Genomic DNA, 576,716 nt, shown 5'->3' on the forward strand with positions numbered 1-576,716 from the left:
CGCTGTTGTGTTTCTTTTTTGTTTTGCCTCTTGTGATGTCCTTGAGGAAGGAACAAATAGTCCGAGTTCATACGGAAGCTAAGTAATATGTTTGTAACTTTAAGAAGGGGGGGGGGGAATAGCCCATGCATCCACATTCCAAAGCTATATCAACAGCAGTAAAAGCTTTCATAAAAGCAAACGTTTCCTTTGTTATGCTAATGCGGATGTTTGTCAGAAGCAAAAAACACACTTTGCTTGAACTGCTGCGGCATTCCTTCTAGAATAAAGCAAGGCTCAAGGCGCTGGTGGGGTTTTGAATGACATGTTTTTGCAGTGTTTTGGAGGAATCTGGCTTCTACTTTTCCTCACATGAAAGGAGTCAGATCTGCTTGTTGCAGTGGAGGTGGCATTAGGGATGGGGAATAAATTTGGTTCTGCCGGCAAGTGAACCTACTTAATTCTCATTTCCGGGACGGGGGGGGGGGGATGCATGATGCAAAACACAGCTATCCTTCAAAATTAAGACAAGTACTGTTCTCCAAACAAAGCACATGAAAATGCATATGAGGAGGACGTTTTCATAAAAAACACACAGGGAGGGAGCCAGTGTTTGTCCACAGACAGCTTTCCGGGTCATGTGGCCAGCAGGACTAAACCGCTTCTGGCGCAACGGAAACACCACGACGGAAACCAGAGTGCAAGGAAACGCTGTTTACCTTTCCGCTGCAGCAATACCTATTTATCTATTTGCACTGGCAGGAGCTGGGACAGAGCAACGGGAGCTCACCCCGTCGCAGGGATTCGAACCGGTGACCTTCTGATCAGCAAGCCCAAGAGGCTCAGTGGTTTGACCACAGCACCACCTTTTATGCACCATATACAACTGTGGTTGTTCCTGCCATGCCTAGCTTGGTGCTGAACAGCTTCACTGTTAATATGTTTTGTACTTGGCATTAAATGTACAACTGGGACTAATCTAATAAATGAGAGTTCTTTGATTGACGACGCTTATCAGGACAGAAGAACTAAACTGCTGGCAGTCGGAGTCAAAGGGTTTCAAGAGAGGTTGCTTCATTTTAATTACAGGCTCATGCATTCTTTCCCCTGCCTTTCCACAGAACTCAAACCCCTGTTTTCAATGTTTTCTATTTACAGGGCAAAGATCCTAACCTTTTAGTCAGTGTAGTGAAGGTCAAATAGCTACCAACAGCCCACATGGCTCAAGGATGCTGTGTAGGCCTGAAAAGGCACCACAAAAATATCTCTGTTGGCAGAGATGTCAACAGCAATTCTGCGCAACGTTTATATATGAGCACCACACAAGACTGAGCCTCAGAGCTGCATCAACAAAGCTTTAATTTTTTAAAAATCCCATCTGTTTAGTAGCATGAGGGGGTAGTTAGTCTCAGTTGCTTTGAAGCCAGTCTCCTTCAAATATATTATGATTTTAAACTGCTTCCCAGCCATGCTTGTTGGCTGTACAAAATGAGGCATTTGGTTTAACTACATTTCTGTCTGTTTGTAGTTCATGGACATTGGACATGAGAGGTGAGAAAGTCATGGTAACAGCGAAACCAGATGCCTTCATCTGCCCCAGCTGCAATAAAACATGTCTCTCCCATATTGGTCTCTACAGCCACAGCAGGCACTGTAACTCTCCAATGGTTTGACTTTACAGAGTCAAATTTTCTGTGCCATTTTTAACAACTTGCGTTGCTGCAAAGGTCAGTAAAAATGGCACAAAAAAATTGACTCTCTTCCAATCAAATGTGATATGTTCTTCCACCAAAATAGGAAGAGGTAACTTTTCAAATATGTTAATACTTGTGCCATTTTTATGCTTTTATAGAATGGGTATATTGATGGTGAATGCATTTTTCCCTTGTTAATCTCAGTAGCCTTAAATGTGTTCTATTGGACATTATCTCCCTCTTCTTAGCTGCCTTCTAGAGCTTTAACAAGGGCAAAGTAATAGTTATCAAACTATTACAGCAAGCATTTAGGGAAATGGGGGTAGGTTGGTTTGCTTTTAATCCAGTTTGAAGAACTTGACACATGCTCTTTATATTTCACAAGAATGAGATAACTGGATATATGCTATGGATTTGTATCATGAGCTATATAGGACCCACCAGCCCATTAATACAGTAACTATTGTGCGCTGATACCTTGGTTAGAATGTGATCAAACAATGAATGAGCAGAATGAGTGACTGATAGCAGCATTTTAGTTATGTTTCAGATTTGTAGAAAGAGAGCAACAACCCCATTGTTCCAGAGAAAGAATGGCTCAAGCCATTTTTGTTTGTTTCAAAGCAGCAATCCTTTTTTTTTGGTATATAATTTTTATTACATTTTCTGTTTTACAATTTAAAGTACTTATTTTTACATCCTTAAGATATAAGTGATTTCCCTTCTTCTCTTTCTATGGCTCATTTTGCAATCATAAATTCCTGCATATTTTACAAAAACTATACCGTTTAGTATTCCATTATTGCATCCATCAAAACTTATTTACACTGTTGAATTTATCTTAGTGCTGCCAGCGTTTTCAGCTGTACACAATTATTTTCCATATATTCACTCAATGTTTTCCAATCTTCTCTAAACCTATGGTCTTCTTGTTCTCTTATTCTATATGTTATGTCAGCAAGCTTATGTTTAAAAGTACTTCCCCCCCCCAAAAAAAACCCCAGAGTCCTTTCTGTTGGGGATTAATTCAGACAGAAATTCCCAGGTGTCAAAAAAGGTTATTTATGTATGCCACTACGGCAGCCCGTGTTTTGTTAGCCCCCAAATGGAAAACAAGCGAGGTCCCAACCAAAGAAGAATGGCAACTTAAGTTGGCAGAATACACTATGCGCAGCTTGCAGACTCAAGCCATTTTTAATGAGTGTGCAATGTAGATGCTACAGACTAATTACAACAAACAGGGATGTATCTTGAAGACTTTCTAAAATAGGTTAATCTAATCATGAAAAGAGTTTTGCTGAACAGGTAATCCTTACTCGAACCATTCATACCGCTGACGTCAATGGAACTGTTTTCAGGAGATGGGATTATTTGTGTGACGAAAAGTTTGTGTCAGGCTGTAGCCTTTGTGCTGACCTTAATCTGTTATATCTGTGACATTCTGCGTCCTCGGTCTACCTACTTCTTCCCTGTTCTCGAACTAGGAGTTAGGTGTGTTAGTCATAAGCAACGGTCGTGATCATGCTTAGCATTTAGAAAGAGATAGTACCGGTATTTCATATAGCATGCATTATCTCAGTAAGCCTTCAAGCTGCTGTATGGAATAGCTCTTACTTACCCTCATATTGCAAATCCCCATACTGCAAACTGAGACTAAAAGATAAAATAGTCGCTCAAGTGAGTTCATGGTTGGTGTGAGATTTATTAATTAGCCAATTAATTTATTAGTTCATGCTCCAACCTGCCATGCTATATTTAGCTGATATGGTAAGAAGCCTTGCAAAAGTTTCCCCATGAGTTTGAAAGGTAATATGAGAAATGGCCCTGAATGGCTTGTTCAAAACACATCTAGCTGGAGATTTAAAAGCATGGAAAGTCAGGGGTAGTGGTCCTGATTTGTTTTGTCTTTGGTTCAGAGAACAATACTGCAAAGTCACAACGTGCTCCATAAGAACTGTTTGTCCCTAACTCTGTGTTTCTCAAATACAAAATAGAATTACCCCTCTTATTTACTAAACTTGCTGCACGTTCTGGGTCCCCTCCAAGGGTACAGGCTCAGTTTACATTGTGATCTGAGCAAGACCTCAAGGGACTGGTGCTTGATTAGCATGCAGCTGGGCGCCATGAGCTGGGGGAAACGTGCATTTTTAATCAAATAAATATTAATGTAAATCTATTTATTTTGGGTTGAAAAATAGTCAGGGCATCCAAGTGTAAATGTGTTGCTCGTCTGAAAGGCAGTTCTTTGGACATTTTAATCCACAGGAGGAAAGAGCCATCATTTGTTCTGAAAATGCTATCTTTAGCATTAAATTCCCAATTCTTAAATAAGGCTTGGTGTAAAAGCTTAGCAGCCAAATGCAGAATCGGAAAGCTCATGTGGCTAGGAATAAAGTCTTACAGCTCAACGCTGACGGCTAAGATGGCACAGGGATAAAGCTTTGCCAAATGGATACAATGGATTTTTATCGGTTTGGAAATTCATAAACTGCACCTGGAAATTCTGCTAAAGAGAAGACGGACTGTTTCTAAAAAGAGCCCCCTGCAAACAGACCCCCACCCAGATTGGCAAGCTGCTCTCTGGAGTGCCTCCCACTCTTTTTAAAGAGCTGTTTGGGTTTGGACAAGCTGAGAGAAGGAAAGGAACTCCATGCCAGCTGTGGGGATAGGCGAGGCAGGGGCAAACGAAGGCTAAACAACACCCGGGCGGGGCAAACTGCGTGGCTGCGCAATGCGCATGCGTTGCGCGGCTACGTACGTCACATGCGTGGCATCACTACTTAGGGCGCATGTGCAGCGTCGCTACATACAGCGCATGCGCACAACACTGTGCATGCGTTGTACGTAGCGGTTTGCCGCTGGCACCGCCCGAGCACCGTACGGACGGTGGACGGATCCTCTGCTCACGGCTGCAGCCACAAACAGAGGATCCTCCACATGTGGCTGTGGCGGGGTGAGCACCCTGTGGGATGCCTTCTTGTCACCCCCCCCCCAGACATGACACCTGGGCCTCACCGCCCCCCGTCTCCCCTTGAGACGCCACTGAGATGAGGAAGTGGTTATGAGGTTGTCCAGGAGTTGGAAAAAGGAGGGTTGCCTAAGGGTAGGTGGGCAGCTGGAGAGTAGGGCTGATATCAATATATCATGCCAAACCAGTTTGAAGTCCATATCATGATACTGGTTCCATAATTTTGGACCTGGCAATATATCACAAATTATGATGTGTCTGTGTGTGTGCTATGCAAAAATCACAATGTGGGGCAACCAGCGAAGCCAGCTAATGCTTCTTTCGCTTCCTGCAGCCCCTGTTAAATTTGCTGGATGTATAGAAATAACAAAAACCGTGAAAGCACTAAATTATATATATATATATATATATCAACCGGAGGGGATGGAATACATAACACATATGCAAATGTCTCTGAAGAGGCAGACAAGGCTCAAAAAGTGCAACGTTCAATGTGCAAAAAGTCCAATGTAATAAGGTGCTAAAGTCTATCAGGCGTCCTCGTCTGTCCTCCGACGGGCGTCTAGCTTGTGTTATCCCCGTTTCACTGGTACAGTTTCTTCAAGGGACGGACTTAATCTTAAGTAATAATTACAATGCATTCTGTAAGCATTTACATATCCCTTTTTAAATCAATAAGCATAATAATGTCTAAAAGTTACTTACCAACATGTTCATACACTAGAACTTAACAAGGCTGAAATGCTCACAAACCTCAACGGTTCCTGGTTGGCAAAGCCCACCAAAGTCCAACAGTAAATTACAAGGTTAAATACAATTTTTCTAAAACCATCAATCATGACAGGGCAATACATTAACATACACCAATATGGGCTTTTAAAGGTACAAACATCCAAACATATAATCGGTCTTACAAGTACAGTGGTGCCTCGCTAGACGAATGCCCTGCTAGACGAAAATTCCGCTTAACGAAAGGATTTTCTGATCGGAGGTTGCCTCGCTATACGACAAGGTTTTCTATGGCCACCGCTTCGTCTTGCAGAAGTGGCCATAAAAACCTCCGATCAGAAAATCGGGGCATTCATCTAGCGAAAGGGGAACACCGCCGCCTCCCGCCTGCCTCCCCCGACACGGAAGGCAACTTCGGAGACGTCCGGAACGCAAGCGGGCGGGCTAGGTGTCCCCCGCTTGCGTTCCCTGAGAAGGCACCCGGCTTTCTCAGCGAAGGCAAGTGGGGGAAACCTATCCCGCCCGCTTGTCTTCGCCGAGAAAGCGCCCGGCTTTCTCAGGGAATGCAAGCGGGCGGGCTAGGTGTCCCCCGCTTGCGTTCCCTAAGAAGGCACCCGGCTTTCTCAGCGAAGGCAAGCGGGGGACACCTATCCCGCCCGCTTGTCTTCGCCGAGAAAGCACCCGGCTTTCTCAGGGGACGCAAGCGGGGGACACCTAGCCCGCCCGCTTGCGTTCCCTGAGAAAGCCGAGTGTCGGGGGAGGCAGGCGGGAGGCGGCGGGAGAAGGTGTTCCCCCCCTGCCTCCCACCCCGCACCCCCGGCACAGAGCGCAACTTCGGGCATCTCCAAAGTTGCGTTCCGTGTCGGGGGAGGCAGGTGCTGCGGGTGGCTTTTTGCCATTTGCCTTCCCCGAGCCAAGGGGGAGGCAAACTGCGAAAAGCCTCCGGCCACAGTGCCACACTTCGGCTCTGGCACTGGCTTGGCGGCGGTGGGGGAAAGGCTCAGGATCGTTCCTTTGCCTTTCCCCCACCCCTCCCGACAGAGCCGGATCCGACGAAGTTTCGCCCGATCCGGCTCTGTCGTTGGCAGCAGCGGCGCTTGCTCTCTTGGCTCGGGGAAGCGCCTGCCTGCCTTCCCCAAGCCAGGAGAGCAAGCGCCGCCGCCGCCACCAGTTCCCCCGGAGCCCATAGGAACACATTAATTGACTTTTAATGCATTCCTATGGGAAACGGTGCCTTGCTATACGAAATTTTCGTAGGACGAATTGAGTCCTGGAACGAATTAATTTCGTCTAGCGAGGCACCACTGTATCCTGAAGATATCTCCCACCAAGCCTTCGAAATGAATGGTATATCTATATCTATATCTATATAGCTCAATTTGCTGGCTCAGCTCTTCCCGGCCTCATCCGGGGGGGGGGGGGAACGAATCACAAGAGCAGGCGCCAGGAAAAAACCACAATGCAGGAGAAACTATGTAGAGGCAATGTCTCTGTATAGCCCAGGCATAGGCAAACTCGGCCCTCCTGATGTTTTGGGACTACAACTCCCATCATCCCTGACCACTGGTCCTGTTAGTTAGGGATGATGGGAGTTGTAGTCCCAAAACATCTGGAGGGCCGAGTTTGCCTATGCCTGATATAGCCCCATTCTTATTGCAGACATTGTGATATATTGGTATGTTGAAATGTTTAGCTGGTGATATATCACAATGTTGAAAACCAGATATCACCCAGCCGTACTGGAGAGCTGGAGTTGGCAAGGTTGGCAAGCAGGGGCAGTAGCACCGTGTTTGTGTGTGTGTGTGTGTGTGAGAGAGAGAGAGAGAGAGAGAGCAACTGAGTGTAAAATTGTGTATGGTGTGGAGAAAGTGGACAGAGGTTCTTCGCCCTTACTCATAATGCTAGAACCCAGGGGGAAACTATTATACTGATGTTGTTTTTGTGGATCTTCCCATCAGCATCTGGTGAACTGCAGGATGCAGGACTAAATAAGGTTCTGTTCTGATCCAGCCAGGCTGCTCTTGTCTGTGATAGCTTAAAGCACAATAAAGTCATTAATAAACACTCAGGTCCAGCGCCCATATGAAGGAGTGTCTCCACCCCCATCATCAATCAAGGTCCAGCTGCGAGGGCCTTCTGGCGGTTCCCTCACCGCAAGAAGTGAGGTTACAGGGAACCAGGCAGAGGGCCTTATCGGTGGTGGCGACACCTGCCCTATGAACGCCCTCCTATCAGATGTCAGGGAAAGAAACAACTACCTGACTTTAAGAAGACATCTGAAGGCAGCCCGGTTTAGGGAAGTTTTTAAGGTTTGATGTTTTAGCGTGTTTTTAATATTCTGTTGGGAGCCGCCCAGAGTGGTTGGGGAAACCCATCCAGATGGGCGGGATATAAATAATAAATAGTTGTTGTTGTTGTCGTCATTTTATAGTACCAAAGAGAGCGTTGAGTGTTGTTTTATTAAGAAGAAAACTGAAATGTCCCCTACCACTGAGTTGCACCCACCTCAAGGCTTTGGAATGTTTTTGGCCCTTCGTAAAGCGAGTCCTGGTTCACCTGTTAACAAGGCTCCACCTGGTGATAGAGGCTTCCAGGTGATTCCAATGATTGCAGCTGCTTGATTTCTACTACAGTTTTCCAACACTCATTGTTGCTGCTTGCCCATCTTGGCTGTGAGTCCCGGAAGACCTTCTTCCTGGCTTGCAGGCTTCCTGCCCCCCAACCTGGCCTTGGAGGGTGGGAGCCTGACTTAACCCCCCCCCCACAAAAGCTGAAACTGCTGAAGAGGCCAGGGACCGTATTGACGGTAAGTGCTAAAACCCTGCTCCCTGCCTTGCAGGCCTTTCCCAAAAGCTGAAGCTCTTAGGCTAGCTAGGGTGGTGGTGTTGTTTTTAGGGGGAGGGTGTTGTTGCTGTTGGTTTTTTGAATATTTATTTTAGACCTTGTGGTTTATATGGAAATGGTTCAGCTTGGTTGTGTATTTTTAAAATGTTTTATTTACTGCTTATGACTACTTTTGTTACGTTGCGGGGCTTTTTCGTGTTATAAGCTGCCTTGAGCATGGTTTGAACGGTGGAAAGCTGGCCTACAAATTAAATTATGTATTTAGGCACGCATGTACGGTACTTGCTTGCTCACCTTTCCTCCAACTGCACTTGTCCTCTTCTCCTCTGATTACCCAGAAAATGCAAGGGATTATGGGAGGCAAGTGACTGAGTTGGAGTAGCAATAAGAGAAGGTTGGTTAAACTGCTACCTGGAAAAGGCTTCTCATCTCATTTACAGGCTCTGATGCAGAGAATATGCCTATGCATAAGAACCTTGGTGTGGATGTGCAAGAGTCCATTTGGGGGAAGATAGATTCTGTAATGGTCTGATTCAACATTCCCAACAATGTGTGATTTTTGCTATGAGATCATTTACAAGTAACTGCTTAATAGGGTTTCCTGGCATTTTGTTTTTGCGATTTTATTATTATTATTTGCTATACAAGTTACCACCAGCCATGAATTTTACTGCACAATTTCTGGGCATGCTTTTAATCCTTGTCCAGCATCAATCTCTTGTACTCTCAGCAAATAGTTTCGGACCATGTTCTTGTTTGCATGCTTTGAGGCTGTGCTTTACGGAGACTCCTCTTGGCCCGTGTGCCATTTGAACAGCTGCCCAGAAAACGCAGAAGGAAATTCACCCTGGTAAAGTTTTTGTTACTACTGTCACCATCTTAGAACATCTTCTCTTGCACTCTGTTCTCTTTGGAGGCAGAGCCATCAGAAAGTAAGAGTCCTGCATGACCAGGCAAAGGAGCCATTTGTTTATCCCCCCCCCCCCCGTAAAATTTATATGCTGCTTGACTGTAAAAGAAAAAGGGAAAACAACCACCTCAAAGTGATTTAGAAACTACAACAACAATAAAAATAAAGAAAAAATCACAGCACTTTAGAACATAAAAAGTTAAAATGCTAAAAACAGATTAAAATTCACACCAGCTTTCGGCTGTGTGATAGTGTTTGATGCCTTTCCCCCATTATCATTATTTGGAGTGGCAAGAACAGCAACAAACAAAGCAAAACTGATAAGAAAAAACTGAATATTTTGTAAAACCATAGTAATTATTTTTTTCTGTTGACGATGCCAACACTAAAGTTCCAACCGTTATCAGTTCATTTCCTGGGGGCCAAGAAAACAGCAAATGTCAATTATATTTTCACTAGCAGGATAGGGCAGAACTAGAATTGCTTGCAGAGGTGCATCTAGGGGTACAATTTTCAGAGGAGCGTCTTAACCCTTTCCATGCCTTCCATTCCCTCCATGATTTATTGAACATGTGCCTGAGAACCCCAGCTAAGGAAGATGGGCTGCAGAAAGCGAAAGGGTAAATAAACACTCCTTCGCTACAAACCTCAGCTACCCACACCCACTTCGAATAGTTCAGTGGGGAGAGTTCCCAGATTTCTGCATGCTGCCAGTATCTAGTTTGATCCGAAACCTTCAGTCAGATATAGTCTGTTCCACATGGTCCATATTTACCATAAGCTGTCTGGCATCCATCCCTATGAAATCACTGTCCATGTTCTGGAGAGATTTGCAGGGTTACTTTTTGAAAGTGCTATAACCGCCTTCTATTTAAGCTGTCATTTTTCCACTTCAACCTCCCTTTCCCACTTCTTTAGAAATTAAATCTGTGGACAGACAGGGAGTTGGATCTTGCGTCTAGTAGAGATGTGTGTAAATCTGTGCATTTGACAACTGTGGCTCCATCTTAGTGCAATGCCATTTCACATGCTGGTGGTGGTGGTGAAGTTTATTTTGAAGTGTCAGTAACCTATTATAGCAGGTATCTTCTGTTGGTTGCAAGGAAAAAATAGGTATAAGATGGAGAATTCCCTGGATGCCAAGATCCGGGACTGGAGCAAGTACCCCAGCAAATATTTAAAATCACAAAATATGCAGCAAAGTGTGGAAATATAGACTAGTTACAGGTAGGTAGCCGTGTTGGTCTCACATAGTCGAAAAAATATATAAAAAAATCCTTCCAGCAGCACCTTAAAGACCAACTAAAAAAAACAAAAAACTAAATTAGTTGGTCTTCAAGGTGCTGCTGGAAGGAATTTTTTTATTTTGTTTCAAAATATAGACTGTTAGACCTTTAAAATATGCCTTTGTGAGTTCCAAAACTTCCCTCTTCCTCCAGCATAGGTAAAGACCGCACATTTGGCAAGTTTAAAATTGGTTTATTTACAACATCTTCAAAGGTCTGGTTCATGTGCTTTTCCATACAGCATTCAGAAAAAAGTTGCACAGGCAGTAGAACTTGGCTTAGTTCCAGTGGTGAAAGTTCCTAAACTATTGATATACGAACTTAAGAGAGAGCCATGTGGTCTGAACAGCAACAACCAGCTCAGACCTCCTCACACACTTTGAGATTCTCAGGTAGACTGAAGGGCATGTGTGTGAAGAGGCTTTTTTTAAAAAAACCATATAGGAAGTGAGGAACAGGTTTAAGGATTTAGATTTGGTGGACAGAATGCCTGAAGAACTATGGATGGAGGCTCGTAACATTATACAGGAGGCAGCAACGAAAACCATCCCAAGGAAAAGGAAATGCAAGAAAGCAAAATGGCTGTCCAACGAGGCCTTACAAATAGCGGAGGAGAGGAGGCAAGCAAAATGCAAGGGAGATAGGGAAAGATACAGGAAACTGAATGCAGATTTCCAAAAAATAGCAAGGAGAGACAAGAGGGTCTTCTTAAATGAGCAATGCAAAGAAATAGAGGAAAACAATAGAATGGGGAAAACCAGAGATCTGTTCAAGAAAATTGGAGATATGAAAGGAACATTTCGTACAAAGATTACCATAATAAAGGACAAAAGTGGTAAGGACCTAACAGAAGCAGGAGACATCAAGAAGAGGTGGCAAGAATACACAGAGGAATTATACCAGAAAGATATGGAGGTCTCGTACACCTCAGGTAGTGTGGTTGCTGACCTTGAGCCAGACATCTTGGAGAGTGAAGTCAAATGGGCCTTAGAAAGCATTGCTAATAACAAGGCCAGTGGAAGTGATGATATTCCAGCTGAACTATTTAAAATTTTAAAAGATGATGCTGTTAAGGTGCTACACCCAATATGCCAGCAAGTTTGGAAAACTCAGCAATGGCCAGAGGATTGGAGAAGATCAGTCTACATCCCAATTCCAAAGAAGGGCAGTGCCAAAGAATGCTCCAACTACCGCACAATTGCGCTCATTTCACACGCTAGCAAGGTTATGCTTAAAATTCTACAAGGCAGGCTTAGGCAGTATGTGGACCGAGAACTCCCAGAAGTGCAAGCTGGATTTCGAAAAGGCAGAGGAACCAGAGACCAAATAGCAAACATGCGCTGGATTATGGAGAAAGCTAGAGTGTTCCAGAAAAACATCTACTTCTGCTTCATTGACTATGCAAAAGCCTTTGACTGTGTCGACCACAGCAAACTATGGCAAGTTCTTAAAGAAATGGGAGTGCCTGATCACCTCATCTGTCTCCTGAGAAATCTCTATGTGGGACAAGAAGCTACAGTTAGAACTGGATATGGAACAACTGATTTGTTTAAAATTGGGAAAGGAGTACGACAAGGTTGTATATTGTCTCCCTGCTTCTTTAACTTATATGCAGAATTCATCATGCGAAAGGCTGGACTGGATGAATCCCAAGCCGGAATTAAGATTGCTGGAAGAAATATCAACAACCTCAGATATGCAGATGACACAACCTTGATGGCAGAAAGCGAGGAGGAATTAAAGAACCTTTTAATGAGGGTGAAAGAGGAGAGCGCAAAATATGGTCTGAAGCTCAACATCAAAAAAACCAAGATCATGGCCACTGGTCCCATCACCTCCTGGCAAATAGAAGGGGAAGAAATGGAGGCAGTGAGAGATTTTACTTTCTTGGGCTCCTTGATCACTGCAGATGGTGACAGCAGTCACGAAATTAAAAGACGCCTGCTTCTTGGGAGAAAAGCAATGACAAACCTAGACAGCATCTTAAAAAGCAGAGACATCACCTTGCCTACAAAGGTCCATATAGTTAAAGCTATGGTTTTCCCAGTAGTGATGTATGGAAGTGAGAGCTGGACCATCAAGAAGGCTGATCGCCAAAGAATGGATGCTTTTGAATTATGGTGCTGGAGGAGACTCTTGAGAGTCCCATGGACTGCAAGAAGATCAAACCTATCCATTCTTAAGGAAATCATCCCTGAGTGCTCACTGGAAGGACAGATTGTGAAGCTGAGGCTCCAATACTTTGGCCACCTCATGAGAAGAGAAGAATCCTTGGAAAAGACCTTGATGTTGGGAAAGATGGAGGGCACTAGGAGAAGGGGACGACAGAGGACGAGATGGTTGGACAGTGTTCTTGAAGCTACGAACATGAGTTTGACCAAACTGCGGGAGGCAGTGGAAGACAGGAGTGCCTGGCGTGCTATGGTCCATGGGGTCACGAAGAGTCGGACACGACTAAACGACTAAACAACAACAAGTGCGCCTGTTGCAACCTACCCACCAGTTGAACACCAGTGTTTTATAGGATGCAGGTGTATGTTGGCTGCATACTTTTAAACAGGGGACACATTCCTTTGTTGACTTTTCCTAAAGCTTAGCCTCCGGCGCAGCCCTTAGATCTGGAGTGAACAATAGGGGTCCACCTGGGGCATCAGGCTTGCAGTTGTTGGAGATGGAATGCAGGGCTTGGAGAACAGGCTACCGCCGGTATATACTCCACAGCAAGGAACATGCAGCAACTGGTCCATTCATAGGCCCAAATACAGATTTCCAGGTCTTAGTGTGCTTCTTACATGATAAGGAAAATACCACGCATGCAGATTGTGCATCAAAGTTGTTGTGAAATGTGCTATAAATGCAACAACAATTAAGGCGTGGAAATGTTGAACAAATGGATCAGGGTACCAAAAAATGCTCCTTGCTTGGGAGCCTTTGGGTGTTGGGCTGATCATATTCTGAATTGTAGAATCCACTATTGACATCCCGGGTCATGGCAGATAACCCTTTCGGGTCCTGCCCAGCCAGCTGTTTTTTGTTTCGAAATATAGACTGTTAGACCTTTAAAATATGCCTTTGTTAGTTCCAAAACTTCCCTCTTCCTCCAGCATAGGTAAAGACCACACATTTGGCAAGTTTAAAATTGGTTTATTTACAAGCTCTTCAAAGGTCTGGTTCATGTGCTTTTCCATACAGCATTCAGAAAAAGTTGCACAGGCAGTAGAACTTGGCTTAGTTCCAGTGGTGAAAGTTCCTAAACTATTGATATACGAATTTAAGAGAGAGCCATGTGGTCTGAACAGCAACATCCAGCTCAGACCTCCTCACACTTTGAGATTCTCAGGTAGACTGAAGGGCGTGTGTGTGTGAAGAGGCTTAAAAAAACCCCATATATGCAGTAGTGCGCCTGTTGCAACCTACCCACCAGTTGAGCACCAGTGTATATTATAGGATGCAGGTGTATGTTGGCTGCATACTTTTAAACAGGGGACACATTCCTTTGCTGACTTTTTCTAAAGCTTAGCCTCCGGCGCAGCCCTTAGATCAATAGGGGTCCACCTGGGGCATCAGGCTTGCGGTTGTTGGGGATGGAATGCAGGGCTTGGAGAACATTTAATCACAGGCTACCGGTATATACTCCACAGCAAGGAACATGCAGCAACTGGTCCATTCATAGATCCATCATTCTGCCCGGACACTGAGGTCCAGCACCGAGGGCCTTCTGGCAGTTCCCTCGTTGCAAGAAGCTAAGTTGCAGGGAACTAGGCAGAGGGCCTTCTCGGTGGTGGCGCCTGCCCTGTGGAACGCCCTCCCAACAGATATCAAAGAGGAAAACAACTACCAGACTTTTAGAAGACATCTGAAGGCAGCCCTGTTCAGGGAGGCTTTTAATGTTTAATAGATTACTGTGTTCTATTTTTCTGTTGGAACCCGCCCAGAGTGGCTGGGGAAACCCAGCCAGATGGGCGGGGTATAAATAATAAATTATTATTATTATTATTATTATTATTATTATTACATGATAAGGAAAATACCATGCATGCGTATTGTGCATCAAATGAAACAACAATTAAGGCGTGGAAATGTTGAACAAATGGATCAGGGTACCAAAAAATGCTCCTTGCTTGGGAGCCTTTGGGTGTTGGGCTGATCATATTCTGAATTGTAGAATCCACTATTGACATCCCGGGTCATGGCAGATAACCCTTTCGGGTCCTGCCCAGCCAGCTGTCTCACAAAATCTGGAAATAAAAGCAGGGTTGAGGCCCTAACACAGGGGTCCCCAGACTTACCGCGCGGCGGGCCGGAGGGTAGGGGAGTGCGCGCGCAGCGGGCCGGAGGGCGGGGGAGTGCGCGCCCGTGCGCATGCGCACACGCACACGGTCGGGGAAAAATCACCGAAAATCGCTTGTGCGTATGGGCCTCCCCCGACCCGGAAGTGCATCGGAAATGACCTCTTCTGGGTCGGGAGAGGCCCATACGCATGCGCACAAAGGATTTTCGGCGATTTTTTTGCCGATTTTGAATATTGTCGCCGCGCCGCGTGCCGTAAGAGCGGGCGGCAGCAGCGGGCGGCGGGGGTCGTCGCGGGCCGGATTGGGAGGCCAATTGGGCCGCATCCGGCCCGGGGGCCGTAGTTTGGGGACCCCTGCCCTAACACCTCTCATTGTGGAAACCTCGCTGGACTTTGACCTTTTCCCGCTTTTGGAGTTGCAGACATCTGTTAAGGGCTTTTACGTTCTGGACGCATTTCAAATTAATACGAGCAGGAAGGCAGATAGGAATGCCTTTGGATCACATGGTGGGTGGAATGGCATCATGTGGGAAGATAGGAAGTCTCTTCCCTCTCTGGAATTCACAAGCTGGATTCCAGTAGAGATCAGCCCATAAGATCTGGAATGTGCTATCTAAGCAGCCTTCCAGGCAATGAATTTCCCTCCAGGTTTCAATAGTTCAGCAAAACAAGGGAAAGGGGGTGTGTGGTTACTGATGGAGCATTTGAAAATAGATGTGTTCACCCGTCCTTCAGTTGTGTGCAGTATGGTAATCCTATAAATCCCAAATCTGGCACTAGATCCATTATTGCTTAGCGCTTCAGTTGTCTTATTTCTGTGGATGGATTCAGTCAATGGAAGTTCTTTAAATCTTCTGTTAGTAAAATACCATTGTGAACTCAACTTATCCATTGTTTGATTTTAAACCCCCACCCCACCCCAATATCTGTCTTATTATCCTAATTGGTCAAGTGAGGTTTCTTTAGGAATCATTGTCCAAGCCCTCAGTTATTCCTGCTATTGATATGAGGCAGTTTCTGAAGCTTGGCCAGCTGCATAAATAACACTTTGGGTCAGCCACAGCATTTTCACTGCCCGAGAAAAAAGTTACTTCACCTTTGTCCCTTTGCACATGCACAACTTGTTGGTGACTTTTCTTTTTCAAAAAAATTATTTTTATTGGATTTTACAAATATAGATTTATAACAATCCAAATTACATATCCATACTTGGGGATTTCTCAGAATCTCTGGACTTCCCCCCTTCCCCCCCTATGGGTCCTATTGTACACCTTCTCAACTGCATAATCCATATTTTATCTCTCAATATTGTCCATAATACTTGCTATTTGTTATTAGAATCCTGCTAATGTTTTCATCTGCTTACAGTGGTCTCCTAGGTGAATTATAATTTTCCCCCATTCTTTGTTGAAGTTTTGATCATCTTGGTTAGTGAGCTTTCTGTTTTCTGCCATTTCGGCATAATCCATCAGCTTGGTTTGCCATTCCTCTCTGGTAGAGAGACTCTTTCTTCTTTCCATCTCTGGGCTAGTAGCATCCATGCAGCTGTCACCGCATACATAAAAAGTCTTTTCTGCTCCCTTGGGATATCTGCACCTACAATTCCTAATAGAAAAGCCTCTGGTTTTGTTTTTTTTAAAATAAAAGTTAATTTAAACATTTTCCCCCAATTAATTATACAGTGGTACCTCGGTTTAAGAACAGTCGGGTTTAAGAACGATTTGGTTTCCAAACTCTGCAAAACCGCAAGTAGTGTCCTGATTTGAGAAATGTACCTTGGTCTAAGAACAGGATCCGAATGGTGGAAGGGCACCGACGGTGGGAGGCCTCATTAGGGAAAGCGCACCTCGGTTTAAGTACGGTTTTGGTTTAAGAACGGACTTCCGGAATGGATTACGTTTTTAAACTGAGGTACCACTGTATATCATTTCCCAGAATGCTTTTATTACCTTTCGAGACAACCACATATGATAAAAGTTGCCTCCTTTGCATTTCCAGCCGTGCATTGGACTTCCACTTACTGGAATCTGTGCTGGTGCAAAATGATTCTGATGAAGGGCCTGGCCTGCTTATGATGTCATGCAGAGTGATGTCACTTCTATGTGCATAGGGTAATAAAGGCCCTAGCAGGGTCAAGACGGAACAGTAGGGATCATGCACCCCTTGCATGACCTTGCAGGCAACAAGGAGTTCCTCAAGCCTGCTGTTTAGGCAGGCTGCAGCCTGCTTCAGTCCTTCAGGTATGCTTTTGGGCATTGGTCAAGATCTTGGCATCATTGCAGATGGGAAGTGTGCTCTGGTCTAAACAACAGTAATGGCTGCTGCCTCCCCCATTATGTGTTCTGGTACTGTGGTGGAAAAGAATGGTAGCAAAGACCCAATCCCTATTGGACATCGGAGCTCGGACTCTTTCTGGCATCCCCTCTGATCTTGAATGATGAGTAAGTACAGTGGTGGAGGGGACCAAGGCTGTGTACTAGGAACAGGTACCCAAAAATAGGGACCATTTCTGATAAGTAGGGAAAATAGGAGCTTCCCCCCCAAGTTCAGGCGAAGATTTCCGGCTGTTGTAGGAGATAGGATTAAAATAACTTGTGTTCTGGTGCTGAGCCAGAATCCTGAATTAGATTTTCTAAAAACAGATGCCATGATTTATTGCCTGTTTTCTCTCAAAGGGTGGTTATCTTTATTCTTTTACTTAGTACCTTGGCAAATTTAATTTTATCCACATAAGTCTTAGGAGAAATTCAACAGAGCGTAGCACAGTCCAAGTTGAATAGTGTGCTCTATATGTAGCAATTTTCAAACCCACTCACTTTAGCTTTATCATTCAAATAAACTTAGATAATAAGTTGTAAAAACAAATAAATACAATAACCAACAGCAGCTGGCTGAGGCTGCAGTCCTAACCACACTTTGGCTGTTAGTAGACTCCATATGTTTAAAGTATGGTATAGCAACTCAAGAGCGGCTTGTGGTTGCCATATGGTCTGAGCTGGAATAACCAGCTCAAATCTCTTTACGCACTGAGCTTCTCAGGTATACTGGGGGTTGAACAATAGGCTTGATTTCCTATTTCTTCCCAAGGTAAGGGAAGTGGACATAGTTAAGGCTGGCAGGACAGCTTACTCTATGGTCTTAACCCCTTAGTGCATGTTAGTTATATAAGGCTGGCTATCCTACAAATCCAAATTCAAACGTCATGTCCTTGGGGATTCTAGACCAGGCATGTCCAACCCCCAAGAGACTGCTCCTACTATGGTTACAAAGGTTTTTTTTCCTTTTTAATTATTTTTATTAAAGATTTTCTTAGGTTACAAAGGTGATCTGCTCCTACTATAAACTGGCAGTGAACTACCCATTGGATTGACCAAAGTTTTTGAGCTTTTTTTGGGGGGGGGCGATCGGCCAGGATCACACGATCCACCAGGGTCGACCACGGATGCCCCGTGATCGACCTGTTGCACATCCTAGTTTTAGACTATTAATGCTAGAATATAATAGAACTCACTTTGTGCCCAAATTTCAACGCTATCGGTCAAGCGGTTTGGTTGAACATTGGAGACGAAGGAACATACCCGGTGTACATTTTTATATACATATAGATGATTCTGTCCCTCATGAGTCATACTCTGCTTCTTGAATCTTCATTTCTTATCAGTTCCTTGATGCAATGTAATTGATTACTTAGTATATCTCTGGGCAACAGCTGTAACAATGGCATCAGATTCTGAAAAAGGTGACACCCTCATCCCACTGTTTTAGACTGCAATTATGACCCATTAAAATTAATGGGGATGTTGTGAATGGCATTAAGAGAAATCTTCATTCAGTAGAATTCAGCCACATTAAAGTTCATTAATTTACACTGAGAAAAGTGTGAACATCTCAAGAAAGGGTTCTGCCAGCCCACTCTGTGTCTATTATTAAATTGCCTTGCTACCATCTTAAAGAACAGCACTGAATCAAAACAATTTACAACTATTTAAATGCACAAGAGAAGAAAATATACAATGCCCATCATTATAAGACCCTGCTGCAACAGCCAGTTTATGGCCAAAGGCGTGTCTCAGCAACAACAAAAAGTCTTTGCCTGCTGGTGAAAGGAAATAAAAAGAGGAGGCTGGCCTAGTCTCCTGTGGAAGGGTGTTCCACAGTCACAGACCCTCCAAGTGCCCCTATTTTCCAGGGGCAATCTTGGATTTACAGAAGCTGTCCCAGTTTCTGATAGGACATCCCTATTTTCATTGTAGATATATTGGAGTGTATGGTAAAGGTAAAGGGACCCCTGACCATTAGGTCCAGACGTGACAAACTCTTGGGTTGCGGCGCTCATCTCGCGTTATTGGCTGAGGGAGCCGGCGTACAGCTTCCAGGTCATGTGGTCAGCATGACAAAGCCGCTTCTGGTGAACCAGAGCAGCACACAGAAATGCCATTTACCTACCCGCTATAGCGGTACCAATTAACTACTTGAATTTTGTCATGCTTTCGAACTGCTAGGTTGGCAGGAGATGAGACCGAGCAACGGGAGCTCACCCCATCACGGGGATTTGAACCGCCAACCTTCTGGTCGGCAAGCCCTAGGCGCCACCTGCATCCCGGAGTGTATGGTAGAAAGTCCCTATTTTCATCCAAGACTTGTTGGAGAGTATGCAGGCATGGCCAAACTTGGTCCTCCAGCTGTTTTGGGACTACAACTCCCATCATCCCTAGCTAACAGGACCAGTGGTCAGGGATGATGGGAATTGTAGTCCCAAAACAGCTGGAGGGCCATGCCTGAATGGAGTTATCTTACCCCTTAGCCAACTGAAGGCAGCCCTGTATAGGGAAGTTTTTTAAATGTTTAATGTTTTAATATATGTTGGAAGCTGCCCAGGGAGACTAGGGAAACCCAGTCAAATGGGTGGGGTATTAATAATAATAAGTGAATAGGATGTTCCTATTTTCATCGGAGAAATATTGGAGGGTATGCAATCAAGGATCAATCACCGAGGAGGCCCTCTCTTAAATCTTCACCAAACTTGCCTGTGGGGGTGGCAAGATCTGTTCAGATCTGTTAAGCTGTAGCAAAACTAACACAGCTGCCACTCTGAAAATAGACATTTCTGCAAAATACTTATTCGTCTGTCTCTACTGTAGCTGGGTCTGTTATGAGCCAGCTCACGGTGCAGAATGTTGCCTGAGCCTAATAGCCTCCAGCAGGGCTTACAAACATCCATGGCAATGGGCTTTGCAGCCCAGGTCAGACTCACTTTGGATCTCTCAGCCCAGGGAAAACTGTCCCCTTCTTCTCCACCCCAACACGTTTCGATGTTGGCTGCACACCAGTTTGTATCCTTTTGCGCAGTGCTTTTTTGCCTTTTGTTTTTTTTATAACGTTTAGGGGTATGTGTCCCCCTAGAAAAGCTTTTACACCCACCCACTTCCTTCACCCTCTGCTCTATATTTTTGCCTTGTTTCTCCTCCACCCCAATATATTTCCATTTTCTGTTCCTTATCTCACATGCCTTCCTCTTTCTGCTTCCCCTTTGCAATGTTTCTTGCCTTTTCAGAGTATTCAAGTCTTGTCTCTTCGTAAGTGAAATGCAGAAGGGGGGTGGGGATGGGATGTGAAACCTAGCGTGTTTATGCAACTTCAGCCGAGCTTGCCAAGCCAGTTCCCATCTTCAGAAGCAAGTGACCGATTTCAGCGGGGTTTTTTTTTAATTTTATTTTCCCCAAGTTCTGAGAAAAGTGCGACAAAACAAATGAATACTGAAGCATCGAGGGGGGGCGGTGATGGACAGTTTGGAAAGGCAAGATCTATATACACACCACAAACTTACTTTTATCTAGAGCAGAGGTGGGGAATCATAGAAGGTCCTGCTTTTTTATGTCCCTATTTTCACCTAAGAAATGTTGGAGGGTATGAAATGTGGACCTCCAGGCCTCTCATCACCCTTAGCTCCCTGAGACGTTTGCCTTGTCGCATTCCAATTTAGTACACATACAATGTACAGTGGTATCTTGGTTCTCAAACTTAATCCGTTCCGGAAGTCCGTTCCCAAACCAAAACGTTCCAAAACCAAGGCGCACTTTCCCATAGAAAGGAATGCAAAATGGATTAATCCGTTCCAGACTTTTAAAACAACCCCTAAAACAGCAATTTAACATGAATTCCGCTAACGAGACCATTGATCCATAAAAGGAAAGCAATAATCAATGTACTCTACTATAAAATAAGTAAGACAGTATTGTAGATGATAAAAAATAAAATTAATTTTTTTCCTTACACCTGCACTGATGATAGTCATTGTTTGGATGGGGGCCTTTTATCCATTTCCGCAGTCCCACAGTCAGTCAATCAGTAGCTGAACTGGGTTCCACACAGTCACAAAAACAAATTAACCAAAAAAGCCTCAAAAACAAAAATGCAAAATAAATAGCAAAAACAAAAGCGCAAAACTTAATCCGTTCCAGAAGTCCGTTTGACTTCCGAAATGTTCGAAAACCAAGGCACAGCTTCTGATTGACGCAGGCGTCCCGGAAACAATAGTCGACAGCTGCATCGGATGTTTGGCTCCCAAAAAACGTTCGAAAACTGGAACACTTACTTCCAGGTTTTCGACGTTTTGGAACCAAGGTGTTTGAGAACCAAGGTACCACTGTAAATGATACGGTCAAGCATCATGTAAGTTTGTACAATAATTGATTATAGGAACTGGAATGTGTTATTGACCCATAACTATGCCACTTGTATCCTTGGGTAGAAGGTGGGAGAGTTTTACAGTTAGAAACCTCTGATTTCTTTCGTGGCTGGAATGTAGCCTACTGCAGAAAGGCAAGAATAAAATTTGTTGCTCCGCCCATGTTTTCCACTTACATGTGGCCCCCAGAAGCTTGCTCACGAGGCAATGTGGCCCCCAGACTGAAAAATTTTGTGAACTACAAAATTATTTTGGCAGGTCTAGTTTTTTTTAGCACATGCATAAATATGTATAGAATGTGTACATTTGTACAAATGTTTGCGAGGGTACATATATTAAATATGTGTCTTTTTTAATACATATTTAATATTTGTCCTTGAAGCTAAGCAAACCGAATTTCTCCTGATAATTCCTGCTTGTGACTGCCTCTGGCTGTTTTCACTGTTGTGGCAGCTTTTGGCAGTATCTACGCCACGGGCATCTTCTGCAAAGTAAAAAGGCAACACACGGAAGGCCAAGGATTCCTGGCTGTTGTCCAGTGGAAGAACACCAGTTATTCATGTGGACCTGTAGCCTTGCTTTTTATTATCAATGCATACTTTTCACCGCCTGCATTTCTACAGTGACAGAGACACAAAAAGGCAAATACAGCAATAGATAAATGTAAGCAGATGCAGTTTTACAGATTTAGCGTCAAACTAGATGATGCATGAAACGTGAACTAATTTCATGTATCTCTTTCTATACAAATAAATAGCTGTTGCTGGAGAGAATTGCAGTTGGGGCTGTGCCGCACAAAGAAGGCAGTTTTAACTCCTTCCTCTTCTGCCCGTGGAATTGTTCCTTCTGGGGCAAATAGCAGCTGGGGAGGCACAATTTTAATCAGGGCTGCAGCAAAGGATGCAAGCACTTAACATGAAGCAGTCCAAAATCCTGATCGCCACTCATCCATGGTTGCTATTAAAAAAATTATTTAAAAGGTGAAATGCATGAAATGAATGCATTTATTGTATTGTCTAGTGTTTCGTCCTTTGTTTCACTTGGAGATGATGACTTCTGGTGGGATGACCTACACAATGGGCCGACTCCAGCATCTTGAAGGGCCACTGATTCCCAAGGGTTAAATGCAAACTGGTTTGTTTTTGTTTCATTGTGTATTTTGTGTTTTCCTTTGGCAATTTCACGTTGTGAACTGCCCTGTGATCTTCGGATGAAGAGCGGTATACAAATTTAATTAATAAATAAGTAAAGTGTGGCCAAATAAAACCGAGACGAGGCTTAAACAAAAAAACAACATGTGAGCTGCAGGCAGCGGTCGGTTTACAATGCCACTTGCAGCCTTTGAAAAGCATGTGGCCTCATTCCTGCCCACCCCCACCCCCACCTGCATGCTGAGAGCAAGTTTGAGAGTTGCTCCAACTGGGAACCAAGGAGACTTGCCCTCCTCCTCCTCCTCCTCCTCCCCCCCCCCACTCTCAACTTGCTGCCATGGTAGCTGTTTGCTACAGATGCTTGCAACAGACCTGACACCCATTTGTTTGGGTTGGTTTTGGGGGGGGGGTTGGGGGGTTGGGCGGACAGCCATTTAAGAACGAGAGAAAGAAAATCCTTTTCGGCAATAGATTACATTGAGGCAGAGAATCGGCAGCCAGGGTAGTGATGGTGTTGTTGTTGTTGGAATAGAAGATGCCCTCCCTTTTTCTGCCCATAGTTTCTCTCCTCCGAACTTCCTGTTCCCAAGGGCTTTTCTTTCTGCTGGGTTCCAAAAGTGTGCTTCCCTTTACAAACACTTACTTGGAATTGTGTGTGTGCAACATGAAAGTTTAAACACCCCCTCCCTACACAGATTCTCCACTCCACTCTGTTTCCTCCCAAACAAACAGCCGTGTGCTTGTCCATTCAGCCATCGCCTTATTAATTGCCAGAAGAGGGGGAAGCTTTAAAGAAAAGAAAGCATCAAATTTCTCTAGGGATTGAATCAAGGTTTCTTGTTGACATCACCGAAAGGTAGTTATGCATAGTCAGTCACGTTCTGTTGTGAGCTTGCAGGTCCCCTTACGCACTACCCTGACTTCAGTTCTGGAAAGGAACAGGTATGTTTGGACCAAATCCCCCGAGGGTGTTTCTAAATCAGCTTCCGTGATCTATGCACGTTTTGCTTCCCTTCTCCCTTAAGTGTGCATACTGGAGCATTGGAGTGCAGCCAGTGTCACGAGAACAATAGATCATAGCGTGCCCTTTTTACACATGTGCAGGGACTTCATAACTTTTGCTAGAGCTTTGTTTTCATCAGAGCAGGAAATAATTTCCCAGTATATATTTACACGTTGTTATTTGCAGCCTGCTAGGAACGGGAAGTGACTCTTTCACTTCCTTTTGGCAGAGTGGTGAGAACGATTGGGAAGCTGCTGTTGCCCAGCCAGAATGGCCACTGCACTGGAGGAATTTAGCTGCCGTGGCTTGTTGCAGCCAGCCCCTCAGAAAGAGGTGCAGCAGGAACAATTCTGCAGCGTTCGCTAGCATGTTGCTTGTTCGTGGCCAGCCAAGATTTCCAACTCGCAGCGGCATGAGTGTGACTACTGCTTAGTGGTCTAAACCACTGAGCCTCTTGGGCTTGCCAATCAAAAGGTTGGCGGTTTGAATCCCCGCGACTGGGTGAGTTCCCGTTGCTCTGTCCCAGCTCCTACCAACCTAGCAGTTCGAAAGCACGGCAGTGGGAGTAGATAAATAGGTGCCACTGTGATGGGAAGGTAAATGGCATTTCCATGTGCTCTGGTTTCCGTCACGGTGTCCCGTTGCGCCAGAAGGGGTTTAGTCCTGCTGGCCACATGACCCGGAAAGCTTTCTGTGGACAAATGCCAGCTCCTTCGGTCTGAAAGCGAGATGAGCGCCGCAACCCCATAGTCGCCTTTGACTGGACTTAACCGTCCGGGGTCCTTTACTGCTTAGACAGGTCTGTCCACCAGTACATAAAGAATGCTACCCTATGTGCATACTGGTGTGACTGAACAAACAAGGCAATGCTTATGTTGACTAGGGAAAAAGCTCCTAATATGTAATTATTTGAGTGCTTTAGATCCTTTCATCTCGTCTCAGTTTAGCCCTGGGCCAGGGTGATGGTCTGAAAGTGACACAATTGACTAATCCCGCTGAAGCTCTGGGCTAGAAGGAGAGCTAGAAATGTAATAATTAATAACATGTCCCAGGCTCCACGGGTTGAACTGGGAACATCACAGCCCAAATCTGGGACTTAGAGTTACCTGGAACAGCGTGTGTTCAAATCACAGAGCCCATTGCAAGATCAGAAGGAACGGGAGTAGGAAGCTTCAACCCCCTTATTACTGACAGGCCATATGAAGCCTTTGGATATATGGTATATCTCTTTCTTCGGGAAACCTTAAGAGATGCAACCGGTTTCTCTCTTAACAGAACAGTCTGTGCAACTCAAAAGCTTCCTGCACACTTAGTCCAGTAAAAGGTATAATCCCAAGTACATGTTTTATCCTCCTTGAATATGTGAGTGCTTTGTTCTGGGAATTTGTACGTGTAGATGAGCGAGCTCCCTATGACTCATGCTAGTATGGCTCAGAAATAAGGTAAGGTGCTTTCTGGAAAAACATAGAATAACTTGAATTATTATTCATGAGCTGACCCAAATTCACTGAAGCCTCCATTGAATTTAATATGGACTTTTAAAGAGCCTACAGCCCCCAAAACAGTTTTTTGGTGGAGACAAGCAGCAGCCCCTACACCAGGCATCCCCAAACTTCGGCCCTCCAGATGTTTTGGGCTACAATTCCCATCTTCCCCTTCCACTGGTCCTGTTAGCTAGGGATCATGGGAGTTGTAGGCCAAAACATCTGGAGGGCCACAGTTTGGGGATGCCTGCCCTCCACATTCCATCCATTCTCTCTAGTTGTATATAAGAGCACTTGGCAATTTCTTAACTTTTGTTAAGTGGAACAGTTAAAAAGAAGGCGTTTGTGGTACCCCTTGGCTGTGGTGGAAACTGGGAGGAGAAATCAAAATCTCAGCAACAGGGAAAAGTAAACTCCAACTTCTTACGTTCATGCAAAATAAATGCCCATTACCTAACATATTGCAGCGCTTGTTGCAGTTTTTACTGAATTTCTCCTCCTGTTTGTCAGTGCAGATGGAGAAGCACCTACAAAGGGCACTTCAGCCTTCTTTGTGGCCTCTGAGATTACAGTATAGTTTTTAAGTATGCCTTCATTCATATGTTATCTATATCTGATCCGTGATTCTCAGGCTCATTGAACACAACGGGACTTGCTTCTAATTAAACATGCATAGTATTGCACGCCTGGTGGTACACTTTTTTTGGGTGTACTTCTGTGAAATTGCAATGCAAATGTGACCTAGTTGAAAAGCATCCTTTAGCCTCTTTTCCTTTGCCACCCATTGCTCCCTATAAGCACCATATTTGTTACATTCAAATGGCTGCAAATAAGACAGGCCCCAAGCTGAATGTTTATGCAGCTCTGTGTCGTCTGTGACTTGGTTTGGGATTTATTCACTCCCAGAACCATTAAAAATAAGGAGAAAGTAATGAAGCCGCTAGCATCTCGCTGCAGACCTGGCTTGTTTGTGTACACTTTTATGGGGCTCAGCAGCCTGTTCGCAAAGTTAATGTTTGTGTATACTAATCAGTCCCCGGGAGAAATGCAATCTCATGAAGAAATGCACCGGTTGTGACCCAGCCAGCTGAAGATACTGCCAGCCAAGCAGCAACCCACAATCGCAGAAATTGCTACAAGCCATGTCTGTTATACCCAGTTCATGCACTGCTCTTTAAGTGAGCAAAATGACATCTTGGGTCTTCCTTCATGGTTTTCACTGTGCATTAGATCATGCCTTCTAGATTAGTCCAGCATCTTGCATCTCCCCAGCATGAGATGAGGGCAATATCCCCCCCCCCACTGTTGTTCCCCAGTAGTATTCAGAAGCCGGTTGCATCTGATCTTGGGGGTAACTTTTGTGCTTTCATGATGACTAGAAGCCATTAATAGGCTTATGCCTCATTAATTTGTCTAATTCGAGGCAACCTCAACAAGCCCAAAGGTGCTGTTATTAGGGGATTCCCGTGCTTGGAAAGTGGGGAGGTAGCCAGTTCTAGATGAGACGCATCATTTGGGGTGCTGCTTCCAACTACAGATGGTTCACCAGCAATGTCCATTTTGGGGCTTACAATAGACTTACCATGTTAAAGCTATGGTTTTCCCAGTACTGATGTATGGAAGTGAGAGCTGGACCACAAAGAAGGCTGATCGGTGAAGAATTGATGCTGCAGGAGACTCTTGAGAGCCCCATGGACTTCAAGAAGATCAAACCTATCCATTCTGAAGGAAATCAGCCCTGAGTGCTCACTGGAAGGACAGATCCTGAAGCTGAGGTTCCAATACTCTGGCCATCTCATGAGAAGAGAAGACTCCCTGGAAAAGACCTGGATGTTGGGAAAGATTGAGGGCACAAGGAGAAGGGGACGACAGAGGACGAGATGGTTGGACAGTGTTCTCGAAGCTACGAACATGAGTCTGACCAAACTGCGGGAGCTAGTGGAAGACAGGAGTGCCTGGCGTGCTCTGGTCCATGGGGTCACCAAGAGTCGGACATGACTAAACAAATAAACAACAACAACAAGACTTACCACAATAACTCACACTGAGATCACTGTAAGGTGATCTATGTGGGTCTGTCCTTGAGAACAGGCTGGAGGCTGGAGCCAACAGTGCATCCAACTGGAGCCATATTAGACCTGCGGTGTGTACACATCTTATATATATCACATTTGCACCCACCCCAGGAATCCTGGAAACTGTAGTTTGCTGCTTAACAACCCACACTTTCCAACAATCTTAACAGACTCCCATTCCCAGGATTATTCCCCTCCCTGTGATTCTTTTTTCAAAGATCTGCACAGGTTGCCTATAAGTTTATGGGCTATTGTCACTGAATTAAATGGCTTGGGGCCCAAAGGAAGGCCTCTCCGTGTATCTGCCAAACTGGCCCTTGAGATCCTGCAGGAGACCTTAACATCTTTTCCTGTGTGGTGGCACCCTCCTTGTGGAACTCCCAGGCTCTGGAGGGGTACCGAACACCCCCTCAGCCTCGGACACTTATCATCATCAACTGTGTTTCACACAGGGGAAATCACACAGGGGATTTCTTAAACATATTTTTTTGTTCTTTTGACAAAGTAATAATCATAAATAAGAATAAAATGTGCATCCCACCACCAAGACCATTCCATTGTGACTTTCCGACCTCCCAAAATTTCAACACCTCTTGTGATCGTTTGACTCCTTTCCGTTTTAACAGTACAAATTCTACAAACACCTCCATATCTCCTCAAAAATCATTGCTCCCATCTTACCTTAATGGCACATGTTAATTTATCATTACAGTGGTACCTCGGTTTATGAACACAATTGGTTTCGGAATCTGTTCATAAACTGAAGCGTTCATAAACTGAAGCGAACTTTCCCATTAAAAGTAATGGAAAGTGGATTAATCTGTTCCAGACGGGTCCGTGAAGTACTCAACCTGAAGCGTACTTAACCCGAAGCATGGGTGTAATTGGTTCCGGAAGTCTGTTCATAAACTGAAGCGTTCATAAACTGAAGCGAACTTTCCCATTGAAAGTAATGGAAAGTGGATTAATCTGTTCCAGATGGGTCTGCGGCGTTCGTAAACCGAAAATTCATAAACCGAGGTGTTCATAAACCGAGGTTCCACTGTAATACCGTAGCTATATCCCACACCTCTTTATACCAGTCTTCCATTTTATATTCTTCTTGCCCATTCCACATAGTAGCTATCATAATTCGTGCAGCTGTCAATAAATCTGTGAGCAAGTCCTTCATAGCCTGTGAACCTTCCACCCGGTTGTTTACTCAGCTTGGAACAAAGCTGGGGTTTTTTTGTGTTTTTTTGGGGGGGGATGCATCAAAATGCAGTATTTCATCAGAACAAAAGGAAGAATGTGGAGCATGGCTAATGTCACAAGTACACCGGTTCTCAAACCAGTGGTGGCCAGCTCTGCATTTTGTGACAGTGAATTACAGAGTTCAACGGTACGCTATGCAAAGGTGTGGCTGGCTGGTGGCTACTCAAAGGCCACTACCAGTAGAGTTTATGTCACACATCTGCGACAGAACCAGAATTAACCATGATCCGTTTGAAGGCAGTCAAGAGAAAAACAGCCTGAGTTTGACGTTTGCCCGAAATAGATGCTAGGAAGTTTTGAGGTGCAGAAATAGCTCCTAGGATTTGGGAACGAATGTTGTTTTGGAAATAGTGCTGCTGCTTTTGACAACCATCAGCTCAACACCGGCACATTTGTAAGCGAGTAGTTAATTACATAATGTGCCAGAAGCCTCCAGTTCTCTTTTCTTGCAAGGAAACTGACCTTGAAGAAGAATGCCCCTGGCATTTCCTACTGCCCTGGGAACTAGAGACTGCAAAAACAATAATGTACATTTCTCCATGACTGCCTGACCAGGCAGACTGGATCAAGATAGCTTGTATGCACGCACGCGAAAGAAAGCATCTTGTAAACTCTGTGCGATAAGTGTGTTGATGTACAAAGGATTTATACGCGAGTGCATATGGAAGCAGCAGTCTTTGCAGAAACCGGAGTGAAGAAAATTCCTTCCCAAACCGGCTTGCGTTTTTCCTTGGCTCATATTTAAGGCACCTGATGCCAACAGGAAGAAATAAATACGTCAACTGGCGTGTGAAGCTTAAGCAAGCCAGAACTGTAACCTTCCTTTCTTTGTTCCCAGGCTCATGAGATGATGCTGACTTGAGAAATCTGTCTCAGATGGAGAACAAAAGGACCTTTGAGTCTGTATCTGTTATCACAATGCGCCAACCACTAGCCCATGTCGTCTAACAGATGGTGTTTTCAGATGGGGAATTAAATTTTGTAAGTTACTTGTTCAGATATCACAAAGGGGTGATTTGGTAACAGAGTGGTGGTGGTGTTTTAAAAAAACACATGATTTTTTTCACCAGAAAAGCTTGGTAAATCTGGGTAAAATGGGGAATATTGTCATGGTGGCTACTACAGCAAAAGTGCATGCTTGAAGCGTTTGGAAGCAAGGTGAGCAGGCTATGCGAGAGAACCTTCTAATCCCTGGATCCAGCAAATGGATCCAGGCTACGGTAGCTTACTGATGAGGTAATCGCCTGGGTGATGGGCCTTTAAAGGGAACAAAGGAAAGGGGCTCTGTGCAAGATGGCAAATGGGTGCCCCCCCTCCCCAACTCATGTGTAGTAAGAAAGAGAAAGCCAAATTTGGAACAGAGTTTGAAGTCTGTAAGCTAGAACCTGGGGAAGAAGCAGGCAGAAGCCAGAAAGAGAAAGACATGCTTGATTTATTTTTTTTAATCCGAGGTTGTGCCTGTGGCCGATGCCTGGTCCCCCTGGGGTCATCTTCTTCTCTTGCCGAGTAAGTAAGATTGTCTTCCATGAACACTGTCTTAACAGTGAGTCCATAAGTGACTGGAGGACAATTCCTAATCCACATGTCCTGCCATGGTGGGGACAATGGTTTCCAGGCGGGAGTTGATCATGGTGAGGGTTTTCCAAGCGTGCCTTCCTCTTACCTCGTTTCTCCCTTTCATTCTGAGTTCGAGTGTCTTCAAAGCCCATGACACCTTTGGTAAAGGCTGTTCTCCAACTGGAGCGCTCGCAGGCCAGTATTTCCCAGTTGTCAGTGTTTATACTACATTTTTAAAAGATTTGCCTTGAGAGAGTCTTAAAACCTCTTTTGTTGACCACCAGCATTACGCTTTCCATTTTTAAGTTCGGAATAGAGTACAGTGGTACCTTGGTTTACGAATTTAATCCGTTCCAGAAGTGCATTCTTAAACCAAAGCATTTTTAAATGTTCTTAAAGCAGTGGGGGACTCAATTTACAAATGGAACACACTCAACAGGAAGTGAAACATGTTCTTATTCCAAGGCAAAGTTCACAAACCAAAACACCTACTTCTGGGTTTGCAGCGTTCTTAATCCAAGTTGTTCATAAACTAAAGGTAAAGGTAAAGGGACCCCTGACCATTAGGTCCAGTCGTGACCGACTCTGGGGTTGCGCGCTCATCTCGCATTATTGGCCGAGGGAGCCAGCATGTGGCCAGCATGACAAAGCTGCTTCTGGCAAACCAGAGCAGCACATGGAAACGCCGTTTACCTTCCCGCTGTAGCGGTTCCTATTTACAGGTATCTAGTTGCATTTTGACGTGCTTTCGAACTGCTAGGTTGGCAGGAGCTGGGACCAAGCAACGGGAGTTCACCCCGTCACAGGGATTCGAACCGCCAACCTTCTGATCAGCAAGCCCTAGACTCTGTGGTTTAACCCACAGCGCCACCTGGGTCCCTGTTCATAAACTAAGCTGTTCTTAAAGCAAGGTACCACTGCAGTTGCTTTGGAAGACGATAATCAGGCATCCGTAAAACATGACCAGTCCAACAAAGCTGATGTTGAAGAATCATTGCTTTGACACTGGTGATCTTTGCTTCTTCCAGTACACTGGTATTAGTTCACCTGTCCTCCCAAGGGATGTGTATAATTTTTCCAGACACCGAGAAATGCTGTGCAGGCTCAGGTTGTATGTATCATAAAGACAGAGTCTCTGCTGTTCTTCTTTCCAAAGGAAACACGAACTCCCTGGGTAAGTGCCAGGAACTCCTGGAATTTGAGGTTCCAAATTCAGAGATTGGGGTAGTGTGCAACACACAAGATAATTGCAGGCACCGACAAATTTAAGGTACATCTGAGAGATTTGTGATCAGTCCAAACCTGGAAGTGACTGAAAACGTCACTAAAGACATCACTAAAAGGGTGCAATGGGGCAGGGTGCACTTTTACACGCTCCGCCGACACGCACAAGGGCCGGGAATAGAACCCCCGCACAAAGTGGTTGTCAACTGAAAAACTTTCAAAAGCTACAAAAGTCACCGTTAAAAATGAGTCCTGTTGATGAATATGTAAAATAAAATAATTTTTTGAGGCTTTTGAAAACATTTTGTAATTTCAGGAACCCTGGAGACTATGAGAAAGTGGGGGATTTTGATCATTATAAATCTTTTGAAAATGTCTAACCTTCTGAAAATTAGTGAAATCCTAACCATTCAAGTTTCATAAAATTGCAAAAGGTTTGTAATTAACTGTTTCCTGCTTGCTATTGTAATGTTCCTTCAACTTTTGGCCGTCTCGGGACTTGGCTACGTTGGTAAAGATAAAGCGCTTTATATGCGTTATAGGTGCATTATAACACTGTGGCACCAGATGGCGCTGTGGAGTTCTGTTTTTGCCACTGGCAGAATGAGTTTGATATCAAAGGCCTTAATGGCATGACAAAAAAATCATTTCCTAATTCCCATTGTTGTAAATTATTAAACATGGGGGAATTTGAGCAATCAGAAGTGAGGGAACTAGCCGAGCTGACAAGTGGCACAAATTAGTGGATGCCTTGTTAGCGCTGGCGTTGAGGTTTTATCAGTCTGTTTGAAAGAGGGAGCAAAGATGTAGGCTTCCCTAATCACCGTGTGGTATGCGAAGAATTAGAATGTTGTGTAATTTGCTTTTTGTAGCTAAGGTGGATTTTGTACCGAATCCAGGAGAGCTTTTATGGATTTAGCAGCCTCTGTGCACAGTGATGTATGGTTCAAATGGCAAAGCAGAGGAAACAAAAGAGAGATTGGAAAGCAGTTGTTAAAGTTGGAACAATGGAGCTGGACATCCTTGATTTCAGCCACGCAGCAGATTTGATATGACGGCGAACTCGAGCATTTGCGTTGCATAAGGGATGTGTTCTGGTAACGTGTACAGGGATTGCATAGCACACTAATTATTTATACATAACTAGCTGGCCCAGCCATGCGTTGCTATGGCTCATCCCTGTGACTGCCCCCACCCTGTCCCGACCCATGACCTATTCTGCCCCCTCCTCCCCCACCCTCGTGGCTCATCCCTGTGACTCCCCCCACTCTGGCCTGACCTATGACCTATTCTGCCCCCTCCTCCCCCCACCCCCTGGCTCATCCCTGTGACTGGCCACACCCTGTCCCGACCTATGACCTATCCCCCCTCCTCCCCCCACCCCCGGCTAATCTATGTGATTGGCCCCACCCTGTCCCGTCCCATGATTTATCCCACCCCCTTGGCCCAGTCTGCAAAGCCGAGCCGAGATGCTGTGGAGAGGGAAGCTTTCCTAGCTGCAGTACCAGTGTGGCCATCACTAGAGGGCACTGTTTTCCAACCTCTCCTGTGCTCCCAGCATCCCTGGCTGTCTGAGTTTTGTGTTCGGGAACAGTGGGCTTTACCTGCCATAGGTGTGACATCTATCTATGCAAACTGTATATGGTCACTCGCATATTTGCTTGGGACATTGTGTCCAAATTTGATCGCAATCGGTCAAGCGGTTTAGGAGAAAAGTGGAGGCACGCCCACATGGCCAGTTTACATTATATATAACATGTTGCTCTGATAGTGGAACACCCCCCCCTTCCCTTCTATCATTGCACTCTGACCATGGCTAGCTTATTTGAGCTGGTGAACCACCTCACCGGTGGCTATCGCTTATATTTTGCTTGTTAGAAATGCTAAAATCTATCTAAAAACAGATAATCCACTGGCAGATCTTGAATTGGTTGTCAGATCAAATGCTTCTGTGCAAAACAAAACACGAACTTCACTCGCGCCAAGAACTAGCTCAGATTTATGTCCCTGATCTTGCATCTGTTTGAGAAAGTGAGCAGAAGAAACCACATTAAGTGCCAATCAACAGTGTATTTATTGACCTATAAAATATACAGCTACAAGTATGCAAAAACTGACTGAAGACGGATGCTCGAGAATAGCAAAGCAAAGCAAACCAAACCACAAAGCCTATGGAAAAATACAAGATGCAGACAATAACCGTGCAACCATCCTGAAACAGGTCGGATGGGGGTTTTTGGCATTTAAAAAAGAATGTTTATTAAAGATTTTCTTGGGTTACAAAAGTGGATGTTTCTGCCATTGAGAAAATGTCCGGGGGGCAGCTGGCTCTATTTCAGCCCCAGTTTTAGCTGCCGGAGGCCTCTTGCATGACTTTTGTGTGCCGAGGCACCAAGAGGATCCCCCAATAACTCACACTGACACCATAATTTTTGTTAAGGTTTTTGGCATTAAAATTTGGCCACAACTTTTTTATTAAAATACAATCAAAATGTGAGTGGTTGCTTAGTCATTGGTTCCTAGCCATCTGTCTCCCGCCTGGGACAGATCTGACTCCCTCTAGCCTAGTAGGGGAGTCAGTAAGTAAGCACCCCCTGAGAGAGGACGGGGCAGGGGGCACAAACCCTTCTTTGTCCTCTCCCCAGATGCTCCCCGAGGCTCATGCGTGGTCCTGACCCCTAGCGGGGATAAACAGACAAACATGTGGAGCCCGGGATTCCTTTATCGGAATACTTCTATATGGCAGCAGCAATCACATGAGGGTCAGGCCCAACCAAAATCCGTACCCCTTGACGAATTATTTGAACCAATGACTAACCGCAACCTTACAAGTTGTGACTAATTGCAGTATGGTAGGCAAAAACCACCTGACACCAGCCAATCAGTCAAATGGCAAAATTCCTACCAGGCCCCTGAATACAGGCGACCACCTAGACAGGCACTGCAAGGTCAAGCAAAGGGGCCTAAATGAAGCGGAGGGTGGGTGGGAGATTTGAAGTGAGCAGCAAAGAGGTAGCACAAACTGCTCCTTCAGCTTAAACCAAGCAAGGGCTGTCAATCCACAAATTGCAACAAGGAAAAAGCCCCAGCAACAATTAAACTACCAATCAAAGCCACATATCAGACCCACCCCCAAGGCCCTGGGTTGTCTTGTTAGCCCAGCCGCAACCCATGCTCTCTCCTATGGAGAGAACCTGCTTTAGTGACACTTATACAGTCCGCAGCCATTCTGAGTGGGGTTTCTGTTCCTGGCCCCTGCAAGTGTTGTCAGAGTGTGTATAAGCACTGCCCCCACTATGCTCCATTAGTGTATAAGAGTGTATAAGTGTTGCGCCCCACTATGCTCCATTAGGCCCCGGCCCCGCCCTTTTAGTGATTTGTTTAGTGACGCTTTCGGGTCATTTCTGGGCTCGGCGTGCGTATGCAACCACACATCGTTTGGACGCGCATTAATCGGTCGTTGCCTGTACACAATCACGGAGGACAAGGTGTGTGAAGGCGTGTTTAGTTTAGCATGTGCACACACTTTGAAATGCCATAATTGGGAGCGGTTTGCAAGGTGTTACTATAGGGTGGCAATGACCAGGGCCAGAATAATCCTGGTCAGGCCATAAGAGCAAGAGGAACTCCATTTTGTATATTCAATTCTAAATCTCTCTGCCTCTGATAGAAAGCAAACAGGCACAGCATGTTTGCACATCTAATGCAAAGATCTAACCACACACAGCACTTCTAAGAAATTCTAGCATAAACCACAAGAGCAAGAGGATGTAGCCCACCGCAAATTATAAGTAGAGCACAACCACAATTGTGCCTGTAAAATTCCACATAGACACGTGTATGAAGGTACCAGGTACATAACGCCACCTAGTAGAGTTGGGCGGGTGACTTTGCATCTTGGGGTACTCTCTCTTGATTGGTTGATGAAGTACTGCAGAAAGGCTGATCTTCACTTCACTCTGTCAAAAAGGTATAAAAGCACTCTGTGTATGCCCATGGGTCGGGCAGAATGAGAAACTCATTCTCACTGCCTCCATTTATTGCAATAAATGTTTTAATAAATCTGTTTTATAATATGTACAACTGCCTGAGATTTCGTCTGGTCAATTTGGGAAGCCAATCATCCATATTACATTTCTGGTGTCCTTACATTACAGAGAATGCCTGTGCGGGGAATTTTAGCACCATTGCAAGCGTCAGGCTTCTCTAAGTAGCTGCAAGCAGTGAGTTCTTTTCTGGGGGGACGCAGGGGGACGCATACCCCTAAACGTTTTGTGAATCTAAGTATGGCCTCATTGAGGGGCTGTATTTCAATAAGAGTAGGAAAATGAGAGCACCCCTAAACGTTTGGGTTTTTTTTAAAGAAAAAATAAAGCACTGGCTGCAAGTGAATCAGAAGTGCAGATCTTCCACAAGCTGGATTCAGAGCCGTGCTCCTTGGACTCAATGCATCTCTTTGGAAAACCATGGGCCTTGCCGTGGCTGAAAAATGATAGATGGCCGGGGGGCAGCATTGTTGCTTTCCTACAGGCTTTTGGTTGGCCACTTTGAGAACAGGATGCTGGAATAGATGGTCCACTGGCCTGATCCACAGACGGCTCTTATGTTCTGAAGGAACTGTACTGGGTCTTTGCCCCATTCTGTCCTTTCCAAAGTATGACAGGTCCTTGCCCTTTTCCGTCCTGCTGTTGGGCATGCAAGAAATCTTGTACGCATGCTAAAGTCACAATCCACCCTACAGCATGTGAAACCTTTTTGCCTTCTGTTGGGGGGGGGGGAAGCAATGTGGGAGGTGGACCCACGGCCTCGCCGTTGCAGTGGCCTTTCTGAAATGCCAGTGGCCAAAAATCAAATGGCGCCAAGAAACGAAAAACACTTCCCTGTGCTTGAAAGAGATACGTCCCGTTTTCAGCTCCGAGTCAGAGAAGGGGATCATTTTGTTCAAATTTAATAGGCATGATTTAGTTTTAAGCCAAGGAAATCCAGTGCTTTGAAATAAATCCGACCTCACTCCTTTCTGATGCAGAAACTGTGAAACGGCTACAGAGCCAAGATGATTCAGCAACTCCACATATAGCACTCCCCTTTCCTGCGTTGTGGGCTGCATTTGTAATAGGAGTCAAAGGCACAGGTTTTGCACAGTAAAGTTGCCAATTAAATTTGTTTGGTATTCTCTAGTTATGCAACTTTATCAGGAGGGCGAATTAAAAATAATCCACCATGCTTGAATGAAGCAGCAACAATATGCCGCAGGGCACAAATTTGATTAAATTAATGTTTGTCCTGTTGGGAGTACAATAATCAATCCTAGTGTTGCAACATTAACATGACCTCTTTTATTTAAATCTGACATTGGGGCTGAGAGGGATTTCCAGTCTACGAAAAAATGTGGCCTACGTGTTTAACTTGGATGAAACATTGCTAGATGTATTTATAGTTATATTTTTATGCTGCCATTCTTCCTGAGGGGGTGTGGTATATTCCATCCATAAGAATCCCGTGGGACTGGTGTGATCAATATTTGAGCCATGGAAGTGGGTCATTTTGTCGCCAGATGGCTTTCTCTCTCTGATTAAGCTCAGTGGAACTGACGGGTGACCATGCTAAAGACACTCTCCACTGCCGCCCCCAAAAAAGTATTACTTCTGATTTTGCCAACCATTAATGGTTTTGCAATGTTTGTTAGATTCGTAGAATTGTAGAAATGTAGAGTTGGAAGAGACCCCATCGGCAGAAAAAGCACCCCCTGGGATAAAAGCATGATCAAATACTATCAGGTTTGAAAATGAACTTTATTAGAATAACAATTAAAAATATTTATTAATTTATTTTTCTATCTGGATTTCTGGATTTTTAAATCTTTAGGGATAGCAAAAGAAGCAGACTGTTGAAAGAATAAGAGATCCTACTTACATGCGAGAAGTTGAGATTTTCATTTTTCAAAAAACGCAATTCACACAAACAATCTTTATTTGAACTATCCTCAAATAGTTGCTCTTCCCAAAGTTCTCAGCCAAGTCACTCAGCAGGGGACGTGTCACAATGGAGGACATGACACCATTACTTTAGCTACCTTGCTTAACAATGGGCATTGTTCCCCTTAATATTCATTTTTCAAATATATCTTTCAGTGGGTTAAGCACGGTTTGGATAGGACAAGTAACACCTTGCAACACACTTTTCAACATGTCTGGTTCACCAAGGGAAAACACTTTTGGCCTAGACTACGGCTTCTGTTTCTCACTTAAGAGTGGGCTTTGGTGGGCTGTAGAGCCCGAGGCCTAGTTTGTAAAGTAGAGGCGAGGCCTAATCTGTCGGCCCTGGCTTGGGCTAGTATTTAAATGCAAGCCGAGGCCTCCGCCCTGTATCTCCATTCCTTAGCCCTGGCCTGACTCTGTGGGTTGTGTGGTAATGGCCGCCTTGGTGGTTTCAGTTGCTCGGTTGATGACATCATTATTTGGTGCCGCCCTTCAGAGCTTTTGTTGGTGACAGCGCGCGACCTGCCTTTCTATTGGATGCTGCTGGAGTCTTCAGAGTTTCTGCTGGTGATGTCTAATTTGCGCACCACTTATTTTTGTGTTTAATCATTATTTTAGGTATGAAAGGTGTGCATTTCTGGGAAAAAAAATTATGCCAGATCCCTCCCTGATGGGCAAGGTACGCTTTGTCCTAATTTGTTGCATTTCGGTTCAGTGGTTACGGAAGAAGAGTGTTATATCCGCGCATGCAGTGGGAACATTTTTATATACAGTATAAAGATAGTATATATAGTTCATAGTAATCAGTAACGGTGGGTGGGTGGGAAGCAGCTTTGATTGTGGAACTAGTGGGTGGGTGCCATGAATATGGATCAGTTTACACAGGTGAAATCTTGTGCATCTGATGGAGAATTATGTTGAGAGGCTGACCTTGTTTTTCTGACAGGGGGAGATGATGGCCCTGCCTCTAAGCCATCACAAAAACAATATACAAGGCCAAGTAACCAAGGGGCAAGTTGCCAGGGCAATGTGGGTGTGATGTCACGCTAGAAAAAAAAGTCCTTTAACGCAGAGGTATTTGGGCAAGGTGTTATGGGAACAAGGAAGGGGAAATTAGAAGACCTCCGTATGGGGGCTGAAGGTCAGAAGCACCTTGGTAGGCTGGCTAAAGGAAGGCTGGGACAGAGGCATGGAGATGTATTGGAGAGTTCAGTGCTGGTTTGCTGTAGGGAGATGTAATGCCGCCCCACCATACAAGAGCCAAGCTGTATATATGTGTGAAAAAAACCGTACATACAAAGGACACTGCAGTCTCTATTGTGCCTCATTCCAAGGAAGCACAAAGCCTGGCTAAGTGCCAGGCTCCTAGAACCTCGCACCCCTCAACAGATATTGGAGTGATATCACAATATGGTTCTAGAATGTGCCTGTGGGTCCCCTTTAGAATGCACCAACTGAATGGAATTTCTGCCCCACCCTCTCCGGTCTCTGTTTTATCTTCTTCACACATGCACATCTAGGAGCAACAACAAGGAGCCAAACTGTCGACTCCTGCAGCAAGACCTGGGATTTCCACCCATGCTCAGAACTATTGGAAAAAAGCCAGGCATCCCCAAACTTCGGCCCTCCGGATGTTTTGGACTACAATTCCCATCATCCCTCACCACTGGTCCTGTTAGCAAGGGATCATGGGAGTTGTAGCCCAAAACATCTGGAGGGCCGCAGTTTGGGAATGCCTGCCCTAGGCTAAAAGTGTGATCACGTAGCATGTTTGCAAATGAACTTTATTAGAATTAAAGAAAGATACACATGAGGGGCGTCTATTAAAGATATCCCCTGACATATACTTCTCATGGACTGAGACAAACGAAACTGGGCACAGTTATTAGTCCTTTTATTATTAACTACCAGCAAGAGCCAAACACTTCTCCCATCGCTTTATGCAGCTGCGGAGGCCTTGTCTGTAGAAGTCGGCAGGTTGCATGAGCCATGACTTGACCTCAGAAATAAGCATTTCATCGTCTGGAAAAAGCTTGCCCTTGAAAAATAACTTCATGGTTGGAAAGAGGTGGGAGTCCGATGGTACGAGGTCGGGAGAATAAGGGGGGTGAGGAAGGATTTCATAGCCATAGGACCGTGCTTCTGTCTGAGCAAAATGTGAGTTGTGATTCGAGGCGTTATCCTGCTGGAGGCAGACACCTTTGGTCAGCATACCACGCCTCTCTATTTTGATGGCCTTCCATAATTTCTACAGCAGTGAAGCATAGTATGTCCTCGGTAATTGTGGTACCCTTTGCCAGGAAATCCATCATCAATAGTCTGCGCTGATCCCAAAAGACCGTGAGCATGACCTTGCCTGCTGACGGTTGGACATGTGCCTACTTTGGAGGTGGTGAGACAGAGTGCTTCCATTGTTTGGACTGGAATTTAGTCTCTGGGTTATAATGATGGGACACCCATGTTTTGTCCTGAGTAATTAGTCTGGCGAAGAAGTCATCATGGTTTTTGTGACACATGGCCAAAAGAGCCTGTGAGCATGTGACTCGTTCCTGCTTCTGGAAAGGCATCAGCAGCCGGGGAACCCACTGTGTGGACAACTTTCCCATGTGCAAATGGTCATGGATGATTTTTTCTACAGAGTCCACACTAGGGTTGCCAGACTCAAGAGAGGACAGGACTTCTGTGCCTTTAATTGCCCTGCTCTCTCTTGAGTCTGGAAACCTTAAAGAGAAACCAGCAGACCCTTTGTTTAATTTCCAAGCAAAGGGTCTGCTGGTTTCTCTTTAAGGTTTCCAGACTCAAAAGAGAGCAGGGCAATTAAAGGCACAGAAGTCCTGTCCTCTCTTGAGTCCGGCAACCCTAGTCCACACTGATCTTGACATCTGCAGCTAGTTGGCGAACGGTTATGCGGTGATCCTCCAAAATGGCACCCTCAACTTGCCAGATGGTGTCTTCATCAGTGGAGGACTGTGGTCACCCAACAATGGGAGCTGTTCCACCAAAGTCCGACTACACTTGGAACTGACGATGCCAGTGCTTGACTAAGTCACTCAGCAGGGGGACCTGTCACAAAGATCCATGGTCACAGACACCATCCACAGTCGGTGGTGGCATCCATCCCCTGGCCGCTTGGTTGAGCATAAATTGATTGCACCTTCACTAATGATTCCTTCTGATCTTTCATAACCATCACTTCATTATCCCATCGATCTTCCAATATATCTTCCACGTCCTCCTTGCAGATGAGGGGATGGCAGGACAGCAGGAAGCCAGCAGCTCGCACAAGCCTGCCACACTGGCCATTCTCTCTTTCAACAGCCTTTGAGAACAACTGAGTTGGCATCTAGAGCGTCACCTGAACAGGCATGGGGATCAGCTGGTCACTGGGCACAGCCTACTTTTTGGGAGGGGGCTTCCCCCACTTTCCATTTATAAGAAATTTGAAAGGTAGCCTCTTTATAAAGTCTGTTTCCTGGTGACGAGAGACCAAACTGGAGACTCATAGTGCTTTTTAAAAATATATATCTATCTATTTACATAATTAGGGTCCGGGGGGGGGGTAGCTGTATTGGAGCTGCTGGCCTTACTGCTGTTGCTGCCTGGAAGAGAAAAGAAGAGGAACTGTTCCTTATATTTTCATGTATTATTATGTTGCACCTTTCTGCAACGATCTCAAGGTGCCTTACATTATTCTACCTTCCTCCCTTCCTCATATCATCCCTGAACTCTTCTTGAATCAGGGAGCTGCCTTCCCAGCCCCACAGTGATCCAGATTCTCTCTGGCCTCCCTGTTCTTGATGAACAAAGATCAACACTCACCATCTATGTTGTCATCAGTGGCATCCATCCCCATGTCCTACGGTCTTACAAAGATTCTTCTGATTTTCAGTAATTCAGCCTTCCCATTTTTCATCCCATTAACTTCTTCGTTCCACTTATCCTCCTCCTCCTCACAGACCAGGGGGTTGATTTTCGCCATGCGACAGCAGGAGACCAGCAGCCCATGCAGCCTTCTCAGACTTTGAAACCTAGGGAAGAAGAGGGAAAATAATCAGGAAATGGGTTCTAGATACTTCCTTGAACCCACGGAGGAGGGCATCTTGTCAAAGGACCCTCCAAAACTGGGAGATGCCTTTCTTGTGATGATGGCCACAAGGGGGAAGGCAAGCTGTTTCTCTCAAAGCAGCTAAGGGGGACCTGAGAACAATCTTTAAAAGTTAATCTAACCATGACCTGGTTCCCTATGTTTCGAAATCTTAAGGGATAGCAGAAGAAGCAGACTGCAGAAAGAATAAGAGATCCTACTTACAGGCGAGATGAATGTATTTTCATTTTTCAGAATTGACAATTCACGAAAACCACCTCCTTGATCACTCACTATCTTCAGATAGTTGCTCTTCCCAAAGTTCTCAGCCAAGTCACTCAGCAGGGGACGTGTCACAATGGAGGACATGACACGGATACCTTGCTTAACAATGGGCATGGCTCCCCTTAATATTCATTTTTCAAATGTATCTTTCAGTGGGTTGTGGTTTTATTCAATTTAGAAAAGATCTAGAGCTGGCTTCATCCAGCACTGTGCATTTCTGGACAGGACAAGAAACACCTTGCAACACACTTTTCAACAAGGCACGGTCACCAAGGGAAAACACTTTTGGCCTAGACAACGGCTGCTGTTTCTCACTTAATAGTTAAAAACAACCTCTCTCAACAGCCTGTAGTGATCTGTCCAGATTTATGATGGGCAGGAGCAAGACTTCACCCTTAGGCCTCCTCATCCCCCTGTTTCTTTCAGTTTCTGCCCAGTGTGTTCTGCCAATAAACAGCTTTCCTTAGGTTGCAAGGAAGTGAAATGTTATGAGTTTGTGGGTGCCAGACTCCCCTGTGTTATGAGTTTCTGGGTGCCAGGCACTGAACCCCTGGACACTGAACATCTGGGGAGTTGGTCTAAGCCTTGTTTAAATGTACCAGAAGCCCTACATTTGATTTTGGCCATTAAAAACTCGTTGAAAGCATTTTATTTCATTCACAAAAGAAATTCTGACATGTGATTATGATAAAGGTTTATATATTGAAGGTGACACGTTTATTGTTCCTTTTTGTAAGTTGTTATTTGTCTACTTTAATGTATATAGTATATAGTAATCAAAAAGGAGGTGGGGTGGGAAGCAGTTTTGAATATGAAACTGGTGGATGGCTGTCATTAATCCAGATTAATTTCATAGAATCATAGAGTTGGAAGGGACCTCAAGGGTCATCTAGTCCAACCCCCTGCAATGCAGGAATCTCAGTGAAAGCATCCATGGCAGATGGCCATCCAAGCTCTGTTTAAAAAGCTCCATGGAAGGATAGTCTACCACCTCTTGTGAGAGTCTGTTCCACTGCCAAACAGCCCTTACTGTCAGAAAGCTTTTACGAATGTTTCGTCGGAATCTCCTTTCTTGTAACTTGAGGCCATGAGTTTGAGTCCTGCCCTCCAGAGCAGGAGAAAACAAGCTTGTTCCCTCTTCCATGTGACAGCCCTTAAGATATTTGAAGATGGCTATCAGATCTCCTCTCGGTCTCCTTTTTTGCAGGCTAAACATACCCAGCTCCTTCAAGCGTTCTTCGTAAGGCTTGGTTTCCAGACCCTTGATCATCTCGGTTGCCCTCCTCTGCACACATTCCAGCTTGTCAACATCCTCCTTAAATGGTGGTGCCCAGAACTGGACATAGTATTCCAGGTGTGGTCTGACCAAGGCAGGAGAGAGCAGGACTATGACTTCCCTTGATCAGGACCCTGTTGATGCAGCCTAGAAAAAGCATTACCATTTTCTGCTGCTGCACATTTCTTGTGACCGAGGCTCAGAGTAACACAGGGACTCTTCAGTTCATGGGGTCAACATGACTGTGAGGTGTTGCAAGTCATTAACTACGAGCCTCATGGCCATGCCTCCGAAAACACAAACAATCCCAGATGATTTTCAGAGCTGGCTCCCCCCCCCCACTTAAATCTGAAGAAGTATGCATGCACACGAAAGCTCATACCAAAATAAAAACTTAGTTGGTCTTTAAGGTGCTGCTGGAAGGATTTTTTTAAAATTTCTTTATTAGCAATTCACAAAAGTTTACAGAAATTAAAAAACATTATTGCAAAAATTGCAATTTGCAGTCAATAACCAAATAGTAAACAAAGCATTAAAATAAAATATTCAAACTTAATTGAAGTTAACTGAAATACAAACTTAACTAAAATACAAAATTGGCTTAGATACAAACTTATATTCTCCCTACCACCACCAACCCTCCCCCCACCCTTTAGTGCTCCCAGCCAATCTCATCTTGCGCCTTTTTTCTTACATGTATATACCTAATTTCTGATTTTATCTTAATATGTATTATTGTGAGCCTTCATAATTCTTTGGAGAGGTCGGCGTTTTCTATAAAATTTGCTATATAACCCTGAAATTTTTCCCAATCTTTATTCCCCCCCCTTTATCCCTTTAATTTCTGCTTATTTTGTTGTCAGGTTAATATGAAATCATTTTCAATTGCCATTCGATACCGTTTTGTAGAGCTGGCTATCATGGCTTCAATCTTTGTGTATTGCTCCACCTTGTGGCTGAATCATATAAAGCACTGACTTTTATATATTTAAAAAGGTAAAGAACCCCTGACATTACCGGTAAGTCCAGTTGCATACGACTCTGGGGTTGCGGCGCTCATCTTGCTTTACTGGCCGAGGGAGCCGGCGCTTGTCCGCAGACAGTTTTTCCGGGTCATGTGGCCAGCATGACTAAGCTGCTTCTGGTGGAACCAGAGCAGTGCACGGAAACGCCGTTTACCTTCTCGCTGGAGCAGTACCTATTTATCTACTTGCACTTTGGCGTGCTTTTGAACTGCTGGGTTGGCAAGAGCAGGGACCTAGCAACAGGAACTCACCCCATCGCGGGGATTCGAACCGTCAACCTTCTGATCGACAAGCCCAAGAGGCTCAGTAGTTTAGACCACAGTGCAAGAAGGTTTCATTGACTTGGATTATAATCTTCAGAAAGTAGGTCCTGGGGATGAGGCCCTCTGACATGTTGGATTTCCATGTTGGATGCCATTATTTGTTTCTTATATGTCAATGGAAGAAGGTAATCAGGTTATACTAAGAAGCATCATTTGAGTACCTTATTCTTTTGTTGTACAGACTTAAACAACCCTGTGACTAGCTAATTGACTTCTCTGGAACAGAATATTTATTTTCTTCTGCTGTTTTAGTCATTTTCGCTGGCAAATCAGTTCAATGAGTTCAGCAGGCCTTACTTCCTAGTAATTCATTATTTAGGATTGCAGTGAATGCCTGCCAAACTTACATACACTTACTCAGTCTTCAAAGTATAGATTACCTGAATAATCCTGCATCAAAGTAAATTTGTACAGGATTACAGTTTCAGGATGCTTCCAAAATGTCACTATTTTCAGGTGGGATTCAGGAAATTCAGGTCTCACGAAGCTGATTTGGAGGTTTTGTACTACAACCCCACTTCCCAAAAGATCTGACTTTTTTGGGGATAAAGAAAGTTACAGAAAAATGCACTGCAAAGCATTGGTGCAACAACGGCTAATCTTTCTGCTAACAAATCAGAGTGACTGCGCGTTTAATAGCCAACATAATCTAATCTCTCTGCAAGCAAATCTAACTGAATGTTCAATAAACAAGTAATCTGTAAGCTTTAACATTTTTTTTAAAGGGACATATACAGTACTGCTTTAAGGCTTAGTGGTTTTCATTCCACCTGTCAGTCACAAACAACAGGCCTCCGATTTAGCTAACAACCATTTACACAAATTTCAATTTGGTTCAACTGTCCTTAAACCGTTTGAAACAGTCGAACATCAGGGCAACACTAAGAGCAGCACACTAACTAATTGCATTAACCCTGATTGGTCAAACATCTTCTAAAATGAGCAGGCCTTCACCATTTTCCTAAAAGTTGACAGAGCATAGCCACACAAACTTCTTGTGGGCACATATCTCTGGAGACCCTCTGGAGAAAAGCATCCAACTTCATCAGCCGTCACCCACAGAACTACCTTCGGAAGAGGCGCTGTGAAGTAGGCTTTTAAGAGCATGAGGGTGACTCAGGAAGTGTCATGCAGAAAAAGGTGCCCTCCTTTCATCCTCAAGCTCCTGTGCAACAAACTTCACATTTAGTCTTTTGTAAAGCTAATGTAAAAACCCATCAAAATGATAGTGACATTCAAGCAGTGCTTTTTTTTCCTTAAAAAAATGTTTAGGGGTACTCTCATTTTGACTGAAGAAAACCACCATTTTATAGTTCGAATCGGGGGAAAATAACAACAGTAAATGGACAAAAGTACAAAGATTCACAAAATGTTTAGGGGTATGCATACCCCTGCGTCCCCCCCAGAAAAAATGCACTGCATAGAAGAATCCAGTTCTTCACTTGCAGTTCTGAATTTGCTTAGCATTTCCCTGCACTAATAATTGATCCAATATTATACAGGTGGCGCTGTGGGTTAAACCACAGAGCCTAGGGCTTGCTGATCAGAAGGTCGGAGGTTCAAATCCCTGTGACGGGGTGAGCTCCCGTTGCTCGGTTCCTGCTCCTGCCAACCTAGCAGTTCGAAACCACGTCAAAGTGCAAGTAGATAAATAGGTACTGCTCTGGCGGGAAGGTAAACGGCGTTTCTGTGTGCTGCTCTGGTTCGCCAGAAGCGGCTTTGTCATGCTAGCCACATGACCTGGAAGCTGTACACCGGCTCCCTCGGCTAATAACACGAGATGAGCACCGCAACCCCAGAGTCGGTCACGACTAGACCTAATGGTCAGGGGTCCCTTTACGTTTATTATTATTATACTTTAAAGCAGGAACTTAGAATAGAAGCATTGCATTTCCTTCCTTCTCATTGATTCAGCTGTGCTACAGCTCAGAAGGAACAACATTGACTAATCTGAAGCCTGGAGGAGGGTTGGTTTTTTTTAATGATATGTTTTTGTTGAATAGGGTCTCAACTGCATGCAGACTTGCAACTCCACAAATGTTACTAGGTTTTCAGAAATCTAATCTGTGGAGGGGAAGCTCCCCTTGCCCTCAGCCAACACTCTTTTCTTCTGTGATTCCATATTTTGTTTTTGTTGTGTGACAGAGCAGAGGACTTTGGAGAAGAAAGCAGGTTATCTGTTACACAAATCAAGAAAACTCGCACATGCTGGTTGCACAACTTAACTGTGCTTCAGCAACCCAACGTTGGTGTCATATCTCAATACAATTGTATAAAATACATACACTCAAACAAGATTTCTATCCTGCAAAACAGATGTAGGCAATGAAATTACATAAAAGAGAGCAAGAACAACTTGGCAACAGCAGAATGCAATTACAAGTATAGCCAAGGTGCGCTGAGGTTGTAATTTGTAGAAAAGAAGGCTTGAATATGTTGTTCAGGTGAGATGTGGAGAGATCCTTCTGGAGCTCTTTATAATCTCTTTTTCGTTTTAACTCTTGAATTTGGAATACTGTGTACAGTTAACGCTCACCTCACCTCCAAAAGGATATTGTAGAGTTGGAAAAGGTTATGAAAAGAGGAACCAAAATCAAGGCGATGGAGCAACTACCCTGTGAGGAAAGTTTGCAACACTAAGTACAATTCACGCCTGTCAATATTACGCTACTATTAAAAAAAACAGTGTGAGAAATGAATGTGCGCAGAGGAGGGCAACCAAGATGATAAAGGCTCTAGAAACCCTAAATCACCCAGGATGCTGTAGTTTGAGATTCCTGATGTATTTCCGGCAGGCTGCTTTGGGTGCAGTGGGATTTAAGTTGGGAAGGTGTGCTTTGTTGACAGTGAAGCTACAATAGCTTTGCGCTGTAAAATTAATGCCATTGATTTGTGTGAAATATCTGTACAGGAAGACATTGAAGTTTGGCTATCAGGATTAATGCACTCGCCTGTCACATCCGTGTACTAGTAAGGGTTGTATGTGCTTGATCTCCTTTAGTCTCAAAAAGCAGAGCGGTAATTTGCAGTAACATTTCCCAGCCCCTTGCTGTGCTTATATTATGTAGCACCGCCGTTTTAGTTTGCCCGTCAAATTGCTTAAAGGTCAAAATGATATTTTTTTTCACCAACTGAAAGGACTGAGCAGAAAACAAACTCAAAATATACCTTTACTAAAGCACCCTTTCGTGTATTTCTGAATTGTTAGGTTGGACATATTGTGAAGTGTCCTTCTTGTCAGAGAGGACTGCAGTGGACAGGAATGAGTCCACTTCCTGTTGAAAGGAGTTCTTCAACATCCTGGAGAGGAGGTTCCCTGCTCCAGTCTTATAATTGATGGAGCAAAGATGAGTGAGACCAAAAACTTATACACCAAAAGAACAGTAATAATTAGAGAAAGTCAACGAGTGCAGATAAAGAGTGTTGTTCTGGGGTGTAAAAGGTAAAGGTAAAGGACTCCTAGACGGTTAAGTCCAGTCAAAGGTGACTATGGGGTTGCAGCGCTCATCTCGCTTTCAGGCCGAGGAAGCCAGCGTTTGTCCACAGACAGCTTTCCGGGTCATGTGGCCAGCATGACTAAACCGCTTCTGGCGCAACAGAACACTGTGATGGAAACCAGAACGCACAGAAACGCCATTTACCTTCCCGCCGCAGTGGTACCTATTTATCTACTCGCACTGGCATGCTTTCAAACTGGGACAGAGCAGCAGGAGCTCAGCCCATTTTGGGGATTCGAACCGCTGACCTTCTGATTTTGCAAGCCCAAGAAGCTCAGTGGTTTAGACCACAGTGCCACCCACGTCCCTTTATGTCCTGGGAAACTCTCACTAACTAGCTAAAAGCGATTTGTGCAAATGCCAAAACAGTATAAGACACCTCTCCAGAGTACGCTCCAATCTGCATTAATTAGAAGGATACTTCATGATTAAGTCCAGTATATAATCTTCAGTCTGTGCATGGAGTGGAGAGGAATAGGATGTCAAAAAGCAGGAAAAATGGCCCTTCAGAACTTGCTGAAAAATGTGCTTGCCAAAAGTAGCCTTGGCCAATGCAAACCTGCCAATTTTGTAACTGAACAAAGGTGCTAGAGTTAGCCTATATGGCAGCTTTGCATATACGTTCAGGAGGACTGTTGGAGTGCAGGGCTGTGCAGACCACCGTACCACTGACTGAGTTGGCTGTGGCACCTGAAAGGGGTATTGTGATTCAACTCCAGGGCAACCTTATTCATTCCCCCACTGAGAGTGGAATGAGATACCTCCTTCCTTGGAACCCCAGCTTGCAGGAAACAAAAAGGGCTCAGTACACCTAATAGGTAAAAAGGTAACAGTAAAGGTGGTGACTATGGGGTTGTGGCGCTCATCTCGCTTTCAGGCCAAGGGAGCCGGCGTTTGTCCACAGACAGCTTTCCGGGTCATGTGGCCAGCAGGACTAAACTGCTTCTGGTGCAACAGAACACCATGACGAGTACCAGAGCGCATGGAAACGCTGTTTATCTTCCCGCCACAGCAGTATCTATCTACTTGCACTGGTGTACTTTCAAACTGCAAGGTTGGCAGGAGCTGGGACAGAGCAATGGGAGCTGACCCTGTCACAGAGATTCGAACCGCTGACCTTCTGATCAGCAAGCCCAAGGGGCTCAGTGGTTTAGACCACAGCGCCACCCGCACCCGTACACCTAATATCATCAGTACAACTATGATAAGCTGAAAGGATCCTAAAAGCATCCAGGGTATGTCAACCTTTCTCTCTGGGATGACTGGTGTGGTTTCCTTTGTTCACTTTGGGTATGAAACTCAGATCAGGGCAGAGCACTACTTGGTCACAGTGGAAGTCATTTAGAACTGATGATACCCCAAGCTTGCCAACCGTCTTAGCTGGAATGAGGGTCACCAAGGAGGTCATTTTTCAAGTCAGTTCTCACAAGGGTTCAAATGTGTGTGCGTGGTGGGTGTTCATGAACAAAATGGGGTACTGGGTACAGAAATTTGCTTTCTGAGAACATTAGGAGTTGTTTAGCTCAGTTGGTTAGAGCGTGGTGCTGCGACCACCGAGGTTGCAGGTTTGATCCCCGCATGGGACAGGCTGCATATTCCTGCACTGCAGGGGTTGGACTTGTCAGAACCAGGGATGAAAAGCCAGCTGGCTCGGCCCCAGCCGGAGCGTCTCCCTTCTCAGCCTTGCCGCTGCGGAGATCCATCAGTCCTCCTCCTCCGACGTGCGTCTGTGACTCAAGCTGCTGTGCATGCAAGAGCACACATTACTCAGCAGAGTAAACACACAACAGATCAGGCTCGAGGCGTGGATACTGTACTAAACTAAGCATTTATTCTACATAAATCAGGACAAAGAAAAACATGGCCTCTCTCCTTGTAGTTCTTCTCGGAGAGAGAAAGAAAACAAAAGCAATACAGAGTGGATCTTCCACTCACTGGATTCCAGCAATCTGTGGTGGAATGTAAACAGACATGTGACATGTAACAATCCCACATATCTGCAGCAAAGGGTGGAATGGAATTCCCAACAGGACTAGGGTTCCTTCTCACACTACAGTTCCCTCCCCCCACTTTTATTTTAAGAAGAGTTTGGATTTGATAGCCCGCTTTATCACTACCCGCAGGAGTCTCAAAGCGGCTAACATTCTCCTTTCCCTTCCTCCCCCACAACAAACACTCTGTGAGGTGAGTGGGGCTGAGAGACTTCAAAGAAGTGTGACTAACCCAAGGTCACCCAGCAGCTGCATGTGGAGGAGTGGAGACACGAACCCAGTTCCCCAGATTACGAGTCTACCTCTCTTAACCACTACACCACACTGGCTCTCATTTTAGGCCATTATGGCTTTAAAAATATGTTCCTGAAAGCCTTTGGGCAATGCCTTTTGACACCTCAAGAGCTGAAGGGGCATCTGAATAGGATGGGGCCTTACTCAGAAGCAAAGAATGAGGGAAGCTCGGTCACAAGCATTATAATGTTCTCTGCTGATCGCAAAAAATTCAGGGAAGCCTTTAAGAAAGACAGCACTGTTTTATCAGAGGACGAGATAGTTAGACAGTGTTCTCGAAGCGACCAACATGAGTTTGACCAAACTGCGGGAGGCAGTGGAAGACAAGAGTGCCTGGCGTGCTCTGGTCCATGGGGTCACGAAGAGTCGGACACAACTAAACGACTAAACAATTGTTTTCCTGCTCATCACTTCCGGCACTTCCCTGGTTTGAAAGTAATGGCAGTGGTTAATGGGAAAAGCCCATTAGTAATCTCTTAGTTCAGATTACAAAAAGTTTGCCCCTGTCAGGGCCACTCCTGTTATTGGGCAGAGCAAGGCATTTGCCTCAGGCAGCTGATTTGGTGTATCCTGAAAGGACAACAAATTGTTACGTTACTTAATTTATTATTAATTGAGTTTGATTCCCAGGGAGAAATGCTTGTTGTATTTTCTGCCTCATAAGTTAAAAGAACTTGGTCGGGTTTGATTTTGATGTGCGTGCATGCATGCGTGCCATTTGCTGTTGCATCTCAGGTAGAAAAAATGTTTTGGGCTGGCCCTTGAGCCCTGGAGAGAATTCTTACACACTAAAGGTGGCCAGGCAAGTGGATATTTACTGGCCTGTTTTAAATTTTGTCACCAGGAGGTGGGAAGCGAAACATCTTGAACCTCAATACTGAATAAATAAATAAATAAATAAAAACTAGATCTGTTTCTTAGTCTGCATTGATCCATAAGTATCCTAGTTGAGAGAGGCAGTTCTAAAAAGGTTACAGGGTCAGTGCAGAAAATATTCAGAGGGACGCAGTTCTGTTTTTAGTGCCTCTTCATTAAAGTTAAGAGTGCATATAGCAGAAGGGGTCCTGTGTTGGTAATACAATTTTATTTCTCCACCCAATGTGCCCTTTTTGGAAAATTACATTGGGGCATAAAGTGCTAACTTATAGCCTCACAGAACTTCAAAGCTGACACTGAGGCTTGCTGGAAAATGCATACTTTTAATAGTCCCCTTTTCAAGAAGTCTGTAATATAAGCTCCAAACCTTTTTTTTTTTTAAGGTAGTGAGGAACATTTTAATGTCGGTTATTTAACACTGCACCGGTGAGCAGGTTTAAATAATTTTTTTAAGTGACATTTTTATTTTTATTTTAAATAGCAAAGCCAGCCAATTCCAGAGAGACTTGTAGGAGGTAGGCAAGTTCCTGTGTTCTATTTGAGAGCAGGGCTATAGGCCAAATATTTCAGAGAGACGTTCCATAGTTTCAGTAAAGGCTGCAGGAAATGGCTCCACATGACAAGGATTTGGGGAGCACTGTGTTTTGTTTTATTTTTTTTGTAAGCTTTGGTATGAACTTTGCCAGATCATTTTACAAGAGAGAAAGAAATATCTGGCTTGTTATCCTTTCCAAAATTAAGGGTAGCATATTCTGCTGTGGGAGACGGGAAATAATGGAAGAGGAAGGCGATAGAATAGGTATGTGTGTGTGTGGTGTAAATTTATATAAATAGGAAAGAGTTCTTGTCTGGGAATTAGGTTTTCATGTCAACTGTAACTATAGAAAAGTTGTACTCTTATCTGAGGTTATCTGGTGGTGTCCACTGTTATTTATATGGACTATCAGTGTCCATGGCGTTCTTCACAGTAACCCCCAAAATGGATCCCTCTCTGAAGCAATTCATAATTTCAAGGAAGATGTGCAAAAACGCCAATGGTGTAATTACCAAGAACTGGCGCTAGATGCAGGTTTTAGATCGGGCACCCCCAAACTTTGGCCCTCCAGATGTTTTGGACTACAATTCCCATCTTCGCCAACCACTGGTCCTGTTAGCTAGGGATCATGGGAGTTGTAGGCCAAAACATCTGGAGGGCCGCAGTTTGGGGATGCCTGTTTTAGATGCAGTCCACAAAATCTATGGTTCCTTCATCCAAAAGGAAAACAAACAAACCACTGGCTGAAATAAACAAACGAACCGCTGCCTGCTAACTTGGAGCACAGGGCAGATTGTGTGGTACACAATCTGTCCTCCATCTTGCAATTCCGCCGGGTTTTTCAGAATCTGCCACCTGAGGTGGCCGCCTCACTCTGGCTCATTGTAAGGTTGCCCACTGCTGCCCATTTTAACATCTCATTTTGCAATCAATGAGACTTAAAAGTTCTTACTGTTTGTCCCTGGATTGTGCCCTGTGTGTTAAGAGATTTCGTCTAATATACCAGTAGAGGGTGATAGTGGCTTTTACATCCCTCATTAAACCTACTGGATTTTTGAAATAAAAAATGTAGGCAACCCAGCGTTAAAAAACAGTACATTTTCAAAGTCAGATTAAGAGTATACTGTACTACAGTTTTTTTGTGTTGTCAGATGGCTTGGATGGATAGAATTGAAAGCTACCTTCTGGGTCATCAAAATTCCCATGCTAAGGCAGTGTTTATGGATACCCTGACAACAGATCCTATATACTCGAGCTCTTGAAATAATTCTGTGCCATACGTTGAACAGATGTACATTCTTCAGTGGCACAAATAATAATTTGAGCATCTGCAGTGTAATGCTGATGTTTCAAGGCGAAGAAAAGTCTTTAGACTCTCTTCCCCCTTCCACCAAAACCAGTGTTTTCATGGGGAACTGTCACAGTAAAATACAAATTATTCCTCTTTACCAGAAACAATGCAAAACAGTGAGTGGTGCTTTAAATCTAGTCTGTGAAGCATTCAGAACACGAAAAAAGTGCGCAAGAATTGTTTGAGGGCTATATAACCAAAGACCTTTCCATCCTGTGCCTATTAGGGTTATAACTTTTTGACCTCAAAAAACGAACAAACAAAAATGATTTCCTGTATCCTAAAGGGATGAACTTTTGCTTAGAAATACTGAAAAAAAGGAACTAATTCTTCTCGGTTGTGAAAAAAGGGCAGCCTGAAATGAAGCTGGAATCGCCATATATATATAACGTTTCTACTCATAAGTAGAACCCAGGTGGCGCTGTGGGTTAAACCACAGAGTCTAGGGCTTGCTGATCAGAAGGTTGGCGGTTCGAATCCCTGCGATGGGGTGAGCTCCCTCTGCTCGGTCCCAGCTCCTGCCCACCTAGCAGTTCAAAAGCACATCGAAGTGCAAGTAGATAAATAGGGACCGCTCCGGCGGGAAGGTAAACGGCGTTTCCGTGCACTGCTCTGGTTCGCCAGAAGCAGCTTTGTCATGCTGGCCACATGACCTGGAAGCTGTCTGCGGACAAACGCCGGCTCCCTCGGCCTATAGAGCGAGATGAGCGCCGCAACCCCAGAGTCGGACATGACTGGACCTGATGGTCAGGGGCCCCTCATAAGTAGAAACTTATTTTTAAAAACCTTACCTTTTTTTTAAAAAAAAAACCTTCATGGAACTGTTTAGAACTTTTACAGTTGTCTGGAACTTCCTAAAACTGTATTGGAGAATCACTGGAAGCAGGTACCACTCCAGATACCAAGAAGTAATCGGTGCGCTGAATGCGCAATCAAAGTGATATGGGAACTTCATGGTGCTTGCAGCAGTAATAGAGACAAAGTGCAACCTTGATTTATTCTAAGCAATAAGAAGGGATGTGCATTGTACAATGTACAGTACAAAACATTGTACAAGTACCATATAAGAAAATTTGCAAGCTCTATTTTTCCTGTATTATAATACATGCTGTGCATATTACATATCATACAGTTACATATACAAAAATTGATTTATTGATTTCGGTGTGACGTTTGGAAATGACAGGTCATTCCTTTGTTTTTAGCCAAAAGTTCATCTAACTACAAGCTACAGGAACATGAGGTTGTAAAAAAGTTATAACCCTGGTGCCTAATGTGCTGTAAACTGCTTTGAGATTTTTCCCCCTTAAAAATATAAAGCAGTGTAGAAATGAAATTAATAATAATAATAACCACCACCTATGTACCGCTAGCAAGCTCAGTATCAGAGTGTGAATGGTTATGTGGCTAAAATGGTGCTGCCACCATTTTGTTGTTGAGTTAGCAACCCATCTGTGAACCTTAGCAAAAGGTCGATGGGGCACACGGCAGACAAGCTGAGGCAGGGATCGCCAACTTCTTTTGGTCCCATGGGCACATTTGCAAACTGGAGAAACCTGTGGGTGCCACGCAGACACACTGCAACCAAGCACCGCACGCCACAGTCCATTCCATTTGCCTACAGCAGAATGCTTCGTTTCAATGTGAGAAGGGACCCTATGGGTGCCAGGGAAGGCCTTTATGCGAGTTCATGGGCACCACATTGGGAACCCCTGAGCTAAGGTCATGCTTCCTCTGAGGAACCTTCTTCTCTTCAACCCCCATCTCACTTCAGTTCTCCTCCTCTCTTCCTTCTTCCTTCTCCCACACTCTATTAGTCACCAGGCCCATCTCCTCTCCCTCTCCCAGCTGCTGCTGCTGCTTCTCCTCCTCCTCCTCCTCCTCAAATTTATATACCACCCTATACCTGGAGGTCTCAGGGCAGTTCACAGAGAAGATCAGGCATCCCCAAACTTTGGCCCTCCAGATGTTTTGGACTACAACTCCCATCTTCCCCGACCACTGGTCCTGTTAGCTAGGGATCATGGGAGTTGTAGGCCAAAACATCTGGAGGGCCGCAGTTTGGGGATGCCTGGAGAAGATCAACATAAAAACCACAATATACCAGTATATAATCAAAATAAAAACAACAACCCAACAAAAACCCCTCCTAAAAAAGAGCCACATTTTAAAAGGGTATTGGATGTCAATCGGGTCAACCAAAGGCCTGGTTAAAAAGGAACGTTTTTGCCTGGCGCCTCAAGGTGTTTAATGAAGGTCCTCTCAGTCACCGTGCTGAGTCCTCTTCACATTGCTGAAGGGGAGTGCAAGTCTCCCTCTCACTGCTCTGACCTTCTCAGTTGCCCAGAGCCAAACTAAAATTGGTAGAGCTTGAGACTCTTGATCTCAGGGTCATGGGTCCGAGCCTCACGTTGGGCATGGTCTCTCCCAACTCTGTGATTCTAAACGTCCCTCTCAAGATTCCTGCACATTATGGAGGACTTGGGGAAGATGGTATTTGTGGGAGGCTTCTGGGAAACACCACAAGGTGTTCACCTGCTGCTCTGGCCTTGCCAGAAGCCCAGTGCAAAGTGAGTAATCTGGCCCTGCCGTCACCTGCCCATTACGGGGTTGTGGGGGCAGGGAGACAAGATCCTTTGGGGTCCCTTCCAATTCTACAATTCTATGTTTCTATGATCCTGGGTTGCTTGCTCAGAATTGGAGTTGCAAAAGTCTCTCTGGCTTCTTTGATTGCCCCACAGTGCAGTGAGAGCATCCTTCCCCAGCCTTCATGTTTTACAAATTTCAGCATCCACATTCGGAACAGAAAATAGCCCTGATGTTCTGAGACGCATCAAAGATCTGCGTTCTTTTAGGTGCAAAGGATCAATTCCATCCTGGAAAACGGTAACACACAATTAATCCAAGCCCCATGTGCTGGAAAGCTATGTGCCTATAAAAGGTGGGTTGACATTCAGGATAATCTATTTTGAACCGTGTGCTGCCTTCCTTTTATACCACATGCGGTTATATTTCCCAAGCTCTTCGGCTGTGAATCACAATGACACTTATATGAAATTTCTGTGGGGCAAAGAAGAGAGGAAGTGGAAAACAGTAAAAATAAATCCATGTGATTTTTGGGCCACTGCAGCACGGAATATTTTGCCACGGGAAAAGTCTAATTTTTCTTTTTGCAGCGTACTTCAGAGGATACGGTGATGGTTTTTCAAGATGGGCTTTTAGGAAGCTATTCTGACGGAGGCTCAGCAACTATGTAGTCTTCCTACAATACTAATGCTGTGATGCTCTGACTGCCAAACATGTGAAGTAGTGCCGAGGCCTCTGGCTTTTTTGAACTCATAGTTCAAGCAAGCTCTAGGAAGGAATCACTGTTGTTCCAAACTGCAGGAAGGAGTGATTCAAAGCCCAGAACCACAAAACTGAAAAGCACCCTCAAGAGTCTAATAGTTCAACTTCCTTGTATTGAGGCAAAACACATTACAGTACACCTAAACCACCCCAACAGATGTTTATCAGGTCTCTGAAAAACTGCAGGAATTTCCTTTGATTCCCTCCCTCCCTTTCTTTACTTTTAACATTAAATGTATGAATGCTTTGCTGAGATGTGGCGGTTAACGTTAGACATGCCTTCAGGAACAGCAAGGATTTGGGTAGCTGGGAAAAGTGAAGGCTTTTTTATTTATTTCATGGATCAATTGCTTTTTACAGCAAAAGATTTCAGAGCGGCTTGGCAATAAAATGCAGCATATACAAACAATTTAAGAGCAGGGAAATGCAAAGTAGAAATTTATATGCATATGACAACTTTGCTAAATGAACTATCAGTGCTGATCATAAGGTTTTTAAAGTAAAGCAACAGCTTTAGCTCATCACATCTTTAGTGATTAATGACTTGCAAATTTTTTAAAATCAACTTTCATCCTTGCATTGTGTCCCTGGGTGGGATGGTTGCTAACAACTGGTCTGAAGACATAATGTAAAGATACAAGATGCAGCAACTTGTATCTGGTCGGTACCCGGATGGGACACCACACTGAAGCTTTCGTCATCCTTGGGTCCCAAGATGCTGTAGAACTACCACTGCCCCCCCCCCCTGACTATTGTCCATGCTGGCTAGGAGTGATAGAAGTTAAGAGTCCAACAATACCCAGAGGGAAATCTGCCCTATGGAACACCGCCTTGTGTTCTGTGTTGCAAGAAGGCAGGATATAAATTTCATTTCAGAAGAAAATTGGAATTGAACCAAATGGAGGGGGAACCTGTTAAATTTCCACTCATTTCTGAAATGAACGCATTGTAACAAATGGGTATGAATTCGGACTCTCCTTGTTTCAAGCGCAAGGTCCTTTATTAAACATGTCTGCTTCAAAGTTCACACTCCAAGGGCAGAACCAGATTTAAAGAACATGGCGCCCCCCCCAAAGAATTATGGGAACTGTAGTTTCCCATGCACATGGCTACAATGCCCAGCACCCATAAGAAACTACAGTTCCCAGGATTCTTCTAGGGAAGCCAGGTGCTTTAAAGGCATACTGCGGATCTGCCCTAAGTTTCTCCTCTGTTCTATCCATGTGCTGTTTTGCTGAGTTACTCCCTGATAGGTATTTTGTGCCTCCTCTGGGTTGCTCACCCTGTCTGCTGTCCTGGCTCTGCTCTTTAGTTCCATTCACTTTGAGACATCTTGCCTTGTATAATTTTAACAAAGAGAACCACTAGACTCATTGGTTGCCCATCAGTGCCGCAGGGGTGTAGCCAGGATCAAAACTAGGGGGGGGGGCAAGCCATGGTCGTTCAGGGGCGGGGCCAAGGCACGGGAGGGGAGGGGCCACGAAGTGGGAATGTGGGCGGGGCTACAGGCCAGCGGGCCTGCTGACACCGTGGCAGTGGCGGAGGCAGCGGCCACCTTGTGCTTCTGGGGCTGGCAGCGTTGGCGGCTACCCTGCTTGGCTGGAGAGGACGGGAGGGTCGGGCAGGCAAGAGGGGGTGGCAGGGCGGGCGAGGGCGAGGCAAGGCATGGCCGCAGCCACGACAGCTCCGAGGCGTTGCTGCATATCAGCATAATATTTTAACCATGGTTCAAGCCCCACCTTAGGAAAAAATTCCTGCATTGCAGGGGGTTGGACTAGATGACCCTTGTGGTCCCTTCTGACTACAATTCTATGATTCTATTGATATATTACCATAGCATATGCATCATTCTGCTTTCTTGAATTGTCCTACTCCTAGGCATAGCAGCCAACTCCTAGAGGCCTAGGTGCCTCTCCCCCCCCCAATTACTGGTAAATAACATATTTGAAAGAGTCATCCCCCCATGTTGATGGGCTTTCTATGTGGGGCTTATCTGCCCCCCCGTATTTTATTAAGGATGGAAGAGGGAGTGAAGGAAGGATGGAAGAAATAGAGAGATAACTCATATTTGTGGGTGTCTCTGGATGACGCTGTGATGCTGGAACTCTGCAGCAAGCGGACAGGAGGGTCGGGCAGGCGAGAGGGGGTGGCAGGGCGGGCGAGGCAAGGCATGGCTGCAGCCACGACAGCTCTGAGGCGTTGCTGCATATCAGCATAATATTTCAACCATGGTTCAAGCCCCACCTTAGGAAAAAATTCCTGCATTGCAGGGGGTTGGACTAGATGACCCTTGTGGTCCCTTCCGACTACAATTCTATGATTCTATTGATATATTACCATAGCATATGCATCATTCTGCTTTCTTGAATTGTCCTACTCCTAGGCATAGCAGCCAACTCCTAGAGGCCTAGATGCCTCTCTCCCCCCCCCAATTACTGGTAAATACCATATTTGAAAGAGTCATCCCCCCCATGTTGATGGGCTTTCTATGTGGGGCTTATCTGCCCCCCTATTTTATTAAGGATGGAAGAGGGAGGGAAGGAAGGAAGAAATAGAGAGAGGGATAACTCATATTTGTGGGTGTCTCTGGATGACACTGTGATGCTGGAACTCTGCATGTACAGGAGCCTTGTAAGCAGCTTTCTCTCTGCTTGATTTACAGCAGGCACGTCCAACAGGTAGATTGTGATCTACCAGTAGATCACTGGATGTCTGTGGTAGATCACTGGTAGGTCACTGGCACCCCTAAAAAAAGCTCACCCAAAATTTTCCTCCTCCCTAAAAAAAGTTGAACTATGACCTGAAGCCCTAAACAAAAATGGGCCTCTCTCCCTCCTAAAAGAAGCTCAACAAGTTTGACCTAAACCCCAAAAAACAGGGCTTCCCTTCCTTAAAAAAACTCAACAGCTTTGACCTGAATCCCCCAAAAGGGGGTAGATCACCCCCAGTTTTAAACTCTGTGAGTAGATCAGAGTCTCTTGGGAGGTGGCCACCCCTGATTTACAGTATACAGATGCAGGAGGAGGGGCAGACTGGAACACCACTGCTTTTTATAAACATCACTGTGTCTGTCAAAGCTACAGCCCCCCCTTTCTTATTCACTTCCTTTTAGCCTTGCAGAGCCACCTTAGTCAAATTGAATCCTCTGAGTCTGCACCCTCATTAAATCGCCAATAGAACTCTTAATGCTCCTGAATGCTCATTAACAACTCCCACTTAAGAACAATAGGGTGAAATGGTCAGCTATCGAATCTTGCCTGGGGATATATGCTCCATTGTCTTAACTGCTTAACTACTGGTAGCCACTTTGCTTTATTTATTTGATGTGTTTTTGTTACAGCTGTGTCCCCCCCCCCAGCAAGCGGAGACTTAGCTGCTCTTGCTAAAGCAAAGCCCTTTCCACTTCAGTTTTTGGAGGGGAAAAGTGCTGGTTATGGTCTGTAAAATACATTATTTTTTTGCTTCTAGGGGGGGCAGCTGCCCCCTCCTGCCCCCCTTGCCTACGCCCATGCAGTGCCGTTTGGAGTGGCGTGGAAATCGCCTTTCTCCAGCGGCAGCAGTGAAGTTAATTTCTGTGGCTGTTCCTTGCAAGCCACCGTTCCTGTTTCCAGACGCCTTGGATATTTGCATTGTGTTCTGGGACATTCTAGTCCAAAATCAGTGGACCCCCCCCCCACTTTCTGAAAAGGGTGCTTTATTCAATGAAAGCCCTTTCAACAAAAGGCAAAAAGAGACCAAGGTTGATAGCAAAGCGGGAGAGGCAGATGGAAACATCAACATAGTAAATGGTACGATCAAACAAAGGTTTTTTTTTTTAAAAAATCTTTTATTTTTAAAAAGGGTGTTGATATTGATCATTCTGTTCAAGAAAGAAGGGGTCGTTGAGGTGTGAGGGAAAAGCTCAGTGTTTATGAGAAGGGAAATGGTTTGAATATCTGTGGTTGCAAATATGTGGTATACGTGCGGAGATTGCGTTACCACAACAGAAGCTTTGTGAGAAAGGAGTGTTTGGGGATGACCCCTGCTGTGCGCTAGCCCATGTAATCTGAAGGAAAGATATCATCATAATACTGTACTTGCAGGGTTGTGGAAAGAAGCTTTTGCATCCCAACCCCCAGCTCCCGTATACTTTCATCCACTGTATTCCTTTAAGCGAACTCCAACTTCTGCCTGACTTTTGTTTTGGGATTTGTTTATTCTTTTGGTTAGGCATGTTGGACCACACTGATTTCCTGGATGCTGAGTTAATTTAGGCCAGGTTTCTGGCCCATCCGATGGGTCTGTTTCAGCAAAGAAGCGCTGGACTTGAGGAAGGAGGGGGGCTGGACATTCTGTTCTCCTGGTACGGGGAACAAAGCTGGCTCTCAACTCTGGAACAAGGACCTTCTGGAAGCCCTATCGCTTTATCCTGGATTCTGTTACCAACCTGTTACAGGACTCTCCAGTTGTTTTGGATGACAGATCGCATTATAGCTGATCACTGGTCATGTGGTTGGGGCTGTGGGGTGGTGGTGCTCTAGAGTGCGCTAGGTTGGCAATGCATCATGGGATTGGGAGTCCGACTCCCCCCCCCCTGCAAAAATGCAAAGAGCCGGCATTGCTGAGGGGATGTGTGAGCATAAACATAGCAATCTTGCAAGAAGAGTGGGCTAACATCCAGAGTCCAAAGATGTACATTCTTGATTTTAAATACAGAGAGGGAGCACGGCCTTGGGGATCTCCACCCCCCAAGTTTATGTGAAGGTTTCGGTGAACCTGAGCTGAATTTTCTAGCGGCAAAGATTTGTAGAGGAGGGTAGTTTTCTATGGTTTGGGGTTTTTACTGTGTACATTTTGCATGGCTCTGGTTAAATACTTGCTTCTCATGATGTCATTGGTGAAACAGGAGGAAAACAGAATGTAAACATCTGTTTTTTATAAACCAATCCCAAGCTTTATAACTTGATCAGAATAAAAGGGAGATTTCTTCATGATTAATTTTCCAGTCACAAAGTGATGAGGCTTGGAGTGCTGGAGCTAATTACTTGTTTTAAGACATGTAAAGCAGAGGACTGAAAATCAATTACTGTATAATGAATTCTTTTTCAGAAAAAGAACACAAACAAACGCCCAACCAGAATCTCACAATGCTATCTGATGAAAGTAATGCCACAGCCCTCTCGCTGCACCCATAATTTGATGGGGAAGCATTTGTGCTTCCTGTCTGACTTCTGAATTCAGCTTTGAAACATGAAAAATGGCTGATTTAAAAACATGAGCTTTAATTTAAAAACATGAGTTTTAAATCAAGCCATGGAGGACCCATGCGACCTCTGTCACATGCGTCCTTAGCTTTAAAGGAGACGAGTTCAAATATGAGCCAGTTCCACTCTAGGATAGACTATAGGACCCCTCCTTGTCTCTGGTCTTCTGAGATTTGGTACATGCAATACTCAGCACTGAAGAGTCAGGGGCTACTCTCTCTGTGGATAAACTGTGGCTCTCCCAGCATCTCTGCCCATTGGCCATGTTGCCTGGGGCTGGTGGGAATTACAATCTGACAACATCTGGAGTGCTATATATTACATCTATATCTATATATATACATCTATATGAGCAAACATCTAGAGGGCTTCTGATTTCCAGAAGCACGTGTGAAACAGAAGATGAATATTGTTCCACACGGTTGTCTTTGCTGCTTCGACAAAGCGTTCTCTTTTGGAATGCCTGTAAAAAAACCAAAAAAACAGGCATCATGGTCTGGGAAGCATCTTAGGGAGACAGCAGCTCCCCTGTCCACTGCTTGCACCTCCTTATGGAAGAGTGTCAAGTCTGAAAACCATAGACAACAAAGTTAGGCACCTTTTACATCCATTAATTTAAGTGGGAGCTTAAACAAATGCTTGTCCTTTTCTTATTGAAAGCATTATAACAACAGTGTTAATGAAGTGTTAGGCGGGTTCCACAAGGCAAGATACAGTGATAACAGCAAGAACCTTTATTGTACTAACAGAATGGGACAACAGGGGCAAAGCAACTGCTTATATACATTTCTGAAGGCCTGGGCCACTCCCACTCCCAACATGACTGGCTGTCTAAACTTCCAAGCTGCGAATCAGAACTCAGAGTTTAAGGGCCAGTGGTGGAGGCCCAAAGCCTGGAATGCTCTGTGATTGGATATCATGAATCAAATCAGAACACAGGGGCTCAGTATCCAGACTCAAGCTCAGGCAAACATAAACCACTGAATACATAACAGTTACTGTACATTTTGGGCTGCAACATGCTCCCTGGTTCATATAGAACAAAACACTAGTATAGACTCCATATAGGTTTTGTCACATGCTTTGCCACGTATCTGTTGCTCATATTTTTACCGCTTGGCAAGATTAATGATGCAATGTTGCTTTATGAAATGCATCAGCCCTATGCACACATTACTTGTGTCGAGGGCAATGCTGTGTCCATCGAGGAGTGGGAGCTTTTAGCGCTGCTCCCTGGTGTCATGGTCTCTGCATCTAGCAACTGCACATTGTGCGTGGCTCTCTGTAAGGTGAGCTTTTGCTTGCCCAGGAGGGTTCTGCTCAGTTGCGACACCTGCACAGGCAACTGCATGCAACTTATGGTTGTTGCATGAGACAAATGTGACATGGAAAGTGTGCTAAAAATGTGGTCTTGCTCCCCAATGCCAGTGAGCCTGGCATTGCCCATGTGTGAGTAATGGGCACAGGGCTATGCTCCTTTCCCATGCTATGTGACAATTCCTGGTCCTGCATTATCTGAGGGGGGCATAAAGGTAAAGGTAAAGGGACCCCTGGTGGTTAGGCCCAGTCGCGGTCGACCCTGGGGTTGCGGTACTCATCTTGCTTTACTGGCCAAGGGAGCTGGTGTACAGCTTCTGGGTCATGTGGCCAGCATGACTAAGCCGCTTCTGGCGAACCAGAGCAGCACACGGAAGCGCCGTTTACCTTTCCACTGGAGCGGTACCTATTTATCTACTTGCACTTTGGCGTGCTTTCGAACTGCTAGGTTAGCAGGAGCTGGGAATGTGCCATGGGAGCTCACCTTGTTACGGGGATTCGAACTGCCAACCTTCTGATTGGCAAGCCCTAGGCTCAGTGGTTTAGACCACAGCACCACCCAACTCCAGAGTTCTTGACAATATTTTGGTGAGAGAATGGTTGTTTAGACAGAGTAATACATTAGGCAGACTCTGAGGTGTTGCCAAGTTTGTTATTGGATGAGATGGGAAGGAGCCTTCCACCTAGGATTGCGTGAGGGAATTGTATAATTCACATATAATTTGGCTATAATTTTTATTTAATTTATTTGAATTTCTCGCTAATTTGACACCTCTGCTTCCAAGGGCTCAGGGCAGCAACCATTACCTTGGTGTAGGCAACAACATTCATATCCAAATTGGATCAAACCCACAAATGTAGTGCCAGAATTGTATCATCCCATTCCTGCTGAATAGCATGGGAATCTAGTTCAAATAAAGATGTCTCCTGCAATATGTTCAGCCTTGAAACCTGGCGGGTTTCCAGGGACATTCTTCACCAGGCAAGTCTGGCATATGAGATACCTTCAACATGGAATTTCATAGACCACAGCCACTTTGCCACCTCAGCCAGTCCTTGGCAGATGCTGGGCTGTGTCAGAATCAACTGAGCAAGCTCTGGATGCAACAGCCAGCTAGCTCTTGGCCACGCTAATAACAAGAAGTTCCATCATTTATCAAAGCATAAATATGTGATGTTTCATTTGCTGCACTTGCAAACCTGACGCACGTTGGAAAAATGCCCCTCGCCGTTTGGCAGATGATACAAATGACTGGCTACCCAAGCTGTTATTACATGTACACTGTGGCATGTTACCACTTTGTAGGTCCTGCACCAAACCACTAAATAGCCTTAGAACAGGAGACAATAAGAGCAGCATCTTTTCCCCGTCATTACACCTCTGAAGTATTGGGTTCTGGTTCATATTGGGTGTAAGAATTGTCATAACTTCATGGTAAGAGGGTTAGAGGCCAATGCTTTCTAGACCAGGGTTGAGGACACTGTAGTAACCCAACAACGTACGTGGGGAAACTCCCATTGTTCCTGATGACTGGTCATGCTGTCTGGGGCGGATGAGAAATAAAGTCCAGCAAGATATTGACAGTCTCAGGTTTACCACCCATGGGGACTATATAATACTGGTCTACATGGATCATTGACTTGATACAAGGAATCTTCCTATGTTCAGCAGCAGGGGAAATGACTCTGGGGTTGTGGCGCTCATCTCGCTTTACTGACCGTGGGAGCCGGCGTACAGCTTCCAGGTCATGTGGCCAGCATGACTAAGCCACTTCTGGCGAACTAGAGCAGCGCACGGAAACACCGTTCACCTTCCCGCCGGAGCAGTCTACTTGCACTGGCGTGCTTTCGAACTGCTAGGTTGGCAGGAGCTGGGACTGAGCAACGGGAGCTCACCCCGTTGCAGGGATTCGAACCACCAACCTTCCGATCGGCAAGCCCCAGGCTCTGTAGTTTAGACCACAGCGCCACCCCCGTTCCAGAGAACACTGTACCTTCTGTTTAAAAAATGGATCTGCCAAAAAAAAAAAAAAACCCCACACAACCCAAAATGGATTTATAAATGGCAAATGCATTTTGCAAAGCGGAAGAAGGCTTGCGGGCTCCAAGCTGCCATTTGTAGCAGCGAGTACAAATGCAATAAATGCTCACCATGACCTCTGATCTCAACCAAAGCTTCCCAATACTTCACAATATAGGCAGCAGCAAGGGAATCCACAATATGAATTTTGGAGTGTGGTTTTCTCTACCAAAGCATCTATGCCTGGTGGTTGAGCTCAAATTACTGGAGGCCGTGGGGGGGGGGAGGGAGACTCTCTAGTGGCGAAAAGGATACCCATTGCTTTAAGTCTATTTAAACAATCTCTGATAAAAGGAAGCGGCAGAAAGGTGCCTCCTCCCCCCTCGCAAATATTTCCTCCATATCTGAATCACAACTGTGCCTGTGTGTTTTCATTACTGCATATGAAAGAGATTTGCCTCCAGTGATTTTGCGGCACTTGAGTGACCCTAAATACCATTTTTAACAAGTCACCCTAAAAGAGGGGGCCTAGGAGGCAAAGGTGGGGAAGTGGGGCAGACCAATGAGAAGGCGAGCTGAGCTGAGCATCCACTCCTTGTTGCTGCTGCTGCAGCAGCAGCAGCAGCAGCCTCCGTTTCTAGCCAAAGACTCCGTACAGCAGCCGAACTTTGGAGAGCCTCTTGCCTCTTGCCAAAGAATCCAGAGGCGGCGGCGGCAGAAGTAGCAGCAGCTGCACAGGGGACATGAATGGGACTCTCTCTCCCTTCGCTAGGCGAGAGGCTGCCAGAACTCTTGCAGACAAGTAGACTGGGGAAGGGAAGAAGAACCAGCAACTTGCTAGCAAAAAAGAAGAGGGGCTGCCGCATTCCCCTTGCCTCTTTCTCTCTCTACCTCCCTTGAGTCTGTGAAAAGTGCTTTGTGCAAAATAAACAAACCCAAGAAAAGGAAAGGAAAAGGAGGAGAAGGACTTTTTGACCGCTGCTTTGCAAAAGGGAAGATCAAATGCACGCTCCCCCCCCCAACCAGAGGGGATCCTTTGTGATGCTTAGTGTGGGGAACTGAGCACATTGCTTAGGTACCCTGGAGGAGAAGGAGGAAGAAAAATGAATTCCCATCACAATGTCCCCCTGCGGGCATCACTAGCCGCTGCTCTCCTTTTTTCTCTTTGCTGCGCACAAGATGCTGTGGTCCAACTGGAGCCTCAGGCCACGGATGAAGAAATCCCGGAGGGAGCGTCCACCTTGGCTTTTGTGTTTGATGTGACTGGCTCCATGTATGATGACTTAGTTCAGGTGATTGAGGGAGCGTCCAAAATTCTGGAGACCTCTTTGAAGAGACCCAAGAGACCGCTTTACAACTTTGCACTGGTCCCGTTTCATGATCCAGGTAAGACGATGCTTTTGAGCCTCCTTAAATTGGGCACTGCACACACACACACACACACACACACACACACACACACACACACACACAAACACATGTACATACTGAGGTGTATTCAAGTCTAAGGGGGAAGTTTTCTGGGATTGCCTAGCAACTTTGACTTAAAATGGCATAAAACAATAGCACATTTCCCGCACCTAAATTAAAATGTGGGTGTGGAGGACGCTTGACTCTTATACCCAGAGGGGAGCGGGGACACAAGTGGAATCATCTGAGGATACATAATTTTGGAAGGTCTCTATCAGCTGCGATTGGGGCTGCGGTCCTGTACATGCTTACTTAGGAGTAAGTCCCATCGAACATGCATACATTCACACTGCGGATCACTTCTGATGTAGAGATGGTCAATGGATTACTTGCTCTGGAACAGGCTGATTGAAAGGAGCCTTTATTATTTAATTGGTGCAATTCTTTCAGCACACTTGTGTTCCTAAGCACACCGCTGCTGCACACACAAATGATGTAGAGAGCAACAAACTGTAAAAAAAATTAGTTTCTTGAATATCAGCCACTTCATTTCCATTGAATTTTCTGCTGGGATAAATGGTGAGTCTCATGCTGTGCCTTATTGAACCAGCCCAGTCCGTGGAGGTGTTAACTGCAAGCTGTGACTATGGAGAATGCATGGCATTCGTGGGCTGCTTACAGAGCACAAGGCACGTTTTCAATAGTTTCTAAAGTTCTGATTTATCCTTGAAAACCGGATGTGCATTCCTCTTTACAAAAGGTAATAGCCCTGGGCCCTGTAGGGGACCTATGCGAACACCCTCCGAAAACCCTGACCTTTGACCCTGCATGCTTGGTGTTTTGTTGCATTTCAAATAAAATGTTTGTAGGATGCAATGCAGATTTTATTGCGGCATGCTTCAGTTGTTCTTCTCCTCCTCTTCCCCCCCCTGCATTCCTCATCCCCTCTGCTGTTTATATACATATTCTTCCTGTTTCCTCTCCCACTCGCAAGCATCTGTTTTCTATCCCCTTTCTTGGGATTTTCTCCTCTTCTTCCATTGTCAAAAGTCTCCTGGTGACCCCACAAGGAAATAGAAACCTGGATGCCCTAGCCTAGGCTGAGGCATGTGGCAATTCAAAGCACAGAGATCACTTCAAGCCAAGCACTTTTTAACAAACTGTCTGTTTAACAATCTAGTTACAGGTAGGTAGCCGTGTTGATCTGCCGTAGTCGGAAAAAAATAAAAAAAAATCCTTCCAGTAGTCCCTTAGAGACCAACCAAGTTTGTCATTGGTATGAGCTTTTGTGTGCATGCACACTTCTTCAGATGTGAGTGTATCTGAAGAAGTGTGCATGCACACAAAAGCTCATACCAACGACAAACTTAGTTGGTCTCTAAGGTGCTACTGGAAGGAATTTTTAAAAAAATTTGTTTAAAAATCTGACATTGCAGCTGCTTGTTTCACCTGAGGCAATACTCCTGAATGCAAACATCTGAAAATTGTTGGGGCATTGAGGAATCCAGTTGTTCCCAGCTATTACTGCTGCTTTTGTTTTTAAATTGTTAAGGAAAATGCTTTTTTTTTTTAAAAAAAGCCTAGGGAAATGCTTATCTGTGATTGGGGGGTGATAACAACAGTGATCATTAACAGTCATATAATCGCAAACATTTCCTGTTTTCGTTCCCTTAAATATATAAATAAACCCCCCAAACAGTTTGCAAAGCCATTCCTCGCCCGTAGGGGGCATGCCACAAAAGGAGCATGGCTTGATGTGGGCACATTGTCCTTCTGTTGCTTCATGAAAGGCATCAACATATTTAAACGCAAGAAACTGCCATTGCAGTGCAGCACCTTCCAGCAGAGGGTCTGAAGGGTGGGAGAGTTGAGAGCACGATCCTGGGCACGTTTACTCAGAAGTAAGTCCCCTTGTCTTCAAGGGGCTTACGGGTCACGCAAGGATGCGCTGGACAAAAATGGCGCCTGACACTCCACTGTGTCAGTTTAGGTCACTGGCTATTTTAATGCCAATTGTGTCGCTCTATATTTAATAGCGTTGCCAACCAGTCGCAGGATGCTTAGGTGATTAGCCACCAGACTTTTAACTAGGGTACCTAACAACAGTGAAAGTACTCTGCTTATCGGCCAAACTTCATTGTGCCCTTTTGTGGCACCAAAGTGAGGTGATGAACAATGTAATCAACAAAATCCACCACTCATAGTCCAAAGTAGAGGTCGTCATCGATACATTCCCACCCCCACCTCCCACCCAAATCCAAAATAGCTTAAACAATAAACATTGTGTGCTTTTAATTCTCAAACCGACACAAATTAGCGCTAGCTGAGATGTGTGCCCACCCAGAATTTTTGCTGGCTGGCATGAGAGTGACCAGTGTCACACAACATGATTCATCAACATTATGCTCTAATCCGCATCAATAATTTTTTCCAGCATTTAGACTTCATTGCAAGTACTGTAATTGCAAATACAGTGGTACCTCGGGTTACAGACGCTTTAGGTTACAGACACTTCAGGTTACAAACTCCGCTAACCCGGAAATAGTACCTCGGGTTAAGAACTTTGCTTCGGGATGAGAACAGAAATTGTGCAGCGGCGGCAGCGGGAGGCCCCATTAGCTAAAGTGGTACCTCAGGTTAAGAACAGTTTCAGGTTAAGAACGGACCTCCAGAATGAATTAAGTTCTTAACCCGAGGTACCACTGTACAGTATTCGAAAGAGTCTTCAGGCACCTTAAAAGCTAGTGATTTTTTGTGGCATAAATTTTCTGCAGGCATAAATGTGTTAACCTTTAAGATGCCACAAGACTCTTTGTGTCTCTCCCCCCCCTTTCCCCCCTACAATACAGACACTGGCATTTACTATGGGAAAATTTGTTGTAGCATTGGGGTGGGGTGGGGGATCCTTCTGTCAGCGCAAATGTTTCAGATGGACAACCCACCTTCTCCTCCCCTGGCACACCGTTCTGTGGGTTCTCCTAGCTCCCTCAGGGTCCATTTGGGGGTGGGACATGGGCGATGCATGGGAAGAGAAGAATGCACTAGTGGAAGTCCTTGCACAGACTTCTGCTGGACAGACTTGTTAGCTGAATCTGGCCCTAGGTGCTTGCAGTGGTTTACATTTCCATGTAATTTGCATAGTCCGCATGATATGATCCTCAAACAACATCAGTCTCAATGCTTTCCCCCTATAAATCTGGAGATTTACCTGATATGAGAATAATCTACTTGGTTGTGGTTAAATCGGGCTCCCAACAGTGGCATGCCGTCAGTGGACTTAGGGGGACTAAGCTAGTCCACTAAATGTTCCTGGTAATTTAGATTATTAAAGCAAAAAGGTAAAGGCTCCCTGGATGGTTAAGTCCAGTCAAAGGCGACTATGGGGTTGTGGCGCTCATCTCACTTTCAGGGCAAGGGAGCCAGCGTTTGTCCACAAACAGCTTTCTGGGTCATGTGGCCAGCAGGACTAAACCACTTGTGGCGCAACGGGACACCGGGACGGAAACCGGAGCTCACATAAATGCTGTTTACTTTCCCGCCGCAGTGGTACCTATTTATTGACTTGCACTGGCGTGCTTTCGAACTGCTAGGTTGGCAGGAGCTGGGACAGAGCAACGGGAGCTCACCCCGTTGCGGGGATTCGAACCGCCGACCTTCTGATCGGCAAGCCCAAGAGGCTCCGTGGTTTAGACCACAGCACCACCTGCATCCCACTAGTATTAAAGTATTAAAGCCTGGTGCCTCCTTCCCAAAGCCCAGGAAGTTTCTGCCTGGCTGAGGGAGGTGTGATGCTCCAATGGGTCCACAACCTTCCCAAAGCCCACCCAGCCGGGAAGCTTCTGCCCAGCTTAGGGAGGAAGGCATGGCATCGGGACATCGGGACATCAGCAACCCCCCCCCCCAGCCACCCTTGCAAGCTGACACTCCTAGCCCTAACTGTTCCCCTACAAAAATTTTCACTGCATACCACTTAGGAGTGCAGATGGTTTGTTTGGGTGTGTTTGGGTGGGTGAATCAATTCTCACATCCTGCTCCTCCCCTTTCCACACCCATCTCTTCCTCAGTCCTCCCCCCCCCTTTCTAAGCATGCTCATAACTATTTCTGGTGTGCCCCTGAACGGAGGGATACCCTTTTCCCCCTTTGGATCCTTCAGATTTGCACAAAACCAGAACACTGACTTTGCGCTTTTGCACATTTCTTGGGCAGGAAGTTTTTTTCCCCCCTTGCAAAAAAAAAACCACCAAAGTGTTCTCGTAGCTATCAACATTTACAACCTATTTAATTGCATAATGGAATCAATTAATTAGGCAGGGACAAATACAAACAGCAACGCCTACTACTGGTGCAAATGAGAAATACCAAAGTTGTTCTTCATATACGAATTCAGAAATGTGTGGGTCTGGTGTAATTTAAATATGGAAAAAGTGGATTAACAGTTACCCCTTTGGAAATGTTCAGTTTTTGGTGTGCCAGGCATTTTGAACCAGGAACCTGAGGGTCTTAGATTGGAACTTAGCCTAGGGACTGAAATTGGGTGAGCTTCAGATGTCTCTTCAGAGACAAGCTGGAATATGAGTGTGTAGCAGGGCTGCCAACTCATCCCGGGATAAATGCTTTCATTCTTTTGTTTGCTTGCGGACCAAGGACATTTTCCTTTTTTTAGCTGCCCACCTGGGAATAAATGGTTTTTGTATATTGCTCCAACTGACAAAAACTGTTGGGCTCTGATCTCAGACCTGCTCTGTATTATCCGATTTGCTAGTGCGCCAGGGCACATGCCTGCGGACTCGAATCTTCTATGTTGTATTTTGTTGTTGTTGTTTAGTCGTTTAGTCGTGTCCGACTCTTCGTGACCCCATGGACCATAGCACGCCAGGCACTCCTGTCTTGCACTGCCTCCCGCAGTTTGGTCAAACTCATGTTCGTAGCTTCGAGAACACTGTCCAACCATCTCGTCCTCTGTCGTCCCCTTCTCCTAGTGCCCTCCATCTTTCCCAACATCAGGGTCTTTTCCAGGAAGTCTTCTATTCTCATGAGGTGGCCAAAGTATTGGAGCCTCAGCTTCAGGATCTGTCCTTTCAGTGAGCACTCAGGGCTGATTTCCTTCAGAATGGATAGGTTTGATCTTCTTGCAGTCCATGGGACTCTCAAGAGTCTCCTCCAGCACCATAATTCAAAACTAGGGGGAATTAGCATTACGGGTTCAGTAGCAGAGCACATGCGGTTCACACAAAAGGTTCCAGGTTCAGTTGCCAGCATTCTTCAAGTAGGACCGGGGAAAATCCATATGTGGAACCCCAGAAAGCTGCTGCCAACCAGTGTAGACATTACTGAGCTACATGGACCAATGGTCTGACTCAGTATCGGGTAGTTTCTTATGAACCTATCAACTGATCATTACCAGAGATGGTTGCATATCTTAGATGTTCTTACAATGGACAAAGTTACCTACTTTACATTAGGGAATGGAGCAACACAATTGTTAGATTTAGAAAAATCTTTTGCAGCTCATAGGCTCCAATTCTATGGGGCTGAGGACACTTCACCCCCCCCCCATATATTGGGATGGGGCTGAGGGGCCCCCTCTATATTGGGGGCCAGGCTTTGTTGGGCCTTGCTGCAGCGGGCCCTGTTGGGCCACACTGCGGTTGTGACGGACCGTGCCAGGCCTTCCCACAACTGTGATGGGTGCTGTTGGGCCTTGTCAGGCCTCCCCATGGCTACAGTGGGCCTCATGGCCTCCCTCACAGGTGTGCATTGTATGCATGACATCATGTGCACATGACGGCCCTCCCCCCCCAAAGTTGGGAGGAACCTGGCACCATTGTTGCAGCTTGAAGTGCTGATAAAGAAGTACGGAAGAGCAAAATCATTGTAATATATCACGCAGGTTGCCCAGCCTATGTTGCCTGGTTTTTTTTCTTCTTCTTTGGCAATTACTTGTAGCCAAATAAGATTGTCTTCCATGAACACAGTTTTAACAAGGAGTCCGTAAGTGACTGTGAAGGCCAATTCTGGATCCACACGTCCTTCTACAGTGGGGACATTGGTTTCCAGGCAGGAGTTGATCACGGTGAGGGTTTGCCAAGTGTGCCTTCCTCTTAGCACTTTTCACCCTTTCGTCCTGAGTTTGAATGTCTTCAAAGCCCATGGCGTCTTTGGTAAAGGCTGTTCTCCAATAGGAGCGCTCGCAGGCCAGTGTTTCCGAGTTTTCGGTGTTTATACTACATATTTTTTGACTTGCCTTGAGAGAGTCTTTGAACCTCTTTTGTTGACCACCAGCATTATGCCTTCCATTATTAAGTTTGGAATAAAGTAGTTGCTTTGGAAGACAATAATCAGGCATTCGAACAACATGACCACCAGTCCAACACAGTTGATGTTGAACAATCATTGCTTCGACACTGGGGATCTTTGCTTCTTCCAGTACATTGGCATTAGTTCGCCTGTCTTCTTAAGTAATATGTAAAAAATTTCAGAGACACCGTTGATGAAATCTTTCAAGGAGTTGGAGATGGCGTTTATAAGTGGTCTACGTTTCACAAGCATACAGTAAGGTTGGTAGTACAATAGCTTTGTAAAGAAGCATTTTGGTTTCCCTGCGAATGTCCCGGTCCTCAAACACTCTGCACTTCAATCGGGAGAAAGCTGCACTTGCAGAGCTCAGGCGAAGCTGGATTTTGGCATCAATGTTGGCCCTTGTGGAAAGGTAACTGCCTAGGTAGGAGAAGTGATCAACATTTTCCAACGTTACACCACTGAGTTGAATTTGGAGAATGGCCATGTATATGAATACGAAGCAAAGTCTTGAAGACCAGTTTAGTAGTGGACAAACTGAAAGAAGTGAGAGAGTTGAAACATAAAATTACTGTCCTGCAGTTGAATGAACACAGGAGACCCAAGAAACTGTCACATGTTGGTACTTCATTATGAATGGGCGAGAGTCTGCATCAAAGGATCAGTTGCAATTCTTTGGGGATGTTAGGAGAGATGGAACTCAGGGTCCCACTACCTAGAGACAGTAATTGCCTCAAACTTTTGAGAGGCTGAGATGCTTTCTCCCCCCTCCTTTAAATCATCTTTCACTTTTAGATTTTATTTTGGGTTCTAGTGAAAGAAGCAAGGAAAAGAAACACAGTCTGCTTGAAAGACACTGGCTGTTACCTCTCCACAGTGAATCATCCCCCAAAGAAAATAACAAACATGGTGCAAAGGCTAGTGAACAAGAATCATGATGCAACAAAGAGATCTAGGGTTAAAGAAGCTGAGCTCTTCCAACAAAGTAAAAGTGTTGGAATGCCAGGGGCATCTGCTTATGTTGTTGTTGTTGTTTAGTCGGGTCTGACTCTTCGTGACCCCATGGACCATAGCACGCCAGGCACTCCTGTCTTGCACTGCCTCCCACAGTTTGGTCAAACTCATGTTCGTAGCTTCGAGAACACTGTCCAACCATCTCGTCCTCTGCCGTCCCCTTCTCCTTGTGCCCTCAATCTTTCCCAACATCAGGGTCTTTTCCATGGAGTCTTCTCTTCTCATGAGGTGGCCAAAGTATTGGAGCCTCAGCTTCAGGATCTGTCCTTCCAGTGAGCACTCAGGGCTGATTTCCTTCAGAATGGATAGGTTTGATCTTCTTACAGTCCATGGGACTCTCAAGAGTCTCCTGAATGGGTTATTGGTGGACATTTGCCTGAATTTGAAAAGGAACTTCTACTGAGGTCTGAGAAAGATGGCCATGGGTTGTTGTGGAGCCACCTCTGTTAAATTTCCCACCAGAGGAATAAGGCAAAGTCTCATGAGCATCTTGTTTTAATAAGGTGATCTGGCCCTTGCTGAAAGGGACAGGCTTAGATTTCTCAAGAAATGCAAAAGAGGGTCTTTGTTTTAATCAAGGCAAGATATGCTCCCCGGAGGGAATTCGTTTGCCTGCAGAAGACGATTAATGGCTGAATTGTGAGTTATGTTTTCATTAGATATGGTACCGGGTTCCAGAAATCTAATTGGGCATATGCGACCGGTTCCTTTTTATGGCTGGCAACATACTGGCATCAGAGCTGGCCACAACAAAGGGCTCTTTTATTGTTGGCTCCGGCACAAGGGCAAATAGCACTCATGCTCATTCCTCAGAGCAGAGCCAAATTTCGCATATAGTTCTGGGCATGTACAGAGTTCCAGCTGAACCAGGCTCCTTGGTAACGTATTCCTGGTCCTGATGGCATATCACTGCAGAGTGCAGCAACAGGGGGGGGGGTCAGTGCATGAGGGTGGTGTGGTGGTACAACAGCAATGTATGAGGCAGTGGTGACCATCTGAGGTCTGGGGATGCCTTGTGGGCAGACTTGGGCATAGTGAATAGACCAGAGTGACCTAGCTTAAAATTTACACTCATTCAGGAAACTTGGGAGGGGAGTTTGGCATCATTTGTGTTACACTTGCCAATCTATTTCTTTCTCTGTTACCTTCCCCATTGTCACCCTTTAGATTGCAGGCTCCACAGGCAGAGACCTGCTTCGTTGCTGTTTAATAATAATAATAATAATAATAATAATAATAATAATAATAATTTATTACTTATACCCTGCCCATCTGGCTAGGTTTCCCCAGCCACTCTGGGCAGCTCCCAACAGAATATTATAAACACGATAAAACATCAAACCTTAAAAACTTGCCCAAACAGGGTTGCCTTCACATGTCTTCTAAACGTCAGATACCGTAGTTGTTTCTTTCCTTGACATCTGGTGGGAGGGCGTTCCACAGGGCGGGCGCCACTACCGAGAAGGCCCTTTGCCTGGTTCCCTGTAACCTCACTTCTTGCAGTGAGGGAACCGCCAGAAGGCCCTTGGAGATGGACCTCAGTGTCCGGTCTGAACGATGGGGGTGGAGACGCTCCTTCAGGTATACTAGATAGGATAGGATGAAGAACTCAAGTCCTGAGCAATTTTAGGCACCCTGCCCCTTAACCAATTCTTGTCCCAGTCTCCACCCAGGGGGTGGAGATGCTCCTTCAGGTATCCTGGACCGAGGCCGTTTAGGGCTTTAAACTTTGCATTGTGGTCAGAAACATTTTACTTGCGTTATTCTGCAAATATATGTGTCACCATAATCGTGGTCACAAAGTCCTCATGGATACCTGTGGCCCTCCAGATGTTGTTGTACAGAATGATGGGAGATGTAGTATGGGAACGTCCAGAGGGCCAGAGGTGTTCTCTGCCGAAAGTGAGAATAGCTTCCAGCTGGTGGAGACGGGTGTTACTTAAGGACAAAGATGTTCTTTGCAAGATGTTCGCGTCTCGCCGAAAATTAATGAGCGCTGGCAAAGGGAAACTTTGCATCACAACAAAAATTTTAGAGATGAAAGGCTGCTGTTGCTTGGATTTTGTTTTGGTTGTGACTTTGCTTTCTGACCTCCCACTAATTTAGCCGACATTTGTGTCAGTGAGAGGAAGAATTATGCAGAGCACATGAAAGTATAGGCTCTCCCAAGATGCTGTTATGCCTGCCGCAGTGTGACTTTCTCAAGGCAGAAACGGCCTGGAAATAACGTCAGCTGCGCTGATCAGTATCACGAAAGAAAAGTGACCCTTTCCAAACATTATCAGTTATTACTCTTCATTTAAAGTTTTTTTTTACCCCACTCTGCAGCCACATAAAGGGCTCAGAGAGCAGCTTTTAATCACAACGCAGATAAAGTCTTTCATGATTGTGCCTATATTGCAGGGAACAGGACAACGAAAGGATGCGGGTTGCACCAGCCCTTTGAAGCAGCTCATTTTTGTGGAGGGGAGGGGCAGGTAGTGTGTGATAACCCTGACGGTGCCATACATTGTTGTGAACCTCCCCTATCCTCTATGGGGAGAAGAGACGGGACGACACCAAAAGAGATTGTAAGAAATGCTATATGTGACCAGAACCGTGTTCGCACAAGCCACCCATATACAGCGAATGATGTGTGCATGAGGAAGTGGGGTTGTGTCAGCAGCAACTGCCCTGTGTTTGGGGGGACGGACCCTGAAAAACCAGACTCTGTGATCACATGAGCATTATAGGGCATGTTATAGGATGCAGGTGGCGCTGTGCTCTAAACCACTGAGCCTCTGGGGCTTGCCGATCAGAAGGTTGGCGGTTCAAATCCCTGCGATAGGGTGAGCTCCCGTTGCTCTCTCCCAGCTCCTGCCAACCTAGCAGTTTGAAAGCACACCAGTGCAAGTAGATAAATAGATACCACTGTGGCGGGAAGGTAAGCAGCGTTTCCGTGTGCTCTGGTTTCCGGCACTGTGTTCCGTTGCACCAGAAGTGGTTTAGTCCTGCTGGCCACATGACCTGGAAAGCTGTCTGGACAAACGCTGGCTCCCTCGGCCTGAAAGCAAGATGAGCGTCACAACCCCATAATCTCCTTGGACTGGACTTAACCATCCAGGGGTCCTGTCCCCTTCCCTTTTACTTAGGGAGTGTTGAATTTTTCAACTTTCAGATTTCCAAAATGAGGGGTGCTAAATAGTTTTGTGATGCTGGCCACATGACCTGGAAGCTGTACGCCGGCTCCCTCGGCCAATAATGCGAGATGAGCGCCGCAACCCCAGAGTCGCCCACGACTGGACCTAATGGTCAGGGGTCCCTTTACCTTAATTAGTTATAACAGCACTTGGGGATTCAAAAAGTATTTGGGTTAAATTAGCATAATTTAGTTTTGCTTGGTAAGCAAAATGTGTGTGCAGTCACAGAGAAAGAATTAAAAATGATTGCCAGGTACTTACGGTTATATTATATATTATATTTTATTATTAATTATTTAACATTACTTGACATTTTTAGAAGGCAAAATTAAAATTCTTTGGTTTTCCGCTAGCATAGTTCATGTGCTTCTTCGTCAAACCTCTAGACCTGGCATGCTAAATGTTGCCCAATCGCAACAATAGTGTCACATTGGAATTCCTCACACCCAAAAACATTTTAAAGACTGTAGAAATTTGCAAGAATTAAATTTCACCCTCTAAAGTGACACCCCCTGGTGGGCAAGCAGACATACATTCACATGCACAGGGAGACCTGTGCAGGCAGGGAACGCCTGTGGCTTGGGGCAGGGCTCAGAGTCATACCGCTTTTAACAATAAAATATACAAATACAAACCATATAGAACAGTTGCAGCCACTGTGGCAGCAGAATGTGAGTGAGGCACCTGGGCCTGGCTGGCAGGTTTTCTGGTTTAGCCTGGAGAAGAGAAGGTTATGTTTAGCCTGGAGAAGAGAAGGTTAAGGGGTGATATGATAGCCATGTTCAAATATATAAAAGGATGTCATATAGAGGAGGGAGAAAGGTTGTTTTCTGCTGCTTCAGAGAAGCGGACACGGAGCAATGGATTCAAACTACAAGAAAGAAGATTCCACCTAAACATTAGGAAGAACTTCCTGACAGTAAGAGCTGTTCGGCAGTGGAATTTGCTGCCAAGGAGTGTGGTGGAGTCTCCTTCTTTGGGGGTCTTTAAGCAGAGGCTTGACAGGCATATGTCAAGAATGCTTTGATGGTGTTTCCTGCTCGGCAGGGGGTTGGACTGGATGGCCCTTGTGGTCTCTTCCAACTCTACGATTCTATGATTCTATGGAGAGGATGGAAGGTAAATAATAATTTTGTGTGTGTGTGTGTTGTGTTGATGTGTGGCCTGAAGAATGTCGTGTGTGTGTGTGTGTGTGTGTGTGTGTGTGTGTGTGTGTGTGTGTAGACTTGCAGCCAGGGGAAGAGGAAGGGGAAGGGGAAAAAAGGAAAGAGCTCAGAGGTCAACTGGTATACATTTTCCAATCAAGGCTTTGGTATTGGCAAGCATGAAGTGTTTTGGTTTTGAAGGAGACGTATTCACGAGAGAAAATATTGGGAACACATGTTTATTAGAGCCCAAATGGTAAAAGGCTGCAGTTGTTGAAAGAGGGCTTTGGTGTTACTTGAGCCTCCTCGGCATGCTTCGAAAATTGGCAATATTCGCCGCGAGACTTATGTGCAGACTGCGGCTCTGTGATTTCTCCTTTTGATTTGGTCTGACTCCTCTGCCGATTTGCCTCGCAGAAGATGATGCTTCTTATCCCCGAGTTTACAATCCCGTGTAAGGTTAATTGACAGCTGGTGGCAGTGGCTGGAATTTCCTGTTTAAATTTATTGTTGTTTAATCTAGCTGATTATATAGGGGTTGTTGTTTTTTAAACAGACTTGACGTTGGCTCTCTGCTAGCTTAGTTATTCGATAACTAAGTTTGTCAGTTGCTTGTCCAAGATTTGGATTTTGTAATTGCAGAAAACTTCTATTGCTGCATCCTCTCTCTCTCTCTCTCTCTCTCTCTCTCTCTCTCTCTCTCTCTCTCTCTCTCTCTCTCTCTCTCTCTCTCTCTCTCTCTCTCTCCCCCCTCCCTCTCTAAATGGAGCCACAATGTGCATAGGACTGTTCTACTAAACAACTTTGAACCACATTATACAGCGGCAAACCTGGGTTGAAAATAGATTTGAATGGGAACCTCGGCTAATCCTGGCTCTCAGATGTGTCTAACAAAGCCTCAATTTTATTTTTTAATCAAAAGCAGCCTTCAGAGGTTGCAATTTTCAGCCTAGCGGTAGGAGAAGGAGAGAAAATGGATTGCTTAACTCTTTCTGCACTGGTTGTTTTCCTTCTGGTCAGTTCCCCACAAATCACTGAAAGAACCCAAGGAATTTTTGCCATTGCAAATTTGGGCCCTGTGAGGTTGAGGGAGGTGAGAAACATGCTTTCTTTCTTTCTGTCCTTCCTTCCTTCCTTCCTTCCACTCAAATAGGAAGGTTCCCCCACCGCTGTTCTTCATTTGTTTTAAAAGCCTTGTGTGTAATGTTTTCAGATGTTTTCAGGTGTTCTTCATACAGTGGTACCTCGGGTTACAGACGCTTCAGGTTACAGTACCTCGGGTTAAGAACTTTGCTTCAGGATGAGAACAGAAATTGCGTGGCGGCAGCGCGGCAGCCACAGGAGGCGCCATTAGCTAAAGTGGTACCTCAGGTTAAGAACAGTTTCAGGTTAAGAACGGACCTCCAGAATGAATTAAGTTCTTAACCCGCAGTACAATTCCAAATCTTACAGATTAAAACACAAAACAAAGAATGAAAGAAAATAAAAAGAAAAAAAGATAGGAAACGAAGATATAAAAGAAAAAGAAAAAGAAAGAAAGACAGACATATTCCCCAAACCGTATTCATCGTTACATAACCAAAGCTGATAAAACAAAGACTTCCACCGACCTCACGACACTTCATTTCAGTCTCATTATATCTTTCTGTATTTCCTTATTATCTCAATCCTGATTTATTTATGTACTGTATATATATGTCACTATTCCTTTCTATTCACGACATCATTCTAAACTCAACCCAACCCAACTAAACTCAACTCATACATACCCTTTGAATGGCAATGCCCATCAACTTGGTGGGGCAGCCACGGCCCCCTCAATTTTTTGGGGTGGGTGAAGGGACTTCAGCCCCTAAGAGTTGGCTCCTATGCCTCATGCCTACTCTAAGTCTATGATATGTATTCTGGCAAACATAGGCTTGTCCCTACTTCTTGCTCAAATGTAGCATTTTCGGGTCTGCACTGAAATGATGATGATGATGATGATGATGATAACAATTGTCAAGAAAGCATGATACTGGAAGCCAACAGCTGGCTATGTAGTTGAGTCATCAGGGAAGTTTGGGTTTCTTGGACCAACACAACCAAAATGAAGGAGAAGGGGTGCACCTCATGAGGAATGGGGAGACTCCTTTTCAGGAGGGCTTTTAAAACTAAATCCTGTGAGGGCAAGAGGCAAAAGCCCAGCGCTGAGCCAAGTATTAGGGACAAAAAGTGTATCTGGCAAAGGAGGAAGGTGCAGGCAGTGAATTGTCCAGTCATTTGCAGGGAAACTGGGAAGTTGACACAAGGAGTATGGAAATGGCCTTGAAATCTTAATATGGGAAGGTAAGCACATGCCGATAGATATAATTGAGACCTGATGGAATGATAGTCATGATTGGAATATAGCAATTTATTGGAATATTTGGGACACGGGTGGCGCTGTGGTCTAAACCACTGAGCCTCTTGGGCTTGCCAATCAGAAGGTTGGCGGTTCGAATTCCCGTGATGGAGTGAGCTCCCTTTGCTCTGTCCCAGCTCCTGCCAACCTAGCAATCCGAAAGCACACCAGCACAAGTAGATAAATAAGTACCGCTGCGGCGGGAAGATAAACGGCGTTTCCATCATGGCGTCCCGTTGCGCCAGAAGCGGTTTAGTCCTGCTGGCCACATGACCCAGAAAGCTGTCTGTGGACAAACCCAATAGTCGTCTGTGACTGGGCTTAACCAACAACAAATCTTTATTACAGTCAAAGGCCAGAGAAACTGGGCTTAACCGTGCAGGGGTCTTTTACCTTTTACCTTTACCCATAGCAATTTAAGTGTATACCTTTTTCAAAAAGCAATAAACCCAGCAAAAAGAGGGGGAGTAGTGTTATATGCATGCATGTGGATATTCATGAATGTGAAAGTGTTGAAAGAATCTGGGGGTGAGTAGAAAGAGAGAGAAACAAGCATGACATTGTTGTGGCAGTATACAGCATACAGGCTGCCCAGCCAGTTGGAAGACAGGGATGGTGCTGAAACAGATTGCAAAACTTTCACAGATGTGAGCCATAGTAGGAATGGGCGATTTCAACTAGAAGCCTAATTCTGCTAAGAACAGAATGATCAATACATTCTTGCCTTACTTTGCTGAAAACCTCGGATGGTGGAGGAAGGAACAAAATCTGCTATCCTGGACTTCAACCTGTCTGACTGTTCAAGTGAAAGTGCAGAGAAAATTGGGAGAAAGTGACCAGGGGAGCTTCCAGACTGTCACTATTAAACCTATTGCCAATGCTAAGGCTGAGGTTCAAAGAAGAACCAGAGAACTTAAAAACACCTGGTGGATATATATAAAAAAAAAAGCTCAAGAGATCCAGCACTTAGCCGACACTCATGATGCACAGAGTTTCCTTAATGCCACAAAGACCATCTATGGGCCAATAAATCATGGCATATGCCCCCTACACTCAGCAGACCGTATCACACTTCTAAAAGATAAAGAAGCTATTGCACTGCGTTGGGAAGAACATTACCGACATCTCCTTAACCGCAACTCCCCCGTAGCTGCTGAGGTCCTCTCACAAATTCCGCAAAAACAAGATAGAGATGAGCTTGCAGTATCTCCAAATCTGGGAGAGTTGTGTACAGCTATTAACCAAATGAAAAAACAACAATGCCAGTGGACCTGATGGGGTACCTGATGAAATCTTCAAAGTGGGCGGAATTGAACTTACACAACAACTTCACAAGCTCATCGAAAAAATCTGGGAAAGAGAAGAAATCCCAGAAGACTTTAGGGATGCCAAAATTATCAATCTCTTTAAAAAAGATGACAGAACTGATTGTGGAAACTACCGAGGCATCTCTCTATTAGCTGCGGCTGGAAAAATTCTTGCAAGGATCTTAGCAAACTGTCTCGTAACAATATCCAAGGTGACCCTTCCTGAATCCCAAAATAGTTTTCGGCCTTCTAGGGGGACAGTGTACATGATTTTCACGGCTTCACAGCTTCAAGAAAAATGCAGAGATCAAAACCAACCCCAGTATATGGTGTTTATTGACCTGACTAAGGCTTTCGCCCTGTGGACTGTCCTGCAAATTGGCTGCCCAGATAAATTTGTAAACATCATTTGGCTCCCCCATGATAATACGACAGCAACAATTGCAGATAACAATGGCTCTCAAAGTGAACCATTCACAGTGGGATCAGGTGTTAAACAGGGTTGTGTTATTGCCCCAACTCTATACATTATTTTCATTGCCATGATCCTACACTTTGTTGAAGGAAAACTCCCCACAGGAGTAGAAATCATATATCGAACAGATGGAAAGCTCTTCAATCTGAGCAGGCTGAAAGCAAAGAGTAAGGTTACCGTAACTTCCGTCATAGAGCTTCAGTATGCTGATGACAACGTAGTGGGTGCATGTTCAGAGGATGACCTCCAAACCATCCAAAATATCTTTGCAGAAGCTTACGAAAAGCTTGGTCTATCACTCAACATCCAAAAAACCAAAGTGCTGCACCAACAAGTACAAAATAACCCCTCTGCAGCACCACAAATCCAACTCAGTGGTGTAACGTTGGAAAACGTCGATCACTTCTCCTACCTAGGCAGTTATCTTTCCACAAGGGCCAACATTGATGCCGAAATCCAGCATCGCCTGAGCTCTGCAAGTGCAGCTTTCTCCCAATTGAAGTGCAGGGTGTTTGAGGACTGGGACATTCACAGGGAAACCAAAATGCTTGTTTACAAAGCTATTGTAGTACCAACCTTACTGTATGCTTGTGAAACGTAGACCACTTATAAACGCCATCTCCAACTCCTTGAAAGATTTCATCAACGGTGTCCCTGAAATTTTTTACATATTACTTAAGAAGACAAGCGAACTAATATCAGTGTACTGGAGGAAGAAAAGATCACCAGTGTTGAAGCAATTATTCTTCAACATCAACTACGTTGGTCTGGTAATGTCGTGCGGATGCCTGATTATCGTCTTCCAAAACAACTACTCTATTCCGAACTTAAAAATGGAAAGCGTAATGCTGGTGGTCAACAAAAGAGGTTTAAAGACTGTCTCAAGGCAAATATAAAAAATGTAGTATAAACACTGACAACTGGGAAACACTGGCCTGCGAGCACTCCAGTTGGAGAACAGCCTTTACCAAAGGTGTCATGAGCTTTGAAGACACTCAAACTCAGGACACAAGGGAGAAGCGTGCTAAGAGGCACACTCGGCAAATCCACACCGTGATCAACTCCCGCCTGGAAACCAATGTCCCCACTGTGGAAGGGTGTGTGGATCCAGAATTGGCCTCCAGTCACTTATGGACTCATTATTAAAACCGTGTTTATGGAAGACAATCTTACCCGGTTACGAGGGATCACCAAAGAAGAAGATTTTTGGGTGAGAGTCAACCACATGCCAGCAAATTAAAGTACTGGAATTGTAGTTGATAGGACGTCTTGCTCAACAAACTCACTTCCCCCAAAGACTCCTGTTTGTGTGTGTGTGTGAAGGAAAGTGCACAGGAATGTGTGGGATAACGCTTGCTTTCGCACAGCATTATCTAACCTCCACAGAAACAAATCTGAATGAATGCTTATTCAATAGCCAGCATGTCCAATGGCCAGGGCAGATGGTAGTTGTAGTTAGAAACATCTGGAGGGCACCAGGTAGGGGAAGGCTGACGTAATGTAATAAGGCAGTATGGAATGCATTTGTCATTTGATCTTTCCTTTAATGGCTTAAGTGTTGGCATTGCATTGATGGATACTGCTTAAAACTGCCTGGTCTCCTTAAAAGTTCTTCTCTGTTTATGTCATTCTATCCTTTTAAACTGGTGCTGGCGGTATTCCAGGAAGTAGTTTGAAACCAGAGCTGAAGTGAAGGGATATGGCACTGGCACTTGAAATCTTTAGTTGTTGTTGTCGTTTTATTACCAGAAATAGTTCTTTTAGGCACCAGCAATGTTGCAGCCTGAAATTGCACGAAATCGTGGCAGCCATTTTGGTTGCTGTCCTCTTGCGAGGAAAAAAAAAAGGGTTGTCCCATATTTTTTTCTGGGGAGGTTAATGGGTATGAAGTTGGGAGTTGTAGTCCAGGAATTTCTAGATGGCATCCTATTGGCTACCCCTAATTTAAATGCCTAGTAAAAAATTGAGACAGTAAAGCAGAACAGTTTCCTTCTGTAGGGAAGGTTAGATTTCTTAGCCATCATGAGGGGTAGAACGTCGTTTGAAATGTGGAAGATTTTCAAGGACTAGAGAGACAAAAGGCCATTTTAATATTCTATGGTGTGCTGTTTTCATGGGCCAGGGGTGAGGTGGGGTACCGACAACTTTGATTTCTGCCGTGCGTACCTGTGTCAACATCTGCATATGCAAATGCAGGTGTGTCCCATAAAAATATGGGCCATGTATAAAGGGACCCAGGTGGCGCTGTGGTTAAACCACTGAGCCTAGGGCTTGCTGATCAGTAGGACGGCGGTTCGAATCCCTGTGACGGGGTGAGCTCCCGTTGCTTGGTCCCAGCTCCTGCCAACCTAGCAGTTCGAAAGCACGTCAAAATGCAAGTAGATAAATAGGAACCGCTACAGCGGGAAGGTAAACAGCATTTCCATGTGCTGCTCTGGTTTGCCAGAAGCCGCCTTGTCATGCTGGCCACATGACCTGGAAGCTATACGCCGGCTCCCTCGGCCAATAATGCAAGATGAGCGCGCAACCCCAGAGTCGGTCATGACTGGACCTAATGGTCAGGGGTCCCTTTACCTTTATCCTTTAAAAAAAGGACTCGGCAGTCTATCAATCAGTATTAGCATGGTTGCAAAATGGGAACAGAGACAGCATACAATGTCAGATGCTTGTGTTGTGTACAGTGGATGGAGCCTTTTAGGTATATGGCTGACTCATTTGTCCAGTCCTGTCTGTGCATGAAGGATGGCTGTAAGGAAAGCACAGCTTATAGGTAAGAGAAATGTGGAGCCCCTCAACCCTTCTCTCTCCCCCCCCCCCGCACCTTTAGTTTGGCCTTTCCTGGGAGAGAAACTTCGCAACTGGAATCCTGCCATACTGTTCAAATTAGAGTCTTGGAGGGGCAGGGGGAGGGTTAAATGTAAGCAGGAAGCCCATTGTAATTTTCATGCCTCGGACATTAGTCCATTTTCATGAGCTGCAGTTTCAAAGTGTCTCTGGGGAAGCCGAATATCACTGAAACATTTCCTGAGTTCTCTTAAGCCGCACAATGGTATGTCGAAAATTGTTTTTGCAAGAGAATTCTGCTCTCTCGTAGAGTTTGCTAGGTTGCAATGCAGTTCACTCAGTGCACTATTAATTGTTTTTGGAAAAGAAAGGGGGAAAGAAGTCATTTGGGGAGAGCGAACTAGTCTCTTGTTTCACAACACTCAGGCCAAACAGAGCTTAGAAGCTGCTTTATTCATTAAAAGACACATTTCTAAATAGATGGTGGCTTTTTCGCAGCCAGTTTGCACATGCAGGTTTCCCAAATCTGTTTCTCATTGTTGGATGACTTGACCTTTAAGAAGGACTCTCATGAAAAGCCTTTTGTTTTGAGAGAGATGCAAAAATCCTATCTGTGGTGTTAGTCTGTGGCAGCTCGCTCACACGTGAAAACAGGTACCTGATGCTGCCATAAAACCTTCAAGTGAGCCTGCACAGGTGAACCAGGTTGGTCACCCCCAGATTAGAGGTCCCGAATGAGGGAAGGATGGCTCTCACGAACAAGTACATAGACAGGGTACTGGGAAGGGATGAGAGAAAGCTGGTTCGATTCTGCAAGGTGCTTGAGTGACCAGGCTCCTGCCTGTTATAAGAAAAAAAAACCTGCACCTTTTCACTTATGGGGTACCCAGGAGCCCATATAGAATTCTTTTTTAGGTTCTCTATCGGTAGGAGAAAATAACAGAGGCAAACCAGAGAATATTGAGAAGCAAATCAGCTACTAAGCCTGATCTTTATTAAAGCTGTTGCAACAGGGTGCCCCCCCTCCAAGCAGGTGGCAAGAAGAGGACCCAGGACAAAGGTGTGCAAGCCCTTATATAGACTTTTGAACTGCCCACCCTGGAGCCCAAGACTGCCCCTCCAGACATAATGCATACATCACAGAAGGGGCAGACTACAACAGAAATCTGAGTGTGTTGTTTTTATCCTGTCTGCCAGGTTTAGTCGTGTCCAGCTCTTCGTGACCCCATGGACCAGAGCACGCCAGGCACTTCTGTCTTCCACTGCCTCCCACAGTTTGGTCAAACTCATGTTGGTAGCTTTGAGAACACAGTCCAACCATCTCGTCCTCTGTCGTCCCCTTCTCCTAGTGCCCTCAATCTTTCCCAACATCAGGGTCTTTTCCAGGGAGTCTTCTCTTCTCACGAGGTGGCCAAAGTATTGGAGCCTCAGCTTCAGGATCTGTCCTTCCAGTGAGCACTCAGGGCTGATTTCCTTCAGAATGAAGAGGTTTGACCTTCTTGCAGTCCATGGGACTCTCAAGAGTCTCCTCCAACCTCCAGCACCATAATTCAAAAGCATCAATTCTTCGGCGATCAGCCTTCTTTATGGTCCAGCTCTCTCTTCCATACATCACTACTGGGAAAACCATAGCTTTAATTATAGGGACCTTTGTTGGCAAGGTGATGTCTCTGCTTTTTAAGATGCTGTCTAGGTTTGTCATTACTTTTCTCCCAAGAAGCAGGTGTCTTTTAATTTTGTGACTGCTGTCACCATCTGCAGTGATCATGGAACCCAAGAAAGTAAAATCTCTCACTGCCTCCATTTCTTCCCCTTCTATTTGCCAGGAGGTGATGGGACCAGTGGCCATGATCTTGGTTCTTTTAGATGTTGAGCTTCAGAACATATTTTGCGCTCTCCTCTTTCACCCTCATTAAAAGGTTCTTTAATTCCTCCTCACTTTCTGCCATCAAGGTTGTGTCATCAGCATATCTGAGGTTGTTGATATTTCTTCCGGCAATCTTAATTCCGGCTTGGGATTCATCCAGTCCAGCCTTTTGCATGATGAATTCTGCATATAAGTTAAATAAGCAGGGAGACAATATACACCCTTGTTGTACTCCTTTCCCAATTTTGAACCAAACAGTTATTCCATATCCAGTTCTAACTGTAGCTTCTTGTCAAATTGATTTAAATCACTAGTCAGTAAGACTTGATTTAAATCCCTAGTCAGTAAGACTTGATCATTTTATTTATTTATTTACAGAAAGACTCATTCTTGCTGGTATGATCTTAATATTTACAACCAGATGAAGGTTTCATTTTTGGAATAATAAATTTTCAGAGTAGTTTTTACAGTTATATAAAAAATTACCGGTTTGGTTATACTGTTAGAAATTTAACTATTTAATTTAACTATTTATATTTGGACAACTTTTCTGCTGCACTTTATTGGAAGGAGAAAAATAATCTTTTCCTTAATAACAATTTAAACTATTTATTTAACTAAAACAATAACATTATAGCATATGTATCCACGTTTGTTAACTGATGTGGTTAAACAGTTTTTAAAAAAACAGACTGAGTTTTAGCACACATGACAAACTGAATACAAATCCTTATTTCCTGATGAATAGCCTTTGGACTATAATGTAACATAAATAGAAAACTATCTTTGGAAAGATTTTTCCTCCAAAAGCATTTTATTTTAAAAATCCAATTTAAATTAAAAAATACCAATTTAAATTTTAAAAAATCTGATTTTATTTATTTATTTATTTATTTATTTTTAAAACATAATTGATTTTTATCCACCCTGAGCAAAACCAGTTGCCACTATAGATATTTCCACCTAGGGTGCAATTGCACTGAAGTCACTAAATGTTATGGAAAGTTTGAGAAAGAAATGAATAAAACCACAAAACGAACAATTATACTTCCCCCCGAGATTAGCTTTATTAAAATATTTTTTTTTTATGAAAATCATACCAATCTCAAAGATAAAGAACAAATGATGTTTATGTTGTCTACTGCCAGGCTATTGATAGCAAAACATGGCTGCCAATAGACAAGTGTTTTGATTTTCGCAAACAAGTGTTTTGATTTTGTTTTTCCTTATCCCTCTGCCTGTGTTTTCCCGTTTCTGCCCTGTGCTCTCTTACCAAAACCTCTTCCATCGCAGTTGTATTACCCTATTAGCGCCTAGAGAACAAAGCTACACCCTGGTCCAGCTGCTATAGGTTTAGCCGAAGTTATGAAGTTCAGTTAAACTTCATTTCTTTGGGCCTTTCTTACGTCTCCGTTTTATGTCTATTAAAAATGTGTGCCTTTAAAATATGAGGTGTTTATGGCCAGGGTTATTGGCCAAATATAATTTACATTAGTCATCTTTCAAAGAAACACTCTAGCTGTAGCCGGGAACAAAAATAGCAACGGGAATAACACCTTTGAGGCATCAAAGTTGAAGCATTTCCTTGGGGTAAATTGCCTGAAGGAAGGGGGCTGTATAACTGCCACTCCCCAATAGCTGTGAGGGCCCAGGGGGTTAATGTATTTCTCTGCTCTTATCTTAGGTTTGTAGAACTAGCCTGTGTAGCAGGATGTCTTCACTTAACATGTGCAGGGAACATCTGGAATCTCACCCATACGTGTTTTCTTAGCCACAGTGGATTTATTAGTAATATTAGTATTGGCATTAATCTAGCGCCTGGAGGCTCCAGCTACAATTAACATCTTTTTCTTTTCTCTTTGGTATCGTACACGCACAGTGATGAGGCAATTGCTTTTCGTTTGTGAGATTTATCCGGCAAATGCACACATTTGGATCAGAAAGTTCCTTAACAGCCCAGGCTGGGACTTAACAGCATTATCAAAGAAATAAGACTCGCCATAAATATTGGGCTTACATAATCGCGTGCAAAATTCATTTTCGAATAAAGATGGTTTTTTAAAAAAATTCCATGCTCAGGTAACAGGGCAATTGTGCCAGATGTGAAGAGGGTCAGTGAGAGTGAAAATGGCTGCCAAAAGGGTTTCTTACTTTTGATGTCAGCGTATGGGTTAAAAGCCTCTAGATGCAGGATTAGAGTTCAAGAATTTATCATAGAACAATCAGAATACTGGAGGCTTCCACTCAATAAGAATTACTGAGAAGAGGTAAAACCTGCTTCAATTCTGTGGGTGTCAATTCATACTGAAGTGTCCTTAGCTAAAGGAGTAATGTCAACATACAATGGGACACTGCAATCTTAGGCATCCAAGCTCATGTGCAGTTTGAGAAATGTATGCCATGTGTGCGTAATCCAACCCCTTCTCCCTGTTTTGGAAGGCTAAAATATTGCAACATTGGTTGCATGGATAGGGCTCTTCACGATCACACACCACATTGACTATCAGGTATACGGAGGTCACTCAAACAAACAAAACGTTTTAAATGTGCTGTAAAGGGCAATATACAAATGTGACACTAGATGGCGACAGTGAGCTATGCAAACTTCAAGGTATTTTTCAAAACTTTTTTTTTTTAAAAAAGCATTTTCACAGTGTTTTTTATATATGTGTAGATTTCACCTATGTGAGGATATCCTTGGGCCTAGTCCAGAATTTCCAGCGGGTGCAAAATGCTGTGGCCAAACTCTTGGTGGGCGACTACCACATAACTTTTGTACTTAAAAGCCAACTTTAATGCTCTCTTATTAATTTACAAGCCCCCTTAACAATTTGGGTCATGCCTGACACACGCCTGATCACTGAGGCCCTACAGGAAGTCACTGTTAGTAGGTGTTATCCAGTAGACGCCATGCATGGAATATTGTCGGTGCTGATCTATGGCATTCCCTTTTGGCTGAGATCAGACAGGCCCCCGACTCTGTTGAACTCCTATTAGCTGGTGACGACTTTGTATTTCAGCAGGCATCGTATGTGAGTTTTTCTGATTTTTAGGGTTAAATTTGGGCAGGTTTTGCACTACTGCCCTATTGCATCCCTTTTCTATCCCTACTGTACACCGCTTAGAAATTGTGGTATAAATGGTATGGTATATAAATTACTGAAATATAGTCATATGTGTCTGGACTTTGCCAGATGTGTTCATAGACCTACTGCTTTCAGTGGAACTAGAGTTCCTATTCCTTTCTGGATTTTGCCAACACTTTAGACAGTGCCTCTCACCATCAAAGGAAAACAAGCGAACAACAGAGAACCTATGCAAGCGTTGCTGACAAGAAAAAACCCACCCCTCCCCCTCCCCCTACTATCCTTCCCCTACCCTCCCCAATGTCTCAACAAACGAAACTGAGCTGTAAACATGTTAAGAGAGACATTGCTCTTATCTTTGTAAACCAAGAAAACCCTTAATAAAAACAATTTTAAAAAAAAGAAGAAGAAGGGAAGCTACTCAGAAGCTACTCTGGGCGGCTCCCAACAGAATATTAAAAACGTGATAAAACATCAAACATTAAAAACTTCTCTAAACAGCTGCTTTCAGATGTCTTCTAAAAGGCAAAACAAAATAAATTTTTTTTCTTCCAGTAGCACCTTAGAGACCATTTACTGTTCTAAAAGTCAGGTAGCTGTTTATTTCCTTGACATCTGATGGGAGGGCGTTCCACAGGGCGGGTGCCACTACCGAGAAGGCCCTCTGCCTGGTTCCCTGTAACCTCACTTCGCGCAGGGAGGGAACTGCCAGAAGGCCCCTGGAGCTGGACCTCACTGCTGCAGTTCTACAGATGATTTAGTGGAGGCATAGGCAAACTCGGCCCTCCAGATGTTTTTGGCCTACAACTCCCACCATCCCTAGCTAGCAGGACCAGTGGTTAGGGATGATGGGAGTTGTAGTCCCAAAACACGTGGAGGGCTAAGTTTGCCTATGCCTGATCTAGTGTCACCACGCCACCCCACATAATTGTGTTCCTGTTCTCCGAACAACATAAGCTATCACGTCCCCTCCTTCCCTTACTTAATTTCTTTAGTGCAATTATTTCCCACCCAGCTTTCTAGGTGATTTCTTAAGTTTTGATTTGCGCAGTGGGATAGCGTTCAGAGTATCTGAGCAACGGTTGGAGCTGAGCAGGGTTTCTCCCCTTTCTCCACCTTTCCACAACATGATCTCAAAATATCTGATGACCCAGAACAGCTTCTTTTCCACACACCTCTCCCTGAGAAGGGAAGAAGTGAAGCTCGTAAGCAGCTGCACCTTTTGGACTTGGTGAAGGGAAGCATGATGTCATGTAGCCTCTAATGTACACCAGTTCCCTTGCTACTCTAACATAAGGTTCCACACCCAGTGCCTTATGTGTTACACAATGTAATTGCCGGCCCCTATAGAGATGTGAATATTAATTATCCGAGGTTGGGAAGAATAAAGGACAACTTCCCGCACAACATACGCCGTATTTTTATGGAGTGCAAGGATTCTCTGGTTGACGGAGTTGAGAGCAGTAATGCTGTGCATTCCAGTTCCTTTCTATCTCATTGGAAAGGATTTTAATCGGAACAATATTCCAGATCAGTTACATCGAAACATTCCATTTACAAGGTTTTAATGGCTGTGACATTTGCAAATGGGATCTCTTAATGTAAGCGATCTGGATTATCACTAAATGAAAGCCTTTCCAACGAGAGAAAGGAAAGCGCAACGAACCTTTTTCCGGGAGAGTTAGAAATTAAACTGTTAAATAATAGAAATGTTTGGGGTTTTTTTTTGTAGATGATTGGGCCAGGTCCTGTCTACTTTTAAGGGGGACATTTGCATGTGGCTCCTCCTTGTCAGTCTTTCTTCCAGCCCAGTCACAAAATGTGTATTGGCTAGGACAATCCCAGTTCTGTGGTTCCACATATAGAACCATTGCTAAATCAGGATATATATATATATAAAATTCCTTCCAGTAGCACCTTAGAGACCAACTAAGTTTGTTATTGGTATGACCTTTCGTGTGCATGCACACTTTGCACACAAAAGCTCATACCAATAACAAACTTAGTTGGTCTCTAAGGTGCTACTGGAAGGATTTTTTAAATTTTGTTTCGACTACGGCAGACCAACATGGCTACCTACCTGTAACTAAATCAGGATATGTTCTTCGATCCATTTCATGGTTCCCTGTAAATATACAACTAAGTCTTTCTTTCACTTCATTCTGGTGTTAACTGAAGCTACTCTGTCTGGATTCCACATGACATCTTCTGTTAAGAGGGTAGAGAGAGAGAGAGAAAGATGTTGATGCTGACTCAAAACTACTGCCTTTTATTATACACTTCCTAGCCACCTAAGGGACAACTCTTGTTTTTCTAGAACATTTTTCTATAATGTAACCAATATAGTGATTGTACTCTGTTCATGGTGTGTGTTTATTTCTTAAATCAGTGGTTTTTGTCCCTCTTTCCTTCCTCCGTTGCTCTCTTGCATTTCTGCCCCCCAAAGGCTTGCACAGCTGTTTGTTGCAGCAGCCCCCGCTACAAGCTCCAAATGCAAATGGTGCCTCTGGAGCTGGCTAGGGGGTGCAGGTTGCCAGGAGCTGAGGTGGCCTCGGAGCAAGCAAGCAAGCAGATGAGGGAGCCCAGCCCTTGCTGTTGGGAATGGACAGACAAGTGAGAGGCCAGGCAAATAAGCTGTGTTCAAGGCCTTCCTGAGATCCAAGTGCCGGGTGCTGAAGGGGAGCCTTTCCACCATGTAGGCCCAGCAGCGCCTGCTGCTGTCTCCCCAGATAAGGTGCTGGCCTCTAAGGCTGGGGGCATCCTCTTCCCAGGCCCCTGTGGGCAGGGTCATCTCAAGCCGGTTGGGCGCCCTAGCGCCGTGGTGCGGAGATCGCTCCGGCGCCCCCGCCCTGGTGTGCGGGCGCAGCGTGGCTTCCGCGCGGCTTTGCCACGCAGCACCATCCTGCAAGCCCGGTGCCCTGACGTCCCGTGCCACTGAGACTACCCCTAGAGCCTGGCCTGCCTGTGGGGCCGTGTGAGGAGGCACCTCTCTTTGGGCCAGGGGCAACTCAAAGACCAGAGGTGGCAGCAGCAGCTGCCCAGAGGACTCCCAAGGAGAGGAGAGGGTGCTGAGAGAACACTCCACGAGCAGGGCAGTCCTGAGCAGGTCGGGCGCCCCCGCCCTTGCAGTGCGGAGATCGTTCCGCCGCCCCCGCCCTTGCAGCGTGCAGTATGGTTTCGGCGCGGCTTCGCCGCGCAGCGCCCCACCTGCCGGCCCAGCGCCCTGACACCCCGCACCACCGGGACTATACCTAGAGCCTGCCCTGTCCACGAGGGAGGGTATTTGAAAAAAGGGCGAGAGGCTGCCAGCTCTGCAGGCGGGGGGGGCATAACTGGGCTCCTGAGCCCCACAGAGGTGCCGCAGAAAGAATGCAGTTGGTCAAGGGAGCCGTCGACTCAAAAAGGTTGAAAACCTCTGCCTTAGACGAAGATAGCATGCTTAAGTGGATAGAATGATGTACCACTTTGCAGCCCGGCCCAGCTATATTTACAGTGGTTCATGCATGATAAGAACACAGCTGTGCATTTGAATGACCATTGACTCAGATGTTTTTAGCTGGAGATGCTAAGGATTGGACATGGAGTCTTTTGCAAATGAAGCCTAAACAAAAAGCTATAAAGTGCAGGGCCTTTCCCAGTTTGTTTGTCTCCTTTTGTGCAAAGTAAGCATGTGTCTGTGGAGTCCCAGTTTTATTTGTCTGTCAGCTCAGTTGCTTTTAATTTATTCTTTTCCCAAGACTTGTCAGCATTTGAGCCTCTTGAATTCTTGTCCAGCACAGACACCTCTTACAACTCGCTCTACGAGTTTTATTATTATTTATTATTATTATTATTATTATTATTATTATTATTATTATTATACAATGGGCAAGGATATCCTACTCACCTATTATTGCATATTACTGATTGCAGCAGGAGGGGAAGACTCCCTGGATAAGAATCTGCCTCATTTCTGTCTCCTCTTCCCCTGCCTCTGAGTCTGGACTGCTCTCTGCCATAGCCTCTTCCTGCTCACTAAAGTCTGCTGCCTCTTCAGTTTCCAACACCTCCTCCTCCCAGGCTGCTCCTTCTCTGACCATGCATCATCGTCCCACCACCAGTCCCCTGACTCTGAGCCTCCTCCCCTGGGGGTTCCCCAGCTGGTGACTCCCACCACTCCTTTGCATCCAGCCAGTCCATGATAAGTCCCTTGTACCACGTGTGGCCCCTAACATCAAGGAACATGTAAAGAGGGGCATGTCTCCCTTCAGTTTAACATGAAGAGGGTGGTGCTTGGAATACTGTCTGTTCTTTTTGTGTTCTGATTATCAAGAAATCCTTTATCCCGAGGTTGCGGTGGAAAAGAGGAGAAGCAAGCCAACAAATATTGGCTTTATTGAGCAGATATTCCTGGGAATATTTAGGTTGGTTTCAAACTAAATGCATAACATTAACAAAATGGTGTATTCATGACGACAGGCTCTCCCCAAACCCAGGCTCAAGAACATAGCTGCCAAGTCTCTTGCTGAAAAATGCAGGATCAGCAGCGTCGCGGCACCGGAAGCTGCTTCTATGCATGTCCGGACATGCGTAGAATCAACTTCTGTTGCCGCTCTACCCGATTTTCAGTGCCCAGGCATGGGTGGAGCGGCACCGGAAGTCACTTCTACACATGTCCGGACATGCGTAGAAGCGACTTCTGGTGCAGCGCTACCCATGTCTGGGCACCGGAAATCAGGCGGCACCAGGACCCAAAATGGAGCCTCCCTGGCAGGTAGGAATTCCGGGGGATTTACGGGATTTTTCCCAATCCAGGCTGCCAGTGGGAAACGGTTTAAAATATGGGGGTCTCCCGCGAAAAAAGGGAGACTTGGCAGCTATGCTCAAGAAGAACATCATGTTTATGACTCAATGAGGTGATGAATAATAGAGACCTGGGATTTATAACTTACCTTATGTTGGGTTGCTAAAGAAGCTGATTTCATCAACCGATTCCTGGTAGAAATATGGAAATTTCAATGACGGAAAATGTAGTACAGTACAAACACACACACACACACACACACACATTTGTGGTTATTTCTTTGGCAACCTTTTTATGCTTTGTATAGTTTTATGATATATACATGGTTTTACAATACAATAAACTTATGTCTCCTGAATCTGATTTGTTCCGTCATCTAGCCCAGTACTCTGATGGGTTGCAGGCTTTGCTCCAGGGTCTCAGGCTATCATTGTTGGGCTCTCAGCAGCTCATATGTGGAACTGAAGAGTGATTTTTGGCACAGTTAGCTCTAGGCTTAAGCAGAAAATGGGGCAGACCCACCCCCCATGCTTAGTCGAAAGACAGAGTTGTGTGCAAGCCTGGTGTGAGGCAAGAAGTCTATTGGAAGGGGGGGAGCAGGATCGGGATATAGTGGGAATCAGGGCAAGCAAGCATGGCTGGCAGAAACAGGATGAAGCCGGGAAGCAAAGGAAGACCAGGCTGGAAGAGACGCCAGGAGCCAAGGAGAGAGAGCTATGGAGTCAAGGCCAGAGCCTGGCTATTGCTCAGGCATGAAAGCATGTATAGTTAAGGCCCACCAAATGTAGCTAACAGGCTGGCTAAGGGATGGAGCTGTGTTGAATCCTGGAAGGGGAATATTTCCCCTTCTTCCTCAGCTCGGCAACCTTGAGTACCACAAAGTCGCCACAAGGGGCACCAGTTCACAAATAATAAAACATACAGAAGCATATAAACATGTTACTGCACAGATCAGGAGGGTCTTGGCTCGAGTCCCAACAGATCCCGATGCAGGCAGAAATCTTTCCTACCTTGATAACCAGGTTCTAGTATTCTGGGAAAGGGAGAAAAAACTTTTCCCACCCACATTCTTCACGCATCATGCATAAATTTATACAATCCATTATGCCCCCTTCACTCACCTTTTTTCTAAACTAAGACACTTCAAATGTTGTAACCTTTCGTCGTTGGAGTGTTGTTCCCACCCATTGATCATTTGGGGGCCCCTCTGGAATGGACCCACTATTGGTTTCATCTCGATCTGCTGGAGCATGCAGAGGAAGTCCTTAACTTACCAAAGGTTTGAGACCCATTGACTGCCTGCACCTGGTTTAGCCAGCCAGTCAAAGCCGTTCCAAGGATTGTGACCACTAACGCATGCTGACAGCTTCTTCTTCTTTTTATATAATTTTTTACTAAATTTTCTGCTTTACAATTTAAAGCACTCATTTATACATCCTTAAGATATCAATGACTCCCCTCCTTCTCTTTCCATGGTTCATTTTACATATCATAAATCCCTGCATATTTTACAAAAACTATACCATTCAGTATTCCATTATGACATCCATCAAAACTTATGTACACTGTTGAATTTATCTCAATGCTGCCAGCGTTTTCAGCTGTACACAGTTATTTCCCATATATTCAACAAACCTTTTGCAATCTTCTCTAAACGTATGTTCTTCTTGTTCTCTTATTCTGTATGTTAAGTCCAAAAGCTGCGCCTATTCAGTCAACTTAAGTTGCTACTCTTCTTTAGTTGGGACCTCGCTCGTTTTCCAGTTTTTGGACTAACAAAACACGGGCCGCAGTAGTGGCATACATAAATAACCTTTCCTGACACCTGGGAATTTAAGTCTGACAGCTTCTGGGAGCCACGGGTGAGAGCTGAGTGCAGGGTGGGGACCAAAGGTGGACATACTACCCCAGAAGGAGCACCATGCGTCCCCCACCATAGCCACTGGGGTTGGACCCGAGAGATGTACTGGCCACTATACTGATATTAACTTAGGGTGGTGGTGTCTACATTTTCTACCTTCAGAGAGCCCTTAAGATCAACATGTCTGCTGAGGAACTAACTCCCATATGGAGTTCCCCACAGGATCCAGGGCATTGCCGAATATTCTGGTGTTGCAGAGTACAGATTTCAGGGTATGCCCCCAGTTCTTGCCTGCTGGGTCTCACAGCAGCGTTTGAGGCAGAAAGGGTGGGGTGGGGTGGGTCAGCACAGCATACATTCTCCTCCTTTTGAAATTGTCAGTGGGCCTTTGAAAATGAGCACTCTTAGGATTTCAGCCTAAGCTTTTATTGTCAAAACGAAGCAAAGATGGGGATGTGTGTTTTAGTTCTATTTGCTTTTTCTGGTGCAAGCTGTTTCTCTCCTTTCTTTAAAAAAAATAGTATAATTAAACCCAGCTTCAGACTTGGAGCCAAAAACATCTGAATAATCATAATGTTATGTAGGAAGAAATTTAATAGCTCATGACACATTTCTAACTCTGAACCACTTGGCAGCAAGGGCCTGATCCAGGTCAATTGATGCTATTTAACCTTTAATGAGCTTTGAGCAAACTTCAGAGAAAACTACTTTTAAGAAGAGCTGCAGCATTATCTATTTTTGTTCCTTCAGTTACTGTATGGCACTTCTAAGTCTCATTTGTCCTTAAAACTCTTGTGTGGTTTGTTGTTGTGGGTAAAGTGGTCCAGAGAGCCAAAAAGACACAGCCAGGGCTGGATACTTGGTACAGATGTTTGTTTTTAATGGAGAGCTCTCCCACATATCATGGGGGTGGAGCACTTGCTGGAGTTCCTGAAGGAATACAGATCTAGATCCATTTCAACCTGAGTTCAGGTGCAATTTTTGGACTGAATCGGGCCTGTGCGCCCTGATGGATGCGCCATATTGGGGGGCAGGACAGGGGAAGTGTGATTCCCCACCTGCTTCTAGATCTCTTGGTGGCTTTTGACACCATTGACCATGTATTCTCATGGACCAGCTCTGTGGGATGTGTATTGCATACCTGCCAAGTTCCTCTCTGGAAAATAAGGGACCGGACCGAAATTAGCATACCGGATGTAGCGCGGTGGCCATTTTGGAACTGGGCGGAGCATGCTCAGAAGCGACTTTTGATGCTGCTGTGCCCAGTTCCAAAATGGCTGCCGCACCAGAATAAACCAGGAAAAAACAAAAAAAATCCGTTTTTTCGCCTGGGGACAGCTGGAAAACGGATTTTTTCCGGGGAAAACGGGAGACTTGGCAGCTATGGTGTATTGGGAACACTGTTCTAAGATGATTCCACTCCTACCCAGAGGTCCAGATATTAGCATTCAGAGACAGTGTTTTGACTCCATGGTCTTTGTGTTAACAGTGTACCGCAGGGTGCAGTCTTGTCCCCAATGCTGTTTAACGTATATGAAGCACTGGGTACAGTCCTTTGGAGCATGGGGGCAAAGTGTTATCACTAATAACTCCCAGTACTGGGAGCCAATGTAGGTCTTTCAGGACAGGTGTTATATGGTCTCGGCAGCCACTCCCAGTCACCAGTCTTGCTGCCGCATTCTGGGTTAGTTGTAGTTTCCGGGTCACCTTCAAAGGTGGCCCCACGTAGAGTGCATTGCAGTAGTCCAAGCAGGAGATAACCAGAGCATGCACCACTCTTTCGAGACAGTCCACAGGGAGGTAGGGTCTCAGCCTGCGTACCAGATGGTGCTGGTAGACAGCTGCCCTGGATACAGAATTGACCTGTGCCTCCATGGATAGCTGTGAGTCCAAAATGACTCCCAGGCTGCGCACCTGGTCTTTCAGGGGCACAGTTACCCCATTCAGGACCAGGGAGTCCTCCATACCCGCCCCGTCCCCCCAAAACAGTACTTCTGTCTTGTCACAATTCAACCTCAATCTGTTAGCCGCCACCCATCCTCCAACCATCTCCAACCACCTCCAGAGACTCACAGAGGACATTCACTGCCTTCACTGGTTCTGATTTAAAAGAGAGGTAGAGCTGGGTACCATCCACATACTGATGAACACCCAGCCCAACCCCCCTGATGATATCTCCCGGCGGCTTCATATCGATATTAAAAAGCATGGGGGAGAGGACAGAACCCTGATGCACCCCACAAGTGAGAGCCCAGGCGTCTGAACACTCATCCCCCGACACCACTTTCTGGACATGGCCCAGGAGGAAGGAGTGGAACCACTGTATAGCAGTGACCCCAGCTCCCAGCCACTCAAGACCTGATTACTGCAATATGCTGTGTGTCGGGTATCCTTGGTTCATTCCTGAGGTTACAGCTGTGGCTAGACCAAGCATCCCCAACCTTCAGCCCTCCATATTTTTTTGGACTCCAATTCCCATCATCCCTGACCACTGGTCCTGTTAGCTAGGGATCATGGGAGTTGTATGCCAAAACATCTGGAGGGCCGCAGGTTGGGAGTGCCCGGGCTAGACTGTTGATGGGGACAAAATATTGCCAGCGCATAACTGGTGCTCAGAAGCTTGTACTGAATGCTCATACGCTACCGTGCCAGTTTCAATTTGTATTAATTTACAAGGCCCTTAACAACTTGGGTCCAGGATACCTCTGGGACCCCCTGATCCCTGATATCCCTGCTCAATCACAGCGATCTTGGGGGGTAGTCTCTGTAAGTAGCCCCTTTGGCTCAGATGTGCTGTTCATATCCACAAAGAACTATGAGTTGAGTATACTGGGTCCAATTTTGTGGAATTCCCTTCCAGCTGAGGTCAGACCTCTCCCTGTTGAACTATGACTGCTTACTGAAGACCCCCACCCCCCAAAATAGCAGGCTTTTGAATTGAATTCTGATGTTATAGTTTTAACTCACTTTGACTCATGTTTAGTCTTATTGTATTGTCTCCTGTACTGTCATACCTCATGTTATGTTTGCTTCGTGTTACGTTTTTTCAGGTTGCATCCCACGGCGACCCGGAAGTACTGGAAAAGGTTACTTCCGGGTTTCGCCGCTTTCGCATGCGCAGCAGCGCTAAATCGCACAGCGCACCTGCGCAGATACAGCTCTTCAGGTTGCGGGCTTTTCACGTTGTGAACGGGCCTCCGGAATGGATCCCGTTCACAACCAGAGGTAACACTGTATAACACACAGAAATGATTATGATTAAGCCGTATAAAATGGTTGAAATGAATAACTAATAAAAAAACATTGCGCCAACAAAATGATTCTGAAGCATGTACAAATTGCACCCATCAATTACATTTGGATGTGCATACTTTATTATGCATTTTCAAGTTTAAAAAAGATATGTTAAGCATTTTAAGACAGTTTCTAGGATTTGGGCATCTTGGCCAAAAAAGATTTTTTTCAATTGACTGGTCAAATATTGCCAATAATGGCTATGACCTTGTATCCAGAGTAGTGCTAAGTAATTGTCTTGCCAGTGCTAGGATTTACACTTGTGCAATGGGACTCTTTCCCTGTGTGTGCTTGGCACCTTTTCCAAATATGTTCTTAAGGGTTGGGAAAATCCCCCAGAACAGACTTAGGGGGTGCATGTGGGGAGGACAGAGGAAAATCCTCTTGCACAAGGCCAGATCCTTACACTGATGGTGCTACACTGGACACAAGCCAAAGTATTTTTAAGGCAATTTCATTAGAACAGCAAAACAACTAATGTTAATCAGCAACAGGTTGCTACTTAGGCAATTGCAAAAAAGCCAAATTAGCCAAGCGTTGCTGTGAAACAAAACAATTTTTAGCAAACAATGATGGATTACAATGATCAACAATGTTAAATAAGGTTGCTACAAATGTGAATGATTTACACAGCTGTCCTCTGCGGTTTTTATCCTGGAACATCAAGACAGCCTTTAGTTAGAAGAGCTTTTAAAGGAATTTAAAGCAAATGAACTATCAGCAACTTTGAAAAGTTTAAATGCAGTTATAAATATTAATTCACACCTACACAGTGGATGGGTTTAAATGCTCAACCTTAGATTAGTAGCTGCAATAAGCAATCAGACTGCACCTCTCTCCTCCTCGCCCCTTAAACCATTGTTTAATTGAAAAGTAACAGTTAACTATTATGTCCAAAACAGCTATGCGACTTAATGCCACTTTACTAACCAGGTGAAATATTTGAGTCATGAAGCAGGGGCTTTCCTGTTGTCTTCTTTTCCTCAGCACCCCCCCCCTCTGTGTTCCTCCTTCCCCAGTTAGCTCCTGAGGTCTGGGAGCCTTTAGGATGGAGTGAGGCAGTTGCAGATGGAGAAGGAGCTAGCAATTGTGTGAAAAAAACATGGAAAAAAATGACCATTTATTTCATACCCTGCCCAAGGGAGCCCAGGACGGCAGACAACAAGAGACAAAAGAGTTGGATTACCATTGGAATTCCAGTACAGAGGTGGACAGGGAATTTAGAATCTTAGCAAACTTTTTCAGACAGTCCACTGTCCCTCAGACCTTGTGGGGGGCCCGGACTATATTTTGGAAAAGAAATAAAAAGAAAATGAACAAATTCCTATGCCCCACAAATAACCCAGAGGTGCATTTTAAATAAAAGGACACATTCTACTCATGTAAAAACACGCTGATTCCTGGACCGTCCGCGGGCAGGATTTAGAAGGCGATTGGGCCGGATCCGGCCCCCAGGCCTTAGTTTGCCTACCCAGGCACCCCCAAACTTAGGACCAGTTGTCGGGGAAGATGGGAATTGTAGTCCAAAACATCTGGAGGGCCAAAGTTTGGGGATGCCTGGTTTAGATCATGGGTAGGCAAACTAAGGCCTGGGGGCCGGATCACCTTCTAAATCCTGCCTGCGGACGGTCCAGGAATCAGTCTGTTAGCTAGGGATCATGGGAGTTATAGGCCAAAACATCTGGAGGGCCGCAGTTTGGGGATGCCTGATCTAAACTTTGGTAATCCAACTAAACTAGAAAAATCCCCCAGATGTGACCATCTGATGGTTGTAGCCTCAGACCAAAAAGAAAAAAAAGTGGGAGCGGCTCTGAAGCCTTGGGGTGTCATTAGGGAAGCCAAAGTCAAAACGAAAAGATGGTGAGTAGTGGCTGCTAAGCCCAGGAGCTGTGTGAGAGGGGAGCAGGCAAGCGGACAGCCTGATGAGGGAGTGGAAAATGATGTGTTTTGATAATTTGCAATGGGTGCCGAAAGGGGACGGGACTCAGCTGCATCTCTGACAGGTGAATAACCTTCTAACACAATGCTGTGGAACTTATGGAGGAGACACGTAAGTGCAGAATGGTGATGAGGTGATTTTGCAGGGTCTCCAGGGTTGCAAACCTTTGACTTAGCAAAGAAGTGGCCTGGTGTTTGTGAGGGTTCTGCAGGTCATAGGTGCACCTTGTTGGTTTTGAGCTCATTGGTGTTTCCGATCCTGGTGATTTGCGTTTTTTTGTAGTGATGGCCATAGTTAATTACAAAACTTTTAGGAAACAGCAGAAGGGAGCCTGGACTTGCTGAGATGTGTGCCGTTTGGGAAGTGGTGTTGGGAAACCACGAGGGGGCAAAGGGGAGGTTGCAGGGGCTGAGCTGGGGGTTTCTCCCACTGAATTAGAGTTGTTATGCCTCTGCAGCATAGTTACAATCTCTTGGGATGCTGGTGGGTTTTCATGGCATTTGCCGCTGAGCATGTTGATGATGTAATCAGCCAAAAATGTGAAGCAGATTTTCCCCCTGAAGTGGTCTGTGAAGGGATATTGAATTCCTTGCTTTGGAACGTTTAAGGTTTGCCTTATGTATGCAGTAAAATCTATAAGGATTGGTAGATGTGTCGTTTTACATTTATACCAAAAGCAAGTGAGACTTGCAACTCGGTTCTCTCCTGTAACCTCCTAAATGGAATTTCTATTCATTGCCTCCATTAACCAGTCATGGCCTTCCCCCTGGATAATTAAAAGTGATAAGGAACTCAGTTAGGCAATTCCATTTTACTTTCCAAGTTACAATATTCTATAGCTCCTGGAGGCCACTGAGAATGCCCAGTGCTCATCAAGCTGCTTTTTCCAGGATGTTTATATTAATGTTAATATTAATAATAATATTATTATTATTTATAACTCCCCCCCCCAAACTGGCTGGGTTTCCCCAGCCACTCTGGGCGGCTCCCAACAGAATAGTAAAAACAAGATAAAACATCAAACATTAAAAACTTCCCTAAACAGGGCTGCCTGCAGATGTCTTCTACAAGTCATATTCTTGTTCCTTTTAAGTATATACAGCATTTTTTAAATTGTCCTTCTGCAAACCTTGGGGTTTCTCAAGCATGGGGATCCCTTCCTCTTGTTTTGCAGTGGCTCCAGTGTTGTTAACATGGGGTCCCAGTGTAAGAGGACTGACAAAATGGCAAAATGTTGCGATATATGTGGGTGTGCATGCATCTGTCTGGAAGTAGTTTAAGCCTCCCTCCCCAAATGCTAACATCTATGATCAGAGACCATGCTGATAAGGCAGGGTTGGAGAACAACATTTGGCCCTCCAGATGTTGTCGGACTCTAGTTTTCATCCGTTCAAGGCAGGATAGTAGTCAATGGTTAAAGATGATGGGAGTTGTAGTCCAGAAACATCTGAAGAACCAAAAGTTCCTTGGCTCTTCTATAAATCATTACTTCATGTGCAAAAAGTAAAACAATAATCTACTCTGACTAGTTCTTGAACGTTTAAAGCAATTTAGAGCAGTTTCTCAGTGTGATCCCTTCCCACCGGGTTGTCATTTTCTTTCTTTCACTTACTCAACATCCCATCTTATTGGGTGGTTATTGGGGGGAGTGGGTTGCTGATGATGTGTACACCTCTTAAGAGCATAGCTGCCAAGTCTCCCGTTTTTCGCGGGAAACCCCCGGATTTTAATCCGTTTCCCGCTGTTCCCCCGAATGGAAAAAAATCCTGGAAATCCCCCGGATTTCCTACCTGCCAGAGGCTCCATTTCGGGTGCCGCTCTGCCCATGTATGGGCACCGGAAATCGGGCATCACCGACACCAGAAGTTGCTTCTATGCATGTCTGGACTTCAGCGGGAGACTTGGCAGCTATGCTTAAGATACTGTGTTTAGGGTTCTAAATGGTAAATACTTCAAAATGGGGTTGCGTGTTCAATAAGGTATGCTACAAAAAGTCTACTGTTTCGTGAATGCTTACAATATCAGATGGAATGTTATGAATGCTCAAATACTGTATGTATGTGTGTGAGAGAGAGTGTATTTATTAACAGTGTGTTCTCCTAGATTAGGGGTCTCCATACTTACCGCGCTTTGGGCCAGTGCCCGAAGTGCCAATTGTGCGGCGGGCCGGAGGGCAGGGGGGCGCGCACCCATAAGTGTGCACACATGCTATTCCTGGCGCACTTCTGGGTTGCAGGAGCACAGGAAATAGCTTGTGTGCATGCGCACGTGCCTCCTCCAACCCAGAGGTGCGCTGGAAATGATGCTTGCGCATGCGCACCAGCTATTTCCAGTCCACTTTCGACCCGGAAGTAGGCAGCCGCGCCGGTAAGAGCAGGTGGCGGCAGCGGGGCCAGATAAATGAGGCCTTTGGGCCTTATCCAGTCCCTGGGCCGTAGTTTGGGGGCGCCTGTCCTAGATGTAGTATTACTCAGAAGTAAGACTCCCTGTCTTCAATGGACCTTATACCAGGCATCCCCAAACTGCGGCCCTCCAGATGTTTTGGCCTACAACTCCCATGATCCCTAGCTAACAGGACCAGTGGTCGGGGAAGATGGGAATTGTAGTCCAAAAAATCTTCTCAGAAACTGCTTGACCGATTCCGTTCAAATTTGGACACAATGTTCCATTCCACTGTGCAGAGGTTCCTATGCAGGTTGTGTAGACAGATGCCACGTAAAACCCCCCAAACCCCGTGTTTCAGAACTCGCAAATCATATGAAGCTGCATGCTGGGAGTACAGGAGAGATTGCAACACAGTGCCCTCTAGCAATGGCTACACTGGTACTGCACCTAGGAAAGCTTCCCTCTCTACAGTATCTTGCCTCGGCTTTGCAGACTAGGCCACTTTCCAGACTAGGCCGAGTGGAGGTAGGGGCTTGCCTGGGTGGGGGGTGGGGAGTGGCCTGAATAGGTCATGGGTCGGGACAGAGTGGGCCCAATCACAGGGATGGGGAGCATGAGGGGAGTTTGAAGGGGGACTTTGAGGCTCCATTTAACAGACTGAGCCACAGCAACGCGTGGCACGGACAGCTAGTTTTAAATAAAAGCAATTTTTTAAAAAAAGTTTCACTTATGTAAAAACACCACACAGGCACCACAAATAACCCAGAGATGTATTTTAAATAAAAGGACACATTCTACTCATGTAAAAACACGCTGATTCCCAGACAGTCCACGGGCTGGATTGAGAAGGCGATTGGGCCGGATCCGGCCCCTAGGCCTTAGTTTGCGTACCTTAGTCTGAAGGATTTTGTGCTGAGTGACAAAGGCTGGACTGAAATATCTCAGTGTTTCTTACAAATTACCCCCCCTCCCGCGCGAAAATAGAGCTGATCTTTTGCTGCTTAACTTGTGTGCATGGGAGGGATTTATCCAGAAGGTTTGGGAGGGGGTTTCCACGCATCTTACTGGGTCTCAGCAGGAAGTGTGGCTCATGGGATACTGCTTCCTGCCGGCCCCACTTCCCGGAATGCCTTGGGAGCTATGCGATGCTTAATGATATGGTGTCACTTGCAAGGAATTTGAGGAAACACAGCCTGCAGGAAACTTCGGAGAAAGCCTTGCACTGTTGCAAATGGTGTGGGGATTTTTAAGTTGAAAAAGCAAGGGGTCCTTGGCCACCTTATATGGTTAAGCATGAACCCCAAAACTTTTTCTCCTCCTGTATATTTTTTTGGGGGGGCATGTTGTGTTTCCCACCCACCCAACAACTGGCCAAAAAGTAAGATTTCCCCAAAGGCTGGCAATTCTCTACTTCAGACACAAGGAAAAGACTCTTGGTGTATCTTCTGTTTCCACGTGCTTTGAGCCCACACCTTTCAAATGCTTCTGTTTAGGCATTGCAAGTGCCTTGAAGGGATGAACAGATGTCTCAGTCCATGTAATTGGAAAAGTTATAGTTCATTTACTTTCCAGTGAACTCAAGGCAGCTGAAAAGTCCCAAACACAAAACAATATTTCAAAATATAAAATCATCATCAAGTTAAAACCCCAGAATAAACACCAAGGAAACCACAGTCATCTTGCTGTGTTGGTTCCTTAGATCTTCCACTTCATGTGAAATTTATTTTGTTGATGTCTTGTGCATCGTTATGTTTATTAGCAAAGAGTCGTTTCCAAACACTTGCAAATGCCACAACAGCATTTGTGAGTTACATTATGAAGTCACAATTATAAAACAAACAGGATGATTACTGTCAAACTGTTGTGGAAACGTTCATCTACACAAAATGTACCGAGATGCTTCAAAATGTGTGTTATTGTTGTCGGTTTACTGAGATATAGATTTATTTATTCAGACTATTTCCTGTTTGTTTATTATGGAGGGGTGTTGGCTTCAAATTTATTTTTGGGTGGGAGGTACCAACATTCTTATGGCCTGTCAAATCTGTTGGCAGAGAGTTTTGTGTTGTAGTGTTTGGTCAGTTGCTTAGGGACCGGCCTAAACACCATCTTGGTTGTGTTAACTACGATTTTGTGGTTTTCCAGTTTAGGAAGACACAGCCTTGTTCAGTAACATGCAAGCATGGCTTAGGGGGGAAAAATCCTTTCCATATGTCATCAATTCAATGTGCTTTCAAAGTAGTTTTGAAAATTCCAGAGCTAAGTTTGATATTTGTTCTTTTGTGTTGAAACTATATAATAAGTGTGATACTTCTGACTCGTAGTTGCACCATGTTTCATGATATACTGTATTGTAATCATGTATGGAAAGAGAGGTATTTCGTAAATGCACTGGTGACTTCAGCCTAACTTTTCATTTTATACTGTAGGGTCTCAGAAATGTTTATCTGTAATTTATATTTTTCTCCACAACTTCTCATGGTACAGTATATGTGTCATCCATTTCATTAGTGCTTTCCAACTTTTTTATTTATTTTAAAAAATATCCCCGTAAGCAGAAAATTAGAACAGCAGAAAAGGATAGGGCTAGAATATTTATCCCTGGTGTGCTAGCTTTCTGCTTCGAGGGAGATTTTTCTGGTATTTCCCACCTGCAATCTAAAAGGGTAGTCAATCCTACCACCTCTTTCTGTTGCGTTAGAGTGGTGCCACAGGGACAATGTTACCGCAACACTGAATATTACTCACTCCTGCTGCCCCCTTTAATTCAGGGCGTGAGGTGTTTGGAAGAGGTGCCAGTGATGTTTTTAAAATAAAAGGCAGGTAACCCTCGTATATGAGATTGGGGTTTGATAGAACCTCAAGGAAGACAAACCAGACATGGCAAATGTCACCCATGGTTCTGGTTTTTCTCGGTGTATCGGGGTCTCCTTTCACCATATTTTGCAAAATGTTTATTCATGTGGCATGCTTTTTTCTAGTGCCAAATCTGCATCTCAGATTTCTTGGCACTTGGATATGTGAGTTGTATAGTTTGAGATGGTATGTGGTGCAATAATGTTGGACTAGGAGTGGAGAGACCTAAATTGAAACCTCTGCTAACTCCTGAAAACTTACTGGGTGACCTTGGTCCAACTATTATCCCTTGGCTTAACCTAACCTACCTCCTAGGGTTGTGACGCTAAATTTGCAGAAGGAGTGAACCATGTTGCAATATGCCATATATACAGGCATCCCCAAACTGCGGCCCTCCAGATGTTTTGGCCTACAACTCCCATGATACCTAGCTAAGAGGAACAGTGGTCAGGGATGATGGGAATTGTAGTCCAAAACATCTGGAGGGCTGAAGTTTGGGGATGCCTGCATATATACAAACGTTGAGTCTGAATACTCACTAACTTCAGTGAGTCTACTCTGAGTAGGACTAGGGCCTTCTGGCGGTTCCCTCACTGCGAGAAGTGAGGTTACAGGGAACCAGGCAGAGGGCCTTCTCGGTAGTGGCACCCACCCTGTGGAACGCCCTCCCATTAGATGTCAAGGAAATAAATAACTATCTGGCTTTTGCAAGATATCAGAAGGCAGCCCTGTTTAGGGAAGTTTTTAATGTTTGATGTTTTATCATGTTTTTAATATTCTATTGGGAGCCGCCCAGGGTGGCTTGGGAAACCCAGCCAGATAGGTGTGGTATAAATATATTATTATTATTATTATTATTATTATTAGCGACATCCCAAAAACATTCAGTGTTTGAATCCTTTTCCTTATGTAGCCCAAACAAGGGGGGAATTATCAGCAGACTTAGGTGGATTGAACTGGGCAGCCTAGGGAAGGACTGTTCTCTGAAGCAGTGAATTGCATGAACCAAATCCTGTCAGGAAACAAATACTAAATACAAGCCATCCATTTTTAAATACAGTACTTAAAATAACAGAATCAGCTCTTTTTCTTACTGTAGTCAATAACAACAACAACAACAACAACAACAACAACAACAATAACAACAACAACAATTTATTATTTATACCCTGCCCATCTGGCTGGGTCCCCCCCCCTGGTCACTCTGGGCGGCTTCCAACACACATTAAAATACATTAAAATATCACAGATTAAAAACTTCCCTAAACAGGGCTGCCTTTAGGTATTTCCTAAATGTCAGGTAGTTGTTTATCTCTCTGACCTATGATGGGAGGGCGTTCCACAGGGCGGGTGCCACTACCGAGAAGGCCCACCCCCCATTTCCGTTGTAAATATATCAGGAAAAACCTGGTCAAAACAAGCACTTAGTGCAGGGGTAGGCAACCTAAGGCCCGTGGGCTGGATGCAGCCCAATCGCCTTCTAAATCCGGCCTGTGGATGGTCCAGGAATCAGCGTGTTTTTACATGAGTGGAATGTGTGCTTTTATTTAAAATGCATCTCTGGGTTATTTGTGGGGCATAGGAATTCGTTCACCACCACCCCAAATAGTCTGGCCCCCACAAGGTCTGAGGGACGGTGGACCGGCCCCCGGCTGAAAAAGGTTGCTGACCCCTGACTTAGTGGTTCCTTATATGAATTAATTTCCCTGGGAGACGGTTAACTCGTCTGAAGCCAGAAATCCAGAAATCCACTTATTTAACAGTAAATAGACCAATACTTGTATACTTCCTTTTAACAGGCAGGAATTGTCCAAACCCCAACAATGTCATTGTTTGTCAGAGTTAATGCAAGTCCTACTGATCCATATTTTAACTGTACAGTGTGTTTTGTTTTGTTTTGTTTTGTTTTGTTTTGTTTTGTTTTTAAACTGTTTCCCACAAACCTCCATCCAAACAGAGAATTCTTGACCTCATGGGATCTTTCTGGTGTAGCCTGAGGTATCTGATGCTGCTTCTCAGCAAAATAAGTGATTGTAGGGAATGATGTTTTGCTTTTCAGGGTTTTGGCTGGGCAAAAGGAAGTAGTGTTTGTTTGTGTGTATGTGTATGTGTGGAACATGTGTGTGTGTGTGTCTGTGTGTGACTTGTAGTACTGTTTGTACATATTTTCTCACAGTTGGGGAATTGTGCTTGTAGAGCTGCCCAAATGGGACAGCACTTCACAAAGAGGCCATTTGGCATGTCACCATTCAAAAATAAATAAATATAAATAAATCTGTAAATGACCTTGTTTCTCATGTCAGATCCCGTGATTGCAAAGCTGTTGATTCCCTGTAGATTTCCTGTAAAATGCAATTTGCTTTTTTCTTTTCCCCTTTCAGAAATTGGTCCTGTAACAATTACCACGGATCCCAAGAAATTTCAATATGAACTCAGGGAGCTATACGTTCAGGTGAGTGTCTCTCTCCTTTCCACAATTGCTTTGGGTGGAAAAGGAAGCTAAGCCCACTCAGAATCATAGAATTGTAGAGTTGAAAGGGGTTATCTTTTTCAGCTCCCCTGCAGCTCTATCCCAGCCCCAAAACAATAACTGGGGGGTTTAATTACAGATTAAAGAGGATCCAGATTAAAGAGGATCCAGCTAAATGAGGCTTCTCAGAAATAAATTCATGGCAGCACAGTAACTTTTCCAAGACAATGTTTACATACAGCAACAGGAGACGGATGGACAACAAGGCTGTACTGATTTGTCCCCAAAGACAAACAAATACTGCCAGTTCATATGAATTACAGGGTTTTTTCTCCCCCTTTAAAATGCTCTTTCTCAATTTTTCTCCCCCTTTAAAATGCTCTTTCTCAATTTTTCTCCCCCTTTAAAATGCTCTTTCTCAAATTTTCCCCCAGTTCACTTTTTTTTTCTGCTTGGCCCTCCATTCTAAAGTCAGAAGCTACATTTTTAAAGAGACTTATTAGCACATCATTCGTCTCAGAACAAGTATTTTATGTTTAGCTAATAACTAGTTTTCATATATTGTTCACATTTACTTCCTGCTTTTCTAACTCCTCTTCAAGGCAGCTTTAAATAAAGAAAGGCGGTAAAGCAAAACAACCAACAGAAAACAAAACACAGTGGCAACCGCAGGGACAACATAAATTAAAGATGTTTTTGTAATATAACTGGCCAAAGATTTGAGAAAACAGAATGACATTTACCTGGTCCCTAAATCATAATAAAGTAGACACCTGGGGAATATACTTAGTTTTTTTTAATTAATTTTTTCTTACATTTTCTGTGTTTGCAATTTAGAATATTCATTTCAACAACCTTAAAAGATCAACGACTTCCCTTCTTCTCCTTCCATGGTTCATTTAGCATAACATAAATCCCTGCATATTTTACATAAACTACACCATTCAGTATTCCATTATTACATCCATCAAAACTTATTTACACTGTTGAATTTATCTTAATGCTGCCAAGGTTTTCAAGTGTACACAACCCCCCCCCCCATATATTCAATAAACATTTTCCAATCTTCTCTCAACCTATGTTCTTCTGATTCTCTTATTCTACCCTGTTTCTCATATTTTAAGACATACCCATAAAATAAGCCACAGCAGGATTTTTAAGCATTCAAGGAATATAAGCCATACCCCGAAAATAAGACATAGTGATAGGCGCAGCAGCAATGCCGGCCGCGGCAGGAGGAGGAGGAAAAAAATAAGACATCCCTTGAAAATAAGCCATAGTGTGTTTTTTTGAGGAAAAAATAAATATAAGACATGTCTTATAATATGAGAAACACGGTATATGTTAGGTCCACAAGCTGTGCATATTCCATCAGTTCAAGTTGCTGTTCTTCCTTAGTTGGGACCTTGCTCGTTTTCCATTTTGGTGCTAATGAGGAGGTTAAATGAATTCAGATTTTTTAATGACTTTTAAAACTTTAGTACTTTTTTATTTTTAAAAAACTTACATTATTTCCCTGTTTCCCGATTATAAACAGGGTGGCGGTGACTGTCCAGAGATGAGCATTGGGGCGATCAAGATTGCTCTAGAAATTTCTCTCCCTGGTTCATTCATCTATGTTTTTACTGATGCGCGATCCAAAGACTACAAGCTGACCCACGAGGTCTTGCAGCTGATTCAGCAAAAGCAGTCGCAGGTAGGAAACAAATTCCAATTCTGATTGTTGCAAAAACTGCCATTTTTAATTATTATTATAGTTTTTTTTTTAAGTCTCTTTTTTAAAAAGTGAAATGTGTCCCTATTGATTACGGTCAAATACCACCTTGGGTAAAATATGTAAATGACAGTTTGATCCCATGCAGAAGTCAGTTTTATTAGATTCAGCAGGACTTACTTTTAGGGAATTGTGTTTAGGATTGAATCATACAAGTTGGAGGTGATCAGTTTCAACAAATAATAAGTAAGTCCATAAAATATTGAGATGAGTAGAAGAAACTACCTCATCACAGGTCACATATAGTTTTATTGATGTGTATGATATTCTATTTTTTCTAAATCTTTATATCATTTGATTATTATATCATGGAATATATGCTTTAATACAGGCGTTGGCAATGTTTTCCGGCCATGGGCCGGATCATTCCCACGGACGATTGTCCGTGGGCTGGACATGCACCGGACATGCGCAGAAGCGGTTTCCGGTGCCTGCGCTGCCCATGTCCGAGGCTCTGGAAATCGCTTCTGTGCATGTCCGGAAGCCGAAATCGCGTCTAGACATGCACAGAAGTGATTTCCAGCACCCGGCGCACCATCCCATGCTCAAAATGTCCGCAGTGCCAGAAATTGCTTCTGCACATGTCCAAAAGCTGAAAATTGCGTCTGGACATGCACAGAAGTGATTTCCGGCGCCTGCACTGCCCATGTCCAAAATGTCCGCAGTGCCAGAAATCGCTTCTGCGCATGTCCAGAAGCCAAAAATCGCGTCTGGACATGCACAGAAGTGATTTCCGGCTCCGCACCGCCCCTGTCCAAAATGTCTGCAGTGCCAGAAATTCGCTTCTGCGGCTGCGCAGACGCGATTTCTGGCGCTGCTCGGCGAGTTTAGTGCTGAGTGGGCGGCTCGGTTCACAGGCGGTCCTTGGGCCAGATAAATGGCCTCCATGGGCCGGATGTTGCCAACCTATGCTTTAATATATACAGAATATACACTGTAAAATATTTCATTAATAAAATTCCCGTTTTCCATTCTGTGTCTATCTTATTCTATTATTGTGACTTCCCTCCACCACAGCTCAACATCCTTTGATATGTTTTAAACCAGTCATTGTGTTATATATAATGTGTATGATATTCTAGGCAGGTTTTAGCAATGTATCAGCTTTCCTCACCTTAGCTATCATTCCCTTCGTGTCCGATGTTCAGGTGTGAATGCCATTGGTTATGCAGCCTACAGGGCATGTTCTCAACTCCTGGTGCCTTGAAATAGACCCTTGTTTGAAATCCTTGAGACCCATTGTCAATCAGTGCAGACGGTGCTGAACTAAGTGAGCCACTAGTCTGACTCAGATCAATGCAGCTTCCTATGTTCCTGTTAGGGTCAACAGGTGCAACAGAGCACAGAAGCTTGCAGAAGGGCAGGCAATCTGGTGGCAAAAAACCCCAAACTTTAAAGGGACACCTGAAACAAACCTGAGGAAGACAGATCAGAAAACCACTGATAACTGATTTACGTATAAGCTAAACAAGCTACGGCCTAGGGCCCCACTCTCTTGGGGCCCCCCAAAAAAATTAAAGGAAAAAACCAACCTGTATGTACATTTCCAAAATATAAGATAAAAACAAATAAAATAAAACCTACATACAGCAACAGTGTTTTGTGTTGTGTAGGCTTCTATGATGTAAGTAATGGGCCCCGCCTGCTAGCCTGCTCCCTAAAATATCACTGGTTTCCTCTTTTCTATATATAAGGTGCCTTCATGGCAACATGTGCAAATGGCTTTAGATATATATTAAGTCCATAAATTAGCATATAGCATGTATTCAGCAGGAAAAAAAACAGTGACAATTTGTTGTTGACAAAGGACAGCTGGACATATAAAGGGCCCCCATTTCCTTCAGTAGCTTAGGGCCTCATCAAACTTAAACTCCAGCCCTCATAACCGGGTTGGGTGGTGAATGTAATGGAGTATCCTGCAGGAGGCACAGCTGACTGGAACACTAAACAGGAACACTCCATACGGTAAGATTTTACTGCAGGTCCCAGTTGCACTAAAGGGCTATAGTTTTTGCCTGGTCCCCATCAGCATGTGCCCACCAGCTGTTCCGGTTATTGAGCAGGGACAAAACTACCACTGGAAGGTCTGCAGAACTGAAGTCTGCAGCTGGGTAGGAGAGAAAAAAGCAAAGAAGTAACAGCTTCCAAGTTTTTACCTCTCTATTTAACTGGAATCTGGCACGTTCAGCAGCTATTTATTTTTTTAAAGTTATGCTACGACTAATAAAAACTTGTAATTACCCGAGGCACTAATGAATGTTATGAAGTAATGTGTCCTATCATCCTGCTTGCCAATATGGTATTGTTCTTCTGAAAGTTATTACGCTAATTACTTAAGACTGAAAATATTAAATTAAGTGTATCCTCTTTAATGACATAATGTATATTTCCTTCACTAATTGATTTCTGATGCTTTGCTTTTTTCCCATTCTTTTGCGTACGAGGGCTGTTTAAATATCCTTGTTTCTTCCCCCCCCCCAAAACCATGTAGGTTGTGTTTGTTCTAACAGGAGACTGTGATGATAGAGGACATATTGGCTACAAGGTCTATGAAGAAATTGCATCAACAAGTTCTGGTCAGGTTTTTCACTTGGACAAAAAGCAAGTTAATGAGGTAGGAATGAGTGGAGTTTAATTTCCATGGCAGTCCTATATGGGTATTGATGGGATGTGAATTTTTAGCTAGCGGCCTCAGTTTTGAACTGAACAATTCCTGCTAAATGTTTCATCAATGAAGCTGACCCTAAAGATAGAAATTGTGGGAGAAGAAACTCAATATTTCTATTCATGTACAGTGGTACCTCTACTTACGAATTTAATGTGTTCCGAACGCACATTTGTAAGTCGAATCCCATAGGAATGCATTGGGAGAAAAAATTCGTAAGTAGAAGCAAGTAAGTAGAATCTAAAAATTCGTAAGTAGAAAAAATCCTATCTAAACCGCATCCAAGATGGCGGACGGAGCTCTGTTTGTAAGTAGAAACATTCATAAGTAGAGTTATTCGTAAGTAGAGGTACCACTGTATTCATTCCATTTGTATCCTGTCCTTCCTTCAGTGAGCTCAGGATAACATAGATGGAGCTATTCCATTTTATTTTTACAACAACACTATGAGGTAAGTTAGATGCAGAGATTTGCTCAAGGTCGTCCAATCAATTTAATTAGCGAGCAGAGATTTGAACTCAGGTCTTCTTGGCTCAACTCCCAACACTCTATATTTACTGGCTTACTCCAGAAATCTGGATAGATTTTTAGATACTGCTTCCTTCCCTGCGGATTTGTCATCTTTCCGCAGGGCCTGCAAGACAGAGCTGTTCCGCCTGGCCTTTGGGTTGGACTTAGTCTGACCCCTGTGTTTTCCTCCCTCATGGCTTGGATTTATGGACTGCTTAAAATGAGGCTGCATTTTAATATTGTATTTTAATCTGTATTTTAATTAATTGCTTTTTATGTTTTATTGTAATTTTATTGGTGTTAGCCGCCCTGAGCCCGGTTTTGACTGGGGAGGGCGGGGTATAAATAATTTTTTTAAAAAAATAATAATATTATTATTCCTTCCAGCTATGGGAAAGCATGGCATTTGAACTAGCGTCCCGTGTTACAAATGGTTGTTTAAGAAGTGTGCCTTTATTTAATTTCTGTTCAAAGAGGGTTTGTTAGCTCTGCGAAGCCCAATGGAACAGAGAGATACTGTTCTACCAAAATACCAATCTTGCACAATGCCCAGCTATAAAGTATTGCTTGAGACTGAAGTAAATGCAGCAAAAGAGCTGCATGAATAACTCTCCAGTGACTTTAGTCGAAACCTTGCAAATAGCAGCTCTGGTGGTGTGGGTAACTGGAACCGTAGCATGGACAGAGAAGGGGTATAATCTTCTCAGTCGTACCTTGGATCTCAAATGCTTTGGCTCCTGAACAAATCAGCTCCTGAACAATCGAAACCCGGAAGTGAGTGTTCCAGTTTTCAAACAATTTTTGGAAGCTGAACGTCTGGCACGGCTTCCGATTGGCTGCTCCTGCAGCCAATCGGAAGCCGCGCCTTGGTTTTCGAGCGGTCCCGGAAGTCGAATGGACTCCCGGAATGCATTCTGTTTGAGATCCAAGGTACAACTGTACTTTGATTCTTAGTTTCATTATATGTACACTGAAAACACGATTGATTGATTGATTGATTGAATTTATGTACTGCCCTATACCCGGAGGTCTCAGGGTGGTTCACAGAAAAGATAACATAAGAACTACAATATATATAATCAAACAACAACCCAATAACATCTCCCCCCTCCCAAGAGCCACATTTTAAAGGGCATAGGACAGGGGTCGGCAAGGTTTACCTCGCCTGGGCTGGTTCACTCCAGCAGAGATCCCTCTGTGGGCCGGATCCGTGTGCGGCCACGATTTCCGGCATCTGCATCTGCGCAGAAAGGATTTCTGTTGTCTGTGCAGACATGATTTCTGGTGTCTGAGCATGCACAGACATGATTTCCAGCACCGCGGAAGTGAGTCTCTGCGCCGTGCCGGTTTAGCGCAGCATGCGGGGACTTGCCCGAGTGGGCGGCTCGGTTCAGGGGCGACTTGTGGGCCGGTTAAACAATCCCCATGGGCTGCTTGTGGCCCATGGGCCTTAGGTTGCCTACCCCTGGCATAGGATGGCAACCAAATGCCTGATTAAAAAGGAATGTTTTTGTCTGGCGTCTAAAGGTGTATAAATGAAGGCGCCAGGTGAACTTCTCTGGAGAGAACATTTCACAGACAGGGAGCCACTGCAGAAAAGGCCCTGTTCTTGTGTTGCCACCTTCCGGACCTCTCGAGGAGGCGGCACATGAAGAAGGGCCTCAGAAGATGATCTCAGGGTCCGGGTAGGTTCATTTGGAAGAGGTTGCTGATGGTTGCTCAGTTCAGAAAAGTCTACATGCAGAGATGCAGTGGTCAGCCTCCAATGTGGAATGGGTGTCTCTGGTGCACATTTAGCTAACCAGCTTCTTGTGGTGCTCTAGCAGTTCTTTCCTGGCACAGCAACATGCCTGAAACACCATTTGGGGATTTCTGAATTAGCTCTGCTGATTTGCTTACTCTGAGTAATTGCATTCACAATTGGGCACCATTCCACTACTTGGGCGGAAGACACAGTTTCATTTTTGGTTAAAGCCATTCCCAAGAGAAGCACGACAAAGGTGTTATGAAGGGACTGTAAACTTGGAACACTTTGGGGAACTTTCAGGTTCCACGTTGTAACTGCGGACAATCGCTATTTCGTAAGCTCTCATGACTGAATTTGCTGAATCAAAAAAGTCACATGTTGTTAATTTTGGTAATCTAAATCATCTGCCCTAGTCGTAAACATTCTCTTGGACTTCCCAATATACACAGTATTCCATCAGCTGCTTTGCGGTATGACTCAGAAAAAAATATGAATATAGTGGTTTTTTAAATGGAATTTTGGTTTATGCAGGCAGAGTTTGACTGCTTTATTGTCCCACGCATGTAAACTTTTCAGACATTTTGATCACGAGCTTTTGGATTGCTATTTGTTTTTCTAGTTGTAGATCTGGATATGTTGTACTTGGAAGCATCGTGTCTGTTACAGCAAGTTTTTGTTAAATAAATTGAAACTGGGAATTTACATGACTTGGCCTTCAAGAGGAAGCGTATCTGTATGTGGTAGGTAGGGACTTAAAGAGCTTTCTTATTCTGCAGAACATTGACTTTAATATACTACTAAAAATAGATTCTAATAAACGTTTTTTCTCACACAGGGAAGTGATTACCTCCCTCACTTTAATCAAGTCACAATTGTATTCAAACGCACTGGGTACTTTGAGGGGTTTGGCAAATCATGGATCTGGAGGTCAAGTGCCAGCTAACCACAAAACCAAATTGTAACCTCATGATGCCCCAGCGTAAAATGGTCAACACAACACGTCTTTATAAGACTTTACCACAGCAAGAGGGAAAACTGTGTCAGTGACCAGCTGAATTCACTCTGTATACAATAGATGGAATTCACGATGCTATTTATGAGCGTTCCAACGGATTTTAGGATTCTCAGAGGGCATGTCCATTCTACACACTTAAACTGATTTAATAGTCATTAGCTCTTCCCAAGTCACCCTAGGAATGGTAGTTTGGCATGATGGGGGTGGTGAGGCTAGCTGCCATCTGTAGCAGGCATTGACATGTTCTTAGGAGTTTGAATAACTTATTTACAATTAAATAGTTGCCCACAACACATTTCTAGGGTGCCGGATGGCTTTGGGCACAGCACAGAGAGCAAGACAAGCCCACACATTGTATGGTGCTGATAACACCAAGGTTGTAGGTTCAATCGCCATATGGGACACCTGCATATTCCTGCATTCCAGGGGGTTGGACTAGATGCTCCTTAGGGTCCCTTCCAAATCTGCAGTTCTATAAGTCTATGATTCTGTGTGTCTATTCCCATCCCAGTTCCAAACGAGACTGGCCCCATGTCTATTGTTCTCTTACAACATCATCTCTAGCTGGGGAGGAGGGAACACCTGCATTTTTAGCACACCTTCTGGAAACATTTCCAGCTAATAGTTTCCATGACAAGAAATCACCTGTACTCTTTAGTCATGCACAGAGGCCAGAGGGCCTTCTCGGTAGTGGTGCCCGCCCTGTGGAAAATCCTCCCATCAGATGTCAAGGAAATAAACAACTATCTGACTTTTAGAATATATCTGAAGGCAGCCCTGTTTAGGGAAGTTTTTAATGTTTGATGTTTTATCGTGTTTTTAATATTCTGTTGGGAGCTGCCCAGAGCGGCTGGGGAGACCCAGCCAGATGGGCAGAATATGAATAATAAAATTTATTATTATTATTATTATTACTACTACTACTACTACTATTTGACGGACTTGGCTAGAGCCATTCACCAGGAGTTGTCAGTGAGGAGAGACAGTGCTGTGTACTTGACCTCCTGGCAGCGGAGTCTGGATTATTCAAGCAGCTTTAAACTTGGAAGTATTCTTGAATAGGTTTTTATTCAGTCTGATTCTGTTCTGAATTGGAATGCAAAATTAACAATGGTGCGTCCTTTGTTATGTCATATCTGACACTATGCCATATATAATGTTGACAACATAGCTGCTGTTCAACCTTCAAGTCTGGGCAAAGTATTAGGATTGTATATAATGTTACATGATTACTTAAGTCCACTAATTTTAATGGTTTCATTCTGAGTAGAACTTAAATGCAACCCTTAGGTACAACTGCAGTGGTACCTTGGTTCTCGAACGGCTTTGTTGTCGAACAAACGCCACAAACCCAGAAGTAAGTGCTCTGGTTTACAAACGTTTTTCAGAAGCTGAGCATCCTATGCAGCTTCCGTTTGAGTGCAGGAAGGACAGTAAATGCAGTCGTAATCAACCATATTTATTTATGAGGAAAACGGTGGGTGACGACAACATAAAATAAGTAAAAATGACTTTTTGAAAAGTGGGGGAAGCATTTTTTGGCCCTGCCATTTGTTGGTCAAACAGGGCTTTTTTTGTTTTGTTTAGCTTTAAATGTGATTGAACAGAAACCACAGTAAGAGCGGAGAAAGAAGAAAGAAAGAAAGAAAGAAAAAGAAAGAAAGAAGAGCACCAGTAGTTCTGTTATGCTGACTTCAATCTTTAGCTACACTAAATAAGGGCTCGTCTGCACTTCCTCTTCCCCCGCTGCTTCTCCCTGTGAAAAACTGCTCTTTAGTGTTCAATTGGAGCAAATGGCAATTCAGGTTTTCTACAGATGGATGCTTGCTCCGATTTAGCACCAAAGAGTGGGTTTTCCCTGGGAAAGGAGCAGGACAGGAGGAAAACTGTGTGGACCCGTGTTTTCTAGGCACTAGACAAGCAGAGGTGCGAATAAGCCCCGAGTAGTGCTTATCTGGTGTATAATTGGTTCCCTACTTGTTTTCAAGCACTAGTTTGGTGTGATAAATGCACAGGCTGGAATCCAGAGGAGTGTGTGCATGAAATTTATGCACCTGGATATTCCCCCAGAGTTTCCTTTTCAGAACGTGCTCCTCCCTAGAACTCTTTAAATCATTCTGTAAATCTCCCTGAATCCAAAAAGTATCTTAGGAATTAGACAGAAGACCTGCATGAAAGGGGCATGGTAGTTTTTCTCCTTCAGAAAGCTCTTGTGTGTAATTCCCAAACTGTTTTCCGATTTGAAGGCACTAAAGAACAGCTTGGAAGTTTCTGGAGTTGGGAATGCGTAAAAAGTGCCTTTTGAAAGAAACACCTGGCTAGGGCTGGGGAACATGCACACACATTTTATGGTGTTGTGTCAAGACTGTGCTGCGCCGATTATTGCAAATACCATTAGCATTGCAGTCATTTTTGTCGTCACATAAAAGCATGCCAAGCTCTGGCCTGTAAAATAATAAAGGCCTAATTATTCTAGTCTACTTCTTTTAGCTTTTAGATGGTTCCACCAGGGAAAAGAGATTTGAAAATTCCACCTAAACATTTGTTGCTTGCATTCTGAAGTTAGCATTTGTTCTGGCTAAAAGCCACTTTTTTTTTTTGGTTAAAACAAACAATCCCATCAATACTAACTGAACCCAGGCCTTTGCACCTGAAATTCTGAACAGTTTGGATAAGCACCATGAGATACAGATAGTTTTCAACAATACTAACTAAATGAGGTTCTGTAGCACTTGTAAGCCTAGGGTGCAAAGGACTCCTTGCCATTGTCAGGGGATGGGGCCGGGGGCACTGTACATTCTCTTAGCTATTCACAGATGTGAAAGATAGCACATAGCATGCATGTTTCTGTGGAACTGATGAAATTTCACACCTTTGCTGAAGGCTACGCAAATATTTTGTTCATGAACTCGAGAATGCAAGCATGTTATTTGTTAAAACAGAGCGGTTTTTCCTCTATGAGTTGTGTTCTTATATATTAACACAGTTTCAGTTTTATTTCCTTTTGGCCTCCATGATCCAATGTGTAGAATAATGGACTTTAGAGCTAGTTTCAAATTCCAACATATCCCCAAAAAATTGCTGGGCACGTGAAACGCAGAGTTTTTTGCAGGTTCCCCTAAAGGTGTCCTCTTAATACTCTGGGCGGCTCCCAACAGCATATTAAAAACATAATAAAACATCAAACGTTAAAAACTTTCTTAAACAGGGTTGCCTTCAGATGTCTTCTGAAAGTCAGATAGTTGTTTATTTCCTTGACATCGGATGGGAGGGCGTTCCACAGGGCAGGTGCCACTACTGAGAAGGCCCTCTGCCTGGTTCCCTGTAACCTCACTTCTTGCAATGAGGGAACTGCCAGAAGGCCCTCGAAGGTGGAGCTCAGTGTCTGGGCTAAACAATTGGGGTGGAGACGCTCCTTCAGGTATATGGGCTGAGACCGTTTAGGGCTTTAAAGGTCAGCACCAACACTTTGAATTGTGCTTGGAAATGTACTGGGAGCCAATGTAGGTATTTCAAGACCGGTGTTATGTAGTCTCAGTGGCCACTCTCAGTCACCAGTCGAGCTGCCACATTCTTGATTAATTGCAGTTTCTGGGTCATCTTCAAAGGTAGCCCCACATAGAGCGCATTGCAGCAGTCCAAGTGGGAGATAACCAGAGCATGTACCACTCCGGGAAGACAGTCTGCGGGCACGTGGAGTCTCAGTCTGTGTATCAGATGGAGCTGGTAGACAACTGCCCTTCAGGTAATCTTTGGGAGGAACATCTGAAAATTAAACAGTAGATCAGAATCCCATGTGAGAATTTAATGGGTGTTTAATTTGGGAGGTTGACCATTGTAAATTTCCTAGCTGGCTGCATTGCAGGGCAGGATAGCCCGCCAAGACTAAAGTTTAAAAAGCCCAATCATGGGCAGCCAATGGGGCGGACCTGGACAAGGAAGTTATTAATGTTCTCTTCCACCAACTGAGGATAAAAGCCCGCTGCAACTTGCAATTGCAGCACAGTTGGCCGAAGAGCAAATTGAGAGAGCAGATTGTCAACATTAAACAGAAGATTATGATGAGTATGTATTTGTAACACACATTGCCACAGGCACAAACTTGCATGAGCCTTTGGAAAATGTAAATGACATTTTCCTGCCAGATTTTTTCTTTTGCCTCTGCATTGTTTGTCTCTAGGCAGGACTGCAAACTTGCTAATTTGCCCTTTGCCTTTATAAACTGGTGTCCTGAGTAGACTACATGCTAACACAGCTGGCTTTGACTTGATGATAAAATGTGTCAAGCCCAGTTGGAGTGTTTATTTTGAAATTACAATTTTCAAATGTGTTCTGAATTTTGGCTATTTTATTTTATGAGAACCTCTCAGCACACAATATGGTTTTTAGTTGATTCATATGCATTTTTATCATGTTTACAGCTGGTTAACACCTTTTGATATCAACATTACGTAAGCTTCTAACATTTGGTTTGAACTGATGCTGTCATTGGATCTTGCCTTAAACATTACAATATTCATCAGAGGCCCTCCTTAGGGATCTGTTTTCTGAGATAAGAAAATGTGCAAATGGAGAGAGCGCCTGTTCAGTTTGGGTGCCCTGCATGTAGAATGTTTTTCTGGCATCAAGCAATTACCCTTCTATTTTCCCAGGCCTTCTAGCAAGTTACCCATCTGGTTTTCAATCTGCTAGAGGATTTTATCATTGGTTGCCGCTTGTTTTTATTGGTTTGGCGTTGTTATAAATACAACTTTACTTTCTGCTGTGTTATAGCAATTGTGAGCACTGCCCTGGGGATTTTTGAATTGAAGAGCAGCATGGAAATGTTTCAGATAAATAAATATAGCATGCCACCTGGTTTATTAACATACTTATCTATAAAATGAGCTAGTACAAAGCAATGGTCTGTGGTGGATCTACATTGTCTGAATCCAGTCAACTAGCTTATTTTAGAGATGCTTTGCTAATTACAGATAGCAAACTGGTTGATAACTAACAGGGATTGGATGTAAGGCCCTTTTTGAATATAGGGATGACTACCACTGTGGCCCGGGCGCTGTGGTTAAACCACTGAGCCTAGGGCTTGCTGATCAGAAGGTCGGCGGTTCGAATCCCTGTGACGGGGTGAGCTCCCGTTGCTTGGTCCCAGCTCCTGCCAACCTAGCAGTTCGAAAGCACGTCAAGATGCAAGTAGATAAATAGGAACCGCTATAGTGGGAAGGTAAACTGTGTTTCCATGTGCTGCTCTGGTTTGCCAGAAGCGGCTTTGTCATGCTGGCCACATGACCTGGAAGCTATACGCCGGCTCCCTCGGCTAATAATGCGAGATGAGTGTGCAACCCCAGAGTCAGTCACGACTGGACCTAATGGTCAGGGGTCCCTTTACCTTTACCACTGTGGCCCAAACTTTAGGAAATAACCTGGATGAATTGATAAATGAGAATATTACTCCCAGCAGGGAGGCCCCACCAGTCGATGTTAGATTTCAACAGTTCTGGGGGCAAATATTGTATGCCTGGTGTTTTATTTCTTTTTAACTGCAAAATAAGGTTCTTGACCTCAGTTCACGGTACTGGAGGCCAGTCTGGTAAGCTTTCCAAAGATTCTGTTATTTGGTTGACCTCATCATCATGACCATAATATAGTGAATGATAATGTTGCATCCATTCATTGGGTCTGATAGTGCACACTGGAACATTAGGACCATTCTCCAGCAGGCCTGATATTCTACGCTAAAAGAGGCGAATGTCCTTATCGTGAGAGGCCTTTCTTAGAATATGCCAAGCATATTCTCGGCCTCATTGATGTGGTCTGAAGGAAAGCAGAGCAATACTTTTGGCTGCAGGAGTTGCCAGAAGGAGGCATACAAGGCGCCTCCAAATTCAGATGAATGGCAGATAATAATAGTAATAATGTACACCCCCCCCAGCTGTTTGAGACTTTAAATGTTAATATGAGCACTTGGAATCAGGTCTGGAAATGGACTAAAAGGCAGCGCAGAAGGGAGACTGGCACAATATGCTCTTACCTACCAGTCTCCATCAGTAATGTCGCCGTTCCCAGTGGAATTTTTGGGTGGGCTGTCTTCGACGGTAGCCCCTCATATAACACATTCCTGTATTCCAGCCAGGAGGCTTAAAACTTCTCCATTTTTCCCTTTGAAATTGCGCTCTTCTTCAGCCCTGTTGAAAACTGTGACGTTTTCCTTAATTGATACCGGTGCTAATTAATTCACCATTTATAGTATGGAAAGACTCAGCTTTGTTGGATGAAATTTGCTCCCTCGTGTTAGTAGTACAATAAATCCCTCTTTCTCCCCTGTCCTTTTTAACTCTGCAAGTTGAATGTAAATGTAGTCCATTCAGTATGGGGGCGGGGGAAATGAGCAGAATTTGTCGCAGACTCTTAAACTCAAAACATATGTCAAGTACATTTTAGATTCCATACTTCAGTATCGCATGTTTGTTTAAGCCTAGAAATAATTCGCCGCAGACCACTTCAATTTTCAGGACTTCTCATTGATTTCTAATTAAAGTTCCCTTCTCCAACTTGATGTTAACCTCATCATCTGCCTCCTTACAGCCTGTTTGACTGTCATGGAAAATGCTTTGGTGGTTTGCAAGAGAAGTGGGTGATGCACGGTTAGACTTTTGCAGTCATTAGCCCCCCCGCCGCCCCATACCCTCCAGTAGGATAACACCTTCTTGTGTCTAAACCAGCCTTGCTCCACTTTGATTGGATAATAAGAACTGCAGTGAGCCCCAGAAAGCTGGACGTGTATCTTCTTCTTCTTCTTCTTCTTCTTCTTCTTCTTCTTCTTCTTCTTCTTCTTCTTCTTCGATCACTCGTAGCTGAGTAAGATTGTCTTCCATAAACACGATTTTAACGGTGTGGATTTGCCAAATGTGCCTTCAATTGTCTTTTACGACTGCTAGGTGGTGACCCCACTGGGCGCGGTAATCCAGTCAGGGGAAAAGAGAGGCAGACTAAGTTTAGGGCACCTTTTCTAGCCCCTCCCCCTTCTCGGAGTGAGCAGAGTGGACCCTGAAAAGGGCTGCTCAGTCATGGATACAGCTGCCGAGCTGCTCAACTGCCTGCCTCGTTCCTTGAGTCAGAACGACTGAATCTGTATCCACCGCCCAGGGGCTTCCAGATTTCACGATCCTGCCCCCGTTACCATTTGCCGATCGCCATGGGACTTTTGGGTTTTGGGTTGGGTTTTGGGAAGACGCCTGTGTGTGATTTTGTTTTATGTGTGTAGACCAGTGCACGCTGACCAACGCACAGTCTTCAGAGTAGGGCTCTGTTCTGATGGCATGAAGTAGTCACGACAAATTGGTAGATTCCTATCTGCTGCAGCCTTCATCCGCCTTCACAGCCGTTGCAACCACGACAAGGTGATGATCCAGCATGTATAAGTAGACTGCCGACAGTAAGAGCTGTTCCACAGTGGAACAGACTCCCTTGGGAGGTGGTGGACCTTCATTCCTTCAGCAGAGGTTGGATGGCCATCTGTCATGGATGCTTTAGTTGAGATTCTTGCATTGCAAGGGGTTGGACCAGATGACTGCGATGTCCCTTCCAACTCTACAATTCTATGCTTTTTAGAACTCACAGGGTTCTTCTGAGCAAGGTCTGGAGAGAACTGACCTGTAGCAAAGGGCAGTTGGTAATGAGGTGTCATATGATTGCTGGAGATACATCTCTCATGGGAGTTGTAAGGGATTTAAGGGAACAGTCTTGTAACTCTACACCCCAGTGTTCCTGAGATAGTGCCTTTTGCCTTCTCCACTGTGGTCCTTAAAAAGAAGAAGCAGGCATGAGTTTGTGGTTGGGCTAGACAAGGTGATGCTCCCTTTGGCAGCTGGTCCTCTTTCTCCTCCACGAGGCCTATGGATTCATTCTCCATTAATTCTATGTCTGGCAGATTCAGGGCTGTAATACTGGTACGCCGGCTGAGACCCTACCTGCCCACAGACTGTCTCACCAGAGTGGTGCATGCTCTAGTTATCTCCCGCTTGGACTACTGCAATGCGCTCTATGTGGGGCTGCCTTTGAAGGTGACCTGGAAACTACAATTAATCCAGAATGTGGCAGCTAGACTGGTGACTGGGAGTGGCTGCCAAGACCATATAACACCATGTTTCCGAGCACAATTCAAAGTGTTGGTGCTGACCCTTAAGTGGCCTTGGTCCAGTATACCTGAAGGAGCATCTCCACCCCCATCGTCCAGCCCAGACACTGAGGTCCAGCGCCAAGGGCCTTCTGACAGTTCCCTCACTGCGAGAAGTGAGGTTACAGGGAACCAGGCAGAGGGCCTTCTCGGTAGTGGCTCCCGCCCTGTGGAACGCCCTCCCATCCAATGTCAAGGAAATAAACAACTATCTGGCTTTTAGAAGACACCTAAAGGCAGCCCTGTATTGGGAAGTTTTTAATGTTTGATGTTTTAGTATGTTCTGATATATGCTGTGAGCAGCCAAGAGTGGCTGGGGAAACTCAGCCAGATGGGCAGGGTATACTGTAAGTAATAAATAATTATGATGATGATTATTACTGTGGGTAGATGAATTATGCGAGGCCCAGGGTCGGCTCATGATATGCCTGTACGGGTAACTTGTACTCTTATGGCAGCATGTTAAAAATAGTTGCAGTAACATACTGAGCTTATAAAAAAATTCCTTCAGTAGCACCTTAAAGACCAACTAAGTTTTTATTTTGGTATGAGCTTTCATGTGCATGCACACTTCTTCAGATACACTGAAACAGAAGAGCCGGACCGGAAATCGCGGAAATCGGTGAGAGTCGAAAGTGCCTCTGGGCATGGGCAGACGGCCTCCCCTTTCCGAGGCGGGCTAGAACTCCGCCCCCTCTCCCCATCGCTTGTGCTGTGGATTAAGCCGGGCTGGGGGATCCGTTCCAAACATTGGACTCGTCACTTCCCCTGTCCCTGCAGCTATGTGTCGTTAGCAGCTCCGCTACAGACAAACATTCAACAGGTTGAGCCCTCTCTCAGACGCGAATGGAGTTGCTAACGACACATAGCTGCGGGGAGAGGGAAAGTGAAGAAGTGTGCATGCACACGAAAGCTCACACCAAAATAAAAACTTAGTTGGTCTTTAAGGTGCTACTGAAGGAATTTTTTTTATTTTGCTTCGACTCAGACCAACACGGCTACCTACCTGTAACTAGAACTATACTGAGCTCATGGCAGTGATGTTACAGGTTGTGATTGGTCAGGGCTTGGGAGATGAAAAGCTTTTTTGAAAGAAAGGTGGAATACAAATGTAAACATGTCGGAGCTCACCACGAACTTCTCCCTTGTTCTCTTAGGGTGGAAAAGGCACCCACCTACGGTGCGGTGGAGCTGAGCTCTGGCTGGGGGGGGGGGGAAAGCCCTGAATGTAATAGGTACATAAAATCAAGAAAGCATGCTCCTGGACTTGTCTGCTTTTGAGTTAAATGGGTGCAGACGAGGAATTTCTCATTTTTTATTGTTAGGTATGGGTGCTTGTGCTAAGTTTGGTAGATATGGAAGTACTGTTTCTCCATGGCATGGAGGGTATTGTGCCCTGGCATTGCTTGCTGACCACCAACATTGCCAGGTAAATCCACCGCGGCAGAGAAGGCATCCCACCAGAGAAGGCACTTTTCCCAGCGCCTTCTCAAACCCAGAGCCGGTTCTGTTTTATTCATTTCAACACTACCTTCACCCGCGGCAGCAAGCTAAGAACATCAGCTTCATTTAAAGCAATGCGATGGAGGGCTTCTCTTCTCTTTGCTTTCTATTACATGTGCTAAGACCTGTCCAAAAAAGCAAAGAAACCCAAAGCCGCATGTAACATGCCAAAGTTTATGAACTTGAATTCCAGTCTATTTTTAAAGGTTTGGGGCTAGCGTGGTTTTTCCCCCCGACTTCACATCCAGGGAGCTTGGTGAAGCTTTTATCCTTCAAGCTTTGCATTGCGAACCCAGGGGATGTGAACCCAAACTGAAAAAACAGTTTGTACAAAGCTCTGCACACTGGGACCTGCCAACTTTTGCACAGACTTTTTAGCAATGAGTGCATTGGCAGCCACAGGGAAAATATAAAACCATGAGCTGGACTGTAAAAATGCTGGTCTCCTGAGCTGCGCCAAGGCTTGGATCCAGTACAGGGAGCACCAAGGCAGTTTTGGGCAAAGCCTGGGAAGTCCCAAGGTGAAACTCAGATGAATCTGATATGTTGGAGGGACAGAACCAGACAGTTTGGATCATGGGTAGGCAAACTAAGGCCCGGGGGCTGGATCCGGCCCAATCACCTTTTTAATCCAGCCCGCGGACGGTCCGGGAATCAGTGTGTTTTTACATGAGTAGAATGTGTCCTTTTATTTAAAATGCATCTCTGGGTTATTTGTGTGGCATAGGAATTCCAAAATATAGTCTGGCCCCCCACAAGGTCTGAGGGACAGTGGACCGGCCCCCTGCTGAAAAAGTTTGCTGGCCCCTGGTTTGGACAAATGTTTTGAGAGCTAACGGTCCAAGGTGGACTCAGGGTAGAGCTTGGAATAATCTAGAGTGTATTGGCTTTTGACTCTGAGGCCTTAAGTCTTCTATCCTATGCACACTTACCTGGGAGTAAGCGCCATTGACCATAGTGTAGGACATGCTTCTGAGTATGGCTACATAGGATTGCATTGCACTGGTGGTATAGGGAAGTTTTTAATGTTTGCTGCTTTATTGTGTTTTTAATTACAGGTAGGTAGCTGTGTTGGTCTGACGCAGTCAAAAAATATATATAAATCCTTCCAGTAGCACCTTAGAGACCAACTAAGTTTGTCATAGGTATGAGCTTTCGTGTGCATGCACACTTCTTCAGATACACTGAAACAGAAGTCACCAGACCCTTATGTATAGTCAGAGGGTGGGGTGTGGGGGTGTGATGGGAATGGGTGATGGGCTGATAGGAGTGGTAAACCTGTTGATGACTGTTAACGGCTGTTAATGACTGCAATTGGTCTTGCAGGAAAAAGCAAGGGCTGAGGTGCTAAAGAAAGCTTGATCATGTATAATGAGATAAGAATCCTATGTCTTTGTTCATACCAGGTCTCTCCATGGTTTTAAGCTTGGTAATGAGTTGCAATTCAGCAACTTCTCTTTTCAGTCTGTTTCTGAAAATTGTCTGTAATAAAACAGCTGTTTTGAGATCTTGTATAGAATGTCCTGGGAGATTGAAGTGTTCTCCTACTGGTTTCTCTGTCTTGTGATTCCTGATGACAGATTTATGTCCATTTATCCTTTGGCGTAGGGTTTGGCCTGTTTGTCCAATATAGAGAGCTGAAGGGCACTGTTGGCATTTGATGGCATACACAATGTTAGAAGATGAGCAATTAAATAGTCCTGAGATGGTATGTTTGATGTTGTTGGGGCCAGTGATGGTGTTGTGTTGTTGGGGCCAGTGATGTGTTTTTAATGTTCTGTTGGGAGCTGCCCAGAGTGGCTGGGGAAACCCAGCTAGATGGAGGGGGTATAAATAATAAATTATTTTATTTATTGATTTATTTATTCATCAGATGGGAAATGACTGGCCAGTACCCATAGGGGTAGATGATTGAACAGCCTGCCTCTTGGTCAATAAATACGCAGAAAGAGTTTCGCTTACAGCAGCCACAAACTTTCAACCTATCCGGAAACTGCCTTGTGCATATAAATTAATTGTTTTAATTTGAGACTTCTTACACTTTTAAGGGATTGATGCGATGCAGCGAATGTGTCTCTTGATTGTTTCAAATATGGCAACTCTGCGACAAAGCCCATCAAAGTGAATTTGGGTTAGCAAGATGGGTTCTGAGCACTTGCCAGGGAAATATAGTTGTACAAATGGCAACTTAAAATGATTACCAGTAAATAAGTCTGAGGAACCTTTCTCAGCCCAAGGGCCACATTTGTTCATGGGGAAGCTGCTAAGGGCCAAGGGTGGATGGCAAAAAGGCACATGCGGGCAGAATACCAATTGTATTTGCTGGAATAATTTCCATTCTGGACAGAGTATGAATAAGTGAACATTTCCGCTCCTATTTCTGTAGGAAGTTCTTCAGCATCCCCACTTGAGCTAGACAATTCCTGGAACAAATCATGGTGGGTGAAGGAGGTGGTATAGAGGGGCGAGACCCGGACCCCCTCTGCCCTTCTTGCATGGTTTTCTTTGCCAGATTCCCCTCCAAGCTGACTTTCGGGAGACAATTATTTTGGGGGGGTCTAACGCTTGCTACTTTCACTGCCTTCCAGCCCCAGAAATTCCTCCACCTGGCTGGAAGCGGTCTGCACGACCAAGTGGCCCTGCCTTTGGCTGGAAGGAAGTCAAGTGGCTTTGAATAGGATATAGGTGTGGCACTTGTAATTGCTTTGAGCCTATAAGCCTATCAGTGTGTTGAGGGCTGCTGCCTGTTGGATGACTGCAAAGGAGCTGAATCATGGCTTCATAGGGGCACTGGTCTGCAAAGCAAGGCATGCACCCAATGAACTATCATATGGAGGCTGTTCCTAGCATTATCTTCTCTTGCAGGTGTTGAAATGGGTAGAAGAAGCCGTGCAAGCTTCCAAAGTCCACCTCTTATCGACAGACCACCTGACTTCAGCTGTAAATGCTTGGCAAATCCCCTTTGATCCTAGTTTGAAAGAGGTTACAGTTTCCTTGAGTGGTCCTTCTCCAGTTATTGATGTCCATGATCCATTAGGTGAGTTATTAATGTCCCATTTTCTCAAAGTATGAGCAGTGGTGGGTCTGTATTCTCCACACTTTTGTGGGACCCAGGTGGCGCTGTGGTTAAACCACTGAGCCTAGGGCTTGCTGATCAGAAGGTCGGTGGTTCGAATCCCTGTGACGGGGTGAGCTCCCGTTGCTTGGTCCCAGCTCCTGCCAACCTAGCAGTTCGAAAGCACGTCAAAGTGCAAGTAGATAAATAGGAACCGCTATAGCGGGAAGGTAAACGGCATTTCCATGTGCTGCTCTGGTTTGCCAGAAGCAGCTTTGTCATGCTGGCCACATGACCTGGAAGCTATACGCCGGCTCCCTCGGCCAATAATGCGAGATGAGCGCGCAACCCCAGAGTCGGTCACGACTGGACCTAATGGTCAGGGGTCCCTTTACCTTTTTACCAAACTGCAATTCCCAGGTTTATCCCGGGGAATAAGTGGCAAGAAAACAATTCACATTTGTAGAGTAGATAGGTCTTTAAAGTGTTTGGGGCTCGCACAACCACTGTACAGTCCTGGCCTTTACATTGGGAACACTCTAGGTGGCAAACTCCTAGGGAGCAATGCATGGAGCCAGGGCGCAAATGTGTTGGGATATTCTAGAAAGAAGTTGAGAATTGGTCTCGAACAGGTTGGAGTTATTCATGCCCCTTCGCCACGACAAGGCGTGAAACCTATAGGAGTTGACAAAATCCGCTTTTGTGCGATTACAGTTTTTGCCAGAAAGTTTAAAAAACTGGGGCAAAGCCAAAATAGCCACATCGGTTTGGCTTGTGGTGTACTGAATATCTCTGCATGGATCATTGACAAGAATCTCACGCTATTACAGTAAGTCCCATGATGACAGATCATGCTCTAGGTTTTTAAGGTGTGTGGAAGTGGGGGGGGGGGCAAGGGGTTAGGTCTGAGCATTGCTGAGGCAACTGATAAAAATAATATGTTTGTTCCTTCTTTGCCTGTCTTGTAGGTAAGCCCATAAAGAAAGGATCTGGCTTGAATGAATTGCTGAATATTGAAAATTCTGCAATGGTAGTGAACATAAAAGAGCCAGCGCCTGGAACATGGACAATTAAGGTGATTTTCCTGTAGAAAAGATGCAGTCAGTTTCCTCCATGCACGATGTATTTCTTAATACAAAAGCTGTGTTAACAGGATTCCTGTAGTAACATTTGATCACACACAATCCTTGTGTCCTCTTTCTTCTATCCCACTAGGGTTTGGGGCCTTAGGCTAAAATTGGCTCTTTATACTGTTATAGAAAAATGTGGGGTTGGTTTTTGGGATTCGGTGTCCCCATAAGTCCATTATTGGCAAGAGAAAATTGACTAGAGGCAGGATCCAGTGAAAGCAAGGAAGATCTTAACCTGGCCAGTATGGTCATTCCTTTGAGATGATACATACCTTAGTTCTTGACTCCAGGTCACAGGCATACCTTGTTCATATACAAAATATGCCCTTTAAGACAGGATTTGTAGGTGAAAGTAACTGCTGGGAGAGGTTTCTCCAAGATATTTCCTTCTGCTGAGGAAATACTTGGGGTCATCAAGAGTCAAGAGATGGCTTCAGGATTACTCTCCTGTACTATTTCAGACGTGTGGTTTATATACTTACGTATGTGTGCTCACTTTGTGCACTTACAAACATTTTGTTTCATATTTGAGTCCTTAGAATTTTTATAACAATAATGAGAGGACATTTAACCCCTTGTTTTGGAAATGCTGTGACCATCTTGATGAAATGCCCTAGCACAGGCATAGGCAACCTTGGCCCACCAGATGTTTTGGGACTACAATTCCCACCATCCCTGGCCACTAGTCCTGTTAGCTAGGGATCATGGGAGTTGTAGTTCCAAAACCTCTGGCGGGCCAAGGTTGCCTATGCCTGCTCTAGCATGTAGGATTGGTTTCTTCTGATTTTTGAACCTTTGCACAGCTAAAGTCAAGATGGCCTGGCTCTAAAGAGTAGTAGCCAGCCCACAATTGGCTGCTTTCTTTGCAGAAAGGGGGTAAAAAAAAACCACACAGTGGTTGGGATCAAAGCTGTCACGACACTCGCATACCTGGCAAGGAAAACAGGAGATTAAATTTAAGGAAATGAAGCCCTCGGGTGGGAATTTTGATTCTGTGCCTTGTAGCTTCTTTGGGGTGGAAGTGGAAGTGTGGCCTGTCACCACCCCAAGGAAGCAGAAGAAATGTTGTTGATGTGCATATTAAGCAAATCCTCGTATAACTTGCAAATGTGATGTCCTCTGCTATGTACTTCTGAACAGCAGGAAGTCCTCTCCAGACGATAATTGTGGCTAGTGCCGATCATGACAGAATTATTCCACACGCCATTGCTGCCTTGTGCTCTTAGGACTGCACAGCTTCCCAGGCCAACCCTTCTAAGCTATAATTCCTTAAAGGCTCCTGTTGGTGAGCTAGGCCTCCTAACACCCCCCCCTCTTCCCACATACATCAGTCTTCCTGTAGGAAAGGCTCCTTTAAACATCACAGCCAGCTCTGCAATACAATAAATGGTGGATCTGGAGGATCTCAAATGTTTGGGTTTCTCAGAAGGGAAGGCGGGGGGGGGGATTGAGCTTCTCTGGAGTAACTGAAAACACAGCACAGATGGGCAGCCAGGTTGGTGAGGATTTGCTGTCCCCCCCCCCCCTGCATCTGGGAGACAAGTATGGGCAGCATGTTTGCATATCCTGCCCTCCCACCTTAACTGTGCCCATATGTCAGCACCAGCATAAAACACAGTTAAGTCTAACCTGGTTCCTCATATGTAGCAGATTTAGAACCCTGGTTAAGTGAGGAATATAGTTAGCTATATCAAAGTGGTGCACATGTATCTCTAAAGTATAGTTAAGGTCAGATAGTGTGATGGGTTGTCATCGGCTCCCTTCCACTGAGCATCAAGGCGAAAGTGGGTCCACGGTCTTACCTGGGAGGGTTGCAAGATGGCAGTAGAGGCAGTCTAAACCACTGATCCTCTTGGGCTTGCCAATCGGAAGGTCAGTGGTTTGAATCCCCACGACGGAGTGAGCTCCCATTGCTCTGTCCCAGCTTCTGCCAACCTAGCAGTTCAAAAGCCAGTGCAAGTAGATAAATAGGTACTGCTGTGGCGGGAAAGTAAATGGCATTTCCGTGCGCTCTGGCTTCCGTCATGGTTGCACCAGAAGTGGTTTAGTCCTGGCCACATGACCCAGAAAGCAGTCTGTGGTCAAATGCCGGCTCCCTCGGCCTGAAAGAGAGATGAGCATTGCAACCCCATAGTCGCCTTTGACTGGACTTAACTGGCCAGGAATCCTTTACCTTTACTTTTTTTTAGAGGCAGGAGATAATTGTGCTGGCATCCATTCTCTCTCAGGACAACGGAGGAATGTTTCCTGGAAGGGAGAATTTGCCATGGAAAGGAAAGGAATCTCATGATCCCACAACCCACTATCAGCCAGTTAGTCATAGTTAGGAAGACACTGATTCTACATCGGCTCCAAAAAGAAAGAAAGAGGAGAGCAAGATAAATCAGACTTGTAATCTGTATAAAATCAGCATCGAAAGGTGGGGACTTGGCAATAGTTATTCAAAAGCTTGGGATGATTTAAGAAACCATTAGTACTCTCTGTCAGCTACACTCCAGCTGCTGACCTCAGGGACCCTGGGATGGAGAATAGTGAGTCTGTACAGCAGCCTCACTGTAGCTGGTGTCACTGACCCTGTAGCTGGAGTCAGTCAGGGTCACACCCTCCCAGGCCAAGGCAAGGAACAGGTCTTCCAGGACTCGCAGCCAAGATGACAAACTTTCCAAAGGTCTCATTCCTGTGCTTCAGAAAGTCGCCCAAGCAGTAAAGCTTGACTTAGTGAAATTCCCAAATTATTGGTATACGAACAGAAGAATGAGATGTGAGAGCCATGCAGCTAAGATGGAACAACCAACTAAAACCTCTTTGTGCACTAAGTTTGTTGCTCTAAGCTCAGACCGCATGGCTCTCACGAGTCATTACTGAGTTCCTATACCAATATTAGGAACTTTCACCACTGTAACAGGTTTTACTGCCTGTGCTTTCTGACTAATATGGAACAGCACATGAACCTGACGTTTGAAGAGTTTGTAAGTAAACCATTTTTAACTTACCAAATGTGTGGTCTTTTTACTATGCTAAGGGAGGAAGGAAGTTTTGGAAGGAACTCACAAGGGCATATTTTAAAGATCTATCAAACTACTTGGATGCATATTTTGTGATTTTAAATCTCTGCTGGGGTTCTTTCACCAAGGAGTACTTGCCCCAGACCTGGATTTTGGCATGAAGGAATTCTCCTTTCTATATATTTATTTTTTGCTTGCCACCAACAGGGAAAAGATGCAATTGCATATGAGCTCAAAGGGCAAACAAAGCAGAACAGAAAGGCTTTACTGTCTTCTTGTTGGAAGAAACCTTCAGGCCAGTCAGGTTTAAATGGACCATTTGTTTAAGGATAGAAAGAAAAGTGGGGGGAAAGAATTGAATCTGAAATCAACAGGAAGTATTTGCAGTTATTGGCTACAGTCCCACACATAGTAATGTAGCTAAATCTCCCACTGATTGGAGTGAGAGTGATGCAGTTGTAACTGTCTGCAGGATTGCAACCATTGTGAATAAGAAGAGTTCTCTGCTGGATGTTGTATTTATTCAGAAGGTGACTGTGATAGCGATTGTTGCTATTCACACAGAGAGCTTCCCAAGCAAATTCTAGCTGATTAAGTGAAAAGTCACGATAATACAAGACAGAATGAACCCAGCTTAATGAGTTACACCCTTTGAAGCCTCCACGAAATATAAAGCCATCTGTAGCTATAGTAACTTATAAACAAAATATAATACTTTCTTAAAACTAAACAGCACACTAAGCCAGACTGCGGTTTCATATATTACCAAAAAATGCATGAAATCCAGTGTTTATGAGACATTTTCATTTAATTTTTTGGAAGAATAAAATTCCTATGACTTCAATTGCTTCTTGTACATTAATTGAAAGAGTTTTTCTTTCGTTATAAGGTGGGTGGGTGTTGCTTATTCATAAAAACGCTGACCAGCGTTTTTAGGTCTTGTGGATAGAAATCTGAATGGATATAGTTTTAAACTCTCTTGTCTGTTGCAATCGAGTTCGTGCTAAACCAAAATTAGCATGAGGTAAGGTAACCTAACATTGCTCACATGAGGTTTGAATAGCTCAAACCCGTATCCAATGTTTCAACATTGCCTCAATTCGGTCGCCGCACAAGCCGTGGTTTAAAAAAAGCTCAACTGCGGTTTGGTGTGACATCGGCAAGCCATAATTAGGGCTGCATTTAATATGGCGTCTCCCACTTTAGGTAGCACAGTTCAGTTTACCATCTCAAAGATTCTGCTAATTTCTATCTCCTGCTACCCTGTACTAGGGATGCTTAAGTTTGTAACACAGGAATATTGGCCAGGATTCAAGCACTTGGGAATGCCTATTGCGTTTTCAATATTGTCATTCAAACTGCAGATCATACTGGTGCTTCCCCTCCTCTGCTTTGTATCACAAACTGCTTTTGAGAGGACCGCCTGTTTTAAAAGTGGCTTATTTGACCTCATGGTTTTTTAGAAAATGAAGGTTAAAAGCCCCCCCCCCCAGCCATGTGGAAATACTTGTGTAGTTCTTTGGGACCCCAGCAATTACACAGAGCACATTAATTCCCCTGTTAAGTTTGCATTAAAGCTCTGAAATCAACTGATGAAGAAAAAGGAAATTTACTTAAAACGTTTAATCCCATTATAGATTTCCTATGCAGATGTTGTACAAAACTGTAAAAAGGGATCTATTGTCGCTGTTGCATTTGCCCAACTAACACTTAACAGCCAATTATCACTTGATAACAGGAGTCTTTTTGGCACTCTCTTAAAAAGAAAAGAAAAAAAGAAAAGAAATAATGTTCTTTAATCCATTGATCTTGACAGCAGCTGGCCTATGCCAGAAAACCCTCTGGGTGGTGATTTTACGGAGGTGAAAGGCTAAGCAATAGAAATAAATACTGGCCTTTCCAATAAAGACAGACTGATTTGTCAGGGTGCCTAGAGGGAGCGAATTGCCTAAGCAGTAGTTTTATGGAAAACAACTGTTGCTTTTAATATTTGCTGAGCATCGTTTTTGCTAGACAAAACAACTTAACATATTAATATTTTTTTCTAAATTGATGTGATTTAATAATGCAGTGATCAGTGCTTCTTCCACATGTTAGGACTAGATTGGGATTTGAGGCTTCAAAATTAATCCTAGTATAGCCAGGAGTCCTTCTCTTGCAGTTAGTGGATGGCCTGGTTTACAAGTCACGCTAAGCCAAACCATGACTTAGCATGAGTGTGCAAGGAATCTGGCTCCTTGGTAGGAGATCGGGTCTGTTCTGCACCTCCCTGTTTGTTTTGCTGCTGAGCCATGCTGAGCTAAGCTGTGGCTCCGTTTCAACTGCTGAACGAACCCAGCCTTGTGGTTCAGCTCTCTCCAGACTAGCCACACATGGTCAACCAAGCTTTGCTAAGCCAAGCCATGGTTTAGTTCAGCATAATTCAGCAGCAAAACAACACAAGAGAAGTGGTTGTGATCTCCCACCTGGGAGTTTGCAATATATTTGCTAAGCTCTTGTTTGCCTTAGCATGATGCTAGAAGCAGGCCAAGACGTGTGACTTCCCCCCTACTCCCTTACGTATGTGCTTAAACTTTACCCACAAACAGCTGGCCAGGTCAGGCGCAGAATGAAGGGACTAGGAGCTTAGCCCCTCACCAGCCTGATGCAGCCAAGTCTCCCCTGCCCATCCTTTTCACCGACTCCCTGGTCAGCTCTTTTTGATTGGGAACCAATCTTTGCTCCCATCTACAGTGTGAGACCACCATCTTTTTACTCAAAATGCAGTGCCCTTGGCCTTTAGATCTAAAAACAAAACAAAAAACCAAGCTATAAGCCTACGATATGTATATAATATCTATAGATTTCATAAATCTATAGGTTGGGGCATTGCATTTTGGCCGTTGCAAATAAAAGCTGATCTTGGGAGGGCGATAAGTGGTTTTGCTGCTGTCACTGGGCAGCAGCAGCAGAAAAACTACTTTATGGTCACAGCTAGCGCTCTCTCTCTCTCTCTCTCTCTCTCTCTCTCTCTCTCTCTGTGTGTGTGTGTGTGTGTGTGTGTGTGGCTTTTTTTGTTTGTTTGGTACCATCAGCAGCATCTTGTCGAGGACCTGCTGGTCAGGCCCTGATAACCAACACACTTTGAATTCCCGATAGTCTTTAGTCTTCATGTTTTTTGTGTATGTTTCTTACAGTCCTGCACTCACCTTGTTAGCACAGAAATTGGCTCCATTATTTCATGGAGACTTGATTGCATGGTAGGATCACAGCCCTAACACAAAAACAGATTCAATGAATACCAGCTCTTGGGGACTGAAAAACTTCACATGCTGATGACAATGAAATGTTTTGCAATCTTTTCTCAGACATCAAGTAGCGGGCGACATTCTGTTCGCATTACTGGTCTCAGTACTATTGACTTCCGGGCTGGGTTTTCTAGAAGTCCAACATTAGATTTCAAAATGACTTCCAGCAGACCAGTACAAGGTTAGTAGTTCACATTTGAATCCTATTTACCTTTTCGGATATGTCTCTTGTCTAAGGGATAATTAAACAATATCCTCCCTGCCTCTCCCCCACTCAGCCCCTAAATGATGCTAACTTCTGCTAATATGTGCTTGGTCCTTGTCCCCCCCCCCCAGGTTGTTATGCTGTTTCTGATTGTATGTTGTATGTAGCCAAGGTATTTGCTCTCTAGCTGCTGTACGTTGCCCTGGGATCTCGTGAAGGGCGGCTGATAAATCCCCTTCAAAAAATCAACACAACTGAGTAAATGCGAATGATATTTGAATGTTTGTATTTGCATTTTGTCAATAGGGATACCTACTTACATTCTGCTAAATACTACGGGGATCCATATTCCTGCCAGAGTGGACCGACTAGAATTGCTAAGCATCACTGGAGAACTTCTGAAGACCATTCCGGTGAAATTTTTCCCTGACAGGAAACCTTATGGAATCTGGAATATCTCTGAGTTTATTCCACCGAACGAAGCCTTTTTTCTTAAAATAACTGGCTATGACAAAGACGACTACCTTTTCCAGAGAGTCTCGAGCGTTTCGTTTTCTAACATTATTCCTGGTAATTATGTATATATATTTGTATTTTAAAAAGTTTTGTTCCTTTTTTGAATCATCTTTCTCTTTTTAGGGGATGATTTGGGGTGGGGTGAGGTTGTCCAGTGCCTGCCCACACACGCAGTCCCCATGACACACAAAATTGCTGTTTTAGCAGTCATTTTAGGGTGGGGTGGATGTGCAGTGGTGCTGTAGCAGTGCCCTCAGCAGGTGAGAGCATCTCACATTTGTGGACATAGTTGTAGGGTCACTGGCGACAACCCACAATTCCCCCAGCCTCACCAGCACCTCTTTCCACCTCATCCCCATCCTGCTGCGTTCTGCACCAACCCCCACCCCATGATCTGCTGTTGTCTATTAGATTTGCAAGAATTGTAATTTTCCCCCCTTTTATTCTAGATGCTCCCAGAGTAAGCATGCCCAAGAAAACCCCAGGATATTACCTGCAGCCAGGTCACATTCCTTGCCATGTAGCCAGCCTCATACCATTTACTGTGTATTTTAGCAGAAATGGGATCAAGCTGGGAATGGAACAATTTTTCAAGTAAGTAGCCATTTCTAAATTTCATTGTGCAACAATGCGGTTCCATCCAAAGAAAAGTCATTATTTATAATAATAATAATAAAATATTTATATACCGCCCTATTATAAAGATATATCACAGTGGTTTTACAACAGTATAAAAACATAATACCAACCATGAAATCATAAAAGTTAAAAACAAATTAAAAGCAAAATGAAATTAAAAACAAACATCAATAGACCACTGAGGGGGGATGTATACACTTGGTGGAGCCAAACAGTAGCGTCTTAAGCTTGTCTCGTGCCCTGGTGCAGGGATCCCTAGGGTGCCCCCACCCCCTGGGGGTCCCCCTACCCTCCCACACGCACGCCTGCCGCCTCGCCCGCACTTTCCTCTGCGGCTGCCTTGGCTGGGGAAGAGCAGCACAGAAGCCTCCTGGGAAGGTTGGCGCCCTGGCGCAATGCGCCATTAGGCCCTATGGCAAAGACGCCTCTGGAGCCGAAGGATTTTCAGCAGGCATTTAAAAGTTGACACAGAAGGACCCTTCAGCTAGACATTTTGAAAACTGATGGGGTTTCTTTAAAAGCTAGTGTGTGCTTTAAGTAACATTGATGCTGGTGATGGTGATTGAAATTTCAATGGGGTGATGATTGAATTTCAGTAGGGACAAACATAAGGTTCTATAACTTAGGCGGGAATATAACAAGCTGCACAAATACAAGATTGGGGGTGCCTTGGTTGCCCGTAGTACATGTGAAAAGGATCTAGGGCTCTTAGTAGACCACAAGCTGAACATGAGTCAACAGTGTGATGTAGCAGCAAAAAAAAGTTAATGCTATTCTAGGCTGCATCAACAGAAGTCTCGTGTCCAGATGAAGGAAAGTAATAGTACCAATTGATTCCACCTTGGTCAGACCACACCTGGAGTCCTGTGTCCAGTTCTGGACAGCACAATTTAAGAAGGATATTGACAACTAGAACATGAGCAGAGGAGGGAAACCAAATTGAAGAACATCAGGAATGAAAACCTGCTTGTGTAGTAGTTTTTCTACTTCGAAAAGTCTTTTGAGGGTATCATTCTGTTTGGCAAGCTGACATGCTTGTGCAGAGGGAACATTTGTAATAGTGTGACATAGAATTCCACCCTATATAATCAATCAATTAACAAGCTGGATTCCTGTAATCCTGTCCTGTAAACTGCTGTCAGTTTTATCACATAATCTTTTTCATGACGTTCCATTAAGTCATTGCATGCACATAACTTCACCAGTTCAGTAATTCGGGTCTCAAACTTTAATGACCAAATTGCTTGTTTCTTCTCTTAATTTCCCCCATATTTTGTTACATGACTGTGGAACAGAGCAGAATATGCTTTCACAGAATAATCTTCAAGCCAAGGGTTACTGACTAAGAGCTGCATCTTAAGTAATGAGATTTACATTGGCTTTTCTCCTGTTGCATGGAGAGCTTGCAGTTACGTATGTGTTTTAAAATGATTGATCAAGTTCCATAGTATACTAGTCTCCCTTGATTTAGGATGAAGGCAAACATAACATTTTAATAGTGTGGGCACAGTGAGCCCTTGACAAAGTTTATAACATGTATAAAATACTATGGGCAGCGGTTAGATATACTGTAGTAATCATGTAATGTGCTAGATATTAAATTTAGCATGGCTGAGCTTTACTTTCGCAGTGCCCCAAAGTGGGTTTGCTTGATAATACCAGTATTTAAATGATGTCTTTAAATTTTGGCAATGGTTTCTCAGCTAGCAATGTAGCTGTAACACTACATTGGTACCTTGGTTTACGGACTTAATACCGGTATTTAAATGATGTCTTTAAATTTTGGCAATGGTTTCTCAGCTAGCAATGGAGCTGTAACACTACACTGGTACCTTGGTTTATGGACTTAATCCGTTCTGGAAGTCCATTCTTAAACCGAGGCGCGCTTTCCCTAATGAGGCCTTCTGCCGCCAGTGCCCTTCCACCATTCGGATTCCGTTCTTAGACCGAGGTAAAGTTCGCAAACTGAATCGTTCGTAACCAGGGCTGTTCTTAAACCGAGGTAGCATTGTAGATTGAAAACTTCAAAAAGTTTTCAGCTGGAGCAGAGTGAATGCCATGCATAACAGCTAATCAGCGTTTTAGCACAAACGATTAGCACAGCATCAGATGATCACACTTTGTATTGGTATAATTATATATTCCCCGTGCTGCAAACTGAGTGCATTGTAATGCCTTGATCGTCTCTTTTATTTGGTTTTCCTCACTTCTTTGCATTGTAAGACAAACTGTTTTATTCTGTAAAGGAAGCTTTGCATTTTTCTCACTGTGCAGTTATCATGGTTTAACTGTGGGTGGAAGCTTAGGACTATGATTCAGGGATGCCTGCAGGATTTCCTGGGCATGGTGCCCTGTATGTGGATTGGGGGCCATGCAGTAGCACAGAGGACAGCAAACTTTTTCAGCCGTGGGCCGGTCCACCATCCCTCAGACCATGTGATGGGCCGGACTATATTTTGAAGAGGGGAAAAAAGAACGAATTCCTATGCCCCACAAATAACCCAGAGATGCAGTTTAAATAAAAGGACACATTCTACTCATGTAAAAACACGCTGATTCCCAGACCGTCCGCGTGGCAGATTTAGAAGGCTATTGGGCCGCATCCGGCCCCCGGGCCTTAGGTTGCCTACCCCTGCATTAGCGCATGCATGCACACAATTTATTTTCAGAAACTTTTGGGGAGTGGGAGTTCACATTTTGGCTTATATTTTTATTTTTTAAAAGGAAGCTAAGAGTCTGGGTCCCCTGCTGGCCTTGCTCCACTTCCCAATCCAATATTTTCTCCCCATCGTTTGGCAGCCCTGCTATAGAGGTGCAGGGTCCCCAGCTGTTGTTAGCCTACAACTCGCATCATCCCCAGCTAGCAGAACCCAGTGGTCAGGGATTATGGGAGTTACAGTCCAACAACAGCTGGGAACCCAATTTTGAGAAATATTGGTAGTGTAGAACTGGCAGACAGGATGGAGCCACTGGGGTGTCCTAAGCCTTAAGTATAAATACCAGGATCTGGTCTATAGAGCAGAAACTCTACTTGTATCTGGTCTATAGAGCAGTAGCTTCTTCTGTTGCTCTCTGGCTTGTCTCCAGTTCCTCCTGATCAGGGTATAGATACTCACAGCCACAGCTCAACATTGTAAATGCAGTGGGGAAGGGATGGAGGTTTACAAACTACAGCCTAACTTCTTTATCCTTCATTGCAAATCATTTATACGGGATGGAATTCAATATCGTGCTGTGATGAACAAGACTGTCAGTTTGCCAGACAGAACAATCCCCACTGTAATGATCTCTGGCAGGCAAGCAAATCCCGATACGGCTTCTTGCCCGTTCGCATTTACGATAGTTGGTCAGTCTGAATCTTCGCCCCTCCCACAGCAGGAAGGAGGCCAAACTCCCGCCTTTCCCCTCTTGCCCTTCCGTTGCCCTCTGATCTTATCCAGCCACCTAGAACAGGAACTGAGAGCCTGGCCTGCCCCCTCCCCACTTCCACTCTACAAAGACTCAGACCTCTGCTTATCTACTGATTGTCTAGCAACTCTCTGGCTGCCTTCCAGCTCTTCCTCTCCTTGAGAGCTAACAGAGCCTTCTCTGGGAAGGGGGGTCGAACTGCCCTTTCTCGACTCTGTCAGCCAGCTCTCATCTGCAGAGTCGGTCCCTTGTTCACTTAGTTCAATTTCTGAGTCTAACTCTCCCCCTGTGCTCTGGGGGGGCCACGTTCCTGACACCCACTCATCTCCCTCTGTGCTGCTTTGGGATTCTCCCAACCCTGCAAAGACAATTTGAAGGGGCAAGTGAGAGGAGCAGGGGGGGTCCCATTCCCTGCATGGAAGACCCTACACTGGGCTTCCACTGATGGGGCTCATTAGGTGAATCTAGTATACCTGGAGGAGCGTCTCCACCCCCATCGTTCTGCCCGGACACTGAGGTCCAGCTCCCAGGGCCTTCTGGCAGTTCCGTCGCTACGAGAAGCCAAGTTACAGGGAACCAGGCAGAGGGCCTTCTCAGTAGTGGCACCCGCCCTGTGGAACGCCCTCCCACCAGATGTCAAAGAGAAAAATAACTACCAGACTTTTAGAAGACACCTGAAGGCAGCCCTGTTTAGGGAAGCTTTTAATGTTTAACAGACTGTTGTATTTTAATATTTTGTTGGAAGCCGCCCAGAGTGGCTGGGGAAACCCAGGCAGATGCGTGGGGTATAAATAAATTATTGTTGTTGTTATCCCAGTGATGATGATGATGATGATGGTGATTATTTATTACAGAGACTCTGCTAGTGTGAACTGGGAGATTGCTAAGGTATCTCTGCTGGATGAGGGTCACTACGAATGTATTGCCAGCAGCAGTGCAGGAACTGGCCGTGCACAGACATTTCTAGACGTGTCAGGTTAGTGATGTTTACTGTCTCATTTCCAGAGGGATCCATTTCACTCCCGATTTGTGGAGATTTGATTCTGTAAAACAAACCTGATGACATTTTAATGAATTCCAGGTTGTGTAGCAAATATGCAACCCAACAGGAAGATAAAGGACTGCTTGGACTACTGCATAATTAACTTAACAAAATTCACTACCACGGGCATGACCACTGTCTTAGACTGCCTTTAAAAAATAGAATTAGACAAATTATAAGAACACAAGGAGATCCTTGCTGGATCCCAGGAGGCAGCACTGTGGGGGGAGGTCTCCAGCTAATTAATTCCCACCCCCTGATATAAAACTCAGCCAGTTCATTCAGGATCCTGCTGATATATCTTCTTCTTCTTTGGCGATCACTCGTATGTCTTCCATAAACACGGTTTTAACAATTAGTCCGTAAGTGACTGTGGAGGCCAATTCTGGACCCGCACATCCTTCCACAGTGGGGACATTGGTTTCCGGGCGGTAGTTGATCACGGTGTGGATTTGCCGAGTGCCTTCCTCTTAGCACATTTCTCCCTTGCGTCCTGAGATTGAGTGTCTTCAAAGCCCATGGCATCTTTGATAAAGACTGTTCTCCAACTGGAGCGCTTGCAAACCAGTGTTTCCCATTTGTCGGTGTTTATACTACATTTTTTTAGATTTGCCTTGAGAGAGTCTTTGAACCTCTTTTGTTTGACCACTAGCATTACGCTTTCCATTTTTAAGTTTGGAATAGAGTAGTTGCTTTGGAAGTCAATAATCAGGCATCCGAACAACATGACCACCAGTCCAACACAGTTGATGTTGAAGAATCATTGCTTCAACACTGGTGATCTTTGCTTCTTCCAATACACTGATATATAGTTCGCCTGTCTTCCCAAGTGATGTGTAAAATTTTTCGGAGACACCGTTGATGGAATCTTTTGAGGAGTTGGAGATAGCATTTATAAGTGGGCCATGTTTCACAAGCATATAGTAAGGATACAGTAGTAACTTGGTTTACAAACTTAATCAGTTACAGAAGTCCATTCTTAAACCGAAGCCGTTATTAAACCCAGGCGCGCTTTCCCTAATGAGGCCTCCCGCCGCCAGTGCTCTTCCACTATTCGGCTTCCATTCTTAGACCGAGGTAAAGTTCGCGAACCAGGACACTAGTTCTGGTTTTGCGGAGTTCGTAAACCGAATCGTTTGTAAACTGAGGTAGTACTGTATTTACTTTTAGCCTCTGTGCTGCAGGAGCACTATCCGTGGTCCTGAAACCCATACCTTAATCTCTCTCCAAGGTGCTGACATTTATTTTTTGCCTCCCTTTGCTTGAGTTATCTCCTAGGTGGTGGGCATCCCTGCAGATCACAACATAAATTGATTGTTATGAAAACTTCATCCCCCAAAGGAACTTGCAAATGCAATAGCTATTAGCTACGTTAGCTGAATGGAACCTCCATATGTTCAGAGGCGTGATGCTTCTGAACATCAGTTGTTGAGGACCAAACGTATACTTATTTTAGACGGCTGTTTCAGACCACATGTGATAATTCCTCCAGAGCAGCTGTATCTTTGGCCACCTTAACCGGGATCCTTCTCTGGGATGAAGTTGAAATCTTCATGTGAGGAAGTAACATCAATGGGTGCCTGTCCTGCCATATGCATTATACTCATTGACAGGAAATAGGTTGAGAAACCATTTCTTGGCTCACTAAAATCTGGTCCTCCTGCTGGACTTCCTTGGCATGGTAACTTCCCTGTTTGAGAACCAGAACTTGCTGGAAGGTACAGTAATTGTTTGCAGGAATATCCACTCAGTCAACATTCAGAAGTTTAACCACCAGTGAACTATATATTGATGACGGCTATTTTTTACCCTTGCATATAATTCCAAATACATTAAATGAATAAATAAGGAGGTGTTCTGAAAGCAACCATAGGATTGAGGCTTTCATTATATGATATACGATTTCTCAACCGACAAAGAAAACAAGTTTAACAGTTTAAAAAACCACATTGACTCCAAATATAATAGTCAAAGAGGCAAGGTCGGCTCAATATTGTTCAACGGGAGTTTTAACATATGGTTGAAATGTCTATAAATGTCTCGGAAGAATTCAAAGGAACTCTGTTATGCAAAGATAAATGTGGACTTGTAAATCAGTGCTGGCATGAACATTCCTGTGTCCTTAGTTTAGTTTTAGGAACTGTAAATCTTTCTAAAGGCAACTCATAAGAAAGAATGAATGTGAAATAATAAAGTTTTTACAGATTTTTTTGTTTTCATAACTAAAACTAAAAACTAAGAGCTAGATATATACATACCCTTACCAGTCTCCCAGGATAATATTTCTTCCCAACTTACTCAACTGAGGATAATATCCCAAGCATTTACATTTTATTGGACTCTCTGACACAGTGGATCAGAAATTATTCTTGCCCTTAATTATATGAAATGGCTGAAACATTCCTCCATGGCAGAAACAACAAACATTTGAAGCATTTATTCCCCAACCCTTCCAATATTAAAGCTGAAAATGTCATATGGCTTGTTAACTCATGTACTTTTACTACCTACCTATGGCAGCATGCTTTGAATGTGAGGAAGATTTGCCTGGAAGTGAACCAGCTGTTGGCCTGTACTATTCATAAAAATGTAAAGGGTAGTTGGAAATTATTTCCAAATCGTGCTCTAAGGGAATATAAAACTGTGTCAAGAATGCCGGCTCTGGTCTCAAAATAATGTATGCCCATTGAGAAAGTGGATATTTGGAGAGGGAAATACTGTTCTATTTGCATGGCATGTTAAGAGTTTTTCTAACATTCCTGATTTGAGGGTTGGAAACCAGATGGGAGAAGAATTAGTTGTTGGTGGGAGAAGGAAGGATGGGAGAGGACACCAGTAGAGGGACAGGACTAAAAATCTAAGACGTAAAACCTTCACTCCTCATTAAATCCAGGATGTGGGGATGTGGAGCTCATATTCTGACATTTTTAAAGATATCCATGTAACGAGAATGGCAAGAAACATGTTTTCCCTTTCAAGGGAATAACAAATAAGGGAAACGCTTGCAAAAATCATTTTCTGCACAAGGGCTTGGTTTTTATTCCATGTGGAGTACCAACAAAATAAAGATCTGTTCTCAGACAATTATACTCTCACTGGATTCATTTGCATGGAGCCCTGTTCAATGGCATGCTTGGTCTCCTTTATAATCCATCCTTAAGAACTGCACCACAAACAACAACAACAACAACTTATTACTTAGACCCCAGCCACATGAACATGTTGGAATGAAACATAATCCTTTCCCCCCTGAACAAGCAATTACCATATTTTCCCGTGTATAACACACCCCTGTAAATAAGACACCCCCTATTTTGGGGAACTCAGAATTAAGAAAATGGGAGATTGCCCCCGTGTATAAGACTACCCCCCTTTTAAACATTATTTTAAAGTAAAAAAACACCCTAATTTTATACACTGAAAAGTACGCTAATCACTGCTTTGCCTTCTCTTTCCTGGTGTGTTGAACTTGTGAGTGATTCCCCCCTATTTATTCTCGTTTTTCTCTCTGCAGAACCTCCACCTATCGTACAGGTTCCTAATAACGTTACCGTCACTCCCGGCAATCGAGCTGTGTTGACATGCTTAACCGTAAGCACAGTGCGTTACAATCTCACTTGGCACAGAAACAACAGAGACCTGAAGTTCCTTGAGCCCTCCAGGATCCGAATGATGAGCAACCTCTCACTGGAAGTCAAGGCAGTCAAACTCTCGGATGCTGGCGAGTACAGTTGCCTGGCTTCCAACGAAGGTGGCTCCACTGTGGCTTCTGTATTCCTCACAGTGCAAGGTAACAGGAAAATGTTCTCCTCTCCCCCCATTTTTGGAAGAAAAAAAAAAGACAACGTGCCACTTCTTTTTCAGATTGTGGAATGCTCTCCCCAGAGAGGCTCGCCTAGTGCCATCATGACATGCCTTCAGACCCCAGGCAAAAACATTCCTCTTTACCCAGGCCTATGGCTATTAAATAATCTGTGGCCGATGAAAGTGTGGGGAAGTGTGGGGCTGTTATTAACTATTTTATTACTTGTCTGTCAGTATTATGATGATGATGATGATGATGATGATGATGATGTTTTTATTATTGATGTTTTACAATGTGTTTCTAATGCCCTGAGATCGTTTGATAAGGGGTGGTATATAAATCAAATTAATAATAATAATAATAATAATAATAATTGTTGTGTGCTTTTATAAGCTCAGATAGTGTTTTTCTGCATTCCTCCAATTTATATGTGTGATTTTAAAAATCTATGTACAGTGGTGCCTCGCTTAACGAATGCCCTGCTTAACGATATTTCCGCTTAACGAAAGGATTTTTCAAGCGGAGGTTGCCTCGCTAGACGAATTCGTTTTACGAAAAATTCGTCTAGCGAATCGCAGTTTCCCATAGGAATGCATTGAAATTCAATTAATGCGTTCCTATGGGCAAAAATAAAATAAAAATAAATTCAATGCATTGCTATGGGATTCTCTAGACGAATTTTTCGTTATAAGAAAAGACCTGTGGAACGAATTAAATTTGTCTAGCGAGGCACCACTGTATATTCTATCTTTCTGCTTTTTTCCGAAGCGCTGATGGCGATATTCAAAGAATAGACATTCACAGCCTTCTCTTTCAAAAATATAAAGTAGTTGTGATTTAGTTGTGATTCCTGCATTGCAGGGGGTTGGACCAGAGGACCCTCTGAGTCCTTTCTGACTCTATAATTCTATGATTCTGTAAAAAGGAGGATCACATTCACTGCCTTCCATTCTCTTGATGTGATTATGTAGGATTCATTGTGGACATCTTTAAAAAATATGATAGGTTGTAGGACAATCTTTGTAATTCAGTTCTGTCCCCAACCTCTCATTTACTGCACGTGCATTCTGCCCTTGCTCCAAGAAGTTATCTGCTTTTATCAGTTTTATTTTAACAAAATGAAAAGGCTTGGAAATCAAAAGAGGACACAGCTGCCTTTTTCAGTGGGAAGCTTGAAAGGAATTTTAAAAGAATAATATTTGGCTATAAAAAGGGACGAGCTTGACAGCAGAGCACTTCTTATTAACTGAAAGGGAGTTTGTCAGGGGAGAAGCGAATATTTTGCCAAGGCTGCATATTTTACAACTTTTCGTTCAATACCTGCATTTTCCTTTCCTTTTGTGTTCTCGTCCTTTATAGAACAGGAAATGCTCTCAGAGCAGTGCTTACTCATTTAGAAGCTGCTGCCCTGAAATACAAACCCACTCCTAAATTAGTGGATCTACAAAGATGTCTGGAGGCCCTGTGGTTGCTAATTATTGTCCACAGCAGGCTTCAATGGTAATCATTAAGTGCTTTTTTGAAGTTGGCCTCTTCCACAGGAAATGCAGGATTGCGGAGGAAGAGGCAAAGACCAAGAGATATTTGTAATCCTCCTAGTAAACATTCTCTTCTGGGATCAATTACTTACCTATGTGAAAGAGCAAGGAAAAAAACCTAAACAAAATACGTATGCACTGTTAAAACAGCTCTTTGTGGAGTGTCATTTGGAGAGAGGGATGGAGGGACGCCAGCCATCCTGCTATTATTTCAGGCCATACATAATTATGCTTCATGAGCATCTACATCTCTGGCCAGTTGTATACGCAGATGTTTTCAACCTTTTGAGTCCAGGGCTCCCTTGACCAACTACATTCTTTCTTTGGCACCCCTGTGGGGCTCAGGAGCCCAGTTATGTCATCCTTGCCTGGAGAGCTGGCAGCCCCTCTCGCTCCCTTGTACGTGATCTCTCAACCCCCTCTTCTCTCCCCTCTCCTTGGGAGTCCTCTGGGCAGCTGTAGCTTCCGCCCCTGGTCTCTGAGCTGCCACCCCACCCCAAAGAGAAGTGCCTTCTCACATTGCCCCACAGGGGCCTAGGAAGCACCCCCTGGACAGCCCCAGAGGCACCATTCACCTGGGGGAACTTATAGCCAGGGCTGCTGCAACAAACTGCTGTGCAAGCTTTTGGGAGGCAGAGATGTGAGAGGGTTTCAGAGGAGGGAGGGAAGGAAAGAGGGACAGAGGCCAGGGTTGCCTCCGGCACTCCTGACTATCATTCAAGGCACCCCAGGTTGAAAACCACTGGTCCAGTGGGATCTGTAAGTAAATGGATTTCTGTGCTGCATATGCAAAAACATAAAATCCTATTGCTTCATGAAGGGTACATTTCGTTTGGTGACGAAATGAAAAGCGGGCTATAGTTGTAAGATAGGAAATCACAACAAATTATCTTAAATAGCGGGCATACCTGCCAAGTTCCTCTCTGAAAAATAAGGGACCGGACCGGAAGTAGCATACCGGAAGTAGCGCTGCTGCCATTTTGGAACTGGGCGGAGCATGCTCAGAAGTGACTTTTGATGCTGCTGTGCCCAGTTCCAAAATGGCCGCCGCACCAGAAATCGTGCTGCAGTCACTTCTGAGCATGCTCTGCCCAGTTCCAAAATGGCCACCGCGCCAGAATAAACCGGGGAAAAACAAAAAAATCCGTTTTTTCGGCTGGGGACAGAAGCAAGTCCCACTGAGTCCAATGAGGTAAGCATGCATAGGATTCCAGCCCTTAGTGTAGTTAAGCATTATTAAACTGAACTGAAGTGAAGCATGCAATTAGACCTCACTCGAACTCCTGACTGTAAATTCTGCTTTAGCTGTATTGTGCCTGGAATCTTTCTAAATCTGTTTGCATTGCTTCTGCTAATGAATGAAGCTTGAATATTGCAACAAAAACACTTAACATTGATCTACAGAAAATCCAGCACATATTGATGAAGTATGATCCAAGGTAATATGAGCCAGATAATGTTTCCCCATTGGGAAATGTATTGCATGTGTTTATGTAAATACACTTTTTTCCTAGGAATTGGTTCAAAGTTTCCATTCCAGGAACAAAGCAGGAATAAATAAGGAGGGAATGTATTGTATCTGCCTAACTCTGCCCTTTTGGATCTCCTTCAAGCAAGCGGTGGAATTTTTTTAAAAACAACACAAATCAGAATCAAAATTATGTGTTGATCTTCTTGTATTTGTTGTACCATATGCAATCCTAGTGCTAAATGTATCATGGATTTCAGTTTTAACTATTGGTTTTCAGAGAACAAAATGGATGATAAATAACTTTTACTAATTACATATCTCAAGGCCTCACAAGATACCAGAACCATTAGTCTATGCCAAAATTCTGCTCCAAAATAATTTCATTTTTATCAGGGTGGACCTTGTGCTCCAAATGGGTACATTCCATTCTCAAGTAGTACATAGAGTATGCTTAACTTTCATCCAAAATTTGGGGGGATGGACAACACTAACATTTTGGGGAGTGTATTTCATACCCCAACAAGATCTCAAATGTATTGGGGTGGTGGCTTTAGAATAATACAGATAATATTTGTGTCAGATGATGTGTGCTTGACAATACCCTAGCACCCAGAGCCAAAACCACTTATTCTGAGGAGGTAGAATTTGTGCAGAAAACATTTGCACCTGCATATTGAGTAAACGCCACAATTTATGTTCCTTTAATGAGCTGTGATTTTTTATTTTCAATTACAAATGCCTACAAACAACAAAAACTATCTTTTAGTCAACATTCTAGAGGGGAAAACCCAACTTTGGGCAAATCCTCCCAAATGAGGCCTGCTCAGATGATACCAGAGGCAGGTGGCGCTGTGGTCTAAACCACTGAGCCTCTTGGGCTTGCCAGTCAGGTCAGCGGTTCGAATCCGCATGACAGGGTGAGCGCCCATTGCTCTGTCCCAACTCCTGTCAACCTAGCAGTTCGAAAGCACGCCAGTGCAAGTAGATGAATAGGTACCACTGGGGTGGAAAGGTAAGTGGCATTTCCATGCGCTCTGGTTTCCGTCACTGTGTCCCATTGCGTCAGAAGCGGTTTAGTCCTGCTGGCCACATGACCCGGAAAACTGTCTGTGGACAAACGCTGGCTCCCTTAGCCTGAAAGTGAGATGAGTGCTGCAACCCCAAAGTTGCCTTTGCCTGGACTTAACCATCTAGGGCAGTGGTCCTCAACCCCCGGGCCATGGACCGGTACCAGTCCGTGGATCAATTGGTACCGGGCCACCCAAGGAACATTAAATACAATTAAATTAAAATTATTAAATCAAACAATCTAAATAAAATATAAACAATCAACGTCCCCCCCTAAGCGGGCCGCAGTAAAATTATCAAACGTTGACTGGTCCATGATGATACAAAGGTCATAGCTGCCAAGTTATCCCTTTTTTTAAAGGGATTTTCCCTTATGCTGAATAGGCTTCCTCGTGAGAAAAGGGAAAACTTGGCAGCTATGACAAAGGTTGGGGAGCACTGATCTAGGGGTTCTTTACCTTTTCTGAAACCAGGAACTACATTGTGGTTAACCTTGTGGGAAACACTTTATCAGAACCTTGTGGGAAGCACTTTATGTGAGGCAATAGCAATGGCTGTTTGAGACTGTCGATTTACCCTTTGAGAACTTTTCCAATTACAACATGAGTGCTACTTCATGCAAACAGATCCCCACACCTTTCCTGTTTGCTTTTTGTTTACGAGGTACTAAAAGCCCAAAGGTCTTTATTAACTATTCCAATGCATGTTTGCTTCAATGGGAAAAGCACAGGGCAGTTATAACTTTGGTTCCACCACTATCTCCCTCTCCAGGATCATCAAGAACAAAATGGAGGTCATTTTTACTCTCTCTTTGTGTTTGTGTGTAGGACCCCCCCCCCCAAATCAAAATATTTCGGGTGAAAGAAAGATTACCCCAAAGGCATGTTGAGCATTTGGGACAAGGTGGCAGTGTTGTTCGTGGAATGTGAGGAGTTCTCCACCCCTCATGAAGAAAGCAAACTTGCCACGAGAGAAAAACATTCCCATTGAGTCTTTGTCCTTGTTGTGTCATTGGCTACTGCTGGGACAGAAAACAAAGCTGGTAATTGCTTCCAGATGTCATGGTGGCTGGATCTTGCAGCATGCTTTGTTGACTTACCATGGGACAAACCCCTATAATGTGCAAAATGTGTGTCTTAATCCATTATTTCTGAGTACCTCCACTACGTACTAGAATAACAGGGTATTGTCAGAAGCGGTGTTGTTAGGCACACTGTGTCCTCCCATTTGAGCCAATCTCAGTTTCCTAAGGTCAACAGAAGAGTAGATCTTCTTCAAAACCGCAAAACTTTTAAAGCATCCTTCAATCTGTCTTGATTGTTTAAAAAATAGCCCCGGCAGCTTTCCACATCGCAAAACAGTTCAGAACAGTTCTGCCATATACATGGAATATATAAACTATCTGGATTTGATTCCAGTCCAGAATGATTGACAGACTAATCAAGTTATGTCTTTCCTGTCACCATTTGTAGAGCAATTTAAAACTGCTTCATGCTTTACACAGCGTGCAAATCACGTTTACTGTAGCTATTTTTTAAATTACTGTAAAAAACACATTTTGTTAAATTTCACAAATTTCGCATAAAATTCTAATACATAATAATTATTGGCTTCCCATCCCATTTTCCATGGTAATTTTTTATTCTATCCCCTTGCTGCACTCTTTTATATCATAACCATAATAAAATAATCTCTAATTCTTTCTGTTGGTCACAGTTCATATCCTGCTCGCGAATCGATCATATTATAATAATTTTCTAAATAGTCTGAAAAAGACTTCCATTCTTGTTTCCCTAAACATTCCCTAAACATCAATGTATCCCTAAACATTGGTATCTGACATTGGTATCTGAAGAAGTGTGCATGCACATGAAAGCTCATACCAATGACAAAGTTAGTTGGTCTCTAAGGTACTAATGGAAGGATTTTTTTTATTTTGTTTCAACTACGGCAGACCAACACGGCTACCTACCTGTAACTTAAACGTTGTTAAGTTTGCTTATTTTAGCTGTTAGCTTTGTTGATTCAGTTTGCTTATCAGTTCTTTGCTATTTTTATGATATGCTGATGTTTCCTGCAGCATGCACATAAAACTAATCTATTAAAGCACCAGAAGCAAGCTTCTGCATTTATACGCCAATGGTTTTGCAATATCATCATAGCAAAGTCCTTGTTTAGCAAGAAAGCTAACAATCTGCTGAAATGTGAAAAGAAATGGTGGAAAGCTGATACTCTGAGGTCTTTATTGTACGTTCCCAATGGAAAAGCCATTTGCAATTTAGGAAGCAGAATTCTTCCTAAAAGACTTGTTTATTTTGGCATTAGCGCCAACTAATTGTGGGGGGGACTCTCAACTGAATCTCAAGTTGCAAAGAATAGCTCAAGAAACAAAACACAATAATCCTATTGTGTTGTGTTTATGTGTTTGAGTTTTAAAGATGATGGTCCACCAGATAATGCCAATGTTGCAATGCTAGAGGACAAGTTTATACGCGTAAAAGCCCAGGCTCAAAACCTACAAATCATGCAGCACTGTGTGCTCTTTGGCCGATAAGGAGAATTTATTGAGGTAGCTTGAATACTGATCTGTCTCAGAGCTACTAATATGATAAAGCGATTCCTGGATTTGTACCACTTCAGAATGTTGATGAGAGGGGAGTCATGTAAAAACTCCCTCCCTACAGATGTCCAGTAGTAAGATAACATTTGAAATGCCATAATTATGTTTCATTTTATGTAACAGAACCACCCAAAGCTGTTGTCTCGCCCAGGAACCAGTCATTTACTGAAGGATCTGAGGTCTCCATTGGTTGTTCTGCAACTGGCTATCCAAAGCCAACAGTCGTGTGGACACACAACGATATGTTTCTCATGGGTTCCCACAGGTATGTGCATATCTTTTTACCCATATCCTTGCCTTCAGGGGTGTGTGTGTGTGTGGGGGGGGGGTGATCATGAAATATCCTTGACTCAAAATGTTGTGTTATGAAATCTGATGAACAAAGGCCCTTGTTTGATCCTACAGTCATCTTCCGAGGCCCTTATTTGTGTGCCCCCTCCCCGGGAGTTTCAGAGGTTGCCAACATGAGATCGGGCTTTTTCAGTGGCAGCCCCCACTTAGGGAATGCTCTGTCATCTTTCAGCATCTTTAATTTGAAGGGTGTTATTGTGCCCTCTTGTACTGTTCAGTTGGGTTGTGTCTTTTTTAACGACCCATTTATCATGACTACTTCTGTCATGTTGCATTTATGTGTTCTTTTCATGTTGCAAACCACCTTGAGAGCATGGTTTGAACTGTGTAAAGGCGTAGCATAAAGATAAAGTTACGTAGTTAGTGAGGTGGGATCTGTAAGGCCTGGCTTTTATCTGTATAGCCGTGTTTTTAGGTTTATTTTATTGGGCATCCTTAATCATTCTTAAAGTGGCATTGGTTCACTCCGTGAGCAATTAACAAATATAACAAATAAATAAATTCCCCTATTTCAGATAACGCTGGCCTGCCAAGAAGCACTGAATTACAGGAGGGGTGCTACCTGAATCACCTCTCTCTCCTTGTGTACTAGTGTTCCACTGGCACAAAGAGCACACTGGCACACTACGGGGATTTTCCAGAGACAGGGAAGCAGTTTAAATCATCCCCATGTTAATAGAAGTGTTGTTGTTTTTCTTTTTTGTCTGTGTGCAATAGGCTACCAGGTGATAGGGTGCTGTTCAGGGCTGGTTCTAAGGGAAGGCTGGGTGGCACAGGGCGCCCGGGGGGGGGCATGCCGCAGAGCCGCGCGGCGCCCTGCGCCCGCCCACCAGCCGCAGCGAGAAACGGGGTGGGGTGGGGGGCGCTGGAGCGATCTCCGCACCACAGCGCCCGGGCGCCCGACATGCTTAAGACGGCCCTGGTGCTGTTGAAATAGGTCCTGTTGTGGTGTTTTCTGAGGTCTGGGCAAAAAGGAAACGAGACAGATTTAGAGGCTCCTTGTGGAGTCAATGTCTTCTTTTGTTAGCTGTGAAATGATGGTGGTGGTAGTTAACTAAATAGCAAATACGCTTAGCTTCCCCTCCAGAATGTTTTTATATTTTCTGAAGTGGCCTATTATAAAAGTAATCATATGTAAAATGAGAATGTGGGGGGGCACATGTTCTTTACCCATAGAACATCTGTGGAAGTCCCATCTTGCCATGATGCCCTGGCGTTTTAACTTTCATAATATCACAGTTGTCATAGTCACTTCCAGTTTCTGTGGATGCTTTTCTCCTCCCGCAGGTATAGGTTAAATCCTGAAGGCACCTTAACTATAAAAAAGGCAATCCACAAAGACGCAGGACTGTATGGCTGTTTGGCTAGTAATGCTGCCGGAACGGCCAAGGAGACGTCTACCCTCACTTACATTGGCAAGTATCATCAGAAACAAAATGTAGTTGGCTGCTTTCTGTGGGAATGTTGAGGGTGGCAGGAGAGAATATACTGTTTATTAACTTCACTAGCAAGTTCCTTCACTTGGCAGAGTAAATTCCCCTTCTTACGCAGCAGAAAGCTGGTCGCAAACTCGTGTGAGTTGCTTAAGGCAATAAGCAATTCAATCTGGCGTGTCCAGATTGAGATATATTCTAATATTCCTGGTAAGACCCCTTCTGAATCCCTCCTAAAAGAATAAAGACACCACAGGCAGAGGGCCTTCTTGGTAGTGGCACCAGCCCTGTGGAATGCCAGATGTCAAAGAGAACAACAACTACCAGACTTTTAGAAGACATCTGAAGGCAGCCCTGTTTAGGGAAGCTTTTAATGTTTTATGGACTACCGTATTTTAATATTTTGTTGGAAGCTGCCCAGAGTGGCTGGGGAAACCCAGCCAGATGGGCGGGGTATAAATAATTTATTATTATTATTATTATTATTATTATTATTATTGTTGTTGTTGTTGTTGTTGTTGTTGTTACAAAAAGTAGTTGTACTTCCGATCAGGCAGAGCACAGTGTGATCCCTGAAGGCAGGCTTTAGGCTTAAAGTTACAAACATGTACAAACAGGTTTACCCTATTTGGGAGATGACCTGGGGAACTGCTGTAGCAGCCAGCAGTCCAGTCCAGGTGATGAAGGAAGCAGGCAGGACGGACGAACAGGAAGGTCGAAAAAGAGAAAGAGAGAGTAGCAGCGTGACTTGGCTTTTACCAGGTCTGGAAAGGTCACACTCACCCACTAGTCATATGCAAGGAAAGTTGCTCCAGGCCAGTTTTGACTGGCTGGACCAAACGTTCCCTTGCATGTCCACTCTAGCAAAACAAGGAATGTTGTACTTGACTGCTCCTGGTGGGTTACATCCCACACTTTCTTTAATACTTGCTAATCACAATCAGAATGTTGAAAGTGTGTGAATGTTGAAGATCAGTTTGTGAATATTTGAACATAAAAATAAGCCTATACTGAGTCAGATTAATGGTCTCCTATTGTTCATTTTGAGTGCCAATGTCTCTTCAAGACCGAGGTCTTTCCAAATTTGGTTACCTGAGATCTCTTTAAACAACAACAGCTCGAGAACTGCAACCTCCTAATGTTTACTGAGCCATTGCTCCTTGCCATTCATTCCTTTGCGAACACACACATATAAGAATCCATTAAACGTTTTGGATTCAGGTTAGATTCTACTGCCAAATCAGTGGAATGTGTGGACAAAAAAAAAGGAACTTCACCCAGTGCATAATTATTATGAAATAGTTTAGTATCAGATTTGAGACAGTGCACCCTCCCTCAGTTTGATATGCTGTCTAGACATTATAACGACTACATTTTGGAATAGTATTGCTAAGGATCAGGATATACCTTGCCCAGTTTGCCAAAGAAGTTGAGAAATAGTTTCATATTTTAGTGTCTCTTGCCTTGTTCCCCTGCAGAAGTTCCTAAACTGACGGTAGTCCAAAGTGAATTGCTGATTGCTCTTGGAGACACCACAGTAATGGAATGCAAAAGTACAGGAGTCCCACCTCCACAGGTTAAATGGTTTAAAGGTACTTCTCCCAAAGTGATCTTGTTTGGCTTAGCTTCTTTTAAAATATGTATATCTGCAGGAGTGGCTCCACCCCCATCGTCTAGCCCGGATACTGAGGTCTGGCTCCGAGGGCCTTTTGGCGGTTCCCTTGCTGCGAGAAGCCGTATTACAGGGAACCAGGCAGAGAGCCTTCTCAGTAGTGGCACCTGCCCTGTGGAATGCCCTCCCACCAGCTGTCAAAGAGAAAAATAACTACCAGACTTTTAGAAGACACCTGGAGGCAGCCCTGTTTAGGGAAGCTTTTAATGTTTAACAGACTATTGTATTTTAATATTCTGTTGGGAGCTGCCCAGAGTGGCTGGAGAAACCCAGCCAAATGGGTGGGGTATAAATAATAACAACAACTTCTTCTTCTTCTTCTTCTTCTTCTTCTTCTTCTTCTTCTTCTTCTTCTTCTTCTTCTTCTTCTTCTTCTTCTTCTTCTTCTTCTTCTTCTCCTTCTCCTCCTCCTCCTCCTCCTCCTCCTCCTCCTCCTCCTCCTCCTCCTCCTCCTTCTTCTCCTTCTCCTTTCCTTCTTCTTCATCATCAATTCCCCATGAGATAAAACTGTAGCACTTAAGACAGCTCGAAATGGATATCACGGACTTGCTAGCATGGATAGGCCATATTACTGTGAATGAAGTGTGAGATGAATCGGGGGCGAGAATCGAATCTATTTAAAATGCCACTTCAGCTGCTTATGGGGACGGACCCAAATTCAAAAGTTGTAAATATTGTAGTAAACGTTAGAGAACTACTGTTGCATCAAATAGTACTTCAGCGGTACACAACTCCTTGTTGTGTTCTATGTTCTTGCCATTATATTCATCTGGATGCTTGTAGTGAAGCAGTGACTTTTTGCTGTTTCAAAAAAGAAATGAAAAAGCTGTTTTGACTTATTGAAATGAGTCTAGGTTTTTAACTTCCCGCTCTTGTTCCTTTTTGCCTGGATCTAGGTGATTTAGAGTTGAGGGCATCCAACTTTCTTATTATTGACTTCCACCGGGGACTACTGAAGATTCAGGAAACGCAGGACTTGGATGCTGGCGACTATATGTGTGTTGCAACCAATATTGCAGGAAGCACATCTGGCAAAATAACCCTGGATGTTGGCTGTAAGCATAATGGCTTCAGAAAAGACACACACAAACTGTGCAAGATGATCTAAAATAAACTCATGAATATTGTTGATTACAGTATCATTCACATTGTTTGGGGCCCAATGAGATATGTGTGCGAGTGGAAAGGGGTTTCCCAATCTTGGGTGGGTGGCGGCTTCTAGTTTCTAAGTTTATTAGTATGTCATACTATCATTTATACCTGGAGTGAGGGACATTTTTGGTTCCCCAGGACAGATCCTAATCAGGACCAGCTTTGTGGTCCAAATTTGACAGGTGTTTGCAACATTGATGTCTTTTATTAATTTATGAGCAGAGAGCGATGTTTATGTTGCAAATTTACTGTATTGTATGTTGTTGGTTTTCTGTTTTTGTTTTTGTTTTGTTTGTTTTTTGTAGTTTTTGTCTGTTTTAAATTTGGAGGTTTAAGTACATATATGTTGGTATGGGAAATTGTTGTGTGATGGGCCAATGGCCGTAATAAATATCAATCAATCGACAGGTGGTTGGGGGCAATTCAGGTGCCAGTTGCCTGTCATCACAATCATGTAGAATCAGGTAGAATTTCATACGGTACTTTAGTTAAAATGTTTGTCCTCTCTGCTGCTCTGTTGACCCTGCTAACCAATAGGGGGATTTGACCTGAGAGCTAGTCAGGACTACCCAACAAGTTCATGACCAAGCATGGTTTTGAACCAGGGTCTTTCCTTTCCAGTAACATCTCATTAATAGGATCCCACTGAATGGCCCAGCTGTTGCACATTACAAGATAGCAAAGTGGAGTGCTTGGGTTGTCATTTCAAAATAAATACTGAAGCTATATTACCGTTACTGATTCTCTGATGTTTATTTCCCTGCATATCCCCCTCAACAGCTCCCCCAGTTTTCACACAAGAGCCCAGTGATGAATCTGTGGATATTGGCTCAAATGTGACATTGGCTTGCTATGTTCATGGTTACCCGGAACCAAAGGTGAAGTGGCAACGGCTGGACGGTGCCCCGCTTTTCTCAAGGCATCTTGCAGTTAGTTCCATCAGTCAACTCAGAACAGGCGGCCTTTCGTTTAACAGTAGGTAGACGTATACCTGTATATACATATACCTGTGTATGTAAAAGGCAAAGGAAAAAATAATGCACAATACGTAAATCGTTATTTAATGTAGGGTGCTTCCACACAGCAGTTTATGGTGGACCTGGTCACAGTGTCCATGTGATATTGTCCTTGTCAAGAATGCCATCTCATATTATTTTCCCATGTAATCTGGATTCACAATTTCTGTGGGAAACCCAATAAGTAACACAATAAAACCCAGAAACATTGCATCTGGATTAAAGTCAGAAATGAATATGGGTTAGCGCATTCACCATGAAGTTGTTACAGTAAGTGCCACACTTTTAAAAAAAAAAATAGGTGCAGGTACTGAATACCATTGCGTACCTGCAGAAAGAAGCAGTGGCCTTAGCTGTTTCGTGGCAACCTCCACCTCTCACTTTATGGAGTGTGGGGCTTTAACTACCGTATTTTCCCATGTATAAGATGACCCCTATTTTGGGGGACTCCAAATTAAGGAAATGGGGGGAGATTGTCCTGAGTTGTTAAGCTTTTTTTGGGGGGGGGTCCCCACAGTTGTTGAGCTCGCACGCCTCACCAAGGTCATCAGGCGTCTACCCACTCGCCGGATGCAGCCACCAATCACAAGCCCAATTGATGCAGTAGCAGCCAGTTGCCAGCAGGCCTTGCTGCAGCCACCAATCACCCACCCAATCGCCGCTGACAATCTCTTGCTTGTGGCTGCCACCAATCGCCCATCCCCCCCCTCTGCACTATCCGTGTATAAGACGAACCTCAATTTTAAACATTTACTTATAACAAAAAAACACCTCGCCTTAAACATGGAAAAATATGGTAGTTGCTGTTTGAAGGGACTGAGTAGAATTTGGGTGGGTGGATGGAATCCCCTTGTTTCCCCACTGAGACTAATGAGATTGGCACTTGGAGGAGTGGCTGTCAGGGACTTTACTGAAGAGGAATTGTGGAGACTGACCCCCCCTCCTGCATTTCCCGGAGAAGAGGGAGACAGTATAGATTTAGAACAGTGGTTTGCAGAAGGTCATAGTTCAGACGCCGCAGAGGGCAGAAGCTGGGAAATATTGGGAGGGGAGCAGGAGGAAGAAGGAGCACCAGGGGAGAGACAGCTGGCAGATTCACTCTCTTTGGAAAGCTTACCAGACCCGCCCCGCCCCGCCCCCCACCCCCCCGGACCAGGCGTGCATTGAGAGTAGTAGAACAGAAAGCTCAGAGGCAGACAGCACAAATCAGCTGGTGAAAGGCTGGCGTAGAATAGGAGGGACTGAGGGGGTGGGACTTTACTTGGAGCACCGCCGTTATCTAAGAGAGACCACATTCCTTTCTCTCTCTCTGTGAATATTGAATAAACTAATTGGTAAGAACTCTTCTTGTTTATCTGCTTCTTGGCATCCCACCATGGGAGGGATAGGATTCCCTGAAGCCTGACAGTGGCTGGGATTCATTGCTCGTGGAGCATTGAGTCTGGGCAGGTGAGGAAATGAGGGAGGAAAAACTAGAGACATAATGAGGCATTATTGGGTTAAGGGCACCCTTCAGGGATCTGCCAGTGCTTTATGCGTTTTTTGGGGGCAGGACTCGGGGGTATGCTTTAGGCCTGACATGCACATATTGGATGAACACTAGATAGTGGGGTCTCAATACATGTGATGGGTTTATACCCAAGGCTCACCAAACAAGGAGGGGAGTCGCTTTCTCCCCCCCCCTTTCTGGAGACACACAGACTGCCCAGGGGACTGGAGGGATAGTTCCCTAACCAGAGTTAGAAAAAAATCCTCAGCTGTCTGTACTCTTGAATTTGGTTGCTTTGGTTAATTCAGAGTTCCACCATCCTGTTACATTTTTTAATAAATATAACCTTTCCCCCAAAGTTTGGTCTCATAAGTCTATATTGTGGATGTAGGGGCAATACAATACTTATGATACATTTGCACTTACTTATGTTTGTATATGAATATATTGGGTTTTTCCTGGAAAGTTAAGTGCTAATTCTGTTTTTTTTAAACCTTTCATATAATTCTAGATTTGTGGGTCAGTGATGAGGGGACCTACATCTGTGAAGCTGAAAACCAGTTCGGGAAGATTGTCTCACGGCCAGCTACACTTACTGTCACGGGACTTGGTAATTAACTGAAAATATGGGATTTGTTATGGTTGGTTTACCTGACTTCAATCCATCTCTCTTCCTGTATCCAAAACAGAATAATATTTTTCTCCTGGGCCTTCTACATATAGGCTAGGTTTGCATGCAATGCTAAGCTTTGGTTAACGCAAGCCGTGGTTTAAATACCAATAACCAATCATAGCTTGCAAGTGTGGTTTGTTTGTAGGTAACAAGTCATGGTTAAGCCCCACTGGGCTGTGTTCAGACTATCAAGTGAACCATGGTTTAATAAACTGTGGCTTAACATTACCAATGTGGGTTGAACGATGACTCTGAAACAGCACACATGGTAGCATCCACATTTGTGATAAATCCACAACAGATTTTACTTCTTAGTGATGAGTTGTTGGGAAAGCAGAGCAAAAATAGTGTCCTATCTAGATTTCTCTCCTGTCATCTCTCTGATGTTGAGGCACTTAACCAGAAAATTCCTACAAGTGTTTAAACACACACACACACACACACACACACACACACACACACACACACACAGATTCAAGTATAGCTAAATAAAATATCAAGATTAAACAAATACTATATCAAAAAGGTTAGTCCAATTCATAAATTGAATAAAGTAGTGCTAAGTATTTACTCAGTCTGTTTGTAGGAAAGGTTGGTACCAATGTAGTTGAGCAATCATTTTCGTTCATAATAATTATACACACACACACACTGGTACCTTGGTTCCCAAACTTAATCCGTTCCAGAAGTCCATTCCAAAACCAAAGCGGTCCAAAACCAAGGCACGGTTTCCCATAGAAAGTAATGCAAAATGGATTAATCTGTTCCAGACTTTTAAAAACAACCCCTAAAACAGCAATTTAACATTAATTTTACTGTCTAACAAAACCATTGATCCATAAAATGAAAGCAATAATCAATGTACTGTACTATAAAATAAATAAGACAGTATTGTAGATGATTAAAATTAAAATTATTATTTTTCTTACCTGCACTGATGATAGTCATTGTCTGGATGGGGGGCTTTTATCCATTTCCACAGTCACAGAATCAATCAATCAGTAGCCGAACTGGGTTCCAGTTAACAAAAACAAGTCACAAAAATGAAGTCACAAGTCACGAGTCCCATAAAACAAAGAGCAAGCCACAGTCACAAAAACAAAAAAGCCACACAAACAAAAATGCAATAAATAGCAAAAATGACGATGGGGGATGCAAATTAGCAGCACAACAGAAAAAATGGAAGGTGGGAAGCTTTAATTATGATGGGGGGGCACAAATTAGCAGCACAACAGTAAAAACGGAAGCTCAGAAGCATGTTCAGATTCTGAAGCAAAGTTCGCAAACTGGAACACTGACTTCCGGGTTTGCAGCGTTCGATTTCCAAGTTGTTTGGGAACTGAACTGTTCAAAAACTGTATATGTATATATATATGTATATACATGTGTGTGTGTGTACCTCTAGTTGTGTATCCTTCAGGATGTGAATGTGGCAAACCCAGAAGTATTTTTCCGGGTTTCACTGCAGGCACATGTGCAGAAGCGCTCTACGTGCTGTGCGCATGCGCAGAAGCGGCACCTCCAGTTGCAAATTCCTTAGGATCTGACCGGAGCTCCGGAATGGATCCCTTGTGCAACTGGAGGTACCAGTGTGTGTGTGTGTGTGTGTGTGTGTGTGGTATGTAGTATTTATGCCCTGCCTACTAACTGAGGATTTTGAGGCGTCTTATAATTTGGAATAGGGACGCAGGTGGCGCTGTGGGTTAAACCACAGAGCCTAGGGCTTGCTGATCAGAAGGTCGAATCCCTGTGACGGGGTGAGCTCCCGTTGCTCGGTCCCAGCTCCTGCCAACCTAGCAGTTCGAAAGCACGTTGAAGTGCAAGTAGATAAATAGGTACCGCTACAGCGGGAAGGTCAACGCCGTTTCCGTGTGCTGCTCTGGTTTGCCAGAGGTGGCTTTGTCATGCTGGCCACATGACCTGGAAGCTGTACGCCGGCTCCCTCGGCCAATAACGCGAGATGAGCGCTGCAACCCCAGAGTCGATCACGACTGGACCTAATGGTCAGAGGTCCCTTTACCTTTTATAATATGGAATAAGAATGAAAGATATCATAACACATCGCTGCAAAGCTTATCTTGGAATTAATTATTCCAATATATTGCAAATATAATAATATGGTGATCCAGAATAGTTCTTAAAATTAACAAATAGACCAGGATTCTTCTTAAAACACTGTTGGGATTCCTGCACCATCTGTACCAGAGCATTCTTCTTGCATTTTCATGGGAATGTGCACAATTATTGTTTCTTTTTTAAATCTTTGGTACAGTTGCACCTCTAATTGGAATGAGCCCAGCAGCAGCTAACGTTATCGAAGGCCAGCAGCTTACTCTGTCATGTGTGCTGTTGGCAGGGAACCCTATCCCAGAGCGAAAGTGGATTAAAAATAGTATGGCGGTAAGAGCTTCTTTTATTACCAGTCTTTTGCTTACTGGAGCAGAGGGACTATCTCAGAAGGCATAAAATTATAGCAACCGATATGGCATAGCAGATTGCGAACTACGGCAACTTCACTTCTGCAGCCAGCTAGGAAAGTCGCTGGAAGAGTTCAGATGATTTGCATCATGGTTTAACAGATGGTTGACAGCTTTGAAACAAACCAGGATATTAGGCCAAAGTCATTCCAAGATCCATTTAACCATTCTTTCCCAGTTCAGAGGAAATGGAAAACTATAGTTCATGGGAGACTTCCTGGCTTGTTTGCTGACTCACACAAAGGGAAAAGTGAAGGAGGCTGGAGGGGTTCCAGGTGTTTGTGTTTCCTTTTGGGAATGAGTCACAGTGGAGACTGTGATGTCCTTATTATTTATGGTTTATTTACACAACATTGTGTATACAGCACAGGTGACACTATGGTCTAAGGCTCTTGGGCTTGCCAATTGGAATATTGGCAGTTTGAATCCCTGCGACGGGCTGAGCTCCCGTTGCTCAGCCCCAGCTCTTGCCAACCTAGCAGTTTGAAAGCACGCCAGTGCAAGTAGATAAATAGGTACCGCGGTGACGGGAAGGTAAACGGCATTTCTGTGCGCTCTGGTTTCTGTCACGGTGTCCCATTGCACCAGAAGCAGTTTAGCCATGCTGGCCACATGGCCCGGAAAGCTGTCTGTGGATAAACGCCGGGTCCCTTGGCCTGAAAGCGAGATGAGCGCCGCAACCCCATAGTCGCCTTTGATTGGACTTAACCGTCCAGGGGTCCTTTACCTTTTACCTTTTTTGTGTTTCCTCTTGGGAATGAGTCACAGTGGAGACTGATGTCCTTAAACATGGGCAGGCTGGAAGCAGTGCAGTGAAATACGGACACCTGACATTCCCCACAGCTGCATAAACAGCAGAGCAGTTCAGCTCGGAGGGGTGGCAGCAAAAAGGATGACAAGGTTGGGTTTAGTGGAGACAGCAGGAAGGATGGAGGGGGAACTTCAGGAGTGTTCCTGTAGAAAATGTCCATATTTGTCAGAGTTCTCTCCCTCCCTCCCTCCCTCCCTCCCTCTCCACACACACATGGTGAGTGGACCACAGAGATATGGGATCAGAAAGCCCAGTGATAAGCAGCAGGGGAAAGGATACTTGCACTGGGGAATGGCAGTCGAAATGTAGCTGTGCGGGAAGCGCAGGTGAGATTAGATCAGACTAGAGCAAGAATGAGCAAACTGGATTTCTTGGTTCTGCTTTAAAGAGCAAGGAGGACCCTCCAGTCTTCCTTTGGCGTACGAGGTAAGAAATGTGGCTCCGGCGAATACTTTTTGCTACACCAGAGGATGTAGAACAGGCATAGGCAACCTTGGCCCTCCAGATGTTTTGGAACTACAACTCCCATGATCCCTGACCACTGGCCCTGTTAGCTAGGGATCATGGGAGTTGTAGTTCCAAAACATCTGGAGAGCCAAGGTTGCCTGTGCCTGATGTAGAAGGAATATGTTGAAAGGGAAATACACCTAAAATGCCTAAAATAGGTTTGGGTACCCAACTGCAGTATGGCCTGGTTTGATGGAGTTGTTTCCCGTTAAACTGCTTCCACGTGCAAACAAAGGGTTGGGTAAACTATGCTCTTGGCTTACGTGGGTGTATGTAACAGGCTGTTGGTGTCTCTTGAGAGTGAAATGCTGCAAAGAATAGCTATGTACAGGATTTTCAGCCCCTGTTGTTCTCTTTGGCATGTGTCGCTGATATGTTTCCCATGCCCAAGTCTTGCCCTAGCAGCATAGCTTCTTCCCCCTCCTCTCCATGTTCTTCAAAGAGAGGTGTTAATCCCCTTGGAAGGCAGAGCTTAACCTCCTCTAGTTACTAAGTAGGTGACAAATTCTGCACTCCAAGGGAAAAGCTCACAGAGGATTCTATTTGGGCAGCATTTGAAAATGCTGGAGAGAATAAAGTCTGCTGGGGACAACTTGGAATTTCCATTTTCCTCCCACTTTGAGGTCTTGCACTGTGACTCGATATTCTAGATAGTCACTATTGTCTCCATTCCAGCAAATAAAAAAATATGATGCATTTTTTCCAGACCACACTCAGGGACACCATTTATGGTTGCAAGGATCCATTTGAAAGTATGGGAGAAATGCTTGGTTGAAATCTCAGAGGATAGTCAAGTAGTGGAGTTTGCCTTTGCCGTTCCCCATCCCTAGCGAAATCAAAATAATGCAAAAATTGCTGCCTGTGTCATGGAATTTGGGATGCTTTGGGGCAGTATTTTGATTGCATTCCCATTTTTTAAAACAAAATTTGGGATTTATTCTCAAGCTAAATCTTGAAGATGAATAAAATCTGGTCTGATTTCCCTTTCCCAGGTGGTCCAGAATCCCTATATCAGTGTTCGTAGTGATGGGAGTCTTCATCTTGAAAGGGTTCGGCCGCAGGATGCTGGAGATTACACCTGTATGGCAAGCAACGTGGCTGGGACAAACAACAAAACGACTGCTGTCAGCGTCTTTGGTGAGAAAAATGTCCAGCGTTTCCCTAGGCTTTTAATGCCCTATAAAATTTTGAGCATACAATTGCGTTGCTTATAAAAAACATATATGGGTCATCATAACCCACCTAGTAATTTTCTTTTTCTGAACCCATTAATGTCAAGGGGGCTTGCATGCTCTCTTCTGCATCAATACTCCTGCATCAATAGGAGTATAGCATCTAGATCAAGGGAAGTAATAGTACCACTGTATTCTGCTCTGGTCAGACCTCACCTGGATTACTGTGTCCAGTTCTGGGCACCACAGTTCAAGAAGGATACTGACAAGCTGGAACGTGTCCAGAAGAGGGCAACCAAAATGGTCAAAGGCCTGGAAATGATGCCTTATGAGGAACGGCTTAGGGAGCTGGGTATGTTTAGCCTGGAGAAGAGAAGGTTAAGGGGTGATATGATAGCCATGTTCAAATATATAAAAGGATGTCATATAGAGGAGGGAGAAAGGTTGTTTTCTGCTGCTCCAGAGAAGCGGACACGGAGCAATGGATTCAAACTACAAGAAAGAAGATTCCACCTAAACATTAGGAAGAACTTCCTGACAGTAAGAGCTGTTCGGCAGTAGAATTTGCTGTCAAGGAGTGTGGTGGAGTCTCCTTCTTTGGAGGTCTTTAAGCAGAGGCTTGACAGGCATATGTCAAGAATGCTTTGATGGTGTTTCCTGCTCGGCAGGGGGTTGGACTGGATGGCCCTTGTGGTCTCTTCCAACTCTACGATTCTATGATTCTCTTAATGCTGTGTTAGTAAGCTGCATAAAAATAGGAGCTGGGTGCCTCTTTGTTTGCAAAATTCCCCCTTTACCCAACTCTGGACTTTTGTTCCCTCAGTTGAATCTCTGCTTGCAGTTCTGCTTGTTTTCTTCCATTGTATGAAGAGACAAATAAATTGATCTTGAAATGACAAGAGGTTTGGGAGTGAGGGAAAAGGTATCACTTTGCTCCCCACCCCATATAAAATAGTAGCCCGTCCTTTTGTGGAAAACACTGCATTCAAGCAAATGCTGTTTTGGGTGAAAAGCTGCCTCTGCTTCCATCTACATGGTGCTTAGAGAATAACTTGCACCTAAATATTACTAAGACAAAGGAGATGGTGTTGGACTTCCGGAGGAAGAGAGGGGAACCTGCCCTGTTGTATATCGGGGGAGGGGGGGGGGCTGTGTGGAGAGAATCTCCTCCTTTAAATTCCTGGGAGTTTACCTTAGTGAGGACCTCACTTGGAAAATCAACATAATTCAGGTGGTCAGAAAGGCCCAACGGAGACTCCATTTCCTCAGGGTCTTGCGGAAGAATAATGTCAAACAACAATTAATGAACTCCTTTTACTGTTCCACAATAGAAAGTGTACTTTCATATTGTATCACAGTGTGGTATGCTGGCTTGACAACCACGGACAGAAAGTCTCTACAGAGGGTGGTGAATTCAGCACATGATATCATGGGCTGTCCCTTGAGTCCGCTAGATGACATCGCAAGGGATCGTTGCCTTAGGAGAGCGAGAAAAATTCTTAGGGATGACTCACACCCCGGCCATCACCTCTTTAATCTTCTACCCTTGGGCAGGAGATATAGATGTATAATCAGCAGTACAAACAGGCTAAAAAATAGCTTCTATCCGTGGGCTGTCAGGCTGTTGAACAGAAAATAACATAGCACAACTGACTTGCGAGGTGGTGTGTTGTGCGATAAGCACACAGAATGCAATGAGATTGAGTGTTGGGGGGGAGGCTCATTTAATTTCATTGTACACAGGTTGTACATTGGCAATAAAGGTGTTGTTGTTGTTGTTGTTGTTGTTGTTGTTGTTGTTGTTGTTGAGATTGAGTGTTTAGGGGGGAGGCTCATTTAATTTCATTGTACACAGGTTGTACATTGGCAATAAAGGTGTTGTTGTTCTTGTTCCTCTTCTTGTTGTAGTTGTTGTTGTTGTTATTATTATTATTATTATTATTATACCTTCATGACTTGGTTAATTAGCTGGGTCAAAGAAGCCCCTCTTATACAGAAGAGACCATCTCTTGCGGTTTGCATTTGTCTTTCCTAGAATCCATTGTGTGTACTTGCTTGTGCAAGGAGAGCAGCTGTGGAAGAGGATCTCCAGATCCCAGCCAAGATCTATTGGGAGATTTGAAAGACGGTCCAATTATAGGGTGGTCGGGGCAGCAGAGCATGTGAACAGAACTGGTATCCCTTTTTAAGGAATGAGTATAAGAACCATCTACCACCACATGGCATCCAAATATCCCCCCCCCCCACTGCACAAATGTTTTTAAGCATTGATGGTTTTTGCAGACTCGCTTGCTTTATGGACAAAACAGAGACGCAAGTGGGAGTTCTCCAAATGTTGTCTAAGAGGGTAGATAATGGATAAAAACAAGCGGCATCCAGAGGGAGCTGGCATTTAGTAGAAATTATACATTTGGAAAAAGAACTAGGTATCTCATTTTTTAATGCTACCAAGAGGGACATGCCTGTTTGCAGAAGACAAGACAGAGGATTTGTTTTGTAAGAATCCTTCTGTGTCTCAGTGGCTTCAACTTTGTGTGAGGACATGGCTGTTGTATTCTTCATGAGCTGAAATTGCTTTTCCATGCAACTGAGAGAGGCACGTTTTAAGCTTTTGTTCTGCTTTAGAAAAGAGGCCTTGTGCAAGTTAGTATTCATTATTGCATTTTGCAAGCAAAGGTTATTTCTTCAGTAGCACTGTGAGGTTTTATCACATTGTGAAGAACTAATGTTCCTCATCAAGAAGAATTGAGGAAAGTTGAGCCTCTGGTAGCCACTGAAATGATCAAAGTCTTATAAGGGAACAGAGATTTAGAGAAAGAATTGTGAGAGTAAGTGCAACCTCAACAAAAATGTGCATCATTTTGCCTCTTAGAGGATTTCGCATTGAGCGTTGGATTGAGGAGCTAGTGGCTGCCTGCCATAATGTCTACCTCCTAAACTGTAATGTAGGAGGGGCCTAAGTATGTAATCACAAGACACTGTGAGGCCTTCTTCTTGATAGGTTGTAAGTTTTTATACATGCAAAGGAAAACATGATGTTAAAAATGAGCAGTGAATTGCAAAATGCCTGTGTGTGTTTGTGTTTTCAGTTCTACCCATAATTCAGCATGGACAGCAGATATTCAGTACCATAGAAGGCATCCCAGTTACAATGCCATGCAAATCCAGTGGAGTACCCAAGCCATCTATAGTCTGGTCCAAGGTAACTGCAAAGTCGCTTATAGTGAAAAATCAGCTGAACACGTAGGAATGAATGAATCAATGAATCAATCTCCCCTTGGTAGAAATATGGATCTGGCGCAGGACATTCAACTTCTGGCTCCGCCTAAACTCAAATCCCCCCCGGTCTAATATCCCTAGTGCAGCAATACCGTCACAAGAGTACCTGGTCGAAAATGGTCAACCAACCAAAAACTTCACTCTTGTGGTTTATCCCCACAACAGCTACTCACCGTGGGTTATAGCAAAGCAAAGAGTCTAATTTGCCAACGCCTAAATGATATCAAAGGGGACCCAGGTGGCGCTGTGGGTTAAACCACTGAGCCTAGGGCTTGCTGATCAGAAGGTCGGCGGTTCGAATCCCTGTGGGGGGGTGAGCTCCCGTTGCTTGGTCCCAGCTCCTGCCAACCTAGCAGTTCAAAAGCACGTCAAAATGCAAGTAGATAAATAGGAACCGCTACAGCGGGAAGGTAAACGGCATTTCCATGTGCTGCTCTGGTTTGCCAGAAGCAGCTTTGTCATGCTGGCCACATGACCTGGAAGCTGTACGCTGGCTCCCTCGGCCAATAATGCGAGATGAGCGCGCAACCCCAGAGTCGGTCACGACTGGACCTAATGGTCAGGGGTCCCTTTACCTTTACCTTTAAATGATATTGAGCGTCAGAACAACTTGGCCACAATAAGGAAATTTTGCCCATGGTATGACCATTTTCCATCCTTCCACTTTGACTCTCTGGTACCCTGTTTGTATAACCTAGCAATTCCAAAATATAGATGCGCCTTTACCCTCACAAGACTGAATGTACTGCCCTCGGGTGTACTTGAGGGACGATTCCAACAGATTCCACACGAAAAACACTTATGTCCCTGTGGAGATGGCAGTGCCGAATCAGTGGTGCATGCCCTCCTCGTGCGCACTCTTTACAAAGATCTGAGGAATGAGATTATTACACTTCTTTTATTGACCATTCCGGGTCACCCAACCACTGCCACCATGTCATTTCTCCTGGCAGATCAAGAAGAGCAGATGACTGCAAACGTTGCAAGGTTTCTAGCTGGGGCAATCAGAATAAGGTCCACTATTTGACTGCTGATTCAGGACCCTAAACCATGTTTTATATAACTGACTTTTATTTTGTACTGTGTATATCGCAATGCTTTTTGTTGCTATGGCCGATGGCTGATGCAAATAAAGTTTCATTCATTCATTCATTCAATATGCATATTACCAAAACCTCGAGAGCATTCATTGCTAGAAGGAAATGCCATCTAAAAAAAATAAACAAATCATAGAATAATAGCAAGCCAACATCAAGCCAGCCTAAGGAATAAGCAAGGTTTGCCTTTCTTTCCCCTCACCCTTACTCAGTCAAGTTGGCCCCATTAACTAGTCTACAAAAACTACCAAGTAATGCTTGGCAATCCTAATGGCTTCTGAGAGGAATTCAATAAATACATAGGTTTAGTTACTTAAAATATTTATATCCTGCCTTCCAGTCTGAGTTCCCAAGGTGGCTTGTGACAAGTCCATAGAATAAATAAAAGTGACAGCTAAAACAGCAGTGAAATAAATCAATAAAAGCATCTCTGTAGACATCTTCAAGGGCATGCATCAAAAGCTTAACTATAAATAAGCTTAACTATAAATAAGAACATGCCTGCAAGGTAATGGTGTAAATAATAGTGTTTTTAATTGATGCCTACAGAGCATAAAGGAAAGCACTGAGTGAATGGATAAGGTGTGTGTTTGTGTGTGTGTGTTTCACAATCAAAGACCCACAGCCAACAAAGCCCTATATTTTGGAGAGATGGGTAGAATCCTACCCGTTTGTGAATGGCCCTTTGTAGGTCCCCCCCCATTATAAATATTTACATCCTAACTTCTCACAACTGAGGCAGCAAGCAATAATTAATGCAAAAATCAATAAAACGGTTAATACCAATAATCAAACAGAAGGCTAACTCAGCAAGAGTAAGGAATTAGATGGATCATTGTTCTGACAGCATGGCTATTCTTACGCAGGGCTGTAAAAGAGCAGTGATTTTCATTCTGTATTTGTCACAGCCAGCGGCATTTCCATTTTGCTGCAATTCATTCTCCACCAAGTACTACATGATTTGCTTCGCTGTCTGCATCATTTCACACAATTGACGTCGTTTGCACAAGTCAGGTAGTTGATGTAATTGTTGCCATACTGTCCATTTCAATGTAAAGGCAGCATCAAAAGAAACATTTAAAAAGTCTTCTTCTGTCAAGAATTCTCAGATATTCTTACATTATTTCATCTGATTAAGTCCCTCCCATTGGCTTTTTCCTGTCTTCCCCAGAAAGGAGAGGTGATTTCTCCCAGCAATCTGAAATTTTCTGCGGGGTCTGATGGGAGTCTGTACGTAGTTTCTCCAGGAGGTGAGGAGTCTGGGGAATACATCTGCACTGCAACAAATGCGGCAGGCTATGCAACGCGCAAAGTTCAACTGACTGTCTATGGTAAGTAGGGACCCAGGTGGCGCTGTGGTTAAACCACTGAGCCTAGGGCTTGCTGATCAGAAGGTCGGCGGTTCGAATCCCTGTGATGGGGTGAGCTCCCGTTGCTTGGTCCCTGCTCCTGCCAACCTAGCAGTTCGAAAGCATGTCAAAATGCAAGTAGATAAATAGGAACCGCTACAGCAGGAAGGTAAACGGTGTTTCCATGTGCTGCTCTGGTTTGCCAGAAGTGGCTTTGTCATGCTGGCCACATGACCTGGAAGCTATACGCCGGCTCCCTCGGCCAATAATGCGAGATGAGCGCACAACCCCAGAGTCGGTCACGACTGGACCTAATGGCCAGGGGTCCCTTTACCTTTACCTTTATGCAACGCGCAAAGTTCAACTGGCTGTCTATGGTAAGTAGATACTAAAGCCTGCATATTCAGATCATGTTTACTTCCGGCTTTTTGGCCTCGGCCCAGTATACCTCAAGGAGTATACCCCATCGTTCAGCCCGGACACTGAGGTCCACCTCTGAGAGCCTTCTGGTGGTTCCCTCACTGCAAGGTTACAGTGAACCAGGCAGAGGGCCTTCTCAGTAGTGACACCAGCCCTGTGGAACACCCTCCCATCTAATTCCAAGGAAATAAACAACTATCTGACTTTTAGAAGACACCTGAAGGCAACCCTGTTTAAGAAAGTATTAAATGTTTGATGATTTAATGCAGGCATGTCAAACATGCGGCCCTCCAGATGTTTTGGCCTACAACTCCCATGATCCCTAGCTAGCAGGACCAGTGGTTGGGGAAGATGGGAATTGTAGTCCAAAACATCTGGAGGGCCGCATGTTTGACATGCCTGATTTAATGTGTTTTTAATATTCTGTTGGGAGCCACCATAATAATAATAATAAACAACGTCCCTTAGGGGGCCATAATGTAGGATACCTTTATGGTTTAACTTAAATTTATCCAATAGCAGACAGTGTGGAGGAGAAGTGGTGCTCTCTGGTTGGTTGCATCAATACTGCTTACTGGAAGGGGGAGGGACAAGGAGGTGGTGAGGTGAGACTAGTGTGGTGCAAATGCACTGGCAGAATCAATCAGCTGCTGCTGGTTTGTTTGCACTGCATGCTCCTCCCTCCCAGTAAGCAGAGTGAGGTGAGCAACTGGCTGTCAGATGTGTACTTTGACATACCTGGGCAGTTACCTTTCCACAAGGTCTGACATTGATGCCAAAACCCAGCATCGCCTGAGCTCTGCGAGTGCAGCTTTCTCGCAATTGAAGTGCAGAGTGTTCGCAGGGAAACCAAAATGCTTGTTTACAAAGATATTGTACTACCAACCTTATTGTATACTTATAAACGCCATCTCCAACTTGAAAGATTCCATCAATGGTGTCTCTGAAAATTTTTGCACATCACTTGGGAAGACAGGCAAACTAACACCAGTGTACTGGAAGAAGCAAAGATCCCCAGTGTCAAAGCAATGATTCTTCAACATCCACTTAGTTGGACTGGTCACGTTGTGCGGATGCCCGATTATCGTCTTCCAAAGCAGCTATTCTATTCCGAACTTAAAAATGGAAATCGTAATGCTGGTGGTCAACAAAAGAGGTTTAAAGACTCCCTCAAGGCAAATCTAAAAAAAGTAGTATAAACACCAACAACTGGGAAACACTGGCTTGCGAGTGCTCCAGTTGGAGAATAGCCTTTACCAAAGGTGTCATGGGCTTTGAAGACACTCGAACTCAGGACGAAATGGAGAAACGCACTAAGAGGAAGGCACGCTTGGCAAACCCTCACCATGATCAACTCCCGCCTGGAAACCTACTTCCCTACTGTGGAAGGACATGTGGATTCAGAATTGACCTCCACAGTCACTTACAAACTCACTTTTAAAACCGTGTTTATGGGAGACATTCTTACTTGGCTACGGCTGAAGGGAAAAGGGAAGGAAAGCAAAGCAAAGCCAAAGGGAAAGGGAAAAACTTCCACCCTACTATGCGGTTCACTACTGCATTTATCAAGATGCTCAGTAACTGACACCTGAATATTCATTTCCAGTAAGCTAGCCCACATGGGGAGCTTGAAAAGTCCAGAGGATAGACTGTTGGATGACCTGAATTGAAATCCAGCGGGCTGAGGGATAGTGATTATCCCTTTGACTCTATCTTCCACTTCCAGTGTTTTGACTACAAGCATTTTTGGCAGTCGTGAATGGAGTGTGCAGCGGATCCAGAATGCAGCACACATTGAGCTGAAGGGAAAGGTTTTTGGATATAATATGCTTTGGTACCTGGATACTTTTGTGTGTGCAATAACTACAGGGATAGTAAAACAGAACAAAATATAATAACAGGTGCCAAATAAAACAAAATAGGGATAAAGGGGTAAAAGGGGATATCTAGGGCGAACCATATAGGAACAGAATGCCTAGATATGCTTTGATTTTATGAACGTTCTATTGCAGTGAAACCAAGAGTGTCCAGACCTGGAGACCAGCAAGGATTTTCGCGGGACAATCCAATCGAGATTTCAGTGACTGCCGGGGAAGAAGTCACACTTCCCTGTGAGGTGAAAAGTTTGCCGCCACCTATAATAACCTGGGCTAAAGAAATGCAACTTATCTCTCCATACTCTCCAAGGTAAGAGTTCTACAGTGGTAACTCTACTTACGAATGTTTCTACTTACGAATGGAGCTCCGTCCGCCATCTTGGATGCGGTTTAGATAGGATTTTTTTCTACTTACGAATTTTTAGATAGGGTTGCTTCTACTTACGAATTTTTTCTCCCAATGCATTCCTATGGGATTCAACTTACAATTTTTTTCGACTTACGAATGTGCATTCGGAAGGCATTAAATTCGTAAGTAGAGGTACCACTGTATTTGTTTGTCATCTGTAGGACAAATTCAAAATAAAAACATTCAGGGCTTGCTAGATACTCTCTTGTGTTTATAAAGATCTACAAAGTTATATTAAGGTATCCAAAAGTAGTGTTTCACCCTGCTTTTTTATTTCTGTTCCCCGGGAAGGGGAGCTCTTCAGTGTGCAATGTGCCTTTTTTTGTTTTTAATTAATTTCCTTTTTATAGGGAATCCAAGGAAATGTAGTTCTGTGGGGGAGGAAGCAGGCGATCTTTCTCAGCAACCTCACCAATTTATAAATAGTAGGGTTCTTCGAGGGGAAGCCATGCTGTTAAATTATACAAAACTCATAAATAAATTTGTGGCACAGATAAGCTCTGCCTGAGGTTCACCACTGTAAATTTGCCTGGTTGATTGCTCACATATTTGCATGGCTGCCTGCTTTTTCATTCAGTAAATGTACAAAAAAGAGAATCTTTTTGGTGTGGTCTTTTAATACACTTTCCTGGGCTGTGCCAGGAATGTTAGCTTTATCTCAATTCTCTATGGTCCAAAATTTTGATTCCAGTTTCTCTAGCCTGTTTGTTGAAATCCTTGAGTTGACACTGGAGGGTTTGCATCGGAATCAACAAATTCTTCCAAATCCCACTGTGCTTTTTGTGGTTTTCCACGCTGAGTCAAGGCAGCATTGTGAATTTGTATTGCAAAACATACTTTGTTCAAATTAGACAATCTAATAGGATTTTACAATGCAGTTTCTACACTTTCTGGCTGCTCATTGCTTTTGTATTAGTAATGCTATGTGCCCTATTCTAATATGTGGTTACAAGAACAAAACAAGTTTCAAACTTTTTGAAATGCTTCATTTTTTCAGGCCCAGGGGTAGCTTTACAGAACATTGTTTGACATAAGAATAGCAACAAGAAAATGTCAACTCATCTATACTAGCCTTGAAACGTTTCCGAGCAGAAAAGTCTTATGAAATTAATCTACCCATCCCCAATAACTGAAACATTGCAAGAACTCAATGCTGAGTCTCAAACTCCTATTCAGCCGCAGTAAGACAACATATTGTAGACGTGTCAGTGCCTTACCTTTGACTGTCAGATTCCCAATAGGTGCCTGATTCCAATAGCTTTGCTGCTTAGCTGTGTGCTGCTCTTGTGCATTGGATCGGGGCCATCATGTATAGACAGCGATGTCTGCGACGACACAGTAGTTTGCAAAATAAATTGCAACGTTGTAGTCTCTCCATTTTAAGAGATCCACACCTTTTGATTTTGAACCCAAAGTTAAAACACGTGCAGGGCCAGTGTGTCCATTTAGGCGAACTAGGCCATCGCCTAGGGCGCCAAAATGGAGAGGGCGCTGCCCAGCCTACCCCCCACCACCACCGCCCTCGCCTGTGGCTTTGTTTCTTATTTTTTTCTTCTCCCGACGTTGCCGGGCGAGGGGCGGGCTAGTGAGGCGCCACGCTAGTAGCTGACTGGCGTGACGCCCCTCCTTGCTGGCCCGCCCCTCGCCCGGCAACATCGGGAGAAGAAAAAATAAAAAAGGAAGTGCCGGCCGAGCAAGGTACTTCTTCTTGTTTCCATTTTGGGGCTAAAAGAATTCTTGCTGCAGTTGTTACATACATAAACAGTCTTTTATCTTCCCTTGGTATCTCTTCACCCACTACACTCAGTAAAAAGGCTTCTGGTTTTTTAACAAAAGTATTTTAAAACATTTTCTTTAGCTCATTATATACCATTTCCCAGAAAGCCTTAATGAAATATACTGTAGTCACTTCATGCTCTTTATTGCAGCTTGTAAAACAGTGAATGAAATGCCCCCCCCCCAAACCTCAGGCTTTTATATACAGTGGTTAGGGTTAGGGTTACGAACGACTCGACAACCGAATTTTTTGACTTACAAATGGGGGTAATGGCCGCGCGCTTACGAATGTCTTGACATCCGAAAGAAAACCGCGGCGGTTTTAGATAGGGGTTTTTCGACTTACGAATGTTTAGATAGGGTTGCTTCGACTTACGAATTTTTTCGTTTCCAATGCATTCCTATGGGAAATCTCGTTTCCAATGGCGTTTTTAGACTTAACGAATTTTTTGACCTACGAAGGTGCCTTCGGAACGGATTAAATTCGTAAGTCGAGGCACCACTGTACATTATTTACACAATGAGTCCCGTCTCATTGGCTGATTCTGCTTCCCGCCTGGAGCCTGATTGGTCTTTTCCTGCAGGCTAAATCACTTGTTGCATTCTATGATCCTACCAGCCTAATAGGCTGATTAACTTCTTCCTGGAGCCTGATTGGTCTTCTCCTGCAAGCCAATCAGTTGTTGCATTCTAGGATCCTACTTGCCTATTGTTCTAGGACAAGCTTAGTACATAAGACTTCACCTCTTTACAAGTCCACCACATGTGGTAGAAGATACCTTCCCTTTCTCTTCATTTCCAGCACTCATTAGCTCTTGTCTTGTACATTTTAGCCAATTTAGCTGGTGTTAAGAGAAGGCTGCACCTTCAAGCCATCTGTGCCTTTGCTGGTGCAGTTTGATTTCGAACCACAAAGGCGAACACTTAGCTTCACGTCAGATGATTCTCAGGTGGTGGGCGGGGGTCTCGCTGGCCTGCAGGGACTGGGAGTGGTCAGGATCTGGCCCACGGGGCAGATCCAGTTTCCCATTCCTGGCCGAGAACTTTCTTCCTAAAATGCTATTATTGGGATTTTTTTAAAAAAATGGGGCTGCCTTGATGTACAGCTGGAAGTGGGTATTGTGCAGCAACAGATATCAAGCACAGCTGTTGATTGCGTAGCCCCATTTTTGGTCTTGCGTCGGGTTCTGCTCCTGTCTCCCAGCTTTTTCTTGTTTCCAAATCTAATTCCTGTCATGGCTTTGTTTATCTGCTGTTTAGCTTGGCTTCACTTTCTCCCTGCCCCTCATTTTCTGTTCCTCACCTGACTGGGATTATACGGCTCAGACATAGCGTCAGAATATCGCTTGGGAACGAAATCTAGCTCTGTCTTGAGCTGTGCTTTGTTTTGGCATGGATGCCTATTTCTTTTTCTTTTTTTAAAATAATTCTTATCAATACTAGGTTGTGACAGTGTGGGACAAAAGCCATTTTACATTGAGCAGCTTTGCTTCTCGTGCAAGAAGAAAAAGAAGACAAGAAAATAAATAAATGAAAAATAGGAAAAACAAACAGCAATTGCAACATGGAAATGACATATGAAAAGGGGAGAGAGACAATATAACCAAAACTCTATAATACCATGAATAAATTAAAGGGGGAAATATAATCATTTACTTCGTCATTCCGGAAATGGAAAAACAAGACCCACCTCTCAATCAATTTGTTTCCTTGCTTATTAAGTATTGTGTTTTTCCTCATATGCATGTTTTAACACTAATATAGTTTGCCATGTTTTGCTTAATCAGTTACCGTAGAAGATTTCTGTTGTTCCAATTTTTTTCAGCAGTACATTGTTTTGCTGTTAGTAGCAGTATAGTAATTAGTTGTAAATCAGCATTAATGACTTTAGAATGAAGTAAGGGGCGTAGGAAGATAGGGGTGGTAGGGGCGGGCCGCCCCGAGTGGCGGGTTCCAAGGGGCGCCATCGCGGGGGTGCCCCACCCCCAAAACGCACACCCTACCCCGGGAACGCGTGTTACGCCCCTCCGGGAGGCGCGCCACAGCCCCGGAACGTGTGCTACGGCCCTCCGGGAGGTGTGCCCTGCCCCTGCCCCCAGTGCTGGAGCATGAAGCTCCACTACTGAATGAAGTATAAGCGTGGGGACTATTACTAACATAGAGAATCCCTCCTTTTCAAAGAATACATTGAATACATGGTCTGTCACTTCTGACCAGGGATGGGGGAGAAATTTGGTTCAGTTTACATTTTAACGTGAGCCTATGGAATTTGCATTTCCCAAAACAATATGTGAGGCAAAATACAGCTATTGTTAGAAATTTGCTTTTCTCCAAAGATTTTATAGGTCTTGTGCATGCTTGTTCTGCACTCCCAGTTGATCCTCAGCAGCAATATCAAGCTACTCTTGAAAAGGTTATGCAGTTCCCTTCAGCTGCCCACATACAGGAGTAGGGAACATTGGGGGGGGGGTTGTCTGTGGGGCTCTGTGCCCAGCCATTTTGGTACACCTCCTTCAGTGGCTAACACCCAAAGGGACCTGTTTCTGGACCAGGAAAGTTTTACTTCCAATGGAGGTCCCTCAATTCCTGTTTTCAGTGAACACGCCATGCGATGATATATGGGCTGGGCTGGGCTGGGGGAGACTTCCTGAAGTGTAAAAGGACAATAGAAAAATCCGCTAACTTCTCCATAGATTGGATGGCATGGCATATTTAAAAGGGGATTTTTTTGGGGTTGTTCTCAGTCTCTTACTTCATTCGCAAGATATGTAGAAGGAAGAAGGAAAACAGATCGCAAGCACAGTTAGGTGAAAACCGGGCCAATCTGAGCAAAAATTAATACTGAACAGATGCCGTTTAGCGTGTGGTATTCATTACTAATGTCTCAGCAACGTGCATTCCCCCTCATGGTAAATATTTATATAGTCGTATCTGTTTCCTATTTTTTCCAGACACACCTTCCTCCCTTCAGGGTCAATGAAGATCACCGAGACACGGGTTTCAGACAGCGGCATGTATCTCTGTGTAGCCACAAACATTGCCGGGAATGCGACTCAGTCAGTGAAGCTCAATGTACATGGTAAGCCGTTTAGAGTGCAGTAAGAGTCCTTTCTGAGTCAGTGGGGGGAAATATCTAGACGTACATTCAGTTGCTGGCACCAGAATCTTTCGATATATTTTAAGAGGGACACCTCGGTCTTGACACCCTAAGGCTTCTTGGGCACAGTCTGTTGGAATGTCCTCTTCCACAAATCCTATCTTAATGAAAGTGCTGTGCACCAGGCATCTTTAACGGCCTTTGCAGACACCAAAGAAACCCACAAAATCACAGACCCTCCAGCATTTCTCAGGTGAAAATAGGGGCACCTCTCACTCCCCTCCAACTGACCCTCCTCAACCCCCCTTTTTTGTTCTCTTGCCCTTAATCCCGCTTTTATTTATTTATTTTTATTCTTTGGTAGATTTACAAAAAATAAAAACACATACCAATAAATAAATTGGAGAAAGGGGCAAGATTAGACATGCACGCAAAAAGCATTTTTTGAAATAAATAAAAAAAGAAGACTCCTTGCGTTCTGCTCCGCTCTCCCATTCTTCCCGCCCAGGGCGGCTCTGCTCTCTGCAGTTCAGAGCTAGCGCACCGCAAGGGACTGGGCCTTGGCGGCCGCAGCCTCTCCTCCTCCTCCCTCTATATTCAAGGGGAGGAGAGGGGAGATGGTTCTGTTTGGGAAGCTGGAATGCCTGCGCTGATGGAACGATGGTAAAAACACAACATTGAATTCCGCCCTAAATAAACTCAACATATGCCTCTTTATGTGCTTTAGCAATTGGAATTTGCTTCACAATCGGTATGGTTAAGAATAGGGATGGCGAACCTGTGGCTCACTAGATGTTTCTGGACCACCACTCTGACCATTGGCCATGTTCAGGGGCGTAGGAAGGGGGGAGGGGGGAGGGTCGCCCTGGGTGCCACCGTGGAGGGTGGGTGACAAATTATCAAGGAACAATTACTGCCCTACTAGGGTGGTTCATAAAAAAACCTTTTAAAAAAAATAAATGCCTGCTCCAAAGGCCTTATCTTTCAACAATAGGGATTATATAGCTATATCTGAAATTTCATGCATATCAGTTAATATCTTGACCCTCCTCCACGAAAATACTTGGCCGTTTCCCTATGTCGTGAAGGCTGAAATTTCAATTCAGAGGAGCGGGGTCAAGATATTAACTGATATGCACAAAATTTCAGATATAGCTATATAATACCTAGTTTAGTAAGATAAGACCTTTCGAGCAGGATTTTTTTAAAAAAAGTTTGTAATGAACCACCCTACTGCCCTACCCTCCGCTGGGCTTTCCGGGTCCTGGAAAGTCTGCCTATGTGAATAAAATGAGACTAGGCTGAGTAGATTAGGCCTTGCCTTACCTTTGCCGGGGGGGGGGCGTGACCAGAAATTTTCCACACTGGGTACCACCTGACCTTCCTATGCCTCTGGCCATGCTAGCTGGGGTTAAGAGTTAAGAGGGTGCTCTTCATTGATTTTCAAAGTCTTTAAACCATGTAGAGGCCAGGTGCTATACTCCCATCGATCATATCTTACTGAATTATCTGATAAAACCTTTATGTGTCAGCACTAACTAACTCACTTTGCCTAGTTCCTCCAAAGATACAACGTGGGCCTCGAGTGATGAAAGCAAAAGCTGGTTCCAGAATCGATATACCTTGCAACGCACATGGAATCCCACCTCCAACGATCACTTGGCGTAAAGACCAAAGTCCCATTTTGGTAGACAACAGGCAATATGGCGCCTCTTCAGATGGGGCTCTCAGAATCAGCAAAGTCTTGGTATCAGACTCAGGAATTTACAAATGTGTGGCAAGTAACATTGCCGGCCGCGATGAAGCTGAAATAACGGTCCACGTTCAAGGTACTATATGTTAGCACAGTAATGGACCCCTTTCTTTTTTTAGTATGCAATAGCACAAAACGAGAAGCATGTGAGAAAAATATGTATTTCATCTGAGTAGGATTCAACTGTTTAACATGAGACCAGACGTTATCTTGTTCAAGCTTTTTGTTTCAACAGTATCATTTTCTCTCTTAGTGAAGTGGTAGGGAGCTTGTTTGGCCACTATGTATATGACAGGGGTCTTGCAGACTTCCACTTTCTCTGGATAATTCTTTTAGCTACAAGGATACATGCGGCAGTCTTCAGATATATACTAGTAAAGAATGTACGAGAAATTGGCCTGAAGCTTCTGACACCTCCAGTGTAGTTAATGTATGCCGCCAGCATAGCCTTAAACAAGCTTTCAGTGATGCATTTTTAAATTCTCTTCTCTATATCCTCAGTAGTGCAATTGCCACTCTCTCTTGTAACATCAGACATGGGCAATTTCACCCTGGTTTGCAAACACTGGCTGCTTTCTAGAGATTATTTTGTGTGTTGTTATTCATATAGATACCCCACTCTGTTCCTTAATGGTAGATTAATGATAATACGTAATCTTAAAGCAGCATAAGCATCAAATAAAAAGTCAAATAAAAATTATATAGAGTTGATTGCATCCATGTCCCATTCATATCTGACCAGAGGCAAGCTGGGCTACAGTTGGGCTGTCCAGAATCTGACCTGGCCCAGCAGGTGGCAGCCTTGCTTCTCACCTCGACCATTTGCTAATAGACACAAAGGTGTATTTCAAGCCTCAGGTAAGAAGCCAGGCTTGCAGACACATGTGGTTTGCAATCAGACAATGTGGCATTCAGAGAATGGGTGACGCTGTGGTCTAAACCACTGAGCCTCTTGGGCCTGCAGATTGGAAGTTCGGTGGGTTGAATCCCTGTGACAGGGTGAGCTCCCGTTGCTCTGTCCCAGCTCCTGCCAACCCAGCATTTCGAAAACACGCCAGTGCAAGTAGATAAATTAGTGCTGCTGCAGCAGGAAGGTAAATGGCATTTCCGTGCATTCTGGTTTTTGGGGTAAACCAGAAGTGGTTTAGTCCTGCTGGCCACATGACCCGGAAAGCTGTCTGTGGACAAACGCCGGCTCCCTTGGCTGGAAAGCGAGATGAGCGCTGCAACCCCATAGTCTCCTTTGACTGGACTTAACCGCCCAGGGGTCCTTTACCTTTACCTTTACCTATTTCAAGCCTCAGGTAAAAAGCCAGGCTTGCAGACACATGCGGTTTGTATTCAGAGAAAGTGTGTGTTTTTTCACTGAAAAGTTCTAGTGCACCCCTAGTCACCATGTGAAGTGAAATGAGGAACCAAATGTGCTACCCAGAGAGTGAAATCAAACTTTCATATTTTAAAACGTGCTTTAAAAATTAGGAATGAAACCATGTAATTTGAATACAGTGGTACCTCGGTTTTTGAACATAATCCATTCTGGAAGACCGTTCGAATTCTGAAACATTTGAAAACCAAAAACTCGGTAGCCGACAGCCAGGCCTCAGGATCTTGCACTCAGCGGAAGCTGAGTATCATGTTCGACCTCCGAGGCATATTTGAAAACTGAAACATTTACTTCCAGGTTTACGACGTTGGAAAACCGAAATGTTTGTTAGTGGAGATGTTCAAAAACCGAGGTGCCATTGTATCGGATGAATTAGTATTTCTGAGTTTTAAAACAGAATTTTGAGAAACTTACACATTTTGGGAAATTAAGTGATGCAATATTTAATTTCTGTTCCTTCCCTCACTTTAGAACCTCCCTCTGTAGGCGCGCTTGATCCGCCGTACAACACTCCGCTGCAGGAAAGAGTAGCAAAGGAACGAATTGCCTTTCCATGTCCAGCCAAAGGTATGGAATGCAATGTTATTCATGCACCTAGAAGCTCCTGCAATTGTTCTTGGAAACCTGAGACATCTTCTCTGCCACATTGCCAGTAGCTACTCCTGGGAGAGTGAGTGGAAGAAAACCCAGTTAATTGTTTTAAAAGTTCACTGGGTGTGCTGACATACTTCAATAGGAGTGCATTGTGGGTCCCAACTAAAGAAGAACAGCAACTTAAGTTGTCAGAATATGCATAACTCGCAGACTAAACATATAGAATAAGAGAACAAGAAGAACATACGTTTAAAGAAGCTTGGGAAACATTTATTGAATATATGGGAAATAACTGTGGACAACTGAAAACTCTGGCAGCGTTAAGATAAATTCAACAGTGTAAATAAGTTTTGATGTATGTAATAATGGAATACTGAATGATATAGGGTTTTTTGTAAAATATGCAGGGATTTATGAAATGTAAAATGAACCATGGAAATAAAAGAAGGGGAGTCATTGATATCTTAAGGATGTAAAAATGAGTATTTTAAATTGTAAAACAGAAAATTAAAATTATATACAATCTAAGTGCATTGTTAGACAATCTCAGAGTGCTTTGTTCCTGGGTTGTTGTTGTCTCCATACAGGGCTTGTGTCAGTTTAATTACTGGCATGTGTTTCATTGAAGACTCCCAAAAACCTTATGAGTGAAGTATTTCCTTTTTCAAGTGAAATTTCAGAAGCCACGTATAGCACTCTCTGTCCTTCTCTGCAGGTACCCCAAAGCCTGTGATAAAATGGTTGCATAATAACAAGGAGCTAACTGGAAATGAACCTGGCATTTCAATCTTGGAAGATGGCACCCTACTGGTTATTGCTTCAGTCACACCATATGACAATGGAGAATACGTCTGCGTTGCGGTCAATGAAGCTGGAAGCACAGAAAAAACTTACAGCCTGAAGGTTTATGGTAAACAAGCACCAGATATCTATCTAATGCTATAGGGACACGGGTGGCGCTGTGGTCTAAACCACTGAGTCTCTTGGGCTTGCTGATCGGAAGGCCGGCAGTTCGAATCCCCGTGACAGAGTGAGCTCCTGTTGCTCTGTCCCAGTTCCTGCCAAACTAGCAGTTCGAAAGCACGCCAGTGCAAATAGATAAATAGGTACCACTGCGGCAGGAAGGTAAACGTTGTTTCTGTGTGCTCTGGTTTCTGTCACGATGTTCCGTTGTGCCAGAAGTGGTTTAATCCTGCTGGCCACATGACCTGGAAAGCTGTCTGTGGACAAACGCCGACTCCCTCGGCCTGAAAGCGGGACGAGCGCAGCAACCCCATAGTCTCCTTTGACTGGACTTAACTGTCCAGGGGTCCTTTACCTTTACCTTTTTACCTAATGCTATATTTACAAATGTTATTTATTTTATTATTTCAATTAATTTTTTTTTAAAAAAAACCAAGGCTCTGCTTGCAAATTGACTAGGTTTTTGGTATTAGTTGAATAAATGTCAGCCCCGGGGGTGGGGGCCACATTTCATTGTGAGTGGAAGCTGAATAATAAAAAAGACAAGAATGCCCGCTTCGATTGGTGGAATGGGTACTGCTGCAGGTGCCACATAAAACCCCTTCTGCATTTGTAAGAACTCAATTGTTTGATTTGGCAGCGTCTGCCCTTTGGAACTTTCTGCCTAGTGAGATCAGGCAGGCGTCTTCACTGTAGCCTTCTCAGTTCCTACTAAAAACATTCCTGTTTAGACAAGCCTACCCAGATGCTTAGGGACGCGGGTGGCGCTGTGGTCTAAACCACTGAGCCTTGGGCTTGCTGATCAGAAGGTCGGCGGTTCAAATCCCCGCGACTGGGTGAGCTCCCATTGTTCAGTCCCAGCTCCTGCCCACCTTGCAGTTTGAAAGCACACCAGTGCAAGTAGATAAATAGGTACTGCTCTGGCGGGAAGGTCAACGGCGCTTCTGTGCGCTGCTCTGGTTCGCCAGAAGCGGCTTAGTCATGCTGGCCACATGACCCGGATGCTGCCTGTGGACAAACGCCGGCTCCCTCAGCCTATAGAGCGAGATGAGCGCCACAACCCCAGAGTCGTCCGCGACTGGACCTAGCGGTCAGGGGTACCTTTACCTTTACCCAGATGCTTAGGAAGTTCAGGTAATTTTGATCTGTTTTAGTATTTTAACTATTTAAAAAAATTCCTTCAGTAGCACCTTAAAGACCAACTAAGTTTATATTTTGGTATGAGCTTTCGTGTGCATGCACACTTCTTCAGATACCTGAAGTGGTATCTGAAGAAGTGTGTATCTGAAGAAGAAGAAGAAGAAGTGGTATCTGAAGAAGAAGTGTGTATCTGAAGAAGAAGTGGTATCTGAAGAAGTGTGCATGCACACGAAAGCTCATACCAAAATATAAACTTAGTTGGTCTTTAAGGTGCTACTGAAGGAATTTTTTTATTTTGCTTCGACTCAGACCAACACGGCTACCTACCTGTATTTTAACTATTGTTTGCTTCAAATCAGGGTTGTAAATCTTTCTTGATTTTGCAGTGTTATATTTTGCAAAAACCACTTTGAGGGTGTGTTTTTGCAATTTAGAAGTTTATAAATTTTATGAAAATAAATAAATAGTTAATAAAACAATATGTTTATTAAAAGCAAAACCAAGCACCCAGATGTTCACATAAGTATTTATGCAGCTTATTTGATTGCAGTTCCACCTGAAATCAGAGATCAGGACAAGGTGACAAATGCTTCTGTGACTATCAATCAGCCCATAAGTCTGTTCTGTGAGGTATCTGGCAACCCATTTCCCATCATCACTTGGTACAAAGCTGATGTTCAGGTATGTATAGGTGTGGTCGATTCTCCCCCGCCCTACAAGTAAAATAAATAAAACCCATCAAAGTTAATTCCTCTTCTCCAGTAAAATCAACCTGAAAGCTTTCAGGAAGAACTCTGTATTTTTATTTTGATAATTGCTCTTTGGTGATGCTTGTCTCCTTCGGATAGATTTGGACTGAGTGTTGCATATATTTAAGCAGTGTTTATACTTCAAATGGTAGGTTGCTATGTAGCTTAATGATTACAATGGGTATTCCATGCAATCCCTTGCAAAGAACTGTACTTTGGTGAAAACAGTCATTTGTTAATTAAGAAGTATAAGTCTAGTAGCTCAGAGTGCTCCCTGAATTCTCCCCCCTGCGTCCCTGTCTTTTACTCTACCTACCTATGCTCCTGCTGGTATTTTCATGCTTGCCCAATGTTCTCGTTTACCTGGAAGCCTGGGACTTGGAGCCAGGTTGAGTAGTGTGTTTGTGTGTAAATACGAATGCAAGTTCAGCTCATCTGCATGTTTTATTCTGCAAGTTGAAGCTATAGCTCCTTACTCTAGGACTGGATTTTTCTTTGGGTATAGAGTACCCTTGCCCTTGTGTACAACTGACCATCAAGCAGCAAACATCCGTTGTGGACAAATTTAAGTAGACTATAGGTATACAAATCTGGATATATTTTTGTCAGGTGACAAACAGGGTCATTAATTGGCCCTGTGAGGATGTCTTAAGACAGATGTCATAGTGTTTAGGTGCAGCTGTTAGCAAGATGCCTGGCAGTTGAGCATGTTCTCTTCAGAATGTTGTAAAACAAATAATGTCCTACATCCAGCTTGGCTCTTTCCTGATTACCGTGTCTTCATTGAGTTGCTACATTGGCTCCCAGCATGTTTCCGAGCACAAGTGTTGGTGCTGACCTTTAAGCCCTAAACAGTATACCTGAAGGAACATCTCCACCCCTATCGTTCTGCCCGGACACTGAGGTCCAGCGCCGGGGGCCTTGTGGTGGTTCCCTCACTCCGAGAAGCCAAGTTACAGGGAACCAGGCAGAGGGCCTTATTGGTAGTGGCACCTGCCCTGTGGAACGCCCTCCCAACAGATGTGAAAGGGAAAAAAAAACAACTACCTGACTTTTAGGAGACATCTGAAGGCAACCCTGTTTAGGGAAGCTTTTAATGTTTGACGGACTACTGTATTTTGTTGGAAGCCGCCCAGAGTGGCTGGGGAAACCCAGCCTGATGGACGGGGCATAAATAACAAATTATTATTATTTATTATTATTATTATTATTATTATTATTATTATTATTGGCAAAATGCCCACCATTTCAACAGTAGAATGCATATTGAAGGCTTTTGGCTTCAGTGGACTATAGATATCTGTTGGCATGTTTGAGCCAGGGGGTAGAACCTATAGCCCTTCTGGTGTTGTTATACTCCAATTCCCATCATCTCCAGCCAGCATAGCCAATGGCTAGGGAAGTTGTAGTAGTCTAGCAACATCTCTTCTTCTTTGGCAATCACTTGTAGCCAAGTAAGATTGTTTTCCATGAACACAGTTTTAACAGTTAGTCTGTAAGTGACTGTGGAGGCCAATTCTCGATCCACATGTCCTTCCACAGTGAGGACATAGGTTTCTGGGTGGGAGTTGATCGCGGTGAGGGTTTGCCAAGTGAGCCTTCCTCTTAGCACATGTCTCCCCTTTGTCCTGAATCTGAGCATCTTCAAAGTCCACGACACCTTTGGTAAAAGCTGTTCTCCAACTGGAGCGCTTGCAAGCCAGTGTTTCCCAGTTGTCGGTGTTTCTACTACATTTTTTAAGATTTGCCTTGAGAGAGTCTTTGAACCTCTTTTGTTGACCACCAGCATTACGCTTTCCATTTTTAAGTTCGGAATAGAGTAGTTGCTTTGGAAGGCGATCATCAGGCATCTGCCCAACATGACCAGTCCAAGTAAGTTGATGTTGAAGAATCATGGCTTCGATACTGGGGATCTTTGCTTCTTCCAGTACACTGACATTAGTTCATCTGGCTTCCCAAGTGATGTGTATCGTTTACCTTCACCTGTGTCCAGCTTTTATATTTGTAAATAAACTCAAATATACTCATCTAGGAGAAGGAAAGCTGTGATCCTAAATCTCCACTGCCTTGCGGGATATCTCCGGGAGAATGAAAGGCTAAGGAGTAAACCTCACAGAAATCTGAAGTCCCTAAGACAGTTGGGTGGTACCTTGTATTCCTCCTTCTGGCAACCCTTGCAGCCACGTTCTTGCCAAATGCATTGCTCTGCTTTCTTTTGAACCACATCAGCACAGCCAAGAGAGGGAGTCTTGTCATTTGGGCAGCCCAGGACACCTGTACACACTGCCCAGGCTTGCGCCCCAGGGAGGTCATTTCGGTGCTGCTAATGCAGCGGCTTGACTTCACCCCCAGAGACGGTCTCCATTGTCTCTCAAGACAGACAGATGCTAACAAGTCAAATATTGCAAAAACACCAGTAAGTCTCCAGGGACGTCCTTCGAAAGCAAACCAAACCCGGATAAACTCTGTGACCCTGAAACTTTTCAATGTTTGGAGAAGTAGGTATTGAACAATATAAATAAGTTACTCACTTGTGCTCATGATGCAATGGGCTGCAAGAGTGGAAGTGTTATTATAGATCTGGACTATAGTGATTTTTCCAGTCCTGCTGCCGTCCTAGTATTTAAGGCAACTAGTTAAGGAAACAACTGCCTCTTCAGATTTGGAAGATCATAGTGATAATTTATTGCCATCTGTAAAATTATTTAGCCGCTGCCATGACTCCTAATTGCAGATCATGCTTTATAACTTTCAGGGATTCTTTTAAAGTTTGACTGGCCTAATTAGGCCCAGGAAATGGCATGGGAAAGTTAGATTATTCAGATGCTATATTTGGCAGGTGTTGAATTAGTTGTTCTTGGATTGTTTTCAGGTGGTGGAGAGCAGCGCTCTGCAGATTTTGAACAATGGGAAGCTGTTGAAACTCCTTAAAGCTGCTACCGATGATGCTGGACTGTATTCATGTAAAGCCACCAACATAGCAGGGAGCTCAGAGAAATTCTTCAATGTAGATGTGCGAGGTTGGTATTGTTAAAGATCTTGAAAAAGTAGCCTTTAATATTTCAAGTATACCTGACATTTAATATAAGCATAAGTTATAGAGCAATGGTGGGGGACCTAATGCCAACTCAGGTTTTCTTGCCTCTTTTTATAATAGCATCTAAGTGCCTTGCAGCCCTTACTAATTTTGTTTGTTTGTTTGTTTATACTTTTCAAGTTTATACATTTCATTAATTTTACAATCATTCTGACATTTCAAAACTTCTTTCCCCCTCTTTCTGCAGTTCCTTAAATTTGTTTTTAATACCTTCTGCATATCCAAATTAACTTAATTTGCTCCTTTAAAATTCACCTTCTTTATATACTTATAAAACTGCAGGTTGTTACAATAATCCTGCCAATGTTTTTATCTATTTGCAATTTATCTGTAAATATTCAATAAACCATTTCCATTATTTTCTAAAAAACTATTTTGATTTCTTATTCTTCTGGTAAGTTTCACCATTTAAGCGTATTCTGTAAGTTTTTGTATCCATTCATTCTTTGCTGGGACTTATGCTTCTTTCCATTTTGGGGCAAGTCACATTCTGGCTGTTGTAGTAGCATACAGGAATAAATTTCTATACATTTTAGGTAGTTCTGTCCCTATAATTCCAAAAATAAAAGCTTCTGTTTTTTCTTTTTCTTTACAAAAGTTATTTTAAACATCCTTTTCATTTCATTATCTATCATTTCCCAGTATTTCTTCTTTCGATGTGACCCAGCCCCATCTATAAGAGTCAGGGAGCATGATACATTTTGTTTAACCACTCTTCTCCGCCTGATTCTCATTGTTTCCTTTCCCACCAAGTCCCACCCACCATAAGAGGTGCCGATGCATCTAGCGAAGTTTCCGTCGTCCTCAACCACGATGCCACCTTGGAATGCAGAGTCAGTGGTACTCCTTTCCCCATCATCCAGTGGTTCAAAGATGGAAAGTAAGTGCCAGTCCTTAACATTGATGCAAGATAGTAAAGAGATGTGTGGAACTGTTTTATTCCTTTTGATATATCGGTAAAAGTAAAGGTAAATGTAAGGGACCCCTGGACGATTAAGTCCAGTCCAAGGCGACTATGGGGTTGCGGCGCTCATCTCGCTTTCAGGCTGAGGGAGCCGGCGTTTGACCACAGACTTTCTGGGTCATGTGGCCAGCAGGACTAAACCGCTTCTGGCGCAACGGGACACCGTGACGGAAACCAGAGCGCACAGAAACGCCATTTACCTTCCCGCCGCAACAGTACCTATTTATCTACTTGCACTTTTAGGCATGCTATCGAACTGCTAGTTTGGCAGGAACTGGGACAGAGCAACGGGAGCTCACTCTGTCATGGGGATTCGAACTGCCGACCTTCCGATCGGCAAGCCCAAGAGACTCAGTGGTTTAGACCACAGTGACACCCAAATGGATGTACACAGCTACAGTTGGGCTGCACATCAGTCCTCTTTTTTCCCTTTCTTTGCTGGAACTCATTGAAACTCAGTTCTGACACCTCTCAGGTGGGCACTGTTGCCATTCCAACAGAACAAAGGGAGGCATTTGTGATGAGTTCCAGCACCTCCCCCCCCGAAATAAACAGCACCGGTTCTTTTTAATACAGCTGTTTTGTGCAAGAGCAGTTCTGTGCAAAAGAGCTCCCATAAAATAAACGAAGAAACAAAAAATGTGAACGTGGCTGGGGAAAGTCAAAGTGGTGACAGATTGCAGCACATGAAAAGCAAAACAAAGATACAACCTACACACAATGGGCTTCTGTGTGTTCACAGTCGTGTAACATGCAGTTTTATACTGGAATTTCATCTTTTATGGGATTGCTTGGGGAAATCGAAATTTAGCGGGGGGAGGGGGGGTGCAGGTTGCCACTTGGATGAAAGGGATCCTCCACCCCGGAAAAAGTAGAGACATAATGACCTTTAAATTCATATAAACTGTGGTGTAAAGCTGCTCATCTGCCCAGTTCAGTAACTTGTAGCAAAAGGTTATTAATCACAAAGTCAAGGGAAGCTCCTCTTCTACCTGTCATCTACTGATTTGGCAGACACACTTATATATGCTAAAGCATTATTTTGAGCCATTCAGCTTTAGTGAATGAACACCACGAAGGCTTTTAGGAATGTAAAAACCTGCTGAAATAAGGTATTAGACCAGGCATCCCCAAACTTCGGCCCTCCAGATGTTTTGGACTACAATTCCCATCTTCCCCGACCACTGGTCCTGTTAGCTAGGGATCATGGGAGTTGGAGGGCCGCAGTTTGGGGATGCCTGTATTAGACCATACCTTTTTGTGACGTTAGTAGTCCCAGGGTGAAACAAGGCTTTGTGTGAACCGATACAGCAGACTCCCATGGCTTTAAGATCAATCTGCAGATGTCATTTTCATATCTCTTCAAAAAGCACCCACATGAACAGCGGTGTATTGGAAACCTGTGAATGGAAGCCTTAATGAAATGAAATGAAATGAAATGTGAGTGACCCTAGGGGACATTTCAAGTGGATCAAGCCTATTATTTCATTTTTTCGGCAGAATATAGGAGGAGGTGAAATGTTTTTACAGATGCGCAGAGTTACATTCCAGCACAGTATACTGCAGAGTTGAGATTTTGAGCCTCTGAACTATGCATCTTCCAGGAAAAGCCCATTAAGGGGATTGAACTTGGCAGTACAAATGTTAGTTGGACAACAAAAAAGGAGTATATAAATATTCTTGGACAAATAGCATTAGCATTTAGTAATGCAGGCCAGTGGCCAAAGTGGATACTGTATTCTAATGGCAACTGTAACTTGGAAATCTGTACAGTGTAGAATGTTGCCGGTAGCTGTTACCTTATGCTTTATCTTTGGGTCTTTTGGCACCACTTTGGAACCAGGAAATTCAGCTAAAGCATCCATGACAGATGGCCATCTAATCTCTACTTCAACCCCCCCCCCCCCAAGGAAGGAGATCCCGAGTTAAGAAGCTTAATAATTGAATAAATGCTGGCAGACTGTGGCTTCAAATTGTTTGGGCACATCTACATGACAAATGTAAACTGTTCTGAGCTGGGTTTAGATGTTGAACAATGTGACTTTGTTCAATGAAACCCTAAGGGTTGACTTCTTGCTGATCCCTAGCTTCCTGCTTCGAACTGCAGCTTCCACAGTTCCTTGGTTTGCTGGCGCTGTGACAGTTCAGTAGATTTTCACATTGATTTGAATTTTGTAATGCAGACGCACCATTTATGTGCAGCAGTTTGAACTAGTAGGGTTATGGCTGGACATGCACGAGGAACTCAGATCTGTGCAGATTTCAGTAGGAACTGTGACTGGATCCATATCTCCCGGACTAAAATACAGACATTGAACTTGGATACTCACTAGCTTTCATATTTCCTAAAATGTTCTGGTTCAGTGCTCTTCACTGAAAACATATCAAACTGCATTTAATAATGTGTATTTGGAATGAAAATGCATAACCTCCCCACAAACTAGGTGCAACCAAAGGGGAATTAGTGCTCAATAAAAAGGTCATCTGGAAGTGACATTGTAGCATATCTTAATACGTTTATCATTTAAATTTTGATATTATGCCAATAAAGGCTGAATGAATGAATGAATGATGGTGTTGCTCAGCAATTTCCTCTTGCTCTTGCATCTCCCCTGAATTTAGAAGGTGGGGGGACCTTTCAGAACAGCATTGGTGGTGGTGGTGGAGGGATGAAGGGGGAGGGGGAACTGCTAAATATTTCCATGATCCCCATTTCATTGGTGGGAGACCCATTTTGCCATCAGTTTGGGGACACCAGTTGGATACAACCGATTGGTTACAATAGCCCAGTGTTGATGAGATGAAGGAGTGGTGTATTAAACATAGTGGAATCCTAGGCATGTTTATGCAGAATTAAGTTCCAGATTATTCATTGTGGCCTGTGTTTTTTTGTTTTTGTTTTCCTGCAGGCCCCTCTTCTTAGGGGATCCTAATATTGAGGTTTTGGATGAAGGCCAGATCCTGCACATTAAGAGTGCTCAGAGAATAGACAAAGGGCGCTATCAGTGCAGTGCAGCCAATTCTGCTGGCAAACAGTTTAAGGAACTCAAACTCACAATCCACGGTAAGTGATCTTAGCAAATCTTTTCTGTTTGTTTTGGTAAGGAAAACAGTGGAAGATCTTGCTAATCCTGGTTAACACACACACACACACACACACACACACACACACACACACACTTCTTTCAGTGCAAATGCATTTTAGTTTATATCATTTATTCCCAGGCACATAGCACCTGCCACAGAGACAATTAACAAAATTAAAGTTTTCTTATTCAGTGCTCCCAAGATTCAAAAAAACCTGCCCCCTCTCCAGCTTTTGAACCAGTAGAAACCCATTATTCTTTGCTGGGCATTTGCTCTGCGATGCTTCATAGGAAGTCATTCATAAATGAAATAAGCAAACAACATATGTAAAAAAAAAAGTTGTTAAAAGTGCCTGAAGACTGCCAGATTGATAAGGTGATTCTTTTTGCTGAACCAGTTTATCTCGGAAGGAGTTAATGGGGGATCTTTGTCAGGAAAGCTTGACCTCACTTCTTAGTTAATTTCAGCCTAAGTAGAGAATTTGCAGACATTCTCCAGGGCATCGATTGCGAGCAGAACTGAAGGAAGGAAGGAAGGAAGGCTAGCAGAAAAACGTAGCAGAGATTTATGTGGGGGTTGTAATTATTGTCTAGCCCTGACAGAAGCCAGGCAGAACAACTTGAATCTCATGTAATAATTGAGACAGGGAACTTGTGATAGACTGCCAGAATGCTTAAGAGGAGGTCATTAGCGATCTTGCACATCAAGGACTGCATTGGAGTGGAGAGAGAACAAAAACAGACAGGAGACCGAAAAGGGGGTGGGGAGAGTGAATAATCTGCGTGGGGGCAGTCTGTGTAATGCAAACTGACCACATGTTCTGGGCCTTCAAAATAAAACAGGGCAGAGGATGTAGGTTTGGCTGGGGCAGTGTATCCAATTACCTTTCCTAGACTCTTTGACCCCCAACTGCAGACAGTCGTCCAGAGGGTGGGTGTGAGACCTAGACAAAAAATGATAACAATATTTAATCAGCTATTTACTAGTCTGCCTTCTAAGAGGATAGTAAGTGAAAAAGAGAGAGGCAATCTGAAATCACCTCTTCCACTGGATTTGTTTCATTTCTGTTTAAGTTGAAGGGAAGTTTTTAGACTAACAAAACCTTCCTCTCCTTTGCTTTGGCTCTGTATAGTTGTTCCCACGTCTTCTGGGCGCATGTAAAATGTCTGCCTACATGGTTCAATCTGAGGGTATGTTTTTGATGCAGTAATCCAGCTCCCAAGGGACGGAGCACAAAAGGATAAACATTGACAGAGTCTTTTTTAAATGGTCTCAAACCAACATAGCAGTAATGACAAAACCAGCTAACAGATAACATGCTAAGGGAGAATCAGAGTCCTCTAAGCTTATACCTAATACTTTTAACTCTATCTTATGCCATGAGTTACAGTGAACAGGTTTTTTAAAACATATTTTAAAAAGGTTGTGGTCCTAATGCTGTTTTTTTTTAAACATACTTTTTATTAATTTTACAGAATACAAAAAAACAAAAAAAACGGTACATACATAAACACCTTTTCCACCTCCTTCCTACCCACCCACATGGGTCCTCCCCTGCCACAGAAGTATCCCATGTATGTGAACAGTCAGAGATGGTCCATTTTATGCTTGGATTTCTGTCCTCCTCCCCCTCCCCTGACCCCCTGCCACCAGGGAGCTCCAGCAAACCAGGGCAGTACGCAGGAGGCCATCCATCCAACCATCTATTGTCATACCAAAAAAAAGAGAAAAATAGAAATAGGAAAAAAGAAAAAAAAAGAAAGGGCAAAAAAAGAAAAAAAAACAATACAAAACAGAAAATTTTTTCTTACATTCATGATTGTAAAACCATATTTTGTGGGCTTCCCCTCCCCCCCTTCCCCGGTTTTCATCCCTTTTTTATCATCTGCAACAGTTTCTTACTTTATAAAAATACACCTTTGTATCTTATACAACTTATAAATCAATTGTTAACATTTTCATCTAATATTCAAATCACTGAAAAATCAAACTCCCATTTTATCTTCCCGTGCCTAATTTTTTCTCCCTCTATAAGCCTCCATATTTTCACATTTTCCAAAATCCATTCACTTTTAAAACTATAACTATTCTCAATTTAACCTTACATCCCCGATTACCGGCTCCACCCCCCCAATCCAGCAAATTCCATAATCAGCAGACCAGTTATAAACCTGTTAATCCATCCATATAATCACAACATCACTTTCCCTTCACCCCACCCCCTGTTTACAGTCTTTTGCCATCCAGGCCACCATACAGGACCCCTGAATTTCTTCTCTTCTCTGCATATTTTTTCCTTCTTCCCTGTGGGCGTTCTGGAGTTCCAATAATACCAATCGTGCCCCCCTCAAAAGCAGGGCACTCCATCCAACTTTTTGTAGAGTAAAGTCATCATTTTTTTCGTGGTGTGCTTCATTTTGTGTTGAATCATCACAGTCCTCATCTTCATCTTTTCCTTCCAAATCACAGTCATCATCATTGTCATTCTCACATTCATCTTTTTCAGTGTCAAAAGCTTCATCTCCTAAGGAATCATATTCTGCCATCACCATCTGAAATTTTTGCTGTAACTCTTGCCGTCGTGTCTCCTCTTGACATAGCTCTATTCTTGTTTCCCACATTAAGGTCAAAACAGACCGCTGGAACTCAGGGGAACACTTTTTTGTTGACATAATTCAATCCTGCCAAGGTCAAAACTTGTCACGTGGGGTGGAATATGATCACAGTTTATTTTCTCGACTCCATTTTAACAAGCTGGCTGCATTCTTCAAGTCTTATTAACAATAAAGTTCGAACTCACATTTCACAAACATTTAAACCAAAAAAGAAATTCCAGAAAGTCCAGAAATACAAAGTGAAATAAAAATTGACTCATAAATCCTAATCAACTCACTGGGTTGTCTGGGCTGCCGGCTCCCGAGGAAAAGAAAGATTTTTCTCAGTCTTTACCTCTTGCTGCAGGGCAGTCATAAACCACAGTCTCTCTCCCCTTCTCACCCTGCATCAAAGGGGAGATTCTCTTTGATGCCTTTGAGGGATCCTTTTGAATTGCAAATCTTCTGTTTATGGCTTCGGGTTTCTATTTACTGTCTCTTTTGTTGCCGTGGGGGGGGGGTGGCTTCCTCTTTTCTCCCCTCTCTCCCAGATCCAAATTGTTTTATAATCCAAATCGTGAGGTTACTTACAGTCTTTTCCAATCGTTTTATTTTCGGAAGAATCCAGCGCTCTCCGCCTTCGGCTTGAAGCTTCTCCCTGCTAGAATAACGTTGCCGCTCAAAATGGCCCCCGCGACTTCTACCCTCCTCGCTCCGGAGCTCTTATTAGAGCTAACCGAAGAGTTGGGGAGTCCGGATTGGGGCTGTGCCGAGCAAATTGCCCCCGGGATGCCCTTCCCGAGGTTCTAAGGGGCGCAGCGTCGCTCTCGCTGCCCTCCCCACTCCTAGCAGGGACGGGCCGTCTCGGAGACGAGACGAAACCCCGCCGATCGGCGCTGGCGCTGAACCCGGAAGCCTGTGGTCCTAATGCTGTTGTTCAGTCTATGGGCAGTCAAGACTTGGTATTCATGTTGTAGCCCAGGCATAGGCAAACTCGGCCCTCCAGATGTTTTGGGACTACAACTCCCATCACCACCCCTAGCTAACAGGACCAGTGGTCAGGGATGATGGGAGTTGTAGTCCCCAAACATCTGGAGGGCCGAGTTTGCCTATGCCTGTTGTAGCCTATAGACTCGTTGTTGGCATCCGTCTGTCTCGGGGGCAAATGGAGGAATGAGCCATTGGTGGTGAAGTCAAACTGTTGGAAGCACCTGCTGTGGCTATAGAGGTTGATACAGGAGAGACATGTTTTGTTGCAGCTGGGGCAGATGCCTGTAGACTCAATCCTGGCCAAAATGTGAGAGCACTTGCTGTAGAAAAGGAGTATATCTACCTCTTTGAAATTTTAAAACATTTACTCTCTGTATTGTTCAATGTTTAAGGCTGAACAGTAGATTTAAATCTCCCTTCCCTACTGTGCTCTCATCTTAATATACTCCTTGAATTGTCATTTTTGCTTGCAGAGTTTGCACAAGCTCTGGTTTTAATCTGGCACTTTAGTACTGTATGCTCCCTGTAAAAGAAATACTGTAGTCATTAGCAGTGCTTGTCTCATTCATGTGTGTGTGTGTCTCTTTGCCAAAATTACATGAGAAATTTCTTAAATATCCATCATAATAAGAACCTATAATAATGTTAGCAGTGATTTGTTTGTTTTTCTTTTGTGATGGTCCTCACCGTTAGCTCTTTTTTCTTTTCTTTGCTGCCCATGTCAGCCATCTTGTTGTTTAGAAAAGCCCCAATATTGATCAGCCAGCCAGCACAGATTATCATGGGCCAGCCATTATTTTTCTGTACAACTCCCTCTAAGGTTGACGGGAACACCCTCAAGTTCCGTTGCTCCCAGGGAGACTTTTGCTTGTAATTCAAAGTACCAGCTAGGTGACCTATACTGGAGGTTTGTTTGTTTGTTTGAAGAGGGGGGAATGGTTAAGAGGACAGCCACTGTGCTATCACCTCACAAGCACTCTTATTTCGTCTTTCTTTATTTCATTTCCCCATGCAAATTGTAAAGATTTTCCTCTTTTAAATGCAACAGGACAGCTGGAGTTCCTTCCCCTTGCAGAACTGGGATGGGATATCCATATCTAATTATCAGAGCTGGTCCAGCCACTAGGTTGGGTGAGGCTGCTGCCCATACTTGCCAAGTTGCTGTCAGAGAAATAAGGGACCGGGCCGGAAATAGCAGACCGGAAGTAGCGCTGCCGCCATTTTGGAACTGGGCGGAGCATGCTCAGAAGTTACTTTTGATGCAGCTTTGCCCAGTTCCAAAATGGCCACCGCGCCAGAATAAACCGGGGAAAAACAAAAAAATCCGTTTTTTCAGCTAGGAACAGCTGGGAAAACGGGAATTTCCCGGGGAAAACGGGAGACTTGGCAGCTATGCTGCTGCCTCAGGTGGCAAAAGCCCCCCCCCAGCACTCCTGCAGGCGCCCCACTTGCATCACCACCTCCACCATGAGTGCCAATTTCGAGCAAGATCATGTCCATTTGGGGTGGGATGTTGTCCCAGATGGATGCAATTTCGCCTGAAACTGGTGATGCCCAGCAGAGCAGGTGGCAGGGCACTTTCTGGTTCACCTCAAGTGGTGAAACCGGACGTCCTGCCCCTGTTCATTATGCACACTTTCTGCTAACATGCATTTGGGTGCATGATTTGGTTAGAGAAATCGTGTCCTCCATCATGGAGAGCACGTGTTGTGGTGAGATCACCTAAACTGCCTCCCTGTTGTGGGGCGGGACCATTTGGATAGCCACAACACGCCATTGGTTGCCCCTCGGTTGCTGAGGCAGAAATTTGGCCTGTTGGGTCGTCTATTGGCTACTGAGGGGCTATTTAAGCTGCTGCACGTTGCCGGGAGCTTTCTCTTTCGTGCGACGTGTATTGGATCACCCACCCTCCCACCCCTATATTTAGGGCTGTTCTCTGGCCTTGCTATGCCTGTCTAGCGGTCGTCTGTTTCGGAGCCCGGTAGGAATTTTGCCATTTGGCTGATTGGCTGGTGCCATTTGGTTTTTGCCTACCGTGTAGCAAATCGTCACAACTTTGTAAGGTTGGCAGTTAGGCATTGGTTCAATGTTTTGGGGCGGGGACGTTGTTGGCTGTGCCTGCCCCTCCATTGCTGCTGCTAGGGAATTCCGTTAAAGGAATCCAGGGACTCGCCTTGCTTTTGTCCGCTCCCCTTTCAGGGGTTAGGGCCGCAGCAGAGTCCCTGGGAACATATGGGGTGAACTGGAGCCTGCACTCAACTCCGTGCTCCCTCCGTATGTTTCCCCTGGTGGAGTCCAGTTGTCAGTCCTGCCCTGCCATGGTGCAGGGTCAGGTAGTCGGGAACCAATGCCTAAGCAACAACTCACATGCTGTAATTCAATAAAGTTGTGGCCAAATTATTGCCAGAAACCCTTAAACTAAAATCCTGTGTCTATTGTGTATTTATTTTGGGGGTGGTTTTGCGGGTCTTCACATGCAACTGCATTGCAAAATTTTGAGAAGTGTGAATTTGAAGGCTAGTTACGAGTGCATACTGTGTTTCTCGGAAAAGTAAGACACTGTCTTATATTTATTTTTCCTAGAAAAACACACACACAATGGCTTATTTTCAGGAGATGTCTTATTTTTATTAAGTATGGTACAGTTTAACCTACAAGGTTAAACTGCCTATCACTATGGCTTATTTTCGGGGTATGGCTTATATTCCTTGAATGCTTAAAAATCCTGCTATGGCTTATTTTAGGAGAAACAGGGTATCAAGCTGTTTCTATTAGAGGTTACCGCCCACACACTTCTGCTGCGCTTCCTCATGTGTGGTGGCACCTCGGTAAAACCACTTCATACTGTTTGTAGCAGAGTTTTCCCGGAGACAGAGGTCAAGAACAGGAGTCATACTCAAATTCACAGTCAAGAGCTTCTTTATTTCTTCACTGGTTGCACAAGCATTTCTGTTACTATAATATACAAGCTATTTACATTCCTTCTTCATCTCTCCAGCACGGTATAATCTCAGTCCAGTAATTAACAATCCCGACACAGCAAAACTCACAGTACCAGCAGTACACATTGTCTTACTTCCAAACTTGTTATCAGCGTGCGTGCTGACAGTGTGTGTGTGTGTGTGTGTGTGTGTGTGTGCTTTCCTCGTGTGGAAATTGGATCCTGCAACTTCCTCCCTTTATTTGCACCTCCAGCTGACATCAATCACACCTACACACTAAAGAAAATTCTTTAAAGAAAACCCTCTTTAAAGCTTCCAGGAACTTTTATCTGCTTCTTAAAGAATGTTTTCCTAACAGGTTCACATTAAAATGCAAACTGAGCCAAATTCCTTCCCCATCCCTGGATCTGGCGTAGTGCAGGGCTCCTCTTTGTGTAGAAACTAAATCAATCCTGTCTGTCTGTGCTGATAATAGGCTCAAAGAGACCCTGGGATCTCCTTAGGTACGGATAAAGGTAAAGGTAAAGGGGCCCCTAACCATCAGGTCCAGTCGTGTCCGACTCTGGGGTTGCGGCGCTCATCTCGCTCTATAGGCCGAGGGAGCCGGCGTTTGTCCGCAGATAGCTTCCAGGTCATGTGGCCAGCATGACAAAGCTGCTTCTGGCGAACCAGAGCAACACCACGGAAACGCCGTTTAACTTCCCGCTGGAGCGGTCCCTATTTATCTACTTGCACTTTGATGTGCTTTCGAACTGCTAGGTGGGCAGGAGCTGGGACCGAGCAACGGGAGCTCACCCCGTTGCAGGGATTCGAACCGCCGACCTTCTGATCAGCAAGCCCTAGACTCTGTGGTTTAACCCACAGCGCCACCTGGGTCCCTTAGGTACGGATAGTAGCATCAAAATGATGGACAGGTCAGATGAGCCCATTTTGTAACAGGTGGGGAAATGTTTGCCTGAAGAGGTCTTAGACAGGAGGTCACCCGTCATTCATGCAACACCCCTGCCCCAGCAGTGTTTGTTTTATTCGGCCTTTCCCATCTTTAAAGTGCCATTTTGAATGATATCTTGGAACCTGGGGTGTTGGCAGGTTGCAACCAACCGACTTGTTTGGCAGCACGGGGCTTACATTGGCAGGCAAACATTACCTCCCCCAGAAGTCAAGCTACTCATTGAGGGTTTGGCTTGTGTGCGCAGTGGATGTCGCTTGCAGTGTCTCGCAGGAGCATCTGCGAATGATTAGTTTACATACATTGTTTTTGGCTAGGAATCCACATAAGCTGTTGCCTCCGGAGGACAGGGGAATTATTCTGGGTTTCAAGGAATGCTGAAACCAGCGCAGTGTTGAAGTGTTACTTGTGGTTCTCAAAATATGAGTCGGGTCTCCTGAGGGAAGGCACAAAGGGTGTTTAGGGTGAAACTTAAGGCTCTTCGTAGCCAATCTGAGCCCCATATTATTTTGCTTTTTTGGTGTGCTGAGCTGGCTGACAATGGCTGGCTGAGTGTCAGTGAAGCAATCCGTTCATTTTATTATTGATTTACATAGATGTTTTCCCCTTCAACTCTGGAACTCCCCTCTGTTTGAATTAGGCTGCAGGATCCACATGGTTCAGCAAACTCCCTTTTTACTCTTCTTTTACCCAGGGTGAAATGAAATGGAATAGTCCTTATGCTCAGGAAGGCATATGTTGTGTTTGGGCAGATGGCTTCACCAGCATAATGTGCAATAATCCCTGTCCTGAATGTGCATGTAGTCTCTTTAAAATAGATGGGATATGTGCTCTCTTTTTGTTTTTCTCTCACACACCCAAACATGGATCCAAGCGTTATGCAGTTCAGAGAAATGTTCAACGTGGGTTTGAAAGCAAATTCAAAGTTATTATACAGGTTGCTATCTAAACATCAGAGGCACCCCGATTTATTGACTACTAGATGCTTTGAGTACTTTGCAATAGTGGATTATATTTTGTAATAGTTAACAGTTTATATATTTTGAAGCATATGCCATGCTTTAGTCTAAACTCTGTTTCAACACTTAATGCAATGAGCAAATAAGAGTGTTCACAAACACTGCACATCTGAGTTTATATTTTGAAGATGGTTCCAAATAGCATAGATTTTTTCCTGTCTCTTGCTAGTTTCTCCCATTAGGAGACCATTTGACCAATGAAAACTATTGTGGCAAATCTGTTCCCAGATGCTACTGTTACAGATGGTGGGTAGAGGAAACTGCACCATGTTTTTTGTTTTGTTTTTGCTGTTGTGGGGTGGGGTGGGGGAAAACAATTTGTCCACTGAAAGCCCTTTACAAACCAAGTAATAATTAAGCTCTGGCTTCCTCTTCTTTGGATCTTGATTTTTACTGTTTTTCTCCTCCATTTCCCTCCCTGAAAACAGTCCTACCTGCAATCAAAGGCGGAAACATTACCACTGAAGTGTCAACATTGCTGAACAGTGTGCTAAAGCTGGAATGTGAGACAAGGGGAATCCCAGCTCCTACCATAACGTGGTATAAAGATGGACACCCTATTGCGTCTAGCCCAGAAGCTCTTTACCTGGACAGGGGGCAATTCCTTCAGATTCCTCATGCTCAAGTTTCTGATTCTGCAAAGTACAGCTGCCAGGCAACCAACGTAGCTGGGACTGCTGAAAAAATATTCCTAGTGGATGTCTACGGTAGGAAGCAGACGAGAAAGAACACACTTTTTTGTTCAGCATGCAGTCAGAAAACTGGAATTTGATCTATTCAGCTGATCTGGGCAGGACACGGGTGGCGCTGTGGTCTAAACCACAGAGCCTAGGGCTTGCCGATCAGAAGGTTGGCGGTTTGAATCCCTGCGATGGGGTGAGGTCCCGTTGCTCGGTCCCAGCTCCTGCCAACCTAGCAGTTTGAAAGCATGCCAAAAAGTGCAAGTAGATAAATAGGTATCGCTCTGGCGGGAAGGTAAACGGCGTTTCCATGCACTGCTCTGGTTTGCCAGAAGCGGCTTAGTCATGCTGGCCACATGGCCTGGAAGCTATACGCCGGCTCCCTCAGCCAATAATGCGAGATGAGCGCGCAACCCCAGAGTCGGTCACGACTGGACCTAATGGTCAGGGGTCCCTTTACCTTTACCTTTAGGCAAACCCATAGAGCAGGAGTGGCCAATTCTCAAAAGACTGTAATCTCCTTTCAGCTAGATTCAGCTAAACTTGTTGAGCTTTTTTTAGGGAGGAGGAAATTTAAAGGCAATGGGTAAAGTCATTCACAAAAAGATTGCTATGGATGAAAACAGCAGCACAGAGAAAGCTCCATCTTCCCTTCCAGAGATCAAACAACAATGGGGGACGGGGCAGGAGTCAGTTTTAGCAACGCTAAGGAAAGGGAGCCAGAGATCGAAAGCGATCTATCAAAACCTAGCAGGATCTACCAGTAGATCGCGATCGACCTGTTGGACATCCCTGCCAACAGTGGCTGCTAGTCATCATGATGGCATAATAATAATAATAATAATAATAATAATAATAATAATAATAATAATTTATCATTTATACCCCGCCCATCTGGCTGGGTTTCCCCAGCCACTCTGGGCGGCTTCCAACAAAATATTAAAAACACAATAAAACATCAAACATTTAATGCTTTCCTAAACAGGGCTGCCTTCAGGTGTCTTCTACAAGTCAGATAGTTGTTTATTTCCTTGATATCTGATGGGAGGGCGTTCCACAGGGCGGGCGCCACTACCGAGAAGGCCCTCTACCTGGATCCCTGTAACCTCACTTCTCGCAGGGAGGGAACCGCCAGAAGGCCCTCGGAGCTGGACCTCGGTGTCTGGGGCTGGATGATGGGGGGTGGAGGCACTCCTTCAGGTATACAGGTATATATTACCTCTGGTATCACAGAAGCAATAGGTATCAGTTCCTGGGGAACACAAGTGGTACTGTCCAGAGGTTCTGTTTATAGGGTTCTCAAACCTGTCTGGTTGACCACCATGAGAATAGGATGGTGATTGAGCAGATAGGCCCCTGGTCCGACCAAGTGGGGCTCTTATTGAGTTCTTATGTTTTAATTTGGCGCAACCCAGTTCTTACACTTTATGGGTCCACCACAATGTTGAGACTGCCCATCAACAATCACTACCCCCAGGCATTATTCAGAGAAAAGTCACAAGTCGAGAAGCAGCTCAGAGTGATTCAGCTGTTGAGCTTTCTCCCTGGAAATTACTTATTTTGCTTGTCATGAGGAAATCCCGCAACATATGACAGCTTTGAATTTTAAAAAGATGGCTTTCCTTACAAAAAGCCAGTTTAACCAATGGGTGTCCTCACTTACTTTGTGGCATTGACCAGCCTGAAAATACTGTCCTGGTTGAAATGCCTCTTATTAACCATGGTTTTGCCAGACAATATAATTCCTTGGAGGCTGAGTTACCTGGGATGGAACCACACCAATTGATTTGATAGTGGCTTGGGTTTTTGAGTGGTCACAGAAGATAATGGCTTGGGTTTTTGAGTGGTCTCCTCTTTCCTCTCCATTTCCTTCCAGTTCCTCCAGTTATTGAGGGCGACTCTGAAGCAATCCAGAATAAGCAGGTGGTTTCTGGCAGTTCCCTGGTACTGGAGTGCAATGCTGCTGGCAACCCACCTCCCCTGCTCACCTGGCTGAAGGATGGGGTTCCTGTGAAAGCGAGCGACAACCTGCACATTGTGTCTGGTGGAAGGAAGCTGGAAATCATGACTGCTGGAGAGGCTGATGATGGCCAGTATGTCTGTGTGGCTACCAGCATAGCAGGAGAGAAGGAAATCAAATACGATGTGGAAATCCTAGGTGTGTAAAAACAGAGTTTAAGCTTTTTTTTAACCTGCCACTGTCAACTAGGTATTTCCACAAGTTTCACTTACGTCAACCTTCCCCAACCTGTTGTTTTCCAGATGTTGGTGTCCAGCTCCCACCAACCTCAGCCAGTCAGGGATAATGGGAGTTTAGACCCAAAACATCTGGATGGCACCAAGATAGGACTGTTTAATTCTTTATGTGATTTATTATTATTATTACTATTATTTATTACTTATACCCCGCCCATCTGGCCGGGCCTCCCCAGCCACTCAGGCGGCTCCCAATGGAATATTAAAAACATGATAAAACATCAAATGTTAAAAACTTCCCTAAACATGGCTGCCTTCAGATGTCTTCTAAAAGTCAGATAGTTGTTTATTTCCTTGACATATGATGGGAGGGCTTTTCAGAGGGTAGGCACCACTACCAAGAGGGCCCTCTGCCTGGTTCCCTGTAACCTCACTTCGTGCAGTGAGGGAACTGCCAGAAGGCCCTCGGAGCTGGACCTCAGTGTCTGGGCTGAATGATGGGGGTGGAGACACTCCTTCAGGTATACTGGGCCGAGGCTGTTTAGGGCAGGCACCCCCAAACTTTGGCCCTCCAGATGTTTTGGACTACAATTCCCATCTTCCCCAACCACTGGTCCTGTTAGCTAGGGATCATGGGAATTGTAGGCCAAAACATCTGGAGGGCTGCAGTTTGGTTTAGGGCTATAAAGTTCAGCACCAACACTCTGAATTGTGCTTGGAAATGTACTGGGAACCAAATGTAGATCTTTCAGGACTGGTGTTATATAGCCTCTCTATTAAATTTATAATGGACTATTCCTCTCCGTTTGTGTGACATACAGATTTTGTTATTGATGGGGAACAATAGACAGGGCTGGGAGATTTAGCAACTCCTCATTAACGTGTTTCTTTAAACCAAACCAATTTATCAATGGTTTCGTTGTCTAAAGTTCAGTGGCATGTTTCATTACATCACAATGCACCACTTGCAGGGTTTGGGGTTGGTGGTGGACTGATGCTGCTTGGAAATTTGTGCTAGTTTTTTATGCTTCTGTGCTAGCAGTTCGACTTGTAAATAAATTGCTGCAGAAAGTATAAGCTCTAAACCATCTCTTGTCCAATGAAATTTTGCATCGTTCAAGAAAGGACAGACCATGAAATAGTATTTTAAATCATTTGCTTTTTTAAAATTCTGACAGTACTTTTATTTGCGACTTTGGGTTTGCTGTCTTTCCAGTGCCACCAAGTGTGGAAGGGGAAAATGAATCTACAGATTATATCGTGATTCTCCACAGCTCCCTGGAGCTGGACTGCCCGGTAACAGGAACGCCTCCACCAACAATCACGTAAGAAGCTATTGCTCAATGCAAAATGAGAGACAAAGGAACAGAAAAAGAAATCCACAACTTTTGTCAGATTTTGGTTGGAAGAGCAAAGAAAAGGAAGTAGGTTAGCAAAGGTTTAAAAAGTTCTAGAATAGGAAGTAGTAGAATAGGAAGTAGTACCGGTAGTAGTGCCTTTCCTATGGTATAGTTGTCATCTTCCTTTGGTGGAACTATAATTTTCTGATGCAGTATTACGCATTTTGTGCACAACTGGGCTGGCTAAGATAAATCCATCCATAATTTCAGGAGTCAAGTCACAGATCTGCCTTAGACTCCTAAAACCTCAGATTATACAGGATGCCATGTTTTATGTAGTTGCTCTGTTGTTTCTTGTGCCTGCTAGGACATTTTTCTAGCTTTTGTGAAGATGGAGAATATCTTGAGCACCTCTGCTTTTTAAAAAGGTTGATCTTTCTTTCCTGGTTCCCACCCCCCACCCCATCATTTTTTCCATGGCCTAGAAAGCAAACAGCTGAAAGAGATATTAGAGTTAACATGCAGAAAGAAAACAAAACCTTATATGCTAAGCCAAAGTACAGTGGTACCTCCTCGCAAGACGAAATTAATTCGTTCCACGAGTCATTTCGTATTGTGAAAATTCCGTCTTGCGAAGCACGGTTTCCCATAGGAATGCATTGAAATTTAATTAATGTGTTCCTATGGGGGAAAAAATAGCGCCAAAAAAAGGCGCCAACTCACCTGCCACGGCTGGAAGTTTTAAAAGCTCTGGGGAGGAGGAAGCAGGAGGAGGGCCAGGGAGAGGCTCCCTCCCTCCTTCCCCAGCAGCCGGACCCTCGCGCCCAACCAGACAGACAGCCCGTTCATGCGCAGGCAGGCCGGTTGTCTGGTTGGCCTCTCCCGTTTGCGCGCATGCAGCTCTCCCGTGCACCCAGGCAAGAAGGGGATCCACTCCCTCGGGGTTCTGCACGGTGGCTTAAGGTGAGAGTGAGAGGGGATCTGGCTGCTGCTCGGCTGCCGGTGGCCGTTTCGGTGTGGCGCTGCCAGTCGCCATGTCCCTGCGGAAGCCGGGCGATGGCGGTGGCGGATGCGCGAGGCAGGCGGGCTTCCCGCAGGAGGCTCGGTCTGACTTTCTCCTCTTCGCGGCGCCCCTGCCCTGCTTCGTCTTGTGAAGTTTTCTATGGCGTGGCCATAGAAAACTTCATCTTCTGAGTCTGCGATTTTTTCGTGCCGTGAGGCATTCGTCTAGCGAGGTACCACTGTATAGTTTTGTCTATAACCATGAAGTAGAGGTCAGTGGAGTCCTTGGTCAGGTGCCAATTACTTATGGAATGTTTCAGGGACCATTGGGAAAGGCTCTTTGGGCACGGATGTCATAGAATCATAGAATGGTAGAGTTGGAAGGCACCACAAAGATCAGCTAGTCCAACCCCCTGCATTGCAGGAATCTTTGTGCCCAGTGTAGGACTCGAACCCACAACCCTGCAATTAAGAGTTTTATGTTCTACCGATGTGGTTCACATTGAACCTTTAGAGTACAATGAGCATCATTCATTCCCAAGATTCCAGTGTCCATTCACTGTTTTCTTCCCTTCCATTGTTTACCTTCCTACAAGAATCCACTTTCCTTCTTTTTCTCTGTTCCTGGTTTCCCGTGAATGCAATGGTTTCCCATGCTTTACCTTGCTGATACAACTTGTGTTAGCATGAGGAAGAGAAGCTAATATATGTGCACATCAAGATCAAACCTGTACTATGGATAGCCCTTACCTTCCAAGTCCCGGACTGCAGAATCCGGGACTGGCAGCTGTGTGACACCGGAAGTTGTGTCGACGTAACTTCCGGTGTCGCTTTGCCCTTCTATGGGCACCAAAAATGACCACCGCCGGCTTCAAAAGTAGCTTCTACGCATGACCGGAAGTGCGTCGACGCAACTTCTGGTGTCGCCCCGCCCATCTATGGGCACCAAAATGGCTGCCGCCGACACTTCCAGTCATGCGTAGATGCGACTTTTGAAGCCGGTGGCGGCCATTTTTTGTGCCCATAGAAGGGCAAATCAGAAAGGGGAAAAATGGCCACCGGCAGGAGAAAATAACGAAGAAAAACAGGAGACGAAGTGATATGGGGGACCACTGGGAAAAGGTAAGTAAAAACGGGGGTTTCCCGGGGAAAACGGGAGACTTGGCAGCTATGTGGATGGCCATATATATATATTTAGAAATGGAGAGCATTCTCTCTAGTTCAGGGTATTTGAAGTCAGTGTCCAAGATGGAAGCTGGAGAACTTGGAAAATCTGGAACCCAGAGCTTGGAGTTCACTGGGCAAGTCAGAGAGCAGACTCCTTCCACTTCTACAGGCTGGACAAATGCAGAATTGAGAGACCTGAACAAACGTAATCCATAGTAGTTCGCTGGGCAAAGTGTCAGACTCTGAATGAAGCTCGGCCTCCGTAGCCTGTGTTAGTTTGTGAATACTTTCGCAGGTATTTTATGATCCCCTAGCTTATACAAACGAGACCTGCTTTTTAATCCACTAGGTGGTTGAAAAATGGCCAGCCTATTGAAGGGGGAGTCGGATATAAGATCTTACTAAATGGACGCAAGCTTCTCATCTCGCGGACTGAAGTCTCGGATACTGGCCATTACCAGTGCGTAGCAACAAACAAGGCAGGCGAAAACAAAAAGGAATTTGATGTGACTGTGCATGGTGCGTTGTTTCTCCAGGGAAGAAAATTGGGGTGGGGGAGGGAATGTCTCTGAATATATTTCCTTATCAAACAGCCTTAAATGTGTTGCGGTTTCACTCAATGTATAGCACCAGAATTTCAGGATTCTAAATTGCCTTATGCTGCTCACAAAAGAAGCACAGGGGAAGGCATTCACTTTTGTAGCAGTCTTTGTTTACCTGTCTTGCTCTAGATCAGGCATGTTCAACAGGTAGATCGTGATCTACCGGTAGATCATTGGATGTCTGCAGTAGATCACTGGTAGATCATTGGCTCCCCCAAAGAAGCTGAACAACTGTGGCTCCCCTAAGAAAAGCTCAACATTTTACCTCCTCCCTGAAAAAACTCAACAACTTTGACCTGACAACCCCCCCCCCCCAAAATCGGTCTTCCTCCTTCCTAAAAAAAGTTCAACAACTTTGACCTGAACCACAAAAAGGGGGGTAGATCACTGCCAGTTTTTAACTCTGTGAGTAGATCACAGTCTCTTGGGAGTTGGCCACCCCTGCTCTAGATCTTATGGAATGGGATGGTGAGAATCAACACATTGCTGCCTTTTTAGCAGGGGAATTAAATAACCAGTTGCCGTTTTCAGTGGTAGCTGCATGTTTTAACACAGGCATCCCCAAACTGTGGCTCTTCAGATGTTTTGGCCTACAACTCCTATGATCCCTAGCTAACAGGACAGTGGTCGCGGAAGATGGGAATTGTAGTCCAAAACATCTGGAGGGCCGAAGTTTGGGGAGGCCTGTTTTAACATATGATAATGATCCACCTGTATTGTAAGAATTTGAAAGAGATCCTTTCCTACTGTCTTGATAACTGTATGCAGGTTTATAGCAGCTGGATTGTGTTGCTCCTGCATAACATTCTTTGTTGATTTTTTGTAGTTCCTCCAACAATAAAATCGACTGGGCTCCCTGAGAGATCTGTAGTGATACACAAACCAGTAACCTTGCAGTGCATTGCCAATGGCATACCCATCCCTTCAATCACTTGGTTGAAAGACAGTCGGCCTGTAAATACAGCGAGAGCAAATATCCGGGTACGTATCAATAATTGATTGATTTCAATAATCCACAGCATTAAATGATTGCCACGCCAGATTCCAGGAGAACAGAGGCACCCAACGAGCAAGGCGTTTGGACATAATTTTGTTGGTGCAGGAGCATATAAGCTTTTGAGTTGCATGGAAGTCTTCAGCAGAATGCTGTGGGGGTGGAGAATATTGTTCTGATATTGTGCTGGCTTTATCAGCCCAAGTGTTTTAGACCCTTCAGATTCACAGTTTCCCATTTGCCGTCCCACCTCCTGGCCTTTCCAGAAGCTTAAAAATGGAACATCATTAACAGTAGCGGCCCACGTGGTAGAGCAGATCCATGGAGCCACTGGCCCATCACCAGGGTCACTGCTGCATGCCTTGGCAGAGACAGGGCAAGGCAACAGGAGGTTCACGGGACTTCACAGGCACACTAACAGGAATGGCAGGTTGGCCAGCAGTGTTTCTGTGCAGCCCTGGACTTTCCACGGTAGCCAGGAACACCATTGACCAGAGAGTGACTCAAGATAACGTCCCTACCAGAGAAGAATGGCAGATGAAGTTGATGGGCTATGCTGAAATGGCTAAAATGACCAGAAGAGTCAGAAATCAGGAAGACCAAAATTTTAACAAGGAATGGGGGAAATTTATAACCTACCTTAAAGACCATTGTAAACAGTTGAAATCATTAGTAGGGTTGGAATAACATTTGTAGTTTAATGGTGAATTTTGGGCACAATGGAGAGGTAAAATATTTGGATTACTGTATCATAAAAAAAATGTGGGAGGAAAGGATTAACAATAGGACCCACAAACATAGCTGCCAAGTTTTCCCTTTTCTCGCGAGGAAGCCTATTCAGCATAAGGGAAAATCCCTTAAAAAAGGGATAACTTGGCAGCTATGCCCACAAAGGCAAGGATGGAAGTCCAGGAGATTCCTTGGAATCTTGTTTTTATGATTTATGTTTGATATATCTCTGTAAATTTTTAATTTGAAAAACCTAAACAAATAAATTTTGTAATTGGCAAGAGAGCGACTATGTTGTGCCACACACACTGCTACTGCTCATTGCTATAATTTAAACGTATGACCTGCTTCCCAGTGTACCATAGTTCTGTTTAATATGCCAATAGCTTAAAACCCCCAGGCTTTTTTTTCTAGGTCAATTGAAATGAAGGGAGGGGAAGCAGAGCTCTACAGTGGATAATAAGAAGAAAGAATCCCAAAGTGGAATCTTGTCTTTGGCAATCCTCATAATGGGCCAAGATTAGAAAACAAGCATGCAAATAACAATGCCCTGGTCATTCACCTAAAAGCAAACATGCAAATGAATTGCATTTATTCTTTATGCATGATTTATTCCAGCTGCTGAACTGGAATTTTAGCAGTAGGATTTTGGATTTTTAAAGCCAAAAATCCAGAAGTAAGCACCCTGAATATAATTGCCATTTGGAAGGAGAGCTGATAATGCGCATATCCTATTGGAAATCTCTCTGGATGCTTGTTTTTTCTTTTTCCGTTCTGGAGCAGCTGGAGTCTTCCGGACGCATTCTGCAGATCGCCAAGGCTTTGATGGAGGATGCTGGCAGATACACCTGTGTGGCAACAAATGCAGCTGGCGAAGCCCAACAACATGTCCGACTGCATGTGTATGGTAATGGTTTTCCCGACGTGGAACGTAGACTATTGACTATGCTAGGTCCACACATGCATGCTCCACATACATTCTCCTGCTCAGCTCTTGTTCTTTCGCAAACGTTTTAGGCGTTTGTGATAGCACTTAGCAGCTCCTGTCATTTTTACGACACACCCTTTCCTCCTTGTCGTCTTTGCAAGCCTCCGTTTTTTTCAGAGGAGTCTCCAGTATTGTGGAGGGAATGATTGATTGCATGTGAGCCTGGTGATTTGGGGCCAGCTTTGATGAGAAGATTTCTGCACACAGCATTGCGGCAAGGGAGTTAACCCGTCTCCAGGGGTGACTTCCACACATACCCTCAAATGGGATGTCGGGGACTGGTAGGGTGTTGATGCGCTGGGGAAGGCGGGCTGGGGACTGACTCAGGAGAGGGGCCTGTGATTTTGTGGGGAACTGTAACATCCAGGAGGCAAGAGTCGGAGGCAGCAGAAGCTTCAGAGCTGGAGGGTGGAGCACAGAATGGGTTGAAAGGAGGCAGGTCAGGCAAGTGAAGTGAAGGGACAGCTGCTTCCCCACTTTCTCCTGCATCACTGTCTCCCAGAACCAGGAGGGGACTGAAAAGGGATGAGCAGAGGATGTTTCCATTGAGGCATAGTCTCCGGTTGCAAGTGCACAGCCCATTGGGGGAAGGTACATAAACTGGTGGTCTCCATAGAGCATGGACCTGATGCTAGATTGGTGTGCGTAGCTATTAAGAGTTGTAGAAGCTACCATAAGTGGTATCTTTAACAATAAAGAGTTAGCTATCTGCCGTGTGCATTCCCTTGACGTGGGATGTGCTTAGGGATGGCGGAAGGCAATTATAAATACCACACATCCTTTCCATTCTCACATCAACTACATTCCTTGCCCCGTGCTCCCTCTGTTCGTGTGGTGTGAGGTAGCACAACACCTGGAACATCCCAGAGAAGAAGGGGGAAACCACTTAGGTCTCTCCATGTTCTGGTTTAAGAAATATGTGTGCCTCTTCTACATGAGGTCCGGAGGGTGGCAGCACGAGAATGGGCCTTCTCTGTAGTGCCTCCCCATTTGTGGAATGCTCTCCCCATGGAGTTTGCCTGGCGCCTTCATTATATATGTGTTGATACTGTCACAGAAACTAGTTAACTTGATAAGCACAGAAGAAAGCCTTCATATATGTGAGTTTGAACAACCAAGATGCTAATCTTTTCTTCCTTTTCTTTCCCAGAACCACCCAGTTTGAAGGATGCAGGAAAGATGATAAACGAGACTGTGGTTTTGAACAATCCAATACAGCTGGAGTGCGAAGCATCTGGAAATCCTTTGCCAGGTAGATACACACTCAGAAGTTATTAAAAAATAAATAAATTGGGTGAGCGGGAGGAGAGTTGCTGCATTTCAGGATTCACCTTACCCTAAAGTAGCTCCATGAAACATAATGGGATTTCTCTTTCAATAAATGTGTTGTGTAGCCCATGTGCTACAAACCCATCTGTGTTGTCTTGGGTGGGATTCAACTAAGTTCTTGCAGGCACAAAACAAGGTCCATTTGTGCAACAAATTGCCCTTCCCCGCATCCTCTAAATCTGCTCTGCAGGATTGGGGAAACCCCAGAATAGTTTAAGGGCAGGTGGAAGAGGGGGGAAACCCCCTTGCACGAGTGGCCCTTGTATCCTGCATTCATACCCCTCTTAGCTCAATGTTGGATCCCATCAACTGTTTGTTGCGGTAACATTTCTGGAACTGGTTTGGCTGAGTTGCGAGGAATGTGCAGAATGTTCACGAACACTCCATGTGCTTGGAAAGCAAAGGGTTTGCCATTCAACGTTCCTCAGGAAAAGGGCAGAAGTCATTTTGCGAGGCAGCCGGAGGGCTGGGAAGGGTGCAGATATTGTGTGCTGCATAGACTGGGGTGTTTCCGCCATGCATGGATAGATGGTGCAGTCGGCTTCCCCTCAGACCATCCTTGTTGCTATGAATTGGGGATGGCTCTTGCTCATTATCCGGAGCAATTTTTTTAAAGTCACTGGCTACTTCTCTGCGACAAAAAGAGCCTTCGGGGTGGATTTGCTGACTAACCACATGACATGTACAAGGCTGCTTCTGGCATTGCGAAATCGGATGCAGAGACTCCAGGAGTGAGGCTGAAGAAAGAAATTGGCTGCTTTTGAAGCAGCTCCCTTGATTGCCTTGGCAGAGGCGACATTCTAAACTTTTGGACTGGACTGAATTTGCCTTGGGGCTGGCTCTGCTTTTGCTGGCTCCCGCTTCCTTTATCATTCCTTCTCACCCCGTAAATGTAGAAACAGATTTTCAGGATGAGCTTGTTTACATATGTATGCGTGTCGCTGGATCACTCAACACTTGGCCATTTGTGAACTGGCCTTGGGCCCATCCAGACTGATGCTTTCTTGCGGGTACGTGCATTTGAAGTGGGTTTATACTGGATTGTCCACATGGCACCCTGTTTGTTGTGGGAGATTGCATCCACATTTTAATTCCACCCATTCCATTGTCCGAGCTCCTATTGTTTTTAAGTCCCCCACCCCCACTTCTCTTTGAGCCAAACTTAGTTGTGCTTTGATGCCATGCCACCATATTTTCATGTGTACATTTTTATGTTTAGTATTTATAAAATTCTGGGTGCTTTATAAAAAATCCTAAGTAGTGTGGGCTGTTGTAGGGATGTTATTCCAAAGCATATTGTTACGGGGGTGGGGGATAAGTAAGTGACCAGTGAGAAGAACAATAACAGGCCTGCTTGAATATGCAACCTGATGGGCAGTTATTGGGCAGTATCCCTCTAACACATCCTTTTAGCGCAAGGGTTACCGCTGGGGTGCAAAAGCACTTTCTCCCCTTTTTTTTGCTCTGCACCCTCTCCAAATCTGTTCCAGAGGGTTGGAAGGAGCCCCTATAATAGATTTAGGGGGCATGGGGGGGGAGTTCCATTGCACAGGTAGAAATCCTAGTGTTGATGCATGACTTAGTGTTGCTTTGGATGTAGCCCTGTGTCCCAATTAGGGCTGGTTCAACACTGTGATATATACCACCAGCTAAACATCCTGATATGCCAATATATTACGATGTCTGAAATAAGGAACGAGCTATGTAGAGGCACTGGGTGACTTCACGATTTTTCCAGCATTGCGATTTTTGCCGGCGCCTGCTCTTGTAATTCTCAAGAGCTGAGTCAGCAGAGTTAATAGGAGCTGCAGGAATCTAGAGAAGCGTTGGCTGCCTTCACCAGTTTTCCAACGTTGGTTTTTTTTTACATAGCATGCACTCACACACACACATCATGATTTGCAATATATTGCCAGGTCAAAAATTATTAAACCGATATCACAATGTGGACTTCAAACCGGTTGATATATCGCACAGCCCTAGTCCTAACGCTGAGCTTGTTTCCATTTCAAAAACGGGAAGGAATTCCTTAATTCTTTCCCTACACGCCCACCGCCTTTATTTTTCAGCATTTGCCATCCGAGATGGACGCACACAAAGCATCTGTTTTACATTTATGCATGAGTGGCATTTGAACATAACAGGTAGTTGCCTTTCCTCGCCCCTTCCAAGGAGCTTTTGCGTTTAGATAAACGCAGACCAGCGAGTTCTAGACCCCTCTCAACAGCCGCTTTTACTTAATTCCCTCTGCAGTCATCACGTGGTACAAAGATAACCACCCTCTCACCAACACCGCCAGCGTCAGTTTCTTGAACAGAGGGCAGGTTTTACAGATTGATGGCGCCCACATCTCCGACACTGGCATTTATAAATGCGTTGTGGCGAATGCAGCAGGAATAGCCGAGCTGTTCTACAGCCTCCAGGTTCACGGTAAATATTTCTTCTCATAAAAAAAGAGGACTGCTCGAGGGGCGGGAAACACCTCTCCACATTTCATCTGCTCTTTTCATGTTTTATTTTGTGCACTTAATAGCTTCCAGGTACTCGTTAAAATCGTTTCCCAGGAGAAAACTCGGGGAATATTTAGTCCAGAGCTCGGTTTTGTAGCACTGACAAAACTTTAAAAAGGGAGAACACTCCGTTCTGAAGTGTTTCCTCGACAAAACTGTGCAGTGTAGTCGTGCCTGGAAGATAGATCTCAATGTTGCCATTTCAGTGTTTATTTCAATGTTGCTAGTCTTTCAGTCAAGTAGCTGTCAACCTTTTCAGACCCATGAGACACCTTTATCAACTTCCAACAACAATGTTTTTTTAAAAAAAATTATTTCCATTGTTTTCTTATAGTCTGGCCAAATCAGATGCAACTATAGAACACAGGTTTTCACTTGGGTGCAAAAAATTAACACAGATTTAAATGCATAAGCCAAGGAGTTCTTCCCTTCTTCCTTTGTGAGCAAAGAGAGAAAATTTAAATTTATGTTCTCTTTGGTTTTCTTGCCACAATCTTTGTGTGTCTGGGGAATACAAACACTGGTTTGTCTTGGTAATTGTTCAGCCCCTCTCCCCTTGTTATCAAGCCTCTTTCTTTACAGAAAAAGGTAATACAGACAAACCTTGGAAGTTGAACGGAATCCATTCCAGAAGTGCATTTGACTTCCAAAGCGTTCGACTTCCAAGGCGCAGCTTCCGATTGGCTGCAGGAGCATCCTCCAGCCAATCGGAAGCTGCGCCGGACATTTGGCTTCCGAAAATTGTTCAAAAACCTGGAACAATCACTTCCGGGTTTTGATTGTTCAGGAGCCAAAATGTTCAAGTTTACAGGCATTTGGCTTCTGAGGTTCTACTGTAATTTGCAGCACTTGTTACTTTATCATGCAAAAATATTGCAAAATCATGAAAAAACATTTATGATGAGGATGTTTATTACTACTACTATTACTACTACTACTAAACATGTCTGTCCTGTCCTCCTAATGCCCATGAATCAGGCTGGCATAGAACACTTTTAATATCAGAAAATCATATTAATATCAGAAAATCAAAGCTTGGATTAAAATTCAATAGCAGTGCAGCAGCAGAGAGCCCAGAGAATATATGCCTATTAACATCATCAGACACTCAGCAAGGCAAAAGACCACCAGAGCAAAAAATGTGTTCACCTGTCGGCAAAAGTCAGGAATAAAGGTTTTTAAAAATACAGTCGTACCTTGGGTCACAGGCACTTCAGGTTGTGTCTTTTCGGGTTGCGCACTGTGCAAACCCAGAAGTACCCGAAGGGTGCAGAAACGCCAAATTGTGAGCCGCGCGTGTGCAGACGGGTTGCGAACGTGCATCCTGCATGGATCACGATTGCAACCCGACTGTCCACTTTACAAAAAACCCCAGCTGATTAGCTGTCAGTCAAATGAGCAATGCTTGTACAGTGGTACATTGCTTCAGGTTACAAATGCTTCAGGTTACAAACTCTGCTAACCTAGAAATAGTACCTCAGGTTAAGAACTTTGCTTCAGGATGAGAACAGAAATCGTGCTCTGGCGGCACGGCTACAGCAGGAGGCCCCATTAGCTAAAGTGGTGCTTCAGGTTAAGAACAGTTTCAGGTTAAGAACAGACCTCCGGAACGAATTAAGTTCTTAACCAGAGGTACCACTGTACAGTAATAATGACAACAATAATGTATTACATATACTCCGCCCATTCAACTGGGTTGCCCCCGCCACTCTGGGCAGCTTCCAATCTATATATATAAAAATGTAAAAAACTTGAAATTGTCGGCCGCTATGTTCTCCGTAACCATTTGACCGATCGTCCTGAAATTTTGACACAACGATCCAGGCCACTCCCCGGGGGTTGCTGGGGACATGAAAACCTCGCTACTTCTGCAGGATTGGTACTATATCATCATCATCATTATTGTTATTCTTATTTCTTTGCTCCTAAAGCACTAATGGAAAGTCACTCTTAGAAAAAAAAAACCTATTAGGCAGCTATACTTGCATATGTTTGATTGGTTGTTTGAGAGATGGGCTTGCAACAGCACTGCTAAAATTTGGCATGCTGGCTTGTAGGAGTCACATTCTCCCTCTGAGCTAAACAGAAACTGTGTTCAGTTGCTTTTAATATTAATTGATTTATAATGACTTGGGAGCAGCACATTTCCTTTTTAGCTGCTGTGGCCCAAGACGCAGTCTACAGCCGTTAACTCCACCCAACTATTGACTGCAAGAAATGTTTGACGCCAAGGATATTATATACGGTTCTAAGCCCAAACTTGGGGAGAGGGCAGGGAGACAGATGGGAAAAGGCTGAGGAACCACCAAAGTTTAATCCCATTCAGAAAACATAGACTCACATGCATCTGAAAAGTTATAGATGGGACTTTCAAATACTTGATTCTTCTTCTTTCTCTTGTCAGTTTCACCCTCCATTTCTGGCAACAACGAAATGGTAACTGTTGTGGTTAATAATCCGGTTCGATTGGAATGTGAAGCTCGTGGGATTCCTGTTCCCATTCTGACCTGGCTGAAAGATGGTAGCCCTGTTTCTAGTTTCTCAAATGGACTCCAGGTACTTTGATGCTACTGTTGAGGGTTCCAGGACTATTTAAACTAGTTTATTGAATGAAATCGGTGGCCTGAGTTTTTCAGTAGTAATCAAGGGGCTTCCACCCTGGAAGTGACCCTGTGATTACTGCTTAGCATGGTCTGTTTGTAGCATTCTCCACTTTTCTGCACCTTTATTTGCTGCACCAAAAATTAGTGCTCTTTGGAAAGCCACATTACAGCCGAGACAATAGGAGATGAATGGCTCATGACCACAATACCTCAAGGACCGTCACTTGCCATATGAACCTACCCAGACCCTGAGATCATATTCTGAGGCCCTCCTTCGTATGCCTCCTCCTCGAGAGGCCTGAAGGGTGGCAACATGAGAACAGGGCCTTTTCTGCAGTGGCTCCCCGTCAGCGGAATGCTCTCCCCAGAGAAGTTCGCCTGGTGCCTTCATTAGACACCTTTAGATGCCAGGCAAAAACGTTCCTTTTTAACCAGGCCTTTGGTTGATCAGATTTATATCCTATGCCCCCTATAAATGTTTTTGTTTTTTGGGGGGGCTATTGGGCTGTTTTGATTTTCATTACGTATTTTGTGGTTTTATATCGTGATTTTATTCTGTGAACTGCCCTGAGACCCCTGGGTAGAGGGCTGTAAATAAATTGATAATAATAATAATAATAATAATAATAATAATAATAATAATAATATAATAACAACAATGGGAAATTGATCCATGCTTCCATGTTATGGCTTCGTTAAATCATGACACATGCAAACCAGGTGCCAGTTCTCAAGGATTGCCACCTCAAGGAGTGCTTTGGCCTTAGTCCCCACACCTGGGCAGGTGCACCTCCTTTTAACAGGATACCCATATTCCCATAAGGCATTGGATATAACCTCCCCTGCAACCATGCCCAGGTTATATCCGATGCCTTACCTTCCAAAGTAGTGACGATTGCTATGAGGAAGGCGAAAACCTCCCAGGTTAGCCAATTTACCTGGCAGGGGGGAAATTCTTCCCCGGCCCAGAATAGGGCAGCCAACTTAGTCCATATTCAGATTACCCCATGTTACCCACAAAGCTGGTAGAAGCAAGCACAATGATAGGGAGGCTGGGAGCAAGATGCAAAAAAAGGGTTTGCGGTGAGCCATGCGTGAAGTGTGCCCCTTTTTCGCGCCCTGGGCAATGGCCTAGTCCACCTAAATGGACGCACCGGCCCTGTGTGAGGTGTGCCCCTTTTTATGCCCAGGGAGTAGCCCTGAGTGGAGTCCTCTGTGGACCCAGTCAGGACTGCCCCCCAGAGTGAGCTCAACTCGAGTCTACCTGGTCCAATCTGGCAGGCAAGCTACGGTAACTCAATTTATCCAGCTGGAGGGAGAGGCCAGGAACGTCTCCCTCCAAGCACGAAACTTCCCAATGCTTTGGCTGCTATGGCAGAGGGCAGGCCCTGACCATTGCCCACTCTGGCTGGGATTGTTGGAAGTCCAATGCCTGGTTCAGAATACACCAGTTATGACACACATACCACATATGAGCCAGAGATTTTTCTCCCTCTCCCATTCCTTAGTAGTGGAGGCAGGAAGGGCCATCTCTCTCACACAACCTGGTGCCTGAGTCACTGTCATAGTAGGTTTCCAAACACCAGGAATGGAAGGAAATTACTTGCAGCCAGCTAAGAGGTGGTCCCGTTCTTGTAATAATAACCAGATATGCTTGGGGAGAATGATGGGAGCTCACAGGTAGTTTTGGGGGAGAGTTTCTGACCCCGTCACACTTCATTTTTTTTTAATTCGGTGAGAAATAATGAGGAACATGAAGACACCTGATTTTGAATTGCAATCAGGATTGCAATTTGATATGAAAATACTCAAGCCTTTTCTGGCATTTTAGAGAAATCCCTTGGTTAGTCACTAAAAAAAATGAATAAATTGATATTAATAAGTGCAAAGTAGTAAGACAGGAACAGATATTGTAAAGATCTGTGGAAGTATTGTGAAGATAAAGCCAAACAGGATAGGAAAATTGCATTGTGTGATTGATGCAACTTGATATATAATTATGTTTGTCAATCACACGTCACGATTCATGTCACTTTTTGACAATCTTACATCTTCTTCTTTTTAGATTCTTTCTGGAGGTCGTATCCTGGCACTGACAAGCGCACAGATCAGTGACTCGGGAAGGTACACGTGTGTTGCGGTTAATGCTGCAGGGGAGAAACAGAGGGATATTGATCTCAAAGTTCACGGTGAGGACTCAACTTTCCCAAGCGTAAACACTGGAAAGGAACTGCCAGGGACTCTTGATGAATTAGAACAGGGAAGATCACTCTGGTGCCTATGGACAACACAGTGCCCTCAGACACCCCTCTTGGTGCCCACCAAAATCTTCTGCCACTCCCATTTTTTATTTTTTATTTAAAAAAAAAAACTAGGAGTGCTTGGCTTGTTGGGGAAGTTGCCTGGATTTTTATGGGGTGGGGTGTTTCATTCAAACACATTGGTGACCATAGAACAGAATTTTATAAATATATTGTGGCAATTTGTTAGTCAACCATTCATGTGAGGAGAGAAGAGGGAGGGCCAAAAATATTTTCCACCTGAGATGGAGAGGTCAGAGGAAGAAATTGAGGGATGGGAGGGATTTGTCTACTTGGTCTTAGGAGACGATTTTGATTACTGTTTAAAAGAAACAGTATTGTTGATCTACACCGTTCTACAAAATGGAGCCACTTTAATCTTCTGTTTCTTGGTTAACTAAATATTTGTCTCTTGGAAAATGCTGCATGCTTTGAATGTACACCAGCCCTGTTGTCTCCTGTTTCCATCTTCCGTTTGCTCACAGTTAAGGACACGCACGGTTAATTTCAAAAACTCGTGTTTCTGGATGAACAGTTCAAGGGTGATGCCACCAATTTACAGGATAGTTCAAAAAGAGAGAGCCAAGAGTAGCACGGACACTTTCTTTCTTTAACAAAAGAATAATAACTTCACACTAAATGGTTGGTGAAATTTGCTCTCAGTTGGGTGAAAGAAACATCCAGATTTGCATTAAAGTCAAATTCATGATTAAGTAATAATAAGTAAAGTAACTGATTGTAGCACAATCAGGCTTCTAAATCATGTGTGTAACCTCCATGAGCCAACTTGGATATTAGCTGTTTTAGATTAATCATTAGAAACACCAGTGTTTGGGAGAATTTTTTGGGGGGTGGGGGAATCAAAATGGCCTACATTTAGAGGTTCTTTATGAGAGACTGAGAGTCAAACTTTCAGAGTTCTTGCCAGTGCCAGATTGGTCTAAACCACAGAGCCGAGGGCTTGCGGAAGGTCGGCAGTTCGAATCCCTGCAACGGGGTGAGCTCCCGTTGTTCGGTCCCTGCTCCTGCCCACCTAGCAGTTCGAAAGCACATCAAAGTGCAAGTAGATAAATAGGTACCGCTTCAGCGGGAAGGTAAACAGCATTTCTGTGCGCTGTTCTGGTTCGCCAGAAGCGGCTTAGTCATGCTGGCCACATGACCCAGAAGCTGTCTGTGGACAAACGCCAGCTCCCTCAGTCTATAGAGCGAGATGAGTGCCGCAACCCAGAGTCATCCGCGACTGGACCTAACGGTTAGGGGTACCTTTACCTTTAAACAAACTACAGCTTAGGGTCCCACTCTCTCGGGGGGCCCCCAAAAAAATTTAAAGAAAAAACAACAACTGGATGTACATTTCCAAAATATAAGATAAAAAACAAATAAACAGTGTTTCTAAATGGCTTTAGATACCTATTAGGTCCATAAATTACCATATAGCATATATTCAACACAAGAAACAGCGACAACTTGTTGTTGACAAAGGACAGCTGGACATATAAAGGGCCCCATTACCTTCAATAGCTTAGGGCCTCATCAGACCTAAATCCAGCCCTGGTTCTTGCCTATCCTTTGGTTCTATGACTGTTGTGTGAGAGAGACTAGTTTCCTTTGCTACAGCCAAAAGAGATGACATTAAATCTTAACATGCTTCAGTTCCACCAAACATTATGGGAGAGGAACAGAATGTCTCTGTGGTTATGGGCGAAGATTTGGAGCTCCACTGCCAGAGCAATGCCATTCCCCCACCAACCTTAGAGTGGCTGAAGGATGGTCAGTCACTGCTGAAGAAACTGGGTCTCAGCATCACTGAAGGTGGAAGTGTATTGAAGGTAAGTTGAAAATAAAATAAGTTTCCCCCTCTCGAGTCTTTCATCCTTATGACCCCTGACACTAACGATACACAAGGCTCAATTAACACTGTGATTCTTGACACAGTGGCTGTGCTCCCATTTCCTTTTATTTGTGCTTCAAGCTGAGCACAACCCCATATGTATCCTGCAATTTTGTTGAGAAAGACAGTTGCTTTCCCTCAAACCAGTTCCCATCCAATTTGAAAATGAAAGCTACAGCTGAGCTGGGGTGTGTACACTAGAAACCTCTGTTGCACATGTGCAGTTGACAACAATGGGCGCAGATGATAGATTTGTTGAATAGGCATTTAGGGGGTGGGGTTTCGGGCGTGGGCAAACAAATCAGGCAGTGCTTGTTGGGTGAAGACATCCTTGCCTCCTCTCTGGTATGTATGGCAATTGGAACATGGTGCAGATAAATGACCTTGCTGCATTTTAAGCAGCTAATGTGTAAATAGAGTAAAGGTACCTCCAGACTGGGTGCAGGGGGGGGGGGCGCGGGGCGGTTTCAAGCCCACACCAGGAAATTTAGGTTTGTGCAATTAAAGTGGATTAAGGCATTCTGTCACCCTAGTGCTGATGTAGCGGACCTTTCTCGGGGAACTGGCACCCTAGGTCCTGTGACTGTTGGGGAGAAGCGAGGCAGACAAAAGCTGCCTGTGGAATTTTGCCAACTTCCTGAATTAGTTGACTTCCTGTAGAATGACTGCAGAGGTTTAGCCTCATTAGGAGCTTCTGAGCTTGCACTGAATTTTGCTCAAGGTCAAGATTCACTGACAACTTATAGATGCTTCAGTCCCTATTGAAGAACGATTCTCTTCTTACTGAACAATTTTGCTTCCCTCAATATTTTTCCACCTATGTCCATGTTTCCCTTCACTGGTTTCCCTTATTGTTTCACATGAAGTTTAATCTTCTTTTTTAATCTTTACATTTCTCCATGGTCCTGGCCACTCCTGCCTGCCTTTGTTATGCCCTCTCTCCCTTCCCCTCATTTCCTCCATTCCTCAAACACTAATCTTCTTATTAAATCTCCACTCTTGAGCTGCTTCCCATTTCCATTCCCGCTTTGTGATCCCTTCTGCGTGGTACTGTCTCCCTCTAAGTATTTGGCTGCTCACATCTTAGTCTCACTTTAATAATTTTTTAAAACCTCATATTTCATCTCTCATATTTCTCTTTGATGGCATATTTTATTTTTCAAGAAATCCTTTCCTGTTCCTAGACTGTTGTTGTCAGAGCTGGTAGAGTGAGGTGGCAGCACAGGGCAGCTGATTGTGGGTGTCCTGAAAAGGCAGAAAATTGTTTGTTTAATTTATTGTGGCTGTAAGTTTACAGCCAGGGAGTGGGAGAAGCTCTGTAGGATTTTCTGCCTCAGATGCTGAAATAACTTGACTGGCCTTCTGTACTTTGTGACCCTTGAATGGGTGTCATTTGCTGCCCCCCCCCCAAGCAGCAGAACACAGCTCTGTTTATTGTATTCTTTTAACTCTTTCCCCCTTCATTTACTTTCTTTTTTTCATTTTTTTAAATTAATAGAATTTTTATTGCAAAGTAAATACATCAAAACCAAGCCATACATAAAGAATAATAGAAATAAAAAATAAAAATAAAGAAGAAAAGAAAAGAAAAAATGGGAAGAAAAGTAGAAGAAAAGAATAAAGAAAAGTATAATATTTCAATACAATAAACACTATTTTACAAAATAATGATAGCAATAGACTTCCATCACTCTCACAACACTTCCTTTCACATTTCATATTTTATCTGTATTTCAGTCTTATTTTCATCTTAATATATATGTTGTGTGTGTGTGTGTGTGTGTGTGTGTGTGTGTATCTCCTGAGTAACGACTCTCCAGATACTTGTCTTTCAAAGTCTTTATTGGTGCACGTTATTTACAGTGTGATGAGCTGTTGGTTTCATGTCCGCTTATTCCGTGTCAGAATCCAGCACTGCCCCTTTTCGCCCCTTAGACCAACATAAGAGCCTGGGGACAGCGAATCTCCTCCCTCTTCTCCTCCTCCTTAATTCCGGTGCCGGGTGGGGGGGGGGAGGTCTACCCTCTGTCTTTTCCCTCTTCCCCCCTTTCCGTCTCTCTCTCTTCCCGCCTGTGGAGCAGGGGCTCGTCCATCCTGCCGGAGCCCTGGCTCTCTCTCTCTGCTTCCTGACTAGCTCCTCCAGACCCTGCGCTTCCATGGCTGCTTGGGGAGGAGCTGCTCCTGATGAGAGGGGGAGGTTCTCTATACTCTCTTCCCCAGGATTCTCACCGCAGATGTCGCGTACAGGAAGAATTTAGTATTTTCTCTAGAAATATCACTATTCAATATTCCCAAAAGCTATGCTTCTGGCCCCCTTCTTTTACTTTCTTTGCTAGCTGGCGCAGAATATTCCCCCTCTGCTTCCATCTTCCCTGTTTTTTTTTGTTGCATCTCTTTTTTAAAAAATTGTGAGCCTGCAGGCAGGGACTTGTGCTTCCTAAAATATTTGGTACATTGCCTAGTGCATTTCAGATGGTTCTACAAATAATAAGTGGTGGTGGTGATGTTTTCGCTGGAGCTGAACTCTCGAAATATGCTTCCGTTTTTGTTTTGATGATGTCAGGCCAAGATCCAAGACAAGGCTGCAGCTGGGGGTGGCCCTCATTTTGGCACAAGCAAACGAGGATCAAAATTGCCATGAGCAAATAACACAGCTGAAGGCCCGGCTGGTGACCGGGTTCAAAATCAAGCATAAATGGAGGGCAAAGAAAGAGTCTGTGTGGCTACCTTATGGGTTGCTCAGAGTGGGGAGTGCTCTTTGCTACAAAGGATTTATAAGACGTGCTGTTTGCTTGCATTGTAGACTGTGCTGTAGACTGGAGGGTTCCTTTGATGCAGAGCTTAACCTACCCAGTTTACGCGAAGACCAGAGCAGGAGGTAGCTTGGTAGAGGAGGCAAAGTGCTGGAGACCAGCTGCTGGGGAGCTGTTCCTCAGTGCACTTTTGATGGTTCAAAGCACTTCACATATAACATCTTGTTATAATCCTTCCCAACAGCCCTGTTAGGTAAGCTTAGTACAGTGGTACCTTGGTTCTTGAACTCAATCCCATTCTGGAAGTCCGTTCGTCTTCCAAAACATTCGAAAACCAAGGCCCCGGAAACAATGCCAACAGCCGAAACAGATGTTTGGCTTCCGAAAAACATTTGCAAACTGGAACACTTACTTCCGGGTTTGTGGCATTTGGGAGCCAATTTGTTCGTCAGCTAAGCCGTTCGGGAACCAAGGTTCCACTGTATTCTTGTCCTGTATAAATTGGGGGCTGAGGGAGACTAACTAGCCTAAAGTTAGTGGGTTTGTGGTAGAGGGGAGATTTAAACCAGGAAGTTCGTGGTTCATAGGGCTAGCCCTACGGTGGGGCAGGGTTATGCGGTTGCCTCAGGTGGCAGATGCTGAAGTGTGGGGAGGGGACAGAACTGTGGGTGCCATGTGGCCTGCCCTGTACCCCCAGCACTAGTCTGCTGCCCTCAGATACCATCATCAGTATTGGTGTACAATTCAGCCACCAGTCAAATTGGCTTCTGCATGTGCCTTGAAAGAGGGTGCCATCTTGTCCATTGCCTCAGGCAGCAAAATATCCTGAGCCGGCCCTGGCTTAGTCTCCTACCTGTTACACTGTGTCAGCTTCTAGGTTTGATTCAGGCAAAACCTGGTGGCAAGTGTAATCAGGAGGATTTATTTCTAGATGATGAACCATCACCAGATCTTGCTGTGATATAAGTGGGGAGAGAGAATACTTTTTATCCTCTGAGGTAGGAAAACAACGTTTTTCAATTAGTCTTCCCACTCAGTAGTTGACCAATAATCTAGAAAGCTAGTGAGTAAATTTGCAAGTAAGGTTATACTGTATTGTGATGCATTCATAATTGATTTCTGGAATATATTGTGTGTGTTGCTGGGTTTTTTAAAAAAAATTATTATTTTTTGCTAGATTAAAGAAGTGCAAACTCAGGACACTGGACGTTACACTTGTGAAGCCACAAATGTGGCTGGAAAAACAGAAAAGAACTACAACGTCAATGTATGGGGTAAGATATGCAGCTTTTGCAATCACTTTCATAAAGAATGAAACTCTATTAGTGAATGAAATGGGTGTTCCTGGAAAACCTAGGTCCATACAGTCGCACCTTGGCTCCCGAATGCCTTGGGAGTTGAATATTCCGGCTCCCAAATGATCGAAAACTGGGAGTGTTCCGGAAGCCGAACGTCCAACAGGGCTTCCACGGCTTCCAATTGGCTGCAGGAGCTTCCTGCAACCAATCAGAAGTCGCGCTTTGGAAGTCAAATGTTTTGGAAGTCAAACGGACTCCCGGAACGGATTCTGTTTGACTTCCGAGGTATGACTGTATTAGGAAAGCGGTTTGTGAGATTTGCTTTTTCCGATATTCACTCTTGTATCTGTAGTTTACAATCCTGGGAATCTTACTGTGTCATTTTAAAACAAGCTCATTTTGAGACCTCTTGCACAGGACAAAAAAGTGAGGAAATGTGAGAAATTCATTTTCAAGCCCCTGATGCTAGGATGGGTATGGGCAATTTTTGGCCAAGGATCCATTACCTAGTAACGAGAGAGGAATGGATCTGAAAACATTGGTTTGTTTTTCATTCTTCCAGTTTTTGCTGAATTTCTGCATCAGTTCCTGGTTTGTTTGTTTTTAAAAAGTGCACAAAGATTCATACACATTATTGTGCACATTTCTTCTAATATATGCTTTTTGGTATGCACTTTCCCCTAATAAATGCATTTTTGTATGCCCCCTAGGCTGGAGAACTGCATCATAATATTCATAGAAGCATTGTTTCTCCAAAGGTGGATTGCAAATTTCTCTTGCAGATTTTTCTCACACCCCTATTTATGCTATGCAGCCCCCCAGAATAAGTTAAAGCAAGCTCTGATGGCCTGAAGGTTGAAATGTTACTCACTGGGCTGGTGGTGGCATCTAGTGGTTGATCCCAAGTTTCACTTTTTATGTCAGTTTGGATTTTCCAGGTGCCTTGGGTTTGCCAGTGTGCCAGAACATATGGTTAGAAAAACGCAAACTTTCCCTTGTCATTTTTCATGGCAGCTATGCAAATAAATCTTTGCACAAGTTGCACTGACTCGTAAGATCCATCACTTCTGTCTACCAGCTCCATCAGGTACGCTGGCTGAGACCCTACCTTCCCGCAGACTGTCTCACCAGAGTGGTGCATGCTCTATTTATCTCCCGCTTGGAAGGTGACCCGGAAACTACAATTAATCCAGAATGCAGCAGCTAGATTGGTGACTGGGAGTGGCCACTGAGACCATGTAACACTGGTCCTGAAAGACCAGCATTGGCTCCCAGTATGTTTCCGAGCACAATTCAAAGTGTTGTTGCTGAATCCACCCCCATCATTCAGCCCAGATGCTGAGGTCCAGCTCCGAGGGCCTTCTGGCGGTTCCCTCACTGTGAGGTTACAGGGAACTAGGAAGAGGGCCTTCTTGGTAGTGGCGCCCACCCTGTGGAATGCCCTCCCATCAGATGTCAAGGAAATCAACAACTATCTGACTTTGTTTAAGGAAGTTTTTAGTGTTTGATGTTTTATCATGTTTTTAATATTCTGTTGGGAGCCGCCCAGAGTGGCTGGGGAAACCCAGCCAGATGGGCGGGGTATAAATAAATAAATTTATTATTATTATTATTATTATTATTATTATTAAGAGGGCACAGGTGGCGCTGTGGGTTAAACCACTGAGCCTAGGGCTTGCTGATCAGAAGGTCGGCAGTTCGAATCCCTGTGACGGGGTGACCTTCCATTGCTTGGTCCCAGCTCCTGCCAACCTAGCAGTTCGAAAGCACGTCAAAATGCAAGTAGATAAATAGGAACCGCTACAGTGGGAAGGTAAACGGTGTTTCCATGTGCTGCTCTGGTTTGCCAGAAGCACCTTTGTCATGCTGGCCACATGACCTGGAAGCTATACGCCGGCTCCCTCGGCCAGTAATGCGAGATGAGCGCGCAACCCCAGAGTCGGTCACGACTGGACCTAATGGTCAGGGGTCCTTTACCTTTTTAAGTTAGCTACACCCCTGATCTAGATGTTCTTACAAGCTAAATCCTCTTCCTTCAAAATGATTATACGTCCTACTTTTCATGGAAACCATAGCTCTGCCTGTGAAAACCATCTGTATGTGATGATTTAGGAATGTATTCTTTGCTTGCACTTGGGATCCAGAAGCAACGTTGGACAGTTTTTTGGTGTTGCAAATCCAGGAAATCTGTTCGTCTGATTTAGTACTGGCCCATTTCCCCAGAGCTATCTCCATTTCCAGAAGCTGGCAGAATTCAGCAGGATGGGTTTAAGGCTTTGCTTCTGGGAGACTTAGTGGCATTACAGTACTGTTTTGAAGTACGAGAAACTGAAATAAGAAGTAGAAATTGGTGCAATGCAAGGAAGGCAATAACCGCTGCCAGCACTGAAGCTTTTAATTCTCTCTACTATTTAGAACACCGAAAGAGTTGAAGAGGTTCAAACAGAAATGTTTCGTTCCTGTTTTGTACGCTCTCAGGAATAGTTTGAACAAATGGAAGGTATTCAGTTGTGTGTCCTGCTTGCCCCATTTAGCCCGTGAGGAATTCAGTACTTGAAAGAAGGGTCTGTGTGGGTCTGACTTTGCTTCTTTTGTTGGTTCTTCAAATGGCCCAGTGTTGGGTGCCTTTTATTAATCGATAATTTTATAAGTTACAGATCACCAGCTATTTCTGACATTTCCCCACTTTAGTGCCAGCCAGTATTTATAGTTCAGACACGCTTACTCGCCTGACAGTAATTGAAGGAAACCTCATCAGTATGATATGCGAGTCCAGTGGAATTCCACCCCCGGCCCTCAGCTGGAGAAAGAATGGTAAGAATTGGTGAGGGCTTTCCTTAGGAGCTAGCTGTTCCCTTCAACTTCTCTTTATTTCATTGGTTTGCAAAGCTTTCCCTGCAACCCTCCCCTCTTCACCTAGCCCCCTATATGTGCATGGTCACACCCACCCCATACATTGAAAGCATGTGGCTCCCCCAAATAGTCCTGGGTAGCTCTGTAAGAGGCAAACAGGATTTTGGGGGGCGAAGCCATGCTCTTTAAATGTGTTTTAAGTGCGTGGGGTGAATGTGACGAGTACGGTGGGTATAGCCAGGAGTAGCTGATACAGATCTGAACATTTGCTTCTAAAACCTCATTTGCTTCTGTTAAAGGAGCTTTCAAATCAAATTGTTCCTTTTTTGTTTAAGCTGAGTTAGGCTGAGTCACAGAATCCTTGGACCCGTTAATGTAATACATCCTGCCCCTACCTGCTCTCTTTCTTCCTTTGTTTGCTTTCCTCCTCCAGTCCTAGTAGAATAGGTGGCAAAATTGATACAGTACAACGCTGTTGACTTCTAACCCATCATTCTTCCTACCTGACCTTTGACCACGAGGACCGATTTTTATGGAGGCAAAATTTCAAGACTGTAGACCTAAATCCACAGTAAAATGGAGGTGAATGATACCATTTAGGCAGAATGCAGAGCTTCCCGACCTGTTGATTTCTGTAAACATTGTGACACCTATGCCCAGCACTCATTGGCTATATGGGAGTAGGGTTCAACATTTGTGACTGTGTTGGATTATGGCTGACCTAGCCCAGCAGGAAATATGACTGGAGTAGGATCTGTGTCAAAGAACCCTTAACCATGTGCCTCATCCTAGGCTCCGTATTTTTATCTGAAATAATGTTTCTCTTGTAGGTTCTCCACTGCTGGCTGACCCTACAGGAAGGGTCAGAGTGTTATCTGGAGGAAGGCAGCTGCAGATTTCCATTGCTGAGAAATCGGACGCCGCTTCCTATGCGTGTATGGCTTCAAATGTTGCCGGAATAGCAAAGAAGGAATATAACTTGGTGGTATATGGTAGGTCAACATGTCAAATTGCTTGTGGCCATTCATTGGTTTGGAAACGATTACCATTGTTGAGTGAAGCAGGGCTTGCAATCGAAGAACAAGAACAGAACCGGCGATTATCTGGTTCAACCCTCTCTTCTGCAGCAAGACCACAAAGTGGTCTCTGGAGTTTATACTTGTAAATATCAGTTTACCTTATCCACATTAATAAGAAGCGTTGGTGGTTTTGCCAAAACCTTGGGGCCAAACTAAACATACCGTGGAAGATCCATGATTGGATCTCCCCCACCGTCTTTCGTCTCTTGCTGAAAACAGCAGTGGAGGGAGTTTGGGCTGGGCTTGAAGGGGGAGGGTTTTTACTCTTTGCTCCAGCACTGCAGCCATGATTGGTTCTGAGCTGCAACTAGCTGTGGGATCAGTAGTGGAGAGGGGGTTGTGAGGATGGCACTGACCTGACCCCCCAGCACCAGAGTCGCTACTGCTTACTGGGACACAGCATGGGTGGCGTTGTGGTCTAAACCACTGAGCCTCTTGCGCTTGCCGATCAGAAGGTTGGCAGTTCGAATCCCCGTGACAGAGTGAGCTCCCGTTGCTCTGTCCCAGCTCCTGCCAACCTAGCAGTTTGAAAGCATACCAGTGCAAGTAGATCAATAGGTACCGCTCTGGCGGTTGGAAGGTAAACGGCATTTCTGTGCACTCTGGTTTCCGATTCTCTCTCTCTCCCAGGGAGCACTACCACCCCAGCCTACAATCTCATCCTGCCACCCTCTGCTGCGTGGGGTGGAGGCACAATATGAGTACATGTGAGCACATGTTGCAGTTAATAGTAGCCTGGAGGATAGGATTGGCATGGGGTACAGGCTTAAGGTCTTCCTTTCCCTAAGCAATGCCCCTACACAGGAATTCCACCCCCTGACCTCTCCAAACAGCTGCATTCTGCAAAAGAAAAGAAAAAGACATTGGGTGGTTATAGTCACAGATTTTCTGCGTCACATTTAGTTTTGCTCTCGGAAGCCGAACTCTTTGTGCTAAGTCTGGAATGTTGTTTTGTTTCTCCAAATAGTTCGCCCAACTATTTTGGGCAGCGAAAGCCAACAGTCGGATGTAACTGTGACTCGAGGGAATGATATTTCATTAGAATGCAAGGCAGAAGGTATCCCGGTGCCAGCTGTCACCTGGATGAAGGATGGCCGCCCATTGGTCAGTGGGAGAGGAATGGAAATTCTGAACGAAGGACGTCGCCTGTGGCTTAAAAACTCTCAGGTGTCAGACACTGGCCGCTATGTGTGCATTGCTGTGAATGTGGCAGGACTGACTGACAAGAAATATGACTTAAGCATTCACGGTGAGCAAGGGAAATGGGTGCAACAGAAGAGATATACAAAGGTGCATGTTTCGGACCAAATCAACAATTCCACTCTTGTTTTACAGTGCTGGCCCAACATTGTACAGTGGAACCTTGGTTCTCAAACCTCTCCATTGACGAACGTTTCGGAACCCGAGTGCCGAAAACCCCGGAAATAAATGCTTCTGTTTTGAAACGCGCCTTGAAAGTCGAACGGCTTCTGCTGCGTGTTTTTCAATTTTCTCAGTTGAATTTGCCGACAGCCCTTTGTGCCTCGGTTTCCGAATGTTTCAGAAGTCAGAACTGTCTTCCGGAATGGATTACGTTTGAAAAACCGAGGTTCCACTGTACTGTAAATTAACGGATAATTCCCCAGTCTTGAAAATTTTCCCCAAGTGCTCCTCATGCCGGCCTCCTGCTAAAAGGAAAAGCACCTCAGATCCTCTCTGCCTAAGCCATAAAACGGGAGGTCCATTTTGTTCTCCTTGGAACTGCTTCTAATGTTACAAGGAAATTGTGTCAAGAGGAAATGTTGGGTGACTTGTGCTTCCTTTCCACACACTTCTTGGTCTCTATCAAAGAGATATGTGTGTATTTTCCCACTCAGAGATGTGTGTTGTGTTCTCATAGATGGAAGGCATGTTTCTCCCCTTCTCCCTGCCCCGCTTCCAGCTACCCTTGTGTCAAGAGAGACAAGACAGTTTCTTGCCTCTCCCTGAGAAGGAAGGGAAACTGCTGTGAGCTCATCCAGGTCCCCATCTTTGGGGCATACATTCTTGTTGTTGTTTAGTCGTTTAGTCGTGTCCGACTCTTCGTGACCCCATGGACCAGAGCACGCCAGGCACTCCTGTCTTGCACTGCCTCCCGCAGTTTGGTCAAACTCATGTTCGTAGCTTCGAGAACACTGTCCAACCATCTTGTCCTCTGTCGTCCCCTTCTCCTAGTGCCCTCAATCTTTCCCAACATCAGGGTCTTTTCCAAGGATTCTTCTCTTCTCATGAGGTGGCCAAAGTATTGGAGCCTCAGCTTCACGATCTGTCCTTCCAGGGTGCACTCAGGGCTGATTTCCTTCAGAATGGATAGGTTTGATCTTCTTGCAGTCCATGGGACTCTCAAGAGTCTCCTCCAGCACCATAATTCAAAAGCATCAATTCTTCGGCGATCAGCCTTCTTTATGGTCCAGCTCTCACTTCCATACATCACTACTGGGAAAACCATAGCTTTAACATATTATGACATTACTGGAGGGGATGGGGAGCATATTGCCCCACTGAGGACATTTCTAAGCACTAGCTGCCAAAAGCATTCTGTTAACCTATTCTTCATTTTTGGATTATTTAATGGAACAGAACATAATCTCCATTATTGAATGATGTTTTCTTATGTGCCTTGCTTCTGATTTTATTTGTGTGGGGGTTTTTGTTGTTGTTGTTTTTTGCAGTCCCTCCAAGCATTGCAGGTGACCTGACTGTGCCTGAAAACATCAGCGTAGTCGAGAAAAATCCTATCACGCTGATTTGTGAAGCTTCGGGAATTCCCCACCCATCAATAACATGGCTGAAGTACGGGCAGCCACTCTCTTTGAGTAGCTCTGTAAGAATCCTGTCAGGTAAGCAGGGGGTACTGAAGTGGAAGGAGTTACTTTAAAAAAAAAAAGATAAAATGAACACCTGGTGCAGCAGAGTTAGGGGCAAATTAAATACAAGCCTGTAGAAAGGCTAAACAAAATATGAGCTAGTTTACAACGTCAGCAGTAATACACAGGGATACTTTTCCTGGATTATACACAGATTAGAGGTGGGCTAATGAGGCAGCAGGAGAATCCTCCATATTCAGAACTTATCTCTTTCTCAACAATTCATCGAGGTACAAGGAGAAAATATGATTGAGGCAGAAATCCATTCCATTCACATTTTAATGCGCAGAAATGTTAAGATATTGTTGTAAGAAAAACTGCTCCTCTTTCCTTCCTGGGGTATCCAGGAGCCCGTATAGAGTCCTTGAGGGTTCCCTAACTGTAGGAGGAAAGAACAGAGGGCAACCAGAGGATATTGAGAAGCAAAGCGGCTAGTAAGCCTGATCTTTATTAAAAGAAACTGTTGCAACAGGGTCCCCTCTCACCACATGCAGGAGGGGGTGATGCGCAAGCCCTTATATAGACTCTTTAAATTGTCCACCCTGTAACCCAAGACCACCCCCCAAAACATCATACATACATCACAGAAGGAGGTGGTCTACAGCAGAAATCCTGCCTGCCAGGATACCTTACAATGGTCACTGATTGCACTACCTGGGCAGCCTGGCCATTCTTTGGTGATGGTTAAAACCTTAGTTGCTGAATCCAGGTCACAGGCTAACCCTATTCATACACAAATACGCCCTGAAGACAGGTTTGTAAGCGAAAAGACAATGGGAAGGCTTTTTCCATTTGGCTCCCTTACTGCAGAGGCATATTTGAGGTCATTGGGAGAGTCAAAATGACTTCAGGATTGCTCTCCCATACTATTTCAGACACTTGGCTCATATATTTAGATATGTGTGCATTTATGAATATTCTATATTTGTGGCCTTAAAATTCTTATGACAGTGTCCTGGGACTAATATGGGCACTATATATTGTCAGGCTATATTTGACTGTCAGTCTTCGTTATAATATGCGAATGTATGACTCCTCTTCAGGTGGCAGGATGTTGCGCTTGATGCAGGTGGATATGAAGGATGCCGGTCGCTACACCTGTGTGGTGACTAATGTTGCAGGAGAGGAGAGGAAGAACTATGAGCTCTCTGTTTTAGGTGAGCATGCGACAGCTGTCAGGAGGGTTTGAGAACTTTTGGGTTTTCACTCCTGATATTCATGAATAGTTCCACGGCTATTCTAAGGAAGAGGGCCTTCTTGGTAGTGGTGCCCATCCTGTGGAACACCCTCCCACCAGATGTCAAGAAAATCAACCACTATCTGACTTTTTGAAGACATCTGAAGGCACCCCTGTTTAGGGAAGTTTTTAATGACTGATGTTGTGATGTATTTTTAATCTTTTGTTGGAAGCCGCCCAGAGTGGCTGGGGAAACCTAGCCAGATGGGCGGGGTAGAATTAAATAAATAAATAAATAAATAAATAAATAAATACAAATTTCATTCTGGAGAAAAGCTGATTGATATTTGCTCTGATTCAGCGCCAAAGATCAGGTTTTCCTGGGAGGAAGGTGTGGGGTAAACAGAAGTGTGGATGAGCCTTATGATTTTTATCACATCCAAGTGACCTGAGAAGATAATAGGAAGAATGCACATATCACGAATAATGGCGGCTCTCTTTATTTCCCTCAAAAGTCTCAGGGAAAAACTCCTAATGTAAATGAGTGTCTTTAAGGTTTCATCATATACTTGACAAGGTGCAACATTCCTCACCTCTCAGCATGTTTTGAGAATAGTGTTGCTGACAATGGAGCAGCATTTATGGTTTCTAATGTGAGCTAACAAGATCTCCTCATGCATCTGCCTTTCTTTGGTTTGTTTTTAACAATGTAAAAGTTCCTCCGGGCATTGTGGGAGAAAACAACCTGGAAGATGTGAAAGTGAAAGAGAGGCAGAGCCTCATGCTGGCCTGTGAAGTAACAGGTAAGGCAAGGTTTGTCTTAATTACAGGTGACTTGGCCATTTGTTAGGGCCAGATTAGATGTGATGTGGACAGCCACATTCCTATCTCTGTGTCTGCCCTGTTCATATATAAAGGCCATGTTTGTGTGTCTACTTTTTTGCACCAACACAAGACAGGAGAGCTCACCTGTAGCTTTACCTCTCTGTTCAGCCTCTTTTCTCCCAGGCTGGTTCCAATATTGGAAGTGAGCCAAGCCAGGGAGGCGAAAATGAATGAAGTAAGTCAATTTGGGAAGTTGAGGTCTTGCTCTGTTCAACTGCGGTCCCTTCCAGCCTTCCAATTTATCCATTGAGCAGGTGGACGAGGGTAGCCTCCTGTTATGTCTACTTCTGACCCTTGCATTATGTGCAGCAGAGCTGCGGGATCTTCTGTGAGCTTGGTTTTTAATTTATTTTTAACGAGGAGAACTTGCTAACCTCAAAGGTCTCTTCTCTTGCATGTGCGAGCACAACCATGTGCCAGCTTGATTGGGACATGGGGCAGAAGAACCCGAATGAGGAATTGGCTACTGGGAACAAAAGATAAGGAGGCAATGCTTGTGTTCTATGTTGCTTTCACCACTAGTTAGAAGGTGGAGTCAAATTAATAGGGTCCACCATGGATTTATAAAGGAGACTAAGCAGAGTGTTGAGTGGGAATGATTTATCCCTTGGGCCATTTGTACCCAGACAATATGCCTAAAACAATATGCCTAAGACAGACACGTATCAGTCACTCTGTTCTAAAAGGCCATTGATAGGTTAGATTCAAAGTGTGAAGGAAACAAGCAAGAAAGGATTATGTTTTATATTTCTTCAATGTCGGTCATAATGGTCTGTTGTTGTTGTTGTTGTTGCTGTTGTTGTTGTTGTTGTTGTTGATATACCGCCCTATACCCAGGGGTCTCGGGGCAGTTCACTGAATAAAATCAAGATATAAAACATTGCAGGCAAAACCCTGACTCCTGCACACCATAGTTTGCAAATGGGGAAGAAGATTCAAGAAGGCACACTCAAGAATTACAGTATATAATGTAGAGTTTGAAGGGACCAAGAGGGTCATCAAGTCCAGGAATCTTTTTGCCCAACATGAGACTTGAACCCACAACCTTGAAGAGTCTCATGCTGTGTTGACTGAGCTATCCCTGAGAGAGCCAGTGTGGTGTAGTGGTTAAGAGCAGTAGACTTGTAATCTGGGGAACCGGGTTCGCGTCTCCGCTCCTCCACATGCAGCTGCTGGGTGACCTTGGGCTAGTCACACTTCTCTGAAGTCTCTCAGCCCCACTCACCTCACAGAGTGTTTGTTGTGGGAGAGGAAGGGAAAGGAGAATGTTAGCCGTTTTGAGACTCCTTCGGGTAGTGATAAAGTGGGGTATCAAATCCAAACTATTCCTCCTCCTCCTCCTCCTCCTCCTCCTCCTCTTCTTCTTCTTCTTCTTCTTCTTCTTCTTCTTCTTCTTCTTCTTCTTCTTCTTCTTCTTCTTCTTCCCTCCTCTCCTTTCTTGAACGATCCCCACCCTGCATTGTTTAGTTTCATCGTTTAATATCATTTAATATGGGGGCAGGCAATTGCTTTCTCTCTGAGGGGCCGCTTCAAACATGGCCAACTTTTCAGAGGTCATATTCCAATGGTGGACAGGGCAAGAAACCCAAACACAATGAAGAGTAAAGATGGCCTCCAACCATCTATTCCATACACAAACACACAAGTTCCAGACATACCAATGCTATGGTCGGACCAAAGACTATGTTTCCCCTTTTGTATGGAAGACGGGCTCATCTTTCCTTTTGCACTGTTGCTGAGATTTGAGCTGGCAGATGAAGAAGGAACTGGGAGCAGGAACACGGCTTTTGAATGCTGCAAGCCGAAGGCATTTCAGGTCATTACCAGCGTCCTTAGAAAGCAGCAACTTCCCGCTGCTTCCTAGACTGTGCCAAATTCAAAAGCGATTCAACATTTTATGGCATAAGATGCCTTAGTTAAGCCAGCGACTGATTCCTAAGCCATGGCTTGCGTAATTGTGCTGTACAAAGCCATGTACAGCACAGTTGTACAAAGTTCAGCTTTGCGCAAAAGGGTCTGAAATGAGCCGCGGTAACTGGGATTGATATTGGATGATATCACATGAGGGACCGGTTGGCAAAATGGACTCACGGGTCAAATGGGAAGGTCTGGCAGTCCTAATTGGGCCTACAGGCAAGAGGTTCTCTACTGCAGGTTTTATGTTGCATGTTCGCTGTTAGTAGTCAAGGTTAATGCTGGCATAGTTTCCTCTTGACAAAGTTTCCCAAGGCTGTTTCATTCTCTGGTTACAAGGGCAGCCCTGGTTAACATTAACCTTGGTTTAGCATTGATGCGTATATAATATTGGGCCATGGTTAAGACAGATAAAGAAGAGGGCATTTGCACTGAAGATGGAAGGAAGGAATGGGAGGGACCTTGGTTCCAGAATTGCAAAGCATGGTTTGGAGGGAACCAGTGTTACGTCTGCACCAGACCGTTGCCAATATGTATTTTGTAAATACAGCCCACTGTGATTTTTCTCCACCACAGAATTGCTATAAACCTTTACTTTGTGGTAGGAAAATGTGTTGCGTATACAGAGGCAAACTTTGCTGTAGGAAGGTGGGATAGTGGCCAACACAATATGAAGTAACTCAGGTGTAAAATAATTCTGCCCTCAGGACAAATGGTTATCGCGTTTGCTTTGAAATGTCCACAGCAAATGTATATCATCTCAGACCAATTTCAAACTGGTGATTAAAAAAACCCAACAACTATTGAATTTCACAGAGTTATTCTGAAGTTATCTACTAATGGAATATAAGATTGTATTCTGTTCTAGTCCCACTCAGAGTAGACCCATTAAAATTAATGAGTGTGACTAATTTAGGTTCATTAATTTCAATTGCTCAACTCTGAGTAAAACTTAGTTGGAGTCAATCCATGACTTTTTTTGCATTTGATGTTGGGCTCACATCTAACTGCCTCTGTAGACATGTCCATAATAGCTCTCTGAAGAAGTGTTCTGTGATTTGTTTTTTAGAAATAATACCCTTACCTGCCAACAAAAAATAGTCTGTATCTGTATGTGTTATACCTATACTGTTCCACACACACATATTTCTGATATATAGTTTTCACTTTATATTTTAAGTTTCCTGAACAATGAAGTGTTAGAAGTCATTAACAGTTACAAATATATGTTGCTTTTTTTTTTAAGGGAACCCTATCCCAGAAATCACATGGTTAAAAGATGGGCAACCTTTCCTAGAGGATGATAGCCATCAGTTAATATCCAACGGGCGCTTTCTTCAAGTTGCAAATACACAAGTCTCTGACACGGGGAGATACACCTGCATTGCATCCAATACAGCTGGAGACAAGAGCAAAACCTTCAGTGTTAATGTACTTGGTAAGATTTCTGTGTGTTTTCCCATAGATGAAGGCAGAGCTGTTTCAACGGAATATGTCAGTAAAATATTTCGCTTGCAATTTCCCCTAACATGTTGCACATCTTTATGCTCGTAGGGATATATCCACTTTTATACACACCTTTCTATTATATGCATTTTTGTATACATTGGTCAGAGAAGTGAATTGCAAAATTTGGAGAAATCTGAAGCTTGAAGGATGGCTGCATTTTGGTTCACATTTTGGACTCTTCCGTACTTCTACTTGTCCTATGCCTAGAAAGCACAAGTCTTAGAAGTTTTGCCCTTGCCCCTCCACTTTTCCCTGGGAACACAGCTCTTTAGTGCTAAATCAACCCAATTGTTGTTGGGTTTTTTCCTTTCTTTCTGATTCAGTGGTAATGAATGGGTTTCCGCGGGGGAAAGCAGCCAGGCAATGGAGGTGTGTATAAGCCCACTGTTACAGAATGTGTGAATTTGACTAAACCAAATTTATTTCCCATCACAACATATAACAATAAAAATGCGAATGCATTTATATAACAGAGGAAATTCATATAATAATAATAATAATAATAATAATGCAATAAAACATCAGACATTAAAAACTTCCCTAAACAGCTGGGCAGCTCCCAACAGAATATTAAAAACATGATAAAACATCAAACATTAAAAGCTTCCCTAAACAGGCCTGCCTTCAGATGTCTTCTAAAAGTCAGATAGTTGTTTATTTCCTTGACATCTGATGGGAGGGCTTTCCACAGGGCAGGTGCCACCACCGAGAAGGCCCTCTGTCTGGTTCCCTGTAACCTCTCTTCTTGCAGTGTGGGAACCGTCAGAAGGCCCTTGGAGCTGGACCTCAGTGTTGGGGCAGAACGATGGGGGTGGAGACGCTCCTTTAAATATACTGGGTTGAGACCGTTGAGGGCTTTCAAGGTCAGCACCAACACTCTGAATTGTGCTCAGAAACATACTGGGAGCCAATGTAGGGTCTTTCAGGACCAGTGTTATATGGTCTCGGCTGATGAATTTTCGTGCAAATTTTTAAAACTCAGCCCTAATTATTACAGAAATGTGAGGAACCGAATTTAAGATTGGAAAAATGAGGAGAATGAGAGAATGAAAATGGCAGGTCCATCCATCCCTAGCTACAGTGGTGCCTCGACTTATGAATTTAATCCGTTCCGAAGGCACCTTCATAGGTCGAAAAATTTGTAAGTCGAAAAGCGCCATTGGAAATGCGATTTCCCATAGGAATGCATTGGAAACGGAAAAATTTGTAAGTCGAAGCAACCCCATCTAAAAATTCATAAGTCGAAAAACCCCTATCTAAAACCTCCACGATTTATGTTCAGATGTCGAGAAATTCGTAAGCGAGCGGCCATTTGCCCCATTCTTAAGTCGAAAAATTCAGTTGTCGAGTCGTTCGTAAGTCGAGGTACCACTGTACGTGCAAAGCTGCTCACCAGGCTTGGGGTGCTTGGTTTAAATATAAATAGCTCTTGTCCCAGGGATCTTGGGAAATTGTACATTGGTGGTGGTGGTGAGAATTTTGTTACAGATCCTTGGGCTTCTTACAAAAGTACAACTTTCAGAATTTCTTGGTGGTAGGGGTATAACCCTAGGGGTGTGCCCAGATGCACCCTAATGTTTCAAAAAAAGGGGGGATTGTGGTGAGGGAAGCAGTGGTTGGGGAGAGAAAAGGCGGAAGGGAGAAACAGACACAGAGATGCAGGCAGAATAAAAAGGCAGGAATGCCTGCATCTGCATCTGTTTCATGATTCTGTTTCCACCCAAGCTCCACACTCCACCTTTTGCTCACACCTGGTGAGGAGTATCTCATTCTCTAGGATAGGAAGATGCAGAAACCTTAATGTGTTTTGGTCAATTCGGGTTAGCTCATTATCTGGTTAAATATAATGATAATGAAAATTGACTGTATATTATACACCTGGTTATCAGAACAGCAAAATAATAATAAATAATCGTATTTTGTGTCTCATTTTTTAAAAGTATTTTCAAAGTAAAGTTTAGATGTTAATTTAAAGAAATAGTTTAAGTTTTAATTTGTTTGATGAATAAAAATAAATCCCTTTATAGCAGAGTTATGTATTCAATAAATGTTCGTCTGTAAAATTATAATAAAAAATCCCTAGGTGCACACCCTAATGAAATTCGATGTACATTCCTATGGATGTAACTAGATATGCCCTTGGATTTAGTAGCAGATATACCGGATGTTTTCTGCTGGGGCAAATATACACACTTCCTTACCATCACCATCAAAGGTTCAAACGTGGTCACTGTGTTGAATATGCAGCTGGAATCCACAGGAACCAGTTACTCTACTTTTCTCTTATGCGTCTCCTTCCCACCCCCACCCCCGGTTCTTGTTCAGTGTCTCCATCTATTGTGGGTGCAGATAATGACGGGGGCACCGAAGAAGTCACAGTTATTTTGAATAACCCCACATCACTGGTTTGCGAGGCTTATTCCTATCCCCCGGCTACAATCACCTGGCTAAAAGATGGAGCTCCCATAGAATCAAATAGGAACATCAGGATTTTGCCAGGTAATACATTTTTGTTTCTTTCTATTATTTTGATTGCAGCTTTTGTCACTGTATTACTTAGAGAAGTCTAGGCGGGGCAGAAAGTGATGCACAAGTTTTAGTCAATTGCTGCTCTTCAAGTGGGCAGAATTTAATGTGTTCTGCATCTTGTACAGCTATACAAGATGCAGAACACACTACAGTTTTTTTTAAAAAAAGTTTTACCACTTCACTTATCCTAAAACAGGCATCCCCAAACTGCGACCCTCCAGATGTTTTGGCCTACAACTCCCATGATCCCTAGCTAACAGGACCAGTGGTCAGGGATGCTGGGAATTGTAGTCCAAAACATCTGGAGGGCCGAAGTTTGGGGATGCCTGTCCTAAAAGCATTAGGAGCAATCAGATTTTTCAAAATAAAAATGGAATGTGGACCTACCAGTAATTCTCATTGATGTGGTAAACCTCTGTCTGGGTTTACCATTCCAGAGTGCAGATGGGGGGCTCATGTGATCGAATAAACCTCTAAACATTCCCTCTACATAAGAATGAACACATGAGGGAGAAGACTAGGTCAGAAGCGTTCTTCCTGGCATTTTGTTTCCACATGGAGGGAATGTTTGTTTGGCGGAACGTTGCCTTACATCAGCTTCATTCTCATTACAAGAGAGATAACCTTTTAATCCATTTTAACTGTGCAAACCTGAAGTTCTGGTTTATCCTTGAATCCCTCATGCAAAATTGTGACCGTCTAGAGCAGTCTTTCTGACTCTTGGGACCCCAGGTGAACTGCAACTCCCATCATCCCTACCTAGCAGGACCAGTGGTCAGGGATGGTGGGGGGAGTTGTTGTCCAACAATATCTGGAGACCCAAGGCTGGTCCAGAATCACTCTAGCTAGAGCCCACCTCCCAAGAATTCCTTTAGTACTTCGGCTTTAGCATGTGATGAAGTAAACATGGTTTCATTTTTTCCCCCATTGGCATTGTTAGCCAACCATGATTCATACAGTGTCCCTGCCTGTTTCAGAGGAAAGCATACAAGCATTAACCTAAACAAACCATATTGTTTCACAGGTGGCCGAACTCTACAGATTCTGAATGCCCAGGAAGACAATACTGGCAGATACACTTGCATAGCTACAAATGAAGCAGGGGAAACGTTAAAACACTATGAAGTCAAAGTCTACAGTAAGCATGCTAACAATCTTGCTGTAATCGCTATATTTTTTGTTTTCTCGCCTCACGTTTTCTCTCCATTGTGGCTGGGGATTTATGATGCAACCTCATTCATTGACTGAATTTTTCACTTATGAACCAAAGTGAAGCCACATACCTACATTTTGTTTTGCTTCATTTCTCCCTTGGCATGCTAGCGCCAAGTGAGACACCAGGAGAAAGGCTTGGAGCAGGCAGCTAATATGTCTGAGGGAAAGGAACAGCTTGCCAGGTAGGTAGTGGAAGAAAGGCTTGCTTAACTCTTTCTCATCCAGTCGTTTCCCCCATTCAAAATAGCTTCCAGCACCTGTTGTTGCAGGTGCTGTAGGAAAGAACTTTCCACCTACCCTGTTTCTCATATTTTAAGACATACCCATAAAATAAGCCATAGCAGGATTTTTAAGCATTCAAGGAATATAAGCCATACCCCGAAAATAGACATAGTGATAGGCGCAGCAGCAATGCTGGCCACGGCAGGAGGAGGAGGAGAAAAATAAGACATCCCTTGAAAATAAGCCATAGTGTGTTTTTTTGAGGAAAAAATAAATATAAGACATGTCTTCTAATATGAGAAACACGGTACATGCGAAAAAGCAACTTGAAGTGTGGATATTTTTGAGTGGAGGGGGGAAAAGACTAGAGAAGAAACCGTTAAGCAGCCTTTGCCATGCTTCCTCTCGAGACTGCAGACTGCATTTCATTAAAAACTGAAGAAGGCATCTGTTTCATGTGTAAGTCATGTCTTCTTTGGTCTTTCATTTTAACCTTGGGTTTTTCAGCTGGAAAGCCCGTCAAAACAAAAACATCCAGTTGTTAGAGGAAAGTGCAGATGGTGGCCTCTTGTTGTACCTCAACAGGAATACCGTTACACACAATAGGGGCAAGCACACAGAAAGCCCTGCTGAGTTACTGTGGCAATCTTTGGGACTTTCAGGAGAAACTAACTCTCCTGCAGACAGCAGCAATCTACTGGGTGTATAAGGGATGTGGGTGGCGCTGTGGTCTAAACTACTGAGCCTCTTGGGCGTGCCAATCAGAAGGTCGGCGGTTCAAATCCCCACGACGGAGTGAGCTCCTGTTGTTCTGTCCCAGCTCCTGCCAACCTAACAGTTCAAAAGCATGCCAGTGCAAATAGATAAATAGGTACTGCTGCGGCAGGAAGGTAAACAGCGTTTCCATGTGCTCTGGTTTCCGTCATGGTGTTCCGTTGCGCCAGAAGTGGTTTAGTCCTGCTGGCTGCCTGACCCAGAAAGCTGTCTGTGGACAAACACTGGCTCCCTTGGCCTGAAAGCGAGATGAGCACCACAACCCCATAGTCGCCTTTGACTGGACTTAACCGTCCAGGGGTCCTATAAGGGATAAGGTGGTCCCTCAAACAACCTGCTGCTGAACTGTTTATGACTATATGTGTTACCACCACAACACCTTGAGCTGGTCCTGGTAGCAGATCAGTAGCTAGTGGTACAAGCAACCCAGTTGCTGCATTCTGAGCCAGCCTGCAGATCAATCCCAAAGGATACATCACATTGCAGTAATTCAGTTACCAGGAATGACTAATTGCTGATGTGGGCATTCATGTGGTGCAAGTCACCCATGCATGCTCTTTTTCTGATAATGCAGTGGATATTGAAGTGAGAAACTATATTTCAATTAATGGGCTCTTTCTTTCTTTGTGTGCAGTCCCTCCGACCATAAACAGAGGGGACTTGTCAGGAGTGGGTTTATCTCCTAAAGAAGTGAAGATCAGAGTGAACAACAGCTTTACACTGGAGTGTGAAGCACATGCAATTCCTGCTGCGGGCATCAGATGGTACAAGGATGGACAGGCCAGTCACCAAATTACTTCCTTTCAACAAGCAGTTTTAAAAACAAAGTTTTCTACAGCACCGTCTTCTTTCCCTCTATCCCGTCTCACAAAAACATAGTAATTCAGCACCCTAGGAAGCTCTCTTTTCTTTCCATGGAATGCGTAAAGCTGTGAATACCACACCATCTCAAAACCACAGGATGGCATATGAGTGCCTTCTGCACTCTTGTCTTTTTGCAGTTCCATATTGCTCCTCCTTGGTCTTCGTTTTTAGCACTTTGTGCTTAGAATCGGTTCCGTAGTTTGCTTTCACTGGCATGTGGATTATTGCTCTTGGCTCCTAGAATTTTATAGGTACTGACATAAGAGCAAATCCAATCAACTGAGAACTGGATGCTCGTAAGTTTTTCCAGAGCTGGTCTTTTGGCAAGAGTTAAGAGTCCCCGCATGAGGAAGCACATTAATAGAAATATTATTCTTGTTTCTGTTGGCAAAGCAGAGGGGACCAGCATACGGTCCCTTTTAAAACGACTCTCTTCTTAATAATTTGCAAGTAAACAAATTGGAAATGATAATGGCTTCAGCACTGAGATGGAAATACTAGGAAAAATGGACTGTTAGATCATGACTTATTTCAGACCTACACAACTTGCAGCCCGAATACGTGTGAGGTGCATAGCTGTCAAGTTCTCCCCCTTTTAAAGGGAAATTCCCTTATGCTGAATAGGCTTCCTCGTGAGAAAAGGGAAAATTTGACAGCTATGGTGAAGTGTTTAGGTAACCTCCTGTTTTTGCTGCCTCCTCAGAACTGCAAGAACAGAAAGGTCAAATATCAAACACCAGGCAGAGGGGAAATGGGCAACAGGTTCCTGGGTGCACGAAAGCATGAGGTTGTAGTTAATGCTACTCAGAGTAGACCTATTGACTTCAATGGATATGACTCATACATTCAGTTCAATAGCTCTACTCTGTGTAGAAGTTAGTTGGATACAACCCAATAAGGGCCAGACTGAAGTAAGATGCTGTAGTAGCATAAACCAGTGAAACAAATCCCACTAGTGCAGTAGGACGTCCCGTCCCCCCAAGTACAGACCCTGCTTCAACCCCATACAACTCTAAGTCCGATGCAAAGCCTTGCTGGCTGGGTTTTCCAGCTCCAGTGCAAAAACCACACCACTGGTTTGACTTTGTGGTTCACAAAATATGGGCACGTTTTATGCATGTAACATTTCATGGGCATTTAAAAATAATAATGAAATTCTCATGTGCGCTTCTTGATAATTAAATCACAGCCTATTGCATCAGATGACCACATAACAATCCAAGCCAGCGGGCGCGTTCTGCAAATCAAGTCAGCTCAGATATCTGACACGGGCCGTTACAGTTGTATAGCCTCAAATATCGCTGGAGAGGATGAGCTGGAGTTCGATGTCAGCATCCAAGGTAAAAAGGGTCTTGATTTCCACCTGCCTATCCATCTCTTTGGGTGATAAGAAAAAACCCAAATAGGCCTGTGTTTACTTAATACATGCATGTCCAAAGTCCATTTCAGGGGCCTAATCCGGCCCGCCGGTTGGTTTAATCCGGCCCGCCGGTTGGTTTAATCCGGCCTCAACAACTACTTCAACCCTAAAAAAAAGCTTAACAACTTCATTCCTAAAAGAAGGATAACAACTTTGGCTGGCCCTTTGGTCAACCCTCACGACCCTTCACTTCATCAAATCTGGCCCTCTTTGAAAAAAGTTTGGACACCACTATGCGGCTTGGGACCCTCGTACCTACGGGACCGCCTCTCCTGGTATGCCCTGTGGAGGACCTTAAGGTCCACAAACAACAATATTCTGGAGATCCCGAGCCATAAGATGGCTAGATTGGCCTCTACTAGAGCCAGGGCCTTTTCAGTACTGGCCCCAACTTGGTGGAACGCTCTTTCCCAGGAGACCAGGGCCCTGCGGGATTTGTCATCTTTCCGCAGGGCCTGCAAGACAGAACTGTTCCGCCTGGCCTTTGGGTTAGACTCAGCCTGACCCCTCTGTTTTCCTTCCTCATGGCTTGGACTTATGGACTATTTGAAATGAGGCTGCGCTTTAAATTTTAATACTGTATTTTAATCTGTATTTTAATTAATTGTTTTTATGTTTTATTGCAATTCTGTTGGTGTGAGCCGCCCTGAGCCCGGTTTTTGACTGGGGAGGGCGGGGTATAAATAAATATTTATTATTATTATTATTATTATTATTATTATTATTATTATGTTAAGAGCAATTGCTTGTTCTATTTATTAGCAAAATGGGTGGCTAGCATGCAGTTAGGTACATTGGCAGCAAAAATGGAAGGGAATAGGAAAGATTAAATGTCTCATTCTTTTCCGCTTGCCTGTTGCCTGTGTCGTCTATCACAGTGCCCCCTCATTTCCGAAAGCCGCCTGGAAGCTGGGAAGACGGTGACGTGTTGGGTGGTCAAGGAGGAGGAGCCAAAGATGTGATCGTGAATAATCCTCTTTCTTTGTACTGTGAGACTAATGCTGTTCCCCCTCCGGTACTCACGTGGTATAAAGATGGTTACCCCCTGAGTTCCAGTAATAAAGTATTGATCCTGCCAGGTCTGTATGAAACAGATTAGCAATTATGAATTAAGATAGCCAGCCAATGTCCCCTCCACAGTCTTAAGAAAAGCATTTCTTCAAGGGCATTTTATGTTAAGGTTATTGTTTGAAATCGTTTGGGTAAACCTATGAATGCTGCAGCATGCTGAGATGCTCTGAATACAGGTGAAACTCGGGAAATTAGAATATCGTCGAAAAGTGCATTTATTTCAACTTATTATTTTTTATTTTTATTTTAATTTTTACCAATGCTTTCTTTTGGAAATTCCACAGTAATAAAACAAATAGATACAATAATACAAAAATAAACATTGCTATTACATTTCATTAATTACATTCCATTTATAATTGACCCGCCTAACGACAAATAATTACAATTACAGCAAATAAAAAGGCTTGACATATCTTGCTTTGCATGGCATGCATCTATCTCATATATTGGTTTCACCTTTTAAGTTGCATTACTGAAATAAATGCACTTTTCGACGATATTCTAATTTTCGGAGTTTCACCTGTATTTATTTTTTTTACAATAATTAAATTAGCGCCCCCACCCCACCCCAGTGTCCTTCATGTGCCGCACGACTCTGAGTTGCAGATGAGAAATTCATGTGTGAGCTAATAAGAGATAATATGCTTCCAGTTCACACACGTGAACACTGGCAACCACACAACTAAGAATTGCAACACATAGGGTGTTTTGTAGGGAGTTTAATTCAGGGAAGGGCAAGATATTACCCCCTGCCTCCTAAAGGAAATACATTATGGCAGTGCTCTGTGACCCACAGTTCCTTTGTTTTGCTTCCAGACAGAATTCAAAGTAATGTGTTAGTATTAAAACTTTCTGCTAATTTTTTTGGGGGAGGGGCAATACCTTTGAGATCAGTTCCTCCCTTACTTTTGTGTCTTTTTCTGTACCATCTGCATGCCTAGTCCAAACCAATAGAGATGTTTTCAGTGGCTGTTGTGCAGCCTTGAAGCTGCAGAATCTGAGTCTGAGCATTTCGCGGGTCTGCTGTAAGACTTTTGCGTACTTTTTATATCGGCAATATGCATTATATGAAAACAGTTTTTCTCATTGTTTCCTTTGGTTTCGAAGCATTGTGGTCTGTCCTTTTTAAAAAAAAAACCCAAAATGAGTTAGGTCCAAAATGTAAATAAAACTTACCGGTAATTTTGGAGGAAGACATGATGACGGTTCAGCCATCACTGCAAACAGATGCTTGCTTCTGCAGATGGAATTTGGTGCATGCTTTAATTTTAGGATAGGCCATGGGTTGGGGGGGGGATGCACAAGTATATCCATTCATTCAGGTCTTGGGAGAGATCTGTGTTTAGAATGGCAGAAAGTTCATTTTTGTCTTTTTTTCTAGGAGGTCGTGTACTGCAGATTCCACGGGCGCAGAGTGAAGATGCGGGACGATATACGTGTGTGGCTGTAAACGAAGCTGGGGAGGATTCCATCCAGTATGATGTCCGCGTTCTTCGTGAGCTCACCTTACTTTGTTCAATTTTAGCCATCCTCTAGCCCTTTTTAATGTGGGGAAAGGGACATGGTAAAAACATTTGTTGTAAGGGATCCTGAGCGTCAATCCCCTGCAATGCAGAAAAGGAATAGGCTTTCTAACTGAAGGGTCTGTTGTGCAAACACAACTCCCAGACAAGCAAGAGCTTCATTTGCAATCCTTTTTTATATCTTAAAACTGTGGAAGGTATCTCTATCCCACCTCTCTGTTGCCATCTCCCCAGGCAGTTAACAAATAAACCATAAAAACTAGCAAACTAACATTGTACAGTGAAACTGCCATTCTAAATATGTTTTGTGGACTGTGTGTTTCCTCTTTTGTCTGTGCATCACAAGATTCTCTTTTGTGAAACAGGCATTTTGTGGTGCTTTCAACAGTATCTTAGATTTCCAAATATGCCTGCAGGCCCATTCAAGGTTGGGAAGCCCTGAGCAGGGCTGGCGCGCTAATAAAGGCAAACTAGGCCACTGCCTAGAGCGCCGGAATTGAGGGGCGCTGCGCTGGCCAGCCCGCCCGCCGCCCACCACTGCCTGCAGGGCCGTCCCTAGGCTTGGGCTGGGGGGTGCCAGGGAACCTGGCGAACAGGGGCACTGGGGAGGAGGACGCGGGAGGCGATCCTCCTCTGAGGCCGCCGCCGCTGTGCGCGCCTTCTGGAGGCTGGCCTGGGCGGTGGACACTGTTTCCGTGCCGCTGCCGGCGCTGCTTCCTCCCGCTCGGCCCAGAAGCGCCCGCAGCTTCTGATTGGCTGCAGGAGCACCTCTGGGCCGAGCGGGAAGCGGCCGAGAGCAGAAAGGAAGCAGTGCCGGCAGCCGCACAGAGACAGCGTCCGCTGCCCTGGCCAGCAACATGGGCTCTGTGCCCTTTTTCATCCCTCCTGCCATTCACACTGGGGGGGGGGGCAGAAGGTGACCTCGCCTAGGGCGCCAAAAATCCTAGCACCGGCCCTGGCCCTGAGTCATCAGCATAATCATTCCCCCTGCCTTCAGGTCAGCTTCCTCCTCAGTCCCAGTAGAAAGGGGACAAAACTAGAATTACTTGGCTCCATCTCTCATTGGCTCTTGCGCCACCTACTGTTGGGATCCCTGTCTTTTACCCTACCAGTCAAAATGGGCACCAGTCACCACTTTCTCAGCGACTAACATGGCTTTGAGGAAGACCCCAAATGTGCCTGAATGAAACTGAAATGGGTTCTTCTGAATGTGCAGATCCAGCTCTCGGTCTGCAGAAATGACTCTCTTGTGAGATCCCAGTGTGCCATGGCTGAGGCAAAAACTCTAGATGAGCTTATTTTTCCATTGTTTGATTCTACATTTGTGACCCAAACATGCTGCTGTTTAGTTCATCTACTGGGATATATGATTGGCTTGTGAGAGAATTGTTCAAAATTGATTTCGCTTTCTCACAAAGCCCTATGCCTTTGGAGCCATTACTGACCTCACAGGGATTTTTAAAACACGCAAACCTATGCCTCCTATTCTGGACCACGTAACATTCTCTGTATCTACTTGTAATAAAAGAGTTGTGTTTCAGTGCGTTTCCATGTAGGGGTGTGTGTGTGTGTGTGTGTGTGTGTTTTAATTAACATCAAAGTCATTTAGGCCTAGGGCTGCTGTGTTTCCCTGATAAATGTGTTAGATTAAACACTGAAAAGCTGCCCCCTCTGTTGAATTCTGTTATTTACCGGGAACAGTCAGCCAAGTTTTTTTCTGCAACATACTTAAATCTAAAATACATGAATTTAAGTCTTTTTTAGTCCTGATCAGTGTTTATGAATGGTGGCTTTAAGCACAGTAAGACTATTCAGCATCTTGGGGTATTAATCGGAAATCCAGATTCCATTTCACTCTCAATCCACTTTGGCCAGAGCTAAAGTGGCTCAAGTCCAAATACTACATTATAACTCACTGTGGGTTATACATCTCAAAGCCATGGCTGTAATATGTCTGGATTGCCCACTATAGTTTGCCATTGCCAGCTTCTCCTCAGGCTGCATTCAAATGTGCAAATGTGTGAGACGCTTGACATGATGGTTAGAAATTTCACGAAGAAAACGCTTCCTCCTTGACATTTTCCATCGATTCTAGTGCCACCATCCATTAATGGAGCCAATGGGGACATGCCTGAAGAGGTCACTGTGCTGATAAGCAACATGGCAGTGATGGAATGTGTGGTCAATGGCAGCCCTAATCCAAGCATAACCTGGCAGAAAGATGGGCAGCTCTTAGTTGAAGACTCCCAACACAAATTCTTAGCCAATGGAAGAACACTTCAGGTAAGTGGAGACACTTCAGTTAAAAGAGGAATGACCATATGGTAGCCAGTGGACCAGATCCCACTTCAGAAGCAATTTGATTTGTATAGAGCACCTTGCCATTTCAAGTAGTGATTCTTGGATTTCCATTTATGGACAGCAACTCCAAGATAAAAGGGTAAAGGGGGCCCCTGACCATCAGGTCCAGTCGTGTCCGACTCTGGGGTTGCGGCGCTCATCTCGCTCTATAGGCCAAGGGAGCCAGCGTTTGTCCGCAGACAGCTTCCGGGTCATGTGGCCAGCATGACAAAGCTGCTTCTGGCAAACCAGAGCAGCGCACGGAAATGTCGTTTACCTTCCCGCCGGAGCAATCCCTATTTATCTACTTGCACTTTGATGTGCTTTCGAACTGCTAGGTGGGCAGGAGCTGGGATCGAGCAACGGGAGCTCACCCCGTCACAGGGATTCGAACCGCCGACCTTCTGATCAGCAAGCCCTAGGCTCAGTGGTTTAACCCACAGCGCCACCTGGGTCCCTATACTGTAATACCTTAATATTCTTAGGCACTCCTTATATTAATGGTGTTTGATTCCTATCGGCAGTTGCTCTTCCCTTTCACCACACTTAACTCAGTGCTATTACTGTACATCTTTTTAGAGATGGTGTGATTTCCCTCAACAAGTGGTCTCTGAATCATCCTTGTTTCATAGCTCCTCCTTCCGTCAGTGTACATTTCAATAAGCCTGTGCATCCTAGAAAATACAGGGAATATGGTACCTACAAACACAGCTTACTAAGTGGTGACAACTTACCACAGCAGGCAGATGACCATGTGATGAGGATAAAGTTACTATACAGAGTAGTAATAGCTATAACCGATATCGATCATTTAGTTGGGGTGCATGAGCCAGCATCATAGCTGCCAAGTTTTCCCTTTTCTCGCGAGGAAGCCTATTCAGCATAAGGGAAAATCCCTTTTAAGTAGGGATAACTTGGCAGCTATGGCCAGCATAGACATTTGACTAGACATTATTAATTTAGAATAAATGTCTTGTTTCGCTGTCTTTATTTTCTCCCTCTAGGTCCTCAGTTCCCAAATAACAGACACGGGCAGGTATGTCTGTACTGTGGAGAACACTGCAGGAAGTGCCAAAAAATATTTTAATCTTAACGTTCATGGTAAGATAGCTATTTTCTAAAATGCTGACTGATTATATTCATATAAAGAACAGTTGCCAAAAAAAAACAAAAAAAAACCCAAATCTGTTCCTATGTTTTATTGACTGTGTTTGGATGTCGTGATAAACTATGGTTTTATTGTGGCGGGAAAGCCTCGGGCGTGCATATTCCTCTCCCTGCTCCCCATCCAGCAGCATGGTTCACAGGAAAAGATTGGAAAAACTCACTTTCTATTTCAATTTGCCACAGTTTAGTGTTATGCCTAAATCCTAAACTGGGATTAATCTAGATTAACTGTGGTTTGTTTGAAATAATATTTATTTATTTATTTATTTATTTATTTATTTATTTATTTATACAGGCAGACAGACAGACAGACAGACAGACAGACAGACAGACAGACAGACATACCCCGCCCATCCGGCTGAGTTTCCCCAGCCACTCTGGGCGGCTCCCAACAGAATATTAAAAACATAATAAAACATCAAAACATTAAAAACGTCCCTAAACAGGGCTGCCTTCAGATGTCTTCTAAAAGTCAGGTAGTTCTCTATTCCCTTGACATCTGATGGGAGGGTGTTCCACAGGGCGGGCGCCACTACCGAGAAGGCCCTCTGCCTGGTTCCCTGTAACCACTTCTCGCAGGGAGGGAACCACCAGAAGGCCCTCGGAGCTGGACGTCAGTGTCTGGGCTGGATAATGGGGGTGGAGACGCTCCTTCAGGTATACAGGACCGAGACCATTTAGGGCTTTAAAGGTCAGCACCAACACTTTAAATTGTGCTCGGAAAGGTACTGGGAGCCAATGTAGGTCTTTCAGGACTGGTGTTATGTGGTCTCAGTGGTCACTCCCAGTCACCAGTCTAGCTGCCACATTCTGGATTAGTTGTAGTTTCTGGGTCACCTTCAAAGGCAGCCCCACGTAGAGCGCATTGCAGTAGTCCAAGCGGGAGATAACCAGAGCATGCACCACTCCGGCGAGACAGTCTGTGGGCAGGTAGGGTCTAAGCCTGTGTACCAGATGGAGCTGGTAGACAGCTGCCCTGGACACAGAATTGACCTGCGGACAATTAGCCAGCTTCATAAACCATAGTTAGAATTTGACTTGTTTCAAGCAAGCCATAGTTGAACTTTGTTGGGTTTGGACAACATAACAAGCTTTGGTTTATTAAAAATGGAAGCAAAAGCTTCCCAGATCCTCCTCATGACTGAGGAGGAGGAGGAGGAGAAGGGGAAGTAAATTTATGCCTTTAACACAGCATCTGATTTGCATTTAATATTTCTTGTCAACTGTGAACTCCATCTTTTTCTCTCTTTTTTTTTTTAAAAAGGCCTATCATTCCAAATGAAGCAATCCCTTTAGTTTAGCTCCATCTTTCTCTTAAAACAAAAACTATGTAGGAAATTAATCCTTGGCTGGGACTTCCTTTGAAAAACAGTGCTGGGGATCTTCATGAGAAGGGCCACCCAGTTTGCGCTTCTTTCTGATGCAAAAAACATAGTCCTTCACTAGCGCGAGTTATTTCCCTTCAGTGCCAAGATGTGAAGCATTTCCTGCCATTTCTTCCTGCTTTTAAAAAACAATGGACTGCTTTTCCTAATATTAAATGAGGGATAAAGCAAGGCAACATTGCTTGAGAATTATAGCAGAATGCATGCTGTGTTCAGAAAACGGCAGTGCATTTCCAAGGTTCTGTGGGTTTGGTTGTTGATTTCCTGATTATTTTCTTTCTACACCTTATCTTGGTTACCTTACGTAACCTCATCAGTTTCCATTAATTTCAGTACCTAATATATTTTGATGATATGCAGCTATATCTCTCTACCTAAGATCTTTCCCCCTCTGTCCTGTTCTACATCTCTGCTTGTCTGCCTGATTTATCCATTTGGTTGTCTCATCACCATCTCAAATCCAACATGTCGAAGACTGAACTCTTTAACTTTGCTCTCAAACCTTCCACTCTTTGATCCCCCTCCATATCCATTGACAAGCTTACTGCTGCTGGCTTTCTCTTCGACTCTTTATTTTGCTCTCTGCTCTCAGTCAGTACCAAAATATGTTTTTTCTCCGTGTACAAAATAGCAAATAATAATGATAATAATAATTCATCTGTTTGAAACGCTGGCTCATGTTCTGTTTTTCTTCCTGCCTCCACTATCCTAATCCTTGCTAGGCCTCCTAATTCCCCGAGTGGCCACAAAACTGCTCACCGCTGCAGCCACTTCTGGTATTGCAGGTGTGAGTGTGTGGGCATAGCCAGGGCCGGCCTAAGACATTTTGGCACCTGAGGTATGGTTACCAGATGTTTTTCAAGGAATCCGGGGACATTTAAAAAATAAGAATTCATGTTTTATTTTAGGAAAGGGTTGCCCAGAGTTCTTGACCTTTTTTTAGGGGGGACGGCCCCAAAGTTGTCGGGCGCGCACCTCAACACAAGTCAGGCAGAGAAGTCCATCTACAAACACACAAACGAAAAAAAAAAGAGGTTGGGGGGGGGAGAGATAGAGTAAAGGTGCTCATGGCTCTTGGGAAAACATGCATTAAAACACACACACACAAGGCACCGGCTTCCCATAACTGGGAGACAGCTGGAGGGCAGGTGCAGTCTCTATGGAGATTTAACTGGCGGTGGTGGTGTCTCGTTACCAGAGGTGGACAAACAGCGGACTCGCACACAGCCCTCCTCACAAGAGAGGCTGGTGGTGGTGGAAGAGGTGCAGAGAGAGGGAGGGAGGCTCTGTCTCCCGAGAATGTTTCAACCCCCACCCCCCGTGCCCCACTCCCGGCGGGAAGGCAGCATGGCACAATGGGGTGCCGCAGCGCCTTCCTTGCCCCCTGTTAAACATCTCTGGTGGCCATTGGAGGGAGAGGAGGGAGAGAAAGCAAAGGAGCCCACCTGCCTGCCTGCTCCCCCCCGTTTCCCCCTCAACCTTTGCTTTCGCGCCTCTTTGTTCCCGTGAGAAGCTGCCACCATGCTCCCTCTCCCTCTCGCTCTCCCTCTCGCTCTCGCTCTCCCTCTCGCTCTCCCTCTCTCTGTCTGTCTCCCAGTGCAGCACAGCTATTTTCTATGTTTCTCCTCCTCTTCTTCACCACCTCAGCACCTCACTCGCCCCCCCCCAACTCGGGCGGCTCTGCGCGAGTTCGGGGCGAGCGTTGATCGAGGAAGCAAGTCAGAAAGAAGTTCTCTGTCTCGTGCCTCAGTTTAAAAAGCCCCCCCCCCAGCCAGCTGATTGGCTGGCTGGAGCTTTGATGTGGCTGGGACCTCCAGTGCTGCTCACTGTCATGGTGCCCGCCATGTTGCCTCGCCTGACATCCCCAGGCATAAATCCGGGGACATTAATTAAAACCTGGAGACATTCCGGCGACAGATTGAATCCAGGGACTGACCCCGGGAACTGGCGACTGTCCCCAGGAACCAGGGACATCTAGTAACCCTAACCCGAGGTGAATCACAAAATGGCAACCACCTCCCCACCAAGGAAGAAGAGGTGAATGAAATTGTGTGTCAGAAACAAGGGGGAATAAAGATCTAATTGGCTATCTGCCACCCTTGTGGATACTGCCGCCTGACGCAGTTGCCCCACCTTGCCTCATGGGTGGGCCGGCACTGGTCATATTTCCCTCGGTAAACAAGCAAGCAAGCAAGCAAGCAAGCAAACAAACAAACAAACAAACAAACAAAGGAACACAATTCTGGGCTTCCCTCCTGCACAAGATGGTTTTCAGTATTATGGTAGGAATGACCATTCCCCATATAAAAGGGGTGCACATTTGGGGCGGTTGCGCGTAGCACCCTGGGAGCCTCAGGCAGCCCCCAGCAGTTCGGAGGCTGGCACCATCTTCCCGGGCTGGATACCTGTGGTCTCCGCCCACACAGCCAGCCGTCCAATCCGGCCGGGGGAGGTGTTGCTAGGGTGGGATTGGCCAGGTAGGAGGAGGTAACCATCCAGTGCCCACAGCAGAAGGCGAGACATACCTGGGAAGCAGTTGGCGGCTCCAGAGCTTGCCCACCCTCCACTCCCAAAAATTTAATGCTTACATTGCAGGTTAACCTCTTGTCTTCCGCAGGCAAACACACATGCAGGCGTTGCTACAACAAGGCCGCTGTTGAAGGGCCGGAAAGGAATTTCCCTGCATTGGGAGGTTTCGCCTTTCCCGTAGCAATTCTTCACAACTTGGCGGATGCAGGCCTTGGGCAGAATCCTTTAGATATTTACCAAAGTGGGGGGGGGCGTGGGGGAGGTGACCCCTCCCCCATTGCGGCAGCGATACCAGGATTCCCGTTAAAGGGGTCTAGGGGGGAGGCATTGACCATTCGCCCAGGGGCCATCATTGTCCTCCCCCTCCAGCAGCGGCGAAAAGGGGGGCGGGCTATCTGCTTGAACATATGTTCTCCAGAGCTAGCCCCACCCCCATATATGTTGGATAACCCGGAAATTACCCAGACCCCCGGCTGGGGGGCTGGGAGGATAAATGCAAATGTCTGTGCCAAGGTCTCCCTACATCTGATTCTTAATAAAGCTGTGGCCAATTTTAATCCCATAGAACATTGTCTGGTGTTGTTATTCCACTTGGGGGCTGCCTGGGTTTTGGGGGGTCTCTGCCTGACAGCGCAAAAGACCCTGTAAATATTTTACTTTCCAGTTGCTTAGTGAAACTTAGTGTGATTTTCCTGGCAAGTGTATAAAATTTGGGCTTGTGTATCTTTTGACAGTTCCTCCGAGTATTGTTGGCATGAATCCTGAGAATTTGACTGTTGTGGTGAATAACTTCATCTCCTTGACCTGTGAGGTCACTGGCTTCCCACCTCCTGATCTCAGTTGGCTCAAGAATGGAAAACCCATCAGCTTGAACACAAATGCTCTTATAGTGCCAGGTGAGCAAACTCTTCTCTGGTGGATATTTCCCCCCCATCAAGTGATTCCACTTCTTTTCCCAGGACCTTGTCAAAACTGACAAGGAAAGTTGATAGGCCAAATTTATGTCCAGTGTGTTTTTATTCATCGGTTCCTGCAGTGCCAGTAATACATTTGGCATAACATGTGTATGTAAAATGATAGCATTTGAAGAAAAGCACAGATACCTAAAACTTTTAAGGAACTGGAAGGATGTTTATAATTATTTGGAAGAGTCGATAAGGAAAGGCTTAGGGAACTGGGTATGTTTAGCCTGGAGAAGAGAAGGCTAAGGGGTGATATGATAGCCATGTTCAAATATATCAAAGGATGTCATATAGAGGAGGGTGAAAGGTTGTTTTCTGCTGCTCCAGAGAAGCGGACACGGAGTAATGGATTCAAACTACAAGAAAGAAGATTCCACCTAAACATTAGGAAGAACTTCCTGACAGTAAGAGTTGTTTGACAGTGGAATTTGCTGCCAAGAAGTGTGGTCGAGTCTCCTTTTTTGGAGGTCTTTAAGCAGAGGCTTGACAGACATATGTCAAGAATGCTTTGATGGTGTTTCCTGCTTGGCAGGGGGTTTGGACTGGATGGCCCTTGTGGTCTCTTCCAACTCTATGATTCTATGAGTTAACCTTGCTTTCTTGTTACCTGGTTCTTTTATTAGAACAGAGTCTGCCCTCTATCCCAGTAACACAACAAGGAAGTCACCGATGGCCATTGGTGGGCATGTGACAATTTTTAGGGTTGTTTTTCTTGCTTATTATTGGAAATCTTGACATTCTTCACTGTTACAGTGCTTTTTTCTGGGGGTACGTGCCTGTACGCAGTACTGGTACCCCCTCCCTTCAAATCTCGCAAAGCCCACAACAGGGCAAGGCATCGGAGGCACCCACAACACAGTTGCCTGGCTGTCTCAAACACACACTGCCTTCCCACCCTTTCGGGCGGGGCCCAGTGCTTTCGGTGGGCATGGAAGGAGGGGAAAGAAGAAGCCTGGGGTGCAGGGGTGTACGGATGTGGTCTCTGCGGGCCCACGTATGTGTGGCTGAGTGCAGACAGTGCGGCCTGGCCACTGTCCAGGAATGGGATAAGGCGGGTGTGCTGTCTGTCTGGCTCATTGGGTGGTGGACAAACAACAACTTAAAAGCCTGTGAACTAAAAAAAACCAGTAATATCAGTTTCGCAGCAATGGCATCTGTCATGAATTTCTCTCCATCTCTCTTTTAAAAACATAACCCCCCCCTCTTTTGCCCCTGTTGCAGTTCAACATGAAACTTTTGTAAAATTCTGTTCAAGCAGTGGTGATGTGATAACCTGTCTGAACAGCTCTGTAAACTTTGAATCATTTCAGGGGGGCGCATGCTGCAGATTCCTAGGGCCCGTCTGTCCGATGGTGGAGAATATGTCTGCATAGCCAGAAACAGCGCTGGAGAAAGCAGGAGAAAGAACTTCCTTACTGTTTATGGTGTGTTTCTGCAGCTTTAAAATGAAATAATATTGACAGTGGGGAAAATGTTAATTAATCATTCCGAGTACGTTTCCAAGCGCAATTCAAAGTGTTGGTGCTGTCCTTTAAAGCCCTAAATGGCCTTGGCCCAGTATACCTGAAGGAGCGTCTCCACCCCCATCATTCAGCGTGGACACTGAGGTCCAGCACCGAGGGCCTTCTGGCGGTTCCCTTGCTGCAAGAAGTGAGGTTACAGGGAACCAGGCAGAGGGCCTTCTCGGTAGTGGCACCTGCCCTGTGGAATGCCCTCCCATCAGATGTCAAGGAAATAAACAACTACAGTGGTACCTTAGTTTACTAACTTAATCCATTCCGGAAGTCTGTTCTTAAACCAAAGCATTCTTAAACCAAGGCGTGCTTTCCCATAGCAGCGGTGGGACTCAATTTACAAATGGAACACACTCAACAGGAAGCGAAACATGTTCTGCTTCCAAGGCAAAGTTCACAAACCAAAACACCTACTTCTGGGTTTGCAGCGTTCTTAACCCGAGTTGTTCATAAACTGAGCTGTTCTTAAGCCAAGGTACCACTGTATATGACTTTTAGAAGACATCTAAAGGCAGCCCTGTTTAGGGAAGTTTTTAATGTTTGATTCTATTTGTAATGTTCTGTTGGGAGCTGCCCAGAGTGGCTGGGGAAAGCCAGCCAGATGGGCGGGGTATGATTAAACTTATTATTATTATTATTGTTCTATAAGGTAGCGATTCTTCCTTCTGGTGGAAGCCAAGGAAATAACATTGCTTATATTCCCTCCCACTAAGTCCCTCCCAGCATAAAAGACCACAGCGGAGCAGCGCTTGCCGTCGTGAACGTGCGAGTGGGAACTCCGGTAACATTAGAGTGCGAATCCAATGCCGTTCCACCTCCTGTCATCAGCTGGTACAAGAACGGGCGGATGGTTGCAGCCTCATCTAACATGGGGATCATAGCTGATGGGCAGATGCTTCATATTAAAGCTGCTGAGGTATGCTATTCTGCTTTTTCAGAAAACTTGCAGCCCATTTTTTATAACATGAATCAGGTCTTCGCCTTGCCAAAGGCAAGGTGGTTCTTTTAAAATGAGAGATTCAGAAGCAATACATGAGTGAGAAGATCAAAGGTTTTAATTTAAGACAGCAAGCAATGTATACATACCAAGCAAGCACTTCAATCTGCCACTTGGAAGCCCCCAAGGAGCGGCGAAGCAACTCCCCCAGGTAGCTTCAGTTTGCACAGCCCTGCGGCCTATCAGTCCGCGTATGAGCTTCAGAGAAACTCTGCCCAAATCGTCCAATTTTATAGATAGCCTGTGTAGCTTGCCAGGCTGGCTACATGCAGATCACTAACTGCTTGAGATACACTTTGCCTTCCGGATGCACTTCCCATGCAGTCTTCAATTGACGTATGCTAAATGCAAAAATGGACCCAGGTGACGCTGTGGGTTAAACCACAGAGTCAAGGGCTTGCTGGTCAGAAGGTCGGTGGTTCGAATCCCTGCAACGGGGTGAGCTCCTGTTGCTCGGTCCCAGCTCCTGCCCACCTAGCAGTTCGAAAGCACATCAGATAACTGCAAGTAGATAAATAGGGACCGCTCCGGCGGGAAGGTAAATGGCGTTTCCGTGCGCTGCTCTGGTTCGCCAGAAGCAGCTTTGTCATGCAGGCCACAGCTGTCTGTGGACAAACGCCGGCTCCCTCGGCCTATAGAGCGAGATGAGCGCCGCAACCCCAGAGTCGGACACGACTGGACCTTATGGTCAGGGGCCCCTTTACCTTTAAATGCAAAAATAGCCATACAGTGGTACCTCCGGTTACGAACTTAATCCATTCCGGAGGTCCGTTCGTAACAGTAAACTGCTAATACGTGAGGCGTACTTTTGCTAATGGCGCCTCCTGCTTCTGTTGCGCCGCCAGTGGACAACTTCAACTCACATCCCGGGGCAAAGTTCGGAACAAGGGGCATCTACTTCCTGGTTAACGGAGCTCGTTACCCAAAGCATTCGTAAGGGGGACGGTACAGAACATGAGGTTCCACTGTACATTGGAGCAGAGTGTTAAAGAAAGAGATGATGGGGGGGGGGCGGGGGCGGAACGAACCATCCAGCCTCAAAGCCCTTTGTATAGTTTGAGGAATATAAGCAGAGCCTCTTTAAACGCTCATTAATTGGCAGACCACAGAAGATAGGTTTCATTCCCTTCCCTACTGCCTGTATTGATTTTTTTGCATGGCCAGTTGCATCTTTGAATAAATTGTCATGATCAGTAGTCATGGACATACATGGGGAAATGTAAATAGCTCATTTTGCGCATATTTCACCTTTGTATACCAGCCGATTTTTGCAGCTGGTTTGCTTTTCCTGTTCGGAAACAAGAACATGGATTGAAAAAAGAAGTGTTCACCTTCTTGCCTTAAAAGCAAACAAGAAAATAAAGCTTTAAAGGGAATTGGTCTGTTTATAAAACGTTTGCAACTGAATCAGCCCATCAGAACAATAATTTTTTAAAAAAAATCTGCAGGAGAATATCTTTATTAGGACCAACTAAAAAAATCAAATAGTCAGAGAGGGGATGTAGTTAGGGCCATGGTAGAAAAGCCTTAGTGTGTGCCATGGTGTAATTTCTGAAACGTAGAAAATGTGAATTCAGAATTAAAATTGAAACTGTTCTCTTGTGGTGCCTGAGATAGTATGCTTAGGATGAGATCATGGTATGTGTTTTTGAAGGGCCCATGTTACAAGATTGTATTCCCCCCACCACTTCACCGCAAGATGATGCATGAGCCCTGAGTATCCACTAAGGTGGTGGTTATTACAGTATCATGTTAGCAAGATGGGCTTTTTCTCCAAAAATTTGAAGCTGTTAATTAGAAAAGTGGCGTGCATATCCTTTTCCTTCTTGTATTCTCAGGTGTCTGATACAGGACAGTATGTATGTAAAGCCATAAATATTGCAGGACGAGATGATAAAAATTTCCACCTTAACGTTCATGGTAAGGGTAAGCTTATACTGTGTTAACCTTTAGCACATGGGTCGGCAAACTTAGGCCCGGGTGCCGGATCCGGCCCGTGGACGGTTCCGGGAATCACCGCATGGATTGGTGTGGGGATTCTGATCGTTTGAGCTGCGCCAGTCCCCCCTCCCACACACACACCGTGGCGGCGCCTCCTCCCTCCCTCCCTCCTCCTGGCTTCTCCCCGCCCTGCCTAGAGGAGGAAGGGGGCTGGGCTTTGTTGAGCCGTGGTTGGCTGAGCGCCATTTTAAGCAGCCCCTCTCTGGAGCCAGCCTTTTCGCGCCGCTCATCGTCCCTCTGCCACCGCTGCCAGCCCCTGCTGCTCGCAAGGCACAGGTAAGCAGCCACCGGGGCTTGTCTGGTGCTGTGGAGAAGGGAGGGGAGAGTCGGTGTGTGTGTGGGGATTCCCCCCCAAAAGTATAGTCCGGCCCCCCACAAAGTCTGAGGGACAGTGGACTGGCCCCCTGTGGAAAAAGTTTGCTGACCCCTGCCTTAGGGACTTGCGTGCCAAGGTACCCAAGCTCCAAAGTTCCCAGGAGAACAATAAAACACACTGACACAGAGTATTTTGGTTTCTGGATTCAAATAGGCCACAATGTTATTGGTTAGAGATGTGAGCGGTTTGGCTTAGGCATTGGGGTGAAGCCAGGCTATATCTTGACTCCTGCCCATCTGCAGGGAGTCCACGGAAGGGTAAACCACTGACAGGGGGTGCCCTATGACTTACATCAGATAGTGGCGCCCTAGCCCATGTCCAGGCTTCAGACAGGATTCACACCCTGGATGCCTTTAACAGGATACCCTTACGGAGGAGGGGCAGGCGAAGGCAACAACCTCCCCTCCAACCAACCAAAGGCTTACCCAATGCCTAACCTCACAAAAGTTGTGGTGATTGATACTAGGTAGGCAAAAACCAAAAGGCCGGTACCAATTTGCCAAGTGGAAAAATTCCTGGGCCCAACAACAATTTCCATAGCAAGGCCATATCAGAGCAAAGCATGAAAAGAGGGCAGGTGGTTTGGGTAATCCAAGAGGCTAGGAAGAGGGGCCGGCCGTGCAGCGATTAAATTGCCCGTGGCCACACCCACCCTGCCAGCTGATTGGCTGGGGCTGTTCCCCAGCACAGATGACGTGGCCGGCCGTGATGTAGTGGCGAAGGCAATGTACCTCCCCACCCTACGCCGGAAAACTGTTGAGGCTTGGCTGCCTAGCCGCAACGCCAGCCACCGGGTAAAAGGACAGCAGACTTAACCAACAGACCGACCCATATTTGATATAGTTAATTGATCTACTTTGCTGGGCATGGGGTGCTCCTTAATTATGTTTGTGCTTAAGATGATGTCATAACAGGAAGCTGTGGCTGGCTGGAGAGAGAAAAGGGGGCAATGAGTAGAGTCTCCAGCCAGAGGATCTCATTCTCCCAGATGCATGTGTCTTACCGTTGTTCTCATTCACAGTGCCCCCCAGCATTGAAGGCCCTGACCTGGAATGGATCAATGAAACCATCAGTAACCCTGTGACCTTTACGTGTGATGCTACTGGAATTCCTCCACCCATGATAACGTGGCTTAAGGACGGGAAGCCCCTTGGTAATATGTCCTGCAGCTTCCATAACCATTAGTCATTTTAAATCAGGCACCCCCAAACTGCGGCCCTCCAGATGTTTTGGCCTACAACTCCCGTGATCCCTAGCTAACAGGACCAGTGGTCGGGGAAGATGGGAATTGTAGTCAAAAAAATCTGGAGGGCCGAAGTTTGGGGATGCCTGATTTAAATGGTCAGACAAGATGTGAAATGGAATGTAAAGTGGGTTGTGTTTACAGTGGAGGTGACCCTTGGGGTTCTTGAATATGGCTTCCAGAGATGCCCCTGTTTCTTACTGAGCTACAGTCAGCAAAAGAGACAGGAAGACAGGCAATTGCGGGTGTGGGTGTCTTTCACTGCTCTAGCCTCCAGGTTTTATGGTTTTTCTCTAATAATTTGGGAAAGAGAGAGACCATAGAGTGTAGGAACTAGGAACAGCAAAAGGCCTCTCTGGCAAGCCTCTCTCTCCCAGCAGATAAACTATATCTATTGTTATTTTATTTTTTAAAACCAATATTAGAAGGAAGAAAATAGCCTTTTGGAAGTTTTCAAATACCTTCCCTATCCTGGCAGCACCCCTCCTCTGAAGAGGGAGAGAGGACTGCTTTCAAAAGGTGTTCATGTGTGTCTCATGTGTGTCTGGGTGCATAAGAGAGAGAGAGAGAGAGAGAAAGAGAGAAAGAAAGAAAGAAAGAAAGAAAGAAAGAAAGAAAGAAAGAAAGAAAGAAAGAGAAAGAAAGAAAGAGAGATAAGTTGTGTGCTTGTGTATGGGGTACAGGATGTGTAAGAGAAAAAACTATTTTTATGCTGTGAATACCCCTGAGATCTATAGGTGAAGAGCAGTATACTAATTGAATTAGTGTTAAATACTACACATCACTTGGGAAGAGAAGTGAACTAACGGCAGTGTACTGGAAGAAGCAAAGATACCAGAGTCGAAGCAATGATTCTTCAACATCAACTCTGTTGGACTGGTCACGTTGTTCTGATGCCTGATGATCATCTTCCAAAGCAACTACAATTTCTGAACTTAAAAATGGAAAGCGTAATGCTAGTGGCCAACAAAAGAGGTTTAAAGACTGTCTCAAGGCACATCTAAAAAAAAAAGTACTATAAACCCTGACAATTGGGAAACACTGGCCTGTGAGTGCTCCAGTTGGAGAACAGCCTTTACCAAAGGTGTCATGGGCTTTGAAGACGCTCAAACTCAGGACAAAAGGGAGAAACGTGCTAAGAGGAAGGCACACTTGGCAAACCCTCACCGTGATCAACTCCCGTCCCAGAAACCTATGTCCCCACTGTGGAAGGATGTGTGGATCCAGAATTGGCGTCCCCAGTCACTTACGGACTTCCACTGTTCATGGAAGACAATCTTACTCTGCTCCAAGTGATCGCCAAAGAAGGAGACTAATTTTAACAACAGTGGCAGCAGCAGCAGCATCGTGAAATGGTGGTGATCTTATAAGAGTGAGGCAGCTGTGGTCTAACCCACTGTAGCACGCACCCCTCAACTATTGTCCTCTGAGGGAATGCAACTCTCAAGGGAGAAACAGTTGCCCTCTCAAATTGTGCATAGTTAAATGTGATTTGATGCTCCTCACACAAAGCCACAGTCTAATCTTTGCTCATAGGGAGACCCACAAGACAATTTCATCAACTGTTCTCATAGTATGAAACTCCTTCTCTTCTATTTTAAAGTAATCACTATTGCAAGTAATCAGAACTTGTTTGAAAGCTGGATTCCTCAAATGGTGGAAATGGGTGCCATTTTGTGACATGGCAAAGAGAGCAAAGAATGGATTGCTACCTATTAACTCAGGGCCCCTGAGTCAGCCATGTTCAGTTAAGTGTCAGAGAGAGCACTGGATGTGACCTGAAAGTCAGTTGACTCACCTACACCAAGTCTAGTGAAAGGACCATAGACTGTAGGTGACTCTCCCCAGCCTGTTATTCCAAGATTGGGGGCTCACCCCCTGGTCTGTTGTGCCAAGATTAAGGGGGCTCAGTGGGGAGGAAAGCAGGGTGAACCAAATGGGGCATATGGGCCTTTCGTTCCCGTTCCCTAATTAAGTATAGGTATATGGTTGTTTTATTTTTTAGAAATGGTTTACAAGTTTGAGGTGAGAATGATCCGGTTTGTAACAAACCGAAACTTCTGCTGTCTGATTTCTTCTTGTTTCCCTGCTTTTAGAAAACTCTGCATCCCTCGAAATGCACATTTTGTCAGGAGGCAGCAAGCTGCAAATTGCCAGGACTCAGCATTTGGATAACGGGAACTATTCCTGCATTGCTTCAAATGTAGAAGGCAAAGCTCAGAAATTTTACGTTCTTTCTGTTCAAGGTATGTGTGTGTATTCTCCTATTGGCTTGTGTCCAACGTAGCACTTAGTGAATGTTCCATATGCACAAGGAATGCTCTTCCTCTCTCTGCCTCTCATGTGCCCCCTAAATGTGTTCGTTGAATACCACCCATGGTACAACTTTGCTGTGCCCTGACACCATGACATTTCACATTCCTCCCTTCCAGCAGCAACCGGCAATTTTGAGCAGGAGTTGGAAAAAGCAGAATGACATGGTGGTTAATGGTGTTGATATGTTCTACTAGACTTTAGTCCTTGTACAAACATTGGCAGACCTTTAGGGTGGCAGATGGGCTTAACCCAGGGGTTGCCAATGTTTGTGCTCTCCAGGTATTGTTCAACTACAACTCCCATCATCCCATGCTGTCCATGCTCACAGGGGCTGATGGGAGTTGAAGTCCATCAACACCTGGACTCACAGGGAGGTATTACTAATACACATTTCCCCCGTCTTAAAGTTCCTCCCGATATTGCCGGCTCGGAAATGCCAAGTGAGGTCAGCGTTGTCCTTGGGGAAAACATCCAGCTTTCCTGTAAGGCCCATGGAATTCCTGCACCTGCAATTCAGTGGCTGAAAGATGGAAAACCAATTAGTGGCGGTGACTCTCCACGGATAAGGTTAAGTGTTGCATTTTCTTACTCTGAAGCAAGCCAGAGTCTGAGCAGGAGTTAAAGCAGAGAAGGGGAATAGGGAAGATATATGGGGGAATGCCAGGATAGTGGGAAGACCAGTGCTTTTTTCTGGGGGTACTCAAGAGTACGCAGTACCAGCACCCTTTTTTCTAGAACGAAAGCACTGCTTTTTGCCACCCAAGGGTCCATCTCACCACAAGGTGGTATTAAAGTCGGCCTATTTTGTTCCAACTCCCTCTTGCGAACCAACTAACCTGTCTTACATTCGTCTTTCTTTGATGCTTCTTTCTGCTGTTTTTACTCTGGCACAATCTTCCTTTCTTCAGTCCCCCTGCCTCCCTTTCTCTCTCTCTCTCTCTTTGTATATATATATTTTAATTTTCTGTTTTACAATTTAAAACACTCATTTTACATCCTTAAGATACCAGTGACTTCCTTTCTTCTCTTTCTATGGTTCATTTTGCATATCATAAATCCCTGCATATTTTACATAAACTATACCATTCCGTATTCCATTATTACATCCATCAAAACTTATTTACACTGTTAAATTTATTTTAATGCTGCCAGCGTTTTCAAGTGTACATAATCCCCTCATATATTCAATAAACATTTTCAAGTCTTCTTTAAACGTATGTTCTTCTTGTTCTCTAATTCTGTGTGTTAAGTCTGCGAGTGGTGCATATTCTGTCACCTTAAGTTGCCACTCTTCTTTGGTTGGGACCTCGCTCGTTTTCCATTTTTGGGCTAACAAACCCTGGCTCCCCTTCCCAGCTTCCCTACTTCTTATATCTCTGTTTCTCACACTTAAATCTGATAGCTAGCATGAACAGAAGGACAAACTGACTCACTCTTCTCTGCTATAAGGATGGCTAAGGTAATTTATAGGTGGGGAAGTTCGAACACTTCAAGCTGGGTATGTTTAGCCTGGAAAAGAGGAGAGGCAGAAGAGATATGATTGTCACACGAAAGCTCATACCAATGACAAACTTAGTTGGTATCTAAGGTGCTACTGGAAGGATTTTTTTTATTTTACCTTCATATTGATTCGACTTACAAGAAAGGAGTTCATAGCTGTCAAGTTTTCCCTTTTCTCGCGAGGAAGCCTATTCAACATAAGGGGTAAAGGTAAAGGACCCCTGACCATTAGGTCCAGTCGTGACCGACTCTGGGGTTGCGTGCTCATCTCACATTATTGGCCGAGGGAGCCGGCGTATAGCTTCCAGGTCATGTGGCCAGCATGACAAAGCCGCTTCTGGCAAACCAGAGCAGCACATGGAAACGCCATTTACCTTCCCGCTATAGCGGTTCCTATTTATCTACTTGCATTTTGATGTGCTTTCGAACTGCTAGGTTGGCAGGAGCTGGGACCAAGCAACGGGAGCTCACCCCGTCACAGGGATTCAAACCGCCGACCTTCTGATCAGCAAGCCCTAGGCTCAGTGGTTTAGCCCACAGCGCCACCTGGGTCCCTATATTAGCATAAGGGAATTTCCCTTAAAAAAGGGGAGAACTTGACAGCTATGGAAGTTTCCGAATTAACATCAGGAAGAACTTTATGACAGTAAGAGCTGTCAGTAGAATGGACTCCTTCGGGAGGTTGTAGACCAGGCATCCCCAAACTTCGGCCCTCCAGATGTTTTGGACTACAATTCCCATCTTCCCTGGTCCTGTTAGCCAGGGACCAGGGGAGTTGTAGGCCAAAACACCTGGAGGGCCGCAGTTTGGGGATGCCTGTTGTAGACACTCTTTCATTGGAGGTTTTTTAAGCAGAGGTTGGATGGCCATCTGTCATGGGTGCTTTAGTTGAGATTCCTGCACTGTAGGGGGTTGGACTAGATGACCCCCAGGGTACCTTCCAACTCAACAATTTTATGATTCTAAGATGCAATGTCGTCGCTAGGCATTATTGTACTCCGTTTACCACAAATTATAAGAAAATCAATATTCAAGCTTATTTCCCTCGGTCTTAAGGTTAACATCTTAACTCAGATGCCTCTAATTGTTCCATTTTCTGTGATTCCTTCTTTTAGCTTGGCTCCAGATGGCAGCTTGCTCAGCATTGTTGGAGCCCTCACAAGTGATGTAGGGAAATATACTTGTGTTGCTAGCAACCCTGCGGGGGAAGAAGACCGAATTTTTAATGTCAATGTTTATGGTGAGTATTGTTATTGACCTTTTTTTTAAAAAGCAAAATAAGGTTAGAAGCACCTGTCTTAATGATTCTCTGGATGATAAATGTGAGTTTTCTTTTTTAACCAACCATTATTTGCTGATGTTTTTATGTTGATTTTATTCTTATATGGTGTACTTCACCTTGAAATATTTTTTATAAAGGTGCAGATTACAGTGGTGCCTCGCAAGACGAATTAAATTCATTCCACGAGTCAATTCATTTTGCGAAAAATTCGTCTTGCAAATCGCGGTTTCCCATAGGAATGCATTGAAATTTCTTTTTTGCCCATAGGAACGCATTAATTAATTTTCAATGCGTTCCTATGGGAAACCACGATTTGCAAGACGAATTTTTCGCAAAACGCATTTGTCTTGCGAGTCACCATCAGATCGCAAAACGCATTCGTCTTGCGAAAAATTCTTCTTGCAGAGCATTCATCTTGCGAGGTACCACTGTATATACAAACAAATAAAAATCAAATCTGCAGTGTAATGGAAGAAGAGCTCATAGAAACACAGTTATTTTGCTACTAATAATGTTAACTAAACAGGCTTGGGGAATTAAGCATTATGGTTGGCTAATGTAAAGATCTCTGGGGCTTAAAACTATGAAGAAACACTAGTGTGCCGCGAGACGCTGGCTGGTGTGCCGCGACGTGCGGCGACGAGAAGGGCGATTTGCATTGTCACGTGCCTGGCGGCCACCAATACACATCACTGACCCACCGGAAAGCAATATTTCTCCTCCTCTTTCCCAAAGCTCAGTGCAAACGAGCCGGAAAGCAATATTTGGCAAGTGTTTCTTACAGTCATAATTATAATATAGGGCGGCACAGAGTTAAATTTTTTAACTTTTTTAATGGTGGTGTGCCTCGTGATTTTTTTCACGGAACAAGTGTGCCGTGGCCCAAAAAAGGTTGAGAAACACTGAAATAGGGAAGCCTGGGCAGACCAAGTTTGGTCCATGGGCTGTAGGAGATTATTCGCCCCCTGCTCTAAGAGGACAAGCCCAGGAAAAATGTAGGTTCAGCCACACAACTATCCAATCCCATTGAACCTTAAAAGGGGTGTGTGTGTGTGTGTGTGTGTGTGTGTGTGTGTGTGTGTGTGTTTGCGTGTCCCATTGCCTGGAAATTCGATGGAAGCTTTAAAATTACTAAACATTTTCAGTCTCAGAGATTTGAGTATGCTGTAGAGTCATTAAAATATTTGTTATGGCAACACAAAACAATCATTTTTGTACAGTCATAGTTTTATCCTCCCAACTTATGATATATTTTTGAGTTTGATTCTTGAGACTTCTGGAAGTTCACCTATAGTGAGAGAAAGCATCAAATAAATTATAACAACAACAACAACAACAACAATTAATAATAGATAATAATTAATAATACAAGTTGCCAACTTTCACTGCAGGGTATTCTACAGGAAGTCAAAGTAATTGATGCTCTTCTGACAAGCTTTTCAAAAGAAAAGCTGTTTCCTGACATTTCATTAATATTCATTTAAATGTATCAATAGGTAAGGCTGAGCTGAATATTTTCCAGCGAACATTTTCTGGGGGGGGGGGGTGAGAAAAAGTTTCCTAAAAGATCCTAACAGCTTATCATTCTGCACCAGTTTGCTACTACTCTCCGTCTCAGAAATGCCACCTCTTTTCTTCCTAGTAGCGCTGGCATCAACACAGCCAACTGTATGACGAGTGAGGGCAAATGAAGCTAATTCGTAGTGAGGGGAGAGCGTCTTGAATAGGCCTTTTTGGAATGTTTAGTGGAGAGCATTTAGTGCAGCTGCCAAAGCAAATTAGCCACTGGTAGCGCTGCCAAAAGTGCTTTTGAGTGATAAGAAACAAGTGTGGTGCAGTAAAAATTTTCTGGATTCTCCCTCTCTCTCTCTCTCTGTGGATCATATATGGAACATATAAATGTACCTATTTCTATTTAACACTGTGTGTAGACACATATGCTGAATAACTGTGACTCTTAGATGGTGCCAATTTGTTATGGAAACTGGCTAGTCTTGGATCATTCTCTGGAGAGCAGAGTAGTCTCCAAGTACATTCCTCTCTTTAGCCCCTTTCCTCCCAACCTCACTTCTCCCTCTTCTGGTGCCTTGGGACTGTACCAAGAATGGACTGGCTGCCTATGAGTCGGTGTGCATGCATTTCCGAGAAGTGTGCAAATTGTGGTTTCCAAAAAAGCAGAACTCAGTGGGCCATGGTTGCACCACGTAACTGCAGGGTCCAGTTGACTAACGTCAAGACACAGTAGCTATCATTTGTGATTCCTTTGATGGCCGAAGCAAGATCTGTTTCTGGCCACAGGCACAATTATGTGAAAGATTTATAAAGAAATTCAACATGACTTGTGATTATCTGGCTAGAGGAATAGCATCCTCAAGCATCCTGACTTTCAATAGTGTTTGGTTTGGAACACTGTGGGGGAATGTCTCCTTGGATTAGGAAAGTGTTATTACAGTGGTGCCTCGCAAGACAAATTTAATTCATTCCGCGAGTCAATTCGTTTTGCGAAAAACTCATCTTGTGAATCGCGGTTTCCCATAGGAATGCATTGAAATTTCTTTTTTTGCCAATAGGAAAGCATTAATTAAATTTCAATGCACTCCTATGGGAAACCGCGATTCGCAAAATGGATTTTTCACAAAACGAATTTGTTTTGCGAGTCACCATCAGATCGCAAGATGCATTCGTCTTGTGAAAAATTCGTCTTGCAGGGCATTCGTCTTGCGAGGTACCACTGTACTTCCATCTTGGGGTTCAGCATAAGGTGAGCTTCATCAGATATATATTTTTTTAGCATCTACTGTTTAACGTATAGGCCTGGGCAATACAGTGGTTCCTTGGTTCTCAAACTTAATCTGTTTCAAAACCAAAGTGCGCTTTCCCATAGAAAGTAATGCAAAATGGATTAATCCATTCCAGACTTTTGAAAACAACCCCTAAAACAGCAATTTAACATGAATTTTACTATCTAACGAGACCATTGATCCATAAAATGAAAGCAATAAACAATGTACTGCAGTCACACAACCAATCCATCAGTAGCTGAACTGGGTTCCACACAGTCACAAAAGCAAAGTAAAAAAGCCGCAAAAACAAAAACGCAAAATAAATAGCAAAAACAGACAGACCTCAGTGTAACACTCAAAACGGAAGTGTGGCACTCAAACCCCGGAAGTGTAACACTCAAAACGGAGCACGTTCGGCTTCCGAAAAACGTTCACAAACCGGAACACTTACTTCCGGGTTTGCAGTGTTTGGGTTCCAAGTTGTTTGAGTACCAAGGCGCTTGAGAACCAAGGTGCCACAGTACCTCTGTTCATATTCTGAAGCCTCCATCCTCTTCCCTTCACCAGAGGTATGGCATGGGTACCAAATTTCAGGTGTGTATAAGCTTTTAACAGAAGTCCCACATGACCCCATTCTTAAGCTATTTTCTATGTTGCTCCTGTCACTAAATGGGTTTTTTTTCTACAGTCCTTTTTAAAAAGAAAGTTACGTAGTTTTACTGATATTACTCTGTACTGTTTTAATTTGAGTATAAAATTTGTTAGAGGCAGGGTAAAACTACTGTGGGGGAAATAAGTTGTTTGTTTTTGCTTACAAAATTTAGTTCCACCCACTATAACTAACAATAAAGATGAACCTGAGGCTCTAACAGTGCTGCTGGACACTTCAATAAACATTGAATGCCAGGCTGTGGGTACTCCACCACCGCAGATCAATTGGCTGAAGAACGGGCTCCCTCTCTCTATCTCCACACACGTCAGGTTGCTTTCAGCTGGACAGATTCTCAGGTAAGGTACCTGTGCTTTCAGTCCACTTTTGCACATTTTATGTAAGAAGATCTTACTTAAAAGTAGGCAGCTGAAAGTTCAATCAATATATAGTCCGGCCCCCCACAAGGTCTGAAGGACAGTGGACCAGCCCCCTACTGAAAAAGTTTGCTGACCCCTGATCCAGATGACCGACCAGCATCAGACCTATTTAGTTCAATGATGGAACTACATGTTATTCCTTCAGTTCTTCCTCCTGGTATCTATTTTAGAAGTCCTGGAAAACTCCCAGGGCAAGTGTAAGGAGTGAATTTAGTGCTTAACTGGCTCTCAAGTAGGTTTTGTCAAACATAGCCAGTTTCTCTCCAGACTCCCTTATAACAGGTTTTATAATATTGGCTGCCCTCTTCTTAATGGCAAAGAACCTGTGGGAGACCCATCCTATCCTGAGATATACTTTGGCAGACCTTTAAAGGAAAGTGATGCTTCCTAGTGAAAAGGGATCAGGGGCTACTATAGAGAATGTCTACATCTCATTATAATTCAAAAGGGGTGTCTGATTGCTATTGTGAAAGGACCATGTTCCCAACCAATCTTAGAAATTGCAATATGTTGTAGGAAGAAGTTTTCAGAGGCTGATTCATGTGGTTTAGAGTCTGTCTGTCTGTCTATCATCTATCTATCTATCTATCTATCTATCTATCTATCTATCTATCTATCTATGCCATTCTTTCATGCAAATCTTTCTAGAATGACTTAGAAAACCAGAAATGAATACAGAATTAAAACAATAGCAGCAGAATAAAACGAAACATTACAAGGGTCTTAACAGAATTAAAAGGTGCTAGGAAGTTAAACAATAAAAGGTATTCACCAGGCATGAAAGTAGATGGTGGGAGAGAATTCCATCAGTTTTCCATTAAATAAATGCATGTTCTAAATCAGGCTTCCTCAACCTCGGTCCTCCAGATGTTTTGAGACTACAATTCCCATCATCCCTGACCACTGGTCCTGCTAGCTAGGGATCATGGGAGTTGTAGGCCAAAAACACCTGGAGGACCGAGGTTGAGGAAGTCTGTTCTACACTTTCCTGAGACTCATTATCCATGAAAAAGCCACAACAGGCCTTTCCCAAACAACAAACGCATCACACATTCATAAATTCCCTGCAATCCACTAATTCGAAACTGGAGTGTGTTGTCTAACAGACAGAATAAAGTGCTTCATATTATGACCATTTGAAAAATGACTTTGGTTGTGTCCCTTCCAGAATTGTAAGAGCACAGATAGCTGATGTTGGCATGTACACATGTGTCGCCTCCAACAGAGCTGGTGTGGACAACAAGCACCATAGCCTTCAAGTTTATGGTAAGCCTCATTCTGTATTGCAAAGGTAAATTGTAAACTTTCCCGTGAATTTCAAGTCCTATGTACATGTGTACTACTTAACATTTCTGTTCTGGACCTGAGTCAAATGCACCTCCCAAAATGCCTCACAACTTCTATGCTGTCTTACTTCTCAGAATCTCTTGTTTTCTTTATAGGAAAAAATTCCTTCAGTAGCACCTTAAAGACCAACTAAGTTTTTATTTTGGTATGAGCTTTCGTGTGCATGCACACTTAATCAGATACACTGAAACAGAAGTTTATAGGTTTCAAGCTTTAAGGTCTAAGGGTTTCACTTAAAATTTCAGTCCCCTTCTCAGGGTTTCTGGAGGAAAGAGATGAAAAAGCAGACACGCTAAGGAGGCGTGCTGTTTTCACCCCATCTTTCTCTCACATAATATTTTAATATAATTTTTAATTGAAGCGCTTTTCATACTACATTTTAGCAATCATGTTACAAACATAAAGTTTAAAAGCAGTTACCGGTACCTCTTTCAGTATATTCTTCCTGTTCAGTATCTTCTCTTCCTGTTGGCCTGGTTTTGGCCCTTCAGAACAATTTGCTGAATACTTTAGGACTGAGTGGTGGGGACCGTGTACCTTGTTAAACATTGTTTTCATGTTGAAAAGCAGCCCTCATGTGTCTTGTGAACACACTTCTTTTGTTGGCATTTTCATTTTCCTCTGTTCCTCAGCTCATTTGCCCACATTGCTATTGTGGTGACCCACACTATGTTGACACAGCTGCTCCAAACTTTGAGGGGCCCTTGGACAAGGTACCTTTAATGGGCTCCCTCCCTCACATAATCTGCCCCCTCATCTTCCCACACCAGAGCCCACCCCATTCAGGAGGGTTCCCTTACCTTTGAGAGAGCCTTTGAAAGAGGGTGCTGGGGGAGGAGGGGCAGGAAAGTCACCATCCACCCAACTCGTCCACTTGTGGTTCTTAGGATCCATGCCAAAAAAATACAGTTTAGTTGACTAAAGTTTTGTCTTGAAATATATGCATATATGTATTCACTGAAGCCATACTTGGAACCATGGTGTTTTCTCACTGCAGTATCACCAAGCATAGACAGTGGTGGAGGAACAGAAGAAGTAACGGTTGTAAAAGGGAACCCAGTCTCTTTGGTGTGTTCGGCTGATGGAACACCAACCCCTAATATGTCGTGGCTTAAAGACGGCCAGCCTTTAAACTTTGGTTTCCATGTGTCTCTGGAAAACCAAGGAATGGGTCTTCACATAGCGAAGTCCGAGACTGACGACACAGGCAGATACACCTGTATAGCATCTAATGAAGCTGGGGAAGCCAACAAGCACTTCACTCTTAAAGTGCTAGGTAAGGATTCTTAACTCTCTCTCTTTTTTTGTAATTCAGTCTGACCAGGGATACTTGGCCACTGAACTGAAGAGGTGCTAGTCTTTTAAAAAAACACCAAACCCACAAAAAACGGATTGGACCCAGAAGGCTTATCACAGCTATCAGCTAGCCACTACTGGGTGGGGTATGGGTGTGGCTGGAACGTGGGTGGCACTGTGGTCTCAACCACTGAGCTTCTTGGACTTGATGATCAGAAGGTCAGCGGTTTGAATCTCCGTGACGGAGTGAGCTCCCGTTGCTCTGTCCCAGCTCCTGCCAACCTAGCAGTTCAAAAGCACACCAGTGCAAGTAAATAAATAGGTACCGCTGTGGCGGGAAGGTAAATGGTGTTTCCATGCACTCTGGTTTCCATCGCGGTGTCCTGTTCTGCCAGAAGCGGCTTAGTCCTGCTGGCCACATGACCTGGAAAGCTGTCTGTAGACAAACGCCGGCTCTCTCGGCCTGAAAGCCAGATGAGCACCACAACCCCAGAGTCGCCTTTGACTGGACTTAACCGTCCAGGGGTCCTTTACCTTTACCTCAAGGCTGTATTGCTGAGCTGCAGTGCCCTTGTACTGGGGCTATAGTTGGTACAAAATGCTGTGGCTAGGCTTTTCTGAGGGAGAGACTACTGAGAACAAGTTGCACCTATTTTGAAAGAACTGCATTAGCTGCCTATATGCTGCCAAAGCAAAGGTCAAGGTACTTATGTAGACCCTATACAGCATGGGACCTAGATGTTTTTCTGAGCACTTTCTCCCATATAGGATTCCTGTACATTTAAAGCCAGGGAGAGATACTCTTGACCGTGCCTCACTTACCTGGCATTGGTATGTGGCAAGAAGGATAGAGCATTCTCAGGCAGGCCAATTATGGAACTTCCTCCATCTTCAAATATGGCTGATATGGGGCTCATCCACACTTACCTTTTGCTCTGTGCTTTCTAGGTACAGTCAAACCTTGGTTTGTCGAACATAATCCATTCCAGAAAACCGTTTGACTTCTGAAATGTTTGACAACCAAGGCACGGCTTCCAATTGATTGCCAGAGCTTCTTGCACTCAAGCGGAAGCTGCGTCAGATGTTCAGGTTCCGAAAAATGTTTGAAAACCTGAGCATTTACTTCAGGGGTTTTCAGCCTTCGGGAGCCAAAACGTTCAAAAACGGAGCCGTTCGAGAACCGAGGTTTGACTGTACAGGATCCACACTTTAAAGCTCTGTGTTCATGCTCTCTCTCTCTCTCTCTCTCTCTCTCTCTCTCTCTCTCTGTCTCTCTGTCTCTCTGTCTCTCTGTCTCTCTGTCTCTCTGCCCTACCACTTTCCCTGCTCTTTAATGCTGAATCGGAGCAAATTGCAATTTGGCCTTTCCAGTCTTGGGAGTGATTCATACAACTACAGTGTCAGAATTGCTTCTTCGTGTCTTCTTCCCAGACCGCTCCATTAACATTTGGATACATTCCTTTTGAGTAAAATTATGAAAGTTTCTTCTTCCGCAGAACCCCCTCAAATTAATGGATCAGGTCACCCTGAAGAAATTTCTATAGTAGTAAACAAACCACTGGAGCTCTTCTGTATTTCCGATGGCATTCCTATCCCCAAAATCACATGGATGAAGGATGGGCGCCCAGTGCCCCAAACCGATGATATTCGTATCCTGAGAGGGGGAGAGGTCCTTCGGATATCTAGTGCTCAGGTAACTGTAATACAACCATTCAGTTGTGGCCAATATGCTTTTTTCCCCTTCCATTATTTTCTTGTTCAATATTAATAAGACTCAAATCATCCCAAACGGAATTCAGTCAAATGTTTGAAACCTCAGGAGGAGTGTCCAGAATCCTTTTAATCTTCCAGTTTATCTTCCTTACTGTATTCTGACATTTCATTTGTTGTCAGTTCTGCTAGTCTTCTCACCTCCTTCCCTTTCTGCCAAACATAAAGGTAGACACACACTCTTCTTCCATCCATGCGATTGTATTGGTGCAGTACTGATTAATGGGTCATGTAGCCAAATGGTTTTACAACTACTGTCATTATTTGTCTTTAATTTGAATTTTATTCCTAACTGAGGCTGTCTGGGTGTTCCTGCAGGTGGAAGACACTGGAAGATACACATGTTTGGCTTCAAGCCCTGCAGGAGATGATGACAAAGAATTTTTAGTAAGAGTACATGGTAAGGTAAACTTAAGATAAAGAGTACAGTAGTGGGGGAGAAATCTCTAAATGCTTCTATTGCATTGCTCAGTTTTCACCCACCTGTTTCTAAGGCTAGATATTGTGAAGCGTAACAGCTGTTTATAAGGCTAGATATTGTGAAGCGTAACAGGTAGAAGAACACAGACTACCACTTCCAACTGGGATTTCTTGCTTTCTACTGAAACTGTTTTCTGCCTCTTCAGAAGAGAGCAGTAAAATAGCCAAACTTGCCTGTATTCAGTAACAAAGGTCACAAACATCAGCCAACAGAAAATGTGTCGACACAGCTTGTGAAGGTTAGGAATGCTCCACAGTGCACAAATATCAAATTCACGTCAGTCTGACCCATAGACTGCACCCTAGAGCTCTGTTTATGTGACCCCCAGGCAAAAATCCAAAGTGTTTGTGTTTTTCAGAAGCCCTTTCTTTCTTAACCTGCCTGAAGTATCCCTGGTGGGTGGTGATGGTTTGGTTGTGAGTTTGAATGAACTATGCCCAGTGTGTGTGCGGTAGAGGTTTGGCTGCATATGCATTACGGGGTTTGCTGACAAAGGATCACAAGGCCTTTAGACCTGCCCTCCTCAACCTGGTTGCTTGCCACTCGTCTCTGAAATACAATACCCATCAGTCCCAGCTAGCATGACCAACGGTGGGAGATGATGGGAAATGTAATCCAAAACATCTGGAGGGCACAAGGTTGGGGAAGGTTGCTTTAGAGCAAACAATTATAGAGGGACCCATTATACAGATCAAATTATCTTGGTTGAGAACATGCTGGAGAGGTGACCAGCGTTTGGCAACAAGGAGGTTCACGGATCCATTAAAGCTGTTCTACGTGAACACCATGTGACAATTGTATGGGCTGAATCGGTTCATGTTGGGAGAATCAGTCCTTGGGGTATGAACCTGAGCTGAAGCAGGCTATATAGACCTAAACTAGAACTTCGAATTAGCCTGGAAACGTAACTGGTAGCCCGTGCAGTTGTGTAATAATTAGTATTATATGTTTGGACTGTTATACCCCAGTGAACAATTTGGCCACTGAATTCTGCACTAGCTGAAGTTTCGAAACCATTTTCAGAGGCAGCCACATGTATAACAACCATTGCTAAAACCCAACATAGTTATCAGAGTCTAGGCAACCAAAGTTAGCAACAGAATATATGGAATAGCACATGCCTCTTGTTCAAAGCATGGCCTTCATTTTGAGAACTGCCTTTAAGAAGAGTAAGCTACCTTGAGGAATGCAAAATTTCATAGCAGCTAGAGGTTCATAAACTTTTGGCAACTTCCTGCTAAGAAAATCCAAGTTTTCATTTACCATCATTTGCTATGCTTTTTCTCTGACAGTCCCCCCTAATATTGCTGGCACAAGCAATCCTCAGAATCTCAGTGTGCTGCAGAACAGGCAGATTATACTGGAATGCAAATCAGATGCAGTACCTCCTCCTACAATCACATGGCTAAAAAATGGGGAAATTATGCAGGTATGTGTTTTTCCCTTAAGAGTTGTTTTCGGTCTGCCCCCAAACCTTTTGCTATTTATTTATTTATTTATTTATTTATTTATTTATTTATTTATTTATTTAAACACACCCTGCCCATCTGGCCGGGTTTCCCCAGCCACTCTGGGCAGCTCCCAACAGAATATTAAAAACACGACAAAACATCAAACATTAAAAACTTCCCTAAACAGGCCTGCCTTCAGATGTCTTCTAAAAGTCAGATAGTTGTTTATTTCCTTGACATCTGATGGGAGGGCTTTCCACAGGGCAGGTGCCACCACCGAGTAGGCCCTCTGCCTGGTTCCCTGTAACCTCACTTCTTGCAGCGAGGGAACCGCCAGAAGGCCCTCGGAGCTGGACCTCAGTGTCCGGGCTGAGCGATGGGGGTGGAGACGCTCCTTCAGGTATATTGTTTATGTTTGGATGGGGACCCACAGACAGGGAGCCTCATGCATGTAGGTCTGATCCCTACAGTTTGTACGCCTCAATTTTATGGTGCATGGTCTGAATGAATAGTCCATGTGCATTGGGCTCTATATATGGAGATCCCATCAAAGTGAAGCATATGATCGGCATTTCCACCCTACCCCAGTCTGAAACCAGTGCATGGTGTTGGGGAATATGACAAAACAACCTTTTTGAAGCTAAGCAAACCTTGGTCTTGTCAGTGCCTGGATGGCTGACCTTGGGATCTCATGTACAGTAGGTCCCCTTGAGTTTCTAGATGCAAGAAAGGTGGACTACAAAAATACCTGTGTGCTGTTCCTCACCGTTACCACCAGATTCTCACTGTATTGCTTCCCATCTTGTGAGCAGGTACACTGTTGATTCTGTACCTTGGGGGGAAAATAATTTCAGCTTGTGGAAACTCTCTTACCAGGCAACGGCCCGGGTTCGCATCTTATCTAGTGGGAGATACCTTCAGATCAATAACGCTGACCTAAGTGATGCAGCAAGCTACACCTGTGTGGCAAGTAATGTCGCGGGCCAAACTACAAGAGAATTCCTATTAGCTGTAAATGGTAAGAAAAGGAAATGTATTCCTACGCAAGCTTTGGATGGTTGATAACGTGAGAGAATGCCAAGCGTATTAGTAAACATTGCATCGGGACGCAGTAACCATTTTATTTCATGGTGGAAATAACGTTTACACACCAGCTATTTTTTGACCACACATGCATGTGGCAACAGGTATATAGGCACAATACAGTTTTGTGACTCTGAGGTTTTTCCTTTATTCCTTGACATACCTGCCAAGTTCCTGCCAGAAAAATAAGGGATCGGCAGACCGGAAGTAGCGCTGCCGCCATTTTGGAACTGGGCAGAGCAGTATCAAAAGTCGCTTCTGAGCATGCTCCGCCCAGTTCCAAAATGGCCGCCACGCCAGAAATCGCGTCTGTGCATGTCCAGAGACTCCAGACATGCGCAGAAGGAGCCTCCCCCGGCCGGTAAGTAAACCGGGAAAAAACAAAAAAAAATCCATTTCTCCAGCTGGGAACGGCTGGAAAAACAGGGGTTTCCTGGGGAATACGGGAGACTTGGCAGCTATGTTCCTTGAATGAAAGAAATGCGACAGAGTTTTTGTTGGACTCCATCGCTTCATACGACAGGTGAAGGGCCTACACGTATGAATTTATTTATTGCATTTATATACGGCCTTTCTGCAGAGGCACCCAAGGCCGTTTTGCAATTTTAAAATTTAGCATAAACAAAGGCTACAAAGTATTCTCAGACGAACTTCAATCTGAAAACTCTCCTGTTTCTCCAGGGCTATGCAGGCAATTAAGAGTACACCTCAGCAATGGTCTATCTATCGATGTTTGCTTTTAATTTCTGTTTGCTTTTAACTTTTTATGATTTTGGTTTTCTATTGTTGTAACCCACTGTGATTTTTTTTATTTCATTTTTTGTAATAATATTTTCTTTTTTTTCCAACTAATACTTTATTACTCAACAAATAACTTTTTCTAGAGACTAGAAAGGGTTTCGTCTTCTTTAAAAGATTCTAAATTCATAAGTTTTATCACTGTTGTCCGTTTTGCCATCTCTGCATATTCCAAGGTGTTTATCAACCATTCTTCGACAGTATTCTCTCCTCCTGCCATTTCTGTGCATAAAGAATCCTTGCTGCTGTAGTCCCATACAAAAATACCATTGAGGCTTCCTTCGGTAATATTCTTTTATGAAAAAGCGGGATATAAAAATGTTTATAAGTAAGTAAGCTCCCTGACATCTACCTATTTGCTTCTGCCTTCCCTTAAGTTTAGTCACTGATAGTCTCCAGGGATAGAAGGCAGGGTTAAATTAACCATGCAATATAGGCCTAATATCAAATTCTATTAAATGAAGCAGAGTTTTAGAAGATGCTTTTACATCGAACCCCATGTGTTCAGGGATGGCAGAAAATCCCATGTTTAATGGAAGGCAAGCAGTTCATAGAATCATAGAATCATAGAGGTGGAAGAGACCACAGGGGCCATCCAGTCCAACCCCCTGCCAAGCAGGAAACACCATCAAAGCATTCTTGACATATGCCTGTCAAGCCTCTGCTTAAAGACCTCCAAAGAAGGAGACTCCACCACACTCCTTGGTAGCAAATTCCACTGCCGAACAGCTCTTACTGTCAGGAAGTTCTTCCTAATGTTTAGGTGGAATCTTCTTTCTTGAAGTTTGAATCCATTGCTCCGTGTCCGCTTCTCTGGAGCAGCAGAAAACAACCTTTCTCCCTCCTCTTCTGATGCTTCCTGGATTTCTCCTTTTATACAGTTGCTCCTACAATCAAGGGTGGTCCTCAGACCGTGACAGTGAATATTAATATGTCTGCTGTCTTGGAGTGTGCTGCGGAAGGCATACCAGCCCCAAGGGTTTCATGGAGAAAGGATGGAACTCTTTTTGCAGAAAGCAATGCAAGGTAATGATGAGTTGGAGGAGCAGACAGAATCTGTGTGTACATACCATATTCTGAAGCACCTCCCTTTCAAGGTGTTGGGAACTGTAGCTCTATGGGGGTAAACTAAAATACCCATGGTTCTTTGGGGTGGAAACATGCTTTAAATTCCACATGCTGGTGAGAAATAGGGAGTGGGTGTTCCATTCATTCCTTCCTTGTTGGAGACAGGGTTGGTGGCCTAGGTGTCCCATCCAGTCCCATCCAGTAGGGCAGAGGGATCCAGCATTGTGACCAATGGGCAGGGGTGACGAGTGTTGGGAGTCCCACAAATCTGGAGGTCACCATGTTGCCTACTCTTGCAGAAGCACTTGTGTCAGGGACTGGGGCAGAGGAGGAATGGTGGAGACCGCCTCTCCAGCCTGACCCTTCCAGAGAAGAAGAAGAAGACAGTTCAGAATTACAACAGGGCTTGAGGGAGATCACATCTCAGAGGCAGATGAGGGGGAAAGATGGGAAATAATGGGAGAGGAGGGAGAAGACGCACCAGAGGGGCGACAACTGACGGACACAGTGTCTTTAGAAAGCATTCCAGTCCTCCCCTCTTTCAGAACCTGGCAAGCATTGAAAGTAGGAGAGCAAGGAGCTCAAAGGCAGAGGGCACTTCTCAGCAACATAGTGATGACGCATGAGGGAGAGGGTGGAGACTCACTCGGGGAAGGCCATTATTCCAAGAGGCTGCATTCCCAAGCCTCTCTCTGTGCATATTGAATAAAAAGCAGTTGGTAAGGACTTTCCCTTGTCTTATTCGTTCCTGGCAACCTGCCGTGGAGGTTGGTTCCTCTGCCGCCTGACAACTTGTGGTCTAATCTGATTTCAGCGTACATCTTGACACAAGGACTCGGTTCAAAGACGGGCCTCCCTTTCTCCTGCACCTTCCAAATCGCTCCTTTCAGCATCCATTAGAAAAAGATCCCGCGAACAGGGAAATTTTTGTTGCGCGTGTCTGTGTTTTGAATCTTCTGTGTCTTGTTTTAGATATTCTGTGTCAGACAACGGATCCCTTCACATTCATTCAGCGCACGTTACCGACACGGGGCGCTATCTTTGTATGGCAACCAATGTGGCTGGCACTGAGCGCAAGCGAATTGACCTGAACGTCCATGGTAACTATGCGCTTCTACAGATAAGCATACGAAAGAAGAGTATATGTGTTAACATTTTTGTTCACTTTATTTGAATAAGTGAGATTGCTGGTCTTTGTGTTTGTTTGCTATTTCTCCCAATACCATTTTCCAGATAAAACATGTCATCTGTATCATGACCATGTCAGTTTGCATTTCTTAGGGCAGAAAATATTGATCTGATGTGTACAGATCTTTCCTATTCTAATTAGTTCAAGAGGGTTCTGGAAGCTTCTCTGTGTGAAAGAAACAAGCAGAAGGTTCCTGTTGTTTGGGTTATTCCTTCAGAGAAGCTGAGTACAGTGGAACCTCGGTTTATGAACACCTCGGTTTATGAATTTTCAGTTTATGAACACCGCAGACCCATCCGGAACGGATTAATTCACTTTCCATTACTTTTAATGGGAAAGTTCGCTTCAGTTTATGAACGCTTCAGTTTATGAACAGACTTCCGGAACCAATTACACCCATGTTTCAGTTTATGAACGCTTCAGTTTAAGTACTCCGCGGACCCGTCTGGAACGGATTAATCCACTTTCCATTACTTTCAATGGGAAAGTTCGCTTCAGTTTATGAACGGTTACTCTGCGGACCGTCTGGAATGGATTAATCCACTTTCCATTACTTTCAATGGGAAAGTTCGCTTCAGTTTATGAACGCTTCAGTTTATGAACAGACTTCCGGAACCAATTGTGTTCATAAACCGAGGTACCACTGTACAGCTGGTTCAAACTGGCTCTGTTAAGTTCATGCTGGCTATAAAAGTAGGGCCAGAAGGAGCCTGGGTTTTACTCTTTTCCATCTCCCTTTCTGTATAAAGTATACTTAGTGTTAAGGTTTAGTTTTATTAAAATTATTGTAAATTTCAGTAAGTCTGCTGCAACTGGATTTCTTAGGGACAGTGCCAATCCTGAGTGTATTGGATTTGTGACCATGATGCTCATTTGCCTTCAGTGGCAGTAAAGCACTGCTGGATGAAATACAATTGCCTCTGGTCTATTTTTTGGGAATCCTGCAACGTGTTTAATTTTTTGCTCTGCTAACTAGACATTGGAGTTCTGCTCTGGATCAATATTGAGTAGAATTCCATGACAGAACATTCCCTGCATTCAGATTGCTCCTTATCAGTACCTTGATAAAGATTGATGTGTGTGCATGCACTTTTCTCCACTAGTTCCTCCATCTGTCGCTCCTGGGCCTGGCAACATTACAGTAACTGTGAATGTCCAGACCACCCTGCCATGTGAGACCACAGGGATCCCTAAGCCAGCAGTAATCTGGAAGAAGAATGGACACAACCTTAATGTGGATCAGAATCAGAACACATTCAGGTGAACTATGCTATCTCTGTTATTTCTGTCGAGCAATTAGTGTGTGGGTAGGCAAACTAAGGCCAGAGGCCAATCGCCTTCTAAATCCGGCCCACGGACAGTCCAGGAATTAGCGTGTTTTTACATGAGTAGAATATGTCCTTGTTAAAAAATGCATCTCTGGGTTATTTGTGGGGCCTGTCTGGTGTTTTTACATGAGTAGAATGTATGCTTTTATTTAAAATGCGTCTCTGGGTTATTTGTGGGGCATAGGAATTCATTCATCCCCCCCCCCCAAATATAGTCTGGTCTGAGGGACAGTGGACCAGCCCCCTGCTGAAAAAGTTTGCTGACCCCTGCATTAGTGCATACACTGCACTTTGTAGAGAGAAAACCCAAAAGTGCTCATTCAGTTTGGATTTTGGCAATGGGGAATTTATATTATCTTGGTCATTGCAGGGGGTTGGACTAGATGACCCTTGGTGTTCCTTTCCAACTCTACAATTATATGATTTTAGACCGATCTTGATAAGGAGCTGGCCCATGGGGCCAAAAAAAGGTTCCTTGCTCCTGTTCTAGGGCTAAGTTATTGGCATGAAGTTGGCAAGGGCCAAATCCACATCAATTGGACATAAGACAGGGAATATTCTGGAGCTCAATCTGAAATGAATCCTTGGGAACCACAACTCTTTCAACAGAATCTGAATTACTGTGGAATTTGGTGGTAACACCTGCCCCCTAGGCCAGTGTTTCCCAAATTTGGGTCCCCAGCTGTTGTTAGACTACAACTCCCATCATCCCTGACCGCTGGTCCTGCTACCTAAGGATGATGGGAGTTGTAGTTCAAGAACAGCTGCGGACCCCAGTTTGAGGAACCTGGCAGTAGAAAATGACTTGGAGGTGGTGCATGAAACGCTTTGCAGCTTAGTGTCGCTACAGTTCGCTTTCGCTGTTGAACGTCAGCATTGGGATAGTATCATTTATTTCAGTAACTTTAGGGAGACTGCGGCGTTTCTACTCAAACACAGCAATGAGTTTAACCCCGCCCCTTGCTCTTTCTGCAGGCTTCTGTCTTCAGGGTCACTGGTAATAATTTCTCCCACCGTAGATGACACTGCGCTCTATGAATGTATGGTATCAAATGAAGCAGGCGAGGATCAAAGAGCAATTGCTCTCATTGTACAAGGTACAGTATTGCGGCACTGTCAAAATGTCTTCATTGGAGCTCTTGAAACTCTGAGGCCATTGCTGTGCAGAGAGACTGTGTGTCGAGGAAGTGCTAGGAAGGGAGCTTTCAATGTTCAGCTCTGGGCCCTTCTGATCCATACAAAACCTTTCCTCCTTTCTGCACAAAATAAGGGTCAAATGACAAGTGTGTCATGAATCTTAGCTCCTTCGGTACAGGGTGGTGTGCATGTGTTTTGCAAATAGTGTAGCACTCCCAATTCAAATTGGGACACTAGTTTGGGTTGAGGTAGAAGTTCTTTAAGCCATTACCTCTGGGCCATGCCTACAGTTTCCATTGCCAACATGTGCCCCACTGAAATGAATTCACTAGTTGTTTTTTTTAGCAATACAAGTTGAAGGCGAGGAACCCCAGATCCGATTTGGACTTATTGTCTAAGCAAAGGATTAAAGACTCCCTGCTCCCTACACTAGGGTTCTAATCTGGATTTAGGTCCTGTGGTTTATAGCTTTATGGCTATGAAACAGACTCTTGTATGACGTGTGTTGTGTTGTGTTGTACCGTTGTATGTCCCTCAATTTGTTTTGTTTTTAAAGATAATTTTTATTAAATTTCCAAATAAACAACATCAAACAACAACAAAAACAACAAATAACAAACATTTTTTTTTACATTTTATCTTCTGTTCACCTATTTTAGTTCATTTTGCTCTGCCGAGCTTTGACTTCCCTCCCTCCCATCATTCGGTTTTCTTTCCCACTCTTATCTCGCAGTTCCTTTTAGTCCATTTAATTAAAACCAGTCCGTAGGATTTATTTCAGTCCTGCAAGTGTCTTTAAACTTCTACAGTATGTCCCTCAATTTGTTCTTATTCTGCTGGTCATTTACCGCAGTTCGTCCAATATAACATCACAACAATGTGAATGATCAGTAGTTTTATTTTCCTTTATTTACCTTACTTTAGTGCCTCCATCCTTGGCAGATGAAGCTGCAGATCTATTGGTAATCAAGTCATCGCCAGTCATGATTCCCTGCAGTGCCTCAGGTGTTCCTTTGCCCGCAATCCACTGGACCAAGAATGGAATAAGGCTTCTTCCTCGAGGAGATGGCTACAGAATTCTGTCTTCAGGTTTATAATGATTCTGAACCCCTCCAGGAATTTTATATTCATGTATTTAGGAGTTTTAATGACAATGGGTGGAATTAAACAAGTCGATCGGCTAGTGCAAGGATTTCTGCTTGTGTAATGGGAGTTTCCTTTCCCTTTCCACTTCTTGTGCCCTACTCAGATCTGCTCCAAAGGATTAGGGGCATGGGGAAGGGGTCCAGTGGGAAGAGAGGGAAGGGAAGTTCTGTTGTGCAGCCCAAACTCCTTACAGTAGTGGATCTACTTCAATGGATGCCGCTCGCTTTCATTTTCAATTCCTTAAAGGATGCCATCATTTCTGTTTGGGCCAGAGCCTTTGGCTGAGACGGCACATTTTTGTGTCGGGTAATTTCTGTTTCCAAATGCTGGGCTACCGTTTCTCCAGTGGAAAGAGGCATTGAGGGTGTGATTTGCATAGTTAAAAATAACTGGCAGGAGGGAATGGGGTGCTTAATCTTTCCCAGGCCCAGCCATCATGTCTCTGCTGGTCTTCCTCCCACAGCTGATTTTTCTTCCCTCCAGCTTCCAGAACCACTTTTGTGTGTGATGGAAACCCAAGTGTGGAATCCTGCCATGAGAAAAAGAGGGGTGGTGAGGTGAATTTGCAGGGGGGAAGTGGGGTGCTGGGTAAAGCACCTCTGCCCCCAGCCATCCAAATGAGAAGTGACAGCCAGTCGCTTTAGATATGCAAGTTTATTAGTAACACGTCATTCTAGCCAAGGACTCTAGACATAAACCGAACTATTCACATGCCTAAGAGCTGCACACTGCATTTTAAACTCCGTATCTATATTTTTGTTGCTTCCCTTCCATCAGTGTTCTAGTGAACTTTGCTGCCTTAGTCTTGGAATGTAGCTGTGTCCCAAAAGGAAAGAGGATAGAAGAAGCTCTCTCTATTACACTGGAGCCTTTTTGTTAAAGGTGCCAATGTTAAGGAAGGCATCCATGAATATGCCTTTGCTCCACTCCCAATGACCAGTGTTCACTAGCTGGTGTGCCAACTTCACTTTCTCAGAGTGCCTGGGAACTGAACTTGAACTGCCTGAGAACTTCAAGGGTCCCCTAATCACTGTTGAGCTACTGTATTTTTACATGTATTGGACAAGGTTTTTTGACTCAAAAATCACGTCAAAAAATGGAGGTCGTCCAGTACACGGATAGTGGCATGGCAGGGGGGAGAAGCGGCACGCCGCCAGCCATTCAGTTTGTGGGAACGCGGCTTCCCCCGACGCCGCAGCGAGCGGGGAGCGATCTGGTGGGTGTTTCCTGCCCACAGCTGCGTGGGGGGGGGGAGAGGCTCAACAACTTTGGGCCATCTCCCCTCATTTTCTTAAAATTTAGTCCCCCCAAATGGGGGAAGCGGTCTTATACAAGGGGGCGTCTTATAGACAGAAAAGTATTCCTGCTGCAGCATCATAGCTGCCAAGTACCCCGTTTTCCCCGGGAAACCCCCGTTTTTACTTACCTTTTCCGGGTGGTCCCCCGTATCACTTCGTCTCCCGTTTTTCTCCGTTATTTTCTCCTGCCGGCAGCCATTTTTTTCTTTCCGATTTGCCCTTCAATGGGCACCAAAAATGGCTGCCGCCGGCTTCAAAAGTCGCATCTACGCATGTCCGGAAGTGCATAGACGCGACTTCCGGTGGCGGCGGCCATTTTTGGTGCCCATAGATGGGCGGAGCGACACCGGAAGTTGCGTCAATGCACTTCCTGAAATGCGTACAAGCAACTTTCGAAGCCGGCGGCGGCCATTTTTTGTGCCCATAGAAGGGCAAGGCAGCACCGGAAGTTACGTCGACACAACCTCCGGTGTCACATGGCTGCTAGTCCCGGATTCTGCAGTCCGGGACTTGGAAGGTAAGTGCAGCATGCATCTTTAAACCTTCCCACCTATTCCTGCAGGTACTGTTGAAATTGCTGCTGCTCAACTGGACCACGCAGGAAAGTACACTTGCACTGCGCGGAATGTTGCTGGCTCTGCCCACAGACACGTGACTCTTCATGTACAGGGTGAGGTGGGAACTTGTATATTTCTTGCTTATCTGAAAGTGAACTATCGCCCCAGCTAGGGCTGGATTAAAGCATGCCACTGTTTGAGGCAAGCAAGCAAAAGATGCCCGCATTCTCCGCCAGGCCCTGGCTCAACATGGCCACTGCCCACCACTTGCCTGCTCGCTTACCCTGCCCAGCGAGCACTTTTCCCAGGCTCAGCACCACGGTGCCATTTTGTAAATTGGGGGAGCTGAGCAGCAACTTGGTTCCTCTTTCAAACAGCCATGTCTCCACTTCTGGGACCTCCCCTTTTGGCAGCACTGACCAAAGTCCTGGCCTTAGGGCTCCCCTTCAGGGACTGCTGGTACTGTAGTTACCACCACCAATATCAGTCAGTTGCAGCCCACTCCCTCTCCTCTTGCCTAATGGGCAGTTTATCTAGCACCTCAAGTGAATTGGAGGTGTAATAATAATAATAGTAATAATAATAATAATTTTTTGAACCCTGCCTATCGGACTGGGTTGCCCCAGCCACTCTGGGTGGCTTCCAACATATAAAAACATAATATAATATCAAACATTAAAAACTTCCCTACACTGTACAGTGCTGCCTTCAGGTGTGTTCTAAAAGTTGTGTAGTTATTTATCTCCTTGACATCTGACAGGATCTTAGCTCCTGCTCAGTCCCCCCAAAGTACATCCAACATCACATCAAGCGGAGATTTATGGGCCCGATTTGACTAACTGGAGGCGTTAGCAGAAGCCAATGTTGCTAGAGGGTCTGGGGAACCTTATAACATCATTGATGGGGGGGAGGGGATTGTTCCATCTGGCAAGCAAAAATGCTTTTGCTGACAGAACAATTGCCTCAGTGTGATGTTGGACTCCACTCTGTGTTAGAATCCTTTAAAATGGGCTTGTTTTGAAATGAGTCACTCCCCCCATTTTGCTGTCGCTCCACAGAAAAGCTTGTAAAAATGCACTGAAGAGCCGTAGCTGCTAGCTGCCGAAGTCTCGTGATTTCCCCTCCCCGTTTCGGAGAGCATTTTTTTAAAAATAAAAGGATTCAAAAATATATTTTTAGCCAAGCTAAAGGACAAAAAGTGGCATTTGCGGTGGGGAGGAGAGGAAGGCATGAAGATGAAAAGAGAGGCGATTAAAGATGCTGCCTCGTGAATGACCTCCGTCTCTCTCTCTCTCTCTCTCTCTCTCTCTCTCTCTCTCTCTCTCTCTCTCACACACACACACACACACACACACACACACAGGCCCACCTCTCGCTTCCCCCCACCTTTCCCCCCTTCCATTCTATGTGCCCAGCCATGTTGATTTCCTCTTGATGGCCAAGACAGAGAGCGAGGCAGGCAAACTGAAATTAAAACTGCAGCTACCCGGTAGGAAAGTGCAGAGCTCTCGCAGACACGCGGGCGGTTTTTTAAAAACTGACATCCCCTCCCTTCTCGTTTTGCCGAGAGACCCAGACAACTTGCATTCCTAGGCTTCAAAGGTTATGCATATGAAGAGGAGATTAAGGAGATAGATAAAGACAACTTCCTATTATCACCTTGCCTTTGTCCTGAAAGGTAGAAACCTTATGGTAGCCATGAGATGTGGGCATCAAAGGAAAGTACTTAACAGCTATTTGGTAAAGCCAATTGTGATCTCAGGCAGCATCTGGCTAATCAGTCCTGAGAGAGAGAAACGTGATTTCTAAATAGAGAAATAAACACAGCCAATTGTACAGCATCTGTAAAATTCATATAAAAAATCATTTCCCTGTTATGATCCAGCCCCCGAATAAGACACCCCCCCCGAAAATAAGCCATAGGCTTGTTTTCTTGAGTAAAATAAATATAAGACGGTGTCTTAAAATGTGAGAAACACGGGTACATCTACATATAAAATGGCTTCCAATATCTGTGTTTATTCATAACATAATTTGTGAAATGGGGATATTTTTCTTTTGGTAGGCAAACTGGTAGGGATATGTAATAATAATTATTGTAAACAGCTGGGGGGGGACCAGTAATCAGACCTTTTTTGTGCTCCTCTGAATCTTAGAACCACCAGCTATAAAAGTCCAACCTGGAGTGCTTGACGTCATTCTCAACAGCCCAATTCTCCTACCATGTGAAGCGGTAGGCTCACCACGTCCTAAAATAACGTGGCAGAAGGAAGGGGTCAGTGTTAACACCACAGGTATCTTGTTTTGCTTCATAATTTCCTGTTCTCCTAAGAGCATTTAGCCACATACAGTTGAAAGGGAATTAGTGCTGCAGTTATGTATCCTAAGAAAGGATATACCGTACTTTAAAACATCTCCTGGAGTTCATTCACATATGCATGTTCATCACTGTGTGATTGCAGTACCAAGCAGTGCATTTATGTGAAATCTTTCATCTTTATCATTTGCAAAACTCAAAATTTTGAGCAAGTAGTTTCCAAGTAGAGTGTGGATAAAATTACAGATTAAACATGGCTCAAATCTATAAAAAAATTAAGATCAGATATACATATAGTCGTCGTCACCTCACCAAAAACAAAATCAATAAAACTTTAAAAATAGATAACTGAATCATGTGTCTGGATAGTTTGCTGAAACAGAGAGGTTTCCTGCAGGCAACTAAAATAATATAGTGAGGGTATCTGCCCAATGTCTTTACACCCGGAAGTTGCTGTCACTCCAATGGAACAATTCTTCACAAATGCAGTGCCATTATGTGGCACTTTTGCAATGCAAGTTTCACAGATCAAAGTGATTGAATAGTCACATAACGAGGCACGGTGATTCCTTAAGTAAACTGGTCCCAAGCCATTACGGGCTTTATATACCAATAGTAATGCCTTGAACTTGGCTCAGTGACCAGTCAGAAGCCAGTGCAGATCTTTGGACACAATTATTTTCAGTTGTATCAATCCACACATTTGCCTACCAGTTACCAAATGTACATATGCTTATATTTGAAACCTGTTCTAAGATATGCCTGTTGCACCTCTTTAAAAAAAAAAAAACTGAACGAAAGGAGAGTTCACAACCTATCTAGTAAACATATTTCTCCAGCAAATTATTTTTTATAGAATCTATAGCATTCCTAATGTTTCTTTACTAAAGGTAAAGGTAAAGGGACCCCTGACCATTAGGTCCAGTCGTGACCGACTCTGGGGTTGCGCGCTCATCTCGCATTATTGGCCGAGGGAGCGGCGTATAGCTTCCAGGTCATGTGGCCAGCATGACAAAGCCGCTTCTGGCAAACCAGAGCAGCACATGGAAACGCCGTTTACCTTCCCGCTGTAGCGGTTCCTATTTATCTACTTGCATTTTTTGACATGCTTTCGAACTGCTAGGTTGGGTCTTATTTAATACACAATGTGCCTGTGTTCTAGGGGATAGTTACACCATCCTCCCCAGTGGCAGTTTGCAGATTGCAAAAGCTGCTGCTGAAGATGCTGGAACTTACATTTGTGTGGCTCAGAATCCAGCAGGCACTGCCCTTGGGAAGATCAAACTGAAAATCCAAGGTAAGTTTTGCAGCGAGCTGCGGCTAGTTAATAATATCTGCAGTTATCTCGGAACGTATCTGATGTGCCTCTAGAATAGGGGAGAGCAACTTTTTCTTTCTGTTGAGGGCTGCGTTCCTTCTGGGTTCACACGCTGCCTAGTTAAACTATGGGATTTGCTCCCACGAGTGGTTGTGATGGCCACCGACTTGGATGCCTTTAGGCAAATTCGTGGAGGGATAAGGCTATCAGCCGCGATGGCTATATCCCACCTCCACTGTTGGAGGGGAGAGTGAGACAGCGCCCAGGTTGTGGTTGTGAGCACCTGGTTCACCACAGTGAGAGCAGAGTGCTGGACTAGATTTAAGGCCTGATCCAACAGGGCTCTTGTTACGTATTTTGTCAGGGTCAGGAGTCAAAAGGGGAGGCATAGGTGGGTGAGGCCATTTTCTCTCTCTCTCTTTCTGCTACCTCCTCTCCCATTTTCCTCCTTCTTGCCAGGAGCTGCATGAAACTTGTTAAGTGACCTTTCTCTTCTTAAGTACATCATTAGAGCCTCAACAAGGGGAAAAGAGAACAAACAGGAGTATAGCTCTCCAGACAATGCCTGCTTTTGCCCCCTGCCCTAGAGAAAAAGAGATGAAATGAAAAGACAGGTACCTGGGGCGCAGTGGAGTCTGATCAACAGGGTTGGAAGATGGAGACAGCCTGGGGAAGCAAGGGTTTGTGAAGTAGCATAGGGAGTGTTGTCCCACTGTCCCAATTAAAACAATTGATTCATTACCTACCAGTTCCTCCAGCTATCAGATCTCACCCGGAAGAATACGTGGTGGTTTTGGATAAGCCTGCCACACTGTTGTGTGAAGCAGATGGCTATCCGGCTCCTGAGATCGTGTGGCATAAAGATGGACAGCAGGTCACAGAGTCCGTGAGGCAGAGAATCCTCAGCATGGGGTCTTTGCAGATTGCCTTTGCTCATCCGAGTGACACCGGCCGTTACACATGCACTGCGACCAATGTGGCTGGAGCAAGCAGCTCGAGCATGGAGCTCACTGTGCTTGGTAAGCATAGCTGGAAGTGGGGAACATGCATTGGCTATTAATCATGGTGGAAGCAAGTATGATGGATGGAACCAGGTTTGTTTTTCACAGTTTTAATTAGCTGTTCCCCATATCCTCATACAACTTATGTTGCCATTCTTCTTTGGTTCGGAGTTCGCTTGTTTTCCCTTTTTGAGTTAACAAAACATGGGTCACAGTAGTGGCATACATAAATAACATTTTTGACACCTGGGGACTTCAGTCTGAATTATCCCCAACAGAAAGGACTCTGATTTGGGGGCAAAAGTACTTTTAAACATTCCCCCCCCCCCAATTCATTATGGAGCATTTCCCAATACTCTCTTAACCTTTTGCAAGTCCACCATATATGAAAGAACATACCCTCCACCTCTTTGCATCTTCAGCACTTTTTCAGATTCAGTCTTGTACATCTTACCAAGCCTAAAGGTAAAGGTAAAGGGACCCCTGACCATTAGGTCCAGTCACGGATGGCTCTGGGGTTGTGGCGCTCATCTCGCTTTACTGGCCGAGGGAGCTGGCGTTTGTCCGCAGACAGCTTCCGGGTCATGTGGCCAGAATGACTAAGCTGCTTCTGGTGAACCAGAGCAGCACACGGAAATGCCGTTTACCTTCTCGCCAGAGTGGTACCTATTTATCTACTTGCACTTTGACGTGGTTTCGAACTGCTAGGTTGGCAGGAGCTGGGACAGAGCAACAGGAGCTCACCCCGTCGCGGGGATTTGAACCTTCTGATCGGCAAGCCCTAGGCTCTGTGGTTTAACCCACAGCACCACCCGCTGTATAGGCTTAGCAAGCCTACTCAGAGTTAAATACCATCTGTAAATCAGTTTCAAATAGTTCCCCTTCAAAGAATAACATGCTGTGAACTCAAATCACTTTTCCAGAGTTTTTCCCACCTAACTGTAGATGCCTAAGAACATGTGTAATTAATTATATTCTTTTCTTCTTTTTTAAAAATCTTCCTACAGTTCCACCGAAGATACGCAGTACACAGGCCCATTACACAGTTGCAGAAAATGCACAAGTGGTTCTGTCGTGTGTTGCTGATGGAATGCCAACGCCATCCATGAACTGGAAGAAAGAGGGTCAACTTTTAATGAGCATGGTGGGAAAATACACAGCTCTGTCATACGGAGATCTCATTGTGGACAATGCTGTGGTAAGCATCAGTCTGAGCAATGTACTCAAGGTAGCCACAGGCCGATGCAACGACATGCAACGTGCCCAACCTGAAAGTGTGTGATTTGTAGGTTTATTGAGCCAAAGATGCCCTGTTATGTTTAACTGTAGGTAGTCCATGAGTATGGATCCGATGGTAGCAGCGTGATAAAAGGCTAATACTGTGCTCATTATAGATATATGGTTATGGTTTGCCATGAAACCTTATCCTCCTGTTTAAACAGCATCAGTCGGAACCTAGAAATGCATTATGTCAAAAAAGAAAGAAATAGCAGGATTCAGTTCAGTTGTTGCACTAGTGGAAGAATGAGGGCCACTCACAAAGCAGGACTTTCCCACATCCCACCTGGTGTGCTCCCCTAAATCCACTCTGGGGGATTGCAAGTTGCTTTGCAACTTTTTCTGTAGAAAGCAATGAATAAATGCAATCAATAAATCAATCAATGCAGCATTTGAAAGCAGATACACAGTGATGGAATGATTTCAAATCCATATACAAACTTCAGTCAAATGCTTTCTGAGATGCCTCCTATGTCCAAATGACCATTATATTTATTACAGGATAAATGTTTTCATGTGCTGTTTTTTATCTCCTTCCCACAGCCTGAAGATTCTGGCAGCTACACCTGCATTGCCAGTAATGTTGCTGGTGAAGATACCCACACCGTCAACTTAACCGTCCATGTGCTGCCAACCTTTACTGAGCTCCCTGGAGATTTAGCTTTGAATAAGGGAGAACGACTTCAGCTAACTTGCAAAGCAACTGGAGTTCCTGTGCCCCAAATCTCATGGACTTTTAACAACAATATCATCCCAGGTTAGTACTGTACCTCAAAGGGCTACACTGTATCTAGAAAACCCAGGTACTGTTTCACTAAAATTGAATTCCCGCCATGGAATAAGCATGTGCACATGAGATACAGTGTGTTGCTCTCCCAACACAACATGTTTTTGGCCTACAACTCCCATGATCCCTAGCTAGCAGGACCAGTGGTCAGGGCTGATGGGAATTGTAGTCTCAAAACATCTGGAGGGCCAAGGTTGAGGAAGGCTGCTCTAGAGGGTAGGGCCCAAATCTTGGGGGAGAGGACGGGGGACTGCGCATGGGGAGGGTGCCACTTTGCTGTGCTCCTGGCGCTGTTTGCCCTGCGTTCCTGGCTGCATATCGTAAGGTCGCGGATATAAGCCACACTTTAACTTTTCACGGTCAGAATTTTTTTTGGGGGGGGGAGCGAGGCTTATATTCAGGCCAATACGGTATCTCCACCTGCTGTCTTTTCCCACAAGCTATATCTACTAGCATATAGGCATAATGAACACCCCCAAGCTATGCATGTAAAATATGTGTTTTGTTGAGCCTTTAGATTTTGCTGGTTTTCTTTTTCTTCTTTTTGTCTTCTTGTTCTGCTAGCACAATATGATGGTGTGAATGGACTTAGCCAACTTGTTATTGAAAGAGTGTCAAAAGAGGACTCGGGAACCTATGTGTGTACGGCAGAAAACGTAGTTGGTTCTATCAAGGCTCTTGGATTTGTGTATGTTAAAGGTATGTATTGCTGGTAAGTTTGGGAATCATTTCACACTCCATCTAAAAGCAGCTTCATGGGTGGTAAGGGGAACGAATGGACATGGACTGTCTAACTTATGAAAATTAGGTGCCTGACTCGTATCAACAGTTGCAGATGAAACCTCCTTCTAATTTAAAGCTGAATCTGGATTAAGCATACATTTTAAACTAGGTGAATTTTCTGCAGTCAAAATTACTGAACACAAAAACAGCTGAAGGGGCTCCACATTCACAAAACTAGATTCAGTTTCATTCCATTTTTACCGTATTTTGAAGTTTTAACATCTGCATTTTTGCTGCTTTAAATTCATGTTGAGTTCCCTCGATATATTGGCTTCGGTTCTCATTTCCACCCTTATTTTATACACTGTTAACTTTTGAACTATTTTCCAGAACCTCCAGTCTTCATGGGAGATTATCATTCCAGTCGGATTGAGCCCTTGGGTGGCAATGCTATCCTCAACTGTGAAGTCAGAGGAGATCCACCTCCAGTGATCCAGTGGAGCAAAAAAGGAGCTGGCATTCAGATCAGCAACCGGATCAGACAACTCAGCAACGGATCCCTTGCTATCTATGGCACAGTTGTAAGTCTTTCCTGAGACCTCTTCTACTGATGAGTTGTACAGGATTTGTCAGTCGTGTTAATGCCCCACCCTTCTTTCAAAGAGATCTGATTTATCTTCCTTATCAACCCAAGAGGCTGTGAATTAAACACAGACTGCAGGTGTGTTCTTGAGCTTGTTTGGAGCTTCTAGCAGGGGAGCGCAGCTATCGTATACCCTTGACCGAAGAACGGTACACTCCTTCTATCTGGGATGGTCGTCCTCTTCCACCGAGCGCGCAGCTACGGGAGGGACGCACATGCATTACATATAGTTGCAGTGTGTTTTTATATGTGTATGTGGCCGTGGACTACTCTGCCTCCTGAGCTATTATATCATGGCGCACACAACACAGCTTGCGCCATTCTCTCATTTATTTAAGGAATTTATGTGCCATCCTTCAAGGCAAAACCCTCCCAGGGTGACTTATAAACACTAGATAAAATACCAGTTAAAACTCTGTAAAGGAAGAGACTATGTCACAGATATAACATTGCAGATAAAAGTTTTCAAATTGCCTTTTCAGTTGAGTCAGTCCACATGTCCAGCTGTCACTGGGGGACTCAGATGTCACACCCGACACATTAAGTCAACAAACATAGGCACATGGATTTCCCAGCATACTGCTCCCATTAGAGCCTCCCTCGGGAATTTGGCATAAAAAGGTCAAGGGGTGCACTTCTGATTCAGCCATAAAGCACACAGCAATGGGAGGAGGGGTTTCCTTCTTCTTGCCACTAGAAATCTGAATAGGCCACCCTCCTTGCCACAGAAGATATAGGATGTTGCCAAGGCCAGGCAAAGGGTGGCACACTTTACTGGCCACAGGCTTGATGCCAGCAGAGTACCTGCAGTGGGCTAACTTCCCAGTGCTACTGCTTAAATATGCAGCCCCCTTCCACCCTACACACAGGAGACTGCTCTGCCACTACCGGGACGTGGGTGGCGCTGTGGTCTAAACCACTGAGCCTCTTGTCGATCGGAAGGTCGGCGGTTTGAATCCCCGCGATGGGGTGAGCTCCCGTTGCTCTGTCCCAGCTCCTGCCAACCTAGCAGTTCGAAAGCACACCAGTGCAAGTAGATAAATAGGTACCGCTGTGACGGGAAGGTAAATGGCTCTGGTTTCCATCACGCTGTTCCATTGCGCCAGAAGCGGTTTAGTCATGCTGGCCACATGACCTGGAAAACTGTCTGTGGACAAACGCCGGCTCCCTTGGCCTGAAAGCAAGATGAGCGCCACAACCCCATATTCGCCTTTGACTGGACTTAACCTTCCAGGGGGCCTTTACCTTTTACTGTCACTACCACCCCCACTAACTTCCATCCTACTGAATCCCTGCTGGTTTCCGTATATATTATACAATTTCTAAGCCATTACTGGGTTTAACATACTATAAATAAACACTAAATAAAAATTATTGGATTGCTCATCTGTCAACATGCTGACTTTTTTTCAGAATGAAGATGCTGCGGAGTATGCATGTGTAGCTACAAACGATGCTGGCGTGGTCGAACACCGCGTAACCCTGACATTGCACAGTAAGCCACAAGAGAATATTCATACTATATGTGTTGAGAGTTCTAAATTTTACACTTGGACGTACCTGCTGCATGAGTTAAAACAGGCATCCCCAAACTTCGGCCCTCCAGATGTTTTGGACTATAATTCCCATCTTCCTCAACCGCTGGCCCTGTTAGCTAGGGATCATGGGAGTTGTAGGCCAAAACATCTGGAGGGCCACAGTTTGGGGATGCCTGAGTTAAAACTAGGCAAATTCTTTGACCCATGGAATTCTCTATCTTTGCCTTAGTCAACACAGTGTTAGAGGGCCAAATGGCATATTTCTCTCCCCCCGCCCCAAAGTCTCATTGGTAAAGGAGGCTGGTATGATTCAGTGGCGTTGCACAGTGCAAGAGGGATAAATCTCCTTGGTCCGCGTGCTGCAAACCTGATAATAATCAGGGTTCCCCTTCAGCTGCAATTAAAGAAAAATAAGCGCTTTTTTGCTGCACACTACTAAGTGTAAGATTGGCCCATAGTCTCTTAGCAACGAAGCTGGTTTGCCTAAGAAGTAGTGACTTGCCATGGCAACCTAGTGAGCTTCACAAATGAAGCTGGAACTACATGTTCTTTGCCTCAAGTTTGCTCTCAATTCTCTCCTTCGTGGGGAAAATGGTACCTTGACATAGGAGGCCATGGTAACAGGTGGGGAAGAACTACATCAAAGATGGGGGACACTGACAGGGTCTCTTTTCCTTAGCAAATGACCAAGCTGTAAAAAGAAAAGAAAAAAGCATGTTGTCAACATAGTGGGAGTGGCAGCATCTTTTCCCACCAAGGATCATGGGAGTTGAGTTACAATCCCCATGATTCCTGGTGGAAAGTGATGTCACCAGGGTCAGTATGGTGGCTATGTGACTTGCTGCCTGGCCACTGGCCTGGATAGGCAATGTAGGCATCCCACTGTCTTTGACCGATAACAGTTGCTGCAAGTTACCACTTAACATACCACAGAGAGGTGGGAACAGGGGAAGTAATAATGATAATAATAATAATAATAATAATTTATTTATACCCACCCATCTGGCTGGGTTTCCCCAGCCACTCTGGGTGGCTCCCAACAGAATATGAAAAACATAATAAAACATCAGACATTAAAAACTTCCCTAAACAGGGCTGCCTTCAGATACCTTCTAAAAGTCAGATAGTTGTTTATTTCCTTGACATGTGAAGGGAGGGCGTTCCACAGCGTGGGCACCACTACCAAAAGGCCCTCTGCCTGGTTCCCTGTAACTTCGCTTCTCACAGTGGGGGAACCGCCAGAAGACCCTTGGGGCTGGACCTCAGTGTTCGGGCAGAACGATGGCGGTGGAGACGCTCCTTCAGGTCCTTGATTTGTCAGTGATTTGTTGCGGAAATCAGCAAACCTGGAAGCATTCTGTTTTTATTTTAGGTGCACCTGTTATTACAATTGAGCCAGTAGAGACTATTGTTGATGCTGGAACCACAGTGATGCTGAACTGCCAAGCAGAAGGAGAACCTCCTCCGACCATCGAATGGTCTCGTCAAGGCTGGCCTCTCCTTAGTCAGGACCGAATGACCGTCTTGACTAATGGCTCCTTGCTTATTGCGGTCGCACACAAGAAGGATACTTCGGAATACGAGTGCGTAGCTAGGAACCTCATGGGATCTGTCCTGGTCAAAGTTCCACTCATTGTCCAAGGTGGGTGTGAAGTCTAGGGTAGCTTTTCGTTCTCCCCGGTGAGGAGCTCTGCGGGATTCAGAAGTTTGTATGCTCCTTAGCAAAGAAGCAAAGAGGGGGAACACCTTTTCTATTTGCATCTCCCTTGTTCTGTACAATAATGCTATCCGAATGCATGTTGGGTCTTGCTAGAGGACCAGGAGAAGGACCATTGAGAAGCATTGCCCTAGAAGTAGCAATATTGCGACACTACATAGGCCATTGGTCTTCCTTATTTTCATATACTGGGCCTATTATTATGAACCTTCTTGGCTTTGCAGAAGGAATGGTCTTAGGCAGGCATCCCCAAACTGCGGCCCTCCAGATGTTTTGGCCTACAACTCCCATGATCCCTAGCTAACAGGACCAGTGGCCAGGGATTATGGGAATTGTAGTCCAAAACATCTGGAGGGCCGAAGTTTGGGGATGCCTGGTCTTAGGCATATGCAAGCCATTAACTCTTTCTTTCTTTCTTTCTTTCTTTCTTTCTTTCTTTCTTTCTTTCTTTCTTTCTTTCTTTCTTTCTTTCATCTCTCTCTCTCTCTCTTCCCTAACATATCTTTCTATTTCTCTTCCTCCTTTGAGAAAAAATACAAAGAAACAGCAATAATTCACTGTTGTAATTTCTCCTTATGTGAAGTCCATCTCCAATTGTGGGGCAGGGCCTATCAACTAAAGACCAATGGCTGAGACAACTAACACCATCATCATCATCTGAATTTTTAGGGGGTTTTAAGATTCAGAAAGCAATAAAATACACTTGTCTGATGATGAGACGAATATCAACTAAGATATTTTTCTGTGAACCGCCCCGAGACCTCCATGTATAGAGCAGTATATAAATTTAAACAACAACAATGACATTAATAAATAATAATAATAATAATAATAATAATAATAATAATAATAATATACATGGAATATTTTTTATTCCAGTGCATGGAGGATTTTCTGACTGGATTGACTGGCAGCCGTGCAGTGTAACATGTGGTCAAGGTGTTCAGAAGAGGATCCGCCTGTGTAACAATCCGCTCCCCGCAAATGGAGGACGACGCTGTAAGGAGCCTGATCATGAAATGCGCAGCTGTCAGAACAAACTGTGCCCAGGTAAATTTGGATTTTCACCAAGGGCCACATGGAAGTCAGTAGTCATGGACCAACATGGTTCCTCTTCCCTGGTTCAAAGTGAGGTGAATCTTTATTGCTAAAAGCTATGAGCCGTCACAATTGGTCACAATGCGTAGGATACAAATAATTAATTTAAAACTGTACAACAGCAGCAGCAAAACATACAAAAATGCAAAAATCACTCTTGCATAAGTTAAGCACTCCGTGCCTCACACTCCCCCTTATGATAATTGTCTTGGTACCTAGCTCTCAACGTACTTGCAGCCAAGGCAAATTTTGCAACCCATGCAGTAATCAATGCATTATTGCCAGCCAGTAAAATAGAGATTTGCTCAAGGGGAGTTTGGCTGGAAAGAGAGCAGAGGATGTAATCGAGGAATTTTTGTCTAGGGGGTGCATATAAAGGGCATCGTAACAAATACGTAGTGTTGAATGTCTTCCACGTCTCTTCCCTGGTTTAATTTAATTCTTTCATTACAATACTCACAACTGCTGGCTGCATTGTTTTTGTTGCTGTGATGCCTTTGGCAATAATCATTCATCATTCATCATCATCAGCAGCTGAAGGCATCACAAGCTGCTAAGTAGTAATGCTGTTAAGTAATCTATGGCCTTTTAAATGTATGTGGGGGTTGTTGTTATTATTTTATCATTACACTGTGTATTATGTTTTTTTTTTTTATAAATTATGCTGCGTAAATTATGGTCTTAATGATGTGCACCGCCCTGGGATCTTTGGATAAATTGAACAACTAAGAAGACATAAATAAAAATAATATTAAAAGTATACTTGGAAACAGCAGAAAGAAAGGAAAGGGGAAGGAAGAATGAGGCACTTCAGGAGTGTGAGTGTGTGTGTGTGTGTGTGTGTGTGTGTGTGTGTGTTAAGAAGCCCCCAATAGATTAAAAAGCACGGAAAATTACCCAAGAACACTTAGGAAAGACCAAGAAAGGTAAATAATCACAGAGAAAGTGCCGGGGGGGGGGGGAGTAATGGATCAATAAATTACTTTTAAAAGGCACAGAATTACCACGCAATTGTTTGGGGGCAGTCCCTGTGAGTCACAAAAACCTCTACAAGGTTGCCACTTCTGTTGCCCACGATGACTTGGAATTAAGTCTCATTTGTGTTAGTGGAATCTACTTCCAAATTAGCAAATTTAACAGCCTTAGTAACATTACATTCTGTTTATTTTAACATGAGGGAGTTCTTGAGAAGCTTAATAGCACACAGTTTTGCCATATTCCAGGGCTCCAGTTTAAGCTGATGAGGTTTTGCTCATCCTAGAAACCCCAAGGTCTAAGGCATTTTCCAACATATGTTAACATGTCACATGCAATATGTTGTGTGTTGAATAGCAGGCACAGCACAGGAGCAGAGTAGCCAGGAAGGAGTTAAGGCTAGGAGTGACTGTTTTAGTTAAATTAGTTTCACCTGGAGTTTGTAGGCTGGCCCAGTTGGCTACATATATATAGCAGTAGGCTGGGAGTTGGTCTTTGTCTTTTACTTGTCTGCTGTGAATAAAGAGATTGTTACAACCCCCTTGCCTGGACTTATATGCAACACAATATATATTCTTTTTAGTGGATGGCAACTGGTCAGAATGGGGCTCTTGGGAAGAGTGCTCTAAAACCTGTGGACAGGGCAACAAGACCAGGACCAGAACTTGCAGCAACCCTCCGGCCCAACATGGTGGAAGTCCTTGTGATGGCAGTGCCGTGGAGCCAATCATGTGCAACATTAGGCCTTGCCCAGGTGAGAATACAGAGAGGCTGTTAAAAGTGGCGCACATGAACCAAACTTCAAATAAATTCCCTTTTCTATGCTACCGTGTTGCTGTTCTGTCCTTTTTTGAATTAGGGTGGAGGGGAGAGGAAAGATCAGTTGTTCAGGTGGCCTTCAACCCAGGCAACCTTTGGCTCCAACCCAATCGTGGTGTTGTTGTTTAATTAGAAAATGAAGTTCCAGCTTGGATTGTAACCCTTCCTTTTTTTCTAGTTAATGGTGCCTGGGGTTCTTGGCTACCGTGGGGGACCTGCAGTGAGACGTGTGGCAAAGGTACCCACACCAGATTACGGCTATGCAATAATCCTCCTCCATCGTTCGATGGGACCTACTGTGAAGGACCTGATGCACAGATGCAGGTCTGCAGCAAGAGAGACTGTCCAGGTAAGTTAAATATAGAATGAATTGTCGTTTTCTGGGTCTCATGAAAATGTAAAGAGAAAGGTAGTTTTTAGAATAGGGAAGGGTTCAGTTCTCCTTGCCCTTGCCCTCCTTTCTCTGTGAAAGACATATGCATGCACGCACAGAAACCTGATTTACAGGTGATCCTGCGAACAACATCCCTGCCACCTGTAGCTTGGATTTTTTCTCTTTCATGTTGAGATTCTGCTCTGGCTTACATCATTCTTGCATGCCTGTGTTGTTGTTTGGATTGCATACAGAACTCATATTTCAGTGCTGTGCTTGAAAGCGTGCTTAAAAAAATAATACAACTTTTTTTTCCAAACCAGTGAATGGAAAGTGGGCTTCCTGGTCTAGCTGGAGTGCCTGCACCATGTCTTGTGGAGGTGGCACCCGACAGAGAACGAGAGACTGCTCAGACCCACCCCCACAGTACGGCGGACACAAGTGTGAAGGAAATGACATGCAGGTTGACTTTTGCAATAGTGACCCTTGTCCCAGTAAGTGCCTTTTGGGTCTGGAGCAGCGAGACAAACTTGGGGTTACCACAGAGGGCTTTTCAAGTTATAGTTCTTGATAGCTATAATGTTTTGCTGTGGGGAGATGCGGGTGGCGAGGTGGTCTGTACCACTGAGCCTCTTGGGCTTGCCGTTCAGAAGGTCGACAGTTCAAATCCCCGCGACGGGGTGAGTTCCCATTGTTCTGTCCCAGCTCCTGTGGTGGGAAGGTAAATGGCGTTTCCATGCGCTCTGGCTTCCGTCACAGTGTTCCGTTGTGCCAGAAGCAGTTTAGTCCTGCTGGCCACAAGACCCGGAAACGAGGAGGAGGAGTTTGGATTTGATATCCCGCTTTATCACTATCTGAAGGAGTCTCAAAGCGGCAGACATTCTCCTTTCCCTTCCTCCCCCACAACAAACACTCTATGAGATGAGTGGGGCTGAGAGACTTCAGAGAAGTGTGACTAGCCCAAGGTCACCCAGCAGCTGCATGTGGAGGAGCGGAGATGCAAACCCAGTTCCCCAGATTACGAGTCTACCGCTCTTAACCACTACACCACGCTGGCTGTCTGCGGACAAATGCCGGCTCCCTCGGCCTGAAAGTGAAGATGAGCACCCCAACCCCATAGCCGCCTTTGACTGGACTTAACCGTCCAGGGGTCCTTTACCTTGTTTCTCACCGAAGTCTCCACTGCCTACATCCAGTACTTTAACCCACCAGGAAAATCTAACTGAAATGGTTTTCCATCGCTTTAATTAAATGTACTTGAGAGCTGGATTATATGATGCATTTTAAAGACTGGGGTGGTGCTTTGGAAGAAAGGCTTTGTGCAGCTGTCGGGAGCAAGAAGCTAGTTGATAAAAGAATTTCCTTCCCAGAACCCAGGTTGCTGTGGTTGCTATCAATTCACAGAACTCTGTACCTTTTTCAACAGTGCAATCTATCCCCACTGTAGGCCTGTTCAGGTATACCTTAATAGGATATCCCAATTTGTATAAGGAGCATGTGGTTGGCCTGCACCAGCCCTGCCCCAATGCTCCTGTACACACCCACTCAATCCTGGACTTTCCTGCATTGAGTGGGAAGATCTAAAGGGGGGGGGGAAGGTTCTAAGCATGTTCAGACGAACATGCTTACAAGCCTCCCTGTGATGAGCAGACATGCATTTTTAGGGCTCCCGAAGTCATGTTACAATATCCCCAGATTGAGAGGAGGAAAATAGTGATATAGCTAGACACGAAAAGCATACATAGAGTTGATGGCAGCAGCCAGATCACAATACAGTGGTACCTCTACTTACGAATAACTCTACTTACGAATGTTTCTACATACAAATGGAGCTCCGTCCGCCATCTTGGATGTGGTTTAGATAGGATTTTTTTCTACTTACGAATTTTTTCTCCCAATGCATTCCTATGGGATTCAACTTACAAATTTTTTCGACTTACAAATGTGCGTTTGGAACGCATTAAATTCATAAGTAGAGGTACCACTGTACACAAGGTACAAAAGGTGGGCCACATGCAGAATAAATAACTTTGGGATCTGCTCAATCATCTCCCACTTTTACTATTGGGAAGTAGAAATGGCTATAACTTTCCTGCATTTGACAGAAGTGGATGAAATTTGCTTGCATCATAGCCCTTCCTGAAGGGAAAAAGCCTGCCAAAGTACAGGCAAATAAGTTCAGGGGGTGGGATGAGAGATTTTCTTCTTACGTGAGGTTCTGAAGGTTTCAGCTCCCGACCTTCCTGGTTTGTTTTACTCTGATTTATACTGTTTTAATTTGACTTATTTTTTAACCTTTTAGCTTAGTTTTTAGCCTAATGCATCCTACCTAAACCTAAATGTTTTAAAGGAGTCAAAGTTTAAGGAAGTTGTTTTAAACTACTGATTCTCATTTGGATACGAGTCAGAGAAGCGTTCAGCGTTAATTAACGAGTCGCCTTCAGCGTTAATTGGAGAAGAAAGCCTCATATCTTGTGGCTGCTTTTATTTTATCTATGCTTGTCTGCACTCCCTACCATTATCATCCGGCTAAGGAATTGCAGTGAGACTTTTAAAGACTTTTTTAGATTTTTCAATTCTAAGCAAAATAATGGTATCGACCCGGAGTGGTTGTAAAACCTCAAGGTCTTCACCTACTTCCAAGAAAGTGCAAACACCTACTTCCAAGAAAGTGCAAACAAAAATAACTTCTTGCTATCCAAGCAAGGGCAAAGTGGGGGTGACAAGGAAACGGCAGAACCCAGACTCTATCCCCTCCCTCGCCAAGCCTTCTAACAAACATAACGAAGGACCTGCTGTGCAGAGAGAAGATTGCGCAGAGGGAAGTTATACCAAGGGGACAAAGGCAATTGTTACAACTGCTGAGTCATCTCCGAAAGTGAGCCCTAAATCCCGAACACCCCATGAATTACTCCAAGTCCAAAAAATCGAGGAATTAATGTTAAAGCAAATCTCAGAACTGTCCTTGGGAAGTGTTAGTACAACTAAAGATCCTAATCCTCAACTCACTGAGGCAAATGAAGAGGATCTATCAATTATTAAGTGGCTTGTGCTTTTAACTGAGGACATTGAACACATAAAATCCTTTCTCAGTATTTGTACTAAAACTCTTACCATTGTGACAGATACCTGCAAAACTTTCTGGGAAAAATATGGCAGTGTGATCACAGAACCCGTAAGTAATAATAACCCCCCGCCCCCCTTCTGCAAAAATAAACTACTAAAGAAGACAAAAAGAAGCTGCAGGGCTAATGTCCATAAAAGGAGAGTCACTAATGTAAAGAAGAGCAAAAATGTTAAAAACGGTAAGGCAATGAAATATAAAAAAATGGATTTTAAAAAGCTATTTAAACTTCTTGAGAGTCCCTCAAATAGAGTGAACTCTGTGACATCTCCAGTGAAGAAGCCACCCAAGCAAAAGAATACCTTAAACTCTTGCTCAGACCATGCATTGGAACTCTCGGACTCCGCAGTATCTCTACATACACCAAATCCTAAGCAAGATCCCTTGATCCAAGATCCATGGGCCTACGTCTTATCTGCAGACAAACCCAAATTCTACAAGAAGAAAACTCCCTCAGATAATAACTGGAAATTGGTTCTGTCTCAAGACAAGCTTGTTTTATCAAGATACCCTAAGCCTCCAGGATTTCTATCACAAGAGGAACGTAAAGCTCACCTATGGAACCTTTTAAAGGCATATATGCCAGGTATTTTTATCAATCCTACTGACCTAGTTCACGTCGAATATTTATATTTTGATGGCTTTTATGCTAGGGTGGTGGCCTCATTTCGAGACCAGAGATTGGCAAAAACAGTGTACAAATGCAGAGACCGCCTGAAGATAAGTGGCGTAAGAATATCAAGATATTTCAAAAATGAGGCGTCTCCAACACCTCTTTTTCCTTATCTTGCAACTCCTTTAAAAATCCCACAATACAAGATTGACCAACCTGCCATAATTGATATAAATCCTTCAGATGGAAACTCTAATCACCCGACCAACTTGACCATCAAAGAACACCAAAAGATGGACTCCTATGACCCTATGCACGCAACGAATCAAGGAAACGACCTGGATAGTTTTGAAAACAACTTATTATACTCCTACCAAGCTCTCCCTCAAGAAGCCCAGAACGAAATACTCCACAAACTTGATACCCTGTGCTCCTGTCTTATAACCCTAACGAAAGATCAGTTGGGGCCACTTAAGCAAAACCTGCCTGACTGTGTCTCAAAATCTGCTCCTCATCTATACCATCACGAGCTAGATTTGTGGGTTGGAAAACCATCTGCCCCTCTGTGCCAGCAGGTAGATGCAGAGATGAATCCACTCTCCAACAAACCGGAGGTGAAAAGCTCTCCCCAAGCCTCAACCTCCATACAACTTCCCTCCGAGGCAAATATAGCTACTTCATTAGCCTGGGATAAAATGAGAGAACTTAATGAGTCCGAACTGGGTACCTCACATAAAGTGCCTATCACGGACATGCAGGTATCCAATTGTATTAATCCATTCTCTTCTAATGTGAGTAAGCTGAATATGTCCTCAGATATTATTGCTGAAGACCCGATAGATAATCCTTCTGGCGATGTAAACAAATTTAATGGAAATGTGCTCCCCTTATCGGATTGACCATTAGTATCCCCTAATCAAAGATCTCTCCAAACCTTTTCAATTATGTCTTGGAATGTAGCCGGACTTTTGTGTAAATTAGCTGATTCTGATTTTATAAATTTTCTTACTCTACATGATATAATCTTCTTGCAGGAAACTTGGTCCCTCAAACCTTTAGAAATTCCAAATTTTACCACTTATAATTTACTTGCTACCAAAATCTCAAGGAATGGACGCCCCAAAGCCGGTCTGATCTGTGGTATTAAACAGTCTTCTAACCTTAAATTTAATTATATCAGAAATATTGGACAGTATGCTCAACTGTTATCATTGTTTAATGCACATAAAGAAATCTTTCTTCTAAATATATATTTCCCTCCCATAGAGTCGGAAGCTAAATCAGATTCTGGTTGGAATACAGTCTCAGAAGAGCTGTATTTAATACGCAGTAAATTCCCCAATGTCCCCCTGATTATAATGGGAGACACCAATGCTCGAATTGGATCAGACAATACAGTTCTCTATAAACGCTATGTCTCAACTTTAGCCGAAGATTCTCCACTTCCACTGAGATTAGGGAGAAATTCGAAAGATAATATTATTAATAAAGCCGGAGGGAAACTTTTACAATTGGTTTTGGAATTTAATCTTACATTTTTGAATGGTTCAATATGGCCTGATATCCCAGGAGAATTTACCTTCTGCTCCAAAAGGGGCAGGAGTGTAATCGATTATTCTCTAGTTTCTGTTGAAATCTTAGATGAAGTTTCCTCTTTTACAGTTGTAACCCGCTCAGAGAGTGACCACTTTCCAATTGTTTTAGAGATGTACAGAAATCCCAGAAACAATGATACCTGTCCTCCTATTAGTGCCGACAAGACTATCTATGCGAAAAGAATTTATATAGGAGATAAAAATAGGGAGGATCTATTAGCAGTATTTGAAAATAACCCAGTTATTTTTGAACCTTTGGCCAACCAAAATCTGATGCCTTTGGCAGACAATGATTACTATTATAATACTATACAGGAATTATTCTCTTCTTTTTTAAATCTTCAACTCAGCAACAAACCTTCAAACAAGTATAACTGGTTTGATAAAGATTGTATCAACCATAAGAAAGAACTTAGAACTTGCCTAAAAGAAGCTTCTGTTACCAACTCCCAAGATCTTTGGAAGATCTACTTTGAAATGAAAAATGCTTTTAAGAATATGCTCCTAGAAAAAAAATTCATGTCTGCACAAGCCAAATGGTCCAAAATTGTGGCTGCACTAGAAATTAAAGATTCTAAAACCTTCTGGTCACTTCTCTCAATAAAAACTACTACTGATTTCCCCAATATAAGGGATGAAGCTTGGGTTACGTATTTTAGCTCTGTTTTTTATGATCCTCAAGCTTTTACAAAGAAGAATTTTAAGTCCCCTGCGGCAAGAACCATACAATTTCAAATTACTGAAGAGGAGATGAAAAGGATAATTCTTTCGTTTAAACAGGGAAAATCCCCGGGTATGGACGGCATCTCAATAGACTTGCTGAGACTAAATGTGGAATGGTGGGCCATTAATCTTGTCCCGCTTTTTAACTCTATTTATCATTCAGGCCTTGTACCAAAATCGTGGAATAACTCAATAGTGGTGCCGATCTTTAAAAAAGGTGATAGGAACTGTCAAGAGAACTATAGACCTATTAGTTTGTTACCATGCATAAGCAAAATCTATGCTAAATCCCTGCTTATTAAACTGGAACAATGGATGCTAACCAAAGGTCTGCCTGGTAAGGAACAAGCTGGTTTTAAGGCAGGCTCCTCAACACTTGATCAATGTTTAGTGTTAAGTCATCTTGTAGATAAATATGCCATAAAAAACAAGCGAAGACTCTTTGTGGCATTTGTAGATTTAAAAAGCGCTTTCGATTCGGTCGATCGTAACAAACTGTGGACCAAACTGGAGCACCTTGGTATAGATCCACATCTACTGACACTAATACAAAATTTGCACTCTAATAACCAAATATATGTTAAAGTTTCAAAAGATGGTAGACTTGCAGGTCCAATCTTCAACAATCGAGGAGTTAGGCAAGGCTGTGTCCTGGCACCCACTCTATTCAATCTATTCTTATCTGATTTACCATTATTTCTTCAGAATGTAACCTCTCATATTCCTTATTTAAACAATATCCCACTTTTTTTATTATTATATGCAGATGATGCAGCAATTATCTCACTTTCTTCTTTGGGTATTAAAAAATTACTTAAGAGCTTTTCAAACTTCTGCTCCCTTAATAATTTAAAAATCAATTATGACAAGACCAAAATTATGCAGTTTACAAAAAGAGGGAACCCAAAAAACTATATAATCAATGGACATCTAATACAGGAAGTGAAGCATTTTAATTATCTGGGGATTGTATTTAAAAATAATATGAACTGGAACACACACATCTGTGCGGCAATAGCTAAGGTTAAAGGGACAGCCCACCATATCAAATCTTATTGCTTTTCTCCTGAAGGAAACAGATACATTCCAGCAGTACTGCAAGTAGTTGACATGAAACTTTGTGCCCAACTTTTATATGGCACCCCACTGTGGATTTCAGGTGACCTTAAGATGCTGGATAAATTCCATGCATCCCTTCTGAGGTCATTACTAGGACTCGCAAGTTCTGTAAAATATGAATCAATATGCTGCGAGCTGGGAATATTGTCTTTATCAGCAAGAGCATGGCTGAGGACCATGAAATATTGGATCTTCCTGCATTACAGAGCCCTATCCCCTAACTCTCTCCTGTATGATCTTTTAAGTGATAATATAATTTACAATCTATCATTGATTTGTAGGAGAAAATTGAATTCGATAGGGCTTAACTTAGTTGACTTTGAAAATTCTGATCCCAAAGACATCTGGGAAATTATTAGGAAGACTCTTATAGGAAAAAGTGTTCTCTCCATGCTTGAGGTTGCAAAGCACAACACCTGTTCTCCTCTCCATTTAAATCTCCCTCTGTGCAGAGATTTTCAAAAGGGATACATGACAAATTTGAAAAACCACGAACTGTGTAGGCTGTTTATGCTGGCCAGATTTAATATGTTCCCCTCGATGATGGTGAGAGGAAGATATTTGGGTCTCCCAGAATCAGAGCGTCTCTGCAAATGTAGTAAACAGGAACCTGATACTTTGGAGCATATTTTCTTTTCCTGTGAATTTGGAACTCATGCCAGAAGACAACTATTAGAGGCCTTGCAACTCAATTGGCTGATTTCCAAACTACCAACCGTTCAGGTCCTACTATCGGACAGGGATGATCAAATTACTACAGCCGTAGCTGAATTTTTGAGTGCTGTCCATGCAGAAAGGCTGGGCCATTACAAAGAGAGTTAGTGCTCCTTAATTGGTAGGTGGTGTGGCAGTGTTTGGTGTAGTATTTATATATATCTATACTCTTCCTGGAGTTAAGGAACTGACTGGGATAAGCCTTGCTCAACTGAGTCTGTATTTTATATAATCTGTATATAAATTTTATGTGATAATGTGTGGTTTGATATGCCTAATAAAGGATAAATGAAAGAAAGCATAAATCTCCCAGCCTTTGATGCAGAGGGAGCTCCCGAAAGAGCTCTTCTCTACTATTCTAGAGACAGTGTGAATTCTAGAAACACATAAACTTTCCTCAGCGTCAACTAAAATGATTATTTTGGACTGCACAATGGCTTTCATCTCTTTCAATATTGCTGTTACAAAAATGTTTTGTTTCTGCAGTGCATGGTAACTGGGGCCCTTGGAGCAACTGGGGTACTTGCAGCCGAACGTGTAACAGTGGCCAGTTGAGAAGGTACCGGACTTGCGACAACCCTCGTCCGCTCAACGGGGGAAGGGCCTGCGCCGGTGCTGATACCCAGATACAGAGGTGCAATATAGAGGTTTGTCCTGGTGAGTAACCTTAGCGTGTACATGGTTATTACCATATTTTTTTGTTTATAAGACGAGGTTATTTCTTTAAGAAATTATGCTAAAAATGTGGGGTCGTCTTATACACGGATAGTGGAGAGGTTGGGCGGGCGATTGGGGGCTGCCGCTAGCCGGAGTGTCAGCGGCGTTTTTGCTGGTGATTGGTGGGTGCATGAAGGTCCGCTGGCAACTGGCTGCTGTGGCAATTTGGCGGGCGATTGGCACTTGCTTTCTGCAAGCATGCAGACGACTGGTGGCTTCGTCAATATGTGTGTGATTGGCTGTGGTGGTCCTGCGGGTGAGCCCCCCAAAAGCTGAACAAGTCTGGGCAATCCCCCCCCCCAACGCTCAGCAACTGTGGGCAATTCCCCCCTCCATGTTATACACAGAAAAATACGTTACATACATATGCAAAGCAAAATCCCGATTTCATAGCTCACTTGGTAAGAGTGTTGTGCTGATAACGCCAAGATTACAGGCTTGGTGAGATAATCTTCAGGGACCCTTCCGACTCTATGATTCTGTGAAAATGTTGAAGTAACAAAGAATGCATTATGCCTATGCTGTTGTTATTAGAAATACCCCAAAGACACTGGGAAGGAAGAGTTGCTAAGATGTATAAGACTGAATCAGGTAAGTGCTGGAGATGCAAAGAGGTGGAGGGATTGTTCTTTCATATAAGGGGGACTTGTAAAAGGGTAAAAGAGTATTGGGAAATGATCCATAATGAATTGAAAAAAATGTTCAAAAGTACTTTCCAAAGAAAACCACCCAGAGCATAGCTGCCAAGTTTTCCCTTTTCTCGTGAGGAAGCCTATTCAGCATAAGGGAAATTCCCTTAAAAAAGGGATAACTTGGCAGCTATGACCCAGAGTCCTTTCTGTTGGGGATAATTCAGACTGAAACCCCCATGTATCAAAAGAGGTTATTTATTTATGCAACAACTGCTGCCCCAAAATGGAAAATGAGCGAGGTCCCAACCAAAGAAGAATGGTAACTTAAGTTGACAGAATATGCACAGCTTGCAGACTAGACATATAGAATAAGAGAACAAGAAGAATATACGTTTAGAGAAAATTTGAAAACGTTTATTGAATATATAGGAAATAACTGCGTACAGCTGAAAACATTGGGAGCATTAAGATAAATTCAGCAGTGTAAAAAAGCTGTGGCGGATGCAATAATGGAATACTGAATGGTATAGGTTTTTTTGTAAAATATGTAGGGATTTAGGATATGTAAAATGAACCATGGAAAGAGGAGGAGGGAAGCCACTGATATCTTAAGGATGTAAAAATGAGTATTTTAAATTGCAAAACAGTATATATCTATCTATATATATATATATAGAGAGAGAGAAGGTCCTGTTTCCAAGAGGCTTGTTGCTTATGAAAAACATGTATCTACCAGCAAGCCTGATGGTTTTGAAATGGGAATAATATAATAATAATAATAATAATAATAATAATAATAATTTATTATTTGTACCCCGCCCATCTGGCTGGGTTTCCCCAGCCACTCTGGGCGACTTCCAACATAATATTAAAATACAATAGTCTGTTAAACATTAAAAGCTTCCCTAAACACCTGCTCTGCCAATGGGCCAGCAGTTGTCTGTTCTTTTAGGCCTAAACTACATGAGACTTCATTGCACCTGTGTTTTCAAATGCAGATCTGCCGTCAGACACATCTAAAATGGGGGTTGGGTGCCATTTAAAGGAGCATGGGCAGGGGTTCTGAACCCTTTTCTCACTTGTCATCTGAAGCTGCCTCCCTACCTTTATCCCCTGGGTTTTCTCCTAATTATGGTTCCTGGCTGGTGGAAAAGGAGAACACTGTTACGATGTACCGTCGCGCCAGAAGCGGTTTAGTCCTGCTGGGCACATGACCCGGAAAGCTGTCTGTGGACAAATGCTGGGTCCCTTGGCCTGAAAGCAAGATGAGCGCTGCAACCCCATAGTTGCCTTTGACTGGACTTAACCATCCAAGGGTCCTTTTACCTTTACCTATGCTAGGCAAGAGATGAGAGTGGTTGACTTTGATGTAATAAAGAGTACCTTTTTGGGTGGGAGGGAATGGTCTGTGACTAGCTTCCATGATTATTCCCTGGTCTGTGTGTAGCTGTCGTACCATTCACCCCATTTCTCAACCTCTCCCCCTTCCTACCCCCTTCCTTGGACTCCTGTTGCAAGCAGCACTCCCGTTTTATCCTATGGTTGCTCGCATTTCAGTTAGCACATAACGTTTGTACACACACGAGAAACTTTACCGAAACAGTATTAATTCTTGTCTTCTGCATTGGTTTACAGTGGATGGAAACTGGGGCCCATGGCAGCCTTGGAGTGCATGTTCTGCTTCTTGTGGAGGAGGAGAGCAGACCCGATCACGGCTGTGCAATAATCCATCCCCATCTAACAGTGGGCGACCTTGTCCGGGAGATGACTCTCAGATATCCAGGTGTAATGTTCAAGCTTGTCCAGGTAAGTAGGCAGACTCAAGACAGAGTGTGTCTCAAATGCTGAGAAACAAACAAATGTAACATTCTGGACACTGGGCACCTTATTTTCTGCCTGAACAAAAGTGTTTTCAGAATCCCAGTACATAAAATGAAACTTCCAAAAAGGTTCTACATCAGTTTTTGTTCTAGGCTGAGGGCCAAACTGAACATGATGTTAAATGAGTTTGTATTTAATGGGCAGGTTTGTTTGTTTGTTTGTTTGTTTTAAATGATGATACTGTCAGCGAGCAGGAGTTGCTGATCATGTTGTGGAATCACAGCAGCAATGCAGGAGAAATTTAATCCTTTCTGAATGTCCCTGAAACCAGATTTTGCACTAGGAGGTATCCTCACGGGAACAAATGGAGGGTTGCCATCAGAGGGAGGGATTCGCCTCTGGATCACAGTGAGGGAGGAAAATATTAAGTTCTACCTCCGTGCCTGCTGTGTCCCAGTTTTATCACTCCCCTGTCCAGTGCCATTAAGACAAATTTCATTTGGCCCTATGAAATTTGTTCAACATTCTCCTGTGTCTTACGTTGCATGTGCTCCTTGACAAAATAATAGTACATGGGGGGGGGGGTTATTCTGCTTTAGTTTGTTGTACCATGAGCTTCCCCAGTCCTGCCACATTCTTGCTGCCCAGGGTTGGGTTGGCACAACAATAACAGAATGAAAATAAACCAGAACTTTTGAAATTTGTGGTATGAAAAGATTGGGGATTTCAGCAGGAAGTTACAGGTTGGAAATGAAACAGTGTGACCACTCCAAAACATTTTCAAGCACAAACAGTACTGAAAGCAGGTTCTCGTGTGACCACCCCAATGAGTTCAAAGTGTCATTTAATGTGCAATAAAATGGTATCTGGAGCTGACCCTAGAAGAGCTCAAATTCCCCCCCCCCCCAATCTCAGTAACATTGAGGGCATTTCAGCAGTAGTCTAGCTGACCGCCTGTGCTGATATAGCACCTCCTGCTATTACGAGCATTTGAACTTTTATTCCTGATCTTCACACACCCCCTTTTGGGGGGGAGTAGTAGTGGAATATTGGAAGCAGTCAGTTAGTTGCTTCTCTTAGCTCACAACTTGGAGAGTTGCCACCTGTCACTGGGCCTAATGAACCAACTTAATATATGTTCAGATAGACTCAGGGAACAATTTGAAAATTGTCTGCTCAAACTATCAGGCCAATATTTGCAAAGGAATCCAACCGTTTCTTATTACTGCTTCACCGAAAGGAACCTAAAAACTTTGGACGGTTGCTCAGAATGCTGCGTAATCCGAGGGAAGTTACAAGTACTTGTCTTGTTTCCCTACCTGAAAGTGCACACACATGTAGAAAACGGGTAGAAATGTTTTGAAAAACAAACTTTTACAAACACAGGTGTCTCTCTTATTAGCAGCACTTGGTATATATATATTTCAGTTGTTGTTTCCTTAAAATGTGGCACCAGAACACAGAGAAGTTTTACATGTCAGTAAGATTAATATACTTTGGTGTTCTGGCCCAAGTCCTAACCAAATAATTTCGCAGAGCCTGCCTGAATTCCTCCAGGAGTTTATTCTGTTTCCTTTCCTGCCATACTTTGTTGCGTTACCATTGGCATCAGTGCTAAACAACAGTTGCCTTTTCCTCTGAGGACTCAATGTCTCATGAAAAGCCCCTGCCTTTTCCTCCGGGAATACGTGGCCTGGTAGATGTCTACTAACATCATTATTTAGTTGGGCTGTAACATCTTATGTCTTTAGTTTTTTTAAAACAGAGGGGGCAGTGTGGCTTAACATCAGCACTTGGATAATAATACTCACATTTGATTTGATTTTTCGAAATGTTACGAAGTAATAGATGTTACAGATGGCCATTCCCCCCCTCCCCCCCACTTTTGACTTCCTTGGCAATAGGTGGACCTCCACGGGCTAGAGGAAGTGTCATTGGAAATATTAATGATATTGAGTTTGGAATCGCTTTCCTGAATGCCACTATAATCGACAGCCCAGATCTGGACACTAGACGAATACAAGCCAAGATTACGAATATCCCACGGAGTCTCGGTATGTACATCTGTTTCTTTAATAGTTGAGAAATGTTCCTTAGGTTTATCAAACTTAACACAGTTTTTATTCGGTTGAAATACCGGCTCTCAAACAGTGAGGATGACCCGTGCTCTTCATGGCTAGGAGACAACATTGGAGTTCTTGTTTGTTTGTTTGCTTGTTTGTTTTGCTTTGCTTTGCTACCTCTGAACGTCACCTATTTTGTTCAACTTTTCCTTTGACATAGCCTTACAAGCCTCTTCCGTCTCTGTGCAACCATGGAACAAGTGCCACATGACTGAGAAGGCATATAACTTACTCCAGAGAGGAGAGCAATGAACCTATGAGCTTGCACACCATTTGAAAGAGGATTATGGCTAGCAAGAGTGCTAGATAAGAGAGCTGGCAAGCAGATTCAGGCTGCTGTGCTTTTACCGCCAAACTCTTCGCAGACTCCAATATAGGCTTATTTGCTCTGCTATTTTCCTAAAATATTTAATGCAATCAGTAACATAAGAGAGAATTTATTAAAGGTCAGGTGACATTGCAAGTAATACAAAATGAGGAAAAACGTTGCTGCTGTGTGTATGACAATGCTTCCCCCCCTTAAAGGTCCAGCAATGAGAGCACTAGTTTCTATTCTGAGTCCCATTTATTGGACAACAGCCAAAGAAAATGGAGAAGCAGTGAATGGCTTTTCACTCACCGATGCAGTTTTCAAGAGAGAGACACAAGTGGAATTTGCTACCGGTTAGTTAAAAAAAACTTTCTATTTTGCATAACTTCCAAAGCTTCTGCTTAGAACAATTTGCCATACCAGTAGTTGGATTTTCGGTATTTTGGCTTCCTGGTTCAAACTGGAGGAGCTGCAGGAAGACGTTTCTGTCCGTCTTTTACTTTGAGGACCATATATTTGGCCTTTAAAGGTGTGAGTGCTGAATGATAAATAGGAGGGTTTTTTTAAAAAAAATACGCCTTACAACTCTTCTAATGATCACTGTCAACGGTCCCCTTTAAAGTTGGCTTTAAGATAGTTAATGCAAATTTAAATGGTTCTTTGTTAATTAATTTCTGACTTGAGGTTTCTTATGAGGGCAGACACCCCCTCCAGTGTTCACACATTTGAACTCTTACTAAAATTCACAGGGGAGATTTTACGAATGACTCACGTCGCCCGTGGCTTGGACTCAGATGGATCCTTACTCTTGGATGTTGTCATCAGTGGCCACATGCTGCAGTTGCAATCATCACCTGATGTTAATGTAAAGGTAAATCATCTCTATACACTACTGAAACTATCTGCCTATAGGTTCCCCCAGTACACTCGGCTATCACAACGGTAGTGTGTCCGTTGATACCACTATCATCCTCATATCATCCTGTGGCTGTAGGCACATCATCCGCTCATTGTCCCCAGAAGTTCTTTGGATTACTACCGTGTTTCTCATATTATAAGACACGTCTTATATTTATTTTTTCCTCAAAAAAACACACTATGGCTTATTTTCAAGGGATGTCTCATTTTTTTCCTCCTCCTCCTGCCGCGGCCGGCATTGCTGCTGCTCCTATCACTATGTCTTATTTTCGGGGTATGGCTTATATTCCTTGAATGCTTAAAAATCCTGCTATGGCTTATTTTATGGGGATGCCTTAAAATATGAGAAACAGGGTATTTTGTACTATATTGTTAGTTTTATTTTTGCTTTGGATAGACATCCATCCAATGGATGTGTTAATCCCTTCTCCTGCATGGGACACACGTGACCAGCTCTTAGCAGTCTTATCCTCCAGTGCTGGTGACATGAGCGCTAAGTGACAGCTGAAAAAAATAAAATATTTCAGTTCCTTATTGTAGTCCACATATTTTCTTCTCTCTCTCTCTCTCTCTCTCTCTCTCTCTCTCTCTCACTCACACACACATTTCAGTTTTATACATTTCACTGATTTTACAATCATTTTTACATTTCAAAACTTGACTTCCTTCCCCCTCTTTCTGCGGTTCCTTAAATTTATTTTTAATACCTTCTGCATATCCTAATTAACTTAATTTGCTCATTTATTCATCTTCTTTAAATATATATACTCTTATGAAACTGCAGGTCATTACAATAATCCTGCCAATGTTCTTATCGGTTTATAATTTATCTGTATAATTTATTCACTAAACCATTTCTATTCTTTTATAAAAAGTTTGTTATCTTGGTTTCTTATTTTTCTGGTAAGTTTCGCCATTCTGCATTTTCCATATGTTTTTGTATCCATTCTTCCTGTACTGTGACATTCTTCTTTCCATTTTTGGGCAAGTAAGTCGCTGTGAATATGTGAATAAGTTTCTATATTTCTAAGAATATGTGAATAAGTTTCTATACAGTTTAGGTACTTCTTTCCCTATAATTCCCAAGAGAAAAGCTTCTGGTTGTTTTTTTTAATGAACATTATTTTAATCATCCTTTTCATTTCATTATATATCATTTCCCAGTAAGCCTTAACTACTACAAGACCACCACATATGATAAAAAGAACCTTCTTTCTCTTTGCATTTCCAACACTTATTTGATTTTAGTTTTATACATTTTCCCTGGTTTACTTACTGTTAGATACTATTGATATATCATTTTCATATAATTTTCTCTTAAACCATAACATGCTGTAAATTTTATATCCCTATTCCACAATCGTTCCCATGCTTCCATGTCTATATTATGACCAATATCTATTGCCCAATTTATCATTGAGGATTTTACTTGCTCATCCTTTGTCTCCCATTCCAATAATATCTTATACATTTTAGACAGCACATTTACGTTACATTCCAACAGGTCCCTCTCCAGTTTTGATATTTATTCCATGTGCTTTCTTCCACTCTGGGTTCCACTTATGCTCCTTTCAAGCTGGAGGAATGGAAGGGAAATGTAGTTCCATTATAGCAATCCAGCATTTTTCAAAATTGTGGATGATTGCACAAAGGCAGGTCACAAACTTGCTGGGGATGCAAAAAGGATATAGGATCATACTATCATATGTGGTGGACCTGTGTAGTTATCCGTGAATTTTGGAGCAATATATACAATGAATTCAAGAAATTATTCAAATTTACTTTTTAAAAAAGACCAGAGATTTTTCTATTAGGTATATTACCAACAGAATTTTTAAAAAATATATGAGACCATTGTTCATGTATGCAACCACGGCAGCTAGAATATGTGGCGAGAAACTGGAAAAATGAAACATCACCAACAATAACAGTGTGGCAGACTCTTATGATAGAGTACCTGCAATTAGCAAAACTGTCAGGAAGAGTTAGAGGAGTTTCAAATCAAAACATATGCAGAGTGGAGAATATTTAAGGAATATTTAAGACTATATTGTACAAATACTACTAGCAGAACTTGAATGGTACCTGTAAGTAAAAACGTGTAACAGGTATCTTTTTGGAATATATGAAAATAATATGAAATAACATAAAGCTGTGTGAGAAAACAGTGACAGTATAAACAGTATAATGAGAACAATTGGAAGTTTTACATTCACAATTTTTAATTTAATTGTTATTTGATGGTAATGTATTTTCTTTTTGTATACCATATTTTTCGCTCCATAGGACACACCTGACCATAGGACACACCTAGTTTTTAGAGGAGGAAAACAAGAAAAAAAATATTTTGCTTTCTTTAATTGTCCCAGGCGTGGCTCTTGCACGGGCTCTGGCAGGACTCTGGCTCTTGCATTCGCTCCATAGGACGCATGGACTTTCCCCCTTCCTTTTTGGGAGGGAAAAGGTGCGTCTTATGGGGCGAAAAATACGGTGTATTTTTTCATCCTTTATTTTCTTTCTTTTTTCTTTGCTTTTGCTGTAAATGATCTTTTATGTTTATTTTTGTATTTTAAACCAATAAATACCATTTTTTTTTAAAAAAAAACTTTTTTAAAAACTGTGGAGGATTGTCTCCATTCCTGCATGTTCGGTATGGCCATGGAGAATGGCAAAGTTTCTCCTTAATGTCTCCTTAATCTGGAGTTGTGTGATGTTCGTTTCAGGATTATACAGAAGATTATATTCAGACAGGCCCTGGTCAGCTCTATGCTTACTCTACACGACTCTTCACCATAGATGGAGTTAGCGTCCCATACACTTGGAACCATACCATTACCTACGACCCGAATCGCGGAAGGATGCCCTTCCTGGTGGAAACCCTCCAAGCCTCCTCTGTTGAAACAGAATACAATGTACTCGAAGAAGCTCTAACTTTTAAAATCCGTGCTTCCATTACAAAAGGTATTGCTGGGGAAAATGGGGCATGCAGGGCTTGGTAGAAATGAGATGCCTTTTAAGTAAAGGATGATGTTTATCGAAGGCCAGTTAAAGATCTACATTGGCTCCCAGTACATTTCCGAGAGCAATTCAAAGTGTTGGTGCTGACCTTTAAAGCCCTAAATGGCCTCGGTCCAGTATACTTGAAGGAGCGTATCCACCCCCATTGTTCTGCCCAAACATTGAGGTCCAGCGCCGAGGGCCTTCTGGCGGTTCCCTCATTGCGAAAAGTCAAGTTACAGGGAACCAGGCAGAGGGCCTTCTTGGTAGTGGCACCTGCCCTGTGGAATGCCCTCCCACCAGATGTCAAAGAGAAAAACATCTACCAGACTTTTAGAAGACATCTGAAGGCAGCCCTGTTTAGGGAAGCTTTTAGTGTTTAACAGACCATTGTATTTTACTATTTTGTTGGAGGCTGCCCAGAGTGGCTGGGAAAACCCAGCCAGATGGGTGGGGTATAAATAATAATAATAATAATAATAATAATAATAATAATAATAATAATAATTATATCTGATGCTGTTAAACGTTTCAGAATGAATATGGTAAAAACATGCCATATTCTAAGTAGTCTAAATTGGGTTGCAGACCTTGTACATAATATTCTATACAATGCATTGTATAATGCACTGATAGAACAATACTTGGGACAAATTTAGGGAGAAATAGGTAGAGGTCTAATCATGAGTCAGTAATTTATCTAATGGATGAACAAGATAAAAATGCAACTGTGAAAACTGCACAATTACTGTCTGCAATAACTGATGAGACAGGAAATTATTCAGAGAGAATGCTGCACCTTATCAGGGTGATCCATAACTTTTAGTTTTTACATAAATTCAGATGTGTATAAATTCTTTTTAAAATATTTTTAATATTTGTTAAAACAGGGACATCTTTTTAAAGGGGGCTTACGAGTTGCCAGGAAAATGTGGCATTTTAGCTTTGTTTATGTAGTTTCATTTGGGTCCATTAACTTTTATTAGTGTTGCCTACACACACACACACACTTATTTTGATGGTCTGGTGACTAGATACAAATACAGTGGTACCTCAGTTTAAGAACAGTCCTGTTTACGAACTATTAGGTTTATGAACTCCGCAAAACAAGAAGTAGTGTCCCAGTTTGCGAACTTTACCCCGGTCTAAGAACGGAATCCGAACGGTGTAAGGGTACCGGTGGTGGGAGGCCTCATTAGGGAAAGCGCGCCTCCGTTTAAGAACGGATTCGGTTTAAGAATGGACTTCAGGAACGGATAAAGTTCGTAAACTGTGGTACCACTGTAAATGAATCTGAGATGAGTTGCCTTTCCTGAAGTGCTTTAGAAAGGAAGGATATTTACTTTGGTTCTTCCCTTACTGTCATCTTGAATGCAATTTTTTTTATTTTAGATGGATTTTTTTTCATTGTTGTACATAAAAGCAACATAATCTTATTGAGGGCAGTACATTTCTGCATAAACGTTTATTCAATTTTGAATATTCATCTACTTACATCATTTATAGACCTCGCCATCAATTATATAATTACAATAAACGGAAAACTTTCCAACCAAAGCACCCAGTGAACATTTGAAGAACTTTGGAAAAGAAAAATCTGATGTCCATCGTTTTTTGTGTGTGTGTGTGTGTCAATCTAATCCTTTTGCTTCCTTCATCCACAGGAGACCAAAGCAACCAATGTCCTAATGGGTTTGGCTTAGACTCTGCTGGGCCATATTGTACAGGTAAGAATATGGCTAATAATGTGACTAAATATAGAACACTCAGATCGATGCCTTGGCTCCTTGCTCTGCAGCCCAGCCCTCTTGCCTATCAAACCCCTTTGAAGCACTTTCGGTAAATTAGAGCTAAAGTTGGTGAACATGTTGCTTATTCAGAAACTTATTCTCACGTAGGGATGGGTGAACCTGTCTATTTGGGTTTCTCATTTTTTCCAATCTTAATAGTGACTTCTTCACATTTCTGCAGCAATTTGTGGGTTGTTGTTGTTTAAAAAAAATCTTCATGAACATTTGTTAGCTTTTTGGTGAGAATTTCTCATATATTTTTGTTTGTTGCTCTGACTAATATACACATTTTGTCAAGCAGTTTTTCCTAATGCATTTGTATGTTGTTTTCACTAATAATACGCCTTTTTAAGTACACTTTCCCTAATATATGCACCTTTGTACATGTTGGAGAGTGTCAAGGCAAGAATCCAGAGAACTGTGAATTTCAAAGAGTGGCTGTGTTTTGGTTCATGTATTGGTTTGAGAAGCTCAAGTTAGGTATTACTCTTCCCTGCCCTTATCTGGGGGGGAAATCTGACTTTGCCCAATGGAAACATATTGACATACATTCACACAGATAGAACTGAAACTGATTTTTTTTTGGGGGGGGGGGGGGGTCCCAGGCTTCCATTCTGATCTTTTAACATGATTGAATTTTGGTTTGCTTCTCCTTGTTCCTAAGAATGTTCAAATTGCTGCTTCAGTGTGAGCAGGATTGACAATGTGAGAAGGGGGCTGGGTGCTTCTCTCCCTCCTCATTTTTGTTGTTAAAGGTAATGAATCCCAGAAGCCTAGTTAGACCCTATAGACTTCCTGTTGCTAGTCTATATTCCTGTTTCTGAGCTATACCATGCAAACGGCACCCTAGTTTTATGCGGTTTTGCTTTTACCATTAGATGAAGATGAGTGTACAGTTCGAAATCCATGTTCCCACACTTGCCACAACGCTATAGGAACCTATTATTGCTCGTGTCCCAAAGGCCTTACCATATCAGCAGATGGAAGAGCATGCCAAGGTAAGGTTTGCTTTTAGATGTCATGCACTGGCCACACTGTGTTTTTATGACACTATTTAGAATACATGAGAGACGAATATTATTTTATCTTTTATTCATTGTATTTACATCCCATTTTTTCTTCTATGATGGAACTAAAGCTGATGTCCTATTCAGATATAATAATAATAATAATAATAATAATAATAATAATAATAATAATAATTTATTATTTATACCCCGCCCATCTGGCCGGGTTCCCCCAGCCACTCTGGGCGGCTTCCAACAAAACAGAAATTCTAAAATACAGAAATCCATCAAACATTAAAATACAGAAATCCATTAAACATTAAAAGCTTCCCTAAACAGGGCTGCCTTGAGATGCCTTCTAAAGGTCTGGTAATTGTTGTTCTCTTTGACCTCTAGTGGGAGGGCATTCCACAGGGTGGGTGCCACTACCGAGAAGGCCCTCTGCCATATATGATAATGACCAGACCTACAATAAGTTTGTTGTATTACTGTAGTACCTCCGGTTTATGTAACCCTCTGGTTACATAAACTTCGAGATGCGAAAGCAGCAAACTCTGAAGTATTTTACTGGGTTTTGCCACGTGCGCAGAAGCGGTAGACTGCTTATGCGCATGTGCCGAAGTGCTCTACCGCCACACACGCATGCGCAGAAGCAGTCCTCAGGTTGTGGAAACCTCAGGATCTGACCAGACCTCCAGAATGGATCTCGTCCGCAACTGGAGGTACCACTATATATGCCTTCAGATCAGGCCCTAAGATACTAACATGGGTAATATTCTCATGATAAAATACACTGTTTCTTCCATGATGGATTGAGGTATAAGTGCACATATGGCTTGCTTTTATTGCAGATATTGACGAGTGTGCCTTAGGGAGGCATTCTTGCCACGCTGGCCAGGACTGTGAAAACATTATTGGCTCTTACCACTGTGTGGTTCGGTGTGGGGTTGGCTTCAGAAGGACATCAGATGGACTAAATTGCCAAGGTATGGAGATAGTGTCGTCTCATCTGCCAACAATTATTATTAAATTACTTGAGGCTGTTAAATAACATTTTTTTAATATAAAGGCAGGATGGATCCTTGAATGCAGTAAGGATTTGATTAAATGTTCTTTGAAATTTGCCTTTCCATTTTGTGATTATCTGATAATCTCTCTGCAGTTTCCAGAATACTCAACAGGCAAGACGATTTTCATTAGTGCTCTTTCGCTTAGACCTGTGTAAACACAGGTTCTTGTCATTTGATGTTACTTTCCATTTCATGCTAGTATTTTGCATGGTTTAGAGCAATGATAGCTAACCGGTAGCCTGAGTTAGATCTAACTCGGAGGGAAACTGTTAAGAATACAAAAGGCTGGCAACCCCTGGGTTTTGCAACTAGTGAAACTGCATGAAATGTCACTGATGTTTCACCTACGTAATGAACTCAAACTGTTAACCATTAGTCTCACTATCTGCTGCTCCCAGTATAGTTTGTTAAGACCACAAAATGATCAGCCAGACTCCAAATGAATGATACTGCTCTGTTCCGCTCCCCACCTCAAATGGGGGGCATTTTTTGCGGGGTCAAGCGCAGCCACCCGATTCTACACGATCCCCTGCAGTTCAGCCTAGCTTTGCCTCCCCAAACTGAACATAAACTTATTGGTTAGGCTGAGGAAAAAACAATAGTCATGTGAAGAGTTAAGAAATTCTCTCATCTCATTGCCTCTGGTGACAAATGTCTGGCTTTGCCCTGTGACAACAATCACTCCAAGTCTGCAGGGTAAGAGAGGTTTAATCATGTCTATATTATTCAACAGATGTTAATGAGTGCCAAGAGTTGAACCCATGTAATCAACGCTGCTTCAACACCATTGGAAGCTTCCACTGTGGATGTGAACCAGGATATCAGCTAAAAGGCAGAAAATGCATAGGTATGAAATAGACTTCAGCACAGTGGGGCCTATATGTGTAGTTTATAAAGGTTCTCTTGGAGAACTGGACAAACCCTATTAAGTCCTGCTAATGAAAAAAAAAATCCTCTGGAAATCTAACAACAATTTGCCTTTAAAATGTCTTGAGTAGGTTTGCTTTGGAATATAATCTAGAATGAGCAACATATTCAGCAATCAGATACTTCTGATGAAACCTTAAGGCCTTGAAAGTCTCCAACCTATTCCTAGTATAAGGAACAATGAATGAACCAAGGTAATCTAGTGAACTTCAGGGCTGAGCAGGATCTAAACCTGGATTTCCCCACTCCTAATCCTCTTCTACTTCTTTGGCGATCACTCCTAGCCGAGTAAGATTGTCTTTTATGAACACAGTCTTAACAGTGAGTCCGTAAGTGACTGTGGAGGCCAATTCTGGATCCACACATCCTTCCACAGTGGGGACATAGGTTTCCGGGCAGGTGTTGATCACGGTGGGGGTTTGCCAAGCGTGCCTTCCTCCTAGCATGTTTCTCCCTTGCGTCCAGAGTTTGAGCGTCTTCAAAGCCCATGACACCTTTGGTAAAGGCTGTTCTCCAACACACTAGGCACTACACTACACAGGAATTGGGCTCATAGGAAGTGTGTCTTTGCAGTTCAATTCCTTCGCCACTCATGAAATTTTCAGCTGCAAAGGCTAGATTCCCCTGAAACGATCTTTTTTGCTATGCTTTGTAAGACAGAAAGGCTGAAAGTTCCCTGCTTAGCAGTTCTTAGTACTAGATGAGTGTTTCTTCTTCAGGCAGCTTAATTCCTCTGCCGCCTTTGGGCCAGGACTAGGACCTGGGGGCTGCCCTCTGCTGCCAGCGATATCCCCATTGTGGCAGCCCTTGGTTGTGGGGAGGGTCAGCAGTGGTTGTGACTTCTTCCCCCTTACACAGCTCTTTTCTCAAGGGTAAGGGCTCACTACTTGCCCATAGAGGTCCTGTCATTGTCCGCCTCCCCCATCAATTGGCACCAATTTGCACTTCTCTAAGTAACTGAGATTAACTGTTGGTCAGATCTACCTATTTGGTAATGCTTTGTAAGCCAAACTCACGCCTTAACGAGAGTGGCAGCACTACAATTACAGATATAAGATATATTTTATGATGTAAAAAAGTAAGTTTATATAAAACGTCGGCTCCCTGCCAAAAGCCGATCAGCAGTGCCTGCAACACCCTCTGTTTCTGCCCACATGGATTGATGTAAACCATGTGGGCAAAGGAAAATGGGCCATCCAAGGTCATTGTGAGGCCAGGTGACTAACAGGCAGCAGCCCCACCCATGTGCCACAGTTGGCTAAAGGGAGATGAGGAAGGTGAACATTTGACCCACTGGCCAGATCTAGTTTTCCACCCTTGTCCTAAGGCAAAACATGTTTCTACAACACCCAGAAATGCAGCCCAAGTCAGCTGTGACAGGGTGAACTTTTGCTGTACGTCTCTGTTAATATCTATTTCACTTGGCAATAGGAAAATGTCAAATCATATGACCTTGTTGCCACATGCAAATTGTAAGCCGTTTTCTTCTGAGCAACATTAAGATTTCTGAACAAGCATCTTCACGAAAAGCATATGGGAGAGGGAGAAGTTGCGTATAGCCCAAGAGGTGAAAGGATAATGTTATCAGTTTAGCTAATGAACCTTCTGTCTTCTTAAAGATGTGAATGAATGCAGACAAAATGTATGCAGACTTGACCAGCATTGCAAGAATACACGAGGTGGCTATAAATGCATTGATCTGTGTCCAAATGGAATGACCAAAGCAGAAAATGGAAGTTGTATAGGTATGTATGTTTCTGTTCTCCCCAGCTGCTTCTGCCTCATCCCTTTCCTTCCACTGTGTTTGTGAATGTCACTTGTGAACTACGTAATGGGTATCATATCCCAAAAATCATAAACATGTATTCTACTAATGAACAACTACACGAATCAAAAATTGGCACAACACACGCAGAAGACTTCTACTCTTCGTGTGAAGGAATGAGGGAGATTTTTTTGTTTTTTTAAAAAACCTCCCTCATTCCTTCAAAGAAAAGATTGTGCTGTGTATTTTCGTTTAATAATACAGTGGTGCCTCGACTTACAAATTTAATCCGTTCCGAAGGCACCTTCGTACCTAGGTCAAAAAACGCCATTGGAAACGGAAAAATTCATAGGTCGAAGCAACCCTATCTAAAACCGCCAGTTTCCTTTCAGATGTCGAGACATTCGTAAGTGCACGGCCATTAGCCCCATTCTCAAGTCGCAAAAATTAGGTTGTCGAGTCGTTTGTAAGTCGAGGTACCACTGTAATAATAATAATTTTTATTTCTTTATACCTCGCCCTTTCCAGTTCAGAAACCCGGGCTCAGGGCGGCTAAGAACAAATTTAAAACACTTAAGTGTAATACAGTGGTGCCTCACTTTACGAATGCCTCACACAACGAAAAACTCACTAGACGAAAGAGTTTTGCATTGCGAAAGGCATTCGTAAGAAGACAAAATTTTCTATGACCGCCGCTTCGTCTTACGAAGCGCGGCCATAGAAAGCGGCAAAGGAAGATCAGCTGTCAGCGTGGGAAGCTGACAGCTAATCTTCCTTTGCCTCCGAAGCTGTGCTCAGTGTGGGGGGAAGGCAGGCGGGAGGCGGCGGCGGGAAAAGGTCTTTTCCCCCACCACCTCTCACCCCGCAGCCCCGACACTGAGTGCAACTTCGGAGACCTCCGAAGTTGCGCTCCGTGGGGGGGAGGCAGGCGGGAGGCGGCAGCAGTAGAAGGTCTTTTCCCGCCGCCGCCTCTAGCCCCTCGGGATGCGGGGGGGGGGGGGAGACGCAGGAGAAATCCTGCATTTCCCCCACATCCCGTCCGACACACAAAGGGGATCGTAGGTGCTTCTCAAGCGCCCTACGATCCCCACTGTGAGACAGGCGGGGTGCAGGGGAAACGCAGGATTGCTCCTGCGTCTCCCCCCCCCGCATCCCGTCTGACACACAGTGGGGATCGCAGGGGCTTGAGAAGCCCCTACGATCCCCACTGTGTGACAGGCGGGGTGGTGGGGGGACGCAGGAGAAATCCTGCGTTCCCCCCGCATCCCGTCCGACACACAACGGGGATCGTAGGGGCTTCTCAAGCCCCTACGATCCCCACTGTGTGTCAGGGGAGGCAGGCAAGACGCGGCGGCGGGGGAACGTCTTCCCCCGCCGCCGCTTCTTGCCGGCATGGGGCTTGGCAGAGGTGGGGGAAAGGCGCAGGATCGTTCCTTTCCCCCACCCCGCCCGACAGAGTCGGATCCGACAAAGCTTCTGAAGCTTCGTCTGATCAGGCTCTGTCGTTGGCAGCAGCGGCGCTTGCTCTCTTGGCTCAGGGAAGCGCCTGCCTGCCTTTCCCGAGCCAAGAGAACAAGCGCCGCCGCTGCCACCAGTTCCCCCCGAGCCCATAGGAACGCATTAATTGACTTTTAATGCATTCCTATGGGAAACGGTGCCTCGCTAGACGAAATTTTCGTAGGACGAATTGAGTCCTGGAACGAATTAATTTCGTCTAGCGAGGCACCACTGTACAACATAAAAGCAGCATAAAATACAGTATACAGTGGTGCCTCGCTAGACGAGGTTTTCTATGGCCGCCGCTTCGTCTTGCAAAGCATGGCCATAAAAACCTCCGATCACAAAACCTACAGGGCATTCCTCTAGCGAAAGGGGAACAAGCTGCAGCACAGGAAGAAGGCAAAGGAAGATCAGCTGAGAGGCGCTGACAGCTGTCACCGCCTCTCAGCTGATCTTCCTTTGACTTCTTCCTGCGCTGCAGCTCGTTCCCCTTTGTGTTCCGCTGGTCTTTGCCGGTGAGGGGCAACTGGCAGAGACCAGCGGAACACAAAGGCTGTAGCGCGGGAAGAAGGGGGGGAGAAGTGGATTCTTCCCCCCGCCGCCTGGGGGGGGAAGCGGAGGATTCTCCGCTCCTCCCCCACCGCCCGACACTGCGGGGATGGGACGAGGCTTCTCCAGCCTCGTCTGATCCCCGGGCAGTGGGGGGGGGAAACGGAGGATCCTGCGCTCCCCCCCCCCGCCCGTCAGGGGCTTGCTAGGCGCCGTTGGAACGGTGGCTAGCAAGTCTGCTTTTGTGGGGGGCTGTGAAACACCCCCCCATCGGCACGCTTCGGCCCTGTCACCCGGAGCCAAAGCACGCCGGTGCGGGCGGTGTTTCGCTGGCTGCCTTCCCCTTGGCTTGGGGAAGGCAGCCAGCGAAAACGTCCCCACATCGGCGCACTTCAGCTCCGGGTGACGGGGCCGAAGCGTGCCGGTGTGGGGACGTTTTCGCTGGCTGCCTTCCCCAAGCCAAGGGGAAGGCAGCCTGCAAAACACCGGCGCACTTCAGCCCCGTCACCCGAAGCCGAAGTGCCCCGGTGTGGGGACTTTTTGCCGGCTGCCGGAAGCCCCACTTTCCCCTCACCCTGCCCGACACAGCGCAGATCGGAGGAGGGTTCTCCTCCGGTCCACGCTGTGTCCAGCGGGGTGGGTGGAAAGCTGTCGGCGGCAGGGGGAGAGGAAGGAAGGAAGAGAAAGGGCTGCTTTCTCTCTTCCTTCATTCCTCTCTCTCCCCACCCCTGCCCAACAGAGCCCGCATTTGACGGGGGTTCGGGAAGCCCTGTCAAATGCCAGCTCTGTCGGGCGAGGCGGTGGCACACACCTCTCTTGGCTCGGGGAAGGCAGGCAGGCAAGAGAACAAGCGCCTGCCTGCCTTCCCCGAGCCAAGAGAGCAAGGTACTGCTGTCGCCGCCAGGCCCCCGGAGCCCATAGGAACGCATTAATTGACTTATAATGCGTTCCTATGGGAAACTGTGCCTCGCTACACGAAATTTTCGTAGGACGAATTGAGTCCTGGAACGAATTAATTTCGTCTAGCGAGGCACCACTGTAAAAGCATGAATAGCAATAAAATCCAATGTTCAAGAATCAATTTGGGGGAAATCCATCCAATAAATATTAGATAGTCACCAGGGCTAGCTGGCTAAATTAGTCCTACTTGGGCCAGCGAGAAGCCCAGGGGAGAATTAGCTGTGGGGTCCCAGAGCGGGTAATCTTCATAAAAAGGGGAGTGGGGGAAGAGAAGATAAAAGGGAAAATATAATAAAAATGAATAAAAAGGGGGTACCTGAATTCCCATATAAAGTGGTATCCGTTCCAAAATCAAGGCGCGCTTTCCCATAGAAAGTAATGCAAAACGGATTAATCTTTTAAAAACAACCCCTAAAACAGCAATTTGACATGAATTTTACTAACAAGGCCACTGATCCATAAATGAAAGCAATTATCAATGTACTGTACTATAAAATAAAGAAGACAGTATTGTACATGAAAAAAATTAAAATTATTATTATTTTCTTACTTGCACTGATGATAGTCATTGTTTGGATGAGGGGCTTTTATCAATTTCCACCATCTATCAATCAGTAGCTGAACTGAGTTCCACACAGTCTCAAAAACGAAAACGCAAAATAAATCCATTCCGGGAGTCAAATGTTCAAAAACTAAGGTGCAACTTCTGATTGGTGCAGAAACAATAGCCGACAGCCGCATTAGACGTTCGGCATCCAAAAAACGTTAGGAAACCAGAGTACTTACTTCCAGGTTTTTGGCGTTTGAGAACTAAAGTACCACTGTACTTTAACATCCAAGGCCCCAAGAGGAGTCTGAATTCTGGATAGCAAAACACGCTCTTATGACAGAAAAGTATCCACCTATGAAAATGGAGGAATTATAAAACAAACAAAATAAAATACGGTGTGGGGACAGCTTTGGGTAACCTTATAGCTAAGCTCTATGTGAATAATAAATATCTGCTATTAAGTGTTTGTATACATTACAAGTACCGTACTGTTACTTTTAAGATTTTGTGTTCCTTGTCAGATATCAATGAATGCAGAGATGGTACACATCAGTGCCGATACAACCAGATATGTGAAAACTCACGAGGAAGCTACCGGTGTGTGTGCCCGAGAGGGTACCGATCCCATGGCATTGGAAGACCTTGTATGGGTAAGTTAGAAGCAGGGTTTGGATAAACATTAAAGCTATTCTGGAACCCACTATCTGATTCTGGCTGCTGCTTATGCTACCCACAAAAGGGTTTAAGATGCTCTACTGCTTGAAATCAGCAGGCTTCAGATACGACTAATTAGACCTCAAATACATACCTCTTACTGGAAAACAATAAAATAAGAGTGGCTGATTTCAAGCACAAATGCATACAATTCCCAGGGAATGTGACTGTAAAAATAATTTATATCACACCAAGTAAAAATAAGCTTGCATGTATCATGGCTATGCATTCTATGACATGCATGTTGCAAGATGAATTTGGGAGAAATCTTAATTCTGCATGGTTCCTTGCTTTATTTTGCTCCTTAACAAGTGACACTTGTTGCCAGGTGATGTAGCTTATATGTGAGCTAGCTATCTTAGCTGCTGTTCTGCATATAATGGCAAAGCTTCCTTGTGCCCCACCCCGGTCATGTATTGTTGTAAATGTGAAAATAAACAAAGCAAGCAAGCAAAATCACATGTACTTTGAGCAGGAAGCCAGGGATGTAGTACAGCTTGTTCTGCCTTGCCACAGTTCCTTTATCTCCCTTTTGTGACTCCAAATAAACTTCAGTCCTCCCGATCCCAGCAACATCTTACACTTGGCCTTGGGCTCAGTGGCATACGGTAGCTGTCAACCCTCCCGTTTTTGGTGGGAAACCCCCGGATTTAAATCCGTTTCCCGCTGCAACCCCGGATTGTTCGATATCCTGGAAATTTACCGGATTTCAAATGAAGCAGCTCCTCTCCCTCCCTGATGGTTCGCCCCCCCTCCCCCGAGCGAGCGAGCAGCCAGCCGCTGCCCGGCAAAACGCCTTGCTCGGCGGCTGGCTGCTCGCTCACTTGCTGAGTGCTGCTGGAAATTGCCGCTCTGCCCATGTCTGGGCACTGAAAATCACTTTTGTGCATGTCCAGACATGCACAGAACCAATTTCCGGTGCCCCGGACATGGGCAGAGCCAGCACCAGAAGTCACTTCTGAGCATGTCTGGACATGCGCAGAAGTGACTTCCGGTGCCGCGCCGCTGGGTCCCTTATTTTCCAATCCGGAAGTTGACAGCTATGCTCAGTGGGCTCCTTGTTTTAGTCTTCCCACTGGCTTTGTAACTTCAAGGCACCACAGAAGGCCCTTCCAACATTTTTATCCTGATGCAAATTGGCTAGTTCTCTCTTTAATACACAAGTTGGGCTCATCTTCTCCCAGAAAGCATAGAGCAGGGATTGCAAAATTTAAGGAGGCTCACTCAGCAGAGGTGTTGTTTAACTTTCTTGAGACAAAAGCAAAGACGGTCAGCTCAGTGGTGTAAGGATGCTCCCTCAGGTACATAGAGAAGTCAAAATTCAGTCCAAAAGCATAAAGTTTACTGGGGAAAAGTTCAGGAAGTAAGCAAGCAAAAGGGTATTTGTATCTCCTAACTTTATAAACAAGAATTGTTGTTTGAAAATAGAAATTACCAAGCAGCAGACTGATTGGCTCCATAACAAATTGGGTACCGCCGAGCAGGCTTTCAAGCATCAAAACCCATTGAGAAGTCCCCACCTCACAAGGAGGATGGGGAATCCCCAACATAGAAACTTTCTACAGAACCAACCAAATGCAACATATAATCCCATATATACTGGAGGACGAGACAAAACAATGGATACACCTAGAGAGGGACTCAATCGAAAGTATCTGCACCACAGCATACCCATTCCTCCCAAACCATGTTCAAAGCATGGAAAACAGAAACAGGCAAACTATCCCCAACCACATCCCCACTAATCCGCTTGTCTTACCACCCATTATTCCACCATGCGGCACAAAACCTCCAGATGCAAACCAAAGGCTTATATTGCCTAATAGACTTTTATAAAAATAACAAACCTCTGTCAACACAAGAAATACAGGATAAATTAGAAGACACCCAAATACCCTGGTTAGCAGAACACCAACACCCTCTTAAACAACCCAGCAGTAAAATCAGCAGCAACCAGGCCCCTGACAACCTTCGAAAACCTCCTCCTAACGACAAAGGGACATGACAAAGGGATGGTATCTGCAATATATAAAATACTACTCCAAAGTCCCCTAGACACAATCAAAAGACAATGGGAACACGATATAGGCTATGAGATTAATCCCACTCGATGGACCAGAATGTGGTCTAACCCCCCCTTTAAATCCATATCAACAAAAAGGAAAGAACTCACTCTGAAACTCACCTACAAGTGGTACCTAACACCGAGAAAACTATCGCTAATACGCCCAGGAACCTCACCAAAATGCTGGAGAGGGTGCACCTCAACAGGCACATATTTCCACATGTGGTGGGAGTGCCCCAAAATCCAACTATTCTGGACAACAACCATAAGAGAAATATGCAAAAGAACCAAGCAAATATTAGAAATACAGTAACCCCAGAACTGGCCTTGCTAAACATCTTCCAAGACAATAATGTCCACCTGCACCACAAAGAACTCATAACTCACCTACTCTCAGCAACCAGAAACACCATAACCAGACACTGGAGAGACCTGTCAGAAGTAAGCATGGACCAATGGTACCAAACAGTATGGGAAACAGCCTTAGTAGAAAAATTAACCAATAAGCTGAAACTGACATGGGGACAAATAGAAGAAGACAACTTCACCCCGGTATGGCTCCCCTTTATCACATACACAGCCCAACAAGACAATGACAAAAATCCACCAACAGCATACAAATCAATATGGCTAACCTGATCCGAAACACCCACCCACCCCACTCACACACGAAACAAAGACCACCACAGCCAACCACAAATGAACAACCATATCCTAGGCCAACCCCAACATCTCTCACCACCAAAGGAACTCAAGCGAACAGCAGAGAACCTACACAAGTGATGCTGACAAAAAACCCCACATATATTAAACAAAATAGAAATGTCGTCACCCGACCCCATCCCCCACCCTCCACCCTCTACCTCTTTCCCCCTTTTCTTCCCAATGTCTCAACAAATGAAACTGATTTGTAAAAATGTTATGAGAGACATTGCACATATCTTTGTAAACCAAGAAAACCTTTAATAAAAAGTAATTTAAGAAAACCCCATTGAGAAGGTGGGTCTTTATTCAATAAGGCAAAATTAGACATAGAAAGTGTCAGCACTTGGAGCAACTTCTTACAACTGGGATTGTGGCAAGTTAATTGCAACTCTCATTGCTCCTGATAGGTAGTGCCTTGGTCAGGCCCGGCTCTAGGGGTAGTCTCGGTGGCGCGGGGTGCCGGGCCGGCAGGAGGGCGCTGTGCAGCAAAGCCGCGCGGCGCGCACCCACCAGGGCGGGGGTGCCAGAGCAATCTCCGCGCCAGGGCACCCGACCGGCTGCAGACAGCCCTGGCCTTGGTTGGAGATGAGAGGTTGTGCTTAAACACTGCTGGCTGCATCTCCATTTGAAAGACGCAAGTTGGGTGGAGGGCCCATCTGGCCTCTTTCATTTAAGGGGCAAGTGAGTTCTGCCAACCTGATAAAGGTTATTTTGAGTGCCCCATGGGGCCGCCCGCTTTCATTCTCCTACAAATCAAGCAGGGAGATTAGAATTTTGATGGCTCCTATTTGATTTCTCATAACATCGCTAGCTGAAAATAGCTTGAGTTTCCATCACTAATTAGGTAACGTGCCATGGTTGGCGCTGTCACCAAAAGCAGCTATGATACAGAAAGCAAATCTGAATTTCCAAACAGTTTTTAAGAATGCTGTGAAATGTGCTTCATTTGTTTTTAAAAGAAGGGATATTCACTAACAAACGTTTTAGCATGATATCTATCAAGTATCAGTTGTGTTCCTTTAAGTGTAGCCTTAGCTTCTTTCAAGGTTCTGTTACTGACTAAACTCCTGCTTGTTTTAAAACCAGCTTGCTACACCTCTCTGCTCCTTTCCGCTTATTTTTCATTGTTATTTCTTTGTTGATGTTCGCAAGAGCCTACAATTTCTTAGATGGCAGGGAAGGGAAGAAATTTACCCCTCAACCCTATGCATGCATGCAAAAAGTAAGTGCCACTGTTCTCAGTGGGGCTACTCTTGGGCATAGGATTGAAGCCTCAGTACTCCCCTTGCAGTACAGGTGTTTGCAAATCTTAACATGTTCAGAAAACCCTCTTAGGGAATGGACCTGGCACACTTAGGAGCTTTGTCTTGGGGGGGGGGTGGAACCTAGAGCAATGAGAAGCTCACCCAGGCCTCTATTTTACTCAATATTTATTGCCTTTACAGGTCACACAGCATTTGCCTTACTAAGCTTGTCAAGGGCAGATTTCTGTATGCAGGTTTGGGCAGCCAAGTTCATGACATGGCGTTTGTGAACAGGAAGACCAGTGCATGCATTGTGTGTAGCTCGGGGAGTGGGGGGCGGGGAGATCTTTGTGATGTCAGGATCACATTTGTAATTTCAGATTGTTCCGCGGACTGATGTGCTTTTTAATGTTTTGTGTTGTCTCCCCCCCACCCCTCCCCACGTCACATGGTTTGTTGCGTCCCATGAGCAGATATAAATGAATGCGAACAAGTGCCTAGACCTTGTGCGTATCAATGTGCCAACAGCCCCGGCAGCTTCAAGTGTATCTGTCCCCCCGGACAACATTTATTAGGCGATGGCAAATCTTGCGCTGGATTGGAGAGGTTGCCAAATTATGGCAGCTATTACAATAGCCATAACTATGCACAGTTCTCCCCCATGAGAGACAACTACCGACCTCAGCAATATGTCAGGCACTCCTCCAATCTCTACAGCTCCTACTCAGAGTATAGGAACAGCAGAGTCTCAATCTCCAGGACTAAAAGGAATTTTAGAGACACTTGCCCTGAAGGCTATGAGGCAAGAAATAACAAATGTATAGGTAAATGTCAAGTATATAGATATATAGATATATACGTATATATAATATGCTTATTCCACAAAGATGTTCATTCAGCTTATTGTAGGTTGCTTTTGCACACAGATATGATATGTGTTTGAATGAGATTCTCTATAATAAGATTTTACCAATACAGTGGTACCTCAGTTTTCAAACGTAATCCGTTCCGGAAGATAGTTCAACTTCCAAAATGTTCTAAAACCGAAGTATGCATTTCCGGAAGCATTTACTTACGGAAAATTCAAAATGGAAGCTGCGTGGCATGTTCGGCTTCCGAAAAGCATTAAAAAACCGAAGCAGTTACTTCTGGGTTCGACTTGCGAGAACCACGACACTGCTGTATATGTAACTTTCACTTTCTCCCCAAACAGCTGAAAATATATTTTGGCAGAGCAGAGCAGATCCACCCCATTTAGTCTCCCCTTGCCCCTTTCTGGGTATTTCAGCCTTCTCTTTTCCCCTCTTGGGGTAAAAATAAATTCCATCATTGACTGCAGATAGCTTTGCATGCACCAAACTGCTCTTCACCTCAACGGAAATGGGCCTAAAGTGAGGGAATGCCAGGGTGTAATCCAGTAGAAACATTATCTTGGGCACAAAGTAAGGTCTGTTTTGGGTTGAAATGGTTGAAAAAAGTTTATATAAAGCTTGCCAGGGTGCTGCCACTTTGTGCTTTGTATACTGAAGGGCAGATATATGTATTTTTACATTTTAGAATTTTGACCCATGTGACTGGTGATTGTGGAAAAGTTGAAAGTGCATGGAATGAGAACTTGTCTCAGGGGAATTCTCTCTTGAGAAGCTAGACTGAGGTCCAGAGTGTGGCTTCAAAATTGGCTGGTGTCAACTTAAGGGGTAGAGGAGCACAACGTTCACCTCCCGCCCCCAAATCACTTTTTAAAACATGTGTAGGTGCCGCAACACCTGCACTGATGTTGCAAAATGCATATCCTCACTCAAACCAAAGCCCTAACCTTTTTTTAAAGAGGTTTTAGCTGTCCCCTAGTTTCTAATTTCCAACATCTGGACTTCATGAGTTGAATTCTGCTGCTTTACTGTGGTGCCTACCCAACCCCAAAAGTTGCCAAATTCAGCAATAGTGTTGTCTAATCTTCTGGGTGTAAGAAGCTGAGTTCATTGAGGGTGTGAGGGAGGCATTTGTGCCCAGTGAGGGATTTGCCCCTGGGGAGCCATATATTAATTAGCTCAGTGGCTTCCAGAAGACATGCATGACTTTTGACTTTGCTCATTCAAACCCTTGCCAGCCTTCAGAGTATCAGCCACTGACTAACTTCTCCAGTCAGTCTGTAGTGCCTGTGGAAAGCATCAACCAGCGATTCATTGTCTAATAGTTTAGAGCTCTTGAAAACTATATTTAACTTAAGGTCAAAAATCTTGATTGGGATGGTATTCTTCAAATTTGCTGAAGCGCAGAATCTAAGGAAACTACATAAAACGGTCCCAATGCATAGCCTTCATGTGGTTCAGGATATTTTGTCTGTGTAAGAATTTAATTTCTGTAGTCGTGCATCAAATATATTTTTCATGATTAGTTTGTCTGCTGGCTTCAATATTTTATGTTTTCAACCCCCCACTTCCCCCCTCTTTTTCTTCTTACAGATATTAATGAATGTGAGAACAGGGATGCTTGTCAGCATGATTGCAGGAATACCTTAGGGAGTTACCAGTGTTTTTGCCCAGCTGGTTATCAGGTTATGCCCAATGGCAAAACGTGCCAAGGTGAGAAAATATGTTGGTAGCAAAAGGAAATATTATATGAGAAGTATAACATTTGCACCATCCAGCTCATAAATGCCTTGGCAGACAGAAGCAGATGTTAGATTAGCTGGCCTCAGCTGATGTTGCCACTGCAGGTAGAAAACATCTTAAGATATTAATTAATTAAATGGTGGCCCTTATTTATGCCTGTGGAACATATCATTTCAGGGTTCTCTTTTGGGAAGGGCAGAACTCTCCCAGCATCCTTCACTATAATAAGCAAGTGGTATTTTATGCCAGATTTGATAGCAAAAAGCCCCTTATTTATTTCTATGATTTATTTCCTAAAGCTCTTTCCATCCCTATGTACAGCCTTACGTTTGAGTTTACTTGTTACTTATGTAGGTGAAGCATAACCTGAAATCAATGAGTTGCTTATCTGATGTTATCTGTTGTTTTCCTTTGATAACCAATCAGATATAGATGAGTGCCTTGAACAGAACATCCACTGTGGACCAAATCGTATGTGCTTTAACACGAGAGGAAGCTATCAGTGTATAGATACGCCTTGCCCGCCAAATTATCAACGAGATCCTCTTTCCGGGTATGTTTCCTGTTAGTTTTTCCACATTGCTTTTCTGATTGATCTCCTTAACGTTTGCATAAGAGGCCAGTCAATGGAATAGTCTTATATACACTGCAACTCTTCCTTCTGACCTCAAAAGAGCTCAAATTATGTGTTGGCTAAGTTCCTTTTATGCTTTCACCAGCACACATTGTGCAAAATAACTCATTGACTCTTTTGGCATAGCCTCCTATAGATTAGGAGATGTGGAATCTGGATGTTGCTGGACTACAACTCCCATTATCCCTAACCACCGGCCCCTGAGGAGGCTGTTAGAGACCTCTGGAATAATTCAATGGACTGGGTTCTGCCAGTCCTCCAGGGGTCCTTCCTCTGTATCACACTGTGATCTCTATGACCAGCAGGAAAGCTGCCTTAATTTACCCATCCATGCACCATATGCATGTTGGTAACATTTTATGAATTTATTTAAAATATCTGTGTGCCTTGCCTTTCCACCTCTTAACAAAGCTGGATCTTCAAGGAAACCTTTAAACAACACCTAGTAAAGTTCATTACTTCCCTATTGTCGGGGAACTCCATTAAGTACGTGTTGAATGCCCCAAAAAGCCATTTAATTTACCTGATCTTTGGTGGCTAGGTCTTAGCTGGTAGGGGAAGAAATAATTCTTCAATTTCTGCTTGTCTTAAGTGGTTCTTCCATGTCTTTGGCTGAAAGAAAGTGGATAAAAGGGCAACTTAGGCTCAAATTATAGGCTATGGGGAGACATGTAGACACCTGACATTATTATTTGATATATGTGACATCATGTTAGCTTTTGCCTCTCCTTCTAAGCATTAGGTGAACACAGTGGTGTGATATGCAGGAAGTTGCTATTGTTGTCCCATCACATCATTCATTTTTTCGATTACGTGTTATCAGGGAGGTGCAGGAAACACCCATTCATTTTCCCAGAACATGTCCTTTGGGCCTGGTTTATTGTGCCACTTTCTGAAGAACAAATGGCTCTTGCTTTGTTTTTACCAAAAAAAGGCATATAAATTTTAAATAAAATCACAGGCCTTTGGTTTTTATCTCTTACCTGAGAGTGGTGCTATGTGAATTAAAAGGCACAATTGCATTACTATATATTGCTGTTCCGATGCAATCATGGCCCAGGCCTTCATAGTTGTGTTTATTTTAGGTTCTGCCTCAAGAACTGCCCACCCAACGATCTGGAGTGTGCCTTGAGTCCTTACGCCTTGGAGTACAAATTTATGTCCCTCCCGTTTGGCATTGCTGCCAATCAGGATTTAATCCGACTAGTTGCTTACACTGAAGACGGAGTGATGCACCCGAGGACAACTTTCCTCGTGGTAAACGAGGATTTGACAATTCCTTTTGCACTCAGAGATGAGAACTTGAAAGGAGTGGTCTACACAACCAGGCCTCTGCGGGAACCAGAGACGTACAGGATGAGAGTCAGGGCTCTGTCTTACAGTGTCGATGGAGCCATTGAATATCAAACAACCTTCATCGTTTATATAGCCGTGTCTGCCTATCCATACTAGGAAAAGCACTGCCGACAGTAATCAAAGTATGTTAATCACATGCCTATGTGCCGCTGGGTGTCACCACTTCCAGAATCACTGTCCCTTATCTTAAAACAGACCTTGCAACTTGTGGGGGGAGAATGGTGCTATGTTCTATCCTAATTTCCCTCCCTCTGTTGCCATCATTCCATCTTGACAAAAATGACCATAATCCACGATTCCTTGGAATCTTAACCACTTGCTTTATTTATTACACTGGAGCAGTCACTTCTCAAAGATTGTTCTGCTGACTCAGAACTAGTTAGAAGTTCTAATTGGGACCACCAAATTACCACCTAAAGTGGTAGGCAAATATCTCCTTGATATGCAAAGAGAACAAAATTGCCACAAAGATTTTGAAAAACTTAAATGTTTTTGCTGCCCTCGTTGTCTTTTCTCACCACAGTGAAAAACACTATTCTTGATATTCACAAACACTTAAAGTAAGACACTACACTACTAATGTGTCAGCTACTAGCAGGTATCACCACTGAGAGCTGTTACACACATTACACAGAAGCAAACGTTGCACAAAGCCCCAATTTGCAAATTGAAACCGGCAAGGTGGCTGCACAAACAAAGCTCCATTCTGCATTGGAAACAAAGCCATGCTTCAGTACCACCACCCCATAATATTATTATGTGGGCCCCTTATCTGGTCTTCAGTAAGCAGCTAGAAGTGGGGAAGCAGAAATAACATCCTCCTTTTCCTTCTACAGTCAAACCTTGGATCTCGGAATGGCTCCATTGCCGAATGTTTCAGTTTCGGAACGCCAAAAACCTGGAAGCAAGTGTTCCAGTTTTCGAACATTCCTCAGAACTCGAATGTCTGATGCGGCTTCCGCTTGATTGCAAGAAGCTCTTGCAACCAATTGGAAGCCACGCCTCGGAAGTCGAATGGTCTTCCAGAATTGATTATGTTCAACAACCAAGGTTTGACTGTACTCTACAAAGGAAACAAGAAGTAGTTTTGGATTCCCCTCCTTCCCTTAGATTACATAGACTTTTCTGGTGCCACCTTAACTGAAGAGAATGCAAACTGCCTTCTTTTCACTGTCCCAGTAAGGGGAGGTTGTGTGTATTATCATGTGAACAATACCCAGAATTGTTGGCCTCAAACTCATAGTTGATGCCCAGTGTGGGCAAGCCCTTGGCCTGCCATCAAAAGTACTCAACAAGCAACTGCACCCAATTCCAGCTGTATGTACCTTTGTGACACATGTGCTTTCAAACAACACATTCACACTTAATTTTTTCAGATATATGCTTAGGGGCGAACAGATACAAGCAGAATCCACGATGGGGGCTGCTCTTGGCAGGCTTTTCTCGCAGCAATTCAAGAATAGTTGAGCCCATCTGCATTGAATTCTTGTCCCCCGCTTAGTCCTTAGTATCTTAGAAAATGATTGCATCCCTCTTACACAAACATTAAAACTGTTTAATGCAATACATTTGAGTTCTGTAGTACGCTTTATAAGGTGCACAGTTTGGGAACACTAAAGCAGGGAATCTGTGGAGGACTGTGCAAGCCAAGAAATGCAGTGTCCACTTTAAAGGCAGACAGAAGAGAATTTGATTTGATGGAATTTTTGCCTACCCCCAAATAGGTTTCTTAAAAAGAAGAAAAGTCTAGCAAGTTTGGTCAAGCAATGTGTTAGGTGTCAATACACTGTATAAGGTGGTAACAAACTCTGGAAGTAATTTTTGCCAAGATGTATTCTATTTTTATGAAAGTATGTGTACATATATATATATAAAGTTTTGTTTGCTTGTGTGTATTTTCTATGCAATATTGAGAAGGGTTTTTTTCCAAAAAAAGGAGAGAAAAAGAAAAAAAATGTTTTTACCAAAGAGTGTTGTTTACACATGGAAATAACCAAAATAAATGTTCACTTTCTTTTTTTAAATTAAATATGTCAAGACAGCTATGGTGTGTTTATTATTCAGAGTTTTCACACTACTCTTATTCAGGAGGGAAATGGAAAACAAAGGACTTATTTGTCATATGAATTCCTTAATCTGTGTCCCCCTCTGAATTCATTTACATCACTCCTGGAGGCTAGAGTAAAAAGTGAAGGAACTATATCCTGAATAATTATCTACATTGCAAGTTCCCTACTATCTCATTTGGAATAAGTGATGGGGAAGTTCTGCATATTTTCTATCTATCTACTGTATATGCATTTCCATGCAGTAGAGATCAGCAAGGTTGCCTCGGACTCCCCACCTTCGGTCCTGCACAATGCAATGCAACGCAACAATAAAAGACTTGAAGAAGCAACAGGCACAACACTCTTTACCCCAAAGCACCAAAATGGGGAGAGGGAGGCATGGAAGACTGCAAAAGGGACAGAAATATAAAAGATATGCGTATCATTTTAAAGACCTCTCAACTGCATCAGTAAAACCTTATTCATTTGATCAACTTCAGTAAACAGTTGTCTGCTAGCTGCAATCCCTGTTATAAGACACTGGGCTCCTGCCAGTTGCTTAGCATAATGTGGACAAACATACCGGTAAGCAGAAAATCTCTTAGGGTGGACTAAATTATACTTTTTTCAGACCAGCACGTTTTGATTACTTCTTCACTGGGGCCCACTGTAAAACAAAACAACACACTGTTTTCAGGGTGTTCTTTTTCAATTGTTGTTGAAATGCATTGTGCTGAATAAAGTATAATTTGATGCAGCCTTGTAAATACGCCACTGCCCCCTTACTTGCCTGGAAGAAACAGTACTAGCCTCCTTAGGGCGGGCAGAGGAAGAAGAGACAGCCCTGCCTCTCCTCCAGCATCCCTCTGTATTTTCTGATGGCCTTTGAAGGAGTGGGATTTCCTCCTTTGACAGCCCACACACCATTTCTGCTGAGCACAGAGGAGATATGGAGCATCTCTCCTCTGCCAACGCTCCACATATTTGCAGTAAGACAAAACCCACTCATTGGCTTGGATAGAATCCAGGGCACTCGCCTGCGTACAATTCCTCGTCACCTGTGGCCACCAGGTGTGTGCTCAGATACAGGGCAGATTTAGTGTACCTTTTTACGCATTGGCGCCTTCCTCCTTTGAACAACATGCCTGAGCAACAGTCGGTGTGATCTGCACACTATTTTGGTGCATCTCAATACAGTGGTACCTTGGTACTCGAACAGCTTGGCTCCTGAACAAATCGGCTCCCGAGAACCGCAAACATGGAAGTGAGTGTTCTGGTTGGCGGACGTTTTTTGGAAGCCAAACGTCCGGCGCGGCTTCCAATTGAGTTTAGGAAGTTCCTGCAGCCAACTGGAAGCCACGCCTTGGTTTTCGAACAGTTTTGGGAGCCGAACAGACTCCCGGAATGGATTAAGTTTGAGAACCAAGGTACCACTGTAGCTACTTCACTTCTCTTCATCAACTTTGGGATACATTTTTAACACAAAAGAAGAGAACTCCATGTAGTTACGGTACTATTTTAATTAAAAGCCACGACCCTTATTTCTGACCCTCAGTAACCAAAGGTACAAAAGGTGAGAGGGGAAAAGCAAAGCTTTTGCTGCCAGAGCTTTTTTTGGCTCAAGTCTATATTGTGCCAGGCATGATACATCTTCTTTCCGGTTAGGTCCAGCCTATGCTGTGCTGACTCATCATCACACCATGCAATAGAGGCAAGGCCAGGACAAACAGTCCTTATTTAAGCACAGCTTTCATCAGCAAGTCTCCACCAATGTTACACAATGATGTCACAACACATCACAGGGAAGAGGGTACTAACATGAGCAAATGACAAATTTTGTTGCTACCAGTGGCAGATCAAGGGCACCTTTGGGCATTAAAGCACAAGAAACTGGAAACGCTTTCATTATATCCTCACAGTCAAGGGAATGGGTGCATACTGCATGCGCAGAGACAAAAAATGTCTCCTGGTTGTAAACTCTCAGGTATTTTTTAGAGAGAGGTGGCATATAAAACCTGCTTGCAACTAAATACTTAAAAATATCTCTCCATCAGGAAAGTCCAAGTGCGTACACCATTTTAGATGTTAAAAGAAGTGCAAAAGCAGAACATAGATGTGCTGATGCACAAGTCCCCTGCTCTTCCTGGTCCCACTGTTTCTTCATAACTTCTGACAATGCCCAAACTCTAAGGGGATGCCAGTCTACAGCATATATAGCTATGAAGACAACTTAGGTACAGCTTGTGGACTTCTTGTGCTGCGTTCTACACACAAGCTTAAATACCCCAAGACAAAATGAGTGAAGGGTGTGCATGTGTACAAATTGTTCCTTTCCCAATCCAAACTCATGAAACTGGCAATCGGTAGTCTTCAACATTTCCAGAACCGGGAAAGACATATTGATATTTCTCACCTGTCAGCTGCACTGCATGATTCACTGGTCTGACCTTGTCACCTATCAATCAGCCTCTGGGGATGGGTGATTCTGCTTTATATTTCTACATTTGATGTGGGTGTTCATTCATGCTCGGTGCAGAAGATACAGCGGAAGCTGAAAAAGATACTGCTTTTTCACCATATGTCTCCATTTAAGAAGGCCCCTAACCTTACCCTGCCTTTTCCCCAAAATGAGGATTGATGGTCCAAAGGAAGCATTTTGAAGGGTGTAAATCCCAGAAGCACTGGCCAAATCGGTCTTGGGGCAAGATTCCCTGGTGGAGCAGGAAATGGAATTTTGGCAAAGAAGCAAGAACATGCTTTAAAATATGGGCATCTAGTTAATGTCATGAGCTCAAGGAGAGCTGCTGAAAGGCCCTTTCCTAGAAAATGAACGGTCCCCCCCCCAATACATTTTTATATATATAGGTTAGAGCTGCCTGCATCATGAGTGTTTCACCATGCTAGGGAAGCTATATTTGTTGGATATTTGGGCTATTTATTATGGGAACAGAATACATACAGTTAAAGGAGAGTGACTTGGTCTACATGTTCAAGACCAACCATTAGTATCTGTAAGAACCTTTTCCTAGTCACTCCACTAGAACGGTTTGCTCAGAAAATATTGCAAACCCTGAGAGACAACCTTGATGCAATGTTATTCCTGTTTGTGGATGTTTATTATCAATCTATTATCAGACGTAGATGATCAGAAGTAGCAAAAGATTCGAACCCCATTCACCAGACAATTATCTTGATCGGGCTCACAGATTCCCATGCCATCAATTAATTGAAACAACAACAGCCATACAAAGGCTAAAGACACAAATACTTCTTTTCTATATATTTTCTCTTTAATAGTTCTGTGGATTTCAACTGTATTTTATCTCCAGTTTTATGATACACAAAACTTACAGAGCATTGTGATGAAGAGGTTTATCAATCTCCTTAAATAAACAAACAGACCTAGTTTGGGCATTATAAGCCTTCCAAAACTGCTTCAAGATCTCACTAGCTTGGCTGGTCTTGCTCCTTAAACATTACAGCTAGTTTTCCCCATTCCACCTTGGGCAAAATTTGGTGGGGTGTTAGTTCATGCTCCTCATCAGGTTTTATTCTCTACTTAAAAGTTGCTTGCAATTTGGTTGGAATCAGAAGCAACCAGACCTTTTAAACAGGACAAATAAAAATAAGACAGCAACACGATGTCATGTTAGCCTAAGAACCTTTCAGGTCTAGATTCCCCCCCCCCGGATTTTTCAGCTCCAAGCCTTCTTCCTTTGATTATTATTGCAAGGCTCTAATTCTAAGGCCAATTATCTTATGATCCTGGAATCCATGAGTCCACCCTCCAACTAAAACAGTGTGTGCCTCTTGCAGAGAAAACAGTACAACACAAGCAGGGCAATGCCAACTATGTGGCAACGGGATAAGCACTAGACTGCTACTCATGGTGGGCTAGGTCACACACACCGCACTGAATGTTTTTTTATTGATAAGAATAAGTTGGAAAGCAAAAAGGCACAACAACTAGCAGTGCTTAATTTATAACATTATTATTACTACTACTACTACTACTATTAATATACCACCTTATATCAGAAGGTCTCAGGGCAGTTCACAGAACAAGATCAGAATATAAAACCACAAAATATATAATCAAAATAAAAAACAACAACCCAATCACACACACCCCCAAACCACATTTTAAAAGGGCATAGGCTGTCAATCAAATTAACCAAAGCCCTGGTTAAAAAGGAACATTTTTTTCCTGGCACCTAGAGACATAGCTGCCAAGTCTCCCGTTTTTCGTGGGAAACCCCCGTTTTTGAAGCCATTTCCCACTGGCAGCCCGGGTTGAAATAAATCCCGGAAATCCCCCAGATTTCCTATTTGCCAGGGAGGCTCCATTTTGGGTCCTGGCGCAGCCCGATTTCCGGTGCCCAGGCATGGGTAGCGCAGCACCGGAAGTTGCTTCTACGCATGTCATGCGTAGAAGTGACTTCCAGTGCCACTCTGCCCATGCCTGGGCACCGAAAATCGGGTAGAGCGGCACTGGAAGATGCTTCTACGCATGTCCGGTGCCGCGCCGCTGCTGATCCCACATTTTTCAGTGGGAGGATTCCACAGACGGGGAGCCACTGCAGAGAAGGCCTGTTCTCATGGACAAAACTACTATACAATATGATCATGGGAAACCCAGAAAGTATAAAACAATGCAGCTAACAGAAGAACACGAATCATTCCCAAAACAGCATTATAAATGAGTCTCTTACATATATACCTTAAGTATGTCTACAAACTCAATGAGAGGTGTGAGCTTGCTTTTGCCAGGTAATCTCATTTATATTAGGTCTAATTTGAGACAAACTCTCATCTCCTCATCAACGAAAAGAAGACTTTTCTTTTCTGATCTTCCGTATTTGTCAGAGTTAAAAATCCCTGCTCACAACAATATGTTGTGGGGAACTGTAGAAAAATAGCCAATGCTATTGAAGAGAGGCGTGGACACAGTTTCTGGAGATATATATATATATAACTATACTAAGAAATGTTTACATTTGTCTTTGATTGTCTTGACTCTTCCAGCCATCCTTGCCCACCTCTCCTGTTACACCGTTTGAGAACCACAGCTCTCATCGCTGGTAGACTGAGCTTGCAGTCCAATAACATGTGCTTGAAAAGGCAGGCGTCACTTAAATGGACTTATTCTAATCACCAGATACAACTGGCCAATGTGATACATCCCAGGGAAGTCCACCCATCCAGGAGCAGGCCATGGATATAGCAGCAAACCCTTCAAATCAAGGACCAGCAACCATTGGGAACTAGGAGTCAAACTTCTCATGATGTTTATCACCTAGCCTGCAGCTACATATATACTTTTTTAAAAAAAATGGAAGGAAAGTGGGATGGGTGCGACAGAGGGAGGGAGGAAAGAGATTGAATTATTCACACATCACTCCATGGTTCCGCCCCCCCAAAAAACCCCTCTGCCCCCTCTCCTTTGCCAGTTTCTGGGAAACACAAGAAGGGAGAGTCCATTTGTACTCTCGAAATTAAAAATGGAAAGCTTTAAACCTTGAGCGGTTTAAAGACTTTCTCAAGGCAAATCTTTAAAAATGTCGTATAAACACAGACAACCGGGAAACACTGGCCTGTGAGTGCTCCAATCGGAGAACAGCCTTTACCAAAGGTGCCATGGACTTTGAAGAAGCACAAACTCAAGATTAAATGGAGAAACGTGCCAAGAGGAAGGTACGCTTGGCAAACCGTCACCGTGATCAACTCCCACTCAGAAACCTATCTCCCCACCGTGGAAGGATGTGTGGATCCAGAACTGGCCTCCAGAGTCATTTACGGACTCACCGTTATGACTGTGTTCATGGAAGACAATCTTACTTGGCTATGAGTGATCACCAAAGACGACGACTTAGGTCCTTCTTGCTGGCTTCCCAGAAACATCTGGCTGGCTGTTGGGTCATTGGCTTCCTCTTTTGTTCCTATGTTCTTGGATGGGAGCCAAAGCATGGGATTTTCTAAGGATCAAATCCACCATCTCTTGGCGCTAAATTCCTACATTTTAGGCATGGAGACTGAGGCATAGCTGCCAAGTTTTCGCTTTTCTCGCGAGGAAGCCTATTCAGCATAAGGGAAAATCCCTGTAAAAAAGGGATAACTTGGCAGCTATGGACTGAGGAGGCGATGGGTAACTAATCTATATCCCCATCCTGAAAAAAAGTGAAGGATGGAATAATTTTAAATAATTATACTGGCTTAGAATCAAAAAAGTAAAACATGGTGATGAAAACATTAGCTCAAACTGAACTCTACTGGATTCAGTGACAACTCTATTTGCTTCAGTGAATTGCACAACTATTTTTAATTTGGCATAATGATTTCATAGCAGGAAAAAATATGTTTTCTTTCTAGGTCTATATTGCAAAGTCACAGGATGCCTGAATGCTCTTGGTCACCCCTTTAAATTCATCAGTTTATTAAGCTCAAAGTGCAACACATTAAAATAATAATTACTATCTAAATTTATGAAGTGACAGTTCAAGATAATTCCAAAGATAATAATTTTTACTAATAACTCAGAACTGCACTGGCAAGTAACCACACAGAGAAAGTTCCCTGAGAGTAGCTGACCAACCGACAATTTATACAGTTAGCACTCAGCCTAGAATTAGCACCGAGCATCAGAGTCTTGCACAAGGGGAATACAATTTTCAATAAAATGGGGAGGGCACTGAGACCTCATATTAGTGCATACTTTAACCTCGCGAATTATGAGCAACAATCCAACCGTTTACGACAGCAGTGGAGGAAAACTAGCAAGATATCAAGGGGCTTGCTTATTGATACCACTGTATAATAATTTCCACAAGGGTAGCCATGTTTGTTGTTTTCGCTGCAACAAAAACTAAGCACCTTTTGGCACCTTGAAGACAAATTTTATTATGGTATAGACTTCCATTAAGTGCATCATGAAGTGTGTACCCTTGCCATATGTGACAAATTGAAGCACTTTTAAAATGTTTATTTCTGCCCGGCTGGCAAAGAGTTAACCCACCTCCAGCCTGACTGACATAGAACTCTGATGGGGGCGGGTCTGTGCCCGGTTTGAAAGGAGGGAGTGTCTTAGGAGGGAGAGGGAGGAGGGTGTGGTGTGGTTTTGATGTGGTGGTTTGTTTGAAGAAAGTGAAGAGGCTAGGAAAACTTAAAGTTAAATGTTTGACTGAGTTTATTTTGTACAACTGGAACAAAGCTAATTAATAAATGACACGTTAAAGAAACACTTATGTTTTTAACACAATAAAACTTCATCTCTGTTTTTGCCAAAAAGAAGTCCGTCTTTATTTTTCCAGCGAGGTACCAGGACTCACAACCGTGGTGGCTCAAGAGAGGGCAAAACTCACCTCAGGCAGGGAGGTGGCAGTTTGTGTCCTGAAGTTACACGGAGGAGGCTTAGAAGGGTAACCTGAGGTGCCAAGAAGTTGCCAGAGTGCATAGGGCAATCTTTTACAGTGGGGGAATCCAACTGAGGGAGACCCTTTACTGGAGGCAAGAGGTTATTCCGAGGGACAGCCTAGAGTTTTCTTTTAAGGTACCAGGTCACGCAAGCTGGAAGGCTCTCCTTACTAAGAAACCCATTAGTAAAAGGGGTTTATTTTTGAGGCGTCAGGAGAAGAGGGTGGGTGTTTTCCCCTCTGGATTCCTGTGTCGCAGTGATAGTAAGAGAGAGTGGGACACGGGTCGTCACACCATATAATAAAGATGTTAGCCTTTAAGATGCCCCAAGAGCCTTCATTATTTTCACAGTGTAATTGTGTGTATCTTATAATCATTCCCTCTAATATTGAAGGGTTAAGTAGCAATAGGAGTGGGGCAATGAAAAACAAGAGGAAGGGAGCAGAGTTATTGACTGAGAGCTAGCTATAGACTGTGCAGATGTACAAAACATCAGGCACGTCATCTATGGGGAGCTGGGGCTCCTCTAAATTTTTCAATTAGGGGGCTGGGCCTCCTCAATATTCTGCAGCCGGGTGGGCCCTGTCAGGCCCTCCTACAGCAGTGGTGGTGGGGCCATCAGACCTTTCAGGGGGCCTCCTCCCATGTGAGGTCACACACATGCGCCAGCCCCCCCTCCAATGTTGGGCAGAACCCAGCGCACCTGCAAAGCATGAAAAGAAATGAAGACTTCCCTCACCGCCACCTACTTTGCACAAGAGGAGAGAGCATGCTTGGCAGCCTTAAGGAACCACAGAACGTTGAGAGTCGTTGACTGGAAAGGAAAAAGAGAGAACGGGGCAGGGAATTGACCTGCTTGTGAATTGACATGCTTGAGCCACAGCTTATAGGATTCTGGAAGATGACTTGGCTGGTTGACACACAAAGCAGGAGCAGTTAGTGGGGGTGGTTATACTGTACTGCAACATATTATCGCAGGTCCTACTTACATTATGCAATACAGTTGTACCTCCATTTATGTAACCCTCTGGTAAGTAAACTTCGGGGTGCGCGTGCGGCAAACCCGGAGGTATTTTACCGGGTTTCACCACGCACATATGCACAGAAGTGGTCTGCGCATGCGCAGAAGCAGTCCTCAGGTTGCAGAAACCTCGGGATCCGCCCGGACTTCCGGAACAGATCCCGCCCGCAACCGGATGTACCACTGTATAGAAAAAGATAAATAATTCTGCCAGACCCCCCACAGAACAAATATGAATGAACTGGTTCATGACAAGAGGCAAAACAAACTTCATCTGCTCCTGTTGGAAAGCAAAAGGAAATGATCTCTTCCATTGCCAGATGTCCCCAGAGGAAATTAATCCATGTGTTTTCTTCCCAGCTTGTTTGTGCAGCTTCACTCAGAACAATTATGCATTATCTAGCCTGATTGGTCAGAGAAGTGTCAAAATGTCCCCCTGGAGACATTTGGGCACTAAGCAGAAGTGTTTGTTTAAGCATCTCAGTCATTGATTTGGCCTGAATGATAGTTTTTTAATGTGCCACAACATTTAATCTTCCATTGAAAAAGGCATAAAGGCATTTGTCATGAAAGCATCTGGGGAAATCCACAAATATGCCCATATTTATGCTTTCAGAAATGCCTGGCTGACCTAAAAGCAAAAGTTAGTGGAAAGTGGATGATTTTTGCACGGCATTCCGACTTTAATCCATACGTGGGGACCATTAAGAATGTAAAAGTCTGAATAAGAAATGTATAGCCCTGTAATGATTATTCAATACACAGTTACAGAAAATGGGTGCATATGCTACAAATCAAGTATAATTTTGGCACAACCAAGCAAACAAACAAACAAACAGAGATGGAGAGAGAAGGAAATCACATGTAAGATATAGAAACGCAAAATAAAACTGAATTGTATTTAATTTAATTTTTGCTTCACTTCAAAGAGAGGCAGTGTCATGTAGTGGTTAGAGCATCAGACTAGGACCTAGGAGACCAGGCATGAAAACATCAGGGTAAATCCACAAATGTGACTGTTACGGGAATTCTAAGGTCTTATATATAGACAAACACACAGATAAGTATATAAACTATGTGTTCGAAATAGTACAGGAGAACAATCCTGAAGCCATTTTGACTCTCCCAAATTGACCTCAAAAATTTCTCTGCAATGAGGAAGGAAATGGGAAAAGCTCTCCAATTATCTTTGGGCTATGTAGGGGCTTATAACGCCCTTTACAAATACAGTATGGCAAGTATCTGTTCAGCTGAGCACACTATCAATATTTGAGAGAGATTCAGGAACTAAGTACAGTGGTGCCTCGCTAGACGAATGCCCTGCTAGACGAAAATTTCGCTTAACAAAAGGATTTTCTGATCGGAGGTTGCCTCGCTATACGATGAGGTTTTCTATGGCCACCGCTTCGTCTTGCGAAGCGTGGCCATAAAAACCTACCTCACAGCTCTTACATGTTCTGAAAACTGCAGCCCTTACAATTGTAGAGTTGGAAGAGACATTGAGGATCATCTAGTCCAACCCCATTATCAGGACCACGCTCCAACCAACTGAGCTATCCTAATCTGCACTTTTGAGGGGGGGGGGGGGAATGGACAAGCCAAAATACAGCAGTCCTTCAAAATTCACAGTTCTCCAGCCAAGTAATTTCTACAAAACTGCATATACAGTACAAAGGTTACGCGTGCACAAAAACGCAGATGTTAGTGAAAACATATTAAAAGCATTTTATTATGGAGAATAGCTTTGCAAAATGCACATAAGGCAAAACAGAATAGAAACGGGTATATCTGTAGAAATCTGCTTATGAAATTTCAAGAGGACTTAAACACACAAAAAACTGATGTGGAAATGTGGTGAACAGAACTTGAGAGCGAGGGGGAAATGAGTTCTGAAAGAAACCAACACCAACAGATTCACCCATCGCTTGTTTCAACATATGGGCGACTCTTGATGTACATGGAGGTTAGATTCTAGAGATAGCATGTAAAGCCAAAGTCATGTACTGTATTGTCAAAACACTTGAGGTTTCATGGTGGGTGGGATTGCCGAAGTCTTTCCCCCCAGACACCTGCCCCCTTACTTTTTCTTATTCTTACTCTTATTGGCCAAGTGCACGCACGTTCAATGTGCCTAAGTTGCAAGTTGTCTGCACTGTCGTTTTATGCAGTGGATTCCAGTTTACCTTTAATCACAACACAGCATAAAGGGATTTTAGCTTCTTCAGAAGCAAAGGAGCAAAGGGAGGTCTTGCATTAACCAACTTCTGCTAACCCCACAGGACTTTATCTTCCTCTCCTCCCTTCCTGAACGCCCCCAAAATCTGCTCTGAAGGTCCTCCTCCAACCCTCCAGAATAAAGGGTGTGTGAAAAGGTAAAGGACACCTGGATGGTTAAGTCCAGTCAAAGGCGACTATGGGGTCGGGGTGCTCATCTCGCTTTCAGGCCGAGGGAGCCAGCATTTGTCCACAGACAGCTTTCTGGGTCATATGGCCAGTAGGACTAAACTGCTTCTGGCGCAGCGGGACACAGTGACAGAAACCAGAGCGTACAGAAACGCAATTTAGCTTCCTGCTGCAGCGGCACATATTTATCTTCTAGCACTGGTGTGCTTTTGAACTGCCACATTGGCAGGAGCTGGGACAGAGCAACGGGAGCTCACCCCGTCGTGGGGATTCAAACTGCCAACCTTCTGATTGGCAAGCCCAAGAGGCTCCGTGGTTTAGACCACAGCGCCACCCACGACCCTTATTTACTCTTATTACTGTCCCCTTCACTCTTAAGGTCCTAGGATGGGACAAATAAAACAGTTACAATGGCACAAATAAAACAGTTTAAAATCCAAACAAAACCATCTACAAAAACAATAAAAACTCAATTAACAATTTTCAGGTAGATCAGCGGGGGGGGGGGGTTCACAAACAATTTTCAGGTATATCACATGGATGTGTCATTAGTGGTGCAATGTTCGCTGCTTAGTTAAATGTTGTTGTTATTCGGTTTAAAACGCTTAATCACAAGAGGGCAGTTTTTGTACAGAACTATACTCACAAGTGCTTAAGCTTTTTGTTTTTACACAGATAACATTGCATCCTTTGCAAATGTGTGTGTGTGTGTGTGTATGTGTATGTGTGTGTGTGTGTGTGTGTGTGTGTGTGTGTGTGTGTGTATATATATATATATATATATATATATATATATATATATATATATATATACGGTAGTTTCCTTTGTTGGAGTACTTGCAATAAACTTGGTACATATTATCGTTTATGGCAGGAATGTTGTTATAATTGCTCCCACTGTTTTATATACATTATAAAATGAAATAATAAAAATATTTACAGAGAAATACTTTTTTGTGTTTTTTAAAAATATGTTTCAGAAACAAAGAATGAAAAATAAAATATTGAAGATGGCCTCTCTAACAATCAGTGGCAGCTTCTATGTATTAAACTATAAATTTTCCCATATATGCTTCAATAATTATATTGCTACCTACACTGAGGTTTTGGTGGTATGCAAACTTATTTAAATTCATTTGATTTTTCAATCAACTAAAGAGAGATGTGAGATCACCAAAATTTATACTATTCTGCCCTGGCTGGAGCAGAATGGGACCTCATGGTGAAGGGCAGGTAAGAAATCTTATAAATCTAATAATAATAATAATAAAACTTTCCTCAGTGGACTGCTCAAATTATTTCACCACGGAGAGGTGTGACTTTGGTTTTCCACCTCACGTGCCAAAATGACATAGGGCACCCCCTGTGTCAGATTAAAGTATCATGTTGAATAGAGATCTGAACTCGCGCCTGATGGGGCAAAGTCCAGTCCTCTGTCCCCCACAGTGGACTCACTATTTGACCGGCAAGGAGACTTATAAGCTGGGAAATGACTGTGTTGTTGTCTCCCCGTGCTAATTATGTCATGGCAAAGTTGCATTGACTGCCCAACAGCAAGACTCCTCAACAGATGTGCATGATACTCATGATTTAGCAAGCGGAAACAAATTATGGCCTGATCCATTTCTAATGAGGTAACGTCTCCCAAGCAACTTGTCAGCACTCTACCTTGTTTTATTAAAGTTCTCGTAAAAACGTGAAAGCTCAAAAAAAGACCCGAGATTGTTATTATCTTTTAAAAGAGACGGCGAGGGGAGAAGAAGCCGAGCCTCTGCTCACATTTCTCTTGCAGTGTGACAACTTAAGGGAATCTGGGAACATGCCAGTCATAATAACCACCACATTCTTACTTTAAGAACCAACCACCCATATGATAGACACACGAGTGAAAAAAGAATAATATCGTTGAAGAACTCCAAGCTGCTGCCTCCAACTACATAACCGCCACCATTTCTCGAATGAAAATAGGGGCATCCTAAATAAAATAATAATAATAATAATAATAATAATAATAATAATAATAATATTTTACTATTTATACCCCACACATCTGATTGTGTTGTCCCAGCCACTCTGGGCAGCTTCTAACATACATGAAAACATAATGAAACATTTAACATTTTAAAAGAAACTTTCCCTATACAGCGCTGCCTTCAAATGTTTTCTAAAGGTTATATGGTAACTTATCTCTTTGGCTCGGGGAGTCACATACCCCTCCCCAACATTTCTCTGATGAAAATAGGGACATCCTGAGGAAAAAATGGGACATTCCGGGATCAAATCAGAAACCGGGAAGGGTTCTGTAAATCTGGGATTGTCCTTGGAAGATTGGGGCGGGGGCACACTTGGAGGGTCTGCAACTAACCCTGGAGCTTGCTCTATATCAGGGGTAGTCAACCTTTTTATACCTACCGCCCACTAATGCACCTTTGTTGATAGTAAAATTTCCTTACCACCCACCAGTGCTCGATGAAAGGAGGATCCAGCCTGTGCCGTAGAATCCCCTACCGCCCACCTAGAACCCTGAAACACCCACTACTGGATGGTAGGGACCAGGTTGACAATCCTTGCTCTACATAAAAAGATAAAAAAGGTAAAGGACCCCTGGACGGTTAAGTCCAGTCAAAGGTGACTATGGGGTTGTGGCGCTCATCTGGCTTTCAGGCCGAGGGAGCCAGCGTTTGTCCACAGACAGCTTTCCGGGTCATGTGGCCAGCAGGACTAAACCGCTTCTGGCGCAGCAGAACAGCATGACAGAAGCCAGAGCACACGGAAACACGGTTTACCTTCCTGCTACGCTACCTATTTATCTACTTGCACTTCGTGCTTTCAAACTACTAGGTTGGTAGGAGCTGGGACAGAGTAACAGGAGCTCACTCCATCGCAGGGATTGAAACCACCAATCTTCTGATCGGCAAAGCCAAGAGGCTCAGTGGTTTAGACCACAGCGCCACCCACGCTACGTAAGTAGGGTAACTGGCCAAGGGACAAATAATATATGATGTTAAATGCATCTTTGGACTTAATGAAGGGGGCCCTGATCATTGCAAGGTGGGTGTGATAATTACTGGGATCACAGCAGCCATGGAGGTGGAATTTTCCTTCCCTTCCCTGCTGCAGTATTAAAGGAAAACCTTCCTCTGAAGCTGGAATTCGATACCTCACCCAGGCCAGTGGGAAAGTACTTCCCAATGCGAACATCGTATTCAGGAAAGTGCAACAGAGCTTGCATATAAACGCAGACTTGCCATGGACAAATTCAATGACATTTGCAATCCATTCTAACAAATACTGTAATAGGTTAAGATCTGGTGAAGTACAATAACAACCTTGTAAAGTATAGTTTGTATTTCCCCCCTCCCCCCTTTATTTCCCCTTCTACACGGGTTCTGTTTCTCTTTTTCTTTTTCTCTCTTTTATTTACATCTCACCATGTTTAGTGCACATATAACCACTGAGCCGTGGGCTTGACGATCGAAAGGTCGGCGGTTCGAATCCCCGCGACGGGGTGAACTCCCGTTGCTCTGTCCCAGCTCCTGCCCACCTAGCAGTTCGAAAGCACGTCAAGGTGCAAGTAGATAAATAGGTACCGCTCCGGCCGGAAGGTAAATGGCGTTTCTGTGCGCTGCTCTGGTGTTGGTGTCCTGTTGCGCCAGAAGCGGCTTAGTCATGCTGGCCATATGACCCAGAAAAACTGTCTGCAGACAAACGTCAGCTCCCTCGGCCAGTAAAGCGAGATGAGCACCACAACCCCAGGGTTGCTCGCAACTGGACTTAACTGTCAGGGGGTCCTTTACCTTTTAATTATGTACCTTTTGAACTTTCAATAAAGATATTTTAAAAAGGAAAGGGTTAAGCGTCCCTACACTTCCTGTGTCCATCTGATATTATTTGAAAACCTCCATCTAAATCGACATTTAGTGACATGGCTAGTTTGTCCCTCAGATTCTAGACTTTTAAGTTAAGTGCTTTATAATTCCACTCAGAACCATGGATATTGTTCATTCAGGCAAAATGTGAGCGAGTGTGTCTGTCTGCGAGCCTCTCCCTTTATCGGAGGAAGTGTGTTGGACTTGTCTTGGACAGCTCTTTTCTTGTGGCTAGACAGGAATAAAATGTAAGTGTTTCAAAAAGGGTGGGGCAAGTTTCTCAAGAAACGATTATCCCAGCATTTACTTTACTCACTGCCTACAATCTGTGACTCATTCTAAAAAATTAATGAAATCAAAAGGGGGGAGAGAGCTAGAAGAAAAAGAAGCCATATCCTTAAAAAGCATTTCCTCTAGACATTTCAATGAGGTGGATTAGCAGTAGCTTAAAAATAAAAAGGAAAACATTTGTGTTATCTGTGATAAGCGGAAAGCCTCTGTGTAAATATAAATGACGTATCCCCACTACAGATCAAAACTTGGAATTCTTTGAGATTGGGGGGGGGGGGTGTACTTTGGTTGAGATATCACAAATCAGTAGTTGGCAATAGGAAGGTTGTGGGTTTAAAAGAAGAAGAAAAGCTTATAGGATTTTACTTAAAAGAGAAAAAATACAGAATAAATGGGGAAGGGGAAATGACCCGTCAGTTGTATGCCAATGGTGTCTTCCAGAGTACTGGAAGAAGCAAAGATCACCAGTGTCAAAGCAATGGTTCTTCAACATCCACTTTGTTGGACTTTTCATGTTGTGCGGATGCCTGATGATTGTCTTCCAAAGAAACTACTCTATTCCGAACTTAAAATGGAAAGTGTAATGCTGGTGGTCAACAAAAGAGGTTTAAAGACTCTCTTTTTAAAGACTCTCTTTTTAAAGACTCTCTTTTTATACTATATTTTTAAAAATATAATATAAACACCAATAACTGGGAAGCATTGGCCTGCAAGTGCTCCAATTGGAGAACAGCCTTTACCAAAGGTGTCATGGGCTTTGAAGACGCTCAAACTCAGGACGAAAGGGAGAAATGAGCTAGGAGGAAGGCACACTTGGCAAACCATCACCGTGATCAACTGCTGCCCGGAAACCTATGTGCAAATTGATGCAATATGTGAACTGAATTTAAGATTGGAAAAATGAGAGAAAGAGGTATAAATTGAATTTTATAGGACAGGGATATGGAACCTTCAGCCTGCAGGCCCAATTACTCCTCCCAAGGGCCTGAATTTGGAGTGCTATATTGCAGCGATACAACAGCATCATTATCCACAGTACATATCATTGTACACTGAGAAAATGTAGCAGTTTACAATAATCCATATATGCACGAGGAGTTTCAAGGAAGTCATTTTGGTGGGAAGCAGAATCAATGACTTTTCAACGCAGTCACTCCTGACGTGAAGTTGGAACAAATACAAAAAATGTTGTTCGTGGGATCTATCCAATGTTAAGTTATTTCCAAACACAGGTCTTTTCTATCAAGGCTTTCATATGAAAGACTACTAAAGGGATAGGACACGAAGTTATTATTGCTAGCAAAATGCCATTTTATCTGACTTGATATTAAGGCAGGCAAAAGAGAAGGGGAAAATCTGAGAGCTGCATGTTTGTGTAAAGAGTCATATGGTTACTTGGTTTCCTTGATAATCCAGCAGTGATGCAGTCAGCAGGTGGAGCTAGGATTTAGAACATCCTGTTTGAACACGCCCGTTCAAACGTCATGGATGTGATTTCCAGCTATTGACCACATGCACTTGGAAAATTAATAGTATCTGTCTTTCAACAATCTGGAACTTAGTTTCTTTTGCTGCCGATTGCAAAATACATGCCTGGAACAACAGGCCTGAATTGCAGCGAGCACCTTTCCAGAGGATTTCTTAGCAGTTTAGGGGTGCAGGGAAACAGCCCTTTCACCTGCTGTTCAAAGTTCAATTCCACAGTCCTTCAAAACAAGTCATAAGATCATGTCTCCACCACTTGCCTATGCAATCAAACAAAGAACAGTACATATTGCACTTTAGAGAACCTATTTGCATTTCAAGTAATGATAACCTAAAGTAAATTAAGCTAAAAATATTGTAGAGAAAGTTTTATTTTGAATACTTGTAGAAGAGATTGGTGGGAAATGCTATGATTAAACGGCATAATGTTAGAGTGAGAAGATGAAGTGCTCTATCTGCTCTGATTGATGAAATTATTATTATTCATCATCATCATCATCATCATCATCATCATCATCCCACCCATCTGGGTAGGTTGCCCCAGCCACTCTGGGCGGCTTCCAACACAACAAAGTAGCAAATTAAATGTAGCCGTGCAAATTAAATGTAAATCTAGATCTGATGCAACGATGCTGAACAATTAAATTCAACTCATTTATGAAACAAAATTAAACGGTAGTATTCCAAGGGGTCATTTTTTCACAAAGCATTCCAGTGGCTTTGCATTTGTTCTAGAATGCAGATTGAGAACTGATCAAATGGGGAAAAGGAAGAGAGGAAGCCTCACTGTTTGTGGGGTGGGGCTTTCTGCTCAGTATTAATAAATCCCAATTGCAGCCGTGTCCCTTGGTCTCATAGAAGTCATTGAAACATTTAACTTAATTGGATCAGAAGGCACAGGGCATCCAGCCTAATAAACCTCATGGAAAGTTTGCACTGTTTTGAATGAGAGCTGGCATAGAACAGTTAAATGAAGCAGTAGTTAAATGAAGTTACTACTTCTCTCTCTCTCTCTCTCTCTCTCTCTCTCTCTCTCTCTCTCACACACACACACACACACACACACACATCTGCAATATACAATAATACGGGTCTGGTTTGAAGCTCTGTTGTAAAGAGTACTAATATAATACACCTGAAGCATTTTGAATACTATACAAATGCAAAATATTTTAATTAGATTTTGAAAATCCTATCGCAACAGATGTTTTATTCTGAGATGTTTTGACTCAGCCCTAGGCAAAGGTAAAGGAACCCCTGACCATTAGGCCCAGTCGTGACCGACTCTGGGGTTGCGGCGCTCATCTCGCTCTATAGGCCGAGGGAGCCAGCATTTGTCCGCAGACAGCTTCCGGGTCATGTGGCCAGCATGACAAAGCCACTTCTGGAGAACCAGAGCAGCGCATTGAAATGCCATTTACCTTCCCTCTGTAGCGGTACCTATTTATCTACTTGCACTTTGATGTGCTTTCGAACTGCTAGGTGGGCAGGAGCTGGGACCGAGCACGGGAGCTCACCCCTTCGCAGGGATTCGAACTGCCGACCTTCTTATCGGCAAGCCCTAGGCTCTGTGGTTTAACCCACAGCGCCACCCGCGTCCCGACCATAGCTGTCAAGTTCTCCCTTTTTTAAAGGGAAATTCCCTTATGCTGAATAGGCTTCCTCGCGAGAAAAGGGACAACTTGACAGCTATGGTCCCTACTCAGCCCTACTCCAGTGTAAATATAAAACAACGCTTGCCTTTGGGTCCTGAAAACGATCTCTGAAGAAGACACACACTCCTCTTTATTAAGCACCAGAACGCAGTTCTTTTGAGGCACTCCTCGTGGACTGAGTGAATTATTTACTTATGTACGTATACCCTAAGCTGCAATGTATAAGCAAAACTGTTCTCTACATTTTGGTATGTGGAAGTTACCTCACACCCAGCATGTGATTAAAAGGATGTGTGTGGAGGGAGCGTGTGTGTTTGGTCATTTCATGCACCCCCTCCCCGCACTAAAGCTATGCCAAAGGACGGGTGTTGTTTTTACAATCATTTCTGAGAATGCTTATTCAACTCAGTCAGAGTGGTGATGGTCGAACTATTACAGAACATGAAAAGAAAACAGTGAAACACATGTTAAACTTTTACCAAGTGTTCCTTATGATCGCAGCAAAATATAAATGTTTTTGCTTTTAATTCTGCATGCAGGAGAAACCCCAGACACTTTAAAGTTGTGTCTATTTTCCCCTATTCCGGTTGCCCTCCTACTTAGAATTTACAAGTCAGAACCTGGAGATTTGCTCTGCCCCCCCCCAAAAAGATATTTGCTCTATTCCTTAATTTTTTAAAAAGATGGCAAAGATGCAGGAAGAGTGCTCAGACTGAGGAAGGAGAAAGGGGGCAGGCCTCTATGAAAACTGCAAGCCCCACTCCTGTCTGCACCCTACTTCTCGTTTTTGACAAATTACGACTCCCCTGTAGCCTTCTAAAAAGAACTAGGTATGGGGAAGAAATTTGATTCAGTTTGCATTTAAAGACAAACCAACCTGATTCGCACTTGACTGAAACAATACACAAACCAAAAGAGAACCAACTTTCAAAATTCATACCTCTTCATATTTTGAAGTGCATTTCTCCAGCAAAGGAATATGTACAAAAACATGTAAAAATGCATGAATTAGGGGATGTAACTGTTATAAGGTGTACATCTGAACCCACATACGTTTCCACTAACTTTATACACCCAATGGAGAGGAAAATATGGTTTTTCAATGCAGCCATCTTTCCCACCTCTTGATATTCTCTTTTTCCCTCTCTTGCATAGGGTTTAATCCAGTGTCCCATAGCCCCATAGCCCGGACATCATTTCATGAGTCAGTGGCAGGGAAAGTAGACCAGACTCTACATTCCCAGCCTAAGCTGGTCTAATGGCTAGTCCAGATTTCCTCTCTCCCTTTTTGCAGAACACCTCTAAGTCAGTAACAGTTGCAGGAAAAGATATGGAAAAATGAATGCACCATGTTAGGAGGCTACTCATCTTCAAAAAAGCACAAGGTCACATAAGTACGTTAGGGAAGAAGGGCAAAGCCGAATCCCTTCTTTCTGAAAACTGCCCAACACACATGGGGCAGATTTGCCGGCGCCCGCCCCCATTACAGCATGAAGGAGATGGATGGTGTCACATGAGTTAGCAATTAAGTCTTCGTTCGTCCACATTTCACCTCAGAGGAGGCTTAAGCTGAGGGAACATCAGTCCTAACATCTGCAATATGGAAGAAGATAATGTTTTATTTTAAAATGTATGCCCTAATTTTTATGTAAGACGATTGACGATTTAACTCCATAAAATAAACATATTCTGTAACAGACATGTGGCTGCAGAAAAAAACTACACAGCAGACCAAAGCGGAATAATGTAAGAATCATCACTAATGAAAAGCATTTCTATGTTTTTTTTAAAAAAGTGGTTTTGTCAGCTTCCGTAAACTTCCCACCAATATCATCTATTTATTAGGACTCTGAACTGAGAATTCCATACAAATGCTCATAGAATCTTAGAATTGTAGAGTTGGAAGGGACCCCAAGGGTTATCTAGTCCAACCCCATGCAATGCAGGAATCTCAGCGAAAGCATCCATGGCAGATAACCATCCAAACTCTGTTTAAAAACCTCCAAGGAAGGAGAGTCCACCAATTTTTGAGTCCATTCCACTGTCCCAAGAGCTCTTACAATCTAGAAAGTTCTCTTGGACGTTCTCTTATTTGAAATACTATTGAATAGTGGCCCTTGTCTTTTCCCCCCTGTTTGATTAACCTTTGGGTTGAGAATTTTTTTTAAATTAAAATTAAATAATGCGCAGAAATGTGTTTCCCATCATAGGCATGTCGACTAGGTAGTTGGAACATATGAGAAGTGACCATTTCCCATAAATATACCCCTGATCTTCATCTTAGAATCTTCATATTTTGTAAAATAGTTGATTTTTCTGTTGCACACTACAGCCACACAACACATAGCATGGGAGTAGCAAGCACATTTTAAATATCAGTATGCAATGGTGATATGCCTGCCTGCTTGCTTGTTTGTTTCCTAATAAAACTTTCTCCCTGCCTGTATTACGCTTTGCCAAATGACAATTCCAAAACAGTCCTCAGGATTTTGCAAAGATTAGAGTGGCTGGATGCAGAAGCAAACAGGTACAGTACAGTTCCACTAACCCCCTCTACTGGCCCTGACTCTCTGCCTTTACCAGTAGCCTGACAGAGATATTAAACTGGGGGAGCTTAACAGCATGCAGACCATGTGTTGAAGAAAATACCACCAGCTTAATAGTTGTGTATCAGGAGGCTGCTTAAAGGCACTGAGGCAATGCCAGTAAAAAAAGCATGGCAGCTCTAAATAGGTACACTTGGTTATTTTAATTATACACACCCTGTTAGAAACAGGAAAAGGTACCTGTTCATTAAAACCCTTCCCCTTAGCTTCATTAGCACACCAGGGAAGCAAATGTTGAGTTTAGATTACCTTTTTAAAAGTGAAGAGTAAACCCAGTCTGAATCCAATCGAATTTTTGAATGCAGAGCTCCACAGACATTATATAAGATGGCAGCTATGATATTGACGTCATGCTTCCTGTTGTTTATTTTCAGTATGTGAACATCTTTTGGAAGGACTTGGTATAGGATGACACAGTGTATGACACACACACAAGGCTCAACGCAACCCCTTCCACTGCATACCATAAGCCCCCTGTGGGTCACTTCTTGCCTCGGATTGCACAAGCAATGATTTGTTAAGGTCTTTGCCGGCAGAATGCATGGCTGGAGGGCTGCATTTAGTTTGGTGGCTCACACAGTGTGCAGGATTCGTATTCACCTGCTTCTTAAACTTACTGGAAGGGATTCTTCTTTGGAACGAGCAGGGAGAAGCATGGACTTCCACACATTCCCACTAGAGCTAAAATTTAAAATGCGATGAAGTAATATGCACAGACCATTAGAGTACATGGCCGCATCACACTTTATTATATTAAAGATATGGTAATAGCATGTGAGCATTCACAATTCCTTATCACACCTCTAGGTGGCTGGGGAAACCCAGTTAGATGGGCGGGGTATAAATAATATATTTTTATCATCATCAATCATCATCATCATATTATTATTATTATTATTATTATTATTATTATTATTATTGGTAAAAGGTAAAGGTAAAGGATGTCTGGATGGTTCAGTCCAGTCAAAGGTGACTATGGGGTTGTGGCGCTCATCTTGCTTTCTGGCCGAGGGAGCCGACGTTTGTCCACGGACAGCTTTCTGGATGATGTGGCCAGTATGACTAAAACTGCTTCTGGCACAATGGGACACAGTGACAGAAACCAATGGCACAATGGAACAGTGTGACGGAAGCCAGAGCGCACGGAAACACTGTTTACCTTCCCACTGCGCTACCTATTTATCTACTTACACTGTTGTGCTTTCAAACTTCTAGGTTGGCAAGAGCTAGGACAGAGCAATGGAAGCTCACTCCATCGCTGGGATTCAAACCACCAACCTTCTGATCAGCAAAGCAAAGAGGCTCAGTGGTTTAGACCACAGCGCCACCCCCGCTACGTAAGTAGGGTAACTGGCCAAGGGACAAACAATGGAACAGCGTGACAGGAACCAAAGTGCACAGAAACCCTGCTTACCTTCCCACCGCAGTGGTACCTATTTATCTACTTGAACTGATGTGCTTTCAAATTCCTGGGTTGTCAGGAGCTGGGACAGAGCAACGGGAGCTCACCCTGTCGCAGGGATTTGAACTGACAACCTTCTGATCGGCAAGCCCAAGAGGCTCCCTGGTTCTAAAAATCGGGAAAGAAATGGTCGTATGGAAGAGGTGGATGAATTTGGGTATATTAACGTTAGACCAGTTGATAAATGAAGAGGATGGATTTTATAAGTATTCCATCTTAAGAAACAAATACAGATTACCTACAAATGCTCAATGACAATATCTCCAGATAAAACACTTATTAACCACCATCTACAGACCAGCAGCTTTTACAGCCTCAGAGACTCCATAGATATTGAAGCAGTTGATTAATTCTTACGCAACAAAAAAAAAACCCCGGACATCACAATATATCAGGGGTGTCAAACTCAAATTCATCGGGGGCCGCATCAGCAGTTTGGTCACCCTCAAAGGGCCGGTTGTATCTGTAGGACTATGTGTCCACTCTTTATTATCATAAATTATTGTCACTGCATTCAATTATTACTGTTTTTTGTAATAATGTAAGTAATAACTAGCTCTGAAAGCAGAAACATAGTCAGAATAATGGCAAGTAGATATTCAAATGTACAATTATTGTACAATTTATTGAAAAATGATTTTTGGTAACTGCATTGGGTGGTGGAGGCTCGCTAGGGTTTCATGCAGGAGCTTTGCAGAGCTACTGGTACCTGGAGATGCTGGGGTCCTTCTGCATGCAGGACAAATGTTCTGCCAGTGAGCCACCACCCTTCACCAAAGGGACTGGCTGAGGTTGACTCACTGAAGCTGCTCTCCTGGTTCCAGGGTTTAAGGGCCAGAAGTATAAAGCAGCATCCTATGTTTCTGAGGAGAGGGAGAGGGAGAGGGAGAGGAGGGGAGGAAGGAAGGAAGGAAGGAAGGAAGGAAGGAAGGAAGGAAGGAAGGAAGGAAGAAAAGAGGGAGTGGGAGGGAGAGAGGAAGGAAGGAAGGAAGGAAAGAGGGGAGAGAAAGAAGAGTGGGAAATAAGGAAGAGAATAAAGAAGGAAAGAAAAAGAAAGAGGGAGAGAAGACGGAAAGGGAGAAAGAAGGAAAAGAGGTTATTCTAGAATAGAAAATAAGAAAGTTAGGATTAAAAGTGAATATTTAGAGGTAGAATTTGCTAAATTAGAAGTGTGTTTGAGAAATCACAGGGACGGGAACCCGAGGAGGTCCCAATATGCACTGTGATAAAGAGAAGTTATATAGTTTTTCTATTTTTTTCTATTTTGTGGTTTTTTTTCTGTTTTTCCTGATTTCTGTATTCATATCCCCCCCATCCCTTCTAACTTTTTGTAAACCCTTTTTCTATTTTTTCTATTGTGAAAATCAATAAATATCTATTTAAAAAAAAAAGAAGGAAGTAGAGGGAAAGAAAGAATAAGAATGAGGGAGAGGAAGGAAGTTGGGAAGGACGGAAGGAAGGAAGGAAGGAAGGAAGGAAGGAAGGAAGGAAGGAAGGAAGGAAGGAAGGAAGGAAAGAGGGAGCAGGAGGGAGAGAGGAAGGAAAGAGGTGAGAGAAAGAAGAGTAGGAAAGAAGGAATAAAGAAGGAAAGAAAAAGAAAGAGGGAGAGAAGACAGAGATAAAGAAGGAAGGAAGGAGAGGGAAAGAAAGAATAAGAACGAGAGAGAGGAAGAAAGAAAGGGAAGGGGGGGGTCGCCGCCTTGATTCAGTGCCAGAAAAGAGCGCGATGGGACCCAGGGGCAAAAAGCATTTCCCCGGCCCCAGCTGTTTGTCAGCACTTTGTTGGCGCAGCGCTTCAGCAGCAAGGTCCCACTGCTGGGTCCCGCTGGCTGGGGCGCTCGGCGGGCCACATGACGAGGTCTGGCGGGCCGGATTTGGCCCCCGGGCCTTGTGTTTGACACCCGTGCAATATATAAATCTTTGTTATTAGCAACCAATTTGATATACAGGGATTGAGGGAAGATTGGAATAAAGAACTAATTAGAGATCTCAGTTTCAGCCACACAGTGGGAAACTGTGTTAACTGCTATAACAAGGGTGTCTCTGGATTTTAAAATGAGGCAGAAAAATATATATATTTAGAATACACTGGCGCCCATTATGTTCAATTTAAAAAGGGCTATCTAAGGTATCTAATTGTTGGAGATGCAATAGTAATAATGCTTCTCTAAAACATATGTTTTTTCATTGTCCTCTATTGAAAGACTATCAACAGAACTGTGTCGAACAATCTCACATTTACAGAGCGAAATATCCTCTTGAATTATATACCCAGCACATGGAACCTTACAAACGGACAACATGGACAACACGAGGGGGCTCTCCGTGCCCTCACCACAGCAAAAAGACTGATACTGATGAATTGGGAAAATAAAAACGCGGCTCCCTTCTATGATTGGCTTGTAGGCTGACACAAACTCGCAACATACGAACAACTTACATATAAACACAGACTTGCCATGGACAAATTCAATGATATTTGGAATCCATTCTTACAAATACTGTAATAGGTTAAGATCTGGTGAAGTACAATAACAACCTTGTAAAATAGAGAGTTTGGTGTGCCTCCCCCTGGTTTCCCCTTCAGCACAGGTTCTAGGTCTCTTCCCCCGCCCTCCTCTTTTTTGTTTGCATCTCGCCATGTTTGGTGCACATATGGTTATGTACTTTTTGAACTTTCAATAAAGATATATTAATTTTTAAAAAAGGAAAGAAGAGAACGAATTTGGGGTGTTGTCTCTCACCTGCCCCAGGGGTTAGATTCCAGTGACTTTAACAGGGGCTACAGTAACCCCCATTCAGTGGTATTCCTCCACACTCTCCCCAAAACAATATGACTATATGCTTCAACATGCATTTCACGTTTTAAAGTTTCTCTTTTTGTTTTATTTGACATAATGATCTGCTACTGCTAAACAGTGCAAGTGCCTGCCAGATACATCTCTTCTCTCAGGACAGTTTGTTCGCTTAACTAAAATATTCTAAATGTGTTGACTAATAAGTCTAAATTTATTTATTTTTCATAGTCATTTTTCTTAATGGGAGTGTTTTCCAGATGGTACTGTCTAGTCTTCTGGGATGGTTTCCAATAGATGTGGAAAATTTGCTGTCATGGGTTGTCATAGTTGGTTTTGTCTAACAGGCTGCCTAAGTAGTTCATCCCAATAGATTCTCACCAATATATATATATAAGCATTTGGAGAATCACTGCAAGCAGAAACAGCCATTGGGAGGGTAAGCATAACATCTCTTTTCTGTTATAGAACTTTGTTCAAAGGGTTCATACCCAAGTTTAAGGACACCCAGGAACAGAATGTTGAGAATGTAATGGATAAATATAGACTACAATGTAAGGGTGATATCCAACCAAGTCATAAACAGAGTAGACCCATTGAAATCAATGGACTTTCAGTGTGTCTACTCTGAGTAGGATTTAGTTGGATATGCCTCTTGATTATTTAAAGCTTTGTTTGGGATTGACAGATCTTTCTATGTGGAAAGATTATGCATACATTTAAAAAAATTATAATTATATGTATATATACAGGGTAGAAATTAAATATAAATAATTAACATGTGTGGTATTTCTAAAAAACCCATAGGACATTTAAAAATTGCATGTTACAAATTTCATTGTATAATATAGTAAACTATATACTATACATGAGTTGTGAAATATAATAAATTTGTGTAACAAAGGAATGAAGTTGATAATTGGTTAAATATATTTTAGAAGTAACCCAAAGTTATTGAATGTGCTCATTTTTTTTGCATGTCCATTTTATCTCTAGAAACTGTTTAAAATATCCCATGAGTTTTAGATATTATTCATTTTACAGAACTGAGTGTGGTTGAACAAATGTACATAAACTACTAAACATCTTCAATCATAATATGACTTTTTAAACCTCTTTGGATTTTTTAAATAGTCGTATATAAATATTTTTATAAATAAATCTACATAGAATTTATCTAGCACTTTTCTTTGGCAAAGTATGTTATAGGTTCTGACTTTTTAAATCTTCTGCTACATATTCTTCATGCTCAGCTGATATGACATATATAATTTATATGCATTTTCCTAGGTAAATGTTAAAATTGCAATTCTATCCACACTTACTTGGGAGAAAGTCCCACTGAAGTCAGTGTACTTACTTCCAAGTAGACATTGTACAGGGTTGCCCTGTGAGCTTACAAATAATCACATCAAAATTATGAATAGTGTATACATCTGAATGTTGGAATGATGATGATGAAAATAATAATAAATAAACTTTTTATTTTGTTTATTTTAAGGACAGAGGTAGTCCCTGAAAATCACCATGGCATGGAATATATATAGGATCTCCCTTATTTTGCTTTCAGTGTTCTTGGCACAGCAAGTTTCTTCACAAGGTATTGTAAAATGTCAAGCAAAAGCAGTATTTTTTGAGGAGCTAATGACTCACGGCTCAACCCATAACAAATTTGAAGCAAAGTATTAAGATTTAATCGGAATAAAAGCACATTTAGGCAACCATAATGCTGGAGCTTGTGCTTATGGTTGCCATGTGAATTTTGTCAAGAAATACCACTAATGATCTTCAGGATAATTGTTTTTATTTTTAAGTATATACTGTACTACAAAAAATAATCAATAATTTTAAAATAGCACATCTTATTTCAAGTTTCTGTAATATTAATAATGTGTGCATAATACAGAAACGAAGGGTATGGTAAAGTTAAAGTTAAGAATTTTTTGAGTCCCATTAAAGAGGAAATAAATTATGACCCTTACAAGGATTTAACTTTGACTAAACTGTGTGCAGTGACCGGGTGTGTGTCAGTGTCCAGTCATTACAGTCTAAGAATCTGATCTCTTTCTTTGTATTTTTTACTGTCTTTCATCCATGCCGAAGAGGTCCTTAATGAAGGACAGAAATTAAGGGTTTTATGTTGTATCAGTGTGTGGCACACCTTAACGTCTATGCTTTGGCTACACTCTCTATAGAAACCAGATCGTGTCTTCTCAAATGCTTATACAGTGGTTTGCTTAAACTTCACAAAATAATTTATATGTTTCAATTCTTCCTCTGAAATGTTATGGTCATATGTCTGTCCAATTTGTGTTGTTTGAAAAAGTATGACCATTGTCTTCCGTATTGTGTACATGTTGTTTCTTGTTGTGTCTGGTTGCGACTCCTTGTCTTGAGTAATTTCATTCGGCTTGTCTACTAAATGTTTAGTGTTCGTTGGTCAAAGTGAAGGATGCCTTGGTGCAGAGAACAACTCAATAAGAAGTCAATTAGTCCAACACACACCCACACACACACCATTTGCCTAGAATCACACTCTTAATATGATTCTGTACTAGCCCTGTACTAGCCCAAAACCGAGGCTGTTGTGATCCTAGTGGGATTTCCTATCTGGGTTTGAACATTACATAGTTGTTCAATTTGATAGAGGAAAATGAAAACATTTTGTCTCTTATGGATCACACATGTCTTTTGCTTGGAATTGAAACTGTGAATCAGTGGTGTGCGGTCAGTGGAATACGGGGACTAAGCTAGTCCCCTAAATGCTCCTCTGCTGCCTCCTTCTCAAAGCCCTGGAAGCTTCTGGAAGCTTCTGCCTGGCTTAGGGAGGCACAATACTCTGATGAGTCCAAGAGCCCTCTCGCCACCTTCCCAAAGCCCACCCGTCTTTGGGAAGGAGGCAGGAGGGCTGCAGTATCCTGTCAGAGGCCCGGCACGTCCTTTCCAATGTCCAGGGCTTAGGAAGGGAGGCACAATGCTCACGCCTTAACTACACTTTTTTTTTGTTGCTAATGGACGAGATTGCTGTAACAGTGGACAATCCTTCCTTGGAGGAAGGGTGGTTGCCTGAAGGAATCAGAACAGTGACTCTCCAAATATGTGGAATAACTACCCAAGTCTAATGAGACAGCAGGGTCATATTAAGCAACACTGAAATGTTTTCAGGCATCGTGAATAATGAGCATGGTGGAATGGTTTTTAGCTGAAGGGCTTGCAAAGTTATTTTAAGGACTGATATAATCCAGTGAATTGTGCACGTTGTCCAAGAACCAGAACCAGCTATAATATCCTTATGGCAATAAAAGATTTTCCCCAGTAGCATACCCTATATAATATAGCTCAGGTGCGCCAACTTGAATAAAATATTGAGGGGGCCCAGGTAAATCCCGCCTTGCATAATTGGTCACTTGATGTAGCACACAGATGTCATTTGAATGGCAATGCCCATCAGATATTTTAGGGGCGGCGGCGACAAAGAGACCTCGGCCCCTAGGAGTTGGCTCCTGTGATATAGCTCAAGTGATGGGAGCAAACTTCTAACTTGTTTTCTGTTACTGAACTTTGTTCTTTGGCAGCACACAGTGAGCTGCAACCAATTTTAGTTCTACTTGGCATATGCCCATTGAAATGAATGGATATGGTTAACTTAATTTCCATTGATCTACTCATAAAACCTAGCTGAATACTTAACCCATAATTCTTCAACTGGCTATGTAAGCAATTCTCTCTCTCTTTTTTAGGTCAACCTTTTTTTTGTTTAAAGAACCCATATAACCTCACAACTCTGGATATCAAATTAGCTGCTTACTTTAGTAGGGTGTTCAAGATAAAGCAAAATGTCATTGACGTCAGCATTTAACTATGTTCAGTTCATACCAACCTGCAGAATATATTAATGCAGGTCTTAATCAAACAGATGTACAGGTGAAACTCAGAAAATTAGAATATCGTCGAAACATGCACTTATTTCAGTAATGCAACTTATTATTTTTATTTTCTGAGTTTCACCTGTAGGTGAGATCCAAAGCAGCCTGGATACAAGCCCACATGAGCACAGTGGGGTTGCCCAGTTTCTGATAGAGGGTGGAGGCCACAGCTTCCCCACTTTCTCTGGCAAAAGGAAGAACTTGGTGACTATGACAGGAGCTAGGTTGAGGCTGTATGGTTCATCATATTACAATGAATATGCATATTTAAAAAATGGTGAGGGGAAACGCACACAACAATGCTTTGCCATTTGTTCTTTTCTAACATACGATTTTGGTTTGGCAATGTTTACAGTCATATTGTGTGATTTTTAGATATATCAAGCTGTGCAGGGAGATGTGGGGAAGGGTATTCTAGGAATCATGGCTGCCAGTGTGATAGTAGCTGCCTTCTCTACATGGAGTGCTGCCCAGATTACAAGACAATCTGTGTTAGAGGTAAGTCCTCGACTGCAGTCATTTTTTTAAAAAAGCTCCGGTATGAATAAGCATGGGTATGTTCCCTTAAGGCAGTGGTTTTCAAACTCTGTTTCTTTGGGAGAGCTTAGTGGGGATTTTCCCAACAAGAAGATGGTAGATGAGCTGTGCTGCAAGTAGAGATGTTAATTTCAGTTTCCCCCAGTTTTCTCATTTTTCTGGTATTAAGTTCTGTTTTCCCTATTAGTTTGTCTTGCGTGTGCATGTATAGCAACATGAAAATTCATCAGCATTCTCCTAGTACTCTTTTGAATGCAATTTTGCCTAATAAAATGCAGCTTTTTGTGTTATTTTTTTACTAATGCATTTTTATGCACATTAACTAGTGTACATATTACTTGGGTGAAGAACTGCCTTGCAAAATTCAGAGCAGTGCAAGCCTTTGGATTTGCGCATTGTTTCAAGGCTTGTGAATTAGGTAGGTTCGCCTTTAAATGGGAACGGGAAAAATTCTCCCTGCCTGCAAGGCAGCAGGTCTGACCAGATCCCCTCCTGTCATATGCAGTAACAAAGGAGTGATGGGTGCATGTCAAGATGGGGAGTCCTATCAGTTTGTGTATGGTCAACATATAAGCCCAACACCCCTGGCCAGCATTCAGCAGTGTTATGCAGTGTACATGAATTCCCCAGCAAGAATGCTGTGGGACTCCTTACCAGAAGAACAAGCTGATTTTGAAATGGGAAAAAGTTCCATAATGGCCAAAAGCTGTGACAGCTCCAGGTTTGAGGGGGTTACACATAGATAGGCCTCCTCAGGAATATCCACTGGTGTTGGCAGTGGCTGTGGCAGAGTTCCAAGGGTGGCTAGGACCTGCAGTAAATGCTTGCTTGCAGATCTAGCCACTTGACACAAGAGGAGGCCCTGAGCAGACCTCATGGCTACTGGACCCCACAGGATCCCTCTAGGATGCTAGGTGGAAGTTTGAATAACCACTGCCTTAAGATCCTTCTCTTTGGTACATGTTACTTGTTGTCTTGTGTTTTGGATGTTCCTTTTTGTGTCATATCTCTCTCTCTCTCTCTCTCTCTCTCTCTCTCTCTCTCTCTCTCTCTCTCTCTCTCTCTCTCTCTCTCTCTCTCTCATATTGGTGAGGTATTTTTCATTGTGATTTGCAAACCCAGTCCTGCTAGTTCTACTGGCACAATTTTGAGACGTGTATGAGTAATTCCTGTGGGCGGTGGCAGAAACATGTAATGCCATGCGAATAGCTTCTACATCACAATACAACTGGTGAACAAATATTATGGATACCCAGCCATGGAAATCACCCAAGAGGATCTCGAAAGTTTCTAAAAAATCATGTTGTGGAAATTGAGCTTGCATTCCGAAAGCTTTATATGCACGGCTTTTTAAATGTCCTGTATTTTTCGAGTATGTTATTTAGATTCCAATGCAAACACACACCATTTGGCTGAATCTTCCCAGTCCTAAGTCAACACAAGCAAACTTTTCTGGTTCCTTTTTAGCTACTTTACATAGGAAGCAATTCAAATCAGTTGGCGTTCCAATATATGCCATGTCTTTTGTGACAGTGGGATTTGCAAAACCAATAGCCATAGACACATATACACCTTTGTCTATTTGCCTGACAAGCAGTTGTGGAACATGTCTACATGTTCCACAACTGCTTGTCAGGCAAATAGACAAAGACGTATATAACATGCTGTATTTTCCCTGTTGGTTATCTGCAAACTTCCAGCATGAAGTCAAAGAATATAAAGAGATATGTATCATTCACACACTATACCTAATATACTACGGTATTAACTTTCAAATGACATGAAATGATAAACGACACGATTCTTCTGAGATTTTCTCATTAGAACAGGCATCCCCAAACTGCGGCCCTCTAGATGTTTTGGCCTACAACTCCCATGATCCCTAGCTAACAGGACCAGTGGTCAGGGAAGATGGGAATTGTAGTACAAAACATCTGGAGGGCCGAAGTTTGGGGATGTTGCATTAGAATAACACAGGAATAATGAGAATGGGTTAAAGAGCACTGCATTATAGATTCTAAAGGATATCCATTAGTGAATCTGAACTTGCACAGATGTTATAAATAAATTCAGAGATCCTTGATTCAAGACTGCTCTTTTTACATGAAAAAAAATTGATGTTGTATCCAATTATGTCTCTTTGTTGAATGTTCTTTGATCAAGTGGGGGCTTTGATCAGTGGATCGGGGAGGGAGGAGCTTTTGCTGGCTCCGCCCCTGCAGTTCCCCCATGATACCTCCCACACTGTTCTGGAGGGACCACCAACCCTCTGAGGCACACGGCAGCAGGGAGGGGCAATTGGCACATATCACCTTCCACCCTGTGTCGCTGGTGAAGGTCTCTGATGGATCACAGTCCCTTCCCTAAGTAAAGGGACAGCTTTGGATACACCTTCAAATGTACGACCCAGATAGCATCTTCATTAAAACAGATTTCCTTCATGCAGGTGAAGAAAACTATGGTACTAACATTCTTTCATCATCCTGTGTAGAACTATCTTGCAAAGGACGATGCTCTGAGAGTTTTGAAAGGGGGAGACCATGTGACTGTGATGCAGATTGTGACAGATACGGCAAGTGTTGTCCAGATTATGAAGAAGCATGTTTAGTAGGTGAGTGTTATAAGCACTTCGTTGCCTTTCAAGCTCAAGAAGCTAATCAAAGGATCGACCTCAGGATCTATTTCCAATGTCAATACTGCAATACAGCTCAGTTGCTAGAGCAATACATATACTAAAATTGGAACGATACAGAGAAGATTAGCATGGCCCCTGCGCAATACATTACTATATTTGTAATGTATTGTCTCCCCCACCCCCCGATGCTATGGCCTGCCAGCTAGGCAAATAAAGTTTGATTTTCTTCTTCTACTTGCGTCTCAGGGCTGTGGGTTCAAGCCCCACAATGGGCAAAAGATTCCTGCATTGCAGGGCAATGGCTAGATGACCCTTGCGGTCCTTTCCAACTCCCACAGCTCTATGATTCTAAGATTTACTAGAACTATAACTTCTGCTTTTAACTATATGATAGCCAGTTATCAGTTTTGTTCTAATGGTTACCGGTATATCAGTGGACGCGGGTGGCACTGTGGTCTAAACCACCGAGCCTCTTGGGCTTGCCGATCAGAAGGTTGGCAGTTCAAATCCCCGCGATGGGGTGAGCTCCCATTGCTCTGTCCCAGCTCCTGCCAACCTTGCAATCTGAAACCACGCCAGTGCAAGTAGATAAATAGGTACCGCTGCAGCGGGAAGGTAAACGGTGTTTCTGTGCACTCTGGTTTCTGTCACAGTGTCCCATTGCACCAGAAGCAGTTTAATCCTCCTGGCCACATGACCTGGAAAGCTGTCTGTGGACAAACGCCGGCTCCCGCGACCTGAAAGCGAGATGAGTGCCGCAACCCCACAGTTGCCTTTGACTGGACTTAACTGTCCAGGGGTCCTTTACCTTTATAGTGGTACCTCGTATTACATACCATCCCCCTTACGAATGCTTCGGGTTACGCGCTCCGCTAACTCGGAACTAGATGCCCCTTGTTGCGAACTTTGCCCCGGGATGCGAGCAGAAATCACGCTCCGGTGGCGCAGCAGCAGCAGGAGGCACCATTAGTGAAAGTGCGCCTCATGTTACGAGCGGTTTCTGGTTACGAACAGACCTCCAGAACGGATAAAGTTTGTAACCAGAAGTACCACTGAACCTATAATACAAGCTGGGGAACTTTCATGTGTTGGCAGGGGAGTGAAGAAATTGGTTGGCTTCTGGCCAATGGCACCACACGAAAATAACTGAACTCACAATGGGGCTGTGTACATTTTAGAACAGGCTGTATTCCTATAGCTCCTGTTATTGGACAAAGTTAATCAGCTTCTTCTGTGACACCTCATCCCAGTTACAAGTGATATATAGACAGGGAGTTGGATAAGCCTGAAACCCAGTGGTATTCCTCAAGGGGCACATAGGAATTTGCCTCGAGCTGAGTCAGACTATTGGTCTATCTAACTTGGTACTATTTGCACCAGCAGTGGTTCACCAAATGTTGTTAGATTCCAACTCCCATTAGCCCCGGTTGGGATTGCCAATGGTCAGGATTACGGGAGCTGCAGTCCAACAGCATTTGCAAGGTCATCTACAAAGCAGTGACTGGCAGTGGTCTCCAGGGTTTAACAGAAGTCATGGAGATGCTAGGATCTGAATCTGGGATCTTTCATGTGCTTTAACACTGAGCTATAACCTTTCTCCAAGGTCGAAGGTTGCCACTGCTTCATTACAGGAGGAAGTTCAGGACGAAATGCAATGAGGACAAAATGTACAGTCCACTGGGTGGATCTATCCCTACGGCAATATATAATGTGGCTCTAGGAGCCTTTGCAATATGCTGTTCTCCTTCCACCTGCACTCGCCGGCGATAATGCTGAACATTCAGCCAGTTATACTATAAAACAGTAAAACTAAAAAAAAAAAAACCCAGTGGAGAATCAAAAGTTTGTGGAGTTCCATTTATTTATTTTCAAATTATTTTTATCCTTTATATGCCACCCACACCCACATTTACTGCCTCCTATTTAATCCAGTCTGGATTTTCAGCAGACATAACTTCATTGGACTTCAGTGGAGCCATGCCAAGGCAGAATTTGGTTGTAATAAAGGGGTAATAGAGTGGCCATGGCAGAATACTGTGGGAAAATGGCCTTGTTTGCCCCTAGGATAGTCCAGAGGGGATAAATGCTCTGTGAGTTTCCATTCAACAACAACAAAAATCATTCTTTTAAAGTCAACTCTAATTCCCCCCTGCCTCCACCAGGACAATAAAGTCTTTTGGTGGCGGATGATACTCTCAGAACCTGTTGGACAAATGCAAAGCAATTTGGCAACTGGCATGTGTGTTTAGCATGACCTAAACCGTTTGGCGACTGCAAAGGCCCAGGTCATTGCAAAGTTTACTGCAAGGGCCATCCCCGAACCTGTTGCACCAAGTTGCCAGGTCAATGAAGCACCATTTTAATTCCCCACGTATGCTCTGAAGCAGGGGGGTCAGCAAACTTTTTCAGCAGGGGGCTGGTCCACTGTCCCCCAGACCTTGTAGGTGGCAGGGGGGACTATATATATATATATATATATATATATTGGGGGGGGGGAATCAACAAATTCCTATTCCCCCAAAATAACCCAGAGGTGCATTTTTAATAAAAGGACACATTCTACTAATGTAAAAACACTCTGATTCCCGAACCGTCCACAGGCCAGATTGAGAAGGCGACTGGGCCGGATCTGGCCCCCAGGCCTTAGTTTGCCTACCCATGCTCTGAAGCAATGCTCAGACTGAGAATAGTGTGGCTGATTTTAAATAACAGCTCATAGGTGCCTGCCCCATCCCAGTACACTTTGCTATGGGGTGCCTTGAGCTTAGAGCTAGCCTTGGAGAGTGCGTATTTGGCTTGTTCCTCTGAAGGGTGAAATGTACAGAGGCAATTTCTGTTGGAAATGGAGCATAGCTGTTTTGGATGTACGACACCAATGTTTGTTTTTATGCACTGTTTATTTATTTTTTAAAGGAAGGGGGCATAGGGTTATTCACTATTCACTGTTATTACTGTCTGTAATGTTAAGAGTAATATTAGGGGCAGGATGAAAACAAGTCCAGAGGAACACAAAACGGAAATAAACAGGAAGCAAATGTTAAGGTCTAAACTAAAGCTGCCAGTCATTTGCCCCACTTCGTTAAATCCACCGGCCACCTAGGAAGATCTCTGCTTCCCAGTGTTCCATTACGGATAGATAGATAGATAGATAGATAGATAGATAGATAGATAGATAGATAGATAATGCTTTTGTCGTGTTGATGGAGCATCAGGAGGGGATGCCTTAGGCTCATTGCACAAATTCAGAACAGTGTAGAAGTATCAGCCAGCAACTGGGTCTATCAAAATTAGAATGTGGGTTCACACTTCTTTGTGGATTTTCTCATGTCTGCTTTCCTTGGATATATATTATAATGCATATTATACCTAAAACAGTCTCATCCGGAGATTAAGGGCTGCATTCACTGTTAGTCATATTTAGAAATAGATCCTGTGAACTTAATGGACATGACGAACAGGTTCACTGGTTTCAGTGCATATATACTGTGCGATATTTGTGAACCTATATATTTTTCTTTTAAAATGTAGCACGGTATATACACTAACTACCTAAATATGTGTTACTTGTCAAAATGAATATCAGGCCTCATTCCGCCTGATGCCCCAAGGGTGCAGGCTAGCTGAATGCGGACATCCATAAGCATAACATCTACTTACTGCTACCCCAATTGATCTGATCCTGCTTCATTTGTTACCTGGAATGATATGATTTTGGAACAGCAGTGTCACAGTGGCCTGAGTGGACTACTTCAGAGTAACGACGCTACGCAGCTCTGCATTTTATTCTTTTATTGGTGCTGCGTATTTACAGTGCTGAAGTCATTGCTATTTACACGGAGTGATGTTGTCAGTCTGTATCAGAACCTCCAAGTGACTTTTGGCGCGTCTTTCCCCAGCACAAAAGTCTTGGAAGCCCCATCCTCTTTCCCCTCCTCTTCCGGCGTAATTCTGGAGTTGGGGGGATGGGTCTCCCCCCCTTACTTCCCCCTTCCTGTCCCACCTGGGACCCTGGCTCCGCTACCTTGCCTGAGCCTCGGACCCGACTTCCTGCTTCCCCACTGGAATCGGAGCTCCCTCTGCTTTCCCCTGTGGTCGGTGATGGGCTTGAACTCAGGAGGGGAGGGACTTCGCGATATCCCCTGTCCCTCACATCCACCCCCCTCCCAAGCTCCCCTTCTCCCCTCCCCAGGTCCCCCCCAGGTGTCGGTGACGACTGGAAGCCTAAGAACTCAGTGCTTTCCGAACCCGTTGGTGTGAACACCTCCGCCCAGTCCTGCGAGGCTCCCCCTTCCGCCTGGGAGGGCTGGAATCCCAAAAATTCCGTGGCGTCCGAGCTGGTGGGGGTAAAAATGTGCTGCCAATCTGCTTCTGCCTCTGACTGTGTGGATCTCGGTGACACCCATATCTCGTCTCCCGATTCCTCAAATTCCGCTTCCCAACGCCATGGTGAGCTGCTCTCCTGTGCCTCCTCCTCCTCCCCCTCCCTTTCCATGTGCCAGGGCTTGGGTCTGTGGGGAAAGAGGGCGTGAAATTCTTCCACCAAGAATTCCTCCTGTATCTGAGTGGCTGGGACCCATTCATTCTGGGACGGTGGAGCATCCTCCCATGCCATGAGGTACTCCAGGCCCCCCACCCCTCTCCGTGAATCAAGGATGGCCGTGGCCTCATTGAGTTGCTCCCTGCCTCCCCTCTCCCCCCCTCCCTCGGGGGTTTGTTCGCTGTCTCGGAGCCTGCTGCTTTCCCTGTACGGCGACAGCAGCGATCTATGAAACACTGGATGCACCCTCATATCCTCTGGCAGTGCCAGCCTGTATGCCACCGGGTTGACCTGTTGCGTGACCGTGAAGGGGCCCAGCCGTCTGGGTGCCAGCTTTTTGCACCTCCCTCTGGTGGGAAGGCCCTCCGAGGACAACCAAACCTTGTCCCCCACCCTGATGACCTCCCCTTGTCGCCTGTGGCGATCTGCCCCCTTTTTGTACGCTTCCTTGGCCCTCTCCAAGTGTTCTCTGAGCTGCTGGTGCACCGTCTCCAGTTCCTCTGCCCAATCCTCAGCCTGTGGGCCCTCCTCCTCCTCCTCCCCCTCCCTCTCTGGGAAAGATCTGAGGTCGCGCCCGTAATTGGCCTTAAAGGGCGACACCCCTGTGGAGACGTGCACTGCATTGTTGTAGGCAAATTCTGCCAGTGGCAGGCGATCCACCCAGTCCGTTTGCCGCTGGCTGACGTAGCATCTCAGGTACTGCTGCAGAATGGCGTTGACCCTCTCCGCCTGTCCATTGGTCTGCGGGTGTCTAGCCGTCGACAAGCTGACCTCCACCTGCAGGAGGTTCATGAGCCGCCGCCAGAACCTGGAAACAAATTGGCGGCCACGATCCGAAATAACCCTTAAAGGTAATCCATGCAGTCTGAATACGTGGTCAACAAACAGTTTGGCTGTCTCTTCTGCAGAGACCGCCCTGGCACACGGTATAAAGTGGCACATTTTGGACATGAGGTCCACCACCACCAACACTGCGGTCTTGCCCCTGGAAGAAGGCAGATCTGTGATGAAGTCCATGGACACCACTTCCCACGGCCTGTGTGGTGTGGCTAAGGGCTCCAGCAATCCTGCTGGCGCTGCTCTGACCACCTTTGCCCGCTGGCAGGTGTCACAGCCCCGTACATAGTCTCGAACATCTTCCCTCACCCCTGGCCACCAGAAGTGTCTCATGACTAGGTGAGCGGTTTTGTCCCTTCCAAAATGACCCGCCGTTGGGTTGTCGTGCATCTGCTTGAGGACCGTACGTCTAAGCTGGGTGGTGGGCAGGTACAGTGCACCCTTGTAGAAAAGCAGCCCCCTGCGTTCTGCAAAGTCCTTTGCCTGCTCCCTCCCCCCTCTCAGTTCTCTGAAGATGCGGTTGGCAAATTCATCCGCTGCCGTCAGTGCTGTGAGTTCTGCCTCGCTCACCACTGCTGCTCCGCAGGACCATGCTGACGGGGGGAAAATGTGCCTTGGTGCTGGTGGCGCCTCCTCCTCCATGTACTCTGGCTTGCGGGAGAGGGCATCCGCCCTGACATTCTGCTCCCCCGGGATGTAGTGTATGGAGAAGTTGAAGTTCGAGAAGAACTCTGCCCACCGTATCTGCCGCTGGTTGAGCACCCTGGCCGTTCTCCAGAACTCCAGGTTCTTGTGGTCTGTGCACACCTGGATGGGGTGCTTGGCGCCCACCAGGAAGTGTCTCCAATGCTTGAACGCCGCGTGGATCGCAAGAAGTTCTTTGTCAAACACCGTGTAGTTGCGCTCGGGCTGTGTCAACTTCCTGGAGAAGAAGGCACAGGGTCTCCACTCCCTGTTGGCGTCCAGTTGCAACAAAATGGCGCCCACAGCATTATCAGAAGCATCTGTCTCAATGCGTAGGGGCGCGTCCTGGACCACGTGGAACAGGTTCTGGTCCGAGGCGAACACCCTCTTGAGGCTTTCGAACGCTGCTTGCGCCTCTGGTGTCCACCTGAACTTCTGCTTGCCTCTCAGGCAGTCAGTGATGGGAGCCGTAACGCGAGAGAAGTTCTTGATGAACTTCCTGTAGAAGTTGGCGAAGCCTAGTAGGCGTTGGGCATCTTTGCGCGTCCTGGGGCTGTGCCAGTCCAGGATGGCCTGCACCTTGTCCTTGTCCATCGCCAGCCCCTTGTCTGACAGCTTGTAGCCCAGGAAGTCCACCTCCTTGGTGTGAAACTTGCACTTCTCCAGCTTCACATACAGGTGGTTCTCCTTCAGGCGCTGCAACACCTCCCTGACATCCTTCACATGCTGCACTGGGTCATTGGAATAGATAAGGATGTCATCTAGGAAGACCAAGCAGTTCTTGAAGAGTAGGGACCCCAGGACGTGGTGCATGAAGGCCTGGAAGCATGCTGAGCCCCCTTGCAACCCGAAGGGCATCACCAGATATTCAAAAGAGCCCAGAGGCGTGAACATCGTGGTCTTCCACTCATCGCCTTCCCGGATCCTGATCAAGTTGTACGCCCCCCTCAGGTCGAGCTTGGTGAAGATCTTGCCCCTGCGTGCTGCTGTCAGCAGATCATCCACTCTGGGCATAGGGAAAGCCACCGGTTCCGTCATGCTGTTCAGCCGTCTGAAATCCACCACCAGGCGGCGCTGTTGTGTGTCTTTCTTGTCCACCCAGAAGACCGGGCTGCCCCCTGCTGCCTTGCTTTCTCTGATGAACCCCCGCTTGAGGTTCTTGTCGATGAAAGCGCGCAGATCCTCCAGTTCCTGGTCTGACATGGCGTACAGCTTGGCTGGGGGTATAGTTGCCCCTGGCACCAGGTTGATTTGGCAGTCAAAAGGCCTGTGTGGGGGTAGGTGGTCGGACTCCGCTTCGCTGAAGACCTCCTGCAGGTCCCAGTACGGCTTGGGTATCGCCTCACCCCCTTTGACGTGCATGGTGGCCACCGTGGCTATCGGAGGCCCCTCCCCTGGTTGGTGCTGCATGCAATGTTCCAGACAAAAGTCCGATCCAAACGTGATGCATCTCTGGTGCCAACTGATGGAGGGGTCGTGGCGCGCCAGCCAGCTCATGCCCAAGACGATGGGGGGGGTCTGAGATGGTGGTGACGTTGAATGCCAGTGTCTCTGAGTGCCTTCCCACCGTCATTCTCATGGGGGGGGGGTTTGACGAGTGATGGCCCCTCCCAGCAGCTCTCTGCCGTCAATGGTTGCCACATGCAGAGGAAAATCCAGCTGCAGAAGCTGGATCTGGTGCTCTTCTGCAAAGTTCCTCGAGAAGAAGTTCGCTGACGCCCCACTGTCAATTAGGGCGAGGACCGTCAATGGATAGCCATTTGGGAGCGTTAGCGTGACTTCTAGAACCACTCCTGCTCTGGGAGGGGTGGGCTGGCTCTGCTCCTCTCTGTGCGGGTGGGCGGGCTGGGGCCGTTGTCTGCTGACTGTGCCTGGCTGCTGCCCCTTGTCTCCTGCAGCCAGGCTTTCCCGTTTCCCTGCTGTGGTGCTGCGTCAGTGGGGGAGGGCACCACCGTTCCCGCCTTCCCTTGCCACTCCCTGCGATGTGGGCAGTCTCTGACGAGATGCTGGGGGGAGTTGCAGAGAAAGCAATTCCCGCCCTTTCCCTCCTTGCGTCTTGGCGCCGCTGGGGTTTGAAAAGCCCGCCCGCGCGCGCTATCAATCTGCATGGGTTCCTGGTCCTGGCTGGCCCCAGGCGTGGCTTGCAAGGGTTGTTGGGGGGGGTGGCTTTTCCTGCGACCGTGGGAACCAAGCCCTCTTTGCGCGCGTTGCTTGCTTGTCGCTCCACCGGGATTCCTGTCTCACCCCCACTGCCAGAGCCGCTTTGCTCAGCTGATCCATAGTACTGGGCTTTGGACCTCTCGAGAGCTCATCTTTCACCTCCTCGTGCAAACCCAAGTAGAACGCCGCTTGCATAGGAGGCGACTCTAGTTGCCACCCCAGTCTGTGCACCAGCATGGTGAATTTCGCCCAATATGCGCGAACTGTCATATTTCCTTGGCGTAAATTATGAAGCTCCTCCTTGGTCTGGTCCAAATGACTATCGGAGGAATACATCGTTTTCAAACCTTCTAGAAATTGTTTGACATTCTTCATGCAAGGATTCTTGGTTGCTATTAACGGTCTTAGCCACTCCCTGGCTGCCCCGGTAAGCTGCTCCACAATAAACGCTACCCTGTGCTCATCATCAGGGAACTCATTATGGTGCAGCTCAAGAGCATACACGATTTCAGTCTCAAAGCCATGATATTCCCTCGGGTCTCCATTGAACTTGCTTACTAGGGTCCCGGCTCTCCTTCCTGGCAGCACTTGGATTGGGGGGGTCCCTCCCGCCTTGGCTTTCTCTGCATCCAGCTTGCTTTGGAGGTCTACCGCCACCGCCCTTAATTGCTGCTCCCTTTCCTGCAGCGCTCTCACCTGTTCCGCAAGTTGTACCCGGTCGTCCTGCACCTTCTTGGTCTCTTCTTTAGCTGCCTGTAATTCCCCCTGAGCCTGCAGCGTCAGCTGCTGCAGTTCTTCCTGGGCTTGCTCCGCGATCTGCCGCCATCTCTCCGCCTCTGACACGCTCATCCCGGCAACTCCAAAGTAGCCCCAAAAAAGACTTGGAGGTTGCTGTCACAGTGGCCTGAGTGGACTACTTCAGAGTAACGACGCTACGCAGCTCTGCATTTTATTCTTTTATTGGTGCTGCGTATTTACAGTGCTGAAGTCATTGCTATTTACACGGAGTGATGTTGTCAGTCTGTATCAGAACCTCCAAGTGACTTTTGGCGCGTCTTTCCCCAGCACAAAAGTCTTGGAAGCCCCATCCTCTTTCCCCTCCTCTTCCGGCGTAATTCTGGAGTTGGGGGGATGGGTCTCCCCCCCTTACTTCCCCCTTCCTGTCCCACCTGGGACCCTGGCTCCGCTACCTTGCCTGAGCCTCGGACCCGACTTCCTGCTTCCCCACTGGAATCGGAGCTCCCTCTGCTTTCCCCTGTGGTCGGTGATGGGCTTGAACTCAGGAGGGGAGGGACTTCGCGATATCCCCTGTCCCTCACAAGCAGCTTACAGGGGTAGAGCAGTATAAAGAACTGTGCATAAAGCTCATCTGCAAACATTTAATTTTTAAAATATTGGGACTTTTGGTGAGGCAGCACAACAGAATGTGGCAAACCAGAAGTGAAGCCTGGGGAGTTAAAAATGAGACATAAGAAACCTAGTTTTTTTGGAAACTAGTGTTTGCAAAAGTAACATTTTTGAAAAGAAATATATAAAAAATAAATAAATTGTCCAGGAGCATCCTTAGAGACCAACTAAGTTTGTTCTTGGTATGACCTTTCGTGTGCATGCACACTTCTTCAGATACGAAATGCACACGAAAGCTCATACCAAGAACAAATTTAGTTAGTATCTAAGGTGCTACTGGACATTTTATTTATTTTTAAAATATATTTCTACTGCATCAGACCAACATGGCTACCTATCTGAATTTTTGAAAGGGTGAGTTTATTTAACAAGCCTTTTGTTTATAACTGTGAATTGAAAATAGTAAACAACAATGCTAAGTTTGGTATTAGAAGGAAAACCTAAACTGAAATTTGAGTTTTATGCCTGGTTGCAGTTCCGACTACTCCGGCACCGACCACGACCACCACGGTCCCAACAACAACTACAACGACCACAACCACGCCTCTGCCAAGAACCACCACGCCCAAACCATCAACTACAACACCAAAGCCAAAGTCTACAACCAAACGTTCTCCCAAACTTAAGCCCAAGCCCAAACCCAAGCCTAAACCCAAACCCAAACCCAAACTGAAACCTAAACCCAACCCTCCAAAGAAGAAAAAGAAGCAAAAGAAAGTGTCTCATGAAATTATGGAAGGTATGAAAACGTATACGTGATACGGACTTCTTGGAGTTGCATGTAGATTTTTTTTTCTCAATTCTGTGATTCATTGTGATTTACTGTAATCGTGAGCCTTGAGAGAGATGGCAGGGTTGCAGAAAAGAAAATGGAACTCGCTGAAGCTTCAATATGTTGATGAATCCTTTTACTGATTCTCCAAGCTCCATCTACCAATATTCGAAATGTCCTACCAGGTTGTGGCAAACTAATGCTGTCATTCATATATCTGGAGCTTTTGCTACGTAAAAGGTATCTCTCTCTGTCCTGGGCTATTTTAAGATTAAGATTGCCTGCAATTTAGAGTAAATCTCTCTCTCTCTCTCTGTGTGTGTGTGTGTGTGTGTGTTTTAAAGGCAACGATCCTTTATCCATTGCCTTGCTATATAGGAATTCATCTTGATAATACTCGTGCCTTGAAAATGGAAATACTTCTTGCAGACTAAACCAAAGTAGCATTGGGGGAAGGGGAATCTGGGATATTTGTCAGGTTGATTACAGTACCTATCTTTCTTTCTTCTGAGTGTTTTGTGTGTGCCCACTTTCACTTGGCCAGGACCCCTGTCCCCCCCGCCCAAGAGCCTAGGCATACCCATTGGGCTCACCACCACCTTTGAACATAAAAATTCCATATCCTATCAAACTGCTTTTGAAAGTCATTCGGTTTCAAAAAATAGTTTGCCATGTAGCCAGGGTGGAGGTTGGGAACTCCTTTAAGAAACCCAAGCCCAGAGTATTCCAATATGTAAACTACTCTGAGGATTTTTCTATATTAATTGAACAGCAGGATAGACAATTCTAACATAAATAAATTTTATTTATACATTCTTACATTTATTCTGATGTGGAACCCAATGCTCTATATGCCACCTTTCTTTTTTCTTAAAAACATATTTGGTTTTTCAATTTAAATTTTTACAGAGATGTATCAAGCATAAAAATCATAAAAACAAGGTTCCAATAAATCTCCTGGACTTCTATCCTCCCACATCCTTTATGATTATCCAAATCTTTTATATCTCCATTGTGTCCATAATTCACCCTTAGATTACAAGTGATATTCCAATCCTTTTGACAATTTTAACTGTTTACAATGGTCTTTAAGATAAGTTATAAATTTCCCCCATTCCTTATTGAAATTTTGGTCTTCCTGATTTCTGATTCTTCCGGTCATTTTAGCCATTTCGGCATAGTCCATCAACTTCATCTGCCATTCTTCTCTGGTTGGAACTTTTATTTTCTTTCCATCTCTGGGCCCACCTTTCCTGTTATAGAATTGTACATACATTTCCTAAGCAGTCGCCCATATAAGTGCTGACCCAGACTTGGTTAGCTTCAGTAAGATGGTGGTCGCAAGTGCCTTCAAATCATACTCTGAGATGAGTAACTAACTATGCAACCATTTGGACTGCGGTCTATCTGTAAAGTGCTATTCCACCAGTGGATTCAACAGTGCAACAATTGCCCTAATCCGTTGACTCACAAACACATACGACTTTTCCAGATTAAGAGCAGGCAAATTTTCCGGTGCTGGCGGTCCATGTTGAAAATACATCACGAGGTTGAAGTAGACAGTTGATTTGTACATTTTTTATTTTATCTTTTCGCATCATTTCCAGAAACATTCAAAATCGCATCAGGCCTCTTCCGTTCACAATTCAGACTTTAAAATAAGACACTTTGAAAAGGGCTTTCTCCAGTCTTCCAGCTTCCCTCATCCTGATGAGGGATGAAATCCTTTGGAGGCAAACTGTCACAGTGTTGCATGCCAGCAGTGATTGGGGTCAGAACCAAAAGTGTGTTGGTAATCCCTGCCCCCCCCCCTGCTCTTTTGCTATGCCTTCTTTCTCTTCATTTCCCCCCTTTAAGAGTGCATGAAATTAGGGTGGAGGTCATAGGCCCTTCTGGAATTGCATCTATGAAGAAGTTGTCTCAGAACTGTATTCTGTACAATTTTCTTTTTATGCTGATTGTATGTGCTTGACCGTAGAACATTCTGAACAGTCCTCTTCATCCTCCACCTCCTCGAAGATTCGGAGAACTATGGCTTCATCAACAAATTCTGACGATAAGCTCAAGAAGAAGAAGAAGAAGGGTAAAACCGACGAGGAATTGGAAGAAGAAGAAGAACTGAATGGTATGTTTTGCAATGACATTTAATCAGCCAGGAGAAATGGTTTAAAAGAAGCAGAACAAGTGAGGTTTCAAAAAATAAAAAACCCACCCACCCCTGCTCTAATGCATCTTCCTTCCTTCTTGAAAAGTAATCTTAATAGACTATATACACGAATTCCGGTCTTAAAGGAAGGCATGTCACTGGTTATATACCATACCCAAGATGCAGATCTTAGGGTGCAGATTTTTGTGGAACTCGATCTTACAGATAGCTTCAAAATATATTCAGTTGTCTCACTGCTACAGCTCAAAAACTAGATTTCAGATGTGGAGATGCCACATAACTAGGTTTCATATTGGTAATTATTCCAAAATGATTATTCAAAGGGAAGAAACAAAGCAATCTGAGGTAAAATTTTCAAATATCATGTGGGATGGGGCAATACTCAAGGAATGTAGCACAACACAAAGAATTATACTGTTAAGAATCTTGTTAACATTTATTTTTTCTTTCCCCTGAGCTACAATGAGATAGTTCTATTACACATCAAAAGCAGCAGGTTAGTGATAAGTCAACTAACATTAGTCTGTACAGTTCTACATACTATGTTTATTGTAATCAATTTCATAGCGGTTGTCACAGTGGCCTGGGTGGGCTACTTCAGAGTAACGACTCCACACAGCTCTGCATTTTATCCTTTTATTGGTGCTGTGTATTTACAGTGCTGAAAGCAGTGTTATTTACAGATAGTGGTACATCCTGTCAGTCTTCCGCAGTACCTCCGAATGGCGATTCACGCGTTTCCCCCAGCAAAGTAATCTTGGCATGCTGAATCTCCGCCCCCTGCGCTTTTGACGCAATTCCGGCGTAGCTGGGATTGGCCTCTTTCCCACCGTCTCCCTGCTTCCCTGTTCCTTTCCCCGGCGGTGCCTGTGCTCCGCTAAGGTACTCGAGCTCCTGTTTCTATTTCCTGAATCTCCACTCAAAGTCTCCCCCTCCCCACTGGGGGAGGAGCTGGTATTCATGATGGGAGGGGGCTCCCGGTATCGCTTATCCCTCACAGCGGTCCTCATGGCAGTTTCTGACAAATCGCCATTAAAGAGCTATAGAGTCTGAGACAACCATGCTAAAAAGTTTCAAAAGCATGGCAAAATGTTTTAATGGTGACACTCAGCCAATAACCTGACAATTAACCTCCCTCTTTTGTTTTACCCAAAGAATCAAAGAAGTCATCATTAAAATCTTTAAAATCCAAAGCTGTGAAAGTGATTTCAGAGGAGGATGGCAGCGGAATCGACAATGCAGTGACAACAGTAGCTACCACGTCGACGACAACAACGCAGCCTTCGACCACAACCACCCTGCCTTCAACTACAACCACGACCAAGCTGCCTACGACGACGACAACCACAACAAAGCTACCTACGACCACGACCAAGCTTCCTACTACAACCACCACCACAAAGCTTCCTACAACCACCACCGCAACCACCACCACAACACAGCCTACGACGACAACGAAGCAGACAACAACTACGACCAAGCAGCCTACTACGATGACCACAACAAAGCTTCCTACTACCACAACGGAACTACCTTCTACGACTACAAAGCAACCTGACACAAAGAAAACCACCCCAGGAAATAAAGGTATTACAACAACTCCTTTGTCTGAAGATCATGTTAGCCAAAGCCCATCTCCCCAACCTGATAAAGTGACCACATCCAACAGAATTGCTACCACAAAACCATTAAGCTTGCCATCCAGCACTACTTCCGGTATCAGTGAGGCATTGATAATGTCTACTGTGGCTAGTGATAGCATAAGCAAAGACACAAGCTCTGCTGCTTTGAAAACCACCATTACTCCACCTAAAAGTACAACAACAAAATCCAAGAGAGACACCACTACTGTAGCTATGGAAGCAACATCAAGAGCTGGTAGAGACATGACCAGTGCAGATAGCCACGTTGCAACAACAGTGCAAAACAATAAAGCAACAGATGAAACTAATAGAAGAGATATAACTACTGCAAATAAAGAGACTGTAGTAACAAACAAAGACACAGTTAGAAATGCAGACACTTCAATAACTGATAAATCCATCACAACAAACACAGTAACTGAAACAGCCACAGGTAATAAAGATGCAACAACACAAGCCAGGGCAGAGTCTGCTACTGTAGTTGGAGAGACTGTAACAACAGGAGAAAGCAAGGGAAAGTTTGCAGGCAGTGAGACCGTAGTAACTACAACAACGAATGCTCTGACTGGCAAAGAGACCACTACTGCAGATAAGAAAACAACATCTGCAGAAAAAACAGAAGCCAAAGCTTCTAGTCAGGAGCTAACTACAGAAGATAAGGAAGATAGTACAGTTGAAACCAAAAACAGTAGGGCTTCTGATAGAAAAAAGATAACCACCCGTGTCACAGATTCAACTGCAGCTGATTCAAAAGAGACTGATGTAGGTGATAAAGAGACAACTACACTTGTGAAAGAGACGACTATAGAGAATAAGGAAACAGCAACAAACTCTAAAGAGAAATCTGTTACCAAGAAAAAGAGTTCTACTATTATTAAAGAAATAATTACATCTGCTGAAATGACGGCTTCAGAAAACCCCAAAGATTCAAGCACGACTGCTTTTACTGAGAGGATGTCAACTACAGAGTTGGCAGCCTTAGATGATGGCTCTGTTTCACCATCGAGTACAAAAGACACAGACACAAAAGAAATAGGAGCTACATCTCAGACTGTCAGGGAACCTAAGCCAACTCAGAAATCAACTAATGAGCCAGTTAACTCGGTGAGTCCACAAGACCAACAAACAAACTTATTCTCAACAACTCCCGCTACTCTGTTCACAGATACACCTCAGTCTGAGGGAAATTTTAGAAGTGCCAGGACAGAAAGGAGTACTACAGTCACAGAGACAACACAGACTGAGCCGCCAAGTGACTTAGGCAACCTTGATGATAAAAATGGCAGACCAGTCACAGATGTAACAACAGCACAGATTGATCCAATAAATCACACACCCGGCCTTGGTGGCGATGATACAGCTGAGAGTCCAGAAGGGACAACTATCAATTCAGAAACAGCAATTCAGGGAGATCCAACAAGTGGCACACCTACTCCCGATAGTAATGTTCAGGATGACAAACCAGAAGAGACCACTGCAGTTGAAGATACATTGATAACAAGTGACACAGCAAGTTCTAATGATAAGATTGACAAAGTAGAAAGTGGCACCAGCATCACTACTACCACAACACAGACTGATCAAGGTGATACAACCAGTCCTGACGGTGCTGATAAAGATGACAAACCAGAAGGGACTTCTACAATCACTGAGACAACAGCAACAACACCACAGACTGATCTGGGTGACACAACCAATCCTGGAGTCCCAGGGACATCAATAACACAGACTACTCCAGGTGATGGAACTAATCCTGATGAGGTTGATAAAAGTGACAAACCAGAAGGGACCACTACAGTCACTGAAACAACAATAATACAGACTGACCCAGGTGACACAACCAATCCCAATGGTATTCCTGGAGTCCCAGGGACATCAATAACACAGACTACTCCAGGTGATGGAACTAATCCTGATGAGGTTGATAAAAGTGGCAAACCAGAAGGGAGCACTACAGTCACTGAAACAACAATACTACAGACTGATCCAGGTGACACAACCAATCCTGATGGTATTCCTGGAGTCCCAGGGACATCAATAACAAAGACTACTCCAGGTGATGGAACTAATCCTGATGAGGTTGATAAAAGTGGCAAACCAGAAGGGAGCACTACAGTCACTGAAACAACAATACTACAGACTGATCCAGGTGACACAACCAATCCTGATGGTATTCCTGGAGTCCCAGGGACATCAATAACACAGACTACTCCAGGTGATGGAATTAATCCTGATGAGGTTGATAAAAGTGACAAACCAGAAGGGACTACTACAGTCACTGAAACAACAATAATACAGACTGATCCAGGTGACACAACCAATCCCGATGGTATTCCTGGAGTCCCAGGGACATCAATAACACAGACTACTCCAGGTGATGGAACTAATCCTGATGAGGTTGATAAAAGTGGCAAACCAGAAGGGAGCACTACAGTCACTGAAACAACAATACTACAGACTAATCCAGGTGACACAACCAATCCTGATGGTATTCCTGGAGTCCCAGGGACATCAATAACACAGACTACTCCAGGTGATGGAATTAATCCTGATGAGGTTGATAAAAGTGACAAACCAGAAGGGACCACTACAGTCACTGAAACAACAATAATACAGACTGATCCAGGTGACACAACCAATCCCGATGGTGTTCCTGGAGTCCCAGGGACATCAATAACACAGACTATTCCAGGTGATAGAACTACTCCTGATGAGGTTGATAAAAGTGACAAACCAGAAGGAACTACTTCAGTCACTGAGACAACAATAATACAGATGGATCCAGGTGACACAGTGAAGCCTGACAGTGTAGATAAAAATGACAAACCAGAAGGGACTACTACAGTCACAGCGACAACAATAATACAGACGGATCCAGGTGACACAACCAACCCTGACAATGTAGATAAAGGTGGCAAACCAGAAGGGACTACTACAGTCACAGAGACAATAATAGCACAGACAGATCCACTTAGTGGAACACCCAGCCCTGTTGGTGATGATAAAGATGATAGGCCAGAAGGGACTACCACAGTCACAGAGACAACACTAATACAGACCGATCCAGGTGACACAGCCAAGCCTGATGACATTGATAAAAGTGACAAACCAGAAGAGACTACTACAGTCACAGAGACAACAATAATACAGACCGATCCAGGTGACACAACCAAGCCTGACGGTGTTGATAAAAGTGACAAACCAAAAGAGACTACTACAGTCACAGAGACAACAATAATACAGACCAATCCAGGTGACACAACCAAGCCTGACGGTGTTGATAAAAGTGATAAACCAGAAGGAACTACTAGAGTCACAGAGACAACAATAATACAAACTGATCCATCTAGTGGAACACCAAGCCCTGTTGATGATAAAAAAGACAGACCAGAAATTATCACTACAGTCAAAGAGACAATAGTTACCGTGACTACCCCTCAAAGTGGCACACCCAGCCCTGATGATCAGAGCAACAGGCCTGAAGTAACTACGGTAACAGAGACTATAATAACAGAGATTAATCCAATCAGCCCTAGCAATGCTAATGAAAACAGTCCTTCAACAAGGAATCCAGGGACCCCAGAAAAAACACCAAACCCCAAGCCGCCAAATGATCAGCCAAATCCCAAAGGTGACGAGAACAATGACAAACCAGGAGATACTACAAAAGTAACAGAGACAACAACAATAATTACACAGCCCAAGGCACCCAGTGAAACACCAAGTCCCAATCAAAGTGACAACCCAGACAAGCCAACTCAAGTCACACAGACAACTACAACCATCAAAACAGAATCCAAACCACTGAGTGATTCCCCTAACCCTGAGGAAAGTGACAAGCCAGATAGCATTACTACAGTTACAAAAACAACTACAACTACCACAACAGAATCAAATCCCAGTTCACCTAACCCAGATGACAATCCTAAAAATGGCAAGTCAGAAGTTATCACTAAAATTACACGGATAGTAACAACTACTACAACTACAAGCACCACCCAAACAAATACAACTGAACATCCAGAAACAACCACCCGTGATGTTACAACTAATACAAAAATTGATCTTGTTTCAGATAGAGAACCCACCAAGGAAACTCCAACTAACAAGAATACAAACACTACAGTAACACAGGTGACTACAACTTCCTTGAAAACATCAAAACCTCCTGACACCCCATCCCCGACTGTAGACAAGACTACACCGTATACCTCCACTTTGCCCACCATACTTATACCTACGAGAAGAAAAACAGTGACCTATCATCCCACTACGACACACACCACAATCTCTACAGCAAGGCTTCCCGATTGGATTGCCAACCTAACTGCAGAGTACGTTCGACCGGAAAAGTTTGTCACACCCCTGTTGTACAAAGGTATTGTTTACTACTACTTCTTTTATTTTCTTTTTACACTTTTTAAATTTTAAAATTTCTTTTAATGCAATTGAGATAGATAATTGAATTTTAGGGTGGCTTTTTATTATATTAAAAAAGAACTGTGTATCAGTAATTCTCTCTGGAGTGAAATTTTGAAGAGCTACATGGGATTCTAGAAAAGGTCAAAGGAGAGATGCCTCCTATGTTTCCCCTCGAGACTGAACATGGGCAGTCATCGCCAATCTGGTGCCCTCCTTATGTTCTGTATGTAATATACCACCTATTGTCCCCAGCTAACATGTAGTCTGAAATACCTGGAGGGCACCAGGTTGACAATAGATAAGCGGTGGGTAACATTACAAGTGTATTTATGAAGGTATTTTTCAAATACAGTGTGATCCCAAAATAAAAAAAAATCCTTCCAGTAGCACCTTAGAGACCAACTAAGTTTGTCACTGGCATGAGCTTTCATGTGCATGCACACTTCTTCAGATACCAGGTGCTACTGGAAGGATTTTTTTATATTTTGTTTCGACTGTGGCAGACCAACACAGCTACCTACCTGTAACTAGTGTGATCTCACTTCATTATACAAAGTTTTATCATTAACATTTGCAATATTTAATGCGAGAGGCTGGCTAGAATTGATCCCCCCCCCAAGACATACAGGCCACAACATATATGCATGCATATACTGTGCGTAAAAATATGAAAATGTGTAATAATGGCTGTTTTCATGTCCTCGGGGAGAAATGGCAACCCTTTGGTTAGAACAGGGGTCAGCAACAGGATGCGGCCCACGAAGACCGTTTTATCGACCCATGGATGATCTCCATAGGAGTGCTAGGGGCCTTGCCGACCCCTAGGTTAGAGAGAGAACTCCAAAATAATGCATGAGGTAACTGTTTAGTATTTTTAGATTTCCAGGTGACAAGCAGGATTGTGGAGTGAGATGCACTGGTTATGCTCTGTGCAACTGTAATGTACTGGAATAAAGGGCAAAAAAGTTATATTTAGGCAACTCTTTAGAATGCCCTACATATAATAACCCTCCCCCTGGCAATATGTAGCAGGAGGATCCTTATACTGTACTTGCTTTTGCCGATTCTTTAATAGTTTACTTTATGTTTTGCTTAAACTGAAGTCGAGTTTTACAGATTCACACTTTACATTGTGGAGATTGTCTTGTAAAAATCAACAGGTGTTAGTAATGCCATGTACAGTGGTACCTCGGTTTATGAACACAATTGGTTCTGGAAGTCTGTTCATAAACTTTCCCATTGAAAGTAATGGAAAGTGGATTAATCTGTTCCAGACGGTCCGCGGAGTACTTAAACTGAAGCGTTCATAAACTGAAGCGAACTTTCCCATTGAAAGTAATGGAAAGTGAATTAATCCGTTCCAGACGGGTCTGCGGAGTACTCAACCTGAAGCGTACTTAACCCGAAGCATGGGTGTAATTGGTTCCGGAAGTCTGTTCATAAACTGAAGCGTTCATAAACTGAAGCGAACTTTCCTATTGAAAGTAATGGAAAGTGAATTAATCCGTTCCAGATGGGTCCGCGGCGTCCGTAAACCGAAAATTCGTAAACCGAGGTGTTCATAAACTGAGGTTCCACTGTATGCTCATTCTTGCTGTTAACATAGTCTCCGCGATAAGTTAGTTTTACATTGTCTGCACTGAAGTTCCACAGTCTGATGAGATGATGAGCCCCAGCACCAATATCATAAAGCACTCTTTGCCCTACATGGGTAGGAGACTGCAATACAGGTCCAATGGAATGGGGATGGACTCACAAAACCTTCAAGGACAGAAGTGGCCCAGGCGTGCATTTGTGTTGCCAAGGTGCCGTGAATCTGCCCCCATCCGGCCATTTGGATGTCGCAAGAACTACAGACACAATTCATCGGAGTTCAAATCAGGCCACAACTCTATGGATTACAGATACAAATGAGTTTTGGCTTAGCCCACCAAGACCTCCAGCTCGCCTGCTGGAGGATACCGGAGGTCAGGCCTGGTGTGTGTTAGACATATGATATACCTCAAGTACAGTGGTACCTCTGGTTACGAACTTAATTCATTCCAGAGGTCCGTTCTTAACCTGAAACCATTCTTAACCTGAGGCACCACTTTAGCTAATGGGGCCTCCCACTGCCACCGCTTGATTTCTGTTCTCATCCTGGGGGAAAGTTCTTAACCTGAGGTACTACCTTCCGGGTTAGCAGAGTCTGTAACCCAAAGTGTTTGTAACCCGAGGTGTTTGTAACCCGAGGTACCACTGTAGGTACTACCCCACAGGCTTGCCATGCTCCCTGGACGTTTGGACAGCAGCATCTCCCCTATGGGTCCCTTTTTAATTTTGACAAATTAATAATCATAAATAAATAAGAATAAAAATGTGCACCCCACCAATGAGACCATTCTATTGTAACTATCCAACCTCCCAAAATTTCAACACCTCTTGCGATGGTTTGACCCCTTTCAGTTTTAACAGTACAAATTCCACAAATACACACCGTATCTCTTCAAAATCATTTCTCCTGCATATTCCCAGTCTTACTTTAATGGCACATGTTAATTAATCATTAATAGCTATATCCCACACCTCTTTATACCATTCTTCCATTTTATATTCTGCTTGCCCCTTCCACTTCCTAGCTATAAGTCGTGCAGCTGTCAATAAATTTGTGAGCAAGTCCTTCATAGCCTGCGAACCTTCCACCCCATCGTAAATTGATAATAATGCTGCCTCTGGACTTTTGGTCAGCTTTAACCCAATTTATGGATCCCTTTAACGGGATACCCCACCACCATGGAGGGGGAAACCTGGACACACAGTGCCCCCTCTGCCACTGACTATATCCATCAAAGTTATGGCCATTGCTATGAGGAAGGCAAAACCCACAGACAGGCCCAATTAGTCTGATAGGACAAATCCCTGCCTGCCCCGAATACGGGCACCATAAAAACCATAGCAAGGTCAAGCAAATACATTCAATTGCCAGCTAACCGTAAGGGAGGGTGGGAGGGAGGGAAAACCGAAGCCAACTGTGGCTTTTATTCCCTCAGAGTGGACCCAGGTGAGAACTCCTGAGGAGTTGAGCCTGGACCCGACCATACCCTCAGCCACACCTGTGATTGGCCACAAACATGGGTGGGCAAATTTGAATCCTGCGTCAGCCAGGAGAGGTTGGAACGTCTTCCAATCAGGCGCAGGAGATCAGGAAGGGCAGGAAGGGCAACGGGTCAGAGGTAGCAGCAGACTGCAAACACTGTGTCACTGAAGGGGTGAGCAGATAAGACTCATGCAGTGTGTAATGCATGCAGCTTCTATATATTGCAAACCTATGTGTCCAACCCTCACCTAATCCCATCTGCATGAATACACTGCACTCTTAACAGTACTAAAAAAGGACTTGGAATAACCATTGGTACCAACATGCTGTTGTGATGGAGGTGGCAAAGCTTGATATAATCAGTGCCTTTATGTTGATTCAGCTCCACCAGAGGGTGTATCCATTCTCTAGCCTTCAGCCAGTTGGAGTGAAAGAACCCTGACAAAAATTACACTCAGGTTGTATGTGTACAATTCGGAAATACTTTGCAAGAATGATGTGCTTCCTTAACATTTCCAACTTTCCCCCAATCCATGCCATGTTAGAAGAGCAGAGAAGGGTGAAGAAGCCTTGTAGAAGAGCAACAGTCGCAACCATAGACCTGGCAGGTGTAATTTCAAATCCTAGACTGGAATTACACGCTAAGCTGTGTTGTATTTTACTTTATTGTCTCCAAGGAGCTCAGGCATGGTCTACTTACACCCATGATATTCTTACAATAAGTTGGGAGGGGACGGTAAAGTTAAGCTGATAGAGTGTGACTGGCCTACACTCACCCAGCAAAATTTATGGACAAGCAGGGATTTGAACATAAATCTTATGGGTCCAAATACGACCATCTTCTCAACAACAACAACTGGTTCTTTTCAATATGTGGGTATTTCTAGGAGTACATTTAGCAATAAGTTAACACCAGAAAGCAAAAGATGCATGTGACAGGAGGGATCCAGCTTCAAGTCTTTGCCAAAACCTGCCTCAGAGGATTGTTGTGAGGATAAAAGTGAGTGGGACCGTACCACCTAACAGATTCTTTAAGAAAGGGTGGAAGGAGACTAATGAATTTGAGCGTTGCCAAAAATTATTCCTACCGGTATATGAGCCCATGCACCCAGTTGCTCATCTGCAATCCAATAATCATGATCAATCTCATGCATATGAGTGGTATAGAATATTAACACCACCTTCCAGTAGACATACCGGTATCAGTAGACTAAGCTGTATTTTTCTTTTAAAAAATTATTTTATTGAATATAGTGTATCAAGTGGTGCCCTTTGGGATGATACGAATGTTAAGATCAAAGGTTTTGAAGACCATGTACGTATGGTTGCATCTGCACCATGGCTTCCCCCAATGAATCCTGGGAGCTGTAGTTTTTTAAGGGTGCTGGTAACCGCACTATGTGAAGGGTCAAATAAAGTTTCCAAGATTCTTTAGGGGAAGACATGGCTATTAAAGTGCTTTAAATGCATGGTGTCACTATGAGCAAAGTATCAGAGAAGTATAGCGCTGGAAGGAATCTTTTTGACCATCTGGATCAATGTTTCCCAAACTTGGGCCCCCAGTTTTTGGACTACAATTCCAGCATCCCTGGAATGATGGGAGTTGTAGTCCAAAAAACAGGTGGAGACCCAAGTTTGCACTGACCAGTTCTAGAAGGTTTGGAAACATTGAACCTTGTTTCCCAAGTTTGAAAACATTGAACCTTGTCCAACCTCCTGCTCAGTGCAGGAAATTCAGGGCTAGAGCATCTCCAACAAATTCTTTGATTAGCCTTTGCTTGAAGACCTCTAGCAAAGGCGAGCCATTCACCCTGATAAGTAATGTGTTTGATTGTCAAACTGTTCTTACTGGCAAGTAGTTTCTCCTCATGACAACTGAAATCTACCCTCCTGTAAACTTTAGCCTGTTAGACCCAGTCCTGCCTTTTCTTCCCTGCTCCTCTCCTCCAGGATAAAAATGCCCAATTGCTCCAACCTTTTCCTCATAGAGCATGTTTTCCATGAGTGCGTATGGTCTGATTGGAGAGCAAATCACTGGATCCTTGAGAACCTTCTAGAACTGGTCAGTGCAAATATTTTGGAGAGGAGTGCTCAAAGTCAACTAGCAAGGACTACAGTTAATCTGGCATTTATCTTTGTGAGAATTATGTCCTTGGAACAAGTCTTAGGGTTAATGCCCAGGGAATATTGTTATCATGAACTAAAGCATTTAGGATTAACCTTTTGTAGTAGAGGATCCTTCATGATATAAAACTTGGAATTGTAAAATTAAAATGACTTATTTTGTACCAGATGTACCTCAAGAGATGAACTTATGCAGCCGGAAGCCGGCAGATGGGATAGTCCCTTTACAAAATGGATCACTGGCTGTATTCAGAGGTGAGTAAGCAGACTGGTGAGCTTAATGTTTGTTTGTTTTTTACAAAAATATGACAAAATTGCAGAACATATTGTTATGTACATATCAGTCCCAGTTCAGATGAATGTGCTTTCAACTAACACATACACACAAATGACTGATGGTTCCTGGTGGACAAGTATCCCCAACCTCACCCACATAAAAAATACACAGCCTGCCCCCCACCCCCTTAAAAAGACACAGCCAGTACAATGATACTTAAAAAAGCATGGAACTGCCAAGGGAGATGTACATCTAAGAAGCCTACTTCCATAGAGTCATCTCTCTCACTGGACTGGGGCAATTACGTTTCAATGGCCAAAGAACACTTGCCTTTTGCAGAAAATAGCTACCACCGTTCTTCAAACCACCCAAAACAACATGTACAGGATTCCACAAATTGATGCGCCAGGGCACCACTCTTGCCCCTTCTAGCAAGTACCCCTGTATTGAGAAGGTTGAGTACTACAGAGAAGCTACATTCCCCTTTCTCCACCCCTTCAACCTCTGCTTTATTTTGCAGGTCATTACTACTGGTTGCTGAATGGAACGAGTCCACCATCACCTTGCCCCCGTAAAATCACAGAGGTGTGGGGTATCCCCTCTCCCATCGACACAGTCTTCTCTAGATGCAACTGTGATGGCAAAACCTTCTTTTTTAAGGTGGGTCACATGAATTCCTCCAGTGTGCATGTCAGAACACTGACATTTGTAGGCGGCGATTATAACCTAGAGATCATCAATGTCGCACAAAAACTAAACAAATGAACAAACATAACCTGAATTTTGCAACCATAAAATGTCACACTCTGCATTGCTTATATCCTTACTTACTGTGCACCGGTTAATTCCATGTTGATTGTTGGTTGTTGTCCGAACTATTCTTTGTACGGATGGATGCGTTTTGTAGAATCTGTGAAGTTTTATTTCTGTGGCAGTTTCAGTCAGATGCAAGAAAGAAGTTTGTGCTTTTCGCTTAGCTTGTGTCTGGGCTGTACAACTTCAGGCTGTAGGCAGGACTCACATGATCAAATGTTTCCCTAAACAAAAATAAAACAAAATAATTAATTCCACCCTCACAGAAAACTAGCACTACCATATCAGGGAGCAGGGTTCGTCCTCTCCCTACCACCATTATTTCATCACCGCATAATAGCTGTCATTTTCTGGCTTGAAATACTTTCATGGCCAGGCAGGAATTCTAGACCTGAGCTAGGATACAATCAAACAATCTTAGTGGAGTTAAGCATGCCTAAGGCTGTAATTCATTGCACTGTTACCTAGGAGTAAGCCCAACTAAACATAATGAGACTTATTTCTGGGGAAATAGGCTCAGGGTTATGTTCCCACTGTGTTAGATTGAGGCCACTGGTACAAAAGTGTTTCCAAGTGACCTGTTTATTGATAATTTATCCTGATTGGTTTGCACAAAGTTTTCAGGGTGCCTATGCAAGTCTGTTGTTCACTGAGCCTTCATTCTCACTTGTTTGTGGGGAGGTGATACAAAATTGTATCAAGCAATAGCTCTCTCAAACTTTTCTTCTTGTACACTGGCCAGTTTTTAAAATACTGGATACAGTGGTACCTTGGTTTACAACCATAATCCGTTCCAGAGGTCCGTTTGTAAACCAAAACAGGTTGTAACCCAAAGCGCGCTTTCGCCAATGGGGCCTCCCCAAAAAAATTGTTCGTAATCAAAAAATAAATAAATAAAAATGGGTTGTAATCCAAAAAAAGGTTGCAAACTGGGACACACACTTCTGTGACATGTTTGTAATCCAAAACATGTGCAAACCAAGATGTATGCAAACCAAGGTGCCACTGTAGATATTTTGGGAAACGGCTTTGTTGTTCAAGAGTGGCGATTTCACTTTAATTGTGCAGACCGAATTTGTTGGTATGAAGTTGAATCTCACCCATGAAATAGAGAATGTCCAGAAGGACTTTAGGAAGCAGCAAATATAGGAAGCATATGCTGTATTCGCCTTTAAGCACAATGAGGAGTGGGAAAGTTAATGACCACAAGCAAACCTGTCAGTCAGCTAAATAAATCTTAATATCTAGTTTTTAATCAATTACATTGGCATAAATTTGGAAGAGGTTTTTGTCATACATGTGGAGGAAAACCTTAAAACACTTTGCAGAGTTCTCAAAAAATAGACCAGAGGCAATATTTTATCCAGCCCAGCAGAGCTTTTGCTTGTGCTGAAGGCAAATGAGCATCATGGTCACAAATCCAAATACATTCAGGATTGGCAGACTCCATAAAAAAATCCAGTTGCAGCACTTACAGAAACTTAATTTATGAGACTAAAACCTTAACACTAAGCATACTATGTACAGAACAGAGATAGAAAGTAAAACCCAGGCTCCTTCTGGCCTATATTTATAGTCCGCATGACCTTAATTGGAAGGAGGTAAGAGAACCAGTTCAAATCAAATGTACTCAGAAATAACCCAAACAAACATGAGCCTTCTGCTTGGCTCTCTCACACAGAGAAGCTTCCAGAATAGGAATAGGAATAATCTCTATACATCAGCTCAATACTTTATGCACTAAGAAATGCAAGCTGACACTTCCCCCATTTGTTAGTTGCAGGAAATTTTGATCTGCAGAACACAGGAAAAAAAACACGTTGCATGTACACCTTCCTTCTACATCTAGTTATGCAAAACAGGAGTCAGCTCCTCCTGAAATTTACCTCAGGAAATGGGGAAACACCACCAAGCATTCAGCTTAAGCCCCACAAAGGCAGCTTCTGACCAGCTTACCCAACTTGCTTACTCCCCAGGAACACCTGGCACAGGCATTGCATTAAATAACCAGTGTCAATTACTACCAGCTGAGCCAGCTTCCACCTTTAAAGGAACACTTCCCAAAAAGTGGGAGTAGGTAGGACCTCTGTTCTTACTAAGCAGAACCTTTAGGTAGCTCACTTCGTGTCGTTCGACACTAAGGTTCTTTGAAATAACCAGTTCAAACATATATAGAGAAGCTTCCAGAAGGGTCATGATGGTTTGAGTTGTTTTTGAGTACAGGTGTTTTGAATTGGTTCTCTTATCTCCTTCCAATTAAGGTCATGCTTAAGAAGGTTGAGTTGTTTGTTCTGGGAGTCAGGGTGTCTTTCTGCTACTCACAGAAGCATCAGGGAATGCTGTTTCACTACTAATAAATTGCAGGTCTTGCAACAAAAGGCTAGGGTTTATTCTTGTAGAAGGAAGATGTACATGCAATGTTTTTTCTCCTATAAGTGTTTTGCAGATCATGGGGGGGGGGGAAGTGTCAGTTTGCATTTCTTACTGCAGAAAGTATTGATCTGCTGTATAGAGATTATTCCTATTCTGATTAATTCAAGAGGATTCTAGAAGCTTCTGGAAGCTTCTCTGTGTGAGAGAGGCAGGCAGAAGGGTCATGATTGTTTGGGTTATTTCTGAGTACACTGGTACCTCGGTTTATGAACTTAATCTGTTCCGGAAATCCATTCTTAAACCAAAACCGTTCTTAAACAGAGGCGCGCTTTCCCTAATGGGGCCTCCCGCCACCGCTGCCCTTCCACCGTTCAGATTCCTTTCATAGACTGAGGTAAAGTTCTCAAACCAAGACACTATTTCCGGTTTTGCAGAGTTTGGAAACCAAATAGTTCTTAAACCGGACTGTTTTTAAACCCAGGTACCACTGTAAATTTGATTTGAACTGGTTCTCTTACCTCCTTCCAATTAAGGTCATGCCGACTATAAATATAGCCCAGAAGGAGCCTGGGTTTTACTTTATCTTCCTATCTCCGTTCTGCACATAGTATGCTTAGTGTTCAGGTTTTAGTCTCATAAATTTGCAAGTTTTTGTAAGTGCTGCAACTGGATTGTTTATGGACTGTGCCAATCCTAAATGTATTTGGATTTGTGACCATGATGCTCATTTGCCTTCAGCACAAGTAAAAACTCTGCTGGATGAAATGTGGCCTCTGGTCTATTTTTTGAAAAAACTGCAACATGTTTTAAGACCCCCCCCCCTCCCCACGTATGACAGTTTTGAAGAATGGCATATTTTCCTCTTGTTTTCAGTTGGTGCAGATATGTGTCACACAGCCGGTCAGCTTAGAAATGGCACCCTCCCCTTTCTCTCACATCTCTTTTAAGATGGTGCCTAAGCCATGCAGTTTTTTTAAATGAATATGTATAACACACCTGACATTTTTAAAGTGGTGCCTGACTAATTGGCAACACTATTTTAGTCAGTCACCTGACCAGGTTTTTTGAACTGGCTGATCCATTAAACATTGCAGCCTTAGAATCATAGAATCATAGAGTTGGAAGAGACCACAAGGGCCATCCAGTCCAACCCCCTGCCAAGCAGGAAACACCATCAAAGCATTCTTGACATATGTCTGTCAAGCCTCTGCTTAAAGACCTCCAAAGAAGGAGACTTCACCACACTTCTTGGCAACAAATTCCACTGTCGAACAGCTCTTACTGTCAGGAAGTTCTTCCTAATGTTTAGGTGGAATCTTCTTTCTTGTAGTTTGAATCCATTGCTCCGTGTCTGCTTCTCTGGAGCAGCAGAAAACAACTTTTCACCCTCCTCTATATGACATCCTTTTATATATTTGAACATGGCTATCATATCACCCCTTAACCTTCTCTTCTCCAGGCTAAACATACCCAGCTCCCTAAGCCGTTCCTCATAAGGCATTGTTTCCAGGCCTTTGACCATTTTGGTTGCCCTCCTCTGGACACGTTCCAGCTTGTCAGTATCCTTCTTGAACTGTGGTGCCCAGAACTAGACACAGTACTCCAGGTGAGGTCTGACCAGAGCAGAATACAGTGGTACTACTACTTCCCTTGATCTAGACGCTATACTCCTATTGATGCAGCCCAGAATTGCATTGGCCTTTTTAGCTGCTGCATCACACTGTTGACTCATGTCAAGTTTGTGGTCTACCAGGACTCCTAGATCCTTTTCACATGTACTGCTCTCAAGCCAGGTGTCTCCCATCCTGTATTTGTGCCTTTCATTTTTTTTTGCCCAAGTGTAGTACTTTACATTTCTCCTTGTTAAAATTCATCTTGTTTGCTTTGGCCCACTTGTATAATCTGTTAAGGTCATTCTGAAGTGTGATCCTGTCCTCTGGAGTATTAGCGACCCCTCCCAATTTGGTGTCATCTGCAAACTTGCTCAGGATGCCCTCAAGCCCATCATCCAAGTCATTGATGAAGATGTTGAATAAGACTGGGCCCAAGACAGAACCCTGTGGCACCCCACTAGTCACTACTCTCCAGGATGAAGAGGAGCCATTGATGAGCACTCTTTGGGTTCGGTCAGCCAGCCAGTTACAAATCCACTGAATGGTAGCATTGTCTAGCCCCACATTTTACCAGCTTCTTTACAAGAATATCATGGGGCACCTTGTCAAAGGCCTTGCTGAATTCAAGATAGGCTATAACCACAGCATTCCCTTCATCTACCAGGCTTGTAATTCTGTCAAAAAATGAGATCAGATTAGTCTGACATGACTTATTTTATGACTTATTAGTCTGACGTGACTTATTACCTTAAGCGAGCTTCATTTATAAATGTAACAACATTTCAGCCAGAATCACAGACCGGTTTTTCTGCACACCATTAATGTCTCTGAAGAAGGGGGAGAAACCACCACAGAGTTCAGCACCTGGTAAAAACATCTTAAAAAATTAATATGGAAACAGCTTGAAGGACGGGAGTAGTTTCCAAGAAACACTAAAACACTGCACCACACCTCATATTAAATATTTCCTATTCCTCAGCTGGAATTTTATATAGCGTTTGAAGCAGAAGTTACCCCTGAAATGCCAGCAATCTGTGTTCATTATACCACAATATAATAAGGAAGCTTGCGGGAAGGACAGGACATTCTGCTGGAGTCAAAGGAATATTCTTCCAGGAAGTGGGGCACAAAATCTGGCTGCCTGCAGTATTTTTGAGGACCCCTCAAAATTTTGCAGCTGTTTGGGTGGTTGGGCTAGTTCTGTTTGGTGAGGTGCAGACCATCCAAGTATCCCTATTTTCTAGGGATGTCCCAGATTTTGAGAAGCCGTCCCAGTTTCTGATTTGATCCTGGAATGTCCCGCTTTTCCTTAGGATGTCCCCATTTTCATTGGAGAAATGTTGGAGGGTACGGAGTTATCTGACCCCCCCCCAGCTGTCTGAAGGCAATCCTTTATAGGGAAGTGGGTTTTTTTTAAAAAAAATGTTTAATGCTTTATTATGTTTTTTTTTAATATGTTGGAAGCAGCCCAGAGTGGCTGGGGCAACCCAGTACGATGTGTGGGGTATAAAATAGTAAAATTATCATGATGGAATAGCATGCACCTATTTTTATCGGAGAAATGTTAGACGGTATAGAGGTGGTGCCGGGTTAATTTTAAGAGCCTTGCATATCTAAACTTTATTTGTGTAGCTTAAGCAAGAGGGTTTTGTCGTTGTTGTTTAAGCCTAATGCGAGAGCCAGTTTGATGTCGTATTTAGTGTGATGTTTTGGACCCAGTTTCAAAATCCCACTCAGTCCAACCTACCTGGCAAGGTGGTTATGAAGATAAAAGGTGGACAGGAGGAACAATGTAGCTATACTGCTTGGATCAACTTGTGGGGTATAAATTTAAGAACAAATGAATCATATTTTTATATTATATGAGGTATGCTTACTTATGTCTAAACAATTAACTGTGTTCCAGATCACTCCCCCCCCCTATCTTCTGCTTCTTTCTTATGTTCTCAATATATGTTGCCAGTGGTTTTTTTGCTTTTAAAACGGACACACCTAAAATTGAAGTATTGCAAGTATGCCAAGCCTGGCAGTAACTTCAGTAGGTCAGATTCTGACGGCCCAATCTTGCATGTTTTATTGAAAATGACCAGTTTTTTTGTTTTTTTTCTTTAAAAGTTACGCTAATTCCTTCCATCTAACCATATGCCAGTGACCATTGGCATGGTCTATCTAAAGATACATTTGTTCATTTTGAAGTAAAGTGTTGGCACAGGTTTTTACTAAATTTTTTTTTTGGCTAAATCCCAGGAAAATCAACATGACTGCAAATGGGCCCTACCCTAACATTAAACAGATGGGGGCTTAATTTGCAAATGGGCAATTGGCAAGAGGCTACATTTTATTTATTGAATTTCCCCCAAAGAGGATAAATTTGGATTAAATGGGAGATAGGGAAATACTAACTCAGGCATCCCCAAACTGTGGCCCTCCAGATGTTTTGGCCTACAACTCCCATCCCTAGCTAACAGGACCAGTGGTCGGGGAAGATGGGAATTGTAGTCCAAAACATCTGGAGGGCCGAAGTTTGGGGATGCCTGTACTAACTGGTATTTTGATACCAATATGTGGATGCTGCAACAAACAACAACACCAAAAACACACATAGATGAGGAGGACCCGTCCCCAATAGACCTCCCCAAAACAAAATGGCGGCCACCTCCAAAAGAACGGGAAAAACGATATAAAGTGATTTAAAATCAGATAGGTTTATTTTATTTGTTGTTGTTAAGAAAAAAAGGCCCTTCTTTTCCAGACACTCTTAAGTCTTGGTTGTTATTACTTTATTGCTATTGCTGGTGTGTTGCTGTAGATCAGGAGTCAGCAAACTTTTCCAGCAGGGGGCCGGTCCACTGTCCCTCTGACCTTGTGAAGGGCCAGACTATATTTTTTGGGGGAAATGAACGAATTCCTATGCCCCACAAATAACCCAGAAATGCATTTTAAATAAAAGCACACATTTTACTCATGTAAAAACACGCTGATTCCCGGACTGTCCACGGGCCAGATTTAGAAGGCGACTGGGCCAGATCTGGCCCCCGGGCCTTAGTTTGCCTACCCATGCTGTAGATAAAGATAAAACGAATAAAGATAAAACGAATAAAGATAAAACGATAAAATAAAAATAAAACTAATCCAAGAATAATTTTGAATTACTACAGCTAGTGGCCATACACATGCAAAGCCGCAAACAAAAATACATACTTAATGCTGGCTGGAATAGAAAATAGCAGGACAAGGGAAATAGACAGGAAATACATTAAAAAGAACTGCATCTCTAAATAATACTGGCTCAGACCCGTGTGATGTTTGAGGCTGAATGTCATCTACAAGCTGATCAAAATCAGGGTTTTTGATGAGATGGTAATAATAATGTTTCTGCGTTTGTACTAAGCTCTCCCTTCCCCAAACAACTTGGGAATAATTCCTGCTGAGGAAAAGGTGGAGATAATAAGGATTACCTCTTAAATGCCCCCGTCCCACCACAACAGCAACAACAACATTTAAGGCACGGTAGCCCAATGAAGTCTACATTTAATGTAGGACATAACTTCAGCCATTTTAATTCTCAGGATTCCCAGTACTGGCGCTTCACCAATGATAAAATGGATTCTGGCTATCCCAAGGCAATTGTAAAAGGATTTGGAGGACTGAATGGAAAAATTACAGGTGCCCTCTCTGTGGCTAAACACAAGAACAGGCCAGAAACGGTTTATTTCTTCAAAAAAGGTAAGATTTATATTTAGGGTGCCTGTCAGGTACATCAGAAACACCAGATAGAATCCAATATGTAAGGCCAAGGAGAGCCTTGGATATTTAGGCTTGGTTAATTAAAATAATACCAATTTTGAGCATTTGTCGCAAAAGTAAATCATTTCTCTGATATGCAATAGGCTACAGTGCATTGTGCGGTCTTTGATCGATTGCTGGTATTTATTTATTTATATTTCTATACCGCTTTATATTTTTAAGAAAAATCTCAAAGCGGTTTACAGCATATTAAAGCCATAAAACATAAATGAAACAATATGAAGAAAGTCAAATATGGAGCACGCAGTCAAAGCAACGTAACAGAAGACTAAAATATTATCTTAAAAGATTACAAAACAAAACTTGCTTCTGTCTCCCATGAAAATCTATGGGACTTTTGAGATCAAATCAGATTGCAATGAAATCTCATCCGAGCTCACTTTACAATGATATATACACTGAAACAAAGACATTTTTTTTCTCAGTTACATCTACATAAATTTACAAGAGAAATGTGAGTTTTGAAAGGGGACGGGAAAGCATATTGTTTTTAAAATTATGCATGCACATATCACAAAGATTGCCACCTTGGAAGAAACATTCTGTAGGTGGAGACTTTCTTCTAAGATGGAGACTATTATCGGACTTGTAAATGCTTGTAGGAAAAGGTAGCTTTAAAACTACATGCTGCCTAATTAATAAGGGACACTTTAATTGATCAAAAGCTTTAAAATCTTGTGGTTGGTATACTACAACGTTATACACACAGTAAACCCATTCAAATTAATGGACCCAAGTTAATTGAGTCTAATATTTTCAAAGGATCTGCTATGTGTAGGACTAACATGCGATACAACCCAATGGATTTTATATATCAAACATTGAAAATCTGTAAAAACTAAAACAAAATGTAAACTTTTTTTTTTTTGCAAAGGGTGTTTAAGGAGATTACAGAAATTACTGGGTTAAAACTGACCAGAAGTCCAGAAGTAGCATTATTATCAATTTACGATGGGGTGGAAGATTCACAGGCTATGAAGGATTTGCTCACAAATTTATTGACAGGTGCACGAATTATGATAGCTAGGAAGTGGAAGGGGCAAGCAAAATATAAAATGGAATAATGGTATAAAGAGGTGTGGGATATAGCTATTAATGATAAATTAACATGTGCCATTAAGGTAAGATGGGAAATATGCAGGATAAATGATTCTGAGGAGATACGGTGCATATTTGTGGAATTTGTACTGTTAAAACTGAAAGGGGTCAAACCATCGCAATTTTGGGAGGCTGGATAGTTATAATGGAATGGTGGGATGCACATTTTTAATCTTATTTATTTATGATTATTACTTTTGTAAAAATAAATTATTATTTTTTTAAAAAAAGAATGTACAAAATGTAAATAAATGTATAAAATATAAACAAAAGAATGGGAAAAAGACAAAAAAAAAGAATAAAGCCTTAACATCTGATTAAGTAAATTGCAATACTAGTTCAGGAGTTAAAAAATGAATACACTGTATTTTTCAGTCTATAAGACGCCCCCATGTATAAGACACCCCTTATTTTTGGGACTCAGATTTAAGAAAATGGGGGGAGATGTATCCGAGTGTAAGACGCCCCCAAATTTTTGACATTATTTTTAAGGAAAGAAACCTAGTCTTATACACGAAAAAATACGTTACTGAGTTTTGGACATGTCAGTTGTGACGTCAGTGCAGACTGTACAATTGGACTGTCAATTTATTCATTATTATATACTAACATTACAATTGATCTAATGTTTTGAATCAGAATCATAGCATCGGCTAGTCCAAACCTCTGCAATGCAGAAACCACGGCTCAAATATCCCTGACCTCTGCTTAGAAACCTCCAATAAAGGAGAATCTGCCTCCTTGAGGGAGTCTTTCCCACCGGTGAACAGATTTTACCACCAGCTCTTTCCCGGGTGCTGGGAATTGTAGTTTTGTGGGGTCCAGTTCCAGGCCTTCCTAGCCGGGGATCTGAACTTGAAAGTAACAGTGAAGTGGGATGTTGTTTCTTGCCTTGTGCCTTCAAATACTTCCACCAATACAATCTTATCTGGATCTAGGCGGCAACCTCCAGCAATATACCTACAAACAAGGAGGAACAAAGAAATGCAGCAAAAAGAAAGTGGTGACTGTGAATTATCCGGCTTACAAACCAAAAGCTGTGATTAGGAAAAGGCGGCGGCGCTTTGAACGTTCAGTAAGACCGGCTCAAATTCTCCGAACCGTCAGAGTCCAGCATCGCCCAGTTGTTCAGTTCAGGCATCAGCCAACTGGTATGTTCACCGTCTTGTACTGTTAATAGTCTACAATCAAGCAGTGAGGATGTTTAAATCATGTGGAATTAAAAATTAAGCAGTCTGTGCATGACTGCAGTACAGTATAGCTGTTTCAAACACTATATAGCAGGCATAGACAAACTCAGCCCTTCAGGTGTTTTTGGCCTACAACTCACATGATCCCTAGCTAACAGGACCAGTGGTCAGGGATGATGGGAATTGTAGTCCCAAAACATCTGGAGGGCCGAGTTTGCCTATGCCTGCTATATAGCAGGGACGCCCAACTCCTGAGAGTGTGCGCTACTCCCAGAAAAAAATATGGCAGTGGGGGGGCGGGCGGGCGGGGGAGGAGGTCAGGTCAGTCGTTGAGCTTTTTTTTAGGGGGAAATGTCAGAGTTGTGGAGCTCATCAAAACAAAACCTAGTCAGCGCTCACTCTGTCTTCCGGTTTAGCGATCCTGTGCGACTACAGGAAAAGAGGGGGCGGGGACGGAAATCAGCTAGCGATCGACTGGTTGGACATCACTGTTATAAAGGATGGATTTTCCGCAACCTATGCCTTTGTTTCATGTGTTACATGTCCAATGGTTATAACACCAGTGATTCGATACCCCCTCTTTCCTAATGTTTCCTTTTCCTTTTGCAGGAGTCTTGCAGCCAGAGGTCAAAGTTGCTTCATATTGGAGAGGATTCCCAAAAGAAGTGAATTCTGTTATATCGGTTCCAAGTGATCAGAAGCCAGATGGTTATGATTACTATGCTTTTTCTAAAGGTATGTTGAAACTAAAACATCACTACTGCTGCCATCAAGACGGGAAAATATCTAAGGCTGCTTTTTACAAATTAATTTTGTACTCTTCAGTTCAGTTTAATAACGAAACGGACATATGCTACTTGTCTTTTTCCATCTTAATTTTTACAAGGGATCCCCTCAAAAGCACCTTCGAAACATAGGTCATCTGTGTGTTCTGTGGTTTGGTTGTCCTCTTCTGTAAAAATCATAAAGGTCGAGGAGGTTTTTGTGCCTCTTGGACCAATGTTTCTAAGGTTGCTAGCAATCGCTGCATCCGTTATTTTTTACTGAGACACTTTGTGTCTTTTTGGTAATTCGGTGTAAAATCATGAAAATTCAAGAGGACTTGGATCTGAGTTTTACACAGACCTCTTGGAAAAATGAAGGGCGTTTCTGGCTGAGTGCACATCTTTTCTCAGGGGTGCAGAGGTGCTGCCCACGATGCAGTGTTGAAATTCCAAATGTGCCCGCAGACCCAAAAGGTTTGCTGGCGCTTGATTTAAGGCTACAGTACTAACCAACAGGTCTGAGGAACCTATTGCATTTGCAGTAGAATCTGTCTTCCACTGCAGGACAGTGGATAGTAGGAATTCACATTTAAGTCAAGATTTCCCGCTTCTGAGACTTGAATGAGACTCTATCTTTATTTCTCCCCCTTACAGATCAATACTACAGCGTGGACGTGGGCAGCAGAATAGCAAGACCAGTCACACTACAGACCGGGCAGACTGTGTCCGGAGCTTGGTACAAGTGCCCTTTAGAGTGATTTGGAACCTCCAAGAGCTGAAACAAAGACACCATTGTGTTTTGACAATTTCCTCTAGTTTTTATTAATAAAAGACATAATGAAATATTCATACATCGATCCAAGTTTAAAACAAACAAAAAACCTGCTTCAAGCTTGCCAGCCATTACACAAATGCAAGTAAGAGCAAGACTAGATAGACAGTATACACTGTTTTAATTTCTACTGAGATTTAATTAATATTGCCTCTGTTCAGGCCTCCTCTGCCCCCAGGAGTTACACCTGCAAAGGGAAAGGAAGAGTGTTAATATATATACTTTTGTTTCAATTAACTGCTATTAGCTATTAACTACATTAACATCAGTTTTAAAGGATTCTTTCAAAAGACTGCCTGCCTGCCACAAGTCTTTTGGGAGAGTAATGTGGGGGTACAGAATGGCATCCCCGTAGCCAGAAGGAATAAGTACTCCATACATAATCTAGTATTTACACCTATTTTAACCAATTCAGAAACAGAAGGCTGTGCCGGAAATCCTTTCTAGGTCCTTGAAATCGTTATGACAACTAAATTTACTCCTGCCTAATGGCTATGGAAACAGTTCACTTTGGACTGACTGGCATATTGATACTAACAATTACTTAGTATTAATACACTGCTTCTGACAAGATCTTTAATTCTTTTTATTTCTTTTCTTTAGTATGAGCTTTCAGATTCTCATTTCTTTTTGAGATCGAAGTTCTACTGAGGAGTTTCTTATATTTATTTGTTGCTAGCTACTGTCACTCACATCCCTTTATAACGGTGGTTCTCTAACTTGAATCTCTGGGCCACACTTTCAGAATAAAAATTTGCTCTTGCCACATCAAATTTTTTAAATTTATAAGCAATACATTGGAAAACACAACTGGGATCGTCCTCAGTATCACTCGATGCTCTTGCTCTCATTTTGAAAAGATATCTATTCATATTCTGCAAATAAATAATAATAATGCTTTTGATACAACACTACACTGAAATGTTTAAATGTTTCTTTGATTGTCCTTGAATCTTCCTGCCATAATTGCCATCGCCAGACCCTTTGAGAACCTCTGTTTAATAAGAACGCCACATTCCACCAGATCAACTTTAAATTATGCTATTTTCCTTTTTAAGTCAATCAAGTACCTTAGCTGATATATATATATTGTAAAAGTCTCTGGGGTGAATAATCCTCATTATTCAATGTCTATAAGCCCCCTTGCATGTTTTGGTGGCTGCAATACTATGCAATACATACATTTTTCTTAACAGCAGGTAGGGAAACTTATTTGCAATCCTAGAGAGTTTAACACATCTGGGCAAGAAATGAAGGACACCTACCCCTCTGTCTGTTGAACTGACGGCCAGTTCTTAATGTTGTTGGCTGAAGTCTAACTCGCCGGAAAGGCTTCGGATGATTACTGCTTGTGTCTGAAAAAGAAACAGTATGGGACAAAACAAGAAATGTAAGGCCATGGCTATAATTTGACTTTGTCATGCAAGTTAAGTGTAATCATGGCTGATTTTCAACATGCAAGCTGTTAACTTCAGTTTTATACTTCAAATCTGTGAAGGCAAATAAAATATCTAACTGGAAAAAGTAAAAATTGGCTCTCAACCTTCTACATGTTGCTAGCTAGCTAATGGCTAGCAGCGACCGTTTTATGTGCAAGCAATTGATGTCTACATGTTCATCACTGTGGACCTGGAAGTGGCCCCAAAACAGGTATAAAGGGGGTGAGGGTGCAAATGGGGGGTTGGCTGTTCTCCACTAATAAACAACAACACACACAGGTGCCTGTGTTAAGGTTTTTTTTACTGAAAGTAATGGAAAGCAAAAGACTCCTGGTGTTGCTTAAAATTATAAGCACATTGCCTGGTCAGAAGGATGGAGAATTACTGGTCAAAGGTTTGAAGGATTGAGGACCTAGGCTTTTCTACACTGATATTTAGACCTTTTAACCTGCAGTATTTATCTGGATCTCCTTTCTATCACTTAGAAAGATCAGATGAATGTCCTCCTTCCACATACTGAACAGACCGTGATTTCTCCTCCATGGATGCAGACAAAATAGTGACAAGGAAAATATGAAGATCAAACAGAAAAGAACCAAACTTGGGGGTTTAACTATCCTAAACTGGCAGACCTCTATCAGTGAAAGGTCAACAGTACTTTATCCAGACTAGGGTTTCCCAAACTTGAGTCTCCAGCTGTTTTTGGACTACTATTTCCATTATCTCTGACCATTGGCCCTGCTAGCTAGGGATTATGGGAGCTGTAGTCCCAAAACAGCTGGAGACCCAAGTTTTTGAGAAAACCTGATCCAGACCACTGAGATTTGATGGAACCGAACCCTACCTGCAGATGAACTAGAAGGAGGATCTTGACTTGTGGATGGGAGATCTGACTCATCAGGAGCTTGAGATGATTCTTCTTCCTGCTGGCTGTCTATTTCTAGACCAACCTCTGAAGTAATTCTAAAGTAAAATGGGGAGACACACAATGAATTTACTAGTCAAAATCTCAAGATGGCACAGGAAATTGTATAGCAGAGTTCCCCATCTCCAAACTTCTTTCCACAGTTAAGGGGTTCGACATGACCAAGAACAGAAGTGAACTCCCTTTCTAGCTCTTTTATTTAATCTGAAAGCGCATCATGCTTAAATCCTCGTGCTCACTAACTAGCAATGGTACAAGGTGACAAAGATTCAGTGATGAAATCTCTAGAAATGCAGTATCTATGTACTAGGAAATACGAAGGGTGTATATGTGAAGGGAGAATTTGTGGGACACCATTTGAACAGAGGTTCACTACGAGGGATTCACTGATAAGGATCCTGGCATTAAGGACCGAGGCTCCTGCTACCTGTGTAACCTCAGCTTTTCATTTCCACAGCCAAATGCTGAGTTCTGTCTCTTGTTCACACTAGAGTCTTACAAAATGTGTGGCGTTCTGGCTTTCAGTGGGGTGAATGAAGGTTTCAGTGTGTGAGGTTGGAACCACAGCAGCGTTAAAAGGTCTGCTCTTGGGTATATTCTGTTACTGGTTTTCTGCAGCTACATTTGTTCCTCCAACTATTTTGCTGGTGTTCATGATATCAAAGGTGTTCAAGATTAATTGCACCCAATAAAAATATAGCAGGGTGTCACTCCCAAAAAATATTTATGTTTGCAAGAGCTGCTGCTTCCAAAGAAAAGCTCTAACGCATCTGTGCCTGAAAGCTTCGCATGGAAATTATTGAGCTTATCTATCAACAACAGCACTGAAGACACACTGCTGCCAAGTATTAGCAATACCCAAAGAAACATGATATTTGGGGTGTGTGTGTGTGTGTGTGTGTGTGTGTGTGTATGTGTAAAGTTTCTGTACTGCTTACTATTGCTGCCAAATAGTTTCTTACACTTCTCAATTTGAGCCGTCTATACATTTTAAACATCTTTAATGCCAAACGATACCCTAATCAAACAAGACCAGTTTGACTGCCATTTTTGAGAATCATGCCATGAGGTAATATAATACAGATGGAAGCAATTATCTCTCTTGCCCTGGCAACTCCATTTAAGAACTGCAGCCTGAAAGCAGTTCAAATGTGAAGTTAAAACCTCCCCTTGTGAAATGAGGGAACAGAAATACCAGTTCATCATACAAAGTCACAATGCTGAACATTTATATAGTACAGTAGAACCTTGGTTCTCCAATGCCTTGGTACTGTACTCAACTCTTCCTGTTTTTGAACATTTATCGGAACCCAAACGTCCGATGCAGTTGTCAGCTGTTGTTTCCAGGGCGCCTGCGCCAATCGGAAGCTGCGCCTTGGTTTTCGAATGTTTCGGAAGTCAAACGGACTTCCAGAACGGATTACATTAAAAAACCAAGGTTCCACTGCAGTTCAAAAAGCTTTACATACATGATTTCCATTACCCTTACAACAACCAGTGAGGATTTAAAGCTAGCCTCCTAGGTCTTAAGGTGAAGGTAAAAGGGACCCCTGACCATTAGGTCCAGTCGTGACCGACTCTGGGGTTGCGCGCTCATCTCACATTATTGGCCGAGGGAGCCGGCATATAGCTTCCAGGTCATGTGGCCAGCATGACAAAGCTGCTTCTGGCAAACCAGAGCAGCACATGGAAACACCGTTTACCTTCCTGCTGTAGCGGTTCCTATTTATCTACTTGCATTTTGACGTGCTTTCGAACTGCTAGGTTGGCAGGACCTCCTAGGTCTTAGTTTGACTTAATTTAGAGGTTTTCATTTGGGACAGAAAATATTCAATTTTCTTTTTTTTGTTGTTGAAAAAGATAACAAGTTGATGTGGAGAAAGGCATTTCGATACGATTGCATTCAAGCCAGACACAACGTGAAGAATCGTCATAACTGAATGGTTGAGCTTACCCTTCTGACTCTGCCTCTACAAAAACTTCATCGCCATCATCACCTGTACCAGATTCTGAAGTGGTCGATAAGTTACCAGTGGATGTTGTAACCATTGGGACAGACTGGGAAGCATGTTCAGAAGCATCAGCAGCGGAGCTTTCAGTAAACACAGACACTTGGAAAAAAATATTAGAGAATCAACTATAACCATCTAACACTTGGATGATACGTTCCCCCACCCCTGCAACGCCCACCCCCCCAAATTTTGAGCACGAGAAATACACATTTGCTTGGGAATGAATCGAACCTGAAGTGGGATACTACACATATCTTCGTAATTTTTTTAAATTATATGTTGTATTTCGCAACTAGCACACTTCACGTTAGTACAGGCCTGGCAGGAAAGCCTGCCATAGCCTGATCCGTTAGGTCACAGTATTATACGGCTGGTGGGCTGTGTTTGGCTTTGGGAGTCTCATGCGCCATGCAGGTATGTCTTTGTAGAACTCTTTAGGTGTGTGTGGTGGGGGAAAGGCAGGTTTGGATTGTGGAAGAATGTATAGAAACACATGATTTGAGAGAAATATATTGGGAAGTGGGGAGACACCAAAGTCCCAGAGAAGACTGGAGTCTTTGATCCCCCTGGAAACCTCTCATGCTTTCCTTGCATCTAAGCATGTGGCCATAAGCTCCCAGCACATTCTCAGATTGTTCTGTGATTGGATTTCTTCTTCTTCTTGTGGACACATACTAAACTACACATTTATTATACATAAATCAGGACAAAGAAAAACATGTCTCCTCTCCTTTCAGTCTTTTCGGAGAGAGACTAAAAAACAAAAGCAATACAGAGCGGAGGTTCCGCTCACGGACTCCAGCAATCTGTGCCGGAATGTAAACAGACATCTACATATCTGCAGCTCGGGAGGAGTGTAATCCCAACAATTATTACGGTATCACACTTTGTAGACGAGATTGTTATACAGGTGCCCCCCCCCCCACTTAGGTGTGGCGCCAGGAATTTTTTTTCGTAATTTAATTCAGCCCTGGAAATGGCAGGAGAGAGCTGGAGAGTCCACATGACTCACGAGGAGACCCTCCCCGGAGCTCGAAGGGGACATCAACGAGGACAGAGGAAGCTCTGATGAGACCAGAGGTGCAAGCGGGCCTTCGTTTAGGCTACTCATCCTCCCCAGGGTTCTCCCCCCCCCCCTTAAGACCATTTGACAGAGGCAACAACCGAACTATGTGTGTCCAACTGGCGTGTGACAGCACGTGCCAAACCTGGAAGTGACTTTAAACATGGCAAAAACAGTCCTAAAAGAGCCCAGAAAGGGCAAAAAAACAGCGCCTAGCAATCCCATGGGCCTTTGCAAGTGCAATCCCAGGAGCCCTTGCATCGACCGTTGGACATCTGGTAAGTGCTACAATCATACCTCGGTTTGTGACCGCAATCTGTTCCGGGGAGCCGGTCGCTCCCCGAATCGGTCACTCCCCGGTGCATGCTTCTGCGCGTGCTTAAAGCACCGATAGAGCGCTTCTGTGCACGCTGCGCAGATCGCTTCTGCGCATCCGAGCGCCGCGGAACCCGGATGTAATCACTTCCAGGTCAGCGGTGGTCGAAACCGAAGCGGTCGCAAACTGAGGTGGTCACAAACCGAGGTATGACTGTACTGGTTTTTTTAAAGGGTTTCCAGATGTTTGCAGGCTTTCCCAATGCTGTTTCAAAAATGCACGATTTCACATAACTATGCGGTGCCTTGGAAAATAACCCACACATAAACTGGGAGTTGCCTGTATTTAACATCAGGCATAGCTAACATGGCGCCCTACATATGTACGACTCCCATCACCCCTGATCATTGCCCTGTGCTAGCTGGGGCTAGCATTAAAAGTTGGAATCCAGCATCTGAAGGATGTGGTGTCGGCCAACGCTGCTTTATATTTTGAGTGTTGGATTATGAATTCTTGCCTCCCCACTTACAACCGATTTCTCGCAAGAGAGCTGGCCCTGGACTCTTACCTGGGAACCACACGAAAGGCATTTTTAGGAGGAAGTTAAAAGCGTAACTATATGCATTTCTTAAATAAGCAGCTGTACAGTAAAACCAACCTGATCAGTTCCCAACAGAGCTGCATTTTCAGGAAGACTATCAGAACAAGGGTTATCAACCATTATATGCTCAAACTGTAGAATCAAGATATTAGGGAAATCCCCCAAACTCACCAGGTGCCGCAACCTGAAGTGGAGTTGTTGGGACACTGCGACCACCTGATTCCTCTTCATGGGCAAGAAAGAGTGGTGTTTCATACATCCCTAAACCTGCAAGCAATTTGAGAGAAGTTAAACTGCGGTTCCCAGTAGTGATGTATGGAAGTGAGAGCTGGACCATAAAGAAGGCTGATCGCCAAAGAATTGATGCTTTTGAATTATGGTGCTGGAGGAGACTCTTGAGAGTCCCATGGACTGCAAGAAGATCAAACCTATCCATTCTGAAGGAAATCAGCCCTGAGTGCTCACTGGAAGGACAGATCGTGAAGCTGAGGCTCCAATACTTTGGCCACCTCATGAGAAGAGAAGACTCCCTGGAAAAGACCCTGATGTTGGGAAAGATTGAGGGCACTAGGAGAAGGGGACGACAGAGGACGAGATGGTTGGACAGTGTTCTCGAAGCTACGAACATGAGTTTGACCAAACTGCGGGAGGCAGTGGAAGACAGAAGTGCCTGGCGTGCTCTGGTCCATGGGGTCACGAAGAGTTGGACATGACTAAACAGCAACACCAAACTGGGGAACAGAATAATATCTAGCCACCAAAGTAATGAATCATCTGAACCAGTTTATTTTTTATGTGGTACTGGCCAGGAACAAAAGAACATCCCAGCTAGTTCTGTGCACCTTGAGTAGCGTTTTAAGGTGTTTTTCCTCCCTAACATGCAGGCTCTATGCTGCATGGCAAACCCAAGTTGTATGATTGAGATTCAAAGCGCAGTGTCCCTTTCATACTGAAAGCAAGAAGTAGAGATAATTTGCATTCACTTTCTGTTTGTACAATGGAATTTAAAGACAAAAAAAATTCAAGGACCAAAGAACCAAACCAGAACTCCACTGAATATACAACAGAAAGACAGGAGTGAATATTTGTACCTCCTTGTGATGCAAGCTGACCGAGATCTGACTGACCGGAGGTTTGTGGCATGTCTTCAATAGGTCCAAACCTGAATCTAGGAACTCCAGCCACCTGAGGGGAGCTAGAAGAAAAGTTGCAGTCAGTTTATCAATCATAAGTTTACTGCCCCTTAGTGGGATAAATGGGGAAGAAGAAAAGGAACAAACAAAGGAACCGCACGGCAGTGGTTTGCTGGAGCAGACATCCTATTTCTGCGATGTGTTTCCATACGAGTCTTCCCAAGGGTAAGGGCCAACATTTGCTGACTGAGTAAACAATTTATGCATATCCTTCAAAAGAGGAGAGATGCTGAGAATGTCTAAACACTTGAAGAAGTTGTGCTGTGGAAACAGAGTAAAGCTGCCCAAGAATGTTTAGAGAAAACTGCTGGCCAGGCCCCTGGAAGGAATTCTTTTGGTATTTTGACTTACATATAGCACATCATTACTATGTAATTACTATGTAACTGAAGGTGCCACTTACTGAATCGCTTCTGCAAATCCATCTGTACGATGAGGTACCACCAATGTTGGGGTGCTTGGAACAGTCCTGTCCTCATCATCAAAAAAGTGCTGCTGCTGAAGAAGACATTAAAATGACAAGTGAACTCAACAACTACAGTCGCACCTGGAAGTCAAACGGAATCAGTTCTGGAAGTCGCTTCAACTTCAAAAACGTTCGGAAACCAAAGCGCGGCTTCAGATTGGCTGCAGGAGGCTCCATCAGCCAATTGGAAGCCCCGTTGGGACATTCGGGTTCCAAAGAAAGTTCGCAAACCGCAACACTCACTTCCGGGTTTGCAGTGTTCAGGAGCCAAAACCTCCAAGTACCAAGGCATCCAAAGTATGACCGTACTCCTATTACTACACATTTTTAAACAGCCAGCCCCTCTTAATATCTCGCTCGGTGTAATAAAATGACGTCCAATTTCTGTATACAGTCATACCTCGACATCTGAATGCTTCGACTTCCGAAGGTTTCGACTTCCAAAGTTGACAACCCCAGAAGTCTTTTGGATGTTGAAGCGGCGCTTCAACATCCAAAAACCTCGACTTACGAAGATGGCCGCGGAATGGATCGTCTTTGTAAGTCGAGGTACCACTGTATATGCCCAATCCATATTCTGAGGAATAACCGAAACGTGAAAATTCAGCTGACAAGTACTTTCAAGGACAGTATTTCAAAGGAAAGGTGCAAGACTTTGTGCTGAAGGAGCAAACACATTATTGTAGAAACATCCTGCTTTTTTAGCTGCATCATTAATAATTGGATTATTAATCTGAATAATGTGGTCTGTTGAGGGTAGGAGGCTACCATGTGGCTACTCAGTTCTTTCTAAAATGCTCCCTACATGTAATAGAAACGGCTCATCACACAATCTTGATTAACTGAAGTTTCAGTTGTACCCATAGCAGAAAATGTTTAGAAACTGTACTACTTACCATGCCACCTATGCCAGGGGTTAGCTGAAGTCCACGTCCTACAGACTGCCTCCGCGGCATTTGGATTCTCTGTACGTTCAAGAAAATGCCAAACGCTTCAGTACACATTTAGGTGGGGCACCCTCAGGGCCACTGGCCAAATACACCCCAAGCTCTTAATAGCTGGCTCCTTTAAATTCCCTTATGATGACCACCCCCTTAAACTGAGTATACCAATGGCACCACATAAAAGCAAACAGGAGTGGCAGAACAGCTTCCCATCATAGACCATGAAAAGGAAAACCACGGCAGGCAAACATGCCCTGGTTTGCTTTCATTCTTATAGAGTAGAATTGTAGAGTTGGAAGGGAGCATGAGGATCACCTAGTCTAACAACCTTGCAATGCAGGAATCTTTTTCCCAAACCCACAACCCTGAGATTGAGAGTCTCAAGTTTTACTAGCTGAGCCATCCCAGCAGACAAACGGCACCTTCCTCTTAGGAGATACAGATGGATTTGCAAAGAGAATCTAGGACTCTGGGCAAGCAACTGCAATGCTTGTCCTCCTTCTAAAACAAAAGATTTTATAAACAGCAACAATCCTAAGTGGTTACGAGCGTTCACTTATATAATCTATTGTCTTGGACTGACATGATGTTGTATTTTGATTTAAAAGAAAAGAATAAAGACCATTGCTCTTACCACTGTGAAGAAAATGCTATGAGGTTTTGGGTTTTCTTTTTAGTTTATTTTTTATTTTTTATTTTTTTTAGAAAAACCTTTATTGATTTACATGAATAAAAACCATAACAGATAACAATCATCATTGCATTTATATAAGCTTAACCACAATTCATCACAAGAATTCATAGAGTTTGCAAAAAAAAAAGGAAAAAGAAAAAAGAAAAAGGGAGAAAAAGAAAAAAAACAGGAGAAATAAAAAGGGAAGAGAAAAGGGAAAGGAAAAGAAAAAAGGAAAAAGGAAAATGGATATATAGATAAGGTAGAATAAAAAGAAATAGAAAAGAGTTAACAAGAACGTTGAGACTCAAAAAGAAAAAGAGAGGAGTCCCAAGAAATACAAGAAGAAAAAAGGTAAGTCCAAACAGGTAAGTCACTACTTCCACCGCTTCTTCGTACAGTTACAATCGTAGTACGTAGTCTGTCTTTTTGTAAATATCGTAGTTATATCAGTAGTCAGTTTACAAGTCTTCTAATTCCAGTTCTCACGTCCGACAAGATCATTCGAGGCACAACCGAATTTTTGTCCCCTTGCCATATTTCCCCAGGTATTCATTTAAACATTCCCATTGTTTTCTAACTTTGTTTTTGGGTTTTTGATGGATTATATCCGTTAGTTTTGCTAGCTCTAAGTACTCACACACTTTGTCAACCCATTGTCCTTTAGATGGGATGTTAGTACTCTTCCAATTGCTGGCTATTAGCAATCTTGCAGCCGTTGAGGCGTACAAAAAAATACTTTTTTTTTCACTCGGTATGTTATTATTCAAAATGCCTAATAAATACATTTCTGCTTTTTTTACAAATGAGGTTTTTAGTAGTTTTTTGATTTCCTCATGAATTGCTTCCCAAAAATTTTTAATCATCGGGCATGTCCACCATATGTGAAACAAACTGCCGGAGGCTGCATTGCATCTCCAGCATTTGTTACTTAGAAATTTGTTTATCTTAGCCAATTTTTCCGGGACCATATACCACCTATAGTGCATCTTTATATAATTCTCTCTCAACGTATAGCAAGCAGTAAAATTTATATCTTTTGACCAAAATTTTTCCCAGTTTTCATGTGGTATTTCATAACCTAGGTCTTGTTCCCATTTTCTTAGCCATGTCCCTTTTTTTTCTTCTTCCTGCTCACTCTCACCTAGCAGCTTGTAAACTTTTGCTATGATCTTATCGTTATTAAATAATATTTCCTTTTCAAATTTAGTTATTTGAGTATTAATTCCCCGTGATTTAACATCTTTATCGTATGTAGCCTTCAATTGGAAAAATTCTAACCAGCTTATCCCTAATAATTTTAGATCCTCGTATTTTTTTAGGTTGGTGGTCCCTTCTTTATTTTCTATCAATTCTCTGTAGGTCGGCCACAGTTTTTTCTTGTTGCACCTCAGCATGGCATTAGCCTCTACTGGGGATACCCATCCGGGTAGTTTATTCGTAATCTTTTCTTTAGTTCTATCCCACACCTCGAGCAAAGCTTTCCTCAAGATGTGGTTTTTAAATCCTTTATGTGCCTGTGCCTTCCCATACCATAGGTAGCCATGCCACCCGAAAACCTTGTCCCATCCCTCAATATTCAAAATTTCTGTGTTATTAAGAAGCATCCATTCTTTGAGCCAGCTCCAGCAGGCTGCTTCATAGTACCTCTTCAGGTCTGGGAGCGCCAATCCTCCTTTATCCTTTGGTTTTATTAGATTTTCCATTTTTATTCTGGCTTTCTTGCCCTGCCAGATGAAGTCAGCTAGGTCCTTCTGCCAGTCTTTAAAATGTCTAAGTCCCAAAATTATTGGGATATTTTGAAAGAGGAACATTATTTTTGGTAGAACCACCATTTTTATCATTGAGACTCGTCCCCAGATTGACAATCTTAATTTGTTCCATTTGGCCATACTGTCTTTGATTTCTTTCCATTTTTTAAGATAATTGTCTTTAAGTAAGTTGGTGTTTTTATTCGAGATCCAAATTCCCAAGTAGTTAACTTTTTTCTCTATTTTGATTCCTGTTTTCTTTACTAAATCTTCGTTGTCTTTCTCCTTCATATTTTTTGTTAACATTTTAGATTTTTCTTTGTTTAATTTGAACCCCGAGACCCTGCTGAATTCTTTCATCTTAAGTAACGCTTTCATAATACTTTCTTGGGGCGCTTCTGTAACTATTATTAGATCATCTGCAAAAGCTTTCGTCTTATAACATATTGGCCCCACGTTAATACCTTTTATCTCTTTGTCTTTTCTTAACGCCGTTAACAATGTTTCTATTACCATAATAAATAATAGGGGGGACAGGGGGCACCCCTGTCTCGTCCCTCTTTCGATTTTGAAACCTCCAGTAATTTCGTTATTAATAATTATTTTTGCCTTTTGTTCTTTATATATTGCTCTTATTCCGTTTAGAATTTTGTTTCCCAATTTTAAATTTTCGCATACATTAATCATAAAAGGCCAGGATACACTGTCGAATGCCTTTTCCGCATCGACAAGTAGCATTGCGATTTCGAGGCCTGGTTTCATATCAACATATTCCAGAAGATCTATAATTGTTCTGATATTGTCTTTTATTTGCCTTTGGGGGAGAAAGCCTGCCTGGTCTCTATCTATTATTCTGCTCAAGAAATTTTTTAGTCTATTTGATAGTATGCCAGTAAAAATTTTGTAATCTATATTTAATAGAGAAATTGGCCTGTAGTTTTTAAATGGGTTACAATTTCAAAACACCCATCCACCACTAGGCAGGGGGCCTTCTTGGCAGTGGCGCCCACACTGTGCAACGCCCTCCCATCTGATGTCAAGGAAATAAACAACTATCTGACTTTTAGAAGAGATCTGAAGGCAGCCCTCTTTAGGGAAGTTTTTAATGTTTGATGCTTTATCGTGTTTTTAATATTCTGTTGGGAGCTGCCCAGAGTGGCTGGGGAGACCTAGCCAGATGGGCAGGGTATAAATTTTTAAAAAAATGTTGTTGTTGTTATATTCCTGAACACTTGTACTGCTCACAAAGCAACTACCAGATTTAAGGGCAAGATCAAACATATCCAGGTATGGCAATATATAAATGCCACAATTTATAAATGCTCATATTTCAGCTGAAGAGGATCCACCTAAGAACAATTTGCCAAATGCACAAAATAAAATTCAGCGTCCAAGTGGTCTCCATACCTGTACTGGTGGCCCCAGCTCCTGCGGTGGAGCAGGAATAGCATGAATAGTCAGTCGTGGGGGCAAGGGATGAGGTCGAGGTGGGCGTGGTGTCTGTCTCTCCGAAGCAGATGTTGGCTGCTGTTCCCTGGGGCTTTCCTGAGAAAATGTAGACTCTGCTGCGCCTGCGCTCCCGTCACCTTGTAACAAATAAATGTATGTTTAGAAAAAGGCATTTGTAACCCCAAACTCTGTAGCGAATCATTTCTAGTCCTTTCACTCATTTCTAGCGAATCATTTCTAGCCCTTTCACTCATCCATTTGCTGCAGTGAGGTTTTTCAAGAGTGTTTGATAGGGCGTCGTGGAATATGGATATAAAATTTACAGCATGTTACGGTTTAATATGAAAATGATATATTGTTGGTATCTAACACTGGCAAAAATGTCTAAATCTAAATCAAACAAGTGCTGGAAATGTAAAGAGAAAGAATGATATTTTTAATCATATGTGGTGGTCTTGTAGTAAGGATAAAGCTTACTGGGAAATGATATATAATGAACTGAAAAGGATGTTCAAAATAAATCTTTGGAAAAAAAGAAGAAGCTTTTCTTTTGGGAATTATAGGGACAGAACTACCTATATTATATAAAAAATTATTTATATACGCTACTACAGCAGCAATAATGCAACTTGCCCCAAAATGGAAAGAAGCAGAAGTCCCAGCAAAGGAAGAATGGATACAAAAACTGATGGAATATGCAGAAATGGCAGAACTTACTAGAGGAATAAGAAATCAAGACAACAAACTTTTTTAAATAAAAGAATGAAAATGGTTTATTGAATATTTACAGATAAATGGCAAATGGATAAAAACATTGGCAGGATTATTGTAATAACCTGCAGTTTCATACGAGTATATATTCAAAGTAGATAATTAAATGAGCAAATTAAATGAATTTGGATATGCAGAAGATATTGAAAAATAAATTTAAGGAACTGCAAAAAGAGGGGGAAGTAAGTCAAACTTTTATAAAAGAAAGAAAAAAGATATAGGGCACAATGACCGATTCCACTGCACAGGGCGCGGAGCCGGGGGGGAGGTGAGCTGCAGGGTAGGGGTGTCGCAATTATGACATAGTGAATCGAACAGAACGAAAGGCGCCAAATTTGGGCCTTGCACAGGGCGCCGCTGAAATTTGAAAAGCCCAAAGTCCACCCTGTTTGCTGCAATGAACTTTGTTTCATTTCATTACCAGCAAAACGGAAGCTGGGAAAAGGACCGACTTTTTGTCAAAGCGGAATTACAACAGGACACATTGCTTCCTTTCCTTCCTCTGCCCCTGCAACCCCAGAAACACAGAATTCAGTGAAAATGAGCTATACCACAATTTTGAGAGTCAGCTGCTCGCTGGCTGCTTTCCCCTCCAGCGATGCTCTCTTCCGTTTCTGTACTGGGGTCCATTCCATCAGTCCCCTGAAACAGACCATCAGAAGATCCGCGGTATTGACAGCTTCTTAAATTACTTTCTCTTTAAGATTTTACAATCCCTCCTTTTAACCTCACAAACTATCTGCTGTGCTTTAAACCAGCCAGCAAGCTACAACCTACATTGCTATTCCCGCAACTACCTCTCGTCTTCCATTTGCTTTGAGAAACATTTTCTCCTTGGGATCAAACTAGACGCACTCTCAGTTTAAGCATGACAACGACCTGGTCAACGCCAAACATACAATTTTGCCTGCTGTTTTTACCTCTGCATCGTCCGCTTCATAGCCATCATTGCCATCAACGCTCCCAGTGCCTTCGTTGCTATCATCACCTTCATCACCCATTCCTGTGTCTTCATCTTCATCATCCTCGTCATCTTCTTCCTCGTCTTCATACTCCTAATGCAACAATTAACATTTGAGAAATTAAACAGGCCCATTTTAAAAATTTGCTCACAATCATTTCCTTTTTTGTATGAAGAAAAGTGGGACGCAGTGTGAGGAATGAAACAGGACTGGGCTCTTGCACGGAGCTGCGGATTATTAACAGGGATTTAGAAGTTTTGGTCCTCGGTTGCGGTGTGTGAGGGGGAAATGCTCTTAGAGTAAGGAGTACAAAAGTGTTGCTGCCTTCTGCATCTGAGTCAAATTCATACATTTTAATGGCGGCATCAGCTGCAGCCATGGTGTACTCAACCTACACAACTCTAGACCCCTCTTCCAGACTCCTAGGTACCTGATAATAATCAAGAACTGTATTTTTTATTTTAAAAAAGGGGGGGGGAGGGAAACCAAAATATCATTTTACATTATCTGCAAACTATATCCGATTCAGGTAGTAAATATTTAACGCTTAGGGGAACAGTAAATATTTTAAAATACACAGCCTTCTTTTTCTTGGTGTGCACCGAAGATATAGAGTTTAAGGTGAACTGCCTTATTGGCCTAGAAAAAAAAGGACTCATCTGCTAGTCTAAGGCATTTTAAGATGTGCAATACACACATTTACAGTGAATGCAAAACAACAACAACAACCCACAACCAATATCAAACACTCTCAAAAAACCTCAGACTGTAGAGCCCTAGTAATTTATGTGCAACGAGTGAGTAGCAACTTATGCTGGGTAGAGACATCATTTTTATTTTACAAAACACACACACACACATACTTCTGCTTCGCCATCGTTTTCTTCATCCTCATCCTCTTCATCGTCGCTGTCGATAACAATGACATCATCTCTCTTGCCCTGGCCATCCTGGGACGATGCTGTATTCTGCTGATCTGACTGAAGATCTATTGGTAGGGACTGAGAAGTCTCCTCACTGTCTTCCATGGGAGTATAGTCCCCTTGTGTTACACCCTAAGTCAAGACAAATCTAATAAAACCCAAAGTAATGCCAACAGGAGGAGTACCTCCAGGATTTATAGCTATTTGCCATATGCTGATATTATATAAAAAAGTCTATGTGATCCAATTTTGAGCCAGAATTTCTAGTCTGCCAACCAGAAAGACTTAAAAGGAGCATGTCAATACTCAGGATCCTATTTGAAACAAAATAAAAAAAATTCCTTCCAGTAGCACCTTAGAGACCAACTAAGTTTGTCATTGGTATGAGCTTTCGTGTGCATGCACACTTCTTCAGATATCTGATATATTTCCATATCTGAAGAAGTGTGCATGCACACAAAAGCTCATACCAATGACAAACTTAGTTGGTCTCTAAGCTCCAGAAGCAGCAGCAGCAGCAGCTCACACCACCAATGAAGGTCAGAATCCTCCCATGACATATGCATGAGATGCAAAATGTTCCTCTGGTTTGAGGAAGACTTGCTTACTTCTCCAATGGAATCCTGAGAATCCTGATTGTAGGCTTGAGTTTCTATTTCTCCATCTGTGCTTTCTTCTGCAGTCACTTCCTCCTGAAACATGACGTCAATTTGTTACACGAATTTAAGTGACAGATGATGGGGAAAATGTCAAGATCACCTGCAATGCGTGCCATGCATATAATGTTCTACCTGAGTTTCTTCACCGTACAAGGCAAATAGACAGCAGCAAATCTTTAAGCAACTGTTCCACCTATCTACGAGAACCAACTCAAAATTCACTCTAAAGTCAATGCTTTACATCCTATGTAATTATGAACAGAACAACAAGAATAAAAACCCAATTAACAAGAAGAGGATTTTTCACATCTTCCATAGTTCACTATTGCACAAATGTGATTCTTATTTACACTAAGGCCTTGCTCAAAATAGATCGTTTGACCTGCAGCTACTTGATTACTCATTATTTGATGTCTGGCAGCTGAAAGTGTGTCATGATTTCAGTGAAAAGCAGGCCTGGCTCGCCCATTGACTCCACGGCGCCTGGGCGATCAGGGGGCGCCGACGGGCGCCCCAGCAAGTGGGGGAGCTGCCCGGCGGCCTCCCTTTTCCCTCCACCAGCCGCGCCGGGAGAGCAGGGAGGTAAGCGAATGGAACACGGGCACTAGGACCCTGTTCCGCTCTGCAGCGCCAGGGTCATCCCTCACCCCGGCACTGCGTTTCATTGGTAGAAGCGACGCCACATGGCAGCACCTCTACCACTGAAACACAGCGCCCTGTTGGCGGGAAGGAACCCGGCACAGCCCAGCCTGCTCAGCCACCCCGGCCCGCTGGGAGAAGGGAGGAAGGCCGCGCAGAGCAGCGGCACCCCTCCCCCACTCAATCCGGCATCGGACAGGCGGGCGGCCTCCAGCACAGCGTGGCACGCTGTGAGGCACGGGGGCCACTGTGAGGCTCCCGCTGCCCGGCACACCAGGTAAGAGTTTTCCTTTTTTAAAAAAAAAAAAGAGTGGGGGGCGGCGACGAGGGATCCCTGCACCAGGGCGCCTGATGACCTTAAGACGGCCCTGGTGAAAAGTATTACATTTGAAAAGACACCAAGTACGATGTTTAGGTATCTCTGGACCAAAGTAGACGTGGTGTTAATTCCATGAATGTAATTCAAATTGCATGTTATTTGGCATGTACATAGAAGATCGGGGCAAAGATGAGCAGCCTCAGGGCTCTTTCGTGACCAAGTTCCTGACCAAGGATCCTGTCTCTACAGCTGCTACCTGCATTTCTAAGGAAGCCTTCATTGGTGGCAATGAAATATCTCTCGGAAATGGAAATAGCAGCTTTGAAGAGGGAATTTTTGTCAAGGCAACGGAAGGGAGAAATTCCCCGTCCCCCATTCCCAACGCTGCTCAGCCTTTCCTCAGCACCTGATATTTACGTAACAAAAAATGTGCACACAATTCACATCACTTCTCGTTTGACCCAGTGAAGGTTTGCACACACCATACAGGTATCATGGAAATTTGCACACTAAAAATGAGAAGCCTGCAGTCAAATACGAGCAGAACAACCCAACCTAGCCAACAGAACCTGCCAATTGTGTTTGACACTGGGTGATGTGACAGGTTTGTCACCGACCATTCCAAATGCTTCAGAGCTTTTAAAAGCCAGCTTTCTGGGGCAGTTTCCCCTCTTCTCCTAGCCCAGTTGCAATACCTATAACCAAACACAACTGTTCTTCTTACAAACCTCTGGCCCAACTCTTTGAACACTTCTCATTTTCTTTGCAATAGGCATATCAACCATCTCCTCAGGAATTTGGTCCGAGTTTTCAACTGTGCTATCATCTTCTTCCTCCCGGGAGCGTTTGGGTAAAGAAGAACTTGGTGTAGCTGAAACTTAAGGAGAAAATTTCATTAAATTCAAAACACACTTTGCCCAAGACACAAAGAAAAACAAATGATTGTGGCTTTCTTTTTTTGAGGAGCACCTTGAAGACTGATGCTGGCACTTTAAAATTATTTCTTCCAATTCAAAATTATATATTTAAATAAAAACCAAAGATTATTTAGTGCTTTCCCTAAGTCTACAGAAGCAAAACTGGCCAGGTAAAGCCCTTAATGCTTCTAATTTAGGAAATTTAACCAACCTGTGACAAATACTGCTGTCGAAGTAGACGGTCTTTCTATCTGTGAGCTCTGCACCACCTCCAAAATTGTGGGGGATGGATCTTGAGTGGCTGGTTCTATCTGAGGATGGCTCTGCTGAGTGGGCTGAACAAAAGCTGTCGCCTGAGTTTGCTGCTGAACTGTCAAGATGGGCTGGGAGAGAGAAGTCTGGACATTGGGGCTTGTGGAGCGCACAGATCCACTTGTGCTTCCATAGACTGGAACATGCTCGACTGGTCCTTCCGACTGCATAGCTGAAATAAAATTGTTGTAACCGTTAGTTCCAGCCACATAATATTCAACTTTTTCAAAAATGAGAAAGCTATAGCTGTGGCCTGCGGTTCAGATTGGTACCCAGCACTGACAACAGAAACAAGTGAAATGCTTCACAACCTATAGACTAGGGGACAGTCCTTTCTACAAACCATAATTGTGTATTTCAGCTGTATGGAAGTTAACATGCATGCTACTTTAATGAACATGACAAACCCATCGCCTGCCTACTACAGCATTATTCTTTTCTATTAACTACCTTTGAGAAGACAAACAGATCTAGGCATTTCTGTGTACTGTTCCTCACTTCCTGTTTCTTTCCCTTCGGCATTTTCAAAATTCAAATTGGTTTTTGCAACTACAGTGGAAGTTTTCCATTTCTACAAAAAGCAATATAGATTTTCAGGGTTTCATTTTTAAAAAGAGCACTGAGGTTCCACAAAATCCTTGATATAGGAACATCCCAAGAACCAGGATTGCAACCATGAACATTCCACTCCAGGGCCAGTGCTTTTTTTCTTCTTCTAAAAAGTGATTTGGTGTACTCTCATTTTGACTCAAGAAAATCACCATTTTATAATTCAAATCAGGAAAAATAAATACAGTAAATGGACAAAAGTACAAAGATCCACAAAATGTTTAGGGATATGTGTCCCCCTGCATCCTCCCAGAAAAAAGCACTACCTAAAGCACTTTATGTTATAATGTTCATTCTATCGAATCCCAACCTCAACCATCAGAAGAGTTTCCTCACTTTATGAATTGAATGGCCTCACAAACAGTACAGGAGGCAAAATATGCCTCTGTGTTCTAATGCTTCTGATGCAGTGGCCCATAGAATCCTAGAAATTACACATAAAAAAATTACTATCCAGCATATACCATGTTAAGCCTTTTGATCAGTAATGTACCTTCCTGAGTTTCCACCTGTGTTGTTGGCATAACTGTGGCTGTTGGGGTAGATGTAGGATTTGTGACAGTTGTTGGAGTCAGCATTGGGCGGATGCTGGCCCTTGGGGTCGATTTGTTCCCAGCTATTGCAGCTGCTGTCACTTTGCTTGGAGTAGATACAACAGGAGTTGGTTTGATGTTGGCTGTCGGTGGATCTGAAGTACTAGCACTAGATAAAAGACAAAGTTGTATGTGTTAGATATTATTCTAAATATATGCAAATAAGTACAATGTAACCAGTCTTCACTGGAGTAATGTGTAGAAAGGTAAAGGTAAAAAGGTAAAGGACCCCTGGATGGTTAAATCCAGTCAAAGGTGACTATGGGGTTGCAGCACTCATCTCGATTTCAGGCCGAGGGAGCTGGCGTTTGTCTGCTGACAGCTTGCCAGGTCTTGTGGCCAGCACGACTAAACCAGTGCAATAGGACATTGTGACGAGTGCCAGAGCCCATGGAAATGCCGTTTACCTTCCTTCCACAGCGGTACCTATTTATCTACTCATGCTGGTATACTTTCGAACTGCTAGGTTGGCAAGAGCTGGGACAGAGCAACAGGAGCTCATTACCACTGTGGGGATTCGAACCGCCGACCTTCCGATCGGCAAGCCCAAGAGGCTCAGTGGTTTAGACTGCAGTGCTACCCGCATCCCTAATGTGTAGAACAGACGGGGCTATAATGTATAAAATGTCTAGGCTCCCCAATTAGCCCATTCCCGTCTACCAGTCCCACAGCTGATCAAGCCCCCAGGAGAGGGCTTTGTTAAATGGCTGCCCACCCTTCAGTGGAGCAGTTAACAAAGCCCCACCCCCCGCCTCTTACCTGATCAAGACAATTTGAGCACAGGCCGGCAGGTGGGAAGTGAGCTCTGCTGCCAGTGGCCGGGGAGCTACAATATATCACTAGCTCAGAAAGTCGGAAACTCGTATTGCGGCATGACTGTCATACAATTAATTTAGTATCGCCCTGTGCCAGTAGCAGCTTAAAAAACAAGTGTGGGAAGGATCGAGAGTATGAAAGAATGAACACAAGAACTCACATTCCTCTGTCACCTGCAGCAGGAGTTGACTTAAGGGTAATCTGTCTCTGCTGTTCTGGAGCCTATTGGACAAAATGCTTCAGTAAGCTACAGGATTCAAAATATCAGTGCAAATGATTGTATGAAATAGCACCTAAGTCTTGCATTCTACTGAATTATTCTCAGAATATTGACGTTTGTGTTTTTATTTATTGAGACAATGAATTCTGAGAAGGCGGTGGACTATTCTTCACTGGAAGTTTTAAAGCAGAAGTTGGATTTTCATCTGTCATGGACTACATGGACATGGAGGTTGGATTAGATTTCCCCTAGGGCCCCTTCCAACTCTACAATTCTATGATTCTATGCCACCTTCCAAAATCCATACCCCTCAACCACCACAACCGATGTAGTGGCAGCTTTAGTGGATGGGAATTTGGTATCAAACTACAAAACTAGAGCTGCACAAATTGTCTACCTCAGGGGTTCCCAACAAAATTTTCTCGAGGACCCCTCATCGAGCCGCTATTGTGACAAGGACCCCCATTAATTCCTAATCCTAAAATTAAAAAGTGAGAGCCAAATTAAGACTTTTTATATTTTATATCTATACGTTTTTTACAGTTCTTCCTCTTCATCTGTAGGCCTTTGTCGTTTTAACAAACCACTTTTTAACCAACGGTCCATTTTTAACTACGCGAACTGTAGCTTCCGCGAAAAACAACGCTTTGTTTACAAACACTACTGTTTTGCAAAGAGGCAGCGCGCGCCAGGGAGGAGGGAGGGGAATGGAGAAGACAGAGTACCTGCGCAGTAGCGCACAAATGAAGCCGACACGCGCAAAGCATCTTGGGGAGGTGAGCCTTAGTAGAATGCGCACGCTGCCTCTTTGCAAAACAGTAGTGTTTGTAAAGCGCCACCTAACGGCATACAGCAGAACTACTGCCTCTATCTAATTCTAGTTTTGCGCTAGACTCTGCTCATGCAGGAAGCGGCCAAAACAAAAAATCTGTTATCATACGAAATATATTTTATTTTTTATTCTAATAGCATCTTGCGGATCCCTCTGGCATAGCTCGCGGACCCCTGGGGGTCCGCGGACCACCTGTTGGGAACCACTGGTCTACCTTATCAGTTTTTTTAAAAAAAGAAGGTAAAGGACCCCTGGACAGTTAAGTCCAGCCAAAGGCTACTATAGGGTTGTGGCGCTCATCTCGCTTTCAGGCCAAGGGAGCCGGCGTTTGTCCACAGACAACTTTCCGGGTCATGCGGCCAGCAGGACTAAACGGCTTCTGGCGCAACGGAACACCGTGACGGAAACCAGAGCACATGTAAACGCTGTTTACCTTCCCGTTGCAGCGGTACCTATTTATCTACTTGCTCTGGTGTGCTTTCGAACTGCTAGGTTGGCAGGAGCTGGGACAGCAACGGGAGTTCACCCTGTTGCGGGGATTCGAACCGCTGACCTTCTGATCGGCAAGCCCAAGAGGCTTAGTGGTTTAGACCACGGCGCCACCCACGTCCCTACCTTATTGGTAGATTCTGCTGGCTCATCTCGCTGCTCGTGGTGCCTCTCTTGCTGCTCTCGGAGCTCTCTCTCTAGGCGGCAAATGCGGCCTTCATACTGCGATTTAAGTGCGCTCATCCGCACTTCCAACTCAGTCTTCTGCTCTTCCAGTGCACCGCTCTTTTGTTTCCACTCCTCGCTTTCTTTGGTCAGCTGTTCCTTCGCACCTTAATTAAAGTATAGGAAGGCAAATATCCTCACTGTGAAAGTCCTTACCATGTCTCTTTATACAGGAATTTCGGGAACAGCTTTTTCATGAAGAACTCTGTCCCTGCAGGTCCCCTAATATCCAACATTTCCATTTTAGCATGGTGTTATGCAAATGTTCAAGAGCTACATTGAGAGGGGACTGGGATGAGGACCCCCTCCAATCCAAAATCCATGTCGGGTATTATATCTGCACAGTGGCTTGAGCATGTAGGCTCAAACCATGCAAGCAGAACACCACTCAAGAGTATGCTGCCTGCAAGGTTCCATCAACATGTGGTGTTGACCTCTCTATATAGGGCCCTTGCATTAACAGAATACTGGCACTAATCACAAAAGACTCCTACCCAGACGAGGGGCTGGCTCAAATCTGCCATCTCTGGGAGAAAAGTGTCCCTTAATTCTGGCTCTACCAAGAAACCAGAGTCTGCAAACAGCTCTTGGCTAATCAGTAAACAGATATAACTGCTTTTCTCCTCTTCATACTTACAGCACTTAGCTTAGGAGAAGGAAGATTTTTTCTGGCAGGTTCCTGCAACTAGGCCCATTAGTCCTGCTGGGACAACAGGCTCCCAGTTCTATTTCTACTGTGAAATAATGCAGCATCCAACGCATGGCCATCAGATGGGCTTGTGTGCTGGCACAGTTCCCTATCCCCTTGCCAAATACAACTCCTGATTATCTGGATAGGGCTAAGCCAAGTTCACAACAGCAGCGGCAGCTAAAGGATGGAATATTTAGGAGAAGAAAATAGGATTAGATATGATGTCATGCGCATCTGTCTGTTTATATACACACAATTTTGAAATCCTTTTGTGAACCTGACGAAGTGGACTCTCTCTTACGTAAGCTTCTACCTTGATCAAGTAGCTGGAACCTTGCACAACGTAAAAACCTTACGCCAAAGAACTAAAAATGGCCACTGCTTCGAAAGAACTGCCAGGCAATTCACCTGCTAACTGTGCAATCCTCTGCTTGGCAGCCAGAAGCGTCTTCTTCATCTTCTCCTCCTTCTCAGCAACCTGCTGCCTGAGCTGCTCCTCTTGTGATGTTTTTTCCTGTAGATCTTGCTGAAGACGGGAAGCGTCTGACTGAAGCTGGGCTACCTGTTCCTGGAGATTTTTTACTTCGGTGTCCTTCTCGCCGAGCGTCTACAGAAAGCAAGACATGGTAACTTTAGGATTCAGAATTGCTTTCAATCGCTGGGTGATTTGTGAAGTAGTGCAAGTTTTCTATGAGAAGATCCTAGACAATCTAAGAGCTCTAAGAGCACAGGATGTTTGAATCTGAGTATATTGTAAAGGTAGCTTCTCTCTGTGATGGAGCATTCTCTGAAACACTTATAAACGATTTTCTATGCCATTTTTTTTTTTTTTTACCACTACCTACTCTTCCCCAATGATTTCAGGGCAGCACACCTGGGAATATCCCTTTAAGGCAGATTAAGCTGAAACAGGACGACTGGGCCAAACCTCACAGCCATCCAGGGATCTGAACTTGGTCCCCCATCATACAAGCACAACATCCCACTTCAGTCTTTTTAATAAGCTGATTATTCATTTTGGGAGTTGGCTACAGACACATATGGACCTCGGAAAAGTCTCTCCCACCTTCTGTAAATTTTCAATCTGTCCTTCCAAGGCTTTTATCTTGGTCTCAGCTTGGCTCAGAGCTTCTTTCACTTCTTGAATTTCTTTGTCTGAAACATGTTGCTCTTGCTGTTCTGCAGAAGACGAAGTTGATGCTTCTGCAATCACCTAAAATTTTGGAAAGTAAACATCTGTGTTAGTGAATAGGATCGGTATTATGCAAGCTATTAACCAAAATTACAGCAGATTGTACATCCAATTTTTTATATATATATATATATATATATATAAAATCTCCTGCCCATCTGGCTGGGTTTCCCCAGCCACTTTGATCGGCTGCCAACAGAATATTAAACAGAATAATACTTCAAACATTCTACATTCCTGCAGCCTACCCAGACTAAAGCACAATGAAGACTAGCTGAATTTACAAAAATCTAATATGGAAGAGCTCTTCCATTTTTACTTATCAGAAGTTAAAACCTACCTTGTCGTGTTGTGCTTTCAGTTCTTCATACTGAGTCTTGTATCTACGTCCAATTTTCTTGACCTGTGTTATCGTTTTAACTTTCTCTTGGATGTCAGCCAGTTTAATGTCTAAATCTTTCTGAAGGGCATCCTTTTCAGTTTTCGTTTTTGCCAGATCTTCCCGGAGGGTCTGGACCAGATTCTGACTTGTTGTCAGTGAAGCATTTGACCTTGACAAAAAGTGAAAGAACTTCTAACACAACGGAAACCAAAGAGAGCTACTTTCTGTATACTTCTGCCTTTTATTATTGGAAAATGTGAGCAGTTTAAAAGAGGTATGAAAATAAAAATTAAGGGTCCTTGCTTATGGTATCTGAATCCACTGCGGCTGCTGCTACTACCAGCACCTGTGCTAAAGGCTGAACAAATATATCAGGATTAGAATTGTCAAGTCACCCCATTAACTGCTGAACAAGAACTTAATGTTTATAGGAACGGGTGCTTCTACCATCAAGCATTTGGCGTCTCCAAAATCTTAAGACAATCCTTGAAATTTACCTTGCAATTTCTGCTTTAAGCCTGCCTATGTCTTCACTCATCTGCTGTATGCGTTTGGTGTTGACCTCCTTCTCTGAAAGAAGCTTCCGATACTCTTCAATATCTGTATCTTTTTGTTGGCTCAATAAATGCTGCAAGAAGAAATTTACCTATGTGAGAGCGCTCTCTCTCTCTCTCTCTCTTTTACAATTTATCTTATTCCTCTGGTTTCTTTCATATATTTATATTGCACTTAGTATCAGAAGGGTATTCTATAAAGTGGTTTATAGAAAGATAACAAATACAAATATATAGCTATACATACACAATGAAACTAAAAAACAAAACTACAAAATATAAAATACCCACAAAGCAAAAAACACACAGCAACACACATTCTGAAAACTTCACGAGATTCAGGACTGCTGCCTACCTGTAATATTTAATTTATTGTAGCTATCCCTCCTCATGCCATTTAGCTTTTCTTCAATGCTTCCCTTCTTTCTATCTAAGCAAAAGTGTAAATGTATTTGCCCCAAATCTTATACCATATCTATTTGTCTTATTTCCCTATGAGCCCCTTTTCTTGTTCTTCTATTATGTAACATTTTCACCTATCTTGGAGTGGGGACTTCCTTATTGTACTCTGGAGAAATGTCCTGTTGAGGCATTGCAAAATAATAGTCCTTGAATCCAAGGTAAGCTCACCTGGGTCCGGGCTTTCCAGCGTTTGACATCCTCTTCCAAAAGCTTCTTCTCTGCTTGAAGCATCCCACTCTTCTCGCTCAGTTCAGCATTAGACTCTTGCAAAGGCAAGATATCAGCTTCCAGTTTACGCACCTGAACACATAACGGTTTAGAAGTTACTTCGAGTGACTTTGCTTCCTGGTACAGCCAAAATCTTCACATCCAGAGTTTAACGTCGTGTCTCAGTGAATGATCAGCTCCTTGATTTGAAACTTTCAAAGGTCTCAAATTACTGTAGGTTGAAAATTACGATTTGACACAGTAGGAGCCAAGTGTATATTCTGTAATTTCTCATTTTGTTCAATAATTTGTGATTTTCAGTGTTTTAGGATTTTGAAAGCTAGATTTAAAATTCATACTGACTTTTGCTTGCATTTGCTGCAGTTCCTGTTCCAGTCTCTCTTTCTCCTCCCTCAGCATCTTGTTGGTTTCTATCAAAACATTCATGGTCTCAGTCTTCTTCATTAGTTCTTCATGCTGAGCAATTGTTTTCGCTGTCACCTAAAATTCAACACAATAGTGAAATCCCAAACATGTGTATCAATATCTATGTTTTCAGGAAGATGCGACCTGGAGGGCTATTGTAATTTCCTTGGGAAACTTTTAAGTGCATTCATTAACACTGTTAACTCGGCAAAGTTAACTGTCAGAGCGAGGAATATATATATATATACAGTGGTACCTCTGGATATGTACCTGATCCGTTCTAGGGTGGGCCGTTCTCACCCCGAAAAGTACATATCCGGAGTGGCGCATCCACGCATGCACAAAGCACCGATAGAGCGCTTCTGTGCATGCGGCCGAACCCGGAAGTAAACACTTCCGCGTCTGCCGCGTACTTAAGCTGAAAATACGCAATCTGAAGCGGACGCAACCAGAGGCATGACTGTATATATTATAAAGGGTAAAAAAAAAGGTAAAGGACCCCTGGACGGATAAGTCCAGTCAAAGGCGACTATGGGGTTGCGGTGCTCATCTTGCTTTCAGGCCGAGGGAGCCGGTGCTTGTCCACAGACAGCTTTCCGTGTCATGTGGCCAGCATGATTAAACCACTTCTGGTACAACGAGACACCATGACGGAAACCAGAGTCCATGGTAATCTAACAAGTTTCTCCTACTCCAGGCTCTTACCAGGTTTCTGTACTGATCAGGCTCTGGCCCATTACATGAATCCAGTGGTTTTAAAACTATCTATAGCTCTATCAACAAACATCTCTGCTGCACAAACATTCTGAAACATCTGTTTGTCACAGTCAGTTCACGTAGAACAGTAGCCTGAGTTTTGACCCATATGAATTGTGGGTTCGCTGCATGAACACAGCCCACACTCCTTGTGGCTTTGCAATGCAGAGGAAGGAACTGACCAGTGGTCTTCCAGGGAGTCTTGGCCACCACTGCCAATCTTCTCAAGAGGAATCTCATTGTTTTCTAAAGAAGCCAGCTTAAATCTATAAGCATTCATCTTCACTTCAAACACCAGATGTTTTGGCACAGGCAAATTATCTCAGATTCTTTGTAAGTAACAATAGTTGTGTTTCTGAAATCAAGCCAGAGGTGTTCTCCAGATATTACCAACAAAACAAGCAGCACTTCTAATAAACTGCATGTCTGTCAACAGGACAGGAATGTTACTTCCGTTAACTTCTAACCAAAGGTGACCACGGGCACACGCATACATACCTGCACTTTCTCTCTCTCTGCATTCAGACTTTCCTGCAGCTGTTGGAGCTCCCTTTCCAAATGTTCCACCCTCTGGCGGTACCGTAAGCTCTCCACCTGAGCCACCTCAAACCTCGTTTCTGCAATCTCCTTTTCTCTGCGTATGAACCTGTGGTGGAAAGCAGCACTACTTGAGATTAAATGCCTCGACCAAATACTGTTTAGCCTGCAAAGCTAAAATTTCTAGGTTTTAAAGAGAAGTTGGAAAACATGACCCCCTGGGCTAATCGATATTGGGATTTGTTTCAGCCCTATAATGTTATTACAGGCAAATGCAGACACAGTGCGAGATCATATAGTTTAGGATCTGAAAGTGGCTGGTCAGACTGTGTTAACTATCCTAGGTTACCAGTGTGTGTGTGTGTGTGTGTGTGTGCATTGCTACCCTTGGTTAAGGTTTAAACCATGTTTCTGAATTGGAGTTTAGGAGCACCCTTCAGTTACCAACAGCCACATAAGATACCCAAGATGTAGAAGACACATGGGGCGAGGATTTGAGTGCAAGAAAGGACTGTGTCTACAATCCTGCTACTTCTTCCTGATCCCTAGAATATGGCTCTTTCAACAGCTTCAGAAAAATCACAATTGTTTCAATGAAGGCAGGAAAGCAAACCGGATTCTTGAAGAGCCACCCGCTTACCACAAAAGCCTACCCCCTTGCTTTCGACCACAAAGGTGGAGCAAAATCCCAACCCGATGATCTTCTATACCAATAGGAAGAAGTTTTGATTTTGTCAAATCTGCTCAAATACTAGGCATTTCAAAAATCCCCCTGAAACATTTGCAAATGGGCCCTGAAGCAAGGCACACCTAATATTTTGTTGGGAGTCACCCAGAGTGGCTGGAGCAGCTTCTAACAGTAATAATAATAAAGATGGTGCTCCCCCCAGATGTTGTCAATTATAGACTTTATCATCACTCTGGGGATTTGTAGTCCAACGTTTTCTGGAGGATACCCACTTTGTGCACTCCTGAGGTTCATTACTTTGCCAATTAAATATATCAATGACAGCAGATCCATACACTAAATAACACACACACCTGAGAATTTCCACCATCTGTTCTTGTGATTTCCCTTCTTCAGTGAGAGACACATTTAATGCTCCTGGCATGCCTTCCTTCAATGAAGACATCATCTTGTCGCTGAGAGTTTCCAGCTGTTCATGCAACAGTCCGTTTTGTTTTTCTAAGTCTTCACAGCGAGAAGCAAGCTTAGAAGCTTCATCCTTTAAGAAAATATAAAAGCTGATCACTTCAGAAGATTTTATTTTATTTTTTAATGCCACCCGCTTTCAGGATTGCACATATGTGTAAAACTTGTGCAGTCAGAAAAGTTACCTTTAACATTCTCTCTCTCTCTTCCCACGAAGCTCTGCTCTCTCGCAATGCAGCTTCTGCTTTCTGGGCAGCTTCCTCAAATTGCTGCTTTATTGTGGAATTCTTAGCAACTTGTTCTTTGGCAGCCTGCAAGGCTTCAACATCAGAGGCATGAAGCATCAGCTCCCGCTCATATTTATTTTGTGCTTCCGCTGCTATCTTGGCCTGTAAAAAACACACCCAGCTATCACCACTTCTGAACTTTTAAGGAATTCAATTCACTTTATTTGGCCCCCTGCACTTTAAAGGTTCTCATTTTGTCACTAAAGTGATGTGTAAGTTTAAGTGAGGAAAAGCAAAACCCAGCTTATTCCATGCTGGTTCTCCTAAAACTTAGAATACAAGAGTTTTCCACCACTGCATTCTAGATTAGACAGATTTATTTTTTGTAGCAGGAGCCCACTGATTACATAAGCTTGCATACAAGTTCCCAAGCGATATAGCAATACAGTGTCATTCTAACAAAAAGGAGAAAGACACTGATGCTTCACATTTTCAATGAGTGCAGACCAACATGCAATAAACTAAACATTCAATTACAGTGGTACCTTGGTTTACAACCATAATCCGTTCTGGAGGTCTGTCTGTAAACCAAAACAGGTTGTAACCCAAGGCGCTCTTTTGCCAATAGGGCCTCCCCCCCCCCCAAATGGTTGTAATAATAAAAAAAGGGTTGTAATCCCAAAAAAACTTCACAAACCGGGACACACACTTCCGGGTTTGACTTGCTTGTAATTCAAAATGTATGCAAACCAGACTGTTTGCAAACCAAGATGCCACTGTACTCCTAATAGGTTAGTACAGGGAACACCATCCTGGTGCCTGGAGACTCGCTTAGTGTTCCCGAGCTACCAGAGAGCCAGCGTCAGATTGGTGGCCTTCCCTTTTTCTTTTTAGTTTTCTTTTGTTGGGGTGTGTGTGTCTTTTTTTGGAGATCGCAGGCACCTTCCTTTCCCTCTGGAAGAGCTTTTCTGAATGTGGAGGGCAGGTTGTTCACACATGGTCTCTGTGTGTAATTGAGAGAGATGTACTTGGGCAGCAAGAGATGGAGAGACGTGCTGTGTCTGTGTGTTTGATGTGTGCGAAAGAGACGGGGAGGCATTATGGACATTTGTTTTGGGTATGTGTTTAGTTTGTGAGACAGAGAGATAGGTGTACATGTGGGTGGGTGGGGGGAGGGAGGGAGGGGTATGTACTGTCTGGGGGAAGATGTATGTTGAGTATGGGGGAAGATATGTTATTAATGTGTGGTCTGCATGTATGCAGGGTCTGTGAGACAGAGAGGGAGAACTACATCATCCAAGCAGACAGTGGCAGCTATATATGGGAAGTATTTGTGTCTGTCTGTGTGCGCGCATGCGCATGGAGAAAGAATGAGACTGTATGAGAGAGAGATGCAATGTTTGCTTGTGGTCTGTGTGGTGTGTGGACATCTTGTATATTTCTCCTCAGGGTACTGGGGAATGCTCCCTGTTATTACACAGCAACAGCATTTTATGGGGGGTGGGAGGAAATTACCCCTGCTGATTTCCTAAGCAGGGGTAAGTAGCAATGACTACACTCTTTGTGTTATGCCACACACTCACAGCACTCATGTTGTGTTACACCACACACCCGTGATAGGCATTTTGCAAGTGGCACCCACACCCTTTTTCAAAACCAAAATGTGCCCACTGGTCCAAAAGAAAGGTTGGCAACCACTGGGGCTGGTACAAAAGCAGTGCGTGAGCGTACAAACATCATTTATGAGAAACACGGTCATGGAAAATCAATGGAACATAAATTAGCAACAATATCCTGCGTCTGGATAGGCCTTACAAAAACTTACTTGTTCTTGGCAGTCCCGTTTAGCATGCTGCTCGTTGGTAAGAGCTGTATTTGCCCTCTGAAGAGCTTCCTGGACTTCAGACTTCATACTGGAGAGATTTTTCTTCAGCTCGGAAAGCTATTCATTAAACATCAAGTGTCAACAATCACAAACTTTTGAAAACCATGACATTTTATAGTTACAGCTGATTGGTGCACTGAATAATCAAGTATTAAATCTGAATTTGACTTAATTCAAGGTCATCTGAGGCAGTTCTTTACTTCTACAGCAACTTCCCCAACAAAATAAGCCTTTGCATGCTTAGGGCAGATTGATATAATCATGCTTTTCATCTGAATGAAACAAACACTGTCATCACTGGCTGTTTTTCATCACATGTCGAGGAAGAAGGAAGATTTCAAAAGATCAAACTTATTTTGTGAAGACCACATCAGATAAATTGTGTGAATTAATTAACACAAGTAACTCTGTATGCCCAATGGGGTTTGGGGTGCCAGTTTTTAAGAACTGCAGCCCTGACACACACCCTCTGCATGCCACATGGCAAACAGAGAGGACTTGCAAAAGCACATGGCAAAATGGAATTAGGGTCTGTCGTTCACCAAGTTAAAGAAAACCTTAAGAATAAAAATTACACTAGATGCTCAAGTCCTTCCACAGAGAAGCCCTTTGTAGCCTGGCCAAGTTCTCTCGCTAGCTACAGTGAAAGGAAAATGTATGATGGAGAATACTCATGCTTCTATACCTGCTGTTCCATTTTCTCGATAGCTTTACGTTTCTCATCCTGAAGCTCCTGCTTTTCCTTCTCTGCCTCCATCAATTTCTTTTCTAGTTGGGACTGATACTCAGAGGCCTCCTTCAGGCGGGCTTCAACGGCAGCACGAACTTCTTCAGTTACCTGCACAATTAACTCAGTTTTAAATGTGATATCCGTAAGTGGCACACAGCATGCAGGAGACCTGCTTACAGCCCATCAGTTTCACTGAGAACGGAAAGTAAGCTTGAGACAGTGGTATCTGAAATACAGGACAGTGCTCAAAACCTAAACCTAACCCTCCCATTTTAAAGGGTGAGAAAAAGTGTAACAGATAAAGGGCAAGCTGTCAGCTTGAGAAATCTGCTGTGAGGACAAAGCATGTCTGAGATACTCTTGGGCCACTTTTTATTTTATAGTTCCTAAATAAATGGCAATTAAAAATGAGATGTTTTCCACTGGCTCTCAGCAAAATCAGCTCATGTAAGGGATGGGGGAAGCTACCTACACAAATTATTTGACTCTATTGATCACAGCAGCAGTGGGCAACCTCTGGCCCACAGGTCTAATTAGATCTGTCAGGGATCCTAATCTGGCCCGCGAGCATTTGCATCTGAAAGGATTTTTAGGAGACGGCAGGAAAAAAGTGAAACGGGAGAGCAGGCTAGTTCACAAAGGGCTAGTTCACATAGGCGGGGAAATAGTGCCTGCACATTTTAAATCATATTTTAAGTTCTACAAATGTTATAAGCTTTTTCTTCTTCTTTTTTAGCGAAAGCTGGGAATCTGGAAACTATTGATCACCTAGAGGGGGGCAACTGCTCCCTATTGTGGGCATCTATGCCAGCGAGGCTGTTTTCCCCAAGTCACTCCACCTGCCTGGCACCTGAAATTACCAGCATTAATTGATCAAGGATAGGACATCGTTGGTACACCAGTTTAAAAGTACACTGCCGCCTGGGGATGCAGAAACAGTGCTGGATCCAGATTCTCAAGGGTTGTCCCCCCCACCTTCCGTCCAAGTCACAAGAAAACTGCTTGCGTTTGTGCGGTTGTACCATGAAAACATAGTCCCACGTCTAAGTCATATTTAACAGGCAGTTTTATTAGCCCAGTACCTGCTTCTCTTTGTTCAGGGATTCCTCGAGGCTTACAACCATGGCTTGGTATTGCTCCACATTACTTGTGGCAATCTTCAGCCTTTCCTTCAAATCATTCACTTGCTCCTCAGACTGTCTCAATCGACTTTCGAGATCATCCACATCCTCACTTGCACTTGGCTGGCCTAAAAACGGCAAAGATAAGGTTAAGCAAAATAAAGCGTTGTTCAAATTAATTCTGGATTTGGGAGCATACTACATGGAAGCTGTTTTCTCGTGTTTTACACACGCTAAACACAGGTTCAACTTAGCAAATGTTTACACTTTTCTCCCCCTTACCTTGACCAGGAGCTCTTTGTGATGACTGGGTTGCTAACTGGGCCTCCATATTGTGAAGCTGTTGTTTTAATGTTGCAATGTCCTTTTGGGCATTCTTCAGCAGTTCTTTTGTACTAGAATGAAGATTTATTTCTGTCTCAAGCTGTCTTTTAGCATCCAATAAGTGAATCTGAAAAGGAATGGGCATACTTTACTTCAAAGCCAGCGACTAAAACATAGCTCAACTGCAACCATAAAAAAGGTAAAGGGGCCCCTGACCATCAGGTCCAGTCGTGTCCGACTCTGGGGTTACGACGCTCATCTCGCTCTATAGGCCGAGGGGGCCGGCATTTGTCCGCAGACAGCTTCCGGGTCATGTGGCCAGCATGACAAAGCTGCTTCTGGCGAACCAGAGCAGCACACGGAAACGGCGTTTACCTTCCCGCCGGAGCGGTCCCTATTTATCTACTTGCACTTTGATGTGCTTTCAAACTGCTAGGTGGGCAGGAGCTGGGACTGAGCAATGGGAGCTCACCCCGTTGCAGGGATTCAAACCGCCAACCTACTGATCAGCAAGCCCTAGACTCTGTGGTTTAGCCCACAGCGCCACCAGCCAGCGACTGAAACATAGCTCAACTGCAACCATAAGTAGCCTAAAACAGAATTTTGCACATCTCTTCACAAAACTGGGGAAAAATGTGAACTGCAGAGGATATTTGCTTTTTGTTTGGGGGAAATGTGCATTAGGTAGGTTTGCATGAAAATGTACATTAAATCAGTGTTTCTCAACCTTTTTTGGGCCACGGCACACTTGTTCCGTGAAAAAAATCACGAGGCACACCACCATTAAACATAGTTATCCCTTTTTTTAAGGGATTTTCCCTTATGCTGAATAGGCTTCCTCGCGAGAAAAGGGAAAACTTGGCAGCTATGCCATTAAAAAAGTTAAAAAATTTAACTCTGTGCCGCCCTATATTATAATTATGACTGTAAGAAACACTTGCCAAATATTGCTTTCCGGCGGGTCAGTGCTGTGTATTGGCGGCTGCCAGGCTCGTTTGCACTGAGCTTTGGGAAAGAGGAGGAGAAATATTGCTTTCCGGCGGGTCAGCGTTGTGTATTGGCGGCTGCCAGGCTCGTTTGCACTGAGCTTTGGGAAAGAGGAGGAGAAATATTGCTTTCCGGCGGGTTAGTGGTGTATATTGGCGGCCGCCAGGCACGTGACAATGCAAATCGCCCTTCTCGTCGCCGCACGTCGCGGCACACCAGCCAGTGTCTCGCAGCACACTAATGTGCCACGGAACAGCGGTTGAGAAACGCTGCATTAAATGAATCTCTTCCCCCTTCCCTAGGCGTAATAGGTAGGTTGTACAGCAGCTCTCATGTTTGCTCAAGCATAAGATTTCTTTGGATTTTGTTTCACTTTTCTACGCTCTCCTCTAGCAAGGCATTTCTTCCAAGAGTGGAAAAAGCCTTCTACGCATGGGGGCAGTTTTCAAAGCAACTCCATGATTTGAAGAAATAATGTATGAGCTCCATTCGGGTGCCTTGAACCATAAACGAATCGAGATCCATTTGTCTTTCTTTTCAAAAACCATCAATACCACAAAAGGGGCTATGTCAATGACTTGTTTCTTTAGTTTCTCATACTTACATCTTGAGTTTTGTTAACTGAATGCCTTTGTTCCGCCTCATTTTCTAGTTTTTTCTTCAGTTGGGCTATTTCACGCTCCAATTTCTCTATTTGGTTATTGAGCCTCTGTTGAGTTTCCGTCTCAGCCCTTTCCAGGATCACCTAGTAAGAATAATATATACTAACATGGAACATTTTTGCTGAATTGTGCTGAAAGGAAGTGAGCTCCCCAATGCTTCTATAAACCCCCGCCCCCCCCCCAATGTGTGACTTGCACACAGACCTATGTGCAAGAGAAACATTGTGCTGTTCCTGAGCAAGCTTTCCTCCATGCACACCCACTGCTGAGACCGGAGCATGAGTAAACAAACCTGAATAGATTGCAGGTTAGTAAGCAGCATATTTTGTCCTCTTTGTGCTGTTACTAAAGAATCTTTTTGCTGACTCAGCCGAACCTCTGCCATTTTCAAAATATCCTTCTCTTTTTTCAAATTCTCTGCTCTCACCTTTGAAAGAGATTGCATTTGATTCTAGGTTAATTCAATCCTGGCAAGGTTAAGTATTGACATCTGTATAAAGCGAGTTATTAACCCAAAAGTTACATTCAGTTTTCAGCCACTTGAGTACATAAAGCCAAAATAGATTAATCACAGTTTAGCTAAGCTCATGTCGTCCCCAGAAACGGAAATATGTTGCTGTCAACCACCTCAATGAAGGACAATAAGCTTATGATGTGATAATCCCCAAAGCTTCTCAAGCTATAATTATCTTTCTACCCTATGATCTTCAGATGAAGGACAGTATATAAATAAACAATAAATAATCAATTCAATTAGTAACAAGAAGAAGTATTAAGTGGGATATTTGTGTGCTGAATGAAGTCCACTCGCACAGCATTATTTTTCCTTCTCCCTTCCCCTGGAACATTTCAGTTATGCATAATATGCCGTACTACTTACCTCTGCCACGGCTAGTTTTTCATTAGCTCCTCTCAGCTCTTGAGTCATAGTGTTGATAATCTGTTCTTGTTTTTGAGTGGTTGCTGAAAGCTTCTGGATTCTTTCATGCAATGATGTTATCTCTCGCCGATATCCCTCCACATTATCCTGCAGCATCTCGTAACTTCACAAGGAACATAGGTAAGATCATATTTCAACCAAATTGGTATTACAAACTCAAATGAGAATTCTTACAATTTTGATTCCACTAAAATCAACTGGAAACAAACAACTCTTTTTGTGTGCAAGTTTTCCAGTGCTAAAGTAACTGGTAATCTTACTGAGTACAGACAGTTCAAAGCATGGTTTTCGGTCGTGTCCCCCCCCCCCCCCAAATAAGCATGTTTAAGAAAGAGGATGCAAGTTACTGAGTATTTTTATTCAGTTCATACCTCTTTGAGTTTATTTTCATTATTTAAAACATTTATTCTGTCATTTATTCTCAGCCCAGGATCGTAAACAATGGTTTGAAACTAACCATGGTTAATGAAAACCATGGTGCAGATGTAATGCCGACCATGGTTACCTAAAAGTGGGGGAGGTTATGATGCTGCATAGTACTCCTATCTCCTAGCCTTAGTTTGATCAGGCAGTCTTAGAGTCTACCATGTTCCTTGAAGTAATTTGTCCTATTTACTGCACAAGATTACTAGCACAAAACTCCAGGTTTCAGGGCACAAATTGCAACCCTCCCATTGCATTAATGGTACAGAAGCCTTTCGTCAGCATTCGTTAATACTGTCTTACCGCTTGGAAGCAAATTCAAGTTGGGTGGAAATCTTCGTATTCTGTGACCTCAAGTCTGTAACCTGCTCTTGAAGCTTCTCATTTTGCTCATTCAGAAGTTTGTCATTCTCTGCCTTTTCTTTCTTGTAGCTCTCAAAGAACTCCTGCAGCTGTAGAGCAAGTCAAAGGTGTTCAAAGATAAATACAAGGCCAAGCAAAAAAACTGTCCTCCTTTTGAGGAAAAGGCGTTTGGAGGAAGACTGGCTGGTACCTGTTTAAGGGCAGCCTTAGCCTCCACTGCTTCAGTTGATTCTGTCACTGGCACAGCAGCAGGAGTTGACATGGCCTGAGGTGCCCCTGGCAGACGCTTAGGGGTCACCGCCAGAGACATTTCTTCTGGCAAGATGCTTGAAGCTACAAAAGTGAGAGAAGCAACATTATCAGATCAGAGAAAATGGAAATATTCTTTATTTCTTACCTTTCTGAACCACCCTTTCCCTAGAGAGCTCAGAACAGTCCCCCTACTCCCCATTTTATGCTCACAACCCTGCAAAGGAAGCCAGGCTGTGAGTGTGTCACCAGCTGAAGGTCACCCAGAGAGCTTCATGGGTGGATGGGGGTTTAGATCCATGTGTCCTTGACAGTAGTCTGACCCTCAACCCAGTACACAGTGCTGGTTCTCATTCACACTAATGGGCTGGCATTTTCGTGGGCTGTGGAATTCTGCATTCCAGACCTCAAATTCTATCGATGTTCACGCTTTTATTTACATTCATGCCTCCCATCTGGATCAAACGATCTTCTAGACAGCTTACAATATATTACAACCATATAACTAGGAACCTAGAAGCCCATTCCTCCAGCTAATGGGAAAGGCCAGAAGGTCTTCCCCTCTCACTTCTGCATTACTAGGGCACTTTCAACAACTGGAGCAAATTATGCAAAGCCTCATAAACATGCAAGCTGTGTTCATTTCTGCACAGCTGTCCAACTTGCTTTGGGGAGTTTCAATTCTTTTGGCGAAAGGGACTGTCATCTTCTCCTGCTCCCCCTGCCCCCAAGGAGAAAGCTTATGTTCTCCAGATTCTGCCCCTAAAATCTGGCACAGCTGAGGAAGAACACAAGTGCCTCCTGCCACAGCCGAGGTCCTTGAAGGTGGCATGCTTGAGGTGCTCACACAATCTTCTCCACCTTCCTGCCTTCTGCTCCTGCTTTCAGCTGTGAAGTCTCACAAAATTCCCGTAGCCTCACAAAATTCTCAGCTAAAGCTCTGCAGTGTTGTTGCTTTTTAAAGGGGGTCAATACGCAGCTGAAAGCATGAATCAAAATTAAATTGTTTCCACCGAGGGATACGTTTAGGCTGTAGCCAAAAAGAGCAATTGTGGTGTGCGTTTGGAACATCAAGCCACACAGAATGTAAGATTGCAGCTACACTGTTCCTTCACAAAGTTTGAGCAATTTGTTCCAATCACAATATCACAACCCGAAAAATGGTCAGGCAAACTTTTGGGACACGCTTGCCATTCTACCCTCTCCAATTCTCACTGCACGCAATGAGAACACCAAAGCCTAAACCCTGCTTTCCTCGCGGTGCAAAGAAGTACATTGGCATTATTGAAGGCACCATACCTTGCAATGGAATGGAAACGCCAGACGTCTGTGCCAGCAAGATGCGATACATGTCACGCTGGCGAACTATGGAGTCTACAAGCTGCATCTGGTGGTGCCGTGACTCACGCAACTTTTCTAGCTCAGTGATAGCTTCACCAAGTTGACTCTGCAGCTCAGAAATCCTGTCATGGAGAGAAAACAATTCTACTAAATCTTTTTTTAAAAAAAATCAACATCAGGTATCTAGAGCATGGGCAGGCAAACTAAGGCCCAGGGACTGGATCTGGCCCAATTGCCTTCTAAATCCGGCCCGTGGACGGCCTGGCAGTCAGTGTTTTTACATGAGTAGAATGTGTGCTTTTATTTAAAATGCATCCCTGGGTTATTTGTGGGGCATAGGAATTCATTCATTTCCCCCCCCCCAAAAATAGTCCCCCCCCCAAGGTCTGAGGGACAGTGGAACAGCCCCCTGCTGAAAACATTTGCTGCCCCCTCCTGATTTGGACAAATATTTCTTACATTACTGCTTTCTAAACAGAACAAATATGTGATTAAGATCAGATTTCTGGGTGTTGGAACATGCTGCTAAAGGGGAGCATACTTAGATGAAGTGGTTTTTTGCTCCTCGTTCTCTTTCTCTTCACCCAGCTCTCTGAGAGCCACTAAGAGGCGCTGGTTTTGCTGCTGAAGTTCCTCAATGTTTCTGAAGGAGACCAGACGCTGGCTTATGACTTCAGAAGAGCTGCTGATGTCAGCCGAGCTCACTTCTTCTTCGCGGATAACATGGTTGCCTCGGGCTTCTTCGAGTTCCATCAAAAGCACTCTTATCTTTAAAAAGGAAAGCAGATGATTCATACAGCAGAACAATAGCTCTTCTGGAGCTGTGCTGCAAGAATTCTAAAGCAAGATGTTAAAACGGTCATTCTGCTTTTCAATACAATCTAATTTTAAGTGCATAATTGTATCATTTTTTTGGATTACTTACTACCATCAATGTGGGATACAACAGGTTATGAATTTATGAAATAAAAAGTACAGGGCTGCACTGAGCAGACATTATTTTAAGGCTGCAATCTTAAAAGCGCATGCTTAGAATTAATTCCAAGTGAAATCATTAAGGCTTACTCTGGAGTAAGCAGAGGTTCAGAATCCCAATACTTTCACAAACTGTCTACTTTGACTTTAACTTTTAGGCGAAAAAGTTCATCAAGGTATATAGGATTACAAGAGTGAACCACTTTTAAAAAACTAACCTGTTGTGAAAGATCCTTGACTTGGATTTCAAGCCTCTGGTTCTCTCTTTCAAGCAAAGAAGCTTGCTTGTTTGCTTTATCAGCATCATCTTGCAAACGTTGAATTTCCTGTAAACCAAATCCACATACTTAAAAAGTAATGCATTTATTTTGCAGGAATAATAAAAGGTCAAAATAAGAACAGAACCGCAAGCATATTAAACAGCTAACTTCCCCAAAACTTACACTAGAACTTGTTGTTTAGTCGTTTAGTCGTATCCAACTCATCATGACCCCATGGACCATAGCACGCCAGGCACTATACTATAACACAATAGTCTTATTGTTACCCAGTGTTGACTTAAGCAAAGCATGTCACATAGTTGAGGCCCAAAAGGGCCTATAGAATTTTAACTGTGGGACACGCAGGCCGAAATAATTTGTATGACTGGCTGCATAAAGAAGACCGCCTACGAATCTAATTGATAGACACATTCAACCAATGTGTCAAAAATAGTTGCGCCAAGAGAACAAGATATGCCTTCTCTATTATATGATTCAGAGAAGTTGGTGATTGTTTTTATTTACCATTTGTAAACCACTTTTCACAAAGTAGCTTCAAAATGGTCACACAAAACAAAATCAGATTAAAACCATGACGCAGCGTCAACAAAGCAGCTGACTTGACAAAAGGAGCAGCCACCAAAAGCATGTTGAAAAGAAGCACACCAGCCTCACTGGGGAATGCCGTAAGGAAAGAAACCTGACGCAGCCCACGGAGGGATTCCATATTTCCTGGGCAACAGTCAACACGCTGCGGAGGACAATCTCACTTACAAGCAATTGGGAACATGAAGAACCTCCTCAGCTGACTTGAGGGGTCCATATCCAAACCAAGAAGCCTAGGAGCTGGCCCACGACGTCAAGTAAATCATGCAGTGAAGCTCTTGATAGACTGCAGGTTCCCTGCTTGATCCTTCATATAAAACTCATTGGCTGGTAAAAAAGACCCCTGCAATATAGAATACTCTAATGCTGTGCCAGAGGGGGATTCCACTGACCCAATGGGACTCCTGTTTCCTCTCCTGCTGCCCAATAAAAACAGTCACCCTGCTTTGGTGGGTCCAGGGAGTAAATTCTAATACAGGCATGGAGGTCACTTGCGGAGCTGCAACACTGGATACAGCTCAGCATCAAGGAGAATGGCAGGCTGGAATCTTGGCATGTTAACTTTCAATGTGTGTGAAGTTTAGAAATATACACTTTCTGGGGTGGGGAGTATTTAGATATGTAATCCGCACTTACAGTAAGAAAATATGCACCACAAAATGCTGTTAACCTTGAAGCTCAACTCTAGCCTACACAACCGCCATTCACTGCTACAGTTTTACTCTACGTTGTGGGGATGGTGAGAAACAGCAGTTTAACTAGGTGGCTCTAAACTGCACACTAAATCTAGGTCTTGAATCAGTAGCGAACAGAAAATTCTATCCCCTTTTCCCAGAGGGCAGCTGGGTGTGAAAGAAATCTCTTGTTAAAAAACAAGGTAATGTACAGTGGTACCTCGACTTACGAACACGATCCGTTCCGCGGCCATCTTCGTAAGTCGAGGTTTTTGGATTTCGAAGCACGATTTTGCGCTTGTGCGCATGTGCCGACTGCGCGTGCCGCTCTATGCAGGTGCCAGGCGCGCGCGGCGAAAAGACTTCCGGGGTTGTTGACTTTGGAAGTCAAAACCTTTGGAAGTCAAAGCGTTCGAATGTCAAGATATGACTGTAGTTGTATGTGCTGATAAAGGCAAGTACATTTTGACTCAATCTCAGTTCCATTTTATACCAACCTTCATTGCTTGCTCAAGTTTAGCAGACAGACTTGCTACAGCTTTCTGCGAGCGTTCATATTCTTCACGTTGACGCTTCAAAATAGGTGCTTTGGCTTCTACTTCCTGCACTATTTCATCCAAGTACTTATTAATCCTCTTATTCTCCATTTTTTCTAACAGCAGCTGATCCTGTGCTTCTACGTATGCATTGTAAAGCTGTGTTGAAAGATGAAAACACACAACCAGTAAACCTATAGAACATCTTACCTAAAGAAGACAGGCAGCCATTTATCAACCAGCAGACATTTTCTAGACTCGCAACCATTACACATATCCTGTTCCCAGGATATATGTAATTTCCTCCTCACCATGACATCTGAGGGGTTTGTCCTGGAAAAGATCTATGATAAACCCAACAATGTGTTTATGTAATTTACATATAGCTCCCCACTATTGCCCAGGAGTACTTCATAGAGGAGATATAAACAGAAGCACGAGATTTGGCTTGCAATAGGACAGAAACAGAGCAGAGGGGAACAAAGGCTTCAGAAAAACTAATAAAAATAAGAAACACCCCCCCAAAGTATCAGTGAATTAATTATCTAGCAACAGCAAAAGGGAGTGTGCAGATCATTTGAATGAATTCAGAAGAAGAAGAAAAAGAAGAGGAGGAGGAGTAGTTTGGATTTGATATCCCACTTTATCACTACCCTAAGGAGTCTCAAAGCGGCTAGCAATCTCCTTTCCCTTCCTCCCCCACAACAAACACTCTGTGAGGTGAGTGAGGCTGAGAGACTTCAGAGAAGTGTGACTAGCCCAAGGTCACCCAGCAGCTGCATGTGGAGGAGCAGGTAATCGAACCCGGTTCACCAGATTACGAGTCCACCTCTCTTAACCACTACACCACACTGTAGCAAAGCAGGATGCTTCCGGAGCCTCCTTGGCTTGTCTGAGGTGAAGCAGGACCTGTACAAGGTGCCCTCCTCGCTTCCACCTTCCAAATGGCCAAGCAGAAAGCATGCTGCCAGTACTCCCTCCAGTGGAAACACCCAAAACAGGGCATTCAGAGGATGGTGTTGAGCTAGACTGGCATACACTGGTTCCTGAACCGCTCTCATAGACGGCGCTCACCAGTGTAAGGCCCAATGTAAGCCCGATCACGGCACCAGTCTGGAGCTGGCACAACATGCCTGCTGCGAATAATCAGACAGAGGATAATTAATAACTTAGTAACTTAGATGCTCCACAGAGCTTTCGCGGTGGTGTTCTGTTAAGTCTGCAGTCTGGCAGGTTTTTGACATGCAGCACCACTCTCGTGTTTGTTATTTTAAGACCAATTGCCCACAAAATACTAGGAGAAATAAACTAATTCCTGAAACTTTTAATACTTCCCCTTGCAGGAAAACCACTGCAAGTCGTATCATTCTGAAATTGGGCAGGATTCATCCTCTCAGAAGAGACTACCGGTACCATGTCTACTTGTGCCAAAAATCCCCACCCCACCATCCTGTTTAGTCCCCAAACCCTGGACCTGCTGGCCAGCACTTTGGCAGGCCTTATTCACTATAGAAGAGTTCTTATGTTAGCATTTTCCTTCCCTTTTGATAGAGCTGGATGAAACATTATAGCTGATATCAGAATTCTCAATAGTGAACACAAGGGGTGTCGTGGAATTCTACTCAATATTGATCCAGAGTACATTCCAATGTATAGTTAGCAGAGTAAAAGCTTAAACAGGTTGCAGGATTCCCCAAAAATAGACCAGAGGTAATTATATTCCATCCAGCAGAGCTTTACTGCTACTGAAGGCAAATGAGCACAATGGTCACAAATCCAATGCATCCAGGATTGGCCATGTCCCCAAGAAATCCAGTTGCAGCACACTTAACTTAAACTTACAATAATTTATAATAAGCTTAAAGCTTAACACTAAGCATACTATGTACAGAACACCACACCAGAAGGAAAAGAGAGAGAGAAAGTGAAAAACAGGCTCCTTCTGGCTTTGCTTTTAGTCAGCATGACCTTGACAAAAAGAGATAAGAGAACCAGTTTAAAATCCAGCTGTACTCAGCTTCTCTGAAGGAATAACCCAAACATCATGAACTGTCTAGATTGTTTCTTTCACACAGAGAAGCTTCCAGAACCCTTTTGAATTAATTAGAATAGGAAAGATCTCTACACATAAGATCAATACTTTCTGCATTAAGAAATGCAAACTGACAAGGGGGTAGTGTGTGTGTGTGTGTGTGTGTGTGTGTGTGTGTGTGAGAGAGAGAGAGAGAGAGAGAGAGAGAGAGAGAGAGAGAGAGAGAGAGAGAGAACAAAGCTTCGTGTTCTCCAAGGAGAATTTTGACTTTGACCCGGAGCCGATAAAGGAAACCTCCAAAAGCACTTGAGACCAAGAGCCAAATCATGGTCCAAACTGTCAGTGCACACTACTAAAATATACCTCTGAGACAAAAGGGAAATTTTCATGAGGGGTCCATGCCATTAACTTACAATGACATAAAACATCAATCTTTGTCAACAGGAACACTAGCCAGATAGAACACATGAGAAAATGCTACTGAAATCAAATGTTAAGCTTAGTTAAAAACCCAAATGGGTGCACTACCGGTATGTGCAGCACATTAATCATTCAGTTTTTTAAAAAAAAATGTCCCAGTAAATTTGGCTGCATACAAAAACACAAATTACTTCCTACCTCGGTTAATTTCATGCCAGGCTTCACCACCTTTGCTACTGCAGCAGCCGTCGGAGACATAGCTGCCAGGTCCTCCTCTGAAAGAATGGCTCCTAGAAGAGAGAAATGGCAAAGGGCATGGGTTTTTTAATGTACAAATCAAATCTAAACTACATGCATATTGGTACTTCAGATTTCTGACAGGCTCCAGAGTTTTGGACTAGCCTGGTTCTAAGCCTTCAGGGAAACTAGCCTGGTTCTAAGCCTTCAGGGAAACTAGCCTGGTTATAAGCCTTCAGGGAAACTGCAAACTAAACAAACAAAAATAAAGAATCAAACAGATTGGTTCAGAAAAACCATAGAAATATCCTGCAAATGATACCTGAGGGGGTAATTTTTTTTACTATTCTATATGTTTCATATGCTCAAGAGAACCCCCAGATAACTGTTTTTAAAATGTTTGCATATGGCTTTTCAAGTACTAGAACTGTACAAACAGCTGTGGAGGTATTGCTAAATGCCCCCTTTTTACAAGGTCTATTCCCTACGTGTTACCAGACCTTTGCGCTTGGTGGCTGAAACCAAATCGTTTGCATTGTCCAACTCTTTCTCCAGCTTGCCAATCCTTTCCTTCAGTTCTTTTTCCACTGCAGCCTTTGATTGTTCCATCTCAGCCAAACGATCCCGTGTTTCTTTGTTAGCTGAGAAGAATAGCAGAAAAAAGAGATGACTGAACCTTTTAAGCTTCCAAGGATTACTAAACAAATTGTACGGCAGGGCAATATGCAAATATTTCAGATACATTTAGAGAATGGTTTAAGTGCCTTCTTTGGCAACATGGTTTGCATCATCAGTGAGCTAGGAAAGACTTAGAAGATCTAGGCCTGGATCTAAATAACTACATGGACTGGACTTGGCACTTCTCAAATAGCAGCTTTCACCACTACCCCAGTGCACCACACAATGCCACACAACAAACCCCTTCTGAAGCCTCACCTCAAAAAGGACAGTATAGCATTGGAAACAGTTTAGACAAGGGCAGCCAAAATGATCAAGGGGGTGGGGAAAGTCCCCTATGAGGAACTTTTTGTTTAGAGAAATGATAAAGTAGGAGACACAAAGATAGAAGTGCATAAAAACTATGCGTGGCATGGAAGAAGTGGACACACGAGGTTTTTTCCTCTCTCACAGCCCTAGAACTTGTGGACATCCAGCGGAGCTAAATATACATATATTTCACTAATTTTACAGTCATTTTAACATTTAAACACTTGACTTTCTTCCCCCTCTTTCTATGGTTCCTTAAATTAATTTATAGTATCTTCTGCATATCCAAGTTAATTAGCTAATTTATTCATCTACTTTAAATATATACTCTTATCAAACTGCAGGTTATTACAATAACATTGCCAATGTTTTTATTTGTTTACAATTTATCTGTAACTATTCAATAAACCATTTCCATTCTTTTATAAAAAGTTTGTTGTCTTGATTTCTTATTCTTTCGGCAAGTTTCGCCATTTCTGCATATCCTATAGGTTTTTGTACCCATTCTTCCTTTCCTGGGACTGCCTTTGCTAGAACTTTATTCAGGTACGCTACTACAGCAGCAAGAATGTTACTAGCCCCAAAATGGAAGTCCCAACGGAGCTAAATATTGGAAGATTCAGGACAGGCAAAATGCAGGTACTTCTTTATGCGCAGCAAAATTAAACGGTGGAATTTGCTTCCACAAGAGGCAGTGACAGCCATCGATCTGGATGGCCTTCAAAGAAGAGGATTAAGATACATTCATGCAAGGTAATATTATCAAAAGATACTAGCCATGATGGCTACGCTCTGCCTCTCTGGCCAGAGGCAGTAATGTTTCTCAACACCAGTTGCTAGAAACTGCAGCAGGGGAGAGTGCCCTTGTGTTCAGGTCCTGCTTGCAGTCTTCCCATAAGCATCTGGTAGTCACTGTGTGAACAGGATGCTGGACTAATGACCACTGGCCTGATCCAGGAGGTTCATTCCTATGTTCTTATGGAGCTGAGGAAAAGTATCTGAAGCAGCACACAGATTGGAGGTTAGCTGATGAAGTAAGTGACCAGTGTTTTGGATGCGCCAGGCACATTTTTATGTTATTTCCTGCTGCTCTGTTTTATTAAGTTAAAAATATATATGTTTCATTGCTATTGTGCATTATGTTGTCAGCCCAGCAGAAGACTCTACGGAGCTGTGTTTTGGTGGGATAGAAGCCTTAAAAGCAGTTACAACACTCAAGGAGATATTTGGATCTCAGTCCTAGCCTTAATTTTTCTCAGATTTCAATTGCTTTAACTATAGACAATGAGGGGTTCAAATGAGCTGCTAAAAACCAACAAAAGCTACAAGATCATTTGTTCCTTACCTTCACCTGCCTCCTTCAGAAGTTTGTGGAGCTCCTCTACAGCTTGGGTCAACTCATTGCTTTTTGCTTCCAAGTCGTCAGCAGCACTCTAAATGCAACATATTTTAATTGAAGCGCAGCAATTCAATATAGCAGCAAAAATATTAAAGCCTCAGGAAGTGGAGAGAGGGCGAGTTGGGTGCCATAGACTATTATAGCAGGGAATTGGGAGGGACAGTTTATAGTGCAAAATCATACTTCTAGCTAGCTGAACCCCAACCTAGACTCATTTACTGAATACACTGAAAAAGAGCAGGCTATTATATTCCTAAAAGCATAGATTCTTTGGAATTGCTTAGACTGTGCTTGAAACCAGACTAACTAGGTAGCTTGGGATATGGCCAGACAGATTTATCACAAGCTGGACACTGGTAGCTGAGCGCGTACCAGAGAGATCTAATGAAAGAATTGAAGAAAAATACTTCTATGATTGTTCATGTGATGTCTGAGACTAAGAATCATCTTAAAAAATAAAATAAAAAATGGAATGTTTCAGGAAAATCAAACATCAATTAATAAAGCCACTAAACTGGTAAAACTCTTTCCCTCAAACTTCCCATGACCTTTCATTCCGTGCTGCGTGTTGCATTTCATATAAGAACACGTTCTAACAGGTTGGAAGATATGATTAAGTCTATATAGCCGTACCTGCAGGTAGCTGGGTTATCTCAACAAATTCAACATCAAAATGAGATCAGACTAGTGGCTATGCCAACACTTTCCAATCTTTTGATCTTAGTTAAGATGGATTTTTTAAATTTTAAGTGAGATGTTTTTGATTTAAAATGGATGTTTTAAATAAAGTGCTTTTGGAGGAAAAATCTTTCTAAAGGTAGTTTTCTATTTAAGTTACATTATAGTCGATTATTTGTGGGGCATAGGAATTTGTTCACACACACCCCCTTCAAAATATAGTCTGGCCCCTCACAAGGTCTGAGGGACAGTGGACCAGCCCCCTGCTGAAAAAGTTTGCTGACCCCTGCTCTAGAAATTCATATTCACCAGCACATTTGTGACTTCAGCCTTCACATGTCCTAGTTAGCATTTAGTGGCAAGTATGAAGAGCATCAACGTTTGTCAGTGTATGTTTATAATAAGCCCTAAAACTAAAATTTCAAAACCATTATTAAAATTCATACCTTGTATAAATTAGATAACTTGATATGGGCGTTTAGTTCATTGTGGAATCTTTCTTCCATGCTAGCTTGCTGTTCTTTTGCCTGGTGAATAAAGACATTTGTGCAGTTAACACACAATTAAAGTTTTAAGAACCCAAAGGCTCTTCACAGTCAAACAGCAATTTGGTACCGAAAAATTATAATGAAAAAATAATTACATTTAAAATGTATGTAAGGGCAAAATTCCTACCTTTTTAGTTTGTTTTCAAAACTGAATTTGTATAAGAATACATTAGGCTACTGTGTGCTTCTCAAATGTATTTGGACTGAAACTCTGCAATTCATATTTTTGCCAGATTCACTCCATATATATCACAGTCAGTTATTATAAGGAATTCTCACCTGAATGAGCATATATGCTTTTCCAGACCTAAGTCCAAATGAAGTTTGCAGCCCTATGAGAATTACTTCACTTTTACCCGATACAAGCAAGAATGAGAGAAGAGCTACCTCAAATACTGGCATCACTGTTGTCCACATCGGAAACTAAAACAAAGGAATTTATCTTTACCTCCTTCAGTTTCAGCAGAAGATCTTCCACATGTTTCTGTAGATTTCCGTTAGATTGTTTTAGTCCACTGACTTGCTCTTCCAGTCTGGAAACCTCCTCTTTCTTGTTCTCCAAGTTACACTTCAGCTCTAAGATTTCACTTCCTTTTTCCCGAGTGATTAGCAGGAGTTCATCTGTTTTCGCCTTCAATTCTGTATTCAGCCAAGTGTTCTGATTCTGTAGCAGTTCCTTTTCCTGCTCCCACCTTTGCTCACGATACTATGAAATCAAGTTAAATATGATATAGCATTCCATTCAAGCAGCAGTTAAAGGGAAAAAGTGCCCTTGGGGCACATACACTACTACATTTTGAAACAAGTTCTGTTAAGACAAGTTCTTGGGCAATTCATACCCATCATGCAAGTGGAGGAATTCCTGCCAAATTATTAGCAATGGGACAGAGGCTTAATGCCAGCTTCACTCTTTTGCACACTTACTCAAAAGTAAGTCCCACTGCATTCAGCGATACTTCTACTCAAGTGTTTATAGGTTTGCAGCCTTCAATCAAATAAACCCCACAACCAAATCTAGTCATGGTTCATCACAATTTCAATACTAATCCCGAACTTGTTAATTATCTGTCAACTAACTACATGTATGCTGTGAAATGTCCCAGATTGCTTGAAACCTTATAAATATGGCCACACCCCCTACCTATACAAAAATAGCTGAGTAACTACTGGTATTCCAATAGATAGCTGGTAGGATTTTATTGAGACAGATAAAAAATGGCCACTGAAAAATTATTTGTTAAAATTAGTGACATAGGAAGGGTGCCATTATCTTATTTCTACAATTGTACAAAAGATACGGGCATGCATAAGTTTTCCAGTACTCACCTTTACAGAAAAGGCTGATGTCTGAAGCTCATCCAGCTGTAACTGTAGCTCTATTTTTGCAGTATTCGCTGCAGTTAGTTTCTCATTCAGTCGTTTAACATCCTCTAGGAAAGGACATACAAAATGAAGAGATATTATAAAGAGCATCTGTAGATGACCCTTCTGTACTGTCAAGCTCATGTAGAAGTGCCCAAGGTGTGTGGGCTACCTTTGACTTCTTTGATGGCAAGGCTTAGAAGGCTATCTAAAACCATAGCAGGAAACTCCCCTAAAACCACTACTTAAAAGTAGAAATTCTAATCATTACCCAATATGCTCCTCACACAGTATGAGAACAAATTTACAAACTGTTCACTGTTGCTTAGTTTCATTAAGGATTCCCACTGGTAGTTTCGCCTTGGTGCAATGATACTCTTAACTGAAGGACTGAGACAACCTATCACCAAAACCTTTTTGACCATATCACATGATGCTCACCATTTAGGTGTTCCTGCTCTTGAGCTCTTCTGTCACTTGTTCGAACCAAATCTCTCTTCTCTGCTTCCAGCTCTTCTTTCGCTCTAGTGAGCTGATTCTTAAAACAAAGGAAAAGTGACTTTAAAAATGACTATAGTACAATAAAAATGTGGTGTTAAGAAACATTACCTAGCGCAAGATTATCATCACACTCTCAGGATTCACATCGAGACTTGGCAACTAAGAAAACCCTATTTTCACCAAAAATGCTACTTTCACAACGAGAGTCTACTTCTTTCAATGTAACGTTGACAATGAATTCTGAAAGCTTCCATTCACTGGCATTATAGACAGTTCCTGTACCTGTACGGCTGCATTGCGATCCTGGGCAGTTTCCAGTTCTTTGTTTCTCTCATTTAACAATTTCAACTGCTCATCTGCATGGGAGACAAAAGGAAGGACATTTTATATTTATATGAATTCATCTGTCAGAAATGGATAAATATCTTCTTTCTCCAATAAAAGAGTAACGGCTTTGGGCCTGAGGAGCTTAACCCTGAGTAATGTCAGGATATGAAACTGACTGAGATCAGCCAACTGGCCACTCCAAATGTATGTCTAGTAGACAAGAAAGAATGTAGAATTCTCAACATGTCCACCTCTGTTACGAGATTCTTCTCCATTGTGATTATCCCTATAGAACACCACCCTTGCTTAACTGCAAGCCTTAGCATCACGTAGAAGCTACATTTGCATATACACTGACTTCTAGAAGTAGTTATTAGGGTTTTGTGTGTACTGCTAGGCATATTAAAAAGCATTTTACTCCACCCTGAAAGGGGTTTTGTTACGTGTTTATTTTCAGAGTTGGTTTCGTGATTCTGCCTTTTTAAAATTCTTCAGCAACATACTGAAGTAAGTAACAAAATGTTTACCTTTATTACATATTACATACTTATTACATAAGTAACAAAATGTTTACCTTTATTACAGAATGTAATTCTTCTCTCAGCAAACAATTTTTTCACTGAAAAACTGAATAACCTTTAATTGTTTCAATACATATTTCAGAAAAATAACAAAATAAATACAACTAATAGTATTTACTGATCACCTTAATAAATAGCAGTACTTACTGAGTTTGCTGAGCTCCTGTCGGAGATTCTGACATTCCTGTGTCTCATTTACGAGTCTTTCCTGACTCTGAGCAAGTCGTTTTTCTACTTCAAAATATTGTTGCTCTGCAAAACATGCATTAGCACAAGTTCAAATTTTGCACTTTCTCAGAGTTATTCAAGTCAGAGTGTGCCTTTCAGTTATGTAAATTTGCACGAATCCTCATGAAAAGCACACAATTTTTTATCTGAAATATTTATTTATTTACTCTATTCATCAGTCTCAGATTTTTTTGGACCACAACTCTCAGCAGCCTCAATATGAATGGACAATTGTTCAGGGAAGATGGGAATTGTATCCAAAACATCTGGAGAGCACCAAGCTGGAGAAGGCTGTTCTAAAATGGTATTAGGTCACCTATCTTCCTCACAGTCCAATCTATGTCCTTTTAAACGTGAATGTGTTTGTGTGTGGGATTTTGTTGTTACATTTTATATATTTTGTGTTATGTTGTAATGTAAACCACTCTGCAATCTTTAGATGAATGGCAGTACATAAAATAGAAATTAATAATAGTACCTGTTTTCCTAGAGCTGTAGTCTACATATCATAAAATGTACCCAGGAATGAAAATCTCATACCACGCTAGACATTTCTCTGTTATACACAACATGCTGCCCTAAGCACAAGTACCCAAAATTCCAACACTTAAATAGCAGCTTTACTTTTATATTGATCCGGTTCACAAGTACCTCTGAATTTTTCTATAGCCCATTTTCAGAAAATTAAGGCCCTGGACATTAACCACATCTGCTCAGTGGTAAGTCAATGGGGCTTACTTCCATGTGAGCAAGAGTTATAATTGCACCTTCCATGACTTGTTTCCTAAATGTGAACATATACTCAACAGGAGCAATTTAGAAAGAAAAATAAAACCCCAAGCATCTTGGGTGCTAACTGCTCTGCTCTCTTAGTCCATAATGGCATATACAAATGCCTGGAACACCTATGCTTTTGGAGGAGTGTGGCATGCTATTTTTATTATATTTGCTTTGGTATGGTTTGCATAGATTTCTCTCTCTCTCACACACACAGTTCTAATTCACAGAATCGTAGACCTAGTTGGAAGGGCCATCTAGTCCGACCCCATGCAGTGCGGAAATCTCAACATGTGGTCCCTTATCCAATTTAAAACCATTCATGTCCCTGCTCAGCTTTGCAAATGTGCAGTATTATTGCTGCACCAGTTAGTGTGTGTGTGTGTGTGTGTCTTAAATAGATGAACCCCCCCCACCCATGTTTTTATTGGTCGTGGTTTTTATCTGCAAACTGCCTTCAGCGGAGGAAGGCAGGTTGTAAATAAATGTAATAATGCTGGCGATGATGTCTGGCACTGCTGGTGTAGCTCAATCGGTAAAGCACCCAGGGGTGTGGGTTTGAGTCTGACATTGGGCAAAAAAACCCCAAAAAACCCTCCTGCACTGCAGGGAGTAGACTAGATATGGACTCCACAATTCCATGATCCTATGAGCAGTACGAGAAAAAACAAAAAAGTTATTATTATGCATTCCGTATTTCTATGTCACGAGCCGCCCTGTGACCTGTGGATGAACAGCATACAGGGAAGTTTTACATGTTTGATGCCTTACTGTGCTTTAACTTGATGGAAGCCACCCAGAGTAGTGGCATATAAACAATAAATAATTATTATGAGTTTAACTAATTAATTATGATTAATAATAATGCTAAACTTGCATAATAATAATAATTTATTGTTTACAGTATATGCAGGCCTTTTCTGCCAATATTATGATGATGATTATGGCATGCAGTTTTTATTGTTGTATTTGCATTTGTATTGTATGGTTTTCATATATTTCTCTCTCTCTCTCTCTCTCTCTCTCTATCACACACAGTTCTAATTCATAGAATCATAGATCTAGTTGGAAGGAACCCCAAGGGCCATCTAGTCTGACCCCATGCAGTGCGGAAATCTCAACACGTGGTCCCTCATCCAACTTGATGTCTTACTGTGCTTTAGTTTGTTGGAAGTGGCCCAGACTGGTGGCATGTAAACAACAAAGAATTATTATGAGTTTAACTAATAATAATAATAATCTGGCATTATAATATTTATTTATTGCTTATATAATAATAATAATAATAATAATAATAATAATAATAAATTTTTATTTATACCCCGCCCTTCCCAGTCAAAACCAGGCTCAGGGCGGCTCACACCAATAAAATTATTTTTGTTGTTGTTGTTGCTGCTGCTGCTGTTGTTATAGTGGCAGAAAAGGATTGCATAATCTGCCCCGTCTGAATCCATTCTTGCTTCTGCTTTTATCCCACCTACTTTAACCTTAGAAGCAACAGCAGCCACCCGCCTCCCTCGCATGAACCACTCCGGGTCCCTCGGGCCGCTTCCCGCCCTGCCCTCCTCGGCTTCCTTCCACTCACCGCTGTCCACCTTGTAGCGCTCGTGCCGGGTGCGGAGCGCCTCGATCTCGCTCTGCTGGTCGGCCAGGAACCGCTCGAGCTTCCCCTGCGCGGACTTGGGCAGCTTGGCCACTTCGGCCCGCTCCAGGACCTGCTGCAGCACCGCCGCCATCTTGGGCGGGATACCTGAGGGAAGGAGCTCGGCGGCGGCGACAACAGCGGAAACCACGATACCTCCGACCCACAACGCGCGCCTTTACTTCCGGCCCGTGAGAGGCTGGGAAAAAGGGTTGAGTGGCGGCTCGGGGAGGGCGGATGCAATACGCGGGGGGGGGGGGGAGAGGAAGGTCGGCTTCTGCGCAAGCGCAGAGAACAGGAAGGTGCCAGCTTCTTGAGCAGCTCAATAACGCAGAGATAGAAATGCTCAAAACACAGAGATAGAAACGTGCCTCCGTCACCGTTTGCTTCCGGGTAAATAAGTAAGTATGAACGGCTGTGTTTCTCCAACTTGGGTCTCCAGCTGTTTTATAGGACTACAACTCCCATAATATCCCTAGCTTGCAGGGCCAGAATATTTTGCTTCTAAAATATTTTCTGGCTTAGGCAAGTGTCCTTAGAAAGGATTTCCTGTTACAGGAAAACTGAAGGAGAGCACTCCTCTACAGCTTTTAAACATAATGCATACCACGCAACACACATTTGCAACGCGAACTTCCATGCACATCTGTCTAAGCATCCTTGCAACTCCAGTATAATGCACTAACTTGTGACTGCACACTGGTGCAGTAGTCACAAGATCCATCTTTTTTGTAGAAAAAGGCGTCAAGAGCACCTGTGTAGTTTGGGCTCCAGAAAAATGGAGTTGTCGGTCTTGATTTAACTTCTATGGTTGCTCAATGGTTTGTTGGAGGAAAAAACCCCCTGCTTATTTCTATGGTGAAATATAGAGATTGAAACGCCGCCGGAATCGCAAAGGCACTTGGGAGCGGAGCTTGTCCGCCATATCGGGTGTGGCAAGTTTCCTTCCTTTTTTTTTAAACACCAGAAGCAAATAATCAAACGAAAGTTTTAAAAAATAGGTGAGTGGATTAAAGATGGCAGATGCAAGCAGTAGAAGGGAATAATGAAGACAAAAAAAGAGGAGGGGTTGTTGGCGCTCTAGTCTTATTTCCGCCACACTCAATATGTCGGGTGCAGAACGCAGATATTTTTCCCCTTATGCGCCTGTGTGTCGAGTCTGTTGCGTCACTGAAAGGCTGACAGGAGAGCGGCGGCGCCTAAAGATGACGGGCAGTGTCACACCTCAGTGTGTGGCAAAGAAGCTGGACGGTGGTACGTGGGCAGGTGAGAGTGACGGGCTTCCTTACCTGGGAATCTTTCTTCAGAAAGAAATGTCTGTTGCCCAACAGATAAGATATCTTGGAACGAAACTCCCACCGGCATCAGCTACAATAGCCAAGGATGATGGGAGCCACAGCATAAAAACACTTGGAGGGCGCCAGGTTAGGGAAGCCTGGCGGAGGTGTGTGGGAAAAAGTCAACGCGGGCGGTGGGTCTGCACCGTGCTCGGCCTTTTTGGTGGAATTTGTGGCTTATTGTTATTTATTGAATTTATATACCACCCTATACCCAGGCGTCTCGGCGGTTCACAGAATAAAATCAAGATATAAAACCACAAAATACATAATAAAAATAAAAACAACAACCCAATAGCCGCCCCCCCAAAAAAAACACATTTAAAAAAGGCACGACTAAACACCTAAACAACAAGGATGTAAAACCAAAGGCTTATCCTGAGCATATGTTCTTTTCTCAGAGTAGAAACCTGTTTTGCTTCTCTTTTCGTCCTTTAATTTCCAGTGTTTTGCTCATTTGCCAGCTGCTGACTGGGCTATGGGACATTTGCAATAATGGGAAGGAGCTACTTTGTGGAAGAAGCGGTTGGGCAGTATCTGTCGGAGCTCTCCACCAACTCGCAAGCCCTTCTCACCGGCCTCTTGGTAGGGCAGGTAAGTTTGCTATGTGTGTGTTGAGTGGGACCTTATCCACCCACCCTGCTTTCTGTGTCATTGTGATGGAAGCCTCTTCTCTGAATAAATGCTCATAGAGTTTCATCATCATCATCTGTTAAATTTGTTTGTTGCTGTATCTTGCCCACGACGTAATTACTCCTTACGTTACAATTGGGTGTTTCCAGCTGGCAATTAATAGTGTGATTCTATTACTGTTTACACAGATATAAGTTTATCCTTGTTTATTGGTAAGTATGTTTTGGGTTGCATCTTAAAAGCACAATCCAACAGGAGGGTCTCTTCTGTGCATGCCCCATGGTGTCCACACAGGTGAATTTCCTGCTGGTTTGTGCTCTTTTGGAGCTGTTCCACTGATTGAGACCAATCTCTTCTTGAAATGTCAGAGAATAGTAGTTTAGAAGGGCTGTCTTTTGTCAGTTGTTCCAGAACAGTAACAAATCAGGTTATTTGAGGTTTATTATATTATTCTTACATTTTAGAAACATTACGTTGAAAACCAAGTTATTTTCGGCCAAATCTTGTGTTAAATTTGATATGCTGTTAGCTGCTATTATGTTTCCCAGAGAGGGACTAAGTTTTGGGGTGGGGGGTTCATTATGGAAACTACTCACAGTTTGAGCCTACGAAGTGACTGAATTAGGCACACCAAAATGCATTGATTTTAGCCTTCTTGCAACACTCTTTGTGTGTATACATATATATATATATATACACACATGTTGTGGTAGATGGACAGTTGTAAAAGTGCTGAAGGGTTGAACTTGGATTCTTTTCTCTCTCCAAAGCTACTTCCTTCCTTCCCTATTTCTAGTGTTCCCAGCAAAGAGACTATGTTGTCCTAGCCATTCGAACACCTCAAAAAGAGGAGGAAAGTAAAAGCAATACAAGTCGTCGTTCAGATTTGTCTAATATTGATGAAGAATGGATCGCAGCACACGCCAATCAGGTCATAAACATTCAGTTGTTGCAGTTGCTTTCATTCTGAAAAGTGCTGTTTTTCTTGTAATGCTGTTTCTCTTTGATAATTGGTTTCTAAGCTACTGCTAAGTACTGTGTTCTTGTAGTTTATAGTCTGAAACTGTAGACCTTTACAAATATTAGAATGCTATGCATACCTGTGATAGCTGTAAACTTAGCTGACTCCTGATACTTCATATCCTGGCATCTTCCTGTCTGTTTTGACTTCTGATGTGGCCTTAACTGTACTTTTGGTCCTAATTTTCAAACAATCATAACATATATATTGGATAGACAAGGTGTTCACCATGATCACTGGGATATTTGATAAATTGGAGGGCCATTGCAAGTATGTTTTTAATTGCATTATCTTAAAGAAGGCATGGGCAATCTGTGTAATATAATAAGACGAAGATGATGATTTATTCAATTTATATACTGCATTTTATCAAGAGATCCTGAATGAACATTTCTTTGTTTGTTAGTTAGTTAAACTTGTAGCCCACCGTCCTACATAGATAACGGGGAGAGGTTGTGATTTATCTGAGGCCACCCTGAGGAGCAATTTGAAACTGAGTTTCCCTGTTTCAAGCCCTGGTTGCTAGGTGCTGTGCCGTATTAGAGTATGTTGTGGTATTTAATATACTGCTTAAGGATGTGGAAGTTTGACAGAATACTGTGAGTAATGAAAATGGGAAAAAAATTATAATTGAAGAATCACAAACATACTGACAAGATCCCTATAGCTTGTATAGTTAGTTTTGCTTGACTGTTGTATTGGAATCAGGGTCTGTTCCTTGTAACTGCACAAATGAGAGGCAGAACCCTTTGAATAGCAAAAGGAGGTCACTACCAGTAGACTTTATGTTGCCCATTCTTGAATTAATGTCCTGTAGATGTTGTGTTCATGGGCTTGGCAGATGTCACAGGCATGCTGATTTTTATCTGCTCTGTTCTTCTACCATGATTGCTGCCACGGTTTGACTCCCATTAGTCATTGAAACGTATGTTATACATGGTTAGAAATTGTCAGTTGAATAACAGTGACGTTATTTGTGTTTGTCTGACTTTGTAGGTGTCACGAATGCTTCCCGGGGGATTGCTAGTCCTTGGTGTCTTTACTGTTGCAGCTCCAGAGCTGGCAAAAGAAATCCAAAATACCCTAAGGAAGGTAAATACCCCTAGCATCCCTCTGGACTAGGGGTGGGAAATCTGTTACCCTCCAGATATTGTTGCACTTCAACTCTCATCAGCCTCAGCCTGCTAACTGTGGTCCAGCAATGTCTGAAAGGCCACTGGTACACCACTCCTGTCCTAGAAAATACTGCTTGAATAGCAGCTAAACCTAGTGCCCAAAGTGGCTTACAGCCATTATGTGTGTGTGGAAACAATTCTGTCAACATGCTAGCAAATAAACAAGCATATAAAGAACAAATGGAATCGGATAAAATAGAACAGTAAAGCAGAGCAGCAGTCAATAAAATGAATCAAAAGCCCTACAAAGCAACAAGATAAAAAGACTCTATTTAGCAGACGAAATGAATTTTGGGAAGGGAGTTCCTGAGCCTGGTTACAGCCACCAAAAAGCCCCTCTATACAAGCCCCTGCTGCTAGCAGAGCAGAGAAAGTGACTTCCCCTTAAGGTATTAAAACCCAAGCAGGTTTGTGTGGAAGAGTGGGACAGCTCAGTCGGTAGAGCATGAGTCTCTTAATCTCGGGGTCATGGGTTTGCGCAAAAAGATTCCTGCAGGGGGTTGGACTAGATGACCCCTGTGGTCCCTTCCAACTCTACAGTTCTGTGATTCTAGGTCCCCTAATGCTAAGGTGTTCAGGCATTGTAGAGGGATAAGGCATTCTACTTCCTCAATTTGGTACCTTCAGATGTTGCTAGATTGCAACTGATCTTATCCTTGCCCGTGCTGGCTGGGGCTGATGGGAGTTGGAGTCCAAGAGCATTTGAAAGGCACCAGGTTGGGGAAGGCTGCTGTAAATCATAACACTACTACAAATGTAATAGGGGCTCCTAGAAAGTAACCTTCACGATTATAAACTCGGGAACATCAGTTGCGATGGTGACATGTTTTCTGCAGCTAAGATTTCCTTGAATTGCATATGGCGAGTAGAGAATGTTCTGGCTTAGGAATTATATTTAGCTTTTGGCTTTAGCCATTATAACTTGAATAACAGGTGTGTCCCTCCCCCCCCCCCCCAACTATGTGGGGGTTACATTCCCATCAGTAAAATTGCATAAAGTGTGGAGCATAAAGAGGGTGTGTGCATGGGGCAGGGAAGAGAGAGAGAGAGAGAGACTCACCCTGGAAATGGCTCAGGGCTGCTGCCCAGCCTGCTTGCCTGAGGGGAGCCAGTGTGCATGGCAGTAGCGCCTGGCCACGGAAGGCAAGGGCCAAGTAGGGTACCCTGCAGAAATGGTGCCATAATGGCATAAGTGGGTGGGTGGTGCCTCCCGCCCTGCACTGCTGGTCAATTGAAGGCCATCTTCCCTCCCTTGCACAGCAGCCCAAAGCAAGGGAATGTCAGTCTATTTATTTACTATATTGGCCCGAAGATAAGCCGCACCCAAAGATAAGCCACACCTTGAAAATTGGAGTGGGGTTGGAAAGAAAAGAAAAGAAAAAACATCCGAATACAAGCCGCTCCATTCCTCACTGCTCCTGGCTGCATACTGGGTCAGGTGGGGGAAGCCACTCTGTGTTGCCGGCCAGGGAGAGGACAGAGCACTATGCGCGGGGCAGCTGCCGCTTTGTGGGGCGGCCGCCACTGCCCCATGCTCCTGGCTGCATACTGTAAGGTCGCGAATATAAGCTGCACTTTAACTTTTCGCAGTTGGAATTTGGGGGGGAACTGCGGCTTATAGTCAGGCCAATACAGTATTTCGTGGTGACCTGTGTAAAAGCAGTTGCACAGTTGTGCGTATGTGGGGTGTGTGCCTGTACTCTTTCTATTTCGTTTTTTTAATGAGAATTAGAAACCAGTCTTAACTCTCTTCTTAATTCTCTCTAAGCTTGTGTTTTCAGTAGAAAAATCTGTAGCTAGAAAGAGGTTGTGGAAGATCTCAGAAGAAGATGTGTCTGACAGAGTGGCTCTTCATCTTTGCTCCACTACAAAGAAGTATCTTTTTTTTTAACATTAAAATTAGGACCTTCAGTTTAATGTGTAAAATAGATTTGATTATCTGTGCTCTGATCTGTCTCAATTAGATAGGTCACACTACAGTCTCTGTACTGTACTCTGCACAATTACTCCGAAGCTGCTTTGGAACACAGTTCAACTTGCTTCTGAGTAAACCTGCACAGGATTGTGCGACGATCCGGTTCTTGGTCATCCTGTGTGCCAAAGCCCGTGCTGCCACTCAGCCTATGATCAATAGCTGCAAAGGAAACTAACACCAAGGTTCACCAACATTATGCATTTGTAGATACAGATGGATTTGTGGGTTTAACTTGATGGTTGCATTGTGAGCTACACACTATGAGAAGATTGAAAGAAAGACGGTAGGTTTGGATTGCAGCCTTGCTCCCCTGCCCCCTGTGCCACTGCCACATCTGCAGCCCTGCCATGCATGGCAGCTGGGGCGAAAGGTTGGGCGGGGAGCAGATAATCGTGCTAGCTTGGAGGTAGTGCAGTGATCACGCCCAGATCAGGCCCTGTGTTATGTGATCCCTGTTATGTGATGGATCGGATTGCAATTTAACAGCTCCTGGACCAAATCTGTCCCTCTCTTAGACAACCCAGTGTGTCCCAAAACCCATTCTGGGACTTTCAACTGCCTGCAACTGGTGGAAACGGCCAACGGCCCTTCCACCCAAGCAGTCAGCAGCTTAGCTGGGAGAAGTGGTGGTTTGGACAGTTCTGTCTGTTGGATATGGTCACTGATTATGAAAAGCAAATGGAACAAATTATTTAACATGGCTCTATTGGAGGCTTCCTCAACCTCGGCCCTCCAGATGTTTTGAGATTACAATTCCCATCATCCCTGACCACTAGTCCTGCTAGCTAGGGATCATGAGAGTTGTAGGCCAAAAACATCTGGAGGGACGAGGTTGAGGAAGCCTGCTCTATTGGTTTTTTTGGGATTACAGGGCTGGGTGCTTTAATAATAATAATAATAATAATTGTTTTTATTATTTATACCCCGCCCATCTGGCTGGGTTTCCCCAGTCACTCTGGGCGGCTTCCAACAGAAAAATAAAATAAAATAATCTGTCAAACATTAAAAGCCTCCCTAAACAGGGCTGCCTTCAGATGTCCTCTAAAGGTCTGGTAGTTATTTTTCTTTTTGACATCTGGTGGGAGGGCGTTCCACAGGGTGGGTGCCACTACCGAGAAGGCCCTCTGCCTGGTTCCCTGTAACTTGGCTTCTCGCAGCGAGGGAACCGCCAGAAGGCCCTCGGCACTGGACCTCAGTGTCTGGGCAGAACAATGGGGGTGGAGACGCTCCTTCAGGTATACTGGACCGAGGCCGTTTAGGGCTTTAAAGGCCGTTAGGGCTTTAAATATAGTAGTACCCATCTCTGATCCATGTGGCATCTCGTTAAGTATTTGGATAATTGCATAAAGTTTGCCACCCGTCCTGCTACTTCCAAGTTACCGCTTAGAATACATGGTTATTCTCCTGCTGCTTCAGAGTTAGCGAGTGTTTAGCTACAGCTGGGAATACAGACACTGCCATGACATAAAGGAACAGGTAGAAAACGACTTCTTTTTAAAGGGGCTTTTAAAACAACATCCTTTAAGCACACTTGGTTATTATTCCTCAATTTGGAACGAATGCTTTGCCGCACTTACGACGTACAAGATCCAAAGGTAAGTTGTGTTTGTTTGTAGGAGACGATGTTGTTAACCTTAGGCCTAATTTGGCAGGGAATTGTTTTGCAAACCCCACTTCAAATGATTGGCAGATTCCCTAAAGCTATTGCTGTACTCAATAGAGCACTTCAAGAGAGCCTGCTGAATACATTTTCTTGGTGGAATGGGCTGGTCTCTCTTAGCAGCTTGCATGAAGCATTTAACTTCAGATGCAGCGGTAACACTGCCTTAGACTGCAATTCTGTGTATGTTAATCTAGAGTGAATGCCTTCTGCACATATATGTGGGTAAGCATGTGGAGATTGTTCAGACTCTGCAAGAAACATTGAATTATTGCCTTAATAATTTAGCCTCTCCTCTCCTCTCCTTCTGTTCCCTCCCTCATTTAGAGTACGGCCAAGCCGGCAGACTGGAAATATCAGCATGGCCTTGCCACATCATGGTTATCGTTAGAATGCACAATTAATGCTAATATACACATCCCACTACCAGTGACCTTGGCCAGCCACGACTTAGAGAAAAACACAAGGGTAACAGAACACTTGCTATGCATGACTTACATCTTGTCCATTTAAGCTAATATTTAGAGTAGAACTGCCCTGAGATCTACAGATAAGGGGCGGTATACCATTTTAATAAATCATAATGATTTATATTAATGTGCACTTATATATTGGCTAGAATGATGTATATAGTTATGGTGGATTCTGCCTTTCCTTGCTGCTTTCTGAGCCTGGACAGCTTCTGTACTCTGCCCATTAAGCCACTTGGAAGATTCAGGACAGATTTAAAAAATACTTCTTCACACAGCGCATAGTGAATGTGGTGGCCCTTCTTTAGAGACTATGTTAAGGTGCTGGTATAAGCACTTATGTAGGTGTGTTTACGTATGGCATGTTTTAACTATATTTTGGAATGTAAAATCGAAAAGTGGGCCGTGATCAGCTGTTATGCAGCCCTTCTTAAACTGTTCTGAACTCATTGGCGCAAGGGTGGGGAGCATTTTGCCTTCAGATGTTGTTGAACTACAACTCCCATCAGCCTTTACCATTGTCATGCTACCTGGAGCTGATGGGAATTTTAGTTCAGCAATATCTGCAGGACCAAAGGCTCACCACCCTTGCCTTGGAAGAATGGCAGGATACAAATGTGATTTTTTAAAAAAAGTTTAGGGCGTCTGATGATTGAACAGCCCTCTATTGTTCAGGCTTCCATGATGATCTCATGTAAATAAAGATGTATTGGGCTGAACATTAAAGTCATGGATTGTTCACCAACACAACATGCCTCCTTTTCTTTTGTTTCTGCTTTAAAGAATGGATTAGCACGATGGGCCAAACAGATAGAGGAAGCTGTATTTCTGATCAATGGTCAAGTTAGAGAGGAAGATGCTGACTTACTGGAAGGGCAGGTAAGTGCTGAACAATGGAGTCTTAATGCTGGCATAGTTCACAATGTTTAGAGAGGTATGTGTTTTCAGTAGTCAGTTTAGCATAGCTTGACTTATTTTGGTATTGCAGGAAAGGTGACTAAAATGAGTCTCAAATACTGAAGCCATGCATCTCTTCTGATCAAGCAGTATTTTAACTGTCCACATGGTAGTAAGCAAAGCATGCATAATGATTTGCCAATTGACCAGAAGAACTTCACACACTGTGATCAGAAGGTCGGCGGTGCGAATCCCTGCAATGGGGTAAGCTCCCATTGCTCTGTCCCAGCTCCTGCCAACCTAGCAGTTTGCAAGCACGTCAGTGCAAGTAAATAAATAGGTACCACTGCGACGGGAAGGAGAGCAGCGTTTCAGTGCACTCTGGTTTCTGTCATGGTGTTCCGTTGCGCCAGAAGCTGTTTTGTCCTGCTGGCCACATGGCTCAGAAAGTTTCTGTGGACTAACGCCGGCTCCCTCGGCCTGAAAGCGAGATGAGCGCTGCAACCCCACAGTCGCCTTTGACTGGACTTAACCATCCAGGGGTCCTTTACATTTTACCTTTATACTTGGTAACTGGTAAACTGTGTTCCTCCTTTCAGAATGTTCATGTATCTCCCAGAGTCAAGGGCAATTGCTCAGTAGTAGACTGCATGCTTTTCATGCAGAAGATCCCAGCTTCGCTCTCCGTAATTTCCAGTTAGAGCTGGGAGACTTAACATTTAATGTCTTAACATCTTAACGGTTACATTCAAGTTTCATGTGTACAAGCATGTGGTTTCAATAGAACTGTTCTTGTTAATTACTGTATATAATCACAAACCTAACCAATTCCTCATCTACACCTACTCTAGTAACCTCCACGACCTCCCACCCGCTCCCGCTCCCAAAACCAAATGTATTTTGAGTATAGGGCTTCCCAAAGTCCCAAGTAACCACCATAATGTTTTGTAGCCTTGACTGCTGAGGGCTGAGGCCAAGGATGGAATTTGTAGTTTCGTTTGTCCTTCCACACAAAGACTGTTAGGAGTAAACGTGGACCATTAAAACAAACAAACAAACAAAAACATATCTGTCAGGGGATTGTTGCGGCTACTCTCGAGTAAAGACGCTCCAGTCCGTTCTGTCTTTTAAGGTTTTATTGTGCATATTATTTACAGTGCAGAGATAGCAGAAAACATGACCTCCTAGTCACTCGCAGAATCCGGCAATGGCGCCCTTCTGCTCCGGGGCCAGCATAATAGCTTGGGCACCCCGAAACGCCGCCCTCTGATCCTGCGTTTGGGCGTGCGCCTCAATTCGGGTGCCGGAAGCGGCTGTGCTCCCTCTTCCACTTGTTGGCTGGAGCGGTGCATGGGCTCTGATACCTCACTGAGCCTTCCCTCCTCCATTCCGCTCCACTCCTCATTTCCCCCGCCTGACCCTCTTGCTGGGCGAAGTGCTGGTCAGGAGGATGGGAGGAGGCTCCTTGTAGGGAGTCCCCCTGACAATATCCAACATTTGTCTTGTAAAATTCACAACACACAAATTCTATCTTTGGATATGGAACACATGAATTATTTTCTCTGCCATTTTCTGTGTTTCAATTATCTTTACAGAAAAAGTCTGCAAGAGGAAACACGCCATCAGCTACTCAGAGCCTTGATGTGAGGGTTTTAATGCAATTGGTAAGTAAATGTACCACTGCAATGGTAAAAAGAGAGTGATGTGAGAAGTCCCCGGTTCAGTTCTCAGCTCTTCTATGAATTCACTCGATGGCCTTATGTAATCTACTATTTGTTGGCCTCTGCCTCTTCTCCATGAAATAAACATTAAAGTATTACAGAATATCTCCATGGAGGAGGTCACTTCCTTTTCTTCCATGCTGATTTAAATTCCCACAGGATTCTTGTTTGAGCTTAATGTTTGGGAGCTTAGCAGCTATAAGAGATGGAAGCTGGGACGTCCCCTGTTGAACTCTCCCGTCCACTACCTAAATTGTGGGATTTCCAGCAGAGATGCAGAATATAGCACATAACCCTTTATAGCAGGCATGTCCAACAGGTAGATCGTGATCTACCAGTGGATTACTGGATGTCTGTGGTAGATCACCGGCTCCCCCCCCCAAGAAGCCCTGCACCCCTAAAAAATGGGGCTTTTGTCCCTAAAAAAATGGGGCTTTTGTCCCTAAAAAAAGCTCAACAATTTTGACCTGAACCACCAAAAGCAGGGTTTTCCTTCCTAAAAAAAGCTCAGCATCGCTTTCCTCCTCCCTAAAGAGGACCTGACCTGAACCCCCCCCCAAAAGGGGGTAGATCATTGCCAGTTTTTAACTCTGAGTAGATCGCACTCTTGGAAGTTGGCCACCCCTGCTTTATAGCTGCTATCTCTCAGCATCATTGATGAGCACTAAAGGTGCTCTACAAGTGTTTAGTATTAACAGTCTAAACCAGCCTTTCTCAAACTTCTGTTCCCAGATGTTGTTGGACTAAACATCATCCCTTACTGACTATGGATGATGGGAGTTGTGGTAAACCATAGGATGTAAAACTTACTCTAAAGGTTGTTGTAGGTTGCCGACCTATAGAGATGAAGTTGCAAGTCAAATCAGTTGGGGTCTGTACAGATGTTGCAAGAGGCCAGTTGAAAAAGTAGAGGCCCTTGTGCTCAGTGACTTGGTGCTAATCCTGAAAAGATTAAAATGGCTGTGACAGCAGAGCATCTAATTTTGACAAGCAGTTTTTTAACTGAGACTGAAGCTTAAATCGTGAGTGTTAAAATCTTAATTTATACTGCTGGTGAAAACTGCTGATCAATAGTACTTTCAGAATGATAGAAACATCTGTCATCTTCTTGTACAGAGGGGAAAGGGAGTAAGCCCGCAATGTGAATACTAGAAAGCTCCATGTTTTAACGTTGCAAAAGGTCAGGTTAAATATATTTTGATGAGAACAGATCATAGCATATAAAATAGCCGGAGAATTTTAAAACTGTAAAATCTGGAAAAGTGAAAGTGGTTGAGATATTGAGAAACCTGTGCTTGAGACTTCTTTATGTTTTCTCTTTCAGTCACGTAGTTCAAACACCAGATCCACAGCAACAGTCCAGATATGCAGCGGCTCCATAAATCTTAAAGGTGCTTTAAAATGCAAAGCTTACATCCATAATAACAAGCCCAGAGTTAAAGATGCTGTTAAGGTACTTTTGCTGCCCTTCAGTCTACTGAAGGATTTGGTCTTAATCCTTTCATCCCAGATATTTTAGCAAACAAGATTTTATTGTATTTTCAGCCATTATACAATTTCAGCATAAAGGTCCTCAAACTGTTTAGTTTCCTACTGAGCATTAATGCAGAATAAACTTGTAAAAACTAAAAGAACAATAGCGTACAAATGAACATAATGGAATGGTATAGTACACAGTTACATAGAGTTCAGAAGGGAAATTCCTAGCTAGGAGTTTCACAAGTATATCCTTACCTGGGTTCATTATTATTTTTTAGCAGTTTTTGTCAAAACAGCAATTATGAATTATACTGTTCTGAACGTGACATACCTACTCTGATCAGATAGTAAATATAGTAATTTCTCATCTATTGATTTCCTTCTGAGTTTCAACAGTAATTGCCTTTAGATCACAGTTCCATATACGTTTCATGCTCATGTAAAGATGTGTTTGATACTCCACAGTTAATGAATTGCATTAGCATTCCACCTTGGGAGTCCAGGGTTTGGCTGTCCTCTCCTGGGTTTCTGTGTGTCTCCGAAGTGCAAACCATATCTCACATGGGCCTGGGATAAAGGGAAAAATAGTGAGAGCAGGAGTCTCCAGCCTCTTCATCTCCAGCCCCTGCAACTGAGGGTGCTAAGGATGCTTCCGTTTACTTGCAGCATCTGCCTTCCTGCTCTGTCAGAAGCCACAGGTTTCTTCTGTTGAAGGTACCCTAACCAGGTAGCATTTGCAACATGTTCACCAGCTTCCAGTCTCACTTCTGGGATTCTTTGGCGTTCTAGAAGATGCAATCTCAGGACTATATTACCCATTCTTTGGCCCTTCGCCCAAAACTGGACCAGCTATCCGGCCCTGAAGGCAGGCTGAGCTTTCCCATATTGCTTGTTTGACCTTTAATATCTCCCTGAGTTTTTGTCCAATGGAAAGAGGCTACAAACGCTGGAATGTCTTTGCATCTTTTTGTTCTTGCCTTTGCAGGCCTTGAAGAGAGATATAATAAACACTCTCTCTGATCGTTGTGAAATGTTATTTGAAGATCTGCTACTAAATGAAACACCAGGAAAGAAAAGTAAGAGCAGGCGGAAGGAATTGTACGACTATATCTAGGTGGTTTTTTTTAATTGCCTTTGAGTTTGGATTTTAAAAATGAATTCCTTCTAAGGAAATAGGAGAACGTGTTTATTTATTAGTGAAAACAAGGAGTCATGTAAGTCCATGTGTCTGTGTATTGCATGTGGAAGCTGCTGTCTGTACTGCTCTAACAATAGCTAGGTTTTTTACTGAGCAAATTATTCAAACTAGTTTCTCCCTGTTGCTTTTTGTGGGGCAGTGAATGCAAACTTAACTGCTTGCAGCACAATCTGATGCACATGGCCTAGATGCCACTGCACCATTGAAATGGCAATATTATTAATTGCCTGCAATTTTCAGTTGCCTCTTTAGGTGGCATAGTTTGTCTACATATGTTCATGCTTTTGCATTTATGTGCCAACCACTGTTGGCTTTTTAGAGTCAAAACAAATTGTTCAGGCTCATTTCCCCTTCTTCTTCTTCGAAGCATTCTGTGCCCTCAAGTTTGCCTTTTGTCATATATTAGCCAAACTTCCCAGACCGCAATAGCGGATAATCATTGTCAGTTTGCTGTAAAAATGAATTGCAGAGCAACAGGGGCAGGAGGGGGGATACATTTGGGACATCCCCCCCCCCCCCATACAGGAGAGCAAGTAAAACATCCCGGTTAAATTTTTGGTGGCAGTTTCCCACCTTCCTCAGCAAACTGCTGCTTCTCCTGCACATCACTTGACCTTGGTATCAAAAGTTAGGAGCAGACCCATTGAAATGAATGGACTGGTCCATTCATCTCCTTGCTTCTACTTTGAGTAGAACTTGGTTGGCTACAATCTAATATGTAAAATCTCTCTCCCCACCCCCGGAATAAATCCAGCTTGGAAGACCAGGCAGTGGCTTCAGCGAGCTAACAGCCTTAGAAGAGAATTTGTGCAGCTTTACTGAGAAATTATATTTTCCTCCATGTTTGTGAGCTGTTCTGAGTGATCAGTCTCTGTGGCACAGGATAGCAAACTTGAGATCCCCTTGGCACAGCCATGCCAACACCGCTGCTAGTCGGTCCCTTCTACCAGATAACTCCTCAGCAGAGCTTTCTGACATGCATTCAGTGTCAACACCAATGATTTGGAAGGATGCAAGTTGGTGACATTGTTATATTCAATCATAGAATCATAGAGTTGGAAGAGACCACAAGGGACATCCAGTCCAACCCCCTGCCAAGCAGGAAACACCATCAAAACATTCTTGTATGTTTCATTTTTCAAATTTGATACCTCACCAAGTAATCCATATGCTTCTTGGCAGCACCCACAGTGCAGTTGTAAGTTAAATTAATATAAAATTGAGATTGCAGAATGAGAGTATGTGACATAGCACTGATGCAGCATGAACAAATAAATGTTGGAGTATATACCAGTAGTCACAGTGTCCCTTAGTGGTGTTTAACAAGGCCTTTCCTCTCTCCCTATTTTATTTCATTTTATTTTATATATCTGTTCTAGATTCTGACAGGGAGTACCACACCTTGCCTTGCAGAGTGTTTGCTCCCATTGTTGGGTCCAGCATGTTGCTGTGTGACTATAAGTTTGGAGACGAGACAGCCCGGGAAATCCAAGAGCGCTTCCTTGAGATGCTGGATCAAGCTGTTCAACCAGAGGATTTGCAGACAGCTGAGGAAATGAATACGGGTAAATATAGCCACTAAGTTAAGAGGCGGATTACGCTTTGCCAAGAATTACTGAGAAGCTCAACCTGTGGAGCAAGCAGAGATTAACACTGGCTCCTAAAATGTTTTCTGCCTCAAACTTGAGCCTGAATAAGTGATGTCCAAGCAAGAGGGAAAGTTGGGTTTAGGCTATTCACTTTCATCCATATTGGTCTAAATGGTGGCGTTACTGGAAACATGGTAGTGGGCCCTAGTGGTGTGGTGTGGGGGTCTGCCAAAGGTCAGTACAAAACAACCAAACTCTAAACATAAAATGTAAGAGAATACTTACATGATTTTAATAACATTTATTTTTAAAAAGTAGCTTGTGATGCTTCATAGGCCTTGCACTCAGTCCGAAAATGGGAACTTCACCTTTCTGAGTAAAGGCCAAGCTAAGAAAAAAAAGGTAAAGGACCCCTGACTGTTAGGTCCAGTCACGAACGACTCTGGGGTTGCGGCGCTCATCTCGCTTCACTGGCCGAGGGAGCTGACGTTTGTCCGCAGACAGTTTTCCCAGGTCATGTGGCCAGCATGACTAAGCCACTTCTGGTGAAACCAGAGCAGCGCACGGAAATGCCGTTTACCTATTTATCTACTTGCCCTTTGATGTGCTTTCAAACTGTTAGGTGGGCAGGAGCTGGGACTGCCGACCTTCCGATCGGCAAGCCCTAGGCTCAGTGATTTAGACCACAGCGCCACCTGCGTCCCTTACAAAGGCCAAGTTAGACGGGCCCAAAACAATCCCTGGTGGAATCTTCCAACATCTCTCTTTTCCTAAAAGCAGCACCATGGGACTTTGAATTATCTCCTCCACCTCCAGTGTTGCAGCCCCAATCAAAATGATACCTGAGCATTATGTTTTTCCTTTTGCAGCTAATAGGACTTGGGCAGTATTTGAATTGGTGCCACAGCATGGTGGGAAACGCTACAGCCCCAGTCCAAATCAGAACAAGAAAGTTGTCTTTGGAGATCCAGTCAGGAACCTCCTGCATTACATCTAGTTTGGCACTTAGTAAAAGAGCAGGACGCGGGTGGCGCCTAGGGCTTGCCAATCAGAAGGTCGGCAGTTCAAATCCCCGCGACGGGGTGAGCTCCCATTACTCGGTCCCAGCTCCTGCCAACCTAGCAGTTCAGAAGCACATCAAAGTGCAAGTAGATAAATAGGTACCGCTCCAGTGGGAAGGTAAACGGCATTTCCGTGCGCTGCTTTGATTTGCCAGAAGCGGCTTAGTCATGCTGGCCACATGACCCGGAAGCTGTCTGTGGACAAACGCCAGCTCCCTCGGCCAGTAAAGCGAGATGAGCGCCGCAACCCCAGAGTCGTCCACAACTAGACTTAACAGTCAGGGGTCCCTTTACCTTTACCTTTAAAAGAGCAAAAGACTTGTTTTCTTTGTGTAAAACGAAAACTGAATATTCAGGGTATAAACTTGGAAAATAGCCCTTGCCTATGGCTGTGGTCCTGGCATGAAAGCAAGGACAATGGAAAGGAAAAAGGCAACACGACAGCTAAGAGTTCTAGAAACTTGCCTTGTTTGAAACAAGGTGATTCTGCCCTCTAATACAGATGGTGTTGATTTCCTTATACAGTGGTACCTTGGTCTGCGAACAGCCTAGTTTACAACCAATTCAAACCCAGAAGTGAGCGTCCTGGTTTGCAATTTTTTTGGGATTACCATCCACTTTAGAAGTTTGTGGGATTAATAAATAATCCATAAATTAGCTTGCACTTTAAAAACTAACAAACACCCTAACTTGTTTGGATATGGAATTTGCTATACTTTTCTATTCTTTAGCATAAGCAAATAAGTTTTGCATCAGGAATTGGCTTCGCTAAATCCCTGCTTCTACCATCAAGGGGTTAAGTCCTCTTGAGTAGATCAACACAAATAAGATTTCAGTGAAGGTAATCCTTTCTCCTGTACTCATTCTTTATTATCTAGTGGAAGACCTAATGAACTCAAGCGATAGGTCTTCTGCCCTCTACAGAGCTGTGTAGCTGTGAGTCACTTTTGAGTCGCTTCTGGCATTATTGTTGAGATAAAGCCTTCCTAGCATTTTTACACCCTGTGATATGAGGTTGAAGCCTCATTTCAGTGGTTGTGGTGTGTAAGTAAGGCCCATGGCTGTAGGTATTCTGTACTCGGACTAAATTACGCAGATGCATTTTGCATATGTTTACTTGCAGCTGAGCTTCTGATGCTACTGTATTCCGAACTGTTTGGACAAGGCTGTGTGTTATTGGGCAAGGAGGGAAGACAAGTGTGTGAGAATGGGATTAGGGTGAATCCACAAAGACCATTTTTGTATCTTCTTTCTTAAACCAGTTGAAGTAACCCCCCTGAAGGAATTCCAAAATGTTGTGCAAGAGAAACGGTTGACTAAAGAAGTGCTTCTGTTGAAGCTTCATCAAAATATAGGTATGTAGGCTCTAGTCCTACTTGGAGTAGACCTATTGCATTTATTTGCATGGCTAATTTAGATTCATTAATTTCAAAAGCTCTACTTTGAACAGGATTTAGTTGAATACAACCGAGGGGGAAATGAGAAACCAGTGCAGTCGTTGTGGTTTATATTGGTGCCCAAATGAGCATTCTCTCTACAGTGCATCAGTTTGAGCTTCCCAATTTTGAAGGTCATTTGTGATGCCTCATTGGGCATAAAGAACTGAGGGTGGCATGACAGGGTCTTAATAGAACAGTCTATATTGCCAATGTTTTGCATTTACTTAGCCACCACTTTAGGAAACTGCATGCCAGCAGGGGCGCAATTATAACAATTCGTTAAAGCAGCAGAATTCAAATGCCTGCTGTGTTAACCTAAACATTGGTTTTAATTTCCTTCCTTCCTTTCCTTTAAAACAAAAACAATTTGCCAGGTAGCAATCCTGTATCCATTTACCTTGGAGCAAACTTCACTGAAACCAGCAGTACAAGTGGTACCTCGCAAGACGAATGCCCTGCAAGACGAATTTTTCGCAAGACGAATGCATCTTGCAATCTGATGGTGACTCGCAAGACAAATTCGTTTTGCGAAAAATTGGTCTTGCGAATCGCGGTTTCCCATAGGAATGCATTGAAATGTAATTAATGCGTTCCTATGGGCAAAAAAAGAAATTTCAATGCATACCTATGGGAAACCGCGATTCGCAAGACGAATTTTTCGCAAAATGAATTGATTCGCGGAACGAATTAAATTCGTCTTGCGAGGCACCACTGTACTTGGTTCTGAATAGACATGTATGGGAATGTACTGTAAAATGGGAGTGGTTTTAGTTTGGGAACAAGCATCTATTCCTCAAAGACTGGGGCAAGGTGGCAGGACAAACTACTAGGCAATGCCCTGGTATAGCTTTTTGACTGTTGGCCTTAGAGCAGAGTGTAAATAAAATTATAGGCATATGGAAGCGGCTAGAGAAAGTAAAAACAACAACAACCCACACACAAATGGAAAATGCACAAATTAAGTCTACAGTCTCCCATCTTTTCCGGTTTTTCTCACTTGATGTCTCTCTTAATATCTATCTTAGTCTTCTGTGGTTGTGGTTGATATCTGTGATGCCTGAACCTTCAAGTCCAAAAGGATAGAATGAGTTATCTGTGTCAGAGGCCTCAGATAAATCCCTGAGCTAAGGAAATGGCAGTTGAAGAAAGGGGCTGGGATTAGTCAGTGTACAGAGAGGAAGTGTTATTGTCACATGTCTGGTAAAGCCTTTGCAATGTACGGTGGAGCAACAGGATTTCACTTGCCCTGCCTTGCCTAATGTGCTGCATGTCATGTGTAATTGATGTATATATGTGTCAACACCTTTATAGGGTCTATGAATCAGCTCTGAAGGTCCTGCTTCTACATTTTGTGGTAATGTTAATGTACCTGAAATTTGGAGCAGATCTAGCCCAGGTCCAGTCAATTATCTCTCTATCTTTTTATCTGCAAGCTGAACCTAGCCAGCAGAGATCTGGTAAACCTCAGTCTCTTTCCAGACCTTATTTGAACAGGGGCAGTAAAAACTTTCAGCCTTTCTGCATATTCAGCCTCATAGTGTGGGACACCCCACATGCTCACACCTTTCAAGCTTGCTGGGTGAAGGTCATATATCAATCGTGCCCACAGAAATTAGATTTTGTGCACAGACTCGTCAGCTACATGTTACATCCAACACAGAGAAGCAAGGTGGGGCCTGGAGTCAATATGTGCGATTGTGTAGCATGGTGATTTTGTATACTTTGCGTTGTGTGTGACGGAATTGAGAAAATGTGCGTATCGTTGAAGAGAATGGAAATAGCTATCTGAACCCTTGTATATTTTGGAGGTTGCTGGCGAACAAGTACTGTGTTTCAGGGACTTTCATTGTGTCTCTGCTAATCTCTTTCCCACTCCTTGCTTTTTAACAATCAAGTTCTCCTTTTTACGTACTGAATTTGCATTTCCTTTGTCGTTTTTTTTTAGGAGTGGTGATAGCAGTGGCTGTTGCAATATCCGCAGCAGCTTTCTCCTTCAACTATTTCAGTGACTAGGCTTCAGATACTAAGAGCCAACCTGGAAACTCCAGCCATCCCAGATGCCCTCAAAAGATGCACGCTTCCAGAACTGATTGCTTTAACAACCAAGTGTGTCACCTAACAATACCAGTTAGCAGAAGCTATCCTTATTTAGAACAGCTATCCTGTTTCTGCATGCCATAGTGTAGGTGGTATGTTTTTTAAGAGGGTGTGTGTGGGGGGGAAACCAACACTATCATATGGCAGATTAATACGACATTACTTTCCCAAGTTCACAAAGAATTTGTCAAATGTCTACTTACCTTTCTGCTTACTAATTAAAAGGACCATTGTTAAAAGTTGTTATTTTGTGTTTTTCTAGAAATGCTGAAGTTGTGTGGGATTGTGCAAAGTTTGTTTTCTTATTTAAACTGTCCAACACTTTAAAAAATACCTTAAGAGTCCTGAGTTCTCCCCCTCTCCCTATTACTGTGATCATCACTTAGGAGTCTAGGAGAGGGTTTGGGACTCATTCCTGCCTTGGCAATCTCCTGGGGCTGCATGCCAATGGTGTGCAGGGTCAAATGCAAAAGGGGCCAGAATAATGGGTGTGACTTTTAGCTGTATACAACAGGCTACATTCCAGCTAGATGCAGTTTCATTAGTATAAGAAAAGGTAGCTGGGCCCTTTCCTTTTTCGTAGACACGCGGCCCTCCTTATTTCCTTAAACCGCAGCAGCTAAGCAGCAGCCTATGGAGGTGTTGCGTTGCCACTTAGCGATTTAATATCCCAGTCTATTTTGTAAGCGAGAGCTGCAGTCATCACTTGGCCCTCCGGCTTGTAAAACCTTCCCTTGCGTGATTACTCTTCTTGCAGCACGCAACAGGAAAAAAACATCCACAAATGAGAGATCGTGTTCAAAGGGATTCTGAATTTATAGGATGATCGTGCCTGTTATCTGGGGGATATATTTAATATCTAACAGGAAACCTCAGAAGTAATTATGTCTTACATGCTATTTTAGGAAACTAGCAGTTAAAAGAGAAACGGGGAAAGCCCGGGAATGCAGCAGTTGGAGCCACCGAAGGCTGATTCATCAGAGGTGTGTCCTCCTGAGGGAAGTGTAGAGCTTGTAACGCTTCCCCCTCTGTCGTGAGTTGTGTGCCAGCCCTTCACTCGGAGTATTAGTTAGAACTTGACTTGAATGATATCCACCTGTTTAATTCTCAGTCCATCAGTTGTCTCCTTTGCCAGGCGTTCTTAGGCACATGCTGCCCACTGTGTGGTTATGGCTCTACAAAGCCAGATGGTTTTTAATAACACCGTGCCTAATGGGATTTACACACCTTCTTTTTACGCTTGGAAACAGGACACGGAGAAGGTGGGATAGCCTAGGGTGGAACACCTGGTTTATAACGTAACACATTCAAGTTGAAGTTCAGGGGCTTTTTTTCCCCTTCTCCTTTTATGAACAAAGGGCAGGAAAGGCCTAGCCCTGCTTTTTATGTGTGTTTCCATGCTGCTGGGTAAAGTGAATTAAGACACCTGTGAGGGGTGTGCCTCGAGGGGGAACCCCTTTGAGAAGGTGGACAAGGAAGGGCAAGTCCTTGCTTGCCTCATCTGTGTGGGCTTCCTGCACAGCTCAGTAGCTGAGTGCAATGGAACTGAAAGTGTTCCCATCGAGAGTAGAGGAGGATTTCCCTGATGTGGTGCCAAAAGGTTTTTGCGACCTCCAAAATATATATTTGCAAAATCATTTTTATTGATTTTCCAAATATAAATTTATAACATTCCAAATTCATATCGATACACAGAGATTACTCTGAATCTCGAGACTCCCCCCCCCCAATCCCCTCCATGGGTCCTTTTGTCAATATTTACAACTGCATATAATTCCATAGTCTATATTTTAAATCAATCCATATTATCCATAGTATTTCTTGCATTACAAGTGTTATTAAAATCCTGCTAATGTTTCCATCTGCTTGCAGTGGTCTAGATAAATTACAATCCCCCCCATTCTTTTTAAAAGTTTTTGTCCTCTTGGTTCCCAGTGGTTCACTTTGGTGATATTACGCCGAAATGTATCTTGCGACCCTGCCATGCCCTCCCAATTTTTGCTTTTTTTAAAGAAAATACATGAGTTTGTGCGTGTGTGTGATACAATTTTACTGATCTGTGTTTCCCCTCCTGTGATGTCAGCAGGTTTTTGTGACCCTGGACCCCTAAAATACATTCTTATTAAATTAAATAAGAATTATAAATGTGTCGTAATCACTTTTACACTCAAAATTAGGCATGCAGCTCATGAATTGGTCCTGTGTTGATGAGGCCCTCAGCCCAAAATAAGTTTGCCACCCCTATTTTGCTTGGTGGATCTCATATGAGTGAGTGTTCATTCTAACATTACTGAATGGCCTAGACTAGAGGCCTGATTTAGGCTTTATGATACATCAAGTCTGAATTATCCACAATGTCAGACTACGGTACTAAAACATGGATGGTGGCAGCACTGTCTGTATATGAAGACACAAGGGGCACTTTTCAGTGGTCCTACCTTGCAAGACAGTCAGAAACTAGAAAGTGCATAAGCTTTGATGCTAGAACTTAAGTATACATCTAGGCACGTGCCACCATTTGGCAAAAGCACAGGAGGATTCAGTGTTGAAGCTGAAGCAGATTTGGGGGGTGGACTGTAGAAGCATGTTAATTTTGCATGATTTTAGCTTTCCTTGAGACAATTCAGGTTACTTTGGTGCAGAACATTTGGGGTTTATTAGCACATGCACACACTCTGCTGCCTCTTCATCCCTATTACCTTCTAGAAGGTGATCGTATTCGTTATTTCAGTAAAAAATACTGGCAAACTCGAGACCTTGGGTGTGGTCCCTTTATTGCATATTTTGCATTTATTTGTCTGTGCCTTCAGGGCTCCCAGCTGCACTTGCATTGGCTGTTTATTGGCCAGGTATGCCTTTTACTCTTTAAAGATTCACAACCAAGATCAGCATTAGTGCTGGATGATTTAGTAGTTTTCCTGCTGTTTCTCCAGGATCGAAATGAATTTGACTGCCAAATTTTTAAGAACAGTTACTGAGGATTGATGGCATTCACTCAGTCCTGCCTCTTGTGCAACCATGTGTGCCGGGGCAGAGCAAAGGGGAGCAAAATAAAGGCGTCTGCACACCATAAGCCTCTTTATGCTGATCAGCAAGGAAACTGACTTGGAGGACTTGGTTGGAGTAGCTGATTACTCTGGCCTAATGGCGGAAGGAGACTCTTCTTTAGCCAATGTGCCTCTTCCCCAAATCTCTCCTATTCAATTTAGCACACAAGTTAAGTCCAAACTTGTCATTTCTCCGTTCACTGGTTCAGTATCTGCTGTGGGGGGAAATTCTAAGCAATGAGTGAAGTTAGGGATTTCAAGCAGGCTCTGTAGCTCAGTGGCAGAGCTTGTGTCCTTTATGCAAAAGGCCCCATGTTGAATTCCTGGCATCTCTAGGTAGGGATGGGAGAAACCTGTATGAAACCCATGGCTAACTCAAAAGAGACTTGGTATAGCCAAACTCTGTGACCATTTTGGGGGTTCCAGGTGAGTATTGCCATCCACTGCAGTTTGTATGTGCATTTTCCATGCTGCCTGAAGGCACTGGTGTTGAGAAAGATGTGGAAAAGCCTTTGAAAGAAAAAATGGAACAAAACCTTGTGGATGGGGCTTCCTCATGGCTTGCAAAAGGATAAGCTATTGGGGCGGGGAATAGGCAAATACTGTACGTGCAAACCTACCTTACTTTGATCTTGTGTTTTGGTGTCCAGAGGCAGGTTAGGAAGCTCACTTGAGGGGGTGATATTGCCCACATTCTGGATGTCGACATTTATTTAAGGCTGTCTGCATCTGGCGTTCAACAGATCCTTGTAACTAACTTGTATGTATAATCCAGATGGTTAAAGAAATAGTAAAAATGCGAATGTTCCCACTTTTTCAGTGCATGCTTCTAGGTGAAAAGGGTTCTAATCTGCAAGCAATGGTCTAGGGTGATATTTTCTTTAGATTAAATAAAACCAGTATAGTTGCATGATAGTTAACTTTCTGAGACTAAAGATGGAATATAGTATATACCAATATTTTTTATTACAAATCAACATGTTTTTGTTGTTCTGCTCATCTTAGGATGAGAGGGTTTATTTGATTAGAATGGCAAAAACAAAGCACCTTATTCCTTCTAGGAAAAGTGCAGGGATTCACTCTTCAGAGCATCAAAATGCAAAGGGCTGAGGCTTCAGCTAGTGGGGATTGGAGCAAACCTGCCAAGTTCCTGCCTGAAAAATAATGGATCGGACTGGAAGTAGCAGCCCAGAAGTAGCGCTGCTGCCATTTTGGAACTGGGTGGAGCATGCTCAGAAGTGGCTTTTGATGCTGCTCTGCCCTGTTCCAAAATGGCTGCCGCACCAGAAGTCGCGCTGCAGCCATTTTGGAATTGGGCAGAGCAGCATCAAAAGTTGCTTCTGAGCATGCTCCGCCCAGTTCCAAAGTGGCCGCCGCGCCAGAATAAACCGGGGGGAAACAAAAAAATCTGTTTTTATCGGCTGGGAACAGCTGGAAAAACGGGGGTTTCCCGGGGAATACGGGAGACTTGGCAGCTATGGATTGGAGGGGTAGCCCCCTTTTCCCTTCACATGATTTAAGAACACATGGGAGGGAATACCTGAACAGAGAGACAGTATTTTTAAATGTGTGCTTCGTGGTGTGCAGAGGATACAAAGACTCTTGCATGCGGTGATTTATAATCCCAATGTTCGTCATCCTTCCTTGCCTTAGCCTTCCTGCAGAAACCCTGATTCATGGTGTGATCAAAGCTTTAATGTTGATTAGTAATGTTGGAGAGTTGTAATATGGGGAGGCTTGGCTGGCGCCATGTGTGATAATTTTTAGATTCGCTGGTAAAGTCATGCTTATGCTTGCTTTGGCCTGCCACCTCAATTAGCTATTTCTTTATAGGCAGGTATAATTATATCTCCTAAAACTGCACTGTTTTCTAAGGAGAGGGCGGGATGGGCTTACGGGATCTTGGTATTTCAATACCACTTTACCGCCAAGCCAGAGTCCTGCATGTATGCATAACCTCCACGGACACAGTGAATAGCACTAATCTGATGTTTCTGATGCGCTCTGTGCACAGTTTATGTTAAGGGGATGCAGTCTCCATTAATGCTGATTGTTTTAAGAACTCCGTCACTAAGAAGCAGTGCCTGCGTTTTCTATTATTGCGTACCCAAGTGGAGACCACCCCCCCCCCCGACCCCAGGCGACACCCGGGTGGAATAATGACTCGTCGTGACAATGTGTTATGGGATTAAAGTTGGCCACAACTTTATTAAACTTTAAGACCTTGGCTTAGGCATTGGGCATTTATCCCTCCCAGTCCCCAGCCGGGGATCTGGGGCACATCAGGGTTATCCAATCTGTCTGGGGATTGGGCTGGCTCTGGAAGACGTATGTTTAAGCAGAGAGCCCACCCCCTATTTCACCACAACACAGGGGAGTGCACTGACAACCTTTCAGTGTATGGCCAGTGACTTTCCCTTCCCTGTTCCTTTAACAGGGAACCCTGGGATCGCCACCGCAGGGGTGTGTGTGTGTGCTTCATGCCCCCTCCCCCTATTTAGGGAAGGTAGATTAAAGGATTCCACCCAAGGCCTATAACCACCAAAGTTCTGCCGTTTTGCTACGGGGAAGACAAAGCATGCCAATGCAGGGAAAATTCCTTCCCAGTCCTTTAACAGCAACCATCATAAGACCGCAGCAGCGCCCACATACCTGTAAAGAAGTAGTAAACCTGCAATAAAAGGCCTAAACGAGGGGGGGGGTATGGTGGGTGAAGCTCTGGAGCCGACTGAGAGCTCCCAGGTAGGCTCCACCCCCTTTATGCTTAAAGAGCGGACCCTACCCTTACTTGGTCCACTCCCCTGCTCCACCTCCCCAGTCGTGATTGGTTATTTGAGCTGAGGTTTGGTGGGAACCTCAAGGTTTTCGACTTGGGGAGGTGGTTCAGGTGAGCTCTGCCAGGAGTCATGTAGGATGGGGGGTGCTGTGCGCGGGCACGCAAAGGGCACCCTCCGTTTGATGTGGAGAGCGGTCATTCTCATCCTTCCCCATCCTTTCAAGTGTCGTCTTTCAGATTGCAAACATGATGCAGAGGTTGTCTTGCTTGCTGCTGATCTTCTGTAAGCCACGCTGGGAACCTTCTCGGCAGGGTTAAAATCCTTTAAATAGAAAAATGGGATGTGAACGTATCTAAATAGCTAATCTCCTGGGTCAGGAATCCCCTTCCAGTTGTTGGACTCCTCCAACTCCCATCATCCCCAATCATTGGCCAAGCTGGTTAGGTGTTTTTTTTAGTATACTTTATTCATTACTTTACCACATAATATAAAGGGTTAATAATTTGCATTTTTGAGCAAAGACAAAAATTTTACATAGCATGCAACATTACATAATTATATTTAATAAAGACATATGTTAAAATACATCTGGAACTTTATACCTTTTCTAGCCAAAAGAATACCCCTAATTTGTCACAACTTCACAATTATTAGAAGGTGAGCTAAAATGTGCATGTTCGGTATGGTTCGCAAATATGATTTACTTGATTAGCTGTTAGTGTTGCATTAGCTTTTCTAAACAGCTCTGTCTGAATATGATTAATCAGGCAAGCAATTCCTAATCAGAGTATTATCACGTGGGGTCTTTTCTTTTTATTAAGACAATTTGCTTTTTACAAACTAAGAGTTTTATTATGGTAAAACAGGGTAAAACTGTTTAAACCAATAAATAAAACATATAGACAAAAGATCAAAGTGGATGTAGTTTTCCAATTATTTTAAACTTTGGGGAAATTACATTTGAATGCTCAGCTGGAGATGTCTTATTAAAGTTCCATTTCTCACGGTCACCTGCTGTCTGTTATGTCTAGGATAGCCCAGTCTCTTATGTGTTTCATTATCTTTCAGCTGTGTAGCACTTAATTGTTGCCATCTAGTAAACTGTGCTTATGTTCTCTTCAGCTATTATGCATAATAGTGTGCTAGCAAAATGCCTTTTGTCTGAAGAGTGTTTTGTAATCCTTCATTTGTTGGCAGGCACTGCACCATCCCACGTAGTTTATTATCATTCTCATTTTACATATCAGTATCTGATACTTTTTGAATTATGGTGCTGGAGGAGGCTCTTGAGAGTCCCATGGACTGCAAGAAGATCAAACCTATCTATTCTGAAGGAAATCAGCCCTGAGTGCTCACTGGAAGGACAGATCCTGAAGCTGAGGCTCCAATACTTTGGCCACCTCATGAGAAGAGAAGACTCCCTGGAAAAGACCCTTTTGTTGGGAAAGATGGAGGGCACTAGGAGAAGGGGACGACAGAGGATGAGATGGTTGGACAGTGTTCTCGAAGCTACGAACATGAGTTTGACCAAACTGCGGGAGGCAGTGGAAGACAGGAGTGCCTGGCATGCTATGGTCTATGGGGTCACAAAGAGTCGGACACGACTAAACAACAACAACATCTGATACTAGGAGGAAAGGTCTCTTTCAAAGCGCCACATCTCTTACTGCCAGTTTGCTGGTTCTCTCAATCTAAGGCCAATTTTTAAGCTACGGTATTTTATATGAATGTCATGATATTAGTTACTTGAAAATTCTTTTTCAAGAATTTACATTGTTATACTGATATAATTCATTCATGAGAACCGGGCACTTTGACCAAGGGAAGTAAACCAAGGCAACTGCCTGTGTTTCATCCAAACCCACAAAGAGTCTGGGCCAGATTCCAGAGTTGCCCTGATTATGCAGTGACCACTAGGCAACCCAACTCAGCTCTTCACTGCTCTCCTGTCTCTTAAAACAGCTCAGTTAATCAAAACCTTTTCCGTGCTCTTCATCAGCTTGCTAATGGCTCTGCTACCTCCAGCAGCTGAGCCAAAGTTTCTCTGCAGGCTTGGCGCCACTTCCATTTCTACTGGACCACAGTGACCTGTTTATTGTGAGGCTTGGAGCAATTCTGCTCCCCTCACCATCCTGCAGATGATTAAAAAACTACGCAAGCTCTATCCAGTCCAGTTTCGCCCCCAACAGCTTCCCACTTTGCAAATTCCTAAAGCTGCTGTAAGGAGTTCGACATTGCATCTACTTCCGTGGTTCCCAACATGGGGGGCAATTTGATTTTTTTGATTTTTAAGGGGGGCAAATCGAGAATGAGTTATTAACAGTGAATGGCCTTTTAGGCTTCCTCCACATGAATAGGACTTCACTTTCTAAATAATAAGAATTATATGTCACGGGGAGGGGGGGGTATCAGGATTTTAGAGATGCTTAGGTGGGGCATGGCCAAAAAAAAGGTTGGGAACCACTGATCTACTTGCTACGGAGCTTTTCCCATCCTAACCTGCTTGCTTTCTTGGTAGAAATAAAAACAAAATGCATGCCTGGCTCCCAAACGTTAGCTTTTCTTCTAAAAATCGGACTAGGCTGTGTGTGTGCATGCACATGTCTCTTAATTTTACACTTATCTGTACTTTCCTATAGCCTTTTGGTATTACTGTGTGAGTGTAATATATGAAAGCACCTGATGCCTCTGAATACCAGCTGCTGGGAATCATGAGCAGGAAAGTGATATTGTGCTTGTGTTCTGCTTTTGGGTTTCCTACAGGTATCTGTGTGGCCACTGTGAGAATGGGATGCTTCACTATATGGGCCTGTAGCTTGATATAGAAGGGCTCTTCTCATGTCCTTATGATGTATGTGCTTTAGGCTGCAATCCTATACACACTTACTTGGGAATAATAATAATAATAATAATAATAATAATAATAATAATAATAATGTTATTGTATGTACTCCACCCATCGGGCTGGGTTGCCCCGGCCACTCTGGGCGGTTGAACAATGTGGCTTCTGAGTGAGGATTGGACCTCCCGTTTCACATACTGCCATTTAAATATGTTATATCGCTTGCTTTCCACATAGTAACATACGGCGTTTGCTTAATGAGCATGGGTCCAGCTGAGATCCAATTGCAATATGTACTGTGGAGGGGCAGGAGATTTTGGAAGTACTAGAGATCTCGTCAACTATTCGACTTCTTGCTCGTCCAAGTTTCCATTCCCAAGCGCTGGAATCTCCTTCTCCGGTAGTAACCCGTACTCATTTAGGAACACCTCCACATCCACAGCAAAAAACTCCTCACTGAACTGTTCGGTTACACTAATGAAATTGCTGACGAGCTCCCCACCTCTGTACACGAGAAGTGTTGGGAGAACGTCGGTGGAGAAACGGTCTCCAGCCCCTGTGTTGGAAGCCTTGATCTTGCAGAATTTCACTGTGGAGTACTCGGCAGCAAGGCACGACAGGCTGCTGTTGAGTGCCTCGCAGCCCTTGATGCCATCTTCATAGATGTGGACAATGACTGTGGTGGTTTTTCGCTCCTTCTCGACAGCTTCCAGGAACTGTTCCCCATTCTGCAGCTCCGAAAGGTAGCCATATTTCGGCCCAAAGCTCAGTCGCTGGTGCATGTCCTGCATACAACGCTTGCGATACGTCCGTAGGCAGCTTTCGTCTTCCATGTCTTCATTAATTAGCTCGTACTCTTGCACGCTCATCTGGAAACATATGGAAGAATAAGTGGAATTATTATGGAACAGGTAAAAGGTTAAAGGACCCCTCGACGGTTAAGTCCAGTCAAAGGCGACTATGGGGTTGCAACACTCATCTCTCTTTCAGGACGAGGGAGCCGGCATTTGTCCACAGACAGCTTTCTGGATCATGGGGCCAGCAGGACTAAACAGCTTCTGGTGCAACAGAACACCATGACGGAAACCAGAGTGCACGGAAATGCTGTTTATCTTCCCACCGCGGTGGTACCTATTTACCTACTTGCACTGTTGTGCTTTCAAACTGCTAGGTTGGCAGGAGCTGGGACAGAGCAATGGGAGCTCACCCCATTGTGCGGATTCAAACCGCCGACCTTCTGATCAGTAAGCACAAGAGGCTCAGTGGTTTAGACCACAGTACCACCTGTGTCCCTTATTATGGAATACAGTGGTTTACTCAACAAACATCGCTCCATGGAACCTCATGGAACAAGAGGAGAAAACTTTAAGAATAGGAGTGGAGCACTTGGGTACCATTTCTTGAACTTTCAATTATATTTTCTTTAAGTTGTATCTATGGTCATCCTCTTGGTGTGGATGAAACTTCCCTCCTGATGCAAACAGCGGCTTTCAAAGGGGGGGGCACTTCTATTGCATCCTGCTCTCATAACCAAGAATACTGTTGAATGCTAACGCAACAGTCCTAAACCCCACTTACCAGTGAATTCAATAGGATTTACAACTAAGTAGGCATGGTTATGATTTTGCTGTAAATAAGCACATCAATAAAGGAAGTTGGGCAGGCAAATAAATACAGAACCCTTAGGGCACACAGATGGATAAATTGCCAAAGCCATGTTTGCAAATGTGGATAGATATTTTTTGCAACTCTTGTTGAGTTATGGCAGTATGAATACCCTCGAGGAAGCAATTTGTTTTCTCTTGAGTGACATTAATGCCGATGTAACACACAAAGCAGCTTTTCCCCCTCTCTCTAGTAGCAAAATCAGAAAGAGAGAACTAGATTAAATTGCTATAAACTGCTGTGGAGGTACAGAGATTGGCTTCTTAGGTATTCCTGACATGATGTAGGGTTCAGAATTTTAAACTCTTGCATTGCTGTATCGATCTGTTGCAGTATGTATTTGTCTTGGCCTTTGCCTAAAACAATAAAATAGAGTGGATTGAACATATGAGGAAGTCTATATGAACCTGCTTGTTTTTCCAACATGGGTTAGTTTTGTGAATACTTCAGCACAGTAAGACTACATACACACAATTTAAAGCACTATGACACCACTCTAAGCAGTCATGGCTTCCCCCAAAGAATTCTGGGAACCGACGATGCTGAGAGGCTTTACAAGACCCCTATTTCCTCCTAGAGCAGGCACGTCCAACAGGTAGATCATGATCTGCCGGTAGGTCACTGGCCACCTGTGGTATATCACTGGCTCCTCCCCCCCAAGAAGCTCAACAACTTTGGCTCCCCTAAAAAATGCTCAACATTTTAGCCCTTCATCTCCCAAAAAGAGGGCTTTCCTCCCACCTCAGAAAACCTCAACAACCTTGACCTGAACCCCTAAAAATGGGCCTTCCTCCTCCCTAAAAAAAGCTTAACAACTTTGACCTGAACCCCCCAAAAGGGGGTAGATCACTGCCAGTTTTTAACTCTGAGTAGATCGCAGTCTCTTCGGAGTTGGCCACCCTTGTCCTAGAGCTACAACTCTCAGAGTTCTCTGTGGAGAGGAATGGATTGTTAAGCCACTCTGGAAATTGTAGCTGTGGGAGGGGCTCTGACACTCCTCCCAGCCTGGTCATGTTGTGCGGATGCCTGATGATCGTCTTCCAAAGCAACTACTCTATTCCGAACTTAAAAATGGAAAGCGTAATGCTGGTGGTCAACAAAAAAGGTTTAAAGACTCTCTCAAGGCAAATCTTAAAAATGTAGTAGCAACACTGACAACTGGGAAACACTGGCCTGCGAGCACTCCAATCGGAGAACAGCCTTTACCAAGGGTGTCATGGGCTTGCAAGATGCTCGAACTCAGGACAAAAGGGAGAAATGTGCTAAGAGGAAGGCACGCTTGGCAAACCCTCACCGTGATCAACTCCCGGCCGGAAACCTATGTCCCCACTTTGGAAGGATGTGTGGATCCAGAATTGGCCTCCACAGTCACTTACAGACCCACTGTTAAAACCGTGTTTATGGAAGGAAATCTTACTCGGCTACGAGTGATCGCCAAAGAGAATGCAAGGGGGAATCCTTACTGGACCAGAGTTTTCTCTTTTGTGGAGGATCTTTGTGTGTGTATAACAGCACCCCCACCCATGCAGGTGGTGGCATGGCTGCTCAGTGCACTGATGGCATTTTTCTGATTCTCCACCCCATTGAATCGCTTCCATTGTGTATCTCCGCCCCACTCTCTTACCTTGCGACTGAATCGCTCCCTGGTGTCTTTATCATCTCTACTTTGAGAGCGATAGGGTGAAGACATCTGCCTGATGAGAATCTCTTTCTTGCTTACAGGAAGGGCATTCCTGTCTTTACTTTCCAATTTAAACTTTCTCCAGTCGTTGATCACCCCTTTAGGCCCTAGGAGAAGAAAAAGTGGTTGTTATTTCGTATTCTTTCTTTTACGGGTTTGCCAGCTGCCTCGACGTTCAGAACAATGAGTCAAGGGCTGGAGCTCACTAAAGGCAATAATGCAAAATGTGCAATGCTATCTATCTATCTATCTATCTATCTATCTATCTATCTATCTATCTATGTATGCTGGCTTGGCCACGCGTTGCTATGGCTTAGTCTGTTAAATGGACCCTTGGAGTCCCCGTTCAGACTCCCCTCACCTTCAGAGTCCCCCTTCATTTTGTTGAAATGTTTTACGCGTGTTCTGTTTACACAGGGTCATCCCTGTGACTCCCCCCACCCTGTCCTGACCCATGAGCTATCCCATCCCCTCCTCCCCCCCACCCCGGCTCATCCCTGTGGTTGTCCCCACCCTGTCCCGACCCATGAGGTATGCCACCCTTCCTCTCCCACCCCTGGCTTATCCCTGTGGCTGGGCATACCCCGTCCTGACCCATGACCTATCCCGCCCCCTCCTCCCATCCCCCACCTCCACTTGGCCCAGTCTGGAAAGCCGAGCCGAGATGCTGTGGAGAGGGAAGCTTTCCTAGCTGCAGTTTTGGAACATCTCCTGTGCTCCCAGCATGCACTTGAGGGTGATTTGTGAGTTCTGGAACATGGGGTTTTTACGTGGCCCAGGTGTGACATCTGCCTACGCAACCTTTATATGGTCACTCTCATATTCGCTTTGGATGTTGTTTCAAAATTTGAACGTAATCGGTCAAGCGGTTTCGGAGCAAAGTGGACACCCACCCACATGCCCAGTTTACATACATATATGCTGAAAAGCAAAACCCAGTATAAACAACATTCGCAAATGCATTTAATGCAGTGCAACTGCTTCAAATATATGGTACATTAGAACAATTGTTGAGTGGAAAAAATGCACAACCATCCATCTATCATAATATAACTTTAACATTCTTTTCTTTTCAAGTAAGGTTTTCAGTAGTCTGAAAGAAGCCAGAAAGGAAAAGCTATCATGACAACCCTTTGATGACAAAGCTCTGTGGATGTCCTATAAAGACTTCTTATTGTATTTCCGGCAGTGGCAGTTGTGGCCTGGCACAATGGGAGCTAGGAGGGGTAGGGAGGCTCTGCCACACCACTGCCGGTGGCGTCTTCTGTCTCAGTTGGTCGCTAAGACTTCAGGGACTTCCCGAGAGAACAATGGCTATTATACAGGAAGGTTCTAATGTGGAAGCAACCTTAGTAGAAAAGGGATCTACTATGGACTAGCTACCAGAGTCTGGCTGTGTTTGATGGTTCAGTGTGAAGCCTGTTGGATATATGTGTGAGAGAATTTGTCTCCCTCCTCACCTTCCCACCATTCCAGTATGTGAACATGAAAGCCCTAAGTATCTCAGCTCCTTCACAGGTGGAAAACTGTGAGGAAAGAATGGAGATGGAAGAACACGGGGAGTTCCATCCTCAGGAATGAAAGGAGACAGATCCACATACCTGCCAAGTTCCTGCCAGAAAAATAAGGGATTGGCAGACCGGAAGTAGCGCTGCCGCAATTTTGGAACTGGGTGGAGCATGCTCAGAAGCGACTTTTGATGCTGCTCTGCCCAGTTCCAAAATGGCCGCCGTGCAGGAAGTCACGCGGTGGCCATTTTGGAACTGGGCAGAACAGCATCGACAGTCACTTCTGAGCATGCTCCGCCCAGTTCCAAAATGGCCGCCACGCCAGAAATCGCTTCTGCGCATGTCCAGAGACTCCAGACATGCGCAGAAGGAGCCTCCCCCGGCCAGTAAGTAAACCGGGGAAAAACAAAAAAAATCTGTTTCTACAGCTGGGAACAGCTGGAAAAATGGGGGGTTTCCCGGGGATTACGGGAGACTTGGCAGCTATGCAGATCCAACTCAGCTTCCACATGACTGTGAAACATCAGAAGGAAAAGACTTGGCATACCTTTTGTTTGAGCCAAACACTCCATCCCCAAGCTCCTTGGAAATACAGGGAGATTGAGATTGCTCAGACCCCATCCAATCCTGAGTCAATTGCAGGGGCGGGGGAGGGGAATAATTTTGGCTTGGGCCAAGTGCTGTGAAGGACGTGCTTTGAATAAACCAAACTACAGTGGTACCTTGGTTTTCAAACGTAATCCGTTCCGGAAGACGGTTTGAGTTCTGAAACGTTCAAAAACTGAAAACTCAGTAGCTGACAGCTAGGCCTCAGGATCTTGCACTCAGCAGAAGCCACGTGGCATGTTTGACTTCCGAGGTGTGTTCGAAAACCAAAGCATTTACTTCCAGGTTTACTACGTTCGAAAACTGAAATGTTCGTCAATGGAGATGTTCGAAAACCAAGGTACCAGCAGGCGAAGAATTAAGGCATTCTGCTGTGGAGATATTCCACATAAAGGTGACTTCCACTTGCAGAATATAGTAAACTTTCTGACTCCGCTAATCTACAATTGATAAAGTCCTTCTCTTCCCCTGTCGAGTTCTTCATTGACGGGCCTTGGGCACTTGATGTTTAGCAATAGTTGGAATGATAGGCCAACTTTCTTTGGATTTACCTCATTCACATGTAGAGTGATGTCTACCAGTGTCCCTTACAATTTCCCAAAGCCTGAATACTTACTTAATAATGGGTCGTAATCCATACAATATATTTTTGTTGCTGTTACTATGGATACATAGTACAAGAGATACATAAGAGACATTAGCCCACAAGTAACAAGGCTTTCTTACCTGTATGTATAGCTTCTGGTGCTTCAAGTTCCTCTTCCAAACTAAGCTCTTTTTGCCCTTCCATTGCCATGATTGGATTGGCAGACACTAATAGGATCAAGGAAGAAAACAGTAAACACACGGGCAGATGAGCTACATGCTTTCAGAGTCTGCTAACATGCACTTTTATGTTGCTACAGCTTTATAATTATTGCTCTCCTTATGAAATCATAATGAATGTCTCCTAATAACATCTCATAAAGTAAAAATAAAGAACACAATATCCAGGTTTTTAAAGGGGTTATTAAAAGGAAGTCTAGACTAGAAGCTTGCTACAGACTATATAGAATGTGATTAAAGAACACAGCGTTCTCTATGTGATGCGCCGTCGTTTACTACAGATATTCCATGCTTTTTTGATCTATTATTATATATACACACTTGTCAACTTGCCATCCAGGGAAGAAGGAAGTTAAGTTTGGACAAAGTCACACCTAGCTTGGGAGTTAAATATGTATTTGTCTACATTTTTCTTCACTGAAAGTTGTTTGGAGACCTTTGGGTGACAAGCAACTGATAAATTCAACAAACAAACAATGTATTGATGCATTTCAATCATGAGTTGACCACATATGATGTATACACCTCCAGGAACCACAACTTTCCATGGAGTTTTTTTTTAGAAATGTTTGGATGTCCTACAAACATTGCATTCAGCCCACAGTGACAAAGTAGGGGAGCTGTCCTTTTCCATGACAGTACTCAAACCTTTTATCTGTTGCCTTGTAGGAGGTCTTTGGGAGAAGTAAAGGCTGAGGAGTAAACTCTACAAAAATCTGGACTGGAGACCCTGGACTTCCGATTGGCAGCCATTCCGGACGGATGAGGGAATTCTCGCTCCGAGATTCCCTAGCGCTTTGAAGGACGGGGGACATCGCATGAGCCCCGTGGACCCCCAAACAAACCTCAGATAGGCGTTCTGAGGACGTGGGATTTGGTGGGAAAGACTCTTCTTACTTGAAGAAACACTGGGCTGAAGCTAGACAGTACACAGCAGCGATAGCCAAACATGGCGACCTTCAGATGTTACTTGACTACAACTCCCATCAGCCCCAGCCAGCATGGCCAGTGCTCTGGGATGGCCAATGGCATTGGGAGTTGTGGTCCAGCAATGTCTGGAGGCATATGGCTGCTACTAGCCCAGGCATAGACAAACTTGGCCCTCCAGATGTTTTGGGACTAAAACTCCCATTATCTCCAGTTAACAGGACCAGTGGTCAGGGATGATGGGAGTTGTAGTCCCAAAACATCTGGAGCACTGAGTTTGCCTATGCCTGTACTAGCCTATATCTCTGTCCAAGATCTCCAGATTTACCATTTCCGAGGGTTTTTTAAACTGGATTTTCTGCAGGATAATATGGGGAAATAATATGGGGCTTTATACTTTATCATTTATACTTTAAACTGCATCGTTTTCTTACAGAGAAAACACTTAGATGTTGACAAACACACACACTCCCCTCATGGGAAAGCACATGAAATTTATAGCACATGCATCTTACAGCAGCATTTTCCCTCCTTTGACAATGACCGTTCCCCACATAAAGGGGAGGTGCATTTTGCGCAGTCGCGTACAGCCCCTTGGGATCCCTGAGGCAGCCCTGGAAGTTTGGAAGCCGGCACTGCCTCCCTGGGGCTGGATACTGGTGTTCTCCGCCCACTCAGTTAGCCGTCCAATCCAGCTCAGGGAGGTGTGCCGGGGGGATTGGCCAGGTAGGAACAGGTAGCCTTACCTTGCACACGGTGGAAGTAGAGCCATTCTTGGGAAGCAGCTGGCAGATTCAGAGCTTTCCCACCCTCCACTCCCTAAATTAATGCTTGCATTACAGGTAATTTCCTTCCACAGGCACACAGGCACTGCTACGACAAGGCTGCTGTTGAAGGGCTGGAAAGGAATTTCCCTGCATTGGCAGGTTTCGCCTTTCCCGTAGCAATTCGTCACAACTTGGCGGATGCAGGCCTTGGGCGGAATCCTTTAGTCATTTACATAAATGGGCAGGGCATGGGGGCGGTGACCCCCCCGCCCCCATTGAGGCGGCGATAACAGGGTTCCTGTAAATGGGGCAAAAGGGGGGGCATTGACCATACACATAGGCCGTCGTTGCCCTCCCCCTCCAGTGGCTGCAATCAAGGGGGGCGGGCTATCTGCTTGAACATATGTTCTCCAGAGTTAGGCCAACCCCCACACATGCTGGACAACCCTGAAAATCACCCCACCCCCGGCTGGGGGCTGGAAGGGATATACGCCCAACGCCTGAGCCAAGGTCTCCCTACATCTGAACTCTTAATCAAGTTGTGGCCAATTTTAATCCCATCAAACGTGGTCTTGTGTCATTATTCCGCTCGGGGGCTGCCCGGGGTAAGGGTAATAGTCTGCATGCATATACAGCAAAATGCTTACATATATGATTGTTATATGTGGCCATCTACACTTGCACTGAAATATCATGGGGAAAATCTCTCCCCCCCCCCACCCTGATATATTTTTACACAAGAAGACATGGCCTCCAACATTTCTCCGATGAAAATAGGGACGTCTTAAGGGAAAGCAGGACATTCCGGGATCAAATCAAAAACTGGGATGGCTTTTGTAAATCTGGGTCTGTCTCTGGAAAACAGGAACACCTGGAGGGTCTGTGACACATTTACCCAAAACCATTTATATATTTTTTTATCCGTGGTTACTATATTTAGGCTATTCACTCAGCCTAAATATAGGGAACTGAGAACCAGCTTAATCACCCTAAAAGCACATAAGACAGTGATAACTGTAAGATCACCATCTATTTTCCAACTGTTGAGGTCTAGATCTTGCAAAAAAATAAATAAATAATTGCATTCAACTTTATTCCTGCCCACCTAGCAGTTCGAAAGCACGTCAAAGTGCAAGTAGATAAATAGGTACCGCTCCAGCGGGAAGGTAAATGGTGTTTCTGTGTGCTGCTCTGGTTCGCCAGAAGCGGCTTTGTCATGCTGGCCACATGACCCGGAAGCTGTCTGCAGACAAACGCCGGCTCCCTCGGCCAATAACGCAAGATGAGCGCCGCAACCCCAGAGTCGTCCGCGACTGGACCTAACGGTCAGGGGTACCTTTACCTTTTTTATTCCAGCACACTTTGCACCAATTCCCTATTTTGGGTTGCATGGCTCATGTTAGCTGTTACAAATACAAAATGTCTCTCCATACTGAAAACCGTGTGTTGTTCTGTACTGGCCTGTTATCTCGGAAACCGCTGCAAGATGTGTTGGCATAAAAACCCCATACCAGATTAAAAGAGGTCACATGATGGGAAGAAGATAAGTCAACCTGGGCTGGCTGACGCACAACACTGTCAGCTTCACTTTAGTTCACTGGGGTTGATGAGAGGGTTAGTGGATTTACTCAATCTATCCTCTTTAGCAGTTCCTTCTTTGGAATGATGGAAACATTTTAAATGCACCCGGGTCAAAATTTCACTCAAAATTAAAAGTTATGTGAACTTGGCCAACAAAGTTGAAAGTGATTATTTTGCCATTAGTGGCAGCAAGAACAACAACATTGAACCTCTGTTTTCTGCAGCTTGGCAATATTAACCAGCTTCTTATCCCAGTTACCATTGTCTCTCTCCCACCATGTCAGGAAAATAGGTGCCCTATTAATTTAGTTTGGTGTTGTTTAAACTTGTCAGAGCTTTTGGAAACATATCAACAAATAGCAAGTTTAATGGGTAATGGTATAAGCTCTTCAATGAAAGAAATTCTAAGTCTCATTCTAAGACTATTTATGTATGCAATCACAGCTGTGCGAATGCTATTGGCCCAGAGATGGAAAGAAGATAAAGTCCCTACCAGAGAAGAATGGCAGATCAAATTGATGGATTATGCCAAAATGGCTAAAATGATCGGAAGAACCAGAAACCAGGAAGATTTTAATAAGGAATGGGGGAAATATATAACTTATCTTAAAAACCGTTGCAAACAGTTAAAACCATTAGTAGGACTGGAACAACACCTGTAGTTTAATGGTGAATTTTGGACACAATGGAGAAGTAAAAGATTTGGATTATTATAAAAGATGCAGGAGGAAATCATTAACAATAGGACCCACAAAGGGAAGGAAGGAAGTCCAAGAGATTCTTTGGAATCCTGTTTCTATGTTGTAAAATTTTAATGTGAAAAACTAAGAACTGTAAGAACTTACAACATATGACCAGTTGGGATGTCAATGCAGGCCAACTCTCAGCTTACACAATTGCAAACTGACCCAGCTAATATTTCATGTGAACTGAGTGCGTACTCAGAACAAATCCCAGAATCCTCAGCAACATGCCAAGGATTCTGCTGGAGATTTTCAGGGTTGGCGTGATAGAATGCTTCACATGTGCAAGCGGCGAAATCCAGAAAAATACTTCCGGGTTTGCCACTTTCGCAACCCGAAGTTTACGTTACTCGAGAGTAACGTAACCCAAGGGTCTACTGTACTGGAGAACGGCACTGCAAAATTTGGAGAAGTGGGAATATGGGAGGATGCCTGTATTTCAGTTCACATATTGTTTCAGAAAATGGGAATCAGGCAGGTTTGTTTTTAAATGCGAACTGAGTTGAATTCCGCCCCTGCCCCCCGCAAAAAAATCCCTAGGCTAAATGCAGATATTCCATAAGTGGAATTCGACTCACACAAAGGCAGTTCCCAGTATTGATTCTCTGCTCCCTCTGCCAACCCGAGTACCCACAAAAACTGCTCTAGAGAATCAGGGCACCTTCCAAAACAGCATAGGAGTTGATATGAAGGGGTGCAGTAGAGGGAAGTCGGATAGAAAGTGGTAGGCAATTTTCACTTATTAGCGGAAGCTCTTATGCAGGCATCCCCAAACTGCGGCCCTCCAGATGTTTCGGCCTACAACTCCCATGATCCCTAGCTAACAGGATCAGTTGTTCGGAGAAGATGGGAATTGTAGTCCAAAACATCTGGAGGGCCGAAGTTTGGGGATGCCTCCCCTTTGGATCAAGCACCATGGTGTTTACAGAAGGATACTGCTGGTTCCATCCCTTGGGCCTCTTTCAGACTTAATGATAAACCATGATTTTATCATTATGAGGATGCACCTAGCCCCGTATGCTTGCCCTCACTTCTGGCATATCTGGGTGGAGGATATTTAAAGGTTTGAAGAACCACCAGAAGGCCCTCGGCGCTGGATCTCAGAGTCTGGGCTGAACAATGGGGGTGGAGATGCTCCTTCAGGTGAATTCCATGCCAATTCCATGCATTAGGAAAGGAATAGGAAATGAAACGGCTGATAAAACCATTATACAAATCTATGGTGTGGCCACATTTGGAATACTATGTATAGTTTTGGTTGCCTTACCTCAGAGAGGATATTGTAGAGTTGGGATGGGGGGGGGAGGTTCAGGAAAGGACCATCAAAATGTTCAATGGGATGGAGTGACTCACCTGTGCAGAACGGCTGTAGCATTTGGCACCTTTTTGGTTTACAGAAAAGGCAAATAATATGTAACATGACAGAAGTTTATGAAAGAATGCATGGCACGGAGAAAGTGCATAGAGAAAAGTTTTTCTCCCTCTCTCATAACACGTGGACATCCAACGAATGTGGGAAGATACGGGACAGATAAAAGAAATTACTTCTTCGCACAGTACATAATTGAACTATGGAACTTGGTCCCACAAGAGGCAGTGATGGCCAACAATTTGGATGCCTTAAAAAGTGGATTAGGCACATTCATGGACAAGCCTATCAATGGCTACTACCTCTACTGTCAAAGGGAATATATATCCAGTTATGGTTGCTGGGAACGTCAGGTTGGCAGAGTGCTGTTGCGCTCATGCAAGCTTCTCACTGGCATCTGCTTGGCCACAGTGACAACAGGATATTGGCCTAGGGGTGTGCCGTTGGCCTGATCCAGGATGCTTGTCTTGCATTCTAATAATAATAATAGTAATAGTAATAGTAATAGTAATAGTAATAATAATAATAATAATAATAATAATAATAATAATTTATTTATACCCTGCCCATCTGGCCGGGTTCCCCCAGCCACTCTGGGCAGCTTCCAACAAAATATTAAAATACAGAAATCCATCAAACATTAAAAGCTTCCCTAAACAGGGCTGCCTTGAGATGCCTTCTTACGTTCAATCAACCACTGTTTAGCATCATGTACAAACCTAGTATACCTGAAGGAGCGTCTCCAGCCCCATCGTTCAGCCCAGACACTGAAGTTCAGCTCCGAGGGCCTTCTGGCGGTTCCCTCCCTGTGGGAAGTGAGGTTACAGGGAACCAGGCAGAGGACCTTCTCGGTGGTGGCACCCACCCGGTGGAACGCCCTCCCATCAGATGTCAAGGAAATAAACAACTATCTGACTTTTAGAAGACATCTGAAGGCAGCCCTGTTTAGGGAAGTTTTGAATGTCTGATGTTTTATTGTGTTTTTAATATTCTGTTGGGAGCCGCTCAGAGTGGCTAGGGAAACAACCCAGTCAGATGGGCGGGGTACAAATAATAATAAATAACAATAACAACAACAACAACAGCTGCTAAACACTGGGTTGGCATCTATCTGGTATCCGCTGCCAACCTGTTCGGACATTGTCAGTTCTGGGCCCCTGAGCATATATGTGAAATTAAGACATTTTTGCCCCAACATCCATCACTTCACTCCTGTTCACACTGAGCCACATTCACCATTTTACCACCCATTCACTCGGTTTGGAAAGGTCCTTTTGAAGCTCTTCACAATCTGTTTTGGCTTTAACAGCCACGACTTATTTAGTATCATCAGCAAATGTGGCCATCTCACTGCCCACTCCTAACTATCAGAGTTTCCCAAACTTGGATCTCCAGCTATTTTTGGACTACAACTCCCATCATCCCTAGCTAGCAGGATCAGTGGTCAGGGATGATGGGAACTGCAGTCCCCAAACAGCTGAAGGCCCAAGTTTGGGAAACCCTGCTCTAGATCAGGGGTCCCCAGACTACGGCCCCCGGGCCGGATGCGGCCCAATTGGCCTCCCAATCCAGCCCGCGACGACCCCCGCCGCCCGCTGCCACCGCCCGCTCTTACAGCGCCCAGCGCGGCGGCGATCTTCCAAATCGGCCAAAAAGCACCGAAAATCCTTTGTGCGCATGCGTATGGGCCTCTCCCGACCCAGAAGAGGTCATTTCCGGTGCACTTCTGGGTCGGGGGAGGCCCATATGCATGCGCACAAGCGATTTTTCCGACCGGGAAGCGCGCCAGTGCGCCAGTAAGTGTGTGTGCGCATGCGCACGGGCGCGCACTCCCCCGCCCAAAGCCCGGTAAGTCTGGGGACCCCTGCTCTAGATCATTTGTGAAGAAGTTAAAACTTTCAGGTCCAAATACCGCTCTTTGGGGGACTCTACTTTCTACATCCCTCTATCAGGAGAACTGCCCATTTATTCCTCCTCTCTGCTTCCTGCTTCTTTACCAGTTCCTGATCCACAGGAGAACCTCTCCTTTTATCCCATGACTGCTAAACTTACTCAGGAGCCTTACCCTGTCAAAAGCTTTTTCAAAGTCTAAGTACACTATGTCAACCTCTATCTATTGTTGTTGTCGATGGCATCTGTCTGTCTCAGGAGACGATGGAAGAGTAAAGTCAAACCATTGGAGAGTTACAGCACCTGCTGTGGCTGTAGAGACCGACATGGGAGAGACATGTTTTATGGCAGGTAGGGCAGATGAAGGCGTCCAGATTTGCTTGTTGAAACTACTAAAGAACCTTAATAAGCATGTAAGACAGGATTTGCCCTTGCAGAAGCCAGGCTGCTTCTGCTTCAGCAAGGTGTGTTCTTCTGTCTGCTTAACTATTTTATCTTTAACAATAATTTTCCCAGGACAGGAGCGAAAGCTTCTAATCTGCTCCTTGTGATGATACCCGAAGAGAGGATGGGAGGGAGCAGAAACACAGGAGGCCTGATGCAAAGACACATGGCAATTAACTATTATTAACCTGCTACTTTTTACAGTAAGCTTCAATTTTTATAAATGCCTCCAAATGTCAGTTAAATAAGCATTATCAGCATCACACCTCCACTAAATATTAGGAGACTTGATACATTTCGCTGTGTATAAATAAGTTCTCTTTGACATTAAAACAGATTGAAACATAGTGTTCTGTTTGTCTACTTATGTGCAGGAAAATGGCATGGAGATGTTAAGGTAAATATACATAAAATATATTCCTCTGCATTTAAATCTATCAAAACTTTTTCTGAGACAAATCTTTGGCTTTTGATTATTCTTTAATAATCTGTTAAAAATGGACAGCACCCTATTTCCCCTTGAATTATGCAAAACCTTATCGTTATAAACTCATTTGGTTGAAAATCATGAAAAAAACATAGAACCTTTTATTTTACAGCGAAACAACTTTTTTTAATATGAGATCACTAATATCATTCATTCTTAGTTAAGCTTTTCTGGCCCAAAATAAAAATAAAAAAGTTGCATGCTATAGGACCAATTTTACTGTTGAATAATAAAAAAGACAAAAAGATGAGAGCATAAGAAAAAGTAATATGTAAAAGAAAGAAAATAAGTAAATAATAAAAAGCAAAGAAGAATTAAAACAGACTTTAAAAGCCATGCAGTATCATAAAAAAATGAATAACAGATCATAATAACCATTGGAATCCAGAATATATCTCTTAATTCCTCACTTTTGTGATTCTATGCCTTTTAAAATCTGTGTTAGTATTTTTCCTCTCAATTTCTTTCCCCCCCTTTTTGCAGTTTTCCTTTTGTTTTCTCTTGTGATTTTATGTATCAGCAAGGATGGAACAAGCGTACTCACATTACGCCAGATCCAAAGCTACGCTGCTGCTATGCCTGCAGACCAGCCACTGAATCCTATGTGTGCCCAGCCTGCAAAGCGGGAGGGGAAACAAACATAAAATAAGTATTATATTTAAAAAAATATATGAATGGTTGAAAAACAACAGCTAAACACGCTCCTGGCATCTTCAATACTCACCAAGCAGGGACTGTGTGGTCAGTGCAACCCATAGAGGGTGGTAATCAATGTATTGACAATGGTTGTGGCATGCTCCCAGCACATCCTCACACATCCCATCAAATGTGCTCTCCCAGTCCATCAGCCCCAGTAGCCCAGACAGCAAAACTCCCAGTGCTTCCAGTACCTAGACATCCCTGAGAACTCTACAGGCAGGGTATCATATCTCCTTATGTTCCCCTCCATCGGCAGTTTTGGCATACTCATGAAGTGGGAAGGAAGGAGAAGATGGATACACGTAGCTCCTTGGACAGAATTCAACAACCATCTAAAGGTAAAAAGGTAAAGGACCCCTGGACAGTTAATCCAATCAAAGGTGACTATGGGGTTGTGGCACTCATCTTGCTTTCAGGCCGAGGGAGCCGGTGTTCATCCACAGACAGCTTTCCAGGTCATGCGGCCAGCAGGACTAAACCGCTTCTTGGGCAACGGGACACCGTGACGGAAACCAGAGCACACAGAAACGCCGATCGCGTTCCCGCCACAGCGGTACCAATTTATCTACTTGCACTGGTGTGCTTTCAAACTGCTAGGTTGGCAAGAGCTGGGACAGAACAATGGGAGCTCACTCCGTCGCAGGGATTCGAACCAACATTTTCCAAATGAAAATAGAGACATCCTATTTAATAATAATGAGGGACCCAGGTGGCGCTGTGGGTTAAACCACTGAGCCTAGGGCTTGCTGATCAGAAGGTTGGCGGTTCGAATCCCTGTGACGGGGTGAGCTCCCGTTGCTTGGTCCCAGCTCCTGCCAACCTAGCAGTTCGAAAGCACGTCAAAATGCAAGTACTGTAGATAAATAGGAACCGCTACAGCAGGAAGGTAAACGGCGTTTCCATGTGCTGCTCTGGTTTGCCAGAAGCGGCTTTGTCATGCTAGCCACATGACCTGGAAGCTATACGCCGGCTCCCTCGGCCAATAATGCGAGATGAGCGCGCAACCCCAGAGTTGGTCACGACTGGACCTAATGGTGAGGGGTCCCTTTACCTTTACCTTTTCATTTAATAATGATAATAATAATAATAATACCCCACCCATCTGACCGAGTTGCCCCAGCCACTCTGGGCAGCTTCCAACATATATATAAAAATAATGAAACATTAAACATTTTTTTTAGATGTCTTCTAAAGGTCGCATAGTTACTTGTCTGCTCAGCTCAGGGGTCACCTGACTCCATACCCTCCAAGATTTCTCTGATGAAAATAGGGATACCCTATAGGAAAAGCGGGACATTCCTGGATCAAATCAGAAACTGGCGTGGCTTCTGTAAATCCCAGGACTTTCCCTTGAAAATTGGGACACTTGGAGGGTCTGCAATGCCTCATGATGGTGGTCTGGGCTCCAGAATCTTGGATGTAATAAAAAGATGGATGGTACAAACAGCCACTGTTTGCATCTGTGAAATGCTGAAGGGAATGCATGTGGCAAAATGAGTGATGGGGGGCAGATATGGGGGTGATATCCTGGGCCAACTCATTGTCCCACAGCCTCAGTGTTTTTGCAAGCTTTGCAAGGGAGGAGACCAGCCAAGCGTGCTCCCTCCTTAATGCACTTGTTCCTTACTGGTCCTTAAGCTGTTGTCCTTGAAGGAAGAGCAGAACTGCACCCTCAGTGAGCAACACAGATTTCTTTCTTATTGTTTTTATCCAAGATGAGCCGTCCGGGTGTTCCACTTACAAAGAAAGGTGTGGTTTCTCTGCCTCCCCCTCCCTTGCTCTGGTTTATGTTTATTTTTAAAAGCTGAGGGTTAAAAAAAGTAAAACGAGTCAATTAATATTTAAAACTGCTTTGGGCTTTCACCACTGAATGGAAAACCACGGGACTTAAATTCTCCGCTCAAGGACATTTGTTTCCTTTCTAATTAATTCTAAATTTAATCCTGCTTTCTAAATTTAGTCTCGAGAAAGACACAAGAATAGCCCCAGAGGGCATGGGTTAAATTAGGTCTTACGGAATCACCTGATAATGCAGTTTTGAACATCTTGTGGGTGGGGAGGTAAAGGAGTTAGTTAAAATTCCAAGATGGCTTAAAAAAAAACAACAGCATTAGGTAATTCTTCGACAGAAAAGTAGGGTGCCTAATTATCTTACGTTGATAAGTAGGGAATGTTGTTGTTTAGTTGTATAGTTGTGTCCGACTCTTCGTGACCCCATGGACCAGAGCACACCAGACACTCCTGTCTTCCACTGCTTCCCGCAGTTTGGTCAAACTCATGTTGATAGTGAATGCCATCTTAATATTTTCTGAATTCATTTTAATAATGGTTTTTATATACCACAGTCAGTGGCTCACATGCTTCTGACTTGCACTCTTTATAAAGATTTGAGGAGTGAGGTTATTACCCCTCTATTATTGTCCATGTTGGGTCACGCAACCATTGCTACTGTGTCATTTCTCTTAGCAGATCAAGATGATCGGGGGGGGGGGGGCAATTAGAATAAGATCTATGATTGGATTATTGATGTAACCTCCCAAAATGTATTTTCCGTAGTTAAGTTTTTACCTCTATCTTCAGTACATTCTATTTTATTTTATTGCTATGGCTAGTGGCCGATGCAAATAATTAAAAAGAAAACATTGGGGTTATTCCAGGATCTGTAAATGTAGATCCCAAAGGCAATTTCTAGGAGCCACACATTTTGTATTTGGGATTTTGAACACCTACAATCCTTTGCATCTGATACCAAATGAGAAAGAGAAGTTCCCATTTTTTTAAATTTTTGCCAAAGTTCCCGAGTTATTCTCCAAAGAGACAACCGGTGGATTTTCAAACCTGAGTCATGTTCTCTTTTTAGATGATGGTAATCTACTCTCTGCTGTATTGGATCGCAAGCAACTCGGGTCATTTCGCTGGAAGACAGATACAAAAATTCTCAGAGTTGAAAGTGGTCTTAGATATCATTGTCAATGTTTGCACACTCCTCCCATCCCTGTTGTATGTTTTTGTGAAGCTTTAAAACCTACAAATCCAGCTTGTGCGGAAAAGACAGTGGAACAGGAGAAACACACTGGGAAATGCTTGTAGCATACAGTCTTATATATGTTACAGTGAATACACAGTATACGATTTATCATAGTTTTATGCTCTCAAATGTTTGCAAGGACATTCTTGTAATCAATAAACTCTTTGCTGTTTCACCAATTTTGTTCAGATTTTATTTTGAGGGCCTCTGACCCACTTCTAACATCAAACAAATGCTGTCAATACCTGACAAACTTTGTCCAGTGGATAGTGTCAGTCATAACTGTTGCGTGTCGAGGTACCAAGATATCCCCCCAATAACTCACACATCACACAATATTTAAGTTTGAGGTTTTTGGCATTAATTTTGGCCACAGCTTTATTTAAATAAAACTGAATGTGAGTGGTTGCTTAGGCATTGGTTCTTGCCATCTGTCCCCCGCCTGGGACAGATCTGACTCCCACTAGCCTAGTAGGGGAGCCAGTAGGTGAGCACCGTCTGGGAGAGATCAGGGTAGGGGCCCAAGGCTTTGACGTCATCCCTCCAATGCTCCCCGAGGCTCATGCCCTGGCCCCTAACGGGGATAAATGGACAAACATGTAGAGCCCCAGGATTCCTTTAACGGAATACCCCTAAAGGCAGCAGCAACCATGAGGGGCAGGCCCAGCCAAAATCCCTACCCCTCCACCAATTAATTTGAACCAATGCCTAACCGCCAACCTTACAAATTGTGACTTATTGCAGCGTAGTAGGCAAAAACCACCTGGCACCAGCCAATCGGCCAAGTGGCAAAATTCCTACCAGGCCCCTGATCCAAAACAGGCGACCCCATGACAGGCGCAGCAAGGTCAAGCGAGAACACCTAAAATAAGGGGAGGGCGGGCAGGAGATTCGATGCAAGCAGCAAAAGTGGGAAGAAAGCCGCTCGCTAAGCATATATAGGGTAAGGCTGTCAATCAATCATTTGCTACATGCGAAATTCCCCAGCAACAGCTCAACCCACCAATCAACCACGTGGCCATCCAAAACTGACCCGCCTCTCCAACCCTGAGATATCTTGTTAACCCTTCCGCAACCCATGTTCTACTTTAAGGGTAGAACCTGCTTTAACATCCACAACGTGCACCAAATTTTTGTCTGGGAATTTTGATATCCGGCAAATCTCAGACAACTACTGACATCTACATCTCTCTGGATGCAAATTCCAAAAGCAAAACACACACACACACAAAACACAAAACTGAATAGGAGATTAAAGGCTTTATAATTAGCGAGAAGCAAAGATATGAATCCCATGCACTTAAATTCTAGGGTGAAGCTGTCATTGACCTAACTGGGGCAGAATCAGGTTCCTCGTCTGAGGCAAGTTCTTTAATTACTGTGCATAGCAGAGGCCCATCTGCTGCCTTTGGTGGCTGTTGCTTGTGGTTTTGTAACACTCCAAGAAATGTAGCAGCGCCGACCTAACAAACCAGGCCACAGGAAACAAAGATTTTTGGAAATAAAAGCATATCAGACTTTTATAATTGCAACGTAATTTTATATCAGTGCCTCAGCGGATCAACAAATTTCAGCAGTGATCAGTACCTGATTCTGCCCCATTCTGGAGAAGTTATTTGATTCTATTTATTTATTGAATTTATATACTGCCCTATTGATCCTCAAGCGTAAACTTCCAGGAGGTGCCAGAGGCTGCAGTGGGAAGGGGAGGGGGGGGACAAGGAAGACCACATTTTTATGGACCCTATTCCGTCGGTGAGAATCTAGGAGACTGGGGTTCGAATCCCCATTTATCCATGACACTCACTGCGTTCCTTTTGGCCACTCTCAGTCTCCCAGCCTGAATCTAGTGCTTTTTTCTGGGGGGGATGCAAAGGTACACATACCTCTAAACATTTTGGGAATCTTTGTACTTTTGTCCGTTTACTGTATTTCTTCCTCCCGATTTGAACTATAAAAGGATGGTTTTCTCGAGTCAAAATGAGAGTACCCCTAAACATCTTTTTAGAAAGAAAAAACAGCACTGCCTAAATCTATTCACAGGGTGGCTGTGAGTATATAATGGGGGGGGGAACCAGGAGGAAATGTGAAATATGCATGTAATAGTAAATTGAATGGGAAACATGTTTAGTGATCCATTTCATACTAACCAGGTGGAGCTAAGGAAGAACCTTATACATGGGTAGGCAAACTAAGGCCCGGGGGCCGGATGCGGCCCAATCACCTTCCAAATCCGGCCCGTGGACAGTCCGGGAATCAGCGTGTTTTTACATGGGTATAATGTGTCTTTTATTTAAAATGCATCTCTGGGTTATTTGTGGGGCCTGCCTGGTGTTTTTACATGAGTAGAATATGTGCTTTTATTTAAAATGCATCTCGTTAAAAGATTTTGGGAAATGATATATAATGAACTGAAAAAGATTTTTAAATATACCTTTCCCAAAAAACCAGAGGCATTTTTGTTAGGAATTATGGGAGAGGAGATTGTGAAAGAAGATCAAGTACTGTTTATGTATGCGACAACCGCGGCTAGGACATTGTTGGTCCAAAAATGGAAAACTCAGGAATTACCAACGATTGACGAGTGGCAGATGAAAATGATAGAATATGCAGACTTAGCAAGACTGACTTGCAAGATACGAAACCAGGGATAGACAAAGTTCCGAAAAGACTGGAGTAAATTTGTTGACTATATGGAGAAAAATTGTAGAAGTTTAAAAACACTTGCAGGATTGAAATAAATCCTACGATCTGATTAAAGTAAGGATAATAAAGATCTGCAAGATAGGAGTAAATAAGAAAACCGTGTGAAGGGAGGGAGGGAAGTCACAGCTCGGCAGAGCTAAATGAGATGGGTGAACTTAAGATGAATTGTACAAAAAATTGTTGTTTTGTTTGTGGATTTGGAAAATTTGAATAAAAATTATTATATATATAAAAAATGCATCTCTGGGTTATTTGTGGGGCATAGGAATTCATTCATCCCCCACCCCAAAAAATAGTCCGCCCCCCCAAGGTCTGAGGGACAGTGGACCGGCCCCCTGCTGAAAAAGTTTGCTGACCCCTGACCTAATAGATTGGGACAGAAGCAGGAGGAGACATGGTGGGAGAAAGGAAAAGTCAGGGAGAATTTTGTGGGTCAGAGGTGAAACCAGGGTAGAATCCGGGAACACAGACATATCCTGAATTTAAGGCGGGGAGAACCTTACAATCTTATGGAAAGCCGATAATTCCATCTTAGAGTATCACAGAACAGTGCAGTTGGAACAGCTGAAAGGGAATCCCAACTTGATTTATTACACATATTTTGTCACTGCCCATTTTGTACAAACATTTGAAAACATTTTCCAAAGACGTATTTAACTTGGTGGGAAAGAAGCCAAGCCTGATTTTAATCAACAAAATACAGTATCAATGTTTCTAACCCTTTAAGTAACTTCAGCAACCTCGGCAACAATCGTGAACATACTTACTAGGGCATAAGCCCCTCTGAATATTATGCATATTATTTATTAAATTTGTACGCCGCCCTTCATCTGTAGATGTCCGGGCAGTTTACAGCATAGAAATACAAGATAAAACACAGACTTGTAAAAGAGTATTGGGAAATGATCCATAACGAATTGAAAAAAATATATATTTAAAAGTACTATCCCCAAAAAACCAGAGTCCTTTTTGTTGGGGATAATTCAGATGGAAATCCCCAGGTGTCAAAAAAGGTTATCTATGTATGCCACTACTGCGGCCCACGTTTTGTTAGCCCCCAAATGGAAAACAAGCAAGGTCCCAACCAAAGAAGAATTGACCAACTTAAGTTGACAGAATATGCGCAGCTTGCAGACTTAACATACAGAATTAGAGAACAAGAAGAACATACATTTAGAGAAGACTTGAAAATGTTTATTGAATATATGGAGGAGGGGAATTGTGTACACTTGAAAACACTGGCAGCATTAAGATAAATTCAACAGTGTAAATAAGTTTTGATGGATGTAATAATGGAATACTTATTTAGTTTATGTAAAATGTGCAGGGATTTTTGGTATGCAAAATGAACCATGGAAAGAGAAGGGAAGTCATTGATATTGCAAGGATGTTTAAATGAGTATTTAAAATCATAAAACAAAAAATCTATCTATCTATCTATCATCTATCTATCTATCTATCTATCTATCTATCTATCTATCTATTACAAGATAAAACACAAAATATGTAATAAAAACAAGAAGAAACCAAACCAACCCCCCCCCCCCCACAAACACATTTAAAAAGACATGGGATGTTAGTCAGCCAAAAGTCTGGTTGAAGGGGAATGTTTTCGCCTGGCACCTAAAGACGTATAATGAAGGTGCCAGCCAAACCTCCCTGGGAAGACCATTCCACAAATGGGGGGCCACTACAGAAAAGGCCCGTTCTCGTGTTGCCACCCTCCAGACCTCTTGTGGAGGAGGCACACAAACGGAGGGCCTCATAAGATGATCACAGAGTCCGGGTAAGTTCCGATGGAAAGTGATGGTCCTTGGGAGTTACTTCCAATATTAACACGCAATGGATTCAATGGTCAATTGGTAAACTTGGCGTTCCAGGTGCACTTGCTAAGAATTTGCTTTCACTGAAAACTCTTACTGTCTTTTCAGTGATCCAACTTCCAAGTCAATGTGTTTTGTGGAACATGGATGGTAGGTGTTTGTGTGGGATGTGGCAGCCAAGCTTCCTTTTAAGTGACTGGATTTCCTACCCTACATCTTTCATCCTATGTAAACGCAATCAAAAACATCCACAGCTTGCTCCTAGTAGAAAGACCCATCAACCTAAAATTTTATAAGTTTTGGGAGTAAATGGTAAAAAAAGGTAAAGGACCCCTGGATTGTTAAGTCCAGTCAAAGGCGACTATGGCGTTGTGGCGCTCATCTCGCTTTCAGGCTGAGGGAGCCGGCGTTTGTCCACAGACAGCTTTCCGCGTCATGTGGCCAGTAGGACTAAACCACTTCTGGCACAACGGGACACTGTGATGGAAACCAGAGCGCACAGAAACACCATTTACCTTCTTGCTGCATCGGTACCTATTTATCTATTTGCACTGGCATGCTTTCAAACTGCTAGGTTGGCAGAAGCTGGGACAGAGCAATGGGAGCTCACCCCGTCACGGGGATTCAAACTGCCTACCTTCCGATCGGCAAGCCCGAGAGGCTCAGTGATTTAGACCACCCTGGGCGCAACAATAAGTTCTCCTCCTCCCCTTCTTAAAACACATTCTAAAGACTATGTACAGTACAAGTGAATTAAAAACAACATAAAGGAATCTACCTTGTCAGCTCAGGGGCTCGGCTCCAGGTTTCCCCAGTGTAACCACCAATGTCCTCAATTGGTTGACGCTCAGGCAAATGTGGCTCCCCAGCAGCCTTCTACTCGAAGATAGAAAGATCTGGAGAGGAGATTGAGGCCTCAGGATCATGATGACCCTAACAGAAATAGCTCTGTACAGGTAAGAGGATTACTATAAAGGAATTAGCAAATTCTGTTAATTAGCGTGGACCAATGAAATGTCAGGCTTCCCAAAGGTTTAAGGGATTTGATACATAGATATAATTGAGAAGAAAACAGGGAGGGCGGGGGAAGAGAGAAAAGAAAGAGCCAGTCAAAGTTGTGAATGGGATCTAAATATTGTGGCCAGTTCTTCCATAAGGCATCACTAGCAGGAAAAATTAGAAGAGGAAACTTCAGTTGTTTGAAGAAAGTTTTAATACCTTTCAGTATATATTTTTTTTAAAGGGGTATGGTTTAAATGGCAGTTCTCACCAAGGGTACGAGTTTGACTGTAATGGTGTTTCCTCTTGTTTCCTACCCCAATCAACAGAAGGATAAAATGCCCCGTTATCTGTAGAAATAGAAATAAGCAAATCTTTCTAATTGTACCACTTTTTAGTTGGTTCCGCAGTATTTTCACATTCAGACTGAGCAAAAGTCACAGTGGCATGCTGCAATTGTTCCTACTCTGGCACGCTTAACACCAACTGTACCATTTTGTCCCAAATTCTTTGCCATATTTCAGATAATCTTTTTGCCTTCCTCCCCTTTAGGTTATAACTATGTTCAGTCCTAGAAAAACATCTACTTCTGCTTCATTGACAATGCAAAAGCATTTGACTATGTCAATCACAGCAAACTATGGCAAGTTCTTAAAGAAATGGGAGTGCCTGATCACCTCATCTGTCTCTGTGTGGGACAAGAAGCTACAGCTAGAACTGGATATGAATAACTGATTGGTTCAAAATTGGGAAAGGAGTACAAGGCTGTATATTGTCTCCCTGCTTATTTAACTTATATGCAGAATTCATCATGTGAAAGGCTGGACTGGATGAATCCCAAGATGGAATTAAGATTGCCGGAAGAAATATCAACAACCTCAGATATGCTGATGACACAACCTTGATGGCGGAAAGTGAGGAGGAATTAAAGAACCTTTTGATGTGGGTGAAAGAGGAGAGCGCAAAATATGATCTGAAGCTCAACATCAAAGAAACCAAGATCATGGCCACTGGTCCCATAACCTCCTGGCAAATAGAAGGGGAAGAAATGGAGGCAGTGAGAGATTTTACTTTCTTGGGCTCCCTGATCACTGCAGATGGTGGCAGCAGTCACGAAATTAAAAGATGCCTGCTTCTTGGGAGAAAAGCAATGACAAACCTAGACAGCATCTTAAAAAGCAGAGACATCACCTTGCTGACAAAGGTCCGTATGGTTAAAGCTATGGTTTCCCCAGTAGTGATGTATGGAAGTGAGAGCTGAACCATAAAGAAGGCTGATCGCCGAAGAATTGATGCTTTTGGATTGTGGTGCTGGAGGAGACTCTTGAGAGTCCCATGGACTGCAAGAAGATCAAACCTATCCGTTCTGAAGGAAATCAGCCCTGAGTGCTCACTGGAAGGACAGATTGTGAAGCTGAGGCTCCAATACTTTGGCCGCCTCATGAGAAGAGAAGACTCCCTGGAAAAGACCCTGATGCTGGGAAAGATTGAGGGCACAAGGAGAAGGGGACGACAGAGGACGAGAAGGCTGGACAGTGTTCTTGAAGCTACGAACATGAGTTTGACCAAACTGCAGGAGGCAGTGGAAGACAGGAGTGCTCTGGTCCATGGGGTCACGAAGAGTCAGACATGACTAAACAACTAAACAACAACAGCATGTGCAGTCCTACACAGTGTACAATCTAGCCTCAGGAGAGGTTGGCAATGAGCATCATATTTTGAGCCAGGGGATGAGAACATGTCCTCATAACTGGCTTGCAAGATTTCTATTCATAATATTCCTTTGCAGCCATATAAACTGCGATGGTTTTTGGTTTTTTTTGTGCTCTTTTTAGTCCTGCAGAGGCTTCAACTTGTTTTTATCATGGTCCATAAGACCCTGGGAGATACTTTTTATATATGATGTTGGGAAACAACATACACATGACTTGAGCAGCAATCTTTATTCCACATCTGTGCTGTTGTTTCCTAGGAAATACTGTGTTTTGATGCACTTTCCCCCAAAAGTAGCTCTGGACCAAATTGAGGAATGGGGTGACCTACTGCATCTGAAGCCAGTACTGTGTACCCAGTAATAATCACACAAGGCAATGCAAACGGTTCTATATGGTGAAGTTTTGCTTTCATTTTTAACATTTCACCGCGGTCAGATTGCTAATAAAATAGTTGCATACAGGAAACCATCCATTAACAGTTCAGCTTGCTGCTCATTTCAGTGCGTTCTTCCTAAAGAGCTGTCTTTAGAGCTTAACCCTACTTTGTGAAACAGCTAATTTAATCCAGCTAAGTGCTGATTATAAACAGTACAAATATTAATTTAGAACTTGGGTACATCCCTTCGGGTTCCTTGAGCATTGTGATGGAAGAAACAAGTGGTACATTTTTTTTCTGCCATGAGCTGCAGACAGAAACATATTGAGTTCTGCCCTGCCATCGTTGTGAATTTATCTCTTTCAGAATGGCGTTGTTCTCTTCTCCCAAAGTAGCGTGGTGCCTTTTTGGGAGGACTGGCTTTAATTTTAGCTATTTTAAAAAATGTATTTATTAAAGATTTTCTCAAACAACAAAACATACAAAAATACAAAACACACAAAGAAAATTACAAAACATAAAAAAGAAAAAAACAAGAATACAAAAAATACAAAAATGCAAAAACAAAAATTCTAACTATAACCCTTATTTCCAATCTATTGACTTCCTCATTCCACCTCCTTCTGCGATTCTTTACATATCCTCCTTAGTAAACTCTAAATCTTATATAAATTCTAATTGTTACTTTAACTATACCTTAATTCTTTAATCTTTTATATCTTATCCTTTTAAATTCTATCTAGATCTTACTTCTTAATTAAATTGTCCTTAACTTCTATCAATACTTATTTCACACCATTGTATTATCTACAACCTCTATTTTATCTCCCTCACTTCCACTAATTCTAATCTATTATACGTTTATTCTTTAAATAAATTTTAAATTTCTTCCAATCTTCTTCCACTGCTACTTCACTCCGATTCCGGAGTCTCCCGTTAATTTTAGCTTTTTTGGGGTGTGTGTATGTGTAACAAATACAGTTCTGTGCATTTTGCTTTGTACACGAGGGCATACTATTTCGTCTCCTAGATGGCCTTCCTGCCAGTAGGGGATGCTCTTTTCCTTTGAGAAGCTGTGTTCAGAGTAGAGTATCAAAAACAACACATGGTTAAGGGTTTCTTCATATGGTATAGGTCTCTGTGTACCATATTCGAGGGGACATGGGTGGCGATGTGATCTAAACCACTGAGCATCTTGGGCTTGCTGATCAGAAGATTGACGGTTCGAATCCACGTGACAAGGTGAGTTCCCGTCGCTCTATCCCAGCTCCTGCGAACCTAGCAGTTCGAAAGCACACCAGTGCAAGTAGATAAATAGGTACTGCTGTGGAAGGAAGGTAAACAGCGTTTCCGTGCACTCTGGTTTCCGTCACTGTGTCCCGTTGTGCCAGAAGCGCTTTAGTCCTGCTGGCCACATGACCCAGAAAGCTGTCTGTGGACAAACGCCGGCTCCCTCGGCCTGAAAGCGAGATTAGCGACACAACCCCAGGGGTCCTTTACCTTTACCATTACCTTTTTTTTATAAAGGTCCCTGTATGACGGCCAGTGATGGTAAATGGATTGGTATGATTAGGACTCACACCTCATAACTAAGCTTAGATTACCAGCAAAACATGCTATGTTTATCACTGGTGTTTGACCACATATTGTCTGAAACATTTCAAATGGAAATGCAGGAGACACATATCTGAGAACCATGGCTGGCTAAAGTCATGGAAAATAACACGCAAGCTTTCACCTTCATGGAAATGCTGTGGTAAGTGGAGTGGCTGGTAGTTCTGGAAAGTAGATCTAGAATTTTTACACATTTGCATTGAGTCACCGCCAATCAAAGTATTAGCTCAGCCATGCTTTTAACAATAAACAAAATTTGTTCTGAACCAACTAGAAACCTAAAAAGAATATTGGACTATGTGCCATAAGTGTGAGGCAAATGGGTGGGTAGATTTTTTAAAAAAAATAGAGATTATTACTTTTGCTCATGTACTATAAACAGCTTTTTGGCATGCACACTGAACGTTTTGCTCAAGCATCTCTGATGCTACAGATATAATAATAATAATAATAATAATAATAATAATAATAATAATAATGGAAGACAATTGAAACATGTTCCAACTGGGGGGGGGGGGGAATTAACAAGCCCACTGCACAAAGACCAGATACATTTTCCTATCCTGGCAGTGCTCTTTTGCAAAATGCCATGTTGAATAATAACATTACTTCTTGTCTCAGTGTGCCATGTCTGCTTTCAGCATGTTCGCTCAAAGTTGCTTTGATTTGCCAATTAATGTCAATTTTATCAAGCTTTTGTCTTAGCAGTGGGATATGTATTTTTTTAAAAAATAAAAGGTCCCTAGTACATAAGCTTTAAAAATAATAATAATGAAGACGATCAATTTGCTTTCACTTCCCCACTTCTTTCTGTTTTAAAATTATATCCTTTTCTAGAAACTATTGGATGGATATCTCTTAAAAGTCACATCCAGCCAGCCTTTATGGGCATAAGGGGGCACTGTTGTACAAGTGAGCTCTTTACCTATTCAGAATAGCTTTGTGCTTTGCGTGGAATTTTCCGCTGCATGCTATTTCAGCGACTTTTAAAAACTGCAGGCAACAAACATAACCAGGAAAAAGCAAACATTTGGTAAAGATTTCTGCCCCTCCCCTGAAGCATGAGTTTCAAAATGAAAGTTAAAATAGGAAAATATTTGCCTTAGCCCTAATTAAAACCCTTTCTCGAGATCATCTGCTATAGAGAAAAGACATTGTTTGTGGCAGCTTTAATCTAAACCAGGCACCCCCAAACTTCGGCCCTCCAGATGTTTTGGACTACAGTTCCCATCATCCCTGACCACTGGTCCTGTTAGCTAGGGATCATGGGAGTTGTAGGCCAAAACATCTGGAGGGCCGCAGTTTGGGGATGCCTGAAACCAATCTAAATCAAGTCATTTAAGGCAAGGCAGTTACTGCCTTTATTACCTGCCTGTCGTTAGGATTCCAAACATTGTTTGCTGCTGTTTGTTAGTAGCAACAGCTGCAAGAAAGCTGTCAGATAGAGCAAGGATCCTGGAATCCTGCTACTCTTTCCATCTGCTTACAGTGGTCTCCTAGATAAATTATCACACACACCCATTCTTTATTGAAGTTTTGGTCTTCTTGGGTCCTGCCTATGGATTTCTATAGGCCAGGGGTGGCCAACTCCCAAGAGACAGCAATCTACTCACAGTTAAAAACTGGCAGTGATCTACCCCCTTTTTGGGGGTTCAGGTCAAAGTTGTTGAGCTTTTTTAGGAAGGAGGAAGGCCCATTTTGAGGGGGTTCGGGTCAAAGTTGTTGAGTTTTTTTCCAGGGAGGAGGTAAAATGTTGAGCTTTTTTTAGGGGAGCCACAGTTGTTCAGCTTCTTTGGAGGGAGCCAATGATCTACCAGTGATCTACCGCAGACGTCCAGTGATCTACCGGTAGATCACGATCTACCTGTTGGACATGCCTGCTACAGGCATTTGGCTGATCACTGTGGTAATAGAATGGGCCTTTGACCCGATCTAGCAAGCTTCTTAAGTTTTAACTAAGTGCCGCAGTCTGCCCTTCCAGTCATCCCAGAATAGCTCAGTACAAGCAGCTACAAGACGAATTTCTTGACATGAACAATGACATAAAATCTAAAATGTATTGACTGGTACATCAGGCGCCAGATAACTCACAGCACACAGACCCTACCTAGAATCTCCATACTAGCCCAGAGATGGAAAGAAAACGAAATCCCTACCAGAGAGGAATGGCAAACCAAGCTGTTGGATTATGCCGAAATGGCAAAACTGACCGAAAAGCTCAGGAACCAAGAAGTCCAAAACTTTAATAAAGAATGGGGAAAATTTATAACTTATATGGGAGATCACTGTAAGCAGATGAAAACATCAGGACTACAATAACACTTGTAATGTAGCAAATATTACGGACAAAATGGAGTGACATAAAATATGGATTACCGAATAATATGCAGTTGGAAAGGTTGACAATAGGACCAATAGAGGAGAAGGTGGGAAGGCCAGAGATTTGGAGGAATCTCTAAATATGGATATGTATTTTGTATTGTTATAATTTTATACTTGTAAAACCAAATAAAAATTATTTAGAGAGAGAGAGAGAGAGAGAGAGAGAGAGAGAGAGAGAATGAAAAATGAAAGTTGCTATGCATATTTGGGGCATTTCACATAGGGTGTGAACTCCGCTGCCCCACTCTGGCCCATATCCCTTTTGCTATCATTAGGTCTTTTGTTGCAGAACTTTTGTTGCAGAACTCAAATTCTTCACAATGCACTCTGCTGCAAATTTCAGATTGCAAAGTTCAGATCGACCCCATAGATTAACTCCCCGCTTAGTAACACAATATCAGAAGGGAGGCCTCTCGAACATTGTGCTTTAGTACTTCATTCAATGTATGTTTCCTCCAACGAGTTTGGGTAGCATGCAAGGACATGCCCCATTTTATCACAACATTCCCTTGAGGTTTGGCTAGACTAGAAGAGATCACCGAGTGCTAGTAGTTTTATGACACAGTAAAGGATTTGATCCCGAGTCTCGCACAGTCCATAAAAACTTTTAGTGGTTAACAAAGGTTTTCCTCTTGCTATGGAACCAGACCTCATCTGATTATTTGGAACCAGACTTTTATTTCACGGGAAGATAAAAGGGTGAAGCTTTGCAATATTGAGAAATGTGCAGTCTTTTCAAAGCTGAAGCTTTTTGCAAAACCGAACCACCGTATCACATGTGGTTCCCTAAGCCCTCTACAGGAGAGGAGGAAGAGTGTGCAAGTGAAAGATGAGAAGCCCTCAAATGGAAAAGGTCACCCAGTTCAATTCCCCGCTGAAACCACACTTGCAAAAGAAAACAAAAGTTTTGTCCAGTCGATGACTCAACAAATGGGAGGCCAGTCAAAATGAGGCTGTGATGACGAGTCTTTGATGATAACATTGGCTAGGAATATCGACCCAACCGTATTTTATGCTCAGAGTTCAAATTATTATACAGGGTGTCGGCAACATCTGACAACAAATACGGTTGAGCTTGAAAGCTATTTAATGAAACATTTTATGACTTGCAATATTATGGAAGCAGGCCAAGTAAAAGCAATTACTTTTCCTGCTCTGGAGGTTTTTGTAAAAAGCAGACTATACGTTGCTATCTGACGTTCAGCATGTCCATGTCTAGGTCATGCTATCCCTAAGATTTTCTATCTTTTAAAAAAAATTAAACTGGGCACATCATGCTGCACAACTGATGGGCAAATATGATTTCTCAATGACCGAGCTTAAAGAACTTTCCCTACACGCTCAGAATCATGAGCAGGGATACGGGTAATTCAAATATTCTCTCTAAAAACATTTTCAGTTTCATTTTGATCGCAAGCATGCAGCCTAGAAATTCAGATTTGTACCCTCGAAAAGTGTTTCTATAGTAGAGCAGCATGAATAACGACCAATCCCCGCCCAAGTAGGTTTCCTTGTTTTCCATCCTTTTCATCATTCTGCAGGTGGCTTTGATAGTTGTCTCCATGCCCTCACACACCAAAGTACATAGTCTTATCGCAATGAATTTTGAAGCTTTTTTTACAGTTACATTTTATTTGCCTATGACTCTGTAATTTGCATCCTTCCCTATTCCGTACGTGCCGTCTCTCCTGTACAACAAAGAGGCTAAGCTGGGAGGGTGTGTGTGTGTTTGTGTAAGAGAAAGGGAGGGAGGACATGCAGTATTTGTATAAAATGGTACAATTCCCAGACTTCCCTGGGATGAGGGATTGGCTGCTAAGCCATTTAGGAAATAGATGTGTGGGGGGAAAGGGTCTCTTAACAGCCCCCTAACAAACTACAGTTACCAGAATACTCTGGGGGAAGCTGGGTAAGTGTTTAAAGTGGTACGAGATGGCTTCCTTTCAATGTATAGTGCAGATGATGCCTAAACCATATGTGTGGGGAACATTCTCCTTACCACTTCATAGAATGACATGCAGAGTCCATCCGGATGTCCAAACTGCCCAATGAGTGACCTCTAACCTTGGAATGGCTTGGGGACCTCTTTTTCCTGCCAAGTGGCGAGAAGGGATTTTACATCAGGAAGGAATATGTAACAACCTGGTTCATTAAACAAGAAAGCAGTAGCAAGATATCACATGATAAATGGACCTCTGTATACCTAGCTATACATCTGCAGAAGCCCCCCCCCCATTCTGTGTCGTGTTATATTTAAACACAGATGGACAATCTGCAGCTCTAGGTTTCTTGTAATTTCAGACATGTTTTCCTGGCTTGAAAAGTAGTTTCCCCTCTTTTCTCTGCAAAGTCATAACAACTGGAAAGAGCAGGACTTTATTTTGTAAAAAAGAAAGAAACAAAAACAGACTGGTGTGTGTGTGTTCCTGGTTTTGTTGCTTGGGGAAATAAGTTTTTGCCTCAGCTGTCTCAGAACAAATTGGTAGGTTTCTGCCATATGTGGATGTATGTGTGAAAATGCAGCACACTAAAGTCAGAAAGGAACTACAGTGGTACCTCTACTTACGAATGTTTCTACTTACGAATGGAGCTCCGTCCGCCATCTTGGATGCAGTTTAGATAGGATTTTTTCTACTTATGAATTTTTAGATAGGGTTGCTTCGACTTACGAATTTTTTCTCCCAATGCATTTCTATGGGATTTGAACTACTTTTTTTCAACTTACAAATGTGTGTTCGGAACACATTAAATTCATAAGTAGAGGTACCACTGTACTTCCATTTGCTTTCCACAACTGCAGATGTATTGGTTTGTTGTACCGAAAAATAATTCTCTGTATACTTATTTGAGTGTACCTTCAATCCATCAATGGGGCTTACTTCTGAGTAGACCTGCCTAGAATTGGGGATTCTAATCTGAATTATTTGAATTATAGTGCTGGAGGAGACTCTTAAGAGTCCCATGGACAGCAAGAAGATCAAACCTATCCATTCTGAAGGAAATTAGCCCTTAGTGCTCACTGGAAGGACAGATCTTGAAGTTGAGGCTCCAATACTTTGGCCACCTCATGAGAAGAGAAGACTCCCTGGAAAGGACCCGGATGTTGGGAAAGATCAGGCATCCCCAAACTTCGGCCCTCCAGATGTTTTGGACTACAATTCCCATCTTCCCCGACCACTGGTCCTGTTAGCTAGGGATCATGGGAGTTGTAGGCCAAAACATCTGGAGGGCCGCAGTTTGGGGATGCCTGGGAAAGATTGAGGGCACAAGGAGAAGGGGACGACAGAGCACAAGATGGTTGGATGGTGTTCTCGAGGCTACGAACATGAGTTTGACCAAGCTGCAGGAGGCAGTGGAAGACAGAAGTGCCTGGCGTGCTCTGATCCATGGGGTCACGAAGAGTCGGACACGACTAAACGACTAAACAACAACAATCTGAATTATCAATTGTGAAAAATTGGAGTGGGAGAGGGCCTTTATTCTGGAATAGTTCATCCCGAACAATTTTATCTCCTGCTTCAACTATCATCAGCTCCCAGCAGTGGCTGGCATTCAGCCCTCGCAAGACATTATCCTCAAGCAAATATGGCCTCTGAGGAAAAGTGTTTGTCCAGCTCTTGTTTTAAAGAATACTAACTTTGCTTGTAATGATTTTCATTGTTTTTACTTCCACATACACAATCCTTGAAAAAAGTTGAGGATGCCTAACCTTGCCCCTAAATTGGTTGTATGCATGTGTGTGTTAATTAAAATAAATATTCTCCCCCAATAAAAAATTCTGAGGCTTTTGAAGTCTACTGGGGTTTTTCTGCACGTCAGACGTTTTACAGCCAAATACCATTGGTTCCCACATCAACCCATTCCCAACTTTCATCTATAAATGTCAAATATGCTTTGTTTTATTTGCTCCCCTCCTCAGGCTCATTTTTTTTAAAGCTTCATGTCGCTATCTCTCATTTCACTTGAGTAAAGAATGTTACTTATGTATGAAGTGGAATGCCTCACCTTAAGTCACTTAGGGGTATATTCATACTGTCTACCAAACTTCCCATCAGTCCAGCAGTAAACCTTCCCTCTAGGAGATATGTGAAGCTTTCTATTTATCTTTCCACGTGTATCCTGCTTGCCCCACCACAGGGGCCACAAAGGTGACTTTTGACAGCTTTAATAAGCTATTGGGGAACTTAAAGTGGAATATGTTAACTGACGTATTCAAGAGAGTGGAACCTAGGGATGGGCATATCCATCAGTTTTGGTTTCTCTTTATTTCCCATTCTCTCCATCTTAAATTAAGTCCTTCACACTTCCACATTCTTTTTTGAAAATTCAACCGTATTTTTCTGCGAATTTATACTAATAAACACATTTTTTTTGTATGCCGGCTTGCCCCAATATGCACATTTTTGCAAAGCACTTGTCCCCTGATACAGTGCATTTCTTTGTGTGTTACGTTCACAAATATATGCATTTCAATGCATATTTTGCAGTGTATATGCAATCTTGTACACGTTACTTGGCACTGCAAAAGTCAGAGCAGTACGAGTTTTGTACGGCCGCCGGTTTTCGGTTCACATAGCGTTTCAGAAATTAGGTAAATTTGCCTTTAAATGGAAACGAGCCCCCATATTCTGATTGTTTATCCTGCTATTGGTGGTTTTTCAATTGGCATATACTCAGAGTTATAGCATCACCCTGTGTGAGTAAGGAAGAGAAGGTCCATGTTACCCTTACCATGAGACAAAGCGAGGTGGTTCTCTCAGGCAGAAAATTTTGAGTACCATTAGTGTACAGGAAGAGATTTTAAGGGTTTGTTTTGTTTCCTACATGTTTTAATTCTTCCAAATTGCCAAAATGTCTTCAGCTGACCCTGCATGATAGCACTAATACATATTCAAGCTACATATTGGAGAAATAAGTCTGTTGTAGCAGAAATGCTTCTAAAATGCTTCACAAGTGACTCATCTTGAGCCCCACCCTTCTACCACCCAGGCCATGCCCAGTCCTTGCCCGAACATTATGGTGTGTTAACATTCTGCAACCCAGACTCTTATTAACTGTGTGAGTGCTGTGCCTTAGTTGTGCTGTCAGGATAAGACTTTGATCTTTGCATTCCAGCCTGACCGCTTTCTGGTTGATGCAACTATGACTGGACTGCAAGCTCTTGGCGCATTATTTTATCACGACACCTCAAATAATTATATACCTGCTCACCATTTCCTTTGTCCATTGGAGCCAAGGAAAAGGAATATAGAGAAACCCAGAGAGCTAATGCAGATTCCCACCCGCCCCAGAACTGAAGTGTATATATTTCACATTTAATAAATTGTGAAGATATTGCCACGCATTAGCAAACTTGTCTGACAACATGGAGGAGTGGCTACTCTTTTGGACAACGAAAATCTACAGAGACAGAATAACTGTGTTAAGAACTGTGACTTCAAAAAGTCGAGTTGAACGTGCTTCTTCTTCTTGCTCATCTTCCTTTGTCCTTGCGTGTCATGCTTTTTTTAAAAAATAAATAAATGGTGAGACCCAGGGCAGGGACTGTCTTAGCACTAATTGTAGATCTGGCATGTGGCAGTGACTGGTGGGGTGGGGCCGTGTTGTTCACCTGGTTTCCAAACATAGAGGTCATTGCTGGTAACCAAGAAGGAGAGGCAGCAAGGAGATTGGCTCAATAAGGTAAAGGACCCCTGGACAGTTAAGTCCAGTCAAAGGTGACTATGGGGTTGCGGCGCTCATCTCACTTTCAGGCCAAGGGAGCCGGCGTTTGTCCACAGACAGCTTTCTGGGTCATGTGGCCAGCAGGACTAAACCGCTTCTGGTGCAACGGAACACTGTGCAGAAAGCAGAGCACACAGAAACGCCTTCCCGCCAAAGCAGTAGCTATTTATCTACTTGCACTGGCATGCTTTCGAACTGCTAGGTTGGCAGGAGCTGGGACACAGCAATGGGAGCTCACCCTGTCATGAACCACCGACCTTCTGATGGGCAAGCCCAAGTGGTTTAGACTACCTTGGGCGCAACAATAAGTTCTCCTCCTCCCCTTCTTAAATACTATGTGGATTGGTACAAGTGAATTAAAAATGAGATGAAGAAATCGACCATGTCAGCTCAGTGGTTTAGACCACAGTGCCACCTGCTTCCCATGGTAACCAAGAAGGAAAGGTGGCAAGGAGATTGGCCCAGTATGGGTGCAGCAGGTAGGTAGAGCATTGGATTGCCCTTGCTGATGCCACCATAATGTGCCAAGCTCCCTGATATCTCTCCACACACCCCTCGGCTCAGCACTTGCTGCCCCACCCTGCTGGCTGGTGTTTGTATAGAGGTGCTCACGCAGTCTTCTGCAGACCACGCAACAGCTCACACCAAAAATGGAAACCAGCAAATCATTGTCAGAACCTGCATGAACTGGCTCACCTAGCAATGCAACCCTTGCACTCTCAAAGGGTGCTTCCCATTTAATGCTAACAAGGCGATGAGAAGTTGCCACTTAGCCATATAATATAGTGCTAATTGTGACAAGTAGTAAAAATAAGACCTGCTGGACTAATCTGTTAAGATTTCTCCTGCCAGGGTGTTGCTTTTGTTTGATTTATCTTGTCCGGCGCAGCAAAGACTTTGTCCCACGCTCATTCTTTTAAGGCCCCCTCTGACATCTTGTCAAAACTGTTTGCGCATTTTTCCATGGCTCTGTCATTACTTAAAAACACACACACACACCTGTTGGTTTTTAACTCTGATCTGTTAAAGCTAAATTCACAGAGAAATGGTTGCAGGCAATGTTCAGATAGAAAAGGACACGGTGTTCGGGAGGAAATATCTCATTATTGGGGCTATTCTACCATACTATTATGGGTTGGTAATACTTCCTGTATGTCCAATAGATGGGGAGAATGCTTCCATTCAAATATTTAGGTTATTTATTAAATTAATAGGGCACCATTCTTCTCGAAGGAACCCCGGGCAGTAAACACATCCACATTTTTAGAGGTGTTTTACAGTTATAATTAGAAACATCTAAAAAATAGTTTCAGTTAAAAACATTACGTCACCCAGGGATCTCAGGGTTGCCAGGAACAGTATTCTCCGGCCAACAAATTCCTGGAGAAACAGGAGTGTGTTCAAGTTCTTCCTGAAAGTTAATAAAGATGGAGCCAGATATGCCTCGCTAAGCAGGATATTTTAGTTTAGCTCAATATTTCCATGATGGTTTACAATAGAATCTCAATAAAAACAGCAGAAGGTGGTGCTCAGTGTAATGACAGCAGGTTGGAGGGATGCATCAATGGTTAAAAGCCTGGGAAAATAAAAGGGTCTTTTCCTGGTATCTGTTGTTGTTTAGTCGTTTAGTCGTGTCTGACTCTTAGTGACCCCATGGACCAGAGCACGCCAGGCACTCCTGTCTTGCACTGCCTCCGGCAGTTTGGTCAAACTCATGTTCGTAGCTTTGAGAACACTGTCCAACCATCTCGTCCTCTGTCGTCCTCTGTCGTCCCCTTCTCCTTTTCTAGGGAGTCTTCTCTTCTCATGAGGTGGCCAAAGTATTGGAGCCTCAGCTTCAGGATCTGTCCTTCCAGTGAGCACTCAGGGCTGATTTCCTTCAGAATGGATAGGTTTGATCTTCTTGCAGTCCATGGAACTCTCTAGAGTCTCCTCCAGCACCATAATTCAAAAGCATCAATTCTTCGGCAATCAGCCTTCTTTATGGTCCAGCTCTCACTTCCATACATCACTACTGGGGAAACCATAGCTTTAACTATAAGGACTTTTGTTGGCATGGTGATGTCTCTGCTTTTTAAGATGCTGTCTAGGTTTGTCATTGCTTTTCTCCCAAGAAGCAGGCGTCTTTTAATAGTGTGACTGCTGTCACCATCTGCAGTGATCATGGAGCCCAACAAAGTAAAATCTCTCACTGCCTCCATTTCTTCCCCTTCTACTTGCCAGGAGGTGATGGGACCAGTGGCCATGATCTTGGTTTTTTTGATGTTGAGCTTCAGACCATATTTTGCGCTCTCCTCTTTCACCCTCATTAAAGGTTCTTTAATTCCTCCTGGTATCTAAAATGCATTAATTTAGGCACCAGGTGCGCCTGCAGTGGGTGATGACAATGATAACACTTAGCTTGATTCAGATATTGACAGGTACAATAAAATCCTACCCAGGGTGGGGGTGATACATAGCCTCAAAACCATGTATTCCTTATACCCATGTCAGAAAGATGGCTGAGCTCAAGGCTGTACCTTGCTCTGTCCCTGCCAATCTAGGAGTTCGAAAGCATGCCAGTGCAAGTAGATAAATAGGTATCACTGCAGTGGGAAGGTAAACGAAGTTTCCGTTGCGCCAGAAGCGGTTTAGTCACTCTGGCCACATGACCCGAAAGCTGTCTGTGGACAAATGCCGGCTCCCTCGGCCTGAAAGCAAGATGAGCGCCACAACCCCAGAGTCACCTTTGACTGGACTTCACCATCCAGGAGTCCTTTACCTTTTTTTACCTTTTACCTCTGATGCATATGCTTGTTTTCAAGAGGGGACAATTTCCAATGCTGAACGCAAACACTGAGCTGCTTTCTCTGTATTAATTGCAAGCCCAAACTACTTGCAATTTTTTGGGTGAATCTTTTTATGGTATTGAAGGTCACCGTATGCTTTCCAACAGTTCTTTAGCACTCCTGTTGGCCATTTGTTCGCGTGGCCCCATGCATACTTTCACTCCCAGTTAGCTTCGCTTGCCTCCAGTGACTTCATCTCATTCATAGCTTTGTGACATAAACCAGTTCAGTTGTGTGTTCCTTCATTGGCTTGGATTGCCCATGTTACTGCTTTAGGCAATATTGCCCTGTTGCTCTCAATTGCCCTTATTTGCCTTGAGTGATGTCATCACATGGCATAATCTGAGTGGTTATGTAGCGTTATGACATCAGCCTTCTTACCAGGTGTGCCATGATTGGCTGGGATCACTTCAGAACTGAAGAATACATAGTGAAGCTCTGATTTAATGTTGGCTCAACACTCACTAACCTTTTTGAGCTGGACTATAGGATGCTAAGATCAGGTTAGCATTGCCATGTTGCCAGCTTGATTACCAGAGTACCTTGACTAACTGCCTGAGCTCTCTCTCTCTCTCCTTCTCTCTCTCTCTCTCTTTCTCTCTCTCATTTTTATTAAAATTTCCGTTTAGCAATTTAAAATACTCATTTTACATCCTTAAGATATCAATGGCTTCGCTTCTTCTCTTTCCATGGTTCATTTTACATACCACACATCCCTGCATATTTTACAAAAACTATACCATTCAGTATTCCATTACTGCAACCATCAAAACAAATTTGCACGGTTGGGAGACTTCCGGTTCGTCGCGGCGATGAGAAGGACGCAGGGACTTCGCGTGCCGAAGTCCCTGGCTTCTCGGAGGGGGGGGAACTCCGCAGAGCGAGCGGACTCCCCGTAAAAGCATCGGATCGAGAGTTCCGATGACTCAGGCGTCCAGCGGCTGCTCCGTTTGGCGGATCCCCCGCCGCCCGAGAGCTCAATAGAGCGATCGTGAGCCGGCGGGGTTGAACCGCGGGAGCCATTTTGGGCCACATCTTACCTCCGGGAAGCGAAGCTCCAAGTCCTGACCCGGCAAGCGGCGGATTCTTCCGATTTGAACTAAAGATTCCTAAAGAAGTAAGTGGAACTTTGATCTGGATCCTAAATTTGCCGATTGGAAAAATAGGAGAGACTTTAAAGAAACGGAAGTCGGTCTCTTCCTAATGGGAAACTGGGAGGCGTTTGGGAAAAAAAAAACCTAAGCCGAACAACGAAAGAACTTGAAATTGTGGACCCGAGAGGGAAAAAAGACTTTTTTGGAACCATCTCAGCCCCTGAGTCCGGCACCCCTTGAGGTACAGCGGCATTAAGGGGAAGAGCGTTTTGACAGCTGTCAAAAGCTGTCAAACTGTTAAAAGATCGGGTGGATTGATTGTACTGCTGTGAACAGAAAAATTTGTTTGAAAACGTGATAGAACTATTTAAATTGGAAGTAAGAACGGATTTGGGACTGAGTTAAGAACTAAGGAAAAGAACAGCCAAAATGGAGTCGATCGTCTGAGAAAGGAATTTTCCAGTACCCATTGTTCCCTACCCCCTGTTTATCTGCGGTTACGAGAGGTATGAAAACAAAGCTTTCTCGAGCCTTCCAGGAGACTGTGCTGAACTATTTGCTGTCATGGGAAGACTTTTATAAGGAACGGCAACATCCCAACTTACCACCAGTCGAGATTGAAGTCCAAGTCCAGGACTTAGAGGATAATCTAAACTTGGAGACTGCTGATACTGAGACTGTGTGTGAGGAGAAACAACTGGATGAAAGTACTGAAGAGGACTTGGACTATGACAAATTTGTTTGGGATGAAGCAAAATATGATTTCCAAAAGGAAGAAAAACAAGCAGAACAAGAAGATGAGAGACAAAGGGATTTAAAGACTAATGGAATTGAAGATCCTGGAGGGGTTAAAATGTGGAGTGGTGTTTTTGAGGGATGGGAAGGACAGGGGCAGGGGGGGCAAAGGTCTGGAGATGGATCTGGGAAAGAATGGGTGTGGGGTAAAAACTCTAGTTAAAAGGTATTGTTTTGGTTTCTGAAAGACGGTTTTCGAAATCTTGGCATGACAATGGAAATGCTGAACCAATTGGGGGAAAAAGACTTAGGGAGAGGAGATGGAATGTAAAAAAAGAAAGGGGAAAAAAGTTATGTTTCCTTAAGGGAGTATAAGAATGGTTTGGGAAAGAATTTTAAAGTTATTGTAAATTATTGTAAGTTAAGTGAGGTGTTTAGGCAGAAAGCTGCCTACCCCCCTCTCCTTACTCTGAGGCACTCAGTGGCAGGGGGTGCCCAGATGGGTGAGGAGGAAATGGAACCTTGGAAGTGCTGTGCTCTGCAGGCACCTCTTGTGGCAGGAGGGGACCTGTGGGAGGGCAGCATGAAAAAGGAGGAGGATTGAGTTAATATTACAAGATTAAGATTTGAAACTGAGTTGGAAAATTCGCCACAAGTAATTAGAATTTGTCAGGAAAACCATGAGGAAGACTATCGAGGGAGTCGCAATTAAGATGTTAAAATAATAAGAACTGGGAAGTTTTAACTTTTCCCAATTTTCCTTTTGTTTTTTTTTCTTTTTCTTTCTATGTTTTTTCCTTTTTCTTATGTGTTGTAGGTTTGTAAATATGACTATGAAAGAGTTGGGGGATGCAGATCCCCACAACTCCTTCCTCCCTGTTCTCTCAGTGGCAGGGGGGGGATATGGGGGGAGGAGGGAGGGGGGAAGCAGAACTCAATTCACAACTGGACTCCTTTGATTCTTAAAGCACACGGGTTCCACTGGTGGCAGAAGTGGACCGGTGTGTGGAGGGAAAACGAAGGGATAGTGTTATATTATATGTTTTGTTTGTGTTTGTCTTGTTTGAAAATCAATAAAAATCTTTTTTTAAAAAAAAACAAACAAACAAATTTGCACGGTTGGATTTATCTTAATGCTGCCAGTGTTTTTAGCTGTACACAATTATTTCCCATATCTTCAATAAACGTTTTCCAATCTTCTTTAAATGTTATCGAAAATAAACAAACAAAAAATAAATAAAAATTTGTCCAGTAGCACTTTAGAGACCAATTAAGTCTGTTCTTGGTATAAGCTTTCATGTGCATGCACACTTCTTCAGATACACATTATCTGTATCTGAAGAAGTGTGTATGCACATGAAAGCTTGTACCAAGAACAAACTTAGTCGGTCTCTAAGGTGCTACTGGACAATATATATATATCTCGACTGTGTCAGACCAACACAGCTGGCTACGTATCTGAATCTTTAAATGTTATGTTCTTCTTCTCTTGTTCTATATGTTAAGTCTGCAAGTTGTGCATATACCATTCTCATAAGGGTAATTTTTGCTGTTGTTCTATGTTCTCATGCCCTTCATTTGACCTCTCTGGAACTGTTCCATGACTTTGCCCGAATAAGTACAGTGGTACCTCGGACCCAGGTGGCGCTGTGGGCTAAACCACTGAGCCTAGGGCTTGCTGATCAGAAGGTCAGCGGTTCGAATCCCCACGACGGGGTGAGCTCCCGTTGCTTGGTCCCAGCTCCTGCCAACCTAGCAGTTCGAAAGCACGTCAAAATGCAAGTAGATAAATAGGAACCGCTACAGCGGGGAGGTAAACAGCGTTTCCATGTGCTGCTCTGGTTTGCCAGAAGTGGCTTTGTCATGCTGGCCACATGACCTGGAAGCTGTACGCCGGCTCCCTCGGCCAATAATGCGAGATGAGCGTGCAACCCCAGAGTCGGTCACGACTGGACCTAATGGTCAGGGGTCCCTTTACCTTTACCTTTACCTTACCTCGGGTTAAGAACTGAATTCGTTCTGGAGGTCTGTTCTTAACCTGAAACTGTTCTTAGCCTGAGGCACCACTTTAGCTAATGCAGGCATCCCCAAACTTCGGCCCTCCAGATGTTTTCAACTACAATTCCCATCTTCCCCAACCACTGGTCCTGTTAGCTAGGGATCATGGGAGTTGTAGGCCAAAACATCTGGAGGGCCGCAGTTTGGGGATGCATGAGCTAATGGGACCTCCTGCTGCCGCTGCGCCCCTGCCATGCGATTTCTGTTCTCATCCTGAAGCAAAGTTCTTAACCCGAGGTACTATTTCTGGGTTAGCGGAGTCTGTAACCTGAAGCGTCTGTAACCTGAGGTCATAGCTGTCAAGTTTTCCCTTTTCTCGCGAGGAAGCCTATTCAGCATAAGGGAATTTCCCTTAAAATAAGGGAGAACTTGACAAGCTATGCCCGAGGTACCGCTGTAATGATAAATAAATATAGAATGGCAAAGTGGTAAAAGCTCAAAACCAGAACAGAGCGCTTCCTCCTCACTCTGTAAATAACAGAAACCCTAATGAGAAACCATGCAGAGTTTAGGTTAAAGCACGGTTAAAAAAAATTAAAAAATCTAATTACTAGCTAAGTCATAAAATGGGCTGGTGGGTATATCATTTTGTGCTGAGACTCACATCCTAAGAAAGGCATTGGTCATGTTAGACCTCAAATTCACCAGCAGAAATAAATGCCACCAAACCGCACTTGAACTCTCACTGTTTGTAATGTTAAATACCAAACATACTTCCTTTGACTGCTGTACACTTTAGACTTGAGGGGAAAGCACAGTTACCTACAGTAGTATATCCTTGTACAGTCTTCTCTGTGTGGTTTGACTAGGCCAAGATTATGCATCATTTCGCAAGTCTGTAGTCGTCTTGGTCATTTGACCAGTCAAAACGTACTTTTAAAGAAAAGAGAATTGGCTATGCTAAAAAAACAATATCAGTGGGAGAATGCTTTCTGTTCAGCAAATAATATTGTAAGCATAATATTAAATGTTCTAGATTCTTGTCACCTAGGTTAATAAGGAAAAGGGCCATGTGGAAAATGATAGCAATTAAATTCACAACAGGAAATGAGCTCCATACACCCCAAGAGATTTTGCAAAGAGTTGGCTTTTTTCTGTTTTACTAATATTTACACATTACTGAAGCTGAAGGAGGCCATAGAGAAATCATGTTATGATTAGAAAACCAAAGCATCCAGGTGATCTCAGAGGAGCAAAGGCTTAAAATAATAATAAAAAAAATCAGCCAGTGTAGAAAAAGAGGCCATGTAGAAGAGCTCAAAAATGCCATTACAATTTTCAAGAAATGTAAATATTCAGGCCCTGCTGGGTTCTGTAAAGAATTCTGTAAACAGTATACAGAAGTACTACCTCGTATGAAAAAATTGTTTATTTGGTGGTCAGATGCCAGAGGCTAGAAGACACTCCAAAATAGTTTCCATCCCAAACCCAGTAAAGGCACCAAGCAATTAGACGTGTGTAGGTCTCTTGTAGGACCCAATTAGACGTGTGTAGGACCAAGGTGGCGCTGTGGGCTAAACCGCTGAGCCTAGGGCTTGCTGATCAGAAGGTCGGTGGTTCGAATCCCTGTGACGGAGTGAGCTCCCGTTGCTCGGTCCCAGCTCCTGCCAACCTAGCAGTTCAAAAGCACATCAAAATGCAAGTAGATAAATAGGAACCGCTATAGCGGGAAGGTAAACGGCGTTTCCATGTGCTGCTCTGGTTTGCCAGAAGTGGCTTTGTCATGCTGGCCACATGACCTGGAAGCTATACGCCGGCTCCCTCGGCCAATAATGCGAGATGAGCGCGCAACCCCAGAGTCGGTCACGACTGGGCCTAATGGTCAGGGGTCCCTTTACCCTTTATCTTTAGGTCTCTTGCAGGGCTCAAAATAGAGTATAATATTTTTTTGTTAACAGGCTTAAGGTGCTTATCCTACAATATATATCTTACAAGCCCTGTTTCCTACTAAGTTGACACACTGCAGACCCATTCATAAGACTCCTAAATTTAGTCCACCACTCTGAAGAATACAAAGCACCCTCTGAAACTTTAGATGCCTTCAAGGCACTTGATTGTGCAAATTGGAGGTTTCACCTACAGTTTTTATTTATACCCTGCTCATCTGGCTGGGTTTCCCCAGCCACTCTGAGCAGCTCCCAACAGAATATTAAAAACATGATAAAACATCAAACATTAAAAACTTCCCTAAGCAGGGCTGCCTTCAGATGTCTTCTAAAAGTCGGATAGTTGTTTATTTCCTTGACATCTGATGGGAAGGTGTTCCACAGGGCAGGTGCCACTACCGAGAAGGCCCTCTGCTTGGTTCCCTGTAACCTCACTTCTCACAGTGAGGAAACTGCCAGAAGTTTTCCTGCACTGTGTTGATGGTGGAAGTCGCAACTGCTGATTTACTTTTCGTTAAGTAAAGAAGAGAAAAATCTGCAAAGCTAAGTAGCAGCAAACGAAGAAAGCTTATGCTTTCCTCTGGGCAGTACTAAGGAAGAAGAATGGTTAAAACGATCACGTCAGAAAGTCTGGCTGGCTCCAGAACATTTCCAAAGTATCTAAAAATGTCACAGGTTATTTTAAGGGAAGAAAACCTCTTTGTGAATTGCTTGACTAATAGTCAGCTAACACATCATACATATAATGTTCCATATATTGATCCATAGTGGCTTCAAATATATGTAATTGTCAAAGCAGTGAATCATAATCTACTGTAGTTTTTGTTTTTCATTCAGCTGATTCATTCATTTGGGAAGTGTTTCCCTCAGTTTCTGGGAAAAAAGTATCAGAGGTGTTAAAAACAACTCCCCCCAACCCCTCCGGTGATTTGACTAAAATTTTCTTGGACGAAATTGTTTCCTTCTCTGAAATCTGAAGGCTGGAAACAATTATTGCTAGCCAAACATTTCATGTTATAATTTCCATGCATCATATAAAAGTCAGATTTATACAGACCACCTGGGCTACTGAATGGTCTTTTGATTTTATTTTTGCCCTTTAGGAAGTATTTACGTGGGAGGGCCAGCTTTCCCAGTTATTTTCCCAATTAGCTCGGGCCATATTTTAATGTAACAATAATTTCCACTGCTCGGTTGAAACAATAGAGTACCAATCATGGGATAAACTAACATTCCTCTGAGTCAAGAAAGGACACAATTGAATGGGCAAAAAGGCCATGGAGCTAGAGTTTGATGCAAGGTATGGGTGGGTGAACAAGAGCAGCATATTGTGATGGAAGTATGGGTCTGCACCAACTGGGGGAAATTTGGAAAATGCAATTCTGTTGGTAAAGATGGAGTGCCCATTCACTATTCCTACCCTTCATGGCGATACGGGCCATAGCTAAGTGACAGAGCCCAGGATATGCATGCAAATGGACCTCAGGTTCAGCCTTTAGCCTTTCTAAAGTTGGGCTTCAGGGCATAGGACCTGCAATTCCATGTCCGCTTACCTGGGAATAGGCCCCACTGAACTGAATGGGAGTTACTTTTGAAAACACATACAGGAGCTGCTGCCAGTCTAATAATATTGTTCCCTGTTTAGGGAAGTTTTTAATGTTTGATGCTGTATTGTTTTAAACATTTGGTTGGAAGCCGCCCAGAGTGGCTGGGGAAACCCAGCCAGATGGGCAGGGTATAAATAATAATAATAATAATAATAATAATAATAATAATAATAATAATAATAATAACAACAACAACAACAACAACATTGGGCTAGAAGGCTGTTCCAAGAGTTCATAGATCTATATTCACTTTATAATTACTCTCAGTAGAGAGAAGTGGGGTTTCACAACAGGTTGTGGAGGTGTTTTCACCTTTTGACAGGGAGTTAGACAAAGCCAGGGACTCCAGCAGAGGGTGCCTGCCTGGTTTGGTTCTGGTTTTAAAAAAAAGGTAAAGTCCAGTCAAAGGCGACTATGGGGTTGCGACGCTTATCTCGCTTTCAGGCTGAGGGAGCTGGCATCTGTCCACAGACAGCTTTCTGGGTCATGTGGCCAGTAGGACTAAAACCGCTTCTGGCACAATGGGACACAACGACAGAAACCAGAGCGCACGGAAACACTGTTTACCTTCCTATTTATCTACTGGCACTGGCTATGTTGGCAGGAGCTGGGACAGAGCAACTGGAGCTCACCCTGTCGCAGGGATTCAAAGCACCAACCTTCTGATCGCCAAGCCCAAGAGGCTCAGTGCTACCTGAGTCTCTGGCTGGTTTGGTTCAGGGAACATAGCATACCTGCCAAGCTGCTGTCGGAGAAATAAGGGACCAGGCGGAAGTAGCAGACGGGAAGTAGCGCTGCCGCCATTTTGGAACTGGGCGGAGCATGCTCAAAAGTGACTTTTGATGCTGCTTTGCCCAGTTCCAAAATGGCCGCCGCGCCAGAAGTCGCACTGCAGCCATTTTGGAACTGGGCAGAGCAGCATCAAAAGTCGCTTCTGAGCATGCTCCGCCCAGTTCCAAAATGGCCGCCGCGCCAGAATAAACCGGGGGGGGGGGAATCCGTTTTTTCAGCTAGGAACAGCTGGAAAAACGGGGATTTCCCGGGGAAAACGGGAGACTTGGCAGCTATGGAACATAGGCAGTTCCAGAACAGGAACAGAGTGGGGCAGCAACCCTCAGGCAAGCAACTTTGCCTTGCAGGACCCCCGCTGGCTCCTTGAAAGAAAGGCAGTTTTCACAAATTATAATAAACTAATTGTTAGAAATAAGGTATGTCACTTGAACCTTAACTCCATTGAAATAAGAGAAAATACACTTACATGTCGTGCAAATATGGAGATAAGAGTATCTCCTTTCAGAAATGTAACATGAGGGGTGAAGCTCTCCCTGTCCCTAAAATACACATTGCCCCTTTTGTGCTTCCCTAGAAATATTTTGCCACTGCCTAGAATTAAATGGAGAAACATTGTGGCTACCTGGACCTCAAGTGACAATGTTGGATTCAGGAGTCCCCTCAAAGTTATGGACCAGCTTCTTCCAGGAGTGTACAATCCTGTCCAGAAAATGCCATCTTCATCCACTGGACTCAAGAACTTGGAACTCATAATACCGGTACCTCTATTTTTTCAGGATTTAGTTGGTTCACATCCATTCCATCATTTTCTCCAAGCACCTGTCTAGCTACCTGTCAGTTACTTTTTCTGATTCAGGTGGAACAGAGAGCTAGAGCTGGGTGTCATCTGCATATTCGTGACATTTCACGCGGAAACTCCTGATGACAGTTCCCAGCAACTTCTCTAAATTGTTTTGAAGCCGCAAATGCTGGCAAAAAGTTGTACCTTCTTATCCAACCTAATGCCTGATTTTTAATTGTGTCTTTAATTACATACTTACATGCACCATTTAATTAATACCTCCGGGGAATTCCACCGAGGTGGTGGAAGTTGGAAACCATTCTAACTCATCTTAAATACTTGGTTATGAAATATTAAACAAGTGGAGCCCTGCAACAAAATGAAGGTGGGAAATTGGGGGGATGATTGATTAGACACAATGTTCTTTGCAGAAACCTTGAACTTCCCTTCCTAAGGCTTTAGCGTAGATGCTTCCAGCTAATTTACCCACACCCTAGACATGTTGTTTTTTAATATATATAAAATTTAGCCAGAGGCTTTCTTTTCTCGAATGTTTATCTGTTTTCTCATGTAATGGGGATACCCCCAAATTAAGAGAATCTCTTATGCTATTTTTAAATATATACTTTGCATTTATTTATCTGATGTGCTCTGCAAAGCAGGTTCTTTAGCATGAGTCACACTGTAAGTATCCGTGCATGCGCTCAAAACAAAACAAGCTGAAAATTAATGGTACAATCTCATGCAACATCTGGAACTGTTTTAATGGAATCATGTACAAATATTGAATGACTGCTATTCACGCAGTGTTGATAGCACTGAAGCAAATCCAAAAGGGAAATGCTCACTTGGATTCTGAAACTTCAAAAATGAATGTGCGTATCTGGAAGTGGAAAGAGTTCAAACCCTGTTTTTCAAGCTAGTTCCTATTTCCATGTACCTTTTCAGCTTTTGTGCTAGCTGTCTGACATTGGTAGACTATGTGCTAGTGCTCAAGTCTGGAGCATCAGCAAACACACACACACACACACTGTATACATGTATAGTACCATTTACCAAAAAGTAACAAATCCAGCTAAAAGTAAGCACTTTTTAGTGCTCAAATTTTATAATGGAGACAGTTATGTACATGTTTAAGTCTGCATGTTCATGTGTACAGTTACCTGGGAATAAGTCTCATTTAACATAATAGGACTTACTTCTGAGAAGACCATGCTTAGAAGAACTAGTTCAAAACTCTCTGAACTACACCTGAAGATAGTTCCCATAATTGTCAGGTGAACTGAAGGTCAATTAAGTTCAGTGCGGAGTAGGACTTAGAACAATTTCTAGTTTATGTTCATGTTTAGCCCTGCCCTCACCCCCCAGAGCAGGAGGCCCATTTTTAATTTTTTTTTTAAAAAAAAGGTCATTCCGATATCTATAAAGAAAGTTAGATGGCAAACTGTGGAGGCAACAGTTGAAAGTTTATTATGCAGATGCAAAGGTGCTGCCGCTAAGGATGGTTAGTTATTTAAGCACTTTTGCTAAGCAACCGGAAGGAAGGAATGTAAGGCATTTCCTATATCTTGTCTGCTGAAGATTTTTGCTCTCTTTCGAAAGGAATAAGCACAGGAACAAATCAAATGACGCATTGTGATTTTAACACCCATTTGGCTGGCAGAAATTAAAGAGGGCAAATCTATTCTAGTATGGAAATTCAATTATGGGGAAAGCTTCACCTGTTGACATTTTTTCTGCAGCCCCTGATCTGCCTTTGGACCCCAAATTTTAGCACAGCAGCTTGCAATATTATGAGTGCTAATCCCCCACCCCCAATGAACTTTTTATGAACTCAAGAGTTAATTTGGATGCACTAGAACTGAACTGGTTGGTTTTGTAAAAGGACTTACTGGAACTGGAACTAGCTCCTTTTTGGACAGATGAACTTGTATTGGAACTTGATCTCGCTGCTCTTAAATCTCAAATATTCTGTTTTGTATTATTTGGTCTGAAACCTTCTTTTTTATATTTCCTTTTTAATGTTAGCACAAGCTTTGATGTTAGCTCAGTGTTTTCCTGACTGAACGGGACTATCGCACAACAAAGAAAAAACTTTGCTCATATTGTATATGAAATTCTTGCCACTAAGGTGTCTCATATCTATTCTCTTTCTATTTCAAACTCAACATAACATTTCAGCAATGTGAGGTTTTGGCATGGAAGGAAAGTTTCTTTTAACCTGCAATCAAATATTTGATACTTTGCCATAATGAGAATAGGCAGTTGGTGTCACACTTAAGAGCCCGGTTCTTTGCTTTGTTTACTCAGAATTAAGTTCTACTGAATTCAGCTAAGCTTATTTCCTAGTATGCATGCTTGTTCTTGTTTAGTCATTTAGTCGTGTCCGACTCTTCGTGACCCCATGCTTAGGATTGCTTTTTTGGGGGGTGGGAGTGTTATATGTGCAACACCACTTTCCATATCAGCAAACCTTTGTTCTGGAGGGAGCTATGAGATCTGGGTTCAAACAAACCATGGCCTGGATTAGGAGAATTACAACCAGCGAATCTTGGAAACTGTAGTTGGTTAAGGGTATTGGGAATTGTAGCCTTGTAAGGAGCAAACTACAATTCCCAAGATTCGCTGGAGGGAAGAAATGTGCATTAAATGTATAGTGCATATACATTGTGAGTTAGACAACACCGGTGAGGTTTAGATTCTCTACCCAACCTTGGAATGCAAGAACAGACTTCAAGCTCTGCCACACACGCTGGTGGTAGAACTGTTGCTGAATAAATGCTGCTGTGTGAGAGCAGACACAAAAGGAAAGTCCAGCGCCTTTTGCTGGATGTCTAGCTTTCCAGAAAATACATATATTTAGCCCTCTTACTTGTGAGGATATTAAGGAAACCACACAAATAATGCTCTATTCTTTAGTAAACAGTTACCAAATCATCGTCTTCCAGTGTTCTGGCCAAGGAATATAAATGTGTTGGCAAGCTCTTGGTTCTTTTATATCTGTCTCTCTGTCTCTCTCTCTGTGTTTATTGACATTTGATGTAATTAAATAACTTTGAACATAATAATAAATTAGCTGGTTTTTGGTTCTGGCTGTTCTTTGTGAATTCATTCTGACACACACACACACACACACACACACACACACACACTCTACATAATCTTAGGTCTTCTCTTTTGGATTCAGGCTTGGCCCCATTCCCAATCACACTCAGCTACCAGAATTTTGATGAAAGGCAGGCAGCTCTGTTCAATGGCGCCACCCTGAGTGACCAATTCATTTTCTATCATGAGAATATCCCTCTTGCTAGCAACACTCTTTTGGGAACCGATTCTGAAAGTACCTTGAGGTTAGCCAACATCCTTTCTGTCTTAATGCTTAATGCTTAATGTTTGATGGACTATTGTATTTTAATATTTTGTTCGAAGCCGCCCAGAGTGGCTGGGGAAACCCAGCCAGATGGGTGAGGTATAAATAAATTATTATTATTATTGTTGTTGTTGTTGTTGTTGTTGTTATTATTATTGTTGTTGTTGTTGTTATTATTTGGTGTTCCGGTTGTATGAAACCATAATGTTACTGTTATTAGAAGGCACCCAAATTTACTTCTTCAGTCAGTAGATGGTGCTGACTGATCATCATTCCCTACATTACATGGGAAATGTAGAAAGAATATGAATTCCATGCAACATTTGAATTATTTCCCTCAAACAGTGCCATCTCTTATTGTCTTTTCAAAATCCGTTGATGACTTTTTTCTTTTAGCAAGCCTTCTGAGTGAAGCTTCAGCGTATGTACTGGATGTGAAATTGTTTTTTTATTTATATTTTATAAAAGTATTGCCAATTCATATAATATACAGTATACAGTGTGCTTCTGTGTCATTTTGACTGTTTTTATTGTATATTGTAATGTTTAAAAATTGTTTTTCTATATGCAATTTTTTAATTGGTCAAAAATGACAAGACTCCATTCCAGCACTATGTACCTTTTGTTTGGAATCAGCTAGGAGCATTAAAAATAAAAAGCTTACCACCCAAGCAGAGTTACCAAGATAACAATAGAGAGCAGGGAGAAAGATAGAAATTGTAGGAACTGATAAACTTTTATTTTAACATTGTTGTTGTTGTTTAGTCGTTTAGTTGTATCCGACTCTTCGTGACCCCATGGACCATAGCACGCCAGGCACTCCTGTCTTCCACTGCCTCCTGCAGTTTGGTCAAACTCATGTTCGTAGCTTCAAGAACACTGTCCAGCCATCTCCTCCTCTGCCGTCCCCTTCTCCTTGTGCCCTCAATCTTTCCCAACATCAGGGTCTTTTCCAAGGATTCTTCTCTTCTCATGAGGTGGCCAAAGTATTGGAGCCTCAGCTTCACGATCTGTCCTTCCAGGGAGCACTCAGGGCTGATTTCCTTCAGAATGGATAGGTTTGATCTTCTTGCAGTCCATGGGACTCTCAAGAGTCTCATCCAGCACCATAATTCAAAAGCATCAATTCTTCGGCGATCAGCCTTCTTTATGGTCCAGCTCTCACTTCCATACATCACTACTTTGTAGGCAAGGTGATGTCTCTGCTTTTTAAGATGCTGTCTAGGTTTGTCATTGCTTTTCTCCCAAGAAGCAGGCGTCTTTTAATTTTGTGACTGCTGTCACCATGTGCAGTGATCAAGGAGCCCAAGAAAGTAAAATCTCTCACTGCCTCCATTTCTTCCCCTTCTACTTGCCAGGAGGTGATGGGACCAGTGGCCATGATCTTGGTTTTTTTGATGTTGAGCTTCAGACCATATTTTGCGCTCTCCTCTTTCACCCTCATTAAAAGGTTCTTTAATTCCTCCTCGGCATCAGCTAGGAGCATTAAAAAAAATGCTTACCACCCAAGCAGAGTTAGCAAGATAACAATAGAGAGCAGGGTGAAAGACAGAAATTGTAGGAACTGATAAACTTTTATTTTAACATAGATAATGAAATTGGAGTAGGTTTTGAGTATTTTTGTTGTTATTATTTAGGCAGATGCCTGTCCTGTCCTGTCCTGTCCTGTCCTGTCTCCCTCTCGGAATGCGGTGCACTCTATCTGGCTGCTGCATTCTAGGCAAATTTTTGCAAGGGAACTAAATTAATTGAAAACTGGACAAATAGAAAAGAGAGAGGCTGTTTCTAAGAGCTTGGGAAGACAGCCGGCATGCCTCTCTTATGTCTCTGTGAATGGAAAATGATTCTTCACACATGAAGGTGCCCTAGAGATGGCCTAAGGCTTGTTAGCAGGCACCTTTGTGATATTTAGCAAGGCTAGAAACCTTATGTTGTCACTAAGAAGACCGCATCCTGTGTGTCTCGTGGGATTTCAAGCATTTCCTGGAACTTTTTTTAAAACCAGAGATGGTATCATAGCTAGCATTTGGATGGTCTAAGACAGGCTTCCTCAACCTTGGCCCTCCAGATGTTTTGAGACTACAATTCCCAGCATCCCTGACCACTGGTCCTGCTAGCGAGGGATCGTGGGAGTTGTAGGCCAAAAACATCTGGAGGGCCGAGGTTGAGGAAGCCTGGTCTAAGACCTACTTGTTTTAGGCTCAGGGTTAATGGCAAAGGATGGAGAAGTTGCAGTTAGGTTTTAGGTTGACGAAGTTTTCTTCTGCTACCTGCACCCAAGTCAATAAGGGAAGGAGAAGGCAACGAACCTAGAGAAACAAGTGCAGCTTGCAATATAAAGTTGCAGGAGAGGGTTCTCTTGTTCAGTGTCCCAGTCACGATGACATACCTTCTTTCAGGATACTCCATTGCATTCCCCTGTCCCCTCTCATACACGGGGGGTGGGGTGGGGTGGGGGAAGCGGCCACTGGTCTTTACTTCCCACACATCTAAAAGATGGTATGTCATGCTATAACGGCCACTCAGATGTTACTAGCCCAGAGATGGAAAGAAGACCAAGTCTACCAGAGAGGAATGGCAAACCAAGCTGATGGACTATGCCGAAATGGCAAAACTGACTGGAAGGTTCAGGAAACAAGAAGACCAAAACTTCAATAAAGAATGGGGGAAATTCATAATTTACCTAGGAGACCACTGTAAACAGATGAAAACACTAGCAGGATTTTAATAATACTTGTAATGTAGCGAATATCATGGACAAGATGGGAAAAGACAACATATGGCTTGTGAACAAATATGCAATTAAGAGGGTATAAATTGGACCCATGGAGAACAAGGTGGGAAGTACAGAGATTTGGAGAAATCTCTAAATATGGATATGTAATTTTGTGAAACCAAATAAAAATTATTATAAATAAAATAAAATGTTTTCAAAGTGAAAAAAGATGGTATGTCTACAAACATTATCACTCCCCAAACGAAACTCAACTAATTTTTAATTGTCTCTGCTTGACAGTGTACTCTGCTTAAGACCTAAAATGCGATCATGAATGAGTGAGTTGTTGACCTTACCATAGATTTTAGGTGAGTTGCTATACTTTTTTTTTTTGCAGTAAGAGTTGTGCAGCCTGAGCCAAACTTACTGAAAGCCAGCCTCTACCTCACTGCTTCCCAGCAGGAGCATCTCTCTTCATCTCATCAGGACGGTTGGGTTGCTGACGGAGAAAGAGGGGACACAAGGAGAGGCAAAAGAAAGAGATGAGGCTAATATAGGGCAGACCTTTTTCTCATTTCCCGCTCTCAGCTGCTGAACTTTAGTCAGAGATCTTGTCTGTGTGTTTGTTCAGTTCTTTGGCCAGTGATGAAAGTCTTAACTCTTCCATGCGCTGGCGAATGAAGGTGGTCAACCAGTGATTCCCGGTTTATGACGGAGGCTGCCAAAGGGGTCAAAGGGAGTCTTTGACAATGAAGCTATCATGTTGGGTGCCTCCTCTATTCCATGCCCGTTGGATTGGAGAGGTGTTGTGAAACATGGATTCTCTCTTCCTTTGACCATCCATGGTGGGAAACTTGGTTCGTCCTAAGTTACTGCTCCTATATCGTTCGAGGCAAGGAAAATCTACATTGTATGATACCTGTGGTAAAAAGTAAACTAGCATAGGGATGGGGGTGAAAATTTACCTAGTTTCACAATTCTCAAACCAATAAACAGACCAAAACACAGCTACCCTTAGAAATTCGCACTTCTCTGAATTTTGCAATGCTGTTCTCTCCCACCGATGTGCACAAAAAGGCATCTGTTGTGTGCACGAAAATACAGTGGTACCTCGGTTTAAGTACACAATTGGTTCCGGAAGTCTGTACTTAACCTGAAGCATACTTAACCTGAAGCGAACTTTCCCATTGAAAGTAATGGAAAGTGGATTAATGCGTTCCAGACGGGTCCGCTGAGTACTCACCCTGAAGCGTACTTAACCCGAGGTATGAGTGTCATTGGTTCTGGAAGTCCGTACTTAACCTGAAGCATACTTAACCTGAAGCGAACTTTCCCATTGAAAGTAATGGAAAGTGGATTAATCCGTTCCAGACAGGTCCGCGGAGTACTTAAACTGAAAGTACTCAAACTGAAGCGTACTTAAACCAAGGTATGACTGTACTAGTGAAGAAAGCAGATAGAATGTGTCATGTTAGGAAAAAACTGCTTGAAAAAATGTGCACATTAGTCAAAACTACATACAAAAATGAGGTTATCGGGAGAAATTTGCTGTAAAATGCTGTTGAATTGTAATGATTTTTTAATAAAACAAACTCAAGTTGCTGCAGAAATGTGGAGAAGCAAAATTAAGATTGGAAAAATGAGGATTGATAGAGTCTTCCATCCTTAAGCTAACTTGTCCTAAGGTAAGGGAAGCACCTCCTGCCCACCTAGCAGTTCGAAAGCACGTCAAAGTGCAAGTAGATAAAATAGGGGAAGGTAAATGGCGTTTCCGTGTGCTGCTCTGGTTTGCCAGAAGCGGCTTTGTCATGCTGGCCACATGAGTTGGAAGCTGTACGCCGGCTCCCGGCCAATAATGAGCGCCGCAGCCCCAGAGTCGGTCATGACTGGACCTAATGGTCAGGGGTCCCTTTACCTTTACCTTTAAGGGGAGCACAGTCTAGCTTCTCACAAAACAAATGTGGATAATTATGCCTCTACATTTGGCCTCATATCTTAGGTTCTATCATTGCTAAAAATTCTCTCTCTCTCAGAAATCTGAGAATCTGGGGATAATATCTGACATGCAAAGAGACATATTAGTGTAGAGTGACATATTTCTCCACTATAGAAAACAAGGTCAACTACCATCCCTGGGTACTATCAGAAGCTGGGGAAACCCTGCGACAAACTGCTTGTCATGAATGACTAAACTAAAATCAATAAGCTGCATGAGTCATACCAGATGAAATGAAAATCTGTCCCCAGTTTGTATGCAGCCTGGGCCCCAGGAAAAACATTTCATACAGTGAAATCTTGTGCGTTTTGGCACGCTTGCTTTATTATATCCATATTTGCCTTCCAAGTATTCTGACAGCCCACTTCCTGTTTTTCTAACAATTCTGCCAGGGAAAGCCCCAGCTGGGGATAGAGGCAAGGGGACAGAAAATAGCCAATTTATAAACAACAGATGCAACACACATTGCCACAAGCAATTTCCCCCTACGCAATTCTGGCTCCTTGCGTAGCATAGCTGCATGAGCGATTGTGCCTCCAAGTGCGTCGCTGCTGTACCGTTACTAAACAGCTCCACTTCCAAGATCCACCAGTTGGGGAGCAATGTGACAACTTCACCACCAGGAAATAATATATGCTGCCATCGTGACAGATATGGCAATGCAACTGGCAGAAAGTCCTGAACGCGGCAGAATTGTGGCCGTGGTGTGGAAAAGACACATGCCTGATCCTCGTTCAGTTACCAGTTACGTCCTGGCTTCTGGACTCAATGCAACTTACTTCTGAGTAGGAATGCGCAGGGTTGCAAATGAGGGTTGTGGCTCACAGATGGCGGCACACCCAACAGCCAAAGTCAAAATTACAATGGAGGGGGATTGAATCATGTGTTTCTTTAACCTTTTTGCAAATACAGCTGCAGTGGGAGAAGATAATTGTGCTACTGGAGGGGTGGGCAGGTTTCTCTTCCTCCAGCTGCTATTTCTCCAAAAAGTTGGCAATACATTCACATATCATTGTTGGGCTTTCTGATTTGATCCTTAGGCTAGTGAAGAAACATCTCCCCCCCCCCATGCGATGACTGTATTATGAGAGGGACACCATCGACTGGGGCGCTTACATTCAAGCTACTACCATTTGTGGCCTACTGCCACAGGTGTTAGATCACAACAGACATCTTTGGGTCCTAGAAAAATGAATATGGACTCCCAGGCTGCATTTACTTTTCTCAATTAAAGCAGCCTCATACCCTTTTAAATGGTCATCTGTCCTCCAAATAATCATGGGAACTTTGGGAAGTGTTCTCACAGAGCTTAGGGCTGCCCTATGTCCGGATTTTCCTGGTGGAATTTACGTCCAGGGGGAATTTCTGAAAGGTGGCGCTTTGGCCTGGATATGAGGCAAAGCTTTTGGGGGAGTCCTGGCTTTTACTTTTTGAAATATGGCAACCCTAACAGAGCTACACTTCTTAGAGTTCCCTGGGAAGAGATGCTGAATTTTAAATATTGTAGCCAAAGCGGAATTGGGATCTCCTAACAACCCTCTTTTTGTATATAATTTTAATTTAATTTTCTGTTTTACAATTTTAAAATACTCATTTTACATCCTTAAGATGTCAATGACTTCCCTTCTTCTCTTTCCATGGTTCATTTTACATATCATAAATCCCTGCATATTTTACAAAAAACTATACCATTCAGTATTCCATTATTGCATCCATCAAAACTTGTTTACACTGTTGAATTTATCTTAATGCTGCCAGCATTTTCAGCTGTACACGGTTATTTCCCATATATTCAATAAACGTTTTCCAATCTTCTCTAAACATATGTTCTTGTTATCTTATTTCGTATGTTAAGTCTATTACAGTATTATTATTATTATTATTATTATTATTATTATTATTATTATTACTACTACTACTACAGTTGCCAGGATTATTTGGAGGAAGCTGTTGAAGTGGTATGATAGTGCTTTAAATTTATAGTGTAGCCTCAGCACTTTCTTCAACTAGTTAACTTCATTGTCGGAATGACACATTAAAATTGCTGGCTAGGACTGGGACTAATTCAAGTAATAAGGCCACCTTAGATTTAGGTTTTTGATTAAAAAACATTGTCTTGTTTACCAGAAGTGATATTAGGGAAGTTGAAAGAGGAATGCTTCTCTAGTCACGATATGTTTCTCTTTGGACTTTCTTCACTTATGTAAGACCTTGCCTATTCATTTGAATGATTCAACATGATGAAATTACTTCCGGGGAAGAAGCCAAAAGAGTAGAGTCTTGTGGTGAGGCAGATGAATTCAAGACTGGATGTCTTACATCACCTCAATATTACGTATCAGTTAAACAAGGGATTCATTTAACTCTTGTCCAGTATATAGAATGAAAGATCCAAGTCCGTCCGTCCCCAACATAGGCCACAAGGAAAGGAAAGTTTTGCTTGAAAGATACGAGGCCAAATGGCTTTAATTATGACATTCTAAATAAATCAGAAAAATCTCAAGGAACTCTTTTATAAGCACTAGGAATGGCAGAGAAATCTGCCTTCCTTGGATTCCTAAGTGAACTCACCTGATCTAATCTGGATGGGTCATGACACAGATTGGATCAATGGTCCCCTTCAGAATCTTCAGTCTGGATGTTCTCTTGCTGCAAGGTAGCTGAGGTCATGGTGTCATGTCCTCTGTTGTGACACGTTCCCTTGCTGAGTGACTTGGCTGAGGACTTTGGGAAGAGCAACGATTTGAGGATGCTTAGTCCAGGCGAGAGGAGAAAGCAAATATGTTTTCCAGAGCAATGAAGAAACTTTCCTCCTCTCAGGTGTAAGTAGGATTTCTAATTCTCAGGGCCACGTTAGATGCTTTCGGAGAGTCTTTGGACAAGATGCCCTCCTCAGGGGGTCTAAATCCTTGCTCCACCCTCCATTAGAGGTTACTGCCAGCATGTTCAGCTGCCAAATACCCCCCCCCCCAATTCAGTGCAGAGATATAGATTACCAAGGAAATAACTATAATCCATTTCCTGACCTTCTTCCTTTTCTTCCCTAGATTTCAAAGGTGGCACAAGCCGCTGTGCTCCTCCTGTGACCCAGAAAAACATGATGCCCTGGTCTATGAGGAGCAGGTGGAGGAGGAGGAGGAGGAATTAGTAGCTGTGACCAAAAAAGGGGAACTGGTGGTCAAAATCAGAGTAATCCATGTTCGACCCAAGGCTCAGGGGATGAGTGTCACTAAGGTAAGAGATCATCTGTGTTCATGAGGAACAGTGAAGCCAGAGAGAATCTGGCTCGCTGGGGAGGAAGGAGGCAGGTCACTGAATCCAGAAGACTTCAGAGACATCCCTTTTGAAGAAGAGAGAGAACCATTTCTCTTTACTTCTGTCCTTTTCCATTATGGTGGAGTGTCCACTGCGGTCTCTCAGCTTTGCAGGTGTGCCCATGGGTTCAAAGGGTTGGCAACCCAAGTTACAGTGGAACCTCGGTTTATGAACACCTCGGTTTATGAATTTTCGGTTTATGAACGCCGCGGACCCATCTGGAACGGATTAATTCACTTTCCATTACTTTTAATGGGAAAGTTCGCTTCAGTTTATGAACGCTCCAGTTTATGAACAGACTTCCGGAACCAATTACACCCATGTTTCAGTTTATGAACGCTTCAGTTTAAGTACTTCGCGGACCTGTCTGGAACGGATTAATCCACTTTCCATTACTTTCAATGGAAAAGTTCGCTTCAGTTTATGAACGGTTACTCCGCGGACCGTCTGGAACGGATTAATCCACTTTCCATTACTTTCAATGGGAAAGTTCGCTTCAGTTTATGAACGCTTCAGTTTATGAACAGACTTCCGGAACCAATTGTGTTCATAAACCGAGGTACCACTGTAGACTGCTGGCCTAGGACTGGGGGGTGCAGGGTTCAAATCCCCCCCACCCATGTAACTTAATGGGTAGTGCTCACTGCCTCTTGGCCAACCTCACAGAGATGTTGTGAGGATGGGATGAGGGGAGGAGACTCACGTAAGCCACCCGGAGATGCTTGCAGGGAAAAGGGAATAGCAATGTAGTAATAAATGCATAGTGAATGAAAAAAATAAGAATATTTTCTTTTCTTCCAGGCAGAAAACTGTGGGAAGAGGAAGGCAAGCAGCAGCAGCCAGGCTCCCCTCCAAAAAGACCCATTTTCCCCTTCCCTACAATCCCAAATATACAAATAAATAAGTAGATAAGTTACATCCGCTTTTTCTTTGATTCTAATAAAGGTCCTATTACAAACATGCTACTCCTGAGTCATGATTTTATCCTTGGAAGTGATTTTTTCCAACAATTGTGAGCATGGAAGGAAATCCTGGGTCTCGCTGCAGGAGTTGACCGTTTGGCTCCTTCCCTTATGGTTGTGTTGCAACTAGATGGAAGGAAGTGTGCATGTGTGAAGACAAGACAAAGACGGGGGGGGGGGGAATTCCATTCAGTTTGTGCATTTTAAGAGGGACCCAGGTGGCGCTGTGGGCTAAACCACTGAGCCTAGGGCTTGCTGATCAGAAGGTCGGCGGTTCGAATCCCTGTGACGGGGTGAGCTCCCGTTGCTTGGTCCCAGCTCCTGCCAACCTAGCAGTTCGAAAGCACGTCAAAATGCAAGTAGATAAATAGGAACCGCTACAGCGGGAAGGTAAACGGCGTTTCCATGTGCTGCTCTGGTTTGCCAGAAGCGGCTTTGTCATGCTGGCCACATGACCTGGAAGCTGTACGCCGGCTCCCTCGGCCAATAATGCGAGATGAGCGCGCAACCCCAGAGTCGGTCACGACTGGACCTAATGGTCAGGGGTCCCTTTACCTTTACCTATACGCACATTCTGGAACGATATTGTGAGAAGCCACTCCAATGTCTGTTGAGGGGTGCGAGGTTCTAGGGGTCTTGGCACTTAAGCAGGCTTTGTGCTTCCTTGCTATGAGTGCACAACAGCCATGATAATGTTTTCGGTTGGCACACTTATTTATGGTATGAAAAGGTGAAAGTACATAAAGGATTTATAAATCATGTAATTAGGAAAATCATGGGATAAATACACAAATCTTTTAGAGGCAGAAACACCACTTTGGCTCTCACCGTTGGAAGCTATAGCGGTAAAGAAAAAGAATATGATAGAAGGGTGGACAACTTATAGAAATTTATTAAAACAAGAGGGAAGAGAGTATCAATTAAAAGAATTTAAGGAATTGTCAGGAAAAATATAAACATGGATACCATATCATTTGAACCAAGTATTTAAGAAAGATAGGATACGAGGGTTTGCAGAACAAATATCACAACTGGAGAGAGTTCTCTTGGAATGTAATGTAAAAGTGCTGCCTAAAATGTATAAGATATTATTGGAATGGGACAAGGATGAGCAAGTAAATTCCTCAATGATACATTGGGCAATAGATATTGGTTATAATATAGATATGGAAGCATAGGAACGATTGTGGAATATAGATATAAAACTTATAGCATTTTCTTTCATGCTGTATCAATGGTACCTAACACCGAGTAAATGGCAAGAATGTAAAAATCAAAATCAAATAAGTGCTGGAATTGTAAAGACAAAAGGTTTTTTCTATCATATGTGGTGGTCTTGTAGTAAGGTTAAAGCTTACTGGGAAATGATAAATCAAAAAAGATGTTTAAAATAAGGTTTGTAAAAACAAACAGAGGCTTTCCTTTTGGGAATGATAGGGACAAAACTACCCAAACTGTATAGAAATTTATTCATGCATGTGACTACAGTGGCAAGAATGTGCCCAAAAATGGAAAGAAGAATATATCCCAGCGAAAAAAGAATGGATATAAAAACTTATGGAATATGCAGAATTGGCGAAACTTACCGGAAAAATAAGAAAGCAAGATAACAAATTTTTATAAAGCAATAGAAATGGTTTATTTAATATTTAGAAATAAACTGTAAACAGATAAGAACATTGACAGGATTACAGTGGTACCTCTACTTACAAATTTAATGCTTTCCGAACGCACATTCGTAAGTTGAAAAAAAATTGTAAGTCTAATCCCATAGGAGGAATGCATTGGGAGAAAAAAATTCATAATTCGAAGCAACCCTATCTAAAAATTTGTAAGTAGAAAAAATCCTATCTAAACTGCATCCAAGATGGCGGACGGAGCTCCATTCGCAAGTAGAAACATTCACAAGTAGAGTTATTCGTAAGTAGAGGTACCACTGTATTGTAATAACCTGCAGTTTTATAAGAGTATATATTTAAAATAGATGAATAAATGAGTAAATTAAGTTAATTTGGAATATGCAGAAAATATAAAGCATAAATTTAAAGAATCGCAGAAAGAGGGGGGAGGAAGTTGAGTTTTCAATTGTTAAAATGATTGTAAAATTATTGAAATGTATAAAACTGAAAATCATCAATAATAAAAAGAAGAAGACTGCAGAGTCTTTTTGATGTATGGTTTTTTCACACATATACACCTTGGCTCTTGGATGGAGAGATGCGCAGAATTACATCTCACAAGGGGTTTGTTCCCTACAGCAAAGCAGTATTGGACTCTAAGACATCTCCATGCTTCTGTCCCAACCTTCCTTTGGACAGCATGCCAAGGTGGTTCTGACCTTCAGCACCCATACGGAGGTCTTCAAATTTCTGTCTCCTTATTCCCATAACACCTTTCCCCAAAAATCTCTTTGTAAAAGGACAACTTTTTACCAGTGTGACATTACACCCACATTGCCCTGGCAACTTGCTCCTCAGTTACCCTTTTGTCTTGTAGATGGTTTTTGTGATGGATCATAAGCAGGGCCGTCATCTCCCTCTGTCCCTCTGTCTTCAGAAAAACAAGGTCAGCCTCTCATCCATCACATGCACAAGATTCCACCTGTGTAAATTGATCCATGTTTATGGCACCCACCCACTAGTTCCACAATCAAAGTTGCTTCCCACCCCACCCCCTTATTGATTACTATAAACTATAGATACTATATATAATAAAACATTAAAGTGGATAAATAATAACTTCAAAATTGGATCACTAAATTTTCTTTTGTGAATAGTTTTTTTTTAATGTCGGCATTTGTCTGTCTCAAGAAGCAATGGAGTGCCCTTCCGGGGGTGAGGTAAAAAGTCAATTGTTTTACACAACGTACAATTTGAGGATTGGGGGGAATTGTGGAAGGTAGATTTGAAATTTACAGATTGTTCTCTTTTGAAGGAAAACTACATGAAAATGATGGTACGGTATATTACACCAGTATAAATGGCAAAAATGTATAAAACTGGGTCAAAAATATGTGGGAAATGTAAAGAAAAAGAAGGTACTTTATATCATATGTGGTGGGAATGTAGAGAAGTCAAAAAATTCTGGGAGATGATATATAATCATCTCCTGCAGCCAGGAGGACTCCCCTGCTCAGCGCCTGGAGGCCCCAGTCCTGCCACTCACCACCTGGCCCAGGGCGGGGCCAAGGCCTATAAGAACTGCTGATGCTGATGCTGCTACCAGCCAGGAGGACTCCCCTGCTCAGCGCCTGGAGGCCCCAGTCCTGCCACTCACCACCTGGCCCAGGGCGGGGCCTGATGGGCTTTATAAAGGACTGTTGCTGCCGCTGCTGCTGGGCAGAGAGGGCTCCATTTTGTTTTGTTTTGTTTTTGTTTAAATTCCTGTTATTTTTTACTTATGTTATTTTAAACTGTATTAAGGATGTATTCTTAGTTTTAGATTTTGATTGATGTTGAAATTGTTTTCTATTCGGTTGTGTATTTTTTGATGTGGTTTATGTATTGTTTGTGACTTTTGTAATTGTGCTATTGTTGTATTGTTTTGATATTCGAGTGGAAGCCGCCCAGAGTGGCTGGGGAGACTCAGCCAGATGGGCGGGGTACAAATAAAAAAAATATTATTATTATTATTATAATGAATTGAAAAATATGTTTAAAATGACATTTGTAAAAAAAACACACAGAAGTATTTTTGTTAGGGGTTCTAGGACAAGACCTGCCAAGGAAAATAAAGAACTTGTTTATGTATGCTACAACAGCGGCAAGACTCTTAGCACAAAGATGGAAGAATGAGGAAATCCCAACGAAAGAACAATGGCAAGAAAAACTGATGAGTTATGCGGAGTTGGCAAAGACGACATACAAACTACGTGAGAAGGACAATTCAAAGAAGAATGGGAACTTTTTACAAACTATTTAAAAAGACAACAAAAAGGATTTGGACTCCTTGGCTGGTTTCGAATAAACACCCGCAATTTATTAGTAGAACATATGATAGATAAGGTGATGATATGTAGAATTTTATAACATGCAGAAAACAATATGTACCAACAAATCAGAGAGGGGAGCTGAGGGAAGTCCTTAGAGGGTGGGAGAGAGAGGGATGGGAGGGGGAAAGGGGGGGAATTGTAATTGGCTATGTTATTGGTAATTAGTATTGTTCAAAAATTCTTTTTCTTCAATAAAAGAAAAGTCAATTGCTTTAGCAGTACCAACGTGACCTCTCCAGGGAGTAAGCCTGGGCAATGTCTCTGGATGTCCAGGGCTGCCCAGATGACTTGAATCCCTCTCTTGGCCTTGCAAATGTGGCTCCAAGGAAAGCAGAGTTAGGCACCAGTTGGGCTGCAGGAGTTGTCAGAAGGGCTTGTAAGAGGCAGGGGCGTACCCAGGATCAAACATGGGGGGGGGGAGATAAGCCATGGTCGTTCAGGTTGTGACATTTCAGCACGGAAAAGGCGAACGAAACCAAAATTTTAAGAAAATTATATATAATTATAGCAGTGCTTATTACGGTAGTTATTACAATTATTTGCTTGGGAATTTTTTAAAAATTTTTCTAGTTACATGTCTTATACTAATATCATTTTTCTTGGGTTTGAAGAAAACTTGTTCAAAACTTTCGTTTCAATCCAGTCCTGATTTTCCTTGAAGAATTTCCGATGGACGCTCATCAAACACAACCCAGTCAGTCTGTCCTCTCCCATTGTACTTCTGAGCCAGGTCTTTACCCTTTAAAATTAAATTTTCTACAGAAATTACTTAACTTACCTTTTGGGAACCAGTTACAGGTAGGTAGCCGTGTTGGTCTGAGTCGAAGCAAAATAAAAAAATTCCTTCAGTAGCACCTTAAAGACCAACTAGGTTTATATTTTGGTATCCAGTTTCTTATATCCATTTAGACAGCCTCGATGTCTTCTAAATGTAAATAAGAAGGTAAACTAATAGCGGGCGGCTCAGTTTAGCGGCGGACGGCTCAGTTTAGTGACGCAGAACTCACTAGACCCCTCTAGAAGATTCCCTCTTCTCTCTGCTAGAGCCTGCTAGAGACCTCTCCCTCCCTTGAATCCCAATGGCTGGCTGACATAGATTCCTCTACCAGTCGCTAGGTGGCTCTAGATACTTCTCGGTTTTTACACCATTTCAGTGTGGTAAACAACTGATTATTCGCCATCGCCCTACCGAATTTTGTTTCGTTTCATCACTTTATAACCATTAAAAAAAATTTTTTTGCTTCTGGGGGGGCAGCTGCCCCCCTGCCCCTCGCTGGGTATGCCCATGGTAAGAGGGAACATACAACCGCCTTAGCAACTCCAATCCAGATTTGTGTAGGGTTTACTTCTTAGCCTTTTCTGGTCCCAAAGATATCCCACAAGGGAAATTAGGATCAGATTTTCTCCTCGATGGGCTACCTTTCTAGGTTGATGAGCCCCATCTGCCCCTCACTTCCCTCCATAGCACGTGCAGAAACCACCTTCTTGACCACTGGGTCCACTCTTGGTCTTGTCTGCTCAATCTGTTAGATCCTGTCTTTGTACACAGGGGAAGTTCCAAACTCACTGAGCATTTGAGACTCCTTGGCTGCCCTCACCTGGTTTAGGTGGCCAGTCAAATCTGTTCCTGGAATGTGGCCGTTGTCGCATGTTGATAGCCTCTACGTGCCCCAGGTCAGAGCTGAGTGCAGGGTGGGAAGCAAATGTAGCATTTAAAAAGTCACAATATAGTGCCATATTTATTGATGGAAGCGCCGTAAGGCTTGCATTTCCCTCTACTTTGAAGAATGAAGGGAGAGAACTACAGTATCTGTCTGGAACAAAAATTCAGTTTGTCCTCTTGCAGAGGTATGTTGATTACATTTTCAGATGACACATTAAGAGGTGTTTCAGTATTAATGGATGTTGAATAAGAAGCTGTCTGATTGCAAAAGTTCTGCAATGACGATTCTTCATGGGGAATTCATAGGTAGGGATGTTTTGGTAAGTAACTGGAAATCTAGGTGCAGGGAGGAGCTGCAGAAAAAGAAGTGGAGGGAATTTGATCAGAGAGAGAAAGCATAGCTGCCAAGTTATCCCTTTTTTAAAGGGATTTTCCCTTATGCTGAATAGGCTTCCTCACGAGAAAAGGGAAAACTTGGCAGCTATGAGAGAAAGGAAGACAGAGAGAAGGGAAAGAGCTGGGAGTCAGGAGTGCCAGCTTGGCCCTGTGACTGGGACTGTGGGTGCCATGCAGGGTGCATGGCCATGGCACCAAAATTTGTGGGTGCAGCCCCTTCATGGGGATTTGGTGGGTGCTCGGGCACCTAGGGCCCCAGGGAGTTGGCACATATGCTGGCAGTTCAGAATTCGTTCAGGGTTATGACAGCCATCTTCAAATATATCAAGGGCTGTCACATGGAAGAGTGGACAAGCTTGTTTTCTTCTGGTCTGGAGGGTAGGACTCAAACCAGTGGCTTCAATTTACAAGAAAGGAGATTCCGACTAAACATCAAAAAAATCTTTCTGACAGTAGCAGCTGTTCAACAGTGGAACAGTCTCTCTTGGGAGGTGGTGGACTCTCCTTCCTTGACGGGTTGGAGGGCCATCTGCCATGGATACTTTCACTGAGATTCCTGCATTGCAGGGGATGGACTAGATGACCTTTGGGGTCCCTTCCAAGTCTACAATTCTATGGCTCCGTGATTCCATGCTGCTGTTTGGGTACCTTATGTAAGATTAGGGGTTGTGGTGCCTGCTTTCAGAGTCTGCTTGCTTTTAAAATGTCCAATGTGTAAATTTGTAAGTATTCATTTCAAAACACAATGAGTCTCCCGTGTGGCCTCTTGTCACAGGTAAACAGACTTTATAAAGAGGCTACCTTTCAAACGTCCTACAGATGGAGACTGGGGAAATCCACCTCCAAAAAAAAAAAATACACTGTGACCAGTGACTAGCTGACCCCCATGCCTGTTCAGTTGACTCTCTAGATGCCAACTCAGTTGTTCTCAAAGGGTGTTGATAGAGAGAATGGCCAGTGTGGCAGGAAAATGGAAGGACAATCAAAGAAACATTTAAACATTTCAGTGTAGTATAGTCTCAAAATCATTTTTTCAATTGGCAGAATATGGATAGATATTCAAAATGAGAGTAAGGGCAGCAAGTGATACAGAGCACTATCCTAGCTGTGATCCAGAATCACCATTCGAACAGAGCGTTGGAGAAGACTTGTTTAATTTGACATGAGTAGTAGGTCCAAGGAAATCTCCAAAAAAGAAAATTGGTTGATAATATGAGGATAGCTGCGTACTCTGAGCCTCGGCCATGAATCTGCAGCAGCAGAAAATGCTAACGCTATTCTAGGCTGCATCAACGGGTGTTCAGGGTCCTGATCAAGGGAAGTCACAGTCCTGCTCTCTCCTGCCTTGGTCAGACCACACCTGGAATACTGTGTCCAGTTCTGGGCACCACAATTTAAGAAGGATGTTGACAAGCTGGAATGTGTGCAGAGGAGGGCAACCAAGATGATCAAGGGTCTGGAAACCAAGCCTTACGAGGAACGCTTGAAGGAGCTGGATATGTTTAGCCTGGAAAAGAGGAGACCGAGAGGAGATCTGATAGCCATCTTCAAATATCTTAAGGGCTGTCACACGGAAGAGGGAACAAGCTTGTTTTCTCCTGATCTGCAGGGTAGGACTCGAACCCATGGCTTCAAGTTACAAGAAAGGAGATACCGACTAAACATTTGTAAAAACTTTCTAAGAGTTGTTTGGCAGTGGAACAGACTCCCACGAGAGGTGGTGGACTATCCTTCCTTGGAGGCTTTTAAACAGAGGCTGGATGGCCATCTGCCTTGGATGTTTTCGCTGAGATTCTTTTTGCATTGCAGGGGGTTGGACTGGATGACCCTCGGGGTCCCTTCCAACTCTAAGATTCTATGATTCTATGAAATTGATCTGGATTAATGACAGCCATCCACCAGTTTCATATTCAAAACTGCTTCCCACCCCAACCTCTAAATGATTACTATATATAAAAAATACATTAAAGTAGACAAATAACAACTTACAAAAAGGAACAATAAACGTGTCACCTTTAATATATAAACCTTTATCATAATCACATGTCAGAATTTCTTTTGTGAATGAAATAAAATGCTTTCAACGAGTTTTTAATGGCCAAAATCAAATGTAGGGCTTCTGGTACATTTAAACAAGGCTTAGATCAACTCCCCAGATGTTAAGTGTCCAGGGGTTCAGTGCCTGGCACCCAGAAACTCATAACACAGGGGAGTCAGGCACCCACAAACTCATAACATTTCACTTCCTTGCAACCTAAGGAAAGCTGTTTATTGGCAGAACACACTGGGCAGAAACTGAAAGAAACAGGGGGATGAGGAGGTCTAAGGGTGAAGTTTTGCTCCTGCCCATCATAAATCTGGACAGATCACTACAGGCTGTTGAGAGAGGTTGTTTTTAACTATTAAGTGAGAAACAGCAGCCGTAGTCTAGGCCAAAAGTGTTTTCCCTTGGTGACCGTGCCATGTTGAAAAGTGCGTTGCAAGGTGTTTCTTGTCCTGTCCAGAAATGCACAGTGCTGGATGAAGCCAGCTCTAGATCTTTTCTAAATTGAATAAAACCACAACCCACTGAAAGATACATTTGAAAAATGAATATTAAGGGGAGCCATGCCCATTGTTAAGCAAGGTATCCGTGTCATGTCCTCCATTGTGACACATCCCCTGCTGAGTGACTTGGCTGAGAACTTTGGGAAGAGCAACTATCTGAAGATAGTGAGTGATCAAGGAGGTGGTTTTCGTGAATTGTCAATTCTGAAAAATGAAAATACATTCATCTCGCCTGTAAGTAGGATCTCTTATTCTTTCTGCAGTCTGCTTCTTCTGCTATCCCTTAAGATTTCGAAACATAGGGAACCAGGTCATGGTTAGATTAACTTTTAAAGATTGTTCTCAGGTCCCCCTTAGCTGCTTTGAGAGAAACAGCTTGCCTTCCCCCTTGTGGCCATCATCACAAGAAAGGCATCTCCCAGTTTTGGAGGGTCCTTTGACAAGATGCCCTCCTCCGTGGGTTCAAGGAAGTATCTAGAACCCATTTCCTGATTATTTTCCCTCTTCTTCCCTAGGTTTCAAAGTCTGAGAAGGCTGCATGGGCTGCTGGTCTCCTGCTGTCGCATGGCGAAAACCAACCCCCTGGTCTGTGAGGAGGAGGATCAGTGGAACGAAGAAGTTAATGGGATGAAAAATGGGAAGGTTGAATTACTGAAAATCAGAAGAATCTTTGTAAGACCGTAGGACATGGGGATGGATGCCACTGATGACAACATAGATGGTGAGTGTTGATCTTTGATCATCAAGAACAGGGAGGCCAGAGAGAATCTGGATCACTGTGGGGCTGGGAAGGCAGCTCCCTGATTCAAGAAGAGTTCAGGGATGATATGAGGAAGGGAGGAAGGTAGAATAATATAAGCCACCTGGAGATCCTTGCAGGAAAGATGGGTTATCAACATAATAATAAATGAAAATATAAAGAATCGTTTCTCTTCTTTTCTCTGCCAGGCAGCAACAGCAGTGGGGGCAGCAGCTCCAATACAGCTCCCCCCCCCCAGACCCAGTTCCCGCTCCCCCAAAAACCCAAATAGAAAAATAAATAAGTAGTATATATTTCCAAAACAGGGACCCAGGTGGTGCTGTGGGTTAAACCACAGAGTCTAGGGCTTGCTGATCAGAAGGTCGGCAGTTCAAATCCCTGCAACGGGGTGAGCTCCCGTTGCTTGGTCCCAGCTCCTGCCCACCTAGCAGTTCGAAAGCACATCAAAGTGCAAGTAGATAAATAGGGACCACTCTGGCGGGAAGGTAAACGCCGTTTCCGTGTGCTGCTCTGGTTCGCCAGAAGCAGCTTTGTCATGCTGGCCACATGACCCAGAAGCTGTCTGCGAACAAACGCTGGCTCCCTCGGCCTATAGAGCGAGATGAGCGCCACAACCCCAGAGTCGGACACGCCTGGACCTGATGGTCAGGGGCCCCTTTACCTTTACCTATTTCCAAAACACTATGAGTCTCCAGTGTGGTCTCTCATCACAAGGAAACAGACTTTATAAAGAAGCTACCTTTCAAACTTCTTATAAATGGAAACTGGGGGAAGCCCCCTCCAAAAAAAGAGACTGTGACCACTGACTTGCTGATCTACATGCCTGTTCAGGTGACTCTCTAGATGCCAACTCAGTTGTTCTCAAAGGCTGTTGAAAGAGAGAATGGCCAGTGTGGCAGGCTGTGTGAGCTGCTGGCTTCCTACTGTCCTGCCACTAAGATCCATCTGTGAGAGGTCTGTGAGAAGGAGGAGGTAGAACTATGGCAAGAGCAATGGGATGAGGAAGTAAATGTAATTAAAGATGAGAAGGTGGAATTAATGAAGATAAGAACGATTTATGTAAGACCGTGGGACCAGGGGATGAATGCCACTGATAATGGATGGTGAGTGTTGATCTTTGTTCACGAGGAACAGGGAGGCCAGAGAGAATTTAGATCACTTGGGGGGGGGGAGAGGCAGCTTCCTGATTCAAGAAGACATCAGGGACCCCCCTTTTGAAGAAGAGAGAGAACAATTTCTCTTTACTTCTGTCCTTTTCCATTATGGTGTGGCGCCCACTGCAGTCTCTCAGGTTTGCAGGTGTGCCCATGGGCTCAAAGGGTTGGCAACCCAAATCAGACTTCTGGACTAGGACTGGGGGGGGCAGGGTTCAAATCCCCCCTCACCCATATCCATGAGATATCAACGTAATAATAAATGAAAAAATAGGTGTCTTTTATCTTCCTATCTCTTCCAGGCAGCGACAGCAGTGAGGCCAGCAGCAACAGCACAGTTCTCCCACCCCAGGCCCAGTTCCCCCTTCCCCACAAACCCAAATCCATAAGTAAATAAATAGATAAACAGATTTCCCCTGACCCACTTCTGGTTATTGTAGGAGCATGAAATTGCACATGTATACATCTCTCCATAGGTAACGTGGTAATTTGTAGCTCTGAACTCCTAACAGTTCATCTGCTACAGGTGCTAGTGTGGAGTAACGTCTGATAATGGACCAGTGTGGTCTCTGTTTGATATGCAATTAGTTAAAATGCAAATTTAAAAGGAGTTAAAATGTATTTGGATCCTGTATTTTTTATGCGCAACGCCTATCTATAGATGTAAAAGAATATAGAGTTAACTGTTATGCTATATAGTTATGTTTAGAACTTTGTAGGGTTTATAGCTTAATAGTATTATAAAGTATATAAGTGTGTACAATACACGTATCCCCTTCATGGATCAATGCCTTGTCGTGGCGAAGGGGCTTGAATAACTCAGAGAAGCTATGAGCTATGCCATGCAGGGCCACCCAAGATGGACAGGTCATAGTGGAGAGTTTTGACTAAACGTAATCCACCTGGAGAAGGAACTGGCAAGCCACTCCAGTATCCCTGCCAAGAAAACTCCATGGACAAAGACAACAGGCATATAAAAGTTATGACGCTGGAAGATGAGCCCCTCAGGTCGGAAGGCGTCCAACATGCTACTGAGGAAGAGCGGAGGACAAGTACAAGTAGATTCAGAGCTGATGAAGCGGCTGGGCCAAAGCCGAAAGGACGCTCAGTTGCGGATATGCCTGGAAGCGAAAGGAAAGTCCGATGCTGTAAAGAAAAATATTGCATAGGAACCTGGAATGTAAGAACCATGAATAGAGGTAAGCTGGATGTGGTCAAAAATGAGATGACAAGAATAAATATCGACATCCTGGGCATCAGTGAACTAAAATGGAAGGGAATGGGTGAATTCAGTTCGGGTGACTATCATATCTACTACTGTGGGCAAGAATCCTGTAGAAGAAATGGAGTGGCCCTCATAGTCAACAAAAGAGTGGCAAAAGCTGTGATGGGATGCAATCTCAAAAATGACAGAATGATCTCGATACGAATCCAAGGCAGACCTTTTAACATCACAGTAATCCAAGTTTATGCACCAACTACCGGTGCTGAAGAAAGTGAAATTGACCAATTCTATGAAGACCTACAACACCTTCTAGAAATGACACCAAAGAAGGATGTTCTTCTCATTACAGGGGATTGGAATGCTAAAGTAGGGAATCAAGAGATAAAAGGAACAACTGGCAAGTTTGGCCTTGGAGTTCAAAATGAAGCAGGGCAAAGGCTAATAGAGTTCTGTCAAGAGAACAAGCTGGTCATCACAAACACTCTCTTCCAACAACACAAGAGACGACTCTACACATGGATATCACCAAATGGGCAGCATCGAAATCAGATTGATTATATTCTCTGCAGCCAAAGATGGAGAAGCTCTATACAGTCAGCAAAAACAAGACCTGGAGCTGACTGTAACTCAGATCATCAGCTTCTTATAGCAAAATTCCAGCTTAAACTGAAGAAAGTAGGAAAAACCACTGGGCCAGTAAGATACAATCTGAATCAAATCCCTTATGAATACACAGTGGAAGTGAGGAACAGGTTTAAGGATTTAGATTTGGTGGACAGAGTGCCTGAAGAACTATGGATGGAGGCTCGTAACATTATACAGGAGGCAGCAACGAAAACCATCCCAAGGAAAAGGAAATGCAAGAAAGCAAAATGGCTGTCCAACGAGGCCTTACAAATAGCGGAGGAGAGGAGGCAAGCAAAATGCAAGGGAGATAGGGAAAGATACAGGAAACTGAATGCAGATTTCCAAAAAACAGCAAGGAGAGACAAGAGGGTCTTCTTAAATGAGCAATGCAAAGAAATAGAGGAAAACAATAGAATGGGGAAAACCAGAGATCTGTTCAAGAAAATTGGAGATATGAAAGGAACATTTCGTACAAAGATTACCATAATCAAGGACAAAAGTGGTAAGGACCTAACAGAAGCAGAAGACATCAAGAAGAGGTGGCAAGAATACACAGAGGAATTATACCAGAAAGATATGGAGGTCTCGTACACCCCAGGTAGTGTGGTTGCTGACCTTGAGCCAGACATCTTGGAGAGTGAAGTCAAATGGGCCTTAGAAAGCACTGCTAATAACAAGGCCAGTGGAAGTGATGATATTCCAGCTGAACTATTTAAAATTTTAAAAGATGATGCTGTTAAGGTGCTACACCCAATATGCCAGCAAGTTTGGAAAACTCAGCAATGGCCAGAGGATTGGAGAAGATCAGTCTACATCCCAATTCCAAAGAAGGGCAGTGCCAAAGAATGCTCCAACTACCGCACAATTGCCCTCATTTCACACGCTAGCAAGGTTATGCTTAAAATTCTACAAGGCAGGCTTAGGCAGTATGTGGACCGAGAACTCCCAGAAGTGCAAGCTGGATTTCGAAAGGGCAGAGGAACCAGAGACCAAATAGCAAACATGCGCTGGATTATGGAGAAAGCTAGAGAGTTCCAGAAAAACGTCTACTTCTGCTTCATTGACTATGCAAAAGCCTTTGACTGTGTCGACCACAGCAAACTATGGCAAGTTCTTAAAGAAATGGGAGTGCCTGATCACCTCATCTGTCTCCTTAGAAATCTCTACGTGGGACAAGAAGCTACAGTTAGAACTGGATATGGAACAACTGATTGGTTCAAAATTGGGAAAGGAGTACGACAAGGTTGTATATTGTCTCCCTGCTTCTTTAACTTATATGCAGAATTCATCATGCGAAAGGCTGGACTAGATGAATCCCAAGCAGGAATTAAGATTGCCGGAAGAAATATCAACAACCTCAGATATGCAGATGACACAACCTTGATGGCAGAAAGTGAGGAGGAATTAAAGAACCTTTTAATGAGGGTGAAAGAGGAGAGCGCAAAATATGGTCTGAAGCTCAACATCAAAAAAACCAAGATCATGGCCACTGGTCCCATCACCTCCTGGCAAATAGAAGGGGAAGAAATGGAGGCAGTGAGAGATTTTACTTTCTTGGGCTCCTTGATCACTGCAGATGGTGACAGCAGTCACGAAATTAAAAGACGCCTGCTTCTTGGGAGAAAAGCAATGACAAACCTAGACAGCATCTTAAAAAGCAGAGACATCACCTTGCCGACAAAGGTCCGTATAGTTAAAGCTATGGTTTTCCCAGTAGTGATGTATGGAAGTGAGAGCTGGACCATGAAGAAGGCTGGTCGCCGAAGAATTGATGCTTTTGAATTATGGTGCTGGAGGAGACTCTTGAGAGTCCCATGGACTGCTAGAAGATCAAACCTATCCATTCTTAAGGAAATCAGCCCTGAGTGCTCCCTGGAAGGACAGATCGTGAAGCTGAGGCTCCAATACTTTGGCCACCTCATGAGAAGAGAAGAATCCTTGGAAAAGACCCTGATGTTGGGAAAGATTGAGGGCACTAGGAGAAGGGGACGACAGAGGACAAGATGGTTGGACAGTGTTCTCGAAGCTACGAACATGAGTTTGACCAAACTACGGGAGGCAGTGGAAGACAGGAGTGCCTGGCGTGCTATGGTCCATGGGGTCACGAAGAGTCGGACACGACTAAACGACTAAACAACAACAACAACAACAACACAATACACGTATATTTGCTTATTTTAAGCAGGAACCCCAAAATACTTTTTTACAATTCCTGCCCATTGCTGCACCAAGGCTGGTATATGCAACCTCACGTACGCAATGATTTTCAGGGGTGGGACATGCGGCTGAAAAGTTTGTTGACTGAGCAGGTTGAGTCACCGAGTGCTCCCCCCCCGCCAGAAAACCGTTAACTGGCAACAGCTCCTGACTGGCCAGAGTTCCAAGGGAGGCAGTTGGAGTGGAGTGAGAGTCAGTGTCAGAGACCCATTGAGGAGAATCGGAGGAGAAATCAAAGGATGGAGTGATGGTCATGAAGGAGGAGAAGGAAACATTCGTGAAGATGAGATCACTATATGTTCGACCAAGGGATGGATGGTGACTGTGGATCTTTCTGACATGTCCCCCTGCTGAGTCACTTGGCTGAGGACTTTGGGAAGAGCAACTATTTGAAGATAGTTCAAAGAACAGAGGTTGTTTGTGTGAATTGTGTTTTCCGAGAAATGAAAATTTCTTCATCTCGCATGTAATAGGATCTCTTATTCTTTCCGCAGTCTGCTTCTTTTGCTATCCCTTAAAATTTAGAACGGACCCAGGTGGCGCTGTGGTTAAACCACTGAGCCTAGGGCTTGCCGATCAGAAGGTTGGCGGTTCGAATCCCTGTGACGGGGTGAGCTCCCGTTGCTTGGTCCCAGCTCCTGCCAACCTAGCAGTTCGAAAGCACATCAAAGTGCAAGTAGGTAAGGTAAACGGGAAGGTAAACGGCGTTTCAATGTGCTGCTCTGGTTTACCAGAAGCGGCTTTGTCATGCTGGCCACATGACCTGGAAGCTATACGCCGGCTCCCTCAGCCAATAATGCGAGATGAGCGCGCAACCCCAGAGTCGGTCACGACTGGACCTAATGGTCAGGGGTGCCTTTACCTAAGATTTAGAAACATAGAGAACCAGGTCATGATTAGATTAATTTTTAAAGATTGTCCTCAGGTCCCCCTTAGCTGCTTTGAGGGAAATGGCTTGCCTCCCCCCTTGTGGCCATCACCACAAGAAGGGCATCTCCCAGTTTTGGAGGGTCCTTTGACAAGATGCCCTCCTCCGTGGGTTCAACCGCTTGCTGTACTCTCCACTAGAGGTTTCTGAAAGCAAGTTCAGCTGTCAGCTGCCCCAAATTTAGCACAGAGATAGAGAGTATCAAGAAAGATAGCAACCCTTTCCCTGACTATTTCCCCTCTTCTTCCCTAGGCTTCAAAGTCTCAGAATGCACTGTGGGCTGCTGGTCTCCTTCTGTCGCATGCTGAAGATCCACCACGTGGTCTGTGAGGAGGAAAAATGGGAGGAGGAAGTCTATGTGATGAAAAATGGAAAGGTGGAGTTGATAAGAATAGGAAGAATCTTTGGAAGACCGTGCGACCAGGGGGTGGATGCCACCAATGGCAGCATGTATGGTGGGTGCTGATCTTTGTTCATCGGGAACAGGGAGGCCAGAGAGAATCTGGCTCGCTTGTGGGGGTGGGGGGCAGGGAGGAGGCAGCTCCCTGATTCAAGAAGAGTTCAGGGATGGGGTGAGGACTTTGGGAAGAGCAACTATTTGATCTCCAATAGAGGTTTCTGAAAGCAAGTTTAGCTGTTAGATAAGAGAGTATTAAGAAAGTATATAGAACCCATTTCCTGACTATTTCCCCTCTTCTTCCCTAGATTCCGGAGGCTGCGCAGTCTGGGTAAGCTGCTGGTTTCATGCTGTCGTGCCATTAAGATCCATCCTCCGGTCTGTGAGGAAGAGAGTGTTATGGGGAATGGAAGGATGCTGAACATTAGAACAATATATGTACGGCCGAGAGACCAGGGGATGGATGGCACCAATGCTTCTACCAATGGTGAGTGTTGATCTTTGTTCATGAAGAACAGAGAGGCCAGAGAGAATCTGGTTCGCTGGGGGAGCAAGGCAGGGGGGGAGGCAGCTCCATGATTTAAGAAGAGTTCAGGGATGGGATGAGGAAGGGAGGAAGGTAAAATAACGTAAGCCACCTGGGGATCCTTCCAGGAATGATCAGTTATCAACGTTATAATAGATGAAAAATTTTTAGAATCTTTTCTCTTCTTTTCTCTTCCAGGCAGTGATAGCAGTGAGGCTCTGCCCCCCCCCCAAGACCTAGTTCCCCCATCTCCAAAAACTTAAATAAATAAATAAATAAATAAATAAAGTATATATTTCCAAAACACTATGAGTCTCCAGTGTGGTCTCTTGTCACAAGGGAACAGACTTTTTAAAGAGGCTACAAAGAGTTGCTCATAGAAGTAGAACAATTGAAATGGAAAAGTTCCGAAGATATAATAAGACAGTTAGTTATAGACTGGTTGCCAGGGTAAGGTCTCTAGGTAAGGTCCCGGTGGCGCGGTGCAAACGCCTGCAAAAGCTGTTTTACCAGGAGCAATGGTTGTATAGATGAACAAGCACATAGAGCGCTCTTGACTTTTATTCTCTCTCCCGACCCCCTTTTGCAGTCTGGGCAAAATCTATACAAAGCAACAGAGAAGGGAGGTTCATAATTTCTAGATGTGAAGTGGCATTACAGAAAAATAAAAGACTATCAGCAAAAGCACCAAAAATGTCTCCCGGAGAAGCTTGAAATGCTTTTAAAAACGAGTCTCAATAAATTCAGTAGGACATATTCCTGGATACTAGTGCACAAAATGGCAGCCCCTGCCCATTAGCAACTATGTGACACAACCATTAACATCACTGTGGGTGCTTCCCTCTCGACCTCAGTAGGATCTGGATTACATCGAAAATCGTATTACAACTAAGTGCGTTACTAAAACAAAATCATTTTGGTGGTTTCCCGAGAAGGGAAATGAACAAATGATGATAGCACTTCCTTCAGGACGTTATGTATACCTCTCCTCCTGTGGTATGAATTATGTGTAACGCTTTATCCACTACTATCCCTTTTTGTAGTGAGTCACTGAAAAGAAAAGGAAACTCACCTATGATTTCACATAGCGAGAAAATCCTATTGTAAAAAGAAGGGATATTTTTGTTGTTTCTCCTTAGGCATTTCCTTTAGTTCCCCCAGAAACAAGGATACAATCCAAAGTCAGCTAAAGTTGTGGTTTTTTTTCTTCTTAAAGGGAGACTGTAATCTGTTTTAAATAGCATTTGAAATACATCCAGGCTGGGATTGAAAATCTGAGCATCAGTTCAAAATATAAAAGTTCAATCTGAAGATCCCCTAAAGGGGCCCCTGACCATCAGGTCCAGTCATGTCCGACTCTGGGGTTGCAGCGCTCATCTCGCTCTATAGGCCGAGGGAGCCGGCGTTTGTCCGCAGACAACTTCCGGGTCATGTGGCCAGCATGACAAAGCCGCTTCTGGCGAACCAGAGCAGCGCAAGGAAACACCGTTTACCTTCCCGCCGGAGCGGTCCCTATTTATCTACTTGCACTTTGATGTGCTTTCGAACTGCTAGGTGGGCAGGAGCTGGGACCGAGCAACGGAAGCTCACCCCGTCGCAGGGTTTCGAACCGCTGACCTTCTGATCAGCAAGTTATTGGCAAAAATGCACTGGGCATTAATAATATGCATTACCCTTCAGCATCTTAAATGTTTATTGGACATATAGGATATAGGATATCAGCATGGAAGCAAAAAGTGTTGTTTTTAACAAGTTCAGCTCTCTGCTCAGAATATTTTACTAGGACTTTCATGGATGTGTCCCTCCCTTCTCAGAGACGGGCTATTATGCTCATAGCAAAATCTGGATTGGGGAGTGGGGGTCACGCTTGTGAAGAGAAGTTCCTTAGCCCAATCATAACACACTGCTCACAAGTACCCACAGAACCTAGTCTGCACCAGGACCAGATGTGTGCTGCAGTAGGAGTCCAGGCATCACAGAGAAGCTCAGAGCTTATTGGCAAGGGGTCCCCAGTTTAGACCCAGAAAAGGACTCTTCATTCAAAAAATGGGAGGAGCTTGCTCCCCCCCCACATGCAGTGCTGAGCCAATCAGAGGGGTGCTGTCACCCATTTGGTCCACCAATCCACCTCCACCCACCCTATCCTGCTAGTTGACCTGGTCGGCCAATTATGCGTCATTCAGACGTGTCTAAACCAGGAGCTGCCCGCACTGTGTTTCTATACTAAAGGTAAAAGCTAAAGGACCCCTGGACGGTTAAGGTGACGATGGAGTTGCAGTGCTCCTCTCGCTTTCAGGCCGAGGGAACCAGCGTTTGTCCGCAGGCAGTTTTTCGAGGTCATGTGGCTATCATGACTAAGCTGCTTCTGACACAACGGAACACCGAAACCAGAAGAGCGCACGGAAACGCCATTTACCTTCCTGCCGCAGCAGTACCTATTTATCTACTTGCACTGGCATGCTTTCAAACTGCTGGGTTGGCAGGAGATGGGACAGAGCAACAGGAGCTCACTCCGTTGTGGGGATTCGAACCGCCGACCTTCTGATTGGCAAGCCCAAGAGGCTCAGTGGTTTAGACGACAGTGCCACCTGCATTCTATACTTCCTCCTCCTTTTAGGGGTCCAGGGCAGAGTATCATATGCGACATACTCAACCTTGTAACGTCTGGTTTATATGATCTTAATTAATCAAAAATAAAATTTGATACAGGTTCATCGTGAAAACACACGTTTTTGGTATAATCTTTATAAATATTTTAGGGGTGCATTTTAAAAAACCGCAGTCTGTGACAAAGTTGTTAGTCAGCCATACCACAAGGTGGCAGCCCTGAGGCCTGTTAACCTCTGTATAGAATTTGACATTGTTTTTAAGCAACCCTTTCATGCAAGCAAGGGCGTTACGTACAGACCGTGCTTTGGTCCCTGGTACAAGGAAAGTATTTTGTGCCAAGAACAGGGAGTTCAGATAAGGCCCCACCAAAAACATTCCAAAGAGGGTGATGAGAGCTTTCCTTTGGTTTATGTTTGGTTTGATCAGTTGTTGGATTCAGCAAATTTATGGAGCAATCATTTGCCTCGACTTAGGGGAGTGAATAGGGACGCGGGTGGCGCTGTGGGTTAAACCACAGAGCCTAGGGCTTGCCGCTCAGAAGGTTGGCGGTTCAAATCACCGCGATGGGGTGAGCTCCCGTTGCTCGGTCCCAGCTCCTGCCAACCTAGCAGTTCGAAAGCACAGCAGCGCAAGTAGATACCGTAAATAGGTACCGATCCAAGCGGGAAGGTAAACGGCGTTCCCGTGTGCTGCTCTGGTTTCGCCAGAAGTGGCTTAGTCATGCTGGCCACATGACCTGGAAGCTGTACGCCGGCTCCCTCGGCCAATAACACGAGATGAGCGCCGCAACCCCAGAGTCGATCACAACTGGACCTAATGGTCAGGGGTCCCTTTACCTTTACCTAGGGGAGTGAGTATCCAAGGAATTGTGTGAGGTCTGTGCATTTATCACTGAAACCACAAGGGTCAATAATGCAATCGGAGAAGACTTCACACACAGTCACCAAGGAAAACTTTGGGATAAACTAACAAGCTGTACAAGCTGGGCAGTGTTCTCAAAGCTACCAACATGAGTTTGACCAAACTGCGGGAGGCAGTGGAAAACAGGAGGGCCTGGCGTGCTCTGGTCTATGGGGTTACGAAGAGTCGGACACGACTAAATGACTAAACAAGAAGAAGAAGAAGAAGAAGAAGCTGTAATTGATGCTGTTACCACTGAACATTGGACCAATGAGCAGCAAGTTTTGGGGAGCCCCTCTTTCATCCTTATAAAGGTAAAGGTAAAGGGACCCCTGACCATTAGGTCCAGTTGTGACCGACTCTGGGGTTGCGCGCTCATCTCGCATTATTGGCCGAGGGAGCCGGCGTACAGCTTCCAGGTCATGTGGCCAGCATGACAAAGCCGCTTCTGGCAAACCAGAGCAGCACATGGAAGCGCCGTTTACCTAGGTTGGCAGGAGCTGGGACCAAGCAACGGGAGCTCACCCTGTCACAGGGATTCGAACCGCCGACCTTCTGATCAGCAAACCCTAGGCTCAGTGGTTTAACCCACAGCGCCACCTGGGTCCCTTCATCCTCATACATCAACGTAATAGATGGGAGCATCCCTGAACAAGCTTTGCTGCTCCAACTCTATTCCCTATTCCCGTATAAGCAGTGCTGATGGGAGGTTGTGGGTTTTTTTGGCGTCCTCAAATTTAGACACACATGGATTTTTTTTGCATGTGGTAAGTTTCACACCTCCCCCATCCCGGGCCAAAATGTGACACACTATCCCAGCTCAGAGCTGCAAATTTAAGCAAATAAAAATGTGATTTAGTAAAAGCCACAATCAAAATACAGAATCTTGCCCCAGAAGTCCCAGTAGAGGAAGAATAGATACAAAAACTTACAGAATGTGCAGAGATGGCAAAACTTACCAGAATAAGAAGAAGTCAAGATAACAAACTTCTTATAAAAGAATGGAAATAGTTTATTGAATATTTACAGATAAATTGGAAACAGATTATAATATTTGTAGGATTATCGTAATAATCTGCAGTTTTATAACACTATACAGGTGATCACCTCATCTGTCTCCTGAGAAATCTCTATGTGGGACAAGAAGCTACAGTTAGAACTGGATATGGAACAACTGAGTGGTTCAAAATTGGGAAAGGAGTACGACAAGGTTGTATATTGTCTCCCTGCTTATTTAACTTATATGCAGAATTCATCATGCGAAAGGCTGGACTAGATGAATCCCAAGCCGGAATTAAGATTGCCGGAAGAAATATCAACAACCTCAGATATGCAGATGACACAACCTTGATGGCAGAAAGTGAGGAGGAATTAAAGAACCTTTTAATGAGGGTGAAAGAGGAGAGCGCAAAATATGGTCTGAAGCTCAACATCAAAAAAAACAAGATCATGGCCACTGGTCCCATCACCTCCTGGCAAATAGAAGGGGAAGAAATGGAGGCAGTGAGAGATTTTACTTTCTTGGGCTCCTTGATCACTGCAGATGGTGACAGCAGTCACGAAATTAAAAGACGCCTGCTTCTTGGGAGAAAAGCAATGACAAACCTAGACAGCATCTTAAAAAGCAGAGACATCACCTTGCCTACAAAGGTCCGTATAGTTAAAGCTATGGTTTTCCCAGTAGTGATGTATGGAAGTGAGAGCTGGACCATAAAGAAGGCTGATCGCCGAAGAATTGATGCTTTTGAATTATGGTGCTGGAGGAGACTCTTGAGAGTCCCATGGACTGCAAGAAGATCAAACCTATCCATTCTTAAGGAAATCAGCCCTGAGTGCTCACTGGAAGGACAGATCCTGAAGCTGAGGCTCCAATACTTTGGCCACCTCATGAGAAGAGAAGAATCCTTGGAAAAGACCTTGATGTCGGGAAAGATGGAGGGCACTAGGAGAAGGGGACGACAGAGGACGAGATGGTTGGACAGTGTTCTCGAAGCTACGAACATGAGTTTGACCAAACTGCAGGAGGCAGTGGAAGACAGGAGTGCCTGGCGTGCTATGGTCCATGGGGTCACGAAGAGTCAGACACGACTAAACGACTAAACAAACAAACAAATCATAATAATCTGCAGTTTTATAACACTATACAGGTGAAACTCGAAAAATTAGAATATTGTCAAAAAGTGCATTTATTTCAGTAATGCGACTTAAAAGGTGAAACCAATATATGAGATAGATGCATGACATGCAAAGCAAGATATGTCAAGCCTTTATTTGTTGTAATTGTAATTATTTGTTGTTAGGCGGGCCAATTGTTAATGAAATGTAATTAATGAAAGGTCATAGCGATGTTTATTTTTGTATTATTGTAACTATTTGTTTTATTACTGTGGAATTTCCAAAAGAAAGCATTTGTAAAAATTAAAAGAAAAATAAAAAATAATAAGTTGCATTACTGAAATAAATGCACTTTTCGACGATATTCTAATTTTCCGAGTTTCACCTGTATATTTAAAATAGATAATCAAATGAGTAAGCTAAATGAATTTGGATATGTAGAAGATATTAAAAAATAAATTTAAGGAACCACAGAGGCGGGGGGGGGGGGAGGAAGTCATTTCCTGAAATGTTAAATTGATTGTAAAACTAATGAATATGTATAAATTTGAAAAGTATACAGTATATATATAAAAAATGATGTGACCTCAGTCAACACTTTTCTAAACTAAAAGAAACACTCTTGGTCTTTCCTAGAGTGACATAACCTTAGAGACCTAAATCTTCTTGCTCTTCACTCAATAGCCACCCCACCCCACCACCTCGTTTAGGCTGCAAATATCTGATGAGTGCTAAGGTCACTGGTAGGATTGCTTCCTATGTCTCTTGAAATTCCCCTAGTCATGCCACCCATAGTATTATTCATGGGCTTTTGCAATGGCACTAAAGTGCTGACTCAACTTATCATAATGCATGACTCTCAAGATTTTCTCTGCCTTCTAGATGCTTGGTCCAATACCATTAGCAGTCCCTTAGTGCACGATTTTGTACTTCTCTTCGATGGTGTACCGTGTTATAGGAAAATCTAAGTATGAAACCAAAACAATAGCAAAATAATAATGATAATGATTTAATAAAATTAGAAAATAAAATGATGATTAAGATAATAATAACAGCGGCCAAGAAGTCCAAATGTGCTCTAATCTGAAATGTATTGATTATTAAAATATGAAATGATACTATACAGAGTCGTTTCTGGTGTCTGTAACAAACCACCCTGCGCTGATTCCTATTAAATTTCAGAGACCCCGGAAACCTTGTTCGTGTCCTTTTCCTTTCAAATGAAAGCTTTCTGGAGGTATGATTTTTTTAAAAAAAATACTGAGTGGTTAACACATCTGCATCTTACTTTCTCCATCAGTTTAAGTGACCCATTGTGTTTGTACCATATTGGCGTCTTGTAGACACAGTGTTTCATTCCTCCCACACCCCGCACCTTCACTGTAATGAGATTCAACTGCCCCCAATGTTATTTTAATTAAACCCTTCAATTTAATCAATTGATTAATTAACAAAATGAAACCTATGTCTGTGTTGGTGGTGAGAATTGAGCCACCAATTCTGAACAATCAGCACCTTGGCTGTAAAGGTAAAGGGACCCCTGACCATTAGGTCCAGTCGTGACCATAGCTGCCAAGTTCTCCCTTTTTTAAAGGCAAATTCCCTTATGCTGAATAGGCTTCCTCACGAGAAATGGGGAAACTTGGCAGCTATGGACTCGTGACTGGGGTTGCGGCGCTCATCTCGCGTTATTGGCCGAGGGAGCCTGCGTACAGCTTCCAGGTCATGTGGCCAGCATGACTAGGCCGCTTCTGGCGAACCAGAGCAGCACACGGAAACACCGTTTACCTTCCCGCTTGGTAACCAAGAATGTGCAAGATCTAAGTCATCATCAGCTTTTGAGACCATAAAATTGACCACAGAGGGCTGTAAAAACATTTTACATCTATGTCACATCACACTGCATTTAATAGTATCCTACAGCCAAGGTGTGACCCAGGTGTCACAGGTATGATCAATGAGTTCTATGGAGAAATTTAGAGTTGCACACATTTCAGGGATGATAATGTCCTTGAAGTCCCTTCTCTAGACAATCAGTGTAGAGGACCTGCTTCATTTTTAATCTGTTTGGGTCTTCCTTGCTGCATGTGTTTTCTCTAGACCTGGAGTGGAGAAAGAACTGCCTGGTTTGTTTTGAAGGGACTATGTGGCTCATTCTATGTGGCTGTTGTTTGTTTTGCTTTTCTGTTCCCTGTTAGAGATGTGATCATTGCCCAGAGAAAATAAATTGAGCAATCCAAGGTTTTGTTGCCCCAGTATCCATCCTACACTTTACAAAGAGCGGGAGCGATCCTGATCTTGCCATGATGGGACAACCCTGCTCTCCATACAAAAAGATCTCAAAAGAAAAGCAAGCAACTTGGTCATGGAGGGATATCTGCATTATTTGTTGTGCTTTCTATAACATTTCCCCTTTATCTGATCCAAGATTCTAGTGCAGCATGCAGCCACCCACAAATACCACAATTTGGAACAACATGTTCATGAAAAACAAAGTGTTTGTTCTGCTCCATTAAAGCACTGCCATTGTGAAGGGAGATCCAGTGTTTTGATTCTGTTTAGAGGAAATGAAACATGTGTACTATGTAGATCTTTCTTTCTTTCTTTCTTTCTTTCTTTCTTTCTTTCTTTCTTTCTTTCTTTCTTTCTTTCTTTCTTTCTTTCTAAAACCTTCCTTCAAATAGCTCAGGTCAGCAGCTTTTCGGGCATCTTTTACAGAAACAATCCTTTCCATGACTGACTGCTATTTTTTAATGTTTTGTTGTGGTCATTGTCGCTCACCCAGACATAAGGTTCTATTTTTTTTATCTCCAGTTATGCATTTGGGGGGTGGGGTAGGGTGGTGGTGGTAGCAGTTGGCTTTCCAGGCAGGTCTGTGTCATTCCTGTGCAGTGAGAGTTTATTCTGAATAGATCCATCACTACCTGCAACCCGATTCTGTGAATTTTTACTCAGAAGTAAGTCCTGGTTCGTTCAAAGGTGCTGACTCCATGAAGAGAGCTATCCTATCCTACCATGACCAGGAGGGAGCTTCTGGGATGGACGGCCAAACCAGGGCATAAGTGAGAGCAGAGGAGATTTCTTGTGCATTCCTGAATTCTTTTCACAGGCCTTTGTTTGTTTTGTTTGCTTCTTTTAATCAGTATTCTCCAATTGTTTGTCATGGGAGGGAAATGATATTTTCTATGGAAATTTCTGGTCACCTGGCATGCCACCCACCAGCTCCCCACCCCCTTTTAGGAAGGCTTTCTTTCAGGTGTAACGCAGAAATTTATGAAATATCAGCTTTATATCAGCTGAATTTGGGTTTTGTTTTTGCTTTTTAAGTTGGTAGAATTTGTAGAATTGATTTTATTCACTCTCAGTACGTTTCTGAGCACAATTCAAATTGCTGGTGCTGACCTTTAAAGCCCTAAACGGCCTGGCCCAGTATACCTGAAGGAGCATCTCCACCCCCATCATTCAGCCCAGACACTGAGGTCCAGCTCCGAGGGCCTTCTGACGGTTCCCACACTGTGAGAAGTGAAGCTACAGGGAACCAGACAGAGGGCCTTCTCAGTAATGGCACCCGCCCTGTGGAATGCCCTCCCATCAGATGTCAAAGAAACAAACAACTATCTGATGTTTAGAAGACATCTGAAGGCAGCCCTGTTTAGGGAAGTTTTTAATGTCTGATGTTTTGACGTATTTTTAATATTTTGTTGGAAGCCTCCCAGAGTGGCTGCAGAAACCCAGCCAGATGCGAGGGCTATAAATATGTTGTTGTTATTGTTGTTGTTGTTGTTGTTGTTGTTGTTTTGTTTAGAACTTGTGTTCTGTACTCAGAAACAAACTGGGAAACAGCATAGATCATTAAGAATCAATGTTGTTTATATCCTGAGCTTAGTTTCAGATACAGGTAGGTAGCTGTGTTGGTCTGAGTCGAAACAAAATAAAAAAAATCCTTCAGTAGCACCTTAAAGACCAACTAAGTTTTTATTTTGGTATGAGCTTTCGTGTGCATGCACACTTCGTCAGATACACTGAAACAGAAGCAGCCAGACCCTTATGTAAGCTCATACCAAAATAAAAACTTAGTTGGTCTTTAAGGTGCTACTGAAGGAATTTTTTTTATTTAGTTTCAGATAGTTGCTGCATCCAGGATCAGCTGGAGTTTCATAAACTCAGCCCTCCCTCTCGGCATATTGCAGCAATCAGGTTACCAGAGCATGCAAAAAAACAGCCCAGCCTCTGAATGTGAATTTGCATTTCGCAAATCAGCTGAACCTTACAGAGCACACTCCTTTTGTCACCTGGATGCTTAAAAGCAACAGTGCGGCCCCGATCAATCCTAACTGCAAGTCTGCTGCTCAAAGGGGAAGAGCAGAGTCATGACCCCCATATCCACAACCTCTTTGGTTGCTTCCATTTATCAAGCATTCATCTTGATTTGTTTGCGCAATGTATTCAGCTGACTCTTGATTGGGCTTTCGTTCTGATTTATTTCCAAGGATGTTATATGATGTTGAAACAGGCAGTTGTTATTCCACACTTTCCACTGCATTTCCAAAA

The 576,716-nt window shown here is 43.7% G+C and overlaps 5 protein-coding genes, 2 long non-coding RNA genes and 1 pseudogene across 53 annotated transcripts in view; 5 read left to right on the forward strand and 3 right to left on the reverse strand.

Moving 5' to 3' along the window:
• Nucleotides 1-39,890: 39,890 nt before the first annotated feature.
• Nucleotides 39,891-41,840, reverse strand: LOC148684976 (uncharacterized). Its single transcript, XR_015950944.1, has 3 exons — nt 41,425-41,840; nt 40,935-41,143; nt 39,891-40,714 (listed from the first exon to the last, which is right to left on the reverse strand). It is a non-coding gene; the product is annotated as an uncharacterized LOC148684976 (long non-coding RNA).
• A 23,395-nt stretch (nt 41,841-65,235) lies between these two features.
• On the forward strand, nt 65,236-340,794 carry HMCN1 (hemicentin 1). Of its 2 annotated transcripts, XM_060276655.2 has the most exons (107): nt 65,236-65,966; nt 109,028-109,098; nt 110,654-110,812; nt 113,382-113,504; nt 129,369-129,540; nt 130,527-130,633; nt 137,041-137,161; nt 137,492-137,755; nt 138,151-138,295; nt 142,603-142,724; nt 146,305-146,580; nt 153,416-153,557; nt 154,931-155,058; nt 156,555-156,668; nt 157,645-157,803; nt 158,681-158,875; nt 160,917-161,015; nt 163,351-163,478; nt 165,866-166,010; nt 169,135-169,247; nt 171,593-171,752; nt 174,203-174,377; nt 179,204-179,331; nt 180,906-181,178; nt 182,958-183,053; nt 183,796-183,990; nt 185,734-185,864; nt 188,805-188,952; nt 189,783-189,909; nt 192,903-193,057; nt 202,003-202,281; nt 204,131-204,412; nt 205,667-205,775; nt 208,309-208,478; nt 209,388-209,542; nt 211,068-211,191; nt 212,423-212,524; nt 214,855-215,031; nt 217,516-217,667; nt 219,780-219,903; nt 221,668-221,843; nt 225,836-225,932; nt 228,648-228,770; nt 229,640-229,801; nt 230,856-231,137; nt 232,579-232,746; nt 233,817-233,930; nt 234,667-234,753; nt 237,996-238,187; nt 240,584-240,757; nt 241,812-241,925; nt 243,633-243,778; nt 245,052-245,202; nt 246,161-246,361; nt 247,738-247,851; nt 249,975-250,162; nt 251,224-251,320; nt 256,035-256,196; nt 257,573-257,686; nt 258,490-258,692; nt 260,612-260,693; nt 262,172-262,303; nt 264,490-264,639; nt 265,117-265,276; nt 267,325-267,449; nt 271,099-271,282; nt 272,532-272,629; nt 273,708-273,986; nt 275,503-275,699; nt 276,095-276,176; nt 277,550-277,686; nt 278,585-278,726; nt 280,471-280,615; nt 281,630-281,757; nt 282,950-283,106; nt 284,150-284,271; nt 285,236-285,400; nt 287,318-287,425; nt 289,469-289,606; nt 290,792-290,926; nt 291,697-291,966; nt 292,956-293,146; nt 293,770-293,983; nt 294,578-294,712; nt 295,127-295,317; nt 296,793-296,874; nt 298,290-298,559; nt 299,514-299,684; nt 301,291-301,461; nt 301,705-301,875; nt 302,223-302,393; nt 310,274-310,444; nt 312,772-312,942; nt 314,862-315,011; nt 315,606-315,743; nt 316,140-316,261; nt 319,032-319,269; nt 320,970-321,032; nt 321,974-322,093; nt 322,954-323,088; nt 323,906-324,019; nt 325,719-325,844; nt 329,945-330,073; nt 334,625-334,975; nt 336,614-336,733; nt 337,190-337,316; nt 338,483-340,794. In XM_060276655.2, the coding sequence occupies exons 1-107, from the start codon at nt 65,684-65,686 to the stop codon at nt 338,847-338,849; spliced, it is 16,938 nt and encodes a 5,645-aa protein (XP_060132638.2). In that variant the 5' UTR covers nt 65,236-65,683; the 3' UTR covers nt 338,850-340,794. The 2 variants fall into 2 exon arrangements, with proteins under 2 accessions (XP_060132638.2, XP_060132639.2); XM_060276656.2 differs by lacking the exon at nt 334,625-334,975.
• Nucleotides 340,795-366,577: 25,783 nt separating this feature from the next.
• Nucleotides 366,578-411,023, forward strand: PRG4 (proteoglycan 4). Its single transcript, XM_088673580.1, is given in 13 exon segments — nt 366,578-366,584; nt 367,300-367,398; nt 370,100-370,222; nt 372,753-372,872; nt 382,997-383,260; nt 385,272-385,418; nt 386,616-391,481; nt 396,894-396,980; nt 397,523-397,662; nt 405,371-405,527; nt 407,645-407,857; nt 408,506-408,631; nt 409,315-411,023. Coding segments are annotated over 13 exon segments (6,453 nt in total). The 3' UTR covers nt 409,419-411,023.
• On the forward strand, nt 372,973-373,067 carry LOC132592512 (U6 spliceosomal RNA; annotated as a pseudogene).
• TPR (translocated promoter region, nuclear basket protein) lies at nt 409,453-462,112 on the reverse strand. 4 transcript variants are annotated; one of them, XM_035121592.3, is made up of 50 exons: nt 461,936-462,112; nt 459,493-459,597; nt 458,720-458,793; nt 458,378-458,474; nt 457,901-458,004; nt 457,023-457,280; nt 456,473-456,553; nt 455,295-455,382; nt 453,463-453,603; nt 452,924-453,015; nt 450,235-450,432; nt 448,416-448,523; nt 447,764-447,990; nt 447,181-447,344; nt 445,823-445,965; nt 445,573-445,721; nt 444,787-444,949; nt 444,199-444,333; nt 443,849-443,989; nt 442,216-442,384; nt 441,895-442,061; nt 440,768-440,920; nt 440,023-440,139; nt 438,156-438,359; nt 437,859-438,043; nt 436,779-436,926; nt 435,462-435,599; nt 435,060-435,191; nt 434,373-434,503; nt 433,834-434,044; nt 433,368-433,514; nt 432,710-432,908; nt 431,512-431,717; nt 430,005-430,066; nt 428,929-429,137; nt 427,726-427,998; nt 427,326-427,474; nt 425,589-425,672; nt 424,921-425,112; nt 424,016-424,150; nt 423,647-423,737; nt 422,283-422,461; nt 418,404-418,472; nt 417,445-417,536; nt 416,940-417,043; nt 416,020-416,115; nt 413,811-413,967; nt 411,776-411,894; nt 410,758-410,847; nt 409,453-409,679 (listed from the first exon to the last, which is right to left on the reverse strand). In XM_035121592.3, exons 1-50 carry the CDS (start codon nt 462,084-462,086, stop codon nt 409,630-409,632), a joined length of 7,077 nt encoding a protein of 2,358 aa, XP_034977483.1. In that variant the 5' UTR covers nt 462,087-462,112; the 3' UTR covers nt 409,453-409,629. The 4 variants fall into 4 exon arrangements, 2 of the variants coding, with proteins under 2 accessions (XP_034977483.1, XP_034977482.1); XM_035121591.3 differs by having other exon boundaries at nt 417,445-417,539; XR_015950946.1 differs by lacking the exon at nt 416,940-417,043.
• Nucleotides 462,069-481,986, forward strand: ODR4 (odr-4 GPCR localization factor homolog). Of its 6 annotated transcripts, none has more exons than XM_060276659.2 (14): nt 462,069-462,393; nt 463,794-463,923; nt 464,759-464,893; nt 465,980-466,075; nt 467,927-468,033; nt 469,692-469,728; nt 470,121-470,261; nt 471,047-471,142; nt 472,756-472,824; nt 474,206-474,334; nt 475,346-475,436; nt 476,938-477,123; nt 479,471-479,563; nt 481,593-481,986. In XM_060276659.2, exons 2-14 carry the CDS (start codon nt 463,825-463,827, stop codon nt 481,658-481,660), a joined length of 1,347 nt encoding a protein of 448 aa, XP_060132642.1. In that variant the 5' UTR covers nt 462,069-462,393; nt 463,794-463,824; the 3' UTR covers nt 481,661-481,986. The 6 variants fall into 6 exon arrangements, with proteins under 6 accessions (XP_060132642.1, XP_034979248.2, XP_088529854.1 ...); XM_035123357.3 differs by lacking the exon at nt 462,069-462,393 and adding an exon at nt 462,892-463,258; XM_035123358.3 differs by lacking the exon at nt 462,069-462,393 and adding an exon at nt 463,128-463,258 and having other exon boundaries at nt 463,775-463,923.
• Nucleotides 481,987-488,013: 6,027 nt separating this feature from the next.
• The window catches only part of PDC (phosducin), a 102,770-nt gene continuing 14,067 nt past the window's right edge, over nt 488,014-576,716 (reverse strand). For 3 of the 37 annotated variants that reach the window (XM_088674899.1, XM_088674884.1, XM_088674893.1), the window contains 9 exons: nt 548,404-548,556; nt 544,193-544,714; nt 538,010-538,119; nt 522,245-522,337; nt 513,938-514,055; nt 505,448-505,518; nt 496,597-496,683; nt 493,700-493,863; nt 488,014-491,279 (listed from right to left, as the gene is read on the reverse strand). In XM_088674899.1, coding sequence (XP_088531025.1) covers nt 490,752-491,279; nt 493,700-493,863; nt 496,597-496,666 — 762 coding nt within the window. In that variant the 5' untranslated portion in view covers nt 496,667-496,683; nt 505,448-505,518; nt 513,938-514,055; ... (2 more) ...; nt 544,193-544,714; nt 548,404-548,556 and the 3' untranslated portion in view covers nt 488,014-490,751. Of the gene's footprint in view, nt 491,280-493,699; nt 493,864-496,596; nt 496,684-504,147; nt 504,285-505,447; nt 505,519-508,440; nt 508,518-513,937; nt 514,093-514,429; nt 514,509-522,244; nt 522,338-538,009; nt 538,120-544,192; nt 544,715-548,403; nt 548,557-576,716 lie in introns of all 37 variants that reach the window. The other 34 variants (XM_088674900.1, XM_088674892.1, XM_088674918.1 and 31 more) reach the window with 30 other exon arrangements.
• Nucleotides 559,296-569,816, forward strand: LOC148684977 (uncharacterized). 2 transcript variants are annotated; one of them, XR_015951232.1, is made up of 5 exons: nt 559,296-559,427; nt 564,813-565,155; nt 565,870-566,072; nt 566,323-566,501; nt 566,739-569,816. It is a non-coding gene; the product is annotated as an uncharacterized LOC148684977 (long non-coding RNA). The 2 variants fall into 2 exon arrangements; XR_015951231.1 differs by having other exon boundaries at nt 565,870-566,501.

The sequence above is a fragment of the Zootoca vivipara genome, chromosome 7 (assembly GCF_965207765.1).
Source record: "Zootoca vivipara chromosome 7, rZooViv2.hap1.1, whole genome shotgun sequence".
NCBI lineage: Eukaryota > Metazoa > Chordata > Lepidosauria > Squamata > Lacertidae > Zootoca > Zootoca vivipara.

What these genes read in the sequence shown, in the direction of transcription:
- HMCN1 (XM_060276655.2), top strand. Translation starts at nt 65,684, where the DNA reads ATGAATTCCCATCACAATGTCCCCCTGCGGGCATCACTAGCCGCTGCT. An exon ending in GGAATGGAACAATTTTTCAA is followed by an intron (nt 138,296 to 142,602) that starts GTAAGTAGCCAT and finishes TATTTATTACAG; the next exon opens with AGACTCTGCTAGTGTGAACT. An exon ending in TTCATATTAAAGCTGCTGAG is followed by an intron (nt 258,693 to 260,611) that starts GTATGCTATTCT and finishes TTGTATTCTCAG; the next exon opens with GTGTCTGATACAGGACAGTA.
- TPR (XM_035121591.3), bottom strand. Translation starts at nt 462,086, where the DNA reads ATGGCGGCGGTGCTGCAGCAGGTCCTGGAGCGGGCCGAAGTGGCCAAG. An exon ending in TTCAGCCACCAAGCGCAAAG is followed by an intron (nt 453,016 to 453,462) that starts GTCTGGTAACAC and finishes TCTCTCTTCTAG; the next exon opens with GAGCCATTCTTTCAGAGGAG. An exon ending in CTAAGGCTGCCCTTAAACAG is followed by an intron (nt 445,722 to 445,822) that starts GTACCAGCCAGT and finishes CTTGCTCTACAG; the next exon opens with CTGCAGGAGTTCTTTGAGAG.
- ODR4 (XM_060276659.2), top strand. Translation starts at nt 463,825, where the DNA reads ATGGGAAGGAGCTACTTTGTGGAAGAAGCGGTTGGGCAGTATCTGTCG. An exon ending in ACGACGTACAAGATCCAAAG is followed by an intron (nt 469,729 to 470,120) that starts GTAAGTTGTGTT and finishes TCCCTCATTTAG; the next exon opens with AGTACGGCCAAGCCGGCAGA. An exon ending in TGAAACACCAGGAAAGAAAA is followed by an intron (nt 475,437 to 476,937) that starts GTAAGAGCAGGC and finishes TATCTGTTCTAG; the next exon opens with ATTCTGACAGGGAGTACCAC.